The 576,716-nt window shown below is 45.7% G+C and overlaps 1 protein-coding gene across 3 annotated transcripts; it reads left to right on the top strand.

Annotated features, from left to right (window-relative positions):
• Positions 1-126,677: 126,677 nt before the first annotated feature.
• LOC138503199 (pancreatic secretory granule membrane major glycoprotein GP2-like) lies at positions 126,678-489,313 on the top strand. Of its 3 annotated transcripts, XM_069622756.1 has the most exons (10): positions 126,706-126,903; positions 145,780-145,851; positions 197,990-198,076; positions 214,922-215,136; positions 239,219-239,367; positions 352,791-353,036; positions 434,379-434,541; positions 464,717-464,789; positions 467,157-467,189; positions 488,469-489,313. In XM_069622756.1, exons 3-10 carry the CDS (start codon positions 198,061-198,063, stop codon positions 488,528-488,530), a joined length of 957 nt encoding a protein of 318 aa, XP_069478857.1. In that variant the 5' UTR covers positions 126,706-126,903; positions 145,780-145,851; positions 197,990-198,060; the 3' UTR covers positions 488,531-489,313. The 3 variants fall into 3 exon arrangements, with proteins under 3 accessions (XP_069478856.1, XP_069478857.1, XP_069478858.1); XM_069622755.1 differs by lacking the exon at positions 145,780-145,851 and having other exon boundaries at positions 126,678-126,903; XM_069622757.1 differs by lacking the exons at positions 145,780-145,851; positions 352,791-353,036 and having other exon boundaries at positions 126,708-126,903.
• The last annotated feature ends 87,403 nt before the right edge of the window (positions 489,314-576,716 follow it).

The raw sequence follows: 576,716 nt of genomic DNA, 5'->3' as shown, positions 1-576,716 counted from the left end.
TGATCACTGGCTCACTTGCTCCTCACTGTGCTCTTCCTCATCATTGGTGCTGTTGCTCATTTCTGTACTCTGGCTTGCCCAGGTTCGTCACTGTATTTTCTCTTCACTGTACACTTTCATCATTGGTACTTGCACTAATCACTCTACTCTTCCACATACGATACTCATCATGATCACTGGCTCACTTGCTCCTCACTGTACTCTTCCTCATCATTGGTGCTGTTGTTCATTACTGTACTCTGACTTGCAAAGGTTCGTCACTGTATTTTCTCTTCACTGTACACTTTCATTATTGGTACTTGCACTAATCACTCTACTCTTCCACATATGATACTCATCCTGATCACTGGCTCACTTGCTCCTCACTGTACTCGTCCTCATCATTGGTACTGTTGCTCATTACTGTACTCTGACTTGCCCAGGTTTGTCACTGTATTTTCTCTTCACTGTACACTTTCTCTCACCATTGGTACTTGCACTAATCGCTCCACTCTTCCAAATATGATACTCATCCTGATCACTGGCTCACTTGCTCTTCACTGTGCTCTTCCCCATTATTAGTACTGTTGCTCATTACTGTACTTTGACTTTCCCAGGTTCGTCACTGTATTTTCTCTTCACTGTACACTTTCATCATTGGTACTTGCACTAATCACTCTACTCTTCCACATATGATACTCACCCTGATCACTGGCTCATTTGCTCCTCACTGTGCTCTTCCTCATCATTGGTGCTGTTGCTCATTTCTGTACTCTGACGTGCCCAGGTTTGTCACTGTATTTTCTCTTCACTGTACACTTTCATCATTGGTACTTGCACTAATCACTCTACTCTTCCACATATGATACTCATCCTGATCACTGGCTCACTTGCTCCTCACTGTACTCTTCCTCATCATTGGTGCTGTTGCTCATTTCTGTACTCTGACTTGCCCAGGTTCGTCACTGTATTTTCTCTTCACTGTACACTTTCATCATTGGTACTGGCACTAATCACTCTACTCTTCCACATATGATACTCATCCTGATCACTGGCTCACTTGCTCCTCACTGTGCTCTTCCTCATCATTGGTGCTGTTGCTCATTTCTGTACTCTGGCTTGCCCAGGTTCGTCACTGTATTTTCTCTTCACTGTACACTTTCATCATTGGTACTTGCACTAATCACTCTATTCTTCCACATATGATACTCATCCTGATCACTGGCTCACTTGCTCCTCACTGTACTCTTCCTCATCATTGGTGCTGTTGCTCATTACTGTACTCTGACTTGCCCAGGTTCGTCACTGTATTTTCTCTTCACTGTACACTTTCATTATTGGTACTTGCACTAATCACTCTACTCTTCCACATATGATACTCATCCTGATCACTGGCTCACTTGCTCCTCACTGTACTCGTCCTCATCATTGGTACTGTTGCTCATTACTGTACTCTGACTTGCCCAGGTTTGTCACTGTATTTTCTCTTCACTGTACACTTTCTCTCACGATTGGTACTTGCACTAATCGCTCCACTCTTCCAAATATGATACTCATCCTGATCACTGGCTCACTTGCTCTTCACTGTGCTCTTCCCCATTATTAGTACTGTTGCTCATTACTGTACTTTGACTTTCCCAGGTTCGTCACTGTATTTTCTCTTCACTGTACACTTTCATCATTGGTACTTGCACTAATCACTCTACTCTTCCACATATGATACTCATCCTGATCACTGGCTCACTTGCTCCTCACTGTGCTCTTCCTCATCATTGGTGCTGTTGCTCATTTCTGTACTCTGACTTGCCCAGGTTTGTCACTGTATTTTCTCTTCACTGTACACTTTCATCATTGGTACTTGCACTAATCACTCTACTCTTCCACATATGATACTCATCCTGATCACTGGCTCACTTGCTCCTCACTCTACTCTTCCTCATCATTGGGGCTGTTGCTCATTACTGTACTCTGACTTGCCCAGGTTCGTCACTGTATTTTCTCTTCACTGTACACTTTCATCATTGGTACTTGCACTAATCACTCTACTCTTCCACATATGACACTCATCCTGATCACTGGCTCACTTGCTCCTCACTGTACTCGTCCTCATAATTGGTACTGTTGCTCATTACTGTACTCTGACTTGCCCAGGTTCGTCACTGTATTTTCTCTTCACTGTACACTTTCTCTCACCATTGGTACTTGCAGTAATCACTCCACTCTTCCACATATGATACTCATCCTGATCACTGGCTCACTTGCTCTTCACTGTGCTCTTCCCCATTATTAGTACTGTTGCTCATTACGGTACTCTGACTTTCCCAGGTTCGTCACTGTATGTTCTCTTCACTGTACACTTTCATCATTGGTACTTGCACTAATCACTCTACTCTTCCACATATGATACTCATCCTGATCACTGGCTCACTTGCTCCTCACTGTACTCTTCCTCATCATTGGGGCTGTTGCTCATTACTGTACTCTGACTTGCCCAGGTTCGTCACTGTATTTTCTCTTCACTGTACACTTTCATCATTGGTACTTGCACTAATCACTCTACTCTTCCACATATGACACTCATCCTGATCACTGGCTCACTTGCTCCTCACTGTACTCGTCCTCATAATTGGTACTGTTGCTCATTACTGTACTCTGACTTGCCCAGGTTCGTCACTGTATTTTCTCTTCACTGTACACTTTCTCTCACCATTGGTACTTGCAGTAATCACTCCACTCTTCCACATATGATACTCATCCTGATCACTGGCTCACTTGCTCTTCACTGTGCTCTTCCCCATTATTAGTACTGTTGCTCATTACGGTACTCTGACTTTCCCAGGTTCGTCACTGTATGTTCTCTTCACTGTACACTTTCATCATTGGTACTTGCACTAATCACTCTACTCATCCTGATCACTGGCTCACTTGCTCCTCACTGTGCTCTTCCTCATCATTGGTGCTGTTGCTCATTTCTGTACTCTGACGTGCCCAGGTTCCATACTGTATTTTCTCTTCACTGTACACTTTCATCATTGGTACTTGCACGAATCACTCTACTCTTCCACCTATGATACTCATCCTGATCACTTGTTCACTTGCTCCTCACTGTGCTCTTCCTCATCATTGGTGCTGTTGCTCATTTCTGTACTCTGACTTGCCTAGGTTCGTCACTGTATTTTCTCTTCACTGTACACTTTCATCATTGGTATTTGCACTAATCACTCTACTCTTCCACATATGATACTCATCCTGATCACTGGCTCACTTGCTCCTCACTGTACTCTTCCTCATCATTGGTGCTGTTGCTCATTACTGTACTCTGACTTGCCCAGGTTCGTCACTGTATTTTCTCTTCACTGTACACTTTCATCATTGGTACTTGCACTAATCACTCTACTCTTCCACATATGACACTCATCCTGATCACTGGCTCACTTGCTCCTCACTGTACTCGTCCTCATAATTGGTACTGTTGCTTATTACTGTACTCTGACTTGCCCAGGTTCGTCACTGTATTTTCTCTTCACTGTACACTTTCTCTCACCATTGGTACTTGCACTAATCACTCCACTCTTCCACATATGATACTCATCCTGATCACTGACTCACTTGCTCTTCACTGTGCTCTTCCCCATTATTAGTACTGTTGCTCATTACGGTACTCTGACTTGCCCAGGTTCGTCACTGTATTTTCTCTTCACTGTACACTTTCATCATTGGTACTTGCACTAATCACTCTACTCTTCCACATATGATACTCATCCTGATCACTGGCTCACTTGCTCCTCACTGTGCTCTTCCTCATCATTGGTGCTGTTGCTCATTTCTGTACTCTGACTTGCCCAGGTTTGTCACTGTATTTTCTCTTCACTGTACACTTTCATCATTGGTACTTGCACTAATCACTCTACTCTTCCACATATGATACTCATCCTGATCACTGGCTCACTTGCTCCTCACTGTACTCTTCCTCATCATTGGTGCTGTTGCTCATTTCTGTACTCTGACTTGCCCGGGTTTGTCACTGTATTTTCTCTTCACTGTACACTTTCATCATTGGTACTTGCACTAATCACTCTACTCTTCCACATATGATACTCATCCTGATCACTGGCTCACTTGCTCCTCACTGTGCTCTTCCTCATCATTGGTGCTGTTGCTCATTTCTGTACTCTGACTTGCCCAGGTTCGTCACTGTATTTTCTCTTCACTGTACACTTTCATCATTGGTACTGGCACTAATCACTCTACTCTTCCACATATGATACTCATCCTGATCACTGGCTCACTTGCTCCTCACTGTGCTCTTCCTCATCATTGGTGCTGTTGCTCATTTCTGTACTCTGGCTTGCCCAGGTTCGTCACTGTATTTTCTCTTCACTGTACACTTTCATCATTGGTACTTGCACTAATCACTCTACTCTTCCACATATGATACTCATCCTGATCACTGGCTCACTTGCTCCTCACTGTCCTCTTCCTCATCATTGGTGCTGTTGCTCATTACTGTACTCTGACTTGCCCAGGTTCGTCACTGTATTTTCTCTTCACTGTACACTTTCATTATTGGTACTTGTACTAATCACTCTACTCTTCCACATATGATACTCATCCTGATCACTGGCTCACTTGCTCCTCACTGTACTCGTCCTCATCATTGGTACTGTTGCTCATTACTGTACTCTGACTTGCCCAGTTTTGTCACTGTATTTTCTCTTCACTGTACACTTTCATCATTGGTACTTGCACTAATCACTCTACTCTTCCACATATGACACTCATCCTGATCACTGGCTCACTTGCTCCTCACTGTACTCGTCCTCATAATTGGTACTGTTGCTCATTACTGTACTCTGACTTGCCCAGGTTCGTCACTGTATTTTCTCTTCACTGTACACTTTCTCTCACCATTGGTACTTGCAGTAATCACTCCACTCTTCCACATATGATACTCATCCTGATCACTGGCTCACTTGCTCTTCACTGTGCTCTTCCCCATTATTAGTACTGTTGCTCATTACGGTACTCTGACTTTCCCAGGTTCGTCACTGTATGTTCTCTTCACTGTACACTTTCATCATTGGTACTTGCACTAATCACTCTACTCATCCTGATCACTGGCTCACTTGCTCCTCACTGTGCTCTTCCTCATCATTGGTGCTGTTGCTCATTTCTGTACTCTGACGTGCCCAGGTTCCATACTGTATTTTCTCTTCACTGTACACTTTCATCATTGGTACTTGCACGAATCACTCTACTCTTCCACCTATGATACTCATCCTGATCACTTGCTCACTTGCTCCTCACTGTGCTCTTCCTCATCATTGGTGCTGTTGCTCATTTCTGTACTCTGACTTGCCTAGGTTCGTCACTGTATTTTCTCTTCACTGTACACTTTCATCATTGGTATTTGCACTAATCACTCTACTCTTCCACATATGATACTCATCCTGATCACTGGCTCACTTTCTCCTCACTGTACTCTTCCTCATCATTGGTGCTGTTGCTCATTACTGTACTCTGACTTGCCCAGGTTCGTCACTGTATTTTCTCTTCACTGTACACTTTCATCATTGGTACTTGCACTAATCACTCTACTCTTCCACATATGACACTCATCCTGATCACTGGCTCACTTGCTCCTCACTGTACTCGTCCTCATAATTGGTACTGTTGCTTATTACTGTACTCTGACTTGCCCAGGTTCGTCACTGTATTTTCTCTTCACTGTACACTTTCTCTCACCATTGGTACTTGCACTAATCACTCCACTCTTCCACATATGATACTCATCCTGATCACTGACTCACTTGCTCTTCACTGTGCTCTTCCCCATTATTAGTACTGTTGCTCATTACGGTACTCTGACTTGCCCAGGTTCGTCACTGTATTTTCTCTTCACTGTACACTTTCATCATTGGTACTTGCACTAATCACTCTACTCTTCCACATATGATACTCATCCTGATCACTGGCTCACTTGCTCCTCACTGTGCTCTTCCTCATCATTGGTGCTGTTGCTCATTTCTGTACTCTGACTTGCCCAGGTTTGTCACTGTATTTTCTCTTCACTGTACACTTTCATCATTGGTACTTGCACTAATCACTCTACTCTTCCACATATGATACTCATCCTGATCACTGGCTCACTTGCTCCTCACTGTACTCTTCCTCATCATTGGTGCTGTTGCTCATTTCTGTACTCTGACTTGCCCGGGTTTGTCACTGTATTTTCTCTTCACTGTACACTTTCATCATTGGTACTGGCACTAATCACTCTACTCTTCCACATATGATACTCATCCTGATCACTGGCTCACTTGCTCCTCACTGTGCTCTTCCTCATCATTGGTGCTGTTGCTCATTTCTGTACTCTGGCTCGCCCAGGTTCGTCACTGTATTTTCTCTTCACTGTACACTTTCATCATTGGTACTTGCACTAATCACTCTACTCTTCCACATATGATACTCATCCTGATCACTGGCTCACTTGCTCCTCACTGTACTCTTCCTCATCATTGGTGCTGTTGCTCATTACTGTACTCTGACTTGCCCAGGTTCGTCACTGTATTTTCTCTTCACTGTACACTTTCATTATTGGTACTTGTACTAATCACTCTACTCTTCCACATATGATACTCATCCTGATCACTGGCTCACTTGCTCCTCACTGTACTCGTCCTCATCATTGGTACTGTTGCTCATTACTGTACTCTGACTTGCCCAGTTTTGTCACTGTATTTTCTCTTCACTGTACACTTTCTCTCACCATTGGTACTTGCACTAATCGCTCCACTCTTCCAAATATGATACTCATCCTGATCACTGGCTCACTTGCTCTTCACTGTGCTCTTCCCCATTATTAGTACTGTTGCTCATTACTGTACTTTGACTTTCCCAGGTTCGTCACTGTATTTTCTCTTCACTGTACATTTTCATCATTGGTACTTGCACTAATCACTCTACTCTTCCACATATGATACTCATCCTGATCACTGGCTCATTTGCTCCTCACTGTGCTCTTCCTCATCATTGGTGCTGTTGCTCATTTCTGTACTCTGACGTGCCCAGGTTCGATACTGTATTTTCTCTTCACTGTACACTTTCATCATTGGTACTTGCACTAATCACTCTACTCTTCCACATATGATACTCATCCTGATCACTGGCTCACTTGCTCCTCACTGTGCTCTTCCTCATCATTGGTGCTGTTGCTCATTTCTGTACTCTGACTTGCCCAGGTTCGTCACTGTATTTTCTCTTCACTGTACACTTTCATCATTGGTACTTGCACTAATCACTCTACTCTTCCACATATGACACTCATCCTGATCACTGGCTCACTTGCTCCTCACTGTACTCGTCCTCATAATTGGTACTGTTGCTCATTACTGTACTCTGACTTGCCCAGGTTCGTCACTGTATTTTCTCTTCACTGTACACTTTCTCTCACCATTGGTACTTGCAGTAATCACTCCACTCTTCCACATATGATACTCATCCTGATCACTGGCTCACTTGCTCTTCACTGTGCTCTTCCCCATTATTAGTACTGTTGCTCATTACGGTACTCTGACTTTCCCAGGTTCGTCACTGTATGTTCTCTTCACTGTACACTTTCATCATTGGTACTTGCACTAATCATTCTACTCTTCCTGATCATTGGCTCGCTTGCTCCTCACTGTACTCGTCCTCATCATTGGTACTGTTGCTCATTACTGTACTCTGACTTGACCAGGTTCGTCACTGTATTTTCTCTTCACTGTACACTTTCTCTCACCATTGGTACTTGCACTAATCACTCCACTCTTCCACATATGATACTCATCCTGATCTCTGGCTTACTTGCTCTTCACTGTGCTCTTCCCCATTATTAGTACTGTTGCTCATTACTGTACTCTGACTTTCCCAGGTTCGTCACTGTATTTTCTCTTCACTGTACACTTTCATCATTGGTACTTGCACTAATCACTCTACTCTTCCACATATGATACTCATCCTGATCACTGGCTCACTTGCTCCTCACTGTGCTCTTCCTCATCATTGGTGCTGTTGCTCATTTCTGTACTCTGACTTGCCCAGGTTCGTCACTGTATTTTCTCTTCACTGTACACTTTCATCATTGGTACTTGCACTAATCACTCTACTCTTCCACATATGATACTCATACTGATCACTGGCTCACTTGCTCCTCACTGTACTCTTCCTCATCATTGGTGCTGTTGCTCATTTCTGTACTCTGCCTTGCCCGGGTTTGTCACTGTATTTTCTCTTCACTGTACACTTTCATCATTGGTTCTTGCACTAATCACTCTACTCTTCCACATATGATACTCATCCTGATCACTGGCTCACTTGCTCCTCACTGTGCTCTTCCTCATCATTGGTGCTGTTGCTCATTTCTGTACTCTGACTTGCCCAGGTGCGTCACTGTATTTTCTCTTCACTGTACACTTTCATCATTGGTACTTGCACTAATCACTCTACTCTTCCACATATGATACTCATCCTGATCACTGGCTCACTTGCTCCTCACTGTGCTCTTCCTCATCATTGGTGCTGTTGCTCATTTCTGTACTCTGACGCGCCCAGGTTCGATACTGTATTTTCTCTTCACTGTACACTTTCATCATTGGTACTTGCACTAATCACTCTACTCTTCCACATATGATACTCATCCTGATCACCGGCTCACTTGCTCCTCACTGTGCTCTTCCTCATCATTGGTGCTGTTGCTCATTTCTGTACTCTGACTTGCCCAGGTTCGTCACTGTATTTTCTCTTCACTGTACACTTTCATCATTGGTACTTGCACTAATCACTCTACTCTTCCACATATGATACTCATCCTGATCACTGGCTCACTTGCTCCTCACTGTACTCTTCCTCATCATTGGTGCTGTTGCTCATTTCGGTACTCTGACTTGCCCGGGTTTGTCACTGTATTTTCTCTTCACTGTACACTTTCATCATTGGTACTTGCACTAATCACTCTACTCTTCCACATATGATACTCATCCTGATCACTGGCTCACTTGCTCCTCACTGTGCTCTTCCTCATCATTGGTGCTGTTGCTCATTTCTGTACTCTGACTTGCCCAGGTTCGTCACTGTATTTTCTCTTCACTGTACACTTTCATCATTGGTACTTGCACTAATCACTCTACTCTTCCACATATGATACTCATCCTGATCACTGGCTCACTTGCTCCTCACTGTGCTCTTCCTCATCATTGGTGCTGTTGCTCATTTCTGTACTCTGACGTGCCCAGGTTCGATACTGTATTTTCTCTTCACTGTACACTTTCATCATTGGTACTTGCACTAATCACTCTACTCTTCCACCTATGATACTCATCCTGATCACTTGCTCACTTGCTCCTCACTGTGCTCTACCTCATCATTGGTGCTGTTGCTCATTTCTGTACTCTGACTTGCCTAGGTTCGTCACTGTATTTTCTCTTCACTGTACACTTTCATCATTGGTACTTGCACTAATCACTCTACTCTTCCACATATGATACTCATCCTGATCACTGGCTCACTTGCTCCTCACTGTACTCTTCCTCATCATTGGTGCTGTTGCTCATTACTGTACTCTGACTTGCCCAGGTTCGTCACTGTATTTTCTCTTCACTGTACACTTTCATCATTGGTACTTGCACTAATCACTCTACTCTTCCACATATGACACTCATCCTGATCACTGGCTCACTTGCTCCTCACTGTACGCGTCCTCATAATTGGTACTGTTGCTTATTACTGTACTCTGACTTGCCCAGGTTCGTCACTGTATTTTCTCTTCACTGTACACTTTCTCTCACCATTGGTACTTGCACTAATCACTCCACTCTTCCACATATGATACTCATCCTGATCACTGACTCACTTGCTCTTCACTGTGCTCTTCCCCATTATTAGTACTGTTGCTCATTACGGTACTCTGACTTGCCCAGGTTCGTCACTGTATTTTCTCTTCACTGTACACTTTCATCATTGGTACTTGCACTAATCACTCTACTCTTCCACATATGATACTCATCCTGATCACTGGCTCACTTGCTCCTCACTGTGCTCTTCCGCATCATTGGTGCTGTTGCTCATTTCTGTACTCTGACTTGCCCAGGTTTGTCACTGTATTTTCTCTTCACTGTACACTTTCATCATTGGTACTTGCACTAATCACTCTACTCTTCCACATATGATACTCATCCTGATCACTGGCTCACTTGCTCCTCACTGTACTCTTCCTCATCATTGGTGCTGTTGCTCATTTCTGTACTCTGACTTGCCCGGGTTTGTCACTGTATTTTCTCTTCACTGTACACTTTCATCATTGGTACTTGCACTAATCACTCTACTCTTCCACATATGATACTCATCCTGATCACTGGCTCACTTGCTCCTCACTGTGCTCTTCCTCATCATTGGTGCTGTTGCTCATTTCTGTACTCTGACTTGCCCAGGTTCGTCACTGTATTTTCTCTTCACTGTACACTTTCATCATTGGTACTGGCACTAATCACTCTACTCTTCCACATATGATACTCATCCTGATCACTGGCTCACTTGCTCCTCACTGTGCTCTTCCTCATCATTGGTGCTGTTGCTCATTTCTGTACTCTGGCTTGCCCAGGTTCGTCACTGTATTTTCTCTTCACTGTACACTTTCATCATTGGTACTTGCACTAATCACTCTACTCTTCCACATACGATACTCATCATGATCACTGGCTCACTTGCTCCTCACTGTACTCTTCCTCATCATTGGTGCTGTTGCTCATTACTGTACTCTGACTTGCCCAGGTTCGTCACTGTATTTTCTCTTCACTGTACACTTTCATTATTGGTACTTGCACTAATCACTCTACTCTTCCACATATGATACTCATCCTGATCACTGGCTCACTTGCTCCTCACTGTACTCGTCCTCATCATTGGTACTGTTGCTCATTACTGTACTCTGACTTGCCCAGGTTTGTCACTGTATTTTCTCTTCACTGTACACTTTCTCTCACCATTGGTACTTGCACTAATCGCTCCACTCTTCCAAATATGATACTCATCCTGATCACTGGCTCACTTGCTCTTCACTGTGCTCTTCCCCATTATTAGTACTGTTGCTCATTACTGTACTTTGACTTTCCCAGGTTCGTCACTGTATTTTCTCTTCACTGTACACTTTCATCATTGGTACTTGCACTAATCACTCTACTCTTCCACATATGATACTCATCCTGATCACTGGCTCATTTGCTCCTCACTGTGCTCTTCCTCATCATTGGTGCTGTTGCTCATTTCTGTACTCTGACGTGCCCAGGTTTGTCACTGTATTTTCTCTTCACTGTACACTTTCATCATTGGTACTTGCACTAATCACTCTACTCTTCCACATATGATACTCATCCTGATCACTGGCTCACTTGCTCCTCACTGTACTCTTCCTCATCATTGGTGCTGTTGCTCATTTCTGTACTCTGACTTGCCCAGGTTCGTCACTGTATTTTCTCTTCACTGTACACTTTCATCATTGGTACTGGCACTAATCACTCTACTCTTCCACATATGATACTCATCCTGATCACTGGCTCACTTGCTCCTCACTGTGCTCTTCCTCATCATTGGTGCTGTTGCTCATTTCTGTACTCTGACTTGCCCAGGTTTGTCACTGTATTTTCTCTTCACTGTACACTTTCATCATTGGTACTTGCACTAATCACTCTACTCTTCCACATATGATACTCATCCTGATCACTGGCTCACTTGCTCCTCACTGTACTCTTCCTCATCATTGGTGCTGTTGCTCATTTCTGTACTCTGACTTGCCCGGGTTTGTCACTGTATTTTCTCTTCACTGTACACTTTCATCATTGGTACTTGCACTAATCACTCTACTCTTCCACATATGATACTCATCCTGATCACTTGCTCACTTGCTCCTCACTGTGCTCTTCCTCATCATTGGTGCTGTTGCTCATTTCTGTACTCTGACTTGCCCAGGTTCGTCACTGTATTTTCTCTTCACTGTACACTTTCATCATTGGTACTGGCACTAATCACTCTACTCTTCCACATATGATACTCATCCTGATCACTGGCTCACTTGCTCCTCACTGTGCTCTTCCTCATCATTGGTGCTGTTGCTCATTTCTGTACTCCGGCTTGCCCAGGTTCATCACTGTATTTTCTCTTCACTGTACACTTTCATCATTGGTACTTGCACTAATCACTCTACTCTTCCACATACGATACTCATCATGATCACTGGCTCACTTGCTCCTCACTGTACTCTTCCTCATCATTGGTGCTGTTGCTCATTACTGTACTCTGACTTGCCCAGGTTCGTCACTGTATTTTCTCTTCACTGTACACTTTCATTATTGGTACTTGCACTAATCACTCTACTCTTCCACATATGATACTCATCCTGATCACTGGCTCACTTGCTCCTCACTGTACTCGTCCTCATCATTGGTACTGTTGCTCATTACTGTACTCTGACTTGCCCAGGTTTGTCACTGTATTTTCTCTTCACTGTACACTTTCTCTCACCATTGGTACTTGCACTAATCGCTCCACTCTTCCAAATATGATACTCATCCTGATCACTGGCTCACTTGCTCTTCACTGTGCTCTTCCCCATTATTAGTACTGTTGCTCATTACTGTACTTTGACTTTCCCAGGTTCGTCACTGTATTTTCTCTTCACTGTACACTTTCATCATTGGTACTTGCACTAATCACTCTACTCTTCCACATATGATACTCATCCTGATCACTGGCTCATTTGCTCCTCACTGTGCTCTTCCTCATCATTGGTGCTGTTGCTCATTTCTGTACTCTGACGTGCCCAGGTTTGTCACTGTATTTTCTCTTCACTGTACACTTTCATCATTGGTACTTGCACTAATCACTCTACTCTTCCACATATGATACTCATCCTGATCACTGGCTCACTTGCTCCTCACTGTGCTCTTCCTCATCATTGGTGCTGTTGCTCATTTCTGTACTCTGGCTTGCCCAGGTTCGTCACTGTATTTTCTCTTCACTGTACACTTTCATCATTGGTACTTGCACTAATCACTCTACTCTTCCACATATGATACTCATCCTGATCACTGGCTCACTTGCTCCTCACTGTACTCTTCCTCATCATTGGTGCTGTTGCTCATTACTGTACTCTGACTTGCCCAGGTTCGTCACTGTATTTTCTCTTCACTGTACACTTTCATTATTGGTACTTGCACTAATCACTCTACTCTTCCACATATGATACTCATCCTGATCACTGGCTCACTTGCTCCTCACTGTACTCGTCCTCATCATTGGTACTGTTGCTCATTACTGTACTCTGACTTGCCCAGGTTTGTCACTGTATTTTCTCTTCACTGTACACTTTCTCTCACCATTGGTACTTGCACTAATCGCTCCACTCTTCCAAATATGATACTCATCCTGATCACTGGCTCACTTGCTCTTCACTGTGCTCTTCCCCATTATTAGTACTGTTGCTCATTACTGTACTTTGACTTTCCCAGGTTCGTCACTGTATTTTCTCTTCACTGTACACTTTCATCATTGGTACTTGCACTAATCACTCTACTCTTCCACATATGATACTCATCCTGATCACTGGCTCACTTGCTCCTCACTGTGCTCTTCCTCATCATTGGTGCTGTTGTTCATTTCTGTACTCTGACTTGCCCAGGTTTGTCACTGTATTTTCTCTTCACTGTACACTTTCATCATTGGTACTTGCACTAATCACTCTACTCTTCCACATATGATACTCATCCTGATCACTGGCTCACTTGCTCCTCACTGTACTCTTCCTCATCATTGGGGCTGTTGCTCATTACTGTACTCTGACTTGCCCAGGTTCGTCACTGTATTTTCTCTTCACTGTACACTTTCATCATTGGTACTTGCACTAATCACTCTACTCTTCCACATATGACACTCATCCTGATCACTGGCTCACTTGCTCCTCACTGTACTCGTCCTCATAATTGGTACTGTTGCTCATTACTGTACTCTGACTTGCCCAGGTTCGTCACTGTATTTTCTCTTCACTGTACACTTTCTCTCACCATTGGTACTTGCAGTAATCACTCCACTCTTCCACATATGATACTCATCCTGATCACTGGCTCACTTGCTCTTCACTGTGCTCTTCCCCATTATTAGTACTGTTGCTCATTACGGTACTCTGACTTTCCCAGGTTCGTCACTGTATGTTCTCTTCACTGTACACTTTCATCATTGGTACTTGCACTAATCACTCTACTCTTCCTGATCATTGGCTCGCTTGCTCCTCACTGTACTCGTCCTCATCATTGGTACTGTTGCTCATTACTGTACTCTGACTTGACCAGGTTCGTCACTGTATTTTCTCTTCACTGTACACTTTCTCTCACCATTGGTACTTGCACTAATCACTCCACTCTTCCACATATGATACTCATCCTGATCTCTGGCTTACTTGCTCTTCACTGTGCTCTTCCCCATTATTAGTACTGTTGCTCATTACTGTACTCTGACTTTCCCAGGTTCGTCACTGTATTTTCTCTTCACTGTACACTTTCATCATTGGTACTTGCACTAATCACTCTACTCTTCCACATATGATACTCATCCTGATCACTGGCTCACTTGCTCCTCACTGTGCTCTTCCTCATCATTGGTGCTGTTGCTCATTTCTGTACTCTGACTTGCCCAGGTTCGTCACTGTATTTTCTCTTCACTGTACACTTTCATCATTGGTACTTGCACTAATCACTCTACTCTTCCACATATGATACTCATCCTGATCACTGGCTCACTTGCTCCTCACTGTACTCTTCCTCATCATTGGTGCTGTTGCTCATTTCTGTACTCTGTCTTGCCCGGGTTTGTCACTGTATTTTCTCTTCACTGTACACTTTCATCATTGGTTCTTGCACTAATCACTCTACTCTTCCACATATGATACTCATCCTGATCACTGGCTCACTTGCTCCTCACTGTGCTCTTCCTCATCATTGGTGCTGTTGCTCATTTCTGTACTCTGACTTGCCCAGGTGCGTCACTGTATTTTCTCTTCACTGTACACTTTTATCATTGGTACTTGCACTAATCACTCTACTCTTCCACATATGATACTCATCCTGATCACTGGCTCACTTGCTCCTCACTGTGCTCTTCCTCATCATTGGTGCTGTTGCTCATTTCTGTACTCTGACGCGCCCAGGTTCGATACTGTATTTTCTCTTCACTGTACACTTTCATCATTGGTACTTGCACTAATCACTCTACTCTTCCACATATGATACTCATCCTGACCACCGGCTCACTTGCTCCTCACTGTGCTCTTCCTCATCATTGGTGCTGTTGCTCATTTCTGTACTCTGACTTGCCCAGGTTCGTCACTGTATTTTCTCTTCACTGTACACTTTCATCATTGGTACTTGCACTAATCACTCTACTCTTCCACATATGATACTCATCCTGATCACTGGCTCACTTGCTCCTCACTGTACTCTTCCTCATCATTGGTGCTGTTGCTCATTACTGTACTCTGACTTGCCCAGGTTCGTCACTGTATTTTCTCTTCACTGTACACTTTCATCATTGGTACTTGCACTAATCACTCTACTCTTCCACATATGACACTCATCCTGATCACTGGCTCACTTGCTCCTCACTGTACTCGTCCTCATAATTGGTACTGTTGCTTATTACTGTACTCTGACTTGCCCAGGTTCGTCACTGTATTTTCTCTTCACTGTACACTTTCTCTCACCATTGGTACTTGCACTAATCACTCCACTCTTCCACATATGATACTCATCCTGATCACTGGCTCACTTGCTCCTCACTGTGCTCTTCCTCATCATTGGTGCTGTTGCTCATTTCTGTACTCTGACGCGCCCAGGTTCGATACTGTATTTTCTCTTCACTGTACACTTTCATCATTGGTACTTGCACTAATCACTCTACTCTTCCACATATGATACTCATCCTGATCACCGGCTCACTTGCTCCTCACTGTGCTCTTCCTCATCATTGGTGCTGTTGCTCATTTCTGTACTCTGACTTGCCCAGGTTCGTAACTGTATTTTCTCTTCACTGTACACTTTCATCATTGGTACTTGCACTAATCACTCTACTCTTCCACATATGATACTCATCCTGATCACTGGCTCACTTGCTCCTCACTGTACTCTTCCTCATCATTGGTGCTGTTGCTCATTACTGTACTCTGACTTGCCCAGGTTCGTCACTGTATTTTCTCTTCACTGTACACTTTCATCATTGGTACTTGCACTAATCACTCTACTCTTCCACATATGACACTCATCCTGATCACTGGCTCACTTGCTCCTCACTGTACTCATCCTCATAATTGGTACTGTTGCTTATTACTGTACTCTGACTTGCCCAGGTTCGTCACTGTATTTTCTCTTCACTGTACACTTTCTCTCACCATTGGTACTTGCACTAATCACTCCACTCTTCCACATATGATACTCATCCTGATCACTGGCTCACTTGCTCTTCACTGTGCTCTTCCCCATTATTAGTACTGTTGCTCATTACGGTACTCTGACTTTCCCAGGTTCGTCACTGTATTTTCTCTTCACTGTACACTTTCATCATTGGTACTTGCACTAATCACTCTACTCTTCCACATATGACACTCATCCTGATCACTGGCTCACTTGCTCCTCACTGTACTCGTCCTCATAATTGGTACTGTTGCTCATTACTGTACTCTGACTTGCCCAGGTTCGTCACTGTATTTTCTCTTCACTGTACACTTTCTCTCACCATTGGTACTTGCACTAATCACTCCACTCTTCCACATATGATACTCATCCTGATCACTGGCTCGCTTGCTCCTCACTGTACTCGTCCTCATCATTGGTACTGTTGCTCATTACTGTACTCTGACTTGCCCAGGTTCGTCACTGTATTTTCTCTTCACTGTACACTTTCATCATTGGTACTTGCACTAATCACTCTACTCTTCCACATATGATACTCATCCTGATCACTGGCTCACTTGCTCCTCACTGTGCTCTTCCTCATCATTGGTGCTGTTGCTCATTTCTGTACTCTGACTTGCCCAGGTTTGTCACTGTATTTTCTCTTCACTGTACACTTTCATCATTGGTACTTGCACTAATCACTCTACTCTTCCACATATGATACTCATCCTGATCACTGGCTCACTTGCTCCTCACTGTACTCTTCCTCATCATTGGTGCTGTTGCTCATTTCTGTACTCTGACTTGCCCGGGTTTGTCACTGTATTTTCTCTTCACTGTACACTTTCATCATTGGTACTTGCACTAATCACTCTACTCTTCCACATATGATACTCATCCTGATCACTGGCTCACTTGCTCCTCACTGTGCTCTTCCTCATCATTGGTGCTGTTGCTCATTTCTGTACTCTGACTTGCCCAGGTTCGTCACTGTATTTTCTCTTCACTGTACACTTTCATCATTGGTACTGGCACTAATCACGCTACTCTTCCACATATCATACTCATCCTGATCACTGGCTCACTTGCTCCTCACTGTGCTCTTCCTCATCATTGGTGCTGTTGCTCATTTCTGTACTCTGACTTGCCCAGGTTCGTCACTGTATTTTCTCTTCACTGTACACTTTCATCATTGGTACTTGCACTAATCACTCTACTCTTCCACATATGATACTCATCCTGATCACTGGCTCACTTGCTCCTCACTGTGCTCTTCCTCATCATTGGTGCTGTTGCTCATTTCTGTACTCTGACTTGCCCAGGTTTGTCACTGTATTTTCTCTTCACTGTACACTTTCATCATTGGTACTTGCACTAATCACTCTACTCTTCCACATATGATACTCATCCTGATCACTGGCTCACTTGCTCCTCACTCTACTCTTCCTCATCATTGGTGCTGTTGCTCATTTCTGTACTCTGACTTGCCCGGGTTTGTCACTGTATTTTCTCTTCACTGTACACTTTCATCATTGGTACTTGCACTAATCACTCTACTCTTCCACATATGATACTCATCCTGATCACTGGCTCACTTGCTCCTCACTGTGCTCTTCCTCATCATTGGTGCTGTTGCTCATTTCTGTACTCTGACTTGCCCAGGTTCGTCACTGTATTTTCTCTTCACTGTACACTTTCATCATTGGTACTGGCACTAATCACTCTACTCTTCCACATATCATACTCATCCTGATCACTGGCTCACTTGCTCCTCACTGTGCTCTTCCTCATCATTGGTGCTGTTGCTCATTTCTGTACTCTGACTTGCCCAGGTTCGTCACTGTATTTTCTCTTCACTGTACACTTTCATCATTGGTACTTGCACTAATCACTCTACTCTTCCACATATGATACTCATCCTGATCACTGGCTCACTTGCTCCTCACTGTACTCTTCCTCATCATTGGTGCTGTTGCTCATTACTGTACTGTGACTTGCCCAGGTCCGTCACTGTATTTTCTCTTCACTGTACACTTTCATTATTGGTACTTGCACTAATCACTCTACTCTTCCACATATGATACTCATCCTGATCACTGGCTCACTTGCTCCTCACTGTACTCGTCCTCATCATTGGTACTGTTGCTCATTACTGTACTCTGACTTGCCCAGGTTTGTCACTGTATTTTCTCTTCACTGTACACTTTCTCTCACCATTGGTACTTGCACTAATCACTCCACTCTTCCAAATATGATACTCATCCTGATCACTGGCTCACTTGCTCTTCACTGTGCTCTTCCCCATTATTAGTACTGTTGCTCATTACTGTACTTTGACTTTCCCAGGTTCGTCACTGTATTTTCTCTTCACTGTACACTTTCATCATTGGTACTTGCACTAATCACTCTACTCTTCCTGATCATTGGCTCGCTTGCTCCTCACCGTACTCGTCCTCATCATTGGTACTGTTGCTCATTACTGCACTCTGACTTGCCCAGGTTCGTCACTGTATTTTCTCTTCACTGTACACTTTCATCATTGGTACTTGCGCTAATTACTCTACTCTTCCATATATGATACTCATCCTGATCACTGGCTCACTTGCTCCTCACTGTACTCTTCCCCATCATTGGTGCTGTTGCTCATTACTGTACTCTGACTTGCCCGGGTTCGTCACTGTATTTTCTCTTCACTGTACACTTTCTCTCACCATTGGTACTTGCACTAATCACTGTACCCTTCCACATATGAAACTCATCCTGATCACTGGCTCACTTGCTCCTCACTGTGCTCTTCCCCATCATTGGTGCTGTTGCTCATTACTGTGCTCTGACTTGCCCAGGTTCGTCACTGTATTTTCTCTTCACTGTACACTTTCTCTCACCATTGGTACTTGCACTAATCACTCTACCCTTCCACATATGATACTCATCCTGATGACTGGCTCACTTGCTCCTCACTGTGCTCTTCCCCATCATTGCTGTTGCTCATTACTGTACTCTGACTTGCCCAGGTTCGTCACTGTATTTTCTCTTCACTGTACACTTTCTCTCACCATTGGTACTTGCACTAATCACTCCACTCTTCCACATATGATACTCTTCCTGATCACTGGCTCACTTGCTCTTCACTCTGCTCTTCCCCATTATTGGTACTGTTGCTCATTACTGTACTCTGACTTGCCCAGGTTTGTCACTGTATTTTCTCTTCACTGTACACTTTCTCTCACCATTGGTATTTGCACTAATCACTCTACTCTTCCACATATGATACTCATCCTGATCACTGGCTCACTTGCTCCTCACTGTACTCTTCCCCATCATTGGTACTGTTGCTCATTACTGTACTCTGACTTTCCCAGGTTCGTCACTGTATTTTCTCTTCACTGTACACTTTCTCTCATCACTGGTACTTGCACTAATCACTCTACTCTTCCTGATCATTGGCTCGCTTGCTCCTCACTGTACTCGTCCTCATCATTGGTACTGTTGCTCATTACTGTACTCTGACTTGCCCAGGTTCGTCACTGTATTTTCTCTTCACTGTACACTTTCATCATTGGTACTTGCACTAATCACTCTACTCTTCCACATATGATACTCATCCTGATCACTGGCTCACTTGCTCCTCACTGTGCTCTTCCTCATCATTGGTGCTGTTGCTCATTTCTGTACTCTGACTTGCCCAGGTTCGTCACTGTATTTTCTCTTCACTGTACACTTTCATCATTGGTACTTGCACTAATCACTCTACTCTTCCACATATGATACTCATCCTGATCACTGGCTCACTTGCTCCTCACTGTACTCTTCCTCATCATTGGTGCTGTTGCTCATTTCTGTACTCTGACTTGCCCGGGTTTGTCACTGTATTTTCTCTTCACTGTACACTTTCATCATTGGTACTTGCACTAATCACTCTACTCTTCCACATATGATACTCATCCTGATCACTGGCTCACTTGCTCCTCACTGTGCTCTTCCTCATCATTGGTGCTGTTGCTCGTTTCTGTACTCTGACTTGCCCAGGTTCGTCACTGTATTTTCTCTTCACTGTACACTTTCATCATTGGTACTTGCACTAATCACTCTACTCTTCCACATATGATACTCTTCCTGAACACTGGCTCACTTGCTCCTCACTGTGCTCTTCCTCATCATTGGTGCTGTTGCTCATTTCTGTACTCTGACGTGCCCAGGTTCGATACTGTATTTTCTCTTCACTGTACACTTTCATCATTGGTACTTGCACTAATCACTCTACTCTTCCACATATGATACTCATCCTGATCACTGGCTCACTTGCTCCTCACTGTGCTCTTCCTCATCATTGGTGCTGTTGCTCATTTCTGTACTCTGACTTGCCCAGGTTCGTCACTGTATTTTCTCTTCACTGTACACTTTCATCATTGGTACTTGCACTAATCACTCTACTATTCCACATATGATACTCATCCTGATCACTGGCTCACTTGCTCCTCACTGTACTCTTCCTCATCATTGGGGCTGTTGCTCATTACTGTACTCTGACTTGCCCAGGTTCGTCACTGTATTTTCTCTTCACTGTACACTTTCATCATTGGTACTTGCACTAATCACTCTACTCTTCCACATTGACACTCATCCTGATCACTGGCTCACTTGCTCCTCACTGTACTCGTCCTCATAATTGGTACTGTTGCTCATTACTGTACTCTGACTTGCCCAGGTTCGTCACTGTATTTTCTCTTCACTGTACACTTTCTCTCACCATTGGTACTTGCAGTAATCACTCCACTCTTCCACATATGATACTCATCCTGATCACTGGCTCACTTGCTCTTCACTGTGCTCTTCCCCATTATTAGTACTGTTGCTCATTACGGTACTCTGACTTTCCCAGGTTCGTCACTGTATTTTCTCTTCACTGTACACTTTCATCATTGGTACTTGCACTAATCACTCTACTCTTCCTGATCATTGGCTCGCTTGCTCCTCACTGTACTCGTCCTCATCATTGGTACTGTTGCTCATTACTGTACTCTGACTTGCCCAGGTTCGTCAATGTATTTTCTCTTCACTGTACACTTTCATCATTGGTACTTGCACTAATCACTCTACTCTTCCACATATGATACTCATCCTGATCACTGGCTCACTTGCTCCTCACTGTGCTCTTCCTCATCCTTGGTGCTGTTGCTCATTTCTGTACTCTGACTTGCCCAGGTTTGTCACTGTATTTTCTCTTCACTGTACACTTTCATCATTGGTACTTGCACTAATCACTCTACTCTTCCACATATGATACTCATCCTGATCACTGGCTCACTTGCTCCTCACTGTACTCTTCCCCATCATTGGTGCTGTTGCTCATTACTGTACTCTGACTTGCCCGGGTTCGTCACTGTATTTTCTCTTCACTGTACACTTTCATCATTGGTACTTGCACTAATCACTCTACTCTTCTACATATGATACTCATTCTGATCACTGGCTCACTTGCTCCTCATTGTACTCTTCCTCATCATTGGTGCTGTTGCTCATTACTGTACTCTGACTTGCCCAGGTTCGTCACTGTATTTTATCTTCATTGTACACTTTCATCATTGGTACTTGCACTAATCACTCTACTCTTCCACATATGATACTCATCCTGATCACTGGCTCACTTGCTCCTCACTGTACTCGTCCTCATCATTGGTACTGTTGCTCATTACTGTACTCTGACTTGCCCAGGTTCGTCACTGTATTTTCTCTTCACTGTACACTTTCTCTCACCATTGGTACTTGCACTAATCACTCCACTCTTCCACATATGATACTCATCCTGATCACTGGCTCACGTGCTCTTCACTGTGCTCTTCCCCATTATTAGTACTGTTGCTCATTACTGTACTCTGACATTCCCAGGTTCGTCACTGTATTTTCTCTTCACTGTACACTTTCATCATTGGTACTCGCACTAATCACTCTACTCTTCCACATATGATATTCATCCTGATCACTGGCTCACTTGCTCCTCACTGTACTCTTCCTCATCATTGGTGCTGTTGCTCATTTCTGTACTCTGACTTGCCCAGGTTCGTCACTGTATTTTCTCTTCACTGTACACTTTCATCATTGGTACTTGCACTAATCACTCTACTTTTCCACATATGATACTCATCCTGATCACTGGCTCACTTGCTCCTCACTTTACTCTTCCCCATCATTGGTGCTGTTGCTCATTACTGTACTCTGACTTGCCCGGGTTCGTCACTGTATTTTCTCTTCACTGTACACTTTCATCATTGGTACTTGCACTAATCACTCTACTCTTCCACATATGATACTCATCCTGATCACTGGCTCACTTGCTCCTCACTGTGCTCTTCCTCATCATTGGTGCTGTTGCTCATTTCTGTACTCTGACTTGCCCAGGTTCGTCACTGTATTTTCTCTTCACTGTACACTTTCATCATTGGTACTTGCACTAATCACTCTACTCTTCCACATATGACACTCATCCTGATCACTGGCTCACTTGCTCCTCACTGTACTCGTCCTCATAATTGGTACTGTTGCTCATTACTGTACTCTGACTTGCCCAGGTTCGTCACTGTATTTTCTCTTCACTGTACACTTTCTCTCACCATTGGTACTTGCAGTAATCACTCCACTCTTCCACATATGATACTTATCCTGATCACTGGCTCACTTGCTCTTCACTGTGCTCTTCCCCATTATTAGTACTGTTGCTCATTACGGTACTCTGAGTTTCCCAGGTTCGTCACTGTATTTTCTCTTCACTGTACACTTTCATCATTGGTACTTGCACTAATCACTCTACTCTTCCTGATCATTGGCTCGCTTGCTCCTCACTGTACTCGTCCTCATCATTGATACTGTTGCTCATTACTGTACTCTGACTTGCCCAGGTTCGTCAATGTATTTTCTCTTCACTGTACACTTTCATCATTGGTACTTGCACTAATCACTCTACTCTTCCACATATGATACTCATCCTGATCACTGGCTCACTTGCTCCTCACTGTGCTCTTCCTCATCATTGGTGCTGTTGCTCATTTCTGTACTCTGACTTGCCCAGGTTCGTCACTGTATTTTCTCTTCACTGTACACTTTCATCATTGGTACTTGCACTAATCACTCTACTCTTCCACATATGATATCCATCCTGATCACTGGCTCACTTGCTCCTCACTGTACTCTTTCCCATCATTGGTGCTGTTGCTCATTACTGTACTCTGACTTGCCCGGGTTCGTCACTGTATTTTCTCTTCACTGTACACTTTCATCATTGGTACTTGCACTAATCACTCTACTCTTCCACATATGATACTCATTCTGATCACTGGCTCACTTGCTCCTCATTGTACTCTTCCTCATCATTGGTGCTGTTGCTCATTACTGTACTCTGACTTGCCCAGGTTCGTCACTGTATTTTATCTTCACTGTACACTTTCATCATTGGTACTTGCACTAATCACACTACTCTTCCACATATGATACTCATCCTGATCACTGGCTCACTTGCTCCTCACTGTACTCGTCCTCATCATTGGTACTGTTGCTCATTACTGTACTCTGACTTGCCCAGGTTCGTCACTGTATTTTCTCTTCACTGTACACTTTCTCTCACCATTGGTACTTGCACTAATCACTCCACTCTTCCACATATGATACTCATCCTGATCACTGGTTCACGTGCTCTTCACTGTGCTCTTCCCCATTATTAGTACTGTTGCTCATTACTGTACTCTGACTTTCCCAGGTTCGTCACTGTATTTTCTCTTCACTGTACACTTTCATCATTGGTACTTGCACTAATCACTCTACTCTTCCACATATGATATTCATCCTGATCACTGGCTCACTTGCTCCTCACTGTACTCTTCCTCATCATTGGTGCTGTTGCTCATTTCTGTACTTTTACTTGCCCAGGTTCGTCACTATATTTTCTCTTCACTGTACACTTTCATCATTGGTACTTGCACTAATCACTCTACTCTTCCACATATGATACTCATCCTGATCACTGGCTCACTTGCTCCTCACTGTACTCTTCCCCATCATTGGTGCTGTTGCTCATTACTGTACTCTGACTTGCCCGGGTTCGCCACTGTATTTTCTCTCCACTGTACACTTTCATCATTGGTACTTGCACTAATCACTCTACTCTTCCACATATGATACTCATTCTGATCACTGGCTCACTTGCTCCTCATTGTACTCTTCCTCATCATTGGTGCTGTTGCTCATCACTGTACTCTGACTTGCCCAGGTTCGTCACTGTATTTTCTCTTCACTGTAGACTTTCATCATTGGTACTTGCACTAATCACTCTACTCTTCCTGATCATTGGCTCGCTTGCTCCTCACTGTACTCGTCCTCATCATTGGTGCTGTTGCTCATTACTGTACTCTGACTTGCCCAGGTTCGTCACTGTATTTTCTCTTCACTGTACACTTTCATCATTGGTACTTGCACTAATCACTCTACTCTTCCACAGATGATACTTATCCTGATCACTGGCTCACTTGCTCCTCACTGTACTCGTCCTCATCATTGGTACTGTTGCTCATTACTGTACTCTGACTTGCCCAGGTTCGTCACTGTATTTTCTCTTCACTGTACACTTTCATCATTGGTACTTGCACTAATCACTCTACTCTTCCACATATGATACTCATTCTGATCACTGGCTCACTTGCTCCTCATTGTACTCTTCCTCATCATTGGTGCTGTTGCTCATTACTGTACTCTGACTTGCCCAGGTTTGTCACTGTATTTTCTCTTCACTGTAGACTTTCATCATTGGTACTTGCACTAATCACTCTACTCTTCCTGATCATTGGCTCGCTTGCTCCTCACTGTACTCGTCCTCATCATTGGTACTGTTGCTCATTACTGTACCCTGACTTGACCAGGTTCGTCACTGTATTTTCTCTTCACTGTACACTTTCTCTCACCATTGGTACTTGCACTAATCACTCCACTCTTCCACATATGATACTCATCCTGATCTCTGGCTCACTTGCACTTCACTGTGCTCTTCCACATTATTAGTACTGTTGCTCATTACTGTACTCTGACTTTCCCAGGTTCGTCACTGTATTTTCTCTGCACTGTACACTTTCATCATTGGTACTTGCACTAATCACTCTACTCTTCCACATATGATACTCATCCTGATCACTGGCTCACTTGCTCCTCACTGTACTCTTCCCCATCATTGGTGCTGTTGCTCATTACTGTACTCTGACTTGCCCAGGTTTTTCACTGTATTTTCTCTTCACTGTACACTTTCATCATTGGTACTTGCACTAATCACTCTACTCTTCCACATATGATATTCATCCTGATCACTGGCTCACTTGCTCCTCACTGTACTCTTCCTCATCATTGGTGCTGTTGCTCATTTCTGTACTCTTACTTGCCCAGGTTCGTCACTATATTTTCTCTTCACTGTACACTTTCATCATTGGTACTTGCACTAATCACTCTACTCTTCCACATATGATACTCATCCTGATCACTGGCTCACTTGCTCCTCACTGTGCTCTTCCTCATCATTGGTGCTGTTGCTCATTTCTGTACTCTGACTTGCCCAGGTTCGTCACTGTATTTTCTCTTCACTGTACACTTTCATCATTGGTACTTGCACTAATCACTCTACTCTTCCACATATGATACTCATCCTGATCACTGGCTCACTTGCTCCTCACTGTACTCTTCCCCATCATTGGTGCTGTTGCTCATTACTGTACTCTGACTTGCCCGGGTTCGTCACTGTATTTTCTCTTCACTGTACACTTTCATCATTGGTACTTGCACTAATCACTCTACTCTTCCACATATGATACTCATTCTGATCACTGGCTCACTTGCTCCTCATTGTACTCTTCCTCATCATTGGTGCTGTTGCTCATTACTGTACTCTGACTTGCCCAGGTTCGTCACTGTATTTTCTCTTCACTGTAGACTTTCATCATTGGTACTTGCACTAATCACTCTACTCTTCCTGATCATTGGCTCGCTTGCTCCTCACTGTACTCGTCCTCATCATTGGTGCTGTTGCTCATTACTGTACTCTGACTTGCCCAGGTTCGTCACTGTATTTTCTCTTCACTGTACACTTTCATCATTGGTACTTGCACTAATCACTCTACTCTTCCACATATGATACTCATCCTGATCACTGGCTCACTTGCTCCTCACTGTACTCTTTCCCATCATTGGTGCTGTTGCTCATTACTGTACTCTGACTTGCCCGGGTTCGTCACTGTATTTTCTCTTCACTGTACACTTTCATCATTGGTACTTGCACTAATCACTCTACTCTTCCACATATGATACTCATTCTGATCACTGGCTCACTTGCTCCTCATTGTACTCTTCCTCATCATTGGTGCTGTTGCTCATTACTGTACTCTGACTTGCCCAGGTTCGTCACTGTATTTTATCTTCACTGTACACTTTCATCATTGGTACTTGCACTAATCACACTACTCTTCCACATATGATACTCATCCTGATCACTGGCGCACTTGCTCCTCACTGTACTCGTCCTCATCATTGGTACTGTTGCTCATTACTGTACTCTGACTTGCCCAGGTTCGTCACTGTATTTTCTCTTCACTGTACACTTTCTCTCACCATTGGTACTTGCACTAATCACTCCACTCTTCCACATATGATACTCATCCTGATCACTGGTTCACGTGCTCTTCACTGTGCTCTTCCCCATTATTAGTACTGTTGCTCATTACTGTACTCTGACTTTCCCAGGTTCGTCACTGTATTTTCTCTTCACTGTACACTTTCATCATTGGTACTTGCACTAATCACTCTACTCTTCCACATTTGATATTCATCCTGATCACTGGCTCACTTGCTCCTCACTGTACTCTTCCTCATCATTGGTGCTGTTGCTCATTTCTGTACTCTTACTTGCCCAGGTTCGTCACTATATTTTCTCTTCACTGTACACTTTCATCATTGGTACTTGCACTAATCACTCTACTCTTCCACATATGATACTCATCCTGATCACTGGCTCACTTGCTCCTCACTGTGCTCTTCCTCATCATTGGTGCTGTTGCTCATTTCTGTACTCTGACTTGCCCAGGTTCGTCACTGTATTTTCTCTTCACTGTACACTTTCATCATTGGTACTTGCACTAATCACTCTACTCTTCCACATATGATACTCATCCTGATCACTGGCTCACTTGCTCCTCACTGTACTCTTCCCCATCATTGGTGCTGTTGCTCATTACTGTACTCTGACTTGCCCGGGTTCGCCACTGTATTTTCTCTCCACTGTACACTTTCATCATTGGTACTTGCACTAATCACTCTACTCTTCCACATATGATACTCATTCTGATCACTGGCTCACTTGCTCCTCATTGTACTCTTCCTCATCATTGGTGCTGTTGCTCATCACTGTACTCTGACTTGCCCAGGTTCGTCACTGTATTTTCTCTTCACTGTAGACTTTCATCATTGGTACTTGCACTAATCACTCTACTCTTCCTGATCATTGGCTCGCTTGCTCCTCACTGTACTCGTCCTCATCATTGGTGCTGTTGCTCATTACTGTACTCTGACTTGCCCAGGTTCGTCACTGTATTTTCTCTTCACTGTACACTTTCATCATTGGTACTTGCACTAATCACTCTACTCTTCCACAGATGATACTCATCCTGATCACTGGCTCACTTGCTCCTCACTGTACTCGTCCTCATCATTGGTACTGTTGCTCATTACTGTACTCTGACTTGCCCAGGTTCGTCACTGTATTTTCTCTTCACTGTACACTTTCATCATTGGTACTTGCACTAATCACTCTACTCTTCCACATATGATACTCATTCTGATCACTGGCTCACTTGCTCCTCATTGTACTCTTCCTCATCATTGGTGCTGTTGCTCATTACTGTACTCTGACTTGCCCAGGTTTGTCACTGTATTTTCTCTTCACTGTAGACTTTCATCATTGGTACTTGCACTAATCACTCTACTCTTCCTGATCATTGGCTCGCTTGCTCCTCACTGTACTCGTCCTCATCATTGGTACTGTTGCTCATTACTGTACCCTGACTTGACCAGGTTCGTCACTGTATTTTCTCTTCACTGTACACTTTCTCTCACCATTGGTACTTGCACTAATCACTCCACTCTTCCACATATGATACTCATCCTGATCTCTGGCTCACTTGCACTTCACTGTGCTCTTCCACATTATTAGTACTGTTGCTCATTACTGTACTCTGACTTTCCCAGGTTCGTCACTGTATTTTCTCTGCACTGTACACTTTCATCATTGGTACTTGCACTAATCACTCTACTCTTCCACATATGATACTCATCCTGATCACTGGCTCACTTGCTCCTCACTGTACTCTTCCCCATCATTGGTGCTGTTGCTCATTACTGTACTCTGACTTGCCCGGGTTTTTCACTGTATTTTCTCTTCACTGTACACTTTCATCATTGGTACTTGCACTAATCACTCTACTCTTCCACATATGATATTCATCCTGATCACTGGCTCACTTGCTCCTCACTGTACTCTTCCTCATCATTGGTGCTGTTGCTCATTTCTGTACTCTTACTTGCCCAGGTTCGTCACTATATTTTCTCTTCACTGTACACTTTCATCATTGGTACTTGCACTAATCACTCTACTCTTCCACATATGATACTCATCCTGATCACTGGCTCACTTGCTCCTCACTGTGCTCTTCCTCATCATTGGTGCTGTTGCTCATTTCTGTACTCTGACTTGCCCAGGTTCGTCACTGTATTTTCTCTTCACTGTACACTTTCATCATTGGTACTTGCACTAATCACTCTACTCTTCCACATATGATACTCATCCTGATCACTGGCTCACTTGCTCCTCACTGTACTCTTCCCCATCATTGGTGCTGTTGCTCATTACTGTACTCTGACTTGCCCGGGTTCGTCACTGTATTTTCTCTTCACTGTACACTTTCATCATTGGTACTTGCACTAATCACTCTACTCTTCCACATATGATACTCATTCTGATCACTGGCTCACTTGCTCCTCATTGTACTCTTCCTCATCATTGGTGCTGTTGCTCATTACTGTACTCTGACTTGCCCAGGTTCGTCACTGTATTTTCTCTTCACTGTAGACTTTCATCATTGGTACTTGCACTAATCACTCTACTCTTCCTGATCATTGGCTCACTTGCTCCTCACTGTACTCGTCCTCATCATTGGTGCTGTTGCTCATTACTGTACTCTGACTTGCCCAGGTTCGTCACTGTATTTTCTCTTCACTGTACACTTTCATCATTGGTACTTGCACTAATCACTCTACTCTTCCACAGATGATACTCATCCTGATCACTGGCTCACTTGCTCCTCACTGTACTCGTCCTCATCATTGGTACTGTTGCTCATTACTGTACTCTGACTTGCCCAGGTTCGTCACTGTATTTTCTCTTCACTGTACACTTTCATCATTGGTACTTGCACTAATCACTCTACTCTTCCACATATGATACTCATTCTGATCACTGGCTCACTTGCTCCTCATTGTACTCTTCCTCATCATTGGTGCTGTTGCTCATTACTGTACTCTGACTTGCCCAAGTTTGTCACTGTATTTTCTCTTCACTGTAGACTTTCATTATTGGTACTTGCACTAATCACTCTACTCTTCCTGATCATTGGCTCGCTTGCTCCTCACTGTACTCGTCCTCATCATTGGTACTGTTGCTCATTACTGTACCCTGACTTGACCAGGTTCGTCACTGTATTTTCTCTTCACTGTACACTTTCTCTCACCATTGGTACTTGCACTAATCACTCCACTCTTCCACATATGATACTCATCCTGATCTCTGGCTCACTTGCACTTCACTGTGCTCTTCCACATTATTAGTACTGTTGCTCATTACTGTACTCTGACTTTCCCAGGTTCGTCACTGTATTTTCTCTGCACTGTACACTTTCATCATTGGTACTTGCACTAATCACTCTACTCTTCCACATATGATACTCATCCTGATCACTGGCTCACTTGCTCCTCACTGTACTCTTCCCCATCATTGGTGCTGTTGCTCATTACTGTACTCTGACTTGCCCGGGTTTTTCACTGTATTTTCTCTTCACTGTACACTTTCATCATTGGTACTTGCACTAATCACTCTACTCTTCCACATATGATACTCATCCTGATGACTGGCTCACTTGCTCCTCACTGTACTCGTCCTCATCATTGGTACTGTTGCTCATTACTGTACTCTGACTTGCCCAGGTTCGTCACTGTATTTTCTCTTCACTGTACACTTTCTCTCACCATTGGTACTTGCACTAATCACTCCACTCTTCCACATATGATACTCATCCTGATCACTGGTTCACGTGCTCTTCACTGTGCTCTTCCCCATTATTAGTACTGTTGCTCATTACTGTACTCTGACTTTCCCAGGTTCGTCACTGTATTTTCTCTTCACTGTACACTTTCATCATTGGTACTTGCACTAAGCACTCCACTCTTCCACATATGATACTCACCCTGAATACTGGCTCACTTGCTCTTCACTGTGCTCTTCCCCATTATTAGTACTGTTGCTCATTACTGTACTCTGACTTTCCCAGGTTCGTCACTGTATTTTCTCTTCACTGTACACTTTCATCATTGGTACTTGCACTAATCACTCTACTCTTCCTGATCATTGGCTCGCTTGCTCCTCACTGTACTCGTCCTCATCATTGGTACTGTTGCTCATTACTGTACTCTGACTTGCCCAGGTTTGTCACTGTATTTTCTCTTCACTGTACACTTTCTCTCACCATTGGTACTTGCACTAATCACTCCACTCTTCCACATGTGATACTCATCCTGATCACTGGCTCACTTGCTCTTCACTGTGCTCTTCCCCATTATTAGTACTGTTGCTCATTACTGTACTCTGACTTTCCCAGGTTCGTCACTGTATTTTCTCTTCACTGTACACTTTCATCATTGGTACTTGCACTAATCACTCTACTCTTCCACATATGATACTCATCCTGATCACTGGCTCACTTGCTCCTCACTGTACTCTTTCCCATCATTGGTGCTGTTGCTCATTACTGTACTCTGACTTGCCCGGGTTCGTCACTGTATTTTCTGTTCACTGTACACTTTCATCATTGGTGCTTGCACTAATCACTCTACTCTTCCACATATGATACTCATCCTGATCACTGGCTCACTTGCTCCTCACTGTACTCTTCCTCATCATTGGTGCTGTTGCTCATTTCTGTACTCTGACTTGCCCAGGTTCGTCACTGTATTTTCTCTTCACTGTACACTTTCATCATTGGTACTTGCACTAATCACTCTACTCTTCCACATATGATACTCATCCTGATGACTGGCTCACTTGCTCCTCACTGTACTCGTCCTCATCATTGGTACTGTTGCTCATTACTGTACTCTGACTTGCCCAGGTTCGTCACTGTGTTTTCTCTTCACTGTACACTTTCATCATTGGTACTTGCACTAATCACTCTACTCTTCCACATATGATGCTCATCCTGATCACTGGCTCACTTGCTCCTCACTGTACTCTTCCTCATCATTGGTGCTGTTGCTCATTACTGTACTCTGACTTTCCCAGGTTCGTCACTGTATTTTCTCTTCACTGTACACTTTCATCATTGGTACTTGCACTAATCACTCTACTCTTCCACATATGATACTCATCCTGATCACTGGCTCACTTGCTCCTCACTGTACTCGTCCTCATCATTGGTACTGTTGCTCATTACTGTACTCTGACTTGCCCAGGTTTGTCACTGTATTTTCTCTTCACTGTACACTTTCTCTCACCATTGGTACTTGCACTAATCACTCCACTCTTCCACATATGATACTCATCCTGATCACTGGCTAACTTGCTCTTCACTGTGCTTTTCCCCATTATTAGTACTGTTGCTCATTACTGTACTCTGACTTTCCCAGGTTCGTCACTGTATTTTCTCTTCACTGTACACTTTCATCATTGGTACTTGCACTAATCACTCTACTCTTCCTGATCATTGGCTCGCTTGCTCCTCACTGTACTCGTCCTCATCATTGGTACTGTTGCTCATTACTGTACTCTGACTTGACCAGGTTTGTCTCTGTATTTTCTCTTCACTGTACACTTTCTCTCACCATTGGTACTTGCACTAATCACTCCACACTTTCACATATGATACTCATCCTGATCACTGGCTCACTTGCTCTTCACTGTGCTCTTCCCCATTATTAGTACTGTTGCTCATTACTGTACTCTGACTTTCCCAGGTTCGTCACTGTATTTTCTCTTCACTGTACACTTTCATCATTGGTACTTGCACTAATCACTCTACTCTTCCACATATGATACTCATCCTGATCACTGACTCACTTGCTCCTCACTGTACTCTTCATCATCATTGGTGCTGTTGCTCATTTCTGTACTCTGACTTGCGCGGGTTCGTCACTGTATTTTCTCTTCACTGTACACTTTCATCATTGGTACTTGCACTAATCACTCTACTCTTCCACATATGATACTCATCCTGATGACTGGCTCACTTGCTCCTCACGGTACTCTTCCCCATCATTGGTACTGTTGCTCATTACTGTACTCTGACTTGCCCAGGTTCGTCACTGTGTTTTCTCTTCACTGTACACTTTCATCATTGGTACTTGCACTAATCACTCTACTCTTCCACATATGATGCTCATCCTGATCACTGGCTCACTTGCTCCTCACTGTACTCTTCCTCATCATTGGTGCTGTTGCTCATTACTGTACTCTGACTTTCCCAGGTTCGTCACTGTATTTTCTGTTCACTGTACACTTTCATCATTGGTGCTTGCACTAATCACTCTACTCTTCCACATATGATACTCATCCTGATCACTGGCTCACTTGCTCCTCACTGTACTCTTCCTCATCATTGGTGCTGTTGCTCATTTCTGTACTCTGACTTGCCCGGGTTTTTCACTGTATTTTCTCTTCACTGTACACTTTCATCATTGGTACTTGCACTAATCACTCTACTCTTCCACATATGATACTCATCCTGATGACTGGCTCACTTGCTCCTCACTGTACTCGTCCTCATCATTGGTACTGTTGCTCATTACTGTACTCTGACTTGCCCAGGTTTGTCACTGTATTTTCTCTTCACTGTACACTTTCTCTCACCATTGGTACTTGCACTAATCACTCCACTCTTCCACATGTGATACTCATCCTGATCACTGGCTCACTTGCTCTTCACTGTGCTCTTCCCCATTATTAGTACTGTTGCTCATTACTGTACTCTGACTTTCCCAGGTTCGTCACTGTATTTTCTCTTCACTGTACACTTTCATCATTGGTACTTGCACTAATCACTCTACTCTTCCACATATGATACTCATCCTGATCACTGGCTCACTTGCTCCTCACTGTACTCTTTCCCATCATTGGTGCTGTTGCTCATTACTGTACTCTGACTTGCCCGGGTTCGTCACTGTATTTTCTGTTCACTGTACACTTTCATCATTGGTGCTTGCACTAATCACTCTACTCTTCCACATATGATACTCATCCTGATCACTGGCTCACTTGCTCCTCACTGTACTCTTCCTCATCATTGGTGCTGTTGCTCATTTCTGTACTCTGACTTGCCCAGGTTCGTCACTGTATTTTCTCTTCACTGTACACTTTCATCATTGGTACTTGCACTAATCACTCTACTCTTCCACATATGATACTCATCCTGATGACTGGCTCACTTGCTCCTCACTGTACTCGTCCTCATCATTGGTACTGTTGCTCATTACTGTACTCTGACTTGCCCAGGTCCGTCACTGTGTTTTCTCTTCACTGTACACTTTCATCATTGGTACTTGCACTAATCACTCTACTCTTCCACATATGATGCTCATCCTGATCACTGGCTCACTTGCTCCTCACTGTACTCTTCCTCATCATTGGTGCTGTTGCTCATTACTGTACTCTGACTTTCCCAGGTTCGTCACTGTATTTTCTCTTCACTGTACACTTTCATCATTGGTACTTGCACTAATCACTCTACTCTTCCACATATGATACTCATCCTGATCACTGGCTCACTTGCTCCTCACTGTACTCGTCCTCATCATTGGTACTGTTGCTCATTACTGTACTCTGACTTGCCCAGGTTTGTCACTGTATTTTCTCTTCACTGTACACTTTCTCCCACCATTGGTACTTGCACTAATCACTCCACTCTTCCACATATGATACTCATCCTGATCACTGGCTAACTTGCTCTTCACTGTGCTTTTCCCCATTATTAGTACTGTTGCTCATTACTGTACTCTGACTTTCCCAGGTTCGTCACTGTATTTTCTCTTCACTGTACACTTTCATCATTGGTACTTGCACTAATCACTCTACTCTTCCTGATCATTGGCTCGCTTGCTCCTCACTGTACTCGTCCTCATCATTGGTACTGTTGCTCATTACTGTACTCTGACTTGACCAGGTTTGTCACTGTATTTTCTCTTCACTGTACACTTTCTCTCACCATTGGTACTTGCACTAATCACTCCACACTTTCACATATGATACTCATCCTGATCACTGGCTCACTTGCTCTTCACTGTGCTCTTCCCCATTATTAGTACTGTTGCTCATTACTGTACTCTGACTTTCCCAGGTTCGTCACTGTATTTTCTCTTCACTGTACACTTTCATCATTGGTACTTGCACTAATCACTCTACTCTTCCACATATGATACTCATCCTGATCACTGACTCACTTGCTCCTCACTGTACTCTTCATCATCATTGGTGCTGTTGCTCATTTCTGTACTCTGACTTGCGCGGGTTCGTCACTGTATTTTCTCTTCACTGTACACTTTCATCATTGGTACTTGCACTAATCACTCTACTCTTCCACATATGATACTCATCCTGATGACTGGCTCACTTGCTCCTCACGGTACTCTTCCCCATCATTGGTACTGTTGCTCATTACTGTACTCTGACTTGCCCAGGTTCGTCACTGTGTTTTCTCTTCACTGTACACTTTCATCATTGGTACTTGCACTAATCACTCTACTCTTCCACATATGATGCTCATCCTGATCACTGGCTCACTTGCTCCTCACTGTACTCTTCCTCATCATTGGTGCTGTTGCTCATTACTGTACTCTGACTTTCCCAGGTTCGTCACTGTATTTTCTCTTCACTGTACACTTTCATCATTGGTACTTGCACTAATCACTCTACTCTTCCACATATGATACTCATCCTGATCACTGGCTCACTTGCTCCTCACTGTACTCGTCCTCATCATTGGTACTGTTGCTCATTACTGTACTCTGACTTGCCCAGGTTTGTCACTGTATTTTCTCTTCACTGTACACTTTCTCTCACCATTGGTACTTGCACTAATCACTCCACTCTTCCACATATGATACTCATCCTGATCACTGGCTAACTTGCTCTTCACTGTGCTTTTCCCCATTATTAGTACTGTTGCTCATTACTGTACTCTGACTTTCCCAGGTTCGTCACTGTATTTTCTCTTCACTGTACACTTTCATCATTGGTACTTGCACTAATCACTCTACTCTTCCTGATCATTGGCTCGCTTGCTTCTCACTGTACTCGTCCTCATCATTGGTACTGTTGCTCATTACTGTACTCTGACTTGACCAGGTTTGTCACTGTATTTTCTCTTCACTGTACACTTTCTCTCACCATTGGTACTTGCACTAATCACTCCACACTTTCACATATGATACTCATCCTGATCACTGGCTCACTTGCTCTTCACTGTGCTCTTCCCCATTATTAGTACTGTTGCTCATTACTGTACTCTGACTTTCCCAGGTTCGTCACTGTATTTTCTCTTCACTGTACACTTTCATCATTGGTACTTGCACTAATCACTCTACTCTTCCACATATGATACTCATCCTGATCACTGACTCACTTGCTCCTCACTGTACTCTTCATCATCATTGGTGCTGTTGCTCATTTCTGTACTCTGACTTGCGCGGGTTCGTCACTGTATTTTCTCTTCACTGTACACTTTCATCATTGGTACTTGCACTAATCACTCTACTCTTCCACATACGATACTCATCCTGATCACTGGCTCACTTGTTCCTCACTGTACTCTTCCCCATCATTGGTACTGTTGCTCATTACTGTATTCTGACTTGCCCGGGTTTGTCACTGTATTTTCTCTTCACTGTACACTTTCTCTCACCATTGGTACTTGCACTAATCACTCTACCCTTTCACATATGATACTCATCCTGATCACTGGCTCACTTGCTCCTCACTGTGCTCTTCCCCATCATTGGTACTGTTGCTCATTACTGTACTCTGACTTTCCCAGGTTTGTCACTGTATTTTCTATTCACTGTAGACTTTCTCTCATCATTGGTACTAGCACTAATCACTCTACTCTTCCACATATGATACTCATCCTGATCACTGGCTCACTTGCTCCTCACTGTACTCTTCCTCATCATTGGTACTGTTGCTCATTACTGTACTCTGATTTGCCCGGGTTTGTCACTCTATTTTCTCTTCACTGTATACTTTCATCATTGGTACTTGCACTAATCACTCTACTCTTCCACATATGATACTCATCCTGATCACTGGCTCACTTGCTCCTCACTGTACTCTTCCTCTTCATTGGTGCTGTTGCTCATTTCTGTACTCTGACTTGCCCAGGTTCGTCACTGTATTTTCTCTTCACTGTACACTTTCATCATTGGTACTTGCACTAATCACTCTACTCTTCCACATATGATACTCATCCTGATCACTGGCTCACTTGCTCCTCACTGTACTCTTCCCCATCATTGGTGCTGTTGCTCATTACTGTACTCTGACTTGCCAGGGTTCATCACTGTATTGTCTCTTCACTGTACACTTTCATCATTGGTACTTGCAATAATCACTCTACTCTTCCACATATGATACTCATCCTGATCACTGGCTCACTTGCTCCTCACTGTACTCTTCCTCATCATTGGTGCTGTTGCTCATTACTGTACTCTGACCTGCCCAGGTTCGTCACTGTATTTTCTCTTCACTGTACACTTTCATCATTGGTACTTGCACTAATCACTCTACTCTTCCACATATGATACTCATCCTGATCACTGGCTCACTTGCTCCTCACTGTACTCGTCCTGATCATTGGTCCTGTTGCTCATTACTGTACTCTGACTTGCCCAGGTTCGTCACTGTATTTTCTCTTCACTGTACACCTTCTCTCACCATTGGTACTTGCACTAATCACTCCACTCTTCCACATATGATACTCATCCTGATCACTGGCTCACTTGCTCTTCACTGTGCTCTTCCCCATTATTAGTACTGTTGCTCATTACTGTACTCTGACTTTCCCAGGTTCGTCACTGTATTTTCTCTTCACTGTACACTTTCATCATTGGTACTTGCACTAATCACTCTACTCTTCCTGATCATTGGCTCGCTTGCTCCTCACTGTACTCGTCCTCATTATTGGTACTGTTGCTCATTACTGTACTCTGACTTGCCCAGGTTCGTCACTGTATTTTCTCTTCACTGTACACTTTCTCTCATCATTGGTACTTGCACTAATCACACTACTCTTCCACATATGATACTCATCCTGATCACTGGCTCACTTGCTCCTCACTATACTCGTCCTCATCATTGGTACTGTTGCTCATTACTGTACTCTGACTTGCCCAGGTTCGTCACTGTATTTTCTCTTCACTGTACACTTTCTCTCACCATTGGTACTTGCACTAATCACTCCACTCTTCCACATATGATACTCATCCTGATCACTGGTTCACGTGCTCTTCACTGTGCTCTTCCCCATTATTATTACTGTTGCTCATTACTGTACTCTGACTTTCCCAGGTTCGTCACTGTATTTTCTCTTCACTGTACACTTTCATCATTGGTACTTGCACTAATCACTCTACTCTTCCACATATGACATTCATCCTGATCACTGGCTCACTTGCTCCTCACTGTACTCTTCCTCATCATTGGTGCTGTTGCTCATTTCTGTACTCTTACTTGCCCAGGTTCGTCACTATATTTTGTCTTCACTGTACACTTTCATCATTGGTACTTGCACTAATCACTCTACTCTTCCACATATGATACTCATCCTGATCACTGGCTCACTTGCTCCTCACTGTGCTCTTCCTCATCATTGGTGCTGTTGCTCATTTCTGTACTCTGACTTGCCCGGGTTCGTCACTGTATTTTCTCTTCACTGTACACTTTCATCATTGGTACTTGCACTAATCACTCTACTCTTCCACATATGATACTCATTCTGATCACTGGCTCACTTGCTCCTCATTGTACTCTTCTTCATCATTGGTGCTGTTGCTCATTACTGTACTCTGACTTGCCCAGGTTCGTCACTGTATTTTCTCTTCACTGTAGACTTTCATCATTGGTACTTGCACTAATCACTCTACTCTTCCTGATCATTGGCTCGCTTGCTCCTCACTGTACTCGTCCTCATCATTGGTGCTGTTGCTCATTACTGTACTCTGACTTGCCCAGGTTCGTCACTGTATTTTCTCTTCACTGTACACTTTCATCATTGGTACTTGCACTAATCACTCTACTCTTCCACAGATGATACTCATCCTGATCACTGGCTCACTTGCTCCTCACTGTACTCGTCCTCATCATTGGTACTGTTGCTCATTACTGTACTCTGACTTGACCAGGTTCGTCACTGTATTTTCTCTTCACTGTACACTTTCTCTCACCATTGGTACTTGCACTAATCACTCCACTCTTCCACATATGATACTCATCCTGATCTCTGGCTCACTTGCACTTCACTGTGCTCTTCCACATTATTAGTACTGTTGCTCATTACTGTACTCTGACTTTCCCAGGTTCGTCACTGTATTTTCTCTGCACTGTACACTTTCATCATTGGTACTTGCACTAATCACTCTACTCTTCCACATATGATACTCATCCTGATCACTGGCTCACTTCCTCCTCACTGTACTCTTCCCCATCATTGGTGCTGTTGCTCATTACTGTACTCTGACTTGCCCGGGTTTTTCACTGTATTTTCTCTTCACTGTACACTTTCATCATTGGTACTTGCACTAATCACTCTACTCTTCCACATATGATACTCATCCTGATGACTGGCTCACTTGCTCCTCACTGTACTCGTCCTCATCATTGGTACTGTTGCTCATTACTGTACTCTGACTTGCCCAGGTTCGTCACTGTATTTTCTCTTCACTGTACACTTTCTCTCACCATTGGTACTTGCACTAAGCACTCCACTCTTCCACATATGATACTCACCCTGAATACTGGCTCACTTGCTCTTCACTGTGCTCTTCCCCATTATTAGTACTGTTGCTCATTACTGTACTCTGACTTTCCCAGGTTCGTCACTGTATTTTCTCTTCACTGTACACTTTCATCATTGGTACTTGCACTAATCACTCTACTCTTCCTGATCATTGGCTCGCTTGCTCCTCACTGTACTCGTCCTCATCATTGGTACTGTTGCTCATTACTGTACTCTGACTTGCCCAGGTTTGTCACTGTATTTTCTCTTCACTGTACACTTTCTCTCACCATTGGTACTTGCACTAATCACTCCACTCTTCCACATGTGATACTCATCCTGATCACTGGCTCACTTGCTCTTCACTGTGCTCTTCCCCATTATTAGTACTGTTGCTCATTACTGTACTCTGACTTTCCCAGGTTCGTCACTGTATTTTCTCTTCACTGTACACTTTCATCATTGGTACTTGCACTAATCACTCTACTCTTCCACATATGATACTCATCCTGATCACTGGCTCACTTGCTCCTCACTGTACTCTTTCCCATCATTGGTGCTGTTGCTCATTACTGTACTCTGACTTGCCCGGGTTCGTCACTGTATTTTCTCTTCACTGTACACTTTCATCATTGGTACTTGCACTAATCACTCTACTCTTCCACATATGATACTCATCCTGATCACTGGCTCACTTGCTCCTCACTGTGCTCTTCCTCATCATTGGTGCTGTTGCTCATTTCTGTACTCTGACTTGCCCAGGTTTGTCACTGTGTTTTCTCTTCACTGTAAACTTTCATCATTGGTACTTGCACTAATCACTCTACTCTTCCACATATGATGCTCATCCTGATCACTGGCTCACTTGCTCCTCACTGTACTCTTCCTCATCATTGGTGCTGTTGCTCATTACTGTACTCTGACTTTCCCAGGTTCGTCACTGTATTTTCTCTTCACTGTACACTTTCATCATTGGTACTTGCACTAATCACTCTACTCTTCCACATATGATACTCATCCTGATCACTGGCTCACTTGCTCCTCACTGTACTCGTCCTCATCATTGGTACTGTTGCTCATTACTGTACTCTGACTTGCCCAGGTTTGTCACTGTATTTTCTCTTCACTGTACACTTTCTCTCACCATTGGTACTTGCACTAATCACTCCACTCTTCCACATATGATACTCATCCTGATCACTGGCTAACTTGCTCTTCACTGTGCTTTTCCCCATTATTAGTACTGTTGCTCATTACTGTACTCTGACTTTCCCAGGTTCGTCACTGTATTTTCTCTTCACTGTACACTTTCATCATTGGTACTTGCACTAATCACTCTACTCTTCCTGATCATTGGCTCGCTTGCTCCTCACTGTACTCGTCCTCATCATTGGTACTGTTGCTCATTACTGTACTCTGACTTAACCAGGTTCGTCACTGTATTTTCTCTTCACTGTACACTTTCTCTCACCATTGGTACTTGCACTAATCACTCCACTCTTCCACATATGATACTCATCCTGATCACTGGCTCACTTGCTCTTCACTGTGCTCTTCCCCATTATTAGTACTGTTGCTCATTACTGTACTCTGACTTTCCCAGGTTCGTCACTGTGTTTTCTCTTCACTGTACACTTTCATCATTGGTACTTGCACTAATCACTCTACTCTTCCACATATGATACTCATCCTGATCACTGACTCACTTGCTCCTCACTGTACTCTTCCTCATCATTGGTGCTGTTGCTCATTTCTGTACTCTGACTTGCGCGGGTTCGTCACTGTATTTTCTCTTCACTGTACACTTTCATCATTGGTACTTGCACTAATCACTCTACTCTTCCACATATGATACTCATCCTGATCACTGACTCACTTGCTCCTCACTGTACTCTTCCTCATCATTGGTGCTGTTGCTCATTACTGTATTCTGACTTGCCCGGGTTTGTCACTGTATTTTCTCTTCACTGTACACTTTCTCTCACCATTGGTACTTGCACTAATCACTCTACCCTTTCACATATGATACTCATTCTGATCACTGGCTCACTTGCTCCTCATTGTACTCTTCCTCATCATTGGTGCTGTTGCTCATTACTGTACTCTGACTAGCCCAGGTTTGTCACTGTATTTTCTCTTCACTGTAGACTTTCATCATTGGTACTTGCACTAATCACTCTACTCTTCCTGATCATTGGCTCGCTTGCTCCTCACTGTACTCGTCCTCATCATTGGTACTGTTGCTCATTACTGTACTCTGACTTGACCAGGTTCGTCACTGTATTTTCTCTTCACTGTACACTTTCTCTCACCATTGGTACTTGCACTAATCACTCCACTCTTCCACATATGATACTCATCCTGATCTCTGGCTCACTTGCACTTCACTGTGCTCTTCCACATTATTAGTACTGTTGCTCATTACTGTACTCTGACTTTCCCAGGTTCGTCACTGTATTTTCTCTGCACTGTACACTTTCATCATTGGTACTTGCACTAATCACTCTACTCTTCCACATATGATACTCATCCTGATCACTGGCTCACTTGCTCCTCACTGTACTCTTCCCCATCATTGGTGCTGTTGCTCATTACTGTACTCTGACTTGCCCGGGTTTTTCACTGTATTTTCTCTTCACTGTACACTTTCATCATTGGTACTTGCACTAATCACTCTACTCTTCCACATATGATACTCATCCTGATGACTGGCTCACTTGCTCCTCACTGTACTCGTCCTCATCATTGGTACTGTTGCTCATTACTGTACTCTGACTTGCCCAGGTTCGTCACTGTATTTTCTCTTCACTGTACACTTTCTCTCACCATTGGTACTTGCACTAATCACTCCACTCTTCCACATATGATACTCATCCTGATCACTGGTTCACGTGCTCTTCACTGTGCTCTTCCCCATTATTAGTACTGTTGCTCATTACTGTACTCTGACTTTCCCAGGTTCGTCACTGTATTTTCTCTTCACTGTACACTTTCATCATTGGTACTTGCACTAAGCACTCCACTCTTCCACATATGATACCCTGAATACTGGCTCACTTGCTCTTCACTGTGCTCTTCCCCATTATTAGTACTGTTGCTCATTACTGTACTCTGACTTTCCCAGGTTCGTCACTGTATTTTCTCTTCACTGTACACTTTCATCATTGGTACTTGCACTAATCACTCTACTCTTCCTGATCATTGGCTCGCTTGCTCCTCACTGTACTCGTCCTCATCATTGGTACTGTTGCTCATTACTGTACTCTGACTTGCCCAGGTTTGTCACTGTATTTTCTCTTCACTGTACACTTTCTCTCACCATTGGTACTTGCACTAATCACTCCACTCTTCCACATGTGATACTCATCCTGATCACTGGCTCACTTGCTCTTCACTGTGCTCTTCCCCATTATTAGTACTGTTGCTCATTACTGTACTCTGACTTTCCCAGGTTCGTCACTGTATTTTCTCTTCACTGTACACTTTCATCATTGGTACTTGCACTAATCACTCTACTCTTCCACATATGATACTCATCCTGATCACTGGCTCACTTGCTCCTCACTGTACTCTTTCCCATCATTGGTGCTGTTGCTCATTACTGTACTCTGACTTGCCCGGGTTCGTCACTGTATTTTCTGTTCACTGTACACTTTCATCATTGGTGCTTGCACTAATCACTCTACTCTTCCACATATGATACTCATCCTGATCACTGGCTCACTTGCTCCTCACTGTACTCTTCCTCATCATTGGTGCTGTTGCTCATTTCTGTACTCTGACTTGCCCAGGTTCGTCACTGTATTTTCTCTTCAATGTACACTTTCATCATTGGTACTTGCACTAATCACTCTACTCTTCCACATATGATACTCATCCTGATGACTGGCTCACTTGCTCCTCACTGTACTCGTCCTCATCATTGGTACTGTTGCTCATTACTGTACTCTGACTTGCCCAGGTTCGTCACTGTGTTTTCTCTTCACTGTACACTTTCATCATTGGTACTTGCACTAATCACTCTACTCTTCCACATATGATGCTCATCCTGATCACTGGCTCACTTGCTCCTCACTGTACTCTTCCTCATCATTGGTGCTGTTGCTCATTACTGTACTCTGACTTTCCCAGGTTCGTCACTGTATTTTCTCTTCACTGTACACTTTCATCATTGGTACTTGCACTAATCACTCTACTCTTCCACATATGATACTCATCCTGATCACTGGCTCACTTGCTCCTCACTGTACTCGTCCTCATCATTGGTACTGTTGCTCATTACTGTACTCTGACTTGCCCAGGTTTGTCACTGTATTTTCTCTTCACTGTACACTTTCTCTCACCATTGGTACTTGCACTAATCACTCCACGCTTCCACATATGATACTCATCCTGATCACTGGCTAACTTGCTCTTCACTGTGCTTTTCCCCATTATTAGTACTGTTGCTCATTACTGTACTCTGACTTTCCCAGGTTCGTCACTGTATTTTCTCTTCACTGTACACTTTCATCATTGGTACTTGCACTAATCACTCTACTCTTCCTGATCATTGGCTCGCTTGCTCCTCACTGTACTCGTCCTCATCATTGGTACTGTTGCTCATTACTGTACTCTGACTTGACCAGGTTTGTCACTGTATTTTCTCTTCACTGTACACTTTCTCTCACCATTGGTACTTGCACTAATCACTCCACACTTTCACATATGATACTCATCCTGATCACTGGCTCACTTGCTCTTCACTGTGCTCTTCCCCATTATTAGTACTGTTGCTCATTACTGTACTCTGACTTTCCCAGGTTCGTCACTGTATTTTCTCTTCACTGTACACTTTCATCATTGGTACTTGCACTAATCACTCTACTCTTCCACATATGATACTCATCCTGATCACTGACTCACTTGCTCCTCACTGTACTCTTCATCATCATTGGTGCTGTTGCTCATTTCTGTACTCTGACTTGCGCGGGTTCGTCACTGTATTTTCTCTTCACTGTACACTTTCATCATTGGTACTTGCACTAATCACTCTACTCTTCCACATATGATACTCATCCTGATGACTGGCTCACTTGCTCCTCACGGTACTCTTCCCCATCATTGGTACTGTTGCTCATTACTGTACTCTGACTTGCCCAGGTTCGTCACTGTGTTTTCTCTTCACTGTACACTTTCATCATTGGTACTTGCACTAATCACTCTACTCTTCCACATATGATGCTCATCCTGATCACTGGCTCACTTGCTCCTCACTGTACTCTTCCTCATCATTGGTGCTGTTGCTCATTACTGTACTCTGACTTTCCCAGGTTCGTCACTGTATTTTCTGTTCACTGTACACTTTCATCATTGGTGCTTGCACTAATCACTCTACTCTTCCACATATGATACTCATCCTGATCACTGGCTCACTTGCTCCTCACTGTACTCTTCCTCATCATTGGTGCTGTTGCTCATTTCTGTACTCTGACTTGCCCGGGTTTTTCACTGTATTTTCTCTTCACTGTACACTTTCATCATTGGTACTTGCACTAATCACTCTACTCTTCCACATATGATACTCATCCTGATGACTGGCTCACTTGCTCCTCACTGTACTCGTCCTCATCATTGGTACTGTTGCTCATTACTGTACTCTGACTTGCCCAGGTTTGTCACTGTATTTTCTCTTCACTGTACACTTTCTCTCACCATTGGTACTTGCACTAATCACTCCACTCTTCCACATGTGATACTCATCCTGATCACTGGCTCACTTGCTCTTCACTGTGCTCTTCCCCATTATTAGTACTGTTGCTCATTACTGTACTCTGACTTTCCCAGGTTCGTCACTGTATTTTCTCTTCACTGTACACTTTCATCATTGGTACTTGCACTAATCACTCTACTCTTCCACATATGATACTCATCCTGATCACTGGCTCACTTGCTCCTCACTGTACTCTTTCCCATCATTGGTGCTGTTGCTCATTACTGTACTCTGACTTGCCCGGGTTCGTCACTGTATTTTCTGTTCACTGTACACTTTCATCATTGGTGCTTGCACTAATCACTCTACTCTTCCACATATGATACTCATCCTGATCACTGGCTCACTTGCTCCTCACTGTACTCTTCCTCATCATTGGTGCTGTTGCTCATTTCTGTACTCTGACTTGCCCAGGTTCGTCACTGTATTTTCTCTTCACTGTACACTTTCATCATTGGTACTTGCACTAATCACTCTACTCTTCCACATATGATACTCATCCTGATGACTGGCTCACTTGCTCCTCACTGTACTCGTCCTCATCATTGGTACTGTTGCTCATTACTGTACTCTGACTTGCCCAGGTCCGTCACTGTGTTTTCTCTTCACTGTACACTTTCATCATTGGTACTTGCACTAATCACTCTACTCTTCCACATATGATGCTCATCCTGATCACTGGCTCACTTGCTCCTCACTGTACTCTTCCTCATCATTGGTGCTGTTGCTCATTACTGTACTCTGACTTTCCCAGGTTCGTCACTGTATTTTCTCTTCACTGTACACTTTCATCATTGGTACTTGCACTAATCACTCTACTCTTCCACATATGATACTCATCCTGATCACTGGCTCACTTGCTCCTCACTGTACTCGTCCTCATCATTGGTACTGTTGCTCATTACTGTACTCTGACTTGCCCAGGTTTGTCACTGTATTTTCTCTTCACTGTACACTTTCTCCCACCATTGGTACTTGCACTAATCACTCCACTCTTCCACATATGATACTCATCCTGATCACTGGCTAACTTGCTCTTCACTGTGCTTTTCCCCATTATTAGTACTGTTGCTCATTACTGTACTCTGACTTTCCCAGGTTCGTCACTGTATTTTCTCTTCACTGTACACTTTCATCATTGGTACTTGCACTAATCACTCTACTCTTCCTGATCATTGGCTCGCTTGCTCCTCACTGTACTCGTCCTCATCATTGGTACTGTTGCTCATTACTGTACTCTGACTTGACCAGGTTTGTCACTGTATTTTCTCTTCACTGTACACTTTCTCTCACCATTGGTACTTGCACTAATCACTCCACACTTTCACATATGATACTCATCCTGATCACTGGCTCACTTGCTCTTCACTGTGCTCTTCCCCATTATTAGTACTGTTGCTCATTACTGTACTCTGACTTTCCCAGGTTCGTCACTGTATTTTCTCTTCACTGTACACTTTCATCATTGGTACTTGCACTAATCACTCTACTCTTCCACATATGATACTCATCCTGATCACTGACTCACTTGCTCCTCACTGTACTCTTCATCATCATTGGTGCTGTTGCTCATTTCTGTACTCTGACTTGCGCGGGTTCGTCACTGTATTTTCTCTTCACTGTACACTTTCATCATTGGTACTTGCACTAATCACTCTACTCTTCCACATATGATACTCATCCTGATGACTGGCTCACTTGCTCCTCACGGTACTCTTCCCCATCATTGGTACTGTTGCTCATTACTGTACTCTGACTTGCCCAGGTTCGTCACTGTGTTTTCTCTTCACTGTACACTTTCATCATTGGTACTTGCACTAATCACTCTACTCTTCCACATATGATGCTCATCCTGATCACTGGCTCACTTGCTCCTCACTGTACTCTTCCTCATCATTGGTGCTGTTGCTCATTACTGTACTCTGACTTTCCCAGGTTCGTCACTGTATTTTCTCTTCACTGTACACTTTCATCATTGGTACTTGCACTAATCACTCTACTCTTCCACATATGATACTCATCCTGATCACTGGCTCACTTGCTCCTCACTGTACTCGTCCTCATCATTGGTACTGTTGCTCATTACTGTACTCTGACTTGCCCAGGTTTGTCACTGTATTTTCTCTTCACTGTACACTTTCTCTCACCATTGGTACTTGCACTAATCACTCCACTCTTCCACATATGATACTCATCCTGATCACTGGCTAACTTGCTCTTCACTGTGCTTTTCCCCATTATTAGTACTGTTGCTCATTACTGTACTCTGACTTTCCCAGGTTCGTCACTGTATTTTCTCTTCACTGTACACTTTCATCATTGGTACTTGCACTAATCACTCTACTCTTCCTGATCATTGGCTCGCTTGCTCCTCACTGTACTCGTCCTCATCATTGGTACTGTTGCTCATTACTGTACTCTGACTTGACCAGGTTTGTCACTGTATTTTCTCTTCACTGTACACTTTCTCTCACCATTGGTACTTGCACTAATCACTCCACACTTTCACATATGATACTCATCCTGATCACTGGCTCACTTGCTCTTCACTGTGCTCTTCCCCATTATTAGTACTGTTGCTCATTACTGTACTCTGACTTTCCCAGGTTCGTCACTGTATTTTCTCTTCACTGTACACTTTCATCATTGGTACTTGCACTAATCACTCTACTCTTCCACATATGATACTCATCCTGATCACTGACTCACTTGCTCCTCACTGTACTCTTCATCATCATTGGTGCTGTTGCTCATTTCTGTACTCTGACTTGCGCGGGTTCGTCACTGTATTTTCTCTTCACTGTACACTTTCATCATTGGTACTTGCACTAATCACTCTACTCTTCCACATACGATACTCATCCTGATCACTGGCTCACTTGTTCCTCACTGTACTCTTCCCCATCATTGGTACTGTTGCTCATTACTGTATTCTGACTTGCCCGGGTTTGTCACTGTATTTTCTCTTCACTGTACACTTTCTCTCACCATTGGTACTTGCACTAATCACTCTACCCTTTCACATATGATACTCATCCTGATCACTGGCTCACTTGCTCCTCACTGTGCTCTTCCCCATCATTGGTACTGTTGCTCATTACTGTACTCTGACTTTCCCAGGTTTGTCACTGTATTTTCTATTCACTGTAGACTTTCTCTCATCATTGGTACTAGCACTAATCACTCTACTCTTCCACATATGATACTCATCCTGATCACTGGCTCACTTGCTCCTCACTGTACTCTTCCTCATCATTGGTACTGTTGCTCATTACTGTACTCTGATTTGCCCGGGTTTGTCACTCTATTTTCTCTTCACTGTATACTTTCATCATTGGTACTTGCACTAATCACTCTACTCTTCCACATATGATACTCATCCTGATCACTGGCTCACTTGCTCCTCACTGTACTCTTCCTCTTCATTGGTGCTGTTGCTCATTTCTGTACTCTGACTTGCCCAGGTTCGTCACTGTATTTTCTCTTCACTGTACACTTTCATCATTGGTACTTGCACTAATCACTCTACTCTTCCACATATGATACTCATCCTGATCACTGGCTCACTTGCTCCTCACTGTACTCTTCCCCATCATTGGTGCTGTTGCTCATTACTGTACTCTGACTTGCCAGGGTTCATCACTGTATTGTCTCTTCACTGTACACTTTCATCATTGGTACTTGCAATAATCACTCTACTCTTCCACATATGATACTCATCCTGATCACTGGCTCACTTGCTCCTCACTGTACTCTTCCTCATCATTGGTGCTGTTGCTCATTACTGTACTCTGACCTGCCCAGGTTCGTCACTGTATTTTCTCTTCACTGTACACTTTCATCATTGGTACTTGCACTAATCACTCTACTCTTCCACATATGATACTCATCCTGATCACTGGCTCACTTGCTCCTCACTGTACTCGTCCTGATCATTGGTCCTGTTGCTCATTACTGTACTCTGACTTGCCCAGGTTCGTCACTGTATTTTCTCTTCACTGTACACCTTCTCTCACCATTGGTACTTGCACTAATCACTCCACTCTTCCACATATGATACTCATCCTGATCACTGGCTCACTTGCTCTTCACTGTGCTCTTCCCCATTATTAGTACTGTTGCTCATTACTGTACTCTGACTTTCCCAGGTTCGTCACTGTATTTTCTCTTCACTGTACACTTTCATCATTGGTACTTGCACTAATCACTCTACTCTTCCTGATCATTGGCTCGCTTGCTCCTCACTGTACTCGTCCTCATTATTGGTACTGTTGCTCATTACTGTACTCTGACTTGCCCAGGTTCGTCACTGTATTTTCTCTTCACTGTACACTTTCTCTCATCATTGGTACTTGCACTAATCACACTACTCTTCCACATATGATACTCATCCTGATCACTGGCTCACTTGCTCCTCACTATACTCGTCCTCATCATTGGTACTGTTGCTCATTACTGTACTCTGACTTGCCCAGGTTCGTCACTGTATTTTCTCTTCACTGTACACTTTCTCTCACCATTGGTACTTGCACTAATCACTCCACTCTTCCACATATGATACTCATCCTGATCACTGGTTCACGTGCTCTTCACTGTGCTCTTCCCCATTATTATTACTGTTGCTCATTACTGTACTCTGACTTTCCCAGGTTCGTCACTGTATTTTCTCTTCACTGTACACTTTCATCATTGGTACTTGCACTAATCACTCTACTCTTCCACATATGACATTCATCCTGATCACTGGCTCACTTGCTCCTCACTGTACTCTTCCTCATCATTGGTGCTGTTGCTCATTTCTGTACTCTTACTTGCCCAGGTTCGTCACTATATTTTGTCTTCACTGTACACTTTCATCATTGGTACTTGCACTAATCACTCTACTCTTCCACATATGATACTCATCCTGATCACTGGCTCACTTGCTCCTCACTGTGCTCTTCCTCATCATTGGTGCTGTTGCTCATTTCTGTACTCTGACTTGCCCGGGTTCGTCACTGTATTTTCTCTTCACTGTACACTTTCATCATTGGTACTTGCACTAATCACTCTACTCTTCCACATATGATACTCATTCTGATCACTGGCTCACTTGCTCCTCATTGTACTCTTCTTCATCATTGGTGCTGTTGCTCATTACTGTACTCTGACTTGCCCAGGTTCGTCACTGTATTTTCTCTTCACTGTAGACTTTCATCATTGGTACTTGCACTAATCACTCTACTCTTCCTGATCATTGGCTCGCTTGCTCCTCACTGTACTCGTCCTCATCATTGGTGCTGTTGCTCATTACTGTACTCTGACTTGCCCAGGTTCGTCACTGTATTTTCTCTTCACTGTACACTTTCATCATTGGTACTTGCACTAATCACTCTACTCTTCCACAGATGATACTCATCCTGATCACTGGCTCACTTGCTCCTCACTGTACTCGTCCTCATCATTGGTACTGTTGCTCATTATTGTACTCTGACTTGCCCAGGTTCGTCACTGTATTTTCTCTTCACTGTACACTTTCATCATTGGTACTTGCACTAATCACTCTACTCTTCCACATATGATACTCATTCTGATCACTGGCTCACTTGCTCCTCATTGTACTCTTCCTCATCATTGGTGCTGTTGCTCATTACTGTACTCTGACTAGCCCAGGTTTGTCACTGTATTTTCTCTTCACTGTAGACTTTCATCATTGGTACTTGCACTAATCACTCTACTCTTCCTGATCATTGGCTCGCTTGCTCCTCACTGTACTCGTCCTCATCATTGGTACTGTTGCTCATTACTGTACTCTGACTTGACCAGGTTCGTCACTGTATTTTCTCTTCACTGTACACTTTCTCTCACCATTGGTACTTGCACTAATCACTCCACTCTTCCACATATGATACTCATCCTGATCTCTGGCTCACTTGCACTTCACTGTGCTCTTCCACATTATTAGTACTGTTGCTCATTACTGTACTCTGACTTTCCCAGGTTCGTCACTGTATTTTCTCTGCACTGTACACTTTCATCATTGGTACTTGCACTAATCACTCTACTCTTCCACATATGATACTCATCCTGATCACTGGCTCACTTCCTCCTCACTGTACTCTTCCCCATCATTGGTGCTGTTGCTCATTACTGTACTCTGACTTGCCCGGGTTTTTCACTGTATTTTCTCTTCACTGTACACTTTCATCATTGGTACTTGCACTAATCACTCTACTCTTCCACATATGATACTCATCCTGATGACTGGCTCACTTGCTCCTCACTGTACTCGTCCTCATCATTGGTACTGTTGCTCATTACTGTACTCTGACTTGCCCAGGTTCGTCACTGTATTTTCTCTTCACTGTACACTTTCTCTCACCATTGGTACTTGCACTAAGCACTCCACTCTTCCACATATGATACTCACCCTGAATACTGGCTCACTTGCTCTTCACTGTGCTCTTCCCCATTATTAGTACTGTTGCTCATTACTGTACTCTGACTTTCCCAGGTTCGTCACTGTATTTTCTCTACACTGTACACTTTCATCATTGGTACTTGCACTAATCACTCTACTCTTCCTGATCATTGGCTCGCTTGCTCCTCACTGTACTCGTCCTCATCATTGGTACTGTTGCTCATTACTGTACTCTGACTTGCCCAGGTTTGTCACTGTATTTTCTCTTCACTGTACACTTTCTCTCACCATTGGTACTTGCACTAATCACTCCACTCTTCCACATGTGATACTCATCCTGATCACTGGCTCACTTGCTCTTCACTGTGCTCTTCCCCATTATTAGTACTGTTGCTCATTACTGTACTCTGACTTTCCCAGGTTCGTCACTGTATTTTCTCTTCACTGTACACTTTCATCATTGGTACTTGCACTAATCACTCTACTCTTCCACATATGATACTCATCCTGATCACTGGCTCACTTGCTCCTCACTGTACTCTTTCCCATCATTGGTGCTGTTGCTCATTACTGTACTCTGACTTGCCCGGGTTCGTCACTGTATTTTCTCTTCACTGTACACTTTCATCATTGGTACTTGCACTAATCACTCTACTCTTCCACATATGATACTCATCCTGATCACTGGCTCACTTGCTCCTCACTGTGCTCTTCCTCATCATTGGTGCTGTTGCTCATTTCTGTACTCTGACTTGCCCAGGTTTGTCACTGTGTTTTCTCTTCACTGTAAACTTTCATCATTGGTACTTGCACTAATCACTCTACTCTTCCACATATGATGCTCATCCTGATCACTGGCTCACTTGCTCCTCACTGTACTCTTCCTCATCATTGGTGCTGTTGCTCATTACTGTACTCTGACTTTCCCAGGTTCGTCACTGTATTTTCTCTTCACTGTACACTTTCATCATTGGTACTTGCACTAATCACTCTACTCTTCCACATATGATACTCATCCTGATCACTGGCTCACTTGCTCCTCACTGTACTCGTCCTCATCATTGGTACTGTTGCTCATTACTGTACTCTGACTTGCCCAGGTTTGTCACTGTATTTTCTCTTCACTGTACACTTTCTCTCACCATTGGTACTTGCACTAATCACTCCACTCTTCCACATATGATACTCATCCTGATCACTGGCTAACTTGCTCTTCACTGTGCTTTTCCCCATTATTAGTACTGTTGCTCATTACTGTACTCTGACTTTCCCAGGTTCGTCACTGTATTTTCTCTTCACTGTACACTTTCATCATTGGTACTTGCACTAATCACTCTACTCTTCCTGATCATTGGCTCGCTTGCTCCTCACTGTACTCGTCCTCATCATTGGTACTGTTGCTCATTACTGTACTCTGACTTGACCAGGTTCGTCACTGTATTTTCTCTTCACTGTACACTTTCTCTCACCATTGGTACTTGCACTAATCACTCCACTCTTCCACATATGATACTCATCCTGATCACTGGCTCACTTGCTCTTCACTGTGCTCTTCCCCATTATTAGTACTGTTGCTCATTACTGTACTCTGACTTTCCCAGGTTCGTCACTGTGTTTTCTCTTCACTGTACACTTTCATCATTGGTACTTGCACTAATCACTCTACTCTTCCACATATGATACTCATCCTGATCACTGACTCACTTGCTCCTCACTGTACTCTTCCTCATCATTGGTGCTGTTGCTCATTTCTGTACTCTGACTTGCGCGGGTTCGTCACTGTATTTTCTCTTCACTGTACACTTTCATCATTGGTACTTGCACTAATCACTCTACTCTTCCACATATGATACTCATCCTGATCACTGACTCACTTGCTCCTCACTGTACTCTTCCTCATCATTGGTGCTGTTGCTCATTACTGTATTCTGACTTGCCCGGGTTTGTCACTGTATTTTCTCTTCACTGTACACTTTCTCTCACCATTGGTACTTGCACTAATCACTCTACCCTTTCACATATGATACTCATTCTGATCACTGGCTCACTTGCTCCTCATTGTACTCTTCCTCATCATTGGTGCTGTTGCTCATTACTGTACTCTGACTAGCCCAGGTTTGTCACTGTATTTTCTCTTCACTGTAGACTTTCATCATTGGTACTTGCACTAATCACTCTACTCTTCCTGATCATTGGCTCGCTTGCTCCTCACTGTACTCGTCCTCATCATTGGTACTGTTGCTCATTACTGTACTCTGACTTGACCAGGTTCGTCACTGTATTTTCTCTTCACTGTACACTTTCTCTCACCATTGGTACTTGCACTAATCACTCCACTCTTCCACATATGATACTCATCCTGATCTCTGGCTCACTTGCACTTCACTGTGCTCTTCCACATTATTAGTACTGTTGCTCATTACTGTACTCTGACTTTCCCAGGTTCGTCACTGTATTTTCTCTGCACTGTACACTTTCATCATTGGTACTTGCACTAATCACTCTACTCTTCCACATATGATACTCATCCTGATCACTGGCTCACTTGCTCCTCACTGTACTCTTCCCCATCATTGGTGCTGTTGCTCATTACTGTACTCTGACTTGCCCGGGTTTTTCACTGTATTTTCTCTTCACTGTACACTTTCATCATTGGTACTTGCACTAATCACTCTACTCTTCCACATATGATACTCATCCTGATCACTGACTCACTTGCTCCTCACTGTACTCTTCCTCATCATTGGTGCTGTTGCTCATTACTGTATTCTGACTTGCCCGGGTTTGTCACTGTATTTTCTCTTCACTGTACACTTTCTCTCACCATTGGTACTTGCACTAATCACTCTACCCTTTCACATATGATACTCATTCTGATCACTGGCTCACTTGCTCCTCATTGTACTCTTCCTCATCATTGGTGCTGTTGCTCATTACTGTACTCTGACTAGCCCAGGTTTGTCACTGTATTTTCTCTTCACTGTAGACTTTCATCATTGGTACTTGCACTAATCACTCTACTCTTCCTGATCATTGGCTCGCTTGCTCCTCACTGTACTCGTCCTCATCATTGGTACTGTTGCTCATTACTGTACTCTGACTTGACCAGGTTCGTCACTGTATTTTCTCTTCACTGTACACTTTCTCTCACCATTGGTACTTGCACTAATCACTCCACTCTTCCACATATGATACTCATCCTGATCACTGGCTCACTTGCTCTTCACTGTGCTCTTCCCCATTATTAGTACTGTTGCTCATTACTGTACTCTGACTTTCCCAGGTTCGTCACTGTGTTTTCTCTTCACTGTACACTTTCATCATTGGTACTTGCACTAATCACTCTACTCTTCCACATATGATACTCATCCTGATCACTGACTCACTTGCTCCTCACTGTACTCTTCCTCATCATTGGTGCTGTTGCTCATTTCTGTACTCTGACTTGCGCGGGTTCGTCACTGTATTTTCTCTTCACTGTACACTTTCATCATTGGTACTTGCACTAATCACTCTACTCTTCCACATATGATACTCATCCTGATCACTGACTCACTTGCTCCTCACTGTACTCTTCCTCATCATTGGTGCTGTTGCTCATTACTGTATTCTGACTTGCCCGGGTTTGTCACTGTATTTTCTCTTCACTGTACACTTTCTCTCACCATTGGTACTTGCACTAATCACTCTACCCTTTCACATATGATACTCATTCTGATCACTGGCTCACTTGCTCCTCATTGTACTCTTCCTCATCATTGGTGCTGTTGCTCATTACTGTACTCTGACTAGCCCAGGTTTGTCACTGTATTTTCTCTTCACTGTAGACTTTCATCATTGGTACTTGCACTAATCACTCTACTCTTCCTGATCATTGGCTCGCTTGCTCCTCACTGTACTCGTCCTCATCATTGGTACTGTTGCTCATTACTGTACTCTGACTTGACCAGGTTCGTCACTGTATTTTCTCTTCACTGTACACTTTCTCTCACCATTGGTACTTGCACTAATCACTCCACTCTTCCACATATGATACTCATCCTGATCACTGGCTCACTTGCTCTTCACTGTGCTCTTCCCCATTATTAGTACTGTTGCTCATTACTGTACTCTGACTTTCCCAGGTTCGTCACTGTGTTTTCTCTTCACTGTACACTTTCATCATTGGTACTTGCACTAATCACTCTACTCTTCCACATATGATACTCATCCTGATCACTGACTCACTTGCTCCTCACTGTACTCTTCCTCATCATTGGTGCTGTTGCTCATTTCTGTATTCTGACTTGCCCGGGTTTGTCACTGTATTTTCTCTTCACTGTACACTTTCTCTCACCATTGGTACTTGCACTAATCACTCTACCCTTTCACATATGATACTCATCCTGATCACTGGCTCACTTGCTCCTCACTGTGCTCTTCCCCATCATTGGTACTGTTGCTCATTACTGTACTCTGACTTTCCCAGGTTTGTCACTGTATTTTCTATTCACTGTAGACTTTCTCTCATCATTGGTACTAGCACTAATCACTCTACCCTTTCACATATGATACTCATCCTGATCACTGGCTCACTTGCTCCTCACTGTGCTCTTCCCCATCATTGGTACTGTTGGTCATTACTGTACTCTGACTTGCCCGGGTTTGTCACTCTATTTTCTCTTCACTGTATACTTTCATCATTGGTACTTGCACTAATCACTCTACTCTTCCACATATGATACTCATCCTGATCACTGGCTCACTTGCTCCTCACTGTACTCTTCCTCTTCATTGGTGCTGTTGCTCATTTCTGTACTCTGACTTGCCCAGGTTCGTCACTGTATTTTCTCTTCACTGTACACTTTCATCATTGGTACTTGCACTAATCACTCTACTCTTCCACATATGATACTCATCCTGATCACTGACTCACTTGCTCCTCACTGTACTCTTCCTCATCATTGGTGCTGTTGCTCATTACTGTATTCTGACTTGCCCGGGTTTGTCACTGTATTTTCTCTTCACTGTACACTTTCTCTCACCATTGGTACTTGCACTAATCACTCTACCCTTTCACATATGATACTCATCCTGATCACTGGCTCACTTGCTCCTCACTGTACTCTTCCTCATCATTGGTACTGTTGCTCATTACTGTACTCTGACTTGCCCGGGTTTGTCACTCTATTTTCTCTTCACTGTATACTTTCATCATTGGTACTTGCACTAATCACTCTACTCTTCCACATATGATACTCATCCTGATCACTGGCTCACTTGCTCCTCACTGTACTCTTCCTCTTCATTGGTGCTGTTGCTCATTTCTGTACTCTGACTTGCCCAGGTTCGTCACTGTATTTTCTCTTCACTGTACACTTTCATCATTGGTACTTGCACTAATCACTCTACTCTTCCACATATGATACTCATCCTGATCACTGGCTCACTTGCTCCTCACTGTACTCTTCCCCATCATTGGTGCTGTTGCTCATTACTGTACTCTGACTTGCCAGGGTTCGTCACTGTATTTTCTCTTCACTGTACACTTTCATCATTGGTACTTGCACTAATCACTCTACTCTTCCACATATGATACTCATCCTGATCACTGGCTCACTTGCTCCTCACTGTACTCGTCCTGATCATTGGTACTGTTGCTCATTACTGTACTCTGACTTGCCCAGGTTCGTCACTTTATTTTCTCTTCACTGTACACCTTCTCTTACCATTGGTACTTGCACTAATCACTCCACTCTTCCACATATGATACTCATCCTGATCACTGGCTCACTTGCTCTTCACTGTGCTCTTCCCCATTATTAGTACTGTTGCTCATTACTGTACTCTGACTTTCCCAGGTTCGTCACTGTATTTTCTCTTCACTGTACACTTTCATCATTGGTACTTGCACTAATCACTCTACTCTTCCTGATCATTGGCTCGCTTGCTCCTCACTGTACTCGTCCTCATTATTGGTACTGTTGCTCATTACTGTACTCTGACTTGCCCAGGTTCGTCACTGTATTTTCTCTTCACTGTACACTTTCTCTCATCATTGGTACTTGCACTAATCAATCCACTCTTCCACATATGATACTCATCCTGATCACTGGCTCACTTGCTCTTCACTGTGCTCTTCCCCATTATTAGTACTGTTGTTCATTACTGTACTCTGACTTTCCCAGGTTCGTCACTGTATTTTCTCTTCACTGTACACTTTCATCATTGGTACTTGCACTAATCACTCTACTCTTCCTGATCATTGGCTCGCTTGCTCCTCACTGTACTCGTCCTCATTATTGGTACTGTTGCTCATTACTGTACTCTGACTTTCCCAGGTTCATCACTGTATTTTCTCTTCACTGTACACTTTCATCATTGGTACTTGCACTAATCACTCTACTCTTCCACATATGATACTCATCCTGATCACTGGCTCACTAGCTCCTCACTGTACTCTTCCCCATCATTGGTGCTGTTGCTCATTACTGTACTCTGACTTGCCCGGGTTTGTCACTCTATTTTCTCTTCACTGTATACTTTCATCATTGGTACTTGCACTAATCACTCTACTCTTCCACATATGATACTCATCCTGATCACTGGCTCACTTGCTCCTCACTGTACTCTTCCTCTTCATTGGTGCTGTTGCTCATTTCTGTACTCTGACTTGCCCAGGTTCGTCACTGTATTTTCTCTTCACTGTACACTTTCATCATTGGTACTTGCACTAATCACTCTACTCTTCCACATATGATACTCATCCTGATCACTGACTCACTTGCTCCTCACTGTACTCTTCCTCATCATTGGTGCTGTTGCTCATTACTGTATTCTGACTTGCCCGGGTTTGTCACTGTATTTTCTCTTCACTGTACACTTTCTCTCACCATTGGTACTTGCACTAATCACTCTACCCTTTCACATATGATACTCATCCTGATCACTGGCTCACTTGCTCCTCACTGTGCTCTTCCCCATCATTGGTACTGTTGCTCATTACTGTACTCCGACTTTCCCAGGTTTGTCACTGTATTTTCTATTCACTGTAGACTTTCTCTCATCATTGGTACTAGCACTAATCACTCTACTCTTCCACATATGATACTCATCCTGATCACTGGCTCACTTGCTCCTCACTGTACTCTTCCTCATCATTGGTACTGTTGCTCATTACTGTACTCTGACTTGCCCGGGTTTGTCACTCTATTTTCTCTTCACTGTATACTTTCATCATTGGTACTTGCACTAATCACTCTACTCTTCCACATATGATACTCATCCTGATCACTGGCTCACTTGCTCCTCACTGTACTCTTCCTCTTCATTGGTGCTGTTGCTCATTTCTGTACTCTGACTTGCCCAGGTTCGTCACTGTATTTTCTCTTCACTGTACACTTTCATCATTGGTACTTGCACTAATCACTCTACTCTTCCACATATGATACTCATCCTGATCACTGGCTCACTTGCTCCTCACTGTACTCTTCCCCATCATTGGTGCTGTTGCTCATTACTGTACTCTGACTTGCCAGGGTTCGTCACTGTATTGGCTCTTCACTGTACACTTTCATCATTGGTACTTGCACTAATCACTCTACTCTTCCACATATGATACTCATCCTGATCACTGGCTCACTTGCTCCTCACTGTACTCTTCCTCATCATTGGTGCTGTTGCTCATTACTGTACTCTGACTTGCCCAGGTTCGTCACTGTATTTTCTCTTCACTGTACACTTTCATCATTGGTACTTGCACTAATCACTCTACTCTTCCACATATGATACTCATCCTGATCACTGGCTCACTTGCTCCTCACTGTACTCGTCCTGATCATTGGTACTGTTGCTCATTACTGTACTCTGACTTGCCCAGGTTCGTCACTGTATTTTCTCTTCACTGTACACCTTCTCTTACCATTGGTACTTGCACTAATCACTCCACTCTTCCACATATGATACTCATCCTGATCACTGGCTCACTTGCTCTTCACTGTGCTCTTCCCCATTATTAGTACTGTTGCTCATTACTGTACTCTGACTTTCCCAGGTTCGTCACTGTATTTTCTCTTCACTGTACACTTTCATCATTGGTACTTGCACTAATCACTCTACTCTTCCTGATCATTGGCTCGCTTGCTCCTCACTGTACTCGTCCTCATTATTGGTACTGTTGCTCATTACTGTACTCTGACTTGCCCAGGTTCGTCACTGTATTTTCTCTTCACTGTACACTTTCTCTCATCATTGGTACTTGCACTAATCAATCCACTCTTCCACATATGATACTCATCCTGATCACTGGCTCACTTGCTCTTCACTGTGCTCTTCCCCATTATTAGTACTGTTGCTCATTACTGTACTCTGACTTTCCCAGGTTCGTCACTGTATTTTCTCTTCACTGTACACTTTCATCATTGGTACTTGCACTAATCACTCTACTCTTCCTGATCATTGGCTCGCTTGCTCCTCACTGTACTCGTCCTCATTATTGGTACTGTTGCTCATTACTGTACTCTGACTTTCCCAGGTTCATCACTGTATTTTCTCTTCACTGTACACTTTCATCATTGGTACTTGCACTAATCACTCTACTCTTCCACATATGATACTCATCCTGATCACTGGCTCACTAGCTCCTCACTGTACTCTTCCCCATCATTGGTGCTGTTGCTCATTACTGTACTCTGACTTGCCCGGGTTCGTCACTGTATTTTCTCTTCACTGTACACTTTCATCATTGGTACTTGTACTAATCACTCTACTCTTCCACATATGATACTCATCCTGATCACTGGCTCACTTGCTCCTCACTGAACTCTTCCTCATCATTGGTGCTGTTGCTCATTTCTGTACTCTGACTTGCGCGGGTTTGTCACTGTATTTTCTCTTCACTGTACACTTTCATCATTGGTACTTGCACTGATCACTCTACTCTTCCACATACGATACTCATCCTGATCACTGGCTCACTTGCTCCTCACTGTACTCTTCCCCATCATTGGTACTGTTGCTCATTACTGTACTCTGACTTGCCCAGGTTTGTCAGTGTATTTTCTCTTCACTGTACACTTTCTCACACCATTGGTACTTGCACTAATCACTCCACTCTTCCACATATGATACTCATCCTGATCACTGGCTAACTTGCTCTTCACTGTGCTTTTCCCCATTATTAGTACTGTTGCTCATTACTGTACTCTGACTTTCCCAGGTTCGTCACTGTATTTTCTCTTCACTGTACACTTTCATCATTGGTACTTGCACTAATCACTCTACTCTTCCTGATCATTGCCTCGCTTGATCCTCACTGTACTCGTCCTCATCATTGGTACTGTTGCTCATTACTGTACTCTGACTTGACCAGGTTCGTCACTGTATTTTCTCTTCACTGTACACTTTCTCTCACCATTGGTACTTGCACTAATCACTCCACTCTTCCACATATGATACTCATCCTGATCACTGGCTCACTTGCACTTCACTGTGCTCTTCCCCATTATTAGTACTGTTGCTCATTACTGTACTCTGACTTTCCCAGGTTCGTCACGGTGTTTTCTCTTCACTGTACACTTTCATCATTGGTACTTGCACTAATCACTCTACTCTTCCACATATGATACTCATCCTGATCACTGACTCACTTGCTCCTCACTGTACTCGTCCTCATCATTGGTACTGTTGCTCATTACTGTACTCTGACTTGCCCAGGTTTGTCACTGTATTTTCTCTTCACTGTACACTTTCTCCCACCATTGGTACTTGCACTAATCACTCCACTCTTCCACATATGATACTCATCCTGATCACTGGCTAACTTGCTCTTCACTGTGCTTTTCCCCATTATTAGTACTGTTGCTCATTACTGTACTCTGACTTTCCCAGGTTCGTCACTGTATTTTCTCTTCACTGTACACTTTCATCATTGGTACTTGCACTAATCACTCTACTCTTCCTGATCATTGGCTCGCTTGCTCCTCACTGTACTCGTCCTCATCATTGGTACTGTTGCTCATTTCTGTACTCTGACTTGCGCGGGTTTGTCACTGTATTTTCTTTTCACTGTACACTTTCATCATTGGTACTTGCACTAATCACTCTACTCTTCCTGATCATTGGCTCGCTTGCTCCTCACTGTACTCTTCCTCATCATTGGTGCTGTTGCTCATTTCTGTACTCTGACTTGCGCGGGTTTGTCACTGTATTTTCTCTTCACTGTACACTTTCATCATTGGTACTTGCACTAATCACTCTACTCTTCCACATATGATACTCATCCTGATCACTGGCTCACTTGCTCCTCACTGTACTCGTCCTCATCATTGGTACTGTTGCTCATTACTGTACTCTGACTTGTCCAGGTTTGTCACTGTATTTTCTCTTCACTGTACACTTTCTCTCACCATTGGTACTTGCACTAATCACTCCACTCTTCCACATATGATACTCATCCTGATCACTGGCTAACTTGCTCTTCACTGTGCTTTTCCCCATTATTAGTACTGTTGCTCATTACTGTACTCTGACTTTCCCAGGTTCGTCACTGTATTTTCTCTTCACTGTACACTTTCATCATTGGTACTTGCACTAATCACTCTACTCTTCCTGATCATTGGCTCGCTTGCTCCTCACTGTACTCGTCCTCATCATTGGTACTGTTGCTCATTACTGTACTCTGACTTGACCAGGTTCGTCACTGTATTTTCTCTTCACTGTACACTTTCTCTCACCATTGGTACTTGCACTAATCACTCCACTCTTCCACATATGATACTCATCCTGATCACTGGCTCACTTGCTCTTCACTGTGCTCTTCCCCATTATTAGTACTGTTGCTCATTACTGTACTCTGACTTTCCCAGGTTCGTCACTGTGTTTTCTCTTCACTGTACACTTTCATCATTGGTACTTGCACTAATCACTCTACTCTTCCACATATGATACTCATCCTGATCACTGGCTCACTTGCTCCTCACTGTGCTCTTCCCCATCATTGGTACTGTTGCTCATTACTGTACTCTGACTTTCCCAGGTTTGTCACTGTATTTTCTATTCACTGTAGACTTTCTCTCATCATTGGTACTAGCACTAATCACTCTACTCTTCCACATATGATACTCATCCTGATCACTGGCTCACTTGCTCCTCACTGTACTCTTCCTCATCATTGGTACTGTTGCTCATTACTGTACTCTGACTTGCCCGGGTTTGTCACTCTATTTTCTCTTCACTGTATACTTTCATCATTGGTACTTGCACTAATCACTCTACTCTTCCACATATGATACTCATCCTGATCACTGGCTCACTTGCTCCTCACTGTACTCTTCCTCTTCATTGGTGCTGTTGCTCATTTCTGTACTCTGACTTGCCCAGGTTCGTCACTGTATTTTCTCTTCACTGTACACTTTCATCATTGGTACTTGCACTAATCACTCTACTCTTCCACATATGATACTCATCCTGATCACTGGCTCACTTGCTCCTCACTGTACTCTTCCCCATCATTGGTGCTGTTGCTCATTACTGTACTCTGACTTGCCAGGGTTCGTCACTGTATTGTCTCTTCACTATACACTTTCATCATTGGTACTTGCACTAATCACTCTACTCTTCCACATATGATACTCATCCTGATCACTGGCTCACTTGCTCCTCACTGTACTCGTCCTGATCATTGGTACTGTTGCTCATTACTGTACTCTGACTTACCCAGGTTCGTCACTGTATTTTCTCTTCACTGTACACCTTCTCTCACCATTGGTACTTGCACTAATCACTCCACTCTTCCACATATGATACTCATCCTGATCACTGGCTCACTTGCTCTTCACTGTGCTCTTCCCCATTATTAGTACTGTTGCTCATTACTGTACTCTGACTTTCCCAGGTTCGTCACTGTATTTTCTCTTCACTGTACACTTTCATCATTGGTACTTGCACTAATCACTCTACTCTTCCTGATCATTGGCTCGCTTGCTCCTCACTGTACTCGTCCTCATTATTGGTACTGTTGCTCATTACTGTACTCTGACTTGCCCAGGTTCGTCACTGTATTTTCTCTTCACTGTACACTTTCTCTCATCATTGGTACTTGCACTAATCAATCCACTCTTCCACATATGATACTCATCCTGATCACTGGCTCACTTGCTCTTCACTGTGCTCTTCCCCATTATTAGTACTGTTGCTCATTCCTGTACTCTGACTTTCCCAGGTTCATCACTGTATTTTCTCTTCACTGTACACTTTCATCATTGGTACTTGCACTAATCACTCTACTCTTCCACATATGATACTCATCCTGATCACTGGCTCACTAGCTCCTCACTGTACTCTTCCCCATCATTGGTGCTGTTGCTCATTACTGTACTCTGACTTGCCCGGGTTCGTCACTGTATTTTCTCTTCACTGTACACTTTCATCATTGGTACTTGTACTAATCACTCTACTCTTCCACATATGATACTCATCCTGATCACTGGCTCACTTGCTCCTCACTGAACTCTTCCTCATCATTGGTGCTGTTGCTCATTTCTGTACTCTGACTTGCGCGGGTTTGTCACTGTATTTTCTCTTCACTGTACACTTTCATCATTGGTACTTGCACCAATCACTCTACTCTTCCACATACGATACTCATCCTGATCACTGGCTCACTTGCTCCTCACTGTGCTCTTCCCCATCATTGGTACTGTTGCTCATTACTGTACTCTGACTTGCCCAGGTTTGTCACTGTATTTTCTCTTCACTGTACACTTTCTCTCACCATTGGTACTTGCACCAATCACTCTACCCTTCCACATATGATACTCATCCTGATCACTGGCTCACTCTCTCCTCACTGTGCTCTTCCTCATCATTGGTGCTGTTGCTCATTACTGTACTCTGACTTGCCCAGGTTCGTCACTGTATTTTCTCTTCACTGTACACTTTCTCCCACCATTGGTACTTGCACTAATCACTCCACTCTTCCACATATGATACTCATCCAGATCACTGGCTCACTTGCTCTTCATTGTGCTCTTCCCCATTATTAGTACTGTTGCTCATTACTGTACTCTGACTTTCCCAGGTTCGTCACTGTATTTTCTCTTCACTGTACACTTTCATCATTGGTACTTGCACTAATCACTCTCCTCTTCCACATATGATACTCATCCTGATCACTGGCTCACTTGCTCCTCACTGTACTCTTCCCCATCATTGGTGCTGTTGCTCATTACTGTACTCTGACTTGCTGGGTTCGTCACTGTATTTTCTCTTCACTGTACACTTTCTCTCACCATTGGTACTTGCACTAATCACTCTACCCTTCCACATATGATACTCATCCTGATCACTGGCTCACTTGCTCCTCACTGTGCTCTTCCCCATCATTGGTGCTGTTGCTCATTACTGTACTCTGACTTGCCCAGGTTCGTCACTGTATTTTCTCTTCACTGTACACTTTCTCTCACCATTGGTACTTGCACTAATCACTCCACTCTTCCACATATGATACTCATCCTGATCATTGGATCACTTGCTCTTCACTGTGCTCTTCCCCATTATTGGTACTGTTGCTCATTACTGTACTCTGACTTGCCCAGGTTCATCACTGTATTTTCTCTTCACTGTACACTTTCCCTCACCATTGGTACTTGCACTAATCACTCTACTCTTCCACATATGATACTCATCCTGATCACTGGATCACTTGCTCTTCACTGTGCTCTTCCCCGTTATTGGTACTGTTGCTCATTACTGTACTCTGACTTGCCCAGGTTCGTCACTGTATTTTCTCTTCACTGTACACTTTCTCTCATCATTGGTACTTGCACTAATCACTCTACTCTTCCTGATCATTGGTTCGCTTGCTCCTCACTTTACTCGTCCTCATCATTGGTACTGTTGCTCATTACTGTACTCTGACTTGCCCAGGTTCGTAACTGTATTTTCTCTTCACTGTACACTTTCTCTCATCATTGGTACTAGCACTAATCACTCTACTCTTCCACATATGATACTCATCCTGATCACTGGCTCACTTGCTCCTCACTGTACTCTTCCTCATCATTGGTGCTGTTGCTCATTACTGTACTCTGACTTGCCCAGGTTCGTCACTGTATTTTCTCTTCACTGTACACTTTCTCTCACCATTGGTACTTGCACCAATCACTCTACCCTTCCACATATGATACTCATCCTGATCACTGGCTCACTCTCTCCTCACTGTGCTCTTCCTCATCATTGGTGCTGTTGCTCATTACTGTACTCTGACGTGCCCAGGTTTGTCACTGTATTTTCTCTTCACTGTACACTTTCTCTCACCAGTGGTACTTGCACCAATCACTCTACCCTTCCACATATGATACTCATCCTGATCACTGGCTCACTCTCTCCTCACTGTGCTCTTCCTCATCATTGGTGCTGTTGCTCATTACTGTACTCTGACTTGCCCAGGTTCGTCACTGTATTTTCTCTTCACTGTACACTTTCTCTCACCATTGGTACTTGCACTAATCACTCCACTCTTCCACATATGATACTCATCCTGATCACTGGCTCACTTGCTCTTCATTGTGCTCTTCCCCATTATTAGTACTGTTGCTCATTACTGTACTCTGACGTTCCCAGGTTCGTCACTGTATTTTCTCTTCACTGTACACTTTCATCATTGGTACTTGCACTAATCACTCTACTCTTCCACATATGATACTCATCCTGATCACTGGCTCACTTGCTCCTCACTGTACTCTTCCCCATCATTGGTGCTGTTGCTCAATACTGTACTCTGACTTGCTGGGTTCGTCACTGTATTTTCTCTTCACTGTACACTTTCTCTCACCATTGGTACTTGCACTGATCACTCTAACCTTCCACATATGATACGCATCCTGATCACTGGCTCACTTGCTCCTCACTGTGCTCTTCCCCATCATTGGTACTGTTGCTCATTACTGTACTCTGACTTGCCCAGGTTTGTCACTGTATTTTCTCTTCACTGTACACTTTCTCTCACCATTGGTACTTGCACCAATCACTCTAACCTTCCACATATGATACGCATCCTGATCACTGGCTCACTTGCTCCTCACTGTGCTCTTCCCCATCATTGGTACTGTTGCTCATTACTGTACTCTGACTTGCCCAGGTTTGTCACTGTATTTTCTCTTCACTGTACACTTTCTCTCACCATTGGTACTTGCACCAATCACTCTACCCTTCCACATATGATACTCATCCTGATCACTGGCTCACTCTCTCCTCACTGTGCTCTTCCTCATCATTGGTGCTGTTGCTCATTACTGTACTCTGACTTGCCCAGGTTCGTCACTGTATTTTCTCTTCACTGTACACTTTCTCTCACCATTGGTACTTGCACTAATCACTCCACTCTTCCACATATGATACTCATCCTGATCATTGGATCACTTGCTCTTCACTGTGCTCTTCCCCATTATTGGTACTGTTGCTCATTACTGTACTCTGACTTGCCCAGGTTCGTCACTGTATTTTCTCTTCACTGTACACTTTCCCTCACCATTGGTACTTGCACTAATCACTCTACTCTCCCACATATGATACTCATCCTGATCACTGGATCACTTGCTCTTCACTGTGCTCTTCCCCGTTATTGGTACTGTTGCTCATTACTGTACTCTGACTTGCCCAGGTTCGTCACTGTATTTTCTCTTCACTGTACACTTTCTCTCATCATTGGTACTTGCACTAATCACTCTACTCTTCCTGATCATTGGCTCGCTTGCTCCTCACTGTACTCGTCCTCATCATTCGTACTGTTGCTCATTACTGTACTCTGACTTGCCCAGGTTCGTAACTGTATTTTCTCTTCACTGTACACTTTCTCTCATCATTGGTACTAGCACTAATCACTCTACTCTTCCACATATGATACTCATCCTGATCACTGGCTCACTTACTCCTCACTGTACTCTTCCTCATCATTGGTGCTGTTGCTCATTACTGTACTCTGACTTGCCCAGGTTCGTCACTGTATTTTCTCTTCACTGTACACTTTCTCTCATCATTGGTACTAGCACTAATCACTCTACTCTTCCACATATGATACTCATCCTGATCACTGGCTCACTTGCTTCTCACTGTACTCTTCCCCATCATTGGTGCTGTTGCTCATTACTGTACTCTGACTTGCCCGGGTTCGTCACTATATTTTCTCTTCACTGTACACTTTCTCTCATCATTGGTACTAGCACTAATCACTCTACTCTTCCACATATGATACTCATCCTGATCACTGGCTCACTTGCTCCTCAATGTACTCTTCCTCATCATTGGTACTGTTGCTCATTACTGTACTCTGACTTGCCCAGGTTCGTCACTGTATTTTCTCTTCACTGTACACTTTCTCTCATCATTGGTACTAGCACTAATCACTCTACTCTTCCACATATGATACTCATCCTGATCACTGGCTCACTTGCTCCTCACTGTACTCTTCCTCATCATTGGTGCTGTTGCTCATTACTGTACTCTGACTTGCCCAGGTTCGTCACTGTATTTTCTCTTCACTGTACACTTTCTCTCATCATTGGTACTAGCACTAATCACTCTACCCTTCCACATATGATACTCATCCTGATCACTGGCTCACTTGCTCCTCACTGCACTCTTCCTCATCATTGGTGCTGTTGCTCATTACTGTACTCTGACTTGCCCGGGTTTGTCACTCTATTTTCTCTTCACTGTATACTTTCATCATTGGTACTTGCACTAATCACTCTACTCTTCCACATATGATACTCATCCTGATCACTGGCTCACTTGCTCCTCACTGTACTCTTCCCCATCATTGGTTCTGTTGCTCATTACTGTACTCTGACTTGCCCAGGTTCGTCACTGTATTTTCTCTTCACTGTACACTTTCATCATTGGTACTTGCACTAATCACTCTACTCTTCCACATATGATACTCATCCTGATCCCTGGCTCACTTGCTCCTCACTGTACTCTTCCTCATCATTGGTGCTGTTGCTCATTTCTGTACTCTGACTTGCCCGTGTTCGTCACTGTATTTTCTCTTCACTGTACACTTTCATCATTGGTACTTGCACTAATCACTCTACTCTTCCACATATGATACTCATCCTGATCACTGGCCCACTTGCTCCTCACTGTACTCTTCCCCATCATTGGTACTGTTGCTCATTACAGTACTCTGACTTGCCCAGGTTTGTCACTGTATTTTCTCTTCACTGTACACTTTCTCTCACCATTGGTACTTGCACTAATCACTCTACCCTTCGACATATGATACTCATCCTGATCACTGGCTCACTTGCTCCTCACTGTGCTCTTCCCCATCATTGGTACTGTTGCTCATTACTGTACTCTGACTTGCCCAGGTTTGTCACTGTATTTTCTCTTCACTGTACACTTTCTCTCACCATTGGTACTTGCACTAATCACTCTACTCTTCCACATATGATACTCATCCTGATCACTGGCTCACTTGCTCCTCACTGTGCTCTTCCTCATCATTGGTGCTGTTGCTCATTACTGTACTCTGACTTGCCCAGGTTTGTCACTGTATTTTCTCTTCACTGTACACTTTCTCTCACCATTGGTACTTGCACTAATCACTCCACTCTTCCACATATGATACTCATCCTGATCACTGGCTCACTTGCTCCTCACTGTACTCTTCCCCATCATTGGTACTGTTGCTCATTACTGTACTCTGACTTGCCCAGGTTCGTCACTGTATTTTCTCTTCACTGTACACCTTCTCTCACCATTGGTACTTGCACTAATCACTCCACTCTTCCACATATGATACTCATCCTGATCACTGGCTCACTTGCTCTTCACTGTGCTCTTCCCCAGTATTAGTACTGTTGCTCATTACTGTACTCTGACTTTCCCAGGTTCGTCACTGTATTTTCTCTTCACTGTACACTTTCATCATTGGTACTTGCACTAATCACTCTACTCTTCCTGATCATTGGCTCGCTTGCTCCTCACTGTACTCATCCTCATTATTCGTACTGTTGCTCATTACTGTACTCTGACTTGCCCAGGTTCGTCACTGTATTTTCTCTTCACTGTACACTTTCTCTCATCATTGGTATTTGCACTAATCACTCCACTCTTCCACATATGATACTCATCCTGATCACTGGCTCACTTGCTCTTCACTGTGCTCTTCCCAATTATTAGTACTGTTGCTCATAACTGTACTCTGACTTTCCCAGGTTCATCACTGTATTTTCTCTTCACTGTACACTTTCATCATTGGTACTTGCACTAATCACTCTACTCTTCCACATATGATACTCATCCTGATCACTGGCTCACTAGCTCCTCACTGTACTCTTCCCCATCATTGGTGCTGTTGCTCATTACTGTACTCTGACTTGCCCGGGTTCGTCACTGTATTTTCTCTTCACTGTACACTTTCATCATTGGTACTTGCACTAATCACTCTACTTTCCACATATGATACTCATCCTGATCACTGGCTCACTTGCTCCTCACTGAACTCTTCCTCATCATTGGTGCTGTTGCTCATTTCTGTACTCTGACTTGCGCGGGTTTGTCACTGTATTTTCTCTTCACTGTACACTTTCATCATTGGTACTTGCACTAATCACTCTACTCTTCCACATACGATACTCATCCTGATCACTGGCTCACTTGCTCCTCACTGTACTCTTCCCCATCATTGGTACTGTTGCTCATTACTGTACTCTGACTTGCCCAGGTTTGTCACTGTATTTTCTCTTCACTGTACACTTTCTCTCACCATTGGTACTTGCACTAATCACTCTAACCTTCCACATATGATACGCATCCTGATCATTGGCTCACTTGCTCCTCACTGTGCTCTTCCCCATCATTGGTACTGTTGCTCATTACTGTACTCTGACTTGCCCAGATTTGTCACTGTATTTTCTCTTCACTGTACACTTTCTCTCACCATTGGTACTTGCACCAATCACTCTACCCTTCCACATATGATACTCATCCTGATCACTGGCTCACTTGCTCCTCACTGTGCTCTTCCTCATCATTGGTGCTGTTGCTCATTACTGTACTCTGACTTGCCCAGGTTCGTCACTGTATTTTCTCTTCACTGTACACTTTCTCTCACCATTGGTACTTGCACTAATCACTCCACTCTTCCACATATGATACTCATCCTGATCACTGGCTCACTTGCTCTTCATTGTGCTCTTCCCCATTATTAGTACTGTTGCTCAGTACTGTACTCTGACTTTCCCAGGTTCGTCACTGTATTTTCTCTTCACTGTACACTTTCATCATTGGTACTTGCACTAATCACTCTACTCTTCCACATATGATACTCATCCTGATCACTGGCTCACTTGCTCCTCACTGTACTCTTCCCCATCATTGGTGCTGTTGCTCATTACTGTACTCTGACTTGCCGGGTTCGTCACTGTATTTTCTCTTCACTGTACACTTTCTCTCACCATTGGTACTTGCACTAATCACTCTACCCTTCCACATATGATACTCATCCTGATCACTGGCTCACTTGCTCCTCACTGTGCTCTTCCTCATCATTGGTGCTGTTGCTCATTACTGTACTCTGACTTGCCCAGGTTCGTCACTGTATTTTCTCTTCACTGTACACTTTCTCTCATCATTGGTACTAGCACTAATCACTCTACTCTTCCACATATGATAATCATCCTGATCACTGGCTCACTTGCTCCTCACTGTACTCTTCCTCATCATTGGTACTGTTGCTCATTACTGTACTCTGACTTGCCCAGGTTCGTCACTGTATTTTCTCTTCACTGTACACTTTCTCTCATCATTGGTACTAGCACTAATCACTCTACTCTTCCACATATGATACTCATCCTGATCACTGGCTCACTTGCTCCTCACTGTACTCTTCCTCATCATTGGTGCTGTTGCTCATTACTGTACTCTGACTTGCCCGGGTTCGTCACTGTATTTTCTCTTCACTGTACACTTTCTCTCATAATTGGTACTAGCACTAATCACTCTACCCTTCCACATATGATACTCATCCTGATCACTGGCTCACTTGCTCCTCACTGTACTCTTCCTCATCATTGGTGCTGTTGCTCATTACTGTACTCTGACTTGCCCGGGTTCGTCACTCTATTTTCTCTTCACTGTATACTTTCATCATTGGTACTTGCACTAATCACTCTACTCTTCCACATATGATACTCATCCTGATCACTGGCTCACTTGCTCCTCACTGTACTCTTCCCCATCATTGGTTCTGTTGCTCATTACTGTACTCTGACTTGCCCAGGTTCGTCACTGTATTTTCTCTTCACTGTACACTTTCATCATTGGTACTTGCACTAATCACTCTACTCTTCCACATATGATACTCATCCTGATCCCTGGCTCACTTGCTCCTCACTGTACTCTTCCTCATCATTGGTGCTGTTGCTCATTTCTGTACTCTGACTTGCCCGTGTTCGTCACTGTATTTTCTCTTCACTGTACACTTTCATCATTGGTACTTGCACTAATCACTCTACTCTTCCACATATGATACTCATCCTGATCACTGGCCCACTTGCTCCTCACTGTACTCTTCCCCATCATTGGTACTGTTGCTCATTGCAGTACTCTGACTTGCCCAGGTTTGTCACTGTATTTTCTCTTCACTGTACACTTTCTCTCACCATTGATACTGGCACTAATCACTCTACCATTCCACATATGATACTCATCCTGATCACTGGCTCACTTGCTCCTCACTGTGCTCTTCCCCATCATTGTTACTGTTGCTCATTACTGTACTCTGACTTGCCCAGGTTTGTCACTGTATTTTCTCTTCACTGTTCACTTTCTCTCACCATTGGTAATTGCACTAATCACTCTACCCTTCCACATATGATACTCATCCTGATCACTGGCTCACTTGCTCCTCACTGTGCTCTTCCTCATCATTGGTGCTGTTGCTCATTACTGTACTCTGACTTGCCCAGGTTTGTCACTGTATTTTCTCTTCACTGTACACTTTCTCTCACCATTGGTACTTGCACTAATCACTCCACTCTTCCACATATGATACTCATCCTGATCACTGGCTCACTTGCTCCTCACTGTACTCTTCCCCATCATTGGTACTGTTGCTCATTAATGTACTCTGACTTGCCCAGGTTCGTCACTGTATTTTCTCTTCACTGTACACTTTCTCTCATCATTGGTACTTGCACTAATCACTCTACTCTTCCTGATCATTGGCTCGCTTGCTCCTCACTGTACTCGTCCTCATCATTGGTATTGTTGCTCATTACTGTACTCTGACTTGCCCAGGTTCGTCACTGTATTGTCTCTTCACTGTACACTTTCTTCCATCATTGGTACTAGCACTAATCACTCTACTCTTGCACATATGATACTCATCCTGATCACTGGCTCACTTGCTCCTCACTGTACTCTTCCTCATCATTGGTGCTGTTGGTCATTACTGTACTCTGACTTGTCCAGGTTTGTCACTGTATTTTCTCTTCACTGTACACTTTCTCTCACCATTGGTACTTGCACTAATCACTCCACTCTTCCACATATGATACTCATCCTGATCACTGGCTAACTTGCTCTTCACTGTGCTTTTCCCCATTATTAGTACTGTTGCTCATTACTGTACTCTGACTTTCCCAGGTTCGTCACTGTATTTTCTCTTCACTGTACACTTTCATCATTGGTACTTGCACTAATCACTCTACTCTTCCTGATCATTGGCTCGCTTGCTCCTCACTGTACTCGTCCTCATCATTGGTACTGTTGCTCATTACTGTACTCTGACTTGACCAGGTTCGTCACTGTATTTTCTCTTCACTGTACACTTTCTCTCACCATTGGTACTTGCACTAATGACTCCACTCTTCCACATATGATACTCATCCTGATCACTGGCTCACTTGCTCTTCACTGTGCTCTTCCCCATTATTAGTACTGTTGCTCATTACTGTACTCTGACTTTCCCAGGTTCGTCACTGTGTTTTCTCTTCACTGTACACTTTCATCATTGGTACTTGCACTAATCACTCTACTCTTCCACATATGATACTCATCCTGATCACTGACTCACTTGCTCCTCACTGTACTCTTCCTCATCATTGGTGCTGTTGCTCATTTCTGTACTCTGACTTGCGCGGGTTCGTCACTGTATTTTCTCTTCACTGTACACTTTCATCATTGGTACTTGCACTAATCACTCTACTCTTCCACATATGATACTCATCCTGATCACTGGCTCACTTGCTCCTCACTGTGCTCTTCCCCATCATTGGTACTGTTGCTCATTACTGTACTCTGACTTTCCCAGGTTTGTCACTGTATTTTCTATTCACTGTAGACTTTCTCTCATCATTGGTACTAGCACTAATCACTCTACTCTTCCACATATGATACTCATCCTGATCACTGGCTCACTTGCTCCTCACTGTACTCTTCCTCATCATTGGTACTGTTGCTCATTACTGTACTCTGACTTGCCCGGGTTTGTCACTCTATTTTCTCTTCACTGTATACTTTCATCATTGGTACTTGCACTAATCACTCTACTCTTCCACATATGATACTCATCCTGATCACTGGCTCACTTGCTCCTCACTGTACTCTTCCTCTTCATTGGTGCTGTTGCTCATTTCTGTACTCTGACTTGCCCAGGTTCGTCACTGTATTTTCTCTTCACTGTACACTTCCATCATTGGTACTTGCACTAATCACTCTACTCTTCCACATATGATACTCATCCTGATCACTGGCTCACTTGCTCCTCACTGTACTCTTCCCCATCATTGGTGCTGTTGCTCATTACTGTACTCTGACTTGCCAGGGTTCGTCACTGTATTGTCTCTTCACTATACACTTTCATCATTGGTACTTGCACTAATCACTCTACTCTTCCACATATGATACTCATCCTGATCACTGGCTCACTTGCTCCTCACTGTACTCTTCCTCATCATTGGTGCTGTTGCTCATTACTGTACTCTGACTTGCCCAGGTTCGTCACTGTATTTTCTCTTCACTGTACACTTTCATCATTGGTACTTGCACTAATCACTCTACTCTTCCACATATGATACTCATCCTGATCACTGGCTCACTTGCTCCTCACTGTACTCGTCCTGATCATTGGTACTGTTGCTCATTACTGTACTCTGACTTACCCAGGTTCGTCACTGTATTTTCTCTTCACTGTACACCTTCTCTCACCATTGGTACTTGCACTAATCACTCCACTCTTCCACATATGATACTCATCCTGATCACTGGCTCACTTGCTCTTCACTGTGCTCTTCCCCATTATTAGTACTGTTGCTCATTACTGTACTCTGACTTTCCCAGGTTCGTCACTGTATTTTCTCTTCACTGTACACTTTCATCATTGGTACTTGCACTAATCACTCTACTCTTCCTGATCATTGGCTCGCTTGCTCCTCACTGTACTCGTCCTCATTATTGGTACTGTTGCTCATTACTGTACTCTGACTTGCCCAGGTTCGTCACTGTATTTTCTCTTCACTGTACACTTTCTCTCATCATTGGTACTTGCACTAATCAATCCACTCTTCCACATATGATACTCATCCTGATCACTGGCTCACTTGCTCTTCACTGTGCTCTTCCCCATTATTAGTACTGTTGCTCATTACTGTACTCTGACTTTCCCAGGTTCATCACTGTATTTTCTCTTCACTGTACACTTTCATCATTGGTACTTGCACTAATCACTCTACTCTTCCACATATGATACGCATCCTGATCACTGGCTCACTAGCTCCTCACTGTACTCTTCCCCATCATTGGTGCTGTTGCTCATTTCTGTACTCTGACTTGCCCGGGTTCGTCACTGTATTTTCTCTTCACTGTACACTTTCATCATTGGTACTTGTACTAATCACTCTACTCTTCCACATATGATACTCATCCTGATCACTGGCTCACTTGCTCCTCACTGAACTCTTCCTCATCATTGGTGCTGTTGCTCATTTCTGTACTCTGACTTGCGCGGGTTTGTCACTGTATTTTCTCTTCACTGTACACTTTCATCATTGGTACTTGCACTAATCACTCTACTCTTCCACATACGATACTCATCCTGATCACTGGCTCACTTGCTCCTCACTGTGCTCTTCCCCATCATTGGTACTGTTGCTCATTACTGTACTCTGACTTGCCCAGGTTTGTCACTGTATTTTCTCTTCACTGTACACTTTCTCTCACCATTGGTACTTGCACCAATCACTCTACCCTTCTACATATGATACTCATCCTGATCACTGGCTCACTCTCTCCTCACTGTGCTCTTCCTCATCATTGGTGCTGTTGCTCATTACTGTACTCTGACTTGCCCAGGTTCGTCACTGTATTTTCTCTTCACTGTACACTTTCTCCCACCATTGGTACTTGCACTAATCACTCCACTCTTCCACATATGATACTCATCCAGATCACTGGCTCACTTGCTCTTCATTGTGCTCTTCCCCATTATTAGTACTGTTGCTCATTACTGTACTCTGACTTTCCCAGGTTCGTCACTGTATTTTCTCTTCACTGTACACTTTCATCATTGGTACTTGCACTAATCACTCTACTCTTCCACATATGATACTCATCCTGATCACTGGCTCACTTGCTCCTCACTGTACTCTTCCCCATCATTGGTGCTGTTGCTCATTACTGTACTCTGACTTGCTGGGTTCGTCACTGTATTTTCTCTTCACTGTACACTTTCTCTCACCATTGGTACTTGCACTAATCACTCTACCCTTCCACATATGATACTCATCCTGATCACTGGCTCACTTGCTCCTCACTGTGCTCTTCCCCATCATTGGTGCTGTTGCTCATTACTGTACTCTGACTTGCCCAGGTTCGTCACTGTATTTTCTCTTCACTGTACACTTTCTCTCACCATTGGTACTTGCACTAATCACTCCACTCTTCCACATATGATACTCATCCTGATCATTGGATCACTTGCTCTTCACTGTGCTCTTCCCCATTATTGGTACTGTTGCTCATTACTGTACTCTGACTTGCCCAGGTTCATCACTGTATTTTCTCTTCACTGTACACTTTCCCTCACCATTGGTACTTGCACTAATCACTCTACTCTTCCACATATGATACTCATCCTGATCACTGGATCACTTGCTCTTCACTGTGCTCTTCCCCGTTATTGGTACTGTTGCTCATTACTGTACTCTGACTTGCCCAGGTTCGTCACTGTATTTTCTCTTCACTGTACACTTTCTCTCATCATTGGTACTTGCACTAATCACTCTACTCTTCCTGATCATTGGCTCGCTTGCTCCTCACTGTACTCGTCCTCATCATTGGTACTGTTGCTCATTACTGTACTCTGACTTGCCCAGGTTCGTAACTGTATTTTCTCTTCACTGTACACTTTCTCTCATCATTGGTACTAGCACTAATCACTCTACTCTTCCACATATGATACTCATCCTGATCACTGGCTCACTTGCTCCTCACTGTACTCTTCCTCATCATTGGTGCTGTTGCTCATTACTGTACTCTGACTTGCCCAGGTTCGTCACTGTATTTTCTCTTCACTGTACACTTTCTCTCACCATTGGTACTTGCACCAATCACTCTGCCCTTCCACATATGATACTCATCCTGATCACTGGCTCACTCTCTCCTCACTGTGCTCTTCCTCATCATTGGTGCTGTTGCTCATTACTGTACTCTGACTTGCCCAGGTTTGTCACTGTATTTTCTCTTCACTGTACACTTTCTCTCACCATTGGTACTTGCACCAATCACTCTACCCTTCCACATATGATACTCATCCTGATCACTGGCTCACTCTCTCCTCACTGTGCTCTTCCTCATCATTGGTGCTGTTGCTCATTACTGTACTCTGACTTGCCCAGGTTCGTCACTGTATTTTCTCTTCACTGTACACTTTCTCTCACCATTGGTACTTGCACTAATCACTCCACTCTTCCACATATGATACTCATCCTGATCACTGGCTCACTTGCTCTTCATTGTGCTCTTCCCCATTATTAGTACTGTTGCTCATTACTGTACTCTGACGTTCCCAGGTTCGTCACTGTATTTTCTCTTCACTGTACACTTTCATCATTGGTACTTGCACTAATCACTCTACTCTTCCACATATGATACTCATCCTGATCACTGGCTCACTTGCTCCTCACTGTACTCTTCCCCATCATTGGTGCTGTTGCTCAATACTGTACTCTGACTTGCTGGGTTCGTCACTGTATTTTCTCTTCACTGTACACTTTCTCTCACCATTGGTACTTGCACTGATCACTCTAACCTTCCACATATGATACGCATCCTGATCACTGGCTCACTTGCTCCTCACTGTGCTCTTCCCCATCATTGGTACTGTTGCTCATTACTGTACTCTGACTTGCCCAGGTTTGTCACTGTATTTTCTCTTCACTGTACACTTTCTCTCACCATTGGTACTTGCACCAATCACTCTAACCTTCCACATATGATACTCATCCTGATCACTGGCTCACTCTCTCCTCACTGTGCTCTTCCTCATCATTGGTGCTGTTGCTCATTACTGTACTCTGACTTGCCCAGGTTCGTCACTGTATTTTCTCTTCACTGTACACTTTCTCTCACCATTGGTACTTGCACTAATCACTCCACTCTTCCACATATGATACTCATCCTGATCATTGGATCACTTGCTCTTCACTGTGCTCTTCCCCATTATTGGTACTGTCGCTCATTACTGTACTCTGACTTGCCCAGGTTCGTCACTGTATTTTCTCTTCACTGTACACTTTCCCTCACCATTGGTACTTGCACTAATCACTCTACTCTCCCACATATGATACTCATCCTGATCACTGGATCACTTGCTCTTCACTGTGCTCTTCCCCGTTATTGGTACTGTTGCTCATTACTGTACTCTGACTTGCCCAGGTTCGTCACTGTATTTTCTCTTCACTGTACACTTTCTCTCATCATTGGTACTTGCACTAATCACTCTACTCTTCCTGATCATTGGCTCGCTTGCTCCTCACTGTACTCGTCCTCATCATTCGTACTGTTGCTCATTACTGTACTCTGACTTGCCCAGGTTCGTAACTGTATTTTCTCTTCACTGTACACTTTCTCTCATCATTGGTACTAGCACTAATCACTCTACTCTTCCACATATGATACTCATCCTGATCACTGGCTCACTTACTCCTCACTGTACTCTTCCTCATCATTGGTGCTGTTGCTCATTACTGTACTCTGACTTGCCCAGGTTCGTCACTGTATTTTCTCTTCACTGTACACTTTCTCTCATCATTGGTACTAGCACTAATCACTCTACTCTTCCACATATGATACTCATCCTGATCACTGGCTCACTTGCTTCTCACTGTACTCTTCCCCATCATTGGTGCTGTTGCTCATTACTGTACTCTGACTTGCCCGGGTTCGTCACTATATTTTCTCTTCACTGTACACTTTCTCTCATCATTGGTACTAGCACTAATCACTCTACTCTTCCACATATGATACTCATCCTGATCACTGGCTCACTTGCTCCTCAATGTACTCTTCCTCATCATTGGTACTGTTGCTCATTACTGTACTCTGACTTGCCCAGGTTCGTCACTGTATTTTCTCTTCACTGTACACTTTCTCTCATCATTGGTACTAGCACTAATCACTCTACTCTTCCACATATGATACTCATCCTGATCACTGGCTCACTTGCTCCTCACTGTACTCTTCCTCATCATTGGTGCTGTTGCTCATTACTGTACTCTGACTTGCCCAGGTTCGTCACTGTATTTTCTCTTCACTGTACACTTTCTCTCATCATTGGTACTAGCACTAATCACTCTACCCTTCCACATATGATACTCATCCTGATCACTGGCTCACTTGCTCCTCACTGTACTCTTCCTCATCATTGGTGCTGTTGCTCATTACTGTACTCTGACTTGCCCGGGTTTGTCACTCTATTTTCTCTTCACTGTATACTTTCATCATTGGTACTTGCACTAATCACTCTACTCTTCCACATATGATACTCATCCTGATCACTGGCTCACTTGCTCCTCACTGTACTCTTCCCCATCATTGGTTCTGTTGCTCATTACTGTACTCTGACTTGCCCAGGTTCGTCACTGTATTTTCTCTTCACTGTACACTTTCATCATTGGTACTTGCACTAATCACTCTACTCTTCCACATATGATACTCATCCTGATCCCTGGCTCACTTGCTCCTCACTGTACTCTTCCTCATCATTGGTGCTGTTGCTCATTTCTGTACTCTGACTTGCCCGTGTTCGTCACTGTATTTTCTCTTCACTGTACACTTTCATCATTGGTACTTGCACTAATCACTCTACTCTTCCACATATGATACTCATCCTGATCACTGGCCCACTTGCTCCTCACTGTACTCTTCCTCATCATTGGTACTGTTGCTCATTACAGTACTCTGACTTGCCCAGGTTTGTCACTGTATTTTCTCTTCACTGTACACTTTCTCTCACCATTGGTACTTGCACTAATCACTCTACCCTTCGACATATGATACTCATCCTGATCACTGGCTCACTTGCTCCTCACTGTGCTCTTCCCCATCATTGGTACTGTTGCTCATTACTGTACTCTGACTTGCCCAGGTTTGTCACTGTATTTTCTCTTCACTGTACACTTTCTCTCACCATTGGTACTTGCACTAATCACTCTACTCTTCCACATATGATACTCATCCTGATCACTGGCTCACTTGCTCCTCACTGTGCTCTTCCTCATCATTGGTGCTGTTGCTCATTACTGTACTCTGACTTGCCCAGGTTTGTCACTGTATTTTCTCTTCACTGTACACTTTCTCTCACCATTGGTACTTGCACTAATCACTCCACTCTTCCACATATGATACTCATCCTGATCACTGGCTCACTTGCTCCTCACTGTACTCTTCCCCATCATTGGTACTGTTGCTCATTACTGTACTCTGACTTGCCCAGGTTCGTCACTGTATTTTCTCTTCACTGTACACCTTCTCTCACCATTGGTACTTGCACTAATCACTCCACTCTTCCACATATGATACTCATCCTGATCACTGGCTCACTTGCTCTTCACTGTGCTCTTCCCCAGTATTAGTACTGTTGCTCATTACTGTACTCTGACTTTCCCAGGTTCGTCACTGTATTTTCTCTTCACTGTACACTTTCATCATTGGTACTTGCACTAATCACTCTACTCTTCCTGATCATTGGCTCGCTTGCTCCTCACTGTACTCATCCTCATTATTCGTACTGTTGCTCATTACTGTACTCTGACTTGCCCGGGTTCGTCACTGTATTTTCTCTTCACTGTACACTTTCATCATTGGTACTTGCACTAATCACTCTACTTTCCACATATGATACTCATCCTGATCACTGGCTCACTTGCTCCTCACTGAACTCTTCCTCATCATTGGTGCTGTTGCTCATTACTGTACTCTGACTTGCCCAGGTTTGTCACTGTATTTTCTCTTCACTGTACACTTTCTCTCACCATTGGTACTTGCACTAATCACTCCACTCTTCCACATATGATACTCATCCTGATCACTGGCTCACTTGCTCCTCACTGTACTCTTCCCCATCATTGGTACTGTTGCTCATTACTGTACTCTGACTTGCCCAGGTTCGTCACTGTATTTTCTCTTCACTGTACACTTTCTCTCATCATTGGTATTTGCACTAATCACTCCACTCTTCCACATATGATACTCATCCTGATCACTGGCTCACTTGCTCTTCACTGTGCTCTTCCCAATTATTAGTACTGTTGCTCATAACTGTACTCTGACTTTCCCAGGTTCATCACTGTATTTTCTCTTCACTGTACACTTTCATCATTGGTACTTGCACTAATCACTCTACTCTTCCACATATGATACTCATCCTGATCACTGGCTCACTAGCTCCTCACTGTACTCTTCCCCATCATTGGTGCTGTTGCTCATTACTGTACTCTGACTTGCCCGGGTTCGTCACTGTATTTTCTCTTCACTGTACACTTTCATCATTGGTACTTGCACTAATCACTCTACTTTCCACATATGATACTCATCCTGATCACTGGCTCACTTGCTCCTCACTGAACTCTTCCTCATCATTGGTGCTGTTGCTCATTTCTGTACTCTGACTTGCGCGGGTTTGTCACTGTATTTTCTCTTCACTGTACACTTTCATCATTGGTACTTGCACTAATCACTCTACTCTTCCACATACGATACTCATCCTGATCACTGGCTCACTTGCTCCTCACTGTACTCTTCCCCATCATTGGTACTGTTGCTCATTACTGTACTCTGACTTGCCCAGGTTTGTCACTGTATTTTCTCTTCACTGTACACTTTCTCTCACCATTGGTACTTGCACTAATCACTCTAACCTTCCACATATGATACGCATCCTGATCATTGGCTCACTTGCTCCTCACTGTGCTCTTCCCCATCATTGGTACTGTTGCTCATTACTGTACTCTGACTTGCCCAGATTTGTCACTGTATTTTCTCTTCACTGTACACTTTCTCTCACCATTGGTACTTGCACCAATCACTCTACCCTTCCACATATGATACTCATCCTGATCACTGGCTCACTTGCTCCTCACTGTGCTCTTCCTCATCATTGGTGCTGTTGCTCATTACTGTACTCTGACTTGCCCAGGTTCGTCACTGTATTTTCTCTTCACTGTACACTTTCTCTCACCATTGGTACTTGCACTAATCACTCCACTCTTCCACATATGATACTCATCCTGATCACTGGCTCACTTGCTCTTCATTGTGCTCTTCCCCATTATTAGTACTGTTGCTCATTACTGTACTCTGACTTTCCCAGGTTCGTCACTGTATTTTCTCTTCACTGTACACTTTCATCATTGGTACTTGCACTAATCACTCTACTCTTCCACATATGATACTCATCCTGATCACTGGCTCACTTGCTCCTCACTGTACTCTTCCCTATCATTGGTGCTGTTGCTCATTACTGTACTCTGACTTGCCGGGTTCGTCACTGTATTTTCTCTTCACTGTACACTTTCTCTCACCATTGGTACTTGCACTAATCACTCTACCCTTCCACATATGATACTCATCCTGATCACTGGCTCACTTGCTCCTCACTGTGCTCTTCCTCATCATTGGTGCTGTTGCTCATTACTGTACTCTGACTTGCCCAGGTTCGTCAATGTATTTTCTCTTCACTGTACACTTTCTCTCATCATTGGTACTAGCACTAATCACTCTACTCTTCCACATATGATAATCATCCTGATCACTGGCTCACTTGCTCCTCACTGTACTCTTCCTCATCATTGGTACTGTTGCTCATTACTGTACTCTGACTTGCCCAGGTTCGTCACTGTATTTTCTCTTCACTGTACACTTTCTCTCATCATTGGTACTAGCACTAATCACTCTACTCTTCCACATATGATACTCATCCTGATCACTGGCTCACTTGCTCCTCACTGTACTCTTCCTCATCATTGGTGCTGTTGCTCATTACTGTACTCTGACTTGCCCGGGTTCGTCACTGTATTTTCTCTTCACTGTACACTTTCTCTCATAATTGGTACTAGCACTAATCACTCTACCCTTCCACATATGATACTCATCCTGATCACTGGCTCACTTGCTCCTCACTGTACTCTTCCTCATCATTGGTGCTGTTGCTCATTACTGTACTCTGACTTGCCCGGGTTCGTCACTCTATTTTCTCTTCACTGTATACTTTCATCATTGGTACTTGCACTAATCACTCTACTCTTCCACATATGATACTCATCCTGATCACTGGCTCACTTGCTCCTCACTGTACTCTTCCCCATCATTGGTTCTGTTGCTCATTACTGTACTCTGACTTGCCCAGGTTCGTCACTGTATTTTCTCTTCACTGTACACTTTCATCATTGGTACTTGCACTAATCACTCTACTCTTCCACATATGATACTCATCCTGATCCCTCGCTCACTTGCTCCTCACTGTACTCTTCCTCATCATTGGTGCTGTTGCTCATTTCTGTACTCTGACTTGCCCGTGTTCGTCACTGTATTTTCTCTTCACTGTACACTTTCTCTCACCATTGGTACTGGCACTAATCACTCTACCATTCCACATATGATACTCATCCTGATCACTGGCTCACTTGCTCCTCACTGTGCTCTTCCCCATCATTGTTACTGTTGCTCATTACTGTACTCTGACTTGCCCAGGTTTGTCACTGTATTTTCTCTTCACTGTTCACTTTCTCTCACCATTGGTAATTGCACTAATCACTCTACCCTTCCACATATGATACTCATCCTGATCACTGGCTCACTTGCTCCTCACTGTGCTCTTCCTCATCATTGGTGCTGTTGCTCATTACTGTACTCTGACTTGCCCAGGTTTGTCACTGTATTTTCTCTTCACTGTACACTTTCTCTCACCATTGGTACATGCACTAATCACTCCACTCTTCCACATATGATACTCATCCTGATCACTGGCTCACTTGCTCCTCACTGTACTCTTCCCCATCATTGGTACTGTTGCTCATTAATGTACTCTGACTTGCCCAGGTTCGTCACTGTATTTTCTCTTCACTGTACACTTTCTCTCATCATTGGTACTTGCACTAATCACTCTACTCTTCCTGATCATTGGCTCGCTTGCTCCTCACTGTACTCGTCCTCATCATTGGTATTGTTGCTCATTACTGGACTCTGACTTGCTCAGGTTCGTCACTGTATTGTCTCTTCACTGTACACTTTCTTCCATCATTGGTACTAGCACTAATCACTCTACTCTTGCACATATGATACTCATCCTGATCACTGGCTCACTTGCTCCTCACTGTACTCTTCCTCATCATTGGTGCTGTTGGTCATTACTGTACTCTGACTTGCCCAGGTTCGTCACTGTATTTTCTCTTCACTGTACACTTTCATCATTGGTACTTGCACTAATCACTCTACTCTTCCACATATGATACTCATCCTGATCACTGGCTCACTTGCTCCTCACTGTACTCTTCCCCATCATTGGTACTGTTGCTCATTACTGTACTCTGACTTGCCCAGGTTTGTCACTGTATTTTCTCTTCACTGTACATTTTCTCTCACCATTGGTATTTGCACTAATCACTCTACCCTTCCACATATGATACTCATCCAGATCACTGGCTCACTTGCTCCTCACTGTGCTCTTCCCCATCATTGGTACTGTTGCTCATTACTGTACTCTGACTTGCCCAGGTTTGTCACTGTATTTTCTCTTCACTGTACACTTTCTCTCACCATTGGTACTTGCACTAATCACTCTACCCTTCCACATATGATACTCATCCTGATCACTGGCTCACTTGCTCCTCACTGTGCTCTTCCTCATCATTGGTGCTGTTGCTCATTACTGTACTCTGACTTGCCCAGGTTTGTCACTGTATTTTCTCTTCACTGTACACTTTCTCTCACCATTGGTACTTGCACTAATCACTCCACTCTTCCACATATGATACTCATCCTGATCACTGGCACACTTGCTCTTCACTGTGCTCTTCCCCATTATTAGTACTGTTGCTCATTACTGTACTCTGACTTTCCCAGGTTCGTCACTGTATTTTCTCTTCACTGTACACTTTCATCATTGCTACTTGCACTAATCACTCTACTCTTCCACATATGATACTCATCCTGATCACTGCCTCACTTGCTCCTCACTGTACTCTTCCCCATCATTGGTGCTGTTGCTCATTACTGTACTCTGACTTGCCCGGGTTCGTCACTGTATTTTCTCTTCACTGTACACTTTCTCTCACCATTGGTACTTGCACTAATCACTCTACCCTTTCACATATGATACTCATCCTGATCACTGGCTCACTTGCTCCTCACTGTGCTCTTCCCCATCATTGGTGCTGTTGCTCATTACTGTACTCTGACTTGCCCAGGTTCGTCACTGTATTTTCTCTTCACTGTACACGTTCTCTCACCATTGGTACTTGCACTAATCACTCCACTCTTCCACATATGATACTCATCCTGATCACTGGCTCACTTGCTCTTCACTGTGCTCTTCCCCATCATTGGTACTGTTGCTCATTACTGTACTCTGACTTGCCCAGGTTTGTCACTGTATTTTCTCTTCACTGTACACTTTCTCTCACCATTGGTACTTGCACTAATCACTCTACTCTTCCACATATGATACTCATCCTGATCACTGGCTCACTTGCTCCTCACTGTACTCTTCCTCATCATTGGTACTGTTGCTCATTACTGTACTCTGACTTGCCCAGGTTTGTCACTGTATTTTCTCTTCGCTGTACACTTTCTCTCATCATTGGTACTTGCACTAATCACTCTACTCTTCCTGATCATTGGCTCGCTTGATCCTCACTGTACTCGTCCTCATCATTGGTACTGTTGCTCATTACTGTACTCTGACTTGCCCAGGTTTATCACTGTATTTTCTCTTCACTGTACACTTTCTCTCATCATTGGTACTAGCACTAATCACTCTACTCTTCCACATATGATACTCATACTGATCACTGGCTCACTTGCTCCTCACTGTACTCTTCCTCATCATTGGTGCTGTTGCTCATTTCTGTACTCTGACTTGCCCGTATTCGTCACTGTATTTTCTCTTCACTGTACACTTTCATCATTGGTACTTGCACTAATCACTCTACTCTTCCACATATGATACTCATCCTGATCACTGGCTCACTTGCTCCTCACTGTACTCTTCCCCGTCATTGGTCCTGTTGCTCATTTGTCATACCGCTGGCTTTTGGTGGTCGCTGGCGGTTATGGAAGGCTTGGCGTTGGCGGCGCCATTAGAATGTTCCGTGTTTTTTCTCTTCACTTCCTGGTTTGACGGTCTAGTCTTTTTCTCTTGTTCCTGTATTTAACCACGCCCTCTCCTGGGCTCTGTGCGTTGCAACTTCGTTTCCTGTGCCTTGTTGCTGTGCTACTTTGTTTTCCGTACCTTACTCCTGTTGTCATTCACCGCGACCTGTATCGCGGTATCCTTTCGCTCTACTTCTCTCCTCTCCTTCTTTTTTCCCGTTCCTGGTTCTTGGCGGTTTCTCCACTCCGGTCTCTCGCACTGCTCCTTGTTCAGTAGCAGCTTCACCGGATTCTCCAGCCTGCTGCTGCACCGAGTAAACCTACCTTGATTATCCTGTCCCGGTTTTTCCTGCATTCCCGGGCTCACAGTCATCGCTTCCTGATCAGCATTGGTACCAACAACATCGGTAGAGAGGTTTTTTAAGCGGCTGCTTTTTTCCTCTCATCTTGGTTTCTGCGGGAAGGGGGCCGGCTGCTTCCCTGTTTATCAGGGGATCAGGGTGGCTTCTTCCCGCGGACGGCCGTACCTCTTCACAAAGAAGAAGAAGCCCCAGACCAAGACCTTCAGACGAAATCCCGTTCCGGAAGAGACAGGTGAGGAGAAAGGGGAGGTGGACATTGATCTATCAGATTTGGAGGATAATACGCTGGTTCCCAACACACGTGACAGTTTGCAACGCCCGAAAGAGATTACAATGGGCCTCATTACGACCCTGGCGGAGTGGGTTTACACCAGCGTTATTCGCGGCGGACCCGTCCGCCCTACTACGAGTTCCCGTAGCGCCATGGTACGTTTTCCGCCTGGTTTTTCCGGGCGGAGAAATCCATGGCGCTACGGGACCTTGATGTTAATTACGCCACCGTATTTTACGGTGGCGCAATTAACGCCTTCCCCACTCCCATTATACCCTATGGGGCAAAAATGGGAATGGGGAAGGGTAAAATGGGGAATGGGGATTTACCGCCCCGCCAAGGTCGGCATGGGGCGGAAAATCCGCCAACCTCCATGGCGCTATCGGCAGCTTTCCGCCGTGCTCCGCGGTGCATTTAGCACCGCAATTTCCGCCAGGGTCGTAATGAGGGCCAATGTCTATTCCGGAACAGGTCCAAGAGCTGCTCACAGCAATGCAGAATGTGACTTTAGAATTACAGGCTGTGAAAGCCGAAAACGCTGCTCTAAGACAGCGAGTTGACCACTTCGAACAGTCCCGGAGCGATCTGCCTCCCATGCCCTTACCCTGCGGTAAATATGACGGTTCACCTACTGGATTTAAAGAATTCATGGAGGCTTGCATAATTGTGTAAAACACTTGTGTATAGGCGCGTTACAAATACCATATCATATCATAATTTATTTCACCTTCAGACCCCAGACATATGCCTCAGATGCAGCCCGCATAGGGTTTCTGATATCTAATCTTACGGGTAACGCTCTTTCCTGGGCTACTCCGCTTGTGACCGGTGCCAGCCCGTTACTACACGATTACGCCGGGTTCACCGCCCAGTTCAAATTGGCCTTTGAAAGGCAAGAGTCTGCGGTAGTCGCCAGTGAACAGTTACTGGATAGAAGTTCCGATCTTCTGTCCTACATCTCCCGCTTTAAACGGATGGCTGCAGACGCAGGCTGGCAAGAGAATGCTCAGTACACCATTTTTCGCCGAGGATTGAGGGAAGACCTTAAGGATGAATTAGCAAGGGTAACCAGACCAGCTACTTTAACCGACTTGTGGTCTACAGTGGTACAGCTGGATTTCCGTCTCTCAGAACGGCGGTCTGAACGTAGAAAACAGCGTGGACTTCCTGCTACACCTGATCCTGGGATTACCTCTCCTTCTCCTACCTGTACGTCGAAAGAGGAGCCAATGCAAATTGGGACTACTCGAGGACCACTCACCTCGGAAGAAAGAAGAAGACGCAGGGAGAACAACCTGTGTATGTATTGTGGATCTAACCAACATATTCTTAGAGATTGCCCTAATGTACCACCAAGACGTTCGGGAAACGCCATTCCTCGGAGCTAATAGGGACGAGTTACCGAGGGGGATTTACTGGTCCCTTTGTTTCTTTATCAGTCACACCCATGCTTACAACAGAAGACAACCGTCTCATGGTAGTCGGAGTAGAGTTATTTATCTCTCAGCAGCCTTATGAGGTGCTGGCACTACTGGACTGCGGCGCCGCTGGTTGCTTTATGGACTTGGTTTGGGCGGAAAAGGTCGGCATTCGCCGTTTGCAGAAAGACGAGGACCAAAAGGTGGAAGGTGTAGATGGTAGACCACTCAGCTCGGGTTTAATCACCCATACCACACCTCCGATGCAGATGAAGATCCTACATCACAAGGAAACTATTCAATTCGACCTCATCCGAGCAGCTCATTTTCCAGTAATCCTGGGGGTCTCTTGGCTTCGGAAGCATAACCCGACCATTGATTGGACAAAGAACCAATTGTCATTTACTTCGACTTTTTGTCGTCAGTCATGTTCTTCACAGACCCTGCATACTTCTGTCCACATTTTACCAGATATTACCTCCAGTTCAGACGTGTTGAAGGTAAACAGCATCCCTAAAGAATATCTCCGCTACCAGGAGGTGTTTACGGACAATGGCCCGCAGGAGTTACCACCTCATAGACCAGAGGATTGTCAGATCATTCTCCAACCCAATGCTGTTGTTCCTTTTGGACGAATGTTTTCCCTTTCCCTCAAGGAAAAGAAGGCTCTCAAGGAATATCTGGATTCTAATTCACATCATGGCCTGATCCGACCTTCATTCTCCCCTGCAGGGGCTTCACTTTTTTTTGTTCCAAAGAAGGGTTCCAATGAGCTTCGTCCTTGCATCGATTATAGGGGCCTAAACCAAGTCACGCTTAGGGATAGGTATCCCATGCCACTGATCGGAGACATTCTGGAAGCAGTACAAGGAGCAAAGATCTTTTCTAAGATCGATTTAAGAAGAGCCTACCACCTTTTGCGGATACGATCCGGTGATGAATGGAAGACTGCTTTTCGCACTCCCTTCGGACACTACGAATACTGTGTCATGCCTTTTGGCCTAGTCAACGCTCCCGCAATATTTCAAAGATTCATGGATCGCATCTTTTCTGATCTACTATTTCATTGTGCCGTCGTCTATCTTGACGACATACTGGTCTATTCTAAAGACGCACAACTCCATTCGGATCACCTCCAACGAGTCCTTCAAAGACTGCAAGACAATCTACTTAAAGCCAATGCTGATAAGTGCATTTTTCAAGCCTCCAAGGTCAACTATCTTGGCTTTATCCTGTCTTCGGAAGGAATCCGCATGGATCCCGCTAAGATCGACGCCATATTGCAATGGCCTACACCCCATTCCATCAAAGACGTCCAAAGATTTCTAGGGCTAGCCAATTTTTATCGCAAATTCATCCAAGGTTTCTCGGATCGAGTTCTTCCCATTACAAAGCTGTTAAAAAAGTCTTCAATGCCCTTTATCTGGTCTTCTGAGGCAAACCGAGCTTTCCAACGACTTAAGGAGGAATTCTGCTCTGCCCCGGTACTTCATCAACCAGATCAGAATCTAAGATTCATTGTGGAGACTGATGCCTCCTCTGCGGCGATAGGTGCAACCCTTCTACAGGAACATGAAGGTTTGGAACATCCGGTTGCCTACATGTCCAAGACACTAAAAGACAGCCAGACTCACTATTCAGTGATAGAAAAAGAACTCCTGGCCATGAAATCTGCATGCGAAGAATGGAGACATCTTCTACAAGGGGCTAACCATCCCTTTGAAATCAGAACTGACCACAAGAATCTTAAAGTACTGCAAAAGATGGAATGTGTCAACTCCCGTCAGGCTCGTTGGGCGCATTTCTTCTCCCAATATGATTTCACATTGACCTACTTACCTGGTTCCAAGAACATACTGGCTGATGCTCTTTCTAGAAGGCCTTATTCAGACATGTCTCAGAAAGAATTTCCCAATCTCATGCTTCCTGAAGTCAAAGTAATCTGTTCGGTGGAGTCTTTCTTAGAAAGAGTCCGCAAGGCCACGCGGTCCACCTCTCCTCTTTTAAAGGATGTATCCCTTACAGATGGTTTATGTTTCAAGCAACAGCGATTGTTTCTGCCAGACAAGTTCACCCGTCAATCGGCGTTAAGGTGGTGCCACGATGATCCAACGGCAGGACACAGAGGTGTTAAGAACACTTTGGAATTGCTTCGTCGCAGGTTCTGGTGGACCGGTATGGCCAAAGATGTTTCAACCTACGTCAAGTCATGTCCGGTATGCTGCAGATCCAAACATAGCACTCAAAAGTCGATTGGTTTTCTCCAACAACAGGACCTTCCCAAGAGACCCTGGAGCATTATTTCCACGGATTTTATTGTGGATCTGCCACCTTCGGAAGGCTGTTCATGCATCATGGTAACTGTCGACTGCTTCACTAAGATGGCACATTTCACTCCCTTGGCGGGTCTTCCCACTGCCTCTGAGATGGCGGCTGTGTTTGCCAGAGAAATCTTTCGCTTACATGGTACTCCAGACAAGATAATTTCTGACAGAGGTTCACAGTATACTTCAAGGTTCTGGAAGGAGCTTTGTGAGAGACTGGGAGTGGAACGGGCCTTATCATCTGGTTTCCACCCTCAGACTAACGGGCAGACTGAAAGAACCAATGCCACATTGGAGCAGTATCTTCGTTGCTTCACAAACGCCCAACAAGATAATTGGGTTAGTCTGCTGATCACCGCGGAATTTGCCTATAACAATGCCGAGCACAGTGCCACTGGTCTCAGTCCTTTCTTTTGTTCCTATGGTTTCCATCCCAGCTTTATTCCTTCTCTCTCCTTCCCTCCTTCTACCACTCCATCTGTGGATGCCTTACTTACCAGTATCTCGGAGGCTCACAAGTCTGCCACGGGAAGCTTGCGGGCGAGCAGTCTTCGGTATCGAACATACTGCAATCTTAAGCGCCAGCCTGTTCCAGCTTGGCGAAGGGGCACCAAGGTCTGGTTGTCTACTAAGTTTCTGCCTCGCTGGCCTCGCCCCTCTAAACTGTCTCCCCGATACCTGGGTCCTTTCCCTATACTACGCCAGATCAACCCCGTGGCCTTCCGCCTTCAGTTGCCTAAACACATGCACCGTCTCCATCCTGTATTCCATACCTCTCTCCTGAGGGAATACAAGGGTGATCCTTACCATCGCCCATTGCTACAGGACCCGGTCCCCAAGGCGGTTCCTTCCGATGAGTATGAGGTGGCCTCCGTTCGTGACTCCCGCTATCGGAGGGGTCGCTTGGAGTATCTCATCCACTGGAAAGGGTATCCACACTCGGAGGACTCCTGGGAACCGGTGTCTCATGTTCATGCTCCAGCGTTGGTTAAGCGGTTTCACCGTCTGTTCCCGGGGAAGCCGGGGGGGGTGTCCCTTGGGAGGGGGCATACTGTCATACCGCCGGCTTTTGGTGGTCGCTGGCGGTTATGGAAGGCTTGGCGTTGGCGGCGCCATTAGAATGTTCCGTGTTTTTTCTCTTCACTTCCTGGTTTGACGGTCTAGTCTTTTTCTCTTGTTCCTGTATTTAACCACGCCCTCTCCTGGGCTCTGTGCGTTGCAACTTCGTTTCCTGTGCCTTGTTGCTGTGCTACTTTGTTTTCCGTACCTTACTCCTGTTGTCATTCACCGCGACCTGTATCGCGGTATCCTTTCGCTCTACTTCTCTCCTCTCCTTCTTTTTTCCCGTTCCTGGTTCTTGGCGGTTTCTCCACTCCGGTCTCTCGCACTGCTCCTTGTTCAGTAGCAGCTTCACCGGATTCTCCAGCCTGCTGCTGCACCGAGTAAACCTACCTTGATTATCCTGTCCCGGTTTTTCCTGCATTCCCGGGCTCACAGTCATCGCTTCCTGATCAGCATTGGTACCAACAACATCAGTAGAGAGGTTTTTTTAAGCGGCTGCTTTTTTCCTCTCATCTTGGTTTCTGCGGGAAGGGGGCCGGCTGCTTCCCTGTTTATCAGGGGATCAGGGTGGCTTCTTCCCGCGGACGGCCGTACCTCTTCACAAAGAAGAAGAAGCCCCAGACCAAGACCTTCAGACGAAATCCCGTTCCGGAAGAGACAGGTGAGGAGAAAGGGGAGGTGGACATTGATCTATCAGATTTGGAGGATAATACGCTGGTTCCCAACACACGTGACATCATTACTGTACTCTGACTTGCCCAGGTTCGTCACTGTATTTTCTCTTCACTGTACCCTTTCTTTCATCATTGGTACTAGCACTAATCACTCTACCCTTCCACATATGATACTCATCCTGATCACTGGCTCACTTGCTCCTCACTGTACTCTCCCTCATCATTGGTGCTGTTGCTCATTACTGTACTCTGACTTGCCCGGGTTCGTCACTCTATTTTCTCTTCACTGTATACTTTCATCATTGGTACTTGCACTAATCACTCTACTCTTCCACATATGATACTCATCCTGATCACTGGCCCACTTGCTCCTCACTGTACTCTTCCCCATCATTGGTACTGTTGCTCATTGCAGTACTCTGACTTGCTCAGGTTTGTCACTGTATTTTCTCTTCACTGTACACTTTCTCTCACCATTGGTACTGGCACTAATCACTCTACCCTTCCACATATGATACTCATCCTGATCACTGGCTCACTTGCTCCTCACTGTGCTCTTCCCCATCATTGGTTCTGTTGCTCATTACTGTACTCTGACTTGCCCAGGTTCGTCACTGTATTTTCTCTTCACTGTACACTTTCATCATTGGTACTTGCACTAATCACTCTACTCTTCCACATATGATACTCATCCTGATCCCTGGCTCACTTGCTCCTCACTGTACTCTTCCTCATCATTGGTGCTGTTGCTCATTTCTGTACTCTGACTTGCCCGTGTTCGTCACTGTATTTTCTCTTCACTGTACACTTTCATCATTGGTACTTGCACTAATCACTCTATTCTTCCACATATGATACTCATCCTGATCACTGGCCCACTTGCTCCTCACTGTACTCTTCCCCATCATTGGTACTGTTGCTCATTGCAGTACTCTGACTTGCTCAGGTTTGTCACTGTATTTTCTCTTCACTGTACACTTTCTCTCACCATTGGTACTGGCACTAATCACTCTACCTTTCCACATATGATACTCATCCTGATCACTGGCTCACTTGCTCCTCACTGTGCTCTTCCCCATCATTGTTACTGTTGCTCATTACTGTACTCAGAGTTGCCCAGGTTTGTCACTGTATTTTCTCTTCACTGTTCACTTTCTCTCACCATTGGTACTTGCACTAATCACTCTACCCTTCCACATATGATACTCATCCTGATCACTGGCTCACTGTGCTCTTCCTCATGATTGGTGCTGTTGATCATTACTGTACTCTGACTTGCCCAGGTTTGTCACTGTATTTTCTCTTCACTGTACACTTTCTCTCACCATTGGTACTTGCACTAATCACTCCACTCTTCCACATATGATACTCATCCTGATCACTGGCTCACTTGCTCCTCACTGTACTCTTCCCCATCATTGGTACTGTTGCTCATTAATGTACTCTGACTTGCCCAGGTTCGTCACTGTATTTTCTCTTCACTGTACACTTTCTCTCATCATTGGTACTTGCACTAATCACTCTACTCTTCCTGATCATTGGCTTGCTTGCTCCTCACTGTACTCGTCCTCATCATTGGTACTGTTGCTCATTACTGTACTCTGACTTGCTCAGGTTCGTCACTGTATTTTCTCTTCACTGTACACTTTCTTCCATCATTGGTACTAGCACTAATCACTCTACTCTTCCACATATGATACACATCCTGATCACTGGCTCACTTGCTCCTCACTGTACTCTTCCTCATCATTGGTGCTGTTGCTCATTACTGTACTCTGACTTGCCCAGGTTCGTCACTGTATTTTCTCTTCACTGTACACTTTCATCATTGGTACTTGCACTAATCACTCTACTCTTCCACATATGATACTCATCCTGATCACTGGCTCACTTGCTCCTCACTGTACTCTTCCCCATCATTGGTACTGTTGCTCATTACTGTACTCTGACTTGCCCAGGTTTGTCACTGTATTTTCTCTTCACTGTTCACTTTCTCTCACCATTGGTATTTGCACTAATCACTCTACCCTTCCACATATGATACTCATCCAGATCACTGGCTCACTTGCTCCTCACTGTGCTCTTCCCCATCATTGGTACTGTTGCTCATTACTGTACTCTGACTTGCCCAGGTTTGTCACTGTATTTTCTCTTCACTGTACACTTTCTCTCACCATTGGTACTTGCACTAATCACTCCACTCTTCCACATATGATACTCATCCTGATCACTGGCTCACTTGCTCTTCAGTGTGCTCTTCCCCATTATTAGTACTGTTGCTCATTACTGTACTCTGACTTTCCCAGGTTCGTCACTGTATTTTCTCTTCACTGTACACTTTCATCATTGCTACTTGCACTAATCACTCTACTCTTCCACAAATGATACTCATCCTGATCACTGCCTCACTTGCTCCTCACTGTACTCTTCCCCATCATTGGTGCTGTTGCTCATTACTGTACTCTGACTTGCCCGGGTTCGTCACTGTATTTTCTCTTCACTGTACACTTTCTCTCACCATTGGTACTTGCACTAATCACTCTACCCTTCCACATATGATACTCATCCTGATCACTGGCTCACTTGCTCCTCACTGTGCTCTTCCCCATCATTGGTGCTGTTGCTCATTACTGTACTCTGACTTGCCCAGGTTCGTCACTGTATTTTCTCTTCACTGTACACGTTCTCTCACCATTGGTACTTGCACTAATCACTCCACTCTTCCACATATGATACTCATCCTGATCACTGGCTAACTTGCTCCTCACTGTACTCTTCCTCATCATTGGTACTGTTGCTCATTACTGTACTCTGACTTGCCCAGGTTTGTCACTGTATTTTCTCTTCGCTGTACACTTTCTCTGATCATTGGTACTTGCACTAATCACTCTACTCTTCCTGATCATTGGCTCGCTTGATCCTCACTGTACTCGTCCTCATCATTGGTACTGTTGCTCATTACTGTACTCTGACTTGCCCAGGTTCGTCACTGTATTTTCTCTTCACTGTACACTTTCTCTCATCATTGGTACTAGCACTAATCACTCTACTCTTCCACATATGATACTCATACTGATCACTGGCTCACTTGCTCCTCACTGTACTCTTCCTCATCATTGGTGCTGTTGCTTATTTCTGTACTCTGACTTGTCCGTGTTCGTCACTGTATTTTCTCTTCACTGTACACTTTCATCATTGGTACTTGCACTAATCACTCTACTCTTCCACATATGATACTCATCCTGATCACTGGCTCACTTGCTCCTCACTGTACTCTTCCCCATCATTGATACTGTTGCTCATTACTGTACTCTGACTTGCCCAGGTTTGTCACTGTATTTTCTCTTCACTGTTCACTTTCTCTCACCATTGGTATTTGCACTAATCACTCTACCCTTCCACATATGATACTCATCCAGATCACTGGCTCACTTGCTCCTCACTGTGCTCTTCCCCATCATTGGTACTGTTGCTCATTACTGTACTCTGACTTGCCCAGGTTTGTCACTGTATTTTCTCTTCACTGTACACTTTCTCTCACCATTGGTACTTGCACTAATCACTCTACCCTTCCACATATGATACTCATCCTGATCACTGGCTCACTTGCTCCTCACTGTGCTCTTCCCCATCATTGTTACTGTTGCTCATTACTGTACTCAGAGTTGCCCAGGTTTGTCACTGTATTTTCTCTTCACTGTTCACTTTCTCTCACCATTGGTACTTGCACTAATCACTCTACCCTTCCACATATGATACTCATCCTGATCACTGGCTCACTTGCTCCTCGCTGTGCTCTTCCTCATGATTGGTGCTGTTGATCATTACTGTACTCTGACTTGCCCAGGTTTGTCACTGTATTTTCTCTTCACTGTACACTTTCTCTCACCATTGGTACTTGCACTAATCACTCCACTCTTCCACATATGATACTCATCCTGATCACTGGCTCACTTGCTCCTCACTGTACTCTTCCCCATCATTGGTACTGTTGCTCATTAATGTACTCTGACTTGCCCAGGTTCGTCGCTGTATTTTCTCTTCACTGTACACTTTCTCTCATCATTGGTACTTGCACTAATCACTCTACTCTTCCTGATCATTGGCTCGCTTGCTCCTCACTGTACTCTTCCCCATCATTGGTACTGTTGCTCATTACTGTACTCTGACTTGCTCAGGTTCGTCACTGTATTTTCTCTTCACTGTACACTTTCTTCCATCATTGGTACTAGCACTAATCACTCTACTCTTCCACATATGATACACATCCTGATCACTGGCTCACTTGCTCCTCACTGTACTCTTCCTCATCATTGGTGCTGTTGCTCATTACTGTACTCTGACTTGCCCAGGTTCGTCACTGTATTTTCTCTTCACTGTACACTTTCATCATTGGTACTTGCACTAATCACTCTACTCTTCCACATATGATACTCATCCTGATCACTGGCTCACTTGCTCCTCACTGTACTCTTCCCCATCATTGGTACTGTTGCTCATTACTGTACTCTGACTTGCCCAGGTTTGTCACTGTATTTTCTCTTCACTGTTCACTTTCTCTCACCATTGGTATTTGCACTAATCACTCTACCCTTCCACATATGATACTCATCCAGATCACTGGCTCACTTGCTCCTCACTGTGCTCTTCCCCATCATTGGTACTGTTGCTCATTACTGTACTCTGACTTGCCCAGGTTTGTCACTGTATTTTCTCTTCACTGTACACTTTCTCTCACCATTGGTACTTGCACTAATCACTCCACTCTTCCACATATGATACTCATCCTGATCACTGGCTCACTTGCTCTTCACTGTGCTCTTCCCCATTATTAGTACTGTTGCTCATTACTGTACTCTGACTTTCCCAGGTTCGTCACTGTATTTTCTCTTCACTGTACACTTTCATCATTGCTACTTGCACTAATCACTCTACTCTTCCACATATGATACTCATCCTGATCACTGGCTCACTTGCTCCTCACTGTACTCTTCCTCATCATTGGTACTGTTGCTCATTACTGTACTCTGACTTGCCCAGGTTTGTCACTGTATTTTCTCTTCGCTGTACACTTTCTCTGATCATTGGTACTTGCACTAATCACTCTACTCTTCCTGATCATTGGCTCGCTTGATCCTCACTGTACTCGTCCTCATCATTGGTACTGTTGCTCATTACTGTACTCTGACTTGCCCAGGTTCGTCACTGTATTTTCTCTTCACTGTACACTTTCTCTCATCATTGGTACTAGCACTAATCACTCTACTCTTCCACATATGATACTCATACTGATCACTGGCTCACTTGCTCCTCACTGTACTCTTCCTCATCATTGGTGCTGTTGCTTATTTCTGTACTCTGACTTGCCCGTGTTCGTCACTGTATTTTCTCTTCACTGTACACTTTCATCATTGGTACTTGCACTAATCACTCTACTCTTCCACATATGATACTCATCCTGATCACTGGCTCACTTGCTCCTCACTGTACTCTTCACCATCATTGATACTGTTGCTCATTACTGTACTCTGACTTGCCCAGGTTTGTCACTGTATTTTCTCTTCACTGTTCACTTTCTCTCACCATTGGTATTTGCACTAATCACTCTACCCTTCCACATATGATACTCATCCAGATCACTGGCTCACTTGCTCCTCACTGTGCTCTTCCCCATCATTGGTACTGTTGCTCATTACTGTACTCTGACTTGCCCAGGTTTGTCACTGTATTTTCTCTTCACTGTACACTTTCTCTCACCATTGGTACTTGCACTAATCACTCTACCCTTCCACATATGATACTCATCCTGATCACTGGCTCACTTGCTCCTCACTGTGCTCTTCCCCATCATTGTTACTGTTGCTCATTACTGTACTCAGAGTTGCCCAGGTTTGTCACTGTATTTTCTCTTCACTGTTCACTTTCTCTCACCATTGGTACTTGCACTAATCACTCTACCCTTCCACATATGATACTCATCCTGATCACTGGCTCACTTGCTCCTCACTGTGCTCTTCCTCATGATTGGTGCTGTTGATCATTACTGTACTCTGACTTGCCCAGGTTTGTCACTGTATTTTCTCTTCACTGTACACTTTCTCTCACCATTGGTACTTGCACTAATCACTCCACTCTTCCACATATGATACTCATCCTGATCACTGGCTCACTTGCTCCTCACTGTACTCTTCCCCATCATTGGTACTGTTGCTCATTAATGTACTCTGACTTGCCCAGGTTCGTCACTGTATTTTCTCTTCACTGTACACTTTCTCTCATCATTGGTACTTGCACTAATCACTCTACTCTTCCTGATCATTGGCTCGCTTGCTCCTCACTGTACTCGTCCTCATCATTGGTACTGTTGCTCATTACTGTACTCTGACTTGCTCAGGTTCGTCACTGTATTTTCTCTTCACTGTACACTTTCTTCCATCATTGGTACTAGCACTAATCACTCTACTCTTCCACATATGATACACATCCTGATCACTGGCTCACTTGCTCCTCACTGTACTCTTCCTCATCATTGGTGCTGTTTCTCATTACTGTACTCTGACTTGCCCAGGTTCGTCACTGTATTTTCTCTTCACTGTACACTTTCATCATTGGTACTTGCACTAATCACTCTACTCTTCCACATATGATACTCATCCTGATCACTGGCTCACTTGCTCCTCACTGTACTCTTCCCCATCATTGGTACTGTTGCTCATTACTGTACTCTGACTTGCCCAGGTTTGTCACTGTATTTTCTCTTCACTGTTCACTTTCTCTCACCATTGGTATTTGCACTAATCACTCTACCCTTCCACATATGATACTCATCCAGATCACAGGCTCACTTGCTCCTCACTGTGCTCTTCCCCATCATTGGTACTGTTGCTCATTACTGTACTCTGACTTGCCCAGGTTTGTCACTGTATTTTCTCTTCACTGTACACTTTCTCTCACCATTGGTACTTGCACTAATCACTCCACTCTTCCACATATGATACTCATCCTGATCACTGGCTCACTTGCTCTTCACTGTGCTCTTCCCCATTATTAGTACTGTTGCTCATTACTGTACTCTGACTTTCCCAGGTTCGTCACTGTATTTTCTCTTCACTGTACACTTTCATCATTGCTACTTGCACTAATCACTCTACTCTTCCACATATGATACTCATCCTGATCACTGCCTCACTTGCTCCTCACTGTACTCTTCCCCATCATTGGTGCTGTTGCTCATTACTGTACTCTGACTTGCCCGGGTTCGTCACTGTATTTTCTCTTCACTGTACACTTTCTCTCACCATTGGTACTTGCACTAATCACTCCACTCTTCCACATATGATACTCATCCTGATCACTGGCTCACTTGCTCTTCACTGTGCTCTTCCCCATTATTAGTACTGTTGCTCATTACTGTACTCTGACTTTCCCAGGTTCGTCACTGTATTTTCTCTTCACTGTACACTTTCATCATTGCTACTTGCACTAATCACTCTACTCTTCCACATATGATACTCATCCTGATCACTGGCTCACTTGCTCCTCACTGTACTCTTCCTCATCATTGGTACTGTTGCTCATTACTGTACTCTGACTTGCCCAGGTTTGTCACTGTATTTTCTCTTCGCTGTACACTTTCTCTGATCATTGGTACTTGCACTAATCACTCTACTCTTCCTGATCATTGGCTCGCTTGATCCTCACTGTACTCGTCCTCATCATTGGTACTGTTGCTCATTACTGTACTCTGACTTGCCCAGGTTCGTCACTGTATTTTCTCTTCACTGTACACTTTCTCTCATCATTGGTACTAGCACTAATCACTCTACTCTTCCACATATGATACTCATACTGATCACTGGCTCACTTGCTCCTCACTGTACTCTTCCTCATCATTGGTGCTGTTGCTTATTTCTGTACTCTGACTTGCCCGTGTTCGTCACTGTATTTTCTCTTCACTGTACACTTTCATCATTGGTACTTGCACTAATCACTCTACTCTTCCACATATGATACTCATCCTGATCACTGGCTCACTTGCTCCTCACTGTACTCTTCACCATCATTGATACTGTTGCTCATTACTGTACTCTGACTTGCCCAGGTTTGTCACTGTATTTTCTCTTCACTGTTCACTTTCTCTCACCATTGGTATTTGCACTAATCACTCTACCCTTCCACATATGATACTCATCCAGATCACTGGCTCACTTGCTCCTCACTGTGCTCTTCCCCATCATTGGTACTGTTGCTCATTACTGTACTCTGACTTGCCCAGGTTTGTCACTGTATTTTCTCTTCACTGTACACTTTCTCTCACCATTGGTACTTGCACTAATCACTCTACCCTTCCACATATGATACTCATCCTGATCACTGGCTCACTTGCTCCTCACTTTGCTCTTCCCCATCATTGGTGCTGTTGCTCATTACTGTACTCTGACTTGCCCAGGTTCGTCACTGTATTTTCTCTTCACTGTACACGTTCTCTCACCATTGGTACTTGCACTAATCACTCCACTCTTCCACATATGATACTCATCCTGATCACTGGCTCACTTGCTCTTCACTGTGCTCTTCCCCATTATTGGTACTGTTGCTCATTACTGTACTCTGACTTGCCCAGGTTTGTCACTGTATTTTCTCTTCACTGTACACTTTCTCTCACCATTGGTACTTGCACTAATCACTCTACTCTTCCACATATGATACTCATCCTGATCACTGGCTCACTTGCTCCTCACTGTACTCTTCCTCATCATTGGTACTGTTGCTCATTACTGTACTCTGACTTGCCCAGGTTTGTCACTGTATTTTCTCTTCGCTGTACACTTTCTCTGATCATTGGTACTTGCACTAATCACTCTACTCTTCCTGATCATTGGCTCGCTTGATCCTCACTGTACTCGTCCTCATCATTGGTACTGTTGCTCATTACTGTACTCTGACTTGCCCAGGTTCGTCACTGTATTTTCTCTTCACTGTACACTTTCTCTCATCATTGGTACTAGCACTAATCACTCTACTCTTCCACATATGATACTCATACTGATCACTGGCTCACTTGCTCCTCACTGTACTCTTCCTCATCATTGGTGCTGTTGCTTATTTCTGTACTCTGACTTGCCCGTGTTCGTCACTGTATTTTCTCTTCACTGTACACTTTCATCATTGGTACTTGCACTAATCACTCTACTCTTCCACATATGATACTCATCCTGATCACTGGCTCACTTGCTCCTCACTGTACTCTTCCCCATCATTGATACTGTTGCTCATTACTGTACTCTGACTTGCCCAGGTTTGTCACTGTATTTTCTCTTCACTGTACACTTTCTCTCACCATTGGTACTTGCACTAATCACTCTACTCTTCCACATATGATACTCATCCTGATCACTGGCTCACTTGCTCCTCACTGTGCTCCTCCCCATCATTGGTACTGTTGCTCATTACTGTACTCTGACTTGCCCAGATTTGTCACTATATTTTCTCTTCACTGTACACTTTCTCTCACCATTGGTACTTGCACTAATCACTCTACTCTTCCACATATGATACTCATCCTGAACACTGGCTCACTTGCTCCTCACTGTGCTCTTCCTCATCATTGGTGCTGTTGCTCATTACTGTACTCTGACTTGCCCAGGTTCGTCACTGTATTTTCTCTTCATTGTACACTTTCTCTCACCATTGGTACTTGCACTAATCACTCCACTCTTCCACATATGATACTCATCCTGATCACTGGCTCACTTGCTCTTCACTGTGCTCTTCCCCATTATTAGTACTGTTGCTCATTACTGTACTCTGACTTTCCCAGGTTCGTCACTGTATTTTCTCTTCACTGTACACGTTCATCATTGGTACTTGCACTAATCACTCTACTCTTCCACATATGATACTCATCCTGATCACTGGCTCACTTGCTCCTCACTGTACTCTTCCCCATCATTGGTGTTGTTGCTCATTACTGTACTCTGACTTGCCCGGGTTCGTCACTGTATTTTCTCTTCACTGTACACTTTCTCTCACCATTGGTACTTGCACTAATCACTCTACCCTTCCACATATGATACTCATCCTGATCACTGGCTCACTTGCTCCTCACTCTGCTCTTCCCCATCATTGGTGCTGTTGCTCATTACTTTACTCTGACTTGCCCAGGTTCGTCACTGTATTTTCTCTTCACTGTACACTTTCTCTCACCATTGGTACTTGCACTAATCACTCCACTCTTCCACATATGATACTCATCCTGATCACTGGCTCACTTGCTCTTCACTGTGCTCTTCCCCATTATTGGTACTGTTGCTCATTACTGTACTCTGACTTGCCCAGGTTCGTCACTGTATTTTCTCTTCAGTGTACACTTTCTCTCACCATTGGTACTTGCACTAATCACTCTACTCTTCCACATATGATACTCATCCTGATCACTGGCTCACTTGCTCCTCACTGTACTCTTCCACATCATTGGTACTGTTCCTCATTACTGTACTCTGACTTGCCCAGGTTTGTCACTGTATTTTCTCTTCACTGTACACTTTCTCTCATCATTGGTACTTGCACTAATCACTCTACTCTTCCTGATCATTGGCTTGCTTGCTCCTCACTGTACTCGTCCTCATCATTGGTACTGTTGCTCATTACTGTTCTCTGACTTGCCCAGGTTCGTCACTGTATTTTCTCTTCACTGTACACTTTCTCTCATCATCGGTACTAGCACTAATCACTCTACTCTTCCACATATGATACTCATCCTGATCACTGGCTCACTTGCTCCTCACTGTACTCTTCCTCATCATTGGTGCTGTTGCTCATTATGGTACTCTGACTTGCCCAGGTTCGTCACTGTATTTTCTCTTCACTGTACACTTTCATCATTGGTACTTGCACTAATCACTCTACTCTTCCACATATGATACTCATCCTGATCACTGGCTCACTTGCTCCTCACTGTACTCTTCCTCATCATTGGTGCTGTTGCTCATTTCTGTACTCTGACTTTCCCAGGTTCGTCACTGTATTTTCTCTTCACTGTACACTTTCATCATTGGTACTTTCACTAATCACTCTACTCTTCCACATATGATACTCATCCTGATCACTGGCTCACTTGCTCCTCACTGTACTCTTCCTCATCATTGGTGCTGTTGCTCATTTCTGTACTCTGACTTGCCCGGGTTCATCACTGTATTTTCTCTTCACTGTACACTTTCATCATTGGTACTTGCACTAATCACTCTACTCTTCCACATATGATACTCATCCTGATCACTGGCTCACTTGCTCCTCACTGTACTCTTCCCCATCATTGGTACTGTTGCTCATTACTGTACTCTGACTTGCCCAGGTTTGTCACTATATTTTCTCTTCACTGTACACTTTCTCTCACCATTGGTACTTGCACTAATCACTCTACCTTCCACATATGATACTCATCCTGATCACTGGCTCACTTGCTCCTCATGTGCTCTTCCTCATCATTGGTGCTGTTGCTCATTTCTGTACTCTGACTTGCCCGGGTTCGTCACTGTATTTTATCTTCACTGTACACTTTCATCATTGGTACTTGCACTAATCACTCTACTCTTCCACATATGGTACTCATCCTGATCACTGGCTCACTTGCTCCTCACTGGACTCTTCCTCATCATTGGTGCTGTTGCTCATTTCTGTACTCTGATTTGCCCGGGTTCGTCACTGTATTTTCTCTTCACTGTACACTTTCATCATTGGTACTTGCACTAATCACTCTACTCTTCCACATATGATACTCATCCTGATCACTGGCTCACTTGCTCCTCACTGTACTCTTCCTCATCATTGGTGCTGTTGCTCATTTCTGTACTCTAACTTGCCCGGGTTCGTCACTGTATTTTCTCTTCACTGTACACTTTCATCATTGGTACTTGCACTAATCACTCTACTCTTCCACATATGATAATCATCCTGATCACTGGCTCACTTGCTACTCACTGTACTCTTCCCCATCATTGGTACTGTTGCTCATTACTGTACTCTGACTTGCCCAGGTTTGTCACTGTATTTTCTCTTCACTGTACACTTTCTCTCACCATTGGTACTTGCACTAATCACTCTACCCTTCCACATATGATACTCATCCTGATCACTGGCTCACTTGCTCCTCATGTGCTCTTCCTCATCATTGGTACTGTTCCTCATTACTGTACTCTGACTTGCCCAGGTTTGTCACTGTATTTTCTCTTCACTGTACACTTTCTCTCATCATTGGTACTTGCACTAATCACTCTACTCTTCCTGATCATTGGCTTGCTTGCTCCTCACTGTACTCGTCCTCATCATTGGTACTGTTGCTCATTACTGTTCTCTGACTTGCCCAGGTTCGTCACTGTATTTTCTCTTCACTGTACACTTTCTCTCATCATCGGTACTAGCACTAATCACTCTACTCTTCCACATATGATACTCATCCTGATCACTGGCTCACTTGCTCCTCACTGTACTCTTCCTCATCATTGGTGCTGTTGCTCATTATGGTACTCTGACTTGCCCAGGTTCGTCACTGTATTTTCTCTTCACTGTACACTTTCATCATTGGTACTTGCACTAATCACTCTACTCTTCCACATATGATACTCATCCTGATCACTGGCTCACTTGCTCCTCACTGTACTCTTCCTCATCATTGGTGCTGTTGCTCATTTCTGTACTCTGACTTTCCCAGGTTCGTCACTGTATTTTCTCTTCACTGTACACTTTCATCATTGGTACTTTCACTAATCACTCTACTCTTCCACATATGATACTCATCCTGATCACTGGCTCACTTGCTCCTCACTGTACTCTTCCTCATCATTGGTGCTGTTGCTCATTTCTGTACTCTGACTTGCCCGGGTTCATCACTGTATTTTCTCTTCACTGTACACTTTCATCATTGGTACTTGCACTAATCACTCTACTCTTCCACATATGATACTCATCCTGATCACTGGCTCACTTGCTCCTCACTGTACTCTTCCCCATCATTGGTACTGTTGCTCATTACTGTACTCTGACTTGCCCAGGTTTGTCACTATATTTTCTCTTCACTGTACACTTTCTCTCACCATTGGTACTTGCACTAATCACTCTACCTTCCACATATGATACTCATCCTGATCACTGGCTCACTTGCTCCTCATGTGCTCTTCCTCATCATTGGTGCTGTTGCTCATTTCTGTACTCTGACTTGCCCGGGTTCGTCACTGTATTTTATCTTCACTGTACACTTTCATCATTGGTACTTGCACTAATCACTCTACTCTTCCACATATGGTACTCATCCTGATCACTGGCTCACTTGCTCCTCACTGGACTCTTCCTCATCATTGGTGCTGTTGCTCATTTCTGTACTCTGATTTGCCCGGGTTCGTCACTGTATTTTCTCTTCACTGTACACTTTCATCATTGGTACTTGCACTAATCACTCTACTCTTCCACATATGATACTCATCCTGATCACTGGCTCACTTGCTCCTCACTGTACTCTTCCTCATCATTGGTGCTGTTGCTCATTTCTGTACTCTAACTTGCCCGGGTTCGTCACTGTATTTTCTCTTCACTGTACACTTTCATCATTGGTACTTGCACTAATCACTCTACTCTTCCACATATGATAATCATCCTGATCACTGGCTCACTTGCTACTCACTGTACTCTTCCCCATCATTGGTACTGTTGCTCATTACTGTACTCTGACTTGCCCAGGTTTGTCACTGTATTTTCTCTTCACTGTACACTTTCTCTCACCATTGGTACTTGCACTAATCACTCTACCCTTCCACATATGATACTCATCCTGATCACTGGCTCACTTGCTCCTCATGTGCTCTTCCTCATCATTGGTGCTGTTGCTCATTTCTGTACTCTGACTTGCCCGGGTTCGTCACTGTATTTTCTCTTCACTGTACACTTTCATCATTGGTACTTGCACTAATGACTCTACTCTTCCACATATGATACTCATCCTGATCACTGGCTCACTTGCTCCTCACTGTACTCTTCCTCATCATTGGTGCTGTTGCTCATTTCTGTACTCTGACTTGCCCGGGTTCGTCACTGTATTTTCTCTTCACTGTACACTTTCATCATTGGTACTTGCACTAATCACTCTACTCTTCCACATATGATACTCATCCTGATCACTGGCTCACTTGCTCCTCACTGTACTCTTCCTCATCATTGGTGCTGTTGCTCATTTCTGTACTCTGACTTGCCCAGGTTCGTCACTGAATTTTCTCTTCACTGTACACTTTCATCATTGGTACTTGCACTAATCACTCTACTCTTCCACATATGATACTCATCCTGATCACTGGCTCACGTGCTCCTCACTGTGCTCTTCCTCATCATTGGTGCTGTTGCTCATTTCTGTACTCTGACTTGCCCGGGTTCGTCACTGTATTTTCTCTTCACTGTACACTTTCATCATTGGTACTTTCACTAATCACTCTACTCTTCCACATATGATACTCATCCTGATCACTGGCTCACTTGCTCCTCACTGTACTCTTCCTCATCATTGGTGCTGTTGCTCATTTCTGTACTCTGACTTGCCCGGGTTCGTCAATGTATTTTCTCTTCACTGTACACTTTCATCATTGCTACTTGCACTAATCACTCTACTCTTCCACATATGATACTCATCCTGATCACTGGCTCACTTGCTCCTCACTGTACTCTTCCCCATCATTGGTACTGTTGCTCATTACTTTACTCTGACTTGCCCAGGTTTGTCACTATATTTCCTCTTCACTGTACACTTTCTCTCACCATTGGTACTTGCACTAATCACTCTACCCTTCCACATATGATACTCATCCTGATCACTGGCTCACTTGCTCCTCATGTGCTCTTCCTCATCATTGGTGCTGTTGCTCATTTCTGTACTCTGACTTGCCCGGGTTCGTCACTGTATTTTCTCTTCACTGTACACTTTCATCATTGGTACTTGCCCTAATGACTCTACTCTTCCACATATGATACTCATCCTGATCACTGGCTCACTTGCTCCTCACTGTACTCTTCCTCATCATTGGTGCTGTTGCTCATTTCTGTACTCTGACTTGCCCGGGTTCGTCACTGTATTTTCTCTTCACTGTACACTTTCATCATTGGTACTTGCACTAATCACTCTACTCTTCCACATATGATACTCATCCTGATCACTGGCTCACTTGCTCCTCATGTGCTCTTCCACATCATTGGTACTGTTGCTCATTACAGTACTCCTACTTGCCCAAGTTTGTCACTGTGTTTTCTCTTCACTGTACACTTTCTCTCACCATTGGTACTTGCACTAATCACTCTACCCTTCCACATATGATACTCATCCTGATCACTGGCTCACTTGCTCCTCACTGTGCTCTTCCTCATCATTGGTGCTGTTGCTCATTACTGTACTCTGACTTGTCCAGGTTTGTCACTGTATTTTCTCTTCACTGTACACTTTCTCTCACCATTGGTACTTGCACTAATCACTCCACTCTTCCACATATGATACTCATCCTGATCACTGGCTCACTTGCTCTTCACTGTGCTCTTCCCCATTATTAGTACTGTTGCTCATTACTGTACTCTGACTTTCCCAGGTTCGTCACTGTATTTTCTCTTCACTGTACACTTTCATCATTGGTACTTGCACTAATCACTCTACTCTTCCACATATGATACTCATCCTGATCACTGGCTCACTTCCTCCTCACTGTACTCTTCCCATCATTGGTGCTGTTGCTCATTACTGTACTCTGACTTGCCCGGATTCGTCACTGTATTTTCTCTTCACTGTACACTTTCTCTCACCATTGGTACTTGCACTAATCAATCTACCCTTCCACATATGATACTCATCCTGATCACTGGCTCACTTGCTCCTCACTGTACTCTTCCTCATCATTGGTGCTGTTGCTCATTTCTGTACTCTCACTTGGCCGGGTTCGTCACTGTATTTTCTCTTCACTGTACACTTTCATCATTGGTACTTGCACTAATCTCTCTACTCTTCCACATATGATACTCATCCTGATCACTGGCTCACTTGCTCCTCACTGTACTCTTCCCCATCATTGGTACTGTTGCTCATTACTGTACTCTGACTTGCCCAGGTTTGTCACTATATTTTCTCTTCACTGTAAACTTTCTCTCACCATTGGTACTTGCACTAATCACTCTACCCTTCCACATATGATACTCATCCTGATCACTGGCTCACTTGCTCCTCATGTGCTCTTCCTCATCATTGGTGCTGTTGCTCATTTCTGTACTCTTACTTGCCCGGGTTCGTCACTGTATTTTCTCTTCACTGTACACTTTCATCATTGGTACTTGCACTAATCACTCTACTCTTCCACATATGATACTCATCCTGATCACTGGCTCACTTGCTCCTCACTGTACTCTTCCTCATCATTGGTGCTGTTGCTCATTTCTGTACTCTGACTTGCCCGGGTTCGTCACTGTATTTTCTCTTCACTGTACACTTTCATCATTGGTACTAGCACTAATCACTCTACTCTTCCACATATGATACTCATCCTGATCACTGGCTCACTTGCCTTGCTCCTCACTGTACTCTTCCACATCATTGGTACTGTTGCTCATTACTGTACTCTGACTTGCCCAGGTTTGTCACTGTATTTTCTCTTCACTGTACACTTTCTCTCACCATTGGTACTTGCACTAATCACTCTACCCATCCACATATGATACTCATCCTGATCACTGGCTCACTTGCTCCTCACTGTGCTCTTCTCCATCATTGGTACTGTTGCTCATTACTGTACTCTGACTTGCCCAGGTTTGTCACTGTATTTTCTCTTCACTGTACACTTTCTCTCACCATTGGAACTTGCACTAATCACTCTACCCATCCACATATGATACTCATCCTGATCACTGGCTCACTTGCTCCTCACTGTGCTCTTCTCCATCATTGGTACTGTTGCTCATTACTGTACTCTGACTTGCCCAGGTTTGTCACTGTATTTTCTCTTCACTGTACACTTTCTCTCACCATTGGTACTTGCACTAATCACTCCACTCTTCCACATATGATACTCATCCTGATCACTGGCTCACTTGCTCTTCACTGTGCTCTTCCCCATTATTAGTACTGTTGCTCATTACTGTACTCTGACTTTCCCAGGTTCGTCACTGTATTTTCTCTTCACTGTACACTTTCATCATTGGTACTTGCACTAATCACTCTACTCTTCCACATATGATACTCATCCTGATCACTGGCTCACTTCCTCCTCACTGTACTCTTCCCATCATTGGTGCTGTTGCTCATTACTGTACTCTGACTTGCCCGGATTCGTCACTGTATTTTCTCTTCACTGTACACTTTCTCTCACCATTGGTACTTGCACTAATCAATCTACCCTTCCACATATGATACTCATCCTGATCACTGGCTCACTTGCTCCTCACTGTACTCTTCCTCATCATTGGTGCTGTTGCTCATTTCTGTACTCTCACTTGGCCGGGTTCGTCACTGTATTTTCTCTTCACTGTACACTTTCATCATTGGTACTTGCACTAATCTCTCTACTCTTCCACATATGATACTCATCCTGATCACTGGCTCACTTGCTCCTCACTGTACTCTTCCCCATCATTGGTACTGTTGCTCATTACTGTACTCTGACTTGCCCAGGTTTGTCACTATATTTTCTCTTCACTGTAAACTTTCTCTCACCATTGGTACTTGCACTAATCACTCTACCCTTCCACATATGATACTCATCCTGATCACTGGCTCACTTGCTCCTCATGTGCTCTTCCTCATCATTGGTGCTGTTGCTCATTTCTGTACTCTTACTTGCCCGGGTTCGTCACTGTATTTTCTCTTCACTGTACACTTTCATCATTGGTACTTGCACTAATCACTCTACTCTTCCACATATGATACTCATCCTGATCACTGGCTCACTTGCTCCTCACTGTACTCTTCCTCATCATTGGTGCTGTTGCTCATTTCTGTACTCTGACTTGCCCGGGTTCGTCACTGTATTTTCTCTTCACTGTACACTTTCATCATTGGTACTAGCACTAATCACTCTACTCTTCCACATATGATACTCATCCTGATCACTGGCTCACTTGCCTTGCTCCTCACTGTACTCTTCCACATCATTGGTACTGTTGCTCATTACTGTACTCTGACTTGCCCAGGTTTGTCACTGTATTTTCTCTTCACTGTACACTTTCTCTCACCATTGGTACTTGCACTAATCACTCTACCCATCCACATATGATACTCATCCTGATCACTGGCTCACTTGCTCCTCACTGTGCTCTTCTCCATCATTGGTACTGTTGCTCATTACTGTACTCTGACTTGCCCAGGTTTGTCACTGTATTTTCTCTTCACTGTACACTTTCTCTCACCATTGGTACTTGCACTAATAACTCTACCCTTCCACATATGATACTCATCCTGATCACTGGCTCACTTGCTCCTCACTGTGCTCTTCCTCATCATTGGTGCTGTTGCTCATTACTGTACTCTGACTTGCCCAGGTTCGTCACTGTATTTTCTCTTCACTGTACACTTTCTCTCATCATTGGTACTAGCACTAATCATTCCACTCTTCCACATATGATACTCATCCTGATCACTGGCTCACTTGCTCCTCACTGTACTCTTCCTCATCATTAGTGCTGTTGCTCATTACTATACTCTGACTTGCCCAGGTTCGTCACTGTATTTTCTCTTCACTGTACACTTTCATCATTGGTACTTGCACTAATAACTCTCCTCTTCCACACATGATACTCATCCTGATCACTGGCTCACTTGCTCCTCACTGTACTCTTCCTCGTCATTGGTGCTGTTGCTCATTTCTATACTCTGACTTGCCCAGGTTCGTCACTGTATTTTCTCTTCACTGTACACTTTCATCATTGGTACTTGCACAAATCACTCTACTCTCCCACATATGATACTCATCCTGATCACTGGCTCACTTGCTCCTCACTGTGCTTTTCCTCATCATTGGTGCTGTTGCTCATTTCTGTACTCTGACTTGCCCGGGTTCTTCACTGTATTTTCTCTTCACTGTACACTTTCATCATTGGTATTTTCACTAATCACTCTACTCTTCCACATATGATACTCATCCTGATCACTGGCTCACTTGCTCCTCACTGTACTCTTCCTCATCATTGGTGCTGTTGCTCATTTCTGTACTCTGACTTGCCCGGGTTCGTCACTGTATTTTCTCTTCACTGTACACTTTCATCATTGGTACTTGCACTAATCACTCTACTCTTCCACATATGATACTCATCCTGATCACTGGCTCACTTGCTCCTCACTGTACTCTTCCCCATAATTGGTACTGTTGCTCATTACTGTACTCTGACTTGCCCAGGTTTGTCACTATATATTCTCTTCACTGTACACTTTCTCTCACCATTGGCTTGCACTAATCACTCTACCCTTCCACATATGATACTCATCCAGATCACTGGCTCACTTGCTCCTCATGTGCTCTTCCTCATCATTGGTGCTATTGCTCATTTCTGTACTCTGACTTGCCCGGGTTCGTCACTGTATTTTCTCTTCACTGTACACTTTCATCATTGGTACTTGCACTAATCACTCTACTCTTCCACATATGATACTCATCCTGATCACTGGCTCACTTGCTCCTCACTGTACTCTTCCTCATCATTGGTGCTGTTGCTCATTTCTGTACTCTGACTTGCCCGGGTTCGTCACTGTATTTTCTCTTCACTGTACACTTTCTCTCACCATTGGTACTTGCACTAATCACTCCACTCTTCCACATATGATACTCATCCTGATTACTGGCTCACTTGCTCTTCACTGTGCTCTTCCCCATTATTGGTACTGTTGCTCATTACTGTACTCTGACTTTCCCAGGTTCGTCACTGTATTTTCTCTTCACTGTACACTTTCATCATTGGTACTTGCACTACTCACTCTACTCTTCCACATATGATACTCATCCTGATCACTGGCTCACTTGCTCCTCACTGTACTCTTCCTCATCATTGGTGCTGTTGCTCATTACTGTACTCTGACTTGCCCAGGTTCGTCACTGTATTTTCTCTTCACTGTACACTTTCTCTCACCATTGGTTCTTGCACTAATCACTCCACTCTTCCACATATGATACTCATCCTGATCACTGGCTCACTTGCTCCTCACTGTGCTCTTCTCCATCATTGGTACTGTTGCTCATTACTGTACTCTGACTTGCCCAGGTTTGTCACTGTATTTTCTCTTCACTGTACACTTTCTCTCACCATTGGTACTTGCACTAATCACTCTACCCATCCACATATGATACTCATCCTGATCACTGGCTCACTTGCTCCTCACTGTGCTCTTCTCCATCATTGGTACTGTTGCTCATTACTGTACTCTGACTTGCCCAGGTTTGTCACTGTATTTTCTCTTCACTGTACACTTTCTCTCACCATTGGTACTTGCACTAATCACTCCACGCTTCCACATATGATACTCATCCTGATCACTGGCTCACTTGCTCTTCACTGTGCTCTTCCCCATTATTAGTACTGTTGCTCATTACTGTACTCTGACTTTCCCAGGTTCGTCACTGTATTTTCTCTTCACTGTACACTTTCATCATTGGTACTTGCACTAATCACTCTACTCTTCCACATATGATACTCATCCTGATCACTGGCTCACTTCCTCCTCACTGTACTCTTCCCATCATTGGTGCTGTTGCTCATTACTGTACTCTGACTTGCCCGGATTCGTCACTGTATTTTCTCTTCACTGTACACTTTCTCTCACCATTGGTACTTGCACTAATCAATCTACCCTTCCACATATGATACTCATCCTGATCACTGGCTCACTTGCTCCTCACTGTACTCTTCCTCATCATTGGTGCTGTTGCTCATTTCTGTACTCTCACTTGGCCGGGTTCGTCACTGTATTTTCTCTTCACTGTACACTTTCATCATTGGTACTTGCACTAATCTCTCTACTCTTCCACATATGATACTCATCCTGATCACTGGCTCACTTGCTCCTCACTGTACTCTTCCCCATCATTGGTACTGTTGCTCATCACTGTACTCTGACTTGCCCAGGTTTGTCACTATATTTTCTCTTCACTGTAAACTTTCTCTCACCATTGGTACTTGCACTAATCACTCTACCCTTCCACATATGATACTCATCCTGATCACTGGCTCACTTGCTCCTCATGTGCTCTTCCTCATCATTGGTGCTGTTGCTCATTTCTGTACTCTTACTTGCCCGGGTTCGTCACTGTATTTTCTCTTCACTGTACACTTTCATCATTGGTACTTGCACTAATCACTCTACTCTTCCACATATGATACTCATCCTGATCACTGGCTCACTTGCTCCTCACTGTACTCTTCCTCATCATTGGTGCTGTTGCTCATTTCTGTACTCTGACTTGCCCGGGTTCGTCACTGTATTTTCTCTTCACTGTACACTTTCTCTCACCATTGGTACTTGCACTAATCACTCTACCCATCCACATATGATACTCATCCTGATCACTGGCTCACTTGCTCCTCACTGTGCTCTTCTCCATCATTGGTACTGTTGCTCATTACTGTACTCTGACTTGCCCAGGTTTGTCACTATATTTTCTCTTCACTGTAAACTTTCTCTCACCATTGGTACTTGCACTAATCACTCTACCCTTCCACATATGATACTCATCCTGATCACTGGCTCACTTGCTCCTCATGTGCTCTTCCTCATCATTGGTGCTGTTGCTCATTTCTGTACTCTTACTTGCCCGGGTTCGTCACTGTATTTTCTCTTCACTGTACACTTTCATCATTGGTACTAGCACTAATCACTCTACTCTTCCACATATGATACTCATCCTGATCACTGGCTCACTTGCCTTGCTCCTCACTGTACTCTTCCACATCATTGGTACTGTTGCTCATTACTGTACTCTGACTTGCCCAGGTTTGTCACTGTATTTTCTCTTCACTGTACACTTTCTCTCACCATTGGTACTTGCACTAATCACTCTACCCATCCACATATGATACTCATCCTGATCACTGGCTCACTTGCTCCTCACTGTGCTCTTCTCCATCATTGGTACTGTTGCTCATTACTGTACTCTGACTTGCCCAGGTTTGTCACTGTATTTTCTCTTCACTGTACACTTTCTCTCACCATTGGTACTTGCACTAATAACTCTACCCTTCCACATATGATACTCATCCTGATCACTGGCTCACTTGCTCCTCACTGTGCTCTTCCTCATCATTGGTGCTGTTGCTCATTACTGTACTCTGACTTGCCCAGGTTCGTCACTGTATTTTCTCTTCACTGTACACTTTCTCTCATCATTGGTACTAGCACTAATCATTCCACTCTTCCACATATGATACTCATCCTGATCACTGGCTCACTTGCTCCTCACTGTACTCTTCCTCATCATTAGTGCTGTTGCTCATTACTATACTCTGACTTGCCCAGGTTCGTCACTGTATTTTCTCTTCACTGTACACTTTCATCATTGGTACTTGCACTAATAACTCTCCTCTTCCACACATGATACTCATCCTGATCACTGGCTCACTTGCTCCTCACTGTACTCTTCCTCGTCATTGGTGCTGTTGCTCATTTCTATACTCTGACTTGCCCAGGTTCGTCACTGTATTTTCTCTTCACTGTACACTTTCATCATTGGTACTTGCACAAATCACTCTACTCTTCCACATATGATACTCATCCTGATCACTGGCTCACTTGCTCCTCACTGTGCTTTTCCTCATCATTGGTGCTGTTGCTCATTTCTGTACTCTGACTTGCCCGGGTTCGTCACTGTATTTTCTCTTCACTGTACACTTTCATCATTGGTATTTTCACTAATCACTCTACTCTTCCACATATGATACTCATCCTGATCACTGGCTCACTTGCTCCTCACTGTACTCTTCCTCATCATTGGTGCTGTTGCTCATTTCTGTACTCTGACTTGCCCGGGTTCGTCACTGTATTTTCTCTTCACTGTACACTTTCATCATTGGTACTTGCACTAATCACTCTTCTCTTCCACATATGATACTCATCCTGATCACTGGCTCACTTGCTCCTCACTGTACTCTTCCCCATCATTGGTACTGTTGCTCATTACTGTACTCTGACTTGCCCAGGTTTGTCACTATATATTCTCTTCACTGTACACTTTCTCTCACCATTGGCTTGCACTAATCACTCTACCCTTCCACATATGATACTCATCCAGATCACTGGCTCACTTGCTCCTCATGTGCTCTTCCTCATCATTGGTGCTATTGCTCATTTCTGTACTCTGACTTGCCCGGGTTCGTCACTGTATTTTCTCTTCACTGTACACTTTCATCATTGGTACTTGCACTAATCACTCTACTCTTCCACATATGATACTCATCCTGATCACTGGCTCACTTGCTCCTCACTGTACTCTTCCTCATCATTGGTGCTGTTGCTCATTTCTGTACTCTGACTTGCCCGGGTTCGTCACTGTATTTTCTCTTCACTGTACACTTTCTCCACCATTGGTACTTGCACTAATCACTCCACTCTTCCACATATGATACTCATCCTGATTACTGGCTCACTTGCTCTTCACTGTGCTCTTCCCCATTATTGGTACTGTTGCTCATTACTGTACTCTGACTTTCCCAGGTTCGTCACTGTATTTTCTCTTCACTGTACACTTTCATCATTGGTACTTGCACTAATCACTCTACTCTTCCACATATGATACTCATCTTGATCACTGGCTCACTTGCTCCTCACTGTACTCTTCCTCATCATTGGTGCTGTTGCTCATTACTGTACTCTGACTTGCCCAGGTTCGTCACTGTATTTTCTCTTCACTGTACACTTTCTCTCACCATTGGTACTTGCACTAATCACTCCACTCTTCCACATATGATACTCATCCTGATCACTTGCTCTTCACTGAGCTCTTCCCCATTATTGGTACTGTTGCTCATTACTGTACTCTGACTTGCCCAGGTTCGTCACTGTATTTTCTCTTCACTGTACACTTTCTCTCACCATTGGTACTTGCACTAATCACTCTACTCTTCCACATATGATACTCATCCTGATCACTGGCTCACTTGCTACTCACTGTACTCTTCCACATCATTGGTACTGTTGCTCATTACTGTACTCTGACTTGCCCAGGTTCGTCACTGTATTTTCTCTTCACTGTACACTTTCTCTCATCATTGGTACTTGCACTAATCACTCTACTCTTCCTGATCATTGGCTTGCTTGCTCCTCACTGTACTCGTCCTCATCATTGGTACTGTTGCTCATTACTGTACTCTGACTTGCCCAGGTTTGTCACTGTATTTTCTCTTCACTGTACACTTTCATCATTGGTACTTGCACTAATCACTCTACTCTTCCACATATGATACTCATCCTGATCACTGGCTCACTTGCTCCTCACTGTACTCTTCCCCATCATTTGGTACTGTTGCTCATTACTGTATTCTGACTTGCCCAGGTTCGTCACTGTATTTTCTCTTCACTGTACACTTTCATCATTGGTACTTGCACTAATCACTCTACTCTTCCACATATGATACTCATCCTGATCACTGGCTCACTTGCTCCTCACTGTACTCTTCCTCATCATTGGTGCTGTTGCTCACTTCTGTACTCTGACTTGCCCGCGTTCGTCACTGTATTTTCTCTTCACTGTACACTTTCATCATTGGTACTTGCACTAATCACTCTACCCTTCCACATATGATACTCATCCTGATCACTGGCTCACTTGCTCCTCACTGTGCTCTTCCCCATCATTGGTGCTGTTGCTCATTACTGTACTCTGACTTGCCCAGGTTTGTCACTGTATTTTCTCTTCACTGTACACTTTCTCTCACCATTGGTACTTGCACTAATCACTCCACTCTTCCACATATGATACTCATCCTGATCACTGGCTCACTTGCTCCTCACTGTGCTCTTCCCCATCATTGGTGCTGTTGCTCATTACTGTACTCTGACTTGCCCAGGTTTGTCACTGTATTTTCTCTTCACTGTACACTTTCTCTCACCATTGGTACTTGCACTAATCACTCTACTCTTCCACATATGATACTCATCCTGATCACTGGCTCACTTGCTCCTCACTGTACTCTTCCTCATCATTGGTGCTGTTGCTCATTTCTGTACCCTGACTTGCCCTGGTTCGTCACTGTATTTTCTCTTCACTGTACACTTTCATCATTGGTACTTGCACTAATCACTCTACTCTTCCACATATGATACTCATCCTGATCACTGGCTCACTTGCTCCTCACTGTACTCTTCCCCATCATTGGTACTGTTGCTCATTACTGTATTCTGACTTGCCCAGGTTTGTCACTATATTTTCTCTTCACTGTACACTTTCATCATTGGTACCTGCACTAATCACTCTACTCTTCCACATATGATACTCATCCTGATCACTGGCTCACTTGCTCCTCACTGTACTCTTCCTCATCATTGGTGCTGTTGCTCATTTCTGTATTGTGACTTGCCCGGGTTCATCACTGTATTTTCTCTTTACTGTACACTTTCATCATTGGTACTTGCACTAATCACTCTATTCTTCCACATATGATACTCATCCTGATCACTGGCTCACTTGCTCCTCACTGTACTCTTCCCCATCATTGGTGCTGTTGCTCATTTCTGTACTGTGACTTGCCCAGGTTCGTCACTGTATTTTCTCTTCACTGTACACTTTCATCATTGGTACTTGCACTAATCACTCTATTCTTCCACATATGATACTCATCCTGATCACTGGCTCACTTGCTCCTCACTGTACTCTTCCCCATCATTGGTGCTGTTGCTCATTTCTGTACTCTGACTTGCCCAGGTTCGTCACTATATTTTCTCTTCACTGTACACTTTCATCATTGGTACTTGCACTAATCACTCTACTCTTCCACATATGATACTCATCCTGATCACTGGCTCACTTGCTCCTCACTGTGCTCTTCCTCATCATTGGTGCTGTTGCTCATTTCTGTACTCTGTCTTGCCTGGGTTTGTCACTGTATTTTCTCTTCACTGTACACTTTCATCATTGGTACTTTCACTAATCACTCTACTCTTCCACATATGATACTCATCCTGATCACTGGCTCACTTGCTCCTCACTGTACTCTTCCTCATCATTGGTGCTGTTGCTTATTTCTGTACTCTGACTTGCCCGGGTTCGTCACTGTATTTTCTCTTCACTGTACACTTTCATCATTGGTACTTGCACTAATCACTCTACTCTTCCACATATGATACTCATCCTGATCACTGGCTCACTTGCTCCTCACTGTACTCTTCCTCATCATTGGTGCTGTTGCTCATTTCTGTACTCTGACTTGCCCGGGTTCGTCACTGTATTTTCTCTTTACTGTACACTTTCATCATTGGTACTTGCACTAATCACTCTATTCTTCCACATATGATACTCATCCTGATCACTGGCTCACTTGCTCCTCACTGTACTCTTCCCCATCATTGGTGCTGTTGCTCATTACTGTACTCTGACTTGCCCAGGTTTGTCACTGTATTTTCTCTTCACTGTACACTTTCTCTCACCATTGGTACTTGCACTAATCACTCTACCCTTCCACATATGATACTCATCCTGATCACTGGCTCACTTGCTCCTCACTGTGCTCTTCCCCATCATTGGTACTCTTGCTCATTACTGTACTCTGACTTGCCCAGGTTTGTCACTGTATTTTCTCTTCACTGTACACTTTCTCTCATCATTGGTACTTGCACTAATCACTCTACCCTTCCACATATGATACTCATCCTGATCACTGGCTCACTTGCTCCTCACTGTGCTCTTCCTCATCATTGGTGCTGTTGCTCATTACTGTACTCTGACTTGCCCAGGTTCGTCACTGTATTTTCTCTTCACTGTACACTTTCTCTCACCATTGGTCCTTGCACTAATCACTCCACTCTTCCACATATAATACTCATCCTGATCACTGGCTCACTTGCTCTTCACTGTGCTCTTCCCCATTATTAGTACTGTTGCTCATTACTGTACTCTGACTTGCCCGGGTTCGTCACTGTATTTTCTCTTCACTGTACACTGTCTCTCACCATTGGTACTTGCACTAATCACTCTACCCTTCCACATATGATACTCATCCTGGTCACTGGCTCACTTGCTCCTCACTGTGCTCTTCCCCATCATTGGTGCTGTTGCTCATTACTGTACTCTGACTTGCCCAGATTCGTCACTGTATTTTCTCTTCACTGTACACTTTCTCTCATCATTGGTACTTGCACTAATCACTCTACCCTTCCACATATGATACTCATCCTGATCACTGGCTCACTTGCTCCTCACTGTGCTCTTCCTCATCATTGGTGCTGTTGCTCATTACTGTACTCTGACTTGCCCAGGTTCGTCACTGTATTTTCTCTTCACTGTACACTTTCATCATTGCTACTTGCACTAATCACTCTACTCTTCCACATATGATACTCATCCTGATCACTGGCTCACTTGCTCCTCACTGTACTCTTCCCCATCATTGGTGCTGTTGCTCATTACTGTACTCTGACTTGCCCGGGTTCGTCACTGTATTTTCTCTTCACTGTACACTGTCTCTCACCATTGGTACTTGCACTAATCACTCTATCCTTCCACATATGATACTCATCCTGGTCACTGGCTCACTTGCTCCTCACTGTGCTCTTCCCCATCATTGGTGCTGTTGCTCATTACTGTACTCTGACTTGCCCAGATTCGTCACTGTATTTTCTCTTCACTGTACACTTTCTCTCAACATTGGTACTTGCACTAATCACTCCACTCTTCCACATATGATACTCATCCTGATCACTGGCTCACTTGCTCTTTATTGTGTTCTTCCCCATTATTGGTACTGTTGCTCATTACTGTACTCTGACTTGCCCAGGTTCGTCACTGTATGTTCTCTTCACTGTACACTTTCTCTCACCATTGGTACTTGCACTAATCACTCTACTCTTCCACATATGATACTCATCCTGATCACTGGCTCACTTGCTCCTCACTGTACTCTTCCCCATCATGGGTACTGTTGCTCATTACTGTACTCTGACTTGCCCAAGTTCGTCACTGTATTTTCTCTTCACTGTACACTTTCTCTCATCATTGGTACTTGCACTAATCACTCTACTCTTCCTGATCATTGGCTCGCTTGCTCCTCACTGTACTCGTCCTCATCATTGGTACTGTTGCTCATTACTGTACTCTGACTTGCCCAGGTTTGTCACTGTATTTTCTCTTCACTGTACACTTTCTCCCACCATTGGTACTTGCACTAATCACTCTACTCTTCCACATATGATACTCTTCCTGATCATTGGTACACTTGTTCCTCATTGTACTCTTCCCCATCATGCTGTGACCGCCTGATGAATGCATTACTGACGCCTTCTTGCCCCGGCTTTGACAGGCACTATTCCCAGCAGGCCACTGAGTGAAGCACCGGAGCATGCTAGACTGAGATTTGAGGCATCCCTCCCTCAGCCTGCCAAGCCGCTTACTAAGACAGGCAAAATATGGGTCTGCACCCGAAATGTTCAAGTAACCCTTTCTCTGAACCATAATTCTTAGCCTGCAATTTATTGAGCAGTTTCCAGATTGGCCCTCCCACTCATCGGCCAACTCGCAGATGCCATGTGCTTGCACATACAGGATACAATGTTTCAGCTAGGACGAGAAAGCGACAGAGGAGAGATAGTGGAAATGTGAGCTAGTGAAAGATACATCTTGTCACTGTTCCCTTCCTCGTCATTAGTAAACTTGCTCATCACTGTAATATAACTCATCATTAGTACTTTTGATTATTACTGCACCCTAGCTCATCACTGTATTTTCTCTTCACTGTATCTCCCACTCACCGCTCTCTTCCTCGTTGGTTACTTGCCCTGTTCACAGTCTTCTTCCTCATTATCTACTGTACTCTTCGCCATTACTGGTGATCGTCCCCTCTGTACCCTTCCTCATCACTGTACACTTTCCCATCATCGCTACCCTTGCTTGCCACGGTATGCATCCTTTGAACTACCCTCTATCTTGCTTGCTGATGGTTGGCTAAAATATTTGCTCTTAGGCGTGCTCAGTGGGGCGTTGGCTATTGAGGTCAGCGCTGGCAATGGGCCGGCTCTTGCCAGGTCTGAGATCTAGCATCAGATATCTGGCCGGATCTCGGGTCCCGCCCTGCCTCAGCCAGACCTGGCCAGTCTAAGTTCAAATCTGCTCTGTGCAAGCGCACGCAGAGCAGATTACATTACAGAGCCCCCGGTTTCACAGTGGGAGCACACACAAAGCTGGGGGCTCGTGAAATATGCAAGCAAGGATTCTGGTATTTGTAGTCTTTCAGTCAAAATGGGGGAAATGTCACAATTGTATACGTTTTGCCTACCATATTTCTCCTTATGTTTCTGAAAGATGGCTTGAAAAGTACACAAAGCATGGTAAGGTAGGCACACAACCTTACAATGGTGTGTGTACTTTACAGGCCATCTTTTATAAAGCAGAGCATTATTGAAAGTTGAAAGCCAAACAGGGAGCTGAGGAGGGGAGATGAGAGTGCAAGTGAGTCGTGGATATTTGCCTATGATGTCATGTGGCAAGAGAGTTTACAATCCTGGAGACTGGAGACGTTATTTTCCCTCATTGTGGCCTTGTGCTGCTTTCCAGGGCACAAGGAAAGAATACATGTGGGTGGAGAGTGTTGCTTTTTTTCAGAGGTCAGACACAGCCCCCCTTGGGGGTTTTTGATGCCAGCAATCTTGCTCAAGTGTTTGGCTACCAGAATTTCACCCAGGTTGCACGTTCCCAGTGTTGACACTTAACCACAAAACCACACAAAATTGTCATCAAAGTACATGTCTCACATTTGGATATGTTGTTTTCCAGGGAATAGTGCACTATAGATTTCTGGGTTTAAAAGGTGAGCACCTTTTATATTGTGCCAGTGTAGTTATTGGAAAGAAGCAGCATGAAAGAAATTGCACCATTTTAAAAATATTTTGTGAATATTTCCTTTGAGCGGAGTTCAACTGCTAGCTCTGCCCCATCTCTGAGCTCCGCCTCCTCGGAGCCCCGACCCCTCCTCAAAACTCTGCCCCCACCCCGGCCTTTGTGGGGTCCCCCTTTAATTTTTCCCCCATTTCCGCCACTCAGGTAGCACGCCATCACCGATGCTCAGGGCAGCTCGCCTAACCTGTTGCTTGTCCGGCTTCCCAAGACGCCCTGCGTCCGGTGACAGGTCGGGTGAGTCTGACTAGTTCATTGTGCCCCTGAGGGGGATTTTTTCTGAAGAATGCTAGCTGCAGTCACGTCACACCCGCGCTGGCCGCTCCCCAGGCGAGCATTAAAGGTGATTCTTGTTATGTTGCACGAAAGTATGTTCATGTGTTTAGAGGTTATTTCCCAAAACGTACATGCTGCCTCCGCTACATAAATAAATGCTGGCGTCAGACAAGCACCACACCTGTCTGTCTGCCACATAGGGTGAAGGTTAAGTGGCAGCCAGCTCTGTCTATTACCCGCACACTCTGTGTCTGTACCAACCTTCTGCTCGGCAGTGAGTCTCAGGACCAGTCCGCAAAGCATTGTTGCGGCTGCAGATTCATTCGCAACTGAGAACATGCGTCAATTGCAGTAGCCGACAAGTGCCTACGTGACACAAAACTGCCACACAGACCCATTGCCCTCAAATAAAGCGTAGGCGTGCACGTGACCTTGATCGGGGAGGGGGGAGGTACTTCTAGGTACCGGCACCCCCACTACATATGCACTCTGATAACTCCCTTTGACCCATGAGGGATCTGCCCGCACAATCTGCTAAATCCATCAGACCCCCCACAGCTCTGCCCTTCACTCCCTGCTAGCTCCATCAGACCCCCACAGCTCTGCCCTCACTCACTGCTAGCTCTATCAGACCCCCCCACACTCTCCCCCACAGATATCGGCCTTACCCTCGGCTAGCTCAATCAGACCCCCCACAGCTCTGCCCTTCACTACCTGCTAGATCCATCAGACCCCCTGAGAGCTCTGCCCTCACTCACTGCTAGCTCTATCAGACCCCCCCCCCAACACTCTCCCCCACAGATATCACCCTTACCCTCGGCTAGCTCAATCAGACCCCCCACAGCTCTGCCCTTCACTCTCTGCTAGATCCATCAGCCCCCCCAAAGCTCTGTCATTCACTCTCTACTACATCCATCAGACCCCCTGAAAGCTCTGCCCTTCACTCTCTGCTAGATCCAGCAGACCCCCCCAAAGCTCTGCCCTTCACTCTCTGCTAGATCCATCAGACCCCCAAAACACTGCTCTCACTCTCTGCTAGCTCCATGAGACCCGACTGAGTGCTCTGTCCCCACTCTCTGCTAGCTCCACATGGGCCCCAAGAGCTCTGCCTTCACTCTCTGCTAGCTCCATGAGATCCCCTGAGAGCTCTGCCTTCTCTCTGCTAGCTCCATGAGATCCCCTGAGAGCTCTGCCTTCACTCTCTGCTAGCTCCATGAGATCCCCTGAGAGCTCTGCCTTCACTCTCTGCTAGCTCCATGAGATCCCCTGACAGCTCTGCCCTCACTCTCGGCTAGCTCCACATGGGCCCTGAGAGCTCTGCCCTCACTCTCCACTAGGTCTATGAGATCCCTTGAGAGATCTGCCCTCACTCTCTGCTAGCTCCACATGGGTCCTGAGAGCTCTGCCCTCAATCTCTGCTAGATCCACCAGACCCCCCCAAAGCTCTGCCCTTCACTCTCTGCTAGATCCATCAGACCCCCCAAAACACTACCCTCACTCTATGCTTGCTCCATGAGACCCGACCGAGTGTTCTGTCCCCCACTCTCTGCTAGCTCCACAAGGGCCCCAAGAGCTCTGCCCTCACTCTCTGTTAGCTCCGTGAGATCCCATGAGAGATCTGCCCCACTCTCTGGTAGCTCCATCAGCCCCCTTGAGAGCTCTGCCCTCCCTCTCTGCTAGATCCATCAGACCCCCCCAAGCTCTGCCCTTCACTCTCTGCTAGATCCATCCGACCCCCCAAAACACTGCCCTCACTCTCTGCTAGCTCCATGAGACCCGACTGATTGATCTGTCTCCACTCTCTGCTAGCTCCACAAGGGCCCCAAGAGCTCTGCCCTCACTCTCTGCTAGCTCCATGAGATCCCCTGAGAGATCTGCCCTCACTCTCTGGTAGCTCCATCAGCCCACCTGAGAGCTCTGCCCTCACTCTCTGCTAGCTCCACATGGGCCCTGAGAGGTCTGCCCTCACTCTCTGCTAGCTCCATAAGATCCCCTGAGAGATTTGCCCTCACTCTCTGGTAGCTCCATCAGCCCCCCTGAGAGCTCTGCCCTCACTCTCTGCTAGCTCCATGTGGGCCCTGAGAGCTCTGCCCTCACTCTCTGCTAGCTCCACATGGGCCCGAGAGCTCTGCCCTCACTCTCTGCTAGCTCCATGAGATCCCCTGAGAGATCTGCCCTCACTCTCTGGTAGCTCCATCAGCCCCCCTGAGAGCTCTGCCCTCACTCTCTGCTAGCTCCATGTGGTCCCTGAGAGCTCTGCCCTCACTCTCTGCTAGCTCCACATGGGCCCGAGAGCTCTGCCCTCACTCTCTGCTAGCTCCATGAGATCCCCTGAGAGATCTGCCCTCACTTTCTGGTAGCTCCATCAGCCCCCTTGCGAGCTCTGCCCTCACTCTCTGATAGCTTGACATGGGCCCTGAGAGCTCTGGCCTCACTCTCTGCTAGCTCCATCAGCCCCCCTGAGAGCTCTGCCCTCACTCTCTGCTAGCTCCATGAGATCCCCTGAGAGCTCTGCCCTTACTCTCGGCTTGCTCCACATGGGCCCTGAGACCTCTGCCCTTACTCTCTGCTAGGTCCATGAGATCCCCTGAGAGATCTTCCCTCACTCTCTGCTAGCTCCACATGGACCCTGAGAGCTCTGCGCTCACTCTCTGCTCGCTCCATGAGATCTCCTGAGAGATCTGCCCTCACTCTCTGCTAGCTCCATGAGATCCATTGAGAGATCTGCCCTCACTCTCTGCTATCTCCACATGGGCCATGAGAGCTCTGCTCTCACTCTCTGCTAGCTCCATGAGATCCCCAGAGAGATCTGCCCTCACTCTCTGCTAGCTCCACATGGGCCCTGAGAGCTCTACCCTCACTCTCTGCTAGCTCCATGAGATCCATTGAGAGATCTGCCCTCACTCTCTGCTATCTCCACATGGGCCATGAGAGCTCTGCTCTCACTCTCTGCTAGCTCCATGAGATCCCCAGAGAGATCTGCCCTCACTCTCTGCTAGCTCCACATGGGCCCTGAGAGCTCTGCCCTCACTCTCTGCTAACTCCATCAGACCATGTAAGAGATTTGCCCTCATGCTGGGATGGACCCCGAGAGATGTGCCCTCGCTCTCTGAGGGCCGCATCTGACCCCTGAGAGCTCTGTCTTCAGCCCCTGAGAGCTCAGCCATTGTCACTGACAGAAGTAACCTCGTGCCATCCCCCCGCAAATCTCTGGCCTTTCCCGTGAAATCTCTGCAGACCCCTGAGAGTTCTGCCAGGCCCAGAGCACCTCGCACCTGACCCCTGCATCAGCCTCTGCGGACAGGCCTGTGTGTGCCCCTAATCGCTGGCTGCACTCACTCGGAGAATGTGCGTTTGAATGAGGAAGGACCTGTTAGAAATCTGGTCTGAAGCCCGTCCTTCCTTCCTCCCAGCGCTCCCCGCCTCAGTATACACCCACTGCTGGGAAATGGACAGAGCCCGGGGCAGGACACCGCCGCTGCTGCTTCGCCATGGCACCTCGGCTCGGTCTCTTCTCATCCGGAGCCTGAATCCCCTCCGCCCGTGTGAGGGCCCCAACTCTCTGTCTCTCACCTGGCCGCTGAGGCCAGGGAAGCCCCGGAGATGAGGCTTCTGCTCGGACTTCTACTGGCGGCCCTCCTTCCACAAGCAGGTAATTCCGCCTCTTTTGCACCCTCTGCGATGAAGGGAAACTGGGGTGTGGGGGGCATTTATCCCCTCAGTGGTGACGCACTATCTCGTGGTCCTTTGTAAGCATTTTTGTGAAACTGTGGTTCCTGGATACCTGGGCGATGAAGCTGGAAACACACGGCCATTTGTAGCCCGGCTGATCCAGCAACAATGCTTGGCCTCCGTGAGTTCAGCGGGGAAGTAGTATATCATGGCCCTTTATACTCTCAGTTAGAAGCAGTAACCAATGGCCTTTATACCCCTGGGCGATGATACCGGTAATTCTTGGTCCTTTGTACACTAGGCTATTCAGCAGCAATACGCCGTGCTCCTTTACAACGCTGGGTAATGGAGCGGATCCATCTTGGTCCTTTTTGCCCTGGGGTATGCCCCTGGTACTTTACACCCACTGTGATACAGAGGGTACATTTTGGTCCATAGTATATATAGGTGATGAAGCCGTAACACCAGCCCATTTATACCCCTGGGTGATAAAATGGGTAACTCTTGGTCCTTTGTACCCTGGTGATGCAGCAACAATCCCAATCCCTTTATGCCCCTGGGTGATGAAAGAGGTAACTCTTGGTCTTTCGTACCCTGGTGATGCAGCAACAATCCCAAGCCCTTTATACCCCTGGGTGATGAAAGAGGTAACTCTTGGTCTTTCGTACCCTGGTGATGCAGCAACAATCCCAATCCCTTTATACCCCTGGATGATGAAAGAGGTAACTCGGTCTTTTGTACCCTGGTGATGCAGCAACAATCCCAAGCCCTTTATACCCCTGGGTGATGAAAGAGGTAACTCTTGGTCTTTCGTACCCTGGTGATGCAGCAACAATCCGAAGCCCTTTATACCCCTGGGTGATGATAGAGCCTGGGTGATGAAAGAGGTACCTCTTGGTCTTTCGTACCCTGGTGATGCAGCAACCATCCCAAGCCCTTTATACCCCTGGGTGATGAAAGAGGTAACTCGGTCTTTCGTACCCTGGTGATGCAGCAACCATCCCAAGCCCTTTATACCCCTCGGTGATGATACCGATAACTCTTGGCCCTTTGCACACTAGCTGATGCAGCAATAAACACAGTCCTTTACAGCCCAGGTGATGAAGCGAGAACATCTTGGTCCTTGTTGCCCTAGGTTATGCCCCTGGTCCTTTACACCCACTGGTGATAAAGAGAGCACATTTTGGTCCTTTGTACCCTGGGCAATGGAATAATAACCCCATGTCCTTCATTCCCCAGTTAATGAAGTGGGTAACTCTTGGTCCTTAATACCATATGTGATGAAGCATTAGCACCTGGCCATGTATACCCCTGGGTGATAAAATCGTTTGTACACTAGGTGATGCAGCAATAACCTGTGGTCCTTTGCAGCCCTGGGTGATAAAATGGGTAACTCTTGGTCTTTTGCACCCTGGTGATGAAGCAATAATGCAAAGCCCTTCATACCCCTGAGTAACGAAGCAGGTAGCTGTTATTCTGTTGTACCCTCGGTGATACACCAATAACCCTTGGTCCTTTATACCCCTGGGTGTTGAAGCAGATAACTATTGATCCTTTGCACCCTGGGTAATCCAGCAATAACCTCTGGTGCTTAATACCTCTTGGTAATGAAGCTGGAAACTCTTGGTCCTTTCTACTCTGGGTGATGCAGCAATAACCCCTGATCTTTTACACCCCTTGGTGATAATGCAGGTACCTCTTCATCCTTTGCACCCCGAGTGATGCAACAATACGCCCTGGCCCTTTTCTACCTCTGGTTGATGAAGCAGTTGACTCTTGGTTCTTTGTACCCTGGTGATGCAGCAATAGACCCTTAGCCTACTTGGCGATAAAGTATGACAATCTTGGTCCTTTGTGCTCTGTATGATGCCACTGGTCCTTTACACTCATGGGTGATGCAGAGGGTACCTCTTGGTCCTTTGTGCTCTGTATGATGCCACTGGTCCTTTACACGCATGGGTGATGCAGAGGGTACCTCTTGGTCCTTTGTAACCTGGGCAATCCAGTAATAACCCATTGTTCTTTATACTGCTGGATGATGAAGCAGGTAACGCTTGATCCTTTGTACCCTGGGTGATGCAGCAATACCCCTTGTCCTTCCTAACCCTGGGCGATACAGCAATACCCATGGTCCTTCCTACCTCTGGGTGATGCAGCAATATTCCAATGGTCCTTTGTGCCCATGGGTGTTGAATCAGGTAACTCATGGTCGTTTGTACTCTGGATGATCCAGCAACAATGCCTGGCCCTTTACACCCCGGGTGGTAAAGCAGGTAACTCTTGGTCCTTTGTACTCTGGCCGATGCAGCAATAAACCCTGGCCCTTTGTACCTGTTGGTGAACAATCGGGTAACTGTTGGTCCCTTGTACCATGGGTGAGTCACCAATACCCCCAGCCCTTTATCTTCCTTTGTGCCCTGAGGGATACCCCTGGTCCTTTACGCGCACGGGTAATGAAGAGGGTAACTCTTGGTCCTTTGTACCCTTGGTGATGCCCCTTGTTCTTTATACCTCTGTATGATGAAGCGTGTAAGTCCTTTGTAAACTGGCAATGCAGTAATAACCATTGTTCCTTAATTCCCCGGTTGAAGACGCGGGCAACTCTTGACCCTGTGTTCCCTGGATAATTCACCAATAGTTCCTTGTACTTTATACCCATGGGTGAGGAAGTGGGTAACTCTTGGTACTTTGCACCCTGGCTGATGCACTGATTCCCATGGTGCTTTTTAGACCCTGGTGTTAAAGCAGGTACCTCTTCATCCTTTGTACCCTGAGTGATACAGCAATAACTCATGACCCTTTGTATCCCTGGTTGATGAAGCCGGGACCTCTTGGATGATTGTTCCCTGGGGGATGCCGCAATACCTCTGCTCTTTTAGTCCCCATGGTGATGAAGCAGGTAACTCTTAGTCTTTATACCACCGGTGATGGCTCTTTACACTCAGGTTGGTTAAGCAGTAGTTCCTAGTTTTTTAATCCCCCAAAAATGAAGCAGGCGATTCGAAGCCCTTTGTACCGTATATGCTGTAGAAATAATCTTTGCTCCTTTATACCCCTGGGTGATGAAGCAGGTAACGCTTGGTCCTTTGTACCCTGGGTGATGCATCAGGAATCCATGTCAAAGTATAACCCTGGGTGATGAAGCAGGTAACACTTGTTCCTCTGTACCCTGGGTGGTGCAGCCATACCCTTGGTCCTTTATACCCCTGGGTGATGCATCAGGTAATACTTGGTCCTTTGTACACTGGGTGGTGCATCAGTAACCCCTGGTCCTTTATACGCCTAGGTGATGAAGCAGGTAACGCTTGGTCCTTTGTACCCTGGGGGATGCATCAGTAATCGTTGGTCATGTATTACCCTGGGTGATGAAGCAGGTAATGCTTGGTCCTTTGTACCATGGGTGCTGGAGCCATACCCCTGGTCCTTTATACCCCTGGGTGATGAAGCAGGTAACGCTTGGTCCTTTGTACTCTGGGTGATGCAACCATACCCCTGGTCCTTTATACCCCTGAATGATGAAGCAGGTAACGCTTGGTCCTTTGTACTCTGGTTGATGCAACCATACCCCTGGTGCTTTATACCCCGGGGAATGAAGCAGGTAACTATTGGTCTTTTGTACCCTGGGCGATGCATCAGTAGTCCCTGGTCATCTTTAACCCTGGGTGTTGACACAGGTAACGCTGGGTCCTTTGTACCCTGTGTGATGCAGCCATAACCCTGGTCCTTTATAACCCTGGGCGATGAAGCAGGTAACGCTTGGTCCTTTGCCCCCTGGGTGATGCATCAGTAACCGCTGGCCCTTTTTATGCCTGAGTGATGAAGCAGGTAATGCTTGGTCCTTTGTACCCTGGGTGCTGGAGCCATACCCCTGGTCCTTTATACACCAGGGAGATGAAGCAGGTAACGCTTGGTCCTTTGTACCCTGGGTGATGCATCAGTAACCCCTGGTCCTTTATAACCCTGGGTGATGAAGCAGGTAACGCTTGGTCATTTGTACCCTGGGTGATGCATCAGGAATCCATGTCAAGGTATAACCCTGGGTGATGAAGCAGGGAACGCTTGTTCCTTTGTACCCTGGGTGTTGCAGCCATACCCCTGGTCCTTTATACCCCTGGGTCATGAAGCAGGTAACGCTTGTTCCTTTGTACCCTGGCTGTTGCAGTCATAACCCTGGCCCTTTACACCCTGGGTGGTGAAGCAGGTAACTCTTGGTCCTTTGTACTCTGGCCGATGCAGCAATAAACCCTGGCCCTTTGTACCTGTTGGTGAACAATCGGGTAACTGTTGGTCCCTCGTACCATGGGTGAGTCACCAATACCCCAAGCTATTTATCTTCCTTTGTGCCCTGGGGGATACCCCTGATCCTTTACGCGCACGGGTAATGAAGAGGGCAACTCTTGGTCCTTTGTACCCTTGGTGATGCCCTTGTTCTTTATACCTCTGTATGATGAAGCATGTAAGTCCTTTGTAAACTGGCAATGCAGTAATAACCATTGTTCCTTAATTCCCCGGTTGAAGACGCGGGCAACTCTTGACCCTGTGTTCCCTGGATAATTCACCAATAGTTCCTTGTACTTTATACCCATGGGTGAGAAGGTGGGTAACTCTAGGTACTTTGCACCCTGGCTGAGGCACTGATTCCCCTGGTGCTTTTTAGACCCTGGTGTTAAAGCAGGTACCTCTTCATCCTTTGCACCCTGAGTGATACAGCAATAACTCATGACCCTTTGTATCCCTGGTTGATGAAGCCGGGACCTCTTGGATGATTGTTCCCTGGGGGATGCCGCAATACCTCTGCTCTTTTAGTCCCCATGGTGATGAAGCAGGTAACTCTTAGTCTTTATACCACCGGTGATGGCTCTTTACACTCAGGTTGGTTAAGCAGTAGTTCCTAGTTTTTTAATCCCAAAAAATGAAGCAGGCGATTCATGGCCCTTTGTACCCTATATGCTGTAGAAATAATCTTTGCTCCTTTATACCCCTGGGTGATGAAGCAGGTAACGCTGGTCCTTTGTGCCCTGGGTGTTGCAGCCATACCCCTGATCCTTTATACCCCTGGGTGATGAAGCAGGTAACGCTAAGTACTCTGTACTCTGGGTGATGCAACCATACCCCTGGTGCTTTATACCCCTGGGGAATGAAGCAGGTAACTCTTGGTCTTTTGTACCCTGGGCGATGCATCAGTAGTCCCTGGTCATCTTTAACCCTGGGTGATGGCACAGGTAACGCTGGATCCTTTGTACCCTGGGAGATGCATCAGTAATCCTTGGTCATCTTTAACCCTGGGTGATGAAGTAGGTAACGCTTGGTCCTTTTTACCCTGGGTGATGCATCAGTAACCCCTGGTCCTTTATACCCCTGGGTGATGAATCAGGTAACGCTTGGTCCTTTATACCCCTGGGTGATGAATCAGGTAACGCTTGGTCCTTTGTACCCTGGGTGCTGCATCAGGAATCCATGTCAAGGTAGAACCCTGGGTGATGAAGCAGGTAACCCTTGTTCCTTTGTACCCTGGTTGTTGCAGCCATACCCCTGGTCCTTTATACCCCTGGGTGATGAAGCAGGTAACGCTTGGTCCTTTGTACTCTGGGTGATGCAACCATACCCCTGGTGCTTTATACCCCTGGGGAATGAAGCAGGTAACTCTCGTTTTTTTGTACCCTGGGCGATGCATCAGTAGTCCCTGGTTATCTTTAACCCTGGGTGATGACACAGGTAATGCTGGGTCCTTTGTACCCTGTGTGATGCAGCCATACCCCATGTCCTTTATACCCCTGGGCGATGAAGCAGGTAACGCTCGGTCCTTTGCCCCCTTCGTGATGCATCAGTAACCGCTGGTCCTTTATATGCCTTTGTGATGAAGCAAGTAACGCTTGGTCCTTTGTACCCTGGGTGATACAGCCATACCCCTGGTCTTTTATACCCCTGGGTGATGAAGCAGGTAACTCTTGCTCCTTTTTACCCTGGGTGATGCATCAGTAATCCCTGGTCATGTATAACCTTAGGTGATGAAGCAGGTAACGCTTGGTCCTGTGTACCCTGGGTGATGCAGCCATACCCCTGATCCTTTATAACCCTGTTTGATGAAGCAGGTAACACTTGGTCCTTTGTACTCTGGGCGATGCAGCCATACCCCTGGTGCTTTATACCCCTGGGTGATGAAGCAGGTAACTCTTGGTCCTTTGTACTCTGGGTGATGCAGCCATACCCCTGATCCTTTATAACCCTGTTTGATGAAGCAGGTAACACTTGGTCCTTTGTACCCTGGGTGATGCATCAGTAACCCTGGTCCTGTATAACCATGGGTGATGAAGCAGGTAACGCTTGCTCCTTTGTACTCTGGGTGATGCAGCCATACCCCTGGTTCTTTATACCCCTGGTTGATGAAGCAGGTAACGCTTGGTCCTTTGTACTCTGGGTGATGCAGCCATATCCCTGGTGCTTTATACCCCTGGGGAATGAAGCAGGTAACTCTGGATCTGCATGCCAGCGCTGATGAAGCATAAAGCAATTAACACCTGGTCCTTTACACTGAGGGTCTATGCAAAAATGGCACGCATACTCGTCCTTGGCACTTAAGGGGTTAAATCTTCCAGTGATGAAGAAAATAACTATTGGTTGTTTATACCTGGGATGACGAAGCACATCATTTATGGAGATAAAGCATGTATCTGATGTTCCTTTATACCAGGTAGCTATCTCATGGTCCTTTATAGCCAGTAGGTAACTCATGGTTCTTTATATCGCGGGCAATAAAAATGCAACACTTAGCTTGTTCTACTTCTGGGTGATGAAGGAGTTAACCCATGATTGTTTATACCCCCAGCAAAGAAGCAGATATGTCTTGGCTCTTTCCCCTGGGATGAAGACGCATAATTTGTAAACCTTTATAACACTCAGTGTGAAAGAAGGCGATTATTGGTCCTTTACACCGTCTATGCTGCAGCAGGTGATTTCTGTCATTAATGCCTTTTAAGTAAAGTATGTAATGCTTAGTCCTCTATACCCTCTTTCATGAAGCAGTAAGCCTTCCTCTTAAATCATGGGTCAAGGAGCAGTGCTTCTTGGCCCTTTATAATGGACGATGAAGCAGTAACTCTTAGTCGCTTGTACCCTCAATGATGAAGTATGCAATCTTCGTTATCTATACCTTCTGCAACGATACAGGCAACTCTTGGTCCTTATATTTTCTGGGATCAAGCAGTAACTCTTGATCTTTTATACCTTAAATTATGAAGCAGGAAACTCTTCATTCTTTATAGTCTTGGTGATGAAACAGATTATTCTTGGCCTTTTGGGAGGAAGTGTATAACTGTTAGTCTTTAAGACCCACAGTGATGAGGCAGACGACTCTTGGTCCTTGTTGACGAGGCATGTAATGCTTTGTCCTTATAACCTCTAGGTCCGTTGTGCTCGGATGAGAAAGCAAGAAACACTTGGTTCTTTATACTAGGGGTGAAATATCTAACTTTGATTTTTATGTCAACAAAGCAATGTCTAAAATATTCCTTGCCAAAAGACTTATCGCCTAATAAGATTATAAAGCTGCAAGTACATAGCCCAACACCGGGCTGTCTCAATCTAGGAGTGGGCTTTTAATCCCCAGGCATATCCAGCGGTTCAAATGTGGCCCGCCTTAAGGTCGCTGATCCCCCAGTTTATGCAACTCTTAATCTATTGCCAAACAAGAGATGATGGAGCTTTAAGGCAGCCCAGTTTGGGAAGTGAGTCGGCTTAGTCCTGCACCAAGAAGAAATAATAACATTCCAGAGTCTAAGAGCTTCATTAGTTTGCAGTATTTCTGCCGGTAATTCCGGCGGGATACCGTGAAATGGACCTACCGTTACTGGCGCCTGATATCACAGTATTATCGGGATATTACAGGTGCGAGCAACAGCGGTCATTCCCCATTCCATGGAGTCCCACCGGACTCAGTTCGGGGAATAGCCAGTGTTACAAGCACCAGTAATACAAGTGGCGGTAATACCAACTGTTTTTTGCTTGTCGGGGCCCTATTTACCTCCAGCTCTTGGTTATATATATAAGTTATATGAAAGGCACAGGTCCAATACACATCTCATTCATATGAAAACTCACATTAAAGTGAGAGTTGACTTTGATGGGAGTTTTTATACGTGTAGGAGGTGTATAAGAGTTTTGCATTTCATACATATACTCAATTTACTTCTCCCTTGCATATCTTATACATATAAGAACTGACATCCAAGTCCATTCTGACGTTAATGTGACTTGTCATACGTATATTAGTATACATAAATAGAAATGTACATCTCCTACAGGTACACGTACAGTTTGGATTCAAGATGCACAGTCATTCTGCACATGTGTGATACATAGATAAATCTTAAAAAATGAATAATTCTGAATCGGCCAGATCGACTTTCAAAATTGCTTTTTCAGTGCACCAAATACTGATAACATGGGGTGTATGTCAAAAATCTCGAAAATTGATGCAGCCAATTTCAATGCTGGGCCAAAAAATATATAATATTTCCCATGGGCAAACCCATAGTAAAAGCTTTCAAAACACAATTATACCAACATTTTTCAAATATGAAATCTTCTTTGAAAGAATTTTTCATGGAATGGTTCAAAAGTTATTATCTGAAACACCATAGGCAATTTGAATTCACCTTAACTATGCCATGTGCTACTAGATATATAAATATTGTTCTAAAATAGGGAGTCCTTCGGGATTTACTATTTAAAAACATTACATACTGATGGATTGACCATCAGTGTTAACACCAACTAATTTAGCATACATTATGGTTCTCAAAACTACGGTCATTCTACATTCCAAATGGAAAGATGGTGATCATGATTTTTATAAAATGTAGCACTGTGACTTGAGTGAACTGGGACGTCACTGAGAGAGACATCTTACGCTACCTTGAGTCTATACACATATATTACATGTATATATATATACATAAATAACCGATAGAAATTGACGTTCTTGTCTAAAGCTGCGCACTCTTTCCTGGGAATTACATCCGTACCATTCTTAATTAGTTGATAAATGAGAACAAGAAGAGTTTTTGTGCTTTATGGATCAGTCCTCAAAACAAGATTATGCTTATTCACATATCTTGTACCAGAAATGATCACGTTAGTATCTTCATAAAACAAAAAGAAAAAACCTTTGTACACTTTTTTTGTAACAAAAATGGATTTATTTTATAATCTCTTGGTTTTAATCCTCATAACAGATATGTGTTTCTTGTCCTCTACACATGTTTTGCCATGTTGACTCATCAGGAGGATCAAAAGTACTTTTTTGTTATAAACTAGTTCTTGTAAATTTGATCACAGGTATCGATTTTTCATCAGTGTGTGCATCAGTGGATGTACGGCGATTATCGAATTTTCAGCAGAGGTCTTTCTTCATAGGACATCATGTGCAGTTGCATGCCATAATGCAACTAGGTGCCAAAAATTCAATGATTGCCTGACATCCACTGAACAACAAGACTGATGAACAAGTGATACTCGTGATAAAATATTCAAGGCATAAAACATACAATACTACAGTAAGGAAACATGTTGTGGTTTGTTTGGCTGCACATATGCCTCCACCCACCAAGTAAGAACACAGATCATAGTGGCGTGAGGAGCCAGAAATGAGGTGCGGACACACGGGACTCATATTGGTGACTATAAATGTTTATCGAAATAATAATGAGGTTTGGGAAAGGCCTCGCTGTCCCTATTCTAGGAGGTATTTCCCTACCTCAACCAAAAACGAAGGGTGTGTCCTTTGTCAAGATGTCCAAAGCAAAAATGCCCAGTGCTCAAATTCCTATCCTTGCCTTTTCACACTAAAAAAGAACTATTAGGTGTTAAGGATGGGTTCCAAGTAATTTCATCGTGGGATGTTGTTCCGCAAGGTTTTTTACTGCAAATGTATTATTGAAAAAACCCATCAAATTCTTTTTCAATTATTTATGGGGGCAACCCCTCCAAACTATCCATTCCCTTTAATTTTTGTATTTATTCCCAAATACCGACAACACATATATAATTTTCTAACCCCCTCCAAAAAATATGATGTTTTTTTTCATTAAAAAATTCACGGTAAAAAACCCTGTGAAAAAACATCCCTGTTACGCTCACCTGGTTCCACGAGGGCGCCACCCAGCAATTGGGGTTCAGATGTCCCTCCTTGCGATGCCCAGATGCGACCAGCAGAAGAGATCTGCCTGGAATACAGGTAAGCTATGTTCAGGACTGGGCAACCGGGGTAAACAGCCTCCCACCTCCCTGTAGGTCTGCGACCCTTCTGGACTTCTCCTCACCTTGTTTTAGATGTTGGCGGGTTCTCCGTCCTGCTGTCTTGGCAGGGGCGCGTTGAGCTTGGTGGGCAATGGCGATCGAGTTGCTTCACTGACGCCGGCCCGTCTTGAGTCTTTCAGGTAGGTCTTATTGCTGTGAATATTGCTGTTCTTGCATGCCTTTTAAACAATGTCTTTTTCTTCCTAGATACGCAGAAGTCCAATATGTGGCAAGGCGGAATCTGTGTTTCACCGGTAAGTATGGGCGTTTTTGGAGCGCCTTGATGCGGTGAGTAGGCGCTATGCGCTGCGCTTAAGATGCCTTGCCTTTGCTAACCTGTTATCTTTTCCTCTTCACAGGTCGCGGTACTCGGCCGGAGTATGGAATTTCCATAGTGATGCTGATTGAGGAGCGGCTGGCGAGTTAAGCCTTTCGGCACAGTTTGTTAATTGTACAATGTCTAATGCCTTGTTTCTTCTCTTTTACAGGTCCATCGATCCGAAGGAGCGCTGGTTCCAGGATGATGGTCGGAAGAGCTGCGGACCGCTGGCGATGAAGTTCAGGTAAGCTGCTGTCTTTTTCTCACAATGTCTTCCCCTTTCCTTTGCAGGTGCTGTTCTTACGAGGTTCGTGGCTGAAGCTGAACACGGTGAGCGTTACATTGCAGTAATGCAAATTAACGTGAGGCGTGTCAGTCTTTTCGGGTGTGGTTTAAATAGCTTCAAGAAAGAAGTGCAGGTAAAATGGTCCCCATGGTACCACACCCAAAAACACTACACTGCAAGCCTGGTTTCAAGGAGCCAGGTTATGAGGATGCCTCCACATGACTGGCATTAATGAAAAGTAGTTCCCAAGCACATGTCCATATTCAAACATGAGCCTGGTACCAAAGGCGCCAGGACTGGCCCCAAGAAGGCCTAGGCTGCAATTTCTTGGGTTTAGTGGGGACTGAAATCAAGACTCTCCCTTGCCCGTAGGTTGGCCAGGGGGTCTTCAGAGAGTGGGTCGTGACAGCACTCTCCCCCAAGACCCCTCTCAAGGTGTTCCTTCTGTCCGGCCCAGGCTTAGTTGGGAAGTTTCGATGGTAGCTTTTGATCAGACGCGGTGCGTGAACATTTTCACAGGGTTCACAGGATCTGTCTTGGGGTCCAAAACCTTTCCAATCTATTAGATAGTATAGTCTCCCCCTTGAGTACTTAGAATCCAGTATGCCTTTAACTTCGAATTCAAGTTCTCCGTCGACAAGAATGGGTTTCGGAGCTGCTTCAATACGTGTACCAGGTTGCATTGGTTTTAAAAGGGACACATGAAATACCGGATGGATGCGTAGATTGGATGGTAAATCTAACTTGACGGCCGCTGGACTGATAATCGTCTTGATGGTGTAGGGTCCCAAATACCTGGGTTGAAAGGTCCGGGTTCCTTTGATGGGTATAAACTTGGTGGCTAGCCAAACATTGTCTCCTACTTGATAATCGGGGGCCTTGGTCCGGTGTTGGGGGGCAAATTGTTTTTGCTTAGGTTTGGCGTGAATCAGATGTTCTCTGGCCTTTTAGAAAGCCTGAGTGATGCTGGTGTGAAGGGTTTTAACCGCAGGCATTTCCAATTTGGTTGGCAGATCCAATTCTGAGGTACGCGGGTGTCTACCATATAAGGTATAAAAAGGTGTTTGCCCAGTACTGGAATGTAAGGAGTTGTTATATGCGTACTCAGCTATCCATATTAAGTCCTTCCAGTCTCTCAGCTCGTGATGCAACATACACCGTAGGTATTGCTCAAGGGTCTGGTTGGTCCTTTCGGTCTGACTGTCCGTTTGGGGGTGGTGTCTAGTGGATAACCGGACGTCAATTTGCGCCATTGCACAACACTTTCTCCAAAAGTTGGAAATGAACTGACTACCTTGATCAGACATCAGGACTGATGGGAATCCATGTAATTTAACAATATTGTCCAGAAACACCTTGGCTAGAGTGGATGCATCGGGAAGGCCTTTGAGTGGAATAAAGTGGGCCATCTTCGAGAATAGGTCTACGACTACAAGAATGGTGTTAAACCCTTGACTGGTAGGCAGATCCGTGATGAAGCCAAGGGAAAGGGTGTGCCATGGCCATGGAGGAATGTCCAAAGGTCTCAAAAGACCAGATGGCTTATGTTTTTGCTATTTGTTTTGTGTGCAGACTCCACAAGATTGAATGTATTGGATTATATCTCACCGCCGGGCAGGCCGCCAAAAGTTCTGTTTAACCTTGGCTAAGGTCTTGGTGATTCCAGGGTGCCCTTCGATTAGGGAATCATGGTAACCTGAAATGACTTGCTGTTGTAGGTTCGGGGTGGGTATGTATAGGCGGCCCTTAAAAAGGGGTAAGCGGTCTTGGATGGAATATTGTTCTCCTTGCGCTTGCCATGCAAGGAGGGTATCCGGATTCATGATTTGTTGAATTTCCTTTTTCAGTTCCATGTGTGTTAAGGCTGTAGTCAGGCCTAAGAGTTTGTCTTCAGGTATGATGGGGACTGGATCTGGGGCTGTAAAAACAAAGTCATCTGTTCCAGTACGAGAAAGTGCGTCAGCCTTTCCATTCTTGACGCCTGGTCGAAAAGTTATGACAAAATCGTATTCAGCAAAGAAGAGAGCCCATCGCAGCTGGCGTGAAGATTGGGCCTTTGCTGTTTTAAGATACTGCAGGTTTCGGTGGTCAGTAATAACTGTAATGGTGTGTCTAGCTCCCAGAAGGTAGTGTCGCCAGGCTTTGAAGGCGGATTTGATTGCCAAGAGTTCTTTGTCGGTGATGGCGTAGTTAATTTCTGGAGGTGAAAACTTCTTTGACCAGAAGGCCACTGGATGTAGCTGGCCAGTTTCGGGATCTCTTTGTGAGAGGACAGCTCCCATTGCTATACTGGAAGCGTCTGTCTCTACGATATATGGGAGGTCAGGACGTGGATGTCGTACGATCTGTGCTGAGGTGAATCTTTTCTTTAGCTCCTGAAAGGCTTTTTCTGTGTCTTCGGTCCAGATGAATTTCTTGTTATTTTTTCGTAACAACACAGTGATTGGGTGTACGATTTGGGAGAAGTCTGGTATGAACCGACGATAAAAGTTCGCAAAGCCTAACATACTTTGTACTCCTTTTATTGACGTCGGTGATGGCCATTTCAGAACGGCGTCGACCTTGTGCAGGTCCATCCTGATGCCTCCGGGAGTAAGGATGAAGCCTAGGAACTCCATTTCGGTTACATGAAAAAAGCACTTTTCCAGCTTGCCAAATAAACGATGTTCATGGAGCCTGGCGAGGACTGAACGGACGTGCTTGATATGATCTTGTTTAGAAGTTGAGTACACCAGGATATCATCTATGTACACTAGGGCGCAGACATCAATTAACTCTCTCAGGACGTCATTCATGAAGTATTGGAATGCTGCCGGTGCGTTGCATAACCCAAAGGGCATGACTTGATATTTGAATAACCCATATTTAGTACGGAAAGCGGTTTTCCATTCGTCGTCGCTTCTGACCCAAACCAGGTGACACGGTCCCGAAGATTCAATTTGGTGTAAATTTGAGCGTCCTTGACCTGGTCCAGCATTTCCGGAATAAGTGGCAAAGGGTAATGGCTCTTCACCGTGATCTGGTTTAATGCGCGGTAATCAATACAGATCCTTAAGTCCCCTTCTTTTTTCGGCACGAAGAACAAAGGACTGGCTGCCGCGGACTTCGATGGACGGATGAATCCGTTTGCGAGGTACTGGTCTAGATAGGACTTCAGGTGAAGATTTTCAGGTTCAGTTAGAGCATAGATCCTCCCACAGGGGACTTGGGCACCAGGAACAAGGTCGATTTGACAGTCGTAGGGCCTGTGGGGTGGCAGGGTATTGGCTTGGTCCTTCTGGAATACATCCTGGAAATCGCGGTATTCCTCAGGTAAAGTACTGGTTACACCTAAGATATATGTCGTGGTTCCGGGAGTCGTAGAATTACTGAAAGCAGTCTTCTGTTCTTGATAGTAACAGGCTGGAGAGCAGTCACTGGGGAAGGTTAATTTGCTGGCTTGCCATTTAATCGAAGGATTATGAGCGACTAACCATGGCATCCCTAGAATAAGCTGAAATTAAGGTGCCTTGATGAGGTCCAACGAAATGAGTTCCCTATGCCCGTCCTGGCAAAGCATTGTTATCTCAGCTGTGCATTGGGTTACGGGTCCGGAAGCGATTTCAGTCCCATCCACTGTAGTCACCTTATCTGTAATCGACTTGGAACATAAGGGAAGTCCCATCTCTGCAGCCAGATTTTGATCAATATAATTCCCGACTGCCCCACTGTCGATGTAAGCTTCTATGGCATGCATTCTGGACGACCGTTGGTTATTGATCAAGATCACTGGAATTGCAAAGTGTGAGGTCGGTGGCTCCTTTCCCTCACTCGACAAACTGACCTCTACGTTTGCCGAGCTGGGTAGTTTTCCGATTGATATTCTTTCTCTTGGTCTTTTTCCGTGGCCCCAACAACCTTCCTAGGGGGTTTCACCGGGCAGTCCTTCAGGAAGTGCCCAGATTTTCCACAATACAGACACAGTTGTTGTTGCCTTCTTTTATCTCGCTCTTGTTCTGTCAATGGGGGTCACACTCCTCCAAGTTGCATGGGCTCAGCAGGGTTTTCTTGTGCATGAGTTACATTGTCTCTAGACCGAACATACACCGCCCGTGGATCCATTTTGGAGCGATCTGCTTTTCGGTCTTGCAGCCGTGGTCTAATTGTACAACCAAATTTATGAACTCCGAACAGTCTTGAGGAGGGTCCACTACTTGAGCTAGAACATCTTTTAATTTGCCTCGTAAACCCTGATGAAACAAGGTGGTTCTTTTGTTTTCAGGCCATCTAGCTTCAGCGACCAATCTGTTGAAAGTAGCAATGTACGTTAACAGGTCCTGATTTCCCTGTCGGAGGGAAAGGAGTTGATTGTCCACTGCTTGTTCTCGGGTATGACTAGCAAAAAGTTTCTCCATTTCCCTCTGAAATCCCCCAAAGTCATGTAAAAGAGGATCATCATGTGTCACCAATGGAACTGACCAGTCCGCTGCGCTACCGCTCAGGTATGACAAGACAAAGGCCACCCGAGCCTGGTCGTTTGGAAATGCTCCAAGCCTGCAAAGAAAGTGAAGGCGGCATTGATTCATGAATGTGGCGTATTTCCGTGGATCACCCGTAAATCGCTCCAGTGGGGCCAAAGGAACTGTCCCTGGTAGCACGACTTGCACCGGAGTAGAAGAAGTGGATGGCAGGGTAGGATTCTGCATTGTTGGGTTGCTTCCCGGTAGGGGGGTCTGGCCCGCTTGTGATTGCAAGTATTGTCTGCTAATGTCTTCAGTGCGCTCCTTAGTCACTATTAAATCTCTTTGGAGAGCATTAGTCTCCTGACGGGCAGAATGAACCTCGGCGCGCAGTTCTCCTATTAGTTGGGCCAATTGGTCTAATTCTGAGGTTTCCATGGCGCCCAGGTGGATTTAGTTTTGGAGTCTTCGCGTTCTGTTACGCCCACCTGGTTCCACAGGGGCGCCACCCAGCAGTTGGGGTTCAGATGTCCCTCCTTGCGATGCCCAGATGCGACCAGCGGAAGAGTTCTGCCTGGAATACAGGTAAGCTATGTTCAGGACTGGGCAACCGGGGTAAACAGCCTCCCACCTCCCTGTAGGTCTGTGACCCTTCTGGACTTCTCCTCACCTTGTTTTAGATGTTGGCGGGTTCTCCGTCCTGCTGTCTTGGCAGGGGCGCATTGAGCTTGGTGGGCAATGGCGATCGAGTTGCTTCACTGATGCCGGCCCGTCTTGAGTCTTTCAGGTAGGTCTTATTGCTGTGAATATTGCTGTTCTTGCATGCCTTTTAAACAATGTCTTTTTCTTCCTAGATACGCGGAAGTCCAATATGTGGCAAGGCGGAATCTGTGTTTCGCCGGTAAGTATGGTCGTTTTTGGAGTGCCTTGATGCGGTGAGTAGGCGATATGCGCTTTGCTTAAGATGCCTTGCCTTTGCTAACCTGTTATCTTTTCCTCTTCACAGGTCGCGGTACTCGGCCAGAGTATGGAATTTCAGTAGTGATGCTGATTGAGGAGCGGCTGGCGAGGTAAGCCTTTCGGCACAGTTTGTTAATTGTACAGTGTCTAATGCCTTGTTTCTTCTCTTTTAAAGGTCTGTCGATCCGAAGGAGCGCTGGTTCCAGGATGATGGTCGGAAGAGCTGCGGACCGCTGGCGATGATGTTCAGGTAAGCTGCTGCCTTTTTCTCACAATGTCTTCTCCTTTCCTTTGCAGGTTCTGTTCTTACGAGGTTCGTGGCTGAAGCTGAACACAGTGAGCGTTACGTTGCAGTAATGCAAACTAACGCGAAGCGTGTCAGTCTATTTGGGTGTGGTTTAAATAGCTTCAAGAAAGAAGTCCAGGTAAAATAGTCCCCATGGTACCACACCCAAAAACACTACACTGCAAGCCTGGTTTCAAGGAGCCAGGTTATGAGGATGCCTCCACATGACTGGCATTAATGAAAAGTAGTTCCCAAACACAAGTCCATATGCAAACATGAGCCTGGCGCCAAAGGCGCCAGGACTGGCCCCAAGAAGGCCTAGGCTGCAATTTCTTGGGTTTATTGGGGACTGGAATCAAGACTCTCCCTGGCCCATAGGTTGGCCAGGGGGTCTTCAGAGTGAGGGTCGTGACAGTCCCACGATGAAAGGACATTGTACCTAAGGATGATGTCTTTCTCTTAAAAGAGTGCACAAATATTCAAATTCAACAAAAGATGAAAATTAAACAGTAAGCTCCAGTGGATAGTGTTCACAGATCCAGGAGATGGCTCCATTCCCCAGGTTCCTCTTCACCAAAGTAAACATTTCAAAAAGAATAATCAAGTTCATGAAGCCCAAGAGGATAACTCCCTTCTCTTGGAGTTGTAATTCCGTCCTGGAGAAATGTACCCCTTCTACAGGTTTTCGCCTCATGCAATGCAGTTCAAAATCCTAAGGGTTCCTCTTTAGAATGCCACAACTTGGGTATGGGTTCTAGTCTCACACAACACCTGGTGTAGTCCTCCCAGGTCTGTGGAACAGTTCTTTTCAAGAAGGGTATTGCTCTTCCTTTCTGTTTTGCTTCAATTCTCTAGCTTGCCTGGCATACGCTCCTGACAGGTCTTTCAATTTCAACTTTATGGCTGCGAGTCCCAGACTTGTTGTTCGCTTAGTGTACTCTTCTGCAAGGACTTTCAATACAACAGTCGAAAGCTTCAGGACCAAGGGGTTATCTAGCTTCCCCAAGTTCTGCTTTCCATTTCGGGTACTTGTATTTCTCTTTTTCCCCAAGTACTAGGACTATGAATATTAGCCACGTAGCAAGACGTAGGGATTTGCCTCCCACTTCTTCTCAGGAGCGCCTTCTCCCGCTCCCACTCAGTGCCCCCGTCTTTTTCTATGGGCTCACCAGTGCTTGAACAGCTTCCCTAGCTTCTCCACCCTTGGTCAGGTCCTTCTTCACTTCTGCTCCCTCTCTCTTCAGTTTGGACTGCTCAGCCTTGCGGCAGATGGCATTCGGCATGTCTCCCCAGCTTCTCTTGTTGCCACAAAGCTTCCTTTCTGCTTTGGGTCTCTTGTCAGCATCTCCGGTGCTTGTGGGAGAGCGCTGCCAAATCAGACGCTGCCTTACCTGCTTTCCACCCTGCTCTTTAGCTTCGCCCGTTTCCTCCTTTTTCTCCAAGACTCTCTCATGCCTCTGTGCTCATCTGTCCTCCTGACAGCTGCATTTCCCCGGCGTAGGCTATCCGGTCGGATCTCACTGTGTTGCTCATCTGTTCCATCTTTGAACCCCCACTCTGGGAAAGAGAGGCGCTTAGAGCCATTCGGATTTTTACAACTACTAGACTTCGTGTATTGCTTTAGTTGAGCAATCTTCATTCTGGTAGCCCTTGTCCTCGTGTCAGTGTTTGTCAGTATGTTGAAGGATATTGTGAAGATACTTTGTGGGTTGCTGAAGTAGATTACAATATGCCATCAAAGTATGTGGAATGGAGATGGTATCCCTAATAGGGAAACATGGATACCATTTCTCATCCGATAATGCCTCACTCACCCTTTAGAATCACTTCTCCCCATTTGATTCTCCCTCAAATAGCCACCTCCAGGGTCAGGTAACAGTTGCCGTCCCCTGGCCACATGGGAAGTGGTTACCTCTGGGAAAAGAGTGATGACATCTTCAGATTCATCACATACCCATCCCATAATGCTGCTTGCTCTTTCAGCATTGATTGGGAAACAGGAAAGAAAGTCGACATTCCCCTGACCTCTTTCTTTTCGATGTTCTACCTTGAAGCAATGTGGCTGCAAATCTAGGAATCAGGGCATAACTCGCTCATTGGTATCTTTACAGAGTCTGATCCATGATAATGGAGAATGATCTGTGACCAGTGTAAACTTTCTGCCAGTGAGATAGTATTTTAAGTATGAAACTGCCCAATTTATGGCTATGGCATCAAGCTCAATTGTGGCATTGTTCTTTTCTCTTTTATACAATTTCCGACTGATGAAGAGAATCGGATGTTCGATGCCATCATGATCTTGGGAAAGAACAGCCCCTAACCCGACATGCGAGGCGTCTATTGTAAGATACATTTTTTATTAAAATTGGTTACTTTTAATACTGGCTCACAGCGCACAATCTATTTCAGTATGTCAAAGCAGTTCTGGTCTTCTGGGCTCCATTTTACCTTTTGTGGTTCTGCATTTGTAAGCTTATCAGTGAGGCAAGAGGTGATAGTGTAATAAATGGTCAAACACTGCCTATAATACCCAATCAACCCTAAGAAGGCCCTCAGATATTTCTTAGTTTTGGGTACTGGGGATTCTTGAACAACCTTCACCTTTTTCACTTTCGGCTTGAACAAGTCCATTTCCAACTAAGAAACCGAGATACGTGACTGCTGACTGTGCCCAGTGACATTGTTTCAGGTTTGCAGTAAGGCAAGTTTTCCTTAGGGCTCTGATGACTAAATGAAGATGGTGCATATGTTCTTTCCATGTTCTACTATGAATGATTAAATCATCAATATAAGCTCCACAGAAAGAAGAGTTTGGCCGAAGAACTTGGTCCATTAACCTTTGAAATGTGGTGGGGGCCCTGTGAAACACTTTGAATTGGAATAGTACAATAGGGTTGGAGAAGGCTGTTTTCTCCTTGTCTTTTGGATTAACGGGTACTGGGCAGTAACCTTTGTCAGATCAATTGTGGAGAGGAAAACAGCGGCTCCCAATCGATCAGTGAGATTGTCTATCCTTGGCCTAAGGTAACTGTCGAATTGGGCCACTGCGCTCATCTTAATGAAATCAATACAGAACCTCCACAATTGATCTGGCTTGGCAACGAGTACTATCGGAGAGGACCAAGGACTCTGGGATGGTTCAATAATACCAGAGCGTAACATCTTCTCCACTTCCTCTTTGACTATTCCTTGTCTTGCTTCAGGGAACCAATATGGTTTTAAAAAGACAACCTTCCCTAGGGGTGTACGGATGTAGTGAAAAAACCCATTTATTCTGCCTGGTTCATTTTTAAAGACATCTGGAAACTGTTCCAATAACTCTTGCAAGTCGTGTTTCTGTGTCTTGGGCAGGTGGGAGGGAATAAAAGGATTTTTGTCTGGCTCTTCTGTTAAGAGACTAGTCATTCCTACCGTCATGGTTTCTACAGGATATTATTGCCATTCCTTAAGGAGTTTATATGGCAGATATGGGCCTTCATTCGCCTATCAGGTAGGGAGATTTGATAGTTGTACGGCACTGTTTGTTCAATTACCTCATAGGGTCCATGATATTTAGACAACATCTTATTCTGAGATGTTGACAGAAGAACAAAAACTTTCTGTCCAATAGAAAAATACCTAAGAAAAGTCTTTTTATCATAACAGGTCTTTTGGTTTTCTTGGGCTTTGGCCATATGGGATTTGACTATCGCTCTCACAATTGCCATGTGTTCTTTTAATCGTTGGGTTGTTTCCGAGAGAGGTAAAAAGGCTTCCTCTCTCTCCTCCCATGCCTCCATTAGCATGTCAAAAACATCCTGGGGCTCCCTACCATACAGTAACTCAAATGGCGAAAACCCTGTTGAGGATTGGGGTGGTTGATGGCAAAAATTGGGATATTATGATACCCTGGGCCCTTTTTGCCATCAACCACAACCAATTTTCGAATGGCATTTTTAAGGGTTTTGTTGAAATTTTCCTCTAGTCCATCCATTTGTGGGTGGTAAACAGAGGTTCTCAAAGTTTTAATATGTACGATCGCCTTTACCTCTGCCTTAAGTGAACCATGAAGGTAGTCCCTTGATCCGTAATGATCTCCTTTGGCAAAACAACTCTAAACAAATGGGATTACATGTTTTAGAATTTGTTGGGACGTGTCGCTTCCTTCTTTTCCTCCATGATTCTCTCATGCTTCTGTGCTCGTCTGGAATCCTGATAGCTGTGTTTCCCTGGTGTAGGCTAGTCGGTCGAATCTCACTGTGTTGCTCAGCTGTTCCATCTTTGAACTCCAACGCTGGGAAAGGAAAACTCTTCGAGGCAATCGGATTCCTCCAACTACAAGACTGTTCCTATTGCTTTAGTTGAGCAATCTTCATTCTGGTTGCCCTCTTCCTCATATCAGTGTTTGTCAGTATGTTGGTTTCACAACATCGAAGGATATTAACAAGATGCTGGGTTGCTGAAGGAGATTACAATATTTCATCAATACATGTGGAATAGAGGGGCTATCCCTAAAAGAAAAAGGGGTATACCATGTCCCATCCTAAAAATGCCTCACTCACCCCTTAGAGTCGCCTCCCCCATGTGATCCTCCCTCAGGTAGCCGCCACCAGGGTCAAGATCAGGTAGCAGCTGCTGTCCCCTGGCCACATGGGAAGATGGTACCTTTTGGGAAAGGAGTGATGACATCATCAGATTCATAAAACACACCTAGGGCTGGCTAGATATGGACTAAATACTTTCCAAACGTTATGGTAGCTAACTGTATCACAATAGAATGGTACTGGAGAAAAATGTGCAAGGCAATCAGTCATCTACTGTTCATACTCATACCACATACATACTCTCCCTTTTCAGAAGGACACCCTGTCCCTGTGATGCAAAAAGCTGATCCTAGAGGAGAATAGGAGAAGCTGTCCCTAACTATCCTTCATTCATACGTCTCATGCCGTTAAAAACAGAATGTTCTCAGAGGACAATAATTCTTATACATTTTGTGTCCCAACCTAAGTAACAGTGGCCTAAACCCACTACTGGATTTGCAATCTATGTTTTAATGACCAGCTAGTGAGAAAAAAGAGCCAGTGACTTCTGACCTATTCTGGTGGAAGCAATAAAAGGGCTCTGCTGTCAGAACTCTGTATACTAAAAGCAAGACCAGCTATTTAGTAATTTAAAACAATATTTCAGCTGTGAGTGTCCTCATATATTCACTCAGACCTCGTCACCCTTAAACGCAAGTGCAGGGTGGCTGAGAGGAAATGGCATGCTTCATGTACATCCTCTGACAAACTGGCCTGCCGCCTGCTCCAAAGGCAATACCGGATCTCTGTCCGCACCAAGAAGAGAGCTCACATCCTAGCCTGCATCTCTGTGCCATCTAACAACTCGGCTGAACTCTTCAAAATCGGCAAATAACTGGTCAATCCTGCTGCAGTCTCTACCTTTCCTGTCCCTTTCCAGGCCCTCTGCATGGCACTGGCTTCTCATGTCATCTCTAAATCTCAGGACATCCTGTTCTCTCTCTCCTCCTCTCCCCTTCCTCTTTCTACTCCCTGCTCCTCCTCTGGCCCTTCCTCGGCCACCTCTCCCCCCCCTTCTTCTTCTTCTCTGCCATTCCCCTTTTCTCCCCAGATGAGGTTTCTAGACAAGGCCGATCTATGAAAGTCTCATCAAAATAGGTTCATCCCTGTTTCTCCAAAACATCTAGGACCACATTGACTCCCTGGCTCCTGCCCTGGCTGACTTTTGCAACTACTCCTTCACCACTGGAGTCTCCCCTCCTCCCTGAAGCACTTCCTTGTGCACCCTCTCCTTAAGAAACCCTCTGCCGACCCGTCTTGCCCAGCTAACTATCACCCAAACTCCAAACTCCATCACTCCTTTCCTGGGCAAACTCTTGGAAAAGCTGGCCATCTCCCAGCTCAATCTTCACACTGAATCTGTAGGTTGTCTCCATAATCATCATTCTGGCTTCAGAGCTGCCAGAAGCACAGAAACTGCTCTCCTGAACATCCGTGAAGACCTCCTCTCCAACCTTGACTCCAACACCCCCTGTGTCCTTATCTTACTTGATCCCTCTTCTGCCTTTGACACGGTTAACCATGCCATCATGCTCAACCATCTTTGTGATAACCTGGGGATCACCAGTCAGGCCCTGGCGTGGCTGACTTCTTTCCTCTCTGATCGACCCTCCCAGGTTCAACTTGGGTCCCTCTTCTCCTCTATCTCTATCTCTACCTGTGGTGTTCCCCAGGGGTCTAACCTCTCTCCCTGGCTGTTCAACCAATAGCTGGCACTTATTGCCCACTGCATTGCCATGTTCTGCCCCAACTTCCAGTGCTATGCGGATGACACTCAGCTCATTTTCAGGCCACCCTCAGCCACGTTTTCTACCTCTCTCATCTCTGACTGTCCGCCATCCAGGAGTGGTGTGCCGCCAATGATCTCTGCCTTTATGCCAGTAAGACCGAGATTCTCCTCATCGGCACACCCGCTCCCCCCTTTCCTGTCACTCTATGGCCGGCCTCTCTTGGCCCTCCCCCCGCTCCCACCTGTGAAGCCAAAAACTTCTGGGTCATCTTTGACTCCACACTCTCCTTCTCTCCTCACATCTCTGATGTCTCTAAGAAGTCTCACTACCAGCTGCACCTCCTTCGAGGTATTCTTCCTTGCTCTCCGTCCCCCAGAAGCTCACTGTCTCCAGACCTCTGGTTCTCTCTAGTCTGAACAGACTCTTTCCAAATCTGCCTGCTTCTACTCTCTGCCCTCTGCATCTCATCCAGAACAGGACTGTGAGACTTTTCCTTGGCCTCAAGCCCAGGGATCGTATCTCTCCAGGAGTGAAATCTCAGCACTGGCTCCCAGTTTCTGCAAGGATTAAGTTCAAAATCCTCTGCATTGTCCATAAGGTCTTCTGGGGCCTGGGGCCTCAATACCTTCAACTCTCTCTTCCTAAATATCTTCCTTCTTGAGCTCTTCGCTCATCCGCCTCCAACTCCCTCCGTGTTAGACGCTTCTCCAAGCAACAAGTTGGTGGTAGATCTCATTCTTCGGTTGGGGCCTCCCTCTGGAACAGCTTCCCTGCCTCCCTGAAACTTGGAGAATCATCTCCGGTTCCGGAAGCACCTCAAAACCTTTCCCTTTGCTTCAGCTTTTTCTCCTCCTTGCTGACTTCCTGGCTGATATTGAAACTGCACTGGTAACTTGGCCACTCTCTGATCTCGGGCCCAGGCCCCCTCCCCCGCCAGTCGCACTCCAGCACTGACTTTCCTGGCAACCCTCGCACTTGGGGACTGTTTTCTGTATCCCTACAGTCCCACTACCAGCACGTGACACCTGTTGTCTGCACTTACCCTTGCACTTGTCACCTGCTGGCTGTAACTTTCTTATCTATTTTATTATCCCATGCACTGCACTATCCCTTCCCTGCTACCCCTCTGCAGTTTCCTCCTTCTCGTTTCCATGCACTTGCGCGATCTGAATGACACCTGGCCTAGTAGGATCGTTGTCTGTCTTCCCACTGTTCCCCCTCCCTTGCCTCGTTGCGCATTGAAACACTTGTGTAGAGGCACATTATAAATGCCCTATCATATCATATCATACTCACACTACTTGGGCTTGATCTCAATTTAACTTCTATTTCCACACCTGGCAAAATGATGTTTGCATTGAAATCCCCCATCAAATACAAGTGGAACTTGTGTTCAAATCTCAACACAATATTTTTTACCACTTTCAAAATAGCTTTTGTCATTACTCTAGAAAGTGGGTCATAGACATCAATGATAACAATAGTTGTACCAGGTCTAGATAGTTTCCCTACCAATACAAATGTCAAGGGATGTCAACAACAGACCAAGGTGGGCTGACTGTAATCATCAGACCACCTTTGGGCCTTCCAAGGCGACCTTTCAAACTGGCTTTTTGTATCGTGACCCTCCCATCAAGAAGCAAATTCTCAGCCAACCAAGTTTCTTGTAGCACAATGATATTAAAAAGGTGCATATTACTCTACAGACCATTTTCTCCTAATAAGTGGTTAAAACCTCTGGTGTTCCATGTATACAATATATCAATGTCATTGACTCAGCTGAGACAAATGAGATTTGAAAGCAATAGGTAATCACTGCCAATAGGCTAATTCATTAATTATTTGGGCATTGATTTTTAAATTTGTAGTGCCACTGGCAGTGGGACCATTTAGATCACAGTTTGTTTGCTTTTTTAGATTACAAGATGGTATATCAGTTGGAATTTCAATTCCCTTGCTAGTACTAGCTGTAACAATACTAGAAGACCCGTCCAATGGCTGTTTATCGGCGGGTCTTATATTGTTTGTGGTATTGTTATTCACAACATTGGGAGTAGACAATCTATGTTTCTCGGGATGTATATAAAATATATCACAGGAGAATCCCAGTCGAAATATTTCAGCTTCATATTTTAGGATGTATTCCAATATGGGAGTGGAGACAAACCAAATGTTTGCGATACTAATTTTACTATGATCAACTTGGTCAACTATTCGGATATCATCCGAACGTATGACACGCAATCCAAAAATGGAGTGAAATATTTGCAGAAAAGCAGCCCTATTCAGTGGTGGATAATTTATATCAGCCGAGAGAGGTCTCAACTGAAGGGCTTTATGTACAGCCTCAGAGTTTTGTGCAACCACTGATTTCGACTGATATACAGACCATAAGTCAGATAGTCTCATATGACCTGCTAAGTCTCTGGCATCTTTTTTCGGTGATGTGGCATTTCGCTTAGATTTAAGCAAGGGAAGAGCCGCATCGTTCGAGAGCTTGGAATGAGTCAATAATGGTTTTGGTACGGGGGTACACTTACAGAAGTTACAGGGGTTGAGGTCTTTTTCTGCAATGGTACTGATATATGCTGTTTACTGTTTGAGGTTGCAGATATAGAAAAGCCTATCTTGCTATTCAGTGGATTTATAGACTATCTCATTTCCCGGAACATTTTCCATGTTTACACAACAGGGGTTGCTTTTCAGTTTCATACGTCTGGCATATATTAACAATCTAGTACAAAGCACATGTTTGGAGAATAGTAGCAAAACTGCTATTTATCTTAAAAAAGGCATCACCTATTGCCATCCCTTCTCCCTAAGAACCACCTCCACCACCAGCTGGAGGACCCACAAAACAAAAAAAGTGCAGTATTTCCAAAGACAACAAAGAGAACCATGAAGATGAGGTAGAGGAAGTGCCTACCTCTAGCACCAAGAGACAATCATGGGTGTGGCCGTTCTTTACCACTGTTGGGAAAATACCAAAGGCTAAAGCTACATAAGTGAAATGCACTGAGTGCAACTCAGTCACGTACTACCTGGACAATACTCCTACGGGACCACCTCCATGCGCAGCTACACCAAATCCAACCACTGCAATGCTCTCAGAAAGATTGTTCCTTTCTTAGCAAGTAGTCTTCTTCCACATCATCTTCCTCAACCAATACTGTAACCACACAGCCTACTTCTGTGGGACACAAAATCCCACCAGCTACCTTGCAAGCAATATAATAGGCTGTTTATCCATATCTTTCGACAACAACAGCCATCTGTATATACTGCAACACACCACTCTGCAGGGGCAAGCAATTTCGAAGTGTTTTTGAAGCTGTAATCAAGGAACATGAGAAACACTACCCACTATCTTAGAAGTAACACACACGCACAATCTTTCCCTGTCCACATGCCCCTCCATATTAGTGCTTGGTGCCTCTTCCCTCATTTCCCTCCTCACCTCACGTTCTAACCTCTCCTGCAAACATTTTCTTTTTTTAAAACATCAAAAGAAAGGTTCCTTTAGGAACCACCTTTCATAGGTATAAAAATAGAACAAAAATAAATCTTATAGACTCCATCTACTTTACATTTCTGAGTAAACTACATAGGGCCTCATTACAACTCAGGCGGTAAGGGGTTTACGGCGCCGTAAACAGCGCCGACCCTTACCGCCTGAGTACGAGGTCCCTTAGCGCCATGGCGGATTTAACACCTGCTCTTAGCAGGTGTTAAAATCCATGGCGCTAAGGGACCATGGAGTTAATTACGCCACCGTAATTTACGGTGGCGTAATTAACGCCTTCCCCACTCCCATTATGCCCTATGGGGCAAGAATGGGGAAGGGTAAATGGGGATTGGGGACTTACCGCCCCGCCAAACTCGGAATGGGGCGGTAAGTCCGCCAACCATCATGGCGTAAACGTAGTTTACGCCATGGTGGTAAAGTCACGGCCCAGGCGGTAACTTACCGCCTGGGTCGTAATGAGGCCCATATACTCAATACGTTTTTCCAAAATTGCCATTAGCATTTTGTGTTATGCTAATTGGAATAATGTGGCGTTCATCCCCGTTCCAGGGACTGGAACGGGGGATAACGGCCCGACAGCCCAAGCTATCGGCCCAAGCAAAGTGTGTCTGTGTGCGCCCTGATGCCTGCGGGCTTCGGTGCATTATAAATAAACAAATAAATAACGAGGGCTCCGGACCATTATCCTCCATTCCAGGCCCTGTGATGGGGGATAAAGGCCATTAGCACCCCTGGTTTCCAAAGTGGGAATCCAAGGCGCTAAAAGATGTATTTTTCTTCCTACAGCAGGACACCACTAGGAAGGAAAATCCATTTCCAAGATGGCCACCATGGAAAGGGAAGGCAGGTCTCTGTACAGAGCCCCTCTTCCCTTTCCATGGCAGCCTGCAGAAAGCGAAGCCAGAATCATATGACCATATTACCACAAGCAAATATTTTTTCCCTTTCAAACCTATCCCCCTTTCGAATAACTTTACCACATAGCCGGTCCCAAGTGGACATGGCCACTTTAACCCCATTTGTTGTCCCTTGCGGTCATGGACTTTATACCATGACCTGGAAAATCTGGCTACTGCCCATGACCACACACTATACCTCAGTCACCAAAGGTATATCACTATTTGTGTAGCTACATTATGACACTTGTCAAAAAATAAAACACTGGCACATTTGCAAAACCATGCTTTAAGGTCCTTGCCAATGCTCTTTACACGAGTTTGCTTGAAATCCGCCTATGTTTTCTTTTTTTTTAAGTGTCAAAATGTATTGAACCGGGAGAGCCGACCCAGCCCTTTAAGACAAGGTAGCAATACTTCGAGATGAATGGGGATGCAGAAGATACTCAAAGATCAATAATCAAAACGACTCAGGAAGTTGGAAAAGTTGACTGTTTTAATGTCAATTATCTAAAACAGGGAGTACAACAGACATCAACGCACGTCTCACAGCATGATCTCAATGAAATTCATAAAAAACATAATCTTTATAGCAAAAATTCGTCATTGCTGACGTTAACCTACGTGGTTGCAAACCTCATCCTATGTGGAAAACTACAAAAACCTAGTGGCAAATGTGATAGGCTTAGAGGGAACTTCTAAGTATATGTTCCATACTAGTCTAAGAAAGTGATATGATCTCTCACATCAAGTGGGGCAACTAAACCCTCCCCTAAAACAGGTAATTATGAGCGTCACTAAATACACAACGTCCCATTGGTTACACAAACTATAGGTCCCTTAACTATGTGGCCCCCTATAATTGGTTGGCACTCTTACATCCGTCAGTAGATTTCCACCCACGTAAGCAGCACGCAGGCTGGACTTCCAGGTTCTGGTGGGTTGGTCATAACAATAGGTTCCTACCAATGAACATATCATCTATCATCACCTCAGTGGTATGCATGTCAATTAAGGCTTTGAACTTGGCCTTGGAATTGTTCCTTGCTCTGGAGAATATGAGGGAGTGGAGGCACTCTCTGTCTCCTTGGGTAGGTGTGGTTCATCATGTTTGTCCAGTTCCATCCCTCCATGTGACTGAAGACCACAAATTTGAGCTTTGGTGCATTTAACATACTATTATTTAATGAACCTCTGATGTCTTCCTTGTTTCCGTTCATATCTTCTGAACAGGAGTTTCGTTCCTTCACACAATTGTAACTACTGTCAGATCCTCCCAGCCCAACACAACCTTGGCTTCTTAGGGCTGGTCCAGCCGCGCCTTTCTGAGATTCACTGAAAAAGGCCTTCCTTTCCTGGTCCAGTTTTACCATAATACGTAGTGGAATCATCCATACTTTACTTACTGCTATATATATACGGCTGTGCTTGCTGCAGTCTATTCACTACCTAGCTAGCCTCAAGAATACGTCATCTGCTTACATTTCTTTGCATCTGTACACGTGTAAAATACACTTGATATCTTCATTGCTTCTGTAGAATAAGCCTCTTCATCTCAAGCCTGAGATGTTGCTTATATTTGATACTTTCTTGATGCCTTATAGACTATCTACATTCTCTTATCTCTGCATCTCGTCTAGGTGCATCAGTATTACTTTGAGTGACATCAACAATCTGCTCTTTTGCTCATTTCTGACTCTTCTTCTGGGATGTCATTCAAATGGCCATCATACTGTCTTGTATGCATGTATGGCTTTCTCAATGGGAAACTTGTCTCCAAGATTCTCCTTGGTATCGGTATTTTCACTGCTGCTGCACGTGTTTCACACTCTGGCTCCCAACATGTAGGCAATATGGGTGAGATGTTTGAGGGGTGGTGGGGTACTTGGCTCCTTCTCTACAGTATGTACATACAATAGTCATATAATTTAGCCCCCAACTTGACAAGATCCATTCCGACTTTACACAAACATTCAAGGTCTATGATCTTTCTGAAATTGTTGTCCACATTCGTCAAACGGCAACAAAGTTATAAGCCATCTAGAAATGTTGAGACCCCACTCTAATTAAGCCCCCTCTTGAGAAAATCCCACCAAACTTTACATATCTCGATTTAAAATCGTTTTGCAAACTTTTGTGTAGATTCGTCAAATGACACATTTATAATGTGTTTTTTTATGTGTTTATAATGCGATGTCCGCGGACACCGGCCACTGTCCGCGAAACGAACAGGGCGGTCATATATATAAATCAGATGCATTTCATGCTTTTCCCCATCCAATCAGTGGGCACGTCCGATGACTGAAGAGGGAAATGGGTCAGCGGACCAAACCCAGATATCACTCATGTTTTTGGACCTACTTTTTGGTCGTTTTAAAAAAAACTACTGCACGGATTTACACCAAATTTACAAAAGCACGCTTTCAGGACCAAGCTGCTGCTCCTGGTGCAAATTTGGTGAAAATCCGTTCAGCAGTTTGGGCTGTAGGTGTGAGCAAATTATTTTCCATTATGTCTATGGAAGAAAAGAAAATGTGGGACCACCCTATAAGTTTGCCCCCCCTTGACGAAACCTCACCAAACTTGCCAAGAAAATTCAGAAAGTGCTCTTCCTATGAGTTCAGCAATTTAACCATAACTACACACCCACTACCGCAGGCCGTGTAATTCTTTACAATGGGGAATACTAGGTTTACATTATTATGGAGCAAGTGAAAATCACTCATTCCATAATGCAAATGCACTTATTTGGGCTAGGTATCTTTAGTGGACCTGGAAGGTCCTGAAAATGAAGGTGAGAGGCACCACCCTTGCGCCAACTATGGGAAAATCACCATAAACCACTAGCAGGACTATACACATTAACTCCCAGAAGAGCCCTGCTTAAAGCCAAGAGGGAGCAAACCTCCTACACTACCACCGCATACAGCGCCTAGCAGGCCTCAAGAACTTCCATGCACACCGGTCAAGGGCCTTGCTCCCAGTGGAAGCACAGACCCTCATTTGCCCATAGTTCCTTCCAGCTTTCCTACTCCAGAGCGTGGCTATTCATGAACTAGGTAGTAAGCCGAATTGTGTGTATGCACTCCTGCTCCCTTAGGCATGGCTCAAATACCCTTAGGCAATGCAATAAGGAGTCAGACCATACCATCTGAGAGTGTTGAATGTCTCCTTTGACCTAGCTAGCATACCATGCATAATTACAAAGTTAGTTCTAATTTAATTTTCTGATACTGTATTGCAGTGTTTTTTTTTACCGAGTCACTATATGCAGGGGCAGCACTCATTCCCTCTTCTCCACCCGAGCCAATTTGGTATGGCTTGATGGAGGCACTCATTCTGCACATAGACAGTCTCTGGCTCCAACACCTCTGTCAGTGGGCTTGGCTATACCAGAACCGCCGCCAGTTATTCGAAGGAAGGCTTACATGGTTAACTGGTTAGTAGTCCCCACAACTCCCACAAACTCTTAAGTACCCTTCAAGGCTTTCACTACTCCTCAACATGACTTAACATAATACCAGTACCATACTAGAAATGGCCTCAATGAAAGGTCTGCCAGGCAATAATGGAAGCTTTGGTACCTTTGTTGTATTACATTTTCTTCTGGACAAAACCTGAAAATTGCATATTCATCCCAATGATCTCTAAACTAAGCCCATTTTTAACATCTGTCAATGCACGTTGTTATTCCTTCTGAGAATGGTACAGTGAATACAGCGCTTAGAGACAAAAAAACTTGGAATGAGGCCCCACACTAAAACATATTATTAATGTACTGCTTTACAGATATCGTACTGTGTGCCATATGGATAATGCCAATTATCTGGCCTTTGAATATTATATATATCTATTCATTCTCAAATGTGGCCTGACAACAGGACATGCATTGAATGTAGCTTTGACATATCTGACAAAAGTGCATGTAATTGACATGTCATGCATGTAATTCCTGTTCAGACTATGGTCTACTGAATGGCTATGCACCCCACAATGCTTTGAAGTGATAACAATGGCAGTAAGGAGCTGAAAAAAGATTAAAGTACATAACAGGCGTATTTGTAAAGCGCACATTCACCCAGGGAGGGGCATCTTGGCGCTAATAACAGATGTTTATTGTTACCCAACTTAATGGTACTCTTTGTATCTACTTTGGAAGGATGAAGGGCTGAGTGGACCTACCGGGCTTCGAACCTGTGATCATGAGGTCAAACACAGGTACCTCTAGTGGATGCATTAGTCACTGAGCCACAGACCCAGAGATATCACAAATTCAAGGCACAGTCATGCTTGCCTAGGTGCTGACATTTTATGCAAGTGCAGTCTCTAGTGCCCCAGCCATGACGTTTAATGCCAGTAAATACTTTATATGCTTGGTAATCAGACATGTGCAGGTGCGACCATCATATGGCAAGTGCATCTCTAATACCACACGAATGCTATCTGACGTGGATTCATGTCTGTTACACTCAGCATGATATGTAAGGCACAGATCCCTCATATGTTCAACTGGCAGGATTCATACGTCAAGTCAATTACCCCTTTTTGCCATTCAGTGCCAGCTAATGTTTCATAATATTTTCAGAATTGTATATAATGCTTTCCACCTGCTTCTAAGTGGTAACATGATATCTGTTATTATTGTCCACTTTAATGGCACTGAAGGTATCAGTCCCTCAAAGGACGCATTTGGGCCTGGCAAGTCTCAAATTTGTGAAGTGCAAGGCGGGCGATTATGAATGGTCATAATACCCAGAGGTTTCTAAGCGCGGACCCTGGGATCGAACCTGTGGTGCTCGGTGTCGTCTTGTTTCCAAGGTGAGCACGTTGCCCCTGAGCTATCCTCCCGAGCGTTTATCCTTTCTGACAGTACGCATTGTACAGTCACCAGAAGGATCATACATCCACTAATATGCAGATGCTGCCATGATATGCCAGGCAGAGCACACAGGTCTCATACTAATATGTTAGCAAAATAGCCCACCCTGTGTACTCCTTTTTCTAATCTGCCAGAGAAGGGCTACTACTGTTCTCATGTTATCCCATGCATAACGTATGTCGCTGGCTGTTGATAACTGCTTTTATTATACATTGTGTGTCTCAACGTTGGTCCTTAGCTGGTCTCGAACACCAAGAAAAATAAATCAACTGCAAATATTGCCCCTTATATAAATAGCAGGGACTAGGAAAAGAATGCAAGATTGCAAGAACACAGCTGGCCATGTCAGATCCGATGAGGAGGCCTTGCCACCATTAAGAGCAAACGGGCTTGAGTTTTATGATGCATTACTATAACCTATGCTTCAGAAGTGTGAGCACCCTGCAGTGAGGTCGAACTTCTGAGCATTTGGAGAGATCCTCACCCTCAGAGATTCACCCGATGCACGAGAGCCATATGACACAGATGGGCTGAGCAATTCATGCAGTCTCTAGGACGTTTCCAGAGATGTATCAAAATACAATCTAATGGTTCTTTGTACAAAGCTTATTAGACAGGCAATTAATTAGAGGCAGCAGCTAGAAAAGGGGTTTGGGAAGTGGGGCTAGGGCCGAACCTCTCTCTCGCCGCCTGTGGGATTTCCTCGCTTGCCCAGGTGTCCGTAACCACCAGTGACTGCGACCGACCAGTAACCCCTAGAGTCTACTCTCTGACCTAGACAACGGATGCTACCCTAAAACGGAGGCTCACTGAATCTTTCAGGAACTTCCTAACTGGCCCTACACTAGCAATGGTTAGTTCTAAAGAAGGTGTTGTATGGTTGTGTCATTCGATGTTTCAGTGCTCTATTTCCTTAATACTCTCCTCCTCATCCGTCCAACTCCACTCACCTTCTCTCCTCCCCACACCCTTCTCCTCTGTCTCTCTTATGTGTCACTCTCACCTTCCACCTATCTCTGGCCTCTGATGTTAAAACCTTCTTTCCTACCTTTCTCCTCTCCACTGCCACCTTCACTGTCACTGTACTACCACTGCTACTACTCTCATAGTTACTACTCTCATTTCTAATACTCTCACCTCTCCATACTACCCTGCGTTGACTTTCACACCTCTAGTACTCGTCTTCACACTTTGATGTTTCTTCCCTGTCTGTGCTACTACTACCGTTCCCTCTCACTACTATTGCTCTCTCCTTCCCCAAACTCAGGGATATGGTGCCCTGCTCTCCCTTCCACTACAGCCACTCTCACTCTCCCCCCACTTCTCTCGTACACCCTTCTCCTCACACCCCACTCCTACGCCCCTCTGCTAGTCACACTCTCTCGAAGTCACACTACCAGCTGCAATTCCTCAGAGGTATTCTTCCTTTCCTCTCTTTCCCTCAGAAGTTCACTGTCTCCAGAGCTCTGGTTCTCTCTAGGCTGGACTACTGCAACAGCCTCTTTCTAAATCTGCCTGCCTCTATTCTTCGCCCTCTGCAACTCATCCAAAACTGGACTGCGAGATTTGTCCTTGGCCTCAAGCCCAGGGATCATGTCTCTCCGGGACTGAAATCTCTGCACTGGCTCCCAGTGGCAGCGAGGATTAAGTTAAAAACCATCTGCATTGTCCACAAGGCCTTCTGGGGACTGAGACCTCAAAACCACCGACTCTCTCTTGCTAAATATCTTCTTTCTCGCTCATCCGCCTCCAACTCCCTCAGGGTCAGTCCCTTCTCCAAGCAACGAGTTGGCGCTAGATCTTTTTCTTCGGCTGGGGCCTCCCTTTGGAACAGCATCCCTACCTCTCTGAAACTTTAGGAGAACCATCTCTGGTTCCGGAAGCACCTCAAGACCTTCCTCTTTGCTTCTGCTTTCCCCCCTCCTCTCCCCTGCTGATATGCTGGCTGAAACTGAAACTTCACTGGTTTACCTGGCTACCCTCTGATATCGGTTCCAGGTCCCCTCCCCGCCAATTGCACACCTGCATTGCCCCCCTGGCAACCTTTGCTCTTGGGGACTGTTTCTGTTTCCAAATAGCCCATACCAGCACTTGACACCTTGATGTCTGCCCTTACTCTTGCACTTGCCACCAGCTGGCCGCACTTTTTGTTTATGGTCTTTATTTATTTTACTGTTATCCTATGTACTGCACTGCCCCTCTCCCTCTTCCCCCCGCACCTTCCCTTTCCCCCCTCCCCTGCACTTGTGCAATCTCAATGTCACCTGGCCTAGTGAGATTGTTGTCTGTCCTCCCTCTGTTCCCCCTCCCTTGCCTCGTCGCGCCTTGAAACAATTGTGTATAGGCATGTTAAAAATGCCATATCATATCATAAGACTCACTCCCCCTCACACTAAATACTACTACCCGACTCCCCTACTGCTATCTGTCACACTATCTCTAACTCTCCCTCTCTCTCATCTTCTATGCACCAACTGCCCCACTTCCTACAGTACACTTGAACTGGATAGTCCAGCCCCTTTGATGAGCAGCAATGACCCTCGAAATGGGTGGGGATGCAGACCTTACTCATACATCAATAATGGAACCGACTCAGGAAGTTGACAAAAGGAAGACTGTTTTAATGTCAATTATCTAAAGCAGGGAGGATAACGAACATCAACGCATTCGTTTGATCTTCAATCTCAAAGTCCTTTAAGAAAAAACAGCACTTTTATAAGCAGTATGTGTCATCAATGACGTCTAAATCACATGTGTACCAACGCCATCCTACGTGGCAAACTACAAAAACTTATAAGCATGGGCTATTGCTCTGAGTGAACATCTAAGTATATGATCCAAACTAGTCTAATAAAGTGTAACTATGTGATTGGTTACTCAACATCAGGTGGGGCAACTAAGCAAAATGACCACTATGAACGTAACTGAATACACAACGTCCCATTGGTTACACACTATAGGACCTCTAAATATGGAGGTCCTCTACAATTGGTTGGCACTCTATCCACCTTCCACCTATCCACCTTCAGTACTTTTCCACCTACGTTAGCAGCCTGCAGGCTGGCCATCCAGATGCTGGTGAGGTTGCCTTAACTTTAGCTTCCCACCAATTAGCATATCAATCCATATCCATATCAATCCATCATACTGTCAATTAGGCCTTTGAAATTTGTCCTTGAGAGTGTTCTTAGCTCTGAGAAAACTAGGGAGTGAGAAGCACAGTCTGCCTCTGTGCGTAGATGTGACCATCTCGCTCATCCAACTTCATGCCTCCATGTGACTAGAGAACATGGAATCAAGCCTTTTTGTGTATTTAATTTTATTTTCTAATAGACCTCTGACGTCTTCCTTTTATGTTCATGCCTTCTGAACAGGAGTTTGTTCTTTCACATGATTTTGTATCCAAAGTCAGTTTACTACAGTTTTGATAAGACCTTGGCTTCTTGGCTCGCCCAGCCTCGCCTTTCGCTGATACTCTGCTTGTAATTCAATTTCTGCTTTTTAATTGCGACACACTGAAATGAGGCCTTTTTTCTAATGTCCAACCTGCTTTAATACGTTTAATGGAAATATCCAGAATTCTCTCATTCCTATGTATGTATACGTCGGTGCTTGCCGCAGTCTATTTACTATAAGCTTAGAGCTAGCTTCATGATTACTTTGCTGTTTTCCTTTCTTCTGCATCTGTAAACGTGTAAAATTACTTGATATCTTCATCTGTTTTTGTAGCATAAGCTTCTTCACCTTGAGCCCAAGATGTTTCTTGCCCTTATTGCTTTCTTGATGCCTTATAGAGTATCTGCAGTCTCTGGTCACTTCATCTCTTTTATGTACTTCTTCAGCTCCATGTAACATATACTGCCAATGGTTATTGACACTACCATTCATCCCTGCCATTTATTGGCTCTGCTTCTTCAGGAATGTCATTCAAATGGCCATCATATTTCTTTGTATGCAGATATGGTTTTCTCAATGGGTACCTTGGCTCCCAGATTCTCTTAGGTACTGGTCCTTTTACTGGTACTGGACTGAGTCCATACTCTGCTCTTTGTCGATTCAGCTGTTCTGTATACGTCACATATTCTGGTTTCCAGCATACAGGTAAAAGGGGCAGGTCAATTGAGGTGGGGGTACTTGGCTCCTCCTCTACACTCCCCCCTCTGGGTGATTCATCGACCACTCCCACATCATCCTTCACATCCAGGCAGTTTGGCCTGAAGAACAACTTCTTTGTGACCCATATCTTTATGACTCCTTTAAGGCATCCTGCTGTTTTCACATGCTCATCCTTATTCCATGTCATAAACTGGCATTGTCCACTTGGACTACAGTAGATCCATCTTGCCACATATTTCTTATGATTCTTTGGATACAGGAACTTTGTCCCCTCAGGTGCATGGATACTAGCCTTCACAAAGTCTCTGATCTCTTCATCCATCAGGACTTTGGGCTTCCATCCTGATTCAACATCGATCATAATCTTCAGCCCTATGGCTTTCTTGGCTGTCTTCTTGCATTGTGAGATTATTATCTTGATCACACAAAATCGAAGCAATATCAATACTATCGGGGCTACAAGGAACTTGAAAATGTCTGCCATCCATTCTGGAACCCAAGAGAAGAGTGATCCAAACCAGCTGTCATCAGCAATGTCTTCTACTTCATCTATCATCTGGCCATGGAGTTTCGTCAGCACGACTATGGCCTCTCTCAAGGTTCCATTCTTGTCACCATGAGAAGGTATAAATGTGCAACATGATTCTCCGATTCTTGCACAAACACCTACATCCATTGCTGTAATCATATCCAGGACATATCTGTTCTGAAGAGTCATCAATCTTATGGATCTCATTTCTTCTCTGATCGCATTGAATCCCTTTGTTGTGGTGTTAATTTTTAAAATTTTTTTAATTGTTTAATCAAGAAAAATTTTTACAATACAAAACTTTCTTGGCGATTCCTGACAGTGGATCAGTGCTTATCTAAGTGTTGCAGTTTCATTTGCAGGTGTTTCCACGTGACTTGTTGCTTGTTCACAGGTATTGCCATTAAGTAGGTTTTGCTCAATGTGTTCTAACATTTTAGCCGTAGCAATTTGCCAGGTAGTTTTATCGCCTCCAATGAGTCTGCACCACCATGTGTTTTCTTCATGTGGGATGTCAAAACCATCCAATTGCCGCAAGTAGTGCTGTCTGCTGGATGCAGTAGCAGGACATGCCATAAGTAAATGTCTTTTCGTCTCTTTTATGGGATATATGGTGTTGTCGCAGAATCTACAGCCGTTTGTTTGAGCTTGTCCTCTGATGTGTAATATCTCATTTGTTTTTAATACATTAAGTCGTGCTCGTGAGATTAAGTTTCGAGCCTGTTTGTTCGGACATTGCTTTATAAAACTTTGCAACTCATTTCTTTTCAGCGTGTTGGGTGGCAAATGAGAGGTGAGCTGTAGTTTGGCAGACATATCTATTGTCCTTGCCCAATCTGCATATTTGATTTTTCATAGAACTTTACATGGATTACCAATAAGTTCTTCGTCTGATGCAATTTTGTGTAGCACCGCAAGATTTTCTTCTTGCCATGCCATCAGCATGACACAACTTTTGGTGTCCATTTCGCATTTTATCATATTGAATATCTTGTTGCTGCTGTCCATTCTGGTCTTTCTGAAAAGCATGATGGTATTGCAGGTCACTGTGCATTCTAATGACTGGAGACTTAGTTCCCGACGAATGGCTGCCCCTGATGTAGAGTTGGGTAGTTTCAGTATTTTACGACAGAACAAGGCCTCCAGTTTTGCCCATATTCGCTTAGGGATCGCGGGCATTGCTTCAGTCCCATATGTAACAGCCGGCACAACCTTCATTTTATAGAAGTTTAGTGTTGGCACGAGTGAGTACTCTCCGAATTTACTATCGATGGCCTTTGCTTGTGCTGCTAGTTTGTTCATCTTCGCATACAGTTCGGATTGCATTGTAGTTTCTTGACATGAACTGTCCAGGAGTACTCCAAGAAATTTGAACGTGTTCACGGTCTCAATTTTTGTTTGACCCAGCTGCCATTTGAAGTTGCTGGGTTTTTTATTATGATTTTGAAGGATCATGATTTTTGTTTTGCTTATATTGATTTCTAAATGGTTGTCCATAGCATACTGTTGTAAAGCGTTGAGTTTGCGTTGTAGCCCTATTTGCGTCTGATCGAATATGGCGAGGTCATCAGCATACAGAAGGTGACCAATTTCCGTTGTTCCAAGTTTCGGCAGAAAAGCTCTTGTGTTTTCGCAATTTCTTGCATATCGCTGATATAGGTAAAAAAAAGAGCGGAAGCCAGCGGACACCCTTGTTTCACTCCACGTGTGCTGTTGATTACGTCTGACAGTTCGCCTTCACGACTGAGTCGCACTCTCATTGTGGTGTTGCGGTGAAGCGCTTGTATCGGAGCCAAGATGTCATCAGGGCAATTCCACTCCTTTAGCTTCTTCCATAAGAGTGGTCTCTCTACTTGGTCGAAAGCTTGTGTAAAGTCAATGAAGACCACAAATAAACTGCACCTATTTTGCAGGGCTTTACTTTTTAATATGCTGCAGGCCAGGATGTTGCACGTGGTGCCTGCATTTTTTTTTAAGCCGTTAAGCCGGCTTGGAAGTCGTTGTTACATTCTGCCGAAGCAGCCCACACTTGAAATCTCTTCATTAATAGTGAGGCATATACCTTGCCTATGACGTCTAATAGGGCTATAGGCCGAAAGCTCATTGGATCCGTTAAATTGCCTTTTTTGTAAATCAGTATGATTATCGCTTTTGTCCATGACTTGGGTATTGATCTAGATTCGGTGCAGCTGCGAGAAATGGCGCTCATGAGGCTGGCCCATTCCGTTGGATATGTTTTCAATTCAGCGCTGGAGATGCCGTCTGGGCCTGGAGCTCTTGAATTTTTTAGCTTCTTAATTACGTCCAGAATGTCCTCTTTACTTTCTAAATTGACCCAATTTGCTGCTTCCAATTGTTGCTCACTACTGTTGTCCGTTGTCGCTGCTTTGAAGACTGTTTCAAAGTGCTTTTCCCACGTGTGTTGACTGATGTTATTCAAAATTTGGTTGTCTAACGTTTTTCCTCTGTCTCTTAGTAGGGTCCAAAAATCTCTGCTATTATTCGTGATGAGTGCTTTTGTAATTTGTTCTACATCAGCCTCGTACAGTTTATGTCTATGCGCCCTCACCCATGCTTTATACCTTGTCTTTATGCCTTTGATGATTTTGGGCACTTCTACATGCTTGTTCTTACGTGCACCTTGCAACGCTCTTCTATATTCACACCTTTTTTCAATTAACTCTTTATTATATACATGTTTGTGTCCCATTTTGTTGCATTCCCACTTCTTTTTTTACGACACTTGTGCGGGATCAGAAAGGGTTGGTAATCAACTGCATTCTCTGATTCTGAGTGCAAAGCTGCTTTATATTTTGTTGTCACTTTGATGATATCCTTGGTGCTTATTTTAATTCGAATACCTTGGGCATCGGGCTCGACTTGGAGGCTTGTTTGAGTATTATTATTGTTTACTAAGTGCCACAATGTTTCTAGCAGATTGTGATCACTTGCTGTTGTGCGCCGGACATTGAAGTCATTCGTGAGATGTAGTAACGGCGGTGAGATGAAGATGTAATCAATCGTAGATGCAGAGAGTGCACACTCCCACGTTGGTAATCTGTTTGCGTGCGGAAATGCATCGTCCAGATTATGCAGCCCACGCGAGCTGGTAAACTTGAGCCATTCTTTGCATCGTTGCTCTATAGCATGAGGGGCTACGGTTGATCTTGTATTTTTTGTTACTTTACAGATTGCGTTTAAATCTCTGCATACGAAAATTGTTGTCACTTGATGTTCAGACGTGGCTACGTCAATTGCATCCTCGCACAGTGCAATGAATTTTTTTGCACTTGTTGTTGCGGGATTCCAATAGGTGTTGACTAAAATGGCTTTTGTGATCTCTGCTTTTTGCTTCCTTGCATCTTGCCAGGAGAGTATTACTGCCAAAATTGATTCATTTGCAGTTATTGTTTTTTCAATTGATACTCCACATCCACTTCGACATGCCGTCATCAGCCTGAGGTTGGTCGCCCTTTACAGCTTCTGGCGGCTGGTGCTAGAAGGATCTGATAGCCTTCCATCATTGGCGTTTGTTGCAGCCATGTCCCATGGAGACATATGATATCAAACTCTCCAAGATTTGGTCCCCCTGGAACCGTCAAATGTGAATGTCCTCGCGTATTCCAAGAGCATAGAGTTACTTCCTTTGGTCGTTCCTCAGTCTGGTCGCTTGTCGCTGTCTCTGACCGCAAGCATGGCTATTTCTTACGGTGCAGTGCGAGTGCTTTCGGGAGCCAGGGCTATAACCCTGTTTTGCTGCTTTGAGGAGCATTTTGGTTTTGTCCTGTCGGGCTATTGTCTACTTTTTGTATGATTGTTCTTGTCGTCGCACTCTCGTTATTGTATGTCCATTGCTCTTTTGTCGTTTGCTTTTCATCGCGTGTTCTGACTTGGGATGAGCCATTTTAATTGTCGGGCGCTCGATGTTACGTGTTGCATCCTCCGCTCTGTAATGACTCTGTGTTAGTTTACACACCTTTGTTCTTTTGTGTTCTTTTTGTTGACTTTCCTCTTTCTGTTGCTCGAAGTGCACCTTATTATCTGATTTTGCTTTTCTGTCTCTAGTTGGGATTTCCTGGTGTCTGGTGATTCCTTCCGTGTTTTCTTGATGTTTTCGTGACATTGCTTCTTCTATGTGTTATCCATGTTTGTAAATGTCATCTTGATACTTTTGTATCATTTTGTAAACCGTGTTGGAATCAAGATGTAGCAATGCCACTGCCCCATGTCGATTATGCCATGGTTCAACAATTTTTATGTCTTCCGATTGTAGCCCTTTCAAGCTGGGAATTTGGTGCAGTGTGGCCAAGACAGTTCTCCTGTTTAAAATGAGGTCTTCTTTATTGCTGTTCCTTTGTGTCATTTTAAGTGTCCACCTAAAATCTTTCTTTTTATTTGATTTACCAGACTCGTCGCATTCTGCTTTAACCCTTGTATGGCATGTGTAGCGGAACAATCTTTGGTTGTTGCAATCTGTGCCATGCTGATGTTTTATCTTCACTGGTGCTTGCCTCTCGAAGGTTTCCCCCTTGCTGTTTTCTTTTTGTTTCGTGATGGGAAATTTGTGAGTTTTCTTGTACTCGGCGGTTAGCCCTCGAATTCCCTTCTGTGCTTTCTCTTCTTCCTTGCGTCTGATTTACGTGTTTGTTTGCTTCAACACTGCTGCTTTTATAATTATTCTAATCTTCCGGTTTGTTCGCCTCAGACATAGATCAAACAATTTTGTTTCTCCTCAAGAGTTTCAAAGTCGCGATCTTTGCAAGCTTTGTTGTTGTTTTTTTTTCACAATTGGGGATGGTTCAAAAACTGATCTGTGGCTCTTCTCTGTCATTTGCTTAGATTGTTCTAGCGTCGTTGCTAGATGTACATCTGTATTGCTCGCCCAGAGTGCACGGACAGTCATTAATCACCAGCGCAATTGCAGAGCCAATACTTTAAACACATGTAGACGACGCTATGTTTTACAACCACACACGCTTAGAAAATAATGAGCACTTATACGGCTATTTATTCAAAGCTTGGAAGCAACAAGTGATAACACAGAAATAAATCACAGAAAAGACAGAGAATTCAAAAGAAAATACATCACCGTGGGTGATTTACGTGTTTGTTTGCTTCAACACTGCTGCTTTTATAATTATTCTAATCTTCCGGTTTGTTCGCCTCAGACATAGATCAAACAATTTTGTTTCTCCTCAAGAGTTTCAAAGTCGCAATCTTTGCAAGCTTTGTTGTTGTTTTTTTTTCACAATTGGGGATGGTTCAAAAACTGATCTGTGGCTCTTCTCTGTCATTTGCTTAGATTGTTCTAGCGTCGTCGCTAGATGTACATCTGTATTGCTCGCCCAGAGTGCACGGACAGTCATTAATCACCAGCGCAATTGCAGAGCCAATACTTTAAACACATGTAGACGACGCTATGTTTTACAACCACACACGCTTAGAAAATAATGAGCACTTATACGGCTATTTATTCAAAGCTTGGAAGCAACAAGTGATAACACAGAAATAAATCACAGAAAAGACAGAGAATTCAAAAGAAAATACATCACCGTGGGCGTAACTGAATCCCTCATCTCGCTAGAAGCGGCTGGAAGACCCCGATAACAGCCAGGCCGAGAGCACAATAGCCCACAGGTATGCCGGACAAAGGCGCCCCCCTTCCGACTGAGGTCTTTGTACTTGTCCCGTCTGACCGTTGACGGGTTCCGCATATATGTACTCCTCAAAAAGGGGTGGTAATTTCTCAAACCTTCTGGCAACGCACTTGCGTATTGATGGGCAACCATTGGTTGCCAGCTGGGTCAACCGACAGTAACCTCAAGGAGCAAAGCGCTTCCCTCCTCTAAGAACAAGCACCACGGAAAACAGTCCATTAACTCATAACAAGACATAACAAAGCCAGCTTTCCCAGCAGAATGTCCTTGACTGCATACCAGGTTTGGAAAGCATGTTTTCTTCAGCAAAGTAAATTCAGCTCTCAGCAAAATTAGTACAGCTTTTCACTGAGGCATGAAGTAAATATCCATTATGGCTCTGAGTGCCGCCAGAATACACTGCGCACCAGCGCCATGTTTTAGCTCAAGCATAACAATTCCACCCTTGGATATTTATCTTCCATAGCCGAGTGGCAGAGGAGCCGGTCTCTGAAACCGACGAAATATTAAAACTAAGTTGGGAATGCATTGAATACAACAACAAGCTATTATGATAGCTAATATAATACAAATACAAGCAAAAGCGTAACTCAGTGTACCCCCAATATCAGGAATCCATGAAAATAACCAATCGCACCAATTCCCAGTATGATCTTGGAACACTTGAGAAATGAGATCCCTCAAACCTCGAATATGACTTTCAATGGATCGTGAATGGTCACTTAGATTGAAACAACACATACCTTCAACTGCATTACAACCTAAATTATGTTTTAGCAATAGATAATCAACAGCAGCCCTGTTTTGCAAAGTTGCTTTTCTAATAACCTTGCTATCAAGGAGTAACTCTTCTAATGCCTGAGAAGTAGGATTGAGTCATTTGACTACTAAACATGCTAATTTGATCAAAGATTTGTAACCCCCAGCAGCTGATCCCGAAACTCCCACTAATGAAAGGGTTAATGCTAGAACCTCAGCTTCTGATAGCAAATGCACATGTGAATCACAATCGGGGGATAGTCCCACAGACTCAAAAGTTGACTTTTTGCCTCAAGATATCGCTGGGTGTAAAGGGAACATCATTAATCCTAATCGAGTTAAGGCTCATGGACCTCCGGAAATGTTAGCTGGAATATAAGTGTATGTGATATTGCCACATGAAAAGAGCCATCCTGTTGGAAGTTTCACATGATTCAGATGACTGGCAGCTATCACTGTATGATTACAAGACATAGTGTTATTCACACTGGTACATGTGCGTGGAATTCGTGAACACAATTGTTTCTCGAACACAGTTTGATTTTGCTGTTTGGTTAAATTGAGCTGTTGGCATTTGCCAATTTCTTTTGCATTGCATGTCATAAGGTAACACACATCACCTTGAGTTATATTATAGGTTATAATACGTGCCAAATTTCTCCATTTGCGATCTGTTTCCTGGCAAAACCTGCAGTACTCATAGACGGAAAAGGAATGCCTGATATCGGAATCTTGAACCAAAGAATCATTGTGCGTGATGCCGAAAATATGCTTTAGAACTGGAACTCGCGTCGGCACTGCTACTAAGCACGTAGTCAGTAAGGCTTCAGCATTGGGCATGTCAGTAAGACAAAAGTGCGTAATGTTGCGCACCTGTTGTGCCAGGTATATCCACATATTCTCCGTTTGGGTTATCATTGGAGAATGTTTTCGCCGTCCTGAAGATGCCTCTCCCATAACTGGCATCAATGTTGTTTTCACTTGCGCCTGACGTGTTTGCCACATTTCACGAATCCATGTCTTCGGTCTGGATGGCTTTTCGGCATCGCCATAGGGCTGCTTTTGGTCATCATTACTCATGATTATCAGTTTCTCCTTGATCGCTGGCACAGATGTGACATTTTTCATTGTTAGCAGCATGCCGTTTAACTCTCCCGAACGGAGTCCATTTAGTCCCACAATTACACCAGCCAGACACAGGATCTACTAGGCAAACCCAGAAAAGGGATATCAGTGTTGTAAATCACTCTCTCAGGTAACATTTATCTACGGGCACATATTGCCATTACTTTCTACCGGGCTCCATTACTAAAACTACTTGGTCTTTGCCTGATGCAATGACATCTGCGGGCACTGGTGGCCCACTTGTCATTTCCACCCACACCTTCGCACCCGGTACCATACTGTCTGAAGAGCCAAAACCACGATCCCCACGGGTAGTTAACACTGTAGGAGGCTCCCCCTTCTTATTCATGGACAACTTAACGGGGATAATAATTAATTGGGCCACCCAATCGCCCTTGTGGATCGGTAACAATTGGTCCACACTATTCATCAGGATGACTTTAATCTCGCCTTGGTAATCGGCATCAATAACCCCTCCCAACACTTGAACTCCTTTCAATGCTAGGCCGGATCTAGGGGCAATCCATCCCATATGCTCTGGGGGAATTTGTACTCCAATCCCTGTTTCAATTACAACAATCCCTCTTGGGTCTAATCTGATTTTCTCATGGGAATGCAAATCTACCCCTGCTGACTGTGGAGTCGCCCGATAGGGAGCGAAAGAACCCTGGGTAATTTCCCTGTACAATAGGGTTTCTCTGACTGAATTGGGTTGAATCTGTAAAGCAGGAGTCATTAGCCGCATCAAAGGAGTTTCATGCTCATTCACAGGCCTATTGTTTAGCACTTGCACCGCATCAAACACACGATCACGCCAGCCTGCCAAATTTCCATCTCCAGATTTGCACAGCTGTTCTTTCAACAAACCATTCATTCGTTCAATCAGCCCTGAAGCGGCAGGGTAATAAGGCACATGGTAGAGCCATTCAATGCTCTTTTCCTGACAATATTCCTTAATCAATTTGCCTTTGAAGTGTGACCCATTGTCACTTTGAATCTGCAAAGGCACTCCGTAATGCAATATGATCTAATCTAACAACCCAATGGTGTTCAGTTGTGTGGCACGCTTGCACGGCAAAACCATCATGTATCCTGAGTAGGTATCCACAATAGTGCATGCATACTGACAACCTTTACTGATTGGCAGGGGACTGATATAATCAATCTGCCTAATTTGACCTGGTAATTTTCTTCTCCGCAATGTACCCCGAATAATCTGAGGGATAGGCCTATGATGTTGGTGTTGGCACACTGGACATTGCAAAATTATCGTTTTCACTAGCTCTAAAGGAATACTGATTCCTCGAGCTTGTGCCCACCTGATAGTAGCCTTTTCTCCAAGGTGCCCACATTTCTGGTGAGCCCACTTGGCCAAACCCTCCAAATCGTCTTCCTGAGCCTCGGCATCCACAGATGAAATCTTGGTGTGTTCATCTGCAACAGAATGGAACCAACGTTCTAATGAGTCTGTAGCACAATGCGTGTCCACATGATACACAGTTACTTCACTTTGTGATAACATTCTGCAAGTTCTTTTCCCCACAACTGTTTTGAATGAATCTTCCACCCATTCTTTTGCCAGGTTGGCAACCACACCGCCAACCCATTCGCCACTGACCATGAATCCGTGTACAAATGACATCGACCAGGGGTCTCTTGTTTCAATGCCTGTTAAACTGCGTAAAGCTCTGCAAACTGACTGCTCTTCCCTTTCCCTGATGTTGTCAAAATCTTTTTTGTCTTGGGATTGTACGACAATGCTTTCCAGTATCGCTAGGTTCCCACATATCGGGCTGAGCCATCCGTGAACCAGGCATGCTCTGTCTTCTCCACGGTCAAATCGTCATAAGGTACTCCCCATTTCACGGGAGACTCGCGTTTTTCAGGCACTTCCGGTGGTATGTAATCTGAGGGCGGTATGTTGGCTACTTGCTCATGTAATTTTGCAACTCCACCCAGCCCTGATTTGGCTCTGTCTTGAATGCACCATTTCCATTTAATTATGCTGGCTTCTTGAGCATGTCCTATTCTATGTGTTTTAGGAGAGCTCAGTACCCATTGCATAATCGGTATTTCTGGCCTCATCAATACATCATAGCCCACCATCATTTGCTCAGTATCAACAAGGGCCCAATAACATGCCAGCAACTGCTTCTCAAACGGAGTGTATGAGTTACCAGCATCGGGTAATTTACGACTCCAGAACCCCAATGGCATACTTTTCCTGTCCTGTTTCTGCCACACACTCCAGTTAGCATAATTGTCTTGTACAGACACATTCAGTTCCACTTCGCCTTCCTTCAATGGCCATAGATCAAGCACCTGCAGCACGGTGTCTTTCGCCAAATCAAATGCTTTCTGCTGCTCTTCCCCCCCACTGAAACTCATATTTCTTTCGTGTCACTTTGTAGAGGGGGACAGTATCTACCCTAAATGGGGAATGTGCTGTCTCCAAAACCCAAACAGCCCTATAAACTGCTTAGCTTGCTTTTTGTTCATTGGAGTGGTGAACTCAAGTATTTTCTGTCAGGCCTTCGGCACCATTTCTCGATGCCCATTATGCCACTGAATCCCTAGGAATATCACTGTTTCAGCTGGGCCTTGAATTTTATTCGGGTTAATCTCCCACCCTTCCTTCTTCAATCCTTCCATAATGACTTCTAACTGGTTTTGCACACTGCGCTCATCCTTGCCCTGAATCAAAATATCATTAATGTAGTGAGAGATTTGTACGTCAGGTTTACATGGTATCTTGTCTAAGTTCTCTGCCACCAGCCGGTGACAGATAGTCGGGCTATGTATGTACCGCATAGGTAACCTTGTAAAGGTGTACTGACGCCCGCTCCAAGAAAATGCAAACTGCTCTTGGCACTCTTCAGCAATTGGCACACAGAAAAAATGCATTGGCTAAATCTACCACTGCATACCAAGTCCCCTCAAACTTTTGGACATTCTCAATCAAGGTAATGGCATCTGGGACCGCGGGCACTAAGGGAGGAGTGTGTTTATTCAACTCATGGTAATCCACCGTCATCCTCCAAGACCCACCCCCTTTCTTGATAGGTCAGAGAGGATTGTTCCATGCGGTAGTGATAGGGCGTAACACACCCGCCTCCACATACCCTTTGATGGTGTCTGAAATTTCCTTGTGCCCCCCAGGATTGCTTCATTGCTACCCGCTTGGTTGCCACAGGCACTTGCACTGGGGGCATCTTCAATTTGCCTACGGTAAAGGGTGTGCAGGTCAATGCACTCACCCAAAACTGGTATATTTTACCTCCAAGTCCCAAAGTCAACCCTTCCAGAATGTCAAAGCCAATTATGTACTCAGGTATCGGGACAATCAACACTTGGTATTTCTGCCTATTCAAATAGCCTATTTTCATCTCCACTTCAGTTTGTACTGCGGGGGTCTCCTTTCCCCCGAGACCTGTAATAGTAAATTGTCTGCCTTTGAATCATGCTGGATTGCCATGAATCAGAGAGGCCTCTGCCCCGGTGTCTATCAATGCTCGCACCCCTTGCGTATTTCCTGGCCCCCAAAAAATCTTAGCATTAACATGAGGCCGCCTATCAACTTTTATGCGAGCTGACGCTGCCAGAGCTTGGGCGTAACCCTAGTCAAATTTTGAATGAGTGTGACTTGACTCTGCCTCTAGCATTGCACTCACCGCCTTCCTCAAATCAGCGTATGTTGGCTGGTACGGGGAAGGTGTCCCCATAGACCCTTCTTCTTGTTCTTCCTCAGGAGGAGCAGAAGGTGAGGTGTCCCCCTATGGCTTGGTTACTACCTGTTTCTTAACCTTTTTATAGCGCTCTTTGGCTGCAAGCCCTCTCTTTTTGTATAATTCATACATTACCCTAGTTTCAATGCCATCAATTTCTTCTCGTAGCACACCATATTTTAACAAAGCCAAAAACATGTCCTTTCTGGACACTCGGGAGTCTCTACTGTCTTGCCTCCTGCCTTCAGTTCTTCTCTCACTACGCCCCTCTCTCTCCCGTGGCTTGTCATCACTCTTATCCCACTCCCCTAAATCTGCCAGTTGCCGAATGGCATCCACTACCTCATCAGTGGGTTTGCCCGTCATACCTACGAGCAAAGTCATAATGACACTTTTGTATGCAGGTGGTGCAGTTCTGATCACCATATTTCTAGTTGAAACTGAGAGCGGCACGGCCCCCATGTGTCCTGGAGCATCTACGTGAATTGCCTCTTTCATAGCATGCTCTCTGACCTTTTCAATTGCCTCTTTCAAAGTATACCACTTTGTTTCCTCACTAGGCCAATCTGTGGTAATGGGGTATTTACGGTTACATGCTTGGGCTGCTAGGTGCAAAAAAGACACCTGTGAATCTTGACCATTCTCATCAGGGGCGGCCCTGCCCTTAAGACCTCCTGTACATTGGTGTCAGTTGACAAAGGTAGAAAACACAGTGAGTCCGTGGAATCTACCAACAACCCTGCAGCACCCCCATCTAGCAACCTCACCATCCATGTCACTAAAGGTTTGCCTGATTTTTGCCTCAAACGGGTAATAATTTCCCCAACCTCCTGCTGGGTGTAATCCTCCAGCGTGGTTAAATCCACAATCCCGCCCGCAGGATTCTGCGGGTGGGGCCCGGCTCGCCGCCTTCTAACTGGCTTAGCCACCACTGCCTTCTGCTTAAATTCCGTTTTAGGATCTGACTCATTTGCTGAACTACTCTCTGGACTGGTTGAGTCCAAAATGTCACCAATCCAATTATCCGGATCCCAGTCCACACCGGCTGTAGCGATTACAGCTGCCACCTTTCTTTGGTTGACCCCTCCCTGTCTTTTCCTATACTTATACCGGGCTCCTCTGACTGCTGCCCTCTCGGCCACGGCCTGGTATGTGTCAGCCTTATCTTTAAAAAGTTTCATTTGAATCTGCTGCATTAACGCAGTCTGCCTTTTTGCAGCCAGCTCTCTTTCCAATCGCAAAATATCATTTTTCATTTCCAAATTCCTTTGAGTTATTTTCCTATAGGCATGCAGGAGGACCCAACCCGCCTACCCAGCGCAGTGCATTCCCTTCCCATTTCCACTGAAAGTTGTTGTAAGCACAACATTACATCAGACGGATCAGCATCTCCCAATCCCTGATCCCATGTTTCACTTAGCCCCGCGCCGCATGCCCACACATGGGCCAATTTATCATATGGGCTCTTAGCCCAGCCTGGAATGATAACATCAGAACATTCACCGCCAGCGGGAACGCTCTTTTTCCTGAACAAACTATTTATCATTGCAATACTGTACAAAACCTCTTTATATCTATATATTTTTTCCTTTCCACACTGCAGTCACTCGCGCAGGCACGCACACACCAAAAAAAAAACAGATTAACACAGTTCAACACTCACTGCCAAATTGCTTTCGCTTGCAATGTAAACAAAGCCTATCTGCGTTCAAACAGATTCTTTAATATTTGGAACAATTCATCACAAATACCCTGTTCACAGCACCAAAACGTATTGCTCGCCCAGAGTGCACGGACAGTTATTAATCACCAGCGCAATTGCAGAGCCAATACTTTCAACGCAGGTAGACGACGCAATGACTTACAGCCACACACACGCTTAGAAAATAATGAGCACTTATACGGCAATTTATTCAAAGCTTGGAAGCAACAAGTAATAACACAGAAATAAATCTCAGAAAAGACAGAGAATTCAAAAGAAAATACATCACCGTGGGCGTAACTGAATCTCACCAGAAGCGGCTGGAAGACCCCGATAACAGCCAGGCCGAGAGCACACCAGCCCACGGGTATGCCGGACAAAGGCGTCCCCCTTCCGACTGAGGTCTTTGTACTTGTCCCATCTGACCATTGAGGGGTTCCGCATATATATGCACTCCTCACAAAGGGGTGGTAATTTCTCGAACCTTCTGGCAACGCACTTGCCCATTGATGGGCAACCTTGCCAGCTGGGTCAACCGACAGTAACCTCAAGGAGCAAATCGCTTCCCTCCTCTAAGAACAAGCGCTACGGAAAACAGTCCCATAACTCATAACAAGACATAACAAAGCCAGCTTTCCCAGCAGAATGTCCTTGACTGCATACCAGGTTTGGAAAGCATGTTTTCTTCAGCAAAGTAAATTCAGCTCTCAGCAAAATGAGTACAGCTTTTCACTGAGGCATGAAGTAAATATCCATTATGGCTCTGAGTGCCCCCAGAATACACTGCGCACCAGCGCCATATTTTAGCTCAAGCATAACAACATCATCATCTGGGTACACACTCAGATTCATTAGGGTGTCTTCAGGATCTGCCGCCTCTGATTGGCTTCCTGGTACTGCCTTTTCTTTAGTTGTTTTTTCTATTTTCTGATTTTCTCTGTCCAGTACTGTATTTTGGGGAGTTCTCTGCTGTATCTTGTCTGTTGGCGGTGAAGTGGCTCCTTTCAGTGTGCTCACCCTTGCCACTGTTTCTGCATTGTGTTTATTGTTCATGTTTTTTGATGAGTCTGAGTTGTTAGTTATTAAGGTTCTTGCGGTGCCGGTGTCGCCTTTGTCTTTAGGCTTGATTGGGTCAAAAATTCTGTAAGTTGATTCTGCGATTTCATCGTCACACTTATTGTTTGTAGTTACTTTGTTTAATACCAGGACCACCTTTGCAGCCTGTTTTACTTTGCCCGTGGTTGCCTTATCGGTGGTACTATATATGTCCATTGTATCTCTTAATTGTGTCTGTACTTCGACACTTTTTGTCGACTTCTGTTCTGCTGTTAAGTTGATAATTGTTTTTGTCTGTGTTCGGACTTCATTGCTGTTATTTCTCTTGTCTTTCGCCTCAGACTGTACTGACCCATTACGTGTAGTTGCGATTTTGGCCATCAAATTGTTGGTAAACTGATCCATCACTTCCTTATTGTTTTGATTGTTCTCATTTGCTGTTATGTATCCTTCTAAGTGCAGAACTTTTGTCAAAATCATGGATAAAATGACTTGTTGGTCTTTCGCTGTGTCATTTATTGCCTTGTACAATTTGCAGAAGGGATTGAGAACGATGGTTATGGCTGACACTATGCTTAACAAGTCAATTTTCTTCGACGCAGGATCCTGTGATGTACTGGCTGTTTGCGAAGCCATACTTCTACCATATGTATGTGGAAAATCACTATACCTCATTCTAGGAGTGTGCGGAAAGCTGGTAGCTTTCTGTGTTTTCGATGGCGATACATAATCCTCTGAGAATATTCGATGTGACTTCTTTTTATGCTGCTTGCATTGTTCTTCCTGTTCTATCATGCCCTGCTGGTTACTTGGTGTTGCTGTATTTGCCAAGTTTGGGCTTGCTGATATTTCTGTTTCCTCTGGACTTTCAGGTCCTGCCGTATTGCTTCCTCCAATCTTTGGGGACTGAGACAGTGAGTCATGTCTTTGTAATGTGGGACTGGCAGATGCTTCCCTTTGATGTGGGAGTGGCTCATGTTGAGCCTCTGGTTCCTTTGTCTGTGGCTGTGTTTCACCACTTTGAACTTCCTTTGTCAGATTGTCATTTGTGTCTGCCCTGTTATTACTGGCAGCATTTAGCTTGGGTGAGTTTGGCTCATTTGGCACTGGTTCTGACACTATTTCTTGGCTCTGTGGTTCAGTGTCTGTTTCCGGATATGGCCGTATCTCTATTGTGTGGTCAAGTTTCCGTTGTTTTGCATGTGGCATGGTGTTGTTTACCGCCGCGAGCATTTCGGCATCTGAAAGTTCGCTGAATCTTTTAGATTTTGTTGAGAGCTGAATTTCAAAGAAGTCTGTCAGCATTCGCATAGTGTTGATTTTTCTAGCAGCTGCTGAGCCTGTGCTGTTCTTCGATCCGCCTTTAATTAACTGTTGCGCTTTCTTATTGGGGGCATTGATTTTGGTTCGTAGGCCGTTTTGTTTCTTATGTTGAGTCTTTTTGCTTTGCGTGCTCGGCTTCCACTTGGTTTTTTCATTAGTCTCCCTGGCTCTCTTCTTGGAGTTTTGTGCAGTTGACAGGGTACTGTCCGTTTGCTCCTCCCCTATTTGAATGTTGAATCGTGCTGGAGGACTTGTTTTGCTTTGTATGTCCTTTTTGTTGCTGTTAATGTGCATCTATGCTTTGACGATCTGGTCGCCATTCGACACAGTTGAACTCGTTGACCTTAATCCGCATGCCCCGGAACTTTCTGTTGATGTAGTGGGCTCCTGTTTGTGACAACACTCCTGGGCCACTTCCTCCACACTCATTCTTAACACTGTTTCTGGTCGGCAAAAATCGGCTGATGTCTCTTTCTGCTTTGCTCCCGGGCATCTTTCTTTGCTGCCGGCACGCAACGCTGTGACTTTCTCAACAGCACCGGCTCTGCCTCGCCTCATCTCCCCTCTGGGAGGCTGCAGCGCGACAGAGGCGACGGTGCTTATCGGGGAGACATTCGGCGGCTGTGCCTCTGCGTTGACTACTTTTGGCAGCGACGCAAGACTTTCCTGGGATGCCGTCATGTTGTTATTTTCCAATACGTTGCCTAGGTCGCGGCAACCTGCGAGATTGTGACTAGAGTCTGCTCGCTTCGGACGTGAGTTGGGCATCCTGGGAGTTTGTAAACCATGACCTTTTGTTGTGGCCATCACACTATGAATGGAGTCCCCACCCTCTTTTTTGGAGCTGCGCAGGCAGCGGCCGTCTTCTTCCTCCATACAACGTCAGGTAGGGAGGTGGTGGTGGTGGTGGGAGGTGGAATGAGGGGCACTAGGTTATGTTTTCTTAGGTTTATACAAAAACTCTTTCTTTCACGATGTATCTCTTGCACAGTTTATAAATCTTACCGTAATTTTCTGTACCAGTGTCTTGAGGTGGCACCGCTTCCACTCGGGACACTTGGCGGTTTCCTTTTTTCTGATGGCGCCCCACAGCGCCTAACAGCCGCACAACAGCCAGTGGGCTTGTCTCCGAAGGGCTGAGCGCCACAAGGGTGGCTCTGGCCGTATTAAATATCCGGTATGAGATCACGTGATGAGTCAAGTGACACAGCCTTGGCCCGCCTCCTCCAGGAAGCAGGTGAGCGCGCGACAAGAGCAACGCTCGCAGTGCAGTGAGCTGAGCTGCAGCTGTCAGTGCAATAAACGATCAGATTGTAGGTCAGTCCTCAGCAGGAGAAAATAGTGTGCCGCTCGGGCGGCTCTGGCCGTATTAAATATCCGGTATGAGATCACGTGATGAGTCATGTGACACAGCCTTGGCCCGCCTCCTCCAGGAAGCAGGTGAGCTCACGACAAGAGCAACACTCGCAGTGCCGTGAGCTGAGCTGCAGCTGTCAGTGCAATAAACGATCAGATTGTAGGTCAGTCCTCAGCAGGAGAAAATAGTGTTCATTGTCTGCAACAATTCCCATCTGGTGATTTGTAACCACTTAGGGTTTGCTCCAACCTTGATAGCTGGCATGGAGATCAACGTGAACACAGGTGAGGTCTGGCTAAACAGACTATGCTCATATGGTATGGCATCAAAAGCTTCTATTGACTTAGCTGAGAAATAGTTCTCTCTCTTCGTTCTCTTTATCAGCTCCACAGATCTCTTCTTCCTCAGTTGAGCATCTGCTTTCGGGAAATTGTCAATGTGCAAATCACTCTTTGCAATCACCAAAGCTGGAACATGGACATTCACCAATGTGCATATTCCTCCCCAATCGCAAGGCAATCTGATATAGGCTCTGGATGTACAAGCCCAATAATTATCCATGATCACTGCTGTACCATGTACCATTCCCGGAACATCAAAGATTTGTCCACAGTTTTTATTTTCTCCAACTTTTCTTGTGCCATTATTTCTGAAGCACAGTTTTGAACTCTCTAATGGTACTATCTGCAGGGGTCCTCCTCTGTCTTCGACCCAAGTCAGTAGCTTAGCAAGTCTTGGCCATAATGCTTGCAGCCATTCTGCACAATGTCTATGACTGGTTTATAACATCCAATGATCACCCAGGCTCTGCAGATGACCACTCTGTCTTCCCATCCATCTGGTGATTACACAGATCCGCAGATCTGCATTTGGCATCTATTCTTCCATCTTCGAGTGTCCTCTGCAGATTTTCCTGCAACCTCCAATTTCTTGTTCACTTCCCATCTGATTCCAGCTCCTTTTAGTCCAGACTTTTCATATCTGATTATCACGATTCTTGGTATTGGCTTCGTTTCTTAACGTGAGGACGTCTGTGCGTCTGCCAACAAGATGTGGGTATTCTTCAATCAGGCGAAAGAAAACCCTTCCGACAAGTCTGTGTGCAGCATCAGGTGATAGGGACATTTGTGCAATCCCCACTGAACTCCGGTAACTGCAACACTTGCTCGATGATTGCTGCAAGTAGTCTCCTCACAATCGGGCCATTTTTAGGATCTTGCAAAAAAGTACGAATGTTAGAAGTTCTCCCACAATTGCTGGATATGAACGCAGCACATAAAGAAAAACCTCAAATATATTCCTTGAAACGTTGTCATTGGATAACACCATGAAAAAATCAGAACAAGAACTGGAATGAGTCGGGATACTGCACTCTTTTCCAATTATAAAAGCCACGATCAGAGTCTGGCATATTTCTCTTTTTATCAAGGCTTAAGCATGGCTCAGTCCAAAGTGGTTAACAAGCTCCTCTGTGGCTCAAAAACAAATACTTTTCTTTTACTCTGATATATCAGCCCAGAGTGTTCACGTCAGCTTCCTTTAACCCTTTCAAAGATGGCTTGAAAGAGTGTCCTGAATCAAGCCACAGTCTAACAAAATCTTTGTCTTTCTACTTGTCAGCTTCTGCGTCCTTCTTCCTCATCATAGATCTCATCTGCACGTGCTGTGGTTCTTCCCTGATGCTTGTACTTGCTTCTCATTGGAGTGCATAGGGCAGAGGGGTTTCTCCAGCAAAGATTTTAACGTTGCCAAGAAATATCCAATCACGCCTGCCTGCACTTTGACAGCAGATGGCGTGACGTCTTCCACAATGAATGGACTGTTGAAACGGGGTTTGTCCCACCTTTGTCTTGTGTGGTTACATATTAGGACCTCATCTCCGGCGAATAGTTGGGGAAGACGAAATTCTTGAGATTTATTTGTTGAAGCATCTTCTTCTGTGTTCTGTACTTCCATGCACCCTTGTGGCTGCAACTGTCCTGAAATGACAAATACTGGAAGTCATACAGTTCAAATAATCATGCATTTCCATTCCAAACAAATCTGCAGTTGACTGAGCATCACTTCTAACTCTGGATGGAGGCATTAGGGTGTTCTCATTCACCTCCCAGTCACAAGTGTGAGATGGTGTGAGATGGTGGTCAGAACCCAGTTGGTTCCTCAAAGCATATAATGCCAGTGGTAGGCAATGCAACCACCCTTTCTTCAAGGTACACTTTAACTTGGCTATCCTTTCCTTGAGCAGGCCGTTGAGCCTCTCACAGATCCCATTTCCTTGCAGATAAGCCAAGGAAAACTTGTGCTTTATACCAAGCAACAAGCTGATCTGCTCAAATGTCTGGTTCACAAAATGCAGGCCATTATCTGACCTTATTACCTCACATACTCCCCATCTAGGAAATGCTTCCCGCACTAAGAATTTAGCTGCACAGGTGGTATCTGGATATGTCCAGGGACCTGCCTCAAGCCACCTTGAGAAGAGACACACTACAACAATCATGTATCTATAGCCATTACATACTTGAATCATATCGACATAGTCGATATGCAGATGCTGAAAGGGGCCAATGGGTCTCAGAATAACCCACCCTAACTGTGCACAGTGTGTGCCCAGCCGTACATTTTTGACAGACTATACAATTTGTCATAAAAAATGCAACGTGCTCTAACAGTTTTGATACAAACCAATCTTCAGCAATTGTTGCGGCAAGGTTCTCCCTAGTTGCATGCACGGAGTAGTTTAGCTGCTCCAGCGCCACCCTCAATAAGGCTATAGGCATCACTGGTTTACCAGTGCTGTCTTGTGGCCACAATGCTTCAGAGGGGTTTAAAGAACACCCTCTTTGAGTCCACAAATCTTTCTCATCTTGAGGTGCTTCCCCCTGAACCTCCATAAGCTGCGTTTTTGACGAATCACTATATTTTTCAACCACATTCATTAACACAACCATTTTCTCTTTTACATCGAGTGTTTCAAAAGACATTGGCCTTCATTCCGAGTTAGGACTACACCATGGAGTAAATAGCTCCATGGTTGGCAACCATGGAGCTATTTACTCCATGGAATACCGGCATGTTGAATGGAGTAATTACCGGTCCATTCCAAAGTTGGATGGACCGGTAATTCCCCATTCACCATAGCCCTTCCCCATCCCCATTTCTGCCCCCATAGGGCTCAATGGGAATGGGGAAGGAGGTAATTACGGCACCGTAAATTACGGTGCCGTAATTTACTCCAAGGTCACTTTGCGGGTCCTGTAATTTACTCCTGCTAAAAGCAGGAGGTAAAGAGGGACCCGCAAAGGGAACTCGGAATATGGAGGTAAGGGATTACCGCCATCAGTGCCCTTACAGGCGCCGGTAATCCCTTACCTCCAACCTCGGAATGACCCCCATTATGTTTTATGATCATGCAGCGATTTTCGCTTAATCTTCTGCTACTTGGTTTCCACATGAGATAAAGTCTGCCCTTTTAGTATGTGCTGCGCATTGGACGACCATGTTGGCCACTGGGAGTTGCAGTGCCTTAATAAGCCTGTCCAATAAAGCGCCATGCTGCACTGATGTGCCATCCGCTCGGAGATAGCCACTCCTTTTCCAACGTGCTAACCCTGCGTGAACGGTTGACTTCACGTAGGTGGAGTTGCTGTATACTGTTACTTCCTTGTCTGCATGATTCTCAAGCATGACAATCAGCACCACTAGCTCTGCAGCTTGTGCTGAATAGTGAGACGGGACTTGTGCACTTACCAATGTCTGAAACTCCCCATTGGCTGTGTATTTTACCACAGCGGCACCCGTATATCTTTGTCCATCATTTTGATCAATTCTTGAAGAACCGTCAATAAAAACAATTTCTCCACCTGGCAAGGCGTTTTCTTTTACTCTTGGAATTTCGTCATAGAATTCTTTATAATTTGCACAGTCATGCGCATGCTCGTCATCTGCAAGTGGTTCGGCTACAATCATGGCAGGATTCACTACTCTGCATCAAACTATTTTGATCGCTGGATTCGATATGACTACCTCGTAGGCAGAAGCCCTTTGAGAAGTCAACGCGCCCTTAGGTTTCTCTAGAATAGCAAATAGTGCATGCTCCACAAATAACGTCACGGAGCAACCCATCACTATGCTTGCAGCTTTCTCTATGGCGATCGCGGCGGCAGCCAGAGACTGTTCACATGGAAAGTGACCTCTCGTTACTGGGTCTAAAACCCCACTGTAATATGCAAGGGGCTTGTACCCCAATGTGGTTTTCTGCATGAGGACTGCTGTCATAACAGTGCCATCTGTGTGTGAGAATAAAAAAGAATTCCTCAACACAATTAGGAATCCCTAAAACTGGAGCTGTGCACATTGCTTTTTTCAGCTCTTCAAATGCTTCCTCCAATCTCTCAGTCCACACGATTCTCTCATGTGTTGCCTGTGCTTTCTTTAAAGCCTGCAGTAAAGGCCTTATATATGAACTATAATCAAAGACCCATGCTCTGACGTAATTACATAATCCCAAAAACCTCTGCATGTGTTTTATCGTGTGTGGTTTTGCAGTTTTCAAAATAGCCTCAGCTCTCTCATGAGTAACCTTCTTTCCTTCATGTGAAATCAATTGGCCAATATACAAAATTTATTGTTGACAATATTGTACCTTCTTTTTGTCAACCTTATATCCTTTATCAGCATGTATTTTCATTCGCTGAATAGAATTGCATCTGCACTCTTCCTCTGAAGTACTGCAAACTAAAATGTCATCCACGTACTGCAGAACAGCACTTTCCAAATAAATATTGCTTAAGTCCTTCTGCAGGACTCTATTGAAAATTGATGGAGACTCGCAAAAGCCCTGGGGCAAATGATTGCTTTTCAGACGACTTTGGCTGAACGTAAATTACATCAGATCCTGCAAGTCTTTGTGCAATGGGATTGAGAAAAATGCATTTTTCAAATCAATCACAGTGAAATATTGTGCTCCAACAGGTATATTACATAGAATTGTAGACAGGTTAGGGACTAGAGGGAACTCGGCTTCTACAATTTGGTTTATCGGCCTTAAATCTTGAATTAAGTCTCCAAGACCCCCTTCCCTTTTTTCACAGGATAAATTGTGGCATTACATGGTGACTCTGACGTCACTAAGATGCCCCGTTCCATCATGGCGGAAATTGTCTTAAAAATGCCTTCATCTGCCTCTCGAGACATGGGATACTGTCGTGCTCGAGGTAAAATTGCTCCTGGTTTCAGTTCAATCTTCACTTCTCCAATCCCCTTCAATAGGCCTACGTCATAGAGGCCTGTGGACCATAATGAAGCTGGCACTTTCGCCATATCTTCGTCAAAATACTCAGGACGTTATTGTGCTATCATCATTTTGTGAGGCACTTCTCGTTTGATTGCTTTAAACATTAAGTAATACTCATCTCAAATACTACTTCGTCATCAGATGGATGATCGCCAAATATGTCCTTCTCAGTGACGTCAGTTAATCAGTAACCTTCTCCGATGGCAATCACTGCACACCATTGTCTGCCTTAGTCATCATTCCCATCAAGCAAAGCCATTTCCCCTCGCACTATGGCTGCATGTAGTTCCAAGGGAAACACTTGCCCTTCTTCTTCACGCATAGGTATCTTTGGCCTAAACAGAAATTCATCAGGTATCCTCATTGCTCTGCCTGCTAGGCCTGGCAGGTATGCCAATGGAACACGCACTCCATAATGAAAAACTTCTGGCTCTAAAGGTATTGCTCTCATGGCTACTTGTCCTGCAAATGCTCTGATAATTTCGCACACGTTTACATAATGCATTCCTAGTGTTGAACATGCTATACCTTCATCAATAAACGAGATTGTCATGTTGAGCTTTGTCATCAAATCTCGACCCAATATATTGACAGATGTCTGCCACGAATATAGCAGAGGCACCTTCATATCGTATTCTCCTATAGAGACTGGTAACTGTTCAGTAAAAGGAACTCTGCTTATAGCTCCTGAAAAGCCTTGAGTATTCATGGCGGTGCCAGATATTAAAAACGTTCCCTCACGTATACATGAGAGCGTTGCACCCGTGTCTACTAAAAATGAAATATGCTTGCCCCTATAGTGACGTCCACCCTCGGTTCCTCATGAGGATTCGGCATCATGGATAGGACCAAACACATCAAGTCTCCCAGTGAGCTGTCCTATTGCGGGTACAGACTCATTCCGTTACCTGAAAATGGGTTCCCTCCATTAACAGTGACTCTCCCTATTCTAGGTGTCATTAACTGTCCTATACTCGTGCTGTTGATTCTGCATAGGTGCGTGCTGCGACTGCCCTTGTGGCAGAGCCACTGCTACCTGCTGTGTCTGCAAGCCTTGCTGCACTCTCAACGCTTGCTGCTGCATTGTTTGATTCTGAGCAAACCCATCACCGTACTGCTGTGAATATGAAGACAGGTTTGAAAAGCCCCCTCTTGAAAATTGGTTGTTTTAAATGAACCCTTCACTTCTAGGCATGCGAGCAAAAGGCCCTGTAATCCCGCGTCTTTTTTGCGATTCTTTTCCTGCAAGAGCCTGCAATAGTGCGCTATTGTCAGCTGAATCTCGACCATGGTTTGGCTTCTATACCCACTAATTTCTTGAGCTGCTTCTGTTCTGGCTTTCGCAGCCCTTGACATAATGTATGATAAAATACCGGTATAGATTTTCCCCAAGATTTGCGCGTTTCCAAGGCCCAATCCTCCTGGAAATTTTAAATGTAAACCAAAAGATAATCTCTGTCCTTCATCTTTTTTGTCATTATAGCTCCCATATTGGACGTGTCTGGATACAATACCCTAAGCGCTTTCCAGAATGCCGCTCTACAGTTATTGAACGGTGCTCCATCGTGAGCAGTGTTGACTATAGTCACACCAGGGTACCCTGCCCTTGTCCACACGTCATCAGCTCTCTCACCAAGTATGGCGATAAGGAGACCCTTAATGTCCCCTATAGCCAAGGTGTTTCCTCCCGTAATTTTTCTAACTCATGTATCCATTTCCCGGCACCCGAGGTTAAACTGGGCAGTTTACATCTTAAGTTTCCTTGTCCATCTGGGGCCATTGTATGTACTGTGGTCTGGCTCCTCCTTTCTCTAACAAGGGAAACTGTGATGCCCCAAACTCATACTCATCTCTCATCATTTGTCTGTCCACCGCAGGGACGATATTACCACATCGCCATCTACCTGGTAGTGATCTTAGTCTGCTCACATAAGGTGGTGATTCTCACCTTTCACTGTGGAATTGCCCCCTCGGTCGATCTGACTGTGTCAGTGGTTCTGGCGCCCTGATTACAGGTGCATTTAAATCTGACCATCTGACATCTTTCTCCATTGAAAAACATCCCTCAGGACCACCTACGTTCCTTCTTTCTTCCCCATGGAAAGTTTCCCTTTCTTCGTCTGATATTTCCTGCGCCCAACAGCTTCTCTCCTCGTCATCTCTGTTCAGAGTCAGTCTGTCTAGGGACAGTTCTTTTTGCCTCTTACTGTAACGCTCACCTGACTCCCACGGAGGCGCTGGCCTGGTTCGCGCTACTGTGACCTCTTCTAAAGTGATGCGCAGGGTTCGGAAGACGGACTGGACCGGGCCCCCACATCTGGCTTGTCTGGCTCGCAGAAGTATCCTTCTGTAGGCAAAAATAGGGGATTAACTCTCTGCGGGGTAATGCAATCGGCCTCCCACTTTCCCCTCTCACCCTCCTCGAAACCCTTCTGTGATTCCTCGTAGCGTCTCACCTTAGGGTCTGGAAGGACGAGCTCTCCATCCTGCTTCTGATGCAGGGGCGCGTTGGTATCCAGTTACTTCACTGGATTTTCGGATTGGTGAGAACCAAACTTGCTTGGCTTCCAGGTAAGTTTTTGATAAGAGGTTCCCCTTGTGTCCATGCATTAATATACTAATGCTAGTGACTTTTTCCCCATAGGGGCCGGGGTACGGAATGCCGGGGAACAGGCACCGACCCGAGATGAGAGGTGAAATCCTTGTAGAAATCAGGTAAGTCTTTAATGAGCGTTTTTTGGTAATGTCTTTTCAATCGCTCATTAACGCTGATGTCTCTTTTTCCGCTTAAGGGCCGGAGTCCGGAAATGCCAGGATGCGGCGCGGACCGGAAATGAAGAGGGAATGAATCAACAGGTAAGTCTTAACATGGAGATTTAGCTTTCCTTATTCCCTTCTCTCTCTCACCTCTTGTTCTGGTCTTTTTCTCCCTAGGCGCTGGGGCGTGACTGCGAATCCGGATGATCGCTGCTGAACATGGAGGCGCCCTGTAAAGGTGAGTGGAATGCGGCGCTGCAGCGAACGACGCGATGAGCTTTTAAAATAAAGTCTTCCTTTTCATGATTGTTGGCGAGATGTCTCCGGGATGCGGATTTAGCAGGTAAGGACTTTTCCTTCTTCTGTTCTCTTCTTCTCTTCCTTTGCAGGTGATCCAGGATGCTGGCAGGCGTGGCAGAAGTCAGGAGCAGACACGGTGAGCGTCCAGCTGCTAGATGCAGAACAACGCGAAGCACGTGTGGCTGTTTGGGTGGGGTTTAAATAGCCTTGGAAGAAGTTCCAGGTATGTATCCTTCCTCCAATCAGGTATGTATCCTTCCCCGACCACGCCCGGATGGTAAATTAGTCCCACAGGTAAAGTAGTTCCTTTCAGGCCTCAAGGAGGCCGGGATCCTGCAGCATGGTCTGCATCAGGTAAGTGCACCCAAGCACTCCCATAATGAGCCTGGCGCCTATGGCGCCAGGACACTGTCCAAAGGGCCCCTATATGGGGTTGCTGGGTCATTCCTTGGGGACTGGATGTCCGCTTTCGCAGGACGCAGGGCTTGAACCGGCTCCCCGGGAGCGGGCATCATGACACTTACTGCATGAGGCTCCCTCCATATCATACAACTGAGTGCTCTCGAGTCAATCGTTTTTTCCCTTTCTCTTTAATTCTTTCTGGGCTTTAATGTCATGATATACTTTATCGATCGCTTCCCCAATGCTCCTAGAGTCAAACTCATCTTCTAGATTTACTCTGGACGGGCCTGGTAATGACTCGAATTCTGGGAAGAATTCTTCTATGTCCTCCCATGCTACTTCTGGCTCATGATCTCTTATCTCTTTTTCCAGGCGATCGAGATCGCGTGCACTCTGCCTCACCTTACGTTCCATATCATCATCAAATTATTTTCTTTTCCTTGCTTCCTCTCTCACTCTGTCTTCCTCTTTTGTGTTCATATCCCTTCTCTCATTTGCCCTGCGTATCTCATCATCCCTCTGTCTCTGTATTCTTTTATCCCTTAATTTCTGTTCCTCTGATTATATTCTTTTTTGTTCTATCCTTTCCTGCTCATCGATCGTTCTCTGTCTATTATCGCGCATTCTTTGCTCTTCTGCTCTCTCTTCTTTTCTTGACTGCTCTTCTTGGTATAACTGCTCTTGTCTTTGTCTATCCTTCCTTTTAGCTCCTTCCTCTTTCAATCCTTCCTCTCTTTCTTTATCTTTTTTATCTTGTTTGTCTTGATCTTCCCGTTGTCTTACATTCTTAATGCTCTTACCATCGAGCTTTAATAAAATCTGTCCGCCCATCCATTTGTTCTGTAAAAGCGCTGTCTTATCAGCATTGTCTCTTTCTCCTTTCCATCGTTTTATCTCTCTTCCTATGTCTAGAGATGTACTTGCTCGATCACTTCTCTCCATGTCGCGTCTCTCGTTGTCCCTCGGGACCTTAGAGATTATATCTTTCTCAATATGTCTCTCTATGCTCACGTCATTGCTTTGCACAGGTGACTCAATTGCTGGGTTACTATATCCTGTTGCTGCTTTAAGCTCCCTCAATGGGTATAACCCATCGTCTTTCTTGCTCTTGTTTCCTATTTCAGCAGGGGCGGATGGTGCAGAAGGCTCCTCACCCCCCTCTTTGCATATATTAAGTATCCAATCTATAGGAGGCTCCTCATCATTCTCTTGTTGGTACTATTCCAAATTTCTAAACTAGCTAGTCGCTTGTCTAGCTTCTTCCCAGTATATGCTGCATGCAGATATGTTGTCATATACTGCAAGACTGCCTTCAATAGCAAACCTCCTTGAGGCCATGGCAAAAATATTTTATCTGCGGTTCCTTTAACCCATTCCACACTGTACTGTTTGAGCTTAGGTGCATGCTTCGATAACTGCTTACAGAGATGCACAAGTGGAGTAATATCCTCCTTCTCGACTTGTCTATTCTTAACTTTGCATAACACTTGTTTATCTTCAATCACAGATTTAAAAAGTATTTTTCATAAAATTAATAATATATGAGCAAGCACCACTCGCTGCAAGCTCCAATCCAACTAACCACAATTTTTTACTTTCATCTTACTAAAAACAACCATCAGCTTAATTTCTAAGCAATCAATTAATTGTTTCCACGTATGACGTCATCATTCACAAAAACCACATAAAACAAACAGACAAACTCAACCGGTTACAAAAATCTCTTATGATCTTTTATCTCAGACTCGTCTTGCCCTCTAGAAATATTTCGAGTGAAGTGTAAATTAACCCCTATGAAGCCGTCTTTAATCAGTTCCGTCTCCTAACGTTCCACTATGGGACTCTGGGTTCAAACTTCTTCTGTTACGTTGTAAAAATGCAGGCCAGGGCGTATTCTCTTATCATGGCCTCTCTCACGATTTATACTATTGCTTGGCCACACTTGAGTCAATGGCGGTCATTATAACCTTGGTGCTAAATGCACCAACTTTACCACCATGGTGTAAACTATGTTTACACCATGGTGGATGGCGGATTTACCGCCCCATTCCAAGGTGAGTGGGGCGGTAAATCCCCATTTCCCATTTTCCCTTCCCCATTCCCATTTTTGCCCCATAGGGCATAATGGGAGTGGGGAAGGCGCTAATTACGCCGCCGTAAATTACGGTGGCGTAATTAGCACCATGGCGGGTTAGCGCCATGGATTTTAACGCCTGCTGAAAGCAGGCGTTAAAATCAGAATCAGGCGTTAAGGGTTAACGGTGCCGTTAACCCTTAATGCCTGAGTTGTAATGAGGGCCAATATCTCATTCCCCACATATATTACACACTTACTCTCATGTGATATTTTATCCCGCCACCCTCCGTTACTTTCTTTTTTCTTCACTCATTACATATGCTTTTGTCAACTCACTCAGGTTTTTACTCACAATATCATTTTTATTTCGTCTTCTGACTTTTTACCGCCTCTTCAACCTTCCGATCGATCTGCTTCATGTAGAAGTGGGAAGGGATTCTATGCAAACTAGGGGACCGGTCACACCCAGCCTTACAAGACTTTCTTAAAATGTATATGAACCACTATCTACTGTGAGCTTCAGATCGATGCCTCTTAAACCATCCTCTCTCTGCTACCAAGTGAACTAGATAGTCCAGCCCCTTTGATGAGCAGCAATTACCCTCGAGATGCATGGGGATGCAGACCTTACTCATACATCAATAATGGAGCCGACTCAGGAAGTTGACAAAAGGAAGACTGTTTTAATGTCAATTATCTAAAACAGGGAGCATAACGAACATCAACGCAATCGTTCGATCTTCAAACTCAAAGTACTTTAAGAAAAAACTGCACTTTTATAAGCAGTATGGGCCTCATTACGACCCAGGCGGTAAGTTACCGCCTGGGCCGTGACTTTACCACCATGGCGTAAACTACGTTTACGCCATGGTGGTTGGCGGTAAGTCCCCAATCCCCATTTACCCTTCCCCATTCCCATTTTTGCCCCATAGGGCATAATGGGAGTGGGGAAGGCGTTAATTACGCCACCGTAAATTACGGTGGCGTAATTAACTCCATGGTCCCTTAGCGCCATGGATTTTAACACACGCTAAAAGCGGGTGTTAAAACCTCCATGGCGCTAAGGGACCTCGTAATCAGGCGGTAAGGGTCGGCGCTGTTAACGCTGCCGTTAACCCCTTACCGCCTGGGTCGTAATGAGGCCCTATGTGTCATCAATGACCACTAAAACACATGTGTACTTACGTCATCCTACGTGGCAAACTACAAAAACCTATAAGCATGGGATATTGGCTCTGCGTGAACATCTACGTATATAATGCATACTAGTCTAAAAAAGTGTAACTATGTGATTGGTTACTCATCATCAGGTGGGGCAACTAAGCCCTCCCTTCAAAAGGACCACTATGGACGTCACTAAATACGCAACGTCCCATTGGTTTACACACTATAGGACCCTAAATACGCAGGTCCCCTACAATTGGTTGACACTCAATCCACCTTCAATACATTTCCACCTACATTAGCAGCCTGCAGGCTGGCCATCCAGATGCTGGTAAGGTTGACTTTACTTTAGCTTCCAACAATTAGCATATCAATCCATCATCACCTCAGTGGTCTACTGTCAGTTAGGCCTTTGAAATTCATCCTTGAGAGTGTTCTTAGCTCTGAGAAAATTAGGAAGTGAGATGCACAGTCTGCGTCCGTGCGTAGGTGTGACCATCTTGCACATACAACTTGATGCCTCCATGTGACTGGATACCATGGAATCAAGCCTTTTCGTGTATTTAATTTTATTTTCTAATAGACCTCTGACATCTTCCTTTTTATGTTCATGCCTTCTGAACAGGAGTTTGCTCTTTCACATGATTTTGTATCCAAAGTCAGTTTACTCCAGTTTTGATAAGACCTTGGCTTCTTGGCTCACCCAGCCTCGCCTTTCGCTGATAATCTGCTTGTAATTCAATTTCTGCATTTTAACTGAAATGAGGCCTTTTTCTAATGTCCAACCTGCTATAATACGTTTAGTGGAAACATCCATAATTCTCTCATTCCTATGTAGGTATACGTTGGCGCTTGCCGCAGTCTGTTTACTATAAGACTAGTGCTAGCTTCACGATTACTTTGCTGCTTGCATTTCTTCTGCATCTGTACACTTGTAAAATGACTTGATATCTTCATCTATTTTTGTGGCATAAGCATCTTCACCTTGAGCCCAAGATGTCACTTATTCTTATTGCTTTCTTGATGCCTTATTGAGTATCTGCATTCTCTGGTCACTGCATCTCTTTTGTGTACTTCATCTTCAGCTCCATGTAACATATACTGCCAATGTTTATTGACACTACCATTCATCCCTGCCATTTATTGGCTCTGCTTCTTCAGGAATTTCATTCGAATAGCCTTCATATTTCTTTGTATGCAAATATGGTTTTCTCAATGGGTGCCTTGGCTCCCAGATTCTCTTAGGTACTGGTCCTTTTACTGGTACTGGACTGAGTCCATTCTCTACTCTTTGTCGATTCAGCTGTTCTGTATACGTCACATATTCTGGTTTCCAGCATATAGGTAAAATGGGCGGGTCAATTGAGGTGGGGGTACTTGGCTCCTCCTCTACACACTGCACTACACACAAATGGTACCACTCACTCTCACAAATACCTTAGCTTAACTAAGCTTTTCCACCAAATCTTCAACAATCCGGTCCTCTGCCCGTCATCCGCCTGGTGTCTCAGTCCACTTTCGCTCCTCCTGTGACCTCACTGTAAGGAAGGCATGGTATCAAAGTAAGACAGACGCAAGTGATCACAGTTCAAGGGTGTTTATTAAACTGTAAAATGGGTGTGATAAACGCCTAATCTAAACCTAAATCTAAGATGACAGCAAGCTACGACCATCAAATAATAATAATACAGTCCTGGTGTAGTCTAGTCAAATAAAAAGGACCTATACTAAAAAAAAAAAAAACTATTGCTAATTCTTACAGCTATGCTACAAAATAGTCTGGGATAATGTTCACAACAAAAGAAAAAAGTGTTCACAAAATGATAAGTCAGGGTGGTATGGTCGGGGTCTCCCTTCCCCACGTTTATAGTTTCAAATTCTCTTGCTTCAGAGGATCTGATGTGCCATAAACAACAAACAAAAGTTCCTTTCAGTAATCTCCATGCCGGGTGATTACTCTTCGACTTTGGATCCCCCTCAGCCGGACTGCAATCGTTTTCTCAGCGTTAGCCTCCCTCATTCGGCTCAGACCAATCACTCACTGTGGACATCCCTTAGTCGGGTTCACACTTGTCGTCACAATGTTCAGGGGTGCATTACTGTTCAGCTTAATTCACGGACATCCCTCAGTCGGGGTCTTATTTGCCACAGTAACAGTGTTCACTTTACTTTTCCATCAGAATATCATCAGTGTGTAATATTCAGAAGTCTCAATGTCTTTTTAAACAACCCTTCGGTTGGCTTTCTCCACCTTACTTCGGTCCCGCTCATCTGGGCTCAAACCTTCTCCTGGTATCCCTCCGTTGGGTTCAACTTGCCATTCTAACATATAGCCCTGAGTCAGGCTCTCCCTTAAGCTCCCAGTCAGGCTTTACACAATTCTATCACCACAATGTGTAAAAGATTTTCAACTGTACAAGGGGTTTGGCTTGACTCTTGTATGACCACTTTGACACCTCACTCCGGCCTCCCCTAAGGCCTCTTGGTATTTGTAGTTTCAACAACCGAAGACTTTCGACTATGCACAGAATTTAACATAAGCCGATGCAGGACCACTTTGATTCTCTTATTCAACACCTTCTTCTTGTTCAAGAGAGGGGCACAGGTTAGAGTCCTTCGAATGAGCGCCCACGTAACGCAGAACCACTGTAACTCTGATGCCAATTTTACTCACCTACCAACATCTCCATTGTCATGTTGGGAGACTTCAACTTCCCCAAGCCTTCTGTAGCTATCTGCATTTAACTTCCTCCTATGAATGGTGATGGTTTGTTGTACTTTCTTTTACTTGTTATAAGATACTCCAATAGCAGCACCCATACACTACTCTAAGAAATTTGCTCAAAATCTCTGCCTTTAGAATGCAGCTCTCCCACAAGATATAATTTGTTCTAGCTGCACACATTTTGTCTCACCTGTTTCATACATTTTCTAAACACCCCTGCCTGCAGAATGCAGCTATCCCCTGATAAAATTCAGTGTAGCTGCACACATAATATCTCTCTCAGACACTCTCCAGACTAGCCTCAGAGTGCACTCACTTCTCTAAGACACGGTGCACAACACATCAGCCATTAAAATGCAGCTATGCCCCCACAGTCAAATTTGCTATAGCTGCACACATAATGTCTCCCCTGTTTCACTACATTTGCACAACATCTCTGCCATCAGAATGCAGCTATCCCCCACGGTACAATTCGGTCTAGCTACAGACATAAATGTATCTGCTCCTTCACACTTTGAACAACACCTCTGCCCTTAGAATGCAGCTATCCCCCACAGTAAAAATGTGGTCTAGCAGCACATATATATCTCTCTCATATACTCTCCAGCCTACCTCTCTGCACCCACCCACATGCCTGCTCAACATGGGTGTCTAGCAGGGACTTGGCCACACCTACCTACCTCTGTACTGGCTAAAATGCAGTTTTAGGTCTACATGATCGAAAATATTTGACCTTTTCCAATTTGACCTAATTTTTGTTTGGTCGTTTCTTTTGGTCAAAAATGCAGGGGAGACCCCCGCACCACCCTCCCCCACTTGCTCCCACCTTAACCTATTCCCTTACCCATCCCCATATATTTATGTAATTTCATTTGACTGAAAAAACAATCAAATTGAAAAGGTCAAATGTTTTTCAATCAAGTATGCTAATACCAAAATTCACACACGCATTCTATAACTCAGACGAATTTCACATACTTGGACTTCAGAGCCCAAGGGCGTACAACATGCAGCGTGTTTAGACCATACCAATGGTGAAAGGCACCATACAAATGCCCATTGTATTATATGTCTCTCGGGTGCATACGTTATTTGTATCTTGCAGGTGCACCCATTTTATCATGGTAGCAAGTAAGATGCGGAAATCATGCATAAAACAATCTTTTGGGCAAGGACTCCCTCGCTTGTATTGAAGCAGTCTCCATGTTTTCAGTTTACTGTAGGGAAATAATCTGAGCTAAGGTTTTCTCCACATTGCAGAACAGGGTAGACATTTTCATTGGAGGAACCAGAGCTATGGTTCTTGGAAGGGAGGCACAGGGGGACTAGGGAGAGTTGCCTACCCTCTGAAGAGAATGGATGATGTGATGTTGTACTGTGCATAGAAGCCTGTGTGCAATGCATTCCACACAGACTTCCTGTGATGCCCTAGAGGGGTGGCAGTGTGTGATGCCAATTCTACTATTCTGCTACTCAGTCCTTATTCTCACCCTCTAAGCAGATGTGAAAGGTTAAGCGGTTGAGAACAGTGCCTGAAGGAAATAAAATGTGTGATTAAAGTCACAATTTCAGAAATAATGTGTGCTTACTCAGATAATGATTAAAAACAGTTTAAACCCATGTTAGGGCACATTAGAATGACTAAACAGCTAAAAACACCCACATCTAAAAATGGAAATGAGAAAATGTACAGTCCCTCCACGTGAGATTGCCGTCAGCTAAAGGCCTGCCAAAGGGAACTCTCTTGCAAATTATTTGTAAAGGAAAACATACAAAGAACAAATACAAAACAATCGAAACAAAAAGACACTTTATTTACAGATTCATAGACAAACGCAATACTAGTGGGGAAGGCAGCCATTCCCCTTTTATTACACCAACAATCTAACTAAACAGCCCCTCTTTTTCCGCTTCCCTCCACTCTATTTCCCGACCTCCTTTGCATGGTTCTACTGTCCGCCTGCCCTCTGCTCTGTTTAACTCTCACGATTTCCTGCTGGCTCTGTCTTTTTGCAGCTGCCTGCAGGTTGACTTGAATACAGCTAAGCTATCAGTTGCAACTCTAGATCCAGAAGAGAGGCTGCGGTACCTGCCCTCCGCCAAGCTCTTATCAGATCATGTCCCCCCGACCTGCGAAGTAGTGGAATGGTACTGACCAGTCCCCCAAGAGGAGACCTTCACCTGATCTGGGACCAAAACCTACCTTCACCACTACCTCTTGAAAAATGTAACACGGTCGACCTTTGGATTGGTTGCACTTTAGCAGTCTCACATTGTGCAGGCTAATTTTTGCTGGCCGACATTTGAACCAGATAGTATCTTTACAGTGTATAGTCCATTGTGCGTGCATTTTGGAGTCTGTTTGTATCTTTAGCTCTATCCAACTATCTCTAAAAGCCACCTGGAGCCACTCAACATCAATAACATGCAGATCACAACTGAGGGCCAGAGCCCTGCAACCGTACACCGCTGGGTATGAAGTGGATATAACGAGGATCAATTACTTGTGGTAGATTTGGTTGACTCATTTGCAGAGAGAGAGAGAGAGAGAGGGAGAGAGAGAGAGAGAGAGAGAGAGAGAGAGAGAGAGGGAGAGTCCACTTGGCAGTAGAGGTGTGCACGGCAGGGATATGGGGGACAGGAAGGGTGGCAGAGTGACGGAGAGTCAGCCAAGGGTCTCTTAAAATTAGTTGACCAAATCTCAAACTACACTATTACCTTTCCTGAATGTGTTTGTGCCTCTGTTCAGTTCACTCTGTTTTTTCCAAGCATCTTTGGTTCAAGATTCTGATATCCTTCTGAATTTTCCCTTTTCAGAGCCATTCATTTGTAGTTGTGCCGATGATGAGGAATGTGTAAGCGACAACACGTGTATTTGCAACAGCACCATGTACGCAAGCTCAAGTAAGTCATGACTTTCGTCACTTCATCCTTCCCCACATATCCTGAAGCCACTCTACCTCTGATCATGGCGGATGAATGGGGGACTTTCTATCCTCACATCTACATCCAGCCTTTCTCACACCTTCAAGGTTTATCTCTTGGATCCAGTGGCCACTTGCCAGCTCTGTTTCTAGTCGTTCTCACTCCTTTGTTGCTTGGCCCTAGTTTCGAGAGTTCTTTCCACCCACCTTTCTTCTCTGAGATGTTTCTTGTATCGAGCAGTCTCTTGCCAGCTCTATTTCCAACTCCACCACGATTGCTTATCTATCAATTATAGATATCTCTGTTGATGGCATTATATCCAGCTTCTTTTGTAACTTCCATGGGCTCTCTCTTAAACCCAGCAAACTCTTCCGAGCCCATGTTTAACTCCATCACACTTCCATAGCATATCTCTAGATCCCAGAGTTCTGTCATCCATGATGCATAGCCAGCCTCTTACACACCTCTATGTGATGTCCCTTGCATCCAGAACTCTCGGTTTCAAGCTTTACATTCAGACTCCCTCTCACCATCATCTGTCATCTCTTGAAGGAGAAGCCTCTTTTACAAGCTCTGTATCCAGACCATTGGCTGTCTTTAAACAACCCAAACTGAGAGTGTGTGACTGTGTGAAGGGTTGATGTGTGTGTGTCTAAATAAAAGTGTGGGAGTGATAGTATATCTGGAGGAGTGGACTGTGTGAGTAGGAGTATCTTTGAGTGTCTGTCTTTGATTATTTTCGGAGTTGTTTATGAGGTGTTATCAGTAGGCGTATCTGTATGGATGCCTCTGTGGTGTGCATACGGATTCTCTGATGCAGTCTTTGATTCTCTTTGGGGATGGCTGTGGGAGTGTTTGGGTTTATTTCAGATGTGTCTGCAGATGCAATGTAAATAAAAGTAGTCATATATAGTGCAACGCCTGTCATTTTGCTGGCCTCTTGATACATTCTGTGGAATGTTCTACTATTAGATTATTGACATTCAGTGGGGGTGAGGGAAAGTTGTATTGTCCATGGGGTACCTGTGTGCAGATTTATTCATTTGTTGATTTTAAATGATAGGAACTGTTTGGGTTTATCATGAAGGGTGCCAATAGAGGAGTCTGTGGGGCATTTCAGTGTCAATGTGTCTTAGATTATCTGCAGGGATGTATGTGGCAGTGTCTGTGGAGTGGACTGTGCTTGTCTTTGGGGATTGTCTGTGATTATCTGTGGGGGTGTCCGAGTTTCATTTTTTAGTCTTTGTTAAATTTCTTGGAATTATCTGTGGACTCCCTGTAAATTAGATTGAGTCTCTGGTGTGTGTGTTAGGTTGTCTATGATTACCTGTGGGATATCTGAGAATTGTTGTGTTTGTTTTAAAATCTTGGTGTATATAGGTTGATCTGTGTTTGTTTTTGGGGTGTGTGTTTGACTGGCTGGGTTATATGTGTGGGTGTGGGGTGGGACACACAGAAGCTGACCAGTCATTACACAGTGTTCGTCAGGACTTTCCATTAGATTATATAATGGCTGGAAAGGAACGATCCTGTGCTTTTGCTAACCAGGCCCACCTCTTGGGATCTTCCTGCTACACAAAATGCAATAATTACTAACTTGAGCAAATTGTAGACCAGTAGAGTATCTTTTTCTTTAGTAATTTAGGTAGATGCTTTGAACCTACAATCCTTTGTAGATGTGTTGTTGTGTTGACTTGCAGCTGCCAGGCAACTAATCCCTTGGGAGGCCCGTACCTATAAAAGGGTTTGTTGTAAAGGCTTTCTCTCAGGATTCATATGATCATGGATCTCCTTTTCACTAGATCTCCAAAGAAAGGGTCTGACCTTCCAGAAACTTTGCTACCAGCTCAAAGCAATGCACAGAGAAAGGCAGAGTAACCTGTTAAAAGTATCCTCCAAAAAGCCCAATTAAATGAAATAAAGCTTGCTGATTCTGGAATACGGCACAAATTGAGCCAAGGCAGTCAGGAGTTGAAGAGCAGGCACCAAGCTTAAGAGTACAGGAGGTGCATCGCACATCCATCCCATTATTGTCTGCTTATATGCCCCAGAGAGAAGGGCTTGCAAAATGGGCCAGCCATATTGACGAGGCCCTTCAAATCCATGATGATGGACATCTTTGCCACCTGGTTCTCCTTGACCTCTCAGCATCATTCATCACAAAATGACAATCTACATCGCCTCATGGGGATAAGTGAGATCATCCTCTGCGGGTTCAAATCCTACCTTGCTTATTGTCACCATGGCTCTACCCATCACCTGTCGAGTCCCACAAGGATCCATCCTCTCCCCAGTGATCTTCCATTTTTACATGGAACCACTCTGAAACCACACAAAATCTACATCCACCAATATGCAGATGATACTCAGCTCTACCTCAAGATATCCTCCATCGAAGACATCCGCAGGCTCAAGCAGGCTCGGAATGGCCTATAGCTCTAAAGGCCCATGGCCAAACCAAAAACACAAAATGCTGGTGTAAGCCACGTTTTTTGGTCAAAGTGGGCAATTTTGTTGCCCAATGTTGGCCAGTTTGATGTTAATGCTAATGTTAATGTTAAAGGACATTTGTACCACGCATTATCACCACTATGCAGATAATAGTTTTGACCAGTGTTACTGAATAAATTATCTTTAGCTTGCACAAATTGCATCACATTTTATCAAAAAACTCCCCATTGGGTACTATTCAAACTGTGTCACAAAAGGAATGAATAGCAATTTGCAACAGTGAGCTGCATTTATAATGGTGCCCGAGACAATTTTATGGCCCAGTCCGACCTTGGGCTCAAGGCCTACCTCACATTGATCAGTCCTCAATGTCCAGTGCTTACCTGAAGTTCAACCGCTCCAAGACTAAATTCCTACTGCTGACCAACATCACTGAACACCCTGACATCCAGACCTGGTTCTCTGCTATGAACCTCAAGGCCTTCACACCCCCGATAATCACCTGCATCACGTTCTGTGGATTCAAAATAGACAGGGAATTCTCCTTCAAACAGCACATAGCAAGGAAGACACAAGCGGCTAGGTAACAGCGTTCTCTTGTAGAAAACCTAGCCCTTCATCGCAGAAAACAACTTCAGATCTGCTATCTAAGCCTTTGTTCTGTGTCACCAAAGGACTGCATAATTTATCCAATCAACCCAAACCACATCAAACTGCACTGGCTCCCGCTGCAAGCCTGAATCACCTACAAATACTGCTCCATCATCTAAAAGGAAATTACCCTGAAGTTCCCAAGCTATCTCACAGAGAAACTCTGCATATCCAGAGAACTACGATCCACCAGAAGAACAAGTTACTTACCCCTGGTAATGTTCTTTCAATTGGATGTTCTTCCCACGTATTCCTCATCTTTTGATATATTCGTCTCCAGCTACAGCTGCTTCTGGGAAATGTTTATCACAGCAGAGGGCGCTGTGTGTCAATGCGGTCAACTCGATTTCGCTCGTGGGCCTTCGTCTCGATGTTGACATCATCACTAGTACATTTGGCACACGCAGTGCCCTTCACCTTAAGTTCTGTTTTTACGCCCTTTTTCTTCATGCAGAATTGCTGGCATCAGTGTGCCCAAGGTAGTGCAAGACCCAGAAGGTGCATAAAGAGTAATGCATGGAAATTCTCCTGTGGGGTAGGTTGGGAGGGGTGATGAGGAATACGAGGGAGTAACATCCAATCGAAAGAACGTTACCAGGGGTAAGTAACTTGTTCTTCGAATGGATTGTGTCCTCCCACGTATTGTTCAACTTTTGATAGACTGCCAAAGCAGTGACAGATTTGGAGGAAGGAGTCAGAATTTAGATTTGCTCTTAAGATTCGTTATGCACGGAATGTAAAATTGCATTCCCAAATCCTCCTTCCTATCCTGTGGATGAATCCAGACAGTGAAAGTCCAAGTGGCTGCCTCACAAATGTCATGTATCGGCACCCCCTTTGTAAAACAGAGGACGTTGTCATGCCCCTTGTGGAATGCTCCTGAGGCCTTCTGGGGGATCTTTCTCAGCCAATCTGTAGCATTCTGTAATGCTCAATATGATGATATAGAGAAAGTCTGTTTAGTGACCGTACTTCCCAACTTGTGACCGTATATCCAACAAAACGTTGGTCATCCTGACGTAGCTTAGCCATCCTAGAGATGTAAAAGCTAAGTGCACGTCTTGGATCAAGTCTATGTAACCTTTCCTCACCTTTGCCAGGAGGAGGAGGTGGATAAAAAGACGGTAACAATTTTCTGGGATATATGAAAGTCTGATTAAATTTTTGGCTGAAAAGTTGTCATGACTTAAAGAACTACCCTTCCTTAAAGAAGGTAGTATTTGGATGCTTACAACATAAAACCTGTAGTTCGCTCACCTGGCCTGAAGTTAACGCAACTAAAAGAGATGATCTTAAAGGTTAACAATCGTAATGGACACAAATTAAGTGGCTCAAAAGTAGCGCACATAAGTAAATTTAGAACAAGATTGACGACCCAAATCGGAACTTGAAATGTAGATGGAGGGAACACATTACTGAGTCCCTTCAAAAATTGTATGATTAACAGCATATGTATGATACCTCTTCCAACGTGCGCTTGAAGATTGAAAGCACCACCAAATATCCTTTAATGGTCCCAATCTGGAGCCCCAGATTTGCCAAATGTAACAAAAGGGACAACACCATAGGTGTAGTGCATAGAAAAGTGTCCACATGCTTTTCCCTGCACCAACTGCAGAATTTGTTTCAATGGAAGCGATACAAGGATTTAGTTGCTGGCCTTCTGACTGAAAGCAAAATCTCCATTACGTCATCCGGGAGGTCCCAATCCTTATATGTCAACCTCTCAGAAACCATGCATGAAGGTTGAGTGTCTTGACCTCTGGATGTAGAACTCGACCGTCCTCTCACAAGAGAAGGTCCTCTCTTTGCGGATTACATTTTGGAGAGCAGATGGACACGTCTTGTAGGTCCGGTACCACGTCCTCCTGGCCCAATTCAGAGCAATTAGCATCATGGATTTCCCGAACCGAACTTTCTCAACCTCCTGATCATATAGAGAATGACGGGGACTGGAGTGGAAACTCCTAGTACACTATGAACATGTCCCCTAGAGCTCATCTTGGGGGAAATTCCCTGGAGCAGAAGCGTTTGCACTTCCGATTGACACTGGTCGCAAACAGATCCACTTGAGGTGATCCCCAAAGAATGACAATCTCTTGAAGGACTTCCTGAGCTAGTTCCCACTTGTGGGAGACTGTGATCTGCCTGCTGAGAGCGTCTGCCACCATGTTCTCCTCTCTGGCTAGACAAACTGCTGATATGGAGATTCCTTCTTGAATTGCCCAGAACCAGAGTTGCAGAGTTGTTGTCTGTCAATATAAGGACATTCTTCCCCATACAGAAGGCAGAAAGCCCTTCAGCGCTAGTCTGATTGTCCTCAGTTCCAAAAGGTGTAGTTTGGACCAATGACCATTTGGACCAATGACTGATGACTGTCAGATTGTTGGCATGGACTCCCCACCCCATGAGTGAGGTGTCCATAACTACTGTTATCTCTGGCCAAGGCTGACAGAAAGCTTCTCCCTTCAGAATGTTGTCCTCGCAGGCCCACCACAGGAGATCCTGTGTGGCTCTTCTTGGAACCTGAAGTAGGTCTTATATCTTGCAAAAGAATTGAGACCACTGCGTCCTGGGAGCCCATTGGAGGGATCTCATTCTCAGACGATCCTCTGGCACCAGCAAAATGTAGAATGCAATGACACAGAGCAACCTCAGAAAGTTGAAGGTCAGAAGATGCTGGGAACGCTGAAATTTGGTGATCATCTGCAGAATGTGTTGAGGATGCATACAGTACTGCTCCAATGAATTGGAGTCTTTGAGATGGTATCCTGTGGGACTTCTTGTAATTGAGGGAGAATCTCAGTCTGTGGAGAGAGTGGCAGGTTATGCTGAGATGTTCCAGGGCCTGTTCGGGAGAACGGGCCCCAATCAGTCAATCATTCAGTTAGGGTTGGATGTGAATCTCCCCTCACCTGAGACTCGATGCCGAATGGCAGAACCCGAAACTGATAATGCGAACTGCCAATGGTGCACCTCAGGTACCTTCTGTGCTTGTGATGGATTGGCACATGAAAGTAAACATTCTGGTTAAAACCATGACTTCCTCAACCACACAAACCTGAGTATTACGGTGCTCGCTGCCATGGCCCTGCTGATACTTTAAGCAGAGTCCAGTCCTGACTGAAGAGACTCAAACATAGCCTCCTTTCCGCCTCTTACAATGTTCAGGAAGCAGTCTCTTTCTTTCCCTTCGGGAATATGGTCAGCCGCTATGGCTATACAGTCCCAAAGGGTGAACGTAAATTGTGCAAGAGCAGAAGTGGCATTTGCAGATTTAAGAGCCATGCTCCCGGCAGAAAACACTTTCCTCGCCCAACAATTGAAACACTTATCATCCCTTTCTGGTGAAATGGTTGGATAATCCCCTTGTTTAGAGGTAACAGTCACAGCCTGAACTACCAGGCTCTCTGGTGTAGGATGTTTAGACAAATAGTCAGGATCACTACTGGATGGCCTATACTTTCTAGTGAGGTTCTTATTCACAGCTGCACTTGCCTCAGATGCCTCCCAGTTTGCTTTTACCCTTTTTCGCCTTGTCCCATGCTAAAAATGTGGGGAAGGGAGACCCCCAGTTATTCCATCCTGACTTATGATTTTGTGAACACTCTTTTCTCTTCTGATGAACATATCCCACACTAATTTGTAACTTAGCGGTAAGGATTAGCAATAGTTTTTTTTTAGTATAGACCCTTTCAATTTGACAAGACACCACTAGGACTGCCTTATTATTATTTGATGGTCATAGCTTGCTTCCATTTTAGCTTTAGGTTTAGAGTAGGCATTTTTCTCACCCATTTATGCAGTTTAATAAACACCCTTGAACTCTGATCACTTGTGTCTGTCTTTACTGTTCCCACCATGAGTTCCGTACAATGTTCTTCATAGATTGAAGACAAAGACTTGAAGAAATCCTTCCTAGGCAAGGCTTAAATGATTTTTCAACCTGCTTAGTGGCAATAGCAGTAGGCAAAGGCGTTGATGGTCTTGACCACAATGTCGATGGTTTCGACACCAATGGCGTTGACAATTTCAATGCTAATGGCGTCAATGGTTTCGAAGACTTTATTGAAGCCCTCAAGGGGCTTGATCCCCTACCCGATAGAGTCTTCGATGATTTCTCATCGAGTCGAAACCTCAAAGGATCTCGTGGGATTTATGGACTGCGTCCCAGGCTCGAAGGCACGCAGGATTTTGGCTTAGCCCTTTCCTTGTCCGCCTTCAAGGACGCGACTGGAGCATGGCTTTTAGCCTTCTCTTTAGAGGGGGCCAGTGCCTCCTTCTCGAAAATGTTCAACATTTCCTATCTGAATGCCTGCCATTCAGCAGGAGTCAATGATTTGGTCCCTCAGGAGAAGAATCAGAGGAGGAGGTAGATGGTGAACTATATCGCCGTGTCTTCCTCTTCTTGGTAGAAGAGGAAGAATGGAGCGATCCACTCCTGGAACAAGAGTGCTTAGAATTTTTTCCTTCGAGGAGAGTCGCCCCTCGACAGATCAGGCAAATGCTTTTTCGACAGAGTCATCGCAGGGGATTTAGTTGGGGGCATACCCGCCGCTAATTTTCCTTTTTAGCTCTTTCAACGCCTTACCGGTCATTGCTTGACAGGACCGACAGTTTGCCGTCTCATGCTCCACACCCAGCCACCACAGACGCACTCAATGAGGGTCTGTGAGTGACAACTTGGTGCCGCAATCATGGCATTTTTAGAACCCCGTCTTTGTGGGGTTATGGTGTCGATTACGAGGCCATCGTTTTTTGAAGTAAGCTGCAGTTCTAACTCAAACAAAAGCATGCTGTAAACTGTAAATCTCAAAGCGTTAGCTATTGAGGAAAAGCGAAACTGAAGTTTATGGGCACTGCGCGTGCTATATGTACCAGTGATGACGTTGACATCGAGATGGAGGCCCTCGAGGGACATTGAGTCGACTTCATCGACACACAGCGCCCTCTGCCGAGAATTCTTTTTTCCGAAACAGCTGAAGCTGTTGACAAATATATTAAAAGTTGAGGAATACGTGGGAGGACACAATCCATTCAAATGAAGGACATAAGCAGACTTGAACCCTGCTGGTGTAGGAAAGAAAGACCAAGAAGACAGGACTTCTCTGTCCATGGCCGAAGACTCTGAAACCTCCTCCCGTCAACATCAGACTCACCCCGCGCTTCTACAGTTCAGGAAGGAGCTCAAGACCGTTCTCTTCCAGGAATGGCTTCTCCCTAACACCTAGGGACTGGGGCGACCTGCGCCCCACTGTTTCTTCCCCTGGTTGCGTGTAGACCACTTGCAGCCAAATTGCCTGCCCTCCCCTGTTAGCTCCTCTATCCCTTGTCTCCCTGTTTGACACACTGTGCTGATACTTTAAGCAGAGTCCAGTCCTGACTGAAGAGACTCAAACATAGCCTCCTTTCCGCCTCTTACAATGTTCAGGAAGCAGTCTCTTTCTTCCCCTTCGGGAATATGGTCAGCCGCTATGGCTATACAGTCCCAAAGGGTGAACGTAAATTGTGCAAGAGCAGAAGCGGCATTTGCAGATTTACGAGCCATGCTCCCGGCAGAAAACACTTTCCTCGCCCAAGAATTGAAACACTTATCATCCCTTTCTGGTGAAATGGTTGGATAATCCCCTTGTTTAGAGGTAACAGTCACAGCCTGAACTACCAGGCTCTCTGGTGTAGGATGTTTAGACAAATAGTCAGGATCACTACTGGATGGCCTATACTTTCTAGTGAGGTTCTTATTCACAGCTGCACTTGCCTCAGATGCCTCCCAGTTTGCTTTTACCCTTTTTCACCTTGTCCCATGCTAAAAATGTGGGGAAGGGAGACCCCCAGTTATTCCATCCTGACTTATCATTTTGTGAACACTCTTTTCTTTTCTGATGAACATATCCCACACTAATTTGTAACTTAGCGGTAAGGATTAGCAATAGTTTTTTTTTTTAGTATAGGCCCTTTCAATTTGACAAGACACCACTAGGACTGCCTTATTATTATTTGATGGTCATAGCTTGCTTCCATTTTAGCTTTAGGTTTAGATTAGGCATTTTTCTCACCCATTTATGCAGTTTAATAAACACCCTTGAACTCTGATCACTTGTGTCTGTCTTTACTGTTCCCACCATGAGTTCCGTACAATGTTCTTCATAGATTGAAGACAAAGACTTGAAGAAATCCTTCCTAGGCAAGGCTTAAATGATTTTTCAACCTGCTTAGTGGCAATAGCAGTAGGCAAAGGCGTTGATGGTCTTGACCACAATGTCGATGGTTTCGACACCAATGGCGTTGACAATTTCAATGCTAATGGCGTCAATGGTTTCGAAGACTTTATTGAAGCCCTCAAGGGGCTTGATCCCCTACCCGATAGAGTCTTCGATGATTTCTCATCGAGTCGAAACCTCAAAGGATCTCGTGGGATTTATGGACTGCGTCCCAGGCTCGAAGGCACGCAGGATTTTGGCTTAGCCCTTTCCTTGTCCGCCTTCAAGGACGCGACTGGAGCATGGCTTTTAGCCTTCTCTTTAGAGGGGGCCAGTGCCTCCTTCTCGAAAATGTTCAACATTTCCTATCTGAATGCCTGCCATTCAGCAGGAGTCAATGATTTGGTCCCTCAGGAGAAGAATCAGAGGAGGAGGTAGATGGTGAACTATATCGCCGTGTCTTCCTCTTCTTGGTAGAAGAGGAAGAATGGAGCGATCCACTCCTGGAACAAGAGTGCTTAGAATTTTTTCCTTCGAGGAGAGTCGCCCCTCGACAGATCAGGCAAATGCTTTTTCGACAGAGTCATCGCAGGGGATTTAGTTGGGGGCATACCCGCCGCTAATTTTCCTTTTTAGCTCTTTCAACGCCTTACCGGTCATTGCTTGACAGGACCGACAGTTTGCCGTCTCATGCTCCACACCCAGCCACCACAGACGCACTCAATGAGGGTCTGTGAGTGACAACTTGGTGCCGCAATCATGGCATTTTTAGAACCCCGTCTTTGTGGGGTTATGGTGTCGATTACGAGGCCATCGTTTTTTGAAGTAAGCTGCAGTTCTAACTCAAACAAAAGCATGCTGTAAACTGTAAATCTCAAAGCGTTAGCTATTGAGGAAAAGCGAAACTGAAGTTTATGGGCACTGCGCGTGCTATATGTACCAGTGATGACGTTGACATCGAGATGGAGGCCCTCGAGGGACATTGAGTCGACTTCATCGACACACAGCGCCCTCTGCCGAGAATTCTTTTTTCCGAAACAGCTGAAGCTGTTGACAAATATATTAAAAGTTGAGGAATACGTGGGAGGACACAATCCATTCAAATGAAGGACATAAGCAGACTTGAACCCTGCTGGTGTAGGAAAGAAAGACCAAGAAGACAGGACTTCTCTGTCCATGGCCGAAGACTCTGAAACCTCCTCCCGTCAACATCAGACTCACCCCTCGCTTCTACAGTTCAGGAAGGAGCTCAAGACCGTTCTCTTCCAGGAATGGCTTCTCCCTAACACCTAGGGACTGGGGCGACCTGCGCCCCACTGTTTCTTCCCCTGGTTGCGTGTAGACCACTTGCAGCCAAATTGCCTGCCCTCCCCTGTTAGCTCCTCTATCCCTTGTCTCCCTGTTTGACACACTGTGCTGATACTTTAAGCAGAGTCCAGTCCTGACTGAAGAGACTCAAACATAGCCTCCTTTCCGCCTCTTACAATGTTCAGGAAGCAGTCTCTTTCTTCCCCTTCGGGAATATGGTCAGCTGCTATGGCTATACAGTCCCAAAGGGTGAACGTAAATTGTGCAAGAGCAGAAGCGGCATTTGCAGATTTACGAGCCATGCTCCCGGCAGAAAACACTTTCCTCGCCCAAGAATTGAAACACTTATCATCCCTTTCTGGTGAAATGGTTGGATAATCCCCTTGTTTAGAGGTAACAGTCACAGCCTGAACTACCAGGCTCTCTGGTGTAGGATGTTTAGACAAATAGTCAGGATCACTACTGGATGGCCTATACTTTCTAGTGAGGTTCTTATTCACAGCTGCACTTGCCTCAGATGCCTCCCAGTTTGCTTTTACCCTTTTTCACCTTGTCCCATGCTAAAAATGTGGGGAAGGGAGACCCCCAGTTATTCCATCCTGACTTATCATTTTGTGAACACTCTTTTCTTTTCTGATGAACATATCCCACACTAATTTGTAACTTAGCGGTAAGGATTAGCAATAGTTTTTTTTTTTAGTATAGGCCCTTTCAATTTGACAAGACACCACTAGGACTGCCTTATTATTATTTGATGGTCATAGCTTGCTTCCATTTTAGCTTTAGGTTTAGATTAGGCATTTTTCTCACCCATTTATGCAGTTTAATAAACACCCTTGAACTCTGATTACTTGTGTCTGTCTTTACTGTTCCCACCATGAGTTCCGTACAATGTTCTTCATAGATTGAAGACAAAGACTTGAAGAAATCCTTCCTAGGCAAGGCTTAAATGATTTTTCAACCTGCTTAGTGGCAATAGCGGTAGGCAAAGGCGTCGATGGTCTTGACCACAATGTCGATGGTTTCGACACCAATGGCGTTGACAATTTCAATGCTAATGGCGTCAATGGTTTCGAAGACTTTATTGAAGCCCTCAAGGGGCTTGATCCCCTACTCGATAGAGTCTTCGATGATTTCTCATCGAGTCGAAACCTCAAAGGATCTCGTGGGATTTATGGACTGCGTCCCAGGCTCGAAGGCACGCAGGATTTTGGCTTAGCCCTTTCCTTGTCCGCCTTCAAGGACGCGACTGGAGCATGGCTTTTAGCCTTCTCTTTAGAGGGGGCCAGTGCCTCCTTCTCGAAAATGTTCAACATTTCCTATCTGAATGCCTGCCATTCAGCAGGAGTCAATGATTTGGTCCCTCAGGAGAAGAATCAGAGGAGGAGGTAGATGGTGAACTATATCGCCGTGTCTTCCTCTTCTTAGTAGAAGAGGAAGAATGGAGCGATCCACTCCTGGAACAAGAGTGCTTAGAATTTTTTCCTTCGAGGAGAGTCGCCCCTCGACAGATCAGGCGAATGCTTTTTCGACAGAGTCATCGCAGGGGATTTAGTTGGGGGCATACCCGCCGCTAATTTTCCTTTTTAGCTCTTTCAACGCCTTACCGGTCATTGCTTGACAGGACCGACAGTTTGCCGTCTCATGCTCCACACCCAGCCACCACAGACGCACTCAATGAGGGTCTGTGAGTGACATCTTGGTGCCGCAATCATGGCATTTTTAGAACCCCGTCTTTGGGGGGTTATGGTGTCGATTACGAGGCCATCGTTTTTTGAAGTAAGCTGCAGTTCTAACTCAAACAAAAGCATGCTGTAAACTGTAAATCTCAAAGCGTTAGCTATTGAGGAAAAGCGAAACTGAAGTTTATGAGCACTGCGCGTGCTATATGTACCAGTGATGACGTTGACATCGAGATGGAGGCCCTCGAGGGACATTGAGTCGACTTCATCGACACGCAGCGCCCTCTGCCGAGAATTCTTTTTTCCGAAACAGCTGAAGCTGTTGACAAATATATTAAAAGTTGAGGAATACGTGGGAGGACACAATCCATTCAAATGAAGGACATAAGCAGACTTGAACCCTGCTGGTGTGGGAAAGTAAGACCAAGAAGACAGGACTTCTCTGTCCATGGCCGAAGACTCTGAAACCTCCTCCCGTCAACATCAGACTCACCCCTCGCTTCTACAGTTCAGGAAGGAGCTCAAGACCCTTCTCTTCCAGGAATGGCTTCTCCCTAACACCTAGGGACTGGGGCGACCTGCGCCACACTGTTTCTTCCCCTGGTTGCGTGTAGACCACTTGCAGCCAAATTGCCTGCCCTCCCCTGTTAGCTCCTCTATCCCTTGTCTCCCTGTTTGACACACTGTGCTGATACTTTAAGCAGAGTCCAGTCCTGACTGAAGAGACTCAAACATAGCCTCCTTTCCGCCTCTTACAATGTTCAGGAAGCAGTCTCTTTCTTCCCCTTCGGGAATATGGTCAGCCGCTATGGCTATACAGTCCCAAAGGGTGAATGTAAATTGTGCAAAAGCAGAAGTGGCATTTGCAGATTTAAGAGCCATGCTCCCGGCAGAAAACACTTTCCTCGCCCAAGAATTGAAACACTTATCATCCCTTTCTGGTGAAATGGTTGGATAATCCCCTTGTTTAGAGGTAACAGTCACAGCCTGAACTACCAGGCTCTCTGGTGTAGGATGTTTAGACAAATAGTCAGGATCACTACTGGATGGCCTATACTTTCTAGTGAGGTTCTTATTCATAGCTGCACTTGCCTCAGATGCCTCCCAGTTTGCTTTTACCCTTTTTCGCCTTGTCCCATGCTAAAAATGTGGGGAAGGGAGACCCCCAGTTATTCCATCCTGACTTATCATTTTGTGAACACTCTTTTCTTTTCTGATGAACATATCCCACACTAATTTGTAACTTAGCGGTAAGGATTAGCAATAGTTTTTTTTTTTAGTATAGACCCTTTCAATTTGACAAGACACCACTAGGACTGCCTTATTATTATTTGATGGTCATAGCTTGCTTCCATTTTAGCTTTAGGTTTAGATTAGGCATTTTTCTCACCTATTTATGCAGTTTAATAAACACCCTTGAACTCTGATCACTTGTGTCTGTCTTTACTGTTCCCACCATGAGTTCCGTACAATGTTCTTCATAGATTGAAGACAAAGACTTGAAGAAATCCTTCCTAGGCAAGGCTTAAATGATTTTTCAACCTGCTTAGTGGCAATAGCAGTAGGCAAAGGCGTCGATGGTCTTGACCACAATGTCGATGGTTTCGACACCAATGGCGTTGACAATTTCAATGCTAATGGCGTCAATGGTTTCGAAGACTTTATTGAAGCCCTCAAGGGGCTTGATCCCCTACTCGATAGAGTCTTCGATGATTTCTCATCGAGTCGAAACCTCAAAGGATCTCGTGGGATTTATGGACTGCGTCCCAGGCTCGAAGGCACGCAGGATTTTGGCTTAGCCCTTTCCTTGTCCGCCTTCAAGGACGCGACTGGAGCATGGCTTTTAGCCTTCTCTTTAGAGGGGGCCAGTGCCTCCTTCTCGAAAATGTTCAACATTTCCTATCTGAATGCCTGCCATTCAGCAGGAGTCAATGATTTGGTCTCTCAGGAGAAGAATCAGAGGAGGAGGTAGATGGTGAACTATATCGCCGTGTCTTCCTCTTCTTGGTAGAAGAGGAAGAATGGAGCGATCCACTCCTGGAACAAGAGTGCTTAGAATTTTTTCCTTCGAGGAGAGTCGCCCCTCGACAGATCAGGCGAATGCTTTTTCGACAGAGTCATCGCAGGGGATTTAGTTGGGGGCATACCCGCCGCTAATTTTCCTTTTTAGCTCTTTCAACGCCTTACCGGTCATTGCTTGACAGGACCGACAGTTTGCCGTCTCATGCTCCACACCCAGCCACCACAGACGCACTCAATGAGGGTCTGTGAGTGACATCTTGGTGCCGCAATCATGGCATTTTTAGAACCCCGTCTTTGGGGGGTTATGGTGTCGATTACGAGGCCATCGTTTTTTGAAGTAAGCTGCAGTTCTAACTCAAACAAAAGCATGCTGTAAACTGTAAATCTCAAAGCGTTAGCTATTGAGGAAAAGCGAAACTGAAGTTTATGAGCACTGCGCGTGCTATATGTACCAGTGATGACGTTGACATCGAGATGGAGGCCCTCGAGGGACATTGAGTCGACTTCATCGACACGCAGCGCCCTCTGCCGAGAATTCTTTTTTCCGAAACAGCTGAAGCTGTCGACAAATATATTAAAAGTTGAGGAATACGTGGGAGGACACAATCCATTCAAATGAAGGACATAAGCAGACTTGAACCCTGCTGGTGTGGGAAAGAAAGACCAAGAAGACAGGACTTCTCTGTCCATGGCCGAAGACTCTGAAACCTCCTCCCGTCAACATCAGACTCACCCCTCGCTTCTACAGTTCAGGAAGGAGCTCAAGACCCTTCTCTTCCAGGAATGGCTTCTCCCTAACACCTAGGGACTGGGGTGACCTGCGCCCCACTGTTTCTTCCCCTGGTTGCTTGTAGACCACTTGCAGCCAAATTGCCTGCCCTCCCCTGTTAGCTCCTCTATCCCTTGTCTCCCTGTTTGACACACTGTGTTCCTCCCCCTATTATTGTAAAGCACAATGTTGCTTCCCAAAGCTAGGTCTGCGCTCAATAAATATCCTAATAATAATAGTTACCTGAGAGCATGGACTCATAAGGCTAATGTGGGGGAAGTGGCCAGATTAGAGTCACTGGTACACATCTATGTCTGCAGAGGAACATGTTTGCCATCTGTCAGATGTCTCTAGTGGCTCAGGAAGTGTGGCAGAATTTCAATTGAATCTCATTGAACGTTATATTGAAACTTATTCACACTGAAGTTAAACTTCTTTATACACCAGTAAACAACAGGATCTTAACCCATTCAGTCCACTTTTCGTCTAACTGTCACCACTATAACCTGCTATGTTGTTATTCATGTGTGAGATCATAATGAAGCATTAGGCATCATCATTATGGTGGAATAAAGGGGCCAGTTGCACATGAGCAAGGCAGTTCCAGCCATGACTTCAAACCAAATGTGTGTATCATTTTCACTCTGCTCATATAGACTGCGATACAAACATGCATGCTACCACTAAACCCTCACCGTCGGTGCCTATACCAACTGGTGACAAAGGGAGGTTAACCCCCAGACGGCATCGCTACTAAAGGAGGTGTTGCATGTTCTCTTAATCAGCACTCTGGATATCACAAGCACAAGGTGTGTGTGTGTACCGCACCTCTCTGTCATATTTCCCACTGCATCATGGAGCTTTGCTCCTGAGTCAGGAAAGTGCATATCATTTGTGCATATCCATGATAGCGGCTTATTTACTGAGTCATTGTACTCTGTTGACCTTATCCCAAAAAGATTACCCAGCATAATCTCACCTTCATTCTATGAAAACAACATGCCAAGGAAACACTCTGATGGCATCCAGTGATGAAGTCATCAGGGAAAAGGTCGCCAGGAGGTGACATTTCACCACATTTGCACTCCCAAGAAAATCAAGCACTTTCCCCAAATATTCTAGGACTGGAGTTAGATAGTAAATAATACCCACCCTAGAATATGGGGAATGCTTTTAGGGGTGCAGGGAAAAAACTCACCTACCTGCCATCTTTTTCCCAGGGAACAATTCCCACATAGAACCACTCTGGCTACGGTGTGACACAATCACTCAGCACTGGGGAAGTAAGAACTCATCTGGTCACTGATCCAGCTATCAAGGCCTAGGTAAGAGAGCATGCCTCCAACAGGTACTCAGCTCTGGAGTATGAGGATGATGTTGACCAGGTGAGAAGGGGCTCCCAGCAGATGTTTTGGGCACATCTTCAATTAATAAGTTTGATGAAGCAGAAGCTCTTTGGGACAATGTGGCATTGTCTGGGAGTCTGGGTGGGGTGCCAGTAGAGTGTTTGATGGGATGTAATTGCTGCATGGAGTGACAGAATGTCTGGAATTTAATGTAGGGTGCCTGTGGTGTTGTCTCTGGGTGTGTCTGTGGGTTTTCAGGGATTATTTAATGGCGACTGTGGGAAAGTTTGGGATGTTGAATGGCTGACATAGATTACCAATTGGTATTTCTTTGAGATGTTTCTGTTGTGCAGCATGTACAGCAGCTGTATTTTAACTACTCTTCTGCATCTCAGCTGATAACGACCTGGCTCCACTGCTCACCTGCCATCCATTGGAGATGACTATTGCTATCAGCAAGTGTCGTGTGGAGGCACTCGACAGAAGTCCACAGAGCTCTTACTTGTTGGACAGCAGCTGCATCACAGTGAATGAAACGATAATGGGTGGTATCAGAGTCAATTTTATCCAGATCCTGACCCTGAATGGATCATGTGGAAACAACGTGGAGGTGAGAGGGCCACTGTGTCAGGTGTTGTTTTTTTGTTCATGTCTCAGAAATCAAGGATATCCAGGGCTTGAGTTCTTCTGCCAACAGTACATCCTCACCAGCGTTTCTTCAATCACTTACTCAGCATGTCATAGAACTGGTAATTCTTCAGTAATTTCTGAATGTAGACCTACTGTAAAGATGCTCATTTAGAGGACATCAGGTTTTGGGTACCTAACACCCAGGTGTGCTTTATAAGGTCTGAGAGCGTGTGAAGTGAACCCCTAGATCCTTTAAGACAAAGCTGGCAAAGACAGACTCTACTTTCAGTCCACTCAGATATACTTCAAGTATTCCCCACTCAGCTTGGTGGATGCCAACGGTCCAGGTCTTACTCCCACAGCTATGTGTGTAAGGAGCTCCTGCTCCCCGAGATGCTCAGACCACACTCCCTCAGCTCATAAAACTAGGGGATCCATTGGGCTTTGCTCTCTCATTTCAGGGTAGCTGTATCCCTTTATTGCAGGCTGAGATTGCATATAGAGTCCCTCTGGCTTAACTCCTTCAACTCAGTGCACTTTGTTCATGCACATGCAAAGATTCTCATAATGTTTGGGAGCATGGGAGTTAGTACAGAGATATTCCATGATGACAATACTAAGGGGCTTGCAAACTACTGTAGGGACATGGCATGACACTAATACACCCTGTGCGCATGTGAGCAGGTGCAGGAACATAATGTGACACAGATATTGTTTGTAGGCTTGTCAGCTGGTGCACGGACATATGACTAGGCGTCGTTCTGCTAAAATCAATTGCATCGACGTAAATGAAGATGTGGATTTGCAGAGCCCTAATTAACGGGGAAAAGCAAATCCTAAAGGTGTGGAACATTAGTACTGCACCAAGAGTATATAGCTGGACCAAGATCGGACAACTCTGCCAGTGAAGGAAAAAGTCTATTATCAGAAATTCAACCTCCTGATAAACTACAAATTCTTAGCTACATAGCAAGACTGCTTTGCCTGATGAGTTAATTGTAGCACAATGTGTAACACTCTATTGCCTGTGTACATAGTTGGTATTGTCTGGCCACTCGTATTTAGATACAACGTTATGTATGTCTGGATATTAGAGATCAGAAGAAATTATTCTTTGATCATAGTGCCTTACTATAATATGCTATACTGTACGTTGTTTTAAAAAAGTATAGGCATGGAGAGATGTGACACACTTTTTAGATATGGAAATGCTATGTTCTACTGTGTTGGATGAATTCCTACAGTAAAAATATTTTTTTTAGAAAATAAGAGCTATTCGTGGAAATCATGTCTCCCTGCCTGGGGGTTAATCCTCAACTAAAAACCTGTGCATTTGTATAGCCATAGAATTCTGAAAGCCTGGACACATGCCTTCAATTGGCGCCAACTGTAAAATCATGCACCTGTACGTATCCCTAAAAAAATCAGATTCTTTCAATTAACAAGTGTGACAAATCTTGGGATTCCGTCACTTCTCCCAAGGGGGGTGCTTTTCCCTGTGAGGCTATGGAGGTGAGCACGCTGTGCAATACCCTTCTTAGAGGTAGAAGCAAGTGGGACCTCACTGGTAGAGACTCGCCCACGGGGACAACGACTCCCGTACCTGCGAGGAACTCCCTCACCACAGTAACAATACTCCATCTTCAATAACATTTTATGAAGGAACATATGAAGAACATGTGAAGATTTGTTATTGTCAACTGTAAGGAACTCATGGTGGCAACAGTAAAGACAGACACAAGTGATCACAGTTCAAGGGTGTTTATTAAACTGCAAAGGTAGGTTGGAAAAATGCCTAATCTGAACCTAAATCTAAAATGGGAGCCAGCTTTGACTATCAAATAATAATAAGGCAGTCCTAGTGGCGTTGTGTCAAATAAAAGGGCCTATATTTAAAAAAAAACTATCACCAATCCCTATGCTAAATACAAAAAGGAAGTGTGGGATAATGTTCTTAAGAAAGAAGGTAGTGTTCACAAATGATAAGTCAGGATGCAGTACTTGAGGTCTCCCTTCGCCACGTTTTCAGCACGGGACAAGGGTGGACTTTGGGGCTCCCCAACACGAGCTAACAGTTCCGCTTTCAGCAGTCAAGGCATTCAGTGGTTAAGTCTCTTTTCTATCAAAAAGTCTCTTGCCACTGTTGGCCTGATGTAGTAAAAAGTAATAAACAAAGAGTTCCTTTTCACATATAAATTGGGAGATGTCTTTCACTTCTGGATCTTCCGGGAACAGATCCCTAGAAAATTCTTTAACAATACCAGAACCTCTGGTAGTTGTGTTCTCCTGTTTTCGAGGGTTTACCAGGTTCACAAATGATAAACAAAATGTTCAAGTTCCGTCCTGTCACGTAACCTTCGGGTGATGGCTTCACCTCTTGGATCTCCCTTGTTCGGGCTCAGACCCTTCTGGCATTTTCAAATCTTCGTGTGATGACTGTTCACCCCTTGGATCTCCCTAGTTCAGGCTCAGACCCTTCTCGACTGTTTGCCTCCCTAGTTCGGGTTCATTATGGCGCTCTTCACAAATCTTAATATCCTTTTGCACAGTTCACTGTGGACATCCCTTGTTCAGGTTCACACTTATCAACACACTGTATTTCGGGACTTTATACTTCGCCCCCTCTTTATCGGCATCCCTCGTTAGGGTTCACTCTTGCCAATCTTGTCTTTTCCATTCAACTCTTACGATGCAGGATTAACTTGCCTTGGCTTCACAATCATCTGTCGGTCAAAGACTTTTGCCTGTACAGAGGATTTTACAAGACCTCTGTATGACCACTATGACCCCTCTTCTCGCCTTTCCCAAGGCCTTCTGGTTATGGTAGTTTCAATGTTTGAGTAATCGCCCAGAGTTTCCTGAGTGAGCACACACATAGTGCCGGACTCCTCTGTTGCTGGTTTTCCCCCTTTTATAACAATTGCTCATTATGCTTTCAAAGTTCAATTAGCCGTTAGCTACTTTTCGCTCAACACAGTTCAGTTTCTTATCGACTCCCCCCTCGACTCACCGGCTATGATGTACCGATTGGCTTTCATTCTCCTCAGAGTCAAGGTTGGTACCACAGAGACCAGCGTCTTTCCCCGGCTTGGTTATCAGCGAAGGACGGTCTTGTGTACCGCAAACATCTGCTACTACCCACACTTGCTATAGTTCGCGGTCTTACGATTCCTTCTGCGGAGGTCTCACTGGACTTGGTTGGTCGACATGCGCCGTCTTTCTCCCCCTCTTGAACTGCTGCGCTGACGTAGCTCCATAGACGTGCGGTCTGCCTTGGCCGTATTGTGCTCCACCTTTTAGCCCTATGGGGAAGGGAAAGGGCTGTCAGGTGTGTGTGGTTCTGGTCAATTGCCTGACTTTGCCTGACACTTGTGTTGGGACATGTCAGGTAAATGGCTTGAGTGTTAGTCCGTTGTCCTTCATAATATGCAAAAGTGTTAGCGTCGGAAAAAGTGTGAGGGGGGTAGTAAAGCGTTTGTGTATCCTATGTGGAAGGTTGGGGAAAAGTCGCCATAAGAAGGGGGATACCGCATCTCACCCATCGGTGTTCCACTTCCACTCCCGAGGACCCCCATCCAGGTGATTCTCCATCACTAGTCCAGCCCCAGGAACTAGATCCAATAGCGATGGCTGTGTCCTGGATGGCAAATCCCAGAGGACTAGTCGGGAAATACCTTCAGGTTTCTCACACAATCAAATACCTCCTTAATATCTAGGACAGGAAACATACGGAAAACTGGGACGAAGAAGATCACTGGAAACATAGAGAGTACGAATCTGAAAGGAAAGAAGGACTTTGACAAGGGACCAGGAAAACCCCCTGAGAGCGTCATAGAACTAGGAGGCCGGGCCCTGGAACGAGAGAGATCCCGGGAGTTTCAAGTCAGCTGGCCTAGGAGCTCTGTAATACCGGTAATCCCCCCATGGGGATTTCCATATCCAGTCTACTGGCACCTGGAATCTGCTGGTAATTCTGGCAAATGAGGTGCCGGTCATGGTATTACTGTTTGCCGGTTTCCTGGCGGCATTACCGCCAGGATACCAGCAAACTTCCAATGAGGCCCAAAGTATTGAGAATATTTAAAGAAAGCCCCTCTCCCTTCTGGAGTGCTGGAGGAGCAGGCTCTCCCTCACCCTTCGGCATTTGCTTCACTTCCTGGAAGCAAGAGAAGCACCATCGATCTGCGAGCAACGATGCCTGCTTATCTATTTGTCTGCATCCAAGCATTGGGAAGGTGCCTTACCAGTCCATGTGAGTCGGATCCACCACAGGTAGACCCTTTTTACCTCCACAGAATTTGCCATCTATTGTATTTTTCAAATTCTAAAATGGCCGGCGCTTCAGTGCGAAGTGCAACACGGCCTCTTCACATTGTTTATGTGGTTGCCTAGCAACACACAGTGTCTTAATCCAATAGAGTTCTGCCTCTAAGGCCCTGGCTACAAGGCTCTCTTGTCTGCACCTGTCGGTGCCGGGCAGACCGCAGGACCTCACCTTGCCCATACGAGAACATACGTCTTTCTCCTACATACACACACCTAAGATCCTCCCTAGCTACCATAGCATGCTGTGAGCATGACCCTGTGCCTGGGATCTGTACCGCATCGACCACCTCCTCTTCAGTTAATACTACGAACTCCCCTGTCCTTCGTAGCATTGAACTTTCTTGAACTGCCCCTGCGTCCAAGGCATACTGCCAAACCGGAACATGTCTCACCCTCGTTAAAATGCTGTGTCCCTAGCCCTTCTTACCTAGAGGGCACAGCCGATACCACAGTACATGTAGTCATAACCCAGCTAACAGAGCAGTTCTCCCTATAGCTCTTCTAAAACTTGCTGTATTACTTAGTAATCGTTTCTGATCTGCTAACCTTTCTCTCGCCATCTGCTTGCATAAATTGACTTTGCATGTGCCTGCCTCAATTTATGTTTTACTGATCTGTTAGCCACTTATACTGACTGCACATACTAATTGTACTGCCAACTCTGAATGATCAAGTCTGTGCCTAGCCCACTGCTGGTGTTTGCCCCTGAGCGACATATTCAGCCTATTGTGACATTGTGCATTATATTCTTACTGCCCTCTGCCTTTGAGTGCCATATTTAGCCTACTATGACATTGGGCCTCATTACGACCCAGGCGGTAAATTACCGCCTGGGCCGTGACTTTACCACCATGGCGTAAACTACGTTTACGCCATGGTGGTTGGCGGACTTACCGCCCCATTCCGACCTTGGCGGGGCGGTAAGTCCCCAATCCCCATTTACCCTTCCCCATTCCCATTTTTGCCCCATAGGGCATAATGGGAGTGGGGAAGGCGTTAATTACGCCACCGTAAATTACGGTGGCGTAATTAACTCCATGGTCCCTTAGCGCCATGGATTTTAACACCTGCTAAAAGCAGGTGTTAAAAGCACCATGGCGCTAGGGGACCTCGTAATTGGCGGTAAGGGGTCGGCGCAGCTAACGCTGGCGTAAACCCCTTACCGCCAGGGTCGTAATGAGGCCCATTGTGTCTTACATACTTTTTGCCTAGCCCACTGTTTTTCAGCGCCCCTGAGCTCCATATTCATCCTATTGTGACATTGTGCATTATATTCTTATTGCCCACTATTTTTGAGCGCCATATTTAGCCTACTGCGACATCGTGTCTTACATACTTAATGCCTAGCCCACAGTTTTTGAGCGCCCATTGGCGCCATATTCAGCCTACTTTGATATTGAATACTATATTTGTAATGCTCTGCCCTCTGTGACTTTCAGCGCCCTTGAGTCGCTAACCCTTTAAAGCCCATCGTGACCTATATGCATTTAGTACCTGTGACCTACACTAGCGCACCTTGATGCTGCCAACAATATATGCCACTTCTAGCACCCTTAGTATTATACTCCAGATCATGTTATTTGCCATTCACACTCCACATGACATAGCCAATCAACCCTTGTCCCGTATATCACGGCCAAGACACCTATACTATCATACAGAAGCTCTGCCACTATGCCTATCCATTTAAACACTGCAAACTGGATTAAGCCCACCATGATTCTGCCACCCTTGATCCTCCCAGATCGGATCAAGCCTACACCATTCCTGCCTCAATTGAATCCACTCACTTTCAGTGCCAACATCCTCAACTACCCTCATACCAACCTGCCATGTGTTACCCCCAACAGACCAAACCACACCCAAGTGTCTCAGAATGACTTAACCAGATCGATGCCGAACCACCCATACCCCACAATATGCAGGAATGCTAGACTTGGCACTAGATTAGACAAATCATACACCTTACCACATAACCTTCCACCCGCCAACAGCCAATCACAAGAGCTGAAAAAAACCTACCCAAAACCGACAAAATCCATACTATGGCCAGACCGACAACGGTTACACTGGACATTATTCACCAAAGTAATGGCCCAACTACTAACAGCGGTGAACTGATCAACGCCAGATCCCTGGTAGCACATGTAGTAGAAATTGCTGACCTAATTATTGATAAAAAAAACTGCAATTCCTAGCAATAATGAAGACCTAGCTACATGCAGCTGCAGGCCCCTCCTGTTTTATTGCCACCCCGGACAACTACACGGTCCTAAGATCTGACAGAGAATCAGCCAGAGGTGGTGGAATTGCCTTTATCGCCAAATCCACCCTGGTCTTAGAATAGTCCCACAGTCTCCGACCAAGTCATGTGAATTGATGCCAGTCAAACATCCTCTCACAAACACATGCACCATAACAATGCGCCTGATCTACAGACCCCCTGGACCTATTGGCTCCTTCGAGGAAGATATCATAACTCTTCTTACCTCTAACACCAAACCCTCCTCACAAATTCTAATATTAGGTGACTTTAACTTGGGTCTCAATGACCCCAATGACCAACCTGCCAAAACGCTGGGGAACTCCTTGGCTGACCTAGGCCTCACACAATGAGCTCTGCACCCCACACATGAGAAAGGAAAAATCCTAGACTGGCTAGCTGACCTTAATTGTGAAACCACCATATCCTCTATCGAACCATACCCTTGGACTGACCACTCCCTATTCACTTTACTATCCAAGACTGTAAACCTCCGAATAAACAAAACCTTATTGCTCCACCTATCCCGACTAGAAACAAAAGGAATATCACTGTGGACAATCTCAAGCCTTTTCTCCAACCTTTACTCAATCCTTTACCTGCCTCCACTGATCCGGCAGAATTAGTGGACCTCTACAACAAGACCATCACCTTAGCACTAGACAAAATTGCACCTCTCAAACTGCGCAAAGCACATTTTAACACTTGGTTCACACCCAAACTCAAAGCCCTATGAAATGAAAAAAGCAAATTTGAAATGACCTGGAAAAATAACCCCACTCCAACCAACAAAGACAACTTACTCAAAATCACAACCAATAACAAAAATGAAATCCTATTAGTCAAACGTGACACCTACAATGATAGGATTGACAAAGCCAGTTTGAGTACCAGAGAACTCTTTACCATATTAAGAGAACTGGAATCTCCCACCCCTCCATCAGATAACTGCATCAAGGACAAAACTTGGTGCACCAAGATCCAAGACGCACTAGCTAAAAAGATTGCTCTACTCCAAAATAAAAAAGCTGCCAAAAAAAGCAACCTCCCTACTCAAGTAAACATCTCAAAATCTAATACTGACCGTCCTAAACCTCCTCAACGCTTTAAATTCACCCAAGCATCCACCTTTGAAGTGGAAAACATTATTGCTTCACTCAAACCTTCCAGTTGCCTAGGAGATTCGAAGCCGCCAGTGAACTAGCCCCCTTTATCACCACGCTTATTAACTCATTCTTCCGCACATGTACCGTCCCCACAAATCTGAAAAACCCATGGGTACTCCCGCTCCTAAAGAAACCCTGTGCCTGAATGATGAGAAGACTGAGCTCCTACTCTTAGCCACCCCATCCAATCAGAAGAAACTGAATAATCAATATCTCTCTTTCAACATTGATGGCAATGACATCAAGGTAGCTAAAGAGATAAAAACTTTGGGTTTCTGTTTAGACTCCTCCTTGAACTTGCGCAAACAAGTTAGTGTTACAAGTTAGTGTTACGGCTTCGGCGACATCTTACACCTGTAAACTGATCCACGCCTGCAATCCCTTTCTGTCCACAGAAAGCTGCTTGACAGAGCTCTTAGTCTGTCAAAAATCGATTACTGCAATGCACTGTACCTAGGTGCTAGCAAATACATCATCAATAATCTCCAGATTCTACAGAACAACGCTCTCAGAACAGCCCTTGGCATCTCCAGAAGACAGCACATCTCTATGATTAGAAGTAACAACAACTGGTTATCCATCAAGGACAGAATACAACTCAAAACAGCCTCCATGACCTACAAATGTCTCAACAACGCAGCCCCACAATACCTCGCCAAAATCTTCACCATGAATAATCCCTCACAGCTCACAATCACAAGGTCTACCAACTCCAGCTGCCCACGTTCCCACGTTCAAGCTGAAAATAGCAGGGGGCAGTTGCTTTCCTGTCCTGGATGCCCAACTTTGGAACTCCCTACCCACCACCTTAAGAGCTGACCAATCCTTCCACAAATTCAGCAAAAATACCAAACTCTGGCTCACCTCCAAAGACCTATCACCCTGCTGAATGTCCTCCCCTGTGACCTCGTTAATAATGATAGCTCCATCTCTGTACCCCTGTCTTTTTACCCTGTTGTACATTTAATGGTTCTCTCATTCATGTCAAACTGTATCGACACACATTCTGACTATGTATTATAATGTGCTGTAATATAACATGCATCTTTTTATTGTAATTAAGAAACTGCATATTCTTGTAATGCGCCCAGATACCTCCGTGTGAGGAGCGCTTTATAAATAAATAAACAAACAAACAAACGTAGCAAGAATAATTACTGGAACGCTCCTACTCATCCCAGTCAGGACAACGTATTGAGAACACTCAAAGAGAGTGAGAATAATTACTGCAGTGCTGTTACTTGCCCCAGTCAAGACAAAGGGCCTCATTACAAGTTTGCCGGTCTGGTAACTACGGTACCGGTAAGCTTGCGGGTACCGTAGTTACCGGACCGGCCAACTACGAGTTCTGCTCGCAGGTGCCTTCCCGCCCGCCAGGTCAGACCTGGCAGGCGTACCGGCACCCGCAAGCAGAGCATGTCGGATGCACGGCACCATTCACGAATGGTGCCGGTGCCTCCAACCACCCCATTCCCATTGAGCCTCAATGGGAATGGGGAGTAATGCATTCCAGCGCCTGGCAATGGGGAAATACAGGGTCCGCCAGAGTTGTAATGACCCTGTATTTTCCCATTGCCAGGCGCCAGAAAAATGTGCAAGTTCGGCGGCAACCTGCCGGTTTTACCGCCGAACTTGTAATGAAGTGCAAAATATTGAAAACACTTATACCAGTCAAGCCAAAGTATTGAGAATATTTAAAGAGAGCGAGAATAATTACTGGAACACTGCTACTCGTCCCAGTCAAGACAAAGTATAGAGAATATTTAAAGAAAGCGAGAATAATTACTTGAAGGCTCCTACTCATCCTAGTCAGGAGAAAGTATGAGAACACTTAAAGAGAGCGAGAATAATTACTGGAATGTTATTACTCATCACAGTCAAGACAAAGGCCCTCATTACGAGTTGGGTGGTAATATGGCGGTAATTTCACTGGCGGAATTACCTTTACCACTGTGGTGTCACGCGGAATTACTGTTGTATTACAATTTGTCGGGAGCGTGCACTCATGATTGGCCGTAACGGTAATCCCGCCCGGAATTACCACCGTAACTGAACACAAATGATAAATCTGCCCGTATTCAGCAGAATGACCATTACCGCTGTATATTCAGCATTAATTCCGCAGGTGGAATTACCGCCGGTGGAAATAGCGTAATCACCAGAATGGGATGCACGGCAGCGGCCATCTTAAAAAACTCAATCCGATCTAAATCCACCTGTAACCATCCAAACCAACAGGACAGTGGAATCATGTCTCAGGAGAGATCCAAGGGGAAGGTGCCGGAACACAGGGTGAGAAAGCGAAAGCTAAGTGAGGGAGAGCTACAAGTCCTCACTGATGAGGTGGTGGGTCATGTTGAGGAACTATATGGTTCCTACCACCGCAAAACATCGGGGCAGCGAAAGGCAGCCATCTGGACGGCTATCAGCGAGAAGGTGACAGCTGTGGGCATTGCCCCATAGGATGGGGAGGACTGCAGACAGCGCTGAAACGACCTCCAGGTCAGGGACCAAAACCTCCTCTCCAGACACCTGCAGCAGTCATTGGCCACAAGAGGCCGGCACCATGGACTGCCGTGTCCTGACCCTGTGGGAGGAGAAGGTCAGTTCCATCCTCCCCATGGAGGGGAATCAAGGGAGTTGGTGGGGCTGAGGCCAGTACCAGCTGCCAAGACCAATATGGTGTGTTTGAATGTCCCCACCTTTCCCCTGATAATGCACTGGGCAAATGACCATCCCAAGTATGTGTGCCTTAGCATAGATGGGCCCAAGGAACAGGGTAAGGTGCCACCACATAGCAATGCTCCCAATGGAAACGCCGGCCAATGCGTATCCAAGCAGAGCCGGGTTCAGCATGGGTGAGCCAGCCAGTTGTCTGGGGCGCCACATCAGCCCCCACTGACAAGCCAAGTCTTCCTATTACAATGGGACACACCCAGCTCCCATGCTGGAGCGGGGAGTGAATGATTTCGACAGAGCACTGATGCCATACCAGCATGGGGCAGCCTTCGGAAGGTTATCCTATGCTGGCATAGCAGCAGGGTGCTTTCCATTGTAACACGGCATGCAGCCACACGAGCATGGGTCTGTAAAGCTGCCCCATGCTATTGCTATTGTGGCACATGAGCCACAAATATAGTGCCACAGGGGATGCGGGGGGGGAGTGTGGCAAATGTTTTTGTTCCTTGTGCACTGCCTCGGCCAATTCTGACGTAGGTTGGCAACTGTGCATGTACCCATGCACAGCAGTATGCATATGCATGGGAGCACCCATGTGTGCTGAGAAGGGCCATGTGCCAACGAGGACCCCCATCCCAACTGTATGGAAAGGCCACCTTGGCAGCACAAAGGGCAAACAGCACCTGCCAATGGGGTGTACACCCTCAGCAGACACTGCCCCCACCTTGCAGTGGCTATATGCATTGGCCGGGAATAGACCATACCCTTCACTCCACATGTGTCACATGTCCCTCCACCAAGTAGCATGTGTGACAAGTGTTAGAAACTCAAGGGTATCCTCACATTGTTTCACAGAGTGGAGCAGGAATGCCTCCAGGCGAAACACAATACTTCCCAAAATGTTGTTACCCATCAGACTTCCCTCCCTCACGTGTAATGGGTTATTGCCAATTGTAACCATACATCTACCTTCCCTGTGCTGACAACATTTCACCTAATTTTTCTGTAATCACCAGGGAACACTACAACACCCATAATTCCTCCCCACTGTTCTTTTCCAAAACAACTGGCACGAAGAAGATGAAAAAGAGGTGTGAAGATTACCCATAGGAACCAATGTACCAGGGATTCCTATGGGCAGTCGCCATTTTGTCCCAATAATAAGGCCAGGCAAGGTCAGGCCTCCCGCACAACCATTCCCACCTGAAACCCATACTTGCCAACCCTACCGCTTTAGGCGGTAGCCTACTGCTTTTTATGCAGTCCTACCACCTACAGATTTTGCTCCCTATTCCTACCACTTTTTTTAGCTTCAGCTCACACTCCTGTCAAGGCTCGGCACCAGTGCCCCGTTGTGAGCTTATTCAATTCACTGCTCCAAGTGTCAATACCACATGCAGCCAGTAGATGGCTTACAATTGATGTGTTTGCTCTGAAAGAACAATTATTTTGTCAGCGCAAACACATCAATTGTAAGCCATCTGGTGGTTGGTACTGCTAATCCTTCTCGGTTCTGGACCCCGGAGTTCTGACCCACTAGTTTGGGCCCCTTTCCCACACCTGTTTCATCAGTCAAATACCTAGGCATCAAGATTATGGGCCTCATTACAAGGTTGGAGGTAGCCTTGCCGGTAAAACTGGCAAGGCTACCTCCAAACTTGCAACAGGGACCGGCACCCGCGAATGGGCAATTACTGGGGTATTCCGGCCCCAACGGACCCGGTAATTGATCTTTCGGGGGTGCTGGAGCCGGGAGGTCCTCATTCCCATTTGAGCCCTATAGGGCTCAATGGGAATGGGGATGCCTGTTGCACCGGCATGGTTCATTACCGTGCCGGTGCTACAGGCTTGCTGTGCTCGCGGGTGTCTTTCATTCGGCCAGGTCAGACCTGGCTGAATGAAAGGCACTCGCAAGCACAACTCAGAGTTTGCCGGTCCGGATACAACGGTACCGGTAAGCTTACCGGTATCGTTGTATCCGGACCAGCAACCTTATAATGAGGCCCTATGTCTTCTTTATCCATGTCGGATCAGGTGGCAGACACTTGTTCAAAGGGTCATTTCAAGCTGCGGACACTACGCAAGGTTTTGCCTTTTATTCCTGTTAAATTTCAGGCCCCTGTATTCTCCTCTCTGGTAATCAGTGGAATTGATTTTTGTAATGCGCTTTATTTGCCTGTACCGCACTATCTGCTCTACCGTCTCCTGCTGCTGCAAAAGATGGCTGAAGAACGGTTCTTCGACCCCACAAAAAAGGAGCAGAATATCTTCAGGTGAAGTTTTTCCCTTATGTTCCCCCGAGAGCACGCTGCTCCCAGTCTACTTCGACTATCTCAGTTCCCATGTGTAGGCTCTCTCGGGTTAGCAGCTGTGCTTTCTGGGTGACTGCGGCACGGGCTTGGAATTCTCTTCCTCTTCACCTATGTTCTATTGAGGTCTATTTCTCTTTCCGGCAGGCCTTGAAAACACTTCTTTTTTAGTTTCTTGTGGGTACTTAGCCAGTACGTACATTGCTTAGGGTAAAGCGCCATGATGCCTTTGGGCGACTGATGCGTTTTACCAGTGTTGATAACATAACATAAAATAACATCTGGCTGAATGTGGTATCGACATTTGCAGCAGTGAACTGAATCAGCTCACAACAGGGCATTTAGTCACTAATTGAACCAAAACAAACAGGTGGACATCCTCCTGTCACTGCGGGTTTGTAGGTGGTTTGCCCAGCCCGACTCATCTGCCTTGCAAACACCCATGGCTAAACCCCAGACAAGTTAAGGTGTGATATACTCTGCCAGCTGCACATGTCCCCTAGAAAGGGGTGTGTGCAAAGGGTCTCAGGCTTGACGGCTTTTGTGTGTTTATATTGAGCAAGAAGCTACTGAAAGAATGAAGGGCTTGTATAGTTTGTATTGCTGTGACTTCTCCATGGTTGGATTCACAACAGTGCATACCTTTTCATATTCAGCCCATTAGGAGATTAGAAGCCAAAAGGGTAGCACTTCGCATATTTGAATCCCTTGGCCAGGCTGACTTAACTCATCACACCCTTCCAAGGTAAACTTAGAACAATTACAATCGCGATATGAAAGCAGTTATTACAGCGCATACTTGTGGGATGAATCCAGCAGGAAGCACTTTATAAACAGGCATTTTATTATGGGATCACAGGTGCTCATTTATTCCCGGAGTGTTTGGAAAGCCTCTTCTGAGTGGCTTGGGTCCTGAACCCCATCTCACTGTTTGCCATGATGGTCTATTTGTAGTGATATAAATTGTCTCTTCACTTTGAGCTTCACAAGCAGAGTTTCCTCCAATGACAGCATCGTATCCATGATATCTGGAATTTTTCAGTGCAGTATATCAGCTTACTGTGACTGCTACCAAACTTACAATGAAAGTCGAGACGGAGGATTAGCTTAGCTGGAATGTCCAACCGGGAGATTACTGGCAATGCTTTGACATAGGACATCGGTTACCACGTGCCAAAATACAGCATGCAAGATCTTGACTTCATCTCATGAATATCAGCGGCGGTTTAAAAGGTAGTGTGGCCCGCGTGGGTGAGATGACAGGGGGTATCTGGGGCGAGTTAAACTCATGGGCTATCGTTCCCAATGCGGGTCCCAATCCCTGTCCACGCTGTGGTAATTACCTGCCAGCAAGAATATCTTCACTGCTACAATGTTGGATTTTTGACAAAGTTTACATTCATGGTCTAATCTTCCAGCCCCCCAAAAAAATTGAGTTTTGAAGTTGCCCAGTCACTTAAGGAATGCTTACGTTTTGGGACAGATGTGTTTACACGAGAGATTGCATTAAAATGTATTTGAAACATAGATTTGGCTTGAGAGGCGAAAGTGATACAACGATAGTGCCACAAAACCTAATGTTTTTAACTACAAGTCTAAAAATACTACAGGTACCAACTGGTTAACGCAATGTCAAACACTTTTGCTTTGCTCTCTCCTTTTGCCTAGCTCAGCAGGTAAGATGTGGACATGACGGTGTGCAAGTTTATTTTGCCTTTAAGAAAAACATAGACTTGAAAACTAGAATGAGAGAGCTGCAATCCTGAAACACGCGCTTTACTATTATTTTTGTAACTATTTTTGTATGCAATTGCTCCCAGTTCCAAGGCACAGTAACTATGATTCTGTCTTTTTAAACAATTTCTTTAAATGATTTTATATAGAATATTGTAGCAGGTCTGGCTACACACATCCCATGTCTCTCTGAGCTGCCTGCCTGAGCTCATCCATGGATATAATTTGTTCAGAGCTCCGAGCCGGTGATCTGTCACACTGCTGAAATTCTTCTGAACTTCCCAGAGTCCTTCACTGTGCTATATACACAGAGCTGCAAACGTCTCCAATCCATGAAGCAGATAATTAGTTATTCTTTTAAATATTTGACAATTGATCTGTCAAGGAGGGCAGGGCGGCATTGAGGCCTTCCACTCTTTCAGTTGAAAGGGGCTATGAGCCTCAAGGGGGCCCCCAGCAACTGCCCCATGTTGCCATGTCTTATAACATCTATATCTTTCTCTCTATATTACTTTCATTCTGGGTCTTTAAATGTGAGCATTGCACCTCTTGTCTTACAAGCTGCATTTGTGGGAGCCCATGGAGCCATCACTTCTCTTGGGGTATACAGGAGTGTTATCACCTCATTGTACGTTTGAAGAGGAAAAAATGTGTTAATGAGGAAGCAGCTGGTCACAGTACTCACAGGTCGCTCAATTGGTCAATTTCTTTCTCATGATGTGCCAGAGGACACGCAGTCCTTTCCTGTGATTTCTTCAAGGCCATATCTCAAGTGAAGTAAGTTCCTGTGATGCCATAAGGTCAACGTTCTCGTGACATAATTCCCTGTGATGTCATGTCCTGTCATTTCGTCGGGCAAAGTTGATGTGACATCATTTCCTATGATGTCATTATTATGCTAAATACTATTTTAAAACGTTAAGATTCCAACAGATTTTTGGTCACAGAATGTTGCCATGTATGGAAACCTATTAAGCCTCCCAGTTACTATAAAAAGCAGAACATACAAGCACACTTTGAGCGATCTGGGAATGCTGGATGGTAGACAGAAGCCAGAGAGAGAGAGAAGACCATTTGGAGAAACCCTGGACAGAGAAGGACTGCCAAAGAACTGAGCCTGTGAGTGTGAGGCAGGCTGCAGTGTGGTGATGGGGCTGTGACTCCAGGCAGCCAAACCTTAGGCAGCTGGGGATTCAAAGCCAGAGCTCTTCCCCTGGGCACAGAACGGGAATTGATGGAGGGCATCTCAGCCTTTGCCAAGGCTATGCAGGCCAGCATGTTGTTGAACATGCAACACATCAGGGGACAAGAGTCTGATCAATCAAGCTCCATCATCCCCCCTCCCCACACAGAGGAATCCCAGCACCACAAGATGGAGCTCGGTACGCATATAAGCTCCAAAGGTGCGGGGGAGACCAGTAAGGGAAACAGGCCATGCAGGTGACTGGACATTTGTAGATAGGCACAAGGGTGAGTTGGGGTTGGTGTTGTGGCAAGAGGCGTGTGTTGGGGATGGTGTTGTGGAGAGGCAGGAGGGTGTGTTGGGGATGGTGTTGGGGGAAGGTGTGTTGGAGATGGTGTTGTGGGGGGGAGGGTGTGTTGAGGATTGTGTTATGATATATGATATGATAGGTTATTTATAACACGCTTAATACCCAGAGGTGTCTAAGCGCGGACCCGGGGATCGAACTTGTGTTGCCCAGTGTCGTCTTGATTCCAAGGTGAGCATGTTGCCCCTGAGCTATCCTCCCGAGACAAGGAGGGGTCAGGGTGTTTTGGGGATGGTGTTGTGAGAACGGGGAGTGGAGAAGGTGTGTTGGGGATGGTGTTGTGGGGGTGGGGAGGGTGTGTTAGGGATGGTGCTGTGGGGAGGGGGAGGAGGGAAGGGTGTGTTTGGGATGGTGATCTGGGGAGGGAAGAGGGTGTGTTGTGGATGGTGTTGTAGGGAGCGTGGGGGTGTTTGTGGTGGTGTTGTGGGCAGGCGGATGTAGGGGATTTGTACATGTGAACATTAAATTTCAGTTCATTTGAAGCAATGCTTGGCATTCCTTTTTGTGTGCATGTGTTTAATTCTTGACATGACAATATTTACAGTGGAGCACAGCATGTGGATATTAATGTGGTAAAAATAAATTGTCCATGAGTTCTTTACGAACCACACATCCATCACTGCCCTCTTCTCGGCCACTGCATGGCAGTCCATCAACCATAGGCAGTGTATGCTTCTCTTCAGGACGTGGCATTTCCACTTCATGTGGTAGAGGGTCATTCCACCTGGGGCATTTGTTTTGCAGCATGGTACAGGCCTGCACATCAGTGCCCCTCCAGTGCAGTGTAGGCACTGGAAATGAGCGTTCAACAGTCCAAAGGTCCACTCAATACAGAGCCTGGTCCGGACGTGTGCTTCATTGTAGGCCTCCTCCTGTGGCATCTGTGGATCCTGCACAGGTGTCATGAGCCATGGTAGCTGGGGGTATCCAGAGTCACCTTCAAGGGCATATGTGTATGGTGTCAGTCACAGAGCATTGTGGATGTGTTGCCTTTAACAACGGCATGTTGACTGTAATTCTGTGCATGCATTTTACGAGTATTATCGCACAACATGTCTAACTATCACAGTACTAGTATGTGGAATCATTCAGGATTTGCATTGTCGTGTCATGATATGCACGCAGCTCACAGTCACATTGTCGCTTTCATGGTCAGTGATTGTCATGGCAGAATGCCATGGTGCCTGTTTTGGGCCTAGCCCTTGCTCTCATTCATGTGCCCTGATGGTTGGTTAGTTGTACCTCAGAAGGTTTCTGTTGTCTGCATCTATTCCACGATGGCGTCATATACCTGAGTACATGGCATTTCTACTGCCAGTGTTACATTCTCATGGTGCAGTGTTGTACCTGGTGGTTTAATGAATAGGGATGTAAAATGTTGCATTGTGTTACCTGTAGTCATTTATGTGTGTTGGTAGCCTGTTGGGGCAATGTGCATTTGCAAATTCCTGCTATACTGAAAGATGCAGGGAAACCCTACGCTCTGAACCAGGGTATTATCATGCCGAAATATACAGAAAAAATGTCCAGAGGGCTCTATTGAATGTTTTTTTATGTCATCATTTGAATGTTTTTTAACATCTAAAACAAATGTTTGTGGATGTGTGTATTGTATGTATGAGAATGTATGTAGATGAATGAATGGATTGTCCATTGCTGGAATGTGTCTGGCTATCTATAATGTTTTAAATTTTGCGTTTCCTGCAACCTTTTTGTAATTTTGAGTGTTAAGTAATATATGATTGATTAATTTTTGAAAATTTTGTATCAAGGTTAATAAATAATATTTTTGATACACCACATTAAAATAGAACCCTCTGGAAATTCTTTCAGTACATTTGCAAATTCCTACATCATTTTCCATGTCCAAATCCACTGGGTTGTAGGCTGTCATTTGTGAAGTGACCGGGCAGGTCCTGCATGTGCAGGGCCTTAACAGTTGGCTATACACCCTCTCCCTTCAAATTGCTTTTTTGTAGTGCTGCGAGATTAATTTCTGACGGCACTTGTACTCGCCCACTACCAACGTCCATTGCACTCTGTGCCTCTCCATGCATCCAGGAAGTGTGCTGTTGTTCAGGACCATGGCATTGTGTGTGGAACCAGGGAACCGGGCACAGCAATGTGTGAGAAAGAGGTCAGAATCGCAGTTGAGCTGGATGTGAGGGAGTGAAACTACTTCCTGTTGCCGTATACTTCTTCAAGTGCCCGGGGTGGCCACCAACGCCACATGGTTACAGTCTAGGGTGGAAATGACGTTGAGCATGTGGGCAACTGCATAAAACTGTGCCTTCATAACATGCTCCTGTGCTGGGGTGGTGGGCAGGGGGATCTACTGGGACACATGTCGAAGGAGGGTGTCCAGCACCTGCACAAGCATGTTGGAAAATGTGGGCTGCGACATGCTGTGCAGCATGGCCACAGAGTGCTGGAAGATGCCTGTTGCCAGTAATTGCAGGACGGACACAAGCTTCAGCAGTGGGGTACAGCTGTTCTTACGCTTATCCTGCTCTCTAGGTCATCCTGGATTAAGGTGAGCAGCTCAGCTATGGTCTCCCTGTTCAGCCGGTACACGATGACCAGCTGGTTGTAAGTTAAGAACCTGGGTGAGGGCCTGACCCGGGGTATGAGCGCTCACCTTAGATGGCATCTCCTCCTCCTCTCTGAACCCTTTGCCCTGTGCTGATCTGCCTCTCTCTGTAGGCGAATGTGCAGCATGAGCAGCTGCATGTCCCAGTTTGCAAAGGCTAGTGGCAGCATGGTGTTGGAAAGTGTGTTTGGAGAAGGCGTGTACCTTATGTAGCGTTCTTGAGTGGATTGGGTGCACATGTGGCTTCATTTCGGGCCCCTGTCTACAGGTGGACGTAATTCTGGCAGATGTCTGCGGTAATTCCGCAGGGGCTAATTCCACTAGTGGAATAAGCCCTAATGCCTTATTCGGCAGTATGGTAAAAGTGACAGTAATTCCGTTACCGCCACTTTTATCATATACGCCGGAACTCAAAATGATCCCCAAAATATTGAGAATATTTAAAGAGAGCGAGAATAATTATGGGAACGCTCATACTTGTTCCAGCCAAGATAAAACGTGGTCAATAAGTTCCTGGAGGAACTTAAGTGAAACTGCAGACAAACGTGCTGATGCCTCCTGAGAAAGTAAACTCATAACAAATAGTAGAACCAGAGCTAAAGAGAGTAACGAGAGAAAGAAGAGAAAGCAAGCTGAGGAAAGCAACGCATCCTGGAAGAATCCAGTATCTTCACTGTATGATTCGATGACTGGTGGCCAAAAGTTACCTATGAATCCTATATTGACTTGAATTGGGGAAAACCCAGTTTACAGGAGAAGGGAGTCGTTCTCCTGTACTCTAGTTGTTCTAACAGTGGTAGGGTCAGAATAGATTAGATTTCGACAGGACTAAATCTGATTTTGCACTTTAACCGATGACTGGCAAGCACCTTAGTTAATTTGTTAGGTAGGGAACACCCGTAGTTTAAGGAAAGTTAGGAGTTATTACCATTTCTTTAATAAATCATTACAGTAAAATGGAAAATCAGAGTCTGTGTTCTTCTTCTGACCCACCACACAAGCCAAATGTATCTCTGGAACTGTTTGTGCTTAAGAATTGGTAAACTGAGGGTTGACTGATCGGAATCGGATATCTTGCTAGTTCACTTTCTTGCATGGGAGCACATGAGTTTGTCTTTTGATTTATAAAAAAAAATGTTGGAATGTGGTTACTGCCCATTGGGTGTGTAGCCCAAAGACTTGGGACATCTTAATATATAATTAACAATTCAAGAAAACAAAAAGACATGTCTATCCCAGGTAGGACACCACTGGTTTTAACAGTTTTGCAAATACTGGGACGCTAACAAGAGACTGAAAAGAAGGAAAAACATTTAAAATGATCTTGGAGCTATGAAATTTGGCAGATAAGGTAACTGAAGAACAAGGTAAATAACATGATTTTCCCTCGACAAAGCAATATGTTCAACAAACCCTCAAGATAAGAGGGTACCAAAATAAAGCCTGTTTGTTCATTATTTCCTGATTTTCCAAAAATTGCCCATTCCATGGGAAACAGATGAAACTGATCTTGTGACTAGGTTGGCTTCATAATGGAGTTTTTGTAAACTCTATCCAATAACCTTTTTATTGGTTCAAGCGTCTTCTATCAGGAAAAGATTTGGACTGTGATTGTAATTTGAAACATCATTCTCTTCTGCTCTTCTCCTGCAAGGAACCTGAAATTATAGATGGCAATAGGCTGTAGGTACCTGCCGACAGTCCCGGACGGAAGCAGCACATCAGATTTTCAGTATAGTCAATGAGCATGCATAATCCTTCACATCAATTGCATGAGAATTTGCCTCGTGTGACATGGTCATGGGTATGACTGTGAGAGTAGCACAGAGACCCCTCGCCACCTGGGTTAGGTGGCATACTGGAGTATAGCAAGACCTGCCAGACCTACCAGACCTACCCAGCGAAGATAAGGGGGAGTTGAGAAGAACTCCAGTCCTGGGCTCCCTAGCAGGTTTGACATTGTGATTGCTGATTGGTACCACTGTCCCTGTCCCATTGCCTAGTGTCCTCTGTCTTGTCCATGTCTCACTCTCTAATGTTTCAAATGGTCCCATAGAGCTATAGGGATTAAAGCATCCCATTATCCTAAGGCTAGAGCTAGAGACTAGCTTCACTAGCATGCACCACACTCCACATACCACAGCAATTGACAATGACTCACAGAGAGCTTGCCTCTGCATCCAGAGACCAATAGCAAGGACTGAGGACTTTGTGTGCCAACGGGGTATTGCCCAAATTGTTCGGATTTAATTGATTGTATGGTAAATTTGGCCGAATTCAGCCAGTACCATTTCATTGATTAAATTCGAACACATTTGATAATGTATTCATTTTAATTGTTTTTATAACGTGCCTAATCCCGTACTTGAGTTCGGTTTCTAAGCGCAGATCCGGGATTTTAACCTCTGTTGCTCTGCATGGTCTCGCTTCCAAGACCAGCGCGTCGCCCCTGTGCTATCCTTCGTTATTAATACTGAACATGGTGAGCGGGGGTTGCGGAGATGTACCCTGCTCCCCATGTTTGGTAGTGATTGCCTTGGGGGGCAACAGGGGTGTCCCCCGTTTCCTGAGGACTGGAGGCAGAGGCAGGGAAAAAAGGGAAAAGCGGACCCTGCGGCATCGGATCCATCCCACGTAGGAGGGACGGAGCTGACGCTGCAGGATCAGAAGGAAGCGGAGAAGCAAAAGGTAACTGGGGATTTGGGGGATGTATTGGGGGTGATGGTGGTCAAGGTTTTGCCGGATTTGGCCACGGCAAAATTGTATTGCGGCTAAATTAACCACAGTAAATTATGCAGTGAAGAATTTGGCCACGGTCAAATCATGTATATATTCTCCCAACAGACATTACACCAATTATGCTGCAGTAAGCAGCAGGAGAGAAGAAACCTTTATGTGAAATGACTACATGTACCACAATGTACCTGTGTTCAATGGCTTCAACCTGACCTACATCGGAAATAGAAATGGTTGCCCTGATGTAAGTGGACTTCCCCACCAATTAAGCCAAATGACAGACCTAATACTTGCCATTAGGTCCCCAAACTTGCTACATGGTAACGACGGAACAGTGGTGGCAGACCTAGAACCAGCAGGCGGCTACACAGAAGAAGGGGAGAGCAGGGAACACTCCCCAAAATGTCTGAAAAGAAAGTGAACCAAGGGAAAATTACAGCAGCAACAGCAAAATGCAGGCTGAGTGGGGGCTAGGCTAAAACCCCTTATAAAAATTCCCAGGGAAAGTTCCAGCACACAAGAAGAAGGTACAAGAGGAGACTGTGGTACATTATATATATTTTTTTTGTTTTGTTTTTTTTCCTTCCCCTCCCTTCCGCCCTCCCAACCCCACTTACCTTCTTTTTTTTACGGGAGCGGACGCTTTGGGAACGCTTCTGTTTCCAGCGCGTCCACTCCCGATGACCGCCTTGGAAAGGGAGAACAGACTCCGTTTTCCCTTTCCCGGCAGCCATTTGCTTTGTCTTTTTGGGTTTTTTTTCTCCCGCGAGAACTGTGTGACCGGGGCACTAATAAAGCAATATTCCCCGAGTGGCAGGGGCTTTACCGACTCAGGTAATGCCCCGGCCATAGTTGTAGGCCCGAGTGAAGCGAGCAAAGAAGGGGCCCTCTGTACATAACAGGGTGGCAATTACAGTGGTCGGCATTTTCTTCTTGTCCCTATGCTCTTATACAGATAAGCCATGTTTCAAGGGGCAGGCCGCAAAAGTATCAGCCTTCAAGGGCAAGCAAGAGCTTTGCGAGGGTTCACGCACATTAAGAGGAGGCATGAGTATAGGAATAGGAATAAGAGGAAGAGGAGATGATATTGAGGAGGTGTGAGAGGAGGAATACGAGGGAGAGGGGAGAATAGTGAAGAGTGAGAGGCGCCTTCTGGCACTGAATCTCAGGATTGGAGGGAGGAGGTTCATTGTGCTGGTGGAAAGAGTTTCACTGGACTGGGAGGGGGAGAGAGAGAGAAAGGTGAATGTGTGGGGCATGTGCTGAAAAAACAAGAATTGCGGACACTCAGCGGAGGCGCAGAGGTGGCTGAAAAAATGCATGCAGTTACTGTTAGATGTCACCCTTGTTCATGGCCACATGAGGGCCCGGATACTTTTGACCCAAGGGCTGACTGGGAGTTTTCATCTCTAGTTTGATGGTTTGACTCAGTTCAGTGGCAGTTTGAAAGCACACACTACGAGCTCTCCAGTTGAAGCATTCCATACATGGCTTAGCCCTAACAAGGTGCAAGTACTCCACAGGAAATATGATTCTGTTTCAACAAACATGGGGCTGCGCCCAGAATGCACACCGAGGGGGCCATTTGTTCTTATCAAGGAAAATTGAAAAATTGACACGCAATTGGCCCTTGAGCCAAACACCTTCATTCATTGATGTAAGATGCACCACAGATAATTGTCTCTCTTGAGTAAACATGACATGCCCTGAAGAAGGCTGGGCCAAGGAATCATTGGATAAGTATAGCCAAAATCTACGTTGAAAGGCAATAGTCAAATAGTTCTATTAATCAATACTTTTACAAATAGTGCGGACTTGTTGCACAACCATGTTTCTACATTTAAGGTGATGTATGATAAAATTATAAGTATCCGGCTTATATTGATTTGTAATCCACATTGCATTTTTGCACACAATATGTATGTTATTTGTAATCACTTTACTGTTCGTGTTAGAAGTGTCTTGTTTTGTTTTGTGTGGGACAACTTTTGTATCCTTAAATGTCAGTGGAGATTTGTATGATGTCTATATTAATGTTTTATATCTTTGCACTATTGCATTCCAGATTATGGTTCGATGATGTTTAATATTTGTCTACAAAGTATGATTAATATTTGATTAAATAGCAAATATTATTAGAATAATTTTGCATTTTTAAAAAAAGGTGTCTCTTAAATTTGTGTTTTGTTATAAAATGCACTATGAATATAAAATGGTCTTCAAGTTATGTATGAAAATGTATCTGGGACCTTCCTTTCTTGTGAAGGGATGGCTTATTTGCTGCTATTTGGCCTCATTAAACCATTCACACACAATATGTGTAGTAGTAGCCATATCCCACCCTTGTGTGACTGAAGGTTTGATCATTTCCGCCCATCAGAATGGACATCGGAACCGGTATACAGTCTTTGAATTGAAAAAATGTTCGGTGAAAGAGGTTTCATCGAAAATATATATATGTATGTTTGGGTGGGGTAAGGGGTTAAATTTGGAAAACGGGGATTTGGGCGGGGATTTGCCCCCCTCTCCCCAATTAAGAAAAAATGTAATTAATCTACATTAGATGAAAAATTATGCAATGAAAACATTTTCAATGAAAACACATGGAGCCATTGGAACCCATATTTACTTCTCTACAACTTTCATGGCCTGAATCAGTTTCTAGGGCAATTCAGCCCTGATATTAAAAGTGTGTTAACTTATTTCCAGACAGATGCTAACCAAACAACTTTCTGGAATGTCCTCCACATCCCTCCTTTGGCCTCTGGTGCATCTGGGCAGCTGAATGTGCCTTTCTCCTGCAGCTACACATTGAACATGCAGGACGGCAGGCCCTCCATAGGGTCCTACACTCTGAGGTAAGTTAAACAAGCATTGGCAATGCCAGCAGTTTGAGCTTTTGTGTAGACATGGGAAAGGCACTTGACATGGTACTGCCATAGTGGTATTAACTGCCCATTAATGCTAGCAGGTGAGAAAATGGTGCAAGTGTAGGGCATCTAATAGAAGTGCCTGGCAAACCCCTAATAGGTATAAAAAAGCTAAAACTATTGTGGCATAAGGGGTATAGGGATATGGGAACGGTAGCAGAGGGAGTGGCTAGCGGGTATGGGAAGGACCCCATTAACACAACATAAAATGCTACATGGTAATTCCAGCAAAGCAAGTCATCAATGAGTAGTGAAATCACCTAGGACCACTTTCTGTCATTCTCATACTGCTATATTTCTCATACTGAACATAAAATAGTAGTTTATGAAGTGCCTCATGTGAGCATTTTTTATTTCTCGTAGTCCAATAAAACAGTGTCACAACAGCTCCCAGTAGCAGACGAAGTTAAACTGTATTGAATTACCAAAACGGAGCAATTCCAATGCAGACCCCACTTAGTATCTAGAGATCTGGTGCTATGCCTGCTTCGCAGACCAGTGATGCAGCAGAACTACTGACATAAAAATATTACATATGCAGGAAGCTCTTCCGTGTAAATTATTCTGTGTTGACTATCACACGTGCAGCAAGATACTAGTGTGGTAGCATGAGTATGATTGATGGGCTGGATCACATTCTTTGCAATCTGGGGCGTTCCCCTAGGGCACTGGCAGTTTACACCATACAAAAGACCGGCATAAGGGTCAATCGAGAACCAAATACAGAATGCAATAGTCATCTCGGTGTAAGTGTGCCATCGTATTCGTCTTTAAATAGTTGCAAGTTATTTTTTTTTTAAGTGATTAAAGCCCAGATGTCCCCACACAGACGAAGAGCCCATACAAATGCAATAAGGTGGGGTGTGAAAAAAAACAAGCAGCTTTTGCAACTGCACAGCCTGGTAAAAGGGCAGCAAGATCCATAATGAGCTTGGAACGCTACACGAGAATGTGGTATCAAATCAAGGGCCACACGGCAAAGAGGTCTCGAGACCATTTGCAGTGTAGGCCCAACTGAAGCTACAGACAAAGCTAGAATAAGTCTTGGGAAAGCACAGCACTGCAGCTCGTCTACACTCAGGTAACCAGTGAAATGTAGGCCGGGCACATTAGCAGGGAACAATGAACCGTGTAAAAGCTAGGGTCCAGGACCCTTGCCAGCGTCAGGTAGTGAGGGGGGCAGTGCACTTCTCTTACCCTGTCAATGGGTCTCCTCACCGAACTCTGTGACGATCTCCACATCGACGAGAACCCGAGGATTGTCTCTGGACAAGAGGGTTTGGAGACGGTCGCCGGATGGGACATGATGTTGCTATTTCTGCAAATGGTGGGCAAGTCTATTGTGCTGTATCTATACGAAATAAATCTATTACGCACATACAAATGGGTAAAGTTAGCTGATTTTAATTCTATTGCTACAGTGTATATACATCAGTGAGATTTGTGTTTATACATACATATCGAACTTGTGCCCAAGTTCGATAAGTATTTATAAACACAAATCTCACTGATGTATTTACACTGTAACAATTGAATTAAAATCAGCTTAACAGTGTGCAGCAGTAAATTATCATGAAAAGTTAATTATACGATTAACGTATAGATAAATGCGCAAAGATCTACATAGCTAAACCGTATCTGTATCTCAAATAACAGATCAGCCGTTGGATGTCGATCTATATGTAGCTGTGCAGCCACTGACCACTACACAGCTTGGTTGAGTCAGAAAGCGAATAAGAGTAGAAGAAAGAAAGAAGGGAACAAATTATATACAAGGGGGTAGAGCGCACGGGTTTGTTTTATTCACCCAACACAAACTAATGCTTAAGCACATACAAATGGTGTGCTTTGCAGCTCGTGGCCACGCTCGGTAATCAGGCGAATGACATCTGGAAATGCGCAGCGGAGCATGTATGGAAATGTGCAGCGAAGCACAGCGAAGCCGTGTCTACCGCCGTTATTGACTTGTCTCATGGCTTTCATGGAGGGAACATTAGAAATAGTGTGCCATGTGCAATGGCGCACATAATAGCCGCACATGTGAAATGTTTACATTTGCAAACACAGAAAATGCGCAGTATTGTGTACATCAGGATTTTTTATTTGACATTTTAGTATGAAACTGTTCCACCCACAGCACACTTTAAAACAAGGAAATGAAACGCAGAAGGGACAGAAATAATGACTGCTGTGTAAAGTAATCTCATTGGTGTAAAAAAACAAGTCAGATGCATGGTATCTTTACCATTCAAAGATGGCCACTAGTTTTGGCTTGTTTCCAGGGAGCTTCCTTAGAGACGGTCATCCAAGATGGCTGCCTCTATGGAAGAGCTAAAATAAACTCAAATAGTTCAGAGATGGGCATGGATGGGTGGGGTTGCTAAAGGGATTACATTGGCCAGGGGCAGGGAATGGGAGGGATCACAACTGTTTATCCCTTCTCAAATGTCATCTCCATTGGAAAAGCATTACAGACCCTCATTCAAAGCCCATATTTAAAGCTCTTAGGTTAATGACAATAGTTCTGGCTTTAAAGATAGTGCTTTTAGCGCCACCTAATAGCCCCAACTTAAAATGATTACATGGAATTAGGTTTCTGCTACACATACTTTCTCCTTATCACCAACCCATCACTAACCCAGGATAGCTATCCTTAATATTGCTTGGCAGAACAAAATGAGGTTTTGAAGATAATTGTCTGATCACAACATATAGAAATGTAATTTGCCTAGTTCTCTGGTTTTTATACATTGTGATGCTGGTCTGGTGGGAATGGTGGCATCGAGAAGCTGCACGCTACCATGGTAGTAAGGCCTGGAAATGTGGTGTGTGAAGCCAAAGCTTTAGAAAAGCTGGGCATTCTGTAAAAATACACACTTAAAAAAATCAATTGGAAAACATGGCAAAGGTATAAATTGGCTGGGGGTAGTATGGGAGGGCACTCACACCTGTGAAAAGAGCCCAGTAAAGGTCCAATAAAGTAATTCGGGTGTCCAGCCTCCTGGTGGAAGCTTTAAGGCTTAGCACAATAGCAACCAGCCAAATCTTTTACCAACTTCCCGCCCTAGTGTCCAAATGCATTTGTAGCCAAAAGAAAGGGGTCTCCTTTGAGTCCAGCGCAAGAGGTAGAGGAGCAGAGTCCATGAAACCAAGAGCCAAGAAAGAAGTGTGGGATACTTAAACACCCTGATTGTGATTGCCTGTGATTTGACAGTAAACCCCAGAAAAGCCCTCAAATTGAGGATAACAAACTCCAGAGAATCTGTTTGAATCCGAAGGAAAAGACATCCTGTTATTGTTTAGGTAGTGTTATGAGTTTTCACCAGAGAGGTCATTATGTTGATTCCAAGTATTAGGGATTGTGATGATGTTCCCTGAGGCACTAGAAAGTGGTTCCAGGAGTCTTTTTTCTTACCCCACGTTGTAACTTGCTTTAAGAAACCTGTGCTTTACCTGTCCACATGTCAGTTTGGTGTTAATCAAGCTCGGCTTCATGGCAGGATGCAGATGCCAGTAGTGTTCATTATTTTCATTGATAGAGGTGATTTATTACTGACTACGGTCTGTTATATTGATTTGGATAATGATGTGGGTTTGGTGTATTGATCAGCATAAGTATAGTGGTTTGCGTATTAACTTGGGGAGAGGAAATTGCGTTATGGATATTGAACAGGATGATTACAGTGGTTTGGAATTTTGATTGACCTACTAATAGTCGTTTGGTCTATTGATTTGGTTGATAAAAGTTGTCTGGTGTATTGTTTGGGATAATTATGCTATTGAGGCTTGTTAACTAGTCTGTTGATGTTGAATCGCATATTGATCAAAATAATTTGTGGTTTGAAACATTGATAGGGCTATTGATGATGTGCTGGTTTGATTGATCACATACATGATACAGGGTCATTATATTGATAGCAAAAATGAAGGTGGAGTGAGATATTGAGTTACATAGCAATAATGGTTTGATTTCTTCATTGGGATAATGATGAAACAGTAATTGTGTTTGTTTATTAGGATAACAATGATAGTTCTGTATAGTGGGTGGAATGATGGTTGCCTTTTGTTCTAGCATTTGGAACAATGACAGGATCTTGCCTTACTTGAGACAATGTATCCTTGTGTAACACTGTTTGGCCCTGTGACTCTTGGTGATGTACTGTGCTCAAAAGGTATGATGTTGCGTTACATTTATGAGTGTGTTTGCACTAAAAGGTAATAATTTGAGTGATGAAAGTTACCATTGTGTGATAAGGATGATAATCCTGGCCGCTGATGACCGATACGCTGTGAAGGGAATGATTTTGGGTGTGAGTTGAATCTGGAGGGATGCTGTTGCAAGATAGTGGTAGAATTGTTGATGGGTCTTTCCTGGTGTAGAGACTATCTAATGATAAGAAGCATAATAGAGAAAATTATGCTGTGAGGCTGGGTCCTCACAGCCACCGTTAATTGAAAGTATTACTGTGTGTTTTCCAGTTGTAGTTTGTACCACAAAAGGGGGATAAGCTGTTGTATAGTCTTCTGCCAGCTAGCTAGTGTCGTGGAAAAATTACTACTGACTATTCCGGGGATTGGTGAACAATTGTATTAGTAAAAGCAAAAACGGAACAGAAACAAACCCATGACAGCATAAGACTTCTGCGCAAGTGAGAAACCCCCTCCCTCCATGCGCCCTTCTCTTACACCCAAAGGAACACATGCATTTCAATAGAAGGGATGGTCCAGACAGGGAAAGGACTCACACTGAAACAATGCTGGTAGCAGACACCAAAGCCCAAATGTACAAGCCTTTGCTACGAGCTATGCTTTTTCATATTAGACAGTGTTATGAGGTAGAACAACATATTGTAATAGATTTAATGAAGCTGAATGTACTCTTCAAAGATTCACACACTCTGAGGCAGGCGAGAACACTTACAGTATGATGACTTCTATCTACTAATGCTGCTTTTCCTAAGAAAGCAGGAGTCTATAACACACTTACATATACCTGCTTGTTGAAATTTGGTAACACTGGGGTAATAGTGGTGGGAGACTTCAACTGCCACATGAGCTGTAACATAGGGAAGTCTCATAACCCTAAGTTAAAAGCTAGAAATGATATGCAACACACCAAGAAAAATGATCCTGAAGGACAGGGATGGGAACATTTATTTGAATTATGGGACATTGAAATGCTCAATGGCAAAGCCGTGAGCGACTCTTCTGGCAATCACACCTGGTCCAATGGCATCTCGTGTAGTACCTTAGACTACATTTTTGTTCCCCTAGATTGTATGAGATAGTGGAGGATATGCAAATAACCCCTAATGAGTGGAGTGATCATGCTACACTCATATGCAAATTGAATATCGGAACAAATGCTCCTCCTAGTACCAACATGGGCAATATTTTGCCAAATAAAGCTGCCACTAGGATCAGTTGGTCGGATAAAAATGTCGCTTTTGCTGTGGCAGCTTTGGCCAATGATACTCTAAACCTGCTATTGAACCTCGGGGAGATGACGAGTAATGCCATTGAAAACTGGATTTGTGCTTTTGTTGAGAAACATGCGGTCTGTCGCATGGGGGCCATGATTAGCTGTGGGGGGAAAAAGCTTCCCTTTGATAAAATAATTAGAAATCTGAAGAGAGAATGTAGAGCGGAACTCCGGCTGGCCAAGAGACAAGCTTATCCGTCAGATCTTTATTTTATCAAAGTAAGCAGCATTAAAAACAGATATAGAGCTATGATCAAAGCCAAACGGAAATTAGATAAAATCATGTCCTGGCAAAGATTAGTAAATACGATCTGTACAGGCAAAACTCGTAATATCTGGTCTTTGCTGGGTGAAGCGCGAGGCACTGTACAAGGCACATTAGTCAATCCTATTAATGCTGAAACATGGGTAGCTTTTCTTAAAAATAGGAATTCCAAGGTAGACATAGAGGAATCTGATACATTGATTAATAGGCCGTTAAATCCTCCTATCAATGCATCTTACCAAATGGTGTTGAATACAATCATAGAATTAAAATCCTCCCGAGCTCCGGGCCCCAATGGTCTAGAAAATATTGTAATGAAGTCGCACCCTGAATTTTGGGCATCCTGGCTAGTTATAATGTTTAAAAAGATCCTAAATGAGGGGAAAATACCCCGATCTTGGCAAACAGCGGTGCTTATACCAGTTTATACGAAGGGTAACCGAACGGACCATAGCAACTATAGACTGCTCTCAATGCTGGATGTCACGGGCAAAATATTTGCCTCTCTCCATTTAAAGGAGTTACAGCTCTGGGTAGAGCAATCTGACATACTTTGTAAATTCCAGAGTTGTTTCAGGCAAGGGTATTCCACGGCGCATAACATCATGGTTCTGGACCTCCCGAGGACACGAGCCAGATCAGGAGGGCAACCATCATTATATGCCCTCTATATAGACTTTTCGGCGGCATTCGACTCTATTCCCCGAGAGTCTTTCTGGCGGAAGTTAAAAGCAATGGGATGCCCTGAGGACCTGACCTATTATCTCAGATTGCTCTATCAGAATACATCTGTCAAAGTAAAATTAGATCAGGAAGGACACACTACTAGAAGTGTGTTTCAAAACAGGGGGGTCAAACAAGGTCGTGTTACGGCCCCTCTGATCTATAATATGTACGTATTCGACATCCCTGAGGCCATTAGGACTGCAATAAATTGCCCACCGAAAATAGGAGACTCCATCTGTCCTTGCTTATGCGGACGACCTGGTTATACTGGACCACACTATTAGTGGGCTACGAAGGTCGGCCGTTGCTCTGTGGGAATACGCCGAGAGGAACGGCCTTAAAATTAATCTGGAAAAAACTAAGGCAATGAGATTCACCAACAAGAATACCACTCGTGTGCAGCTTAGAGTTGGTTCAGATATCATTGCATATTCGCTTCATTATCGTTACCTAGGGATAGAATTTGAGAGCATTGGTGACTATGGAATGTGTAAGCAGTTACGTAAGGTAAAGGCAACCCAACTGTCTGCATTGTTCCACAGATTCACAGTAAATCAAGGTGGATTTACTATCTGGGGCACGCAACAACTTTACGTACAAGTATTGTCCCCCATGATCACCTACGGCCTGGAAGCTCTCCTCAACTCTGACCTGAAATGGTTGCAGGTGATCGAGGGGAATTTCTGGCGCTCTATTTTGGGCTTACCACCAGGAATCCCCATGGCAATAATAAGATTGGAACTGGGGTTGACCTCATTGAAAGCCGTTATTAAAAAAGCGTGCCCTACTCTACTTGAGAATGAGTGGTGAGACTAAGAATGGGCTACTTAATGCGGTCTACCTAGAGATTTTGAAGGATCAATCCTTGTGCCCCTTAATTTTTGATGACCATTGGGTGGCAATTAAGGATGGGTAGTGTCACTGAGGAAATGCAAAGGGCCCTGACCAAACGTATAAAGCTCTGGGACTGGCTGGAGAACTACGCGCATCTCCAGAAGCTGAAAAGCTATCAGTTGGTCCAGTATAGACTGTACAGCTATAAAAATCCTCAGAGTTACCTTAATTTATGCCCGGATAGGAGACTTAGACGTTTTATCTTACTACTAAGGCTCGAACATCTACCTACTCTAATGATTACTGGCAGAATAGACATGATCCCCCCAGAACTACGGCTGTGCCGGTTATGTAAAGGAACGAATCAGCTAGAGACGGCCAGACATCTGCTCACTGAATGCCATAAAATGTTAAGTGCCATAAACCTTGGTTTGGGTAATTTTGTGCATAACCTAGATTATATTAAAGAGGAGTTATTTTGGCATCACTGTATTAACTCCAACAGTATAAGGCTCCTGATGGCACCGTATAATATTTGGCTGAAGGTGGAAACTAGCCTTAATATAAACATATAGGAAGATATTAAGAAGAGCTGCTAAATTGTCATCGGTGAAATCTAAGAGTTGTTGTTGGCCATTATAGGTCCCCATGTCTATAGGAATTGTAACAACGCTGAAACTAGATTGATATGCCATCTAGACAGAAAAGTCTTATTGGAGAATAGATGGCAGTACGTGGCAAGGTCCGGTCTCTGATCCAATGTCTAAATAGAGACTACTGTAAATTTGAATTTAAAATGAAGATGTTCTATATGGGTTTTTCTTAATGATATGTATAATGAGAGAATTCAATGTTTTTCCTTTTCCCTGGAAATTTTTCTTTTTTATTATCGAATGTTTTTGTTAATTATCGATTTTTGCTATAATCATGTTCTTATTTAAGATATTTTATGAGTAAAGTTTTATGAAAACTAAATCACAATAAATTATTATTATATGCCAAAAGAGAAACACGTCAGAAGCGAGTAATGTGAAGGCGAGCATAGTTACTCTAGGCAAAGAGACTTCACCTCACAGACATGCACACTAAAGCCTAAAGCCTCACCTCGAACAAGCAAGAAACAGTGTTTAAACATGGCAGTTTGCCATATCTCTTCACTTTTATAATAAAGTAATGTGCAAGGGGAGTACATAAAAGTTTCTATTCCAAACGTTCCCCCCTAAGTCCTCTCCTATGAGACCTTCACTCCAGGCTATTACCTACATCTCTAGGGGAACAAACATCCCATCCCGGCATATCATAATACATTATTTCTTCAGTAGCAGTAGTAAATCACTTTGAGAAACTAAAGAGCAAGTATTGCACAGCAGATAATAAAGACATTTACAAACCATCAACAGACAACACAGACTTAGAATTATGACTAGTGCAATGAGTAAGATCTGACCAATAGATGCACACAGGGGTCCCAATAGACCTTCAATCCGAGACCCAAAGGTCCAAGACACCTCCAGACTGGTGTGAAGGAGGCTCACAGTGTGACAAATGTGGGTGACAATGTCAATAATATAGCTTGAGTAACTTGGTATGAAAGTACAGCACTCGCTCTTCACCATTGCGCAGATGCCTCCTTGTGAGATCAGAATGATGTCTAGAGCCATACGATTCTGAATCACCATGGTTCGGATGGCTGCTTGTTATCGAGAAAGTGGATGCAGTAGCATTTGCATAACCCTCCACCAAACTTGACAATTGGCTCAGACGGTCTCTAATTATCTTAATCGCAAGGGCTGGTCTGACCCCCACAACAAAGTTTTCACAGGCAGTACTTCTTCTGAGACGGGACTGGGCTGGAAAGTAGGAGTATGACGCACTTCGGGCAGAATAAACACCATTTAACAACTCCCTCCCCGATTAATGGGCAGCCAGGGTTAAGCCATATCCCAACAAATGAAATAAGTTCCAGAATAGGTAGCGTACAGGGTCTGGGAAAATGAAAGATTACGATTAAAGGCAAATGTAACATTATTGATCCTTACACTAGAGTTGGTGGACAGATAATATTTAAGCAAATGTACCCTTGCTGGGAGCATTTCTGGGCCAGGTAATGTCACCCCCACCCCCCGCGAGGGTAATATTGCTATTAGTATCTGGCACGATGTACTGGATGCTAATCGTTTTTTTGTTGAGAAAGGACATGGTCATTTATCAACTTAAAAAAAAAATGAAAAAGATGCCCCCCATGGATACGGAGAAGCGACTATGTAGTCCCTTCTCCCTTTCTATGGAAGTGTGTCGCACATGGGGACACGTCGGGAACACCACTTTTCCCGGTGCAGCGCAGTACAAGAAAGAAGAAGGTAAGTGAGGCGGGAGTGGGATGGAGTGAAAATTGTGGGAAAGGGGAGTGTGGGGCAAGGAGGACCACTTACCTCATTCCTCAGAGGTGGAGATGGTGGCTTCCAGCAGTGAGGTGGATCGGAGCTGCAGGGTTACCATAAGGTAAATCCCCCGCTCTGAGCCTCCTCATTGGCTGGGAGGCCTAAGACATGCCCCCACTGGGTACTAATGGCATTTACTAGTTCACATGAATAGAGAACCTGGATTTGTGTAGCATATAAGACCAATTGCTGGGGAGGAAACATGGAGTGCTGCTGGCTTAGTGCATACTTGTTCTGGGGTAGCAACATTCGGAGGATTGGTAAAGCCCAAGTGGGAGTGAGCATCCCTACAGGGTCCTTGGTCTTGGGACTGGGTAACCAATTGGCTATCTAAACAGATATGCCCCCACTGAAAGGGTATTCATTTTATTTATTTATTGCACATTTATAAGGTGCCTAAACACAAGTGTTTCAAGGTGCCACAAGACAAAAAGGAGAGGGGCACAAGGAGATCAAAAACAAGAACGGTCGTACAAGGCCTTGTGACATTCGGATCATGCAAGTGCAGCAGTAAGAAGTGCAATGGGTACGAGAGGAGGAAGAGGTGGGCGGAGGAGGATCGAGGGCCCAGTGAGGGCAAGTACAAAGGGGGGTCCAGAAGGGCAAGTGCCAGGGGATGAAGGGGAACACTGTCAAGTGCAGGGGAGGGTGTGGACCAGACCAAGTAGGGGCGTCAACCCTCAAACTGGTCATGGAGGGGGCCCAAAAAGGCACTGCTAGGTTGTTAGTTTGGGCGGGTGCTGAGGGAGACTGGGTGAGGTGCCATGTAAGACTCATGAGAGACCAGGCCGCCAGTCTCAGCAGACAGTGGGGGCATTAGCAAGCGAGGGCAAGAGGGAAGGACGCAGAAAATAGCAGGGTCTTGAACTGCTTCCGGAACTTAAGGAGATCTGGCTCAAGGCTGAGAGGGGCAGGTAGGCCAGTCCAGAGCAAAGCTCCACTCTGTGCATGGAGAAACGCCGGATCAGCAGAGAGTTGGAGCTAGAGGACCAGAGTGCTCTTGTTGGGAGGTATTTAGGGAGAGAGAGTTGGATGTAGCATGGTCCCAGGACCCAGAAAGCCTTGTGGATGATGCAAAGGGTCTTGAATTTAATCCATGCAGCCACAAGGAGCCAGTTGAGAGATTTTAGGGCTGGAGAGATGCGGTCCCTGTGCTTGAGCCCAAGGATTAATTATAAGGATGAGTCTTGCAGTCCTATTCTGGATTATTTCGAGAGGCAAAGAGAAGAAATAGGCAAATTGAGGAAGAGGCTGTTGCAGTAGACCAGCCTATAGAGGACCAGAGCTCTGGAGACATTGAGCTTCCGGGGGAAGGAGAGGAAAGGGAGAATGCCCCTGAGGAGGTGGAGGTGAAGCTGAAAGTTGGCCTTCTTGGCAAAGTCTGATGTAAGGTGCAGAAGGAGAGCGAGAGGAGTCCAAGATGACACCAAGGTGTTTTGCCTGACAAGAAGGTGAGGGAGGGGGTCCAAGGAGGGTGGGCAGAGAGTGGGAGGGAAACAAGGAGCAGGCGTCCCAATGAGAAGGATCTCGGTCTTACTGGCATTAAGGCAGAAATAATTAACCGAGCCCCATGGCTGAATAGCGGTCAGGCAGTCTGGTAGGAGAGAGGAAAAAGAGGAGGTAGCGGAGGGAAGCTTTAAAGAGAGCTGTGTGGCATAGCATAACACTGCAAGTGAGGAGAGAAAGTGGAGATCAGGAAGGCCAGAGGAGCAAGGTGGATATTGAAGAGCCACAGCGATAGGATAGAGCCCTGACGGACACCACAGGTAGAGTGTGATGAGAAGGTGAGGAAGAGGCCCCGATGTACCTGGGAAGGATGGTCAGAAAGAAGGATGGCCAGTGCCAGGTCCCTGATGCCAAGAGTTCCACAGAGACCATTCATGAGGGTGGCATGATTGACCATGTCAAAGGCAGAGGAAAGATTGAGGAGGATGAGAGCGGGGGGAGAGTTGGAATCAAGATTTGAGAGCAGGTTTTCACAGGTGTTCAGGAGAGCAGTTTCCATGCCTTTGAATGCTCTGAAGCCACACTGATGGTCGTGGAGACAGCCTACAGGTTGAGTGTGGTGGATCAGCTTGGGGCTGACCAGTTTCTCCAGGAGTTTGCCTGTGAAACGGGTGATGGAGATAAGGTGACAGTTAGCCTTGCAGGAACGGTCAACAGACAGTGTTTTTAGGAGAGGGTGCACAGGGGACGGCTTGAGGGGTAGTGGGAAAGAGCAAATGACAAAGAAGGGGTTATAGAAGTCGGCCAAGGCAGGGGCGAGAGAAGAAATGTTGTCCCTGATAGTTCTGGAAGAGCAGGACAGCACCTGTTTGGAGGAGACTTTCATAGAGCGGACTACTTTAGAGACCTCATCCAGTGCAATGGAGAGAAGGAGGAGAGTATTGGTGGGATAGAGGGGAGACAAGGGAGGCAAGCGAGGTGGGGGTGGAGAGGGGAGCTCAGGCGAGTGAGGACAGGATGTCCTGGTTTTGGAAGTGAAGTGGGAGACCAGTGCAGTGCAGAGGGGCGGGGAGGGTAAACGAGTGGTGGAATCTGCCGTCGGTTTGGCGAGTTCCTTGCAGATTCTGAAAGGTTCAACCATATTATTGGTGGCCCCAGAGATACAGGCTTGAACATTGGCACTCTTCTTAGATCGGATGAAGAGTCAGTATTGCCTTTGGAGCAGGCGGCAGGCCAGTTTAGGTATAGGTGCAGTAGGGAACCTGGAGGATAAATCATGTGGCAAATGGGCACAGACCCAAGCAATGGGTAAGATTGAAAATGCATACATATTGCCAGGAGAGATGCAAGCAAATATTTGCAGTGTGAAACCCGGGATGTGCTGAGTGACCATCATTTTCATGACAGGTAGTGCTGAAGGCAACTGTTGCAGTAAAGCAATATTATATTAATATTCTAACAATCACTACAATAACAGAAATGTACCAAGACATTGTATACACTAACCCAGACATCGTATACACTAGGTGCAATCCTCAAACGTCTGAATTCAAGAATCAGTTCGTACCACCAGCACAAAAGTTTGTGACTTGAAGTCAAAGTTAGATTTAGTTCATCAATACAGGTAAGGTGAAGGACACAGACAAAATAAGTTTCCAGACCAAGACTTCCAGTTCAAACATTATAGGCTCTGTGAAGATATGCAGCAAAGTATATATCAATAGCCCACCAGATAAGGGGCGTATGAGGCTTTTTTAGAGGCTTTTTTATGCATTTAATTCTTGCCATACGCCACATTTCACTTTTAAATGTGTAATGAAGATACTCACATGGTTCTGTACTTAGAATAAAGCTTTTTTATTCTTGTAGGTTCAGTCCTTAAGACCCCCAGTGCATCCTTCATATCACAGAACAGCCAACTGACACTAACTGGAAATAAACATTCTAACTGCAAAGTAACATTCTACATTGACATGGCAAAGATTCAGATTCCACCTCGATGTTCCACGTTCTGCCAGAAGTCACTATACAACACAATGCATACCATTTCCGCAGGATTGTCACTGTAATTCTTTATTTTAAAAAGTCCTCTTTCCACCAGTAGATGGCACTGCAGTATGAACCATTCCTTCTGCACACAGGGTCATTCCGAGGTTGGAGGTAAGTAGCGGTCCTTACTGGCATGGTGCAAATAGCGTGTCCGTGTAGTAAATAGTCCGCTAATAGAGGGCTATTACGACTTCGCGGGCACAAGCTTTGCGCCATGCAGGTAAGGGCATTACCGCCATGCCGTTAAAGGCACGAAAAATGCCCTCAGCGGCATCATGCATAGTGCAGATTGCACTACCGGCATGCAACAATGCGGCATTAGCGGTGACCATCTTTAAAAACACAATCTATTGTCATCCTCAGTACACAGGAACTGTGGGACTCTGCTATTTGTTGGAAAATCTTCATCTAACACACCACAATGCCCAAGGCCATCAAGAAGGGCGCTGGAGCGCTTCAACGAAGAAGAGTTGGAGATGCTAGCTGGGACCCTGCAGGAACATGCTGAGATCGTGTTCGCCCACAGCATGAAGAGGGAGACCATCATTCCAAAAAAAGAGATCTGGGCACTTGTGGCGCAGAAAGTGAACGCAGTCAGGAACACCCCACTCACCATAAAAGACTGCAGGAAGCATTGGGACGACTTGCGGCTGCGAGTACGGAGCATACTCTCAGTGAACAGGAGTCAGGCAATGGCAACAGGCAGAGGAACCAGCTCCCCCCATCAAGCTGGGGAGGACATCTGTGCCAGCATGATTGGCATTGAGGGGATAGAAGGTGTCAGAGATATGGAGTGTGGCGCCACAACATCGGCGGATGGAGGTGAGTGTCCCATGAAAACACTGTAATGCAGCGTCTGATGAAAGTTAACCAAAATTTCTGTCCGAAGAGGCAAGCCATGGCCCAACACACAAACACTCCCAGCAAAGTTGTCGGACAGATCACAGACACATGCAGATGCCTGCAGCAAGGCAATGCCGTACCTGACACATACCACACAAAATGTAAATGCCATAAGTCACACTGCATGCAGGCCCCAACAAATATGCATGTCACATACCATAGGTCTTGCCCAACATGAGTGACCCCGACATATGCCTGCATCACCCATCCATGAATCAAACAAAGTGATCATCCAAACTCAAATGCCTATTACCCTCGATTGTGTGGACGATCAATTGTACAAATGTATGTATGATGCCTATCAATACATCACTCATGTCGTCCCTCTCTTCGACCCCCACAGGCTCAGACCATAACAGCAATGCAGAGGACTCATCCCCACAGAAAACCACACCCCGGAAGAGGGCCTGGGATGAGGCCAACCAGCCTTCAACCTCGAAGGCCCAACCCAAGGCCCGCCGTGTACCACCAGTGACAACACCTCAGTTTGCCAGGGCACCGGTGCTGCTAAGGGCTGCTGAGGAGGTAGCGGCAACACCTGTTGCACAGCCACAGGAGACAGCCGAGGCTCCACATTTGAGTCCAGTCTGGCGGGGCAGTGGCAGCCACAGTACCCCAGGCTGAGGAGGAGGCACAGGGAGAGGTATGGGTGCCTGTTGAGGACGATTCCTCAGAACTGCCCCAGACGCCCAGTTGACTGCCATCCACACAAATAACATCACTTGAGTCGGACCACGCCACCACCCTGGAGCAGTCTGGGGGGGAGTTAATTCAAGGGGCCATTAGTCCCATAGTGGAGAGTAGTGAGGCCGAGCATGACACCCAGGCACCGTCCACCTCCACAGGTGCACCCGCAGGGCGGCAGCATTCGGAGCAGCTGACTGCCCTTTGTGTGACAGTTCGTGGAGGACAACGCCCAGGCTACGCAGGAGTGGCGGAAGAACATCGCCTCTATAGGCAAGACAATCACAGACAGCACCGCCTCTATGGGCAAGATTATTGCGGAGAATACTAGCCGCCTGTGCGAGGAGGTATCCGCCCTGCAGCAGGTACTCAGCCGCATAACTGATGCCATGGAGTCGGAACGTCTGGCAACCCAATTTGAGCAGGCGGCCACACCATCCTCGTCAAGCTCTACCCAGACGAGCTCACTCCGCCGGTCGTCGCGCACCCTGCGCCGGCCAGACATGCCGCCACCATGTCCAGGGAGTGCTAAAAAATAGTCTGGGCAGCCTGATGAAGGCATTAGAGACTTGTTGGGACATGTGTGGGGGAGTTGTGGGGGGGGTGAGGGTGTGTGGGGGAGTTGTGGGGGGAGGAGGAGGGGAGTGGGGGTGTGTGGGGGAGTTGCGGGGGGAGGGGGAAGGGGTGAGGGTGGTGGAGGGTTATTGTTAAATTCAATACACCCGTTGTGTCAAAAGCAAGACCTGAGTGGACATTCATCATTGTGCATGTGTCATTTAATCATATACAGTGCATAGTGTGCATGTACCCCCACACCCAGTGCCCTCTGTCAAACTATCATGTCATGCTCTGCAGCCATGTGTGTCAGTATTATTGTGCAATCAATGACTGACCCACAGCACATGCCTCCTGTGCATCGGCACCGCAATGATGTGCTGCCACTTCTTCATCCCCTTCATCATCACCAGGTGGTTGCAGTTCAATGTCAGGGGGCAGGGGCATGTTGCATCGGATGCACATGCCGCCAGATTATCGTTGGCCACACGCACCTGTCCCTTGATGTATGCACGCCATTTTTATGCCCTCAATGTGTCCTATGCCATGGAATAACGGTGTGGGTTGCATCTTCAAGATGATACACGGTGTGCTCTGCCGTCTTGTTGCTCATGCATTGTGTACGCATACAGCTGTGTCTGTGTCCATTTAGTGATGTATGGCATTCTGTCGGATTTCCTGAAGGGGATTGTTGGCAGTAGGCTCTGCAATGTTAGGCATTCAGCGCACATTTTTCCCATGGTGACATGCAGCATTCCTGTGGTTGATCTGGGATATTGGGCACAATAATGTGTGATGATCTTGCTGGCATCACCTACCATCTGCACCTTGTTGGAGTGGTATTGCTTGCGATTGCGGTAAACGACCTCCATGGCATGCAGGGCCACCAACTCCACGTGGGTGCAGGCAAGAATACCTATACAATTTGGCATGCCTGCCAGTGCATGGAGGCCACCTTTTGTTTCTAGTATCTCCTGGGGAGTCCGTGGTAGGGATATGTATTCCGTTGTGTGCTTGAGGAGGGCATCCAGCACTTGCTTCAGGATGCGAGTGGATAAGGGTGGTGATATGCCATGCATGTGCCCCACTGTGTGCTGGTGGCTGTGGAAAGGAAGTGGAGCACCAACACTACCTTCAGTAGAGGGGGGGATGGCGGTGCGTATTTCAATGCGGCTGACAATCGTGTATCATGTCCACGATGGTGTTGATGGTGTCCCGGTCCAGACGGTAGAGGGTGTGGTTCTGCTCCGGGGTTGGGTTGAAAGGACTGGCTCTGATGTTTGTGTTTGGGGGCTGCATGGGTGGTTACGCTGGCTGCACTGGTGGGCATGCTGGGCCAGTCTCACCCTCCTTCTCCTACTGCGTCTCCTCTGTGGTGCCTGCTGTTGGTGTTGTTGCTGGTGTTGCAATGCAAGCATGACGTCCAGCTGAAGTATTGATGCTACTATTGGATTGATCTTGGTGTGGAAATGGGTGTGGTGTGTGGGTATGCTCCTTTTGTATAGGCCCAGGCTCCATTGCCTCCACCTGTGCTGATGGTGTGCACCTGAGGCAGTTGGGAACACTGCACATGGCATTTTACGGTTGGTCAGTGATGCCGGTATTTACGGCATGCCGGTATTTACGGCATGCCGGTATCCACTTTTAGCGCCTTCACGATGCCGGTATTAGCATGTCCGCTTGACTTGTGATGTCCTCCAGTTTACGGCATGCCGCTTTTGCCGGTATGATGGGCTGCGTGCCCGGGCCCATGTCGCTGTTGTTTACGGTGCCACTAATAGCGGTTTGGATGGTCGGAATAGCCCGGAGCAGTAAGCGATGACACTCCCGAAATTCCTTTCAAATTGACGGGCTGCATCGAAATTAACATGATTTTCTAAAGGTAGGTTACTAGCCTAGTGCATGGGGGTTGGTAGTACCCAACCCCCTTTTTATTTTGGACTTGTCAGCATCTCACAGCCTCAACTCATTGGAATATAGCTTCTCTGCAGCAGGTGCCTGTCAAGGAATACATGGTGATCTGTGCTTGAAGCGTTACTAACCGTCATGATCTATAATCAGCTCACTGGAACTTGTTTGTGTGTTAACAAGCAGTGACAAGATAACCTACCAGGGCCCTGGCCCTTTCACTCCCTATTGAAAAATCACATTTCTTGGATTTGATTTGTATGCCAGCAGACTCTGAAAGGATCTTAGAGCTGCAGCACTCAGATCTGCTACTCTCCTCCTGTACATGACACTCTCAAGGCCCGCCAGTCATCTGTGTGCTGATCCCCTGCAGTTTATTGACATTTTTTTAAGCCTGTTTGTCCGAGCAAATTCGAAACCTCAGTTTGTACTAGCCAGCAGTGGTCTGAAAACGGGGGTGGGGATGCAAGGGTGTGTAAGAAAATCCTAGGTGATAAAAAGCAACTGTGTGAGCGTGCAGGGGTGCGCAGATGTGAGGCTACCTGAGACCTAGCACAAGTGTGATAATGAGCAACCGTGTGTGAGTGTGCAGGGGTAAGTGCAAGGATGGTCTAAGTGCGAGCAAAGGATGCAAGAGAGGGAACAGGGAGGAGTAATGGTGAGGAAGAGAGCGGGTGAAAGAGAGGGCATTGAGTCACAAAGGTGGGACTGTAGATTGAATCGAATTGGTGTGCAGAACGGGCAGTACCCTGGACATAGGACAGCAGATTATGGGAGGTGCCACTATTATGGCAGCAAAGGTCTTACTTGGGCCTGGAAAGAGGCTGAGGGAAAGGGGCCAGCATGTACGTTCTTACTGAGGCAAATAACAGCATTACTGGGCACACACAGCACACATTCACATTTTCTTACACTAAGTAGAATGTGCAGGCCATATGCGCAACACCCAGCACAAGTGCGCACACGGTGGGATGGGCGAGGTTGGTGGTACATACAATGTCCTTTCACCAGGGTGTCCTTTATTATGTCAGTAATGACGTAATTGGGCTCAGGCAGCACTGGTGTTGCTGCATTGGTAAATACTGGCCTTACTTGGAAATGGAACCCTTAGTGTTCTTACGGTGCATAATGCACTGTGCATATATTTATACCAAGTTGGAACACTGGCCAAACTGTGCTCCAGAAGAAGTGTGAGTTCAGTGGATAGCCAGACACCCCGGGCTATGGAGGTAACAGGAGATGCCTGGTCACCCTGTGTCCCTGTAGAAAGGCTCCTTCATTGGAGGCATGCATTCCCCAGGCACTGTACAAGAGGTTTTTTTAGTCTTTTCTACAACTGATACTCTCTTTATCATTTCTTTGTCCCCGTATTTCCATTGTGTTTTATTGCTCTTATAGTTCACTGTGTATCCTCTGACCATTCACACAACCTGATGAGAAACTATAAGCGGGGGCGGTGTGACTAATGTTGCTTCAAGGTTTCGGATCTCCCGATACTGTGAGTGAGCTTATATTCTGTAGAGCTTTTGCCAGTTGTTGCTGGACACGAGACACTGCATCTTTTCAGGATGCAAGCTGAAGATGTACCCTGTTGTACAGCATTGCTCTTGAAAGCAAAGGTGTTATAAGAATCTTGCACCTGTTTGTAATGCAATAAGACAGCTCATTGGGTTCAGCACCAGCTGCAGAGAACTGCATGTATGATGCAAGTCACAGGGTCTAGGCCCTCCATGCTGGCTCAGCCTTTCATCTTTCTAATCTTTGATTATTCCTTTGATGCGTGTTGTTGAAACATCAGTTGAGACATTAAGTACCGGAGTGCAATGGGATACCTATATTAAGTGAAGCCAGCGGATAGCAGGGCTTTGTTACAAGGTCTGCTTTCAGGCAGTTGGTACGACTTGACAAATAGGTACACTGGCAAGTGCATGTATATGTGTGTGTCGGTCTAGAATGGCATTGCATGCACCCTAAATACTGAAGCAGGTACGCGTTTACCCGATTGGGATAACGCACCTGTTGCTGAGATCGTATTATTATCAGAGGTTCACGAGTTTAAAACTTGGCAAGGCTGAGCCTGCTTTTTATTTCCCGTCATTAAAAGCGCTGGCTTCCTCTCTGAACCCTCGCCCTGGTAACATTTACACAATAATTCAAAATGCTAATCCCCCCTGGTTCGTTTGTATTCCTTCCTCATTGGAGCTTTGCACCACACTAAAAATTGACCACAAACTGCTGCTTATGTCTGTGTGCACAGCTAGTAGGTAGAGTGTGCCCAAGCTGCACACTCTGTGCATTTTCATGACTGTTGGTGCAGGAACCATTCCATTGTGCAGCTTACCACACATCACCCCATACTCCATGGCCCAGTTACCATCTCAGTGCTGGTAGATTGGTTAGTCAAGGTCTGCAATCATGTCTTAAGACCTCGTTTCTATCACTGGCTGAGTGCAGGCACTGAAGCTTTATTTCCCAATGTCTGAACATTTCAGATACATTTTATTCTCTTGTGAAGGAGAAAATCAATGTTTACTCTCTTGAAATTGCATTTACTCTCTAATTGTAAAATCATGGAGTAAAATGCTCCCACCTCAAAATCTTATCTGGAGCACTGCATATCAATGTTCAAAAGTTTCACCAAGAATCAGGTACTGGGAAAAGAAATCTGTGGTACACAGTTTTTGATTGAAAGTTCCACCTAAAAGTCCCAACTACAAGAATCCCAGGTACCAGAACGACATGCATTTAAGGGTCATTGTAACAAAAATAATGACAACAAATGCAGGTATCGGTGAACCAACAGCAATGGCCTCTACTCTTTGCCAGTGAACTGCCACTCGTTGTCGCTGAGGGGGCAAATCCAGGGACGAGTGACTTGGCTAGTTGCCACTTTGTTCAGAGCTATTGGCCCTTAGATGCTCTTCCACAGGATTGCACGTTGCGTTGTAGGGCCCAAAGGGGTCAGACACTGAAGATGGTATGCCAACAGTGAGATCTGAATCAGGGTGTTTCTTCCAGAACCTAGACCACCTGACAAAGGAGTCTTAGCAATATCTTCTGTAGAGATCTCACTGTGTGTAAGTGGTTCAAAAGCTGTGGATCCTGGTTCACCACTTGAGTATATTGCTGATCGAGGGCCGCGCCTTCACCTTCTGGCACTGGCCGTTGTGGTCGAGCAACACTGGAAGAGTCCCACATCAGCAAACAACGGCAATATCCCTGGTGGTGGAGTCAGTGATCACGGTGGAGCTGGAGCCAAGCCAAGGAAGATCGGTTGTCGCATATGTGATGCCATCGGCTGGGGTGAAGACTTTTTGACAATACACTGCATGGATCCAGGCCAGCATACCCGAATACTTCACTGCAGAGTGCATGGTTAGGAAAACCTGAAACTGTTAACGCCCCCTTAGCTGGAGCGCAGATTTCCACTGGTGGACTCTCACCAAGACCCAGTGTCCTAGCTGGCGAGGGTGGCGGGGTTCAGTAGCCAGTGCAGGCAGGGCTTCATGAACCTGAGCATGAAGGGATCTAACAGCTTTAATCATCATGCAACAATATTGGATCAGAGTATTGTCCTCTAATGGAAGGCTTAGAATGTGGCTTAGAATGTGGGGAACTGCTGGAGGTCCTGTGAGGATTTCATGGGCAGACAGTTTGTGTTTTAACTGCAGACTATTTCTCATAGCAAACAAAAACAGGAGCAAGGGGTAATTTCGACCCCATCTCTTTACACACTTTAGACAGCCTCAACTTAAGGTCGCCATTCCAGTGTTCTACATGCATGCTAGAGTGAGGATGATAAGCACAATGGAACTGTTGACTTATTCCTAATGCTTTGCACACCTCTCTAATAACTTGACCAGTAAAATGGAGACCATGATCACTGTCTATACTGAGGGGCAATCCAAAACGAGATATAAACTCTGATAACATTTTAGCCTCTATGACAGCATCTGCTTTTCTACAGGGATATGCCTCCACCCACCCAGAAAATATATCCACAAGGAACAGACAGTAAACATAGTTCATGCGGGTGCAGAGTTGTACGAAGTCTGTCTGCATGTGCAAGAAGAACAATTTACTTAACCGTGGTAATGTTCTTTCAACTGGATGTTACTCCTATGTATTCCTCATCTTTGACATTCAAGTCTGTGTGCAGCTTGCTTTGGAATCTTTTTTCATAGGGTCGAGTGTCGTGCAGCGTCAAGTCTTGGTCCTCGATGGCCTCTGTAGAGTCGCTTGTGACTTTGACGTTGGTATATGAAGCACACGCACTGACCGTTACCTCAGTTCTTCGTTTTTTATCTCCTTTAACTTGCATGCTGTGTCATAGGAGGAGTCTATCTTGATGTTGCGAGAAAGGAAGGTGTAAAGCACAGAATATTCTAATCAGGCAAGAGGGGATGGATGGGTGATGAGGAATACGTCAGAGGAACATCCAATCGAAAGAACATTACCACGGGTAAGTAACTTGCTATTCGAATGGATTCCACATCTTTGATAGACTCCAAAAGCAGTTTGCGTTAGGCTGTGGGTGCCTAGAACTTTCTTATTTGTTAATATTATGGAGGACACCCTTGCCAAATTTTGCTTCCTCTCCTGAAAAAGAATCTACACAGTAGAATTCACTGAAAGTGTGAAGCAATGACCAACTTGCCGCTTTACAAATGTCTTGCACCGGCTCACCTCTTTCCAGAGCTGAAAAAGCCGCCACCCCTCTAGTGGAATGCACCCTCAAACCTACAGGTGAATTTATGCACATTACAATTAATCTAGATATTGTTTATTTTGTCACTGCCATTCCCAGTCTTTGGCCAGCATAACCAATGAAAAGCTGATCATCTTGGCGAATACTTGCAGTTCTTGTGATGTCGTAGTTTAGTGCCCTTTTTGGGTCTAGTTGATGTAGTCCCTCCTTCTCTTTAGATGGATGAGGAGGAGGGTAAAAAGAAGACATACAATACGTTGTGCTAGATGAAACTCTGACACAACTTTCAGAAGGAAAGGTTACCTAACTCTTAAAATTACTTTATTCTTTGAAAAGGATGTAAAAGGTTGTTTGGAAGTTAAGGCCTGTAGGTCACATACCTTACGGGCAGACGTGATAGCTACCAGAAAGGCGGTTTTCATAGTGAGCATCCTCAGAGGACACAAATGTAAGGGCGCAAATGGAGCTCCCATAAGACTTCTTAATACAAGATTTATATCCCTTGATGGCACGATGAATGGAGTGGGTTGTAACAAATTGGTGAAGCCCTTCATAAATTCTACTACAATCGGCTCTTTGAAGTATGACCCCTCATCCGGAGATCTTTTGAAGATTGATAGTGCAGCTAAGTAGCCATTCGACGTGGTCACTTACAACCCAGAATGGGTCAGGTGGAGCAAGAAAGACAGAACATTGGGAAGTTTATATATGAAAGGATCTAGTCTCTTTTCCCTGCACCAGTTGCGAAACCTATTCCAATGGCAGCGGTGCAAGGATTTAGGTGCTGGCCTCCTTTCCGAAAGAAACACTTTCATTATGTCTTCTGGGAGGTCACAATCTGTATCTCCCCCTTTCAGACACCAGGTGTGAAGATTGAGAGTCCTGATCTCTGGGTGTAGAATGCAACCTCCCTCTTGCAAGAGTAGGTTCTCTCTTTGGGGAAGACAAATTGGGGGGCAGATGGCCATATCCAAAACGTCCAGGTACCACGTTCTCTTGGCCCAATCCAGAGCAATGAGGATCATGGTTTTCCCAAACTTCCTCAACCTCCTGATGACCTGTAGAATAACGGGGACTGGTGGAAACACGTACAGCAGTGGAAACTCCCTGCCCAACATGAATGCATCTCCTAGAACTCCTCTTTGGGGAAATTCCCTGGAGCAGAAGAGCTCGCACTTCTGGTTGATACTGGTCATGAACAGATCCACTTGAGGGGTTCCCCAAAGGGTGAAGATCTCCAGAAGGACTTCCTGAGCTGGTTCCCACTTCTGGGAGATCGTGCTCTGCCTCCTCAGAGCCTCTGCTGCCGTATTCATTTCTCCGGCTACATGAACTGCCAGAAGAGTGACTCCTTCTCTCAGGGCCCAGAACCAGAGCTGCATTGCCTCTCTGCACAGGGGCAGTGACCCTACACCCCCTCTCTTGTTGAGGTAGTGCATGGCCACTGTGTTGTCCGTCATTATCAGGACACTCTTCACCCGTATTGAGGGCAGGAAGGCCATCAGCGCTAGTCTGATTGCCTTCAACTCCAAAAGGTTGATACGGAAAGCTCTCATGTGCTCTCCCCATTCTGTGAGGAACGCGTCTGTCACAACTGTCGTCTCCACCCATGGTGCCAGAATTCTCCTCTCATCACATTCTCTCGGGTGGCTCACCACAGGAGATCCTGGGTGACCTTTGTTGGGACGTGGAGAAGATCTGTAATTCTGCCGGACAATTGAGACCACTGGGATCTGAGAGCCCACTCATTCCCAAACAGGCTTCTGGCACCAGAAAAAAGCAGGATGCCATGAGGCCGAACAACCTTAGGAAGTCGTAGGCCAGAAGACGTTGGGCATTCTGGAATTTTTGGATTTTGGACCATCTGCAAGAGATGTTTGAGCCCTTAACTCAGGTAGTGAAGCTTTTCCCTGGGGCTGAATCCAGGACTGCTCCAATTAATTGAAGCTTCTGTGAAGGTGTCAAGTGGGACTTCTTGATGTTCAGGGAGAAGCTCAGCTTGTGGAGAAAGTGGCATGGTGCGACAAATGATTCAGAGACTGTTCCGGAGAAACAGCATTGATCAACCAGTCTAGGTAGGAGTAGATGTGACTGATCATCGGAACTGCCAAACTGCGACCCTCAGGTACTCTGATGTATTGGCACATGACAGTAAGCATCCTGAAGGTCCTATGACACCAACCAATCCACCGCCCTGTGTCACAGCCTACTTCTATCACTCACACTACAACTAAACGATAAACTAATAGAAAGTTCCTTCTTCAGGAGAATGGCTCCCTTCTCCTGCTGCATGGATAGCATCCAAAAGAATGTTCTCTTGCAACAAAAATGCCAGGGGGAATGACGACTTTCCCCAGGCTTGCAGGTTTCACACAGCCGTTATACACTGACGCCAACTGCAACCTTTCTTTGACTGACATCACACCCTGCGCCTGGACAGACCACCATCTCATCACCTTTTCCATACCCAAAGACCTGCCCAAATGTGCACCTACCTGCATGACACCACAAACCGCATCCAGAAATAGACGTAATATCACCATAGAGAATCTAAGACCACTACTAAACCCAATCACCAATGCCAACCATCCTATCTCTAACTCTAATCCAGTTGCCCTTGTTAAACTTTATAACGATACGCTGGAACAGGCCCTTGATCAAATAGCCCCACTTAAATTAAGAAAGCCTAAACCAGCTGCCCACATAAACAAATGGTTTTCTGCACAACTAAAAGATCTCCGCAACATTAAAAGAACAGCGGAATCGTCCCGTCGCTCGCATCCAAAGAAAAGTTCGTATAGGTAGCAGCCACCTACAAAACTGCCATCACGAACGCCAAAAAAGAGATCTTTAATTTGAGAATACATAAAGCCAAAACCGGCACAAAAGAATCTTTTTTTATTTTTCATTTTTAAACATTTATTTATTTATTTATTTATTTATACGGTTTATACAAACCTTTAAAAAAAACTAACAGAAAAAGATCCTTTACACACATCAATAACCACAAATAACATGCATCAAGCTAAATGTAACTCTTCACTTCCTGATCCATCCTACGTCCATTTACCCCAATGCTCCTTAGGTCTCGGCTCACTACCCAAACACCAGAGACCGTATTTAGCCACAGCTCAATTGTTGTTAGAAATAGCGTCAGTGGGATTAGCAATTTCGAATCGGTTCCATTAAACATGTGACCCCACCATTCATCCGCACACAGGGAAGGATGTGATGCACCCCACGGACCCAGGTGCAGAGTTCTTATACTGCGAAAACTATTACAGAATAGAACTAAATGTTTCAATGTTTATGGGTCTTTTGTGCCGAATCTGCATGTGGGATTTAGGTTTCTGTTGCCTCTCCACATATGTAATCGCTCTTTTGTTTTGAACAAGTCCATACGAAATAACATGAAACGTCTTCGTGCATTGGGGTCTGGAAACAGACTGATGTAGCGTTGTGCCGTGTTAAAGGCACGTGCTTCAGCAGGCAAGTCGATCATCAGTTTCGCCATGGCTCGTTGAGCGCAAGTTCGCTCCCAGTCTGTACGCCAAATGTTCCATTTTGCAGCCTCTGGATTTTCATGCAGCATGTTCATCTCAATGTAAATTCCGTCAACAAGCTTTCACATTTCTGCATCCACAGGGCCACCATATTCTGACCTTTGGCTATTGCACTATGAAGGATTTCGAACTGGGAGATGTTTTCTCGGGCACAGGACTTTGAAAACAGGGATAGCAAGTTCCAGGTGATCCTTGCCTGTAGAGAGATGAAGGATAATTCATATCTAATACACGCTGTCATAGTCCCTCTAGGAATACCCTGGACCTTCGTCCAAAATTGGTGCTCCAAGGAAGACCATACTTTGTGAGGACAACCCAGGGCGTTTTCAACACTGGAATGACTTTTTGTTGATAAAACAGCCGCAGTGGTTCAAGCGAGAACTTCACGATTTTTTTTTTCCTGATTAACGGTTGACTTGCTAGCTGTGTGCATTTTCTTTTAGTGTCAGCTACCCGGGGGCCATCGTCGATGCAAGAGCTTAGTACCATTCCCAGGTATTTGACATTTTTTGATATCATCAACAGTACCCCACCCAGGAGCCATCTAAACGTTTTTGTTTTTTTCGAGGAGGCCCCTCTGAAGTTCTTGAGTATTAAGATTTCGCTTTTTTTTTTATTAATCAGCAGCCGATTCTCGCTTACGTAGCTCTGGATGGCATCAAGTTTTCTTTCTAAGCCTACAGGTGTTAAATCCATCACGACAAGGTCATCGGCATATAGAAGCCAGCTTACATGTGAGTTATTTATTTTCAGCGGGAATGAGTTTGCTGCATCCATTGAAGTACCTATATCTGATATAAACAGACTGAATGTCCTTATATGTTTTAATTCCCATTGACAATGACTCTGATTGATCCAGTCGAATCTTAATGGATGTATCAGTATGGAGTTCCTGGATAGCGGATACTAGGTCTTACGGACAACCCCATCGCCGCAATTTCGACCACAGGAGGTCTCGGTCAACAGTGTCAAAGGCACTAGAAAAGTCAATGAATGCCAAGTATACTACTGTCTTAGATTTTATGGCCTCCATTTTTGCCAAATTAAGGAGCAATAAGTTTAGGGAACAGCCGACTTGTTTAACAAAGCCGGCCTGTCGGACATCAACATGCGTCGTCTTTACCGCCCACTCTACCAGTTTTTTTTTAAGAATGGTAGCATAGACCTTTCCCAGCATATCTAACAATGCCACTGGCCGATAGTTCCTCGGGTTGGCTCTATCCCCTTTTTTAAATATCAGTACGATGATCGCCGATTTCCATGATTTGGGAGATTGGCCCGCGTTGTTTATTCTTTCGAATAAAACTACGCAAATCTCTGCCCAAATCTCGGGACATTGTTTAATGGTGTAATTAGTTAGGCCATCCGGGCCTGGTGCTCTTGAATTTTTGGCCCTCGTGATTATAGACACAATGTCATCTTTGCAGTAAGTGATGGCCCGTGGTGGGAAAGTCGATACAATCGAACTATCCAATGTCTCGTTGCCCTTGTATAAAGCCTCAAAGTGAGAGATCCATTCTGTTTCTGTCACTAGGCAAATTTGCAAAGACTTTTGAGGTGCCTGCATGTTGTTAATGATCCTCCAGAACTCTCTTGTGTTTTTGTTCTTTAGTACAGATAACATTTTTTCGGCATCATTTTGAATGGTCAAATGAACATGGGCTTTCATCCAATTCTTATAACTCTGTTTTGCAGCACTAATTTCTAACATTTGAGTTTTTTGATCCAGTGGATGAGCCTGACGAATGGCCTTTCTCATCTGCCGTTTGTGCTTCTGTATTTCTGGATCAAACCAATGTTTGCAAACCTGATTTGGATTTTTCAACCCCACGTTCTTGGACTTAAATTGGAGCAGTAATTGATCGTATTACAATTGGGTACTGTCCTGACGATAGGCCATTGACAGCAAGGCAACCTTGTTATCCTCCAAGCGAAGCCTGACCCTGTTAGCTGCAACTGAGATGGTATGATGCCACCTCAAAGAGCCTTCTTCTAATGATGTGGTAAGGTCTGTTATTAACATGTTATGGTCACTGATAGTTTGCTTCCTGATCTTAAAAGATTTTATTCGGGCGTGCAAGTCAGTAGATACAAACACGTAGTCGATTATCGAGGCTGAATCGGCATGCTGCCACGTTGTTGCCGGTGGCATGTCCCCAGAGGTATTCCCATTCAGCATTTGCAGTTGCCGTGATTCCATTTCTTCGAGCCACTCTTTTGAAAGCTCCTTTTTATCTTCTGTTACCAGTTTTAGGAGGTCAATATTCAGATCACCACATAGCATAATGTTTGCCCTCACCTTATACTCGTACAGGGCATCCAGAATTTCCGCAATTTGCTCTATAAATTGCGATCTGCCTGCCCTCTGGTGGTTCCAATACACATTTAAAAGTGTTATTTCGTCGGTGGCCTCAGTACCCAACTTCTGCTTTGTAATTGTAGTTTCCTGGATAAATGGGGAGTGATTGATGGACTTTGTAATCCTAAAGCCCGAGGCCCTATTTACCATTGTTAAGAACCCCGCCATTGGGCGCCCTTTCCCCAGTTTTATTACAGGGTTCAGGGCCACTTCATAGTCACTCGAGAGAGGAGTTTCCGTTAGCCATGTTTTTTGTAGACAAGCGATTGTTAAACCTTCCAGCCAGTTCATGTTGTATAGGTGTGAGAAGCCTCGCGTGTTCCAAGAGGCCACTAAACACCCACTTGAGGTTGACAGTTCCTGGCATTATTGATGACCCTTCGAATTAAGCGTCACTGCTACCCAGCCCCAATCACAGCTGCCCTCCGCTGCGTTAGAGCGACAGTTGTCACTGTCTCCACGTAGTCTTGAATTTAGACCTCTGCGTATGGTGATTATAATATCGGATTTGATTGCCTCAAGTGCAATCCCATCCTCAGACGTCTTTAAGTTGCGTGCTTTTTCCTCTTTCACTGTGCTTTCACCTGTCGGGCTCACGGAGTGACGACTAACTGCTTTCCTTACTTCAACGCTCTCGGGGCGCCTATGCTCCTCTTTATTTTGATGTCGTATCACTGTACTCTGCCGCAGACAGCTTAACATGTCGTGATTACCTCGTGCGTCCTGATCACGATGACTCAAACGGGGAGCTTCCAACGTGTATGCTTCGAACCCTAGCAAAAATAGCACTACGTTTGCATCAATGATTGTGTTGGCTATCAATGATGAAGATACATGAAGGATTACTTTATCATTCCGTTTTTCGTTAGGAAATTCAATGATCTTTCAGTCTTTAGATGTGATAGCACGGAGACTTGGAATTGGGTCAAATAATCTGATGAAATTCGCACGATTTAGAATCAGCTTGTCTTTAGAGTCCAACCTCTCAATCATCAACTTGAAGACCGGAGCCAAGTCTTTCTCCCTTTTAACTTGACCTCTGCTACTTCTTTGAGAATTCGCTCTTGAGTCAAGTTGAGTGTTTGATAAACTTTCATTCTTTTTTTTATTAGGTGATCTGCCAACTGGAACAACGACTCCCCGAGTACCGGCAGCACTTAATTCATCTTTTCCGTGTCTGAAAGATCTACTTTCATCACATTTGTTCATTTTGGCGTATTTTTCTCTAGTGCACAGTTTCACCCTCCTTTCGTGCATAGTCATGAACAGTGGACTTGCAGGAACAGTTTGACCCCTCTCTTGGATCGCTGTTTCATTGACAAGACGACAGGTTCTAGAGTTCTGGGCTCCAACAATCTGCTGTAGCTTTGCTGGAGCAGTTAGACCCGTCTCTTGGTTCGCTGGTACATTGCCTTGATTACAGGTTCTAGAGATCTTGACTCCCGTAATCTGCATAGGTGCGTCCAGATCTACAAGCCGAGCACATGAGACTTCAACGACAGCGGAGTCTTCATCTCTTTCATCTAGGCATTCGCTGTGTATAACCTCAGGTGCACTTACAGAAGTTATTTGACTGTGTATGTTAACCCCTCATGCCACTTCGACTTCCTCTATATCGTCATATGTAGACATATTTAAGAGTTCGGCCGAGATGTCATTAGTCAGAGTTTCGGCATCCTGCGCTACCTGAGGTGAAACAACTTTCTTTGGCGGCTCCAATTGATGTGTATTTACTTTGGGTTCAGATTTGCTTGAGTCTTTCGTCACTATTTGTATGATTTTTATGTTCCCCAGGAACTTTCTTGCTCCTGTGTTTTTATTGTTCCTTTTAGCCGGCAGGTTCTTAGATTTTTTTGCAGGCTAAGTAAGTATTGGTGTTGCTTCCGCTGTTTTTGTGCCAATACTAGGTGTAACTTCAAAAATGGAAAAAACATTGTTTCTCTACACTTTGACCGGCAGTTGGCACACTTTTCACCACGCTTCGTTGTGATTCCATATTGGATGTTGTGGGCTTTTGATTGTCAATACCCAGTTGTCTCTTGCAGGCTCTTGCCTGCTCGAAAGCCGTGTTGAATGAAATATCAGTAATTTGTTCACATTCAGATAAAGTATTAACAACCCGACCGTGTGGGTTTGTAGCCGCACCCCTCTCCCGCTGGGGAGAGAATCGCAAACCTGAGCAAGGCTCTTCGAACCAGTGAGATCAATCACACTGCCTTGCGAACTTGACTCTGTCCCATCTGACCCATGAGTGACACTCTCTGATTCACTGGAAGCAGCCTCTATTGAGCCTCCAGTAGGCTGCAATAATACCTCAGGGCACACATTTAGAGGCGGTTTTGAGGATCTTCTCGAAGAGTTGATGTTGTCGGGTTCATTGCATCGATGGGAACCAGTTAAACCCAGACCTTCATATTTAAATAGCGCCAATGCTTTCCGGGCTACTTCAGCCAGAAGTTTTTTATCTGTTGCATCATTTCTCTTTTGATCACACAAAGATTTGAATGAGTCATCTAGGCTTTTCAAACCTTCGTTGACATTCCAAGAGGACTGATTCCATAATTGTTCCAAGTAGACCACTTTTGTATGCGTTAAAGCCGTTAACGTTGTAAGATCCTTCATTGAGTCATTCAGATTTTCATAAAGCTTCATGAAGGGGGCCATGGAGATCGTTAAGGAAGATATTATCGTGGCTTGTGACTCTGTTGTAAACTTGAAGTCATTGGGCTCCAAGTTACTAGCGCGAGAGGCACGTTTCCTTGCCTTCTTGTGCCTGTGAACTCTTCCCCTCCTTACTTTTGGAAAGGGGCGTTCTATAAAGGAGGAGTCAGACAGGTCACTAGAGACCGATGTGGTCGTAGCAGTGGACTGTAAGTTTCAAGCACTCTGGTGCATTCCTTTCGATTCCAACTGTATGACGTTACCGACTCTCTTTTGTGAATTCATCTGATTAAAAGATGAATCGTTGAAAGAGGTCTCGCTAGTCTTCGCTTTTGAGCCACAAAGCGACTGTTTCCTACTCTTATAGCGTACATTTGACCATATATCCTCATTAGGATCATTTAGTTGAATGTTCTGACGTTTTAAGGTTGATTTTTGCAATTTCTCACGGTGCAGAGTATTGTCTTTCGTTCGCTTGCTACTGCACACTTTGTTCGTAGACATCAGGCTGAGCAGTATATTGTCTGCAACCTCCAAAGAGTCGCGACGGTCTTCAGTCCTGTGGCCCATCCGCCTGCCCGTTGCAGAGGTTCTTACCTCCGATTCCAGGACGTGGGATTCCTTTTGCAGTATGAATGAAGAACTAAAAACTTCAGCGTTGAGTTCCTCGTTTACGTTCTGATCTGAACTGACTGGCGAACTTGTAATCAGGCTCTCACCTGGGTTGGGCACCTCAGACACTGTTCCGAGTGGGACACCTCCGCCAAACCAGGCGCTCCCTCTACTCCTCCACCTAGAGCGATCGTATCCGGCACGGAAATTCCTCCACCAGGAAAGAAGCTGCCATGGTCCCCACAGCAGGACCGCCCCCCAACAGGCACTCCAACACCACACACGCCGCTGCCAACAAGCGACACAGCGTCAGCTCCAAACCCCACCGTCACTGGACCCTCCAGCGGCTCGAGGTCGAACCCGCCCACTAGTTCTTCCGCCTCTGCAGCGGCGCCGGCTGCCGTTAACGAAGCCTCCTCTGCACTCACTGATCCCGGCAGCACACTGGGTAAGTCTTCGCTGTGGTTGTTAAAGCCTGCTGATTTATTATTAAGTTCCGAATTGCCCACGGCCATCTTGCACACGTCTGCAGGCTCCGAATCTTTTGTTAACACACTGTAGTTATCATTACTCAAAATAACGGCCGACTTCGAGCCGCTGTATACTGTGCTGCAAAGAGGCGGTTGATTGTACAAGCATGAAGCTGAAACCGCATTCATTACGTTAATATTGCCAGTGTCTAGTTCCTCACTCGTTGAAGTGCATGTAATAGAAGCGACTTATTTTTCTGGCTGATGGCCGAATTGCATCGCTATGCTCTCCCAAGCCCTCAATGCCTCTAGGTTGGTCGCGTTTCTTCTGGGCTCGCGTTCTGGACACAGGGGAGGCTTGGGAGGCCATAAATCCAGAGCGCCTTCACCACTCGCCACAGCCTAACAGTTAGAAAATCCAGCCCTTTCTCCACAGGTCAGCAGCTCTTGAATCCTTAAGGGCACACGCACCTCTGCAGTGTTCGGAGACAGGAGTACACCAAACACGGTCCACTCGCCACAGCCTAACAGTCAGAAAGTCCAGCCCTTTCTCCACAGGGCTTACGCCACAATGGCGCCAGAGTCGTCCTTTTAAGGTCAGCAGCTCTTGAATCCTTAAGGGCACACGCACCTCTGCAGTGTTCAGGAGACAGGAGTACACCATACATGGTCCACTCGCCACAGCCTAAGAGTTAGAAAGTCCAGCCCTTTCTCCACAGGGCTTACGCCTCAAGGGCGCTAGAGGCGGCCTTTTAAGGTCAGCAGCTCTTGAATCCTTAAGGGCACACGCACCTCTGCAGTGTTCGGGAGACAGGAGTGCACCAAACACGGTCAACTCGCCACAGCCTAACAGTTAGAAAGTCCAGCCCTTTTCCACAGGATTTACGCCACAAGGACGCTAGAGGTGGCCTTTTAAGGTCAGCAGCTCTTGAATCCTTAAGGGCACACGCACCTCTGCAGTGTTCGGGAGACAGGACTACACCAAACACGGTCCACTCGCCACAGCCTAACAGTTAGAAAGTCCAGCCCTTTTCCACAGGGTTTACGCCACAAGGGCGCTAGAGGCGGCCTTTTAAGGTCAGCAGCTCTTGAATCCTTAAGGGCACACGCACCTCTGTAGTGTTCGGGAGACAGGAGTACACCAAACACAGTCCACTCGCCACAGTCTAACAGAAAGTCCAGCCCTTTCTCCACAGGGCTTATGCCACAAGGGCGCTAGAGGCGGCCTTTTAAGGTCAGCAGCTCTTGAATCCTTAAGGGCACACGCACCTCTGCAGTGTTCAGGAGACAGGAGTACACCAAACACGGTCCACTCGCCACAGCCTAACAGAAAGTCCAGCCCTTTCTCCACAGGGCTTACGCCACAAGGGCGCTAGAGGCAGCCTTTTAAGGTCAGCAGCTCTTGAATCCTTAAGGGCACATTCCCCTCTGCAGTGTTCGGGAGACAGGAGTGCACCAAACACGGTCCACTCGCCAAAGCCTAACAGTTAGAAAGTCCAGCCCTTTCTCCACAGAGCCCTTTATAAATTTTTACAACAAACAAAACATAACCAGCACACCCGACATTTTCGGTTACAAGCTTCTTAGCATATTTTTGCATGTTATTTATTACTGTCTTTCCCCTCCCCCACTTTAACTCGAGCTTTCACCTCAGTTCTTCGGACGTCCCTTCTTAGAGGGTTCATCCCCTTCGCCGCTCTCAGACGTGTCATATTCACTAGAATTGGCATGAAAGGATCCCGACAATGTGGCTATCAATTGTTTCCATGCTATCAGAAGTCCCACTTCATTATCCTCCCCTCTGCTGGTTGCCTCATACCATACTGCTGTCTCAGCGTCTGCCCATTTCAGGAGGTCATTCCACCATATCTCTAATCTGGGTCTATAGCCTGCTTTTCAGCTCATGGCTATTCTTCGTTTGGCCAGAATGTAGGTCTGGGGAATACCCCCATCATGCATGCCCACACGGATTCCACATCTAGCTTAATTCCCTTTTCAGATAGTCGTAGATTAATTTCCTTCCAGAATTTTCCCACCTCCGGGCACGCCCAGAACATATGGATCATCCCGGCGTCCACCTCCCTGCACTTGGAGCATTTTTGTACTTCTGTACTCCCGAATCTGGCGATCTTTCGTGGGGTCATATACACCCTATGGGTGACATATAACTGGATCTGTTGCAGCCTCGCATTCCTAGACACCTTTTTATGATATCTCCGTGCTCTTTCCCATTGCCCGTCTTGCATAGGTACTCCTGCATCCTCCTCCAAGTCCTGTCTCAACTGGAGCAACTCCTTACCCACTCTAGACATCACCAGTTCATAAATCTGGGATATTTCGTGCCCTCCCTCCAAGATATCGTACATAGTTTCTATGGCAGTGTCAGATTGTTCTGCTAGTGCTATTTCGGACCACGTTTCCTTCACCAGTTTATTCTAGTATATGTGATGTATTGCCCCGTATGTACCCCGGTTTCATCCACTATTGTTTGGAAGTCCACTGCCTTCCCCTCTTGCCATATATCTCCCAAGGTCGCTAGGCCTACCGGCTCCCAGTGTTTGCGGATCCCTTTCCTCAGTTGCTCATCCACCCCGCGTAGCGCCACAAGTGGCGCCTGCGGGGAGCATGGGGTCGGGTTCCCCATAGCTCAACATGCTTTGTGCCATGTCTTCCAGACCAGTTCCAGCAATCTCAATCGCCCTTGCAACTCTTGTTTAGGTAGCCATATCAGTTCTTTCAGGAAATACGGGTCACATTCGTCCCTTAGCAATCTAGATTCTGCTGTCTCGTCTTCCGACAGCCACCTAGCGACATATTGTAACTGCCCAGCCAAATGGTATATCTCGAAGTTCGGCAGGTTTATACCCCCGCTGTCATACGTATTCTGTAATTTCCATAGGGCAACTCTGTTTCTGGAGTTGTGCCACAGAAAACCTCTGCATACACCCTGGAGTTTTATAAAAAAGCGTTTGGGCAACATGTGTGGGATGTTTATGAAAAAATGTAGTAGCCTGGGCAGGACCACCATCTTAAGCAAGGCTGCCCTCCCCACCATGGCTAGGGGGAGCTTTGCCCAGAACCGCATGCTGTTCTTGATGCCTTCTACTGCTCTCTCCGTATTATATTTGTGCTTGTCTCCAATCGTGTGATACATGTTAATCCCCAGGTATCTAAACGTTCTGGTCTGCCAGGTTATCTGCAAGATAGGTACGTTTTCCTGTGGGACTCCTCTGTATCTTCCCAAAGGGAACATGCACGATTTCTTGGGGTTAACCGTTATACCCGAGAGAGTCGCGTAGCGCTCCATCGCCTCCAAGATGTATTGCAAGTTTTCCTCTGGGTACCGCAAGTATAGCAGGATATCATCTGCATACAATGATATCAAGTGCGGTCCCCCCTTAGTGTAGACCCCTACCTCTTCATACTGCTGTCTTAGATAGATCGCTAGTGGTTCTAGTGCAAGGATGTACAGCATCGGGGACCATGGACAGCCCTGTCTCGTGCCTCTGGTGAGTTGCCATTTATCTGAAATAATCGCTCCCGTTTTGACCCTGGCTGTTGGGGAGCTATACACCAGTTTCACCCACTGCAGGTACCCCGGTCCCATCCCGTATTCTTTCAAAGCCGCTATCATCCAAGGCCACCTTACTGAGTTGAAGGCTTTCACCGCGTCTAGCAAGACTATTGCTATTTCACTTGGGTCGCCCTCCACCTGTTCTATGATGTGGTGGAGCCTCCTGTGGTTATCAGATATGCTTCTACCTGGGACATATCCGGTTTGATTGGGGTGCATGAGTTTATTTATTACCTGTTTAAGTCTATTTGTCAGCAACGCCGTGAGAATTTTACTGTCCTGGTTTAGCATGGATAGTGGTCTGTACGACCCACAGTCTGTTTTCGGATTGTTCAGCTTGAGGGGTTGAATGTTTACCGCCTTCCTCCGAGATTCCGGCAGTCTCCCTTTCTCGAAGGCCTTGTTTAGCATTGCCAATAGTGGTGGGAGCACCTCTTGTCTATACGTTTTATAGAATTCGCTAGGGAGCCCGTCTGTTCCAGGGGCTTTGCTAGTGGGCAGATGTATGACCACTGTCTCTATTTCTTCTATTGTGATTGGGGCATCTAGGTTCTCCCTATCTTCCACACTTAATTTAGGTAATCCTAGATCTTCTAGCGTCTCCCGAGTCTCCTGCTCTACTGTCTCCCCTGCATCTTCATAAAGGTGTTTGTAGAATCCAAGGAATCCCTCGTTCATACTCTCCTGGGTGTTCCAAACTTGGCCCGATTCTCCCTTTATCTCTCTAATTGCTGATCTGGGTGTCTCGTTCTTGTATAGCCATGCAAGCAGCCTCCCCAGTTTGTCTCCCCCTGCGTGTTGTCTTTCAATATATTTTTTATAGTTTAGGTTGCATAACCTCTCCCAGGGCCCGCCACATGCCTGTTGTAATTGGCTCATATGTTCGTCGTCCTCCTGTGAGGTGCCTCCTCTTTTCATAATTACTTCTAGTTTATTTTCTGTCTCCTGTAGCTCTCGCATTATACCCCCTTGGACCCCTCTGGATTTGGGTATGGCCGCCCCCCCTTACCACCACCTTAAAGGCCTCCCATAGGGTACACTCTGAATCCACGCTTCCAGTATTATTTTCAAAATATCCAATTATCTCCTCCCTTACGTCCTCTCGGAATGCAGTATCGTTCAATGCCTCGGCTCTGAGCCTCTATGCTGGGATCCTGGCTCTGGGGAGCTGATGTCGCCACACCAGAACCAGAGGGGAGTGGTCCGATAGTATTCTTGCCTTGCATTCGCAATCCGTCATCTCCCCAATAAGTTCTGGAGTGGCAAACATGTAATCCAGTCTCATGTACAGGTTATGTGGGGCGGCATAGTGTGAGTAGTGCCTATCATTCGGGTGTCTCCATATGTCTTCCAGACGAAAGTCTCTTAGCAGAGCCTGTAGGGTTTTTGCTGCGGGGGTTGGCTTGTCTAGATTTGTGTTTGATCTGTCCATTTTGGGATTCAGCGTGCAATTGAAGTCCCCTCCCCATTTGACCGTGCCTCCTATGTGAGGATTGATTTTGCTATATAGTGTCTTGAAATAGGCCAATGTGTCTTGGTTAGGGGCATATGTATTTATGATGCACAGTTCTCTATTCTCTAGCAACCCCTGTATCACTCCCATCCGGCTCCACCATGGCCTGCAGCATCTGGAAGGGCACATGTGGCGCTACCCAAATGATGAATCCCCTGGCGTATGCCGAATACGTTGCTCCTATGGTGGTCCCTCTCCATTTTTTCTTTACCACCTCCTGTTTCTCTTTGGTGAGGTCAGTTTCTTGCAATAAGGCTATGTCCACTTTTTGCCTTCTCAAGCACATCATTACCTTATTTCTCATTAGGTAGCTGTTGAGTCCTCTGACATTCCAGGTTACTATTCTAAGGTCTCCCATTATCATCCATATCCCGTCCCCTCTATCTCCCTCCTTGTCCTTCTCCCCATGTATGCTTGGAGTGGATATAAGCTCGCTCCCTGTCTAATTTCACCACAAACCCCCCAACTAACCCCCCGCCCCCCATCCTCCCAATCCCCGACTGTTGCTCCGCTTCAACTCTAGTTCTTAGTTTCCTAGCTATTAGCACCCCCATACCCCCAACTCCCTTTCCCTCCCCAACTCTGATCCCTCCCGCCTCCCTTCCCTTACCCAACTGTTGCCCAGCTCCATCCCTGGATCTCAGGCGTTCCCGCATTTGGTCCTATCTTGGCGTACCAGTGGTAGGAACCCAGCAGGGTGTTACCACACTATTGGTAACCTAACTAAGCTGTCCGGTGGGGTGTGAGTTCGGGTTCTCTTTATATCCTGCTTCGTGCCTTAGCGACCCTGCCCATTATTTCTCTATTTCCCACATCTATAATCAAGTCCAATAGATACATTTTATACAACACTTCAGCGCCTGGTTTCTTTTCCCCATCATTCGGTTCCGCTCTCTTTCTCATCGTTCTTCTCTGTCGGGCAGTTCTGTGAGTCCAACCACTCCGTTGCTTCTTCCGGCGTGTCAAAGAATACAGTACAATTTTTATGGAACAACTTCAGCTTGTATTTATAGCCCAGTGTCCCGTAGTCTCCTCTTCACGGCACCAAAATTCAGACACCTTCTTTGCACCTGGAGTGTGTAGTCTGGGTAGGCGGTTATAGACGCTGATGCCCTGTGTATTGTTCCTCCTTTCCGGAAGTGCTCCAGGATCCTTTCTCTATCACGGTAATTTAGTATCTTGGCAATGATGGGTCTGGGCGGGACTCCCGGGCGGGGGGGCTTCTAGACAGAGCACTATGCGCCCTCTACACCGCAAAGCCTTGGGTGAGTGTCCCGCCCCCTATTTCTTGCAATAGCATGGTCTCCACGTATTAAGTTGGGTTAGATCCCTCCTGCCCCTCCAGGAGGCCCACAATGCGTATATTATTTCTCTGCGCGCATCCTTCGGCTTCCTCCGCCCTGGCTTTCAGGTTGCTTACTTATTGTCGTAGCACATGGATCTCCGAGGCATGTGCTGTGCAGGCGGCTGTGTTAGATTTAATTTCCTCCTCCAACATGCCCGTTCTTTCTGCAATTGTTCTGACATCTTGTCTTAGGAGGGTGAGGTCCACTTGCACTGTGTCGATTGTGACCTCTAGCGCTTCCTTGAGTGTGGTTATGGTGGCATCCAGTTTTGTTTCCAGTGTCAATTTCAGGTCCCCAATGGCCTCTAGAATCTGTTGATCCCCTCGTGCTGGATGTGTTCCGGTCTGGGCACTTCTCTCTTTGCTTTTGGCCCCCTCCACTGTCAATGGGGTCTTCGTAAAGTCCTCCATCGAGGATTGCTTCTACTTTGTCTTGAGCTGTTTGGATGACATTGCTCTGTGTTCCAGCGCTGTGGTTCCAGGTCCACGGAGCCACTCCGGTCAGTGTCCGCTTTCTCAATCTCCTTCTCAGCGTCATCACCTTTTTTTTCCCGGGGGGGGAGGGTATCCACTGTGTGCGCCAGGTTCCAGAAGTCTCTTCCTAGGAATGGAATGTTTGAGTGCTTGGCGTGGCCCTCAGAGTCTGATGTCGTTTCAGACCTTGCCCAGTGTGCTCTGCCAAAACCACACTTTCCAGGTCTTTATTTCGGCTGTGCCCTTCATTGCCTCAGTGGGGAAGTCTCACTCTGTCCGTGTGTTGGTCTTGCACACGCTATCACTAAGGGTGTTTCTTTGTGCTCCTATTATGCGTGTTTGAGCTCCACTAGTCCCTCCATGCGCTGTCCAGGGTCTGCCCTTTTCCGGTCCTGTGCTTCTTGTTATACTCAGTACTGGCCGGGTTTACTGGGTCCACCCACCTTCCTGGATCGCTGGGAAATTATCTCCTTGGTCTAGAGATCCCTGTTTGGTGTGGTTGTGCAGCGTTCGTGTTGGGGGGGGGCTTCCGCCGATCCTTGTGGTTCCATTTGCCTCTCCTCCCCAGTTGGTGCGCTCGCTGCAGTGTTCGTCCTCACAGTTGTGCCTCCACGCGCTTCACACTGCGTGGTCCTTTTCCCCTGTCCTCGCGTATGCTGTTGCTCATTCGTGATCGTTCTGCGGTCACAGTCACTCAGTGTAGGAGCCAGCTGCTGCATTATTCGGGCTTGCCTGCTTCCGAACTCTGCACCGTTCTTGTTGCGCAGTCGGCTCCATGTGGGCGAGTCTGTCCCGTCTTACTCTGCGTATCTATTTATGCACCTCTCAATCAACGGTCGTCTCGCCTTCCGATACGTGCTCTCCCGGTTTCTTAGTATGTGCGATCCGGGTCCACCGCACATTCATCCCTGTCCGGCGCTTCCTTCATGCACGTTTAGCCTCCAGCAAGGCGCTTCCCGGTGTCGGAGCGCTTCTCTGCTCTGCAGGGGCTCTTCCCTCCTCCTTTGCGATGGGGGATTTTCAAAGCCCTTCGTTCCGAGCTCACCAACTTTCAAGCTCCGCACCGTTCTGGTAGTGTAGTCGGGTCCGTGGGGTAAGTCTGTCCCGTCTCACAGTACGTGCCTTATTCATGCACGTCTTTCTTGTTGGCAGACTTCAACCTCCTGTGCGTGCTTGCTCAATTCTGTACTATGAGCGATCTTCCTCCATTCACTTTTGGGCTCTGGCAGGGCTCTTCTCTGTATTGGAGTACTCTACTATTCGGCAGGGGCTCTTCACTTCCTTTCCACGGAGGGCGATCTTCCAAGCTCTTTGTTGTGCAGGGCGGCCATTTTGTTGAGTCCTTCTCCAGAGTTTCGCTTCCCATTTCTTGCAGATATCTTCATTAGTACGGCCCGATTTCAATATCTGCGAGGAGCATTCCATGCAGCTGTTGTTCCCATTATTTCACCTCCGTTTAGGTTGCATTAGATGCAGTTTCGATGGCAGGATATCTCCGGATAAATTGCTGATCTGCAGGAACCTCGAAGCAGCCCAGCCTCGCACATGGCAGTTAGCCACGCCCTTTCGGCACAAAAGAATTATTCTTCATCCTTAGAGAATTGGAATCACCTGTGCCCCTTACAGACGACTGTATCAAAGACAAAGCTTGGTGCAATAATATTCAACAAGCTCTCTCAAATAAAATAGCTCTCTTACAAGCTAAGATTAACTCTAAAAAAGCTAGCCTCGGTCCCAAAGACCACTCGAACACCAAAAAGAGCTTCACCAGTCCCGATTGCCCACTATTTCACTTCACCCCAGTAACTGAGGATGAAGTCATTAACATAATTGCCCGCCTCAAACCTTCAAACTGCCAAGGCGACATATGTCCTGCCCCAGTCATCAAGGATGGAGCTAAAGACCTAGCCCCCTTCATCACCACTTTGATCAACTCCTCATTCAAAAACTCATCTGTACCCAACAACCTCAAAGAGGCATGGGTCTTACCTCTCCTCAAAAAACCCAACCTAGACCCTAACATACCTACTAATTATAGGCCCATTACTACCGTCCCCTTTCTCCTTAAAATACTAGACAGAGTGGCATACCTCCAAATACAACAACATTTGGAAGACAATAAGCTCCTAGCCCAGCGACAATCCGGCTTTAGACTCAGGCACGGGACTGAAACAGCCCTCCTGGATCTAAAAATCCAAATAGATGAAGCCAAAGACAAGGGCAATTTGGCCATCTTGCTCCTGTTGGATCTCTCTGCAGCCTTTGACTTAGTTGACCATCAAATTCTCACCCAACACCTTTCCTCGGCTGCTGCATTCTCATAGAATGCCACCAATTGGATTTGGCCCTTCCTTTCCGATAGGTTGACTAGTATCTTTGCACCAGCGGCTGCTGCTGACCCTGTCCCAATCCAATGTGGAGTAACCCAAGGTTCCTGTAGTTCCCCCACACTTTACAGCATCTTTACCAAGCTCCTCTTTGACCGACTTGATGAACTGGGTGTCAGGTATACCAATTATGCGGACGACACCCCGGTCCTCATTATACTCACTGGGAATTATGAGAAAGATGATGCAAAACTGAATGAAATCTACCTTGAAATTCAAGCATGGATGGCCACCCATAGCCTCTGCTTGAATGATGACAAGACAGAACTACTTATAGTAGGTGACCAGGCTCGACTTAACAAATTCGATCCCAGGTACCAATAATTCACTATTGACGGCAATATCATTAAAGTATCAAAGGAAGTCAAAATGCTAGGTGTGTATCTTGACTCGACATTATCACTCAAAAAACAAATAAACGCCACTATCCACGGCCCACACTAACAAATTAATCAATGCCTGTAAGCCATTTCTCTCAACCACCAGCTGCCTTAACACTATCCAGAGCATTGATACTGTCCAGACTTGACTACTGTAACACTCTCTTCCTGGGCTCCACTAATCACAATCTGAACAGACTGCAGGTCCTTCAGAACAACACCCTCAGATGTGCCCTCAACCTTCCTCGCAAGGCACACATCTCCACCATTAGCAAGGAAATCCACTGGCTCCCCATTCGAGACACAATCAAACTAAGATCGCTTGTCATTACACATAAATGCCTATCGCTGACTGCACCACGCTACTTATCTGACAAATTCTCTAGACATAGTTCGTCCAGACCCACCAGAACACCTTACATGCACCAACTGAACATTCCCAAATTCAACCTGAAAACAGCAGGGGGCTCTAGCTTCCCTGTGCTTGCAGAAAAATGCTGGAACACACTCCCCATGATAATCAGAGCTGAGGAATCATTCTGGACCTTCAGAGCTAAAGTAAAAACATGGCTCTCAACGCAGTAAGTCCTACTCACTTACATTGAATGTACTTCGTAGTGTATTTTGTAATCTTGTCACAAACCACTATGTAACCCAGTTCTCTTGCTACCTACTTTATCGCGTATGTGCAACATTTATGTAACTCTGTTGTTCATCATGTCTATGTGCCCAGTTACCCTTGGGTTTGGCTGCGCTCTATAAATAAACTAACTAAACTAAGCAATTCCACTTCCTGAAACTCCCTTCTCCTGGTGTAGATCTACACAATTTCCAATTAAACCAGGGGGAATGACTCCCTTTACCTGGTGTCTCCAGCACAATTCCCCGTTCAGGACCAGGCGAATGACCCCCTTCTCCTGGTATTGCTTGGCACAGATCACAATAAATCCTGGGGGAATGACTTCCTTTCCCAGGCATCTTTAACACAACTTCTATTTTGGGACTGACCAGGAGAATGACTCCCTTCTCCAGGTATTGCTTGACACAGTTCTTTCTTAGCATCTTCAGCTTGATGTACACTTTGCCACTCTGGTTTGTTATTAGCAAAGTCCCATAATCAAGTGCTGCTAAGTGTTCCTGACACTGAGTGAAGAGGTTATTGGTGCCGTCCCTGCGAGAAAGCATTGTAGCAGCTACTGCTTTAACCTGGAACTCCCACTGCCCCCCTGGAAGTAATATCATGCTTAACGCACGAAGCACATGGCAAGTGTCAGTATCGGTGGCCAGACACGGACCAAGGTGTAGCTCAGTGTAGCAGAATCTGTCACTTGTGTCCGGTGTGTGGCAGCTCATCAAGGTGAGCTTCCTTATTTACTTTTTTCCTTGCTCGAGATATCCCTCTGTTTGGCGTTTTGACCGAGGAATGTACAATCCAAGGAGCAAGTCTACCCCGGATGCCTAGCCGAGTAACTCACAGAGGGAATGCTCTACAGTTGTTGCACGGGAAGCTGACATTTTGATCAGTGCAGGAAGTATAGGGGGTGCAAAGGTCCTGGAGGTATTTGATGGAGCCTTTTCTGCATCCATGTGCGATATTATAAACGAGTCAGCATCTAACATCGAATCACTGTCGCTAGGTCATAATGGGACTGTCTCAGCAAACACAGCAACTGGAGGAGGATATTGGGGCAGGACCCAAAAATCTCTCATTGGCATGGGACGAACATTGCCCACTATTTACATAGAAGGTCCACAAGGTTTGGTGTTTGTACCTCCTCTGATAGTGGCAGACATGCAGGAGTCTTGTACGGGAGTTTGACCATGTGCCACCGCAAAGATTCCAACTCAGGGGAGCCAGGTTCTTTCTCAGACCCCAATACGAGAGATGGTAGCTCAGGGGGTCACACCCAGGACACTAAACAAGACTCATCTGAAGAAAGCCTGCCCCTTACCAACAAGTGCAAATGGGGCCGTTGTTGCCCAGAAAAGATTCTCTCACCAACAAGTAGGAAGGGGGCAACCGCCTCTTTGAAAATCTCCAACTTAATTGACCAACAGAAAAGAATGAAGATTTCTTTATGATTGCAGATGGGAAAGTGAGCACAAGTACAAGTACTGACTTGAGGCCTTCTGCTAAGGGCAGAGCAGGTAATGCAGAGTGTCAAACAAATGTTATCAGCAAACAGAGCTTACTAGCTTTAGATCTTCAAGGGGGACAAGAAGCAGTACAATAAATCAATGAGGTTTACTGGTGAGGGAGAAGATTTGAATGATCCAATTGAAATTGACACTCTGCCCTCATTTCTTATGGAGCACCTGTCTAGCAATAACATATTAAGGCAGGTGTCAATGAGATTGCGGAATTGTCATCACAGAACGGTCTTCATCACACTTTGAGAGAGTTGGACAATCAAGTTAGGCTGATGGCCCCTGAAATATCAGCACTTAATATGGTTTTGAGTTACTTCTCGACTCTCTATGACAATATTAAATTAGAAATGTCCACTCACACTCTACAACTAAGTGATATTAAAGTTAATTTGGAAGATATCCAGACAAACTTAAGGACTTTGAACGTAATAAAATCAGCCCCCACGGTACCCCAGGAGAAGAGCAAGGGTCCAAAGATCTCTGAAAGCACGCCCAAAAGTATACCACCAGTTATAGAGTTATCAAATGGAGCGGGTGGGGGGCAAAAGGTCAAAAAAGATCAAAGGAAAAAATTAAGGCCCGAAGTCTGGCTCAAGGCAATTTTGAGGAATCATCATTTACCGGAAAAAGAGGCCTCAGCTGCACGATCCTGGTAAGGGTGTATGGAAGGGGCTTGTGCAGTATGCTCTGTTGGCAGAAGGATTAGTTGGGAAAAAGGCATGATGCAGGAAATCACAACTCAAACAGAGGTGGTCGATGATAATGCATTTCATGAGCAGAAGAGAGTACAATGGGACCCCATTTTTATATAGAATGGAGGTGTTGGTTGCACTGAAGGTGTCAGCTATGAGCTACCACATTAGGAGTCCATATCGATAAGAGGAGTTTGGCTATGAATTTTGGAACTCAGAGTGAGTAGGATAATTCCCCCTAATAGACAATATAGAGCTGTTATTCCTAAGGGAGACAGCCGTATGGGAACTCCTATCATAATTTCCCCTGGCACCACACAATCAATAGTTGCCATCTCCAAGGAACTCAACTTAATGAGGGATCCATTGCTGTTGCCCCCAGCTGGCTGCAACGACAAGGCAACTGTTATAAGACCATCTATAAACAGTGAGCAGCGGGGGACTTTAGAGGAGGTAGGATGGCTAAGAGACTTTAATGGACTAACTTCAGCTACATCAACTAGGTTGGCGGCCTGCGAGCAAATAAGCTCGACATTAGGAACTAAGGAGCTGCAAAAAAGGTTACTACTGAAGCACATTATTCAATCAGATCAGGAAATACTTCTGAACTGATCGAACATACGTAGGCTATTCCACGTAATACCACAGTTGTGCTTGTTAAGCACAAGAGACATTGAAAGGGTGTATTTTTGAGACCACAGCTCAACTGATGTTGTGCATCTTGATTTTTTGTCGAAGCTGATTACATACATAGTTATGGCAGAAATGTATTCTTTGCGACTCCTGGGGTATGATTTAACACCATTCTACAATAATTGCAACACAGGGAGTGCAGCCCGTAGTATATCCCAGCACTCGGGGTCTAGCGTGAGGTTGTGAAACTTTCGCTGCTGGTGGGCCAGCCCCTGAGGGATAGACTGGCTAGGTCGTGGTGAAGTTGCTCGCCCTTCTGCTGAGATAAGAGGTGCGAGTGGGGTTGGAGATAGGCGGGCTTCCTGATCGCTAGTTAAAGGAGTGTCAGATACCAGATCTGGCGTGCCCACATCGGGGCTATTAGTATCATGATGCAGGGCTGCTCGATCATTATGTGCAGCATCCGTGCAATCAAGGGTGTCAATGGAAACCTGTAAAGGAATTTTCCCTTTCATGGTACCGAGAATGTGTCTCCCAGGGAGTGTCTTTACCTGGAAGCTAATTGACCGCATTTGGTGCTGTGGTGAGTTGCGAACAGATCTATGGTGGGCTTCCCCCACATGGGGAAAATTCTGTCGAGATCTTTGTTGTTGATCGCCCACACGTGTGATTGTAGGAAGTGCTGGCCAAGCTTGTCTACTAAGATGGTGTCCTTGTGGGGAAGGTGCACCGCTCTCATGTGAATTTTGTAATGAAGAGCCCAATTCCAGAGCAGTTGTTCTTCCTGCGAGAGAATGTTGGATTTGGTGTCCCCTTGTTTGTTCGTGTAGAGCATCGACATGCTGTTGTCCGCCTGCACTGTCATCATATGGCGTGTCAAAACTGGAAGGAAGGACTTTAGAGCCCACCAAATGGCCCTGAGTTCCCGCATATTTATGTGTAGGCGATATTTTGTTGGTGGCCATATACCGCTGGCCTGGAGGTTGTCTAGATGAGCTCCCCATTCCGAGAGTGATGTGTCCGTCCTCAGTAGCAGGGTGGACGTAGGGGAATGAAAAAGGAGACCTTGTAGAAGATTGAGACAGCTGGCCCACCATCTGAGAGCCTTGTGAAAACCTAGGGTGAGGTGAACACTGTCTTCCCATGACCCGCTGTGCCCATTGGTTGTCTAGCTCCTCCTGAAGCGGTTGCATCTTTACCCTGCAGTTTGGTATGAGGAAGATACAGGATAACATAATTCCCAAAAGAGACTTGTATTGCTTGACAGTAGAGTTTGTCCTGTCTCTGAACCATGAAATGAGATTTTGCATTGCAGTCACCCTGTCTGCTGAGGGGCGTACTCTGGGGACTCGAGTGTCGAGCTCTGCCCCTAGAAAAATCGCTGTTTGCACAGGTAGAGGCGAGGACTTGTCCTCGTTGATTGAGAACCCTAGGTCCTGCTGAAGTGATGTTGTTGTTTCCACTGCTGCAGACATTATGTTTAGGAAGGTTCTCTTCACTAACCAATCATCGAGGTAAGGGAAAACCTGGATTCCTGAGCACCTGAGATGGGCGGCTACCGGGACTAAGCCTTTCATGAACACTCTTGGTGCAGAATTTAGTCCAAAAGGCAGCACCATTAACTGGAAGTGTTGGTTGCTGACTGTGACCCAGAGGTATTTTCTGTGTGTTGGATGGATGGGAATGTGCAAAATACACGTCCTCCAAGTCTAGAGTGGCGAGGAAATCATCTTTTCTGAGCCAAGGGAGAACCAATTGTAGGGAAGTCATTTTGAACTTTAGTCAGCGAACAAATTTGTTGAGGGCCCGCAGATCTAGGATCAGGTGCCACTGGCCGTTTTTCCTTCACACTAGGAAGAAATGGGAGTAGAAACCCTTTCTCTTTTGAGGAGGGCGTACCCTCTCTATTGCAGCCTTTCATAGTAGTTTGATGGCATCTACCTTTAACTGTTGCAGCCGCATCACATTTTCCTTTGGTGGAGGGTGAGGTGGTGGTTTCTGTATGGATTCTTTGGTGTGTCCCCCTTTTATCACTTGACGCACCCATGTGTCTGATGTTATTTTGTTCCACTGTTCGAGGTGCCTTGAAACCGGTCCTCCTACAGGTGTTGGATGTGGGAGGAGCATTGTTTAACAGTCTATTCTTTTTAGCCTGACTTGTTCTGAGTCTCCCTTGCCGCACTGATTTTTGGCACCTGTTGTAGCCCTGTTGGTACCTGCCCCCCGACTGGTAGGGGTTTGAGAAAGGTGCCTGACCCTGGTAGAATTTTCCATAAGACATGTATTTGGTGCTGTTGCCTCGAAAGGAACGTTGGACCTTGTCTTTGTCCTTTAAAGAGCTAATTGCTCTAGCTGAGTCCATGTCTGCCTTGATTCCCTTTAAGTGATCATCAATCTTTTTACTGAATAAGTCTTGATCAGCGAAGGGCATGTCCAAGATTTGGGCTTGTAGCTCGGGTCTAAAACTGGTGGCATTCATCCAGGCTTGTCGCCTAAGTACTGTTCCGTGTGCCATCTGCCTAAAACCACAGGGAGCAGTGTCCACCGAGGTGTCTATCATGTGGTCCGAGACTGCCTTGCCGTCTGCAACGATGGACCTGGCCTCCTGCTGGAACTCTTCTGGGAAATGCTTTGTCAGTTTAGACATACAGAGCCATAGCTCTCTGTCAAACCTAGCCATGGCCCTGACGCTGCTTGCCCTAACTGTAAGCGATGCCGCTGTTGAGACCTTGCGGCCAATGGCCTCTAGCATATGACCCTCTTTATCCGGTGGAGCAGTGAGGGCGGAAGCCGGGTTTTGCAGCCCTTTTCTTGCTGCTACAGTGATAACAAAGTCCGGTTTTGAATGGTCTCTGAGACATAAAGGGCCGAGTCTGGGGCCTTGTATTTTTTCTCTGGTCTAGCTACCAGTGCTAGGGTGGAGAGTGATGTAGCAAGGATCCTCACACCTGCATCCCAGATAGTTTCCAAAATAGGGATTGTAGTGATGGTCCGGTGCCTCTTGTCCCTGTGTTCATAGAGAACCAACACTTTCTCTTCAGTAGCCACCTGAATCTTCAAAATTTCTGCTGATTTTGCCATGATTGTTTGAAAAGATACCACATCGTCTGGGGTGATGAACACCCCAGTGAGTCCTGTTCTCCTTTGTTTTTCAATGGTCACTGACTCCCAGTGGTCTTGGTCTGGATCAGGCGAGTCCTGTGGAAGCTCACCCTCCTCAGGCTCGTCTTCCTGCCTGTCTGAGTCAGGGAACTCCTTAAATGGGTCATCAGGGTCCCCTTCTTCCTCTCCGGAGTGAACAGGAGATTCCAGTCCCAAAATTGTGGGAGCTGATCTTGCTCTTTGTGGAGAAGATCTTGGGGGCGATGGGGAGTGTCTCCTCCTCTGTGCTCTGGGCACTTCCCAATGGCTTTGGCACCCCCGGTAGCTGACCCTTGAAGTGGACTGATGAGGCAGTGGAGATCAGTGAGGCGTGTGGTCCCTAGCGGACCTGCTCAGATCGCAGTGCATAGGGGATGTGTTTTGCAGCTTTCTGTCTGCTGAGACCGTGGTGGGTGGATTGTCTCACCCTTTGCCTCCTGGTGAATTCCTCCATAATCCTGCGCATGGATTGTAAGAGCGCTGGGACGAAAGGGTCTGTAGCATCCTCCATTGTAGGTTGCCAGTGAGGGCTATTTTCCTTGGGCTGAACTGATAAATGTCCCTCCCCTTCTGAGAATTCCTCCTGTAAAACATCTGGGAGCGCATTCATTTCAGTGATTGAAGAAAGGTAAACTGCACCTTCTAGGCCTTTCAATTGTGAATGGACGCTTAAAACCTCATCTGGTTGAGGCAAAAGCTCCTCGCTGAACTTTGCAGTAGGTCCTTGCATAGACGGTGGTGTTAAACCATGTATTTGAGTCATCGACAGTTCCTCCATTGACGGTGAAAGCTTGGTAGACGATTGCTTGTGCATTAATGAGCTTACCGTGGTTGGGCTTTCTGAAGACGACCTACATGTAGACGAAAGCTTAGTCGACTGACTTTCCGTGGATGACTTAGCCGTTGACGAGTGCTTCGTCAATGAGTCCTTCAACGACAGTGATGACTTAGTTGACGAGGATGCTGTTTTTTTAGCATACAACGGTTTAACCATCGACAACGGTATAGTTTTAGTAGACTGTGAGGCTAACTTGGTCATAGACGGTGTCTCCGTCGACGACCACTTCGCTGTCGAGTGAGAACAAAAAGATAAGTCTTTACAACATGGCCTCCTGGGTTCTGGAAGGTTCATTAGAGAACTTTCCACTCTCTTCTTGTCCTTGGTTGGTGGGGACTGTGCTCGGTCCACTGAAGAAGCTCTACTTTTGTGAGCTTGCTTCCCACTGCCTGGAGGAGGTTGATGGTGGTCTTGCAGGATTCCTCATTTGAAGACATTAGCCTGCTCTCCAGATGTTAAAGTAGTCTTCTGTGCCTGTCCTCCGGGGTTTTCTTGGTTAATGTCTGGCAAATACTGCATGCCTGAATGTTATGAGGGTAGAGACAGTAGATGCAGAGTTTGTGTGGTCCCTCGCAAAGATGACCTTCTTGCCACTCTTGGAACAGTCCTTGAAGAGAGAAGTCTTCTCCTTGACAGTTAGGCCTTGTTCCGCCATGAGGAGAAGTGAGTGATCCAAACACATGAAGTTTTTGGGTGTGTGTGCGCGTGGAAAAATACATGCTTCTGTGACGAAGGCTAAGAAGCCGCTGCAAGAAGGAATCTGAAAAGCTTAAATTGGTTGTAAAAAACCAGGGTTAAACTATGAAAATGTTTGAAAAAGTTCAGCGAGCTGAGAGGGTTCCCCTGTACTGTAAGACATGGTGAAAAATCTGAATATGGCTGACTAGGGTAGAGCCTAAACTCTGCCACCTCATTGGTTGGGGCCTAAAAGGACCAAAGGGAGGTGGAGGGACTCCACAAGTGAAAGACTACACAAGCTCTGTAGGGCCCTGTCGGTGTAGCTTTATTTCCTTTCCTTTCACAAGGGAACGTTTTAATATATTAATTTGTATTATTTAATTTACCAAGGAATCTCAGTCTGACAACGGGGCATGTTCAAGCATGTGAATCCATGAAAGATCCAATGCTGGAGAAGTTATGCCTATAACCTGCCTTTTCAGATCCTCATGAGTAAAGGGTGGTGGAACTGCAGAATAGTGAAAGATCTGTCCATAGTAATGACTGGGTTAATTGGTCTTTCCACATGCTTTGGCTGGTAGCTTAACCATGCTAAACTGGGACACCACGGGTCACAGTTGTTTTATTGGAACAGCTGACAAAAGTGTAATCTTTTTAGCCCATTATTGGGTGCATTTACAGGAAGTCTGGCTAACTAAACATGTAAGCATGGGTGGCTACACAGTGCTTCACGTTTTGGCAACCTCTGATCTTTTCGGTAGACCGTCTGGGGGTTTACTTACCATGATTAGTAATGTCATTTAAAGAAAATCTGAGATTGTTCCAGACATATCATGTGGGATACTGGCAGTAAACTACTATTGAGCGATCAATGATATAATCCTCAGTGTTACTAGTGAATATTTACTACAATCCTTTGTGTTGCAACTTGGACTCCTTTTTGTCCAAATTGATGGTGGTGTTTGAAAATTTCTTAGCGGAGGGGGAGGGTGAGCATATCTTACTCACGGGGTATCTGAGTGCAGAATGTATTATGATTTTAAGGTGGGCCCCCTTCTGGGGAATTTCGTTCGAAGAGTAAGAAAAGGGCCTTCATTGACAGTAAACGGTGAGGAGACTTTTTGGTCTCCTGGAACTTAAACATTGCAAATAACTCTGTCCAGGGTGACATTCCAGCGTCCACGACATTGAAAAGCAGAAATAAGTCCTCATGCATTGACTATGTGACCATTAGTTTAAAGTATCTGAGACAGTTTTGAAAAGATTACAATCCACTTAGTGTTAGATTTGGTCTCACTGTAATGAGTAATGTGAAGCTAAATTGCACAAATGTTATGGTAAGTCCCAGGGGCAATGGAATTGCAAGAAAGTTTCTAAACACTCGGAAATGCGACCAAAAGATCTCTGCCTTCTTCAACAGTACTGATTTGGATGAGAAGCTCTACTTCCTAAGTGTGGATAGATTTTCGCTGTTCCTCGAAAGATTTGAGTGCAGCGATAATACAAGTGTGAAGAGGATGGTAAAGGCTTGATATCCTTTTTAATGCTGTTGTCCAAGAACGAAAAAGAAACAGCTTTATAAAGATGTACAGAATTTACGGGAGGGAATGATACAGCCTATCGTGAACAAGCAAGGAAATTAATGCAAACCTTCAAAAACTGGTTTAAATGTTATAAGCACATTCAGTTACAAATGGAGGGTAAAAGAATGTTGCAGATTATTATGGAAAAAAACTTGTCAATTTTAGATGGTGATAAACATTAGCTTAAGACCCCAGGAATTCATACTGAACAATTCGATCCCCAAAAGTGTTTGGGAGCAGCATTTTAGGCATTTATACAGAGCGTCTGAGAGGCATTACCCCAGCCTGCAAAGGGAGGGCCCATGGTCCTTCACAATTTCCATTAAACTAATAGAAGATATGAAAAGAAGTTTTCGAATTCTTGAGCCTCCGGTCCTAATGGCCTGACCATGTTGTATTAAAATAATTTCTTGACATATGGCCAAGTTCACTTTTTAGGTTGTTTTCCTCAATATTTGATCTACCCCGCCTTCTTAGAAGCAATCCATAGTAATTCCAATCTACAAAAAGGCGGATAAGGCAGATCCTTTAAATTATCAGCCTATGTCTCTGTTGGATTGCGACAGACATTTTTTTGCGAGACTAGTTTTGCAGGCGTAGTTTCAGTCGGGCATTTGGAAAAGTACCAAACAGGATTTAGAAGAGTTTGTTGACTATTTTAAATGGGTTTGTCTTGGGCTGTCTGCAAGAAAAGGTGTGGGAAACTGACTTGTCCCCTGTGTTTGTAATAGCTGTGGACTTCTCCCAGGCCTTCGACTCCATTAACCGGTCATTACTGTGGGTCAAACCTAGGGAATGGAATCTTTCACCCTCACTACTGGCGGTTTTGATATGCTTTCATGAGGATAGTGCTCTACAGGTGAGATTGAACAGGCAAGGGGCTTTGACTGATAGGATTGCGACATACAGAGGCTTAAGGCAAGGATGTGTGGTATCCCCTTGCCTGTTCAATCTGTACCTGTCAGACTTGGGAGAGCATTTGCGGCAGGTGTCTTTTGTGGCACCAAAATTACACACTCTTCCCATTAATTATCTTACCTATGCATATGATGTAATATTAATCCACAAGACCCAGGTGGGTGTGCATCATCTCTTAAAAGCAATGGTAGTAGGGGCGCTGTTGAGCAGCCGAGGAAAATGGCTGCCTAGCCGATGAGCTCCGTCTCTACCCACGACAATCTGTTGGACATCGGCGGCATATGGAATACTTCGACCACGAAACCACAACGATTTTGGTCCCCCGATCATCCTGTCTACCTGAGCGAAATTTTGCCGAGAATCGGCGCTGGGAAAGGGAGGCACGGGCTTTGGGCCCTGTGGTGCGATGTCCCTTCCTCGCCAACCGCGGCCTTCTGACACGCTGCTCCGAAGCGCCCCTGGCTTGCATACTGGGCGACTCTCACCCCGCTGCTGTCTCCGCGACGCCCCCGCAGGCCTTGTGAGGTTCCTTCGCTGCGCCCCCACTCCGTGCGACGGAGGCCTGGGCGGGCCCACACCCAATATACACCCTACACGGTGGATGCGGACTGGACGGCCGGGGGGTGCTCTCGGCCGCCACACCCGCACCTGGTCTTCACCCCTGGAGGGCTACGGCGGGGGTCCCTGCGGCGAAACCTGGACTGGGCCTCGCTTCCTCTGGCCTGACGGGGCCCCCAAACACCCCCCTACATCGCGCTGGGGCGCACTCACGAACGCGCGGCCTGGGGACGATACCTCGCCACTACCTCCTGCCAAGCCGGATCTGCTTTCTCCACAACGATGCCCAGTAAGCCGAGGCCTAACGGTAAACCAGGCGCCATGGACAGATTCGCTAAAGTGGCGCCTAGGGAGGAACGCGTGGCGTCCTCTCCGCCATCTGAAGAGGAAGGGGAATGCACCCAGGACCCCCCTCAAGCAGACCTCTCCACGATGATGGAATCCATGGCTAAAAACTTTGCTGCCTTCCATGAAAAGCTGGATGACATCAATGCGAACGTCGCCTCAATGAGAGCGATGATCGAACAGCACGGGACCAGAATCGCCGAGACGGAGCAGAGGATCGGGGCAAACGAGGACAACGTCCACACCCTACAGAACACAGTTTCACAACTTGTCCACGACATGAAACAGGTAAAGGCCAAATGCGATGACCTGGAATCGCGGTCCCGGAGGAACAATGTCCGCATTGTGGGGGTGCCCGAATCTGCGTTGAAGGGCCGCATGGAAACGGCGGTCGAACAACTACTTAAGGACCTCCTTGATGACCCGCCACTCTCGCCGTTTTTTACCGTGGAGAGGGCGCACCGATCCCTTGCACCTCGACCCAAACCCGGAGATTTCCTGAGACCAATCATTGCAAGGCTACTGAGCTATAAGGACAGGGATCATATCCTCCGGTTGGCCAGGGAAAAAGGGGAACTCAGGATGGACTCACAGGTCATCAGAATCTTTCCCGATTTCTCGGTGGCAGTTCAGGCGGAAAGGCGTCAATTCAACGGAGTGAAGAAGCTATTGCGAGAGCGGAAAATTGAACATGCAATGCTCTTCCCTGCCCGCCTTAAGTTCACCCACCGCAACAAACACTACTTTTTCACCGTCCCGGATGAGGCCGTCAAGTTTATCGAGGCGCAGATCCCGCCGGCTGACCCCCCCGAGGAGCATATGGAAGACGTTTAAGGTCTAAACCTGTGATATCCTGTACTGGGTGTTGGGGATGGTGGTACAGATACCATGAGCCGCCCTTGGTAGGCTCCGAACCCCCCCCTCTCTGTCGGATCATTCGGGTGGGGGGAATGTACAGGGAGATCCTATGCCTGCGGCGCCACAAACTGAGCCTTGATCCGCATAGCGATACAACATCGTGCATAAGCGTACTCTAAGATGTCAAATATACTTTTGTGGCTATGCGTCAACTAGGTTTGTTCCGTGGATTCCAAGTGCTCCAATATTCTTTCCTCGAAATTGTTTACTTGCTAGCTGAAGTCCAGTTAGATATGCTGTTATTGTAACGGTCACTAGTAAAAGTGGGTAGAACGGCAGCGGCAGCCCCCACTGCGGCTGCAATTCCTTCTGTATCTAAATGTTTGTGTTTTGGCCCCGTTTGGGCTAGTTTCCCGGTGCCGCCAAGTTGGGGAAGGTGTGCAATGGGTCAAGGTTTGGGTGGGTTTTCACACACTGCTGGTTGGGGTAGGGCGGTGAGGGAGGGGGTGGCAGAAGTTGGGGTTGATTATATACAAAATGGCAGAGGAGTTGAGACTGGCTCCAGGGGGTGGCAGCAGTCTTCTGGGGCGGCACACATTGAGAGAAACAATACTAGATGCTTGACCTGGGATGTTCCGTAAACCGGGGACATGGCAGTCAGGATGATGTCCTGGAATGTCCGGGGGCTGACTAATTTCACGAAGACGCGAAGGATCGCGGCATATGCACAGATGCATGGGGTTAAGGTACTCCTACTGCAAGAGACGCACGCTCGGAAACATTTATCGTCCACTATAGCACACACCTGGGGTCTCAATAGGTATTACACTCAATATTCCACTCAAGCTAGAGGGGTCCTGACACTTATTCATAAATCTCTAAACTTCACACTCCACTCGTCCCACATCGACACAGAAGGCAGATATGTCATTTTGCATTGTACCTTGGTTCATGCAGACTGCATACTGGTCAACATATATGCACCCAACACTGATTCACCGGAGTTCTTTGATAACGTGGCCTCCATCCTAATGAGATACCCAGATATTCCTATCATATGGGCGGGAGACATGAATCTGATAATCGATAACACCTTAGATAGAACAACAAACACCCGTAGAACCACGACGCGAGCTGCGGCTCGACTCCGTTCACATATGGAGGCCCTTAATCTGCACGATATATGGAGGACTCTCCACCCTCACGAACGGGACTATACATTCTACTCCACTGTACACGATAGCTCCTCGCGAATCGATCTATTTTTGCTCTCGGGAGGGCTGGTGGCGAGGGTCTCGGAAGCTAAGATCCTGGCACGCACGCTGTCTGACCATTCCCCGGTGCTGCTACAGATCCGTGTCGGCAATGAGGGCCCAATGCGTCCCGCGTGGCGCTTTAAAGCTGCCGCCATGGCGGACATTGTATTCAGAGCTGAAATACTAGCAGACGTTACCACATTCTTTGAAAATAACAGCATGTCGGAGACATCGGAGGGGGTCAGGTGGGAGGCATTCAAAGTGTATATCAGGGGGATGTGCATCTCTAAAGAAGCAGGTATCCTGAAGACTATTAGGCAATCCCTAAGCAATTCGGAAACTAAGCTCAAGGCCCTCGAGGAGAAACACCTTGCTACACCGACCCCAGAGATACTAGCAGAGATCAGAGCTGAGTTGGAACAGTTTGAATCGCACGCTATAAGGGAGGTCCAATACCATGCCCGCCCGGTCGCTGCCCGCAGATATGGAGAGGGGACAGGCCGGGTAGAACACTGGCCAGAACGGTGCGGGCGGAGGGCGGCTGGACCAGGGTCGATTGTATCCTAGATAAAAAGGGACTTAAGCACTGGTCGGACCGCTCCATCCTCGACATATTCGCTACCTTTTATGCCGAACTGTATGGCCCCCGACCCGGACATTCAGATCGAGATCTAGATGACCTCCTGGAAAGCATCCCTATGACGGTTATCTCCCGGGATACCAGAGAGTGTCTTGAAGCCCCATTCACCCTAGAAGAAATAGTTCAGGTAATATCAGACCTTCCCAAAAACAAGGCCCCCGGCCCGGACGGGCTCACCTCTGAGTTTTACCAGGAGCATGTAGCAGTCTTGGCACCGGCATTACACGGGGTCTGGGCCGAAGCACTCAGATTACACATCCTCCCCCCCTCCTTACGGGAAGCCTTAATAACAGTCATCCCCAAACCGGGCAAACCCCCGGAAGAGTGCGGGTCCTATAGGCCACTATCCCTCATTAACACGGACATGAAAATCTTCGCCAAAATAATTGCAAATAGGTTCCTCCCCTTTATGACCCACATGGTTCACCCGGACCAGAGTGGGTTCATCCCGGGTAGGTCCACGGCGCTCAACATCCGCCGTTTATTTAATGTAATGTCCAGGATTGACCCGAGCGCGGATGCGGTGGCTGTAACTCTCGATGCCCAGAAGGCCTTTGACATGGTCGCATGACAATACCTGTGGGCGGTGCTACAGAAGATGGGTGTGGGACCAAACATGCTCTCCTACATAAAGCTCCTATATACTGATCCGGTGGCCAGGGTCCTTGTGAACTCGGTTCCTTCTCCCCTCTTTAAACTACACCGCAGGACCCGCCAGGGCAGCCCATTCTCCCCCCTCCTTTTTGCGCTTGCCATCGAACCCATGGCAGACCACGTTAGGGGGCGCCACTCCAATAAAGGCATTCGGTTAATCGATGACCCGGAAGTAATCTCGCTATATGCAGACGACGTCCTCCTCTACATAAGAAATCCCTCCACACACTTGAACCAGATTATTAGAGACGTCACCAAAATAGGCACATTCTCCGGGTTTGAGATAAACTACTCGAAGTCTGAAATTTTCCCCCTCACTGCAGCGACACAACAGCCGAAATGTGATTACCCCCTCCGTTGGTCTCCGAACGGGGTCAAGTACCTGGGAGTACAGGTGTCGCTATCCAAAAAAACCCTATTAAAGGACAACTATGAAACAGCGGCTCAGCTCATCGTTTCCAAGTTCTCCAAGTGGCGACACCTACCATTATCCCTGGCAGCCAAACTGTCACTGATAAAGATGATAGTGGTACCCAAGCTCCTTTACGTCTTTACTAATGTCCCGATCTGGCCCGGAAGGCAGTACTTCAAAGAGCTCCACGCGGAGTGTGCCCAATTCCTCTGGCACTCTGGGTCGGTCCGCATGAAGTGGCAACACATGACAGCTCAATATGATAAAGGGGGATTTACGGCACCGGACCTACAATTGTACTGGTACGCGGCCCAGGCCCAGCATGCCACCCACTGGTACGTACTTCAGAAACCTCCTACGCATGTAAAGCTCGAAAAAATGGCTGGAGAGGGAACTAACATTATGACCCTATTGTTGCAACACAGGCTCCAAACGGAAGCCCAAGCGGACCCGGTGACTGCCACGATAAGGGCTTGGACTGCTATCTTGCACACCAAGCAGAATCTGCCCCCGTACTATAAGTGGCTCCCCCTGTGACGGTTTCCGGGACTTGCCCCCACACACGACCGGCAGCTCTCCCAACACTGGGAACAACTTGGTTACCGGGGCTTGACGGACCTCTTCCCAGAGGGGAAGTTTATCACCCCCCAAACATGGCGCCCCGAACATACTAACTCCCTCCTTGAGATGCTTCAGTACTACAGGCTCCGAGCTGCGGCCCGGGCCATGTGGCCCTCGTATCCAAACGAACCCCCCGACTTACCCGAACTCCAGTACATTGCGAACTCGGCGGGAACCAAGGGGGTACTATCCACTCTCTACAAAATGCAGCTTGGGAAGAAGGTGTTCGGGTCTCTCAGGCCCCGACAGGCGTGGGCTGGGGAGCTTGCAATAGACATACCTGAGGGTCTGTGGAGGAAGATGTGTGCACACACACGCACGGTCTCTCTGAGCGCCAGAATCCGCTGCATTCAATTTAAATTCCTCAACAGGCTTTACTACACGCCGTCTAGAGTGGCGAAATTCGCTGGTGCCCTGCCCTGCACATGCCCAAGGTGTAATTCTCCTGACGCCGACCACATCCACATGTTCTGGGCATGCCCTGCGATTCACACTTTCTGGGTGGCTGTGGCGGAGGCACTCTCCGAAATAATAGAGGCCCCAGTGGAGATGAACCCACTTGCACTACTGTTTGGAATTTGGGAGGGGGAAGTTGTAAAGAAAATGTCTAGGTTCTTGAATGTGGGAGCCATCGTCGCAAAAAGGTGTATTTTGCAAAACTGGAAGAGACACAGCCCCCCTACCTTCTCGATGTGGCTTAAAGCCCTCACCTGGACTCAAGTGTGCGAAGAGGAATACATTGGGTCATTGCCCCCTACATCCCGACCCAGAAATGTGTGGACAGAATTTCGCAGCTATCTGAATAATAGAGACGATGCAGAGAGGATGGCCTCCTCCCCCCAAACACGCTCTGCCACACCATGTCATTAACTCATGTCTCCTTGTGCCCATGCGGGGCTGCTCCGAAAGTTCAATGGTCTTCCTAAAGTGGAGGTACCCTACCTCCGTGTGTTGCTCGATGTTGTGTGTTCATACCTGATGACTGTAATGTGCCCTGTTCTTTGCCTGTCTTAACTTTCTGCCAATAAACAAAGTTTAAAAAAAAAAAAAGCAATGGTAGTAAATGTGATTAAAAATGAGTTAGTGATAAATGAAAAAAAGAGCCATGTTTTGCGATTTTTTAAGAATGCCTAAGAAACCAATGCGATATGAGTGGATGTTGAATAATCAAATCTTGACGCCAACGACAAACATAACTTGGACTTCAGCATGAATGAAACGCCAAATAAAGCACTTGAGTTGATAAGTGTCATTGCAAAGGCTGTCCAATTATTAGCGAAAGTGAAAAGAATACATGTGCAGTATTGTTGCTTTTCAATAGTTAACCTCTTAGTTTTGTATAGTCTTGCCTGCACTACTGTATGGAAAAGAGATTCGTTTTTTAACCGGATCTATAAATTAGGAGAAGGTCAAAATTTAGAGAAGAGTTTTTGGCTTACCTGATTCCCTCCTAATTGCGGCCGTGTGCTTGGTGCTTGGCATTGCTCCATGTATTGCTATCTCCATTGCAAAATTCTAGTTTTATATAGAATGTTGTTGGACCTTCCCCTAAGGTCTCTTTACAGTGGCACGCAGAATGTAATGATGAGGGCAATGTATGCACCATAGAATAATTTTAAGAAGAGTATGGATTCTATTGTCCTTTCTCCTGAAGTACGGTCAGGGTCCGGGGGAGTTGATTTGTAACCCCAGTTCTGTGAAGAAAACATCGTGGGCTTCTGATTGGATGACGACCGTGAATAAGGCCAAGTCATTTCAAATGTTTTAAAGTCTAACCATCCTAGAAAAACCACTGCAGACCTGCATATCTTAAAAAGTTTCCTAATGCTCATCGGAAGAGTCAATTCCTCAGATACAGATCACATTTATCATCAACGGGAGTAGTGCGACAAGCTAGATCTAAGCCTCAAACACAGGAAGCTATCTCTTGCGATCATATTTAAATTGGGTGTATTTCCTTACAAGAATACAGACTAATGTTATTGAAGCACTATGTAGTACTGTGACGAATCTCCAGATGTCATCACTTCTCCCCTAGGGAGAGCCCCTTTCCATGGGACCAGGGAGATGAGGCCGCTACCCAAGAGCCACCCTGGGGGTAGTGTTTGGACAGTTTTTCTAAAGTCCAACTAATGGCTTCATAAAACCATACATCTAAGACAGTACATATTTTCCACTCTTAGTATAAGGCTGTACCACCTGAGAATGTTGGTGGCATGGACAGAGCAACCAGGCATATTTTAGGAGGGAGAGAGGGCTGTAGCTTGGTACAAAGAAATTGTAGCATACATATGGTCCAAAGAAACACTGAAACACTTATTGAGAATACAATCAGTAGTCAAGGTTAGTCAAACCTACAACACATTCAAAATGGCAGTCAGTTATTCTTGGGGAGTAAAACAAGCTTAGATATACTTTTAGAATACAATCAGTCATTCAAGGGTGGTAGACACTCAGTAGTTATAGAAATCACATAATAAACCAACCCAAATACAAGTATAAACCTTGGAAAAATTACTTTTTAGAACTCAGTTCAGAGCTAGTAAAACCACTCGTATACTTTCTGGAGGGGCCTCAAGCTACTCAATGATAAGTATAAACACACAATAACTATTTTAGAATGCCCTAAGCAATTCAGGGGACGCAAACCCCAATAATGATTTAAGAAATAATCTATGCATTTCAAGGTAAGTAATTGACCCTTCGTACATAACTATCCGCTACCTAATAGCTAGTTATACCCAGTTTACTTTTAAAACGTGTATAATACAAAGTTAATTTGATGGGTTTGTGAAATTACACACCGTAATAACGGATGGTGGGTGAGTTGGTATGTGAGGGAACTGGGGAATCTGAGCACCATTGTGTTAAGTTACTATTCCTCCAAGAGACTCACGCGTTGACTGCAGGTTGTGAGGTGTTTGCCAAGCACTGGGGCAAAAATAGGTTTTACACAACGTACTCATCAAAATCTAGGGATGTAATGATTTTAGTCCACAAGTCATTGCCTTTCATACACAAGAGTGTTCACTTGGATCAATGCTGCGATATGTATTGGTCAATGGGATACTGGCGGGACGGCAGGTGGTTTTACTGAATAGTTATGGTCCTAATATTGATGGCCCGGGGTTCTATCGTGGTCTAGCTGACATACTGACTTTGTATCCTCTGTTACCCATATTGGTGGGCTGAGGTGGACTTCAACACCATCCTAGACGTAGACCGGGATAGGTCAGGCCGATCACACAGAGCGCTGTCTAAATCAGCAGAGGCAATACAAACGTGGATGGGAAATTCTAATTTGGTCGATCTTAATCCGGTAGAGAGCAGCTATTATTCTACTGTGTGTGACTCTTTTTCCTCCAATCTACTTCTGGCATGTCTGTGATGCACTTTTAGGGAGGGTCGTTGAAGTGACTATACTAGCAAGGTAATACTCTGATTACTCCTCTGCTCTCATCACAAATCATCTGGACGAGCTCCCCGGGGCTAGAACTAACTGGAGATTTAAATTGCAAGCATTAACTGATGTAGCCTTTGAATCCCACCTCGCAGAACATGTGAAGCTATACCTCGAGACAAACGTACGGTCAATCTCCTCAGCGGGTATACTGTGGGAGACATTTATGGCTTCCATTCAGGGTATGGAAGTGGCAATGGAGTGCGGAGTCCTCAGATCTATCCGGCGTGATATCCGAGAATGTGAAGAGACTCCCCGTCAGTTAGAACAGCAGCACCCGTCAAACCCTCCCTCTGCTACACTCTCGCAGGTTAAAGCAGCGATAGATATATGTAGGGATATTGTGGCGAGGAAATTTAAGTTTTTCAGTACGCCAATGGCAACAAGGTGATATGGCAAAGGCAAACGCCCAGGCAAGCACCTGGCTCGCCTGGTTAAACAGGCAGGGGGAGGGTGTTGTATCCCACTGGTCAGGGATTACTTGATACCCTCGTTCATACACTAACAGAGGTCAATAAAGTATTTGAAATGTTTTACTCTAAGCTGTATGCGAACAGCGACACCTGCTCGGAAGCAGACTTGGACACGGTTCTGGATGGGATCCCACTTACAAATGTGTCATATGAAGTTTGTTCTCAAATAGATCTTCCCATCACCCAAGAGGAAATTGCTAAAGCTATTGACGCCATTCCTATTGGTAAGGCTCCTGAGCCCAATGGCCTAACGGCAGAGTTTTATAAGCACTTTCAAACTACCCGGGTGCCTTATCGACAGGGTGTGTGTGTGTGGAGGCCTTGGAGGACGGCACGCTCCCTAGGACCATGAGGGAAGCCGTGAATTTGTTTTATTGCAAGCCGAGAAGCCAGCTGACCTTTGTGGTTCATATAAGCCCCTTTCTTTGATAAATTAGATGTCAAAATGTTTGCTAAAATCTTAGCCACTCGACTGTCGCCCTACACCCTGATCAATCTGGCTTCATAGCGGACGTTCCACTGCACTTAACTTGCGGCCCCTTTTTTAATGTTCTGGCCCAGATTGATCCGAAGGCTCAGGCAATCGCGGCCATACAAAAAGCATTTGACTCTGTTTCATGTACGCATTTCTGAGAAAAGTGGTTTTGGGCCAAATTTTATATATTTTGTGCGTCTTCTCTATACCTCTCCAATTGCAAGGGTTAGCAGCAATGGGATACTGTCAGCTCTGATTCATATTGCATGAGGCACCCATCAGGGGTACCCCCCCATCGCCACTTATTTTCGCTTTAGCTACTGAACCATTGGCTGATCTGATTGGGCACAGACACATGCATAGGGGCATCCTATCTTGCCAGAGATAATTTCTCTATATGCTGATGAGGCTATAGTATATATAAGAGACCCACAAATCCACTTGCACCCTCTCATGGCAGACGAAGCTTCTTTTTCGGGAAATTGTCTAGTCTTCAGGTGAACTGCAGTAAATCAGAACCATTCTCTCTTACTGATACCATGACTCTGTTCTGAAACCTGTTTGGTTTTGTGTGGGCTCAGCTTGCCGTGCGGTATCTGAGGGTGACGATAACTCATCATCCTGCATCATTGCATGAGTCTAACTATACTAAATATTTGGCACATCTTGCGCTCAAGCTTATGTCCTGGGCCTGGTTACCGCTGACCGTCGTGGGTAGAATCCCCCCACTTAAAATGGCGGTCCTCCCTAAAATTCTATATATACCATTATAGTCTGAGAAAAAGTTCTTCAAGGAACTGGCGACTGCTATCAGCGCCTTTGGGGGTGGTGCGCCTCAAATGGGACACTTTGACTAGGCGACACGCGCAGGGTGGGTTTGCCGCACCTGACTTCCAGTTATATTGGATTGCAGTGCAGGCGCAATATTAGGCCTTTTGCGTTTGCAGGATCGGAAACTATTCCACATGTCAGGCTTGAAAAATACTCGGCAGGTGGACGAGATCTTCGGTCCTTAGTGTTGCCCCTGGTGCTGACGGGCCCCTGTTCCTTTGATCCTACTAGCGCCACTTCTCTTGCTTGGTGCAATGGGTGGAAGCTGTTGGGAATTGCACATCCCTATCAGCTAACTTTCCACTGTGGAATTGTGATCCGGCGTTCCCTAAGGTGGACGCGGTCACTGAGCAACGTTGGACTCCAGGAGGGTTCGGTGAACTGGGGAATATGTTTTTGAATGGGAACTTTATATCAGCGAATGACATTCCTGTACACATGCAACGCAGATCATCACAATGGCTTCAATACATGGGTGTCCGTAGAGTATTTAGGATCCGCTGGGTGGGTTTTCCTGTTGAGCGTGAGAACGATCCTTTGCTTGGATATATTATGAAAGCTTATATCTGCCCTGGTGTGGTTTCTTCACTATAATGGTTGATAAAGGACTGCATGCTTCAACAACTAACAAAATTATGAGCTAAGCGGCAGAAGGACATAGAACTCACAATTACAGATGATATCTGGAGGGGCATGTGTGTACTGACTTGGGAGGTCTCTTTCAACTCTCGATTTCGGTTGATACACTTCAAAATCCTTCACAGATATCATTACTCATTGGCAAGATTGAAACGGTTTTTTCAAACTGTTGCAGGGAGTTGTCCTAGGTGTCAGGGGGTGGAAGCTGGGTACGTTCATGATATGGAGCTGTCCCATGCTAAATGATTATTGGAACAGTGTCTGCACAGAACTCACTGATATGACGGACCTCAGATTACACGCCACACATATGGAATGTATCTTCCATGTCTATGAAGACCATGAGGGGAATGAGCAAAAACTGGTGAGTTTATGTCTGTTGCTCGCTATGCAGTGTTTGTTACTACGCGGGTCTGACCTCACCGTACCCTCAACTAGCCAATGGCTTAAGGCTGTTACCTGGGTGTGCGATACTGAGGAACAATGGGCCACTATGCAACCATAGAGGAACCGCCCAAAAGACATTTGGGTGCCCTTTAGGACCAACCTCATTCACAGGGGCGAGTACTCCCCCCCCCCAACTAAATATGCTCCTTCTAAATGCCCTACCACTGTGTTTTGGTGCCTCCCTTAATGGCTTTTTCCCACTCATGCGTATGCGTTGATCACCTTAAGACGTTGCTGTGAGGTTACTGCCTATGTATCTATACAACTGGCATAATTCCTGTTGATTTTCATATATATTTATTTATTTTTTACATTTGTAAAGCGCATTGCAGCCCGGAGGCATAGAGGCGCTGAAAGCGGTGCGTAGGAAGGAACGATTAAGGGTTACAAAAAAAGCTGCCCCAGAAGAGTTCTTAAAAATACATACAGTGTTACAGGTAGATAGGTCCCAGGTGGCGGACAAGAACCAGGCACATTATTTGAAGAGACTAGTCTTGATGGCCTTGCGAAAAGCAGTGTGAGGGTCAAGTAGTCTGATGTGCGGTGGAAGTGCGTTCCAGAGGGTGGCTGCCATGGTGGGGAAACTAGTGCCACCAGCACGCACTCTCCGGTTTTTGGCACAGTTAACAGGTTGGAGTAGGCCACTCTGGAGGGCCTGGAGGCAACGGGTTTGGAAAATCTCTGGATGAGATATTAAGGGCCTGATCGTGAAGACATTTGTGCGTGAGGGCAAGGGTTTTGAACAAGATTCTTTCCTTGACCGGTAGCCAGTGGACCTGACGCCTGATGTCCGAGATGTGGTCCCGGCGTGAAAATCCAATGGCGGCCCTCAGGGTATTGTTTTGGACTAGTTGAAGTTTAGCAAGGTTTTTTCCTGACGTCCCTATTAGAAGGGCTTTGCAATAGTCCAATCTTGAGCCAATGATTGCCTTGGCGATAGTAAGGCAGTTCTGTTGGGAGAGGTACAGTCTGATTGGGTTGAGGAGTTTGGAGTAGTAGGCTGAGGAGGATGCAATGGCATTGACCTGCCTGTTCATGTTCAAGTTCGGGTCCAGGTAGACGCCCAAGGTCTTGACCGTTTGGGAGACAGGGATTGGAATGTTATCTATGGTGAAGGAGTTGTATTGCTTGTCCAGCTTGCCCAAGGAGGATGGGGAGCCAATCAGCAGAAGCTCGGTTTTCTCGCTGTTGAGGCATAACCAGTTTTCTGCCATGCAAGATTGGATCATAGAGTAGATGGAATTGTGCGTGTTCAAGTCTGACAGGTAGTCCCCGGAGAGGGGGATAAGCACCTGAATATTATCAGCATAGTTCGTGTATGAGATGCCCAGGGCGTCAAGGATCTTGAATAGCGGCCTCGTGAAGAGGTTGTAGAGGGTTGGGCGGATGCATGAACCCTGTGGGACGCCACATTGGATGATGCTCGGGTCAGCGCAGGAAGAGTCGGAGAAGACCTTCATTGCTCTGTCCTGCAGGAAGGAAGTTATCCAGTTGCAGGCAGTGGGGGAGAAGTTGGCTGCGGTGGAGAGATGGTGGCAGAGGGTCTTGTGATCCACCAGATCGAAGGCAGCTGATAGGTCCAGAAGGAGGAGTAGAGCAGGTTTGCCTGCATCTCTGAGGTCGTCCATCTGGTTCTTGAGGTCAAGAAGAGCCGTTTCGGTGCCATGATTTGGCCTGAAGCCTGACTGCCAGAAGGAGGAGTAGAGCAGGTTTGCCTGCATCTCTGAGGTCGTCCATCTGGTTCTTGAGGTCAAGAAGAGCCGTTTCGGTGCCATGATTTGGCCTGAAGCCTGACTGCCGAAGACCAAGAAGATGGTTTTCTTCAAGGAATTTTTGTACTTGCAGGTAAACTGCTTTGTCCAAGATTTTTAGTAAAAATGGGACAGTGGTAATGGGGGTCTAGGGAGGGTTTTTTGAGGAGCAGGCGAACCCAAGCTTCCTTAAGCTCAGCTGGAACATGGCCAGACTTGAATGAGGCATTATTGAAGGCAGTGATGATGGGGACAAGGGCGGGGGCACAGTCCTTGATCACCTGAGCTGGGCAGACGTCTCCTTTACAGTGAGAAGGCTACTTTGGTTTCAGTCATGCCCTTAAACTCAAACAAAGGGGCTTGGTTGGTGTCGGTTAATGAAACAGGGGAGCCAGTGTGTTTGGCTAAAAAGGTTGATGAGTGCCTTTTGGTGTGCAAGGATCTTGGCGTGAAGAGTGTCCAATTTTTTCAGCATGGCGGATTGAATTTTGTTACACCAGGCTTCATCCTTTAGGAGAGTGGGAGGGGGGAGGCAGGGGTCTCCAGCTCTCTAAAGATGGTGAAGATTTCCCTGGCCCCTGATTTGGCTTCTGAAATTCTAGCGTTGAAGGAAGACGCCTTAGCCTTGATTATGGCGTTTTTATATTCAGTGGATAGGGCCTTGAAGGCCGCTTTGGTGGTGTCTTTGGGGTTATTCTTCCAGGCACAGAGTGCAGCTCTTTTTTTTGCAACGTAGCTGTAAGAGCTCCTGGGTGAACCAAGCATTGGTATGTTTGACTTTTTTCGCTTTTTTGAGGGTAAGTGGGGCTACAGTGTCAACGGCCGTGGTGATGATCCTCTTGAAGTCTTTAGCGAGTACTTTTGGATCGTTAGAGAAGGGCGGAGATAATGCAGGTACCAGGAGATGTTTAGTGAGGTTCTCTTTTGTGAGCTGCAGAGAGCTTCTGGTGAGTGCGGCAGGGAGCGAAATCATTGGCCTAGGCAGCCCTTCCGATGTGGTGATGACAAAATTAATACAATGGTGGTCAGACCAAGGGATAGGGGAGATGTCTTTAACCTCAAGGGCGCAGTTGTGGTGGGCAACCCAGTCTAGCGTCCGCCCTTTGGTGTGGGTGGGCCTGGAGATACATTGGGAGAACCCAAGGTTGGAGAGAGCTTTATTGAGGGCAGTGGCGTGGGAGTCCTTAGAGTCATTGAGACCGAGGTTAAAGTCACCTAGGAGGATAACTTTGGATGATCTTTTTAGATTGTCTGAGAGCGAGTGAATTAGGGCTTCCTGGAAGTCAGTGCTCGGTCCAGGCAGACGGTAGACAACATGGAAGGCGATGGTACAGTTGGCTGAGAGCCGGAGTTTGAGCAGGAGGTAGTCAGAGCTCTGACCCAAGTCCGCTTGAATCCTCCTGAGTTGTAAATTCTCCTTGGAAATGACAGCCGCCACCCCACCTCCATGAGTGGAGCGATCTTGTCTGTGGATGGAGTACCCTTCCGGGATGGCAAGTGAGAGGGCAGGGCCAGATGTATCGTTTAGCCAGGTTTCACTGATGAAGAGTAGGTCGAGTTTATTGGAGGTGATAAGGTCATGGATATCAAGGGTGTGCGCAGGCAGGGACCGGGCGTTCACTAAGGCACAATATAATGTGGTATCCTTAGTGTGCAGGGTGTGGCCAGTAGTGGCAGGAGTTGCCACAGTGTGAGCTAGCAGTTCAGGGCATGGCGCAACACTATTCACAGGGGCAGCAATCATAGAAACAGGCAACAACGTACAAGGCGCATCAGTATTAGCTGGGGCAGCAGTCATAGAAACAGGCAACAACGTACAAGGTGCAGCAATATTACCAAGGCAACAGGCCTCGATACTGGCAAAATATTGCAAGACACTTCATCTGTAGCAGGGTCAAGGAGTTGCTGGACGTGGTCAGAAGTGGCACCAAGGTTATAGGTGACCGGTGAGGGGTGCAACAAGGTCCGCTTGGCTGATAGGGATGGGTGGTCCCAGGTGCAGAGGTGAGTCGGCAAGTCCCGTGTAGAGCAGGTACGGCGCGTGACCGGTGACTGACGTGGGTAGGTGCAGCGTTCCGCCAGCATGTGTGCGGGTCGATGAGGCACCAGAGCAGAGTGCCGTAAGGGGCGTGGACGTAGGTTCTGCTGCGGGCTGGATGGAGGCAGGCGGGTAGCGGGGTTGGCCTTCCCTGGGGTGGTGACGCAGGAGCAAGCCCCTACATCAGTAACTGGAAGGGAGCGAGGAGCCGTGCAAGGTGCAGGAGCATGGCAGGGGGGGGTGACGCTACCGCAGCGCCTGATGGAGCAGGAGATCCTGGCCCCAAGGTGGGCTAATCTGGAGGCAGGCCCAGGGGAAGCGGTAGGCAGGGGGTAGACAGATGTGCGTGACCCGAGCCGCAAGTTCCTGATTGTGAGTGTGCAAGGTAGCATGGCATGAGAGTAGTAGTAATTAGAACCATGACCCTTAACTTGAGGAGAGAATATGGAGGCCGCGGTCTGTGCGGTCGAGCCTGTCGGTGGGCCTCCGGCCCATATAACGCAGGGGTGGAGGGGCGGGCCTGGTAGGCGGACCGACGGCCATTGGTTTGCTCCTGTTGCCGGATGGTCGTCATGGCAACGCCCATGGTGGCCATTTTCAGTTCCTGGAGTCTCGGCTCCTCGTGGCTGGCGGTGGGGGCAATGGGGGCCAAAGGCAGCTTCTGGAGTCCAGGTGATCCGGAGGGCTTCTGTGAGGATTGGGTGGGATAGGAGCAGTGGGTGGCTCTGTTGGCGGCTGTTCTTGCACGCTCCGGCGCTATGAGGTGCAGGGCTGGGGCTGCACGGTGTGTTAGCTGGTGCAGATCCCCTCGCAGCGGAGCCGCTGAGAGCGAGCTTGGCCTTTGCTCCTGGCCTTCCCTCTGCTGCGGCTTTGCCTGTCGGAGAGCCTCCGGCCCATATAACGCAGGGGTGGAGGGGCGGGCCTGGTAGGTGGACCGACGGCCATTGGTTTGCTCCTGTTGCCGGATGGTCGTCATGGCAACGGCCGTTGTGGCCATTTTCAGTTCCTGGAGTCTCAGCTCTTCGTGGCTGGCGGTGGGGGAAATGGGGGCCAAAGGCAGCTTCTGGAGTCCAGGTGATCCGGAGGGCTTCTGTGAGGATTGGGTGGGATAGGAATGGTGGGTGGCTCTGTTGGCGGCTGTTCTCGCGTGCTCTGGTGCTATGAGGTGCAGGGCTGGGGCTGCAGGGCGTGTCAGCTGGTGCAGATCCCTTCGCAGCGGAGCCGCTGAGAGCGAGCTAGGCCTTTGCTCCTGGCCTTCGCTCTGCTGCGGCTTTGCCTGTCGGTGAGCCTCCGGCCCATATAACGCAGGGGTGGAGGGGCAGGCCTGGTAGGCGGACCGACGGCCATTGGTTTGCTCCTGTTGCCGGATGGTCGTCATGGCAACGGCCGTGGTGGCCATTTTCAGTTCCTGGAGTCTCGGCTCCTCGTGGCTGGCGGTGGGGGAAATCGGGGCCAAAGGCAGCTTCTGGAGTCCAGGTGATCCGGAGGGCTTCTGTGAGGATTGGGTGGGATAGGAGAGGTTTGTGGCTCTGTTGGTGGCTGTTCTCGCGCACTCAGGCGCTATGAGGTGCAGGGCTGGGGCTGCACGGTGTGTCAGCTGGTGCAGATCCCCTCGCGGCGGAACCGCTGAGAGCGAGCTAGGCCTTTGCTCCTGGCCTTCGCTCTGCTGCGGCTTCGATGCTTGCACTTATGACTAATGAAATGTTCTGAATCAAGTGCCAGAATAAAGAAAGTTAAAAAAAAAAGAAGTGTATAATACAGTTTATTAGATAAGTAAGAACTTTATGAAACTATTTTAGAATAGCACCAAAGCAATTCAAGGAAGCACATCCAAAGGTTACACGTTTAGAAGCTATTCAAGGTAAGTAAGACCTACATACTTTTAAGAGGGACTACCGCCAACTCAAAGACAAGTATTAACTAAGAGACTGTTTCAGATCTGTATAAAGCAGATCAAGTAATAAAGAAAGGGGTAGACCTGCAAATATAATCCCTGGTCCTTCAGGTAAAGTACATTATATAAAGACAAAATGGAGCAGTGGAATGGGATGACACATAAAGTCTTAGCTCAAATATAAATTCTAATGTTAATAGTTCATCAATGCAGATTTCACATATTTAATACATGTATGATATAAAATCATAAAGCCAAATAATTCATTTAATCAGTTCCACATTCGTATCTCAAACGAGCATTCTCAATCCCATACTTTCACATTCAAACCATCAACAGTAAAACCAATTAGGCATGTCAAGGCAGTGTAAACTACTACTGCTCATATAATCATCCTTAGTTTTTACATATATTCATGACCTGGTCCAAAGTATCAGGTGTCAGATATATCTGGTGTTTTTTGTTAGTCCAGATGCACACTATGAATCATCGACACGTGTTTCGGTCACAAAGACCTTCTTCAGGACTTAGGGCACCAGAAAATTACTCTGCCCTTCTTGGAAGCATATAGGCCAAAGTTCATTCTAAAAAACATACATATACAGTCATCAGAAAGGTGTAATCCCAATTTCATTTAAGCGGTGACTTATATTGTCACAAAAGTGTATCTATACAATAGAATCACCAGGGACTACTCACCCCCAAGAGCCTGTTCGAGGGTAAGCGAGTTGACCAGCGGAATAATTCCTCCACGGGACTCTAAATCATTCTAAACGTCCTGTGGATAAAACAAAAATTGCTACTTGATCCATTTCTAATCACCACTATTAAGTGCTTCTCCATCACTTAACCAATCTAAAAACAATAAAAAAGTATCAAAATACACTTACAGTCACTGCTGATTAATGTGATAAGGAATCTGCACGCCTTCGGCACAGTGCACAATTATATTCCAATTAATGTGTCTGGATGATTTAGCTTTGAATCCATCCGCAGACCTGAGCCAGGTCTACACCACTATAGGAAAATAGAAGACATCGCAGTCAGTACCTTCTCAGATATACCCAATCACACTACTTAATCGAGTAATACATGCCGGCCCTTAGTTATAACGCCTACAATCCATTGCGATACAAATGATGATGCCTGCATCCTGTATAATATATTCTCCCCCTACTTTATCATGAAACGTCCTAACCGGCTCACGTGTGTTCTCTCGTGAGGTCATGTGGCGTCTGCAACGTGCAGACTTGCGTACCAAATATGAACATAACATCCAGTGTGGCTAATGTAACTCTGGATTATGGGACAGGTTTCAAAATATCTATGTCAGCCGTTCAGACCCACGTACTCATTCTGACGGCGCCCTCCGATGTCATCTATATCAAAGCTGTAATTTGTGAGACAAGTTACTCATTCAGTCACGCGTGTTCCACCAACCCGTGCAGTCTGATACCACTATTATGACTATAGATTCATTAGTCCTTGTAGTGCCACCTGCACTACATGTCAACATTTAGATAAAGTCCACACACAATGAATGCAAAGCTAAAGTTTATACCGGCTTGCCGGCAACAGCTCATTACGTTCAAGATAGTCCACACACAGTGAATGCAAAGCTAAAGTTTATACGGGCTTACTGGCAACAGCTTGTAACGTTCTTTATATAATGTCTTTATATAATGTCTTTATATAAAGCAGATCAAGGACAGAAAAACCCACTGGTACACTTGAAGAAAGACAATGTATTCCAAGGTAGGCAAACCCTATTGGTAAGCCTTTACACTCATTCAGTTAAGAATAATAAAACAGTACCAATACTTATTACTTTTCACATGTGACTGCTTAAGTTGTAGTGGCTGGCACCCACAATTGTTACAGGAAAATGACAGTAATAACAGTTCCACTGTTTAACTAGTAGTGGCTTGCACTTGCAATTTTTACAGTTACAACACTAACTGATAAGTAAGTGCTTTTATATTTGTTGCAATTTCCAGACAGAATCCTTATTATTATCAAAGTCCTTCCCTAGTCTATAGCATGAGTTTTCTCAGAAGCAGAAGAGGGAGTCTGGTGGTCTAGGAGCCATTTGGGCAAATGCTATGGGCAAACACCCAACCATTCAAATCTCCCACTTAGCCTCACAGCATGCAAACCAGACTAAGTATTACCCAAGCTCACACAGTACCTTAGGAGAAAAGAAGAGCTTCGGAGTAGATGCCTTCAGGATGCAGCAGCACAGGACCCAGTCCCTGGATTCTTGGTCACGCGACAAAAGAACTGGACAGTGGATGGGAACTTGCAGCAGCAGTCATCAGAGGAGGCTTCCAGCAAAGGTTTATTCAGGGATTCTCATGGCTCTGTGCATTTGGTGCATTTTTACAGCAGCCAGATGAAGAATGATCATTGCCTGTCGGATTCTCTTCACTCTCTCGGTCCTGCACTATGGTGAGGGGACTTCAGGGATTCAAGTCCGGTCTCTGGAGATCCAGCAGGAGTCCACTAAAGTTTCAGACATATTTTGACTTCTGTGTCTATTTGTACGGCTGAGTTGGTGGCGATTGCATTGGCGATTGATAGGGTGTGCGAGTTGGGGTATGAGAAGGTGGTGGTGTTCTCGGATTCATTGAGTGGGTTGCAGGCGATTGTGGCAGGGGATGGTGATAGGAAGGTTGTGATTTTGGACATCAGGAGGAAGATTGATCGGTGTGTGCGTGGGGGAATGGATTTGGAGTTGGTGTGGGTCCCCAGTCACAGTGGCATTTTGGGTAATGAGTTGGTGGATCTGGCAGCGGGTGAGGGTATGAGAAGGGAAGCGGTTGATGTGAGGTTGCCTTTGAGTGTGGATGAGGTGAAGGCTGTGGTGGTGAGACGGGTCATGGATGAGTGGCAGGAGAGGTGGGTGAGTGGGGTGAAGGCCAGGTGAATGTTTGGTGTTCGTGGGAAAGTGTCGGTGAAGGTGGATGCGGGGAGTCTGGAATGGAGGAGGGGGGAGGAGGTGATGCTGAATCGGTTGAGGATAGGGCATGTGGGGCTGAATGACTGTCCGTGGGGAAGCGTGAGTCAAGGGACTGTGCAGTGTGTGGGGTGCCTGAGACTGTGGGACATTTTCTGCTTAGGTGTGAGAGACATGTTGAGGAGAGAGAATTGATGAGGGTTCGGTTGTCTGCGCTGGGTGTGGCTGAGCTGAGTGGGAAGGCTTTGCTGGGAGGTGACGGGGTGAGAGGCAGGAGGAGGAGCAGTGTGCTGTTGGATTTTGTGAGGCAGACGGGGCGGTGGGAGGAGTTGTGAATTTATGTGAGCTAAGTATTGATTGGTGGGGTTGGTGTACATCATCCTTTTCGGATGGGGAAGCGCCTGCGTGGGTCCGCCCACGCATCCGATAATTAAGAAGAAGAAGAAGAATTTGGACTTCTGAAGACCATGCACTGTACTCAGGCTAGAGGTCCCAGGTTATTGGCAGTTTGCAGCCCAGCAAGGTCGCAGCACGTTGTGGGATGGCTCAAAATGCAGGTCTTCTTGAGACCAGTGAATACCACAGCCTCTGGGTAGGATTTGTCACATCCTGTCCATTCGCCCAGGACGCCCAGGTCCATTGGAAGGAAGGGATGAATCGGGCTCTGAATACACAGAAGGCTCTCTGGTCACTGGAAATCGTTACAGATGTCTTTTCTTCCTCTTCCTCTTCTGATTTAACTCCAGTGTTAGAATTGTCAGCAGCTTACAGGATCGTAGTATTTATCAGGAACTACAGCACAACTTCTGCAAACTCTCCCTGCAGTTTACAGAAAGGGACGGTCTGGCTGTCCAATCTAGAGAGCCAGCCCCCCCCCCTTGGGACTTGGTCCCTTTCAGGCAACATGAAAGACAAAGGGCTGCAGAGTTTTGGACTCCTCCCTCGCTTCCTGCCCTCTCAGACACTCTGGAGCAAAGGCGTGGAATACAAAGGATTCCCGCCGAAGACCAAACATTCACTGCAATCGTTTCTGCCTAGAATGGCAGGGGAAGACCTCAGAAACACCAAGCAAATGAGAAATGGCGAAACACGAAGGAGCCCACCATTCGAGCAAGTAACAAGACTAAAAAGTCACTAAGGTAAAACCAATACCACCAGCCATTCAAGTAAACTTGCAATTGTGACAAAAATGTTGCCACGTAAGTAAGAAAGGGGATACATTGTATCCCCTGAGCACTCCACATAAGGTGGGGTGTGCTGGCTCACTAAAATCAATTTAAAGGGGATGTGAATTCCACTTTACGTCTTGGGAACAGTAGTTCACACAAGAAATAATAAGAGTATAAAAGGAAGCCATTGCAATTAAAATGCTGTCTGCTGCCATAGTATATCACAGTTAGTACAAAGTTATAGGAAACTGTAACTCCAATAACACACTATGGAGAGACATACAAAGGTCACCCATAAAATGAGTAAAAGACTAGGTGAATGGGGGGAAAAGATTCACACTCACCTAGGGATGAGGTAGAATAATTCCCAAGTCCAAGCAAAATGTTCTGGGATTTACACAGGTCAGGAAGATGTATCATAAAGATGAAAATCCTACCTAACAGGTAGTACTCAGCGGGTGGATCTCATGGGGAAGGAACCCCCCTATGGGATTAGTGATGACCTGGAGAGAACGCAGTATCCCAGCCACACACCTAACCCTACCTTACCTTCTCACACTCAGAATCTCCAAAATCCCCCTGCCGCACAACTATGTTTTTGTCAAACTGGCACCCTGAATAGTACTAGGACGAGGAAGAAGGCAAACCAACCTTATAAAGATCAGCATCCAAATACTGTGACGAGGAGATATGGAGAGGCGCAGGGACGTCATTTCACCAAAATACCAGGTGTAACGGACAGAACATCACACGAATCTTGACCTCTGATGACATCACAGGAAGTGATGTCATTTGACCCCACCCCCAAGTGATATCACAGGAAGCAATGTCACACAACCTTCAAATGCGTCTAACACTGTGTTTCCACCCAGAACATTCAAACACACACTATCCCATTCCTACTCATTCACCCACGAGACACTCACTCATACATCTTCTCTTACATCCACTCTCACTGCATTCTCCACACTGGCACACACACACCCACCCAGAACATTCAAACACACACATTCCTTCTCATTCAACCACCACTCACTGACCCATAGTACATGCATACATCTGGCATGCACTTCACAAGGTGCAAAATACACATCACATTTTTTTTTTTAAAGCCTTCTTACCTGTTTCTCCAGCTTCGGTCCGTCACTCCAGGCCACCCTCGGCTCCTCTCTGCTGCTCACAAACAGAAACCAGGAAGCTGGTTCCTGTATATGAGCCGCGAGGAAGCCAGAGGAGAAGGGTTTGGAGCTGAACGTGGCATTTGACACGTGCCACATGTCATTGTCAGCTCACCCTCCTGAGCGCTTCCGTCTTGCACTGCAAGCCCCAGCCCAGCCTTCACCCTGGGCGGTGAGTACTGGGCTGGGGCCCGAGACCTGGTGTGGCGGGGGCCCCGCTACTCCAGTACCCAGGAGCTTCCATTTAAAAAAGAAATAACAAAGATGATTTCTTTTTTGTATTTATTTTTCAAAGATTTACAGCGGTAGCAAGGGAGACCACGGGTCCCAGCTGCGACCCCCAGATTACATCCCTGGAAAGTCAAAGAACACCTCAAAAGATTTAGTTGTTGGAAGCTCCCTATTGGTCATAGGGAATATAAATAGGAAGAAGGATTTACTCTGCTAGAGAGTCCTCCCTGGAGGAACTTCAAAATCAGGAGAGTCTGCAGGGAAAGAGAGACACCGACTGAGACGCCAGGACGAGACTTGAGAAGTCCAGAGGCTCAGGAGGATAGCTCAGGGGCAACGTGCTTGCCTTGAAAGCAAGACGACACAGAGCAACGCAATTTCTATCTCCAGATCAACGCTTAGCAACCTCTGGGTATTAAGCACATTATAAATAACCAATTATAATTAAATAATTTGAAAGGATCGCGTGGCGAGCGGAGTGAACAAGATTCCTGACATTCCCAAAGCTGCGGAAGTGTATGGTACGCTACCCGGAGGGAAACGAAAACCGCAGAGCCGTTGCAGAGCTGAAAACCATGCTGAAAGCCAAACAGACAGCACAACTGACTCCAGACAACTAATTGAATGCAAAAGCCTTGCGGACCACGAGAGAAGGTATGCAAGATACTGGAAAGGCACTGAGAAGTCAGAAAGCCGGTGGCAACCGCAACACGGAAGAGGCTCTGGGACCCTGAGAGTAGTGAAGTAACACTCTAACAAAGAAGAATACCAGATAGCACTTGGCAGGGAAGTACATCAAGTCATGTATGGGTATGCTACGCACAGAATAAGCAAATCTGGGAATCGCACCCAAATAAAGAGAAATGGATGGTAGTGGATTGTCCACACAGCGCCTGGCAGGTTAGTGAACCCAGTCTGTATGACCCATTGCAGCTTGGAAAGTCCATCCAGGCAACTCTTCTTCGTTGCAGCACTTGCTGAGAGGGAACCAGGTCTGCGCCCCAGGGCCAAGTACCCACTACAGCTTGGAGAGGACATCCAGGCCACCTTTCCTCATCACAATGCCTGGTGAGAGTGAACCAGATATGCAAACATGGATCAGGGACTCACTACAGCTTGGGGAGTGCATCCAGGCTGTTCTTCTACAGCGCAGTACCTCGCGAGAGAAAGCCAAGGCTGCCAACCAGGGTCTGGGACCCGAAGGAACTAACTTGTAAGCCTGAGGAAAGCTGGGGAAAGCGAACCACTTCCCCAACAGCTAAGGAGTAGCTGAAACCACTTTGGGCAAATGTTATTCTTATCAAGACCAGAAATGCCTTTTGTCCAGGGGAAGGGAGTCATTCCTCTGGACCAAGAAGACATCTCCTTTGATTTAGTTAGCTTAGTGACCTTCCATTTCTCTTCTTCCTTCCCTCTCCCCTTGCCTGCTAACCCCCCTGTCTGCCGCAGTAAGTGGCAACCTGGTTCTCTATGAGCTCTCCAGAGCACCAGGCCCTCTGGTCCATTCCCCCCTCCTACCACTTAGCATGGGGACGCTTTCCCCCTACACCCATGCAATACCTGGCACTTGCCCTCCGGGCCCCTTTAGCACTTACCTAGCCTCTTTTGCCCTCTTCACCCCCCCTCTTCCACCCTCCCTCCTTATTCACTTGCACCCTCTCCTCTCCTCTTCACTTTCCTTCCCACCCGTGCATTTCGCATTGCCCAGATCGGCCCTCCCTTGACCTTCTTGTTAATACACTTGCACGGTCCGAATGTCACAAGGCCTAGTAGTACCAATATTGTTATCTCTCTCCCTTGTTCCCACCACCTGCTTTTGTCTTGTGGTGCCTTGAAACACTATTTGTTGTATAGGCACCTTACAAATAACCAATAAATAGTGTATAAGGGACAGAGTTAGGATTTTGACACTGCACATTGGGACTTTTGCTTTAGACATTCTGATACTAGTTATTTCAGTTGAGGCAGGGAAATCCCTTTTAGAGTTAGGGCGAGATAGGGTTTTCTTTTCCATTTTACCCTTGAATAAATGTTTATAGCAAACATCATGATACCACCGTGTCAGAGTCTTACTTCTGCACCCTTACAGTACATAATGAGCTGTCTTTGAATGCAACACATTTTTTCCTACGAATATCGAGTGGGGAAGAGACTCTGTTAAGAATCCCCACTGTTAAGCTTCTTTGTCGCAGGTTTAATAAAAATTACTTTGTAATTGGAGACTTTCATATATATATATATATATATATATATATGTTTTTAAATGTGTCTTTATGGTTTTGTATTGGTGGATAGAATAATCTACTTGTTAGTCCTTTTTTTCTTTTCTCTTTATTTATATGTAGTATTTATGTATGACGACTGAGAAATGTTTTATTTATAGAAAATGATGTTTTGGTGTATTGAGAATATTTCATTTTCCTTTCGTATTTTGTATGTGGATTTTAATTGTGGAAGATTGCCTTTGGGCAACCAGTTTCACAATAAATAAAAAAATATCCCAAATCCTTTTTTGATCACTGAACTTAATGCAGTCATTGCGACATGGAAGTACTCCTTGTTTGCTCAGTTACCTTCTGCTGGGGTCCCAGACCCCTCTGTGCTGGTTAGTGGGCTTATTGTGGCCACTGCGACCAGGAAGCTCTCCTCAGATGCCGGTTTTCCAGTGGTTAGGATCTCTAACCCATCTCTGGTGGTTAGTGTGCTAATTGTCGCAACTGCCACAAGGAAGATTTCCTCTAATACTCCCAGTGTCCGCTTTCAGGTCCCAAACCCTTCGCTGGTGGTCAGTGGTTCTCTCTTTCTCACTGTGACTAGGTAGATTTCCTCTAATACTATTAGTATTTGCATTCGGGTTCCAGACCCTTTTCTGGTGGTGAGTGGTTCTCTCTTTCCCACTGTGATGAGGTAGATTTCCTCTAATACTCTTAGTATTTGCACTCGGGTCCCAGAACCTTCTCTGGTGGTCAGTGGTTGTGTCTATCACACTCTGACAAGGAACATTTCCTCTACTGCTCTCAGTATTTGCTTTCAGGTTCCAGACCCTTCTCTGATTATACCCAGTAGCAGGCTCCCAATACTGAGGCGAGAGAGAACTTTGTGAACCAGACTCCCCCTCTATCCTTGTGTAGCCTACGGTCTCCTGTACCTCCCGTTACCTTTAATGGGATCATGGTACATCACCGTGACTTCCTGGGACCGCAAATCGTCTTTCTGGCTCTGCTGGTTCACTGCGGTTGCTCCTTATGCTGTGCAGTACTTCTCCCATCTGTTCTGCGGCTCCACTCTTCTGCTTGGTCTTCTGTCCAGTTTAATTCCTGTAGAACTCGTCAAGGACTCCCCCTGCACATCACTGGCGTCCTCTTCCCTCCGGTTTTACGGCAGCACTTGGATCTCTCACGCTGGTTCGCCTCCACACCTGCTGCCAGACTCATCAGGATTTGGCACAACCGTGCTTGACATGACTGAGCTTGACACATTTGATAGTCCTTTGATACTTTTTATACCTTGTAGCCAGTTCTTCCCTTGCAGATTGTAAACATCCTTTATCTCTGTTGATAACTTAGTCCTAATGCTACCTCTGGGCCACCTTGTACCAGTACTAGCACAGTCAATGACCTTCATGTCTCCTGTGCTCTTCTTCATCATAGTACTTTTGGCTTTAGCTATATCTCCTGTGCTACAACAATACATAGGTTTTCTTTCAATAAAATGGTTCTGAACAGTGGGGCGGAATAGGAAATGGGCTGTACCACAGGTGATCACCCTTGTCCCCAGAGGGTGAGTCCCTCCCCATGAGGTCCTCCTGCACTAAACTACCCCTAGGTGAATCGTCACATACCCTTCCCATAATCGCCATTTCCCTGTTTGTTCGCCTTTTCTGTGTTCTACATGAAAACAAAAAGGCTGGAGATCAAGGGACTAGCGCATTATCCGTGGATATGTCTCTTCTTTCAGACTGAACCAGGTAAGTGGTCAGTTATTAATTTGAATTTTCTACCTGTCAGGTAATATTTTAAAGAACCCACTGCCCATTTGATTGCTAGGGCCTCAAGTTCGATGGTGGCATCATTTCTTTCCCTTGGGAAGAGCTTCCGACTGATGTATAAAACTGGATGCTCTATCCAGTCATATTCCTGGGATAAAACGGCTCCTATGCCTCCCTTGGAAGCATCCGTCTGAAGGTGTAGCTCTTTATTGAAATTGGGGACTTTCAGGACCGGCTCACTGCATAAGATGTGTTTGTGTATTAAAGCTTGCCTGATCTTCCTTCTGCCATCAAAGTTTTTGTGGCGCAGCATTTATCAATTTAACAATGAGGCAAGATGTTATGGCCAAATAGTTAGGAATAAACTTTCAGCGATACCTGGTAAGCCCCAAGAAGGCCCTTCGGTCTCTTTTGGTCTTTGGGGGAGGTGTTTCCTGCACAGCCCTGACTTTTTCCAGTTGGGGTAGGACTAGTCCATTACCCACAAAAAGGGCCAAATATTTTATTGCCGACTGGGCTAATTGACACTTTTTGGGATTAGTGGTAAGGCCGGCTTGCCTCAAAGCGCAGGTGATGTCATACAAGTGAAACATTTGCTCCTCCCAGGTTTCGCTGCAGATCACAATATCGTCCAGATAAGCACTGCAGAAGTATTGTATTGTTTATTTTTATAGTGCAACAAACCCGCAGGCATCAGAGCGCTCACATTAACAACTTCAACATACTAAAATAAATAACGAATAAATCACAAAACAACAAATAGTTACCATAAGAATACAAAACTAATAAAGGCATAATGCAAAAAAGTTTAATAAGTACAGTCAATAAATTACAAATGAGCAATACATCATCCATTAGGCATTAAAAAGACAGAGTGGAAAAAGTGAAATTCTCCATTACGCATGGATTTTTGAGATTCAAGAAAACACAAATGGTGTTGAACCCTTGTCACATAGGCACTGGGTGAGTGGTTCTGTTTACTCATATTACTCATCTTGCACAAGAACTTGATTTGGTCAGGGTAGTTTGGTCATTGGGTGGGTTTAATGGTAAGAAATAGCCAACACGTGTTTTGACCCTCCTGGGTCTTTTTCAAGGCATGCTGTAGAGTTATAGAGATGTAGAGGTACATCTGTTTGGGCGATGCTGCTCAAAAACTAGTTATGTCGATTTCGCACCATTAAACGCACCCTATGACCAACCTATTCCGACTAAATCAAGTTTTTGTAACAAATGAGTAATATAAGCAAACAGAACCACTGACCCAGCACCTAGGTGACAAGGGTTCCACAACATTTCTGTTCAACTCCATTTTGAGATGAAAGGGCACGGTCTCCTTAGAACCCCCCCCCCCACTGGCAGCAGGGTCCAACACACAATCCAATTGATCAGCGCAGTGATCTACATATTCTAGAGCCCTGATCGCACCTTAAAAAAAAAAAACCTAAAAAGAAAACATCATGCAAAAACAGTTTATCCAGGACAGGATAGTCCTGCAAATTCGTCCAACACAATTCTCAGATTGGACCCTGGTAGCATATTTTTCAACCTCGTACAAATACTGAAGAATGCAGGGAGATCATTTCTCTGACAGCCCGCAATCACACAGTCTCTGTTGCTGGGGGGACACCACTCTTCGATCTGTACTCTATGTATAACCTTAAGCCTTATAACCCTATTTCCATCTTTAGAATGTCACATAGATAACACCTTGTTACGCAAGGCTTCCCTTGGTTTGTTCTTTATAGGCTTCTCCGCATTGGCAATAACAAAGTTTCTTTTGTCCTGAACCAATTCAAGAATTTTGGGGCATGCTATTCAGGGCATCTGTTTTTTTCTTAGAATTCCCCTAAAGTATATTTTGGCATAAAAGGAACTTTAAATGAACTTTAAATGACTTTAAATGAACCATGTTTCCAGATCTCATAGAAGGCTGAATAGCCAGGCGAGCATCCAGCCCCAATTAACTGAGTTGGCTGAGATGATAAAAGTGGGTCATGCAAAAACGAAACACAGTTACTTGGCCCACTAACTTTTGTCTTATCTCAAGCTTCAGAACTGCCTCCTACTACTATCAAGGCAGTCTGACTGTGTTCTTCCAACATAATTCAGAGCGGTTAACCAACCCCTGGATTAATGGTTTCCAACCACTGTCAATACTCTTTCAGGTTGGCCACTAGATAGCTTTCCGCTATGGTGCGCTGTTTCATAGACTGGCAGTCAAAGGAAGACAGAAAAAAATGTCAGATCTGCTGATGGGAACTACCAGTTCACACATCCTTGACAAACTTTATTTAATTTTTATTTTGTATTCCTTTTTTTAACGTTCACTCAAGTTCCTTTATTCATGATGTTACATGAAGGTAGCTCAGTTGAGGAGCAGAGCCAAAGAGGGGACCGACTGGCACCCACCACCCAGGCTACCTTTCTCCAACTGCCTGAGCTGGAACACTGTGTACAAGCAAACATTCCAAGCGCTCATCAACATTCTCAAAGAGACATTCTCACTCATGCATCCAAGTGATCAGGACATGACACAACTCTCTTCTTTAATAACCAAAACAGCATATCTGAGACAAGTATGTGCACACTCTCAGCACCTAGAACCAACATCACAGCATCCAAAAACATCCTTGACAAGCTTGATGCAGAGAATCCAATGGGACATTTTCATTCATAGACATTGAAGCCTGGGACACGGAACCAATGATTGTACTTACAACCAGTGTTCCCTCTAACATGTGCGCATGTGCGCTTGCCCAGCTTCCTTCTGGGTGCCGCTCAGAAGATTATTTGCAGCGCATATAGACAATTCTCACCTATTCAAAAATATTTAATAAGGCACAAGCCACAGCAATTAATTGAAATTTGCTTTCTCTTAAAATAAGCAAATAGCCTTGATATTCGGCTAATTTGCATTACACTACTGTGCAATGGTGACCATAAACACGTAAAATCCCTAACAGCAAAATACACATATAAGAGGTTAAAAACTAATATTAAACACTGGCTCCATGAACAGAAGAATCTAACCAAGATAGGCCTGCACACATTAACCAAATGATGTTCCGTCCCCACCCATGACTCCTAAGCTTGATTCTACCACACTTTTACCTTATGACTCTAACCTCTTCCCCAGAACACATTAAGATAGTACCAGAGAACCTTGACTCTTCCTCTCTTGGCTCTGCGAAAGGTTAGCAGGCGTGTACCTACATCCACTTGTTTTATGTTTGTTGTAATATGAATAATATGAATAATATGAATAACGTTCACGTCCCAGAATTTCTGTTACTCATTGTGCCTTACCAAAAGCGTCACCCACACAATACAATCGAACTACCAGCTAAAATATTGGACACTGACTAAAGTAAGCAGGCTACCTGGATGTGTAACCTTATCCCATACTTCCTCTTCTTTGTACATATGTCATGCAAGTTCTTTGAAGCGGCCCCTTGCAAGTTAACGCAGTATACAACCCAAATATTAATTTGACCTATAAGGATTTTGAGAAGACAAATGAGATGCTCAGTGTCTCCTACTTTAGCATTACTAACATTACCCTATGAGTGGAGAGCAACATTGCAATATCATTTACTTAGCCTACAAGGGATAACGGGTATGGACTATGGCTGGGATTACTCATCCATAGTATCAGGGCACCAGATATTTAGACAGGAGAATGCTTTTCACACAATCTGCATTGTTTCCAAGTGTTCAGAGTTCCTTTGGGCATAGACCTTAACACATCATATGGTAACTCGCTTCTATACAAAAACAGTTTCAATGAGCACTTGTGTAATCCTACACAATGATATAAGGGTGGAATATGTTGCAAACAATCTTGTATGCACTGCAAAAGAATTGCGTACATCCTGAGTCATTACATTCTTAAAATGCGCATACTATGTTGAGGCATTAACTAAGCCTTGCTTGTAAAGTATTGTTGGTCTGCAAATATCCCAGTGAGTGTTTACTGCTATAATCCCTCACTTTTTACAGTGCTCTATCAACTAGTATTAGAGGCAAGCTCAGGGGCTGGGGAAGGGTATGGGCGAAAGATCACAGGTCAGGTCACTACTCCTTGCGGGTGATGAACAAAGCAGCAAATTTCAAAAACCAAGTCAGACGTTTCGGCAGTACACTGAAGGAAATGTGTTGCTTGTTTGCTAAAGGATAAGAAATTCTAATACCCGTCTAGACAACTGCACTTTATTCCTCTTTCTATGCTCAACTGCTGAGGGATTTTCAATATAACCATGCGTTCTTTGTGTATCGTCTCTAGCATCCCCCTGCATCTTATTTAACTGATAACAAAGAATTACAGAAGAGGGATTCATAGTTACAGAAGAGGCACTCAATCAGTTGTAACTCTGATTAATTGATGCTATTAACTTAAAAGGCATATATATATATATATATATATATATATATATATATATATATATATATATATATATATATATATATATATGTGTGTATATATATATATATATATATATATATATATATATATATATATATATATATATATATATATATATATCAATCAGTGAAAGAACTTTGTTAAAGGGACGTCATGGTTAAGTTGCACTACGAAAAACCTATGAAATTCAGTAAAAAATCGTTGTTAAAGGGACGTTATGGTTCAAAGTAAAACCGAAAAACTCCTGAAATTCGGCAGTTATGGTAAGATAAGCAACTCGCGCCACCGTGCACTGCTAACACTAACACCCAGGACATCAAAGATGACATCACAAATGTCATTGATGACAACTGATGACATCACATGTGCATTTACTTTTCATGAAAACTCTGTACAAGAGATTCTTATAATGCTGACCAAAAACTGTCAAGGATCATTGGGATAAATATCATGAGCTAATTAGTGCATTAAGCAATGCATTGATATAAATAGCATTCTGTTATGAAGTTCTATACAGTATACTAAGCTACTCATGCAGAAACATAGGCAATGTGTGCAGCATACATGATGAAGGTGCAATATTCATAATCTTGTCATGTTGAATAGTGAAATGATAACTGTTTTCCTATTAGAGTTTTGCATACTGTGAAACATGTAATAAGTAGATAATAAAACCACTTAATACATAATTATTACAGACAAAACACAAAGAGACAACAACACATACAGATATGAGTATATGCAGGGACAGTGAAGTAAACAAAAACGCAGAAGTAGTAGCAGAAAGAGTTCCTAACCTAACTGATTGTCTTTATGCAGAGAAACTATTGCTCTGTTTCAAAGCTGCTACTTACCATATGTATGTGTATCACATGATGTGACTGCACCCAAAGGAAAGGAGAGTGAGTACAATGTATACAAATATGAGCATATACAGGGAAGGTAGAGTAATAAAAATAAAACTATGAGAAAGTGCTGATAACCTTAATGATTATCTTCATGCACAGAAAGGATTGCTCTCTTTCAAGCCTGTGTCTTCCGCTATGTATATGTTTCATATGATGTGACGTGACCCTAAGGGCCTCATTATACGGTAGGCGGTGAGCCATGGCGCTATTAGCGCCATGGCTCATGCCGGTAAAATACCGGCACCGCCTTGGTGGAAAGGGGATTTACCACCCCATTCCAAGGTTGGAGGGGCGGTAAATCCCCCTTCCACCATTGCCCTTCCCCATTCCCATTTCTGCCCCATAGGGCTCTATGGGAATGGGGAAGGCGCTAATTACGGCACCGCAATTTTGCGGTGCCGTAATTAGCTCCGAGGTCCCTTTGCGGGTTGGATTTTAACGCCTGCAAAAAGCAGGCGTTAAATCCCCCAACCCGCAAAGGGACCTCGTAGTAAGGCGGTAAGGATTTACCGGTACCGGTATTTTACCGGTACCGGTAAATCCTTACCGCCATCCGTCTAATGAGGCCCTAAGTCTACAAATATAGTACCTTTTCAATTTTTACTTCCTGACTGTTACTGAAGAAAACTATGTGGCCTAGATATGTCAGTAAAGGGAAAAAAGGGAGAGCCAGACATGTGATGTCATCGGTGATGTCATCAATGACATTTGTGATGTCATCTTTGATGTCCTGGGTGTTAGTGTTAGCAGTGTACGGTGGCGCGAGTTATGGTTGCTTATCTTACCATAACTGCTGAATTTCAGGGGTTTTTCGGTTTTACTTTGAACCATAACGTCCCTTTAACAACGTTTTTTTACTGAATTTCATAGGTTTTTCGTAGTGCAACTTAACCATAACGTCCCTTTAACAAAGTTTTTTCACTGAATTTCATAGGTTTTTAGTAGCGCAACTTAACCATAACATCCCTTTAACAAAGTTTTTTCACTGAATTTCATAGGTTTTTCGTAGCGCAACTTAACCATAACGTCCCTTTAACAAAGTTTTTTCACTGAATTTCATAGGTTTTTAGTAGCACAACTTAACCATAATATCCCTGACTTCACATACTTGTAACATAGAACATACTGAACCCCCACGTAGTGATTTTGATGTCCGCGGACTACCGCCATGTCCGCGGACATATCCAGAATCTGAGCGTGGTGAATGTAAATTTAAATAGTGTGCCCCACTTCCCCTTGGAAGTTGGCTCTGAAAAGAGCCATTTTTTTGGTTTTTTTTACAGATGCTTGACAGACACCTGTTATTTTGTATTTTTTTCTTGGTTTCTTTTCTTACTTTACTCCTAAAATCTTCACATAACCTTCTCCAAAGCAACCCTTACATTCCAAAATAGAAAGCCATTTCCCATAAAAGATAAAGAGATGCCATCTTCTTTAAAATTAACAGTATTACTGGCATCAATATTCTCATTATTACAGAAGAACATACCAGCTCTAAGCATGAAGGCACACATGCCTCGGTTGATGACACACCTAGCAATGTTTTGCTGAGGACAAAAAACTGAACTATTGTCCCATATTGCCGTAGGTAGTAATCCAGAAAAAATTACTTTCGCATTTGGAAGGATCTTCATTACGGCTTGAACCAAGCGTTCCAAATCAGCCAACAAAGTAGGGGCACTGATGTTGCCCAAATGGAAAGCACCATAGTGCAAAACTACCACATGCAGACTGTTCATCGTGGCCATATGCTCACAAACTTGTACAATTCCCTGTAAATTGCAATCAGGCACAGTGCTCCACACCACCTCCACTCCTTTCACATCAAAGTTCTTTTCAACATGCCTGCATCGAGCGTACTGTTGTAAACCATGCACAAACATATCTCCAAGCATCAACACCCTGACTTTCTCTACTTCTGCCATCTTCACCACACACAGTCTCTTTCAACACAAATCCACAACCTCGACATCTGATTGGCTAATCCGTACAGTCTTCTTTGCATGTTGGATTTGCTGGGAAACCCCGGATGTAGCACGCCCTGTCCACGGACAGCCACGGTGTCCGCGGACCGCGTAACTCTTCGACACTCCGTTCTACCATTTCCACTTTACTCTCTGTGCCATTCCCTCATTGCATACAGCTAAGCAGTCATACAGCATGAACGTCCTCAGAACACCCCCATTTTGTTTATTTTCGAACATTTCAGGACAATTATCATTTCATTATTCAACATATTAACATTACAAATATTATACTTTCATCATTCTCGGCTGGGTAACGACCCAGCGAGAGCCAATCAGAATGAAAGTTGCATTCTGCTTGACTCTCGTCGGGTACTAATCTATATTAGCCTATGTGTTTGGAAAAATTGTAAGTTTTGTCAAGAATTGCAGTGGCTGTGAAGAGAAAATTCCTTTCCAAACTCTCTTCTGCAATGGTATTTCACTAAATACGCATGCTCACAAAGTGACTTACCACATTACTCAGTTGCACAAATGGAAAATAATGTGTGCACAACAGCAAACCAGTTCCGCACATAGAGAAAAATAATTAGAGGGAACATTGCTTACAACATCTGATAAGATGTTTCAGCCAGTGTTATTTGATGTTCCGCACAAAGCTAATTTCGAGCTGTTTTAGCTGTACTCTCCAAACCCTCTCCAGGCAAAGAATTCTTTGGGATCAATAGATCCCCAAAGCTGTCATCAATTCCATCAGCATTCTCAGGCTTTAGTTCCAGCTTCCTCTGAGACTTTGAATCTCCTTTTTCAGTGGCAGTATTTATCCTCCACTCATTGGATATTTTTAGACTTAACCGCATTTTAAGCACTGCAGATGAGGTAAGAGGCACTTCTACTTTCTCCTCTTCCATTACATCACCTCTAGACTCTCTTAATTGTTGCCTTTTTCTGGTGCTTCTCTCCAAAACCTCAGAAAGTCGATTTATACTAGGTGATGCAGAGGTGAATGCAGGATAACTAGAAAAAGGAGACTCAAATAGGAGTTTACTTTCCCGTCTAACATCTTGACGATAGTTTCCATACCTGTGGAAATGCCCCATCTTAGTTGGAGGGATGGACTTAGCTTCTGAACCCATTACTCCTTTGAACGAATTGTGAGAATTTACCATGGCTGCCACCCGCACAGTCGTATATGAAGATGAGATGATTACTTGGCTGGGTATTGTTATAGGCGTAATATCGGGAGCAATAAGATGCAAAGTCTTAGAAAGGGTACTATAGAATGGCAACACACACCCTCTCCCCCACTGATTACGAGGACAGGCATACAGGTTTCTAAATAAAAACTAATTTGAACCATGAGCAAACTGAATCATAAGTGACACACCACAAGTGCATAACACATTTGGCGTACCATCTGCCTGAGCCAGTTCATACCTCAATTTGGCTCACCTCTCATCAGTCCCGGTTTCATGTATTGTTTTCTACCCAGCCCACTCAGCCACAAGCAAAGTCGTCGGCAGAGATGTCACCTGTGGAGAGGAGGCAACAGCTCCTGAAACCTGAACCAAACACAGGCAAAGCGAGTGAACCCTAAGTAAAAACTGCACAGAGAACACCTTGAGAGGGCAGCTGACAAGCTACACCACAGGCATGTACGTCATCAATGAACGCGTTCCCACATGGCCGCTTCCGTCAGTATGTGTGGTCGGTGGCTGCAATGTGTGGGTGGCTGTTACTACTACCATTGCTAGTGGGAAAAGGGTTGCAATATCTGGTCCACCAGCCGCTGAAAGGTCAAAGGGGCCCCAAGAAGTCTGGTGGGAAGGACTTTGAGGTTAAATAATCCTCTGGGTGTGGAGAAGGCTGTCTTTTCTTTATCATAAGGGTTCATTGGCATCTGCCAATATCCCTTGGTTAGATCAATTGTGGAGATATAGACAGCTGATCCCAGTCAGTCAATGAGGTCGTCAATCAGGCATTTAACTTCCGGAAGGCTTTACAAAACCTCCACAACTAATATGGTTTGGCCACAAGGACTAATGGAGACGACCACAGACTGCGATGGTTCAAGTATATCTGAGGCTAGCATTTTCTCTACTTCCTGGAGGACCATCTCCTTTCTCGCCTCTGGAATTCGATAATGAAGTGAAGGATCTGACCATTGGGAGCTCTGGAGTGGCCCAGCATCACAGCAAGCAGAGGACAATAGGATGATGTCACCAGGGAGTGAATGAGTTGATTGACAGTGATTCGGAGCCAATAGGTTGAGGGGAAGGAAGTAAGGTGTCTTTCTCTAATTCTGGCGTTAATGTGGATTTTTTTTAACAGGGACCGAATCCAGAGGAAGAGGAACCGTCATATGAATGGGCGTACTAAAAGGCCCTAAGTAAATCCGGTTGAAAAGGAGTTGATCTGGCACCTGTTGTGCCGATATTGATGTGGAGGAAGCCCGTTGGCCGAAATCCGCAAGTTGAGAAGACACGGGTTGTGTCCTGTTATAAGAAGAGTGAGCGAGTGAGCAGCTCGCCTCGGCCCCCTCCTTTGTGTGGGAGGAGTTCGGAGGAGAAATCCCGATGACGAGCGGTTGGCCGGGGAAACCCCGAGAAGACGTGACGCTTCGCGTAAGCAAACAGCTGATGTGCTGCTGATCGAGAGAGTGAAGGACCGAGGAGCCGGAGAGTCGTCCCACGGCGTTGCAGCGGCTGATCGAGGGGAGAGGTGTAATCGGGAAGGGAATTACCACAGCTGCCGAGGAACTCGTATGAAGGAAAGTGCAGCGGAATGACAGACGGTGAGCCGCTCAGCGTATGGGGAGAGGTCCTGTAACGAAATTCCTGAGTCTATCTGTGCCCGAACCCAGTGGCCAAAAGGGGGAACTGCAGCCATACTAAAGTATAAACTGGGGAACAGCTGGGGAACTAGGATCCCGTGGGAGACGTCCGGCATTCCCTGAAATCCTGTAAGGGAAAACATCTCCCTCCCCATCTCTGCAAAGACACTCAACATTACGAAGGGGGAAAACTAACAGAGATAAGTGGGGAATGAACAAAGAACCTATCTGAGGGCAGAGACTGTTGGGATCGTATGTGAGCACAAAGTGGAGAAAGTTCGGGAGAAGAGGATAAATCGTCTTCCTAAAAGAAAATCCTTAAGCTAGAGTATCTAAGAAAACTCTTCAACAGAATAACTCGCCACCTACCACAGAATCCTACGCAGAGTCCTTACTTCTGATGAGACTTATTTCACTTCATGTTAGGAGTTGTCTGAATAAAAGAAATCTGTTGAATTAACCAAACGGCCTCAAGAGTGTTTATCCCTCCCGCTAAGTTGTGACATTTGGTGGCAGCGGTGGGACAAACAAGGACCATGGAGGAGCTAATCAAATCATTGGCCGAAGGACAACAATTGTTACAACAAGCGCTCCAAATGCAGGGACAACAAGCACAGGCCGACCGGCAGGCATTCCAGCAAGCCTTGCAACTACATCAAGCTCAACTGATGGAAACAACCAGTTTGAGGAGCCATACGCAGGTGCCTACCTCTGTGGTACAGAAATTTACAATTGGAGAAGATCCAGCTCACTTCTTTGTGAACTTCGAGAGAGTGGCTCGGAATGCCCAGTGGCCTGCAGACAGCTGGTGCCATTATGTAGCTCCCCTAATGACGGGGGAGATGCAAAGTGCATACCAGGCAGCTAACCCCGCAGGAGACACCCCATATGGAGAGATGAAGCGGGCTGTCCTGGAGAGGTTAGGTCATGATGAGGAGGCCTACCGAATTAAATTCTGAGAGATCCGACTACTCCCCGATGAGACTCCCCGTCAGTTGTATTACCGGGTGAAAGAAATAGGGGACAAATGGTTGCAGACAACCACCTCCACTGCCCATGAGATGTCGGAGAAAATAGTGCTAGAACAATTCCTCGAGGCATTACCCCTACCGATCCAGAGATGGGTACGGCAACATCATAGACCATCTCTGGTCGAAGCTGTAAATATCGCCTCCGCATATCAGAAGGCAGGCCAGGGGAAGCTGTTAACCTATCCGGCAGTCCAGAAGGGGATGGCGGGAACCTCCGGTACTGGCCCGAAACTCTCTGGTAGTTCAAGGTGGCCGAACTCAATGATCCGAAAACCCGATTGGGAGGGGCTAAAGACCCGACCTCCCAGCGAAGGCTTACCAACCTCATTAGTTCCCAGACCCCCTAGCCTCAGTGCCCGGGGACCCCAATGTTTCGAGTACGCAGAATGGGGGCATCTAGCCCGACTATGTCCCAAGAGAGGAAAAGCAGAACCTGTGGATGTGCGGTTACTGGAGGTCGCAAAAGGAAAGCAATCAAGCTGAGGTGGGTTTTGGAACGAAGCCTTCCTATCCCTATGTGTGTGATGCAGAAGTGGAGGGCCGACCTACCAGAGCCATGATTGATTCGGGAAGCCTGCAGACCGCTGTCAGCCCGGAACTGGTAGGTGGTATGCCAGAGACGAATGAGACTGTACCGATACGCTGTGTGCATGGTGATGTCAAAAGATACTCAACTAAAGAAATTCACTTCAAGCTAGTCGGGGAAGCGATAGGGGTACGAGCAGCTGTGATGCCGGTGCTTCCGGAGCCCCTGTTAGTCGGATCCGACGTACCAGACCTACCGCGTCTTATCCAGAAAATTGAGAGAGGATGGTTGAAAGAGGCGCCCTTCCACAACCAAGAGATCACATCGAGATCAAACAAACCGAGGAAGAGTCGCGTAGAAAAGCGGAGAGAGAAACGAGAATGGGTTGCACGAAACATGTGTCCTGTAACAGTGGATTGGACTATGGAGGATCAGGGGGACAGTTTCCGTACCGCACAGGAACTTGATCCCCTATTAAAAAACGCTAGAACTTCGGTAGGAGAAACGACAAGTGGGAAAGGATCATACTTCATTAAAGACAAAGGACTATACTATAGGGTGGTCACCGACCCCACCGAAGGAGAAATTCGACAACTGCTGGTTCCCAACAAATATACCAGGTCCGTGCTGGAAGTGGCGCATGTCAAGTTAGGAGAAGGTCATCTAGGAGTGGAAAAAACTACCAGGAAGATACTCGCTAGGTTTTTTTGGCCAGGGGTATATGGATAAGTGGCACGCTTCTGCCAACAGTGCCCTGAGTGTAAAAAAAAGAATAAAGCTAATGTCAAGAAAGTACCTTTACAAACAATGCCATTAATACTGGAACTGTTTCATCGGATCGGGATGGACATAGTGGGTCCACTAGAGCCTACAAGCAGAGGTCACAAATACCTACTGGTAATCGTAGATTATGCAACTCGATACCCAGAGGCATTTCCCTTACAATCCATTAATGCGCAACAAGTCTGTGACGTATTGGTCCCATTTATTACAAGAGTCGGCATCCCCAAAGAGATCGTAACGGACAGGGGCACCAATTTTATGTCTGCAGTGTTAAAACAGGTGTGTGACACCCTCCACATAGAACAGATTAAGACAGCAGTGTACCACCCCCAAACAGATGGTCTGGTGGAGAGATATAACCAAACCATAAAACTAATGCTAAGAAAAACAATGTTACCCGGAGAACGTAATTGGGACAGACTAATTCCTTGGATTCTGATGGCCTTAAGGAATACACCACAGTCTTCGACAGGTTTTGCGCCATTCGAACTCTTGTTTGGCAGACCGGTGAGAACTTTATTAGATATCTTACGAGAAAACTGGGAAGAACAACCCAACTCAGAAGTTACGCTTACAGAATATGCTTTACAATTGAAGGAGAGGGTGGAGAAACTTCAAGCGGTTGCACAAAGTCGTCTTCTACAAGCTCAACTTAACCAGGAACACTACTATAACCAAAAGACTTGCATGAGGAGTTTCCAAGTGGGAGACAGAGTTTTAGTTCTCCTACCTACCACTGAGAACAAAATGTTGGATTCCTGGAGAGGACCTTATACCATCGAAGAAGTCTTGGGTCCCGTAACGTATCGGGTTCGTCAACCTGGAAGGAAGATACAGCTCCAGACCTACCACATTAATATGTTAAAAAAGTGGGTCGATCCTGTGCCAACCATAGCCATGATCAACGTGGAAGAAATGACGGAAGAGAGTACGCCTAAAAGTGGGGAGGAAATAGGCAAGGAGGCATTGAACGTTAATCCGGAATTGACTACTAGCAGAAGGATGAGTTGGCGAACTTTGTGGAAGGGTATGCAGAGATATTTTCGTCACTTCCCGGAAGAACAACATTAACTTGTCATCAGATCCAAACCGACCCGGGAATCAAGGTGCGACTTCGCCCATACAGAATTCCCGAAGCAAGGGTCCAGGCGGTTAACCAAGAAATACAGGAAATGCTCAAATTGGGGGTAATTGAGCCGTCTTATAGTGAGTGGTGCTCTCCCCTAGTCCTCGTACCCAAAGCAGATGGGACATCAAGGTTCTGCATGGATTTTCGAAAGCTGAACGAAATATCGAAGTTCGACGCATATCCCATGCCACGTATTGAGGAACTTCTGGAGAGATTGGGGAAAGCCGAATACCTAACAACGATAGATTTAACCAAGGGTTACTGGCAGATCCCTTTGAATCCAGCAGATAAAGAAAAAACAGCTTTTGCTTCTCCCACCGACTTATATCAATTTACTGTGCTACCATTTGGCCTTCCTGGGGCTCCGGCAACGTTCCAAAGACTGATGAACTTTCTAATAAAGGGACATGAAGGTTATGTGGGAGCATACTTAGACGACATTATTGTCTACAGCCAGAGTTGGACAGAACATTTAAGTCATTTAAGTGCCATACTACGCACACTACTAAATGCAGGATTACACATTAATCCGAAGAAATCTCACCTTGCCAATTTCCATACTAAATATCTGGGGTACCAGGTAGGTCAAGGACTAATTAAGCCCCAGAAGGAAAAACTAGAAGCCATCCAGCGTTTGCAATTTCCAGTAAATGCTCGGCAAGTGAGGGCGTTTCTGGGATTTGTGGGTTATTACCGACGTTTTATTCCACATTTTTCAACGATTGCGGCTCCATAGACTGATCTGTTGAAGTCAACGGCTCCACGTCAAAGGGAGTGGAGAAATGAGAAAACTGAGAGGGCTTTTGAAGGTCTAAAGAATGCCCTCTCGAACGAAGCAGTGTTAAAATGTCCCGATTTCCAAATGTCATTCTTCCTGCATACGGATGCCTCAGTTTATGGTCTGGGGGCCGTCCTTTTTCAGAACGATGGAGACAAAGAAAGACCAGTTCTGTTTATAAGTCGTAAACTATTACCCAACGAGATGGGATATGCCACCATCGAGAAGGAGTGTCTGGCGGTAAAGTGGGCAATAGAAGCCCTAAAATACTATTTGCTAGGAAGGTCATTCACTTTGGTGACGGATCATGCTCCCCTAGTGTGGCTTTCTAGAAACAAGGATAAGAATCCTCGAGTGTTAAGGTGGTTTCTATCACTTCAGCCATATTCATTTAAGACGGTACATCGACCTGGCCGTGGAATGGCACAAGCAGATTTCCTTTCTAGGATGCATGCTCTTCCCGAACGTAAGAGCCCGGAAGAGAGGGTCTGTAATGAAGTGAAAGATCTCACCATTGGGAGCTCTGGAGTGGCCCAGCATCACAGCAAGCAGAGGACAATAGGATGATGTCACCAGGGAGTGAATGAGTTGATTGACAGTGATTCGAAGCCAATAGGTTGAGGGGAAGGAAGTAAGGTGTCTTTCTCTAATTCTGGTGTTAATGTGTTTTTTTTTTAACAGGGACCGAATCCAGAGGAAGAGGAACCGTCATATGAATGGGCGTACTAAAAGGCCCTAAGTAAATCCCGTTGAAAAGGAGTTGATCTGGCACCTGTTGTGCCGATATTGATGTGGAGGAAGCCCGTTGGCCGAAATCCGCAAGTTGAGAAGATACAGGTTGTGTCCTGTTATAAGATGAGTGAGCGAGTGAGCAGCTCGCCTACGCCCCCTTCCGTTGTGTGGGAGGAGTTCAGAGGAGAAATCCCGATGACGATCGGTTGGCCGGGGAAACCCCGAGAAGACGCGACGCTACGCGTAAGCAAACAGCTGATGTGCTGCTGATCGAGAGAGTGAAGGACCGAGGAGCTGGAGAGTTGTCCCACGGCGTTGCAGCGGCTGATCGAGGGGAGAGGTGTAATCCGGAAGGGAATTACCACAGCTGCCGAGGAACTCGTACGAAGGAAAGTGCAGCGGAATGACAGACGGTGAGCCGCTCAGCGTATGGGGAGAGGTCCTGTAACGAAATTCCTGAGTCTATCTGTGCCCGAACCCAGTGGCCAAAAGGGGGAACTGCAGCCATACTAAAGTATAAACTGGGGAACAGCTGGGGAACTAGGATCCCGTGGGAGACGTCCGGCATTCCCTGAAATCCTGTAAGGGAAAACATCTCCCTCCCCATCTCTGCAATGACACTCAATATTAAGAAGGGGGAAAACTAACAGAGATAAGTGGGGAATGAACAAAGAACCTATCTGAGGGCAGAGACTGTTGGGATCGTATGTGAGCACAAAGTGGAGAAAGTTCGGGAGAAGAGGATAGATCGTCTTCCTAAAAGAAAATCCTTAAGCTAGAGTATCTAAGAAAACTCTTCAACAGGATAACTCGCCACCTACCACAGAATCCTACGCAGAGTCCTTACTTCTGATGAGACCTATTTCACTTCATGTTAGGAGTTGTCTGAATAAAAGAAATCTGTTGAATTAACCAAACGGCCTCAAGAGTGTTTATCCCTCCCGCTAAATTGTGACAAGAAGGCTGTCTTTTCTTTATCATAAGGGTTCATTGGCATCTTCCAATATCCCTTGGTTAGATCAATTGTGGAGATATAGACAGCTGATCCCAGTCAGTCGATGAGGTCGTCAATCAGGCATTTAACTTCCGGAAGGCTTTACAAAACCTCCACAACTAATATGGTTTGGCCACAAGGACTAATGGAGACGACCACAGACTGTGATGGTTCAAGTATATCTGAGGCTAGCATTTTCTCTACTTCCTGGAGGACCATCTCCTTTCTCGCCTCTGGAATTCGATAAGGCCTCAGAATCATCACTTTACCTGGGTGTGTGCAAATGTAATGTTTAACCCCTTTCACTCGCCCGGGTCACTATTGAAAACATCCGAAAATTGATCCAGTAAGTCCTGGATGTCTTGTTGTCTCTCAGGTAGATCAGAGAGGACCAAGCTACATTCAGACGTTTCTTCAGGTAACCAGGTAGCTATTAGGACAGAAGAATAATCTACTGGGTCCTCCTTCCACTCCTTAACAAGGTTGACATGGTCGATCTGCGTAAGCCTTCTGTCTGGCTGAGCAACCTTATAGTTATAGGGGACCTGTCCTCTCTAACATTTCATAAGGTCCATACCTTATGAAATGCAAAAGCATTGTGTGCTATGAAGTGGGTAAGTTTTGTCTTATTGAAAAGGACTGTGATACTGCCTTCTTATCATAATGGCTCTTGTGGCTTTCTTGGGCTGGTCATAGATGCTTTTAGATTAGGTCCCGCATGATAGTGTGAGATACCTGAAGGTACTCTCACATCTACTCCCCTGGGATCGTCTGTTCAGGTGGCTAGGCGAGGGCCTTCACTCTTGGATCCTGACCCTGTGGGTGGACAAGTGGGGTAGGATCAACTGAGAAAGGGGTCCTTGGGGATTGGAGAGAGGGTGCCTGATGGTGAGACATAGAATCCCACCTTTGCTGATATTGACCTACACTCCCCTCCATTAGACTTTATGGGCTATTGCCAGTCTTCTTCCATCATCCCCTGTAAATTCCCTTTGAGTACTGGGAAGAAGAAGAGGCAACAAGGAGCAATGCGGTTTTCCCATTGTAAAAACCACTATGGTACTGTAACGAGGAAGAGAGGCTTAGATGCATATAGCCATGAAGTCCAGGCATGTCACACTTATGGGTTTGCACAAAGTCAGGCAATTAGGAATTACTCGTTCCACCTGTGAAAACCCCAAGGGCTTTTCCCTATCAACCCCCTTAGTATCCTGTTCTGGGGCAGCTAGGGAGGGGTCGTTGCTGACATGTCCGCACCTAGGGAGTGAACCAGAGAGGGAGGAGGAGTCTCAAGTTGAGAAATGGTGTCCCCCTTTCCTCAATACCTCCCTACCCGACATTCCCTGCACTGTCATGCACCATTATAAATCCTATTCCGTCACTCCCTCCCCTCTGGTACCAAGATCAAAGGGAGGCAGAGGAGAACCAGAAAACATAGAGTAAACACATCACCCCATGTTTTACAACAACAACAACAGGAGTGTTCCCCTTCTCCCGATAGTAGTTTTCCTCCTTTCCCTACAATTACTCAGAAATGCTACAACTTCCATAATTTATCCCCACTGTTTTTTCCCAAAACCACTGGGACGAAGAAGAGGCAAACTGCAGCCATGAAGATTACCTATAGGAATCAATGTACCAGGGATTCCTATAGACAGTCTGCATCTTGTCCCATTAACGAGGGCAGGCAGAGTCAGGCAAGACTGGGCAACCACTCACACCCGACTCCTGTTGAACCTTCCAACCAGTATAAAAGGTGGAGCTCACAAGCACACTCTGAACTCTGAGAGAGCTGGGGATGATGGAGGAAGCACAGAGGCCTGAAGTTGAAAACACCAGCTGGAGGAACCCTTGAGAGCCTGGAAGGACTACAAGAACATTGGGCCTGTGAGTTCAGGGAAGGCTGTACTGTGGCAAGGAAGGTGTGTCTCCAGGGAGCCAACCACGGGCAGCTGGGTTTACCTGGCAGTGCCAAAACCATAGCTTCTCCCCTGGGGAAGATACTAAAGCCCAGGCCTTTCAGGGACAGGTGGTGAGACCCTGACCTCCGGGAACATCCCATTTAAAACTCTGTAGCTCTACTAGCCACAAGAATGCTGTTTTAGGGGAGCTGGAGAAGTGGGAGCAAAATAACAATGCTACATTGTGGAACTTGAAGTCCAGAGAAATCTTTTTGTGCATCCAACATCCCCAGCGAGCGGGATCCCGAGAGAAAGCCCAAATCGTCTCTGTATGGGGCTTTCTGCAAGCTGGCCAGCATGTAGGGAAGAGAGACACACCCACAACCAGGTACTCAGGGAGCAGCCTGCGTTCCTCCTGGCAGCGGAGCAAGGTCGGGGAGGCACAGCCAGGTGCTCGGGGAGCAGCCCACTTCCCTCCCGATGGCAGAGCAAGGTCGGGGAGGCAATCCATAGAAGCAGCGGCGGAAGCTGTGGCGGCCTTGAGGGTGGACGGGAGGCATAGCTGACAAGAGCTGAGAGTGCATGACTGGTGAGTGATGAGAGAGCCAGTCGTGTGGGGGATGGAATGAAAGTCTTCAAAGTGAAGGTTGCCTGAGTAACGGAATTGTCCAACTTTGATAAAAGTGTGCAGTAAGCCCGTCAGATAGCACAGCGAGCTAAGCACTTGCCCCAGATATCTGTGTGCAGCCTGCTGTGGCAGGTTCGAATCCCGGCAGGGTCAACTCAGCCTTTCATCCTTCTGAGGTCGATAAAATTAGTACCACTCTGTGGGACAATAAGGTCTTCTGTTATTTGAGTGCTCTGAGACCTATGGGTGTGTAGCGCTATATAAGAAATACATTATTATTATAAGCCACTAGCCAGAAATGAACAGCGAAAAGCGCACGTAAGTTATAGAGGAAAGCTGTGAAAAGGCTGCAATCAGAGTTTTGTGAAACTGTAAATAACAAACCCTGTGAAAGAGGCCAAGGGGCCTAATGGGAAAAGTTGAACAACACATTTGGTGAAATTAAAAGCCTGTTCTGGGGGACATCGAAGAAGTGGTCATGTAAAGCTCTAAGCCAAATCCTTTACAGTTTCGAAAGTCTCCGATCAACAAGTGCTTAAGATAGGAAGTGATGAGAAGGGTTTGAAGGCTTGGAGAAGAGAACCCGAAGTGGTACTTAAGAAAGAGTATTGCAAGCTCGAGTCCGACAGTGAAATGCCTGTGGGAACTTTTGGTGAAACATTGCCGGCATGGGCCTGACTGAGCGGAGCCTGGGTGAATTGTGAACTGGACAGGCCGACCGAGGAAAGCTTGTGGTACCTCAGGGTAAAATTGAGGAGAACTGTGATGCACGTGAAATCTACATATGGATTTTTTGATGAAGAGCTGAACTTTGAACATTGAATATTTAATGGTGTGGTGCAGAGCGCCCAACTTTGATAGTAATAGCCCAAGGAGCAAGAAGTTGAAGCAAGAGAATTAAGACTTGGGAAAAGGAACCCCAAGGTGAAAGAAAAAAGGCAGGCTCGAACACGTCAGAGGGAAACCTGTAATGAACTTTTGTTGAATGGAAAGTGCATATTGAAATATTGTTAAATTAAGGTGAACATTGTGCTGCGGTGAAAGAAAAGGTTATATTGAAACAGGTTTGAGTCCAGCAGAGGAAGACCTGTGTAAGGCGGTGGGGCTATAGTTGTCTCAGAACTGAACTGTACATGGAAAACGAGACCAGTAATCCAGAGTGTGTTGAAATTGGTGAAACTGGGCAAGCCACCGATCTATTTGAATTCTCAAAACCCCTGTGCTATTAAACGTGGTGAAGGGGAACGATCATTTAAGCCATTCTGACATTTCTTTCTTTACTTTCCTACACACATCTGTTGTTAGAGAAAGAGGGCTAGGTTAGGTTTCTTTAGTATAGGCCTTTACAATTTGACTTAGACTGACGAGGATTGTTTTTCTTTTGTTTCATGGCCAAGACTACTCACATGTTTGAGTTAGGATTAGCTTGGAATTACACCAACACTGCTGATTTTCTTAATAAAGGTGTTTGAAACTTAAATATGTTGTCTTGTATATCCACTGTTGATACCATGCCCTCTTTACACACCTGAAATCCATTAATAGTCAGGGATCATGTAAAGGTGGTGTGCAGAAGGAGGAAGAGAGAGGTTCTAGAAGTACAAGTGATACAAAAGGTGCAGGAGGACTGGAGAACCTGAGAAGTGCTGTGCAGAGGGGACCAGTAGCCGGAGTGCCAAAACGCAGATAGGAGTCCTGCCGGGAGTGCAGTGCCAGACTGGGAACTCCTGTCAAGAAGACGTAGAGCGACTGCTAGGAAGAGCAGATGTGGAGTCCAGCACGAAGGCCGGGACGTGCAGAAGGAAGTACACAGCAAAGCAGAGTTGCAGTCTTGTAACACTTGGGACACCGGGGCACTCTGGGAGGGCTGTTAAGCCCAATGGTCCCAATCCTGAATGCTGAACGTAATGAAAAGCTGAATGCTTACAATTTTGAATACTGAACGTAACGAAAAGTTGAACATTTGCAATCTTGAATATCGAACGTAATGAACAGCTGAATGCCTGCAACCTTGAATATCGATCATAACGGAAAGCTGAAAATTTGCAAACCTTGAATGCTGAATGCAACAAAAAGTCTGAGGCTTGTGTATTTTGAAGATTGAAGATAACAAAAAAGCTAGTGAGCCCCACGAGATGAGAGGGGCTATTGAGCCCATACAGTGAACCCTTGTTTATATTACTGACTGTTGGGAAGAGTGGCTGCATGAACCCTCAAAACAGAAATTGTACTATTCTATTATTCCCACAGAGACACCTCCAGAGTAAAGTGAGAGACTTGAACTTGCGAACCATTAAAAATCAGCTATGGGGAACTTACGGTTGCATGACCTGTGATGGGTGGAACGTCCGTTCTGATAACTGCGCCTAGACCATTGCGTTTCCTAGGATCAAACTTGCTGACATTAAAACTTCAAACATGAGCAAGATATGTGGTTACTGGTTGCATGACCTATGGTGGGTGGGCCATGTGGTCTGACAACTGCGCATAGACCAGAAGCCACAAAGTGGCTTGATAAGCAACTAAGAAGTGTGAACTATTAGTGAAGCTAATTAAAGGAGCGGTCAAGTGGAACCTATAGTATCTCTCATGAACTTATAAGCCTATGAATATTTAGTAAGTGACTCTTGGGGAAGGGAATCCTGAGAGGTAAGAACTAGAGAACCTTTATCTTGGGGAAGGGAGTCCCAAGACTGCAGTGTTGTGCATGAACTTTTGTGGCGTTAGAATTTGGGGAAGGGATACCTCTTTCATGTGAACTGTGATATTTGCGAATCTACAGAAGGTAACTTCAGAGCTTGTTGAGTCCCTGCTAAAAGAAAGTTACACTGGAGCTGTGTTGAATTTGAAGCAGAGAACTTTTATAGGAACTTACATTGCTATTACTTGAACATTTGTTTTGAACCCTGACTTTTTGGTTGAGAGCACTTCCCCCACTAGTTTTGTTGTCGTTGTGAAGACCAGCTTAGGTTTTGACACAGACAGACTGTTTGCTTTCGAAATTACTGACATATACATCCTTTAGATTCCTTTAAGCAGGGAAGTCCCGCCATAGCATAGGATTAGTTAGGGATTACACCATGCTGATTGTAAATAAAGTTTGGCTGAACTATATTTTTGTTGTATGTGTCCTCTCTCTTCATACCATGCCTGTCTCACATTAGACATGTGCTCTTTAAGCCTCTGGACTGTTTGGGACATAGGTAACACTGCCTTTTCCCTTTCTTCCTAGGTCTCCTGAGCATGTCCAGAACATCTCTGGGGGCGTGCCCGTAAAGGAGCTCAAAAGGAGAAAACCCTAGGGAGGCCTGAGAGACTTTCTTGATGGCAAAAAGAGCCCATGAGATCATTGTGTCCCAGTTGCGCCCATCTGTTTTGACTGACCTTTTTGGAACGTTCTTTAAGGTTTTATTAAAACGCACTACTAAGACGTCTGTCTGGGGATGGTGAACAGAGGTGCGTAGGGTTTTTATCTGTAAGATCTCCTTCACATCTGCCATTATGACATAAAGGTACTACCTTGATGGGTCAGTATTTTTTTTGGAAAGCCTACCCGTGACAGATAAAGAATTAGGCATTTAAGAATATGCTGTGAGATATCATTTTTCAGTGGGAAGGCCTCCGGATACCGGGTTGCATAATCTAAAATTACTAGAATATACTTATTACCCAGTTTGGATGGTTCTAATGATCCCACTAGATCCATGCCAATTCTAAAGAACTGTACATCTATTATAGGGAGGGGTTGAGCAGGGCGGGTGGAGGTTAGTGCAGAGCTGTTTTCTGGCATAGGGGATACGTGGCTATGAAGTTCCAAATGTCAGCGTAAACCCCTGGCCAATAAAACCTGTTGATAATCTGTCCCTGTGTTTTGGCTGTGCTAGGTGTCCCGAAGTCAGATGGGCATGAGCCATTTTGGGGGCAATCCTCCTAGGACTTCTAGGAACGACAATCTGTGTCCTGGGTACCCCTTTTGCTGTAAGATCTCGCCTATATTGAAGGCCTTGTTTTAGAAAAAAGAAAATGGCCCGTCCTTAGACCTTCATTTTTTGCTGAGTGAAAGTTAGGTTGGGAATTATCCTTGCATCTTCCCCAGTAGTTCTCAGGGTTACTGGTGTAACAATAGAAGGGGGTTCCTCATCAGTCGTTCCAAAACACGTAGTGCCTCTGTGAGCTTTTGTTCCTGAACCTCTACAGGTTTAGGTAGGAGAGCTTCTTCTAAGATTCCCTAGGAAATGTTCTCTCCAGTTTTCACATGGTATGTTTGCTTTCCATTATTCTGTATTAATATCTTTATGTCACCCCCATAGTTTGCGTCTATTATTCCAGCTATTACGTCCAAGCTGTATTTCCAGGCTAAACTGGTTGTGCACACTAGGCAGATGTAGGTACCCTTAGGAGGTGACAGAGTTAGTCCTGTGGGGATCAACTGGTGTTCTCTCACTTCTATAGAAATATCCTGACTACTGTGTATTTGGTTCCCCAATTTATATCAGTACAGTCCCATTTCCCACTTCTTACACCATATATAAGGGTGTCGAAGAAGGAACCTGACACAAAGATGGCATGGTGGTAGTTATAGACTTTTATTTGTGCATAAAAACGTCCTCACTATCCCTATCGTCTAAGAGGGATTCCCCTGCCTCAAAACGAATGCAAAAGGTCCATCAGAATGTCGGTAAAATTAAACTCCACGGTCCTGTGTCACAACCTACTTCTATCCCTCACACTACAACTAAAGGATAAATTAACAGAAAGTTCCGTCTTCAGGAGAATGGCTCCCTTCTACTCCTGCTCAGATAGCGTCCAAAAGAATGTTCTCTTGCAACATAAATGCCAGGGAGAATGGCTCCTCTGCCCTGGCTTGCGGATTTCACACAGCCTCTATACAATTCCACATCCAGGAGAACAGCTCACATCTCCTGGTATAGATCTATACAATTTCCAATAAAACCGGGTGGAATGACTCCATTCCCTTGGTGTCTCCAGAACAACTCCAAGTTCAGGACCAGGAGAATGACTCCCTTTTCCTGGTATTGCTTTGCACAATTTACAACAAGGTTAGGGGGAATGATTTGATTTATGATTTATAGTGTGCATATCCTTATGGAACCAAGCAGGACCCTGCATCTAGGCGCAGATGTTAGATTTGAATAGCTCCTTAAAACATTACCAGAGAAAGAAGCAAGAAAATTACTGAAAGAGATTGTCTTGATATTGGGCAAATCTTCCTCGGGACCAGCCCTTGGGAGCAAAAATTACCCAATTCAGCCCAAAATACAGGTTCTATTGTGCCGAGCAGTGAACTCATGCTAGTGACAAATGACACCTTCAATAAGTTTTAGTATTTTATTCAAATCAGTGAATTTCAGCAACATCTTGGGATTCAAGTTAGAGAAGATTACAAAGCACAAAACTTAGAGAAATGCAAAATATAGAGAAACATAGAACTTAGAAAAACATAGAGAAACACAGTCTTACGCCCCTTCAATCAGCACTGGGAGACCCTGGCCCTCATAAGCTAGCTGTAACAAGCCCCGCTCAGAGGACAGCGCTGTAGGGTGCCGACAGAGCCACAAATTCTGGACACTTGATCTTGCTCGAACCAAGTCCACAGATCGATCTCCCACCTGAGTCATGTGGGCATGCATTTTTATAATCTCGTGCTGTCAGTCCATGACGCACAGTTCCAGAACTTTCCCTGTGCAAAATATAGGCTTGCTCATGGAAAAACCCAACTCTGTGAATTTCCACTGTGCTCCTTTTCTGTGCCCCTCCCTACTTGGAGCCCATCTGCGCGAAAGCTCAGGAATGTCTTATCAGTGCCTTCTCAGAGAAAGAGGATTTGTTTACGAAGCCATGCAGGGCTACCGTTAGAAAGGCAGAATATTCTAAGAGAAGCCAAGATGAATTAACCCCATGTGAGCAAGCTCTAAAAGGCATGCACTCATAGCTTAGTGTTCATAGCGCTTAAGACTGGCTATCTAAGCGCTATATAGGTGCCATAATGTTCCAAACACTCCAATAATGTCTATTAGCTACAGAGCTGGGGTCTTCGCCCTGCCTGTTTATCTACAATGCATAATGTGACTTACCACCCCTACTAGGCCTGCATATTCCTTGTAGCTCACTACTGCATAATGGAGGTGCTACAACAGACTACTGTCAGCATTTTTGGCACATACTTTGAATAAACTATTGGCTTTCAGCGGCTAATGCTGTCATCTAAAGCCCTGATTGGCAAATTTGCAATTTTGTGTATCACTACAGAGATATGTCTTCAATTTCTTTGAAAAATAACTCTTCTCCTGGCATCTTTACCATAACTCCTAGTTCGGAACCAGGAGAATAGCTCCCTTCTCCTGGTATTGCTTGGCACAGTTCACAAGGCCGGAGGGAATGATTCCCTTCCCCTGGTGTCTTTAGCACAACTCCTAGCTCGGGACCAGGAGAATGACTGCCTTCTCCAGGTATTGCTTGGCACAGTTGTTTTTCACAATTATCAGCTTGATGTACACTTTGCCACTCTGGTTTGTTGTTAGCAAAGTCCTAAATCCTTCTGTGTTGATCACTGGGATTAATGCCATCACTGTGATGAGGAAGTTCTCCTTGTTTGCTCAGTTCCCTTCTGTTGGGGCCCCAAGCCCTTCGCTGGTGAACAGTGGGCTTATTGACACCGCTCTGATGAGGAAGCTCTCTTCAGATGCCTGGTATCCAATGGTTAGGGTCTGTGATCCATCTCTGGTTGTCAGTGGGCTTATTCTTGCCACTGCAATGAGGAATATTTGCCCTAATACTCTCAGTATTTGCTCTCGGGTCCCATACCCTTCTTTGGTGGTCCGTGGTGCTCTGTTTCCCACTGTGACGAGGAAGAGTTCCTCTAATAATCTCAGTATTTGCTTTCGGGTCCCAAATCCTCCTCTGATTATACCCATTAGCGGGCTCACCACTACTGAGGCGAGAGAGGGCTTCATGAACCAACCTCCTCATGCCCCCTATGGGTCTCCCGTACCTCCTGTTACCTTGTATGGGATAGTGGCACATCACCAGGACTTCCTGGGACCGCAAGTCTTCTCTCTGGCTCTACTGGTTCACTGCCACTGCTCCGTCGGCTGTGTGGTACTTCTCCCATCTGTACCACGGCTCCGCTCTCCTGCTCAGTCTTCTGCAGAACCCATGAAGGACTCCCACGGCACTTCACCAGCGTCCTCTTCCCTTTGGTCTATTGGCAGCACCTGGATCTCTCATGCTGGTTCGCCTCCACACCTGCTCCCAGACCCGTCTGGGTTTGACACGGCTGCGTATGAAATGGCTGAGCCTGACACATTTGATAAACCTTTGGTACTTTGTATACCTTGTATTCAGTTCCTCCCATACAGATTGTACAAGTCCTTTGTCTCTGTGGATAACATAATCCTCATGCCTCCTCGAGGCCTCCTCGTACCAGTACTAGCACAGTCAATGACCTTCATGTCTCCTGTGCTCTTCCTCATCCTAGTAATTTTGGCTTTAGCTTTATCTCCTGTATTACTGCAATGCATAGGTTTACTTTCAATTAAATGGTTCTGAACAGCGAGGATGGCTAGGGAATGTTGGGGAGTGACAACATTCAATGGGCTGTACCCCAGGTGACCGTCCTTTTCCCCAGTGGGGGAGTCCCTCACCATGAGGTCCTCCCTTATTAAACCACCCCTAGGGGAACTATTGGGTAGCAGCCGCTCCTTCATATCCTCATGGAAAAGGGCTCTCCCTTGGGGAGAAATGACGACACCATGTGAATCATCACATCTCTTCAATCAGTAGGGAGCCTGGATGCACTGGTTTTACATTTTTATTCTAATCTACTACTTTTACCATTTGAAATTCAGATAAACAGTTCTATAAGCAGGGTACTTTCCCTCCTGTATCCTTGGATAATTACAAAAAAATTCAGATATTAGATTCCAGACTTCAGATTTCAACGTTTACCCCAACCCGTTTCAAACAACACTTTAAAAGACATAACAATACACTGATACAACTACCCAGCCCTACAGATCAGCCACTTTAACTCCCTGAAAATTGGCTAATGCTCCCAAAAATACAAATAGGAAAAAGACATGCAGAATCTTGCGTCCCTGCTTTCACACTCACATCTCCATGGATATGTTTGGACCAGTAGTACCACAGGAAGAAACTGCTTTTTGAACTGCCTGCTGTAAGAAGTAAACGTATAAATAACTAGGTGTAAAGAAGTAAGTATTACAAAAACATTTGTTTTTCAATAAAAACATTTTTACTCGCTTCTAAAATACTCTCATTGGGAATTGGACATACATCTTTACTCCCTAAAAAATCCTTTTACTCACAACTTTAAAAAATAGGGAGTAAAATACTCCTGCTTCCAACTCTTATCTGGAGCACTGCATTATCTGTGATCATCAACCCTTATTTTTCAGTCGGCACCAACCCTCAGTGTTCAGTCGGCTCTCCTGCTCTGTCGGCACTCCTCACATCTCTGGCCGTTCCGACCAGTTCTTCCCCTCTGACAAAATAGACTTGCCTGGGCCCACGGGCATCATCTGGAAGGGCACTCAGCGGCCCTTGGACCCAGCCACAGTGCAATGGGAATCCGATGTCTAAGGCACCAAACTTGTCACGGAAAAATGACCACTTACTACTGGAGTTGTGGTCAGTGGATTGGTGAACAATTTATTAGTAAAAGCAAAAACAAAACAGAAACAAGGCAACAACAGCACAAGACTTCGGCAAAAGTGAGAACTCCCTCCCTCCATGCACCGTTCTCTTATACCCATGGTAACTCATGCATTTGAATGAAAGGGATGGTCCAGACAGGGCAAGGACTCATACTGAAACAATGTTTGCAAGTAGGGAACAAAGCCCCACTATACAAGCCTTTGATACCTGCTGTGTTCTTTCATGTTAGAGAGTGTTATCATGAAGGACAGGACATCGTAATACATTCAGGGGCCGATTCATGGAACAAACGTGCACCGAAAATCTATGCACAAGCAGGCGCAAGCAGGGGCAAGCGCGAAAAAGCAGGCGCATGCGCACACGTGCGATTCATGGAAGTCCCTGCGTGTGTTTTCCTCGGGATGTGCGCCAAACCCGTGCATGGCGCACACGTCACTGAAACATCCCGAACGGCGTGCGCAACGCGCACAGTGAAAGCGCACAACCTCGGCGCACACACCAAAAAGGGGGCGGAACACGGGGCGTAACGCGTGGAATGGGGAACAACGCGCGAAAATAAGGGCGTAACTGGGATGTACTGCTGGGAAGCAGACGGAACGCCCACACACACGCGAACCACACGTATTCATGGAATCGAATAGGGCAAAGCCGCGCACGGCCAAAGACACGCACAGGCCTAAACAGGTCCGCCACACGAAGGCAGGCGGTAGCGTCCCTGCGCATCACAAAAGCGCCAATATACAGCAATGATGAATGTCCCATACTGCTATTGTGCCTGGGGAGCGGGCTACGTGTATCAGGGGGGTTCGCGTGAAGTTTTTCACACGATCGGGCCTGAGGGAGTGGGCTACGTGTATCAGGGGGGTTCGCGTGAAGTTTTTCACGCGATTGGGCCTGGGGGAGCGGGCTACGTGTATCACGGGGGTCCGCGTGAAGTTTTTCACGCGATCGGGCCTGGGGGAGCGGGCTACGTGTATCACGGGGGTTCGCGTGAAGTTTTCGCGTGAAGTTTTTCCCGCGATCGGGCCTGGGGGAGCAGGCTACCACTCACCGTCTGCCTTGCGTGTAGAAGAACGCGTAGCCAACACCCGCTGTGAAGTAATAGCGTGTGAACCCCAACGGCTGGAAAACACACGCACCGCACCCCACGAAAAGCACGTACAGAGCAATGTAAAGGCACGTGGGATCTACAAGCCCTGCCAGGGAAACGCCCCTTGCGCAAAACGTCACAGACGCACTTACGCACTAAGGGCCTTTGGTCCAATGAAATCGCGTATGCGTGCTGACGCGCTTACGCGCTAAGGGCCTTTCCTCGATTTACATGCAGACGTGCAAGATTTTCACGTGCCAAATCACTCCGTATCAAGCTGGCCACACGTAAGCACACGTAAGACCACGCTCCTGCCCAAAAGGCTGAATTACTGCCCCCCAGAGCCCCGAGCAGCCTCCCACAAGCCATCTCCTGCTGCCTGCCTGCCTGCTGCCACCGTGCCCTGCCATTTGGTGCCTGCACATCAGCCATCTGCAGGGGTCCATTTGCTGTGTCCACCCCTGCTGGAACAGAAGACTCCCGACTGGGATACCATCGCTCCACAGCCCAGCCCCAGGACCCAGTTGCCCACCCACTCCTGCCTCTGTCGGGGTTGCCATGTCAGGCACTGAAACATCTGGCACCACTGGCAACCCCCGGCCAGAGAGGCAGAGGGGCACCAGCTTCACTGCCACCGAAGTTGGTGTCCTAGTGGAGCAAGTCCTGGGGCAGTATGATGCCCTCTTCGGAAGTAAGCGCGCCAACAAGGAAGGACGGACTCGGATCTGGACGGACATCGTGACTGCCATCAACACGGAGGGGGTGGCAGTCCGTGACTACCAACATGTCAAGAAGCGCTGGGATGACTGCAGGTCCAGGACCCTCTTGAAGGCCCGGCGCCTCGTGGAGGGGGGCCGGGGCCGCATGAGTCCCATCCAGATGAGGGTCCTGGAACGCGTAGGCCCAGCGCTCCACGCCCAGATCCTTGAGAGGCAGACCCGTCTGGAGTTGAGCGGTAAGTGGCCAAGCATTGCTGTGTGAGACAGGGCATGTCGCAGTGTGCTGGTTGTCTGATACTTGCCTGTATGTGTGACATAGGCCATGTATGCATGTGTGTGTGCAGGGACGTCATGCATTTGAGACCAGTAATGTGTGAACCACACGGTTGGTGCATGTGTTCAAATGCAACATGGGTTGCCCTATGCGGAATGGCCACATGAAAGCATGCCAGTCTCTGTTCCTGGACATGGGTGGGGGTGAGGGATGGGTGCTGATGCCATGTACATGTATGCTGTCCATGTCTGTGTGTCTGACCTGTGTGTCTGTGACTTGTGAATGCCAGGGATGCATGACACATGTCTGTCGCAATGTTCAGGTTCACTGATGCAGCCTAGTCATCCTTGTATCCACTGTGTCTGTGTCTGTATGAGGCCAGATGGATGAAACTAGGGTGAAGTGTGTGCATGTGATAGGCATGGCCCATGATGCATGTTCCAAAACAGCATTGTATGTTTCAAGAATCCCTTGGACATGTATTCTAATGTCCATAGCATGCACCATGCCTGTTACCGCATGTGTTTTACCTGCACTGAGCCATGTGTTGTGGAGGGACATGATGGAAGTGATCTTTGACAGTGCCACTCATCTGCTATTGCTTCCTATCTAGGGGACCATTGTACAGTACCCTGATGCTTGTGTTCTGTGTCTCCCTCTACACAGCGCCACGTGAAGAAGAGGGCGGAGACGGCTCTGTGGAGCAAAGCGGCGGGGATGCCCCCACGGCTGCAGCGGAAGGGGTGGGTGAGCCCCCACAGGGGCTTGCAACGGCGGAAGACGGGGTGGAGCCATCCAGGTTGGTGGTTTCCACAGAGGAGGAGGAGGCCGCTACTGAGGCACACATGGGGCCTGGTGGGGGCATCCCTGCTGGTGCAAGTGTTGCAGTCCAGGGGCAGGGGCAGGAGGCAGCACAGGTCGCCGTGGAGGGGCCTGTGCATGTCACTGTCCCTGACACTGTGACTGCACCACCATGCACCAGCAGGGATGCCCCATCCCAGGCCCGTCCGCAGGTAGGGGGGATGTCCATGTCATCTGACTCCCCTCCACCTGCGGACGAGGGGACCCCTGGCCGTATGGAGAAGGTCCTGATTGGTGTTGCGTTGCGCACAGGTGCAATTCGTGATGAGGTGCGTGCTTCCCGGGAGGAGCATGCACGTCATCACGGAGAGCACCGTGCCGACGTGTCCCAGTTGGGATCGGCCATGGTCGGGGGTTTCCTACATGTGTCGGCCAATCTGGCGACCCTCTCCTCCTCTGTGGAGACTATGCACCAGTCGTTCTCCATGCCGTCTTCCGGCCCAGATGCCACCAGGGCCCCCTGTGGACCTGCCCCGACCAATGCAGCCGGCTCGGTGGGGATCCCATCCCTGCCACAGTCGGGAGTCGGAGGTCCAGCAGGGGTGGACACACCGGCAACTGGACCCCAGCAGATGGAGGATGTGACGGCATCATCGGGCAGGGCACGTGCACGACGGCGTCGGTGGATTCCATCAGCCTGGATGCCGTCGTGCTGGCACAGGCAGTTGCGCAGGAAAACCCTGGAATGGGAGTGGCTTCCATGTGGGAGCTGTTGGGCCAGCAGATAGGTGCAGAGCGGCAGCGGGCAGAGGAGGAACAGCTCACAATGGTCAGGGCAGAGAACTCCATGCGGAGGGCGCTGAGGCGGGCTGAGTGCCTCGAGGGTCTTCGCAGGGAGTTGGAGCTGGACACTGCTTTATCCCTGCGAGACTTCGGGGCCAGGGAACATGTCTGCCTCCAAGCTATTGAACAGGAGTTCGATGATGCCCTGGCCCATGACAACATCCAGTGAGCCATTGGGCTAGCCCGCTGCCCATGTAAATAGTTATGTAGTTAGTGTTAGGTTTCCTTTGTTTTTGCATTTTCTTTGGACCTTTTGGACAGTGGGCCACATTTTTGTATATAGTTATTTTTTATTAGGTAGTGTTGTTAGATAGGTTTCATTTCTTTTGTTGGGTCCATGGACCCTGGCTTGTTCACCTGTACATAGTTCACAGTTGGATTTTCTTTTCTTTTTACAATTTACCCATGGAGCAATGGCTTTCAATTATAATTTCCCATTGGATTTTCTTTTGTGGACTGTGACTTTGGACACCATTCCTTTGGATTCTGATTTTTGGTTTTGCATTTTTTCACGGACATGCTTCTTTTTACTTTTTTTACATTCCCATTTCTGTTAGTTTATTTTTGGTTCAATTCATGTTTCCTTTAATACATATTTTTTTTATCAAACTTCAATGTGTAGTATCATCTCATTGGTTTCATGCATATCATGATATGGGTTTTGAGATTCACTGACACCCATTGGGTGTATGTGAGGGACATGTGTTAGTTTCCAAACTTGCAATTGGTGTTCTATCATGTTATTGCCATTTCTAAGTGGGTGGATGCAATACTCGGGTGGGTGTTTTGCATTTGGAGGCTGACCATAGGGACCAGGGATCTAGATTGTGATGACATGTTGGCTGAGGAACATGAGTTGGACATGAGTGGGGGCCTGCTGGCAGGTGCTCCACAGTGCTGGGGGGTGGGGGTGCAGGGGAACATGAGTTGGACATGAGTGGGGGCCTGCTGGCAGGTGCCCCACAGTGCTGGGGGGTGGGGGTGCAGGGGACATGAGTTGGACATGGGTGGGGGCCTGGTGGAGGCTGCCCCTGCACTGCTGGGGGGTGGCGGTGGTGGTGAACATGAGTTGGACATGGGTGGGGGCCTGGTGGAGGCTGCCCCTGGTGGCTGGGGGTGCAGGGGGACATGCGTTGGTGGGCAGTAGTGCAAGTTGACATGTGGGTTGGCTGGGGGGCATGGCCATGGTGGATGGGGTGCCTGCAGGACATGTGCAGGGTAGGCACCTGTGATATGAGCCACCTGCAGGGGCCGTGGAGGGTGTAGAGGGAACACCTGGGAGGACCCACACGTGCAATTCACGTGTGGTGCTCCCCGCGCACCCCTGTAATACACGTACCCTGATGGAATCGCGTGTGATACTTTCCGCGCACCCCTGAAATACACGTACCCTGCTGAAATCGCGTGTGGAACTTCCCGCGCACCCCTGAAATACACGTACCCTCCTCACACGGGGCCAATCGCGTGTGGAACTTCCCGCGCACACCTGAAATACACGTACTCTGCTGAAATCGCGTGTGGAACTTCCCGCGCACCCCTGAAATACACGTACCCTGATGGAATTGCGTGTGATACTTTCCCCGCACCCCTGATATACACGTACCCTGCTGAAATCGCATGTGGAACTTCCCGCGCACCCCTGAAATACACGTACCCTGCTCGCACGGGGCCAATCGCGTGTGGAACTTCCCGCGCACCCCTGAAATACACGTACCCTGCTGAAATCGCGTGTGGAACTTCCCGCGCACCCCTGAAATCCACGTACCCTGATGGAATCGCGTGTGGAACTTCCCACGCACCCCTGAAATACACGTACCCTGCTGAAATCGCGTGTGGAACTTCCCGCGCACCCCTGAAATACACGTACCCTGCTGAAATCGTGTGTGGAACTTCCCACGCACCCCTGAAATACACGTACCCTGATGGAATCGCGTGTGGAACTTCCCACGCACCCCTGAAATACACGTACCCTGCTCGCACAGGGCCAATCGCGTGTGGAACTTCCCGCGCACCCCTGATATACACGTACCCTGCTGAAATCGCGTGTGGAACTTCCTGTGCACCCCTGAAATACACGTACCCTGTTCGCACGGGGCCAATCGCGTGTGGAACTTCCCACGCACCCCTGAAATACACGTACCCTGCTCGCACGGGGCCAATCGCGTGTGGAACTTCCCGCGCACCCCTGAAATACACGTACCCTGATGGAATCGCGTGTGGAACTTCCCGCGCACCCCTGAAAAACACCTTTACCCTGCTCGCACAGGGGTCAATCGCGTGTGGAACTTCCTGCGCACCCCTGAAATACACGTACCCTGCTGAAATCGCGTGTGGAACTTCCTGCGCACCCCTGAAATACACGTACCCTGCTCGCATGGGGCCAATCGCGTGTGGAACTTCCCGCGCACCCCTGAAATACACATACCCTGCTCGCACGGGGCCAATCGCGTGTGGAACTTCCCGCGCACCCCTGAAATGCACGTACCCAGCTGAAATCGAGTGTGGAACTTCCCGCGCACCCCTGAAATACACGTACCCTGATGGAATCGCGTGTGATACTTTCCCCGCACCCCTGATATACACGTACCCTGCTCGCACGGGGCCAATCGCGTGTGGAACTTCCCGCGCACCCCTGAAAAACACGTACCCTGCTCGCACGGGGCCAATCGCGTGTGGAACTTCCTGCGCACCCCTGAAAATGCACGCACCCAGCTGAAATGACGTGAGGTACTTCCCGCGCACCACAGTGATACACATAGCCCGCTTGCCGTGCTGGTACAGGGTTAGCGCCCTTTGCGCTGGATTGGGGATTTTGATGGCTTTTCCCTGCGCGAGAGGCGTTCTTGGGGGCATAACTGGGCTGCTGCAGGGTCGCTGCGCCACTGTGCGCCACGGCTCCATGAATACGCTGTGCGCGGAAATGGATTTTAGCGCACGCGGCTGGCGCAGGGATTCGTACGCGCACACTGTGCGCCAGCCGCGTGCGCCACTTGTGCACTGAATTCTATGAATTACCCCCTTAATGTACTACTCTGAGATTCATACAAACTCTGAGGCAGGTGAGAATGTTTACAGTATGACGAATTGACGAATTCCATCTGCTCTAGCCGCTTTTCCTAAGAAAGAGGGAGCGTAAACCACACTTGCATATGCTAAAAGGGAAACACGTCAGAAGTGAGAGATATGAAGGCGTGCATAGTTACACTCTAGGCGAAGAGCCTTCATCGCAAAGAAATGTGTAGTAAAACCTAAAGTCTCACCTTGCACAAGCAAGAACCAGTGTTGAAATATTACAGTATCTCAACTATTATAATACAGTAATGTCCAAGGGGAGTACATAAAATGTCTATTCCAAACCTCCCCCCACACTAGTTTGTATATGAGTTTGAGAACATGTGTTTGTGTGTACATGAATGTTACTCTCTAAAATGACTCTTTTGTTTCCAGTAACACAGATTTGGCAATTGAGGGGACTGGCTCTGCAATAACCATTATGACTGCGTATTTTGATTCATCGTACACCAGGTCCATTGATACGGTTCAACAGGACGTGACTGTGGGATCAACACTGTATTTTGGAATTGCCACACAATTTGAAGATGCCCAAGGCTTTGCCTTACGAGCAGAAACTTGCTTTGCCAGCCCGACGCTCGACCAGTCTAGTCCAAGGAAGGTTTTGCTGATTTCAGGAGGGTAGGTAAATCTTAAATCCTGGGGTGTCCTCACAAAAGAAGCTCTAGGCCTTCTTTCTACAAATCTTCACACAGCAATGGTTACACTTTTAAAATAACACAGCAACTGAGATATGTGATACTAATGAAAGTCTACAGCTTGTGCCGGAATGCAGAAGGCTAAAATAAAAAAAATATTTAGAAATGAAACAAGATGTCCCGAAGAGCACAGAGAGGCATCTTAACGCAGCAGGTTTATCACTAACCCATCATATTCCCGATGCATGACAATGTCCACTCCTTAAACAACTATCCCAACTGAAAAGACTTTAAGTCACCACCACGGCCTGATCACGACTTTGGCTAATAGCGCCGGATCACGAGTTTGGCGGTAAGGTTAATCCCCATTCCCCATTGAGCCCATTCGGGAATGCCCCATTCCCCATTGGGCTCAATGGGGAATTTTTGCGCTCTTACCGCCGGCGGATTTACCGCCAGCGGTAATAGCGCAAATTTTCGGCGGATTTCCCCCCAGCTCAGAGCTGGGGCAAAATCTGCTGAAGTCCTGATTTGGGGGACCCTTAAATCCGGCGGTAATAGCGCGACCGCCGGATTTAAGGGTTACCGCCAAAGTCGTGATGAGGCCCATCTCTTTCTCTCTTTCTTTCTTAGGAGTGCATTGGTTAGAGCCACGCCAGTGACTTCTGACATCCACGTGAATAGAGAAAAAATGAATCTCTTGTAGGAGAGATCATGTGTATTTTAGGTAAAAAGTAGGATGAGGACAGCAGCAATAGAGGCTCACCCAAGATTGGGACTTTCCTGTTATTTGGAAACATATATTGTTATTACGGGTGTCCTGCAAGAATTTGAAAGACGTGGTGAGGCAGAAGAATCTGCAACAGCATTTGTTATTTTCTATTTATTTGAAATATTAGTATATGTTCATACTGTGGGAAAGGTGTGGGTGCTGCAGCACGACAAACCAATTAGTATCCAGAACACAAAATTAAGCATGGTCTTGGTGCTCATTGGTTTATCTGGGCATGATCCTTTACAAGAAGGCTGGACATTTTCAGAGATACAATTGTGTGTCTTCACTTCCAGTGCATATTGTAATCAAGGTAAGTACATTACACTTGTTTTACTGAGCAAGCTCCTCATCAAAACATAGAATACCAACCTTATATATTTCATTATCTTAGGTGTTCTGTGCACTGAGGACTGGGCATGCTCCCCACAAAGATGCACAGACATTCCTAACCTGGGACCCAGGCCGCCCTCTTCTAAATGTCTGTGAGGCCCCTGTGACAAAGTCTTCTGCCTTAATCTGGGCATGTCTAGTGAAGTGAACAGGGAGGCTGGGAGCCTCCCCAAGGCATGATAGACCTAGGACTGGAATGGAAAGTCTACACTGGTCACCCTCACCTAGCCCATGTCACTGGGCACAGGACATTCACATATCACCTTAGATACTACAGGCCAAAGGATGCCCATCTTCTTTTGTATGAGCGCAATATAAATAAAATATAATTTCATTTAATTTCATCTTCGCCCAGGGTACTGCACACCCTCCCTGAGTCAACCTCATCAAATACAATGACCTTCCACCTCAGAAACCTCTGACTCATTCTAACACAGTTCCAGGGTAACACAGTTCCAAGGCACCAATACTTTTCTACTCAGGGCACTCCTTTCCCAAGGTCTGATGTTCACAGCTGTTTTCCTTCTTTCACAACAGCAAACTTCCTTGTTAGCTTCTAGGGGTTCCCTGGTCTTGGCACAGTTTTAGACCACACGGTCCACCCGTTACAGGTCACGCAACCAGGAACCTAGCATTTGCTTTCAATAGTTCTTGATTCACCATATCTTAGTTCTCTGGTCTTGGCACAGTTTCAGACCATACGGTCCACCCAATACAGGTCACGCAACCAGGAACTTCCAGGTTTCTTTCAGAGTTCAATAGTTTACTCAACAGGCAGTTTCATAAACCACAGTTTCACCACATGATCACATATGTTGTTTCTTAATCTGGATTCTGCTTTATTCAAAGCTTCTTGTATGTTACTTTCACTTGTAAATGTGGCTTTACCTTATTTTATCTTTACTAAGACATATGGTTTATTACAAATCTTTTTCTATAAAATTCAATTCGTATTAACATGATTACATAATCATCATCAGTGCCAAGTCCTAAAATTATGAGCAACAACTAGATTAAATGTGGTACTCTAACATTTAGTTTGTAGCAAAATTAATCTTGTCATTTTTTTATTTTGATTTTTTATATCAAACGCCTCATTGTTTATTTTCCTCCTTTACAACTAAAATAAGTCATGTCAATTGTTTTAAAAACTTCTTTTCAAAACTGTATCAATCCAACAATTAGTATAACATGTTCTCCCAATAAAAACTTCGACCACTACTTTTCCATCATATAAGTTTTCTTTTCTCCAGTAATGGTTCCCAAATATCTAGTCCTCAACTAAGTGACACCTGTACATAGCAATACAATATGTTTCAATGTTTCTGCCACCCCCTAGATACTACAAAACCTAAAGTTATGGTTATCAGACATTTTCTTGTGAGCCTCTAAGGTTTTCTTTATCGGTAGTATGTTCAAGTAAAATCTCAGCAACGATCTCGGTATAAAGGGCTTGGAAATTTGATTAGGTATTTTGGAAGTGATTTATACGCCCTAGTTTCTCGACTCAGTGTAGTTTATATTTATTTCTTGCTTGTTCCATCTTAATCCAGTCCTGTTCTCACAGCGTCCTCTCCACTTGGGCTGGGTTTATCTCTAGCATTTCTTGGGTAGCTCCAAGGTAGTCAAGAATGTGCACATCTTTTTATCCACAGCTTTAAAGCGAATTCTTCCCTCATAATATTCATACAAAATATCTGATATGGAGAAGGTGTTTCCTGTATAATACATTTTCTATATAAAGAGAGATTTTTCCACACCGTCATTGCAGAGATTGAAATCAAAGCTAATTCATATCTAATGACTGATGTGGGAACCATGTCTTCCTCTTAATGAACGGAGAATAAAGATGTTTGACTTGTCCGCATCAATCTACAAGCCATTTTTAGCAACATTCTCTTGTAGACTAGATAGTCTTTGTTGAAGACCTATTGGAGTCTGGTCAATCATGACCAAATCGTCAGCTTAAATAACCCATGCCAAGGTTTTGCCATTAATTTTCAGAGGGAAAGCATGCCCAGTATAAATTGTCTCATGTAGATCTGATAAAAAAGGTTGACTACAATTGGGGCCAGTGGGAATCCCTGTTTCAGTCCTTTGAATGACAGGATAGCTTTAGATAAGTGGCCCTGAGAATTCAATCTTATCGTGCTTTAGTCAAAGAGTACAGGGCCTTAATTGCCGACAACAGGTGCGGCGAACAGTTTCTGCACCTCCAGTTCTGACCATAAAATATGCCTATCAATGCTATCAAAGACCTTCTTAAAGTCGATAAAAGTCAAGTAGATTTTAGCATTGTTTTTTATGGCTATTAAGTTTCAAAATGTTTAAAAGTAACACGTTTAATTGAGTTCCCACACCTATCACAAATCCCGTTTGGCGAGGATCACATCTGTTCACTTTTTTAGGGTGGTAGTTGTTAGGATCCACCCTATTGCCTCTCTTGAATATAGGAACTATAATTGCTGTCCTCCACCAGTCAGACACGGCTCCCATTCACATCACCTGCTCGAACATTTTAGAGATTAAAGGAATCCAGACTTCGGGGTCAGTTTTAATCATGTTATAGGTTAGCCCATCTGGGCCCGGTGCTGTCGCTGATTTTGCACGCTTAATCAAGATTTCCAAATCACAAGAATCGATCAGGATTACCCACGCCCCCTCCACTTTCTTTAACAGAGGATTTTTGATTTCTCAATTGGGTCCAAATAATTTGCGAAAACGTACACAATTATCCTCTGTCACCATGTTTGTAAAAAAAAAAGCAGATTGGAAGGAGGTTTTCCTGTTAAGCAGCTGCCAGATTTCTCTGGAGTTTTTTATTTCTATATCCCTCAGCATAGATTCAGCATCTGTCTGAAGAATTTGGGCTCTATGCCAAATCAACCAATTTCTATATTTCTGTTTTCTTTTTCTATGCAATTCCACCGTTTGGATTTTGAGCAACAGATTTCCTGTAGGTCTATCCTTGGCTGTTTCATATTAGTAAGCCCTTCATAGCAGCCGTGCTTAGGGGTGAAAGTGGTTTTACCTCCTTTATTGCATGAACCCCAAAGTCCAGCAATAATGGAGCACAATTCACTCCTTCTTGATTGACTTCCTGCAGTTTATATTTCGACAAGTAGGGACAACTGTTGGGCGTATGCGCAACCTATTCCTCCCTTCTGAAATTTCAAAGTCCGTTCTATAATGTTCTGGTCCTACAAGAGGTCTAATGCTGGACGTCATTTTCAGAAGGAAGTGATCTCTTTTTTTCATGTCCAACACTTCTAAAATCTTAACATATTTTATCATGTTGTCAGACATGAAAAAATAGCCCAATGTCTTAGATTGGACCCCAGTTGTCCAAGTAGGTTTCCCAGTGAAGTCTCCCCTAATTTGGCCATTCAGCATCTGCACATTTCTTATTTTCATTGCGGCTGTCCAACTAGCCGCTCTAGCTCGAGAATTGTTGGCAACAGTTCCAAAAATATGTAATGATGTTACCCCTTCTGTCAAGACATGACATATTTAAATCACCACATAGAATTTTTAGCAGCGGATTCAGTTGGCTGGTATAATCATCCTGGTCATGCTTCACTAGAGTTCCTTGGATGAATGCATTCGGGTTTCAAGATGAAACAACTTTGGACCCCATGCCATTTTTCACCAAGGTAAGAAGGCCTGAGGAAGGTCTCCCATTAACTCCCATGTATGCCGGGTTGAGATAAGAATCAAAGCTGTCAAGTTTAGGGGTTGACGTCGTCCATGTTTCTTGAAAACACAGTACCTCAAAATCCGAGAATGCAATTTCACAGTTGTTGAACAGGTGAATGAATCCACGCGTATTCCAAGAACCTATAATCCACTCCTGGTCCGATGTTGGATATTAACATTATTTGGTGTGTAAATTAAGAGACTCCCTCGTCCAAGACCAACGTTCCATTTGAAGTTCCTTAGAAGGATTTGGCAAATGTTCTTTCACTGTTCTATCCACTTTATTTGTGCAACTGAATGTAACCTTTAATGTATAATTCGTGTCAGCACAGAAATTATTTGATTTTTCCACTATGTTCATTGTTGGTTTATTCAACTTTGCTGTTTTAGTATGATCTCCACATTTTAATGGAGATACTTTCTGATGCCAATATATCCCTTTTTTACTTGGGTTTTACTGCTATTTGAACATTTCATATTCTAAAAGTTTTATTATGTGACAGATTGGCTAATTCGAATCCAGAGGGCAGAAGCAGTTGAGCCATTTCCAACAAGGATACTTTAATAATGCTAGACTTTAGATGAAGAATCACTTTGTCCATTCCAGTTTAATTCAGAAATTCAGCAGGTGGCAGTTTTGGCAGTGTTAGTCTCCACTGATGGAGTCCATAGGACTTCATGGGGATTTCGGCGGTATTACCAGCAGTTTTTGCAGTGTTAGTCCCCACTGATGGAGTCCATAGGACTTCATGGGGATTTTGGCGGTATTACCACCAGCGGTATTACAACAAGCAGTATTACCACCGGTGGCAATACTGCCGAAATGGGTACATTTTGGCAGTAAGGCAGTGGAATCACCTCCAGCATTTTGCTGGAGGTTTTTCCTCTAACTCACTGCCAAACGTGTAATTCGGCAGAGCGGTAATGCAGTGGTAACTGTGTTACCACCGTGTTACTGCCGATGTTTCCCGCACCGCCAAACCCGTAATGAGGTCCTTAGGCATCGATTATCTATCCTTAGAGATCATCAAGAAAGGAAATGTATAACCATATATCAGCCTTACTCTTGTCAGTTGATCCATGTCCGTGATATGACATATGGTGTATGTAATGGGATCAACAATGTTTGGCTGTGTGGGACTCACACCAATCCTGGGCATTGAACTAGTGTGAGGGTTCCAGCGTATGGCAAACCCTTAATCAGAGAGAGTAGGGGAAATTCCGTCTGACAGAAATGTTAAATATCAGCACATTTAAATCCCCTGCCCGCTAGAATGGAAAAGGGTACTGAAGCCTTCTGGGAGGCTCACAGCAGACATGTTCCACCCTTGAGGAAGCAACCACAAGCTCCTTCATTCTAGGGGCCATGGAGTTGGACTCCAGTCAAGGCCTGATTGGGGGAGCAGGAAGGGAGCAAGCAGAAACGACACTCAGAACCCAGCTCTGCATACTGGATAAGCTAGTGACAGGCCACCTAGCTCAGCTAGAATAATAATAGCCTTGCACACCAGGCCCATACATATTTTTGTAACATTGATATTCCCTAAGTGATGATCTGGAGGATGTCCTTCAAACCTGTGATAGAAAATCTGAAGCAACAAAGTCAGAAAACAACAGCTGGCCCTGATATTTTGCAACTTTCTTGATGGGGAAGCTTCCAGGGGCCTATCAAATTTAAAATGCAGATGGACAAAATAGGTTACAACACTTTTGTAGACACTATTCTGGAGCGACTTGGGAGAGGCCAGGAACTCCAGGTGCAGCATTTGTTTGTTTCCTCAGGAAACATCTCAGCAGATGATAAACAGTACCAAATTTCTCCTAGGAAAATGACTGGAGAAAATAAATGTCAAGGAACTTAAGGAGGAACTGATTATGGAGCAGTTCTTCAATTCCTTAACTTTCCAGTTAAAATATCCAGTTTGGCAACTGCACAAACCGACCGAGGAGCTACACATCTAAATGGCCACCGGAGTAGAGAGAATCCAGCGTTCTAGACCAGCGATCCCAGAACCACAATCAAAGTGATCAGCACAGAATACCAGTAAGAAGGTGGTGAGAAATGCAACTGGTCCATCCAAATGGTGAGAAGCAAAGTACCCACACCCATTCTAGTCAAGAAATAGATGATCCAATGTCATGCCTATGGTAAGCCCAGTCATAGAATTTGTTCATGTCCTACAATTTTCAAGCCAGAACCAATTACATGAGCTATTGTGTTCCAAATGAGGCAGCAGAGTCAAGTCAGGATTGGTTGCTCGAGTCAGAATACTAAGAAAATAGCAGTTGAAGCGGAGATACTGCCCAAGAAAAGGCAGGCAGATATTACTTCCCTATTAAGCTCCAGGGGTATGGGATTGTGGCTCTTCTTGATTATGGAAGCCACCTGCCTGCTGTCTGTACAGAACCAGAGTTTCTGAACACCAAGGTTACTTATGGTACATCATCATATTTTTTGAATAAGGGGTTCAGCCTTTATGCAGAGCCCATGCTAGAACATATGGTCTACTTGAGGATGGGAATGAATGCTGCAATAGCTAATCACACGCCAGCCCTAATAATAATACACAGGTGCAGGCCCATATGGTGCAGGAGTTTGGAGCAGCTTGGCATCTCAGAGAGGAAACAGGAATTTAAGTGGTAAGGTCCAGAGAAAAACGAAGGAGGTCAGGGACAAGTGGGAGTCATCAGGTGGTGGTGGGTCGAATTTATTTAAATGTTGGTGAAAATCATCAGGAGATAGGTGAGTTGGTGAAATTTATAAAGCAGTCACTCTTTAAAGTTTTGCAGGGATGTTAGGTGAAGGGTAGCGAGGTGGGAGCTAGCAAGAGCAGGAAGGAAAGAGGGGCAGGTTTAACCTTTGTCATGGGTTAGAGTTGAGACCCCAATCAGAAGGGATTAACTAAAAGTAGGAGAAGGAACATGTACGTGGCATGGTGTTGAAGAGGAGCAGGGCCAGATGCAGAGTAGAGAAGGGGTATAGAAGTTGCATAGTGGGAAGAATTCAGGAACCGAAGCGTACAAGGTGATGGGGCCTTCATAACCTTCCCGGTGAGAAATGAGCAAGAAATACAGGGCCTCATTACGAGTCCGGCGGTAACTGCAGCGGTAAAACCGCCTGGTTACCGCCGGACTCGTATTACCATTCTGCTTCCGTGATTCCCGGAATTACAGGGGCATTACAACCCCGGTTTTCCGGGAATCACGGAGGCGGAATGGTGTTAATCCCCATTCCCATTGAGTCCTATGGGACACGATGCGAATGGGGATCATGGAAAAACCGGCAGCATCTCGTAATGCTGCCGGTGTTTCCTCGGCCGCCTGCAGGCGGGCGGTGTTAAATCCGCCAGGTCAGACCTGGCGGGAACATCACCTCCCGCCTGCAGGAGTCGGGATCAGGCGGTCCGGAAACAACGGTGGCGGCGGGTTTACCGCCACCGTTATTTCTGGACCGCCTGAGTTATAATGAGGCACAGAGTCAGTTCTTCCATCAAATTATAGAATAGCTCCAGCTCGTGGTGGAGGCACAGTGGCACATAGAGGGGGTTAAATTGGTACCAGCGGTAACTCGAGAAAACAACAAAGAAACCCCTCGGCGACTGTAAGTGAACCTTTGTGAATTGTATGAAGGGACCATGGAGAGTGTGAAATAATTTTTGTGAGCCACAACATTGTGACTGCACAGGTACACTAATTGGGTATTCCCATGTTGATGTTAGATTCCAACAGAGTGGCAAAGTACATTCTCATTTTGTGACTGTTATTCTCTTTGTCAAAGAATATTCTTTGAAGGGTTTTAGTGAATTGGCAGGAGAGGTCAGCCTAAACGATATTGGTGGAGAGGAATTCAGGTTGGGATTCTGCCTAAACCAATGATTCATATGTTTTATTTATTAACTGTTCTCAAGAAAAGAAATAAAGTACTTCATACAGGCCCGGTCTTGTCTAAGATCCATGTTCATTATATCACCCTACTAACCCCAGCAAGGGTGTCCTCTCATAGGAGAGAGGAACCATTATCTCTGGAAAGAAGAGGCAGGACATCGCTGAAGATAATGTCCGGAAATGTGAAGCAGAATGGCCCTTGCACATATGTCGCAACCATTTTATCCTCAGAGCCAGATTAAGGTTGTGGAAGTGGGTATATATATAGTCCATAGCTACAAATACTTTGATGTTAGGGCGAGTGTTGCAAAATAAGAAATTAGCACCAAGTGTAGATTATGTATGTAATGATTCAACCATTTAATCAATGACATATTTGTCAAAAATAAAGATCTGTAGTCATTCTTAAAATCACAAAATGATCACTGATTGATGCTATTTTCATCCTTTCTCATAGGGATATTGGGGAAGAGTAACCAGACTGCCTGGTTATTCTAGGTTTTGATAATAACAAAGTTACTATCCGTAGTCACTACCTTACTCCTAGTCCATAGTGCCCTTTCCTCCATACTTTTGGGATATTCCGTCTATCGGGACGGGAGCGGAGCACTTTTGAAGTGTCAAAAATAATGTTTTGTCCCCCTTTTATTTTTACACCGGCCACCGCACATGACTGTAGCCCCGCCGTCCTGAGCTCTGCCCCGTGCATCACACGTCAGTCCTTTTCATTCGCCAAAGTCGAAGGACCATTAGCAAAATAGAGGAAACATTTTAGAGGGGACGGCGGGCGACGTATGGATGAAAGGGGTCTATGGTCCAGGAGTAAGGTAGTCACTATCGTGAGTGCTTTGTGATACTCCTACGTTCCGCCCCCTTTCCACCATACTTTTGGGAGATTCCCAAGCACTGACCACAGAAACGGGAGGATGGAAATGTCCCTTACTTTAACAGGTTCTTAAGAACTGCCTGGCCAAACTGGGCATCAACCCCGGAGCTCAAGTCAAGACAATAGTGTCTACAAAAAGAAGAGAGAGAAGCCCACATAGCAGCCTTGGCTATGGACTCCCAAGAAACATATATCTGGAAAGGCAACAGCAGCTGCTTTGCCACCAACGAAATGTGCATGAATGCCCCGTGGGGGCTGAAGGCCTTGAAATCTATAAACCTCCAAGATACATGAAGCGATCCATCGTGAGATAGACGCTTTTGAAGCCCTTTTCCCTTTTGGGTCCCCGAAAGTAACAAAGAGATGTGAGGAGTTTCTAAGTTTGCTTGTTCTGTCAAGGAAAAAAATAAGCGCTCTTCTGACATCTAGGTTATGAAGAACCCTTTCTGCATCTGAGAGCGGGTTTGGAAAGAAAACTGGTAGGGATATGAACTGATTTATGTGGAACTCTGAGACAATCTTTGGAAGGAAAGAAGGAAAGAAGGGAAGCACAATCATATCCTTGTGGAAAGTCAAGAACGGATGTTCGACAGAAGAGCTTGAAGCTCGCTTACTCTTCTTGCAGATTTTATTGCAATCAAGAAATTCACTTTCCAGGAGAGAAAATTGAGCTCAGTAGTGCCCATTGGTTCAAATGGCTTGTGACACAAGGCGGTAAGGACCACGTTCAGATCCCATTTCGGGCGAGGAGGCCTGACCGGTGGAAATAGATGAAGAAGACCTGCAAAATGCCTCTTGATTACTGGGTTTGCCAGAGAAAAAGAGCAACTATCTGTAGAAAGATAATCTGCAATGACTGACAGATATGTGCGGCATGATAAGACGTGAATACCAGAGACCGCAAGGTCTGATATGAAAGACCAGACACAGTCAATAGAAGCATGTCGAGGATCAAGCTGTTTAGCAAGACACCAATGACAAAAACAAAGCCATTTACTTTTGAAATGCGCTCTCGTAGAAGGCTTACGTGCCACCTGGATTATGCGCATATTATCCTCTGAAAGGTTAAACTGTGCTAAGGACCTGAACACAGGCACCAGACCTCCAAGTTCAAGGATTGTGGGCAGGGGTGCCACACCTGGTCATTGCTCTGGTGCAGAAGATCGGAGATCAGCTGCAAATTGAAAGGATCGCATATTGGTAGCTGCTGAAGCTCTGAACACCAGAACCTGGCTGGCCACCAAGGAGCTATGCTTCTACTGCCTCCCTCTTGTTGCCAACAGGTAACCCCTTTGCATTCTAAGAGGACAATCAACCTCATACACAATGTTTTAAAACTTTCATGCATAATTCAAGAACTTTACTTTCGGTATTACATAGACATATGTGTTCAATAACCAAAGAAAACACCAATAAATGAGGAAGACTGTTTTACTATACATGACTTCTAAAAAGTCAGAGTTTATTTATATTTTAGCGAATCTCAATCTAACAGGTCCAACTAAGCATAAACGTGAGATAAATTCATACTAAGTAAAACACCTGGGATATAACACCAATCCAGGATAGGTTCACAATCAAATTCACAAAGCAAGGTGATTCAAATCCAGGTATACAATTATATTACCATTGTTGACACTACTTAAACCAATTTTAACACTCAAAATGTAGCCAACACATTTCTGATTAAACATCCATCATCAGGGCTTGTGTTCTGCTTTCTATTAAATGAGGTAACATAATATTTTCATCTGTATACCTATAACACATGACAAACTCAGACTTAGTACCCTTGTGAATAGTTTGTTATTCTTATATATCAGCGATTAGTTTAATTTGACACTAACGTCCTGTGTTTGGTTCATAGTGATCATTTCGAAAAAAAGGTTGACAGACAAAAGTTTCGAAAACAAAGTTTCAAAAAACAAACCTGAGACAGCCTATATTTAACATGCAAAGTGCATTTCTTTCGAAATCAATCCGTCGACAATAGTCATGGACTGGTTTCAATTGGAATGCACTTTTACATGTTAAAAGCAGCATTTCAATTATTATTTTTTTTACTTTGCAACGTTTGATGCAGCTGTCCAGTTCTGAAATTACAGCACTGGACAGCTCCATGTAACGTTTCAAAGTTACAAAAAAATATATTAAAATGCCAATATACACAAAAACTTTGAAACGTTACATGGAGCTGTCCAGTGCTGTAATTTCAGCACTGGATAGCTCCATGTAACGTTTCAATATTGGCGTGCTCCCCCCATCCCACAAACCCCCACACCACCCTACCATCCCCCAACCCTAACCCAAGCCCAACCCTAACCCATGTGTCATGATGCCCGCTCCCGGGGAGCCGGTTCAAGCCTGGCGTCCCCGAAAGCGGACATCCAGTCCCCAAGGAAGGACCCAGCAATATAGGGGACCTTTAGACAGTGTCCTGGCGCCTATGGCGCCAGCCTCATAAAAGACATCAGTCCTGGCGCCGTAGGCGCCAGGCTCATTATGGGAATGCTTGGGTGCACTTACCTGATGCAGACCATGCTGCAGGATACCGGCCTCCTTGAGGCCTGAAAGGAACTACTTTACCTGTGGGACTAATTTACCATCCGGGCGTGGTTGGGGAAGGATACATACCTGATTGGAGGAAGGATACATACCTGGAACTTCTTCCAAGGCTATTTAAACCCCACCCGAACAGCCACACGTGCTTCGCGTTGTTCTTCATCTAGCAGCTGGACGCTCACCGTGTCTGCTCCTGCATCCTGACTTCTGCCACGCCTGCCAGCATCCTGGATCACCTGCAAAGGAAGAGAAGAAGAGAACAGAAGAAGGAAAAGTCCTTACCTGCTAAATCCGCATCCTGGAGACATCTCGCCGACAATCCTGAAAAGGAAGACTTTAATTTAAAAGCTCATCGCGTCGATCGCTGCAGCGCCGCATTCCACTCACCTTTACAGGGCGCCGCCAAGTTCAGCAGCGATCATCCGGATTCGCAGTCACGCCCCAGCGCCTAGGGAGAAAAAGACCAGAACAAAAGGTGAGAGAGAGAAGGGAATAAGGAAAGCTAAATCTCCTTGTTAAGACTTACCTGTTCATTCATTCCCTCTTCATTTCGGGTCCGCGCCGCATCCTGGCATTTCCAGACCCCGGCCCCTAAGGGGAAAAAGAGACATCAGCGTTAATGAGCGAATGAAAAGACATTACCAAAAAACGCTCATTAAAGACTTACCTGATTTCTACAAGGATTTCACCTCTCATCTCGGGTCGGTGCCTGTTCCCCGGCATTCCGTACCCCGGCCCCTATGGGGAAAAAGACACTAGCATTAGTACATTAATGCTTGGACACAAGGGGAACCTCTTATCAAAAAAACTTACCTGGAAGCCAAGCAAGTTTGGTTCTCACCAATCCGAAAATCCAGTGAAGTAACTGGATACCAACGCGCCCCTGCATCAGAAGCAGGATGGAGTGCTCGTCCTTCCAGACCCTAAGGTGAGACGCTACGAGAAATCACAGAAGGGTTTCAAGGAGGGTGAGAGGGGAAAGTGGAAGGCCGATTGCATTACCCCGCAGACAGTTAATCCCCTATTTTCGCCTACAGAAGGATACTTCTGCGAGCCAGACAAGCCAGATTTGGGGGGCCCGGTCCAGTCCGTCTTCCGAACCCTGTGCATCACCTTAGAAGAGGTCTCGGCAGTGCGAACCAAGCCAGCGCCTCCGTGGGAGTCAGGTGAGCGTAACAGAACGCGAAGCCTTCCTACAAATTCCCACCCAGGCGCTATGGAAAGTTCTGAGACTGATCAGTTGGCCCAATTACTGGGGGAATTACGGGCCGAAGTACATGCCGCTCGTCAAGAGACTAATGCCCTCAGGAGGAAATTAATAATATCAATGGAAAGAACTGATGACCTAGCCAGACAGCTTTTGCAAGGTCAAGCTGGGCAAACTCCTCTACCCGGTTCCGGAGGGAACCCCGCTCCTGTGGTTTCCAGTAACCCTGTGCAGATTAATCTACCTGGAAACATGCCGCTGGCCCCACCCAAACTCTTTGCTGGGGACCCCAAACGATTCGCCGTATTCATGAATCAGTGTCGTTTGCACTTCCTATGCAGACCTGGGGCCTTCCCTAATGATCATACCAAGGTAGCCTTTGTATTGTCATATCTCAGCGGCTGCGCTGCCGATTGGTCAGTTCCACTGGTTACTCAAGATGACCCGATTCTCCGTGATTTTCAAAGGTTTCAAGCAAGCATGGAAAGGTTATTTGCTCGACACTCTCAGGGGCAGGCTCTGGATGACGAACTTCTATCCCTGCGACAGGGCAATCAGGACCTCCTATCCTATATTGCAAACTTTAATAGACTAATTGTGGAAACGGGATGGCCAGAGGATAAAAGAGTCACGTTGTCTTATCGAGGCCTTCGCGGAGAACTTAAAGATGTCTTGGCCCAAGTTGTAAATCCGCCCCAAGAATGCACAGAGTATATAGACTTAGTGGTCCAATTGGATCACAGACTTCAAAACAGAAAAGCAGATCGGTCCAGGTTTGAGACCCGGGTGTTGGTCAAGACCCATGCTAATCCCAAGGGAGTTGATGTCTCTGAGCCTATGCAAATTGGAGGGGTTATAGGACCCTTAACTCAAAAGGAACGTGAAAGGAGGCGGCAGTTAAAATTATGTCTTTATTGTGGGAATTCTGGACACTTTCTACGAGATTGCCCGGCAAAACCGCCCCGAAAGGCGGTAGGAGCCGCTGATAAAAACCATGAAGACTCTGTTTCGGGAAACGACTCCGCCCGACAAGTGTAGGGGTCCGCTTGCCGAGCTTGAAAACTAACTCTCAGACCTCGCATTTCATTGTGCCAATGGTTCTCGTAGATCCAGAACAGCCTAAGCGGTTGCATGCAATAAAGGCATACATCGATAGTGGGGCTATTGGAAACTATGTGGATCGTGAATTGGTCTCTAGGATTAACCTCCCTCTCCGTCCTAAAACCAGCAAAGATGTCATCACCACAGTCGATGGAACTGAAATTGCCTCTGGACCGGTAACACATTCCACTACTGAGGTGACTCTTATTGGTCCCGACGGCCATCGGGAGGGTGTTGTGTTTGATGTAATCAAGGCTCCACAGTTTCAGGTTATTCTTGGAATCCCTTGGTTAGAGACACATAATCCTCAAATTGATTGGCAAGCTAAGAGAATAACCTTCCCGGATTGTACACAAACCTGCTACCCAGAAAACCTGAAGCTGAATCTAGCATCTGTAACCTCTGCCTCCATGCAACTACCTCCGGAATACCAAGACTTTCAGGACGTCTTCCAAAAGGAACAGGCCAACAAGTTACCTCCTCACAGATCGTACGATTGCCAAATCGATCTGGTGCCCGGTGCACAAACCCCTTGTAGCAGGATTTATGCCCTTACCGAACCTGAGAATCTGCATTTGAGACAATATTTGGATCAGTACCTAGCTAATGGTTTTATTCGCACGTCAAAGTCCCCGGCATCCTCGGCTTTGTTCTTCGTGCCCAAAAAAGAAGGCGACCTTAGAACTTGTATCGATTACCGCGCATTGAACCAGATAACGGTTAAAAACCGTTATCCTCTGCCTCTGATCCCTGAACTCCTTGACCAGGTGAAGGACGCTTGCATATACACCAAGTTAGATCTCCGGGGGGCTTATCATCTGGTACGAGTTAAAGAAGGCGACGAATGGAAAACTGCCTTCCATACTAAATACGGATTATTCAAGTAACAGGTGATGCCTTTCGGATTGTGTAACGCGCCGGCTGCCTTCCAATACTTCATGAATGATGTCCTTCGGGAACTCATCGATGTTTGTGTTGTCGTATATATCGATGACATTCTGGTATACTCCTCTTCGGAATCTGATCACTGAAAACACGTCAGGGCAGTACTTGAAAAACTGCGCCAACACAAACTATTTGCTAAATTGGAGAAATGTGTTTTCCATACCACAGAAGTCGAGTTTCTAGGTTTCATCCTGACACCCAAAGGAGTCCGAATGGACTCTAGAAAAGTAGATGCCATCCTCAAATGGCTATCACCTAGCTCTGTAAAAGGGGTTCAAAGCATGCTCGGCTTTGCCAATTTCTATCGCAGGTTTATCCCGGAATGTTCACGCGTGGTACAACCCATTACTGCACTCTTGAGGAAAAATAAACGTTTTGAATGGTCTGAAGAAGCCGAGACTGACGCATCCAGCCTAGCCATGGGAGCTGTCCTGTCCCAAAGAGATCCCGAAACCAACCAACTGCATCCCGTAGCATTTTGGTCCAGAAAATTCACTGCACCCGAGGTTAATTATGCAATCACGGACAAAGAACTGTTAGCCATTAAGTCCGCTTTTAAAGCCTGGCGGCATTATCTGCTTGGCGCTCGACATACCATCAAAGTGATCACTGATCACCGGAATTTACAGTATTTGAAAACCGCCAAGGCTCAGTCATCACGGCAGCTCCGATGGGCTTTGTTTTTCGCTGAATTTGATTTCGTGATTACCTATCGACCTGGCTGCAAGAATGGCAAAGCAGACGCCTTATCCCGAATTGGAATGGGAGAATCTGATACAAACTCAGAACCAGTACCAATAATTCCTGAACAGAGGATTCTAGGCATGACTTTGTTACAGACGCTTGAAGACATTCAAGCCAGAGTGAAACAACTCCTGGACCCTACAACCTTACAGGAATGGATACAAAAGGGATCAGACTTTACCATAGATAATGGTTTACCTTATTTCCAAGGACGCTTATTCCTGCCACATAAGGAATTACACGAACTAGTTATTTCCGGTTATCATGATACATTAATAGAGGGACACCCCGGTATTGCCAAGACAGAGGAAAAGGTGAAACGACAATTTTGGTGGCCCTCTTGGCGAAAAGATGTTAAATATTTTGTGATGTCCTATGGTGTTTGCGCCCAAAATAAAAGTCAAAAGAAAAGACCAGCCGGTCTCTTTCAACCTCTAGACATACCACCAGCACCCTGGCACACCCTCTCAATGGATTTTATTACGGACCTGCCTCCTTGTTCGGGGTACAATACTATTCTGGTAATTGTGGATTTGTTTTCCAAAATGGCCCACTTTATTCCTTTGAAAGGTTTACCTTCAGCTTCTGCCCCAGCCAAAGAATTCCTCGAAAATATTGTTCGGCTACATGGATTCCCATCTATACTAATCTCTGACCGGGGAAGCCAATTCATTTCCCACTTCTGGCGCAAATGTTGTCAAATGGCGCAGATCGACGTAAGATTATCGACCAGTCACCACCCTCAGACCGATGGTCAGACCGAGAGGACAAATCAGACCCTTGAACAGTACTTACGGTGTATGTTACAGCAATCTGAAAGCAACTGGAAAGACATTCTTTGGATAGCCGAATACGCATATAATAATTCGGTACACTCTGGAACTGGCCACAGTCCTTTTTATACTTTGTTTGGGCATCACCCTCGAACCTCAAACCTTGACTCACCTCAGAACCTCGGAATGCCTGCAGTAGAACATCTGCATTCTACAATTACCCAAGCCTTCAAAGAGGCAACTACGCATTTACAACAAGCCAAGAGAAAATACAAGGAGAATGCTGATCTACATCGGAGTGAAGCACCTCCGTATCAGATTGGGGATCAAGTGTGGTTAGCTACCAGACATTTACCACTCAAAGGGCCTCGAACTTTTAACCCAAAATATCTGAGACCTTATTATATTACGGCAATAATTAACCCAGTGGCTGTTAAACTTGATTTACCAGCTAGTATGCAAATTCACCCTGTTTTTCATGTGTCACTTCTGAAACCAGTGGTACCCGGAACCCGACTACTCAAACCTCCAGAACCTATTCTAATAGATGGGGAGCCCGAATTCGAAGTGAAGAACATTTTAGACTCAAAAATGTTTAGGTCAAAACTGTTCTACCTAATTGATTGGAAGGGGTACGGACCTTAGGAGAGGTCGTGGGAACCCAGCGACCATGTGCATGCACCTCGATTAGTCAGGAAATTCCACCGACTCTTCCCAGACAAACCAAAACCCCCGGAGGGAACAACCTTGGGAGGGGCCTTGGGGGGGAGTGCTGTCATGATGCCCGCTCCCGGGGAGCCGGTTCAAGCCCGGCGTCCCCGAAAGCGGACATCCAGTCCCCAAGGAAGGACCCAGCAACCCCATATAGGGGACCTTTGGACAGTGTCCTGGCGCCTATGGCGCCAGGCTCATAAAAGACATCAGTCCTGGCGCCATAGGCGCCAGGCTCATTATGGGAATGCTTGGGTGCACTTACCTGATGCAGACCATGCTGCAGGATCCCGGCCTCCTTGAGGCCTGAAAGGAACTACTTTACCTGTGGGACTAATTTACCATCCGGGCGTGGTCGGGGAAGATACATACCTGATTGGAGGAAGGATACATACCTGGAACTTCTTCCAAGGCTATTTAAACCCCACCCAAACAGCCACACGTGCTTCGCGTTGTTCTGCATCTAGCAGCTGGACGCTCACCGTGCCTGCTCCTGCATCCTGACTTCTGCCACGCCTGCCAGCATCCTGGATCACCTGCAAAGGAAGAGAAGAAGAGAACAGAAGAAGGAAAAGTCCTTACCTGCTAAATCCGCATCCCGGAGACATCTCGCTGACAATCCTGAAAAGGAAGACTTTAATTTAAAAGCTCATCGCGTCGATCGCTGCAGCGCCGCATTCCACTCACCTTTATAGGGCGCCTCCATGTTCAGCAGCGATCATCCGGATTCGCAGTCAGGCCCCAGCACCTAGGGAGAAAAAGACCAGAACAAAAGGTGAGAGAGAGAAGGGAATAAGGAAAGCTAAATCTCCATGTTAAGACTTACCTGTTGATTCATTCGCTCTTCATTTCGGGTCTGCGCCGCATCCTGGCATTTCCAGACCCCGGCCCCTAAGGGGAAAAAGAGACATCAGCGTTAATGAGCGAATGAAAAGACATTACCAAAAAACGCTCATTAAAGACTTACCTGATTTCTACAAGGATTTCACCTCTCATCTCGGTGCCTGTTCCCCGGCATTCCCTACCCCGGTCCCTATGGGGAAAAAGACACTAGCATTAGTACATTAATGCATGGACACAAGGGGAACCTCTTATCAAAAAAACGTACCTGGAAGCCAAGCAAGTTTGGTTCTCACCAATCCGAAAATCCAGTGAAGTAACTGGATACCAACGCGCCCCTGCATCAGAAGCAGGATGGACGCTACGAGAAATCACAGAAGGGTTTCAAGGAGGGTGAGAGGGGAAAGTGGGAGGCCGATTGCATTACCCTGCAGACAGTTAATCCCCTATTTTCGCCTACAGAAGGATACTTCTGCGAGCCAGACAAGCCAGATTTGGGGGGCCCGGTCCAGTCCGTCTTCCGAACCCTGCGCATCACCTTAGAAGAGGTCACGGCAGCGCGAACCAGGCCAGCGCCTCCGTGGGAGTCAGGTGAGCGTAACACCATGTCGACGGCACTTTCACATTTCTTTCAAAGAAATTGTCATTCGAAAGAATGGCTTTTCGACAAAAAAATTCGAAAGTTTGCCATTCAAAACTTTTGCATTTGAAAAAATGACAGGACACCCCTGTGTTTGCAGTTGGCAACGAGATCGCTCCAACCTGTGATAACAAATTAAGATGAACACTCCATTAACCCACCTCTCTCAATCCCTCGTAGTTGGTAATTCATAAAAGATATATATACTGGACAATAAATTCCATAAAACATGTACTCACGCGGCACATTCTCAGGCTCTGAGTGTTGAATATAGCTGCAAGAATACTCCTAATTTCCGCTGTAGTAACCTGAAGAGGAGTATACACGGACAAAACCATTTGAGTGAACCATATGAATAAAGACTCTAGAATGATATATTAGAAAAGCTCAAATATTTGCTATATGTATATATATATATATATATATATATATATATATATATATATATATATATATACATATATATATATATATATATATATATATATATACACACACACATATAGCTGAAATAATACTCCTACTATCTCTGTGGTAACCTAAAGAGGAAATTACATGGACAACACCATGTGCGTAAACCATACGACTAAAGTCTCTAGAATGAGGTTATAGATAAAGTCAGATATTCGCTATATCTGCTCAAATAAGTCACATGCCCCATGCCACGACACGACATCCAATCCTAGTAGGTAGATGGAGTTACCACACAGACTGGCCAGAGTCTCATGCAGGGGCATCAGCATATTCCAAGGCCTCTCACACTACGCTGGTCAACGTCCCTGCTTACACTTCAAAGAAATATGAACAACTGCTGTGAACCGAAAGTGTTTGACATTGCTACCTTGATCCGTTTCTAGTGACACCGATGCGAGGCGGACAACCGTAACAGCCATTCGCCTCTCTCATTTGTATACGCTAATCAAAGCCTAGGCAACATCCTGCAAGCATGCAATCCTGAACCCCGGCGATAGACCGGCTCTTGTTACAATCGGAATCATGCATGAGCGATAGAGTGTTTGTGTTGACGCTGCTCAAATTGGTGTTCATAAACAGCTTCTTTAAAGTTGATGATAGATTCTTTTTACAGCTATCTGGCACCACCATGGGTGTGGCCATGGCACCCAGTTATGCCAATATTTATATGCTATACCTTGAAACACAACATGTTCTAAACTCCAACAGATGACTGCAACATCTTTCCGTCTTTGTCAGATACATTGATGATGTGTTTGGTATATGGACGGGATCAGTGAATGAACTAGAAGAATTCTTTGAGATGATGAATGAAATGCATCCCTGAATAAAGTTTGCGACAGAACATAGTGATACCACAATTCACTTTCTTGATGGGGAAATGTACTGCACTGAAAACGGACTTAACACCAGAATGTTCACTAAACCAACTAATAGGAATAGCGTATTACTTGCTACGAGTTTTCATCCAAAATGGACCATCGACAGTATTCCACTAAGCCAGTTCTTGAAATACAGGAGGAACATCTCGAACGAAGAAGAGTACAAGAAACAAGCTAGATCACTGCAGAAAACATTCCTAGAGAGGGGTTACAAAACCAACATCATACAGGAGGTAGCAGGAAAAGTGGAGAAAATATGGCGACTGTCCTTATTGGCACCCAAGCCCCCTAAAACAGACACATCTCCGGTTTATGTAACTACGCATTCAGTACAGAGTAACAAGATAAAGAGGGTCATCAGGAAAAACTGGTCCATGTTACAAATGGACCCGGTACTTAACAAGTTGTTTCCGGACCAACCTACCTTTGCTTATAGGAACAGTCAGACACTCTCAAACACACTGGTGAGAGCGGAGTTGCTCCCTAAGAAAAAACAACTAACAACACATCAAGTAATGTCTTAATTGCCAACATTGTAGCAACATTATCAAGAGCAATTTAATCAGACATCAGACATCCTCATTCTGGGAAAACGATAGAACTTAAACACTCCTGCATGTGTGACTCCCCAATGTGGTATATGCCCTGAAGTGTCCGCATGGTCTTTTGTATGTGGGTATGACTACGCGTAAGGCCAAAATAAGATGGACTGAGCACAAGTCAAACATAAGAACTAAGAACTTAAAATCCCCAGTAGCCACCCATCTTGTAGAGGCCAGGCACAGCATTGCTCAATTGAAATGTGTAATTTTGGAACAAGTGACAGTTGGCAGTGAGGGCAGAGATTTGTATAAGAAAGAGATCTCTTGCATAGAGGCAGTGGACTCCCTAAGGCCCTGAGGGATGAAGTGTGAATTTGACTTGAAATGCTTTCTATAAGGATCGAATCTATGTTCAAGTGGGCACTGGAGGGTGAGTGGCTTACTGGAAAGTTACTGGATGGCTGACTAGGGTTCGGTTTTTTAATTTATCTTATGCTGTTAAAACTAGGATGTGATTGGGCGCTCCATACTCGAGAGATTAAGTAATTTGCCTTTTCGAGTGGAGGGTCTGTTAGATGACAGCACTAAAGAGCGAAAATGGGAAATGAGGCCCTGTTGTGGAATTGCTATTGAATATCTTAGGTATGTGTTATATAAAGCTCGAAGACCCGTCTGGGCGGAAATTGGTACCAAGCGAGAGAACAGTAGTGTGGGCTACTGGTCTGACGGATTAGGTATTGACAGTACATAATTTAATAGGTGTCTTTTATGGGGCCGCTTCACTCCTGCGCTCATCTGTTCGCTTGGACACGCGGCGTACTTCTAAACTGATTTACACAGGGGCGGGGCACCAGATCGTACTCTGTTACTTGGATGCCCCGTCCCCGTGTATTTGAAACAAAGAAAGTGAGAGATTGCCATAACTACTGTAGAGAGTCCCCTACCAAGATGGCCAGGGCTCAGGATCACATGCTTTTGCGTATGCGCGATGCTGCCTAGGCAGCGATTAGTGTTTACAAACTAGAGTGGCGAATGGCCATTATTATGGTCAGCCCACCTCGCGTCGGTGCCTTTGGAAACAGATCAAGGGAGGAATTTCAAACACTTTCTGTTCACAGCGATTGTTCATATTTCTTTGAAGTGTAAGCAAGGAAGTAGACTAGCATAGTGTGAGAGGCCTGGGAATATGTCAATGCCCCTGCATGAGACTCTCGCCAGTCCGTGTGGTAACTCCATCTGGCTACTAGGATTGGATGTCAGGTCGTGGCATGGGGCCCGTGACTTATTTGAGCATATATAGCGAATATCTGAGTTTATTTATAACATCATTCTGGAGACTTTAGTCGTATGGTTTACGTACATGGTGTTGTCCATGCAATTTAGGTTAGGTTAGGTTACCACAGAGAGATAGGATTCTTTCAGCTAGATATATACATATATATATATATATATAGCGAATATTTGATCTTTTCTAATATATCATTCTAGAGTCTTTAGTCATATGGTTCACTCACATGGTTTTGTACATGTATACTCCTCTTCATGTTACTACAGAGAGAATTAGGAGTATTCTTGCAGCTATCTTCAATACTCACGGGTTGAGAACACTCCGTGTGAGTACATGTTTTATGGAATTTATTGTCCATTATTTATATATTTTAGGAAATACCAACTATGAGGGATTGAGAGGGGTGTGTTAATGGAGTGTTCATCTAAATTTGTTATTCCAGGTTGGAGCGATCTCGTGGCCAACTGCAAACACAGGAATACTGAGTTTTTCATGTGTTATAGGCACACAGATGAAATATTATGTTACCTCATTTAATAGAAAGCAGAACACAAGCCCTGATGATGGTGTGTAATCCAAAACGCATCAGCTACATTTTGAGTGTTAAAATTGGTTTAAGTAGGGTCAACAATGTTAATATAATTGTATACCTGAATTTGAATCACCTTGATTTGTGAATTTGATTGTGAACCAATCCTCGATTTGTGTTATATCCCAGGAGTTTTGCTTAGTATGCATTTATCTAACGCTCATGCTTAGTTGGAAGATGTTGGATTGAGATTCACTAAAATATAAATAAACTCTGACTTTTTAGAAGTCATGTATAATAAAACGTCTTCTTCACTTATTGGAGTTTTCTTTAGTTATTGAACACATATGTCTATTTAATACTGAAAGCAAAGTTGTTGACTTATACATGAAAGATAAAAACATTGTGTATGAGGTTGATTGTCCTCTTAGAGTGCAAAGGGGTTACCTGTTGGCAACAACAGGGAGGGAGTAGTAGTGTTGTATTGAGTCTCCTCATGCCGGGAGATTATACCCCCATGCACGAGAAACATATTTGAAAAGAATTAAGTTAGTAGTTGTGTGTATATTGAAACAAGAGAACACTTATTGACACTGTGGTGCGCCTCCACAATACCACGTTTCTTTCAACACCAAGGAGCTATGAACAGGAGAGTGAAGTTGGAGGCACTCCTGAGCTACCAGAGAGAACAATGAATCAATGGAAGAGGAGGGAAGGCATAACCTTCATCTTGTCCCACTGGATCTCCAGGGCTCCTCCATGGAAGATGCTTGGAGACCGTCCCTGGAAGCATAGAGTGGTTGTTTCCTGTTGATTGCAGTCACAAAAAGGCCCACCATAGGAGAACCCCATTGATGGAAGAGCTTGAGAAGAATGTCGCCGTTCATTTCCCACTCGTAATTCGCCACAGATTGGCGACTCAAGGAATCTGCCGCAACATTGATCTGACCCGGAATGTGCACTGCCTGTAGCCAGACATTGTGCTGGACTGCCCAGTTCCAAATCTAGATAGCTAGATCTACCAGAGGAGGCGCCATTTTGCCCCCTTGTTTGTTGATGTACAACATATCTACAGAATTGTCTGTGCAAATTCCCACCACTCTGTTGACGATAGAAGGCTGGAAAGCTTTCAATGCCATAAAAACTACCAAGAGTTCTAGGTAGTTGATATGAGACATTTTGTCTTGCGGCGTACACAGATCGTAGACCTAGGGATGACCCAACACCGCTCCTCACCCTAAGATGGAGGAGTCTGTTGTAACCGTAACCTGAAGTAAGGGGTCCTGGAAGGAGGTTCCCACTGAAAGATTGTTGGGGGTTGCCTACCATTGTAGATTCACCGTCATGGAAGATGGGATCGTAATCATTTTGGAGTCTGGGTCCAAAGCTTGGGACCAGCAGCTCTGCAGCGGGAGCTGCGTGCGCCTCATCTTCAGTCTTGCAAGATATAGGGCTAGAACACATGAAGTCATCAGGCCCAGGAGTCTCTGGGACCACGATGCTGACCTTTGGGAGAAGTGCGGAAAAGAAGGCACGTGGTTGATAAATCTGCAATTCTGTCCTCTGTTAGGAAAACTCTGCATTGACCGTATCCCAATGGAAATCTAGAAAAATCCAGTCTTGATCAACCGTCATAGATGATTTCTGCCAGTTCACCAACAGTCCAAGATGGAACAGGAGTTGGAATAGTGACTGAAGATTGGCTGATGCGGCCTGTGGGCAAGGACTCTGCAGAAGCCAATCGTCCAAATATGGATAGACATGAATTCCCTGCAGTCGGAGGAATGCTGCGATGACTGCCAACATCTTCATGAAGACACGCTGTGCTGAGCGGAGACCAAACGGCAGCACTCGATATTGGGAGTGTTCCGTTCCCACAGGAAAACAAAGGTATTTCCGATGTGGGCCTCAGATCAGGATGTGCATATAAGGATGATTTATCGTGTGCAAGACCTCCTCTTGCAGAGGAGGAGGCTGATGACCAAGAGAAAAACCGGCCACTTTGCCTTTGCTGCTTGCGTCAAGGTCCACCAGAGAAACCTTCTGCTCTGTATGCTCAATTCTCCTGGAACCCTCTCAAACCTGAGAAGGACCTTGTCTGGGTCCCCAACCTCTATGTACAGGCTGCTGTACCAGGGGGTTGTTTAGCAAGGACGACAAAGATTTAGCAGTTAGTGTGCTTGCCTTTGTTTTGTTGAGCTCCTTGTTGCTGGAGGAGTGGAACAGTTCTCTACCTTTGAAGGGGGGGTGGTCATGTACTTTGTCCTGAACCTCTTTCGAGAACTTTGTTGCGTGAACCCACACTTGACGGGAAATGTCTATTCCAAACATAGGGCCCCGAGCAGAAGTATCTACATGATGGGCCACAGCCTCCAGCAGATCCGGAGCCAAGACTCTGGCATCGGATAGCCCCTTTTTAAAATCTTGCAACCTGTCCTGTGCGATACAATCATGAAATTGAGTCTCATGAAAGTGAGTCTCAAGCTATGAATACAATCCACAGCTTGAGACTCACTGCTGCAAGGATGACTTCAGCATTCGCCTGTCGCAACTGAAGAACTGAATTGGAAAAAAACATTTTTCCTGATGCCATCAAGAATTTTGTCCTCCTTGGACAGGACCCGAGAGGCAGCCGTGGAGGATGTTGAAGACGGCTTAGACTGGAGCATAGCTGCTGCCACTACTGTTGATGAAGGGAGCGGGCATGCAGTCAAGGGTATATCCTCTGACAAGTGTAGCTTGTACCAAGCATCTATTTTTCTATTTATATGCTGCACAGAATAAGGTTTTTCCCAGACCTTACAGGCTTCTCCATGCACATCCTTTTGAAGAAAAAGGCCTGTGCGCTCCTTTGCAGTAAGAGTTAACACTCCTGAAAGAACTCCTTCTTGTGGAGCCGGAGGCTCGGTTTTCGGAATATCCAGCTATGCCATCAAACCCAAGACCCGGTTATGAAAATCTCTGACAGAGTGGGGTGGGTCTTCACTATCCTGGTCCGCGTTGTCATCAGTTGTGGCGGGAACAGAAAACTGATCCGCAGCATGTGGTACTTCAGACACTCTGGGCTTATTTATCTGCGCGACCGGTGCCTTAAGCACTGGAGAAAGTGGAGGCAGTGGTGGTAGTGCATGAGGGGGGTCCACAGGAAGCGGAGGAGGCACTACTGAAACCTGCTGAGGAGTAGGAGGAACAGGCTGCGGCTCAAGTGGCATAGGATACATTTCTTTTAACAGATCCTTAAAGAAACCCTTCATCTAGTCTGAGTGCATGAGGGCCTGGAATTTGCCAAAGAATACGTCCTCAGAGGAAGGTCTTGGCAGAGAATTGGGTAGAGGGCGCTCTGGAGGGGCATACCCCCAAGATTTTAATGAGGCTGGTTCCCAAGATGGCCATGCTCCAGCTGGATCCACATAAACTAAGGGAGCAGACGCAGGAGGAAGCAAGACCGTGTGTGGGAGTGGAAACATTGCACGCCAGTCTGTTGGAGGACGAAAAGGGTTTCTATTGTCCATGTTTCGTGGAAAATGCTGCTTGGCCCCAAAGGTAGGCCCCTCTGTGCCAGCCATTGAGAATGTTGCTGTGTAAGAGCACGTCAAAATGGCCGCTCCAGACAGTGTGGTTGGAACTGCCATTTTGTCACTGCCTGAAGTGATCTGTGTCACAGGTTTTAGTGAGGCCATCGTCACTACACAGATTGTAGGGACTTTTGTATTAGTTTTAGCCCTCTGACAGGGATCCTCGGAAGAGCCGGTATTAGCAGACCTGGAGCGCTTCTCTGACCTTGTGGTTTCTGAAGAAGAATTAGCCCTCAGTGAGGGATCCTCGGCAGGGCCAGTTCTTGAAGACCTAGGCCCTTTGCCCTCCTTCTTTGCCCCCTCAGCAGGATCGGTACGACCACAAAATTGTTTGTGTTAAAGCTTAAGGTCACGCCTGGAAGCCAGTGCTCCTAAATTGAGCTCCCCAAACCTGCTGGTCTTTGAAATAGCCCTTAATTGGGGATCCTCTGGATTTACCACAGTACTTTTACTCACTTGACAGGAAACCTCAAGACTAGGTTCGGTACATTTAGTCCCACACTGGGAAACCTCATAAATAACCCCGGTTGCAGCAGCCCCAGAAATGTTCGGCTTAGTCTTAGCCACAGATGGAGAACCTCAGAGGAAAAACCAGTCTTTGTAGCCCCTTGACAGGGAGCCTCGAAGAAGCATCCGGAATCCAGATTAGATCCTTTTCGGGACACCTCAGGGAGAACCCTAGTACTAGAGCCGCTTGGACCCCTCCCAGGAACTAGAAGACCGCGGGAAGGAGTCCCCTGGTCAGGGAGCTCTACAAAGGAAGGAACTTACCGGACGCATCTTTTTTTGTCAATTAACTGCTGTCAATGTGGAGGAGGAAGCCGTTGGCACACCTTCTCCCACTTGACGAGCCTATGCTGGAGTGCCCAGACGGAGTGAGAGTCACAGTAGAGACAAGAGTCCCAACAGCGTTCCAGGCCCAAGCCCTTCAGACAGAGAGAAGGGGGATCCGCCGTTGCCAAACAACGTTCGCACGAAGAACAGGACACGAATCTCTGACAGTCCAGCATAGGCGGAGGAAGAGAAGAAGACCGTGGAACTGGAGCAGGAAGATGAAGGACAATTGGGAAAAAAAACTGAAAAATGTCCCCACGATGCAAGTGCATCCGACCCCGACCGCACAGAGAAAAGGACTGAAGGGCAATGCGCAGGGTGGTGCTAAGGGAGGTGGGGTTATGGTCACGTGCGGTGGCCCCGCGTAAAAATGAAAGAAGTACAATAAGTTATTTTTGATGCTTTAAAAGTGCTCCGGTACAATCCTGATGGACGGAATGTCCCAAAAGTATGGAGGAATGGGGACGAGACGTAGGAGTAAGTGCTTTAGTCAGCAGCTCAAGTATAAACATTCCTATCAGAAAAACCCACTAGAAATGGCCATTGTTAAACTTAAGATACTTTTTACAATGTTAGTACAATAAATAATTGCCATTTTAATAGATTCCTTTGCACCGAATACATGCCATTTCTTTTCTCAAAATGCCATTTCTTCTTGGAAAAGAACATATTCTTTTTAAGGTCTTATTCTTCTGTGAACACCAGACAATGTTTAGCTTTGCATGCTGGCCTGCGGCTGAACCCATCCATCTGTTAGAATATGCCCACAAAAAACAATAATTCTCAAATATAGAAATTAATTATCATGATTGTAGACCGTGCAGCATTGTCCTTTGGTACCTTTCAGGGTCTGTAAAATCCCCAGCTCTCATCACCACCCGCTATGGCTCCAAATGAGCCCCACCCCATATGGACAATGTGTGATAGTGACATTACTGTAGGACATTGACAATTACTTTGAAAAGTAGGTCTCCAAAGTCCAAAATAAGGCCTGTCCTGGCCCTACTTCTAGGAGGTTATCTTGCCTGTCTATAAAGAAACTAACAACGGGTGCTCATCAGACAACCAGACAAGTGCCCTTCTGTTTCTCCCAGGGCCTGTGCATGGTAATACACTTCGAAGTGTCTCTTCTCCTGATGGTAGTTGGTTCCAGTCCCCCACACAAATGTCACTCTCTTAGCCACGTGCCTGGCTTTACAGTTCAAAGTGTCTCTGTTCCTCTCTTGAGGTATTAACCCTGCCACCCAGCTTCGGGTATTCTTGCCTTCTCCCCCTCTTTGAGAATGTCTTCTACCTTCAGTGCTTGGTACCTTGCTTCTCACACCCCGCCTTAAGGTCCTCTTGTTCTCACCCTGGAGTACTTTATCTTTTAACTCGTCTACAGGTATCTGAGCTATCAGCCCTTCTTCGGTTTCTGCTGCTTCCACCCCACCCTATTGCTCACCCTTGCTAGGGGTCTCATGTTTCCCTCTTACAGCCAGCTTTGGGCTTCTGCTCGTTCTACCCCGCCCTGGGGTACTGTATATCTCACCCTCTCTAGAGATCTCTGGTTTCTGTCTCCCAGCTTGCTGTGGGCATTTGCTTGTTCTAGTCCACCCAGGGGTACTGTATCTCTCTCCACATCTAGGGTTCTCTGGTGTCTGTCTCTAAGTCCTCTTTGGGCTGCAGCCAGATCTCCTCACCCTTCTCCCTGTTCCTAGGGACAACCACGTACCTTTTTTGCTTTATCGGCGTTTCTCAGAAAGGGGAGGTCTCCTCTGCTGGTGCAGCACCGCGATTTGGCCTCTCGCTTGGGTTTCCATGTTGGTTCATCAGGGCAGCTTCTCTCAGCTGCTCCTAATTGGTTCATTGTGTGAGATGTCTCAACCCACTGTTCCAGGCCCTGCAACATTACTGTGCATTGCTGGCAGCAGAAGCATGCTGCTCGCTGAAAATCACCCAAAATTGCGCAGTAAAAATCTGAAAAATAGGCCGCCATCCACTTTTGCCTATGTCAGTTGTAACACAGGAGACCACTGCCAAAACCCACCACTGGGCTATCCACAAAGTAGCCTGAAATCACTTGAAAAAGCAATGCTGATTGCCAAAAAGAAACACAGAGCTGTTTGGAAATCCATTTTCTTGATTGTCAAAAATGTGCAAAACCATGGCTCACACACCACCTAAAAGATCCAACCCCCTTGTTGGGTGTTCCATATCATTATACTGCAAGAATCCACATAAATATAATCTCCACAGAAGTATATGTTATCTGAACAAAGTCCACTTTTGAGGACTGCTTGCTGGAAGAAATCTGTCAAAAATGGGTGTAGTACCAAATCTGTGGTCTTTAGGTGGCGGGAAACCCACCGGTGGATGCTCCTCGGCACGTCGACGGTTGGGTCTTCTCCAGCGGGAGACAAGCGGATGACGATGCAGACGAGAGCGTCCGATGATCAATTGAAGTTCTTAGGCAAACGGGAGCACGAAGGCTCAGGTCGGCGACGGCGGTCGTCGACAGTGGCGGACAACAGTCTGAGTTTTTCTCCTTGGAGTTACGCAGCAGTCGCCGTATCGGGTCGGCAGCCTGTCGAAGGTCTGTCTACCAGGGAGCGTTGGCAAAGATCAGCTGTGCACGATGGTCCCTCGTAGCTCGGGAAGAGGGCGCCTTACCAGGTCCTCTCTGGGTCAGTCCTTGAGAACACAGCAGCTTTCAGATTGTGAAGGAGAGCCACGGCACTTCTTCTCCTCCAGCAGGGTTTCAAGGTTAAGCGTCAGTTACTCCAGTTACTCGTCGTAGTGGACATCAGCTTCTGAACACGATTCCTACCAGTGAGAGGTCCCCAGATATACTGTTGATCTCCCATTCATTCCGCTGGGTCACACTCAAGCATCCAATCACGACTACGGGCATTCATGCAGGCAGGCAGCCAATCAGGCGCACAAGGTATTCAGGCCATTCACTTCTCTCCAGACACTCACAACAAGTTAGGTGTATTGGGACAAGTACCGAGCCATTCAACACTCCAAGCTGCATTCATACCGGTTTCAGGCAGGATTGTCTCAGTCATTGTGTCAACCACCAGATACTAGACACCCACAACACAGAATGCATATTCGTCACACACTCTATTCACCCAGGTCCCACCCACAGGAGGTACCCACAACATACATCACCGGGAAGGCTCCAGCTAGTGTGGCCGGGCCTTCACAACAAAACCATATATGGCATTTCCACCCAACAGCCAGTCAGGGGGAAGGGACAGGGTCAGGGTTTCCCAGGACTTTGGGAAAACAAGGTAATGGGTAATAGAAAGCAAGAGGCCACCGGGGCCATCTTGTTTTCCATCAGGAATCAACAGATCCCAATGGCAGGGCCGGGGTATCCCAAAATGGAGGATACTCTGCGCACCTGTCAATTTCAGCATGGAGCTGCCACCAGCCCATACCCTGCTCTGCGGGCCACCCACAGGTGCCCAAAAACATACACTAGGGGCACAGGGTTGTATCCCCACCCATGGGTGCCATTAGGGTATCCCACGGGTCCGTTCACCAAACCAAAAGAGAGCTGCACCGCCAGGAGTCCCACATGAACTCCTGCGCGGAAAACACGACAGAACATACAATAAAAAGCAGTAAAGGACAAGGATACGGAGGCCCTGTCCCTCCGATGCATTTCCAGCATCACAGTCTCCCCCCCCCAGACTGAGGTGGAGTGTGCCTAATCTCCCACGGGATAGACACCCTCATCCAGACGGTCAACATACCTTCTGGAAAGGCCATCTGCATTATCGTGACTCTTCCCTGGTCTGTGCTCTATGGTGAAGTCTAGCCCTTGCAGGCTAATGGACCACCAGAGCAGTTTCGGGTTCTCACCCTTCATCTGCATAAGCCACTTCAGGGGCTTATGATCTGTTTGGACCTTGAAGGTAGACCCCGTAAGGTAGGGCCTAAAACGCCTAATGCTCCAAACTATACTAAAACATTCCTTTTCAACAGTAGCCCACCTAAGTTCTTTACCCTTGAGTTGTCTACTGATGAATATGATAGGATTTTCTCTCCCTTTGTCATCTAACTGGGACAAGACAGCTCCAATTCTGGTGTCGCAGGCATCCGTCTGGACGATAAAGGGTCAGCTGTAGTCAGGCGCACACAACACAAGTGCACGACACAGACTTTCTTTCAAGCCATCAAAGGCCCTCTGACAGTCTTCAGTCCAATTAACCTTCCTAGGCTGCTTGGGTGAAGTCAGAGCTGTCAGTGGTGCAGCTATGGTTCCATAGTCTGCCATGAAATTGCGATAGTACCCGGTGAGGCCCAAAAAGGCTCTCACCTGGGTTTGAGTAGTGGGAGTCTCCCAGTCCTGTACATCCTGTACCTTACTGGGGAGAGGTTGGATTTGACCTCCTCCTACCTCATGACCAAGATACGTGACTTTCCCCTGAGCTATGTGGCACTTGGTGGCCTTGATAGTGAGGTTAGCCCTTTTTAAGGCCTGCAACACTCTACCCAGATGTGACAAGTGCTCTTCCAAAGTGGAACTGTAGACGGCAATGTCGTCTAGATAAGCCACACAAAAGGCTTCCAGCCCACTGAGAGCATGATTGACCAATCTCTGGAAGGTGGCAGGGGCATTCTTCAACCCAAAAGGCATGACCCTAAACTGGTAGAGTCCCTCTGGTGTTGAGAACGCCGTCTTTTCCTTGGCATGGTCCGTCAGAGCTATTTGCCAATAGCCTGAGGTGAGGTCAAAGGTGCTCACAAATTTGGCAGCACCTATGGTGTCCACGAGCTCATCAGCCCTGGACAATGGGTGCGCGTCAGTTTTGGTGACGGCATTGACTCCTCGGTAGTCCACACAGAACCTCCAATCCTTGATACCTTCCTGGGATCTTGCCTTGGGGAAAAGGACCACGGGACTGGACCAGGGACTGGTTGAGGGTTCAATAACACCCAGATCCAACATCTTGGCGACCTCAGCCAGGATGTGGTTCTTAACCGTATCTGACATTCGGTAGCTCCTGCTCTTGACAGGCACGCTGTCACCAGTGTCAATCTCGTGCTTACACCACGGTGTAAGGCTTGGCGTCAGCGAAAACAGAGAGGCATACTGCTGGAGCAAAGTCCTGCAGGCCCTCTGCTGCTCGGTTGTCAAATCGGGAGAGAGATGCACTCCCTCCACTGAGCCATCCTGAGGGTTGCCATGTAGCAAATCAGGAAGGGGCTCACTCTCATCCTCTTCTTGCTCTGAAGCCAGCAAGAGACATGAGACTTCGGCTCGCCAGTGGAAAGGCTTGAGCCTATTAACATGGAAAACCTGAGGGGCTACCCCTGGGACTCCCATGTCAACCAGATAGTTGACCTCGCCCATCTTGGAGATTATCCTGAAGGGTCTGGTCCATTTATCTGCCAATGCTCGAGGCTTGGTAGGCTCCATCACGAGGACCTCCTGTCCCGGAGTCCAATCCACTTGCGATGCTTTAAGGTCATGCCAGTATTTGTTCAATTCCTGGCTGGCCTTGAGATTCACCGTTGCTTGACCCATCATCTGTGTCATCCTCCATCTGAGGCCTAACACATAGTTCCCTACTTGCTTGGCGGGACCGGGAGGGGTGGCTTCCAAACCTTCTCTGATCAAGGCAAGGGCCCCCTCACGGGATGTCCAAAGAGTAACTCAAAGGGGCTGAAACCAACGCCTTCTTGAGGTACCTCTCTGTAAGCAAACAGCAGGCATGGCAGGAGGAGATCCCATTTCCTCCTTAGGGGCTCTTCCAAAGCACCTAGCATGCCCTTGAGAGTTTTATTAAATCTCTCAACCAAACCATTGGTCTGGGGGTGGTAAGAAGTGGAGAACTTGTAGGTTACCCCGCACTCCTTCCACATGATTTTCATGTAACTAGACATGAACTAGACATCCTCGGTCAGAGACAACCTCCTTGGGGAATCCAACGCGGGTGAAAATGCCCAGGAGAGCCCGGGCAACCACCTTGGCCGTAACAGTCTGAAGGGGTATAGCCTCAGGGTACCGGGTGGCATGATCTACCAAAACCAGGATGAACCAATGTCCACCTGATGTGGGAGGGTCAAGGGGACCGACGATGTCCATGCCCACCCTCTCAAACGGTGTGCCAACCACTGGCAATGGCTGCAGTGGGGCAATGACACTGCCTCCGGTCTTGCCAGACAACTGACAAGTTTGGCAGGTCCTGCAGTGGGACTCTACTTCTACTCCCATCCGAGGCCAGTAGAAATGGGCAGAGAGCCTCTGCTTAGTCTTCTTGGTACCAGGAGGACCAGCCAAGGGCACCTCATGCGCCAACTGCAGTAGGAAGGGCCTGTAAACCTGGGGTACCACCAACCTCTTGAGGGCACCAGGTTCAGGCTTAGTGGGCTCACTAACAAGGAGCTCATCCTCTCAATAAATCTGGAAAGTCCTAGGCACTTCTCCTTGTGCCTGGGACAGGGCTTGTTTCCTCAGACCCTCGGGAGAGGTACACTCTCTCTGTCCTTTACAGAAGTCTGCCCGGGAGGGTCCCCCTTCAGCTAACAAGCATTGAAGATCGGGATGATCCTCCGGGTTGAGAACCTCTCCCACAGGAGAGTCTTCTGGCTCTTCTCCCACAGGAGTTGAGACGGGGTTTACCACTGGACCCAGCCCGTCCGGAGCATGGATCCCAATGGGTGCTGTAGGAACAGCAGGAAGAGAAGGGGTTCCCTCCACAGAGGTGGCCTACTTAGTCTTCCTTCATCGCGCCTTAGGCCGCGCCTTCGGCTCGGGTACCTGACTCACAGCCAGACCCGTGTCACCTGTGACCTAGCGACCGCAGCAGCAGTCATGGGAAGACCGTCCGCGTTCAATCCAACTCGACTAGATCGTTACTTAACAGAATGTTAGCAGGGACATTGTCCTGAACCAGGACAGGAAGCTTTGCTGTCTTGTCTCCAATTACGAGTGTGACTCTGGCTACAGGCGATAATTTGGGAGGCCCACCAGCTAACCTGGTGGTTCTCAGAGGAGCATCTACATAGTCCTCTGGCTTGAGCAGGGTCCTGTCCACCACTGCCATGCTTGCCCCAGTGTCTCTCAAACCAGTAGAAGGCTGGCCATTCAGGAGGACACTTCTCAAAAATCTACGGGTGTTCTGTGGGATAGTCGCCAGTACTTCCGCGTACTGGTCCCAGGCCCCAAGGGACACTAAGGAAATCTCTATGGGAGCACCAAAGGTGATCCCTGTAGAGGAGGGGAGGACAGTGGCCTCCACCTCAGACATGGGGTAAGGGTAGGTCAGGCTGACAGTCTGTACTCCGAGTGCCTTACCTTTACACTTGGAGTCACCCCTTTTGTGATCCAGAGCCCCACAGTCCCAACAAGTGCCAGGAGTGCGGGTACGGTACTGGAACCACCGGGAGCCTGCTTTGCAGCAGGTGGACCACTACTCTTATTCCCACACACAGATGACTTATCCCCACTAGATTTGTGTGTCTTAGGAGAGGAGGGTTTAGGTTTATTCGACTGTGACTGCTTTTGGGACTCCTCAGCTTTCTGAGAGGCCCCTTTTTCTTTGTCCTTGTCCATCCCACTAGAGTCCTTAGGGGACACCCGGTGGGAGACCCACTTGTCAGCCAACCTAGCCAGCTTAAAGGGATCCAAAATGTTCTGGTCAGCAACATACTGACGCAGCGTGGTGAACAGGCTTCAGAAAAATGCTCAAAAAACAACAGGTGGGACAATTCAACAAAAGTTTTCACCTTGTAACCATCAATCCACCCCATCATATTCATGTGCGCAGCACTCACCCAGTCAACCCAAGACACATTCTCTCTTTTCTTAAAATCCCTGAACCTTTTAAGGTATTGGGTAGGCGTCTTGCCAAACTTGACAATCAAAGCAGATTTCATACACTCATACTGACCCCTTTATTCCACACTCAGCTTCAGAATACAGTCATATCCAGTTTGAGGCACTCTGCTTAGCAAACACTTAGCCCAATCTCTTTTGTCAACATTATGAATTGCACAAGCCATTTCAAACGCTTCAATCCATTGGAGGATATCAGAACCCTCTGAAAAAAAATCTTTTTTTAAATTTATTGTGATATAACCACATTTGGGTTTTTTTACACATTCAAAAGCAAAAGGTATATAGATGCAAACATCATATTATAAATTATATCTAGATAACATTTAAAACGAATTCATCACAATCTTATAAAGTTAGCATATTAAAATTGAATTCATCACATCAATATCTAATTTTCCTATAAAACAGTTTTCCCCTTACTTCAACAATCAATCAACAGTATTCTGACGATATAAAACCTGTCAATTGCAAAACCCTTAAAATATTTAGGGTCAATTTTGTTTCATGGCCCGCAATCATTCTTTCCCAGAAAGTGTCGGAGGATAATCTATCCAATGACCCAACTGAATTCCCTAAATGTTCCACCCTAATTTTCCAAGTGCCTTTACAGAATCTTAGCAGGTGCTCTAAGGTTTGTTTGCTTAAATCTGAGCATTCCGTGCATAGACTCTGGGCCCCTTCAGTGACTCCCCATTTGGTTAATACTGATCCAGTTTTAATCAAGTTTAACCGTACCCTCATAAAGTTTTGTCTTCCTTTTGGGTTAGGGAACTTCATCAAGTATCTTGGTACAATACCCTGTTTTTTCCCGTACTTAAAAAACCCTTCAGGAATAGAGGATGATCTCACCATATCCCCTGTTGAGATCCAATCTCTCAAACATAAGGACTTCTTAACTTTCAACGGGTTTGAACTCAGTGTTAATTTATCTGATTCACAATAAGTCAGCAGATTTTCTGCCGTCTTTTTGAGTTCTGTCAAAGTTAATGAGGAATCAAGATTCATATTTTCTAGGAGATTTCCATATAGTGTATTAGTCATTGGCACAATAATTGACCTATACAAGGAAAGAAGTTTCCAATCAACTGCGTATTTTAAAGATTTTAATCCTAGCTCATATCCGAGTGTTATCGTATGTAATCCTTTAGGCAATCCTAATACCTGTTTCCAAATATAACCTTCTATTTTTTGCCAGTCTATTGACCACAACGAAGGTTTGGCTTCAATTCCGTACAATAGTACAGGGATTACTTTGGCCACATAGAAGTTTATAACAGGCATAATGGAAAATTTATCATAAAGGCTGGCAATCTTCTTCATCTGGGCTATTAGTTGTGTCCCTTTAGCCAGGATTTCACCATACTGCTTCCCAACTGTAGGGGTCGCATACACAGTAATGCCCAGATACATTACTTCTTTTACCACCGGTGTCTGGTTACTGCCAATTGACCACCGATATTTTGTTTCTTTGCGACCTTTCTGCTCAAAAATTACAATCTTAGATTTATCAGGGTTTACAACCAGGTCATTTAATTTCATATACTTGTCGAGGGCATTCAACAATCTTTGTAGACCGATGGGAGTCCTGTCAAGAAGGACTATGTCGTCCGCATACATAAGCCATTTTACGGCCAAGGACCCCACCTTTGGGCTTATTAATGATGAGGATTCTAGGGCGGCTCCAAAGTCTCCCAAATAAAACTTAAAGAGAAATGGAGCCACCATACAACCCTGTCTGACCCCCCTATCTATACTTATATATTCTGACAAATATCCATCCATATCTAATCTTACTCTGGCTGTATTTCTTTCGTGAAGTTTTACTAGTATATTAATTAGAGTTTCCCCTTTCTGTTCCAATTTGCTCCAAAGTTTATCTCGATTTACCATGTCAAAAGCACTTGACAGATCGATAAATGCTCCATAAAGTCTTCCTTTATTATTTTTATCTTTCAGATTTGATAATGAGGCTAATATTATACCATTCAGAGAGGTTGAATGGCCTCTTCTAAATCCGGTCTGCTGTTTAGGGATTATGTTGTTTTGTTTCGCCCATGTTTCAAGTTCTCTTAATATCAGACTGGTAAACAACTTGCTTTCCACGTCAAGCAATGTAATTGGCCTGTAACTAATAGGGTTTTTGCGATCCCCCTTCTTGAAAATCGGGATTACAATTGCGGTCTTCCAAGAAGATGGATTTATTCTATTTGCAATCACTTTCTTGTACAAGGTATATAGGATTTCAGCCCACAATGTCCCATTTCCTTTGAGGACTTGATAAGTTAGACCATTTGGGCCCGCAGATCTCGACGCCGAGGATTTTATGATCAAATTCAAAATATCCTCTTTGTCAAAGTTTAAACCCCAATTTCCGTTGTCACCTATATATTTTTGTCCTCCCACTGGTTCCTGATATTTTATGCCGAAATAGGTTAGCCAACTTGCTTCCGACACATTATTCGATGAGCAATGGTTTGGTGTATTTGGGGAGCATTTACTAGTGACCAGAAGTTTCGCAAGGAATTATTTTGTAATGCACGCAGCATCTCTTCCCCATCTTTCTGCCATAGTTCTTCTCTATGTTGTCTAGACCAACTCTTCAGATCATTTTTAATTTTTTTTGATTCTATCTCTAGTTCTAGTAAGCTTTTAGCCCGTTTCTTAGCGAGTCTTAACAGTATTTGCATCTCGCGTTTTTTTACCCAAACTGCTTCATCAAAAATGTTTGTGCACTCGCTGAAAACCCTTCTGGGTACTTAACGGGGGTCAATTGACCACAGAAATTCATGGAACTGTGATGGGTCACAATGCTGATGCAAAATATTTTGATCTCCCCAGTTGGAAAATCCATCCAGGGCTTTGATTAACCGCTCCCCTTCCCTCTTGTATTTTACCAACCGATTTCTCTGTGCATTAACTTCTACTCTCTGGTCCCAAATCTCTATTATTTCCTCACTACACCAATTTAAATGTGCAACTAATCGCTTATGGTCACTTGTTCCACCATCGGCCACTGAGAAATGTATACAAGTATTGAAGCACTCTGTTGATAAAAGCATATAATCCAATGTCGATTCTGATGAACCCCTCTCCCACGTTGTAACCGATGGAACATCACCTTCTATGGAGCCATTTAGGAATTTTAAGTCCCAATCCTCAAAGAAGTTCGACCACTTTCTCCCGTTATTTGTTACTTCTTTCATTTCCCCTGTATGGCATTTGGAATTGATACATTGCGAATTTAAGTCTCCTGCAACCAATATATGTGCCCCAGGGTACGTTATATTAATATCACTAAGGGTTACCGCAATTGTTTCTAGAAACTCTAAGAGTTTCTCCCTCACGGGGTTCCAATACAGGTTCACAATTATTATCTCCTTAGCTGGAGAGCTTTTGAGGGGAGTGACCACTCTCACCACCAGAATTCCTTCCTGTTTGCAGGATAACATTGATATTTCTTTGAATAAAATCTTTCTACAAGCGATCAGCAAACCTCCCGTCGGTCTAGCCTTGGCTTTACAGTTAGCTGGTTGTGCTATCAGTTTAAAGCCTTCCAGTTCCGGGGTGTTTACTAACCATGTTTCCTGTAACAGGATCAAATCGTTCCCCCCAAATAACAACGCACTCATTTTATTATTTTTAAATGAACTGGATCCCCGAGAGTTCCAACTAGTGATCCTCAATTTTTCACTATTAAAGAGACCTCTGCGATACACCCAGCTTCTGGCAGACTTGCATAATTATCTCTGGTAACGTTGACCAAGATGGTGTTTGTAACCCTTCATTGATGATATTTTCATTTTTTCCCCGATGGGTTTCATGCAGTGAGGAGATATTTCCCTGGTTTAACTCGTATTCCTCAGTTTCGGTCGTTTCTATTGCGTGAGATGGCAATTGCTCATATACTTCCAAACCCACCTCCCTTAATCTTTCTTGTAAGTTTAGAAAAGCTTTTACCCCCAGTTTAGAAACAAATCCAACTTCAACTAAGCTGATACACTCTGGTTTAGGGAAACAAACATATTCAATGTCTTTTGTTGAGAATAAATATAATTCTGGAAGTTTTTTAACCAGTGATAGAATCAAACTCCTATTCAGTGGTATACCAGACTTTCGATTTTCCTCATTAGTAAACCAAAGTCTCGGGATTGCATATGGATTCGGATCATCTTGGGGATTTGTTATTCTTTCAGTTACCATTTCGGAGGATGAGTTTCCCACCAGACGTTCATAGTCTCTTCTCTTCCAACCTCTTTGGATTGATCTTGGTAGTCCGTATTCGATATAGATGTTTGAATACATATTGTGTCCTCTGCATGACCCATCCTAGAACTTTGGGTGACCACCAAATATCCAGTCTTTGTTTTTGTTTGATTGAATATTGGAGCAATTCTTAAACCAATCTGGGTCTGCATTGGTACTTTAAAAGCATTTTTCTGTTTTTGAAGAAATATAGGAGCTATTTTTAACAACTTCCCTGTAAACTCTGATCTAATCGAGTCGTGTTGTTGTTGATTTCTGTCCAGGTCTGCAATTTTTCCTTCTGTTTGAGTACTCATAGATTTCTTTACCATATGTACATCCCCCTCTGCTTTGGGAATTCTATCAGTCTCGAGTCTTTTCCTTTGTTGTTTTTTGGATTTATTTACCCTGGCAATTCTTTCTTGTTGTGGAGAATCATTACCTTTGCTCCTACCATCATTGTCTGGGATATTTTGATTCTCACTGATTTTCGCAGGATCTAAAATCCCCTTGACGAAGCTATTTACCTTTGATTTTTTTGATCTAATATTCTTCACATTTTTTGTTTTCTTTACTTGTCGACCTCGTTATTTTGAATCTGTATTATTTTGCTTTTGGTTCTTCCGCCTTTCTCTTCTCCGTCTCTTATAGGTTTGTTGCAAACTCTTCTTCCTCATATAGCTGTTTTCTGCCTCTTCTTCGTGATTCTCAATAACTTCCCGTCGGTCTTCCACCAGCTGTTCCACCATTGATTCAGCAATCTGTGCCAATCGGCAGAATTCTTCCATTACTGATTCGGATAAGGGAGTGTCATCCGCAAAAGTATTCAATTCAGGAACTAAGTCTTTTGTTTTAATTGCTAGATCTTGGTTTAATGAAGAAGTTGATACATTTCTTTCATTCATTTGCAATAACAAATCCTTGATCTCCTTATTCTCCCTCATTAGAGAAGTCATTTGGTGCTTAATTTCCATTAGGTCTCCACTATACTTTGTGAAGCCATCTTCCATCTTTATCATCATGGGCAGAACTGAACAATTCATTACATTATTTTGGCCTACCACTGAAAATTCAAGTTGTTCAATATCCTTTGTCATTTCCATTAAAATCCCTGTGTGGGTCTGCACATCTCTTTTTAGAAGGTCAAAAACCTTCACCAAGGAATTTAGAACAAAATTTAAAGCCGAGAGAGAGGAATCACCATCATTAGGGTCATGATTCTTGTTTCCCTGTGTCATACTTGGTATTTGCACCGGTTGATCTAGTAAAATTCCATCAGACACAACCGTGTCCCTTCTCGATACCGCTGTTGAGTTTAATCTTTCCTCATGTGGTTGTAGATTCTGAGCCAAACTCAACAGATGATTTGGGGTCCTTGAAAGTTCCATATCTGGGATGAGTAGTTCAGACCCACTGTTCTCCGTTTGTAAGTTGATATTTTGATTTAAAAGTTTTAAGGAATGTGGCATAGGTCCATTTAAATTTTCTTGTGCAGATTTCTGGAAATAATAATCAATAGTCCCTTTTATATTAGTTGATGTCAAAGTAAAGTCTTTCGACTGTCTAAATGGGATGTTTCTTGTTGAGTCCCTTAAAATTTCTCCCTCCGTTAATTTATCCACTTGAAGTTCTTGATGAATTTGTGCCTCTATTATGTTGTTATTTCTTGTCGAGGCAATCGGAGTTTGAGAACTTACGGGGTTCACATCCTCATGCAGGGACTTTTCAATGTAGGAACCATCACACTCTGGAGCTCTTAGATCATCAACGTGTTGTCCACTCCTTAAATTGTAGCGGGCCATTTCTTACCCCTTCGTTGTCTATGAAAATTAGGCAAAAGAAAAATGAGGGATCAAAGGAGTAAAATCTCCCACAGTCTCCCCCCTTTTTAACTTTTTATTGCCTAAACATGGCCACAGCCAATCCTTTTCCACTGTCCACTCCAAATTGCCCAGACTCCAAAATTCCTGTCAGCGAACTGCGGACTGTCTCAGATTAATCTCTGAGGCTCATGTTTAAGGGGGTTTATAGAGGGGCTTACAGCCAGTGGCCACTGCTGTCTAATACTAAATTGCAACAGCCCACCACATACAGGATAAGAGTTTCTGTTCTGCAACCCTTCAAATCCTCAACCCACTACCCTTTATCAATACCGGTATCAATATATTTATACAGGCCCGAGCCCCGGTTCAATCACCGTCTCTCCAGCAAGCTCAGGCTCATACTCAAGTACTGATGGAGGAGGAGGAAATTGGCTCTAACTTGGGCTCGAGCACAGACAGTTACCAACTGTTACCAGACAGTTACCATGCTCAATAATCCATGAAATGACACAAAAAATGCAAAAGGCACCGATGGTGCAAATAATACAGACCTCGCTGTCGGTGTCTGTGGAGCAGATCAAAGTGGCTGCCGCAAATTTGGCAAATTGGCTACGCGTCTAAAGACCCACCAGCACTGATACGGGGCCTCCAAGCGTCACACCGCACCTCCGCGGGATCGTTCTCCACTTTTAGCGCCGACGCCGCCGTCTGCTCACCGTCTGCTCGAAAAAATGAAAAGATTTTCCTGGGACTTCCTGGGGCTTCCTACTAGAGGAAAGGACCCACACACACACACTTGCACGTCACCGGCAGTCAAGCCGCACTGAGGATCTGTACGATCGAGCCACAAGTGTACAGAATGTCAGCCGCTTCCGACCGCTCAACCAGTGAAAACACACCAACCAAATCCTTCATAATTTTAGTGGCTGGGGACCTGACACTCTCACTGGGTTTCGCTGAAGTCTCCACTCGAGCTTTCTCTAGCTGGATTCTCTGACATTCAGTGTCTTTGTCTTTGAGTTCAAGATCCCTATTCTTGAGTTCCACTTGTTGCGCCAGTTCCTCTTTCTTAAGCTCAGCATCTATTTCCAACTTGCGATATTCAAAGGCCAATTTCATCCTTAATAACTCAAGTTCCAAGGAATTGCTGGGGTTCGGAACAGAGGCAGCAGGAATGGCGGCATTCCCAGAAACAGATTCAGTAGAAACCCCAGGGGCGGAGTCCTCATTGGTTGCATTCCCCCCCCTCATCAAGAGTTTCACCATCGGTCTGGTAGTCCACCAGGGCAGCTATCAGCTCATCCACAAAGTCTAACTCCCTGGCTTCACAAGCACTCTGGAGAGCCTCTAAGCTCATCCGAGTCAATTTACCATTCGCAATAGACTCCATTGCTTGTAATGCAGTTATTTTGTACACACCCAAACCTTAATCTAATAAAGCGCAGATATTTTGTAAGTGGCACTGTTATACACTGATTCTTAAAACCATAATCATCCCACCGCTGCCACCAGTGTAAAGACTGGTAGGGGGTGTCTGTACTTCCGCTCTCTATATGGTAGAGGAGAGGCACAGAAGACCCCAGCCAAGATTCTCTATTACGGTAGCAATGGACGAGCAATCAAGGCCTAGCTTCTCAGGAGGTGATGCAGGCTGGTTCTTAAGTACAGTGTAGTCCCCGAACCCCCACAAAGGAATGTCCACACACTGTATTACTGAAAAAACAGTCTTTATATAATTAATGTTCAAAGGTATGTACACGATCACAATAACGCACTTTGTACTTGGAAGTCAATAATGATAAATATATACAATTCTAAAGTGGTACCACCATTGTTATCAAATCTCATTAAAGTGCATAAACTGTACGGTTAAAATGTCGCACAGATTAATAACGAGGAAACCAGCAATAGAGATAGGAAGGAACGCAAGAGGGTTGAAACACTAGGTAGAATAATGGCCCCGTACCCTAGACACAGTTCTGTGTGGAGATCCCCCCACCTGGGCAACCTGTAAAATAAGATATATCGCACGAGCCCAGTCTATATGTTCAATAGTCTCACTTCTTCCTATTAAGGTTTTACTCCCCCAATGTACCCGGTGGAGTAGAGTTCTCCGACGATGCGTCGACCAATCCTTCTTGAGTGCCTCCCTTTCAGGCAGGAGCCACGGATCGCCGAGAGGTGTCGGGAAACTTGACGTTCGATGTCGGGGAATCGACTGCCCTTCTTGAGTGCCCTCCCTTTAAGGCGGGAGTCACGGGTCGTCGAACGTCCGACGGTGAACAGGGTGAACTACGGCAGGGAAGTGGCAGCTTCTTCCCTAGTGGTGCTCGTCGACGACAGAGCGTTGGCGTCCTGCAAGGAAGAGGCGTGCGGGGCACCTCGGTCACGATAGTCCTGGACCGCAAAGAGATGATGAAGAACTGTGTCCCATCAAGGGCATCGAGTCGTCGGCGTCTCTGTGGTCTTTAGGTGGCGGGAAACCCACCGGTGGATGCTCCTCGGCGCATCGACGGTCGGGCCTTCTCCAGCGGGAGACAAGCGGATGACGATGCAGACGAGGGCGTCCGATGATCAATTGAAGTACTTAGGCAAACGGGAGCATGGCGGCTCCGGTCGGCGACGGCGGCCGTCGACAGTGGGGGACAACAGTCCGAGTGCTTCTCCTTGGAGTTCCGCAGCAGTCCCCGTATCGGGTCGGCAGCCTGTCCAAGGTCTGTCTACCAGGGAGCGTTGGCAAAGATCAGCTGTGCACGATGGTCCCTCGTAGCTCGGGAAGAGGGCGCCTTACCAGGTCCGCTCTGGGTCAGTCCTTGAGAACACAGCAGCTTTCAGATTGTGAAGGAGAGCCACGGCACTTCTTCTCGTCCAACAGGGTTTCAAGGTTAAGCGTCAGTTACTCCAGTTACTCGTCGTAGTGGACTTCAGCTTCTGAACACGATTCCTAGCAGTGACAAGTCCCCAGATATACTGTTGATCTCCCATTCATTCCTCCGGGTCACACTCAAGCATCCAATCACGACTACGGGCATTCATGCAGGCAGGCAGCCAATCAGGCGCACAAGGTATTCAGGCCATTCACTTCTCTCCAGACACTCACAACAAGTTATGCGTATTGGGACAAGTACCAAGCCATTCAACACTCCAAGCTGCATTCATACCGGTTTCGGGCAGGGTTGTCTCAGTCATTGTGTCAACCACCAGATACTAGACACCCACAACACAGAATGCATATTCGTCACACACTCTATTCACCCAGGTCCCACCCACAGGAGGTACCCACAACATACATCACCGGGAAGGCTTCAGCTAGTCTGGCCGGGCCTTCACAACAACACCATATATGGCATTTCCACCCAACAGCTAGTCAGGGGGAAGGGACAGAGTCAGGGCTTCCCAGGAATTTGGGAAAACAAGGTAATGGGTAATAGAAAGCAAGAGGCCACCAGGGCCATCTTGTTTTCCATCAGGAATCAACGGATCCCAATGGCAGGGCCGGGGTATCCCAAAATGGAGGATACTCCGTGCACATGTCAATTTCAGCATGGCGCTGCCACCAGCCCATACCCTGCTCTGCGGGCCACCCACAGGTGCCCAAAAACATACACTAGGGGCACAGGGTTGTACCCCCACCCATGGGTTCCATAAGGGTATCCCACAGGTCCGTTCACCAAACCAAAAGAGAGCTGCACCGCCAGGAGTCCCACATGAACTCCTGCGTGGAAAACACGACAGAACACATGATAAAAAGCAGTAAAGGACAAGGATACGGAGGCCCTGTCCCTCCGATGCATTTCCAGCATCACACAGGGTCCCTTACATGTGTCCCTGAGCGAACTATATATGGCCCCTAAGGCCAAGGATGAGCACAACAAGATTGCCAAGATAGCGGCAGATCTATATTTGTCTATTGGAGCCATACAGGATCAATATGCTGAAGGCCAAGATCTGGCAAGTAGACAACTGGTGGCATTAGAGAAGGCCCAATCTGATCTGGACTCTTCTGAGCAGAGGCTGCAGAGGAGCCAGGAGTCAGAAAACGAAGGTAGGCAGTATCTAGTTAAAATCAAAGAGGATATGGGTATCCTGCAACAGGAAAAGGCAGACCAGGATACCAGAATTCTGGCCTTGCAGAAGGAGTACCAAATGAGGTCCTTCACTCCCCTGACTATGTAAGTCCCCACTACAAGGGAAACAGACCCATCCTGGGTTATGTGTGGACTCCTCCTGCCCAAGGGGGGATCCATCCAAGCACCTAACCCAGGAAACTTCCCTCCTAACTTCCCCCAGGAGGGCAGAAATTCCCCAAATCCTGGGCAGAACATTTTCCCCAGGTATCCACAAAATTTCCAACCCCAGAACAATACATCCTTCTTTCCCCACTTTCCTGAGCCCAGACAACCTAATCCGGGAGAGGGGAGGCCAAGAGTGGAGGGGTACCCAAATCTTCCCAATCCGGGGTATTACCAGAGAAGGGATAGCTACTCTTCCTGGGATCAGCCCAGGGGAGAAAACAGAACCCCGTATCAGCCTGAGCGGGTTTCACAGTTAGAGCGCCAGGTCCAAAACATGGCACAGGATCTGGGTCGCATGCTGAGGGCTCAAGAGAACCCTCAGATGAGCATGCCAGCACAGAATGCCCCAAACTCTGGACCTGGTGCTCCAGAACAATGACGGGGGCAGCACCCCGATAACCCACTGGTTCCCAGGGAGGAGGCACAAGGGGAAGGGGGGTGTAAAGCCTTGGAGGAAGCTTCCTTCCCCAATTGTAAACAGCCCCTGGAAACCCAGGAACCGGAAACAAAATCTCCCACCTCTGAAAGTCTGCCTCCTAAGGAGCAGAGGGGGGGTAGGAGAAACAAAGTGCCCAAACAGACCCATTTTGAGGAGGAGGTACAGATCTTCCAATTTGAAGGAGAGGGATCCCCAGAGGATCCTGGGAAAAGGATCTTCTCCTTTAGAGATGGGGGAACTCCTCCCAAAGAAAAATGGGTCCCAAAGGATTCAAATCCAGACTGTGTAGATGTGGGGACTGAGCTGGCGCCGCCCATCATCCCATCCCAGAACCAACAACATGAAAATCCCCTGGTTCAAACCCATCCGGGTGACTGCCTCCAAAAGGGGGGGGCAGCCCAGAACCGGAACCAGGGGAACTCAAAACTCCTCCCATCTCTAGTTGCCACCTTTTTCCTTCAGATTCCCAAGACTCCCCACAGAATTCTGCCCAAATCTCTTCTCTCTCAATGTCCAAAACTAAAAAACTCACCCACCAGTTGTCCAAAAATGTGCATTATCTGTCCCCCCCTTGCGGAGAAGGAAGGAAGATACTATTCCCCGGTTCAAGTACAGGGGCAGGGTACAATTTTGGCACTGGTGGACACTTGATCCCAAGCTACCCTTCTGTCCAAAAAGACCTTTGATGAGCTGCATTCAGGAAGGGGGGAGAATTACCAAATTCCTCTCACCTCTCTTCCTGGACAACTTCAGAACTTTGACGGGAAGGAAATTCCCATCAAGGGGACTGCGGATTTAGACATTAAAATTGGGCGACACAAGGTGAAGCACCCGGTCATAGTTGTGACTCCAGAGGGCACCCCTTGTTTACTGGGGAATGACCTCCTGAGAAGGTTGTCACTCCTAATAGACTGTGTAAACAAGGTCCTCTAGACCCAGACTAGCCGACCAATAAAATTGAAACAGAGTGTCAACCATGTTAGTTTAAACGGCACATGCCACATGGTTGAACAAAAATCTGGCCAAGTAGAATTTCACTTCCAGAACAACCAAATTCCAGACGTGACAGTAATAGCAGTAGGACAACAGACTGGTGATGGAGGGTCCTCTCTATTTCTGAAAATCAACCTTCCTTCCAGTCTAAGGTGGCATTCCACACTGGAAGGAAACACTCTGAAATTCTTTACCAATCAACAATTAGACATTGCCACTCCTATAGTTCAGAAAGATGTGAAATCAGCTCAAAGCCTGGCTGATATGCAGCAAATTGGAGAGCAGTTGTTCTTCCCTGTTCAGTTAAATGAAGGGAAGGACTCTGTTCTCGCCCGAGTGTGTGTGAACAACGGTAAGAGCTTCATTAACGAAGCCATGTTCCGCCAACTCCCAAAAGATCCATCCATTCCCACAGTTAGACTGATAGACAAATGGGAAATGGATCTGGAAACACCCAATTCCAAACATCTCCTGCCAATCAGGTGTATGCTCAAAATCTCCATAGGCAACAAGAGCATAGTTCATAATTGTTGGGTCGTGCGAGACGTCACTGCCGCCTTTTACTTAGGCAGTGATATTCTCAATCGCTTTGCCATTAGTTTGGACCTAATAAACTTCAAAGCTTGGTCCCGATTAGCAGATAATCCCCTGGGCTTTGATGATCCAGAGAAAGCATTTAGGTCAGCTCAACTGCTGCCTTATGCAGTTGAAATTCCGATTGGAGAGGAAGTCACCATCCCAGAAAGGACCCGACAATTCTCCCTGGAAGTGAAAGTTAAAAGAGGACAGAAATTGAAAAACCCTGATGCTTATATTCATCTAAATGCTTCTCTCCAACAGCAAGGGTTGGGGGTAAACCCAACACCATTAGTCAACATAGAACATGACACCATTCCAATAGAGGTGGATAACAGCGACTTAAAGAGTATCACTCTAGCCGCAGGCGCCATTATTGGAATGGCGGTTGATGACTGACATTTTTCCATTGATTTAGGAAATGAACTGTTAGGACCAATCCCCAAGGACTGTTTTGACAGTGACAGTGATGACAACACAACACCAGACAGGATCTTCACCCGGCATGGGGGGAACTTCCTGGTGTGCACTTCCTGCCCTTATGGTAAGGAAGATGTGACTTGTGACTTCAGGAGGGATGAGGTGATTTTCCAGGTCCGTGAGGACTGCTTTCCCCACCTGAAGCCACCAGTCCAAATCAGCACTCTGACCAGGGGCTTCTCCACCCAGCTGTAGGAGGCCACTGAGTTAGCGAAACCAGAAGTCTTTCCAGGCTTCAGGCAGATGGTTGAGGAGAGAGTCAACCTAGCTGATGCCTGTGAGACTCTGGAGCAGAAGCAAAAGTTGAAACAAGTTTTCTTGGATTTTCAGGATCTCTTTGCGGTGGACTCATATGACTGTGGTTGCACCGACATCCACACAACAACAATTCCCAAGGACCCTGACATGACTACAGTGTTTGTGAAGCAATATCACTTACCTCTCGCATCAATGGAGTCCCTTACTGAAATAATTAAGAACCTTGAGTCCCGTGGGATAATCCGTCCAGTCCACAGCACCTTCAATAATCCGGTGCTGGGGATATTGAAGCCAAACGGCCAGTGGAGACTCTGCGCCGACCTTAGAGAGCTCAACAAACGGGTCCATACTTCCCGATGGCATCTTCCCTACATTGACCAAGGGCTGGCCCAGATCCAGGGGTCACAGGTATTCACTGCAATAGACATGACCAATGGATACTGGACTGTACCTGTCAGTAGGGAGGACCAATACAAGCTGGCTTTTACCTTTGGGGGCCAGCAGTACACATGGACCCGGACTCCCTTCGGATACATCAACTCTGGCAATGAATTCAACATTTTTCTACATAAGGCCATGCCCGACCTGGGTGAGGGGGGTAACCTGGCCTATGTAGATGATGTTCTCATCAAAAGCTCAACTGTGGAGGAACACATAGCGGAGATCCGTTATGTTCTGACACAGTTGAGGGCTGCCAGAGCAAAACTTTCCTTTCAAAAGGCACAGTGGTGTAGAACCCATGTAAATTTCTTGGGGCATGAGATTCCTCCTCAGGGTCTCTGTCCCCAGGAAAAGAAAGTGGAAGCACTCCAGAAATTGAAAGACCCCACAACTCTGCGGGAACTAAGGAGCCTCCTTGGACTGACTAATTACAGCAGAAAGTTCATTGAGGGCTACGCAGAGATCACAAGACCCTTGATTCATCTTTTGAAGGGGGGGTCAAGTGGGAATGGGGTCCAGAACAAGCCAAGGCAGTAAGACAACTCAAAAGAAGCCTCTCACAAGCGCCTTGCCTAGCTTACCCTGTCAGAAACAAGGAGTTCTTCTTGGAGACAGGGTTCTCTAATACATGCTTGACTGCAGTATTATACCAAAAGCATGACAAGGTCAATAAAGTAATCTCCTATGCGAGTAAAACTTTATCCTCTGTGGAGGAAAAATTCTACAATTGTGAGAAGGCACTCCTGGCAACGGTGTGGGCATTGAAGAATTACCGCCCGTTTATCCAGGGGGAACACATCATAGTGGAGACACCACACCAGCCTCTGCAATATCTCCAAAGTGACAGAATCCGGCTGGAAATGTGAGTAATTTCCGAATTACTTCCTGGATTCTGTCAATGCAAGGCTTTCCTGTGGCGGTCAGATATGGCCAAAACAAGAAGAGTCCCCTCGCGCAAGTTCTGGCTGACTTGCATGATTGTGCCAGAGAAAACTGTCTTGAGGACAAAAGTCTGAAAATCAAGGACAACATGGAGGCATACCTTGATTCCCCACACAAAGTCTTTGAAGAAGACAAGTGTGAGGGAATGCCCACTGTCTATGTGGATGGATGCTCTTACCATGTTGACAACAACGGGGAAAAGAACTTGTGGCCAGCGTAGGGAATGCATGGGTGAATGAGTCCCCAGAACCCTCTGCTGGGTACAAGATTGGTCCCCGAAGTAGTCAAGTGGCAGAGTTGATGGCTGTGCATCAAGCCATCCTCACTGCTGTCCAACATCAACTCCACTCGGAAAACCAGAGGCATGTTATGTGCTAATAACAAACCTTTGAAACATGGGAAATTAATTCAAAATATTGATGAGCTGGTCACCTCGAATGGGATGACCATCTACTGGAAAAAGATCAAAGGTCATTCAAAGTAAAGGGACCAGACAAAACTGGAAATGACTTAGCTGAAAAGCTGGCCGAAATCTGGGCCATCCAAAGGATCTAATTGAGATCGAGTCCCTGTTGGGGGAAAACCAGGTCACTGCTATCACTAGATCCCAGACAAATGCTCACAATGATCTCTCAACTGCACAATGGAGTAGGAGACCCCAGATGCTGATTTGATTACGGCTCAGGAGGGGGATCCAATAATTGGTAAGTTTTATCAACAAATTGTGGACCCTGAGAACTTTCCCCTGAGGGATACCGATTACATTGGGAAAGAGGACCTCAGAGTGTTGATGAAATGTCCAAAAATGTTCTGAATCCAAGACAGTTTGTTGGTAAGGAAATCCATAGCTGGCCATGATCAGTGGGTGATTCCTACCTCATTCCGAAGCCTGATGTTAAGTCACACCCATGATGCGGCCACAGCCGGTCATAGGGGGTTTCATACAACACTTGAAATCTTAAGAGAGGTTGCATACTGGTCTCACATGGGGCAGGACCTCGACCAATACTTGAAGGGGTGTATTGTGTGTGCACAATTCAGCCAACATCCTTCACACACCGTGCGCCTCTCCAAAAGAGGGGGATGACACTGCCATGGTCAGATTTGCAAGTAGATTTCATCGGGCCCGTGATTCGCTCCTCTAGGGGAAATAAGTACATGTTGACCGTGACATGCTTATTTGCTAAATGGGTGGAATGTCTCCCAGCCCCAAACTGCAAGGCATAAACAGCAGCTGCCCTGATGATCAACCACATCTTTTCGCGTTTTGGACTACCCCAATGAATCGAGTCAGACAGAGGTAGCCATTTCACCAGCGAAGTAATGACAAAGATGTGGGAGATACTTGGGGTTAAAAGGAAGCTACACATTGCTTACCGGCTAGCCTCTAGTGGTGCAGTAGAACGATACAACAAAACCATTGTGAGCATATTAAAAAAGTTTGTGGCAGATTATGGGCCAAGTTGGGATATTCGATTACCTCTTGTACTAATGGTCATCAGATCTACCCCTTCATCTGCAACTAAAATGTCGCTGTTTGAGCTGGTGACTGGGCGCAGGATGGTGCTTCTCCAGCATCTGCTTTACAGAACCCAAGAGCAGACATTGATCAATGCCTCCACAACTCATGAGTATGTTGAAAATTTAAGAAAACACCGTCAACAGGCTTTTGCCAATGCTCAGCGAAATCTAGAAAGATCAGCCGACAGCATGAAGACCCACTATGACTTAAAGACTACCAGAAAGGAATACAATGTAGGAGACCGGGTCTACTTATACAATTTCCAAAGGAACCAGGCCAAACAGGGAACATTTCTGCCTACCTGGAGGGGACCTTTTGAAATTGTAGACAAAATCTCACCAGTCGCCTATAAGATCCGCTGTTACGCTCACCTGGTTCCCACAGGGGTGTTGATCGGACCTGGACAGCTGCGGTCTCCACCAACATGATGCGTAGTGAAGAGATAACAGTCTGGACTGGCCCGCCTAATCTTGTCTGCTGGACTCGTAGAAGTATTCTCCTGCAAGTGGAGAAAGGGATTTAGCCACCCGTGGACTTTAGTGATGCCCCCCCCCAACTGTTCTCGTTCTCCCCACTAATCACCTCCGATATCCCCTCTTGGTAACCTCACCTTATGTTTTTAAATGATGAGCTCTCCTTCGTGCATGGCATGCAGGGGCGCGTAGATACCAGTTACTTCACTGGTTTGAAGGTACTGGAGGAGTTCCGGAGGAATATTGACTCCAGTGTCTATAAAGTTCAAAGAGTTCAATATGTCCGATGTTCACTCTTGTTCCATTCCCTCGTTAGGTTGCAGCTGGGTCCAAAAGAATATTGCCTGGAGGCAGCTGATGGCGTTCAGGTAAGAGTCTGTATTACCAAACACTGTCCGGTAAAAGTTGCATGAGTTTAACTTGCTGTTTTCTCTCCCTTTATAGGTGCGGCATAGAAAGATGTGGCGAATTAAATGATAATACCTACAGTGGTAAAGCAGGTAAGCCTATGGTGGCAAAGAGATTGTCTTTGCCGGTTTTCTCGGCTCACCTTGTTATTCCTTTTGTTTTCTCCCCAGGTGCTGGGTTTCTACGAAGAAAATAATGGAGGCAGCGCCGAGTTGAAAGATGGGGTGGACTGGTGAGTATAACGCGGCGCTGCTGCTGGCGAAGCGACGCGTGCTGAAATAATGTCCTTTCCTTTCCAGGCTCGGAGATGTGCTGGGTCCAGAATCAGGTAAGGAATCAAATAACATCTGTGATCTAACCTCTTCTCCTTTCTTTTCCTTTTGTCTAGGAGCTCCGGATTCGAGGCGGGCGTGGCAGAAGACTGGATGCAGACTTGCAGACACGGTGAGCATTACGCTGCTGGATGCAGAATAACACGAAGCATGAGCTGCTGTTCAGGTGTGGTTTAAATAGCCTGCAAAGTAGTCCCAGGTAAGAAGTTCGCCAGAACCACACCCGAGTAAAAAATAGTCCCTGTAATAAAATAGTCCCATCCAGGCCTCACGTTGGCTTGGACTCATTTGCAGCATGGTCTGCATAAGGTAAGTAAAGTCTATGAGCCTGGCGCCTATGTACAACATATGAGAAGTCAGGAATAAATCTGCGGTAGAAATTAGCAAATCCAAGCATGCTTTGCACCCCTTTAACTGAACTGGTGATGGCCACTTGAGAAGTGCGTCCACCTTTCGAGAGTCCATTCGGACTCCTTTTGGAGTCAGGATAAATCCAAGGAATTCAACTTCTGTAGCATGAAAAACACATTTTTCCAATTTTGCATACAACTTGTGCTGGCGTAGTTTCTCAAGGACTGCACGAACGTGCTTAACATGGTCTGATTCTGAGGAGGAGTACACTAGAATATCGTCTATGTATACGACAACACAGACGTCAATGAGTTCACAAAGGACATCGTTCATAACATACTGGAAGGCTGCTGGTGCATTGCACAACCCGAAGGGCATCACCTGATATTCGAATAATCCGTACTTGGTGCGAAAAGCGGTCTTCCATTTGTCGCCCTTCTTTACACGTACCAGATGATATGCCCCTCAGAGATCTAATTTAGTGTAGATGCAAGCATCCTTTACTTGGTCTAGTAGTTCGGGGATCAGAGGCAATGGATATCGGTTCTTCACCGTGATCTGGTTTAATGCGCGGTAGTCTATGCACGTTCTCAGGTCACCTTCCTTTTTGGGCACGAAGAATAAAGCTGAAGATGCGGGTGACTTAGATGGACGAATGAAACCATTAGCAAGGTATTGGTCCAAGTATTATCATAGGTGACGGTTTTCGGGTTCCGTAAGGGTGTAGATCCTACTGCATGGAGGTTGTGCACCGGGTATGAGGTCGATTTGACAATCGTATGATCTATGAGGTGGTAAGGTGTTTGCCTGTTCTTTTTGGAAAACATCCTGGAATTCTTGATATTCCTGAGGTAACTGCATGACTGGATTAGCGGCTGTGGCCAGGCTTTTGTTCAGGGTTTTTTCTGGGTAACAGGTGTGTGCACACTCCGGGAAGGTTACTCTCTTCTCTCGCCAATCAATACAAGGATTATGTGTTTCCAACCAAGGCATCCCCAGTATTATTTGCAACTGCGGGGCTTTGATTAAGTCAAACACAATAGCCTCTCGATGCCCATCTTGACCCAACAGTGTCATCTCTGTGGTGGAATGAGTTACAGGCTCAGAGGCAATTTCTGTTCCATCGACTGTGGTGATAACATCCGAAGTGGTCTTTTTACAGAGAGGTAGATTCATCCTAGAAGCTAATTTGTGGTCCACATAGTTTCCTACGGCCCCGCTATCAATGTATGCCCTAACTGCGTGCATACGTGATGGCTGCCTTGGATCAATAAGGACCATTGGTATGATTAGGTGCGAGGTCTGAGTGTCCTTTAAGCTCGGCAAGCGGACCTCTACGCTTGTCCGGCGTGGTCGTTTCCGAATCAGGCTCTGTTTGATTTCTATCAGCAACTCTGACTACTTTCTTGGATGGTTTTATAGGGCAATCCCGTAGAAAATGTCCTGAGGCCCCACAGTACAGACACAACTGCATCTGTCATCTCCTTTCTCTTTCTTTTTGAGTTAAGGGTCCCTTAACCCCCCCGATCGGCATTGGTTCTGATGCATCTGTTCCTTTGGGAGTAACATTGGGTTTAACCAATACCCGATTTTCGAACTTAGCTCGATCAGCTTTTCTATTTTGAAGTCGGTGGTCTAGCTGGACCACTAAGTCTATATAATCTGCGCAATCCTGAGGTGGGTTCACAACCTGGGCCAAAACATCTTTGAGTTTACCCCAAAGTCCACGATGAAATAATGTAATTCGCTTTACCTCTGGCCATCCGGTTTCCACCACCAACCTATTGAAGGTTGCGATATAAGTTAGCAGGTCCTGGTTTCCTTGTCGTAGGGATAGAAGTTCGTTATCCAGGGCCTGTCCCTGTGAATGTCTGGCGAATAGTCTTTCCATGCTCAATTGAAAACCCTGAAAATCCTGAAGAGGGTCTTCCTGGTTGACTAATGGAATTGACAAATCTGCTGCGCTGCCACTAAGGTATGACAGTACAAAGGCTACTTTGGCTTGGTCGTTTGGAAAAGCTCCCGGTCTGCATAAAAAGTGCAAGCAGCATTGGTTCATGAACACGGCAAACCTTTTCGGGTCCCCAGCAAAGCGTTCGGGTGGAGCTAAAGGAATGCTCCCTGGTAGAACCACTTGCACAGGGCTGCTCGATGAAACGGGGATTGAATTCCCCCCAAGTCCAGGTTGTGGTGTTTGACCAGCTTGGTTTTGCAGCAGTTGTCTGGCAAGATCATCAGTGCGCTCCTTTGACACAATCAGTTCTCTCCTGATGGCATTAGTTTCTTTGCGCGCGGAGTGCATTCTGCCCTAAGTTCTCCTAACAATTGGGCTAGTTGGTCGGTTTCTGAGGTCTCCATTACGCCCGGGTGGGGATTTGTAGATAGGCTTTGTGTTCTGTTACGCTCACCTGGTTCCCACAGGGGCGTCGATCGGACCCGGACAGCTGCGGTCTGCACCAACGTGATGCGTAGTGAAGAGATGACAGTCTGGACTGGCCCGCCTAATCTTGTCTGCTGGACTCGTAGAAGTATTCTCCTGCAAGTGGAGAAAGAGATTTAGCCACCCGTGGACTTTAGTGATGCCCCCTCCAACTATACTTGTTCTCCACACTAATCACCTCCAATATCCCCTCTTGGTAACCTCACCTTATGTTTTTAAATGATGAGCTCTCCCTCGTGCATGGCATGCAGGGGCGCGTAGATACCAGTTACTTCACTGATTTGAAGGTACTGGAGGAGTTCCGGAGGAATATTGACTCCAGTGTCTATAAAGTTCAAAGAGTTCAATATGTTCGATGTTCACTCTTGTTCCATTCCCTCATTAGGTTGCAGCTGGGTCCAAAAGAATATTGCCTGGATAAACCCGTGCTAGACAAGGGCGCGTGACTTTCTGCAGAGACTGTTTTCACTGTGGCTGCGTGAATTCTGCGCTCACTCTGCCTGCTTACCTGCCTGCATCTTCATCCGCATCCACACAAGCTTTAACTGGAACTCAGAGCTCGTCATTGCGGAGCGCTCGGCACTGTAAAACGAAGTCTATTCCTTTAAGAGACTGGAGTCTCGTGGCCCCGCCCATCCAGGAAGCAGGAGACAAAACACCGACTGAGCCGCCCTTGCAGCGATAAGCCCGCGCTAGACAAGGGCGCGTGACTTTCTGCAGAGACTGTTTCACTGTGGCTGCGTGAATTCTGCGCTCATTCTGCCTGCTTACCTGCCTGCATCTTCATCCGCATCCACACGAGCTTTAACTGGAACTCAGAGCTCGTCATTGCGGAGCGCTGGGCACTGTAAAACGAAGTCTATTCCTTTAAGAGACTGGAGTCTCGTGGCCCCGCCCATCCAGGAAGCAGGAGACAAAACACTGACCGAGCGCCCTTGCGGCGATAAGCCCGCGCTAGACAAGGGCGCGTGACTTTCTGCAGAGACTGTTTCACTGTGGCTGCGTGAATTCTGCGCTCACTCTGCCTGCTTACCTGCCTGCATCTTCATCCGCATCCACACGAGCTTTAACTGGAACTCAGAGCTCGTCATTGCGGAGCGCTGGGCACTGTAAAACGAAGTCTATTCCTTTAAGAGACTGGAGACTCGTGGCCCCGCCCATCCAGGAAGCAGGAGACAAAACACCGACCGAGTCGCCCTTGCGGCGATAAGCCCGCGCTAGACAAGGGCGCGTGACTTTCTGCAGAGACTGTTTCACTGTGGCTGCGTGAATTCTGCGCTCACTCTGCCTGCTTACCTGCCTGCATCTTCATCCGCATCCACACAAGCTTTAACTGGAACTCAGAGCTCGTCATTGCGGAGCGCTGGGCACTGTAAAACGAAGTCTATTCCTTTAAGAGACTGGAGTCTCGTGGCCCCGCCCATCCAGGAAGCAGGAGACAAAACACCGACCGAGCCGCCCTTGCAGCGATAAGCCCGCGCTAGACAAAGGCGCGTGACTTTCTGCAGAGACTGTTTCACTGTTTGCTGCTTTGCTGTCTGCTGGCAGCAGGAAACAGGTTTTTTTCCAGCGTCCCTAAAGTCCTCTGCGATCACAAAGAGGCGATCTGGTGAGAGGAGCTGCACGACATACTGCAGATGGAGCCGCTCCCATGTAACGATCTAGAGGTGGCGCCGATAGACGGCGGACCGCACACCCGTAACAGACTACAACAGCTAAAGCGGCAAAAATTGAAGACTTCAAACGCAAAGGTAAGCGCTCAAAACTGCATTGTCACTACAGCTTTATCTCACCACAGCCTTAAGCCACCAGAAACGTCTGTTGTACCAATGTTAGCACAAATTTCAAGTCCGGCCCCCACTCCAGTCCCGGGCCCACCCCCGGGAGAAGTTCTTGACCTGACTTCACCGCATAAGACGCAAGTTAATACGCTCTCAGATGCGGAGATAGAGAGACCAGTGACTCACACACGTTCAGAAGAAGCCTCAATTCCACTTTCACCTGCAGGCGTACTTTTGAAAACGCCGAGCGAGACCACGAATGGAAAAAGAATGGCTAATAAAGGCAAAGAAGTTACATTGCCAAAAGACAGTGCTATAATCCATTCCCCTAATCTATCAAAGTGCTCCCGAGAAGTAAATATGAACATAACAGATGTTACTCAAAGAACTGAAAAGCGGCTGTCCTCCAGCTTCCGTCCTCCATCAATCTATCTTGATGCTTCGGATGTCACCTTTGACTTTGAAATAACTGATGCCGATCTATTGGCTATGCACTCACCGTCAGGGAACACACAAATAACCCCCTGTCGGCTTTTGGCATAAAAGAATGTTGATTTGCAACCTCCTAAATCAACATTGTTTAAAGAAAGATCACTCGATCCGGGTCTAGGAAAAAAAAACAGTATCCCCTCGTCTGATAAGGGATTGCTAAAAAGCACTGATGCAGGGGAAAACAATAAACAGGCATCAATAACTCTTAAAGATCCTGCAAAATCAAAACATGAAGTAAGAATGGACAAAAAAGAAATGGCGGATGCTCGGCCTTTAAACGAAGTTGGAACTGTAGAGACTGCTAATATCACCACGTGAACAATGGATTCCTTGAGCTGAATAGGAATGCTAATTCAGGTGTGACCACGTCCTATGAGGTGGTGGCGAGGGAAACTCGTTTGACAGAACGTCTAAAAGCAGATTTCGTGCTGATGCGCGATCGCTTAAATGAAAGCTTTGCAAACAAACATGATTGAAAATCAGACAAACAACGAAAAACAAGTACTGCAATCAAGGATGCATCCATTCTGGGCAAGAACGCACGGCTGCGGAAAGACTCAGTTCCTGTTGCCCGGCTAATAAACTTAGATTCAACTGACGTCAGTCAAACGATAGGTCACCAAATTGGTGCAGATGGCCCACACGGAAACAGAGATGACACAAATACGACGATTGAGAAAGAAGCAGCAGACCCAGGAGCAGGTAATCATCCAGAAGTTGAACACTCTGGAGACTCCACGTAAATAAAAGGAAACATTTCCATCGCCGCAGGGTTACAAATTCATAACAACGTTTTTGCTGCCACCTCTATTGCCTTAATGCCATTTATGAAATTATATGAGGCATTAAATGACTCTATACGAGACCAAAACTCCTTGATCTGCTCAACCAACAGTAAGTTAATTGAATTGGAAAAATGTAATGAACATCTCGTACAACGCCTCAATGCAGAAGCTGCTGCTTCCCACGGATGGCACTCTCGCTTAAATGAAATAACGAAAAGAGAAGCACAGGGAAAAGTCGATCTGAGTGAAGCAATTGTAGAATGCACAAAGTGGATCAGGCACAACGTTGTAGTACAACCGCTTGGCAGTCCTCCGGTTAACAAATGCACTTGTCAAAGGCCGGGCACGGAGGCGCTGAGGTCGCCCCAAAGAAGCACCCAGCCAAACGTACACTTAAACACAGAAGTGTCAGCAAATGCCGAAAATTCACATGATGCAAAGAAATCATTAAAGTCCAACAATCGGAAAAATAATCAGGATAAAAAAGGTGTAAAAGAAAATCCTCAACCAAAGGAAGGAAGAAGTACAGGAAATGAAAGGCCCTTGCCATCAGCAAATGATTTGTTGACTCCGCAACAACCAACTGTTGAGCCTTCTCTTTTACAAAACAATAACCCAAGGGAACTTTCAGAGCAAGCTGTTCCCCAAGAGTCTAAAGGACAGCCTTCGTTAGTGGCACCAAAAATGTCCTTTGGAATTTTCTTTGGTTGCGCAAAATCGTTTACAGCAAAAACTGCAAACCCGGCCTTGCTGAAAAGAAAACTAATCAAAACACAAAAAACTACATCTAAAGGGCCCCCACTAAAAAGACCACGATCAAATGAGGCAAAGAAGTTTATTAGAAATCTGACAACTCCACCGCGCCTAGAGGCAGCAAAAACCACTGCAGCTGCAAATGCTATAGAAAAGTCGAAGAACAATACTAACATCAATCAAATTCCACAAAAATCCATGCACGTATCAATAAAAAGAGGACGTGATTCCTTGTCACCCTCGTCTGTTAATGATACATCCACTTCGATTGATCTATGCGACCTATCTACATATTAAATCGATGACGAGGACGCACTGGAAGGCACTGAGAAAACAACAGAATACGGCCCAGAAATACCTCATGATGCCGATGCCAAACTGAAGATAGGTAAAAAAAAAACAACACCGGCACAGCACTCCACAAAATCCTTCCAGAAACCTAGCTGTATTAAAAAAAAAAAACAGCTCACATACTGATAAGGAGGAGTCGTCATGGGTAAGACGGAAAGCAGTAACATCATTTGATCCCAATACAACAACTTTGAACCCGAAACAAACAACAACACAATTGCAAAAACAATCGCATCGAAAAACTAAGGAAAAAATATCCACCCGTGAGTCTGTGAACCCCAATTGGGTAAGATTGGAACTGGAAAACATCTTGGAAGATAAGAATGAAGTCAACCTCAATAGAGCAAATGTAATGAGATTATTACATTATATACCGGAATTGCGCAACATAAGATCTGATGATATTGCGATTGTAGAATATAAATCTGAAGCAAGATCAGACTGGGTAATTCTTCATATGAAGTCAACAAAACTTGCAAGACCTCTTATCGATGCCAAGGATGATTTATTATTCTTTGGCTTCGATTTATCGATTTGCGAAGATGTGAACCCATACAGATCCTCACCTCCTACCAACAAATGCTCAATGAATACAAAAAATGCGAATCGAGTTGAACTTTGGAAAGAGTTGCAAGCACAATCTGACACCATAAATGTTTCAAGAAACACCAGGAAAAACGTTTAGGATAAAGAAGGGTCAAGAAGCTTGGCCCAGTTACTAACGTCATGGAATACTCGTGGCTTTGCCCATCTTTTTCAAGGACACTGCCCTAAACAGATAAAAAAGCACAATAATCTGTCTGCAGGAAACATGGCTACAAGATACACCCCTGAGCGATGGTTATTCCGTCTATCTAAATGCAGCCGGGAAAAACTTATTTGGACGTCCCTTCTCCGGCTTAGTAACCATGATTGATAACGCAGCAGGATGGAATGTAATAAGAATGTCTAATCCAAATCTCTTTGTGCAGGCTCTAGTTATAGAGAGGAAAAACAGCAACAAAGACAACATTACCAATCAACATATGCTGATCATAAACACCTATTGGAATCCGGCAATGATAACGGATTCTACTTATTTAGCGGCCATTACTTCGCAAATTGATGAATGCCTAGATGACTATGACAATCCGTTTATCCTAATATGTGGCGACCTGAACTACTCGTGGTTTGATGATGCTAAAGTACGCAAAAACCAAGATAGGACCAAAGTGCCTACTGAAACAGCAGACCGAGGGACAAAGTGGGAATACGAACTAACACAACGCCATTGCATGATGCTAAACGGATGCACTAAAGGCGATATCCCTGCAGGAGACACTTGGCACCGTGGAGAATCAAAAAAAACTCTCGATTATATATGGGTATCTGAAAATCTACACACCTATATTGAAAAGCTATCTATAAAGCATTCTGCAAAAAGCGATCATAACGCTTTAATACTTCTTTGGGATGTACAAAACTCAAAACAGTTGAAATATAAAAGTTCACTAAGTATAAACCAAGGACAAAATAGGCTACGAATAAACTCTAATCAAATCACTAACTTGACAAAAAATGTTACTCAAATGAATATGAGAGACGTGGAAGTTAACTACATACCCTTGCTGACGCAATTTACCAAGAATGCTCATAAACACAATCTGACAATACCAAAGAGTGAACATCCCTTCGACCCAGTGTTAAACGAGGCGAAGAAATCCCTAAAAAAGGACTTGAGGCTTTTAAAGAGAGCTGGTGGAACAAATCAACATCTGCTGACGACCAAGAGGCGCTTGAAATACTGAAACTGGTTAAAGTCATTCAACCAGATACGGCTACAATCACAAGCTGAATATAAGTTACAATTAATTATTCAGAACAACAGCCGGAACATCTGGCAAATTATCAACTCAGATCACTTAACCCAGGCATTTGCGTTAGCTAATGGAGTAAGTGGATCAGAGTGGGTAAAACATTACTCCAATGTCTTTAATAACCAAAATATAACAATTATTCCAACAATAATAACGGAACCTGGTGACTGGTCAGTAACGGAATCCGTGGAGGACATTGAAAATGCTATCCAACATCTAAAGACCTCGAGAGCAGCAGGGCCCGACGGCATTTCCAATTCAATGCTAAAAGCTAACAAAGAAAACTGGGCGAAATTTATTAAGGTGTTATTTGATCAAATAGCACCATTAGCAAAAATCCCAGATTCCTGGCGGAGTGCGGTCGTGGTCCCAATTTTCAAAAAAGGCAACCGTGAAGACTCAATAAATTATCGCCCAATTGCCCTATTGGATACCATGGGGAAAATCTTTGCATCCTTTCTTCAGCAGAAAATCGCAAATTGGGCTAACAGTGCCAATATAATTGATGAAAGACAAACAGGCTTCACAAAAGGAGTCGGGGTGGAGCTCAACTTGCTACTGTTGAACATAGCGAAATTGGAAACCTTACGACGCAAAAAAAGACTTTTTCTTGCGTTTGTTGACCTGAAACAGGCATTTGATAGTATAAATCATGAACTCCTGTGGAAAAAACTCAAGAACTGGGGCTGCCCATTAGATTTACTATCTCCACTTATGGCATTATACGCTAATACCAAAATTAGAGTGCGCCTAAATGCCGAAGGTACTTTGTCTGATGAAATAAAAACATCTAAAGACGTAAAACAAGGCTGCCCTCTAGCCGCTTTACTATTTAAACTCTTTATTTCTGACCTCCCAGTGGCGCTTGAAGAAACAAAGACCTTTCCACCTAAAATCAATGGCAAGCCCATAAGCCATGTGATCTATGCCGATGACGTAGTACTTCTAGATTCAACGGAAATTGGACTCCAACAACTATTGACGACACTGCAAGCCTATTTAGTCGGAAACCAGCTTGAAATAAATGTGAGGAAATCCCAGATCATTGCAATAGGCACAAATCCAGGTATCAAGAAAAAGTGTTTCAAGTGGATGGTGCAAGATGAGTGTTTGGCTAAAGTTGAAGCCATCCGCTATCTAGGAATCTCCTTTAGCATCTCGATAAGAGAATGGAGCTGGATAAATGACATAACAACTCGCATGAAAACCCTCGCACAACAAGGAGCAAAATTGCACGCAAATTATGGGCTTTTCTCTCTCAAACCTATAATAACGTTCTACTTGCAAAAGGTTGCGCCAGCGATCTGTTTTGGAACCGAAGCAGGTTGGAATATTGATGAAAATATCTGGCCGATCCTAGAGGGTCTGTTTTGGCAAAAAATTCTGAAACTCCCACAAAGTATATCCATGGTGGCAGTAAGACACGAACTTGGCCTGGACTCTTTACATTCTATGGTTCAGTGGAAACCAAAATTAGTATTGCGCAAAATGCGCCTGACGCCCACTGCAAATCGTATCAAATACTACACGAAAAAAGCACAGATCCATCAGCATTCTTAGTAATCATCTGGGAGAAGAAAATACTGAAGATTGTAAAAGCAGCGGATCTAAGTTTGTCTCTAGTCCTACAAATTCCGCAAGTGGCGAAAGTCAAATTTAGGAACTGGCACTGGATAACAAACATAGAAAAACGGAGCCAACTATCATCGGTAATTGACTTGGGAACCTCGTGTCAAAAAATAGGTGAACCACCAAGGTACCTCAGCAAATTTCCTTCTCGGTATCATCGGAACCAGTTCCTCAGATTACATCTAAACCTCTACACCACCAACGAGATTTTATGGAGAAGAAAAGACGGGAACACGCAAAGTGACAAATGTCGCTTCTGTGCGACAAGTATTGAAACAAGTAAACATCTGATAATAAGATGTCCCAAAATAGTAGCTCACCGTTCACTTCATCTTGGGAGTTACGCACCAAAAAATGGGAACATGGGAGACTGGTGGAGTTACCTAATCTCAGGAACTAACAACCAACTGACTTGCGCAGTTGTGAACTTCATGGATATGATCCTACCACAGCATCTCTAACAAGATGACATGAAATTACTAGAAATAGTGTGAAACGTTGTGAAAAAGTTGAGCTAGAAGCTGAAATGAATGACTAAAAAGTTTGTTCTTTTTTTGCAAACTAAATGTCAATAAATTAAAAAAAAGAAAAAAAAAATATATTGCCTGGAGGCAGCTGATGGCGTTCAGGTAAGAGTCTGTATTACCAAACACTGTCCGGTAAAAGTTGCATGAGTTTAACTTGCTGTTTTCTCTCCCTTTATAGGTGCGGCATAGAAAGATGCGGCGAATTAAAGAATAATACCTCCGGTGGTAAAGCAGGTAAGCCTATGGTGGCAACGAGATTGTCTTTGTCGGTTTTCTCGGCTCACCTTGTTATTCCTTTTGTTTTCCCCCCAGGTGCTGGGTTTCTGCGAAGAAAATGATGGAGGCAGCGCCGGGTTGAAAGATGCGGTGGACTGGTGAGTATAACGCGGCGCTGCTGCTGGCGAAGCGACGCGTGCTGAAATAATGTCCTTTCCAGGCTCGGAGATGTGCTGGGTCCGGAATCAGGTAAGGAATCAAATAATGTCAGTGATCTAACCTCTTCTCCTTTCTTTTCCTTTTGTCTAGGAGCTCCGGATTCGAGGCGGGCGTGGCAGAAGACTGGATGCTGGCTTGCAGACACGGTGAGTGTTACGCTGCTGGATGCAGAATAACATGAAGCATGAGCTGCTGTTCGGGCGTGGTTTAAATAGCCTGCAAAGTAGTCCCAGGTAAGAAGTTCCCCAGAACCACACCCAAGTAAAAAATAGTCCCTGTAATAAAATAGTCCCATCCAGGCCTCACGTTGGCCTATGGCGCCAGGACTGAATCCAAACAGCCCCCAGCCGGGGCTGTTGGGGTATTAATGAGTATCTGGATGCCCGCACCCGGGGCTGATTTACTTGATCCGGATGCCCGGGGGTAGGCATCATGACATCCGCATCCCCAAAGGTAGTTTGGCGAAGGGGAAGATAAGTGGGTCCATATTAATCAACTAAAGTGTTACCATCCTAGGCACACTCTGCAGCAACTGGAGGAGTCTTCTGGAACCCCAGAGGGGGCCACTCCAGATCCATAAAATTCCAACTCTAAAATATTCCACATATAGCCTATAAAATACAATAATGCAAATGTCTCCTGATTCATCAAATGTATGTATCCGCCCCACTACATTAATAGTGATGGGGAAATGTCTACAAATATGTTTTTGCTTTGTCATCCTAGGAGATAACCTATAGTTGATTGGAAACCATGGAGACTAACCAAGGACGATTAACCGGGGACCGGGAGCAAAGATCCGAGGAGCCCGGAGTATCGCTCAATACTCCCATCAGGACTGGCGAGGAGAACCGATCAATCCACCCCTGATGGAGGAAAAGAGGCTGAACCTTGTCATTTGTGGAATCAGAAGAGATGAGGCTGACATCCCAGTCTTGCGAGTTTCCATTGATGGACGATCAACGACAATCGCAAGAGGGGGGGCTTGTGGGATGTCTCAACCGACTGGTCCAGGCCTTGCAACATTACTGTGCATTGCTGGCAGCAGAAGCATCAGAAATGGCCGCCGGAAAGCATGCTGCTCGCTGAAAATCACTCAAAATTGCACAGTAAAAATCTGAAAAATAGGCTGCCATCCACTTTTGCCTATGTCAGTGGTAACACAGGAGACCACTGCCAAAACCCACCATTGGGCTACCCACAAAGTAGCCTGAAATCACTTGAAAAAGCAATGCTGATTGCCAAAAAGAAACACAGAGCTGTTTGGAAATCCGTTTTCTTGATTGTCAAAAATGTGCAAAATCATGGCTCACACACCACCTAAAAGATCCAACCCCCTTGTTGGGTGTTCCACATCATTATACTGCAAGAATCCACATAAATATAATGTCCACAGAAGTATATGTTATCTGAACTAAGTCCACTTTTGAGGATTGCTTGCTGGAAGAAATCTGTCAAAAATGGGTGTAGTACCGTTACTCACCTCTGTCAGAAGCCAGCGATTTAAAACCAATTTTGTGTAAAGTTGAACATTGAACTCAAACTATGCCAAAGAAAGACTTGCTATCAGAAGCCTAAGAGGTGGATACAATTCAAAACTATATTCTGAAAAGGCTTGAAGTAAGAAATTGGTTGATGTATTTGTGAAAAATGTGAGTTATATTTTAAGGTAAGACAATTTCAGACATTGGGTTTAAGAGTTAAAGTTTCCCACACTGTGCTTCAAACACATTCCACACCTTCTCCCTGAACAAAGGAAACTTCCCCCTGCCCTTGGCTAAGAGAATGGCAGGCTGGTGTGAAAAGGAACAGGGAGTGCCACACTGGCCTGTTGCCCTGTGTGCAGACAATGGATTCCTTGAGCTGAATAGGAATGCTAATTCAGGTGTGACTGACAACAAACTGCTCTGGCAGGAAGGCAGGACATGTGACCCTTTGAATCAGCCCAGCTCTGGAGGCGGGCCAGACTGAAATTGTTGATTGGACATTGGATTAAATGTATGTTTTATAAAAAAAATGCTTATAGCAAAGTGTACTGAACTGACAAAAATATGAAATTTAGGGATTATTAAAATGAAAAATTCGCTCACAGTTTAAGACTAAGCTGGAATCGGTGCGATGTTCTGAAGCTGAACCCTGGAATTTATTCATATTGTGGCCATGGTGTTTATGTTAGCAACATGAAAAATTACAGAAATGTGCCCAGATGGGATATGTATGCATGTATAAAAATTGGTGCAGAACTAACATTGAGAAACCCACCAAAAGCGTGAAAAGTTGTCATTTATGAACCAAAGCTCGTAGGAACATGGGACTTGAACAGAGACGTGCCTCAATTAATCTGTGATGTGTATATGTAATATTAACAAGTTGTGCATATTGTAAATATGTTTTTTCATGAAAAATAAGATATACTGTACAGACACAAAGTGGAGGGTTTTTCCCTAAGCCATAAACATGACACATGATGAAACAGGATGACACACTGCTCCTTTCTCAAATCAGGGGACAGGAAATTCTCTGACCTATCCGTTCCTTAGAGGGTTGGGCATAGAGAATCAGCCTCCCCACCCACTTTGGAAATACATAAATAGGGACTGTTGAGGACCCAGAAACACACACACTTTTTCCACCCCTCATCTGATTTCTTGGCGAAGCACCCTGCAGGAAGATCCAGGCTCCAGACAGCGATCCAGAGACCAGACTCTAGAACCAAACTCTAGAACTTTGAAGCAGAGAGGCCTAACCCAAGAAGCTGAACCCCTTTTCAGCAGGCCTCAGAATATTTTGCAACCTGATTCTAACCCCTAAACGTCCAAGGGGCACCGCACAAAAATCCAACAGCCTGGCTGTGCCGTTTTTCTGTTCTAGCTAAGAACCCCGTGCTAGAACCAAGATCCAGACCCGCAGAGCAGAGCTGTAACCCAGAACCCATCAGATCCAGTTCAAGAGGCCGCGCAGACCAGAGTGCCATGCTGAGAGCAGAATCCAGTGCCTCAGACCTGTCCGGTGGCAAGCAAATCCCAGCCAAACCCTTGACCAGATCTTTGACGGGCCCATTCCATTCCAAAGCCATAGTTGTAAGTATTTAGTGTAGAACGGTCCATAGCCAACCTCTTAGTCTTAAGTAACCCAATCCAACCATTCCAACCTATCCATAACTGCATTATTGAATCTTTTTGTCTATTCTAAATTCTTCTCTCCTCCACATAATCCTTGATAATTGATAATGTAGCAATAATCATCTTTGCGCTGATATTTTTCTGAAGAGGGACAAGTGTTTTGATGGACAGAGATCAGAGCGGAGGCGCCGCTGTTCTGGTGGCTGCCCGTTGAGTGTCTTGCTTCTTCATAACCCCTTAGTATATGCCTATCCTTGTTGGTGAATCTTTAAAGCGCAATCTGTCATTTTGAATCTTGACCCTGTCTCTGAAAAATCGACCTTCACAAAAACCTCTCTAACATTTGAACCGCATGTCCTAGAAACAAAATTTAAATGGCATTTTGAAGCTAAGATTCTCAGCTTTCTAACAACTCCAAAACGATATGCCTTATAGTTTTTCTGCAATTGCGTTTCCCACACGTGGAAAAGTTGCCAAGATTTGCAATTTGGCTAAATTTCACCACATGTCAAAATAGCTGAATTTCGTTTTCCATCAGCTAATCATTCTACAATCTTTGCTAGTGTTTACCTGACCCAATCCAAAGCAACTCTCACTAACTCTGAATCTCCTTTAGCGAATTAAAGTAATTTTTAGCATTTTTCCATACATTACATATCACATTCAAAAGCATTTAGTCCTGTTTTTAAAAACATTCCTGTTCTCTCTAAGCTTGCTGGGGGAATCGGGATTAAACTGCTTTATCGACTGTTATTCCTAAAACCTCTGTGCCCTCTTCCACCTCTTCATATTGCATACTGGGGGGAGTGAGTAATAACAGGGGGAAAGAGTGATTATATTGTCTTTTGAATGAAGTCATATCAAGTCTTACTTCTGTGTTGCATTCTCTCCTATCCTTCCATTTCCTTGAACCATACATAGTATTCTCTGCTACGTTATTTTTCCTATTTCTACTCCTAATTGAATAAAGAGATTGTTGATATTGTAATATTACCCATTGCTGATCATTGTTCATATTCATAAGTGTGCTATTCCGATATTATTCATATTCATAAAAGCGTAATCTATATATTGTTCAATTCTTGAAATAAATCTTGTAATTTGCAAAACAAACCTATTTCTTGGTTCAGTGAGACCGGGGGAATTCAAAGAGAGCGGCGTTATATAAGGGTACATCATCCAGAATTAAACAAACTTTGACATAAAAATATATAAATAAGGGTTTCCATTGGGCATCCCATACTAGGCATTGACTTAGTTGGGGTGCTGGATTGAAATCACTAACAATCGGCACCCCGTGTCAACGGTACTGTTTTCCCACACTTGGAGTGGCCGGGGTTTCTCCTCTCCTATGGGTGGGAGGTTCCTTCTCTGGATGACATCGGAGAGAGCAGCACTCAACGTTCTCCTCTACACTTCCACACTAGCTGACATCGGTGTGGAAGTGAGGGGGAGTGAGGGAGAGTGGAATAAAAACCCGTTCTGGGGACTTCTTGACCACGTTGGGGGAGTCACCCCAGTGGGATCCTGCTTGCCCTGTCCCCTAAGGGGTGTTAAACATAGCAGGCTCACCTGCCTAGTCCCAAATAAGGTGGCTCAACCCTGGGGAGAAGTGACACATTTCCTGGATTTATCAGACAGGTTAACATTCTAAGATGGGCAGTCTTGTAAACTCCTATTGCACTCTTTGAAAACATCCCCATGAGAAAGGGCAAAGGAACACATAGCACAAATGAGTGCTCTTAGACAGGCGTACTGGCCTACATTGTTACAGTCAATCTGTGCATATTTTCTTGCTGTGGTATTGCATTTTCTACCAGCCATCAAGGGTAAAGTCAACATGGTCAGTGTTCTTATGTGGCCACACTGGTTTTCATTGGTGCAGCCGGTGTGGGCATATTCTCTTACTCTGGTATGTCATTTTCAAGTGGGCATCAAGGGTAAAGCGAACATGATGAGTATTGTTAAGTGACAGTACTGACGCACATTGGTGCAGACAATCTGCTCATATTTTGTTACACTGCCATGAGATTTTTTATTGGGCATCATAGGTAAAGCCAACATGAGCAGTATGCTATGTGGCTGAACTAACATACATTGGTGCAGCCAATTTGAACTAATTTTCTTACTGTGGTAAGGCGAATTTTAAATACTGGATTTTTTAATCAAATTTTTGACTGAAATTATGCTGTAAAATGCACAATTTGAAACGATTATTTATTTTAAAAAATGTCAGGGGAAGCAATCCATCCTTGGTTGGTTCTGGCTCGCTCAGTCGCACAAGCGTATTACTGAGAAACAATTACAACACTCCACATTTAAAAAAACACCATAGGCCAATGCCTCCAATCAACCCAAGGATACGATTCAAAGTTGCCTGTACTTAATCCCTTTCCACCTATCATTCCAACTATTGGGATCAACCATTCAAACCTGAGACCTAAGTCGGTTAACAAAGTAAAAATGGGGACAAAAATACTGGCAGTTCACGGTCCCATCCATCCCGTGGAGCAAACTACCTGATGATCTCAAACACCTAGAATTCGTTAAAGGGGGCATTAAAGACTAAACTGCTGACTAATCAAACCTGACTAGGAGGACTCATATCTGACATATGTCGTCTTAGCATTTCCCAGCCCAATTCTGGACTTTGTTAGCATTCTTATTGTTTTTGTGTTGCCCCTGTGTGCAGAATACTTTCAGGAATATAGGCGCTATTGCGGAAGATGTGTTACTGGCCCTACCCTCAACCCACATTTTCTGTCAGCACATTGAAACGAATCTTCCATATGCTGTGTTACAAATCATGGAGATTGAAACACTGAAACATATGTTAGTAGTATGTGAACATGTGTTACCTGTAGGAAAACAACTGTTAACTAGATTTTTTGTACACAATGTACTATTATCGCAAGATTATGTTTGGAATCGAATTATAAACTCAAATGAAATATCCTTATGTATTAGGGTTTTAAATGTTATTGATTTTGTGTTAAAGGTAGTGTAAATATATGTATTGCATTACTTTTTTGTATGGTGTTTAAAGTATTTTGTATTTTGCTAAAGGTTAATCTGTTAACCATAAGGCAAATAAATAAATGGAAAAATTATAAAATAAAAAAGGCCATAACTCCACTGACCCATTTACATGAAGATAAACAGCAAGACTAGACTGAATGACAAGTCCAGACTTCTGGTGATGCCAGCATACTGGAAGTGAATGCAGCTGTTTTGTCCCATTACGGTGCTCATTATCCTTTCCATTCCAACCAGTACCGCATTAACAATTTCTAAAAAAGTCCAAGAGAGTTTTTCATCTCACGTCATCCCTACTGGCTGCGGTTGATGAAAAATGCAAATCGCTCCTTTCAGCACTCATTTGGTAAATTTTCATTCAGCCACTTCTAAGGCCCAGCATGTTTTTATTTTTCAAAATGCTCCCCATCCTTCAGTTTTGGTGACCTATTTTTTGGATCCTGTAGTCCATGCAAAAACACAGATCGGTAGTCCTGCCTTGAGCACAAGTATCACAGGGCTACTTACTTGCAATTTGGTGTTCCTCAGGGCTTCACTTCTCTTCTATCTGAATACTACTCCTCATCCAACTATTACTTCTTCATTTGGGTTTTCTTCTTGTTGTTCTGTCCTGGATGCATTTACACCTTTTACATCTTAATGCTTCTCAAACTGCGTCATTCCCTCGCCCTCACCTCCCTCTGCCTGCTGTCCCTTTTCCTCCATCTCTGCTCTTCCTTTCTCATTGCAAACTGGTTGTCACTTGTGATCTTATACTCTCCTTTTCTCTCGATATCTTTGTCACTGCTCGATCCTGTATTTTTCACCTCTGTAATATCCGTAAAACTTGCTCTTTCTGTCTTTTCTTGCTACCAAACTACTTATCAGCTCTCTTTTTCTTTCTCATCTTGATTATTGCTCCAAACTTTTTAGTAGAGCTTCTGGTTTATGTTATGTTACTTGCCATTTATATAGCACTTTATATATCATTGGTATGACCTCAAAGCGCTGGTAGGATGAACGCCCTTCGGAACCGTAGTTCAGGTCAGTAGAGAGAGATGGTGTTGTATGGTGCGTGAGCGCACCGGATATGTGTGCAGGTGGCATAATAGTCCAATGGTGGCTGCTTCCTAGCGATAGGTGAGGTGCTGACAATATCAGTTGAATGTTCTCGGCTAGCTGCTTTTTATTAGGGTGATGAGGTGTTCATGGGGTTGTATTCGTATGTGAACAGCTGGGCCGAATTAATCAGGGGTATAGCTGTGTTCTAGTTGAATGCTGGTGTATAGTAGAGAGTAAGCGTAGTGGTCTGATATGGTGGTTATCTGTAAAGCGCCCGAGACCAGGCACATGAACAGGATGGTGGGGACATAGCAGAATACAGATATATAGGGACAGGGGTCGATACAGGTATACAGAAATATATGGGGATACGGATATATAGCATATATAGGGGGATACAGATATATAGCAACAACATGGGGAACAGGGTGCACAGTGATACAACGTGCGGGGCGAATTCAAACAGGTTCCACTCATTCCATTCTGCCCCATTCATTCTGTCCACTCCGTCCATTTCTTCTACTTCGTCTACTCTATCTATTCTATCCATTTTATCTATATCATCTATTCCATCAATTTTATCTATGTCATCTATTCCATCCATTTTATCTATATCATCTATTCCACCTATTCTATCTACTCTATCTATTCCGTCCTACCTATTATCATCTCTTCCCTCTCCAATGACACTACAATACAATGTTTTGTTGAATACTTATTCTTTTTTCACACTGTTTTACGCATGCCAGGGTTGGTATGCTTTGTCAATTTCCATTGCCACCACTAATATCTATGTCTCGGTTTCATAATGGCCATTTGATGCACATTGTCACTTCACACATTAATCAGCCATGCATGATATGATATGATAGGTTATTTATAACAAGCTTAATACCTAGAGGTTTCTAAGCGCGGACCCGCGGATCGAGCCTATGTTGCTCCGTAGCGTATTGCTTCCAAGGCGAGCACCTTACAGCTGACTTATCCTCCCAAGACCAATTCCTGTTATACCCAGAGCACACTGCCAAGAATGCACTTCGCCAGTATAGACTTAGCATGTGCACCAACATTCTGAAGAAGACATTGACATGTTTACCATGAAATGAATTTCTTACAATGACCCAAATACAATATGCACCCTGTTTTCATAATGGGCAATCATGTATATTAACAGTGCTCCGTATGGAGCCGCCAGGGGGCGCCGAGATGTGCTATCGTTTCTCGGCCGGTCTCCATCCCGTGGCGCAAAATCTGTGGGAATTGAGCCCCCGAGACCTGTTGAAATTCGTCTTGGACCCCCTTGAAGGAGGACCGAACCTGGAGTGAGCCTGCGGAGAGTGGTCCCGGAGTCCACCGGCCCTGGGAGACCGGAGTTGGGACGGTGGTGTCTGTGGCCTGTTGTCGTCCCTGGTGGGCGTGCCGCACAGGAAACTTCTGCCCTGCGGTGGGGGAGGTGCAGCTCCGGAGGTGCGCTCTTGGCCCGGACTGCGGGGCGGGAGCGGTGTTGTCGGGGGCGGTGGTGACCTTTCTGCCCCCCCCCATTGAGGCGTCCTGCGGCGACCAGTGGAGCAGAGTATTGAGCGCTTCGGTGCGGAGAGCGCTCGGTGCACTTCTGGAGCTGGGTCCGCGGCAGGGACCGGGATAGAGAGATCAGCAGCAGCGGTTACCTTCCCGCCTCCTCGAGGAGTAAGAGCAGTAGTTGTTGGAGCGAGCCGCCGGACTTGGGGTCGAGCCCCGGTGCGGTAAGCACCCCGGAGTGAGCGTCCGGCGAGGCACGGAGGCCTCCTCAGCTGTGTCCGGGAGGGCTCCCACTATTTTGCTGCAGTGTTCTGTTGGGGCGGAGGAGGGCTACCCGGAGGCTCGGCCTGGGCTGTGGCGGTGAGTGGAGCCGGAGTGCACCAGGTATAGGTGCCCCGTGGAGGTTTGTAGATGGCGAGTTGCTCCCTCCCTCCCCCCCCGAAGTCCTGTTTGGGCTGGACATTTGCTGGACACGGGGTCATGTTTGGTGAGCCATTTTCCTAAAGTTGTGCGATTTGTCCTGAAATACGTTGTCCTCGTGTTACAAACTCTCAGGCTGCATGTATGTTGCTAAAGCCCGCATGACTTGAAGAGCACTTAAATAGCTGGTAAGTCGCTCACAGCAAACCTCTCAAGGAGCTCTTCATTGTCTTTCAATTGTTTGCTACGGAACAAAGGACATCACGGCACGGATCTCCTTCCTGTTTGAAAGCAGAAAACGTTTCATTTCCTTGTGCACTGCAGCTCGCACAAAGACACCTTCCTCTGTATATTGTGTTACCTGTGCGGTGATTATAAGTTGGAGTATATATATTCTTGTTCCCAGTCAGCCAGGAAGAGTGAAGATGGTATGACAGGCTTCTTTCTCCTTTTCTGGGGGTGAAATACGTTGGCTGTCAGTTGGGCCGAAACAGCAGTCTGTTTGTGGCTGTAAGTTTATCTGCGCCCAGCTAGAGGGGAGAGGCCTCCAAGGCCAGGTCGTGGGCCCTAGCATTACCTCCCCAGGAGGTCTCCTGTTATTCTGTTTGGGGTGCCCTCATGATCCCCCTTGAATGGACTTGGCGCAGGCCCTGCAAAATTATCGGAGAGTGGTGGCAGAGAAGGGGGAGGACGCCGTCATGCAGGCGGGGATCCAGTTGGAGGCGTCTGAGGCTCTGTCAGTGAGCCGTAACATGGCGGCCCTGATGGAGGAGATACGAGGCTTTAGAGTTCATGTCAACAAACGCCTGGATTCTCTGGACAAGAAGTTTGACACCGTGGAAGATCGTGTTCAGGCCCTTGAGGCCAACCAGACCTCGGCAGACCTTTTTGAGACGCAATTCGATATGAGGCTGGCTGAGCTTGAGAGGTGGGAGGAGAAGGTCACCCTTAAACTGGACGACTTAGAAAATAGGGAACGGCACTCTAATCTAAGGTTCTTTGGTATGCCAGAATTGTAGGGGGAGTCTCAGGCGGACATTGTGAGAGGGATCAAGGCGATTGTAAGTAGCCTTTTTGATGGCGAAAATACCAGCAAGCCCACAATCGATAGGGCCCATGGGGCAGGGGGGGTGGCACGCGGGTGAGCACTGTACGGTCCTTGTGAAATTTCACTACTTTGCTGAAAACGCCAAGATCCTGGATTTAGCACGTAAGAAGGGCCCTATCGACTGGAAAGGTGTGCAAATCAGGATTTATCAAGATCTGTCGGTGCTCACCCTTGCTCGACGGCGCCTTTGCGGCCCCTTGATGAGGTGGTTACAATCCAAGGGAGTACGTTATAGATGGGGCCACCCATTTTCCCTTGCCTTTGAGCTAGATGGTTATAAATACTCTCTCTCATCTGAAACTGACATTCAGCGAGTCTCTCGTGAACTCTTGGGAGATGCCCCTTCTAAGGGCGATGCAGGGAGGGGGAAGAGGTCAGACGGGGACCGCCCTGGCCCATCGGAATTTGTGGGTCGGCGTTGTGTGCGATGGCACAGGAAATTCAGGAGAGTGGCGCCCCCATCCCCAAAGCAGCCGACGCCTTCACTTTGTTGGTGAAGCTTTCTGTGCTGGTTGTTGTGGGGAGTTTTATGGGGCCATCTGGCTGGTCTTGTTCTGGCCTTGGCCGCCTCCTGTGTTACTGGTTCTTTGTTTTGTTCCAAGCTTATGATGGGGTCTCGGGCCGGGGGGGTGGCATATACAGGGGGTGGTGTTTGGGGCTCGCTTCTTGATTAGGGACGGGGGCTCAATATGTTATTTGCTAACATGATGTGTGCAGCGCCCGGGTGGAGGCGATCTCTGGTGGCCTGGTAGTGCGGCGGTGAGATGTCGCAGTCTATCCAGGCGCTCAGAGGTGGGGTGGTGGGAGTGACAGGGAGCCGGTGTTATTGGGGTGGTTTTGGGTGGGATAGGGGGGTCTGGTTTTTGTTTTCTTGGTTTTGGGGGTGTGTCTTGGGTTTTTGGGCTCTCTGTGGAGAAGGGGTTACATAGGTCTTTTGTTGATCTCCCTTGGTGCGTGTGAGCTGGAGGTGCAGACAATCAGGTGTGGCCCTCAAGAGGGGGGGAAGCTTCTTATGGCCCATCTAATGGATGATTCTATGCAGAGGTTGTTGGTGGGGTCCCTGAATGAGCAGGAATTGAACTCTCCTACGAAAAGGTCTCTGGTGGCGAGGGAACTCACTAGGCTTAAGCTGCACTTCTTTTTTGTGCAGGAAACCCACTGGGTTAGGGGAAGGGAACCATTGTTTTGAGCTAAAGCCATTCAACACGTGTTCCATTCCTCGTATGTGGCGAAGAAGCGGGGAGTTGCTTTGTTGATTTCCCCCTAGGCTGTTTTTATCCCAAAGGCTCATAGGTCTGACTCAGAGGGGTGCTACATTATGGTCAAGAGGTCAGTGAAAGGCAGTTTGATTACCCTGGTAGGGGTCTATGCCCCAAATGAGGCACAGGATCGCTTTTGGGAAAAGGTGGGGGAGTCGATTCAGGGTTTTGCAGAGGGTGCTTTGATAATGGGTGGGGATTTTAACATGGTTCTCTGGCCGGATAGGGATAGGAAGTCCCTTTCTTCCTGCCAAGACCAGCGGGTTCAGTGGAAAATGGCAGACTCATTTCGACGGCCTAATGAGGGGTTGGGCTTGGTAGATGTGCAGTCCGTTGAGGGGAACCGCAACCCTCTTTTCACTTTTTACTCTACGGTACACGGGGCGTTCTCTAGGATAGATCTCATCTTAGTGGATTCAACGCTTCGGGAAAGTGTCTCGAACTTTGGTGTGGAGGTTGTCCTGGTCCGACCATGATTTAGTTTGGGTCACATTAGGGGTCCCCCCGCGGACGCCGACTGGGGCTCGGTGGATATGTAATGATACGTTGTTGTTAGATAAGGAGCTCAAGGAGTCTCTTTTGGGCTCAATTAATGAATATTTCCTTCTTAACGACACAGGGGAGGTGGATGTCCTGGCAGTGAGGGATGCATTTAAGGCCACAGTGAGGGGCGTACTCATAGAGATGGGCGCAAGAAGAAAGAGGGAGCGGCGCAGTGAGGAACTTAAGTTGAGGGAGCGAATTGCTGCCATTCAGCTGGGAGGGAATCTGAAGTCTCAGATGGCCCCGGGAAAATGGGAAGAGCTTCAGAACCTCAAGGCTAAATTGTCTGCCTTGCTCGTGGGACAAACGGAAAGAAAGCTGTCATTTTTGAAACAGCGGTATGTGGAGCGGGGGGAAAAGGCAGATAAGATCCTGGCGTGGCGCCTAAGGGAGCTGCGAAACCGCAGGAGGGTAAATCGAATTACAGGTCGGACGGGGGAGGGGGTTCTGCAAGATGATAAGATAGCAGCAGAGTTTGGGGATTATTACAAGGGTCTTTATTCGACTGAATATTCAGGGGACGGGGCTGATGTAGACCAATTTTTGGAATCACTGCGTATTCCTCGTCTCTCTGCTGGGGGCGTTGGTGTGTTGGAGCTCCCAGTCTCTCCCCAGGAGGTGGTTGACACTATCTCCTCCTTGAAGAGTGGCACAGCTCCAGGAGACGATGGCTTTACTGTCCGGTTTTATAAAACATTCCGTGCTGTGGTAGCCCCATTTCTTGCTAAGGTGTTTGACTCCGCCTTGGAATCTGGTTCCTTGCCCCACTTAATGATGTCAGCTTTTATTGTAGTATTACCGAAAGATGGGCAGGATCCCGCGCGATGTCAGTCATATAGACCCATTTCCCTCCTTAACGTAGATGTTAAGATTTTGGCTAAGCTCTTAGCGAATAGGCTATCTAAATTTCTTCCCTCCCTGGTTCATGGCGACCAGGTTGGTTTCATCTCCGGTCGCCAGGGGACGGATAATGTGAGGAAGACCTTGGGGCTAATGCATGAGGCGTCGAAGCAGAATTTGGAGGACTATCTCTTGTCTCTGGACTCTGAGAAGGCCTTCGACTGTGTAGAATGGCTTTACATGGGGAGGGTGTTATGGAAAATGGGCTTTGGGGACAATTTTTGTAGATGGGTTGCTGCTCTGTACAATGGCCCCTCAGCTAGGGTGTTCTCGCTCTCTCGGGGCATGCGTCAGGGGTGTCCCCTCTCTCCTCTGTTGTATGCATTGGCAATGGAACCTTTTGCCATTGCAGTCAGGGCTGATGAAGGCCTTACGGGGGTACAGTGTGGAGACCATGAATTTAAACTATCCTTGTTTGCGGATGATATTTTAGTGTACCTGACAGGTCTCCATGTGACTCTCCCGCAGTTGTTGGGTCGGATTCGTTGTTTCGGGTCCTTCTCGGGGTTAAAGGTCAATTTGTCCAAGTCATGCATTATGCCCATGGGGGGGTGGATTTTGAAATTGAGGGAAGAGAAGAAGTATATGGGGTGCGTGTGGAGCGTGTGTATACCAGGTATATGGGTATCGATATTCCCAGGGATCTAGGTAAAATGTTTGAGCTAAACCTCCCTTCTCTCCAGGCAAAAATCCAGGGCGATCTCTTAAGGTGGGCCCCCTTGACCCTTTCATGGTTTGCGCGTATGGTGGTGGTTAAAATGAATACTCTCCTGCGGCTCCTCTATCTTTTTATGTCTCTTCCATGTCTGGTGCCGGATTCCTTCTTTGCTGCATTGCAATCGCGTATCCTCCATTTCATTTGGAATGGGAAGAGACCCAGAGTTAGTTTGGCTACCTTGACTCTTCCCAAGTCCTTTGGTGGTTTTGGGTTCCCTGACTTTAGAGGGTATTTTAAGGCGGCTCAATTGCGAGTCATGTTGGAGCATTTGAGGGATGACCTGCGGACATACTGGACGTATGGCAAGTCCATCCGAGAAACGTTAGGGACCTTTAGTGGGCTCCCCCGAACTCAAAGCCCATTAAATCGCAACCTGTTCTCGCTGTCTTGTGGTCGGTTTGGAAGCCTTCTAGAGATAATAGAATTTCCTCTTGGCCCTCCCCCCTGTCATCTTTGTGGGGTCCCCCGATCGAATTGGGCGCGAAGGGGTTCCGGGAAACGCAGGTCTGGTCAGATCAGGGGTTGGAAAGGGCTTCTCAGTTGTTTACTGAAGGGTCTTTCATGGAATACACCCAAATGGCAGAGGTGTTTGGGGACAAGCCACTCTCGGTCTTTGAGTATTTGCGACTTAAGGGAATCCTCACCCAAGCGCGGTGGGTGGCTGATTTATCGCGCCCTTTAACTCCTTTTGAGAGGATTTTTGCGGAAGCCAAGTCTAGGAAGGGATCCCTCTCCAAGATTTATAATGTGCTCATGTCTTCTAACCTAGTGGGTAGGCAGTCGTTTAAGCGTATCTGGGAGGAACGGTTGGGCTTTAGGTCAGTGCTTCTTGGCGGGCTCTACACGGCGGCAATGGAGCATAATTTTAAGATTTTGCACTCCTGGCATCGTTCTCTGGTTGCCCTGTCTAGGATGTTTGTAGAAGTGTCCCCATGGTGTCCCAGATTGTGTTTCAATAAAGGTACTTGGTTTCACATGTGGTTGGAGTGTCCGGTTATCCGGTTATATTGGACGGAGGTGCTCAGCTGGATTAAAGATATCCTGGGAACATGTCCCTCCCTGCTCGAGGTTCTTCTGGGCGCTCCCCTACCTGATAAAGAGGTGGGTTCCTTCTGGAGGGTAATGGGGGCCATGTTGAGAGCAGGGAGGCTGGCTCTGGCTCAGAAGCGGAAGAGTTCGCTAGCGCCTTCCAAGACTTGGTTTACCAAGTTAATTGCTATTTTTGAGTACGAGAAACTCTCTGCTATTGCCAACGATTCTATGTCATCTTTTTTGCAGGAATGGACTGTGGTTATACTCACTGCGGACTGTGAAGCCTTGAAACTATGATCTGTTTTGTGGTTTTCTGTATCATGTCGTGGGGCTGCTGAAGCTTTTACCGGCGGAAGCAGGCTTGCATGGTTGCGGGGACTCCGCCATTAGCTTGGCCCAAATGTACTGCTATGTATGTGTTTTGTCCCTACTCTCAGTCTCTAGCACCAAGGACTGTCGGAGGCCTAGCTAGTCTATCTACAGGGGTTAAGGGGGGGGGGAATGGGAGGGTTAGAGAGGGGATATAGCGGAAGGGTTTAGTTGATGGTTATATTCTTTTGTTGTTTTTTTTGTTATATGACCTCTGGGGAACTTGTTTTTCTTCTGCTCAAAATTTCAATAAAAAATAAAGTGGAAAAAAAAAACAGTGCTCATTATGTTCAGCAGCACGCTTTGGCAATTGCTACTATTTTGAGTAGTAAACACTGACAATAGTGCCCAATAAAACATATTCTTACTTTTTATTATGGCAAGAAATGTAAATTATGTGTTTGACTAATGATACAAACAATTACCCCAATTAATAAAAAATGGCACTTTCTATTTGCCTGTCTGTTTACATTTCCTTCCCACTCTCCCCCTCCCTTCCTTATCTATGTCTTGTGTATTATAATTAGTTATTTATACCACGATTAATACCCAGAGGTTTCTAAGCGCGGACCTGTGTTGCTCAGCGTCGTCTTACTTCCAAGGTGAGCGCGTTGCCGCTGAGCTATCCTACCGAGACGGCAATGGCAGTGCCCAATGGTAAACAATGGCAGTATCTATGATGCCCAGTTAACTGCATTGCTATGTTCCACCATGTCAGGAATTGGCATTGTTAGTTTTCCTAATGGCCAGTAATAACAGATTACATTCGATTAATTCATTACTATGTTAGACCTGTGTGTTTTGAAAAATTATATTTTTCTCTGATTTTTCCATACCAATTTGGATTGGCTTTCAAGTACCAATTCCCTTTGTTTTTACTCAGGGGTTCCTCACCCCCTTTCCTCCCCGTAGAGTCCCACTTCCCACCCAGGCACGTCATTTAGGGGATGCCAGGGGTCACAACAGCGACCCCTGAGGTCTCCCTTGCTACCCCGAAAAAAAGGAAAAAATTGTTTTTAAAAAAAAAATTCTTTTACTGTAAGCTCCTGGGCTGTGGCCAGCGCCATGTGGCTCTTTGCTTCTGGAGTGACTGGGTTTCTTGTTCAGGCCTCTTTAAAAAAAAATAATAATACAGGTGTCCACAAGTCTAACACTTTCAGCAGTGTCCCTAAATAAGAAAGAATAGGAATACCAAATAATGTGTCTTTCTGGAACTCTATAAAATAATTGCTAGACTCATTAAAAGTTTATTTCAGGCACACTTCAGAGGGCGAGTCACTGATTTAGTCGGTTCTTAAATACCTCAACTAAGCCTTTCATCCTTCTGAGGTCGATAAATGAGTATCAACATAGGTTGGGTGATATTGTATGTATATTTGTTCTATATAAAGCGCTTAAGCCTAAGTGCTATCTAACAACACATCATTATCATTTGACCATGGACGTCTGCTTGCATTCACAGTCATTTGGTAATATGGGCCTATATACACTGATCTTAACGAAACATATGACGATCCATTCTTGTATGAAATGTCTATCATATTATACTGATATCGTAACCATATTTGTCGTGTGTAGGAACAATGCTATGTGATGCCACTTCCTGTGTTGTCAAGGGGTGAAAGGTTGTGTTTCATTGCTTCCCGTGATATCACTTTGGGGTGGGGCCAAATGACATCACTTCCTGTGATGTGTTCAGAGGTCAAGGGTCATGTGATGTCACTTCCACTACCCCTGGCATTTTGGTGAAATTACGTCCCTGTTCCCACCCCCATCCCAACAACACAAACCCTACTCCTCCCCCCACTGTTTTATTTTGGCACTTTCAATATCAACAACAAAATGCATTTCCGTTAACAACAAACCCCATTTTTGGCATAGCTCTCAACCATTTATGTTGCAAAGGCGGGTGAAATCACCCGATTTTGTTTTAGGCGGGTGAGGCGCCCATTGGAATGAATGGGCGTGCAGGAGGCTTGGCGGGTGAGTCAGCTCTTTACAAGGCGGGTGACACCCGCCAAAAGCGGGTGAGTTGAGAGCTATGTTTTTGGTGGTTTCATTTTTGCTGAACACATATGCTCCTGGTGCAACAGTTGGGAAGTTATGCCTGCCACACAAGGCCTTTTGCTTCCATTTCCAGTGCAAACATGACATTTGCACCGGTGCCCTCGCTAGAAAAACCTCCAGTGCAAACCACTCCGCTACTCCTACAGTCCACAGTGTGCACCAGCCGAGCAAAGTATTGTGGGAACCCTTCATTCTCCCCTCCTCCTGCTCCACCATGTAGTCTGCCCTAAATATTAAAATAAAACCCAACTTCCCCACAAACACAGCGGGGCCTACCCAAAGAAGACCACACATCTGCAATATAGTACAGCAAAGTAAAATGGCTGATGGTAAACAGTGGGGGTTGGGGCCCTGAAGCTGTGGCAGTGTGGAATTTGAAACCTGTCCAGACCCTGAGGGTTTGGGACATTACCAGTAGTACTCTCACAGTATTGGCTCTTCTCTCAACAGCTGTTCCGCTCCAAACGACGTTTCCACTACTGTGAAGGCCAATGGTGTGTCCCTTGAAGTACTGTTTAGCGTCGACATGTTCGCCTTCCAGAGCTATTCTACATTTCACATCTTCTGCGACGTGCGCCTTTGTGACAAGACCGGAACGGAGGATTGTACGGGGGTGAGTGCCACTTTGTGGGGCGAGGGGGGGAGGGGGGCACAATGACGATATGCTCTAAGGTAGTGCCTGACATAAGGCCCCTGTCTGCATGCATGCATAGCTCTCAACCACTTGGGTGAAAACACCCGATTTTATTTTTGGCGGGTGAGAGGCCCATTGAAACAAGTGGGCGTGCAGGCGGCTTGACGGGTGAGTCAGCTGTTTACAAGGCGGGTGACACCCGCCAAAAGCGTGTGAGTTGAGAGCTATGTGCATGTGCATGTGCTTCCAGCAGAGTGGTCTTCAAACGTTTTTTTTTTTTACCAAGCCTACCTTGTGGCCTCCATGATTAATGAGGGAGCTCGATCAGAGGCCATGTTTACACTGGGGTAATAGTTGTGAGCAGGTGGAATTCCAAATGACGAATTGCCCACACACTGAACCTACCACTCAGCCTCCAGTCTCCAAAGAGATTGAAATGGGTATGGCCACATGACTTCGATATCTGGAATTTCTTCTGTATTTATTATTGGTCCAATAACACAGTCAAAAAGAGGACAAGCTGAGCTGTGGACTTTTCTGGCCGGAGGGTTGGGGCAGAAGCTTGCTGCAACAAACAGCTTTACGTCCAGAAGTGTGGAGAATGAGCGCACACTACCCAACCAGACAGCACTAAAATGTTAGTGATTACGGATGGGATATACACAATGTACTTCCCATCCTCATATCTTTAGGTCTCTTTTTTAAGAGTTGCGTAATACCTTCTCCTGTCTTGCCCTTCTTCCTTACCCAGTTCTCCATGTAGATTCTATCTCTGCTGTTCTTTCTTTACCTTCTTCGCTGCACTTGTTCGGTCTCCCTTTTTCCTCGTCAGCCTTCACTGCCTAATCCCCCCATTCACTGTTTCTCTCGCCTTGCCACTGGCACTCTCTCTGTCATCCTTCTCATTCCCACACATCCTGTGCTTTATCTCTACTTATGATACACGTTTATCGCTACTCTCCTTCCTGTTCTGTCTCTTATTTGCTTTCCTCCACTAGATGATTCTATCTTGTAACACTCAATCATGTGATCGGTTTCTTCTATTTCTCTCTCTCCTGCAGTGTATGCTATATCTCACCTCTGTATCAATGTTTTCTCTTTCCCTATTCAGTTCTGCCTCTTCCTTTAGTTTACTTCATGTCCTTTGTGTCCCTTATCCTGTTCCCTCTTCTACTACTGTTCCCCAACTCTTCTGTCTCTCTCAGATCTCCTTTCCTCTGTCTCACCTCCTTTCAGTTCCCTCTCGTGTCCTGTTTTCCTCTCTCACGCTTAGTTTCTGTGATGAATTGCCATCTGCCAAGGGTGTGAAAGCCCCAGCTTTTTTCAAGTTATTACTTAATACAATAATGCAGGTAATTCCATCTCTGAAAGGTGTGAGGGGGTCAGTAATGAGAGTTGTAATATTCTAATTTTCAGACATCTTTATTATGACAAAAAGGGTTGGGTGAAGGCCTCTCTGTACCTATCCTAAAGAGAGTTTACCTACCTTAGAAACTAAAGCGAAGGATCAGTCTGTGTCAAGTCGTCAAACTTATAAACTGTCCTTTTTTTTTCTTTTTTGATTATAAAGCGCCAAAGCCCTAGGGCATCCAGGCGCTGAACAGAGGGACAGAGCTGTAAGACGGAGATTTCCGACACATTTCCTTGTGTCTAAAACATACTAATTTGACCCTCACACTAGAAATAATCAATAAAGGGTGCAAGGAAATGTCTCTGACTTATGTTTGTCAAAAAGTGTTCATAAGTAAAGCAAATAGATCAATCCAACAGAAACAGTATTTTCCAAGGAAACATTCTTGGATCCAGAGTGTGGTTCCCTTTGCCTGGATATTTAGGTAAGATGGCAAACATGTCTTTCAAATAACAGTTTCTTGAGGATGGCAAAAGGGTCTCTTTCAAACAACAGATTCTTGAGGATGGCAAAAGGGTCTCTTTCAAACAACGTCTTTGGTTCTTTATACTCAGTTCAGAAACCTATTGTGAAAACAAAATGTCCCATAACATTTAGCTCTTCCTAGGTTTCTTTGCGCTGAGTTCACAAAAAAGATTTTATTCAGATGAGAAATTCCATTTAAGGTTTCCTTTAACTTCTTTTGTATCTTGGCGGATTACTTGATGCGCTCCTCTATCAGGAATCCCCCTGTGAGCTTTTCAGGTCTCCTGTTATACCAGGTATTTTGGTCTCAACAGAAGAAGGCCTTTTGTTTAACTTTACAACTTCAAATGCCTGGTTCATCCATCCATCAAGATCTTTTCCATGTTTTGCAAAATAAGTGAATTTCTTTCTCTGACTTTAGTAGACCTCCTGCTATACTTTCCTGCCAGGAACCCTTTAGTAGGTTCTTCAGATCCCCTAGTATACTCCCCTGCCAGGTATCTTACCACAATGTCTTATACTTCCATATAATTTGAGTGGATTGCCTGGCATACTCCCCTGACAGGAATCTCTTTCTTGGGTCTTGCAGATGCCGAGGTATACTTCTCTGCCAGGTATCTTCCCCCCAAATGTTCACTGCCTGATGTGTTCCTTTCACCAGGGCTTATTATTTATTTTTTATTTGATTTAATTGCGTTGCAATTTTTACAAAAGAAGAAGGAAAATGTGTACATACAATTTTACTACCATGTTTTCCAATTCGTTGTGTTATGAGTTTTTCCCTTTTGCTCAGGGAATTGTGAATCTTTCCTGCATTTGGCTATAAAGCCAATTCAGAGGACCTGGAGGTGTAGAACAACTTGCGAAGGACATAAGGGAACGGCAAGTGGGAAGATGTGAAAATGTCTATATAAGGCTTTTCAGTGTGGCGTCAGTCCAATTTCAAACTTGGGTCAGTAATTATTGTGGTAATTATTGATGTTATACTCCATGTACCTCATGAGTTGGGGTCAGCTACACATATAGAATGCATGAATAAGACCGCTGCAATCACCCACGCTGATCTTTCCCCGTTCATTAGGTTTACCAACAAAGCTTCCTCGTCATGATACTGGAGATTTTTCACCAATGGCTCCAGATATCTTTCCCTCTCCTTCTTTAGGCCCGGGCAATGGAGCAGTAGGTGGTTAGTGGATTCAACTTTATCTCCCGAGTTGCAGAATCTGCAAGTGTTCCTTTCCGATTTGCCCCAGATGGCATTCATCTCGTTGGTGGCGAGCAGATTCAATCGTATTCTTAGAAAAGTATCTCTGTAACATCTGCGTGGGAACTTTAGCAGGTATGCATGGAGTTGGTTTAATTTTTTATCGTTCGGGGGTAGGCTGGTTGTTAGCTTACAAGCAGCAGCTTGGTCCAGAGTGATCCAATCGTTATCCATCAGTTTTTGTTTTACTCTACTGGGGTTCATACTGAGATCTTGTTCAGAACAACACAGAGTTGATCCAGCTTTGATCTGATTTTGTTTGACCATTGACTTAAAGATTTGCTTGACTCGTTTAGAAGTTTTTTTTATGAATTGGAAGATTTCTGGACTTGTGGATGACTTGATTTTTGAAAGTAAAGCCAGGCTGGACCACTCTACTATTGCGTGTAGCGAGGGGAGACTTAACTCTCTGCGAATAATCGATATGGCAGTGGAGTTCGGAGATTTAACACTTTACATCAAAATAGGTCTTCCAACCTTGGCCATAGTTTACATGGAATGTTTGGGAGAGCCTCAGCTCCGTAAGTCAATGAAGGCACAACCTTTGCCTTGCAAAAGTTAACCAGCAGGATCGTGGGAAACGTCCATATCTTTTGTCCCTTAATTTACCTTGAGTTGCGAGGGTTTTCGCTTTTTCCAGAAGGACGTCTTGCATGGTAGTCTCAGTTGGACTGTTTAAAGTAATGCCCAGGTATTTAAATGTTTTAACTTGTTCAGTCAGGTTCCTTCTCAAAGACCATTTCGATGTGTTTTGCCTGGATCTTTGTTTTTCAAAGCACATAACCTTTTGTTTTTTTCTTGGTTTATTTCTAAGTGATTCACGTCGATGTATCGCTGCAGGAGGTGTTGGTGTGTAAAGCCATCAGGGGTTCTAGTATTTGCCCTGGGCAGTTTCTTTCTTGCTGTTTTCTCTGCAATAGGGTAAGATCGACCTGGTCTAAAGCCTGGACCAGGTTGATGAAGGTGACGAAGATCCTTGGTCGTCCGTCGAGAATGTTTCCCTTCAGGATGCTCAACAACATGATGTCCGCTGATGTGCCGATGTTCTTGACGAATCCTGTTTGGAACGGATCGAACCCATCAGAGTTTGTTGTCCAATTCGGAAATTGTGTCAACAAGAGTGACCCAAACATTTTCCCGATCACAACTAACAATGTGATTGGGCAGTCATTTTTAGGCTCCTCTTTATTCCCTCTCTTAAAAATCGGCACTACTATTGTGGTCTTCCAAGAGTCCGGGAATACCCTGTATGATGAAACGTTTTTGATAACCTCATGGATGAACCTAGCCCATTCCTGCGGATGTTCCTTCAACATACTGTTAGTTATACCGTCGGGGCCCCGGAGCCCTCGACGAGTTCAACTTTCGAATACGGCCAATGATTTTTTCGATATCATTGGTAACTGTCCACTTTGCCGTTGGGTTTGATGATGAGGCCGGTAGAGGTGAGCCAGCGAATAATGCAGAGAAGTGGTCTGTCCAGGCTGTTTCACTGACTTTGCTTTGTTGGGGGCAGAGGTTCGTAGAGTAAGTGCCTTTGAGTAAGTGCCTTTAATCAATGACCAAAGGTCCTTGGTCTTCCTCCAGTATACTATTCGAGCATTTGCTCAGTCTTTTTGGAGCAATGCAAACCTTCGGCTAATTACCCAATTTTTGTAAGCACAGGTGAGCAATTTCACCTGCGTCTTAAGTTCTTGTAAGTTTGAGTTGGCTGCTTTACGCTTTGCTCAGTGTAACTCTCTTTGTTTTTCAACCAAGAGTTTTTCGTAAGTGTTTAGGCCAACAATTTTCCCTGCGCCCAGCCCATGTTTTTTAACCTTGAAGCATTGTAGTTATGGGGTGTAGTCCACTGGATTGTTTTCATCATCACTGTTGATTCTATTTGTTGCGTTGATAAAAGACCTTGGCAACGCTGTCACATCATGGCTCTTTATTCTTAAGCGATGTCCTCCGTTATTTAATTCCACTTCAACCTTCATGAATGATGCAACTGGTTTACTTGCCATTTTACATGAAGTAGTTAGGAGGTTATGGTCGCTGTTAGCTGTTCTGATTACCTCAAACTTTGTTATGTTTTGTAAAAGTTCCTTGCAGACATAAATATGGTCTAAGTCAGCATACTGATTTGCTCTTTCCCAAGTACGAACCAAGGAGTTGGGCTGACTTTCTTCCCTCTTCAATGAGTGGAGGTCATAGGAGACCATCAACGACTTCCTTAAGGTTCCTCTTATTTCTGATGGTAGGGGATTTTATTTTACTTCCTTACCCTTTATGTATGTTGGACGTGTCGCATTCAAATCTCCACAAATGATCAAATATTTCACACCGTGATTGGTGTATGCATCGTCGATTAAGGACCATGCGGCCGCCATAAAGGTTGACATTTGAGGTGGCCTGAAGGTTGCAATAGGAATTTATTACAACCATGTTTGGGTGTGTTACCCGATATGAAAGAGAAGGGGTGTTTGACCAGGTCACCAGCACAGCGAGGAAAAAGAGGTTTGAAGCTAGAGTCTTTACTAAGTTTAAGCCGCTTCCTCTTCTAATTGTTGTCAAGAGGCCAGAAGTTGGACAGCCTTTACAGCCTCTTATCGCTGCGGCAAGGTTTAGATCAAATCCATCAAGTGTCGGTTTCTCCATGAGCTAGGTTTCCTGGAGACAGAAGATGTCTTAGTCGCCCAGGCTTACATCACTCGCCGATGTTAAGCGCTTATAACCCTGGTGTTCCATGAAGCCATCTTTAAGAGGGAACTTACACTCATGGGATGATTTCGGGCCACCACTTGTGTGCTTTCCCGGCCATGTTGATTGTCTAGCTATGATTGACGGGGACCTGCTAGTACTGCTGGGATCCAAGACCACTTCTCAAGTGCCTGCGATTCTGCTTGGCCCGCAGGACCCGAAGTGTGATCCCGTTCCTGTGGGGTTCCACCATTAGGATTGAACGTAACTGTAAGCTTTTGCCTTGGGCCACTGAGGGCCCGGCCTACGCCCAGGGGACCCAGGAATTGTTCATGGTTTTTAAGGGGCTTATTTTGTAATGTAGAAGCTACTTTCAGAGTTTGAGTTAAGCCGGTCCCCGCCTGGAGACCGTCAGTGTGGGTTCTACAGACCCGATGAGACTCAGGTCGAAACCAAGTATACGTAGACTGTCAGTAGCCTCAATCAACATCCCCTTGACCACTGAGGACGGGATGTGCAAGTAGACGCTGTACGTTCGATTCTTTTCTCCAAATCCTATGATTTATACATCCTCGGAGATGATCTGCCGGAGGTTCGGGACACAGTAGAATAATTTCAATAGAAACTTTCTGTTCAGGATCATATCGACCCCTTTGTCCAAGATTCTTTGAAGTTTGAAAGTACGTTCACTGGTTTGATTGGGTCTTTGATCACGGGTCCATAGTTGGGCCCTTGATCTGGTCTCAACGTTGTCTGGGGACCTGATGCATGTGTTCAATAGTTCATTCACACTGCGTCCCACTGCTTTTGTTAGGGTTCTTTGTTGATATGGGTGAGTGAACAGGTCTATGGTAAATATGGGGGAACTTTGAGTGGATGCACGCCTGTTGTTTCGTTGAGCCACAGGGTTTGTCCTATCCGAGCGACTTGTTGGTTTTTCACCAGGTCTCCCTGTCTCGTCTCTGGGTCTTCGGGTGGTGAGTGTGTTCCCACTAGTGTCCTGGCTCTTTTTTCCCCTAATGTCATAAATGGCAGAGATCTTGTGGGGGATTTTGAGTTTTCGTCACAGGCGGTTCTTTTCAGAGGTGGTTGTTTGTCCTGAAGGTGGCTTTGAGTTGTCACACGAGGTTGAGGGAGATCGGATTCAGATTCCTCAACAGAGTTTTGGGACAGTTCCTTCAAATCCTGGGAGGTATCCGAGTATTCAATTGTCGTAATCAGAATTGTCAGAGTAGATTCTGTGGCCTTAATTTCTTCTGACATCTGTGTTTTCAGCAGACCCAAGTTCATCTTCAATTTCCTTGGAAGCAGTTTGGGGGGCCACTGTTCCATGTTGTCCCACTACTAGGAGCACCTGTGGTCTTTGAGCAGGTGTTGTTGTATTTTCCTGGAGGCTAGAAGAAGGATTTTTTGTCTTGAAGATCGAAAAGTCTTTATTGGATCTCTTGCACTGGTTTAAAGGTACTGTCCTTTTATTTAGCTGTCTTTGGTCTGATGCACCGTAAATGGCTTTGCTTATCTTTTGCTGGACACATCCATTAAGCTTCCTTGACGATCTTCCTTTGTCAACCAATGGCGAGGGTGTTTGCCTCTTCTTCCCTAGAGCGTCCAGACTATTGTTGTGTGCAGTCTTTGCGGCGTGAAGGTTATTTTGTTCGAGATTGACTGGAGCCTCCTTTGGTTCTAAGATGAGATCAGTTCGGAGAGAGCTGAGTAAGTCTCCACAGTCGGTCTCCCTTCTTGATGTCTCATGTCCCTCTGTCTAACATACTTGGTCTCGTATTAGGTGTGAGCGTTCAGCTGGGGGCTGTCTGTTTTCCGAGGCCATGATGTATCCTTCCAAATAGACCAGTTTGGTGTGTATCGTGGGCATCATGGTGGTGTGATCCTTCAATGTGTCATTGATAGCCTCGTACAGTTTGGAAAAAGGGGCCAAGGCTGTCAACATAATAGAGAGCAGGTCGGGTTTCGTTGTGGAGTCTTTATTCTGGTGGTCCGCCAGGTGGTTGGAACCTCTTTCTTGCGTCAGTCTCGAAGTTGCTAAGTTGTTAAGGTATATTGTGGGTGCGTTGACCCTCACTCAATCGCTCTAGTGATCCCAAGGGACGAGTTTCAAAAGAGCTCTGTTGGGCGTGCTGATGGTATGAGAGTGCTTCCCCTTGAAGGTGACTTGAGACATCAAGTGAGACAGAGTGGTTCATCGGGTGACTGTATTCTGAGTGAGCCGGCCTTGATTTGTTTAGTTCGTTTATTACAGCAGAAAAGGGGTGTTTGACTGTAGACTTCGTGTTTGTGATATTCATTTCAGTTGGAGCAATTCTGATTGAAAAGTTGTTCAGTGATAGGGAGCAGGCCCTGATTTCCTGTGGCAATTTGGAGTTCTGAGTTGGGCCTGATAGTGGAGTCCCGGACTCTGATATACACAGACTGTCTAATGAAACGTGAGAAACAGGAGGGGTGGAAGGCCTAGGGAAGCTAAGATGGTTTTTATCCTGTTTATGCGCTGGTTGATCATCCAGACTGTGCACCTCCCCCAAGTAAGTAGTCTCCACACTTGATCCAATAGAATCGGTAGTGTGCAGAGTTGAAGAATAGGACCCTGGCAGCGGGGACACTGCCGACTCGGGGAGGCTAACGGTTGATTGGAACTCTGGATGCCAGCGCATTTTCATCAAAGCTGGAGCAGTTTCAATTTGGTCCCTCTCAAGACTTGAAGAGGGGGTTTGTTCCGGTGGGTCCTTTACGACTTCCAAAATCTCTGCTTCGGATAGTTCATTTGCAAGGTCCTGGACTTGCAACTTGCTTTGTTTGAGTAAGTAGTTTGTCAAGTTTGCTGAAAAAAGCGAGGGGCCTTTTGACGTTATTTTCCGGTAAGTCCTGCCAGATTTTGTTGTTCCTCCTGTGATATCAGGTACTATATTTGTGTTCCGTACCAGGTTTTCAGGAGCCTTAGAGGATGGCAGGCAGAGGGACTTCTGTTTTGGCATCACGCCTCCAGAATTGTGAGAAATGTGTGCCTTTACTTTTGTATATATCGGTTTATTTTTCTTTGCTGGAAACTTAGTCGGGCTGAGTTCTGTCTTTTGGAGTAAAATTCAAGGGTAGAGCTTGGACATGGAGAGGAGCATGAACTGACCCCTAAAAGAGAAGGGGGCACCGTTAACGTACCTTCAGTGTTTTTTCCGGTCCAAGTATGTTTTATGCTAGTTCGGTCGCCACTTGTGAGTCTAAAAGAGCAGAACATACCCCTCCTTCAATTTCAGTATCCAAATGTGTAGGGCTTGTTAGGTCTTCGTGTTGAATATCGGTCGGAGCATGAATCCAGACATGCTCACTCAAAATTGTCTCGTTCCCGATGACAGCTGGTGCAGGTTGCCTTTCACTGCTCTTGCTCAACGTATCTTTTGGAGGGTTAGAAGGATGCAAGGGGGCAAGACTCGGGCCGGCAGCTCTGTGAGGGCATGAAGGAGCCCCTGCCCACGTCTGGATGGAGAGCGAGGACGAAGTTAGCGGGCAAGGCTCAGGCTCTCTCTCAATAAGGCCATTCTGCAATGGGTTCTCTCCATACCATGTGTCATCTCCCATAAGGGACTCTGGCGGAAGGGTGCTTAAATCAGGATTTACAGCGGCACAATCAAGTTGCTCAGTTCACTCCGGAGGTGTTTAGTTTCCTTTGAAGCAACGTTTAAGTTTGAGTTTGCCACTGTTGTTTCACTTACGCCGTCACTAATCGGGTTCGCCGAGGTGAGCGGCAAGTTAGTTGACGACAGCTGAGCAAAAGCAGGGGCCGATGTTAAGCTCTTACCTGCTGCTACAGCTGCTGTCTTCAATCCGGCCGGGAGGGCAAGTGCGCGCGGCTGGTGTACAGGTCCAAGGCGCAGATGTTCAGTGTCTTCCTCCCGTCGTCTGGCACTGTGAAGCAGACGTCCTTCTTCCATAAGGAAATCTGATGACGCTCGCTATCTCGCACAGACTGCACTGACTGCGATTCTGCAGCAGACTCTGCGGCCGCTCCACGGCTCAGAGGAGTTTTTAAGTGGTTCCTCCCACTTTCAGTTCACAGCAGTAAGGCAGAAAGAGACTGGAGCTGGGTTCTCTGGATGCTTTCTCAGCACACAATGAACACAGGAGTGACTGCACTGACTGCGACTCTGCAGAATTCTCAGTTTTAATGTCCTCTAGAATGGCACTGCTGTATTACTTCACTGTATTTCCACTTTCATTTGCTTAAGGTATTACTTGTTCCAACTTTCCTCTCATTGACATCTCATACATGGGGACATATTCAAGTTCTGTCTTTGTGCTTTAGTTGGTGGGTTTTCAAATATGCGTATTTGATTTATTTGCTTACATGCCTGTCGGTACGCCCTGGGGTCCTCAATAGCTTTGGGTAGACTCACCAGTATTTTGCAGTATCCCTACCTGTCACTGTGATGAAGGTTCCTCTCTTGGACGGCCTCCAGCCCTCCCTATAGCTCTGCACTCATCCGCCGGCTTCTCTCAGCGACCACGACTGCTGCTTCTTGGCACAACCGCATCTCTGGTAGCTCTGCTGCTGCTGCAGGTGCTCTGACGGTCCTCCAATGTTGCCCTTAGGCGTCTCTCCTGGGCTTGCGCCACCCCGGTATGTAACTCTTGCAATTGTGAGCTGCTTTCTGGAAGTGCCAGCTCTCTCGATCTCCTCCAGCAAGGTCTTTTCCCATACCCCTTCCTTCTCTAGCTCTGCATCTCGAGTGCGGATCCGATTTTTAATTGTCCTGCTTACTCGTGATTCATCAAAAGAACTAGTCTGCATATTCAACTTGGTGTTTCTTTCAGTCTGAATCAACTCCTTCTTCCTCTTCTCAGTATTTGAGGCTTTATGGGAGTTGACGTCCATGGAATTTCTAAAGTGATGTTGTTTAGAACGTTTACTAGAACATTAGAAACAGGAGATATTAGGTGTGTGTTATGTGTGTGTGAGGTATGAATGGTATTTTGGCTAGAGTGAACTGCAGGAAGGGGTTTCTGGGTTTTACAATGGGAAGAATCAGTACAGCGTCAACACACCATCAAGAATATAGGAATTATGAGGTTTTATTCTCTAATAAGTGAAGAATACTGCATCTCTCCTAATTTGGTCAGCACCTCCCCCCGACAGCCGTCTCCTCCGATGTGATCCTCCCTCATAGTATCACCCCCAGTGGAGGAGATCCTTGCCGGCGAATACATGATGACTCCACAGGATTCATCACAAAGGGTCATCTGCTGATCAGATTATCCTTTCATAAACTTCACGCCAAAAGCATTGTGTAATGATTTATTGGACGACCACCCTCGACATAGAGTTCCTTGCCACCCCACTCAAGGTGTCGCTCAACAAGCAACTGAACGGATTCCTATTTTGGTCAATTCCTGACCTGTGTAATGCCACCCAGCTCTCTCCCTCTATACCAACAAAGTCAGGAACCAGGCTGGTGTATAGAAGAATATATAAAGATTTATTTAAATTATGGGATAAATAAACATTACATTGAAAATAACACAAGCCGCCAACCCCGTGGCACAACACAATGGCTTCAGCACGTAGGTAACTTTCCTGTGATAATGAACTAGCAGGTATTTCTCAATAACATTTCAATTGCAACAAACACAGGTGTGCATTAAAGCCAAATCACACATGGCATTTCCAGGGCTTTACACATAGGGTATCTCTGCACATTAACACAGAGGCAATTTTGAAAACACACAGGCAATCATAATGCACCCTGTATGCAGCACCCTGCCAAAGAAGTCTCAAATCGTTCTGCTATGAGTGCCACCTGATCACCCCCAGGAGAGAGTGTATATCCTTTAACTGGAGAATCACACTTGGTTTAATTTATTTGGCAAAGTACTCTTTTCTCGCAGCACCCAACCAAGTCATCATTTATATGTGACACCTCTTGGTTTAAAGGCAAAGTTTAGGGAGCGGGAATATATTGGGAATTTCCTTTTTATTTTGAAAGGCAGGGTTTGGGTCCATGGAATGGATAGGGATTTTCGTTTTGGGACACAGCCCATTCTAATAAAAGGCAGGGTTTGGGGATTTTGGAATGGATAGGGATTTTCGTTTTGGGACACAGCCCATTCTAATAAAAGGCAGGGTTTGGGGATTTTGGAATGGATAGGGATTTTCGTTTTGGGACACTGGCACATTCAAATGAAAGGCAGGGTTATGGGAAATAGAATCAACTGAAAAATTAATTTTGGGACAATGACATTCAAATCAAAGGCAGGGTTTGGGGATTTAGTTTTGGGACCAGGGACACCCCCTTCTTTCAAGAAGTCTGGGGTGGTGTTCCAAGAAAAATAGGGTTACCCAATTACTGTATAGGCTATAGTGGTTAAAGTACACTGGGAATGAGATTTGTTAGTTTTCAATTATAACAATAATCATCCCGTTATCGTTTCTATAGGGGAATTAAATAATTGATTTGAATCCAATGTGCTAAGGGTCTACACCATTTTGCCCCCCCACCTACAGTTAAGGGAAAGGATTAAGGCAGGTAGTTTCCCCCCACATTTAATATCATTGGGATATGTTACGTGGGAGATCACTGTTATTAGCTTGGGATGCCAGCCATTTATCAAGACCGTCTTTTGGGAACAGGTAGGAGTCAGCTCATACCTCAGCTATTCACAGCAGAGTCCAGTCAGGTTTTAGGCTGTCTCCCTCATATGGTACTCCCAGTCTTCCAAGCGAAAATCTCCAGCAAAAAGATTTTGACAAACTCCAGCAAGTGGAGTCCCTCATCTTTTATATTTTATTGTTGTTTCGTCCTGTTCAGCACCCCTATGCCCCCGGGCTCCTGTATTGAGCTATATAAATTAAATAAATGAATAAAGTGGCCAAGTGTAATAGGGGATTGACCATGTGACACCATTCATATTATGAATAATTTTGCAATGTCAAACCATTTTCCCACACCTCAGATTGGGCATTCATTTTCCCCTCCCTCTAGAAGTCCAGCCTCTGCCAGCCCATAGGGCATGGGGTCATGAGATCAAGATTGTGGATAATGAGGGGAAGAGAGAGAGGATTGTCTAAAATGACCATTTTAAACTGACACTTCAGCAACTCCAAAAAGTCAAAACATGACAACACAATAATAATATATATTTTCTGTTTCAGCTATTTTTGCCATACCTAGCAAAACTCATTTTTTCCCAGCACGACCTTCCTGGAGCGCATTATCATTTTTTGCCCTTTGTACCAAAACTAACATCGTGGGTACTATGAAACATTATAATACAACCATTAATTTCACGTTCTATCACCTCTCCAACGATCAGATATCTATAATTTATAGGAAAATCAGAAACACATTTAGATCTATAACTCTGTGTCATTTTGTTCCATTTTTATTAAGGAAAAATTTGTCCAATGTTAATCAATAGTAATGCATTAATATGGAAATCCTTGGTTTCACATTCAGCAAACTCAGTAAGTTACATTTCTCAAAGGTCACATGACATGGGTCTGTGCTTGGCTCAAAGTTGTTTTAGCGCTGCGATTGAGTGCATTAGAAGGTCTCTGTTTGAAGCTAAGGAACAGTTTATTGGGACTGTAAAACAGTCTGAGAGGTCAGGCCTGTATTTCCTTATCTGACCCCTCCATGAATTTGATCTCTGTATTTTCTTGCATTTTGCTGAAATAGACCAAAGGTCCCTGGGGTCAGAGGTCCAGAGACACAGTCCAGCAGTTCAATGTGGGATGCTGCTAAGGAAAGCCACATGTGAAATCTGAAAGTATGGCTTTTTAAAACAAGAGGATGTATTTTACATGTACAGCATTTTATTTCAATACATTGCATCTTGGCCGTCTGACCATGTGTAAGTATCTTTCTTTAACTTCACAGTTGAAAGGACATAACTTAAGTTTGAATTATCCACACATGGATTTGTGTTGAACAGGTGGAGCCAGTGTCCACTTTTAAACAAAGTTGGCCTTTCCATGTCAAACATTTCAGTTTGTATGTTGGAAAGTAAGTGTTTTATTTTTATTTATTTATTTTTTAATTTAATATAGGCAAAGCCAAACTGGCTTTGTATATACAACACATAATTTTAACATTTTCCATATTTGTTACATAACAACTCCATCAGGTGCACAATTTAAAAAAGTAGATTCAAAAGAGTATACAATAATTTAATACATTTCTTAAAAACTAGAAGAACTTTAAAATCATTCTCTCAATACTCTCTAAGATAGTACCTCTAAAATGTCAATACATTTTTTTTTTACTTGTTTTTCATCTAAATTTAGATTTTACAAGATCTGGTGTAAATGTGCTTCTTCTTTAAAAAAACGATTTTTTTTTGTAGCAGGGCTCCAGAGACCAGTCTCTCAGCTATCTTCTTTGCACTGCTGATTGCATTTTGACAGGGCAATTTGCAGAATCTTAGCTGTGGCTAAGGTCCAAGCAGTCCTTCCTCCCCCAATTAACCGCGGCCACCACTGTTCTTCTTCCGGTTCTGTGAACGGACTCAGTGTGTCGCGTAAGTAGGCTAGGCGTATAGTGGACAAAGCCTGGCAGCTAGTAAGTAAGTGTCTTACGTTTTCCATCTGGTCCGGCATCTTGCAGAGTCTGGAGGTGTTGTGTTCTGACTGGCCTCTAATTTGAAGTATTTCGTTTGTGGCAAGTAAGTTTAGACGTGCTCTTAGGAATAGTTGGTGAAGTGGTCTACTCGGGAACCTTCTTAGATATTGAGCTGTTTCGTTCCTCTTTAGTGCATAGTGTGGAAGGTGTTTCAAGAGTTTGTTGTTCGACACTTTTTCCTCAGTAGCAATCCAGTCAAGGTCTGCCAGTTTCTTCTTGACTTTATCTGGATTTTCAATTAAATCAGCTTCTGTGCAAGCTACAAGGTCTAAATTTTGCTTTATCTTTGTTGCCCATTTCTTCAGCATTTTGCACTTTTCTCTGCACCCTTCCTCGTTTATCAACTGGTAGAGCGTGAGGCGTTGTGAAATGATGGTTTTCTGATATAGCGCCAGATTCTTTGCTTCAACAGACGATTTCAGCGATGAAAGTCCCAATTCTCTCCTTATTCCGGCCATTGCAGTTGATTTTGGAAGGTTCAATACAGTCCTCCAGAAATAACCTTCTAACCTCAGCCAAAGGGTGTCCGGTATCTCAGGCATGGCTTCGGAACCGTATGTAAGAGCTGGAACTGCTTTTGCCTTATAGAATTTGATGGTAGGTATAAGGGAGAATCTTCAATATTTCCTTTCCAGTATTTTGGCTTGGGTTGCCAGTGATCTTACTTTTTGCCCATAGATGTTCTTGCATGCTCGTTTCTTGAGGCAAGTTGTCAATAATAACTCCCAGAAATTTGAATTTTGTTGTTTTCTCAATCGGGACGTTTTCCATGGTCCACTTAAAATGTTTCTGTTTCTTTGTTGATTTTCTCAAAGTTATGATTTTTGTTTTTTCTTTATTTATCTCCAGGTTTGAGAGCTTGATGTAGTTTGCCAAATTATCTAAATGACGCTGCAGCCCTATTTGGGTTAGGTCCATTAGTACTATATCGTCTGCATATGTTTCACGTGGCATTGGTTTGTTTCCAATTTTTGGCGGAAAAGCTCTCACCGAGGCGTAGGAATCTTTGAAATCGGCCATGAATGCGACAAACAGGGCCGGTGCCAGAGGACAGCCTTGTTTCACCCCTCTTCGTATAGGTATTTCTTCCGATAGGTCGCCTTGTGTGTTTAATTTCACTCTGATGGAGGTGTTCGTATGTAACGCTTTGATTGGAGCCAAAATGTCTTGCGGGCAGCTCCAGGAGTACAATTTCTTCCATAGGAGTTCTCTATCCACCCGATCAAAGGCCTGAGTCAATACATTTAAGATAACATTTCACCATAAAATACAAAAAGTTAATATTGTTGCCTTCCATCCACAATTTCCACAATTTCCACATGAAATATCTGTCAGTGCTATCAATCATATTGTTGTATGATTTAACATATTTATATCTGATCACATTTAACCTCTCACAATGGATCAAGATATGTTCCATGGTGGTCAGTCATAATATCGAAAAAAAATGTCGAAAAAAAAATCGAATTCTTTATTTATTTATTTATTTATATATTTCTTTGGGGGGTTTGGGATGTAGAAAAAAAGGTAAAAAAAAAAGGGGGGGTTGGAGGGGAACCCCCTATTTCGATTATCAAACGTATTAAAAAAGAAATTCGATTTTTTTTTTCAACATTTTTTTTCCGATTGTATGACTTTCGACATTTTTTCAGTCGATATTATGACTATAAACCATGTTCCAGAGATTCCATCACATTTTCTCTGCACAGCCTACACAAACGCTCAGATCTGGCTAATCCAATCTTTGCTCCCTTAATTTCAAGGACTTGGCAAACATTAAACTTAAGAATTAGGTATTGTCGAATGATGCGGCTATCAGGGTATGCCGATGTATATTTGGGGATAAATCTGCGTGTCATTCTGTATTGAATATAGGGACCACTATTTACATTTGTGAACAAGGGAATACGTTTAATCTCATAGCTATATTCACTTAACTTATGTTTTAACCAGCGTTTCCGTGCACTTAATGATAAACCACTTGCCGATACAGCAGACCCTACAAACCATTCTTGGCCCCAAGAAGCCCATTTGCTCAAAATTATCCAATCTCATATAGGCTTGAATTTAATTGATGATAATAGTTCATTCTTGAGGTGTAACATCTTTTCAAAACACCTTACTGCTTTTCGAGGAAAATCTACTGGAGTACCCAAGAGACTGAATTCCAATCTTAAAAACTCAACTGCCAGTGTCTTCGGCATTCGGAATAAGATCCTTAAGATCTTAGCTTCAAATGTACTCAGTTCGCTAGTAAGGTTATGGCCCCATACCTCAACCCCGTACATAAGTGTTTTATGGATTTCAAATGAAATATGTCGCCTGGCTTTGCTTTCAGATGTAAGGCACAGTTCCGTCTTTTTACTTCCCAAATACACAGTATTTTCATGTATGGGTGCTTCATGTGTAATGCTGATGTTTGTCTTTCTCAGACGTAATGTGCCTTTTCCCCTCATGCATGAAGTCAGCATTTGCAGAAGATCATGTTTTTATAATCCATTGGGCACACTCTGCTGTATTAATGTTTTTAAAGCACGCGTTCTTTCACCTGTGTGCCTTTCCATTTTGGTAATGTTCAGTGAGGCCCACTTTTCACATTCACTAAGCCTCAATGCTGTGTCAAAGTTAGAGTGGTGGCCTTGCTTGGCCTTTTGGTTCATGTAATTCTGTGGCTGCATTTACACCCCACAATAGTGTATACGCATGCTTGCTGGATCAGTTTCCTGATCTGCAATGCCTGCCCTACCAGTGACACAGAGCAGGCTCACGATTCACAGGTGCCCATCTGACAGCTGCAGTGACAGCCAAGTGTCTGCAGCGCAGCAGCTGCATTTGAGATATACACCGTTGTACCAAAACTATGATGCTCATAAGTAGCCCATGCTGAGGGCAGGGTCAGCTCTGAAGCCAGTTAAGGCATGGTGCATGTCCCTACTTACAATTATTGCACCAATTTGATATCACAGATGTGTCAGCTCAGCTGTGGAAGGCGAAGTGTATTCTGGGCAGACAGGCTCATCCTGCCAATGAAACAGGACAGGAACCTGAATGGCCATGCCCCCTTACTGATCTCTTTGTGACCGTAGGTAACACCCTGTTTCAGAGACAGCCGCACAACAGGCAGCTATCCTGGGCCCTGGCATTCAAAGGCGGTAACCTGGCACCAGGTTGCTGCATATCTAAAGGCCTTTGGTAATATTAAGAAGAGAAGGCAGCAGGTTTAGCCTAGACATGAGCGATCTGTACAGTTGAGGAAGACTTCCTCCATCTTATTTTTCTCTTCCTCTCTCGCTCGTAGCTGCCCCTCCAATTCCTCTAGAGCAAAGCACTTTGAGTGTGATGTCAGAAGGGCAAAGTGCACTTCTTTTAAGAACAGGGATGGGACCACTAAGGCAGGATAGCTTTTGTCCATCACATGTGGGCTTTTACATTTAAAAGAAGGTCTCATACCACTTCTTTGAACCATCTTTTGGACTCCACCCCTGGAAAAATAATTAGTTTGGACCCCGCTAGGAGAGCAAATCTTTCCAGAGTCTCCACTTGTGAGTTGGAGGCAGATTTTCCAAGGCAAATGCAAGCTATGTTCCCTAACTATTCCTAAGGACCATTGGGGTGGACCTGCTGCTGGAACATGACCTTTCTCTCTTGCAGCCACGGCAGTACCCGGAACCTCACTGTGTTGAAGAACCCCTGCAGTTGCGTGTCTGGCTCTCCCGTGGTTGGGAGCCTGAGAACAAGGACCCATCTTGTCCCTAGAGTGAGACTCACAGCAACCTGAGAAGTGTCCTGCTGCTGAAGCAAGCTCTGTCTCTTCACCAGCGAGAGTGGTACCCAGGACCTAATCCTGTTAAAGCAGCCCTGCAGTTGTGTACCAACCTCCCCTGTTTTTGGGAGTACAGGAAATGGACTCATCTGGTCCCTGAGCCCCTGGATTGGGATTCACAGCACCCCGAGAGCCAAGACAGTCAGGATCCTAGTGTTTTTACCACTGTGCTGCTTGGAGCTGTTGTCAAGAACCATGTAACACATTCAAAACACCACGATCCTCCGGTGCTACCTTTTGCACTCTCCCAACCTTCTAATTGCTCGCACACCGCCAAGAAGTATGATAAAGTACTGCATGACCACCAATAACCGCAAAAAAGGTACTTCTGACAGTTAACTGCCCCTGCTGGTCCATGTTTGTGTCCTAGAGACTAGTTAGGTCCCTCTAACTCCTTTTGAACCAACGAACATATCCTTTTAAAGAACACTATATTTATTATTAGCCTGTCACCTGATTCATTACTCAGAGTGCTGTATTTTGCTATCTTTGCTTCATTTGTGTTCTTTCCTTAGGGTGGGTTTTGTGTAGTGATTTTTAGTTCGTTATTATTGTAAATGGTGTGTTTAATTAAACTGTATATTTTTTTTATAACCTTGATTGGACATGCCTTTATTTTGAACTGTTTTACTTTGCTGTATGGGTTACTACTGAATCACATTCACACCCCTTTTGGGAGTATAGCCTTTCCTCTGCCCACGTTGCCACAAAAGGTGAAAGTGATATATCTCTTAATTGTGCCTGTTTTACCGTTATGATTGTGTTGGCTTTTGGTTTTTAGCAGTGTGAGGGCTGAGTAGGTGCTTGAGCCTCTACTCATCCTTGTACACATGCAGGGTAGAAATCAATGTGTCACAGTCTCTCACTCATTCTGTGACCACTACTTTTCCATTTCAGCTGTCCCTCTCCGAACAAACTTGTGCTCTGTCTCTCCCTCGGATTTAGTCTCTGCCTCGGATTCTCCCTCTGATGTCACCCTATTCTGGCTCTCCTTCCTTTTTTGTCCTGATCTGTATTTCCCTTCTGTTCTGTCTATCCCTTCTTTTCTTTGTTTTCCTCTTATTATGGCCTTGCCTGTCCCTCTGATTCTGTTTCTCCCTCCGATTCTGTCTCTTCCTCCTAGTCTGCCTGATCCGCCTCTCCCCTCCAGATGTGTGCCTCCCTTTAATTCTGTCCTTTTGCCTCCCATCAAGTCTCTACAACCTATTCCATCTCTCCCTCCTAGTAGGTCTTTTCCTACTAATCTGTCACTCCCTCTTATTCTGTCATATTATGTTGCTCCCTCATGGTTTGTGTTTCCCTAATTAAGTCCTAGTCTGTGTCTTGCATTCTGTCTCTTCATCCTTGTCTCTCTAATTCTGTCTCTCCTTCCTGCACACTATTTCCCTCTTATTCTGTCTTTCCTCCTGTTTTGTGTCTCCCTCTAATTCTGTCTTGGTGTGCCCTTTGCATTCTGTCTCTTCCTCCTGGCTTGTCTCCCTATTCTAGTCAGACTTACCTTCCTAATCTGTCTTTCCCTCCTGTCTCTATCTCTCTCTCTCCCTCTTTTTCTATCCTTTGCATTATCTCTCCCACCTAGTATGTCCTATCCTGTCTCTGCTTCATAGTCTGTGTCTACTTCCAAGTTTGCCGCTCCCTCTTTGTCTGCCTTTCCCTTCTATTTTGTGTCTCCCTCTTATTCTCTCCTGATTTGTCCTTGGTATTCTGTCTCTCCGCCATGGTCTGTCTCTCCCTTTTAGTCTGCCTTCCCCTCCTATTTTGTGTCTCCCTCTTCTTCTGTCCCTTGTTTTATCTCTCCCACCTAGCATGGTCGATTCTGTCTCTGCTTTCTAGTCTGTCTCTACAACCAGGTTTGTCTCTCCCTCCTATTCTGTCTATTCTTCCTGTTCCTAGACTCACTTTTATTCTGTCCCAATCAGTCCCTCCATATTTGTCTGTCTCTCCCTCGCATTGTCTGTCTATGTCTGTCTCTCTCGTAGTCTAAGTATGTCTCTCCCTTCTAGTCTGTGCTCACTTATTCTGTCCGTTTTCTTTACCAACTAAAATAATGTGTATTCTTCTGAAGGATGAGGCTAAAGCATCTGATCTGGACAGATAAGCATCCTTTACAGTCGCACTGGCGTGTCCCCATCCTTTCTCTTGCAACCTTTTTTTTTTCAAACCTGTTCTCTATTCTACTTTCTAGACCCAATTCATTCTTTCATTCTCTCTCTCTCTCTCTCTCTCTCTCTCTCTCTCTCTCTCTCTCTCTCTCTCTCTCTCTCTCTCTCTCCCTCTCTCTCTCTCTCTCTCTCTCTCTCCTGTACTCTTGCACCCTCCTCTTCTCTCCTGTTCTGCCTTTCCTCCTCTGGCTCCCAGTCTTCCACTCTCACTCCTGTCATCTGGCAATCCTGTCTCATCCTCATTTTCTCCTTCCTAACTCCATTCGGTGTCATTATCCTACCATTGTAGCTCCTTGTCCTCCTGCTGTATGTTACCTATCCTGGTCTATCTGCCAATAGTGCCTTTGGGGGAGTGGGCAAAAAGAGAAAGTGCAAACAGGGTTTCAGTGGCCAAGTAGAAAAGAAGAAATGGCAGGTGCAGACTGGAAACCAAATGAGGCCCTGGAAATAATGTTCAAACCGGCCCCATATTACACATTTTCAGCAAGCCCAACCCTTTTCCTATGAGAACATTTAGAAATTAAATAGGTCACCACGCAAAAGAGGCAGAGGTTGCAGAGGCCTACCAGGATATCTCCAGAGTTCCATATAGGCCAGTCCACCCCTGCCCAGGGTGCAGAGGCCTACCAGGATTTCTCCAGAGTTCCCTATAGGCCAGTCCACCCCTGCCAAGGGTGCAGAGGCCTACCGGGATATCTCCAGTGTTCCCTATAGGCCAATCGACCCTTGAGAAATGGTGTCACTATATGTGCAGAACCCTGCTAATACAGAGGACCCATAGTTCCTGGGATTCAGGTCTCAAGTTCAATTGTCTAAAATCCGTCATGTTTTCCATTAAAGTCAAGGAATTGGTGGCATCAAGAAATAGTTCCCTAAAAATAGAACACAGTACTTTGAAATAACTAGGAATCTAAGTTACAAATGAGGTATCACAATACGACGATGTAACCATGAAACCAGTAATGAAAAGAATCATGTTAAAGAGTGCGCACAACTCTCAATTATTTCTACTTGTAAGAGCAACACTGGACAGCGCTCTGATAACCAATGTTGGTAAGGTACGTGCTTTATAAATGTTTTAAATACAATTTTAAAAAATAACACTCTCCGAATGATTACATGTGCCGTAGAGTGCACTGATGGAGGTCCCAAGGGAAGTCTTTTAGGAAATACTAGTGAGTTTTCATGATCTTCATTGGGGGAATGAGACCCCTGTATAGATATTAAATGGAGAAAGTAATAGGACTCCAAGAAGTCCGCAAATACCAATGGGGTTTGTAGTCTATGATAACACATAGAAGGAGAAGGAACATCCGTTAATTAGTTTAAAACCTAATAATGTGGAGGGAAGGGGGCACAGGCCGTACTCGACACTCCTAAAATAGTCGATAAAATACAAATTATAAATGAATAATATTAAAAAGAAATACAAAGAGGAGATGTAAAGGCAGAATTTATCTGGAGACTCCAATCTGCAAGGGAACAGTTTCCCTGAAGTTGGAAAGAACTCAAATGTTTTGGGGAGTGGTAGAAGATACATAGTGGCTGGAAGTTCATTTGAAGTTGTTCTGGCGATTTGGGAGGACACACATGAGGACATAAGCGTGTCTCATCATCTGAGACACGCTATGGAGCCTGGATTCTCCCTACAAAAGGTGATACCGGATTGGCTATCACTTAGAGTCCCACTAAATCATATTGATAACATGATGATACATTGCACAATTAAAATGGTCAGTTATCCGGTTATAGACATTTACATATACATTTTGCAGTGGTTAGTAATAAATACAGAGCTCGGTGTTAACATTAAGTATTGCAGATATGGGAACCATACATCCAAAGGATGTGCATGTAAAGGCATTGTGTGAATAAACACAACATCTACAACGTTGCATTATGTGTGTCTTCCAACCACCCTGCCACCTTCGACGTTGGTACCTTCAACCAGACGAGAGCCACTCTTCTACGGGCTAACACCAAGAGTACCCCTACCAGTTTTCTAGCCTGCTCGGGAGGGCTATGGTCAAACCTAACACCATCACCATGTCTGCCACCACCAATTCTTTCAAAATAAGGGATATCGTCTTGAAGACCTCCCTCCACCCCAGAGTATTGCTATCTGGGGGCAATTCTGTAGCAACCTTCTATAAGGATAAGCTATGAGGTATTTAGAGGAGCAGAAAAGTAGATTAGAAGAAAAGCATGGAAACTTTGGAAAAACAAACATTGGCGGTGCCAATAGTTTGTATCCCTACATATTATCCCCACCAAAAATATCGCCGTATATAGGGCCGTTTGTCTTACTATAGGCAATATTTTTGGGGGATAATTTGTGGGAGCTGGGGTTGCGGGGGTGTCCCCTGCACATTTAATAATAATGCAGGAGTGTCCCGCACAGGATCCATGGCTCAATATTGCCACAAAAGTATGGCGATATTTTTGTATTGCGATATTTTTACGGGGATATTAACGCATGGAAACCAATAGTTTTGGCGTTTACTGCTGTAGGGTGCAAGGAGAAGAGTGCAAAGTTTTAAAGGAGGATGCCATAAGGTTATAGGTTATTTATAACGCGCTTAATACCCAGAGGTTTCTAAGCGCGGACCCGGGAATCAAACCTGCATTGCCCCGTGTCGTCTTGCTTCCAAGGCGAGCACGTTGCCATTGATGAATGAAATATGAGCAAGAAAGGGTGAGAGAGTAAGAAATAAAGCAAGTGTTTGAGAGGAAGAATGAGAGGGGATAGTGAGAGGGGGAGGTGGGTGGTTAAACAGAGGTGGAGTAGAGTGGGTCGTTGGGGTAATAAAGAGTATAGTGTGGGTGGGACTAGAGAGCGAGAAGGATGTAGGGTGTGTGGTGTGAGTAAAGAGAGGGGTTAGGTTCGAGTAGAGAAAGAGGGGGTAGGCTGGGTGATCGTAGAGTGGGATAGTGATAGACTGAGAGGGTGTAGGGCAGGTGGATGGGGTAGAGAGAGTGGGGGTTGGGTGAGTGGGGATAGAGAGAATGGGGGTAGAGAGAGTAGGGGTAGATGAGGTGGGTAGAGAGAGTGGTGATAGGGTGGGTGAGGTAGAGAGAGTGGTGGTAAGGTGGGTGGGTGAGGTATAGAGAGTAGGGATAGGGTGGGTGAGTGGGGTAGAGAGTGGGGAGAGGGTGGGTGGGGTAGAGAGAGTGGGGATAAGGGTGGGTGGGCTAGAGAGAGTGGGGATAGGGTGGGTGGGGTATCAAAAGGTGTTGTCCTTTATTTTTCCTTGGCATCTGTTCATTATCTTTCTAGTGAAGCCTAAGAGTTCCTGCGCGCTGCAAGATCACTGCAATCACTGCACGGTATCTTTCCATTGCAGTTCCCACGCAAGGTGCCTGCAGCATGCAGTAAGTTCTCAAGCCCTTCATATCCCTAGGTACCGGCCTGGTTTTATGCATTATGCCTGTTTTTCCTATGCCAGGCAATAGAAGGCGGAATCTGCAACTGCAGTAAAGGTCTGGGATACCAGCCACATGATTGATCGGAAGCCCCGCTCCTCATCTCCCATTTCGTTGGTGGGGGAGACTGGAGCCTGATTAGCTCAATGGTGTTGCGCAGCAGCACTCCAACCTTCCTCCTTCTGAGGATGATAAATTGAGTACAATTGTATTAGACAATAACAGCACCTATTATTACAGCACTTAGAAGTAAGAGGCATGCAGCTTGAAGCACTATAGAACACACGCAGACACACTGTGAACCCTCCTGCCCTGCAGTACTCCCTTTCTCAATCCTACACTTGTCAGTAACCTCCTTCATGAATCTATTCTAGCTCTTTACATCCTGTTCACTTGATAAGGTGCTGATTCTGCAACATTGTTGTTAGGTAAGAATTAGTGTAGTCCAACGGGTGTGGGACTACACAAGACGTATCTCTTGGTACTAGATAACCCACCTTTTAATATAGGCCTCTACTACACAAGTTGGTGGTGTGACTGAGCAGCCAGGCTCATTTTAAGAGAGGAAATGTGAGCAATAGAGCTGTACAATGAAATCGTGAAATTGTTTAAGACCAAAGTTCAGACTTTCGGACTTTGTAACATTGAGTTTAAGACCTGCTACACTACCAAATGTTTCCAGTTGGGCAATAGCCTTTGGCAATGATATACACAGGTTGCTGATCGTAAGAAGCATATCATCAGCATATGCCATTACCTTATGCGCCTCTCACCCAAAGGATATACCCTCCATTTGCTCCGATTGTCGAAGCTGCGCTAATAACAGTTCTAAGTGTAATGCATATAATAGAGGTGAGAAAGGGCAGCCCTGCTTCGTACCTCTGCAAAGAAACACCCTAGAGGAGAGTTGGCCATTAATAAGCAATCTAGCTGAGGGATTCACATAGTTAGCCATAACCATTGCCAGGTATTTGGGACCAAACCCCATGGTTCATAAAGTGTTAAAAAGAAAGGACCTTTCGACATAGTTGAATGTTTTTTTGGCATCTAATGACACCAATACCGCTGTCTCCTCTTTCTTAATCACCTTTTCGATTAAATGGCAAATTCGCCATATATTTTCATGGGTTTGTCACCCTTTGGTTAATCCCATTTGGTCAGGGTGAATAAGAGGAGGCATTAGGTCCTCGAGCTGTTTTGCAAGAATTCTTGTGTATATTTACACGTCGATATTCATGAGCGCAATCGGGTGACAGGAGCCGCATTTAGCTAAATCCTTCCCTGGCTTTGGGATTAAGATTATTTTAACCTCTTCCATTGATGCTGTTATTTTACCGCTGTTGGCCAAGGAATTATATAATTCTGTTAGCCTAGGGGCCAAAATTCCTCAAATTATTTTATAAAAAGAGGCAGTATAGCCATCCGGCCCGGCGCTTTATCTATAGGGAGATTAGCTATAACTGATAGTACTTCTTCTTGAGTGATATCATTATCTAGATTCGCTTTATCTTCTTCTGAAATTTTCTCGAGATGGGCTGCATATAAATAATTTTTTTGTGCTAATTGATCTGGGGAATCTGATTTACATAACCTAGAGTTAAATGCATTAAACTGGGCTATGATATCCTCTGTCACCGTTACTTTCCTTCCCGTTGTATCTTCCACCCCTTGAATTATCTGGGACACTAGTTTCTGTTTTAATTGTCTGGCTAACATTCTATCTGCTTGATTTGCCTTAACATAAATCCTCTGTTTTAGATATTATATGCTTTTTTCTGCCTGTTTGGTAAGTAGTAATTCTAATTTCCCCTTTGCTATTCAGTACCAGCTATGTATACTCAGGGATGTGTCTGATTCTATGAGTTTTAAGGTTTCCTTTACTTCAGATTCCAACTCTATTTCCATATTACGCCTGAGCCTCCCCCTATAAGCCTGTATCACAATTAATTCATCCCGAAGGGTTGCTTGAAACACATCCCAAACCACATCCATACTTACATTTCCATCTAAGTTGGAAGCAAAATATTCCACAATTAAGATTAAGGTCCAAGCCAGAGGGGCATGATATGAGATTTTAATTGTATGTGTGTCAATTTGTGTCACATTTCCTATCAATCCTATTGACGCCCAGAAATAATCTATCCTGGAAAAGGATTTGTGAACCTGGGAGAAAAATGTGTATGCTCATTCATCTACTTTCAGGGTAGGGCACATATCCTTAAGGGCCAGCAGGTCAAAGGTCTGTCTGAGGGCCAATGAGGGCAGGGGTCTCGCATATATAGCTTTTCAGCTTCTGTCCCGTTTAGGGTCCCATCATGATCATTTCTCGCTGCCCAAACTGTTATAAGTTAACAGAGCCGACTCAAGGAAGCCCTCCGGACCTGTATTTGGAGTGTATAGAGAGGCCAGAGTTAAAGTCATCAAGCCCATTTGCACAATAATGTATAAAAAGCAGCCAGCATCTTCCTGACGGAAATCTGTAGATTTTTCTTAAAGGCAAAAAGTACTTGCGCTGTCTTCCCCTTTGTGTTAGCCTATCTGATTATCGGGTATTGCTTTATTTTTTTACTTCTGTCGATCCTAATATCTAATATGCATCTCCTGTAATGCTAGTAAGTCAGGCTGTTGCATATTTAGCATCCGTTCCAATTTCCTCCTCTTTACAGGGTTATTCAGCCCGAGTCAAACACCCTTACAACATGGCTACCTTTTCCATACAAGACTCCAACTGATCCATTTTTTCCCATTGATTATGGTTCTGTGTATAGGCTCTCTCCCCTCCCCAACTTCCCCTATCCCCTCCCAAACCATATCCACCCCCCTCCCTTCCCAATAGTCCCCCAACAAATTCCCCTTCTCCCTGGTGCAGACCATCTTTGCGATCCTCTTTGGACTCTGTCCTTACAGATGGCCCATCACTAATGCCAGGGATATGTGCAGGATATCCTAACACCCTAATTTTTGTCTTCAATGCATTCCAAGATGAGCAGTTAACGTGCCTCAACTGTTACATCCAAACAACCTTATTCTGTAAAAAGAAAAGTACCGTATTCCTCCTTAACATCCATTGTCGCAAAAGTCTCAAGTCTTCAAGGTTCCGGGGGCTTCTCCGATGTTGGAGGGCCTTTCTGTTTCCTTGTTTGGGTCTTTTGAACATGGGTCTTGGGTCCATTCCCAATATCTCGGTCCTTGGGGGGCGTGTGGTTGCATCCCCGAGCTAGGGCCTGGTTGATCTTCCTGATCCATGCGCAGGATTCGAGCCTCCTCCTTCTTCGTTGTAATTAGATATTGCTTACCTTTCCAAGTAAATAGGAGACTGAAGGGTAAGGTCCATCTGTACGATATCTTGTGAGTTTGCAAGAGTTGTAGAATCTCTTTCATGTCACTTCTCCTTTGTAGTGTCCTTGGAGATAGATCCTGATACAACTGAATGTCATTTCCGTGAAGTGCGATTTGCATCGCTTTCCTGGCTTCCCAAAGAAAGAATTCCTTTTGTGAATAATTTGCCAGTGCCACCAACGTATCTCTGGGGCGGGTCCCCGGGTCTTGACGTTTTGGACCAACTCTGAATTCTATCCATGGGGATTGCTATTTCTGTCTCAGAGTTTAGTAAGTCCTTAAAGACACTGGTAACTTCCTCCTTCAAAGCTGTGTGCGTGACCGATTCTGGAATATTCCGGATGCGGATATTAGACCGCCAAGATCTGTTCTCCAGATTCTCACATTGCTTCTCCACATTATACGTAGTCCGCGCTAATTGTTCCAGTAGCACCTCCGACTTCGTAGATTGCTGTCCTAACTCCTGTAAAGCCTGCTCATTTGTATCAGTTCTCTCCTCCAAGGATGCAATGTCTTTCCTTATATCTGCCAGGGCGGATTTAAATTCTGTAGTGAAGATGTCAAATTGAGTTTGTAGAGAGGCGGCCAATTTGTCCTGAAACACTTGTAAGGATCTCTCAATATCTTCTTTGGAGGCCCCATCGTAATGCCCTAGTTGTCCTGTTGTGCTTTGTCCCGTTCTGCCTTGTGTTCCGGATTCTTTGCAGGTCCGCCCGACCTGAGCCAGCAGCTGCTGATCAGATTGAGTTTAGGCGTAGGAGGGAGTGAAGAGGTATGTACTTTCCTTCTACTCTTGGGTTCTGACATTGACCAAGTACGCTGCTAGCATTAACTTGCTACTGATATGTGATACCTATGTTTCAACATGTTCACCTCTCTTTTTAGCTTTCCGGGCGATTGCAGTATTAGTACTGTTGCCTCTAGGTTTACTCAAGCTACATGCAGAGAATGTCTCTTCCACCAGAGTTGCACCTCAAGATTTCAAGCTCCTCCTCACTCCGGTGATGGTGTTTTGAGTCGGACCCAACATTTAACTCGGGGGCGGTGGGGTGGGTGTTCTTTGAGAATTGATTGTAACTGTTGCCCCCATATGTCCTAGCACACACTCCCACCGTTACTTCATTATATTAGTTTACTCTCCAGGAGACCAAACTTAGCCTGTTGCACTGCAAATTACCGTTTTGTCCCTCACATCACACCAAGTCCCCCCATCCAGTTCTGTGCCTCAATAATGTCGTGCTAATGGAACTTGCTGCCATCAGGGAGTTAACTAGACTAATTCTGGTAGCAATATAGTCAGCTGTAACTCTGGGGGAGGAGTTTAGGAGCTTCAGATAGCACTGGGAAGGAAAGTGGAAAAAAGCTTGTCTCTGGGCCTTTACCTTAATCGACTTTGCTGGAGCTGATGCAGTCCATTAACTCCCCGCGCTCCCTTCAATAAAGCAGGTGTGGCATGGGCATTGTCCCTCAATCTCTCTGCGCCGACTGGGTGGAGGGGCTCGATCTTCCCCCTGCTGCGCAGTTATACTCCCTGGGATGCCGAGGGTGTGCAGAGAGCTGCCTTAGCCTTAGTCACCCAGCTCAGCTGGCTGTCAAAGTCCTTGAAATATCCCGCAGGGGGCCAGCTCCTCCTCAATGGTGCTCACGTTCCCCAGCTGATGCAGTTGCGGAGTCTTCAAATCGCCATCACTTCCAAATCTGCTATACAGCATGTTGCCAAGGTGCTCCATGCGTTCCAATCCCGTGGAGCACTTAGTCCAGGAATTTCACATTAAATAGCTTCATGTGGGGCACGGAGCTCGATCTACCATGTCCTCACAGTTTAGCGGCCATCTTGGATCCCTCATATCTTTTTTAATGCAAACCAAACATTATATTTGAAAGTTCATTGAATGGTTTCATGAGAAGCAGATCAAGGTGAAATTAGTTTTATTGTATAGGTCTAATTCTAATGAAGCTATGTTTTAATGGACTTTGTAAAACTGGTAATTGAATCATAAGGTTTTAAAGGCAGTGAATATTGCAATACTTATGATATATGATAATACTGCTTTTGTTAAACCCGACTATCAGTTGATAGGCAATCATCACACAAAAGAATGGAGACAGACTTTGATATCCCCAAGATAAGTGGGCACTAGAACACACATATTGTCGAAGCCTGCATAGACTACACTACTTCACAGAATGCTCAAACACTCAGAAATACTAGAGACAAGAGACAGCAGCTGCAGAATGTCAAGAACAGTGGGGTAGAAAATAATATTTCAGTACATTACCTGAAGGCATCCTGTTAATGAATGCCCCTCGTAGCAACTGCCTTTATCTTTGGCAATAAGAGATATTGCACTGAAATAGAGGAGTCTGAGTTTCCAAGCAAACCTGTATAGAAGCAAGGCACAGGCTTTTGCAATATTTAAACAACAAATTGCTAAAAGCTGGAGGTGGGGTTGAGTTATGGATGGAGCAATGTCTGTAATTTAATGATGATATGAAATAATAATCCCTTAATCGACTGACCTAAAATAAAGCAGCAAGGACAATCAGCAGCCGGGAACAAAATGGCCACCCTTGACATCTGTGATAGAGAAGAATATATGTTAATGAATTTGTGAATTCTTAATGTTGGATGGTTTTTATCGAGGTTTATTATTTTTTTAAAGATGAAAAATCAAATATAAATATATTAAAGAGGAACAACTCTTTTCCTCGTATCCCATCCTATGTTTTTGTTTCTGTGGAACTGGTCCCCTTTCTTCTTGTGCTTCTATTATGTACTGCTTGCTCGAACCAGTCCTCTTTTTTCATTATGTTTCTAACTTATTGAAGGGTGGAACCAGTCCCCTTTCATAATTCATTTCTAAAGTATTGAACTGTGGAACAAGACCCCTTTCTTATTGTGTTTCTAATATATTGCATAGTGGAACCACTTCCCTCTCTTATTGCATTTCTAATATATTGCAGTGTACATCGATGCGATCGAGAGACCTCGGCCCAGGCTCCGGGACAGTGGGCTTCGGACCTGTCGTAATCACAGGTAATCATCTATTGAAATTTTGTCTTGGAGCTGGCGTTGGACATGCCAACTTGTGTATCTGCACTGGTCCTTGTGTATGGAACTGGCTGACCCTGGAATACAGTGTTAAAGGCCTGGCCCTGTATAGGAATGTTCTATGGAAAGGCCATTGCCTTAGGCAGTGGTCCCTGGTGTCACTTGCTTGGGATGTGCTAGGTTGTACAAATTGTAACTCCTTTCCAGGCGCTGCTGCGGCATAATTCCCCTTTGCCTAGAGATGAACAATTCCGTTCACCAGCCCTGGCATTGTGGCAGGAACTTGCTGCATTGCTTGGTAGGCCTAGTCTTTGATAAAAGACTGATCAAATAATGCCACAATATGGGTATCTAGTGCTTCAGATTTAATGCCGTGGCAGCAATGAGTCATCTAGATTGAGACATCCGTGCATTGAGTATTTGACATGGGGGTGAAGTGAAAGCATATCTCTAAGCAACCACCTATGTTCCAAGACGTGACCTCAAGGCCACATAGGCCCTATCTAGATCCATCAGTAGTCTTTCCACCTCCTGTGACCAGGCCATTGGTGTCAATTAAGAGTAGGTATACATTATCCCTGTATTGCTGCTTCCTAGTCCTTACTTGCAAGAAATTTGTTATTTTGTACTAGTTTTAGTATTTGGTTGCCTGTGCTTCAGCGTGAAGATATCACTAACGGCTGCATAAAAAACGTATTGTGGTCTTAGATTGCATGTCATCATTTTCTGTGATATCGTCAAGTCATCAAGCAGGGTGCGTGTGTGTCTGGTACTACTTCCTCTAACTGTATGCTTTTGGGTAAATTACGTTGCTAGATAAGCTATGGCCACTCACCTTACATGTACTAGGAGCAGGTCAGATGGTTGGCATTTTACATGTGGATAGGGTATTAGTTAAAGTCAAAGATGGCAGGTTATAAACATGAATTGAGGCCTCTGTTCAGTGGAAGGCCATAAATGGAACCCCTCCTGGGCCCTGATCCACAACCCATCAACATCCGACTCGCCCCCTCGCTTCTACAGTTGAGGAAGGAGCTCAAGACCTCTACAAGGAATGGCTCCTGCCTAACACCAAGGTCGGATCTTTGTGTTAATTTAGAGAAAAAGAACTGTGATTCCCAAAATACTGAATTTCTTTTTCTTTCACCCCATTTCACTGCATATATATGCGGGTCGAGGCCCGCCACAGCCTTCCTCCCATACCCCCCACATGTTTTTATTAACTTTACCCACCTGCCACATACATATGCAGTGAAATGGGTCATTCGAAATTCAGTGTTTTGGGATTTGCAGTGATTGTTTGCAATACTTTGGGGTGATACCTTTAGGTCCGTCCATTATCCACCTTACCTGAGAGTGGGTGATCTGATCCCCACTGTTTCCTCCCCTAGTCAGTTGTAAATCCATTGCTCACTAATGCCCTCCCTCCCCTGTTAGATCCCTACTCCCTCGAGTCTATTCTCCCTAAACGTATTCGCCCCCCAATGATTGTAAAGCGCTCCGTTGATTCCCCAAACTAGGTCTGCGCTAAAAAAAAAAAAGAATAATAATGATAAACACCTCTTGCGGTATAAACCACAACTGCAGCTTAAGGAACACAAAACCTGTGTCTTGAAATACCCCTGAACACAAGGAAGGGGCATAGAGGGTATCCCCATAGCGTGCAGTGGTCGGTACCTGTATTCAGGGAATGTGCAAAAGAGCCTATCCGGAGTCCTGATCTACACCTGGATGTCGAGGAAGGCAAGCAGCAAAGCTCTTTGTAGTCTATTTACAAAGATATTGATATTAGAGGTTTCTTAAGAAAGCATTTGGGTAGGATCTGTCTGAGGATCTTGTGTTTGGGGTTTTAGGGTTAGCATCTGCCTCTCTAAGGTATCTAGGTTAGATGTACCTGAAAAGGCCTTTTCGTTACAGCTTTTTGGAGGACTATATTAGTATACTGCAATGTTATATAAAGTGGTCTTTTAGAACAACTTCTGCTATAGAATATAAGGTTTGACCAATCCCTGACAAAGGTCCTGGTGTTGGTTCTCTCTGAAAAAGACTGTGGTGTTACATTTCTTTGAATAAGGTCTTGTTGGGCATCTCTAAAGAAGGCACATGGGTACATTTTTCTTTGAAAAGGTCTTGAGACCAACCAATTGCACTCTACAGAAAGGATGTGTCTCTGAATATGTCTCATTATGTCTTTCTCTAAAAACGTTCTTGGAGTTGAATCCCTTTGAAGAAAGCCTTAGATTAGATCTTTCTAAAGAAGGCCTTTCTTCAAACCATGGGTCACCCTTCAGAGAGATTGTGAGGCTCACAAGACAAATAAAATGACATGTGTCTTACGTCTTCTCTTTACAGCATATGATCAAGTCAGTTTCGGATCCTGTACAGGTAAGGACAACACTGTTCTTCCAGTCTTCTTTTCCTTTCCTTTTTGGGTGCACAGAGGAACAGTGGGATGCGTGTGAGCGGGCTTTTTGCTCTGTTGAATTATTCAGTAAGTTGTCCCAAAATATCTTTCTGAAGGTGCTTCTTATGCACCACATAGTTTAGTTTAGTTTAGTTTATTATTTGTATGGCGCGCCATACCCTGGTGCATCAGGGCGCAAGCAGACAAGTATATGCTCAACTTAGTTACAGGTACATAAAGTGGGAAGAAGGTACAGAAATATGCTGAGCTTGGTTACAGGTATGCTCGGCTAGATGCAGATACATGAAAGAAGCATAAAAGTGCAGTCATCAACAATGTTACAGTAGGGAGGTATGTGCAAGGAGAGATCAAGGAACAAAGAGGCAAGGTACATGCTCCTGCATAGTTGTAGGAGCAGAATATACAGTTATATATACAGTTATGTACAGTGTGACATATTAGGTCAATCAAGGTTAGAGTAGTTAGCTGTCATTGGCTCTCAGCCACCTAGTTAGGTTCTGTCTAAAATTGGCGAAAGGCTGGGGTTCTCTGATGTCATGGGGGAGGGAGTTCCATAACTGGGCAGCCTTGACAGGGAAGCTATTTCCTCCTATGGTGGAGAGTTTGAAGCGCGGAACTTGGAGGCAGTTTGCGTTGGCTGTTCTAGTTGGTCTGGACGAGGTTCTTTTGCATAATCTGTCCATGAGGTAGGGTGGAGCTTTATTTTTAAGGCATTTGTGGGTAAGGGAGGTGATCTTGAGTTGGATTTTATCAACGGTGGAGAGCCATTTATATTCTCTTCTTATAGAGGATATATGCTCATTTCTATTGATCTTGAGTGCTGCTCTCAAGGCGTTGTTCTGGAGGACTTAGATTTTGTGGATGGTCTGTTTATTTGCCCCAATGTATAGCCCGGTACAATAATCCAGTTTGGATAGTATCAGGGCTCTGGCAAGTGTAATGCAGCTATCTGTAGAGAGGAATTGTTTGCTTGCTCTGATAAGTTTGCATGTATATGCTGTGGCAGAGGCTAGAGAGTTAACTTGTTTGGTAAAGTTCATGGTGGCGTCTAGGTAGAATCCTAGGGTTTTTACCTCATTGGCTACTTTTATGTTGTTCCCATCGATAATGAAGTTGTCATAATCAGGGCTAAGTTTGGATATATAGGTAGGGGTGCCTAAGATGATAAGCTCTGTTTTATCATCGTTCAGGCATAAGCCGAGTGTGGCCATCCATGCCTGAACGATGCTATAGATTCTGTCCACTAGGGCCAGGTCCTTGGCGTAAACTCCTGAAAGCGGGAGGAGGATCTGGGTATCGTCTGTGTAGTTGATGTAGGCGATACCCAGATGATCCATTTCATCGAAGAGGGGCTTTGTGAAAACATTATAGAGGGTGGGTGACACACAAGATCCTTGTGGTACGCCGCCTGTTATGGGGATTGGATCTGCTGAGGCTGATGGAGGGAAGACTCTCATGGTCCGGTTGCTCAGAAATGACTTGATTCAAGTTATAGCCTCTTTAGAGAAGTGGGCTGCAGAGTCAAGGTGACTACATAGGACTGTGTGGTCCACTAAGTCGAATGCCGCCGATAGGTCCAGAAGGAGGAGTAGGGCTGCTTGGCCGTTATCTCTACATTCGTCTATTTGGGCCTTAAGATCTATTAAAGCTGTCTCAGTCCCATGTTGCGGGCGGAATCCTGATTGACGGGTTCCAAGTAAATGATTAGACTGTAGGAAATTTTGTATCTGTATGTAAGCCACTTTATCTAGGATCTTTAGAAGAAAGGGCACAGTCGTGATGGGCCTGAAATTGGTGGGAATGGCAGGGTCGAGGGTTTGTTTCTTTAATAGTGGCAGTACCCAAGACTCTTTTAGGTTATTTGGTACTGAGCCTGTGGTGAAGGAGGAGTTGATAAGTTTGGTTATAAATGGCGATAGCTCTCTCGCAGCATCCTTGATAAGTTGTGCTGGGCATTGGTCGCCTTTGCAGTTGGACGGTTTAAGTCCCAGGATGACCTTTTCTACCTCTATGGTAGATACCTTAGAAAAGCAGAATCGGGCTTGAAGATTGGGCTGTGGTGGTGGCGCGGAGATCTGGGGGATGTGAGGTGTTAGGGATGCCTTCTTGAGAGCAATTTTCGTTTGTAGATTAGCTACTTTATTTGTTAACGCAAGTTGTATACTGGAGCACCATTTTTTGTCCTTGGTGCAGGTTTCTTGATGTACAACGGGAGTTTCCAGTTCTTTTAGAATGCTGAACAGTTCTTTGACACTTGATTTTGAATTAGATATTCTAGTATTGTAGGTTTCTTGTTTGGCTAATAGTATTTCTTTCTTGTAATGGGAGGAGGATTTGGAAAGGTTGAGTTTATTTTCGACTGATGGGGAGAGTCTCCAAATAGTTTCAAGTTTTCTTTTGGTCAGCCTGAGATTTTTTAGATGGGGCGTGAACCATGAGTTGAGATGTTTTTTCGGTTTGCTATTTCTTAGTTTAAGCGGCGCTATGTGATCAAGTGCTGATGTCATAGCTTTGTTATACTGTTCAACTAACAGATTGGGATCCATAATGTCTGGTAGTGAGTTCAATTTAGGTATTATGATGGGCATTAGTTTTTCCGTTGTCATGAGTTTTTTGTTCCTCGTGGGCAAGGGTGGGGCAAGTGAGGACAGGGCAGTAGCACAGTTGGTCGTCACTGTGAATAATAGCAGGTGGTGGTCAGCCCAGATTTGAGGTACGGAATCAGTAATATTTACTTCACAGTTGTGCTCTGCTATCCTATCAAGGATACAACCTTTATTCTGGGTGGGTAGTTCAACTTTCTGGGAGAATCCCAGCTCTTTCAAGGTCAGAGCAATTGCTGTAGATTGGATATCCTTATTGTCATTGTAACCTAGGTTCCTAGGTCTCCTAGCACTATTGTTTGGGATGTATTTCTGAGGTTATTGGACAAGGATGTCGAGATGTCCTCAGCGAAGGTTCCGATAGGACCTGGTGGTCTGTAGATGAGGATGATGTTTAGGGTTTGGGAGTTAGCGATGGCTATTTTGACCGTGAGGCATTCACAAGATTTCATAGTGGTGGTTGTGATAATTCTCATGTCTAGGCTGATTTTCACTATGATTGCTATGCCTCCACCTCGGGAGGTGTGTCTGTCCGCTCGTAGAATTGTATAGTTATCTGGGACTGTTAATGATAGGGCAGGGCCTGCCGCGTCATGTAGCCAGGATTCTGAGATGGCCAGGAAGTCTAAGTTCTCTGTAAGAATGATGTCTGATATCTCTGTAGCGTGTACGACTAGAGATCGGGCGTTTATAAGCGCTCCTTTGAGATGAGGTTTGTGGCCTTCTACGTTAGGGCAAGTAGTGTTGTGACTAACTTTGGATGTCTGATTGTTGTCGTTTATTATAGGTCTATTGGGCTTGGACTGTTTCCTGAAGGGCTCTGCAGTAACCTTCAGGGCTAACTGTTTTTTCTGGAGATTTAGTAATTCAACTTTCTTGGCTGGTGGCTCATGCAATTTGGATAGGCGAGCGCATAGTCTTAGGTTTCTGTCTGCAGTGTTGCATGGCCTTTGTAGAGTGGTATTGTCTGGGTAATGGTTCATTTTAGGTCCTGTGATGGGTTGTTGTGTGTCAGGCATGATAGGGTAGGTAAGATGGGCGGGATAGGACGCGGCGCAAAGACGCAAAGTGTTAGCTTTAGTGCTCAGGTTAAGTAATTGTACTCCTAGTATGATGGAGAAGGTAATATACAATGGTAGCCAGGGTGACCTGTAGGCAGGACCGGGGGTGTGCATGCTGAATGGCTGAGTAGAGGTCAGTTAGGTGTAGTTCCAGTTGTGGCAAATTAGCACCTAAATTCAGAATAGCACAAAGTGGCAAATCAGCACCTAAATTCAGAATAGCACAAAGTGGCAAATTAGCACCTAAATTCAAAATAGCACAAAGTGGCAAATTGGCACCTACATTCAAAATAGCACAAAGTGGCAAATTAACACCTAAATTCAAAATAGCACAAAGTGGCAAATTGGCACCTAAATTCAAAATAGCACAAAGTGGCAAATTAGCACCTAAATTAAAAAACAGTACAGTATGGCGATTATGCAGTGGGGCAACACAAAGGTAGGACATAGTATTGGGCAGGCTAGTTTGGTGAGACCATTACTAAAGGCGAGGAAGTAGTTACCAGTGCACAGGGTATCTGCGTGGACAGGCAGAAGGGGAACATGATTAACAGTATCCAATTTGTCATAGCTAAGGATGAAGGCATGGGGTGAGGCCAGGCTAGCCTCACTTCGTCTACACAAGTTATGCTTGATACAGTAGTCAATAGTGGAGTACCAGCGGGCTGGTGTCATTTATCCTGGGGGGGCGCAGTTTAGGCTAAGATCCATTAATGCACATGAGACAACATTAGGCTACAAGCAGCAATCCTAGGTAAGACACTAGCTAAGCTAGGTACCGTTAATGCACATGAGGCAACATTAGGCTACAAGCAGCGACCCTAGCTAGGGCACAATCAAAGCTGAATACCATTAATACACATGAGGCAACATTGGGCTGGAAGTAGTAGTAGTTCAAGGCTAGGGGGAGGCGATACGTGTTTACGCTGACCTTAAGCTAGTAATCTAATACAAACAAGGTCTATGCAACGGAGTCTAGACGCCAATAGAGCTGGGACAGTGAGGTCTGGTGCATAGGGCGACAATTGAAGTTTAGGTACAGAACTACCTACAGTATTAGTGGTGGATCAATGTTGCAGTTGGGCAAAAGCGGCACAAACGCGCACTGGCTGTAGGTCGAGTGTACAGTGCTGCAGTAAAATGAGCAGGGCAATACGCAGTATGGTCTCCGGTATATGACAAAAGGTATATCCCAGTTCAGTAATGTTCCAGTGTTTCTGTGCACTCTTCCCTCCACACCTCACACATTTCCCCATATTGATCCGTAGTCTGACATTCTGTTCCTGTCTCACTGTCTCAACTGCAGCACCCACTCCTCTGTCCATTCCCCACTCTCTCAATACCAGCCAAAACTATGCTCTCCATTTATCCCTTCCCTCGTGACCCATCCACCCCCAGTAGAAGTACCTTTGCAAGTGAGTGACCAGTCTGTATTTAACTCCATGTGATGCTTTAGCGCAAAAGAAGGTGCTACAAACATATGGAACTCAGAGCTGCCCAACTCATTGGATCAAAATATACAAACAAGTTGGCAAACAAAGGGTATTTTCCAAACAAATGTATTATTTATAGATAGCCTCTTCTGTCTTCTGCATCTTCGTTACACGTGTGTATGTATATATATTTCCACTGATAAAACCTTAGCTAAGGTGCAGTTAAGTTGTACAGTTTTAACGCAACAAAACCCTTAAAATTCAGCAGATGCGGGAAGTCATTACCAGCTTAACGCGTCGTGCTCCCATTGATGTCCCTCATAATGCATGTCCCCATAATGCCATTTAGTATGTCGTTGTGAATGCCTACTCTTATAATATGTATGTGCTCATGGGCTTTGCAATGGGAACACACTGAGTTTATGCCCTCCCAGGCACTTACCAAGTGCCCCCCTCCTCTTGCCATATTCCCCCACACCACTCAAGACCTTTCCTCCCGAGCCCTCTCCCATTCCCCCAACACTCGTGTTGGGTGACGCACTTTCATTCCTGTTTGCATTCTCTATTGTAATTGCTGTTATCCTGTTGGATAACCACGGTTATGCAAAAACAATCAAGTTCTTAACTTAGTTGACAGCCCCCCCCCAACTCCACAATTTCACAATGTGTCCTCTTTCCCCTCTCTAACCTGATGCCATTTCATCCTTTTTCCTCCCCCAAATAGCTTTTTTTCCACTTTTTGTTTCCAGCTAACCCCAAAATAACCAAGGTTCCTTCTCATATCAAGATAAGAAAATGGCAGCCTTTTCATTTCTGAAAAGTCTTGCTGATGCATTGTGGGACACATATACCAGCTATAATTTTGAGAAAAGGTGGCACCCCTTCCCTGTCAAATATTTTAACAACTACTGGATGTAATAACTTCAGACCCTGAGTCAACGCTTCATGTTGTTTCATACCTAACCCAATTCCATCAAGTGGTTTTTGCTGTAGCCAAAAGTTTTGTTTTTTTGCTTTTTTAATAACCTTTTAATTGTTTAACAAATCTTTCCCAAAATGTTCAGTCTGGGAGGACGTGACGCACTTTATAGCAGCATCTTCCTTTTGTGGCAGATGAACAAGTTTTTCCAGTTTCACCCTTACGAGCATCCTCAGAATCAATAAGCTTGTGTAGTGTAATGTAATCAGCCAATGTGTGTTTCTCCCATATGGTTAGTCCTTCCTCCATTGTTCTGAAAAAAAAACATGTGCTAGTCTACTGGTAAATTCGATCGTCATCTTGTAGTATACAGATTGTAGAAATACTGCCTGAATAAGCGTCTTTTCAATAAGAAGTCTGCCACTGTTTTGTCTACTGAACAAGGTCAGTAGTCTTAGACCTATCAGCCACTAATGGCTCTAAAAAGAAGAACGAGAATGACCGACTAATACCTGTCATTATTTTCATTTGTTTAGATGGTCCTAATAATGTGGGGTTAGAGGATTAAGGATCACTGTAATAATCAACCACCCTTTGTCCTGATGAAGGCCTTATGAAATCACTGGGGAAATTGGCTAGGATGTGGTTTACCTTGGAACAATAGGCCGAAACGCAGTGCGTCGACACAACACTTCCAAAACATCCATCCATAATTACAATATGTGGGGGTAACGGACATTCAGTACCCTTTAGAGACAAGATAAGGCAGTGAAAAGACAGAGCCACCGGATACAATAAGGGATAGGTCCCCTTATAAATGTGTATGAACATGAACAAATGTGATGGTATTAGAATATGTCATTTATGTGAATGATTATTTAGTAAGATATCATTTTGTGAATGTGCCCCACTCTCCAAGCCTTTTTTGTTTGCTCTGTTTAAGATGTTCAATAACCAAGTGAACCTCTAGAATTGGTGCTTGCTGGATAATCATTGACTCTATGGCATAAAATACTAACCCAGAGAGCATGAGAGTAATTGTGATATGTGAATTTGTATATCATATTGTGTTATATGTGTTTTAAACTAAACGCTCTGAACAAAGGAAACTTTTGCGAAATAAATACAATTATGGTTTCCTTTTGAAAATATGAGGTCTTGAGTCTGGTCCATGCCAGTTGATATTCGTGTCAACATTTCGTAGCTGTTTTGGGTCTAACATATTTCTTTTGAAACACAGGAGGAGGAGGTAGTCTGTGGTTCCTATATATAACATTATACTTACCCTTTTATATCACAAGCCCCTTGATAACAAAACATTTTGGGTGTCACCTGTCGGACACACTCAATATGTTAGTGCATACTTTTGACCTATTCTTACCAAAGTGCACACTGCTGATATTAGACACTCTAAAGCATTTGTATATGCAATTGTATGTCCTGAGATACATACTATCAATTCTGTGATTCTTCAATACTGAGATATATGATACTTTGAGTTATATGTCACTCAGAGTTCTGGTGCATACTTTAAGGCTGTCCTTACTGTAAGGTATATTCATCAAACACAATTGAGCAAGGTTATAGAACCCAAACAAAAAACCACTGACTCCTGACAGTCAAAATACAAATAAATGTTTATGATGACTGCTACTTTGAAACAGGATTTAATAAATAAGAGGCCTGTGTAATATATACATACGGCAAAACATAGGACACTTGATAAAATACATAAAACATACAACACAATGGTGCATGAACATTTGTCCCAAATAAATTCTTTGGGTCAGATTCAACAGTAGTTATATTCTCTATGGTCCTTGGTAGGGGACAACATGAGCAACAAAAGTACAACTATGGTGTAGGGTGTGAAAGTCACTGAACTGGACAATGGTGAAATGTTAAGACAAGAGAGTCAACACAACTGTGTTACGGCCTAGACGCTATCCATGTGTAGCTGTCAGTTGGTCGGCCTTCATCAGGACGGATAATGGATGCGCAAAGAATCTTATGTAATCTGTCAAGAGATGGACAGAGGAAGAGGTCAGCAGAGTGGGATGTTCAAGATGAAGGCCGACCAACTGACAGCTACACAATTTTAAAAAGTGAGCAACCTGTTAAAGTGGATAGGTTGTACCGCACTTAAGAGGTCCTCATTTATTTTTAAGCTCCATGACATTCACTGTAAAATTGATGGATTTCTGATTGGAAATACTGCACGTTACCCCATGAGGTGTTCCTAGCAATCTACCTGATTACAAGTAATCTGCCGGGTTGTCATTAATGGATGCAGATTTCCAGAAAAAGAGTAGGCGTTTTTTCTGGAAAGACACATTTTCAAAAAGGTTTTTTCCATTTCCTCCCTTTTAATGGGAGATATGGATTGTATCCAGTAGAAGTTCACACACATTTTTTCAATGCACCATTGTCAATTCTGATCCTTTTATCTATCAGAAGATAAAAGAAGGGCGTCAGTGTGGGCAACTTTTAAACAACCTTTTAATGCCCCAATGCAAATAACAAGTTTTAAAAAATGTTGGGGGCCTTTATTTTACCTCCACCTGTTGGGTGGAGGTTAAAACTGGAGGTTGGCAATGAGGTATGGAATAATGACATGCTGCTTGCTACATAATCAGGGGAATGCTGAAAAGGGCATTCTTTCTCATAATGTGGGCCACTGGGTCATACGAGAGGCGAATATACATTTGTATTTCACTTTGTACACGCACATAAAGGCGCCCATTCCAAAATGCCAGGCACGTAGCTTCAAAGCAAGAGTACAAACAGCAACCCTAACACATGTTTCTGCTTTGTTGGGCATCATCAGTAAGGTTCTTCTGATATGATGTTATAGGTTATTAATAACACGCCTAATACCCATAGGTTTCTATGCACTGACCCGGGGATCGAACCTGTGTTGTTCCATGTCGTCTTGCTTCCCAGGCGAGCATGTTGCGCCTGAGCTATCCACCCTCTGAGGTGCACCTGCCTCGCTAGGCAGAGATCTAAAGGAGTACATGTCTAGATTCCTCTATTCACTCCAAGTGATTCAAAATTAGCTAACCATTGTAGAAATGGTCCACCACTGCGTACAATAAAAGCCATCATTGTTAAGTGAGTTGGTGACTGCAGGCAAGGACCGCTATGCCTAGAGAAGCAGCGATATCATAGATGAGCTCACTAATGACATTCAGGGAAACAGAAATACATGTCTGAGGTCACTGTTTCTTGCTGTGGCTCGGAGGGAGCCAGATTGCCATTTCAGAAGATGCTACCTTTATGGACTGGCTAAGAGGGATAAGACTGAGGGATAAGACTCACGTGCACATGGATATTCTCCTCTAGTAAGACACAGAGAGCTCAAATGTGACTGTGGCAGACTTCCATCTGCTATAGGGAATCACCCATATTTTTTACATTTTAGGTTCTCTAGTAAATGGATTCCTACATGAAAGTCAGATCTGCTAAACAGTCTTAGTTTTAGACAGTGCTCTGTGTTTTAAAAACTGGTAATGGTGGATTTGTGTCCAGATGGGACTGCCAGCCATTGAGGGCATAACTGATCTTAGCAACATTCATATATAAAACACCACATGTACACTTTCTGCTGCTGGGTATTAGCAATTGGCATGGCAGCAGGTGGTTGGGCCACACAGTAACTAACATAAAAGTAAGCACGGACAGAAATGAGCACGTGCAGAACAGTTTTTCATGTCAGTTCCCTTTTAAACTCATAACAGGCACTTTAGGAAAACCTTTCACGTCTCTTTTGGCACATCTCTCCTTATTAATTCAGTATTAAAGGGTGAGGGGGAAGTGTGGTGTGGAATTGCAAACACACTGCTAAAGTTATGTTCATCTTTAGCGGCACTGGTGTGACACTTTCAAAAGTGCCACAACCATTTTGTTCACAAAAAGGTGGAAACCTTATGTTGATTACAACATTGTTGCCGAGGTCGCGGCACAAAGAAAGGACGCACACACGGAGGCGTAAAGGAAGCTTCTTTATTCCTTTATTAACTGCCCAGTAACTGGCGCCCTACGCGCCTTTTCCCACAAACCCCCACTTCCCCGCTCCCACGTCACGCTAGCACTCCGCCTCCCCAACGGAGGGGGCCAAGTGCCTTTAACTCGTGGAGTGCTGGGTAACACTACCCCCGAACATTATATCCTGACATCACCTCAACATTCCTCAACAAGTCTCATTGGTTTCTTGATCACTCGTCGGGGCCTCTCATCTTGAGCTGTCGCCTCTAGGACAAGTGGATTGTTCACTCCCTGTCTCGTCCCTCCCGGATCCCCGACCGGAGGGGTCCACAGGTCATCTCTCTGCATGCGAGGTTCTGGGGAGACAGACCTCCTCGGCTCTTCCGAGCCCTCTCTCTTGATATAATGTCTAAATTGTTGACAGTTCCTGGTGACGGCTCTATTTTGATCTTCAGCCGTCACCATAGTACCTTTTACTGCGACTACCCTCATGGGACTTGGGGCAAACCGCGGATCGGTCTTCCTGGTTATTGGTTGTTGCACAAGGACGTCGTCTCCTACCTGGAAATCTTTTGTTTCAGCGTGGCGCCTCGCATCAGTGTCACGTCTTGCCTTCTCCTTTGCTTCAGCATCACGTTGGAGAGTGTCAGTGTCAAGCGGTTCTTCACTTGACGGGTTGCGTGGGATGCGGGTTCGCACCTCATAGCGAAACATTAGTTCAGCAGGAGTCTTGTTCGTAACTTCATGCGGGGTATTCCTGTAAGCTCTCAGGAGGCGGCACAGTGCTTGATGCGGGTGGACTGCCTCCACCTTGGCCCTTTGTATCGCTTTCTTGATGGAGGCCATGAAGCGTTCCGCCATCCCATTCGCTTGCGGGTGTCGAGGGGTTATCTTCATGTGCTTGAAACCCAAATGCATCGCTAGTTCTCCAAACTCGTGCCCGCAGAATGGTGGTCCATTGTCAGACTTGATGGTTTTGGGAACCCCCCACTCGCTGAATACTTCCTCTCGCACCTCTGCCACCTGGGGAAACGCTGTGGTGGAGACCGATTTGACTATGGGGAACCTTGAATGTTCATCTATTAACAGCAGGAGGTAGTCGCCAGTTTCGGTCGGTCCGTAGAAATCCACGGCTACTCGTTCCCAGGGGCGATCTGGTATCTGTGTGTGTTGCAGCGGGGGTGGACGTTCCATTGAGGCGGTGCACTGGTACGCATGGCAGTTTTTTACCCATTCATCGACCGCCACATCTAGGAAGGGAAACCAGACGTAGCATCTCAACTGTTTCTTGGTGTTCTCCGCCCCTCGGTGACCTTCATGGGCCGTGCGGACCACCTCGTTTCGTAGTGTGGCGGGAATAACAATCCTGCAGCCTCGTAGAAGAATGTTGTTGTCCTTCACAGCCAGTTCACCCTGCACTCTGGCCAGTCTCGCGATTTCTTGTTTGTTGACGCCCGGATGGGCTAGCATTGCCCTGTGGTGGTCTTTCCATTTGTTGGTTAAAGTCAAACTGATTGCAAGGGCTGTCGTCGGGTCGGCGGCAGATGCGGCGGCCACCCTTTCGAGGGACAACGCCGGTGGTAGCGATCGATCTGCTATATATTGCACATAGGCCACATCTCCTTTCCGCGTCAGCGGGGGCCCCACAGGGTGTCGTGACAGTTAATCGGCTGGGTTCAGCTCACCTCCGGGGCGATGGATGATGTCATAGTTGTACTCTTGAAGCCGGATGCCCCACCGCTCAATCCTTGGTGGCATCTTGGTGTGCGGGTTCCCGAACAGGGATAGGAGTGCCTGGTGGTCGGTAATCAGCGTGAACTTCTTCCCGATGAGGAAATTGTGGAAGTGTTCACATGCCCATACAGCGGCCAAACTCTCCTTCTCGGCTTGCGAATAAGCCAGCTCCGGCGTGGATAGCGCTCTGCTCGCATAAGCGACCACATGTCTCGGGTTGATGTCCGCCCCACTGGTTTGAGCCAGTATGGCCCCGAGGCCGACTGGGCTTGCGTCCACCACCACCTCGGTGTGCCACGCGGGGTTGAAGTAGGCCAGGCGGTGAGCCTCCGTGAGGGCCTGCTTGATGGCAGTGAATGCCTGCTGGCATGCGGGAGTCCACTCGAACACTGTCTCCTTCTGCAGGAGCCTCCTCAACGGGTCGGTGAGGGAGGCAAAATGGGGAATGTATCTCGCACAGTACCCCGCCATGCCAAGGAAGGAGCGGACGTCTGCAACCTGCAGCGGTCCGCCAAGGCCAGTGATTGTGGCAACTTTGTCGGGATCCGGCATCATCCCTTCCCCGGAGAAGATGTGGCTGAAAAATTTAAGTTTCGTCTTGCTGAATCCGCACTTGGAGATGTTGAGCGTGAGACCAGCAGCTTGAAGGGCTTCACACGTGGCGTGCAGCGCTGTGTCGTGGGACTCCTTGGAGGCGCCGAACACAAGTATGTCGTCGCTGTAATTCAGAGCACCCTTAACGGGTCTGATAATTTGACGTATGGCTTCCTGAAAAATCTCCGCAGCGGACGAGATACCGAAATTCAGTCTGCGGTACCGGAATAGGCCATCATGTGTCGCAAATGTTGTGATGACTCGAGAGTCAGGGTGCAGCTCCAGCTGATGATAGCCCTGAACCAGGTCGAGCTTGGAAGACATCTGGGCGTTGTTCAACTGCACAATCATGTCTTCTATGCATGGACCCGGGTGCCTCTCCCGCTGGATAGCCGTGTTGGTCACCCTCATGTCCACACATAGACGGATTTTTCCACCTTCTTTGGGTACGACCACCAGGGGGGAGACCCATGGGGTTGGGCCCGTTGCTGGCTCAATAATGCCGTCGGAGAGTAATTGCTGGAGAGCCTCGGACACTGCCTCTTGGAGGTGAAACCCGACCCGTCTGGGGTGTTGCGGCACTGGGCGTACCAGCGGGTCGATGTGTAGCTTGATGGGAGGGGCTATGAGTTTTCCCAATCCGGTACACAGCTTTGGGAATCTTTCCATTATGTCGTCTTGTGTGATTAGGTTCTGGTTTCGAACGCATGCCATTGTGCTAATTGAGTCCTTCGGGTTGTTTGAGGTTGCGGTAATGGTATCACCTGCTTTCACGTGGATCTCGATCAGACCCAGGCGGGATGCTGTGTGGTAGCTGATAAGGCATCTACTCCTGGTGAGCGAGCGAATGACGTGGATGGTGGTGTCCACCTGTCGTCCATTCAGGAGAAACCGTCGAGCGAATTGTCCCACCGTCTGCAAAGGGGTAGCAGCGCCCCACTGGAATATTCTTGAATGTGACGGGGCAAGCTGTGGTGGGTCTGACATCCTGCCATAGTCCTGCTCGCCCATGATGTTCACAGTGGCGCCAGAGTCGATCATGAACTGGAATTGGTAATTTCCCATCTTGATCGGGATTTTTGGGGCTTCCCGCGCCTCTTCGTTATCAAGAATGAGATTGACAAACTCGTCCTGGTCATATGGATCATGCGGCGCATTGTAGGCCGCCTCTTGATCTTCATGATAGAATGCCTCAGGCCTTTGTTCCATGGGGGGGTTTTCGTATTCATCCACGAAATGCCTGGGCTGGTCCACCTGGTCTGGTTGTACGTAGTATCCCTGCATTTGGTACTCATCAATTGCTCTGACATATCGTCTCTGGTTTTGCCCTTGTTGGTACTGCCTCGGTTGATTGTATTGTGAGGGTGGCGGCCGAAACGGCGTTCTGGCGGGTGCTTGTGGACGCATCAGGGGAAATGGTATGCCCTCCCTACATACAGAGTGGAAATTCCCCTCTCTTCCGCAGTTCGTGCACCGTTGGGATAACGCTGGGCACGACCCGGAGTGTGGGAAAGACATCCCGCACCGATAGCACTGTCTTTGCTGGCGCGGCGTTGGTGCCCCTGGTGCTCTATATTGTTGTGGTCCTCTGTCGCCTTGTTGAGGCGGCTGTATGGCGCCTATGAGTTCATTGGTGTCTTGTTTGGGGTTATTTGTGTTGCTCATGGATGAGGCTTGTGCATCAACTCTCTCGTGTATGCGAGCGAGTTCGCTCACTTCGGGGATGGTGAGAGGCTTTTTCAAAAGTTGTTTTTTGTGTGCAGGAGAGAGACAACCTTCTATCACTCTCAGCCGTATTGCTTCTTCTAGGGAGAAAGCGTCGAACTGGCAGTTAGCGCCTTTCACTCTTAGGCGAGTTATGAACTCATCAACAGTCTAGTGTGGCAGCTGGGTGCATTTGTTAAACAGATATCTCTCATAGTCTCGGTTGACTTCGATGATGAGTAGCTTGTCCAGGGCTTTAATCAGGTTGGGGAAGGTGTCTTGTTCTGCCGTCGGGATTGTTTTTACTACCGTCTTGATTTCACCCCCCACGAGGTTGAGAAAGATGTCCCTGATGTTGGGGGAGTCACCATCGCCGGACCCCCGCACAAAATGGTGGAAGTCTTCCATCCAGTCAGTCCACCTGGGTCCTTTTGTCGCTTGTGGCGTCATGGTGAATGGCGGGGGCAGCCTCAGCTGTATTGATTTTGCTGCGCGCACAGGCTGCGGGGACCCAGGATTGGATCCCTGGACGCTCATGTCATCAGGAGATGAGACCTCTGCGATCTTCGGGCGGTGTGTGGTTATGGAGACACTGGCGTGTACCCGCGCACTCACCCAAGCGTGCGAAGGCAGGTCCGGCTATGGATCTTTACCGGTGAGAGGTGGCTCACAGACGTCGTCGCTGGCGTGGTCCGTGACAGGGGACTGGAGCAGCCGCCTTATGTGAGGGCGGGGTTGCCGGCATGCGTGAACAGTAGGGACCGCCTGGCGTGGAGGATGCGGTTTACACGCGTCGTTTTAAATAAACGGAGAAAATTTTTTTTTTTTTTTTTTTTTTTCTTTTTCCTTCAGCTGCAGCCTTGCATGCGGAGGAGGAGGAGGCGCGGCGGGTCAGCGGCCGCCCGCGCGAGCACTGGCGGGTTTCTGCGCCCAGCGCCACGGAAGGAGGAGCAGGAGGAGGAGGCTCGCGTGATTCCCTGCACGCGAGCCGGGACGCGGCGGACTGCCGCTGGAGGACTCCGGTGTGCGAGGAACAGCCTCGTCGCCAATGTTGCCGAGGTCGCGGCACAAAGAAAGGACGCACACACGGAGGCGTAAAGGAAGCTTCTTTATTCCTTTATTAACTGCCCAGTAACTGGCACCCTACGCGCCTTTTCCCACAAACCCCCACTTCCCTGCTCCCACGTCACGCTAGCACTCCGCCTCCCCAACGGAGGGGGCCAAGTGCCTTTAACTCGTGGAGTGCTGGGTAACAAACATGTACTACTACATGTACGCATACAGGGCTGCTTCAGTATGATGCCCTCCAAAGGATTTCTAGCTGTTGTATAGACCCAAAGTTATTCCGATTTCCGCATTGGCTTTTTTTGCAATAAAAATGGTAATCCCTTTGAAGGTAAACAAGCAGGTTTCATTATAGCTGTACCTCCTATAACCTATATGAAGCCTAGACCTGGTGGCTGAAACAAAGCCACGTCTGGCTTGATATGGTGGCCTATGGAAAGCTACAGTTATATTGTCGTTAGCCTTTTGATGACATGTAACTGTCAGTATGATTTCTAGACCCATTCCTCTGACAGGGCCTTTGTGTATTAGCTTTCTGGGACTGTGTGTTACACACAATAAACCATTTTGGCACAATCCTAGAAGTCCCCTTTGTTCTGAGAACAGGATCTGCCCCGCAGGGAGCCTGTGCTTCAAAGGACAGGCTCTTCCAGCCAAAAAGGAAATCACACCTTGGTGGTAATAGTTAGAGTTTCTTTAATGCATGGCATACAGGTGAAATGGCAGAAATACAGTAGCCCAGGAGAGATGTACAGTTCAGACAAAGGTCCCACCATCCTGGAATCCCTTAGGTCATTCACACTTCTGTGCCACCTGCAAAACAAAGTACTCTTGGACTGACATCCCCAGGTAAAAGACTGCACAGCAGCCAGGATTGGACCCTCACAGAAGGCTAGAAGGGGACCATGCCAATGTGGTAGATTGACTAAGGGGGTGAGACCACCCGTTTAATCAAACCGGCTTTCGACTACCGAAAGATTTCACTGGAGCTCTACTAGGAACAGTCTTCCTAAAGTCTCTTGCCTTAGATGTGAAAATAGAGGCCTCCAAGAAGGGAGAAATATCCTTCCCTTGTCCAATCCAGAGGAACATTCCCTCGTCCAATCCAGAGGAACGTTTGGGGTGAACTGTTGATGGACAAGGCCTTACTGCGCACAAACCATGCTCACTGTAGGTGTCATCCCCTGCAAGTGCTCTCTGGAAACCTTCCAGGCTGGGAAGAGCAAAACAAGCACTCACCTTATCATTTGAGACCCTGGACATAGTCTCACAACAACCAAATTACAAAGGTACAGCTCTGGGCTATGGGCCCCACTTCTAACAGCTTGTGAGCTACGCCAACCCAAACATTGCCTGCATGTGCCAAGCTTCTTCGTGCCAATTACTGTTGCTGCTTGTGGAACAAACAAATCTCAGGTACTTAATTCATCAACATTTACATTTTATCGTTCCCAAAAAGTGTAACTCCTACCAATCTTGCCCTCCTACCAACTCAACTAAACCCTTGTATATTTACTACCCCTAGGTTGCCGCTGATGGTACAAGTAATGTGACTTGTAATGTGGCTATCTGTGGTATCCTAGTATATAAAGACTCTATATCTAGAGTTGCCAAGAGTTGTTACTCAGGATCAAACTGACGATTAAGTAAGTGCAACACTGCGGTGGTATCTTTTAGATAGGACCTCATTTTACATACCCTTTGTTTAAGAAAGAAGTCAATTAACTCAGACAAAGGTTCCAAAATTGAATTTATCCCTGAGACAATGGGTCTATCAGGGGGATGTGTTTTTCCTTTATGGACCTTAGGTAAGGCGTAGAAAGCTGGCCTTCTCAGTGTTTTAGGATTCAGAAAATCGTATTCTTTTACGCTGATATACCCTTCTGCTATCCCTTCCTCCAAAATGGGTATAACGAGGTGACAGATATCTTCTGTGAGGTCTCTGCCCAGCTGTCTGCAACTCGCGTGGTCTTCCAGGAGGAACAGGACCTACTTCTTGCAGTCTTCGATGTTCATTATCACTGTTGCTTCCCCTTTGTCTGCAGGTTTTATCATGATTTGGTCATGCTCAGTTAATGTTTTTAGGGCTATTTTGTCTCTTTTTGAAAAGTTGTTAAATCCCTGTGTCTGGTTCTGTTCTAGCTCTTCTAGTTTTTTGGTAAGAGCATTTTCAAAGTAATGGATTCGGGAGATATCCCATTAGGTGGTGGGTAAAAGGTTGATTTACAAACGATAATCCTGGCAGACTATGACAAACAATCAGGCAACTTGGCTAATAAATTGCTCTGTTGCAGCTATCCAAAGCATACATTAAAACAAGCCCGTAATAGAGCCAAAAACATCCCAAGAGAAACAACACTTGAACAACATGGGAGATGGACAGAACAAAATAACCAAATCACTGCAGTATTCAACTTCTCACTGATGGTGAATAAAATCGGAAAGGAAGTGCTAAAACTGTGACCAATTCTCAAGGTGGGCAAGACCAATTTGGAAAAACCCAGATTTGCCATAAAAAGGGAGGAAGAATTTATGTGATACATTGATCCATATGTATAAAGAGCCCAAAGTGCCTAACAATATCACACTGTGGGATTAGACGGCCCCGACAGGCCATGCCCCATGTGGGGGCTGTAGTGCATGTGCCAACACAATAAGAACTCTAACCATTGATATTGGGTGGCACTATCCCTGGACTCAAAAAACCTTCACAAATTGTAACAGTTTCAACGTCATTTACCTAATCTCTTGCCCATGGCTGATGCTATATGTGGGCATGACCACACGTCCCATAAAAACAAGATTAGCATGTTCATGTATCCACACAAAAAATCTTACTGCACCAATGGTGGAGCACTTTGTGCAAAGACAACATGGCCCGACTGATTTTAGATGGATCATGGAGAAAGTGATAGTCCCCAAAAGGGGAAGCAACCTCCATAATTTGCTCTTCAAAAGAGAGCAATTATGGATTTTTCATTAAAATCAAACACCATGGGTCTAAACGAACCAACAAGTTGGCAGACACTTGCCACCCTATGAGCAGCATTATGGCATATTTGGGATTATAAAATACCCTCAACCACCCACATTTTTCACAACAAAATATTAAAATCAGGAGTATTTGTTGAGTGAGGGGCAGAGAGATCACTCGTTATGCCCTACTTGAGAGTGACTGTAACGAAAAGCCACTAATATCTGCGGGGTCCAAGCTGATAATCAAGCATCTAAGTAGGCATAGACCGATAAGTAAACGACGCTCGTTAAACTAATGTACGATTTCCCCTTTTGTGCAGTCTGGGAACATTTGCAAGTAGATATCTGAGAGTTACGTTTGCTCTTCACAAGTCCACACAACATGGAAAGCAAAGACAGGTAGAGTCATGTAGTCATAGAAAAGACATTCAAAGATGGTACCCGAATAAAACACGGGTTACCCTATGACGTGCTTGATGGTTGGCACATGCGCGTAAACAAAAACAAAAAGCTTTGTGAACAGACTGCCGCTTGCACAGCAGACCGCGCCAGACAAGGAAGGACAACCTTACAAAGTGAGATGAGTGAAATGTTCATTTAACCAGAGTCCCTAACTAGGGAGCGTTTCGCTCATAAAACACGGCGCCTGGAAGCTTTACCTAGTATAGACAGAAGGAGTCGTGGGCACATGTCACAACCTTTTCAAATGAAGCACTATAAATGTCATAATATTCAAATAACAAAAATTGAGGCAATGGCCCCCCGCCAAAACCTAGAGACTCAGTTGTCTTGAATTCTGTAGGTACTTTGGAAAGTTCGAATCAAGGCGTCCAAGTTGAAGCAATGTCCAGTTGCCCTTTCCATACGGACCAAATTATTTGTGAATGACAAAATGAGGGTAAGAACCACTGCACCCCTCTGCTATTTTGTAATCTGCAATGTAATCTAGAGAAGTATAGACACAGACCTGGATACTAAAAACTAAAAAATATGTGTCTCTTCTCCCTGCCACCCCTTTTTTACCCCGAATCCTGCTTTCTCCATCTACAGATGGGGTATTTGAACAACAAAAAGTTGATGCAAGCAATTGTGGAACAGCACACCACATAGTGCTGTGAAAATTGGCCCTGAAGAAAGTGGTAAAACTAAACAGACCACTGAAACCGGTAGGCCACAACCGACCTTAGACAAAAAGAGATCTACCAGCAGTATGGTAAAAGGTCGCCATATTATCCTTTCCCTAGTAACAGAAAGGACAGAATGCACTCCACGAAGACTAAACAAAAAGAGTCTGAAATATCTAGGATTCTTGTGTAGTGTGTGGGGTAGAATACCGAGGTATCTCGGTCCCTTGTTATTGTGACTCTATGAAGAAATAGACAGAGATTGGTAACAATTTTAGTAGATGTCTTAAATATCTGCTTTGCAAGGAAAACAAATAAAATTGAAATATTTCATTTGTAAAGTAGACGAAACATGTTATATCTTCACATGTGTTTTTCAAGTAACTTTCAGTAGTTGTGAAGACAAGCGATAGGGCAAGCTTCTCTATCTATCCCCTCACTGTAGATAAGCGGACCATCAGCTCAACCCAGTGGTAGTAAATACACAAGGGTTTAGTTTAGTTGGTAGGAGGGCAAGCAAGGTAGGAGTTAAACTTTTTGTTAACGATACAATGTAAATGTTGATGAATTTACCTGAGATGTGTTTGTGTGATAACCTACGAATTGAGAAGTCCCAAGGTATGAGACCCTTTACAGTCCAATATGTCTGTTCTTTTTGCCGCTTGTTGAACCGCATGGTGCGTTGGCCCCTTTCGCTCACCAACCCAACACCGAATCGCAATCTCAGAAAGCTTCCAGAACAATGGTGCAGGAACAAGCCTAAAATGAAATTGACATGGTTCTGTTCCCCCAGCCCACCTGATGGGGCCCTAGTCACAATTAAGACTCCACTCTTCACCTTTTTAATGACATGTTCATTGTACTTGAGCATTGCTGTGGAAATTAAGTGGCCATGTCTTCCGATCCAGAGTGCCCCCATTTTATTCTGAAGTGTGTATTTCTTTGTTTTCTCTTACAGGGGTGGGTAATTCTGTTATTAGTTGCATGTATTTTAGTTTAAGACTCATATTTTTATAGGACCTTGGTTGGACGTTCTTATATTTTGGGTATACCAGTACTATTGATGTTTGAATGCTTCTGTGCCAACTCACAACCCTCTTGAAGAGTATAGCCTTCCCTTAGTTCATGCTTCCTGAAAGTGTTGAAGGAGGCGTATCATTCATGTGGTGCCTGTTTCACCTTTAAGATTGGGATAACTGTGGGGGTTTAGTAGTATTATGGGGCTGAGCAGAAGTTTCAATCACTACTCATCCTTGCACTCCTGTATCAGTAGAGGATGTCTCACATTGTTGGCACAATCTGTAAAAGGCTCTTTGTGTCCACAGGGGCCTATTCACTTGGCCTTTGTAGTTAACCATTAGAGTTTCCATTGATTTTTAACTGGGTCTGTAAGACTCCAGTAGGTGAAGACCAGTAAGGGACCACCCATCATGGTAGGGGGAATTTCTGTCCATTTAGCTGCTTACATAAACACTCTAAGACTGAACAGATCCCCCCTGGATAGGAAAACGCATCTGGCAGCAGAGGTCACGCAGGTGGGCGGCATTAGCACAGATGCATGCCCAGGTTAATCTAGTCCCACCTCCTTAAAGTAGGGTGCTACAATGTCGAATAAGGGTTGATAATAATACATGCTGTTCTATCCTTTTTCCTACCTGCTTAGGTGGATTAGGAGTACTTGTTCTAATCTCACATCACTTATAATAATGGCAATCCAATGATTAAAACAGTAATTCTTAGGTAATAGAGATATATAGTTAAATGTGCAAAGTTCAGCAAGCTGCAGATAAGTGGTTCCAGTACAAACCATGTGTAAGCATTCAACTTTAATTATTCACTAGGGATGCTATAATGACTCAATTCTTTTTGACCTCCCGCGCCTCCTGCACTCATGTCTCTGGGCCTTCCCTGTTCTGAGCCATGCTTGAATGTGCTAAATTCCCATAGGGCTGATTGGAGCAGCAGTGTTCTCCCTGTACAATGATCTGGCCTTTTTCTTCATCCAAGTCTTGCATTAACCCTCTTATCTCTGATTGCAGGTGCCTCCTGGGTCGTGCTTGTAAGCTCTCTGCTGGCACCGCTGAGCCTCAGACTGGCATGAGGATCCAATGAAGAGTGTGATGGGAGCAGTCTCTCTGATCGAAAGGGTTAGGAAGGTTACCTGTGGAGAAAGCATGAGGGCGTTACCAAGGAGTCATCGGGGCTCAGCCAGAGTCTCACAGATTCTGGCCCAATGTCAGGGTCAGGACCTATTTTCTTAAGGAAACTCTTTTGTTTACAATACTTTTGAGTCATTTTTTTCTGCCCTAACTTTCTTCTATTGTGCCATGCGAAGCATTTAGAATATATGCCATAATAGCTACATCTATGAATGTCACGGATATTATACAAAACTGCAAACTGTATGGTGTGGATCAGGGTTTCTCAAGCTTGTCAATGGCATGAAGCTGTTTTCTTTTAGTAACCCAGGTTGGTCAGCATTCCCTCTGTCATTGATTACCAAACTGCTAATGGGTTGTAATCAATCAATGGCCTGCCAGAAGACTATCACAACAGAACTGAAAAGTTCTTCGGTGGAGTATTGATGCTTCATAGAAAAACTCATGAATTAATGCCAGTGTTTTTGCATTCCAGAACTGCTGGTGTGACGGTGCTGTCTGTTATGTCCAGTAAAATATGGACAGGGTTCTTTCTGATGCAATTTTCGGCTGCATCCTTGTTTTATTGCTATGAAATTAGATCAGCGATATTTATTTGTTAAAAGAGAAGCATTAACAATGAACTCAAATTTAAGGTTCTACCTGTTTTGCATCTATGCATGTCTGCTTGTGATTTGAAAATGTCTAATAAAACTCATTTTGAAAAAAATAAATAATTAACCTCATTCATGACTGGGTTATTTTTTCATGTGTCAATCATATGATGGACAGGAATGCACTCCACGAACACTAATTCATGAACGACAAAAGAGGTTCAGCAATAATCATGCTATTCCCTGTGTTGATTGTTTTCCACTCTCCCAAGTCAAGCTAAGCATTATACAGGCTGTGGGATTCATTCCATGTTCCGATTAAGCATGACACATGCTCTGGGATCCACTCACAAGTTTGACTAACCATCAAGCAGATTGTGGAATCCCTTCAGGGGGCAGATTAAGCATGGCAATCCATCACAAGTCAGAGTAATCAATGTGCGGTTTGTGGAGTCCTCTCATCGGTTAGACTAAGCATGGCATATTCTCTGGGAACCACTAACAGGTCAGGCTAAGCACTGTACAGACTGAGGTGTCCGTTCAAGAGTCAGGCTAACTATTGTATCGAGTGTTGTTACAGCTGGCTTCAATATTCCACAGACAAAAGAAGATACATGTTCACCAGGGTTTATCATAGATCGTAATAGGCTTCTTGTGAGGCTGTGGTGGACGTCTACTATGGTGTACTCTGGCCTATTCCCAAACGTCCTGTGTTTCCGTGGGCCGCCTCCTCCCTAGCTCAGGCATCCATGCACCCAACAACATCTTCCAAGACAAAAGGGTAATCCCTACTGTCTAGGTCTAAACTAGGCTACGGGAGGGCCTAAAGGACGTGGCCTACTCTATCTCGCGCCCTCAGGGGATTTTCTAAAGGAATCCTTTCTCTACATTGTTCTTGCAGCTTCCAATATACCATAAAGGAATTATCGGATCCCCTCTCTCTCTCTCTCTTTCTCTCTCTCTCTCTCTCTCTCCCTCTCTCTCTCTCTCTCTCTCTCTCTCTCTCTCTTCAACCTTCATACACAATGCTAACTTCTCCCCTCCCTTCATTCTATGCTCCCACTCCCTTCCCTATCTCTCTTACACACACACTTTCCCAGTCACCCTCTCTCACCCACACTGTATTACTCTAATGTGTACTACTTCCTTGCACGCAATACCTTACCTGCACTCTCTCTCAAACCACCGCAGCAATCTTCGCAAAACTTCTCTAAACCATCCACTCTCCACCTCCTGGTCTATTGGTCCACCAACTCCCCCCTGGATCTCACTCAAGCACATTCCATCCTTTTTTATCTGACTGGACTTTTATACTCAGCCGGTCCCTGTGTCAGTCCTGCCCGGGTGCCCATTGCCTGCCCGGGTGCCCATTGGTTGTTGATTTCACCTGTCTTCTGGGGCCAATCTGACCCCATGTTTTTCCAAGGGTATTTGGGTTTGTACAATTCAGGTTTTAAAAAGGCTGGTAAGCCCTGCACCCCCTTTTGTTATTGTGATATGGTTTAATGTTAAACAAACCTTTCCCAAACACAGATACAATAAATGTAATACAATACAATTATATCAATACATCCAAAGTAATAAAAACCCCTTGTAAAGATCTTTATAAAGCTACAACTAGAGAAACACATCTGTGGTGAGTTTGTTTAACCTGAATCCTTCTGCACAGTATGCATTGAAGCCCCCCCCCATTATGATATTTTGAGAATGTCCTTGCTCTTGCCAATTGTGATGGTTGAGCTAAAAACATGGCGCTGGTGCGCAGGGCATTCTGGGGGCACTCAGAGCCATAATGGATATTTATTCCATGCCTCAGTGGAAGCTGCACTTGCTGAAAAACATGTTTTCAACGTTATTCGTTGCTGAGACTGGTATGCATGCCTCAGCCAAGGACACAGTGCTGGGAAAGCTAGGATCCACAGGTGCCGGGTGGTACAAGATAACAAGGTTTGTTGTGGTTTGCTATGCCTGCGCCAAGGTTTCGAGATGAGTTATGGAATTGTTTTCCGTGGTGCTTTAGGAGAGGGAAGCGCTTTGTTCCTTGGGGTTACTGTCGGTTGACCCGGCCGGCAGCCAACAGTCACTCATCAATGCAAAAGCGCGAATGCCCAAAGGTTCGAGAAATTGCCACCCCTCTTGAGGAGGGCATACATGCGGAGCTCTGGAAAGGTCAGGTGGGAAAAAGCACAAAGACCTCAGTCGGAGGGAGGACGCCTTGTTCCGAAATACCTGTGGGCTGTTGTGCTCTCGGCCTGTCTGTTACCGGGGTCTTCCAGCCGCTTCTGGTGAGATGAGGAATTCAGTTATGCCCATGGTGATGTATTCTTGCTAACTTACTATCTTTTCTAGGATTTATTTCTGTGTTATCACCTATTGCTTATGTATGTTTGACTATGAATAAATAGCCGTATAAGTGCTAATTATCCTCTAATTGCGCGTTTGGTTGTAAGTCATTGCTTCGTCTACCTGCGTTCAAAGTATTTGCTCTGTAAATGTACTGGTGATAAATAACTGTCTGTGCACTCTTGGCGAGCAATACACCAATCGGTGATAATCACTTTTAAGGCAAGGAAATATGGGTCATCTTGATGGGATTCCAGTACAGGTTTATGATTAAGAATTCAATTGTCAAGCTTTCTAGATATAGGCCCTCGGCAAGAACTCCCTCATTGAGAGAACAGATTTTGAAGAAACCAGCACGAAGATTTAAGTCCATTGCAGTTGCCAGAGCCTCCGAGGGGCGTCCAAAGTGCCCTCTGAAAGCTGGCTTAGTAAACGTTTTAAAGCCCTCAATTTGAAAGTGGTCAAATGCCATAGTTTCTTGTAACAGCAAAATATGATGTTCTAAAAAAGAATTTTCTATATGAAAAGCCCTAAGAATATTAGTGAAGCCATAAGCATTCCAAGTTGCAATTTTAAGATTCGAAAGATTTATGATTGTTAGTGGGGTCTCTTGAGTTAGTAAACATTTTTATTGAAGCAGCCAACCATGACCAATCTTTGTCGGTTTCTTTAGTTGAGTCTAAGCACAACAGTTTGTTGGCTGAGTTGGAAGCATTACCAATGCTCCCACTCACATGTTGGAAGCTCCCACCCACTGTGCAGTGGGAACTCCTTCCGGCTGTGCTGGGAAATCAGACAAGAAGGAAGAGACTTCACTTGGACTAGAAAACTCATACAAGCCAAAACCCAGGGTTTTCAAGGTATTCCGCTGCTCCCAAACCAATCAGGCTACCATATTGGAATAAAAGTAACCAACCAATCGATTAGTACCACACTCTGGAAATACAACAGTCAATATCCCTTGTGCAATGATCGCAAAGCCGGAACACACAAACAAACTTCCAATAGTTTTCCCTTAGTCATGATCAATTCTCCATTTAAATGCAGAACATTCTCCCTCCCCACAATTCTTTCATCATAAGAGCCTTGAGGGGCCGCTTTAAACGACAGTGCAGCAGGGTGGGACAGGCAGCCTGCAGTTGCTGCTATCGTATACCCTTGCATAGTTAATGTCACAACTTTGGACTCCAGTTAAAGCAAAGATGTAGACTGAGATCCAAGCACTGTTAAAGCAGTTTTTACTGCCAAGTCAGAGTTGCTGCCTTGACCATTCTGCTCCTGACATTGATCAGCTGACGATTCACTCACAGGAAGAAGAAATGTGGTCATTTTCTTCTGATTTAGATTGTCCACGGTCTTTTTGAGAGTAGGAGGGCCAGCATCATTAGTAGTACTTGAAGTAGTAGTAGTAAGAGAAACTTGCATTGGAATTTCCAGGACCTCCTGGGTGTTTAAATCTATTATTTCCCCTTCATTGGGCAAGGAGCACAAGAATTTCAGAGAAAATTTCGTTTGTTATTGTTAATGGTTGGTAAATATTTTGTATTTTTTCTGTTGAGAGTTTTTCTTTTTCGTTTCAGTTTTAGACTTAAGTGGGCAAGAGGTAACATCCTGTTGATCTAGATTGGAATCACCTCGCTCCACTTCGCCTCTCGATTTTACTTCCTGTGCAGGGTTGTTGGGTGTGGGGATGCCAACAGGTAATTGATGAATTCCTGCAACCTCTTCCACAGTAAACAAGATTTCCAAGTCCAAGTGGAAGCCACCAGTGCCAGGAATAATTTCAGGGGCTTTAAAATGTGCTCCGATGCAATTTGTACTGTGTGATCAGCTGCTACGATCTTACTGGCATTTTCTTGGACAATATCCTTGATTTTGTCATACAGTCGACGAAGTGATTCGAGCACTTGATGTATGGCCGAAATGGAGGCTGTCCCCAACGAGTCCAAATTCTGCAATGTATGTGAGTCTGGCCACAGTTGTGCATTTCTAGGAGAAAAGAAGTCTGCATGACAGGGAGTTTTGTTTTCAAGAGTACTTTTCAAGGTAGAGCTTTGTCTAGATGAAGAATCCGACTTTGGAACAGTACCTGTACCCATACCCTGTGTCATAGCATTGCCATTTAATTGAGCATTTTGAGACCCTTCACTCAAATCGCCCCAAATCCCAAGAAAGATTCATCCAGAACAATTCAATCATTACCATACGTATTCTTCCCTGAGTCCAGCACATAGGGGACCTGAACAGATTTTGGAGAAGGAATTAGATTTGTCAATGTCGGAGCTGTAAAGATGTCCTGGTTGAAGCAGTTTCTACAATTGCTGCAGTTGTGGGGGGAGTTGAATGAGGTCGGGGGCTAGACACAGTTTCAACAATTTGACAAAAAGAAAGAATGTTTGCCCCTTTCGTTCTCTGAAGCATACCCCCAGTACCCCCCTCTCCCACCCCGGTGGGGGCTGATCTGTGCTTGATATACGGGATGAGTTGGCCTTGCGTCCAGTGTTTAATCCATAAATCAAGTGCAAGAGGACCACCCGTGTCAATGACACTGTTCCTTCGTAAAAGTAGCAGATGGCAGAGCGGCCATGACTGCTATGAAATAAAACTAGCGTTGTTGAAGAAGAGCAAGGCCGCCCATACACAGAGTGAAGTAAATGGATGTCCCCAAGAAAATAACGAAAATAGTAGAGAAAGTAGCAGAGCACAATGAATGTAGGAAGATTTCTTTATTGCATGCACCTTCAGTGAGTTGAGTACTCAAATCCTCAGCCTCCACTCACCACCACAGACCGCATTTTCTCTGCACTTCTGCACCAGAAGTGAATTTTTAAAATTCAAGCCCCATCTCTGGTAGGCTCTGCACCGCGATGAAGGTAGTAAACAGACCACTTGAATGGAACAAATAGCACATAGCCCGTAGTTCCAAAATAGATTAGGAGACCTCCACAGACCGCACTTTCTCTGCACTTCCGTGCATACTCTGTGCTGGAAGTACATTTTTAAAAGTCAAGCCCCTTTGCTGGCAGGCTCTGCACCGAAATAAAGGTAGTAAACAGACCACTCAAAAGGAACAAACTGCACATAGACCGTAACCCCAAAACAGATTAGGAGACAGATTAAGAGACTGCCACAGACCGCACTTTCTCCTGAACCTTTTTTTTGTTTCTGCCGCGTTCCCTATGCAGGAAATGGACAATCCACTCTTGCTGTGTGGGTTTATTTCGCCATTAAATTTGTCACAGTTCTTTCCCCATTTTTCATCTAGTGTAGCCAGGGATGTACGCCTCTGTGGGACTGGGTGGTGATTGGAAGTAGCCACAGCTATGTGTTGTTCTGTTTTTTTCTCATGGTTCTGGTCCTTACTGCAGTCTTCTGGGATGGGAAGTTCTGTAGGAAAAAGAGGAAAGAACTGGCCAGGAGGAAGGATGCTAGGCATTGCAGTCGAGACAATGGTACCAATGCTGTTACACCACAACACACTCTCCGGTGATTTAGAGACCGGGACCCTGTAAACCCCAACTCCCTCACCCCGCCACTGGGCTAGACTTGGCTCTGGCAGCAGCCATGGTAGCCTGCCTAACCCAGGATGGGAAGGGTCCCTGTACCCCTTTGACAGGCCCATGGCCCTGACCCTGTCAGACTGTGGAATCCTCTCCTGGGTCGAATGCATGGATCAGGGAAGATGCTTCGGGAGGGTGCAGAAATGATGGTATGAAGCAGCAGGTAAGTGCCTTACAGGCCAGCGTATTGAGGATGGTGGATGTCATCTTCAGAGGCGGTGGCCTTGAGGGTTGTGAATATAATGTTCAGGCCCTCAAGTGCAATGGTCCTGGGATGGGTGTGAGGTCTGTGCCGAGTTTCCTTCTGGCAATATACAGACTTGGGGATCCTTTCACAAGTCCTGGTAAATCTTGTTAGATGTACGATGCTCTCACAAGTTAGGCTGAATCTTGTGCAGACTATGAAATCCTGTGATGGGACCAACTTTTGCGTACACTGTTTGCTCACTCACCAGTCAAGACATTCTAGGAACTGTGCAGAGATTCAGAACCTCACAAGTCTGGCTAAGCATGGATACATTGAAGCTAGCAATTATCCCGCTTCCATGTTTGGTTTACTAGAGATTGGTTTCTTCACCTCTTGTGTGTTTTTAATGATGTATTAATAAATTGTTATTTTTCTATAGTAATTCTAGTTTTGTGTTTGGTTCCTAAAATGTATCCTTTGTAAAAGCACTGCCAAGCCTACCCTTATTGGCATAGAGAGGGGTAATATTTTTCTCATCCTCAGAGTATACTCATTATTTCCTCCCATCACGAGAAATTGATCCCCCTGAAAAGATTGGGAGTTTACCTTAAAAAAAGTCGTGGCTAAGCTTAGTTCAGGTTGTGGGATCTTTGCATGAGCCAGATTAAGCTTTGTACTGAGTGTGGGACCCTATCATCAATCAGGTATGCCTTGTACAGACTGTGGGATACTCTCACTGGCTGGGATAAGCATTGTACATTGTCTGAGATACTCTCACAATTCGGGCGTAGCATTGTAGGAACTGTGGGATACTCTCACAAGTCGGGTTTAGCATTGTACAGACTGCGGCATACACTCACAATCGACCAAAACTTGTTACAGATTTTGGCATCTCGACATAAATTAGGGTAAGTCTGTACAGACTATTGCAGGCGTCTGCATACATTGGTTCTCATGCCATTACCCCTTACTAGCATACTCAATGGTGGGCGATCATAGGAGTTGTAGTCCTAAACATCTGGAGAGCTGCAGGTTGAAGACCACCAGATTATTGCATCCTTTCAATTGCGTGCTCTTGCGAGCAAGGCTCTGTGTAGACAGTAAACTAAGGGATGGATAGTTTATGAAAATGTAATGAATTACTGAGTAAATCTAGTTTCAGAAACGTAGAATGCCAACTAATCAATTTCCATTACAAATATATATTTTTGGAAGATTGTAAATTATATTGACATGCAAAATAATAATCTACAAGCCTGTATGAAACAATGGCTAACATGATATTGACATGCATAACAACAAACTGCATGCTTGCATCAAATAGTGACTAACAGCAGATTACGTTATCATACACATAGAACCCAGAGGATCGTCTATATAGATTTCAACCTGTCCCATGTCAGTTGTGAGATACTCCGCCCGTCCTGGCCTCTAGGGTCACATCGATGTGCATTCTGTTACTCATAGTCGAGCATTGATAGTTATATTATGTTATTGTGACTACCTATAGCACAGTTGTTGCCATCTGCATGTCATCTTGGCGCTTTGGGCTGTGCTAGTAAAAGGCTGGGCTATGGGTGAGTTAATAAGTAGGCGTTGCTATTAGTTCACCTGTTGAAGTTAGACTGTGTCTTATCATTAAATGTGTGTATTTGCCCATGTGCTTTGTGTGCAGTATGTAGTTGTGCTTTGCTGGGTATTAGTGTTGAGGAAGCCAGAGCCTATCATTTGCATGCAAATTAGTCTAGGTTATGACGAAGTGGCAAGGGCTGGCGATAGTTTTGGAAAGTTTCGTAAGTGCTCGATGTCTGTGATGCATGCTTACTGGAGACAGGTGGAGAACGCCATCGTGGATGCTGGTGGTTGTCGGTTATCATGAACAAGTGAGAATGGGCTATTAACAGAATAACATTGCAGATTCTGCATAATATACCAAAGGGTGTAGACACAACATAAATCCCAGGTTTGGAGCCAGGCTTGTGTCCATACAGTGCTTCAGTTCTTTGCACTTCAGCCTGCTATGGCATATAAATGTGCAGCGTGAGATAACCCTATGAGTCATGACATGACATGACATCAGAGCATGGGAAAAGTAGCGTTATCGGGTATGTTACGATAAGACGTGCAGCAGTACAGAATATCAGATCTAGGCACAAGCATCTGACTTACATCTTATTAAATTGTATTTATCTGTAAATCCCTAAGAATGCTGTCAGGTATGTTTTACCTACAGCTTTTGTATCTATTAAGTTCCTTGAAACTACTTTTCTCAGTGTGGCCCAGGTGTCCTTCTGGTTGATTTGTTTCATGTGCAGTACTGCTCTGTGCATTTTAAAAGCGAATCAGATCACGTAACAGAGAACACAGATAATAGAATTGTGTACATCAAACATAATATACAAGGAAACACTATCATGTACAACCGGGCATATCCCTCTTAACTGCAAGGCCTGAACCAACAAAAGTGACTGTTCTGAAATCAACATGAAAATAAATGTGTCTCTCAATGAGTCGCTCCCCCCAAGGAATAGCACACGCCCTGGCATATAGAAATAAAGCACAGTCATTCCTGATGTCCCCCATCCTCTCTGTGTTCTGTTTCAATGCCTGTAATTTGAAATCTCAATTGCATCACTTGATAGTTTGCTTAAAAATTATTATTCTCGCCACAGGCGATACCATGCTTTTGAACATGATATCATATTTGTTTTTCCCTATACATTGGTAGGCTGCATTGTTTCCCCAACATAAATTGTACCAGAGGGGCATTTCAAGCAATAAGCCGTGCACTTTGTTTGACATGTTACATAATGTTTTAATGGAATATCTTCTCTCGTTAAATTTATTGGATGATGTAAAGAAGTACCTGTAATAATATTGTTAAATGAATGCAAGATAAACAAGAGAATGGTCTCACTTTAGGTGTGAATACATAGGATTACAAATCTTGTGCACATACTATAATCTGCTTGCGACAACACTTTTTACATTTTTTAACCTTCTCTAACCAGTTAATAGTGGTTTGGGGAATAATGTAACCAATACCGAATCTGATTACATTTTCAATGTATTGTTTTTTTATAACCTTTGTTATTTCAAAGGAGTTTGGCCAATAGGTCTTTGAAAAAATAAGACATTTTGTTTGGAATGATGGATCCTTTTTTTATCAACAGCTCTTCTTGAGTAACTTGTTTTTTAATCATAGATTGTTCCCAAAACTGCTTTACTGTATTTTCCCTTGTCCTAGATTTTCCTTACTCCATTTGTATTCCTTCCGAAGAATCTTGTTTGAATGTGCAAATCCTTTTATTCCTTAACGATTCTGAATGTGGTAAGTTATTGAGCAAAGAGTGTGGTAGATGAAGCAGATATTTTTGCAGAAGTGGTTGAGAGGTTGGAAAGAAGGTTTGATGCCAAATCCATCATCAAAAATTCTTTTATTCGGTATACACCTTCAAGTTGACAGATAAAAGGGAGTACAAATAACAGTGTAAATTAAACAAAGAATAAAAACAATACTCACAACTATTCTAAACATTCCTCAATATAATCGTGGCCCAGTCTGCACTTGGCGGCATCTGCAAAAAGCTGTTCCCCAACTCTCAGCTTAGCTGTAATTTTTGCTTTACTCAATGCTGAGAGGCAACTACCCCTTGAATTGCTCCACAGGTCACCAGCACCCAAATATTGCAATGTGTTCTTAACGTGAGCAAACTATTTAAGACGTTTCCCTCCATTCAAAGACATACAATGTACCCATGCTCCGTGCACTTTTCCAGGCCTGGTCGATACCAAATCCTTATCCAAAAGAATGCTGGATTAAAAATTGCCAATATACCTATGGGATTGATGTCAAACTCCAAATGTGTGCTGAGGCAGCACTCACAGGAAGCAACCAAAGTTCTTTAACAGAAGTTGTATAAGAAATGTTTATTTAGTATTAAGATGTCCAACCTTGGCATAACCCCAAAGCCCCGACCCATAAAATACAGTTCGCAAAACCGGCTTTTTATATAAATCCAAAGCTGGAGACACAAAAAGAATAGGACCTAATGACCCCACTTAGCTTTTCCAGGTTAAGCGCTGCCTTATCAGTCTGAGCCGTCCAGCCAGGTTACTCCTGAAACATCACTCCAAGATAATCAAAATGATCCACCTGCTCAATTAAAGCACCTTCCACTTTTAACTGAACCAGCTTATGTTTTGAGAAGTGAGGGCTAAACACCATCGACTTGGTTTTACCAACATTCACGTTTAGTCGTAACACATTACATTTGGCCAAGAAAATAGAAAAAGATTTTTCTAAACCCTGCGGGGCAGTTGAAATTAAAACTGTGTCCTCCACATAAGAGCGGGCCGTGTATTTACCAGAGGCTAATTTCAGACAGTCCTGGCACCCACTCAACAGAACATCAATTATCTCCTGTATATAAATGTTAGAAAGGAGCAGGGCCAAGACACAGCCCTGTCTAACTCCCATAGACACTTAAAACTCATCAGTTAGCTCACCTCCCAGTCCATATCAAACGCAAGCGTTGATATTGGAATATAGTTGAGTGAATATAAAAATCTAATTGGACGAGGCCCTCTGGGTTGATCAAATTTGCCACAGAACCAAAGGCAGTTCTTAAATCTAGGAATACCACGTACAAATTCATTTTCCAGAGGACTGTATACTTTTGAGTTAACAAAAAAAGTCTTAGACACTGATCCAGCCTGCCTCTGTTCTTCCTAAGACCAGCCTGAAGGTCCGTTATCATATTATTGCCATCCACACAATCTGAAGATGATTTAAGATAATCTTGCCAAATAGCTTACCCACACCATCTAGGAGAGAAATTGGTCGATAGTTTGAGGGATCATCCCTGCCTCCCTTTTTGTAAATCGGGACAATCACCATTTTACTCCAGGAGTCAAGGGTTTTCCCCTTTGTAAGGATGGCATTGAGGACTTTAAACAGAACAGGAGCCCACAATTTAACCTTCATTTTTAAATAAATCTAAGGGTATTAGATCTGGACCAGAATCCTTACCACCCTTCGTGGTAGCAAGTGCAACTTCCACCTCTTTCACAGTTATGCGCAGATGACCAAAGTCAGGTGCCACAGGTGGAACAGAAGGGAGAGGGGAGGTACTACGATACACACCTGAGAAATGGCCTTTCCACAACTCGCTGCTAATACAACATTGCAGAGACTGACCAGATTTAAGATCCCTATTACAAACCATTTTCCAAAACAGGGGAATATCCCCTGATTTGAAAGCATTGTGCAGAATCCCCCATCTCTCAGCTGCAAACTCCTTCTTTTTAGACAATTTCATGCTTTTATAATGAGCTCTTAGAGTGCAGGCTTGATCCTGTCCACCCCTATTCTAGAGCTAATACAGTTTTCTATTTCTCTCTTCATTGAGCGGCACACGTCATTGTACCAGTCCAAGTGGCCTATATTTCCCTTTTTTATTGCTTTGACTGGAGCAGTTACAAATGGGAGAAGGATTTCTTTCATCCTTTCAAACTCGGCTGACAGTGCTTTATCGGTAATGTCTACTTATTACGTCATAAATGCAGGATTTTACATCATGTTCAATTATAAATGACCATTTCAGAGTTTTACGAGTATTACCTTCTACCCCTTACCTGTTGGGTCTAAGAAGAGGCACAAACCATAGGACAGCCTAAGTTGGACCTCATGATGGAAACTGAGGAGGGGGAGTGGTCACTCTGGAGGATCTTGAATTCTCTAATTCTGCACTAATCTTTTGCTGAAATAAGGATATAGTCAGTGAGAGAACTCCCAATGTGGCCATTAAAAGTATTTCATGCAGGTGGATCATTCTGAAATCGCGGGATACAGGCCCTCAGATTTAGATTAAACAGGATACAAGCAGATTCTACAGCAGAACGGGTGCAGTGGCACGCAAAGATGGAATGTCCCATGCTAAATCCTGGTTAACCCAAAGCCCCAATAGCTCCCTTAGGGGTTCCAACTGAGGTTCAAATCCCCAGCCACAATGATAGATTTTTCTTTCACTGATATCGGGGCAAACCTACTGTTAATTAGAACTTGTTGGCATTTCATAGTTGCCAAACCGTACAGAGACCAAGGCCAATTATAGATATTAATTAGACAAATCAATTCCTCCTCACTAACCCAAATAACAACATTTGAAAGTCGTTAGAGTTTGTTTGCACTACCTCGAGCTTCCAGTCTAATGTCACATCAATCCAAATTGATAATCCTCCAAAGGACTGCCCTTTGGGGTCCTTAATTGCGGGTATATGAAAGGACTGGAATCCTTGGAAGGCAACAGGATCAACTGCCCGAGTCTCCTGAAACACAATCTGAAAACTACGGAGAAAAGAGCACCATTCCTGGACATCCAACAATTTACAAATTCATGCAACTTCCATGAGAGGAGTTTGTAGCATTGAGAGTCTATGGAGAGATCTATCTTTTCCAGAGCCAGTCAGTCTACTTCTTCCCGGCAACATTAATCTCGACTCACACTTGGGGGTGTGGGGCTCTTACTCTTTGAATTCAAAAATTCAAAGCACTTGTCCCTTGAGTAGTTACACAATCAACCCTAGGATCGCCGGACCACGCAGAAAAGATATATTTTCAGAATTAAATTAGTCAAAAGATCTAATTACAATTTTGACTCTTTTGCTTGGATATCATCTGTAGTCGATACTCAATAAAGCTCACAAAGGTCTCTGAAATAAATAAAATCTGAATAAAATCAAATTGTGAGTTTGGAAACGCACCCCGCACACATCTCACAATGTCATCCCTTACAATTAAACGGCAACCTTTTGTATGCCGAATCCAATGGGATCATTTATTTTTCAATCACTCAGGGGAATCAATAGCCTCACTCTTTAGTCTGGTAACATTCACCATGTAAACAGAGTGGCCCTGTTCATTATCCGCTCCCTTGTGGGGGCTACTTACAAACTCAAAACCCTCTTGCCCTCCCCAATGCTAATAACCAGCCCATTGAAGTTCACTGGGATAGTACAATTTCTCCATGCGTCCTGTCCAGGCAAAGCAGCTGTTTCAAAGGGGGCCAGACAGTCCGCCTTCTTCTTAGTACGATTACATGGGCCCTTTTTTGATCTACCTTGCACCAGTTCCAGATCCCAGAAAGAAATGAAGTCAGCATCAGCCGGCTGAAAAGCACAATTAGATTTGGAATTGTGGGCTGAAGCAGGATCTTTAGCAACCTGCATATGGCCTCCCTTAGGATGCTTAGAGTTCATGTTGCCCAGGCCGTCAATATCAATCAGCAAATCCTTGATTTCCATACTCAAGGAATTTACCTCCTTGATGGGCTTGAACATCCTAGAAATCCCGCCCGGAAGTGTACCCCCTTCAGATTTCCTTTTCACCATAATATACCTGAAGAGAGGGGCAAGAAAAATGCAAACTACATCTGCAGTCTATGTCAATTGAAGATGCTCCCCTTCACCCTCTTACCGTATCTCACCACAACAAGCATCAGGGGCTTATCAGGGTCTTTGGCAGAGACGGTGTCCGATGTCATTCAATATGGGCAGGGGGGGTCAACAAGGGCGGGGAGCATTGCTGGTTTTTAATAGAGCTACAAAAAAGTATGGGGTGGGGCACAAAACCAACAGCTGAAAGTAGCACAAAGTACTCCAACATGCAACAACACCTGCACCCTTTGTGCCCGGTGGGCTTTGGCTTTGTGGGAGCATTGCCAGTTTTTAAAGGAGCTGCAAGAAAGTCAGGTGTGCAGGGTGGAGGGGGCGGGACCCAAAACCAACAGCTAAAAGTAGTAGAAAGTCCCCCAGCGGGTGACAATAGCCGTGCCCTTTGCTCCTCAAGGGGGTATTGCCAGTTTTTAAAGGAGCTGCAAGAAAGTCAGATGTGCAGGGGGGGGGACTCAAAACCAACAGCTGAAAGTAGCAGAAAGTCCCCAGCGGGGAACACCACCCGCGCCCTTTTCTCCCTGCAGGAGCGATGCCAAATCCAATGTAGCCACTCGTAGGTTGCAATTCTATACCAGAAAACAGGCCAGCTGCAAACCAATTGACCATAACTTAGTAGTATTAATGGGACCATTTATATCATGCAATTTCAAGGACACTAAAAACACTGTGATTCGAGATTTAGGGTCTAGCAAAAAACAGAAAGTTCAGCCAAAAGGGACACATGGCAAGAATGTCCAGGACAAAATGCCTCCATTGGGTCATAGTGACAGAAGGCGTGTAACAGAGCATGGTCGCGTTCAATTACAAAAAGAACAAAGAGGAAACATTATGATATCTGGATCAACGGGACGGACGTTAGAAAGTTGAATCGGGATCTGATTATATTATAATACCCAACAACAAGTACAAGCAGATTCCAGGAAAGGAACACATAAAGCCCAAATAATAGTAACTATCCACTGGGGTGCTTATGGGGATACCAGGTTCATCTGATAGGATACAAGACAAATATGTTTATCTAGGATTTGGACAGGTTGGCTGAAGCAAAACTCTATAGACATAGAAAAAAAGAGAACTCATTGTTGGTTTGGAGGATCAAACTAATCCTAAAATTAGGTCCATGCACAGAAAAATATGTCATGGCAGTAACAGACCTATGTGCATAGAAGTATTAGCAAAATACAAATCCTTGGTTGACAAAGTTCCTGGAAGTTGTAAAGGACTACACCCATAAAATTCAACTACGCAAGGGACTTTTTCCCATAAGATTTAAGGTATGTTATATTATGTTCTGTTATGTTATATGATTTCTAAAGTGCCAAAGCCCTTAGGCGTCCAGGCGCTAGTCAATACAGGGTCACATACGCTTTTCTGGAATTCCAACAACTACACAAAAAGTCTAGTTTTCAGGAGTTTCCTAAGCATTGAGTGGTTTTCCTCTTTCCGCCTGGATTCAGGCAACTCATTCCATGCTCGTGCTGCAAGACCGGAAAGGAGTGCCCCATTCCCAGGGCTCTTTTTATGTGATCAATCTTTAAAAAAAGAGCTTTTGCTGATCTCAAGTTCCTAGTAGGTTGATATACTACCAGCCTATCCCTAAGGTACTGGGGTGCTGGGGGGCAATTCCTAATATACATTTGTGAGCCAGTGTCAATATCTTAAAGGCAACTCTAGATGTGTAGCCAGTGTAACTCTTTCCTTGCTACAGATATTGGATCTTTCCGTGTCAGTACAATGCGTACTGCTGAATTCTGGGTTTATTTTGTGCAATATTTGTATGGACTTTTTAGTAGCTGCTCCCAACAGGGAGTTGCAGTAGTCCAAGCGCGAAAGAATGACAGCTCTGGCCAGCTTGGCACAGTTCTCTTTCGTAATCATTGGTCTAGCCAACCTTAGAATTCTATGGTAATAGTTAGTATTTCTTACGATTCCTTGGACCTGGGCATCGGCATTAAGGCATGCCTCCATATAAACACCAAAAAGTGTTTTAACCTTAGCCGCTACTGGAATTAGTTTCTGGGTTTTTCCCAGGATTTAAAAACTCTAAAAAGTTCTTTGCTTTTATTCCCATCTTTATTAATTTGGTCATTATAGTGGTTACATTTGGCTCAGGTTATCCTTCTTTATATTCTTTTTCTTTGCATTTCCGGGCTGCCTTGTTTGTGGAATTTTGGTCTTTTTGCCAGACATGTTCCGCTTGTTGTTTTTTTGTTTTTAATTGCACTAATTCGGTTGAAAACCATTCCTGGTGATTTGGCTATTTCTTAACACTTCTCAGTTTACTAGGAACAAGCATCTCCAAAGCTTTGTCATCTCCTCATTATAGGTGTTAACTAAGCTATCAGGAAGGTCTGAGTCATTCGTTTTCAACCAGAGATCATCCATAAACTCTGCCAGATCTCCTGCTGTAATTTTATGGTAGTTTCTACATACTACCTCACGTGGTTTTTCATGTTGATGGCATCTGATAAAGGCATGATCAGACCATACGCACGGGGTGGTTTCCACCTCAGTTAGCAGTATATTATCACTGGCAAGAGTTTCTAATTCTAGGGCTTTTTAATCTTTTTTATCTCCTCTCCAAAGATTAAAGTCCCCCAGTAAAATCACTACAGAGTTTGGTGTCTGCATCGAGGATAGTACATTAGTAAGATCTTCATTAAAAGTCATAGAATCCCCAGGAGGCCTATATAACAGCACAAGATCGACACTGGAATTATGATAGGGGTGAACTTTGTATGAAGTATATCACATCCCTCACAGTCGATTTTCTTCTCATATAGCCCTAACTCCTTTTTGCAGATTACAGCTACCCCACCCCCCTAGCCCTCCTGTCAGTGTTTACCGAAAAAGATGTAGCCTGGTGGAGTAACTTGGTCAATCACGGGGCCGTGGGCTTCCGATAGCCACGTTTCCGTAATACACATTATGTCTACCTTCTATTCTAAAATATAGTCGTGAACATCCAGCAAACGTTTTGCTAGGGATCTAGTATTCAATGAGGCCAGGTTCAAGTGTGGCACAGGATCTGCGCAGTAAGGGGTTTATTCCCACCATGAGCTCCCTGATCTTTATTACACATAATTTTATATGCACTCTCAATCTTAATAGGACTAGGTGATACAAGCTCTTCCGTGCTGATAATCCTTGGCTCATGTAGGGCAGGTAGAACCTCAGTTTCTCTGTTATTAGGGCTGCCATCCCTGTGTGTTTCCTTCAAAGCTTCACACAACTCACTATTTGCCTGCGTTAGACCTTGTATGTTGTCCTTATCCGCTACATATTGTGCATATGTAGATGGCATTTCTGCCATAGTTCTTATCACTATTATTCTTCCATCTGCGGCACTATCCGACTTCCCCAATTCCAACACTGGGAGGTATTTGCGGCTTCCGTGTCACTAATATTCTCCTCGGAACTCACGCAGAGCCTGGTCATATCTACTCCCGGTGATTCAATGGCGACAGCTTTGGAGCTGCCCATATCTAATGGCTGATTATCCCTCCGCCTATTAAGCATAAGGTGTTATGAGGCACTAATACAAAAGGCTTGTAATTCGACTTACTTTTAGCTACGGTGATATCCTCTAATACTTCCACTATACCCGCAACACGCCCGTCCACGGACCAACACAGACCGGCTTGTCTGCTCACGCGCCGGCACTCACGTGCCTGGTCAGCGTTTTAGTAGTCCACTAAGACTACATGCCTGATGGGAGATGCAGTTCAGGGACCACCCATCGTAATACAACCACTGAATGTGGTGGTTTGGATCAAAAACAGAACAAGGCACGAAACCTAAAACATGGCTATCAAACGCTGCACGTGGCGGCCATAGCATGTGATGCATTGAAGAAACCTCTCGAAGATCTGACCAGGGGAGCCACAACTGAAGCCATTGAAGCAGCAGAATCATTAAGCTTGGTGGCATTCAACAAGAATACAGACTCTAATAAGATATGGCTATGCGTGGATCTCTGAAGTATGACTAGAAAAATTGTGACTCGTAACTATCTAATTCACAGTATATCGGAATAGTTTTGATGTTAAAGAAAGCAACTAAATGGACATGATAAATTCTTATCCCCAAATCTCAGGCGCTCTGAAGCATTTTAAGATTCAAAAATAACGAACCCATTAACAGCATTCATTATGCCATTCATTGATATCAAATGCACCAAAATGTAATTCAGCCTGTCCTCTGTTTTTTAGAGGTTAATGGACCGAATGCTTAATGATAAAGTCTATGTTGCCTACTGTGAAGGGTCAGTAATGTGAGACTCACGACTGTTTCGTTTTCTCAAGGTTCGACATTTCATTTTAAACCAAGTAATAAAATAAACCCTAACTAAACACACTCTACCAGGGGATTCCCTACCTAGTCTAGGATCTAAGGGAAAACCTCCTAGCATATACACAACTAAACTTCACACTAAACGACAAACGTTCAAAGCAAGATGAAAACAACATAAATAAAAGGTTACCAAACAACCAGTGTCTTGGATGACTTATACTCGTCCTGGGCAGATCTTGCTCCCCCAAGAGTGTCCCAAAGTCAATTTCTTCCAAGGAAAAAGAAAGACTTGACTAGGTTCCAAAGAAACAAAGGTTCACACAAATAAAAATCAACTTGTAACATGCTTCTTCGCTTGATGAAAAGGTCCCCTTTCCAAGTTCTACAAAGAAAACAACAGCACCAATGGGGTTCCTGGATAACTTCTTTCCAGGAAAGCATTGGTAAAGTTGATGACAAAAGTACCACTTCCGTTTAACCACAACTCTTATGCATACAACTTCTGTGGCGTCTTTCACATACTGTTAGTAACAAGAAACGCAAATGTTTGAACTAGCCTGACAGAAGCAGCAAAAGGCGAGCAGGATGCGAAGAATTGCCCTAAAACCCTTATCTCCCTGATGCAGTGGACAGGGCGACAAAGGTCTCAGAGAAACCCTCTAGGGAAGAAAACCCTGCCAGTCTTGGAGTTTGAGAGGATGTCCGATGAGATGAAGTTCTTCGTTCATCGGCAGATTAATACTGTAACGAGTACCGGTGTTGATTCAAGGACAGGAACCGTCTGAGGTATCGCACTGTAGCAACGATAATGCGAAAGAGATGAGATAAGGAAATGCTGATAGAAAAGGCTCCTTTCGTGCTGGAAGCGTAACTACAGTAAGTGCAGCAATTAAAAAGGATATTCCTACCCGAGTCTGATTCAAAAGAGAAGTGGAGGCTCTGAGTGAAGATCAGGTAAGAACAAGTGTTTCCTTTCTGCAGGTGACACTGTGATTCAGTCTGAAAGGTGAAGGAGCGATGAAAAGGGAGGAATAACAGATAAGACATACACAAGGAATAAGTAATAGTATGTTTGGAATTGATAGGTGAGAAGGGGAAGCAAACTTACGAGCGTCCTACTAAACATGTAGCAACCCGCCGTTGCCTGTGGCAACGGCTCACTTGTAGACTTTCCTAAGTGGGGAAAAAGAGCGGCAACCAGGAAGGCACCAGGTGGGTGGGGCATAGGCCAGGTGGTCAAGATCCGCTTGCTCCTGCTCCCCATCTGCAAAGGAAAAGAGGCTGGAGGGCTCCATAAGTAGGGAAAAAGAGTGGCAACTAGGAATGCATCAGGTGGGCGGGGCTTGCTAGGTGGGGAAAGAGAGCGGCACCCAGGAAGGCACCAGGTGGGCGGGGCATGGGCCAGGTGAGCAAGATCCACCTGCACCTACTACCATTTACGCCTAAAAGGGCCAGCCAGACTACACACAAAAAAAAACGCACACTCCCACCACAACAAACATTTACACCCAGTAAACAACCCCAAACACTGGACCTTACCCCTCTGGACACAACAAGCCAGTGCACACAATCAAAGCACACTTAGAAAGCAGACATGCACATGCGCCTTTTTATCCTAGTTCTGCAAGCATCAACAGATGAGCAAAAACTTTATCGTATCCCTCTCGCCTCACTAAACCACCGTACCCTCTTTTTTACAGAGCCACGTGAGTGCCTGGAGAACATGCAAATGGTAACGGTGTGCGGTATAAGTCAACTTTATATAACATAACCATATAGAAAACTAGCCATAGAAATAGTCCTACAGCATAATAGTGTGTTCAGAAATGAAAAGCTGATACCGCCCAATAGCTGCAGATCATCTATTATTACAGCAGCTCACGATTGTCACCTGGGCACCACACCACTCAATAAACAGAGCTTGAGAGATATATACTGGAGGACCTACATGAACACTGATACAAAAAAATAGATGTCCTGAATGTGAAAAGAGTGAATAAAGGCTCCACACCAGAGTAACTCCTTTACACGATTTAGAGGGTCCTACTGCAGTCTGGGAGAAAGGAGGTTTTGGTTTTGGTTTGACTGGACCATTAGAAAAACATGCACCTGGAAAGTACATACAGCTTTGCCATTTTAGACATCTATCAAAACAGATTGAGCTAGACTTTGTGCAGGACATCGCCACTGACATCATGACAAGCACCCTCTAAGACGAATTCATGAAAGAGGCATACCCTGCTGAACTAGTTACTGATTATGGGTTACAATTGATTTCTAGGAGAATGGTGCCCTTCCTAAATAAATGCAACATTGGGCACACAGCTTTACCATCCCAAGTCCAATGATACTCGATGAATATCCAGTCAAAAGAAAAAGCCATGCAAGGATAAAGAAACTAATTCCAAATATGGTACTCCCATAAGAGTCACCCACATAGGAGAAACATCTGCAGGTCAGCTACAAAGGACAACGTATGTATAGAGGTTCCCTTTGATTGGAAGGAGAGACCAAGAAAAAATAACGAAACCGTAGCAAACCATTGCACCCACAGGAAGACCATCAAGAGGCACTCCAATGGATCCCCACTCCCTACTCCCTGAAGACCGCTATGAAATTCACCTAGAAGTTACTGGATGGTGGGTGAATCAAGGTGAATCAAGGTTGAACACATCAAGAGGGGAATGTTAGGCAGAATTATATGCAGTACCCTTTGGGAACACCACACACAATTAAGACTACAAGTGACAGCACAAATTCACCTTTGGTACAAGCCTGTACTACACAGTAAAGTGGTAGCAATGGCTGAGCAGCCAGACTCATCTCAAGAGCAAGTGAGCAGTATCAAATAGTTACACAAAGGACAACAATTACTATGATTCAAACAAACACTGACTCAAGGTTTCTGAGTAAAAGATTATACATTTATTTATACATCAGTTGTATAACATCTCACTGTGGGATGTTTTTACCCATGCATATAAGCCCTACCATAAAACTGTGCAGTACTGGCATGGAAAACATCATGATGGCCAGAACTCCCCAGAGAGTGCACAGGGAAAACATGAAGAATAGGCAGCCACCCATTTTTGCCTATGTTGTTAACACAGGAGGGCACTGCCTAAAACCACCATTGGGCTACACACACAGTAGCCTGAAACCATTGGGAATGGCAATGCTGATTGACAAAAAGCAACTCAGAACTGTGGGGAATTCATTTTCTTAATCCCAAAAATGGTTGCAATACTGGTACTCACCACTACCAGAAAGCCGGCGTTTTAAAACCACCAGACTTTTGTGTAAAACTGAACAAATGAAACAAAACCAGGCCAAGGAAAAACTTGCTAAGAGGTGGATACAATGTAAAACTATATTCTGAAATGACTTGAAGGAAGTAATTAATTAATGTACATGTAAAAATTGTAAGTTTTGATTTAAACTGGGAACTAAAGTGACATTTAGCTGAATTCTGCCTGACAACTACCCCCGACAGGAGAAACCTGCTCAGCCACTCTTCCCAGGCCTGGCTGCATCCTGCTGCCCCTGCCAAAAGGAGCTCAAACCTCCCTGATTGAATTAAGGGAGGGGACCTGCAGACTGCAGGAGGTTGAACAAAGTCTTGTCCTGGACTCAGGCAAATGTTATATTGGGGGGGCCGTAAAGTGGCTTCCTCTTGGGAGAACTGGGAGGGGCAGTGCCTCTGCTAGCAGCTGAGCTTGGGGGAAGTGGATAAACCGGTTATTCCACCCTGTGATGTGGGAAGCCACACCCCTTTTTGACCAGGGCATGCTTTTAAAAAGATGGATAATTCATAGTACGGACCTGTCAAAATTATATAAATAATATCATTATTCTTGTGATTTTTCTGTGCACATTTTAAGAGGTGTTAGGACCCTGTGGTATGTTCCTGGGGATAGTAGCGGAAAAAAGGTTGCTACTCCAAATGTATGCATGTTAAAAACCTGGCACTTTATCATCTGTAACCCATATCCCTGGTGCACATTTGTGTAAAATCTGGAAAGGTTTAGAGGTCGTTATCTGGATGAAAAGGGGTGAATTCTGTCATCAGTGGACACGACATCGTACAAAGACAGGGATCGGATGGTTTGGTGCTACAGAAAATATGTTAACAGGACCTATAATATTAGAAAAATGGTACATAGATAAATATGTATTTGGGTCAGAAATAGATTTGTGGGCAAATTGACCAGGGGAGGATCCTCTGACCCATAAACAGACCTCATCATGATGACAATCCATTTCCTTCCCCCAATCATGGGAGAGGGGAGAATTGGGCCAATGACAAGTAGAGAGGGGCAGGCTCAGTTATGCCAGGCACACACCCATTTTCAAAACACATAAAAAGAGACTGCTGGGACAGGTAGAGACATTCAATTCCATTTTCTGCGGGACGCTCTGCCGGGAGACTCCAGACTTCAAATCCATCAATCTCCGGAACCTGTAGCAGAAATTAACTCCAGAATTTGTAGCAGAGAGGCCTGAATCCACCAGCTGAATCCTCTTCAGCAGGCCTCAAAACCAACCAAACTACTCAACAGCCAGGTGAGCTGTTTGAATTCTTTGCGAAGAACAATTGCCAGAGACCAGACCAGAGATCCAGAGTGACCCAGATCGCTGTGAAGTGCCGAGACCAGAACCGGAAGTCCCGTCCAACCTGACCAGACCCTGACGAGGCCTATTTCAAATTGATATTGTGAGTACCTAGCAGAACTGTGCAGAACCAATCTCTTAGTTAAAATAATCTAATCCAAACTATTGTAACCTAAGTAGAACAGCCTCCTAGAAATCGTGTAATCTGTCATTTTTAAAGCTGCACAGCTGTCACCTGTCAATTCTGCAGCTGCAAGCTGTCACCTGTCATTTTGAGTTTGACTTTAAATCTGAACATCTACCTTTATTAAATCATCCGTATCTCCGGAACCGTTTGTGCTAGGAACGGAATTTAACTTTCCATCTGAAAGCTTAGAATCTAGGCTTTCCTACGAACCTAGAACTGACTTCCTACTCCCTATACTTCTTCCGTAATCGCGAGACACACACTTGCGAAATTTACCGCGATTTGCGATTTGGCCCGATTTCTTCATCAGTAGAAATCAGCAGCTTTTTGATTCTCTTTGCTAAAATTCGTTTGCAATCTGCTAATCATTCATAGAGTATTGTTAAAGTGAGCCTGAAGTAATATAAAGTAGCCATCACCTACCCTGAACCTCTAGAGGGAATTACAAGCAATTTTAGCACCTTTTCACTTCCTTGCAAACCACATTAAAGTACTTTCCCTGTGTTTAAAACTCATCCCTGTTTTCTCTAAGCTTGCTGGAGGAACTGGAACTGTGTATTGCATTATAAAGTGTGATTTGATGGGATTCTTGAAGACTGTGTGCTCTCCTTCCATTTCTTGTATTGTATAGGGGGGAGTGAATTGTCAAAAGAAAAAGTGATCATATTACCTTTTGCTAAAATCATAACAAGTTATTTCTGTACTGCATTTTATTCCATCTTGCGTTTCCTTGAACCATATAAAGCATTATTTCCCACCGTATTCTTCTGTTCCTATTCATAAGTTACCTCTTGCTGAATACTGCTCATATTCACAAGTGTAATATCCATTATCAATTTATGTATAGAAGTGTGATATATATATATATATATATTGTTTACATTTTCAAATAAACCTTTTAATTTGCAAAACAAACCTACTTCTTGGCTCAGTGGGGTCAGGGGGATTCTAAGAGGGGGGTGTTATACAAGGGTTGTCATCCAGAGTACTGAACTGGATATAAAAATACATCAATAAGAGTTTTCCTCAGCATCCCAGACTAGGCATTGACTTAGCTGTAGTGTTGATTGAATATCGCTTACATCACAAATCTAAAGCAGTTTAAAAATCACACTCTTAATCCACCACACTACTCCCAATAAGTTCCAGACAAGTTAAGCTCACAAAATGAAGTGGGAGCAAAATGGCACTCCAGAATTTTAAAAGGGAGGGAAAGACAAAGTTAGGCAGAAATTGAACCACACTCAGGGCAATTGAGCAAGAGGAACTACAGTGATAGAATTAGGGAAAAAAGGATTAGGGCCATAAACCCTAGAAATCCATCAAAGCTGCCGAGGGACTCAGTAGGTAAGGGAAATTAGCCATTTTGGAGAATTCTCCCTAACACTCGCACCCCCCACCCCAGACTAAAGGGCAGGAGGATTTAATACACTCCTGGATGAAAAACATCAGTTAAAAACATCCTAGAGAGACCATCAGCATTTTGGTGGTGACATCCTGCTCTGTGCTTAATTGTGAAATCAAACCCTTGCAGGCAGATTGACCATCTTAGAAATTTTGGGTTCTCCCCTTTCATTTGCATTAACCATCTCAGGGGTTGGTGGTCAGTTTGAATCACAAAAGTAGATCCATACAAGTATGGTCTAAACTTCTTCAAAGACCACACAATGGCAAAACATTCACGCTCTATGGTCACCCACCTTGTTTCTGGTTCCTTCAGTTTCCTACTGATGAAGCAAATGGGGTCCTCCCTACCTTTCTCATCCAGTTGACTAAGGACTGCACCTATACCTGTATTGGATGAATCTGTCTGCACAATGAAGGGTTGGTGATAATCGGGAGCTGTTAGGACTGGAGCTTGACAAAGGGCTTTCTTTGGTTTTCAAAGGCTTGAGTGCACTCCTCATTCCATCTAACCTTTTTAGGGAATTATGGAGAGGAGATCACATTCAAGGGAGAAGCTATGGTCCCACAGTTCTCTATGAAATTTCTGTAGTACCCAGTGAGACATAGGAAAGCTCTCACTTGGGTTTCAGTAGTAGGGGTGGCCCAATTTTGCACAGCTTGTACTTTGCTGGGCAATGGCCTTATTTCACCTCCTCCTACCTCATGACCAAGATAGACCACTTTACTCTGACCAATTTGACATTTGTTTACCTTTATGGTCAGATGGGCCTATTCAAGAGCCTGCAAAACATATCCCAGGTGATCAATATGTTCTTTCCATGTAGGGCTAAACACTGCAATGTCATCCAAGTACGCCATGCAGAAGTACTCCATCCCATTCAGAACTTGATTAACCATCCTTTGAAATGTAGCAGGTGCATTCTTGAGTCCAAAAGGCATGACCTGGTAGAGGCCTGCTGGGGTGGAGAATGCAGTTTTCTCCTTGGCACATTGCGTCAGAGCTATTTTCCAATAGCCTGAGGTCAGATCAAATTGAGGTTAGATCAAATGTACTGAGGTACTTGGCTGAACCAAGTCCATCCACCAGTTCATCTGTCCTTGGCAAAGGCTGGGCATCAGTCTTAGTGACTGCATTTAGATCTCTATAGTCCACACAGAATCTCAACTCCTTGGATCCTGCCTTTGGTACTAGAACAACTGGACTAGACCATGGACTTGTAGATGGCTCTATAACCCCAAGATCAAGCATCTTGTTGACCTCTCCTTTGATGTGGGCTCTCACATGTTCTGACATTCTGTAACCTCTGATTTTCACAGGTAAACAGTCACTAGTGAGAACATCATACTGGCCCCAAGGAGTCAAGGCTGGTGATAGTGAAAAAAGGGACGCAAACTGATTCAACAGAACTTTGCACTCCTCCTGTTGTTCAGAAGTCAGATGAGAAAAGAGATCAACTCCTTCTATTTTTTCATCTAAAGTTTGTCCTCTGAGGAGGTCAGGTAGAGGTTCACTCTCCTCTTCCTCTGGAGCTGAAGCTAGAAGCAAAGCTCCTACTTCTGGTCTCGAGACATAGGCCTTTAAACAGTTGGTGTGAACGACTCTGGGACCCTCCTTAGGTCTGCCTAAATCCACCAAATGGTTCACCTCTCCAAGTTTGCCCACAACCTTGAAGGGTCCTATCCATTTGTCCTGCAAGGCCCTCTGCCTTGTTGGCACCATAACTAATACAAGCGGGTCTTGAGTAAACTCAACCATGCTAGCCTTTTGGTCATGCCAATGTTTGACCAGAGCCTGACCTGCTTTCAAGTTATCACTTGCTTCTGCCATCATGTGTGACATTGTCCTCCAGAGACCTATTACATTGTCAGTCACTCAGACTGGCTTCTGGGAAGGAACACTCTCCAACCCCTCCTTGATCAGAGCCAATTGACCTCTGACTGTAAGGCCATAGAGAAGTTCAAAGGGACTGTAACCAACTCCTTCTTGAGGGACTTCCCTGTATGCAAAGAGAAGGCATGGCAGTAGAAGGTCCCACTTTCTCTTAAGGGGTTCTTCTAAAGCACCTATCATGCTCTTCATAGTATGATTAAACCTCTCTACCAGTCCATTTGTCTGTGGATGGTAGGCTGTAGAGAACTTGTAAGTGACACCACAGTTTTTCCACATGCCTTGCATGTAGTGGGATATAGAATTGTATCCCCTGTCAGATATCACTTCCTTAGGAAACCCTACTTTGGTAAATAAAATACCAAGTAGAGTCTTAGCAACAGCCTGAGCCGTAACAGTTCTCATAGGTATGGCTTCTGGGTATCTTGTAGCATGGTGTACTACAACCAGGAGAAACCTGTTCCCTGAAGTTGTGGGAGGGTCAAGGGGACTGACAATGTCAATGCCCAACCTCTCCTCAAAAGGAACTCCCACCACTGGGAGAGGCACCAGGGGTGCCACATTCTTGGCTCCACTCTTGCCAGAGGTTTGGAAAGTGTGACTGCTCCTACAGAACTTGTCAACTTCTGCACCCATCTTAGGCCAATAAAAGTAGAGAGAGCCCTTCCTTTGTCTTCTTGAAACTCAAGTGACCAGCCAAAGGTATCTCATAGGCTAACTGTAGGAACTGGAGTCCCCAGGGATAAACTCAGTTGGCTGACTGTAGAAGACACCATCTTCCCAGCTTAGCCTGTGCTTTCCAACTTCTTGCACATCAAGTTGGTTAGCAGCCTGTTGTCGAAGACCTTCAAGAGTAGGACACTCTCTGTCCTTTGCTGATGTCTGCTCTGTTGGGTCCACCTTCTGCCAGTAAAGACTGCAGCTCAGGATGGTCAAAAGGGTCAAGATCTCCAACTAAAACAGTGTCTTATTCCAGATCTGACACAAGGTTGCACCTCACCCTCTGCCTCAGCAGGTGGAGGAGTCACAGGTGTGACTTTGGACAATCTTGGGGATGTCCTTGTTGGTAGCACAGGGGTGCTGTCTGACTTTTTCCTGGAGGTCTTGGGTTTCCCCTTTGCCTCATTCTTCTTAGAAATAGCAGGTCTTGGGTTTCCCCTTTGCCTCATTCTTCTTAGAAATAGCAGTGAGCAACTCCTGTGGAGTGGGAGTGATAGTTTCCTCTATCAACTCTTCTGGAGAGCCTCTCAAGGTCCTCTCCCTTGCAGGCCTAGTTAGCTCCTGTGTCCTCTTACTGGGAGGCCTGGGGGTGCTTGACACAACTCCAAGAGTTTTAAGGTCATTACCCAACAGGATTCTCCCAGGTACTTCGCTCTGCACACTAACAGGTATCATGACAGTCATATCATTACACTGGATGAGAGCTGGTAACTGGGAAAGCATTTGCACAGGGCCTCCAGCTAACTTGGTGAGGCGTTTGGGTGCCTTAGCAACATCCTCCACCTTGAAAAATGATTCATCCACCACAGTTATTCTGGCTCCAGTGTCTCTGATGGCAGGGTCACCTGACCATTCACAAGAACACTATCTTTATAAGACTCTTTAGTATTATCTGGGATGGAATTATAGACATCTAAATTCTGTTGTTCCCACAAGCCCATGTACACTAAATAAACACTAGCTGAGACTCTCATGTGTTCATCAGCTAGTAGATGAAAGTTTCCACTTGCCATAGGTACTTCTTCCTCTGGGGAGAAGGCTAAGGAGACAGTGTGGACCCCTGAAGGTTTACCCTTGCATCTGGGCTCCCATTTCACACGGTCAGTTGAGCCACAAACATAACATTTCCCAAATGTCTTGATGAATGCGGGTTTGTTCTGACCTCCATCTGGTTTGGGTCCAGATAGTACTCTAGCCTGATTTGGTTTCCCTTGTGGTTTACCCTTATGTTGTTGTTTGTGGCCCTCTTTTGGGTGGGAGGTATTAGAATTCTCCTTGTTATCTTTCTTTGGCTGTTTTCCCTCATCCTTCTTCTGAGTAGCCCCAGAATCCTTGTGAGTAGCCCTGTTAGCAACCCACAAGTCAGCAGCCTTAGCTAGTTTCTTTGGATCTATCTCCTTAGAATCAGCCAAGTGCTGTCTGAGCTCAGAAGAGCAGACATCAAAAATAGACTCCAACATAACAAGATTTCTCATTCCTTCATAAGTGTTTACTCTGTAACCCTTAATCCAACCATTTGTTCAAACATTCACATACCCAGGTAGCCCAGGGGTGCCATCATGCTTTTTGAGGGTCCTAAACCTCTTAAGGTACTGGGAAGGGGTTTTCCCAAATCTAGCAATTAAAGCTAGCTTCACATACTCATAATCCATCCTATCCATCTCCCCCAACTCCATTACAACATCAGAAGCAACAGGGGGTAGCCTAGAGAAGAGCCAGGGAAGCAATAGATTCCCTGTAAGACCTTGAATACCATGGTTATATTCAAACATTGCCAACCAATCCAAAATGTCAAGCTCAACCTCATACATACCCACAATTTATTTAGGCATACGGGGTCTCTTAGGACTGGAAGACCTAGAGGACTCTGGGAGAGAAGCATTTTCAAGAGACAATCTTTTCATTTCTAGTTCATGATTCAACTCCATTTCTCTGAGCTTAAGTTCTTGGTGCTTTTGTTCAGTTTGAGCATTTAAACATTTGAATTCCAGTTCAAGCCTCATTTACTCTAGAGCAATGAATTCAGGATCTAGTGAGTCCTTCCTTTTTCAGTAATAAACTAACTACCTCTACTTGGCTACAACAGCCGGTTGGTTTTCACAAATGTGGCCATTGCAACCAATGTCCTTGGGCTGTCAACAAATGTAAAATCTTCTGTGACGTCGGTACTGTACACTTTTGTTTCCAAGGTCATATACTTACGCGGCCATTACGGCAGGGATTGTTATTTGGATGCGATGTCCGATTGAGTCTTACATCGCCTCCTTCATTTTGAGGTATGTCAATCTGATATTCTTCACCTTCAGTGTTGGTCCTTTTCACACTAATTTGATCTGTTTATGGAGTATTACTTTCATTTTCACCCATGGTTATTTTGGTTTAGGGATCACCCTTTCACGATTTATCAACAAAGTCATTCTGCGTACGGTAAGCCCAGTTTGTTTACTAATGTGTTCTCTTTGGACTTTAGTTTCTTCCTGTTAAGACTTTCTTTTGATTTTTCAAGGGCCATTGGTGACCTTTATATGTTGCCTTAAGACATTCTCTTTATTTGACTAATAACTGATTGGTGTTTTCAGTGCACGGCTGGTGGCTCCGGTGTCTCTGCGCACTGTTCAAAGGAATTGTTCCGTTTTATATATTTTTCCATACTCTGAGTGCTATATTCATTCAATGGGATCACCATTCCAGTATTGTATTCATAGGATGAACATTTTCAAAAAAATGACTATACTCATCATATCATTTTTGATCTGTTTTTAACTCTTGCAACTGCTTCCACCTCGCGTACTCCACTCTTCAACCCTGGTTCACGGTATGCCAACAATTTTTTGTATTATACAATGTGTTGTGATATATTTGTTTTGTACTAATCTCAATCGCCATTTTTTGTTTATACGATGATGTTGTTAATGTGTGTATCAATTCTGATTTGTATTCCTTCTCTTATCTTCTTGTTGTTGTTATATTTTAATCTACCAATTACTCAGCCTTGAGAACGACCAGCGTGTCGAAACACGTGTCGGCTGTTTCTGCTACTATTAAACATCAACTATATTATTTGTGTGCCTTATTGTTGCAATATCTAGCGCATCTCCACCTCACCCTATCCTCTAGCAAAGGTAGCAGAGAGGCCTACATTAGGAGACACATCTGCCTCTTCCAACTCATCATTAACAGACCTATTATCATCCTGAATATGTTCCACATTTGCTAGAGAGCCAGGTATTTCAGACCCACTCTCCAGACTTTGGTTCTTTAACAATTTTTCAATCAATCCAGTCTTTTTGCCTTTGGCAGAGAGTTTCCTTTCTTTACACAGATTTCTTAGATTATCTGCAGTGTAGCTTAGGAGGGTCTCCCCGATTGTGGCCTTCCATATCAGACATGATTAATATTGCTTTTTAATGATGTTAGCCTTGTGGTTAGTTGATCCACGGTAATAGCAGCACTCTAAGTGTATATACTTTGATCCTCACCACTGTAAACCAGTTTTAGGCAGAATTATATGCATTACCCTTTGGGAACACCACACACAATTAAGACTACAAGTGACAGTACAAATTCACCTTTGGTAAAAGCCTGTATTACACAGTAAAGTGGTAGCGATGGCTGAGCAGCCAGACTTATCTCAAGAGCAAGTGAGCAATATCAAATAGTTACACAAAGGACAGCAATTACTATGATTCAAACAAACACTGACTCAGGGTTTCTGAGTAAAAGAATATACATTTATTACACATCAGTTGTATAGCATCTCACTAAAGAAAAGCAGTTTAAAAATCACATTCATAATACGCCACACCACTCCCAATAAGTCATGTCCCCAGCCCTCCAAGATGTCAGGCTGGAGCCAGGCCACGATCACCTACATGGCCCTCAAGGGCCTCTCTATCCTCCAAAGACCCACTTGGAGTCAGACTTGGCGCTTGTGGCACCAGACTCACTCACTCCCATAGGATAACATTCGGGATTGGCCTTGTAGTGCATTGATGGGGACAAGATGGATGCCCCCACATATTTCGGTTCCCAGAACTGCATGTGCAGTCTAGTCTTTTAGGTGTGGTTCAGCCCAGAGACACCCTGGATACCCAGAGACTATTTAAGCCATGCCCAGGCTGAGAAACATGCTTTGTGTTTTCTGCACCTGCAGCGTGACACTCACCGTGTTCGGATCGGTCTCCAGTAGGCCTGCATCTTTCTTTTGCGCTCAGCTCCTGCAAGAACAAGAACACTGTTAGGAACAGCCTTACCTTGCTGCGCTTCTGCCCATCATTCATCGCTTCTTCTGTTCTGCAGGCATTTTCGGCAGTGTCATTCCCATCCTTGCACGCCGCTTCCTAAGGAAAAGGGAAAAGAACAGAAAAAAGGCATTAGTAAGCAATCAGCAAATCTTCGCTTATTTTTAAAGACTGTACGAGCTTCAAGCGCTTACCTTAATCCCAGCCGCTCTGGGGGACCTCTGTCTCCGGAACCTCTCATCCATCTGCAAGAGGGAAAACACACTCCAGAGGCGCCGCATACCGCGCTTACTCACCGTATTTCTTCTTCATAACCAGCATCCACGCTGAAAACATTGCAGCACCTAAAAGACACAGAAAAAGAACTCAGTTCAATATAAATACTAAAGGGTCGCATCGCGCATCACGCTCTCACTCACCTTCAGCGCTACTCATCTCAGCAGCACGTCGCCATCCCCGGACGCCGTGCATAATCTAAGGAAGGAAAGGAACGAAGTTAGAGAACTGTTTAAAAGACTCATTATACTTACCTGTCAGACTCTTGCCAACAAGGTGAGCTGTGGATCAAAGGCAAGGGTTAGTCCCCGGGGAAGAAGGGGTTCAAGCACACAGAGACAATAGGGAGTTAAACTCTACCAATCCTGTGTTTCAGGCCCAATCTCCAGTCGAGTAGACTCCAGGGAAGGGTTTGAGGTCGTAAGAGGTCAGAACAGACTGAGTGACGTCCCTGTGGATACCAGGTGAGCGTTACAATAAGTTCCAGACAAGTTAAACTCACAAAATAAAGTGGGAGCAAAATGGCACTCCAGAATTTTAAAATGGAGGGAAAGACAAAGTTAGGCAGAAATTGAACCACACCAACAGGTAAGTACTCAGGGCAATTGAGCATGAGGAACTACAGTGATAGAATCAGGGGAAAAAGGCTTAGGGCCAAAGTCAATAGGTCAAAAGTCTTTTGCTCAAGATGACACGGTTCAGGGTAGTTCTCGTTAAAGTTTGTGCCAAGAGTTCCGGACGAAGTTGGTCAGCAGAAAAGTTAGTTCAAAGAGAAGAGGAGGACAAGCCCTCGGATTGGAGAAAGATTTCACACACTTTCACCATGGCTGAACGAAACGAACAACCGGATTTGCACAGTACCTTGAAACGGAGAGGGAGCTGTAGCTGTTCACGGTTCCTGAAGCGACTATCAGACTGACACGAAGTAGGAAGACTGGAGGGTCCTGCACCACCCAGGGAAGAAACCAGCAGCAGAGCAAAGCAACAAATAAAAGGTGCGCTCCTTAAAACCCAGGCAGGGTCCGACATTCCTGGCTATCCGGCCCACTGTAGCTCTGTACAGCGAATTCGACCAGAGGAGAGGTCCTGGCTTGGAGTTTGGGCGAACTGGTTGGTCCCACCAGCTCAAGGGAAGAAGATTCCTGGAGGATCCTCTCTGTCGTTGGAGTAGAGAGTTTCGGACCTGCACCAAGGCTTCACCGGGCGGTTCAGTCGTTGTAGGGGTCCTCTTCTGTCAGCTCGTCATCGGTTCTTTTGTTCCAGCAGCGACTCTGCCTTTCCAGTCCCAGAGACCTGCTTTTTATGCAGTTTTCCCCCATTCACACAGCCTGGCTGTCAATCACGCAGCAGGGTGGCTGTCCTAAGACTCCCTCCCTCACATCCTGCCTACCCAGACTTTCAGGCGCCTTAAGGAGGGCTTCTGTGCTGAAGCCCGCGAAAAGAAGGCTAACAAAGGAACCAAACCTGGTTTGGCACGCAGAGTAAAACACGAGAAAGACTTTTACAAAAAGAAATGGTGCATAAACCCAGCCAGAGCCGAAATAAAATATATTTAGTCAAGAGGGTTTATGTTCGAGGCTAATAAAATAGCCTAAAACAATACCATGGTTATTTAAGATATCCGCGGTAGGAAAAATAGGGTAGTTACCACTGCCACCAGCCAAATCTTGATGAAAAGGGAGCAAAACAGTGCTCCAAGAGAAACAGCCAAAAAGGGATAAGAATTAACCCTTTCCAATACTCCATGTAAGATGGGGTGTACTGGGTCTGTGATTTCAAGAGACTACATAAGGTTAATGGCAACTTTACATGTTTCTGGGAGACAGTAGTCAGTCACAGAAAAATGGAGTCAGTGGGAAGTCTAAAAGACAACCCTGTGTCACTGCACTGCAGGTGCTGTGTGACACACAAAAAAATGATGCCCGTGGAGTAGGTGAGGCTCCAGAGCCCAAGAGCACACCATTGGTAAAAACACACACAGCAAAACATAAGTAAGAGTGGGAAAAAGGCTCACACTCTTACCAGGTGAAAAAAATAAACCCTAGAAATCCAGCAAAGCTGCTGAGGGACTCAGCAGGTAAGGGAAATTAGCCATTTTGGAGAATTCTCCCTAACAGGGAAATGCTACCGTTGTCACTAAAGAGGAAGACAACATTTTGGAAGATCCTTGGAAATAGTGGATATGCCGGCTAAACTGCTGACCAGGGCCACTGTGAGATCCAAGAAGATGCCAAACAGGCATAAAGACTCTGAAATGTGCTGATCATTACTTTTGTGTATTTAGGGGGGTATGTGACGGTCTAGTTGTAGACTATTCAGACTTTTATTTATCTTGTCTAGAAAAAAAAAAGGTAAAGAACCGAAGCTGATGTGGTTGCTTATTTCATGGCACAGGAGCATGACCCAAAACAGTATGGTGCTGACTGAAAGAGCTTAATGCTTAAGATTCAGTATCTATAAACCTGACAGGCCACTTTGTTCGCAAGCATTGATGACCATTCACCCCCCCAAGGGTCAGGCTCGTCCGAATGGGCGGTCATGCTTTTTCAGTGGCGGCAGCAAAGGCGTGGAATCTTCTCCTGCTTTCCTTATGCAACATTGAGTGCCACCTACCATTTTGTTGGGCACTTAAGAACTTCCCCTTCTAGGCTCGCTGTTTCTCTGGTCGACCGCACTTCTTAGCCTAGCGCCAAGATGCCTTCGGGCCTATGTTGCACTGTACAAATTCTCTCAAGATAAGATAAGGCTGAGAGTCGGATTCACAGTGACTGAGAGCATGGTGGAGGCGGGACATGGGCCGGACTGAGCGAGAGCATGGGCCGGGCTGAGTGAGAGCAAGGCACTGGCGGTACCAGCTCACAGAGAATGGTACTGACTGGCAGAGCTTAATGCAGAAGACTGAGAGCAGGCTTCACAGTGACTGAGAGCATGGGCCGGGCTGAGTGAGAGCATTGGCCAGGCAGCGTGAGAGCAAGGCGCTGGCTGATTGAGCACATGGTACCAGCTCACAGTGAATGGTACTGACTGGCAGAGCTTAATGCAGAAGACTGAGAGCAGGCTTCGCAGTGACTGAAAGCATGGGCTGGGCTGAGTGAGAGCATTGGCCAGGCTGAGTGAGAGCAAGGCGCTGGCTGATTGAGCACATGGTACCAGCTCACAGTGTATGATACTGACTGACAGAGCTTAATGCAGAAGACTGAGAGCAGGCTTCACGCTGTCTGAGAGCATTGGCCAGGCTGCGTGAGAGCAAGGTACTGGCTGATTAATGGTACTGACTGGCAGAGCTTAATGCAGAAGACTGAGAGCCGGATTCGGGCTGGGCTGAGTGAGAGCATTGGCCAGGCTGCGAGAGAGCAAGGAGCTGGCTGATTTAGCACCTGGTACCAGCTCACAGTGAATAGTACTGACTGGCAAAGATTAATGCAAAAGACTGAGAGCAGGCTTCACAGTGACTGTGAGCATGGGCCGGGCTGAGTGCGAGCATTGGCCAGGCTGCGTGAGAGCAAGGCGCTGGCTAATTGAGCACATGGTACCAGCTCACAGTGAATGGTACTGACTGACAGAGCTTAATGCAGAAGACTGAGAGCAGGCTTCACAGTGACTGAGAACATGGGCCGGGCTGAGTGAGAGCATTGGCCAGGCTGCGTGAGAGCAAGGCGCTGGCTGATTGAGCACATGGTACCAGCTCACAGTGAATGGTACTGACTGGCAGAGCTTAATGCAGAAGACTGAGAGCAGGCTTTGCAGTGACTGAAAGCATGGGCCGGGCTGAGTGAGAGCAAGGCGCTGGCTGATTGAGCACATGGTACCAGCTCACAGTCTATGATACTGACTGACAGAGCTTAATGCAGAAGACTGAGAGCAGGCTTCACAGTGACTGAGAGCATGGCCCGGGTTGAGTGAGAGCATTGGCCAGGTTGAGTGAGAGCAAGGCGCTGGCTGATTGAGCACATGGTACCAGCTCACAGTGTATGGTACTGACTGGCAGAGCTTAATGCAGAAGACTGAGAGCAGGCTTCACATTGACTGAGAGCATGGGCCGGGCTGAATGAGAGCATTGGCCAGTCTGCGTGAGAGCAAGGCGTTGGCTGATTGAGCACATGATACCAGCTCACAGTGAATGGTATTGACTGACGGAGCCTAATGCAGAAGACTGAGAGCAGGCTTCCCAGTGACTGAGAGCATGGGCCGGGCTGAGTGAGAGCACTGGCCAGGCTGAGTGAGAGCAAGGCACTAGCTGATTGAGCACATGGTACCAGCTCACAGTGTATGGTACTGACTGACAGAGCTTAATGCAAAAGACTGAGAGCAGGCTTCACAGTGACTGAGAGCATGGGCCGGGCTGAGGGAGATCATTGGCCAGGCTGAGTGAGAGCAAGGCGCTGGCTGATTGAGCATATACCAGCTGACAAGAGTATTGTTCTGACTGAGAGAGCTTAATGCAAAAGACAGAGCAGACTTCACATTGACTGACAGACGATTGTGCCCGCTCACTGAGAACATGATACCGGCTCACCAGGAACTTTGTGCTGGCTGAGAGCACAGTGCCTGCTGATTGGGAGCCCTGTGCAGGACGAGTGTATGGTTCCGGTTGATTTAAAACCTTGGGTTTATTGACTGAGAAAATTGTGCTACCTGAGAACATGCCACTGACTGACATTCGATGGTGCCAGCTGACTAACAGCCTGTTGCAGACTTACTGTGAGGACACTGCCAGCTGCCTGAGAGTATTGTGCTTGCTGACCATGGTGCCAGACGACAGGGAGCATTGTGCAGGAACTGACAGAGCATAGCGCCTACAATGCGACTGAGAACATAGTAAGAAGTGACTAAGAGCATGGTGCCAGCTGAGAGCATGTTTCTGGCTGAGAGTGTGGGCAAGGCTGGCAGTCTGGTACTGGATGACTGAGAGCATAGCGCCTACAATGCGACTGAGGACATAGTAACAAGTGACTAAGAGCATGGTGCCAGCTGAGAGCATGTTGCTGGCTGAGAGTGTGGGGAAGGCTGGCAGTCTGGTACTGGATGACTGAGAGCATAGCGCCTACAATGCGACTGAGAACATAGTAAGAAGTGACTAAGAGCATGGTGCCAGCTGAGAGCATGTTGCTGGATGAGAGTGTGGGGAAGGCTGACATTCTGGTACTGGATGACTGAGAGCATAGCGCCTACAATGCGACTGAGAACATAGTAAGAAGTGACTAAGAGCATGGTGCCAGCTGAGAGCATGTTGCTGGCTGAGAGCGTGGGGAAGGCTGACAGTCTGGTACTGGATGACTGAGAGCATAGCGCCTACAATGCGACTGATGAACATAGTGAGAAGTGACTAAGAGCATGGTGCCAGCTGAGAGCATGTTCCTGGCTGAGAGCGCGGGGAAGGCTGACAGTCTGTTACTGGATGACTGAGTGCATAGCGCCTACAATGCGACTGATGAACATAGTAAGAAGTGACTAAGAGCATGGTGCCAGCTGAGAGCATGTTGCTGGCTGAGAGCGTGGGGAAGGCTGGCAGTCTGGTACTGGATGACTGAGAGCATAGCGCCTACAATGCGACTGAGAACATAGTAAGAAGTGACTAAGAGCATGGTGCCAGCTGAGAGCATGTTGCTGGCTGAGAGCGTGGGGAAGGCTGGCAGTCTGGTACTGGATGACTGAGAGCATAGCGCCTACAATGCGACTGAGAACATAGTAAGAAGTGACTAAGAGCATGGTGCCAGCTGAGAGCATGTTGCTGGCTGAGAGCGTGGGGAAGGCTGGCAGTCTGGTACTGGATGACTGAGTGCATAGCGCCTACAATGCGACTGATGAACATATTAAGAAGTGACTAAGAGCATGGTGCCAGCTGAGAGCATGTTGCTGGCTGAGAGCGTGGGGAAGGATGGCAGTCTGGTACTGGATGACTGAGAGCATAGCGCCTACAATGCGACTGAGAACATAGTAAGAAGTGACTAAGAGCATGGTGCCAGCTGAGAGCATGTTGCTGGCTGAGAGCGTGGGGAAGGCTGGCAGTCTGGTACTGGATGACTGAGAGCATAGCGCCTACAATGCGACTGAGAACATAGTAAGAAGTGACTAAGAGCATGGTGCCAGCTGAGAGCATGTTGCTGGCTGAGAGTATGGGGAAGGCTGACAGTCTGGTACTGGATGACTGAGAGCATAGCGCCTACAATGCGACTGAGAACATAGTGAGAAGTGACTAAGAGCATGGTGCCATCTGAGAGCATGTTGCTGGCTGAGAGTATGGGGAAGGCTGGCAGTCTGGTACTGGATGACTGAAAGCATAGCGCCTACAATGCGACTGAGAACATAGTGAGAAGTAACTAAGAGCATGGTGCCAGCTGAGAGCATGTTGCTGGCTGAGAGTGTGGGGAAGGCTGACAGTCTGGTACTGGATGACTGAGTGCATAGCGCCTACAATGCGACTGATGAACATAGTAAGAAGTTACTAAGAGCATGGTGCCAGCTGAGAGCATGTTGCTGGCTGAGAGTGTGGGGAAGGCTGGCAGTCTGGTACTGGATGACTGAGAGCATAGCGCCTACAATGCGACTGAGAACATAGTAAGAAGTGACTAAGAGCATGGTGCCAGCTGAGAGCATGTTGCTGGCTGAGAGTGTGGGGAAGGCTGGCAGTCTGGTGCCAGCTGAGAGCATGTTGCTGGCTGAGAGTATGGGGAAGAGGGGCCCGGGGGGAACGCGAAGCGTTTCCCCCCGGGGAGTTTTTTGGCGCTGCACACGGCCAGCGAGTGGCCGTGGGGTGCAGAGCGCCCCTCCCGGGGTATTTAAGGTCTCAGGGAAGGTTCGGGAGGCAGGCGACGGTTAGGACTTGGCGATTGTCAAGTCCTGTTGCCTGCTCCCGAGCCTTCCCTGTAGTGCCTGGGGGCCTAGGTGGCGTATTTAGAGCAGGTGAGGAGGGGAGTAATTGAGAGGAGGGCGGTTAGGTTTATAAAAAAAAAAAAAAAAAAGAATTATTTCGGTTACTTTATAGGTGACATAGGAGGGGTGCCGTAGATAAGACACCCCTCGCGTCTTACCGTTGTCTCCGGGCTTCCGTGCGTGCAGCGGGGTTATCCCGTGGGCGGGGGGTGTGACGGCTCCGTGGTCTTGCGGCAGGGATTTGGGGGGGAGCGGGAATCCGTGTGCGAGCGTGTTGGGAGTGGGCTTTCAGGTCCAGGGAAGGGGCAGAGCGGCGGCGGCTTCTCCGTGGCTCTGTCAGTGGGGATTGCCCGCTGTTAGAGAGCGTTTGTCTCGGTCTGGTGGGCAGGGCAGCGTGGTTAAAGGGGCTGTGTCCTTCATAAGTGGGAGAGGTGCGGTGCTGTCTGGGCACCGCTAGGGGGCAGCGTTCGCTGCAGTTAGCAAGCACTAGTTAGTGCTGTTTCTTTATAGTTGTGTTGGTGTGCCCCCCTTTTTTCCGGGTTTTTTGCTAGGAGTAGGGAGGGAGGGGGTTTCAAGGATAAATTTAGTTTATTAAGGTTTAAATAAAAAAAAAGAAAAAAAAAAACATTTTATAAAGTTTACAAATTAGCGTAAGGCAAGCATCATAGCGGCTATACTAGTAATAATAGATAATTAGGTTAGGATAATTGTAGGTTTAATTTTTCTCTTATTAATTATCAATTTTAGGGAGGTTACTTCCGGGTATTCTCTCGAGTGTTGTTTTTGTTTCTGGGGGCTGTTTAACTTAGTGTCAGGGTTTCGCAGGGCCAGGGTGCTGTCCTCGGGTAGGTCCCGGCTCGGGGGCGTTGAGTAAGTAGTTTGATTTAAAGGGGCATATTTTTGGGCACACGCGGATTAGTGTGCACAATGACAGGCCGGGGGGCAAGCAAGAAGGGGCTGGTGGATGCTGGGGCCTTGAAGAAGGCCCTGGAAATCATTAGCAGGGCAACTAAAGCCCAATTGGAAGGGGCGGTAGGGGAAGTTACGGGAGAGGAGGAGAGCGGTGGGGGCCGGCCGCAGCGCAGAGCGGCGGCAGACGGTGCGTTGGCGGCGGTGGTGGCTTGCACCCCTACGGCAGGGAGAGGGGAGATTTGGGAATCCAGGGGCAGGAAGATGAGGAGGGAGATAGACAAGAGGGCGGATGGGGGTTTAAGGAGGTCAGGGGGGCAGCCAGGGAGGGAGGAAGGGTATGATAGCTCTAGGGAAGAGGGGAACGCTCGAGAAGGTAGGGACCGAGGGAACACCAGTGGGGGCAGGGGTGGGGCGCAGGTGGGGGTGGCAGGGCAGAGAGGAAGAGGGGGTAAATACCTGCAGAAGAGCGCAGGTGGGAGAAGGAGGGAGAGGTCCCCGTCAATTGAGGAGGGTAGGGTGGGGCGCGGAACGGCCCCCCCGGATAGGAGGAGTGGGGGCGGAGGGCGCTGCGCAGCCCCCGCTGTACAGATGGAGGGTGAGGGTTTCGGTACGGCCCCTCCTCGGTTAACGCAAGGAGAGCCTAGAGGGCGCTGCACAGCCCCTAGCATTGAGGATTTCAGGGTGGAGGTCGGAACGCCTCGCCCAAGAGAAGAGGACCAGGCATAGGTTCCCACAGCCCCGCCGAGAAGACGTCAGGGGAGTGGCGGGGCGGACGCCCCGGGCTCGGAAGAAGATCAGCAAATCATCTCGGGCAGGAGCTCGCATCCTCAATGGTATTTAAGGGGTGACGAAGTTGGTTGGGAGGAATACGGGGGGCAATGGGAATTTGAGGATTACAGGGCGGAAAGGGAAAGGGTGGAGGAGAGAAGAAGTTCAAGGTGGGATAGGGAAAGGGAAGTACAGGGGGGTCGGGGTGAAAGGGGTCAAGGGAATTATTGGCTGGGTGATTGTGCTGACATGTTTTGTCCCCGCAGCAGGAGCGCTCTAAGAATGGAGAGGAGGAGCACCGGTGTGGATGCCAGGCCGCAGGTGGCAGGCGTGGAAAGAGGTGAGCGGGAATTTGAATGGTCATCTGCATGGCAGAGAGGGGTTACAAATAGGCGGTTGGGGGATGACCGGGGTGGTCTTCAAGGTGTGATGAAGGTGGTCGGGGTGCAGGCCATTGGAGCAGATGGGGTTATGAAGAACATTTGCTCAGTGGAGGTCCAAACGGACAAAGTGGTGGAGCCATTGGGGCTCGAGGTGCAGGCTGGAAAAGATAAAGAGGTGGAGGTAAAGGGAAAGGAGAAGAAATTGCCATACATGGGGATAACAAAACCATTGGGGGCACATTTGATGGCGGCGACCAGGGAGAAGATACAGGGAGGTGAATTTGTGGATGTCTTCAAATTGCTTCATAGGGAGGTGAGAGCGAAAGAGGGGTCTAAGGAGGAAGAGAGAGAGCTGGCTTCACGCCCGAGGGTCCCGGTGACCATTGAGAATTGGACGTCGGCGTTTATCATTTATGCCAGCGTGTATTGCGAAAAATTCCCAGAGCGTTGCGTGGCCCTGCTTAAATACATGGACGTAATAAGGAAGGCTTTCACGAGCTTTGGGGGCTTTGCCTGGGTAAGGTACGACGAGGAATTTAGAGCGAGAATGGCGGAGGACAGTCAGGCGGTCTGGGGGGAGATAGATATGGATCTTTGGCTGCAATGGATGGCCCCAACGAGGCCTGCCCCGACATTACACACGGCGAGTGGGCTGCCAGTGCCTTTCCGGCCCTTTCTTGGTCGCCCCGCCCATGAAGGGGCGGGGGGAGGAGGCGGGGGCCAGTCCTCAGCAGCATGCTGGGGGTACAATAAGGAAAGCTGCGCAAGAACCATGTGCAGGTTCAAGCATGAGTGCAGCAAGTGCGGGGGAAAACACCCTCTCACGCAGTGTTTCCAACAAGGAGACAGGGGGAGGGGGAGTGGTGCAGGAAAAGGGGTTGGGGGGAAAAGCTTTTACTCCAATTAAAGTGGGGGTGTTGGAAGAATGGTTGCAATTTTACCCGGATAGGGAAGGGGCTAAGATTTTGAGCGAGGGTTTTGGGCAGGGGTTCAGATTAGGTTACCAGGGTCCAAGGGTGTGGCGATGGGCGGAAAATCTGAAGTCGGCGAGAGAGAATGCGGAGGTGGTAAGGCAAAAATTGAGCAAGGAAATAGCGGCGGGTAGGATGGTGGGTCCGTTTGATGAAGTACCGGGTGACTTAGTGATATCTCCAGTGGGGGTGGTGCCCAAGAAAACCCCGGGGGAGTTCAGACTCATTCATCACTTGTCATGGCCGGAGGGTATGTCAGTTAATGACTTCATTGCCCCGGAAGAGTGTGGGGTTGTGTATGCGAGTGTAGACCAGGTGATTGAGCTAATAAGGAAGGAAGGGCGAGGGGCCTTCATGGCCAAGTGCGATATCAAGGCGGCGTTTAGATTATTGCCAGTGCACCCAGAGGATTTTTGGTTGTTGGGGTTGCAGTTTGAGGACCGTATTTACATAGACAAAGCATTGCCTATGGGGTGCGCAATTTCCTGTGCGCTGTTTGAGCGATTTAGCTCTTTTTTACAGTGGGTCTTCTCATTCAGCTCAGGGTGGGAGAGTGTGTTGCACTATTTGGATGACTTTCTGTTCATTAGCGGGGCAAAAAGGGAGGAAGATTGCAAAAGAATGCTAAAGTGGTTTCAAGACTTGATGGAGGAGCTGGGGGTACCATTAGCCGAAGACAAGACGGAAGGGCCGGCAGTGGTGTTAACATTCCTGGGAATTGAGTTGGATTCAGTGGCCATGACCTCACGCTTGCCGCACGACAAGGTGAGCAAATTGGTGGTACTGTTGGAAAAAGCGGTAGGGGCCAAGAAAATGATGCTGGTGGAGATGCAGAGATTGGTTGGGCATCTGAATTTTGCATGTAAGGTGGTGGCCCCGGGGAGGACGTTTTGCAGAAATATGGCAAGGGCCATGGCGGGAGCAAAGTGCCCACATCACCGGATAAGAGTATCGGGGGCAGTGAGGGAGGATTGCAGGATTTGGTTGCGCTTTTTGGAGAGTTTCAACGGAACGTCAATGTGGTTGCAGGGAGATCCAGTGACTTGGGAAGTTCAGATTCTCTCGGATGCAGCGGGGGCCGGTGGTTTTGGAGTGTTTTGGGGGGGAAAATGGTGTGCCGAGAAATGGCCAGAGAGATGGTTGAAGGAAGGGAGGAGCATAGCATTTCTGGAGTTTTTTCCATTACTAGTAGTATTGGAGTTGTGGGGGAAGGAGTTGAGAAATAAGAAGGTGAATTTCAATGTAGACAACGAATGCGTGGTCCATGTGGTGAACAGGCAGTCAGCGAGGGATCAGAGGGTGGCAAGGCTGATGAGAGAATTTGTCCTGCGTTGCATGGAATGGAATGTGGTGTTTAAAGCAACACATGTGCCAGGGAAGGATAATGGCATCGCTGATGCATTATCTCGTTTTCGATGGCAGAGATTCCGTGGATTGGCTCCAGAGGCAGATCGGGAGGGGCGGCAGATTCCGAAGGAGCTGTGGAAGATAGGAAGCTGAGAGCGCTGGCACTGGTGGAGGGTTCATTGTCCGCGGCATCCAAGAAGTCATACAGGAGGGCATGGGAGGATTTTATTAGAGGAGGAGCTAGTAGCTGGAGGGGTAGATGGGATGCGGAAGAGCGGAGGAGGGACGACGTTATTAATTTCCTGCTGAGGTGCATGGACAGGGGCTGGTCAAGGGCAACGATAACAGGAAAGCTAGCAGGGATCTCCTTTTACGGAAAATGGTTTTGGGGTTTTCAACCAAGTGGGGGGGAGATGGCAAGTAGGATGTTGGAAGGATGGGCAAGGGAGAGTAAGAGGGATAAGGATAAGAGGAGGCCGATATCGGCTGAATTGCTGCAGAGGTTGATTGAGGTTTTGGGGGGAGTTTGCTGGTCGGTATGGGAAAGGGAACTGTTTGCGGCTTGTTTTACATGGTTATTTTTTGGGGCCTTTAGGGTTTCTGAGTTGGTCGGGGGACAAGGGGGGGTAGGGGGGCTGCAGTGGGAAGATGTGCAAATTACGAAGGAAGGTTGGTATGATGATATGATATGGCATTTGTAACGCGCCTATACACAAGTGTTTCAAGGTTTAGACATCAAGATTAAAAGGTCCAAGACGGATCAGAAGGGAAGGGGCTCTTGGGTCCTGCTGGGTCGAGGGAGCGAGGCTCTATGCCCAATTAAGGCGGGTAAGGTGTGGAAGGAGCGCTGTGGGGTTAACTCAGGTTTGGTTTTCCAGCATTCGGATGGATCCCCGGTTACAGCAGCACAGGTGCTGGGGGTATTGCGTAAGGCGTTGGGCAGGGTAGGAGAAAAGGGGGAGGAGTTTGGGACTCATTCTTTTAGGATGGGCGCAGCATCTGAGGGTAGCAGACTGGGTTTTTCGGAAGAAAGGGTTAAAAGCTTGGGGCGTTGGAGGTCGGGAAAATACAAGAGTTACGTTAGGGATTTTGGGAAAGGGGATTGCTGAAGAAAGTTGGTGGAGGACTTGGGGGGCAAATTGTTTTGTTTTGTAATAAGATGACTTGTCAGTAATTTGTTGTAATTTTTGTTTCAGATGCTGCGCAAAGGAAGGGGGAGTTGGCGCAAGTTTGGATTGTTGGACATTCAATTGTGAAGTGGGCTGGCAAAGAGGCGGAGAAAAGGGTGTTTGGAAGACAGCTGGGGTGCAGTTATAAGGAAGTGGTGGTGAGGTGGCACGGTTTGGGGGGCCTGCGGTGGGATCAGCTGCTGCCCATATTGGCAGGAATGAGGGAACGCTATGGAGTTCCTCAGGTGGTGATGCTGCATGCTGGGGAGAATGACCTGGTTAGGGATACGGGGGTGGCTCTGCTGAGAAAAATGAAGAGGGATTTAGGTTGGATTAGGGATATGTGGCCTCAAGCGGTGGTGGTGTGGACGAAGTTGTTGCCGAGAAGAGTTTGGAGGGGAGCAAGGAATGAGGGAGCAATAGAGCGGGCTAGGAAGGGGATAAACAGGGAAATGGAGAAATTTTGTGCGTCGGTGGAAGTGAGGGTCATGGACCATAAAGAGATAACATATGAGGGGTTCCTTATTTTTAGAGAGGATGGGGTACACTTGTCCATGTACGGGAACAGTTACTACCTTGCGGACTTGGGTTCGTGGCTGGGAGACTGGGTGAAAAGTTTGAGGTAGAAAAAGGGGGTGGAGGGTTTGGGGCAGAAAGAACTCCTCGAGGGAGGGTTTTTCTGGTGCCGGGGGCATGGCCCCTTTTGATGTGGGGGGAGGGAAGCACAATGGGGGAATGACACGGGAAAGGAGGGGGTGGCACGGTTTGCACAAGCAGGTCACCCCGGGGGATCAGGTATTGAGCCTGGAGGGGCATGGCCCCTGGGGAGAAAGCGGGACGCCTGGAAAAGGGGCAAGGATACGGTAGGATCCAAGGGATCATTAGGGAGGAAATTGGTTATTTAATTATTTAATTGTTGGGGGAAAATGGGAATGTTTAAGTTATTTATTTGATTGTTCAAATAGCTATTTAGCTTGTTAGGCCATGGAGCCAGTTAAGCGTTTTGATTGTAAGCTTTGGCCTGTCACATTAAAGCGACCTTTTCCACTTTTAAATGAGTCTGGGCTTTTGTGCAGTAAGCCAAAAGGGGGGCCCTGGGGGGAACGCGAAGCGTTTCCCCCCGGGGAGTTTTTTGGCGCTGCACACGGCCAGCGAGTGGCCGTGGGGTGCAGAGCGCCCCTCCCGGGGTATTTAAGGGCTCAGGGAAGGTTCGGGAGGCAGGCGACGGTTAGGACTTGGCGATTGTCCCGCCCTCCCACCCCTTTATTTGGTTTAGGGAGTCAGTTATGTAATAGGGGGGGACGTTCGTCAGGGGATTATGCGGGGGGGGGGGTTTATGGTTTTGGGGGTATGTTAAGAGGGTAGGGATGGTAGTTTGGTGTGACAGGTCTGGGCATCGGGAAAGGTGTGTGTAATATTGTTGCTGATGTGGCAGGTCAGGCTGGCTGCAGGTCACAGGAAAGAGGAGTTTGGTGTAGAGGGGAGTTTAAAGGGGTCAAAGTTGGTCGGGGCGCCGGGGGCATGGCCCCTTTTGATGTGGGGGGAGGGAAGCACAATGGGGGAATGACACGGGAAAGGAGGGGGTGGCGCTGTTTGCACAAGCAGATCACCGCGGGGGATCAGGTATTGAGCCTGGAGGGGCATGGCCCCTGGGGAGAAAGCGGGACGCCTGGAAAAGGGGCAAGGATACGGTAGGATCCAAGGGATCATTAGGGAGGAAATTGGTTATTTAATTATTTAATTGTTGGGGGAAAATGGGAATGTTTAAGTTATTTATTTGATTGTTCAAATAGCTATTTAGCTTGTTAGGCCATGGAGCCAGTTAAGCGTTTTGATTGTAAGCTTTTGCCTGTCACATTAAAGCGACCTTTTCCACTTTTAAATGAGTCTGGGTTTTTGTGCAGTAAGCCAAAAGGCTGACAGTCTGGTACTGGATGACTGAGTGCATAGCGCCTACAATGCGACTGATGAACATAGTAAGAAGTGACTAAGAGCATGATGCCAGCTGAGAGCATGGGAAGGCTGGCAGTCTGGTACTGGATGACTGAGAGTATAGCGCCTACAATGCGACTGAGAACATAGTAAGAAGTGACTAAGAGCATGGTGCCAGCTGAGAGCATGTTGCTGGCTGAGAGTGTGGGCAAGGCTGGCAGTCTGGTACTGGATGACTGAGAGCATAGCACCTACAATGCAACTGAGGACATAGTAACAAGTGACTAAGAGCATGGTGCCAGCTGAGAGCATGTTGCTGGCTGAGAGTGTGGGGAAGGCTGGCAGTCTGGTACTGGATGACAGAGCATGGTGTTGGCTGACAGGGAGACTAGTGCTGACTGAGATGTTTTGGTGGTGGTGGACGGCTACAGTGAATTCTGCAGAGTACAGTGAATCTTCGATGGCCATGTACAAGAACGAGAGATGCATATAGAGAAAGACAGAGAGGGAGAAGAAGAGAGAGAGAGAGAGAAAGAGAGGCAGCGAGAAACCGACAGAGGGGCAGAGAAAGGAGGGAAGAGAGAAAGGGGGGGGCAGAGAGAGATAAAGCAAACAAATCAACTCATTAATTGCAACGACAGTTCAGCAACTAATATTTTCCCCTCAGTCATCAAACGGCAGCATACATTGACTAGTAGAGAGATGTTTGATTTTGGTGGGTGATATGACACCCGTTTTCTTTTCTTTTACTTGTGGTGGAACCAATACACGTTCTTCTGTTCTTTTCTGCACTCAAGGGAGGTCATTTTAAGATTAGCAGCGTGTAAAATAAAAGTGTAAGTCAAGTCGTAATACTTGTACGACTTCGTTCATTTTGCACACCAGCTCATTTCGCTCCTTCCAAGGCGTAGGAGGGGCATGAAGTGAGGTTTGCATCTCTACCGTGCTTGGAAGAGCACTGCGTTTTACGTCTGTATGAGATTTTCATGCAGGCATACGACAAATGGACTCCTATGGAACCTTCCTCGTGAGCAGGCGGACTTCGCATGGATCCATCACAAATCGCTGGTCTGTAAAGAGTAATTTGCAGGCAGAGTTTAATTTTTTGCAAAGGGGAGAGTGAAATTGTACGGTAACAGCGGTTTTGCCTCGGTATAGTACCGTTTCGTTTACCAGTCTGTTTTGCAAAAGTTGAAAATGGCATGCACGGGTCCCAGTAGCGCACAATTATAATGACGGCCAAGGAATTTTATGTTTCACATATTGGCCGGTCTCCCCTGGTCTAAATTCCATATGAACAGCTGCAAATGGTCTATCCTGTATTCAGCGGCAGAAAAACGGCCTATGGATATCAGTTCAACTCATATTGATAAAAATCAGATTCCAGCTGCATCGTGGAACAAGTTATTGGGGTCTGTTAGTTTCTTCAAGTATTTATTTTAATCAGTAGAATGAACTTGTTTGCCAGTAGGCCATGTCAAAAAACCAGTATGCCTGAACTGCGTGCACTGGAAACCATTTCCAACTAGTCTACGGGAATTTCTTCAAGCTTGTGTAGGTAGTGGTGAGGGTGCCAGAGAATTCATGGGTACAGCCGAGCGAGAGACAAGTCAGGGTGTGTGACTTGGATATAAGGAGAAAACACAAGGCAAGCTGGCAAAGGCCCCATATCTGGAGATCAGGCTCCCAGCCTCCCAACTCCCTATTATATATATATATATATATATATATATATATATATATATATATATATATATATATATATATATCCTCTACCCCCTACCCTTCCCCACAAAACAAAACTCATACTTTGCATTACAATTCTGGCAGATACCTTACAGTAAGTTCAAATTATTGACCCAAGATTGCACTTTCGTTTAGAAGTGAAGCCAGAATTGGACTTTAGACATTTGACCAAGTATCATCTTAGCTATAGATGGCACAGAAATGTGTCAATGTTTGATTTTAAAGAGCTAAACGAATTGCCTGTCTTAAACTGATGGTTTAACATGTATACAAATTACATTGCACACAAACCAGACAAATATATACATGATTATAGAAACATGGGAAGCGAAAAGAATGTGTTTACTGCGTTGTTTTCCTCATCCTGAATGGGAGACGCCAGGCACCAGGATGCATAGTAATGCCAGACTATAACATCTCCACTAGATTTTGCAACTGTGCTGCCAAGAATTAAAGACACACTACAGCAACAAAAAACGGTGTGACAAGTTCACTTAGTGTTAGTGATTGTTTGACACTTGTTGTCATGCCCCTAATATGAAGAAAATGTGAAATTCTATTAAAAAGCAAAGTTTTTAGCATTTTAGGGCAGCATTGAAATAAACTAATACAGTTTAAACAGAGGGGCATTTTGTGAGTCAGGACAGTTGTGGGTGGGAGTTTAGGTACTAAGTGCGCTATCCATCTCCTATCACCCACCATTCATACTTACTTGGGTAGCTCTTTGTTAAAAACAATCATCCATTCTCACCTCGACGCAGTGCCTGCTGCCATAACCCTAAATTGCTTCCCATCTAAATATGCTGCTGATAACAAAGACACCTTAAACATGAGTTTGTCCCTTGGCAAGAGTCTGACTTACCAGCCTTTTCAGAAACCTGCACCTGCGACGAAGCATGGTGTGAAAAACCGTAATAGTCACCACAAAACCAGGACGCCTGGTCACCCTAACAGGACCTCTAGGAAATGGTCAGCCGGCAGCCACATCTACTGAGACACTGGTCATGTGTCACACCAGGCCTTCCAGTTGAATTGGCCAATGGTGACATGGCGTGTAGGTCATTGGGACGATAGGAACACTCCTCCGTGGAAATGAACACAGAATCAAGACGCCATACTGTTCGAGCTTGCATCCCGGCCATGCCCCCTTTTTATTAACTTTACTGCGTAATGACGTACCACGTCATGACACCTCGTTGTCCCTTCCTCTACACCACACCTAGGACACTCGCCACTTGGCACCAGGAAGTGGAGAAAGCGGATTTAGCTATTGTGGTGGCCTTAATGAGGACAGGACACCTAATGTTGTAACTGTGGTATTTATTTAACAAGATCAGAGGGGATCAACTTGGGATTTGAAGTGTCATGGCAGGGGGTATAACTGTACTCACAGTCCTGTAGTCTTTACTGCAGCCTTGGATTCTCTGCTGTATTTAAGTCCCTTCAGATGGAGCACACCTGTCACACCAGATCCCCCAGTAGGCTGTCCCCAGCCATGGTGTTACGCTCTGGTGTCAGTGTGCTGTTTGTGCAGGCCTGTGAGCCTGCTGACTGTCTTCTTCAGGAGGAGCGCGGGGGCCGTCTTCTCCTTGGGCTCTCCCGCCCTATTCTGCCGCTTCTCGGGTCCGAGATCTCGTGAGATCTCGTTAACGAGATCTCACGACCGGAAGTCCCCACACACCTCCTTTGGTAGGAAAAGGAACAGTGATCAGTGCATAACAAAGTCTGAGAACCTGCTGGGTTTCCTCCTCTTGCGCTCGGGTCTGCCTTGATCAGAGGGTGGATCTGATTGGCGACTTGGGGCATGTGGAGCTTCAGGTGGATTGGGTTCTCCTTGTGCCGTTTCTCTCAGTGCTTCCTCAGGCGGGGACGATGGGTTCATGCTTCTGGTTTCTTCGTGATGCAGCATTCCCGATGGGTTCTCTCTGGCATGATGCTGGTTGCTGGACTGGCCTTGCTGGGACGGTCCTTCTCCTGCTTCCTCGGATGGGTGGTTGGTGGATTCTCTTCTGCAGTACAAGGGCACTCTTTCCAGGTTCCATCGCCTGCCATTGCTGGTGCATATGTTGTTGAGCGCTTTGGCAATGACCTCTATGGGTCTACTGTATTTGGATCTGTTCATGGTGTCTTTATGGGGAAGGCGTATTTTTACCAGGTCGCCTTCGCTGACTGCTGTGCGTCAAACGGCCCTGCGTTTGTCCCCTTGAGCCTTCATGGCTTCCTTGTTTCTTCTCATGCGAAATACTATATCTTGCATGTCCACATATTCGTCTGCCCTTACTTGGTGTAGCCAAGGCGGTACCAGCGTGGACGCCGCCCTTCTCCCTCTTAACAGTTGGAAAGGTGAAACGCCTGTGATGGCGTTTGGTGTGATGCGGTGGGCTGCGACAGCCTCTTTGACTGTCCTGCTGGGGTCTAATCCCGATGCATGCGCCAACTGTAGCGCTCCTTTGATGAAGCGCTTTGCCCTCTCGACGAGCCCGTTGATTTGAGGGTGGTACTGACTTGCTCTCAACTGTCGAATGTTGTGTTTTTGGAGTAATTTTTCCATTTCACGGGAGACTAGTTGCACCCCATTGGCGGTCACTATCTCTTCTGGGAGACCTTCACGCTGGAAAACGGCGGTGAGCGCCTCAATGACCGTGCTGGTGGTGATGTCTGAGGTGAATTCGACCTCCACCCACCATGACGATTCCACACTTGTGCTCTGAGGACATGCCGTCCAATGGGCCTATTAAGTCCAGGTCTATTTTGTGCCACACTCCTTTGGGAACCTCGGTGGGCATCATGGGGGCTTGCCTCACGGACAAGCGTTTGTCGCTGTTGGTGCATTCGTGGCACCTTTCTATCATGGATATTATGTCCTGATCCATGCCTGACCACCAGTATGCATCGCGTACTCTACGCCTTGTCATGTTGCTGCCTAGGTGGCCCGAATGTGCCCTGCACAGGATGACTTTCCAGATGCCTCTGGGGTGGAATCACATGGTCGCCTTGCAGAATGAGGCCGTTCATGGTCGTTATTTTGTCACTCATTTTCCAGTAGGGGCGTAGCACTGCTCTTTCGTTCGGCCATCCTGGTCGTATTCATCCTGCCAGTGGCGCTCACTTAGTTCCATAAATTTGCTGTTCTTTAGGTCGCCTATGGAGGCCACTACGCATTCGCCCTCGAGGAATGTGGCTCCTGGGGCATTGTGGTTCAGTAGCCTAGACATGCAATCTGCTTGGGCGTTCTTCCAGGCTGCTATGTGGGCTATCTCATAGGTGTATTCTTGGAGTTTGGCAGCGATTCTGGCCAGTCTTGGTGTGGCGATCCTTGTGCCTCCTGGGCTTAACATGTGTATGAGGGGTGTGTGGTCGGTGACCAATCGGAATTTCGTACCCCAGACGTACGACCGGAAGTATTCTACGGCCCAGGCACACGCTAACATCTCCTTTTCTACCGTGGAGTAATTCTTCTCCGATGCTGACAGGGCCTTTGAGGCGAACGCTACAATGTTCTCTGAGTCACCCCTCTTTTGTGTTAGGGTTGCGCCTAGCCCGTAGGCGCTGGCATCGGTCGTGATGCATGTCTCCCATTCTGGGTTGGATCCTTCTTTTGACTTCCTTGAATGCTTCGTCCTGCTGTGGCCCCCACGCGTAGGTCGCACCTTTGTTGAGGAGTTCCCTCATGGGGGACATGGTTTCCGAGAATCTCGGGACGAATTTTGCATAATATTCCGCAAGGCCCAGAAAAGAGCAGAGTTCATCTTTGGACATTGGGGCCGAGGCGTCAGTTATGGCTTCCAGGAGGTTCTTTTTGGGGCTCACTCCCTCCTTCGAGATGCGATAGCCGAGGTATTCGGCTTCCTCTACGCCGAATACGTATTTCTCGTGGCGCAGGTGGACACCAGCTTCCTGCAGTCTGCTCAGTACTGCGGCAAGGGGTTTGTCGTGGGTCTCCGAGTTCTTTGCGTACACCAGTATGTCGTCCTGAAAGTAGGAGATGTTCGCGATTCCAGTCAACAGGGAACTCATCATCCTCTGGAACGCGGATGCTGCCGAGGACAGGCCGAACGGCATTCTGGTATACTGGAACGTGCCGAACGGAGTGATGAATGCCGTGAGCGGGCGTGAGGATTTGTGTAGGCTGATTTGGTGGTATGCGCCGCGCATGTCCAGCTTTGAGAACACTGTTGCTTCTTTCATCATGAGCACGATCTCGCTGATGCTGGGGAGTGGGAAACTGTCAGTGACGACTTCTAGGTTGAGGCTGCTGAGATCAATGCAGACTCTGAGGTTGTTGGAAGATTTCCTCTTAACGAGTACTACTGGGCTCAACCATTCTGAGGACTCTACTGTCTCAATGGTGCCCTCCTCAACCATTTTCTGGAGGTGAGCTTCTAGCGCAGGTCTCGCTGTGGCAGGTACGGACCTGACCTTGTGCTTCACAGGCACCGCGTTGGGTTTGAGGCGGATTTTGTGGACATAGTTCTTAATTTTCCCCGGAGTTTCAGAGAACAGGCCAGGGAAGGCTTCTTTCCAACTCGGCACTCCTCCTGAGGAGACCGCAAGCACCTGTTCTGGTGTGCTGGGGTCTAGCCTTATGCTGAGCCTGTGTTGGTCGTCCCACCCTAGTACAGCGGGGCCTTGAGAAGCGAAGCAGACTTTTGTCATGGTGAACCTGTCTTTGAACTCAATCTTTGCTTTAATGTAGCCGAGTAGATCCACGGCGGCACCCGAAGACCGTTGGCTTTTGTCTAGTGGAACTAATTTCCACTTTGTCTCGTCTTGTCATCTCTTTATAGGTGTTGATGGGCAGGATGGTAAGGTCTGAGCCTGAGTCGGCCATGACACGTATTTCCATGCTGTCCACTTTTATTGTACAGTGGGGCTTTTCTCTCCTGGCTTGAGGAGCATTGACCATTATGACCATGGGTCTGTCGTGTAACTCGTCGTCTTCACTCGACTCTCTGTCGCCATCGATGGGGTTGACTGCTTTTCCTTTCCACGTTCCACGTGCAGGCCTGGGCCACATGACCGAAGCGTCTATATTTTGAACACTCCTTGTTCCTGACGGGGCATTCGGGATCACTGGCCATGTGTTTGCTGCTGGTACATTTGTAGCACTTCGGCGCATCTCTTTGTCTGGGACCTTTGTCTCTGGGGTTCTCACGGGGCTGTCTTTTCTTGAGCCCTCTCCATTGCAGCGCTGATATGTCAGGTACCGGCGACGGATTCCCGACCTCTTTGCGCCTGCTGGTGGTTTCTTCTTCGGCTCTGGCTATTTGGATAGCCTTGTCCAGGTCTACTTCCTTCTCCTGGATGAATTTATCCTGCACTTTTCTGGAGTTGGTGTGTACCACGAGCATGTCGCAGATGACTTGTTCTGCATTGTCGCCAAACCCGCACAGGGATGCTAGTTCCCTCATCCTGGTAATATAGTCGTCGACTGGTTTGTTGCCCTCCTGCTTGCGAGTGTAAAACCTCAGTCTGTGCAACACCACATTTTCTTTGTTGGTGAATCTCTTCATGATGCGGCAAATTGGCTCCTGGTATACATCGTCGTCTTTGCCGGCGTCTGCCATGGCCTTTAGTCCCACAAATATGCGCTGCCCCTCGACCGGCATCGCGTTTAACGGCATTGCTTTCTCCCTGGCCGGTGCGTATTCCATTCCGCCCATCGCTTCCAGGTATGTGAAAAACAGCGGTTCCCACTGCTGCCATGGTATTGCTGGGGTCCCGGCGAGGGGAGGAACGCAGTGGGGGTGTGGCGCCTTGCATGGTGGCTGCATTGGGTTCTGGTTCCTCATCGCCAATTATGTGGTGGCCTTAATGAGGACAGGACGCCTAATGTTGCAAATGTAGTATTTATTTAACAAGGTCAGAGGGGATCAACTTGGGATTTGAAGTGTCCAGGGGCAGGGGGTATAACTGTACTCACAGTCCTGTAGTCTTTACTGCAGCCTTGGATTCTCTGCTGCATTTAAGTCCCTTCAGATGGAGCACACCTGTCACACCAGAGCCCCCAGGAGGCTGTCCTCAGCCATGGTGTAACTAGCCGCTGGGAGGAATTGTGCAGTGGCTACAGCGCACTCAGCACCAATGGGATGGCAGAGTCTAATGCCTGCTCCTATACAACCCTTCCAAACTCACTGCAAATTAATATGCACCCACTACAAATAAATATCCCCTGCTTTATGGTGGGGGGGAGGGGACAGATGATCAGCTCTTGAGGGTCTTGTGCACGAGCACCTTCAGCACACCTGTTTCATAGAAGGTGGTCTGGCCAAGGTGGCCAGGCCAGTTGTTCATGCAGCTGATGGCAGGAGGAGGATTAGCATGGGCATGTGATGATTGGGTGCGGCGAGGAGGTGCAGTGGCTCTATGTATGCATTGCATCAATTTCTTAGGAAGGCCTCGAAGGAATGAGCCAGAAGGAGAATAGTTTAGCCTTACCTGCTGAAGTTTTGGGTGTGATTGATTGTAATGAGGTGAGTGCTGGCTACAGAAGGGCAGGATTCTCCTCATACCAGGCTCAGGGAGTGCCCCCTGCACCCTCAGGGCCTTATCCACTCCACACACTTCCCAGGTCCCATGTAGGCAAGCGCCCCTAAATGCTCACACCATAAAAAATATAACCCGCTAGGGAAAAACGACCAATACACCTCTACCAAGGATAACAAGTTTTATTTCCACACAAAAATGGAAAGCGCCAACAAAGAACTCTGCTGCCGTGGAACGTTCTGACGAAATTGGTATGAGCAGTACATAAGGGTACACTGTATCATCAGTGACATCATTACATACAGTGGAAACTCGCGCGACTGGTTGGTGCGACCCTATACACAGGCTGTATGCTCCATAGGTGATGCCAGGCCATTGGCCTAGCCCCGTCCATCCATCTTTTACGTGGGTGATGCTGCATTCATCATCGGTCACAAGTAATTGGCCATTTATTTGCAAGCTAAACAACACCTCTTTATGTAGCAGTGCACCTGGTACAAACAGACGGGCCCGTGGGGAGAAGCGGAGGTCATACTGGCTCACATGCTTCACTCATTCCCAGACTGGCCGACACCTCTCCAAGGTCTTCCACCTGCGTTCTGGGCCATAATTTCATCCCTCCCTGCACCTCACAGCACAAATCACGTGACCCAAAAGTGAAGGCAAGAGGGGCCTGTTTTCTGATCTTTCTTGATTGATCAGGGGCCTAACGGTTTTATGATCAGTGGTCTGGGGCTGGCTGGTACCTTGTAATTTAGGCGTCACACAGCTAAGACATTTGGGTACTATAACTTAGAATTGAGACTGGTGGGGGGCGCTGTTGAGCAGCCGACAAGATGGCTGCCTAGCTCTTTGGCTCTGAGCACCGCCGCTCTCTATCCAAAGACATCTGCGGTCAACCACTCCTCCAAACCTTCATTCCCGTCCCCCTGCCTGGCTGATATTTGGGGCTACGTGCCGGCGAAATGTGGGCACGAATCGGACCTCTGAAGCTGACGAACGGCTCATCTGGCTTGCCTCTGTGCTGGGCCGACTCTTGAGGCTGTGGGGACGTGCGGCAGCCCCGTGTGGCACCTGCTTCTGCCTATGCCCTCCCGCCACTGCGGCTTGTGACACTCGCCTGCTCGATCTATTTGCTGCAACTGACTGGCCTGGCCGCCCGGGGACCCGCGCCGCGTGTGATACACGCGATCTGTCTTCCGGACTGGGGTCGCCGCAGGCTGGGCTGCCTCCACGCTGAGCCAGCGCTTGAATCCTGGAGCTGCTGGCTGCCTCTGCTTGTACTAGCCCGTGTCCCCACGCTACCACTGGGGCCGCCCGGCAGTGCTACATCTGGCCCCTCCTCTGGCTGAGCCTGGTGTACGGGGAGCCCCCGATCATCCTACACCCACACCACCGCGCTGCTGCTGATGCGGCACGACTCCTGGCCCTCTGGGCCGTGTGGCCGCATTCGTAGGACTGCGTGTGCTACCTGTTCGCCGCAGACGGCTCCCACGGGCCTCCTGAGGATCCAGTTACTCTCAGCCTGAGTCGCAGGCTGCGCTTCATGTGAGGAGCTGGAGGGGCTGCTGCACATTAACCTCCACTGACCCCCCTCTAACCAAACTGCTACCTACCATCCCCTAGCGGAGGCTGATCTCCATGGTTTTGTGGCCCTGAGTCATCACCAATACACACTTACTCTTCTCCAGTCACCACGTTTGTACTCTGGATGTGCCATTGATGTGTGTCGCACCGGCTGACCTCCATTTGCCTCTTTAGCACTACCTCCTCTGGTCCCTGGCGCCAGGCAACGTAAGCTCTCGCATAACAGAACTGTGCCCTATTGCTGAACAATTAACAAGTGTGCTGCTCCAAACAACGGGTGCCCCCTATTACGACGCCCTCTCCTTGTCCTCGCCTTTCAGCTCAACATTCCTGCACTGGCATGGTTTAGTGAGACCACTTGACATTGTTCGTATTACACCAAAAACGAATAAAAAGGGAAAACGGTTGCTCCCTGAACAAGCTTCTCTGACCTCGCACACTTATTGCCCACCCTATTTGGTGCATTAAATCTGTGACCTGCTTGTGGCCTGGCTACATTCACCACGGTGGAACTATTCTGGCTGTATATCCACACCCCCCTGACACCTGCGGCCTTGCCGCCCCCGCCTAAAACTGTCTATGCAAATGCTGAGACTACTGATCTGCTTCACAAACCCATGTTTCCCCAACTGAGGTGCTTGTGATGGATCTTCCTCCTTACCTCTATGCCACATGACCTCCTGGTTAAAAATACTCACATGAGATCCTTTCCTGAATACTGAGCGCTCAGTCACCATCCTCCACGATGTCCAACAGATCCAGGAATGCTAATAAAACCAGAGCCATGGACAAATTCGCTAAAGCCACCCCAAGGTCTGACTCGGCCCACACATCAGGTGATCAGGTGGACGACACGCTCCCTGCTGAGGTACCTGCCACAGACCTGATGGTTATGATGGAATCAATGGCTAGAAACTTTGCAGCCTTCCATGAAAAGCTGGACGACATCAACGCTAACGTGGCGTCACTCAGAGCCAATCTAGATCAGCAGGGAACGAGAATCACGGAAGCTGAAAACAGGATCGGAACCAATGAGGACAATATTGCTACACTTCAGGGCACTGTGTCCACTCTGGTCACTGATATGAAGTCGGTTAAAGCCAAATGTGATGATCTCGAACCCAGATCACGGAGAAAGAATATACGTATTATTGGAGTCCCGGAGAACGCACTGAAGGGCCGGCTCGAACTGGCAGTTGAGAACCTTCTGAAAGATCTACTGGGCAATCCTGACATGTCCCCCCTTTTTCACTACTGAAAGGGCTCATAGAGCGCTGTCGCTGCGCCCCAAACCAGGAGACTTCCCAAGGCCCATCATTGCGAAAATTCTAAGCTTCAAAGACTGTGACCAGATTCTCCGCCTTGCACGTGAAAAGGGAGAGCTTAGAATGGAATCGCAAGTGATCAGAATTTCTCCTGACTTTTCAACTGGAGTGCAGCAGGAGCGTCGCCAATTTCTCGGAGTAAAAAAACTCCTCAGAGAGAGGAACATCCCTTGCGCTATATTATTCCCCGCATGCTTGAAGTTCACATTCAACAACAAACTGTATTTCTTTACGGTGCCATCTGAAGCAGTGAAATTCATAGAAGCACACGTTCCCCTACAACCTCCCACTGATGACCTCATGGTCAATGATTGAACTCTAAACTTGTCCGTATCCTCTAAATGTCACACTTATATGTGAATCAAGAATCTTACCAGACATTGGTCTCACCTACAGTTAACCCTGCTTCCTTATTCACCCTGCCACACAGCTCTGCTGTACACATCTCACCTAGCATCCTGGGGATACACACTACTGAGCTAATGCAATACTGATCTGTTTATCCTTTCACACTGATTGTTTATTGTTGTCTAAAATGCAATGCTCTAATGTTTCATCGGCAGGCCCCTATTTCCCACTTAAAGATGCAGGGGCATGCACTACACGACTGCTAAAACTGCTTGTTTTGTAATGGAACCACTATGGCTCATATACAGATCCCTGTTTCCCACCTAGAAATGCAGGGGCATGCACTATACGACCGCTAACACTGCTCGTTTTGTAATGATACCATTTGGTTCCAAGTGTGCTAGTGCACGCAATGGCACACCCCACTGCGATTGCACTGTTCTTGGATACACCTTTGTTGTGGGTTAGCCCCAGTTGGGCTTTCGGACAGGTTGGGCCAAGTTCGGGACGGCTCAGCTGTGTACAGTTAAGGGTGGGTGATGTTCACACTGCTAATCTCGGGTTGGTGGTGAGGGAGTTGGGTGGGAATGGGGTGTTACCCAAAAAAGGAACACAAGGTTGCACGGCACGCGCATTGAAGGGCCACGATCGCACTTTCAACTCCAATTTTGGGAGCTCACACTATTGCTGTATCTGGGATGTTCACTAAACATGAATTATAGGATTAGATATCTGTCACTGAAATGTCTACTGTCATAATGTCCTGGAACATCCACGGATTAAGCAATCATACCAAGGCCCGTAAAATCATGGCCTATGCTAATAGGCATAGCTGTAAGGTACTATTTCTACAGGAAACACACTCCAATGGTCACATGCCAAGGACCATTGCCCCGGCATGGGGCCCCACTAGATTCTTCACTTCCTATTCCACCTAATCCAGGGGCGTTCTCACGATGATCCATAAATCAATTAAATTTATATTACATAAAAGCTACACAGACCCTGAAGGACGCTATGTTATACTACACTGCACACTGGTTAACAAAGAATATCTACTTGTTAATACCTACTGCCCCAACGTAGACTCTCCTGAGTTCTTTGACACTATAACTGCCATACTGCTAGGCTACGTAGGAATTCAGGTTATATGGGGAGGAGACTGGACAGAACCGGTACTGCTGCCCGAGCCCTGTCCAGTGCTGCACACAGGTTACATGGCCACATTAAGACACTTAACATCTGTGATGTCTGGAGGACGCTACACCCCCACAGGCGGGAGTACACTTATTACTCGTCTGTGCACGACAGCTCATCCAGGATAGACCTGTTTTTTGTGTCAAGTGAAATTATGGGCAGGGTGGAGGAGTCCCAGATCCTACCTCGCACATTGTCAGACCATGCTCCAATTACATTATCTGTGGGGCTGGAAATACCTATCCCGACATTCAGCACCTGGCCTTTTAAATCTGAGGCCCTCAAAGATATTGTGTTTATGGCTGAAATACTGGCTGACATTGAATCTTTCTTTGAGCACAACTCTCTTCAGGGCACGCCAGCTGCGGTTAGGTGGGACGCCTTAAAAGTGTATATTAGGGGAATGTTTAAAGATGTGAAGGTAGGCGCTCTGTTACCAGTCTTTAGCTTCTCCTCGTAACGCACGTTTTCATGACTTCATCAATCTTCAGGGAGGCTGAGTTTCTTTGTTTTTTCAGGCGGGTCTGCATTTCTGTTTCAGGTGTGACAAGTTAATTAGCTATGAGGATTCTGGTACTTATATTTTCCACACTCGATTTTGCTGGCAGGTGACTGGAAACAACTCCCTCCATAGCACAAATCTATCCCTTGATGGGGGAGGGGGAAAGCCATGGTTGTGGCTCTCCAATGTAAGGCATGATGGCCCTGCCTTGTGAGCCCGGGACTCCTGGAACAATGTTTAAAGATGTGAAGGCAGGCGCTCTGTTACCAGTCTTTAGCTTCTCACCCTAGAGCTAATTAACTTGTCACACCTGAAACAGAAATGCAGACCCGCCTGAAAAAACAAAGAAACTCAGCCTCCCTGAAGACTGATGAAGTCTTGAAAACGTGCGTTAGGAGGAGAAGCTAAAGACTGGTAACAGAGCGCCTGCCTTCACATCTTTAAACATTGTTCCAGGAGTCCCGGGCTCACAAGGCAGTGCAGCAGGGCCATCATGCCTTACATTGGAGAGCCACAACCATGGCTTTCCCCCTACTCCCATCAAGGGGATGATTTGTGCTATGGAGGGAATTGTTTCCAGTCACCTGCCAGCAATATCAAGTGTGAAAAATACAAGAACCAGAATCCGTAGAGCTAATTAACTTGTCACACCTGAAACAGAAATGCAGACCCGCCTGAAAAAACAAAGAAACTCAGCCTCCCTGAAGATTGATGAAGTCATGAAAACGTGCATTAGGAGGAGAAGCTAAAGACTGGTAACAGAGCGCCAGCCTTCACATCTTTAAACTATATTAGGGGAATGTCTATCTCCCGGGAGGCTGGGGTGCTGAATGCAATCAGATCCGCCCTCGGTCGCTCCGAAGCCAAACTGAAGCAATTGGAGCTGCAATGCTCCACTGGTGCTGACCCGCCATACTCGCCCAAATCAGCGATGAACTCCAGACATACAACGCACTTGCTACCAACAAAGTCCAATACTTTAGCCGCCCACAGGCCGCCAGGAAATATGGTGAGGGGGACAGACTGGGGAAAACATTAGCGACACTAGTAAGAAGGAAATCTGGCCGGACTCAAATTACCTCCATCAAAGATGAACTTGGCAACGCACAGTGGGCTGACCAACAAATCTTAGATATATTCACTGAGTTTTACAGGTCCCTCTACTCCCAGTCTGCCGAACACACCGAACAACACATTTGTGAGCTTCTTGACAAGATACCCACTACAGAAATCTCCTCCCCTACCCGGGACCAGCTGGACTCCCCAATCACATTAGACGAGATAGTAGCGGCCATCTCAGACTTGCCAAAAGGTAAGGCGCCGGCCCGTGACAGGCTCACCACCGAATTCTACCAAGAGCACATCGCCATATTAGCCCCCAGGCTGATTGAGGTCTGGGACGAATCACTCCGTGTCTCTATCCTTCCCCCTTCCATGCGTGAAGCTGTCATCACGGTGCTGCTCAAGCCTGGTAAGCCCGATGACGAATGTGGGTCTTATAGACCTCTCTCCCTCATGAACCTTAATACAAAAATCTTTGCTAAAATCATAGCAAATCGCTTTCTGCCCATCATGACATATTTAGTCCATGAAGACCAGGCAGGCTTCGTCCCTGGGAGGTCCACCTCCCACAATATCAGAAGATTGTTTAATGTTATGTCCCGTATAGACCAGGACGTGCAAGCTGTGGCAGTTGCGCTGGATGCTCAGAAGGCCTTCGATATGGTCTCTTGGAGTTATATGTGGCTGGTGCTGGAGACAATGGGCGACGGCGCAAACATCATTGGGTTCATCAAATTACTATACACTTCCCCTGTGTGACATCTGACCCTTTCACACTCTTCACGGGTACCCGACAGGGACTCCCCTTCTCCCCGATTCTTTTTGCTCTAGCAATAGAGCCGATGGAGGACTATGTCCGTGCACGCCATGCCCGCAAGGGAATAAGACTGAAAGATAACCCCAAAATGATATCCCTATATGCGGACGATGTTCTACTATACATCAGAAATCCTACAACCCATCTTGACCCTATACTGAGAGATATCACTCGCATCGGCACCCACTCCCGATTCACAATTAACTATTCAAAGTCTGAGATCTTCCCGCTTACTAAATCTACCCAACAACCCACCACCGAATACCCCCTTCGCTGGTCCCCGGATGGTGTCAGATATTTGGGTGTTCAGATATCCCTAACCAAATCCACCTTGCTTGCCGATAATTATTCGGTGGTAGCACAAACAGTCGAGACTAAAATCTCACGGTGGCGCACTCTTCCATTGTCCATTGCTGGTCGGCTTTCCCCCATTAAAATGATTCTACTTCCCAAGCTCCTTTACACTTTCAGTAACGTACCCTTATGGCCTGGGAGGGAATACTTCGCCAAACTACACACATTATGTGCACAGTTCGTCTGGCACTCTAGCGCGGTGCGCAAGAAGTGAACTGACATGACGCTTCCATACGAACAAGGGGGACTCACGGCTCCGGATCTGACACTTTATTGGACTGCGGCCCAGGCCCAACACGCCACTCATTGGTACCCTGGCTCTCCAGCACGTCCGCATGTCAAATTGGAGCGACTGGCAGCCGCTGGCATCAACATAATGTCCCTCATACTTCATCAGCATTACACACCTGACTCTCCTATTGATCCAATCAACACGACCCTTCATGCCTGGACACGCTTGCTACATCCGACAACTGAGTCCTCCCCATACTATAAATGGCTCCCTGTGTGGGCCTTCCCCGGCCTGGAACCTACGCATGACACCGCTTTGGCCCGACACAGGGGGCATTGGGATTCATTGACCCCCAAACATGGAAACAAGGGCACACCAGATCCGCCTTAGAGACCCTCCAATATTATAGACTTCGGGCCGTGTTTCGCACTAAATGGCCCTCATTTCCAGATGAGCCCCCAGATAATCCGGCGTTCGCATATATTGCTAACCCTGGTAGCGCCCGTGGCGTCGTATCCTCAATATATAAGATCCTACAGGACACTACCCTGATTCAAGCTCTCAGGGCACGCGATGAATGGGCAGCTGAACTGGGCCTAGAAATATCCGACAGGGTCTGGGGGGAAATGTGCCTACACCCAAAAAAAAGTCTCCCTCAATTTCCATCACCGTGCCATGCAATACAAACTTCTAAACAGGCTTTATTATACTCCACATAGGACTTTGAGGTTCACCCACACCACGGTGCACCCCTGCCCCCGTTGCGGGGCGGAAGAAGCTGATCACTTAACATATATTTTGGACCTGTAATAGACTGTCTGGATTTTGGGAAAGCATTTTAGAAACACTCACTGTAATTACTGAAACTGTGGTTAATCCTGATCCTCTAGCAGTTCGGTATGGAGCTTGGAGAACGGATGACACTAGACGTTTGGCTAAATTTCTGAACATAAGTTGTATGATAGCCAAAAAATGTATACTCCAGAGTTGGAAAAGCTCCTACCCCCAGTCTTTCAGAAATGGCTGCGCTTGCTCACTTGGTCACGAAACTGTGAGGAAGAATACCTGGGTTGAATTCAATATGTATCTTAACAATCAAAGTGAAGGTACACCCGGGTCTGGCTTGTCCCCTGCCCCATCAGGGACTACTCCTACCTCATGAACTCTTATTTCCTCTCCTCTCATGTGACGCCCTGTTGACATTGCTGTGATTAATGTATTGTGATCAATGTGTTGCTCCATAACATACCTGTTATACACACCTGTCATACACATGTATTGCCTTAATGTATGTGCCTAATGTGAACCTCTGCCGTCAAAAATAAAAGTTTAAAAAAAAAAAAGAATTGAGACTGGTGGGGGTCCGAGGCCCGTGCCCTCCTTTTCATGGGATTGTGATGTTCACAGACACACAGCCCTCCTCCCATGGCCTTGCAGAGCACATTCCTCCCAGTGCACGAACGTTGGCAACATAAAGGAACAATGAAGGGTTTTATGGAGCTGTGCAGCTCTGGCCTTTCTCATCAGTGTCAAAGACACAACCTATTCCTTTGCTCATGTTCGAGGCCTATGCCTGGAGTGCTAACTTCCACGCTACGTTTAAACTTTTTGCCACAATATGATTGCTACTATCTGAGATGGTGCTTATTTTCGAATGTGCCCTATATCTAGGAAGGATGCAATGTTATGATCCTGTAACAGCATCCGCCTACCCCTGGTCTCCTACAGTCCCTGTGGAGCCCTTTGCCTTAGTCTAAAGCGCCTGGGGGTGAGGGATGAGTGTGTCCCCTTCCCAACAACCCCCCCTTTTGCTAATTCTACATTAACTAATTCCCAAGCTAACCATTCCACCTCTTCCTTCGCTCTTTGTTCATTTTCCAATCCATCGGCCTCTAAGTAAGGTGGTCATCCCTTTTTTGTTATCCATGCTCTGCATACATGGTGCAAACTCTGGGCCTATTGGGCATACTCTTCAGGGGTACAGGTCATATATTTACACAGCTAAATCTACCCAATGTTCTGTAAAATGCTCGGGGTCAGGTGGGGGTGTGGTGATAGTGCCAGCGGGATGCAAGCCCTGCTCTATGACTTTTGGGTCATTTGTTTTGTACCATGAGGTGCATTAGTAACCCCAATTGAAACCATGGCACCGTTAGGTACTGCTTTGGCACAACATCGGAGTCTCAGTTGCCACGTGCAAAAAAGGACCAACACGATCACAGGTTTGTTAGGTAAGAATGTGTGTGGGACTTTATAAGACTTATCTCTTGATATTAGGTAACCCACCTTTTAATATAGGCCTGTACTACACAAGTTGGTAGTGTGACTGAGCAGCCAGGCTTATCGTAAGAGGGGTGATGTGAGCTGTAGAGCTGTACAGTGAAATTAGTAAATACAGATATCCAAGTAAACACTTACACACTTAAAGTTCTATTATAAATATGTATGTACAAGGATATTTAGATAACCTTTAAAAAGTAGCAACTACATAATGCATGTTGTAATTAATGACCAATTATTGTCTTAGTAAAAATAAAAATAAAGTTGGTTAAAAAAAAAAGTAGCAACTAATAGTAACATTAATCCCAAAGTTAGGCTTCAGTTCAACAAGAGCAATAAACTAGGTGAGTAAACCTTTCTTAGGTTATACATGTTCCAGCACACTGAGTGACGTCATCTGAGGTCAATAATAACACTTGTTTGTGATCACCATTACAATATTGTGTTTTAAGGAGGGAAAAGTTAAAGTTAGATCAGAACATCATTTGTAAGTAAAAAAAGATGTTAGATTCCCCCAGAGGGATGTAGACAGTCTTTTATCCCAGCAATAAGAATGTTCATCCATTAAAACATGTATGGGAGCAGGCACTGCCAAAGCCAATAGGTTCAGAGGGGGGCCTTTAGGGAGCCAGGACAGCCAAAGACAATGGACTAGTTCAAAGTTCTCATGCTCTCTTCTTAGAAAATGTTTTTAAAATGGTCAGTGGTAGCAAGTCGAGCACATATTGGTTCTGAAGGGTTAGCAATGACATGATGCTCATCTCGACTTTGATTGCGTTGAGGCCTTGCTCTGTGCCATTTGCCAGCTATATGACCTCCCACCTCACTATCTGCAGCCATTTGGCATTTGCTGCAGTCTGGATCCCAGGCAGAAGGAGAGATGCAAAGAATGTTTCTTCTTTACTGAACAGTCTATATTCATTGGGTATTTCTTTGAGCAGTTCGGAGGAATCGCGCGACAGGTTATTCAACCTTCTTATCCTGCACACATTTTGGGCTTCTGGTGGGCCCCTCTATTGTTGAACTTGGGGTTAGGGCAAGCAAGCCCTTCGACCCCGCTCTGAAGTGATCTTCAGGAATCACGAGAAGCGCTGAGTGCAACGTGGCCAGTGAGCAGCAGCCCCTCCATGATGGTGTTAGGTGCAAGATTGCCTGCTATCCACAAACCCAGTAGTAATGCATTTATGCAGTGCTGCCTTTCTTGAGGTCCGGGATGAACAATGTGTTATTTCGTCTTTGGTTGGCCCCCACGAAGACATTTCCTTCAATACAAAAACATAATTCATACGTCTCTTCCTTTTGCATTTTCACTAGCTTTTCCATTGCTTCTATCCATGTCAGCTTTGCAATACGTTTGTTCCAGAATGGTGCACATGCATCGTTCACTTGGGACAATGCTTAATCTCTGAATCGCAACAGTCCTCCTGCTGCATAGCTCATTGATGTCTCTTGCCACTTGCTCTCCACGTATTTTACTCTTGCAGTTTTAGGCACTGGATGCTTTTGGGATTTTGAGTGCATTGCAATTGATCAGGGTCCATCGCTTCTAGTCGTACATTTTGCCCCTGGAAAGTGCCTTGTAACCTACGCAGTGCCTGATGAACTACGCATTAAGCCTCTAAAATTGGTAATTCTTGTGGTATTAGGTGCCCCTGATGTGTTTGGTATCAATGAACACACATAGCATTTACCCTCCTTTTCCCCACGGAGCTTGTGTCTGCGTACCAGCTATTCGACAGTTCTGGATGGTGCACATCTTCTATTGTATCTACACCCAGTACATGGAATGCATCATACTTGGAACCTTTCAGTCGCCTCTTCCTACGTGGTAAAACTTCCTACGTGGTAAAACTATGTTATATTAATTGTCAAAGGAACTGGTGTATTTGTTTTCCTTGGTACTATTTACAATAGTGTTACTTTTGACCAGGTCATCGTCATGGGGCTACATGGCCACAGTGTTGTGTGTTTGATAAAATGGGGACATATGTAATTCTATACTCTTAGTAATATTCACACACCTAATAGACATGTTAATAGTTACATCTGCTTCTGTTGCTGTCATACTCCCCCTTTTATATGTCCACCCCATATAAAAGCACATTCACAATATATCCCTAATCTAAACATGAACATTGTGAATAATCCAGCAATGTACCGCATAGCACGAGTAGGAGAATCTTAACATAGTATCATGCACAGTGTTTTTCCTATTGTAAATGGAATTGTTCTAGCCAAAACCACCTGAAAGGCAATATTATAAAAAAATAGAAAGAGATAGAGAGAGAAAAAGAGAGAGAGATGGAATAGAGACAGAGAGAGCAAAAGGGAGAGAGAGAAAGACAGAAAAGAGTATGAGGAAGTGCGCAAGTTCACTTCCTGTGAAATGTAATACATAGCAGCTTTAAGTATGTTTGTGTGGGTATTGTTTGGATGGGGATAGTTGCACCGATCCTTTATATGTTTACAAGGAGCACTTGGCCGTTGAAGGAGAATGAGGTCTAGGTGTTGTGGAGGTGGCCAGTTTAATTGCTTGCATTATGCTCAGGCCGGGGTGCTTTGTGGACTTCAGAGAGGTGCACCCAGTAGCATAGCTCCTTCACTTTTACTGCCAGGGGAGTGGCATAGATCACTTGGAAGGGACCGTTATATCTGGGTTCTGACCACCGGCGGATGACATTTCTAACAAATATACAGTCACCGGGGAACAGCGGCGGAGGGGGTGAGGTTGTTGGCATGTTTGTTGTGGTGGTGGTTTCCTCTGTCCTGGGTGGTGCAATCTGTTGGGAGACATTTTCTGGCCTTTGTTAGGGAGGACAAATAACTGCTAAATTCCTCCCCTAAAATGGACCCTGCCCTGTGAGCGTCTGATGCTCGCCTAACATGGGAAAGTGACATATGCATACGATGCCCAGTTACCACCTCGTGGGCCGGTAAATGGTAGTCTTTGCAGGGCTGTGTGCGCTGACTGAACAATGCAAGTGACAAACAGTGCAGCCAGTGTTTCTTTAATGTGGTGTATAGTTCTGACAGCTTGCTTTTCTATAGGGCATTGATCCGTTCCACAATGCCATTGGCCTGGGGGTGGTAAATAGTTCACAACCCGATGCCTGATGCCCAATAATGTCGGAACCTGCTTAAAAGTCCCATTGAAAAAAGTGTGTGCTGTTATCTGACCTCAACACATCGCACACGCCCCACCAAGGTAAAACCTCTTGCACTACAAATTTTGTGGAGCATTTAGCGTCTGGATGTGCACAAAGTCTAGCCTCCACCCATTGTGAGAAGGGACACACTACCACAATGGGGTAACGGGATCCATTACATCTTTCCACCAAGTCTGCATAATCAATATGTAATTCACGTAACAGCCCAGTAGGGTGGAGCAAAGTGCCTCTGATAGTTCTTAATGTAGGCCCTGTACTATAGCTTTGACATGTAGTGCAATATATGGCAATGTTGGTTAAGTTCTCTTGCAGGTTTGGGACAAACCAGTCTTCCTGTATGTCTGCTGCAATATTCTGTTTAGAATCATGTGATGGATGGTGCAACTGGTTGAATGAGACCAGTAATAACTCAAGTGGCATGACCACTTTCCCTGATATCTCTTGCCTCCATAACAAATCGTTTGGGGACTGTTTACACCCTCTTTTAACCCAAAGTTCTTTCTCATCATGTGTTGCTCGGCCCTGTATCTCAATCAGTTGTGCAACTGGTAAGGCATTGTAAGATATTGCCAACTGTTCAGTGCTAGGTGTTAACACAGAGTACTCTGATACTTGGGGTACTGGAAGATAAGCTGCCACATTTACTGCAGCATTACCGAATGAGACCCCATCTGTGTTATTCGTGTGGGCGGTGCATTTCACCACTGCCACTACAAATGGTTGGGTGAGTGCGGGAATAATTTTGTCCAATAATGTGGCATGTTGAACAGGTGATCCATCTGCCCTCCTGAAACCCCTTCTCTTCCATCGTGTGAGACCTGCATGCACTGTGGTGGTGATGTATGCTGAGTCTGAGTAAGTGGTCACCTGGCACCCATGGGACGCGTGTAACACTTCAATATGGACCCACCCCCCCTCGAGCAGTCTATCATGAGCTTTTGGAATGTCATCTTTGCCCTCAGAAGTTACACAGTCATGGTTTGCCAAGTCTTCATCAGAGCCCATTGTCATGATGCCTACCTCCAAGGAGCCAGACAGGGCCCGGCACCCTCAGAGGCAGGCAACATGTATGCTAGGGAAGTCCCAGCCACCCCAGATAGGGGCTCTTTGGACTCAGTCCTGGCGCCGTTGGCATCAGGCTCATAAGGGATAACAGTCCTGGCACCATCGGCGCCAGGCTCATACAAGATATGGAAGGAATAGTGTTTGGTGCAAACTTACCTGGCAGACCATGCTGCAATTTCCTTACCTGGCAGATCATTCTACAACTTCCAGATGAAAAAGGAACTACTTAACCACACGAGTGTGGCTGGTGGCAGGGTACAAACCTTCAGTGGAAGGATACATACCTGGGACTACTTGAAAGGCTATTTAAGCCACGCTCAGACAGAAAACCACGCTTCGCGTTGTTCTGCTCATAGCAGCTGGACGCTCACCGTGCCTGCTCCTGCTCTAGCCCTCGACCACGCCTGCCAGCATCCTGGAAACGCCTAAGGATAGAAAAGGGAAGAAGAAACAGGTGAAAACAAACCTTACCTGTTAAAGCTGCATTCCGGATTCAGCGCGCCAACGTTCCTGCAAAAAGACATCATTTTAAATACTCACCGCATCGCATACATCTCGGCGCACTTCTCTTACCTGCACGTGGCCCCTTCGGCTCTGCGACGCCCATCCGGATCCCCTGCAGCATTCCAGCACCTACGGGGAGATGAAGAGAAGAAAGCAAGGTGAGAAGGGAAAATAACCAAGAAGCTCTTACCTGCCAAGCTAATTCTTCTTACCTTCGGGTCGATGCCATTCCTTGGGCATTTCAGCACCCCGGCCCCTATGGGGAAAAAGCAAACATCACATTAGTGAATGCAAGAACCGTAGCAAACGAACTATTTAAAACTTACCTGCTTACAGGTCGGACTCAGCTTCTGCTTCGTGCCGGCTCCATTTCTTCGGCATGCTCGAACTCCGGCCCCTAAGGAAAAAGAGACAGGAAAAGACAGTAGTGGGCCTACACCAAAACTCACCTGAAATCAGGTTTTCGACGGAAACCGCCCTCAGCCCGGAGTCTTCCATTACCTGCAAAAGAGAAGAGGAACAGTTTAGACTCACACTTGCCATAAACATTTACGGTACTTACCGGAACAGACAAGCGAACTCGAACTTACTATCCAGTGACGTAACTGGACCCCAACGCGCCCCTGCATCAGAAGCAGGATGGAGAGCTCGCCTTTTCAATCCCTAAGGTGAGTCTCCACAGGGAATTACAGAAGGGTTGCAAGGAGGGTGAGAAGGGAAACGGGAGATCTACACAAAACCCGCAGAGTATTAACCCTTCCTTTTCGCTCACAGAAGGGTATTCATCCAAGCCAGACAAGCCAGATTTGGGAACCCAGCCCGCTCCATCTTCAGAGTGCTGAACATCTCCTTCGAAGAGGCCACTGCCGTCCAGACCACGCCCGCGCCTCCGTGGGAACCAGGTGAGCGTTACAGAACGCGAAGCCTACCCACAATTACCCACCCAGGTGCCATGGAGACTTCCGAAACAGACCAACTGGCCCAACTATTGGGGGAATTACGGGCGGAAGTTCACGCCGCCCGCCAAGAAACCAACGTTCTTCGAAGAGAACTGATCTTGTCCAAAGAACGAACCAATAACCTGGCTAAGCAGCTTTTGCAGAATCAGGCTGGACAAACGCCATTACCTGCTTCCGGGAGAGAGTCCACTCCTATGACTTCCAGTAACCCGGTGCAAATTAACCTACCGGAAAACATGCCTTTGGCCCCACCTGAACGTTTTGCGGGGGACCCCAAGAAATACGCTGTTTCCATGAACCAATGTCGTTTACACTTTCTATGTAGACCTGGGGCCTTCCCTAATGACCAAACTAGGGTGGCTTTTGTTTTATCGTATCTCAGCGGCTGTGCAGCCGATTGGTCTATTCCGTTGGTAAATCAAGACGATCCTATCCTTCGTGACTTTCAACGCTTCCAGGCTAGTATGGAGAGATTAGTTGCCCGGCACGCCCAGGGTGAGGCCTTGGATAACGAACTTCTGTCTTTGCGTCAAGGGAACCAAGACCTCCTATCTTATATCGCCACATTTAACAGACTGATCGTGGAAACTGGGTGGCCTGAGAATAAAAGAATCACCTTGTTTCATCGAGGACTTCGTGGAGAGCTAAAAGACGTTCTGGCTCAAATTGTGAATCCACCCCAACTCTGTGAGGAATACAATGATTTAGTGATCCAACTTGATCATAGAGTCCAGAATAGAAAGACTGATCGGACTAGATTTGAAACTCGGGCTTTGGTAAAAACCCACGCAAACCCCAAGAGTACCGACACTTCGGAGCCAATGCAAATTGGGGGAGTAAAAGGAACCCTAACGCAGAAAGAATGAGAAAGAAGACGGCAAAACCAGTTATGTCTCTATTGCGGAGAGTCTGGACACTTTCTAGGAAATTGCCCGGTAAAACCACCCAAGAAGGTGGTTGGAGCCACAGACCAAAACCTTCCAAAATCTGATTCGGGAAACGATCAAGCCCGACAAGCATAGAGGTCCGCTTGCCGAGCGTGAAGACAAACTCTTTGACCTCGCATTTCATCATGCCAATGACCCTCGTGGATCCAAAGCAGCCTCAACGATTACATGGCATAAAGGCCTATCTCGACAGTGGGGCTATTGGAAACTATGTTGATCTTGAATTGGCTTCCAGGATTGGTCACCCTCTCCGACCAAAAATCACCAAAGATGTCATTACCACGGTTGATGGGACCGAAATTGCCTCTGGGCCGGTAACACATTCTACGACAGAAATGACACTGGTTGGCCAAGATGGTCATAGGGAAACCATAGTGTTCGACGTAATCGAGGCTCCACAATTTCAGGTAATCTTGGGGATCCCTTGGTTAGAAGCACATAATCCTCAAATTGACTGGCGAGCAAAGAGTATCACCTTTCCTAACTGCAGACAAACTTGTTATTCCGGAAATCCACAAGTGGGTCTAGCCTCAGTAACCTCTGTGTCAGCACAACTACCACTTGAGTATCAGGACTTTCAGGACGTTTTTCAAAAAGGACAGGCCAACACCTTACCACCTCACCGGCCATACGATTGTCAAATTGATCTGGTACCCAATGCTCAACCGCCTTGTAGTAGGATTTATGCCCTTGCCGAACCAGAGAATCTTCATTTACGCCAGTATTTGGATCAGTATCTTGCCAATGGGTTCATTCGCCCGTCAAAGTCACCGGCTTCTTCAGCTTTGTTCTTCGTGCCGAAAAAGGAAGGCGACCTTAGAACATGTATTGACTATCGCGCCTTAAATCAGATAACGGTTAAGAATCGTTACCCCCTGCCTCTGATCCCTGAACTCCTCGACCAGGTGAAAGATGCCTGCATCTTTACCAAGCTGGATTTAAGAGGGGCTTACCATCTGGTGCGCGTCAGAGAGGGCGATGAATGGAAAACGGCCTTCCGCACCAAATACGGACTCTTTGAATACCAAGTGATGCCCTTCGGGTTGTGCAACGCACCTGCTGCCTTCCAGTATTTTATGAATGACATCTTTCGAGAACTCATAGATGTTTGTGTCATCATATATATTGATGACATCCTAGTGTACTCTTCCTCGGAATCTGATCACCGAAAACATGTTAAGGCCGTCCTGGAGAAAATACGCCAGCACAAACTATTTGCAAAGCTCGAAAAGTGCATTTTTCACGTCACGGAGGTTGAGTTTCTTGGTTTCGTCCTAACGCCAAAGGGAGTTCGAATGGACTCACGGAAAGTGGACGCGATCCTCAAGTGGCCATCCCCGAGTTCTGTGAAAGGGGTTCAGAGCATGCTTGGTTTTGCCAATTTCTATCGAAGGTTTATCCCGGAGTTTTCTCGAGTGGTTCAACCCATCACAGCCCTCTTACGGAAAAACAAACGCTTCGAATGGACTACGGAAGCAGAACAAGCATTTCAGGAACTAAAAACTAAATTCACCTCCGCACCTGTGTTAAAACATCCCCGTCCAGATCTCCCTTACTTTGTGGAAACTGACGCATCTAGTTTAGCCATGGGAGCGGTTCTATCACAGAGGGACCCAGTCTCGAACCAACTGCATCCTGTGGCCTTTTGGTCCAGAAAATTCTCAGCTCCAGAAGTTAACTACGCAATCACAGATAAAGAACTATTAGCTATCAAGTCAGCTTCCAAGGTTTGGCGTCATTACCTTCTCGGTGCAAGACATACTGTTACCGTAATTACAGACCACAGGAATTTGCAATACTTAAAAACGGCCAAAGCTCAATCCTCATGTCAACTCCGTTGGGCCCTGTTCTTTGCAGAATTTGACTTTGTGATCACCTATCGCCCCGGCTGCAAGAATGGCAAGGCGGACGCACTATCTCGAATAGGAATGGGCGATTCTACCCCAACTCTAGATCCAGTTCCGATTATTCCCGAACAGAGAATTTTAGGGGTGATCTCCTCACAAACTCTAGAGGATATTCAAACTAGAGTTAAATTGCTTGTCGACGCTGCAGCCTTGCAAGCATGGAGCCTGAAAGATCCCAGATTTTCAATTAATAACGATTTACCTTATTTCCAGGGGCGACTGGTCTTGCCTCAAAAGGATTTGCAAGATCTCGTTATTGCCCATCATCATGAGACACTAATGGAAGGACACCCGGGCATCGCTAACACTGAAGAAAAAATTAAAAGGCATTTCTAGTGGCCCTCCTGGCGAAAGGATATAAAATATTTCGTGATGACATGCGCAGTGTGCGCCCAAAATAAAAGTCAAAAGCAAAAACCAGCCGGTCCGTTACGACCTCTGGACATCCCACCGGCACCTTGGCACACTTTATCGCTGGATTTTATAACTGACCTACCTCCTTGTCATGGATTTAATATTATACTGGTAATTGTAGCCCTCTTCTCCAAGATGGCACATTTTATTCCCTTGAAAGGGCTGCCTTCAGCCTCCACCCTAGCCAAGGAATTTCTTGAGAACGTCGTTCGTCTACATGGTTTTCCATCCATATTAATCTCCGATCGGGGAAGCCAGTTTATTTCTTGGTTCTGGAAGAGATGTTGCCAAATGGCACAAATTGATGCGCGTTTATCTACCAGCCACCATCCTCAGACCGACGGCCAAACCGAGAGAACAAACCAGGCATTGGAACAGTACTTAGGGTGTATGTTGCATCAATCAGAACATAATTGGAAAGACATTTTATGGATTGCTGAATACGCGTACAACAATTCTGTGCATTCAGGAATTGGCCAGACTCCTTTTTATACCTTATTTGGCCACCATCCCAGAACTTCGGATCTTGAACCACCTCAAGGCCTTGAAATGCCCGCTGTGGATAACTTACATGCCACCATAACCCGAGCCTTCAAAGAAGCCAAGACTCATTTACAGCAGGCCAAGGACAAATATAAGGAAAATGCTGACTTACATCGGAGCAAAGTACCTCCTTACCAAGTTGGAGATCAAGTGTGGCTGGCGACTAGACATCTACCACTTAAAGGCCCACAAACTTTTAACCCAAGATATATAGGGCCTTATCCAATCAAGGCTGTAATCAATCCGGTAGCCTTCAAACTCGATCTGCACCCCAACATGCGAATCCATCCGGTTTTCCACGTATCACTGTTGAAACCTGTACAACCCGGAACCAGTCTACTCAAGCCACCAGAACCAATCCCAGTAGATGGGGAACTGCAATACGAAGTCAAAGACATATTAGATTCTAAGATGTCCAAGTCAAAGGTTTTTTACCTAATTGATTGGAAAGGATATGGACCTCAGGAGAGATCTTGGGAACCAAGCGATCATATACATGCACCTCGTCTAATACAAAAATTTCATTGTAAGTTTCCACACAAACCAAAGCCTCCGGACAGTACATCCTTGGGAGGGGCCTTGGGGGGAGGTACTGTCATGATGCCTACCTCCAAGGAGCCAGACAGGGCCCGGCACCCTCAGAGGCAAGCAACATGTATACTAGGGAAGTCCCAGCCACCCCAGATAGGGGCTCTTTGGACTCAGTCCTGGCGCCGTTGGCGTCAGGCTCATAAGGGATAACAGTCCTGGCACCATCGGCGCCAGGCTCATACAAGATATGGAAGGAATAGTGTTTGGTGCAAACTTACCTGGCAGACCATGCTGCAATTTCCTTACCTGGCAGATCATTCGCTCACCGTGCCTGCTCCTGCTCCAGCCCTCGACCACGCCTGCCAGCATCCTGGAAACACCTATGGATAGAAAAGGGAAGAAGAAACAGGTGAAAACAAACCTTACCTGTTAAAGCTGCATTCCGGATTCAGCGCGCCAACGTTCCTGCAAAAAGACATCATTTTAAATACTCACTGCGTCGCATACATCTCAGTGCACTTCTCTTACCTGCACGTGGCGCCTTCGGCTCTGCGACACCCATCCGGATCCCCTGCAGCATTCCAGCACCTACGGGGAGACGAAGAGAAGAAAGCAAGGTGAGAAGGGAAAATAACCAAGAAGCTCTTACCTGCCAACCTAATTCTTCTTACCTTCGGGTCGATGCCGTTCCTTGGGCATTTCAGCACCCCGGCCCCTATGGGGAAAAAGCAAACATCACATTAGTGAATGCAAGAACCGTAGCAAACGAACTATTTAAAACTTACCTGCTTACAGGTCGGACTCAGCTTCTGCTTCGTGCCGGCTCCATTTCTTCGGCATTCTCGAACTCCGGCCCCTAAGGAAAAAGAGACAGGAAAAGACAGTAGTGGGCCTACACCAAAACTCACCTGAAATCAGGTTTTCGACGGAAACCGTCCTCAGCCCAGAGTCTTCCATTACCTGCAAAAGAGAAGAGGAATAGTTTAGACTCAAGCTTGCCATAAACATTTACGGTACAGACAAGCAAACTCGAACTTACTATCCAGTGACGTAACTGGACCCCAACGCGCCCCTGCATCAGAAGCAGGATGAAGAGCTCGCCTTTTCAATCCCTAAGGTGAGTCTCCACAGGGAATTACAGAAGGGTTGCAAGGAGGGTGAGAAGGGAAACGGGAGATCTACACAAAACCCGCAGAGTATTAACCCTTCCTTTTCGCTCACAGAAGGGTATTCATCCAAGCCAGACAAGCCAGACTTGGGAACCCAGCCCACTCCATCTTCAGGGTGCTGAACATCTCCTTCGAAGAGGCCACTGCCGTCCAGACCACGCCCGCGCCTCCGTGGGAACCAGGTGAGCGTTACACCCATTTCTGTCAGGAAGGTATCAGGGTTTACTGTTTTGCATCGCACAATGTGAATGTTTGAGCTTCATAGGATAATCTTGTACGCAGATGCTCATTGCACGGTCAGAGTGGAGTTGGAATGGTCTAAGATTGCAAAAATGACATGCTCGACGTACAATGTTACGGAGCATCCCATAAAGATTGTGGAACTTTTGTCAACGGCAAACGCTGCAGCAGCAAGCGCCTGATCACATGCAAATTGGCCCTGCATTAACAAGTGTAGCATATCACTGTAATAGGCCAGTGGTGTAACGCTCACCTGATTCTCGCAGAGGCGCCGGTCTTGACTGGGCGACTACCGTATCTTCAAAAGTGATGTGTAGCACCCGGTTGGCTCTTTGGGCTGGACCTCTGTGCACTGTATGCCTGACTCGAAGAGTAAGATGTCTGCAGATAGAAAATATGGGATTAATGAACTGGGGTTATTGGGGTGTCCCTATCTCTTTCCTTTTCTCCTCTCCTGTAGAACCCCAAAGGTTAACGCTCTCACTGGATAGGTAGCGCAGGCCTTTTGACTTCAGAGGACTGCTGTCCGTTGTTTACTTCACGAACGGTGAGTTCCGAATATTTCAAATGTCTTTAAAAGTCTTTTGTAATGCTGTCTCTTATTTTGCAGGGTTCTGGCGATGGCGGTTGACTGGCTGAAGTGAGTTGAGGATGGACCCGTATGCGGAATAGAAGCGCCTGGAAGCGCGTAAGTAAGCGCTTGTTGCTTGCTTCACGATGCGCACTAACTGTCCTTTTATTTTGCAGGTACCAGTTCGGAGCTGCTGAAGGATGCCGGAATGCCCACTGAGTTCGGCGTGGATGGAGTAATGGCACGTGAGTATTTAACGTGACCCAATGTCTTTAAACGCACCTTCTTTTATCTTACAGATGCGGGATGCAGCGCCGAAGGCCTCCGGAGCGTGCGAAGAGTTGGTAAGCTTTTGTCTTTCAGATGCCGGAATGCAGTGCGATGACCTCCGGAGCGCGTGAAGAGTAGGTAAGCCTTTGTCTTTCAGATGCAGGAATGCTGCGCGAGGCGTTGATGACAGCCGATGGACCAGGTAAGAGATGCGCTGTCACTGAAGACCGTAGTGCTAACCTGTTCTTTCTTGTCTTTATAGATGTTGCTGAAGACTGGATTCAGGATGGTAAGCCTTTTTCCTTTAGGCCCAGGATCAGATGCAGAAGACACGATGAGCGTTCTGCTGCAGAGGATGCAGAATAACGCAAAGCAAGATTCATCCATCGGGTGTGGTTTAAATAGCCTCCTGTAGTGCTTAGTGTCTCCTTCCACAGCCACGCCTAGGTAAGAAAAGAGTTCCTGCTTTCCAGAAGAGTTCCAGTGTTCTGAACCTAGGGAGTGGCTCCTGCCCCACCCAACAGGAAAAGTAGTCCCAAACAGAAGAGGATCAGGGGTTCAACTGGCAGGTAAGTAAGCAGCATGGTCTGCTGCAGGTAAGTCCACCCAAGCATTATGAGCCCGGCGCTTGCAGCGCTGGGACTGGGCATATTTATGAGCCTGGCGCCACTGGCGCCAGGACAGGGTTCAAAAGGTCCCAATTGGGACTGGCTGGCACTCGGAACCTGGGTTATGGGTCTGCTTCCAAGGGTGTTGGGTAAGTCCTGGCCTTTTGGAAGCAGAGATCATGACAGTACCCCCCCTCAAGGCCCCTCCCAAACCGGGCTTCCCCGGGGGTTTTGGCTTGTCAGGAAATGTTTGATGAAATCTTTTGATTAGACGAGGAGCGTGGACATATTCTGCAGGTTCCCAGGATCTTTCTTGAGGGCCGTAGCCTTTCCAGTCAATTAGGTAAAATAGCTTAGATTTGGAGATCTTGGAGTCCAGGATGCTTTTGACTTCAAACTCGAGTTCTCCATCAACTAGGATAGGTTTTGGGGATTTAGTTAGTCGGGTTTGAGGTTGCACGGGTTTTAAAAGAGAGACGTGGAAGACCGGATGTATCTTCATGTGAGGGGGGCAATTCCAACTTGACCGCTACTGGGTTTACTATGGTAGTGATGGAATAGGGACCAAGGTATCTTGGGTTGAATGTGCGTGGTCCTTTTAGAGGTAGATATTTGGTGGATAACCAGACTTCATCTCCTATTTGATATTGGGGGGCTTCCTTCCGATGTTGATCTGCTCCTTTCTTGTATTGTTCCTTAGCCCTTTGAAGGTGAGAAACGGCTTCCTTAAAAGCTTGGGTGATTGTAGAGTGCAGGTAGTCTACTGCTGGTGTTCCAAGATCTTGGGGTGGATCCAACTCTGAGGTTCGAGGGTGACAGCCGTATAAAAGAAAAAACGGGGTTTTCCCAGTTCCTGAGTGGACAGAGTTGTTGTAGGCATATTCGGCTATCCAAAGGATATCTTTCCAAGTTTTTTCAGTTTGTTGCAGCATGCAGCGTAAATACTGTTCCAGAGTTTGATTGGTCCTCTCGGTTTGTCCGTCGGTTTGAGGGTGGTGACTGGTCGATAATCTCACATCAATTTGAGCCGACCGACAACAACTTCGCCAAAAATGAGAAATAAATTGACTACCTCGATCCGAAATTAGCACTGAAGGAAAACCGTGCAGTCGGACGATGTTTTCGAGAAATTCTCGGGCCAGAGTTGTTGCTGTTGGCAAGCCTTTGAGTGGAATGAAATGCGCCATCTTGGAGAATAAGTCCACGATTACCAGGATCGTATTGTATCCGGAGCATAGAGGTAGGTCGGTGATGAAGTCCATAGAAAGCGTATGCCAAGGGCGAGGTGGGATGTCAATAGGGCGTAAGAGGCCGGCTGGTCTTTCGTTTTGACTCTTGTTTTGGGCGCATACTCCACAGGACATTATAAAGTTTCTGATATCTTTTTTCCAAGACGGCCACCAGAAGTAGCGCTTGATCTTTTCTGAGGTTTTGGCCATACCGGGATGTCCTTCCATTAGAGACTCGTGTTAACAAGAGATCACCTTTTTCTGTAAATCTGTGCTGGGCAGGTATAATCGTTCTTGGAAATACAATAAGTTGTCCTTTACTGCAAAGTCCTTTCCCTGCAGATGCCAATTCTGTATTTCTGCTGGAGTTATAAGTTGCCTGGTTTTATCCTTAATTTCCTTTATGGATTGTGTGGTTATTACACCCAGAATTCTTTGTTCGGGAATGATAGGTACAGGTTTAGGGTTGGTCAAGTGTTCCTCCACTCCCATCCGAGAAAGGGCATCAGCTTTACTGTTTTTTGTACCAGGTCGATCGGTAATTATGAAGTCAAACTCGGCAAAGAATAGTGCCCAACGGAGTTGTCTAGAGGATTGGGCTTTTGCGGTTTTCAAATATTGCAGGTTTCGGTGATCCGTAATCACAGTAACGGTGTGTCGGGCCCCCAGAAGATAATGCCGCCAAGCCTTAAAGGCAGACTTGATAGCCAGAAGTTCCTTATCAGTAATAGTGTAATTGATCTCAGGAGGCGAGAATTTGCGAGACCAGAATGCCACGGGATGTAACTGATTGGTTACTGGGTCCTTCTGTGATAGAACTGCCCCCATGGCAAGGCTCGAAGCATCAGTTTCAACGATGTAGGGGAGTTCGGGGCGAGGATGTTTTAGAATTGGTGCAGAGATAAATTTTGTCTTCAAATTCTGGAAAGCTTGTTCGGCCTCGGTAGACCATTCAAAACGTTTGTTTTTCTTTAACAAGGCGGTGATGGGCTGGACTATTCGAGAGAATTCGGGGATAAACCTGCGGTAAAAGTTGGCGAAGCCTAACATGCTTTGAACCCCTTTTACGGAGGATGGTGATGGCCATTTGAGAATTGCATCGACCTTCCTTGAATCCATACGCACTCCGCTAGGTGATAATATGAATCCCAAGAATTCAACTTCAGTCACGTTGAAAACACATTTTTCCAGCATAGCGAAAAGTCTGTGTTGACGCAACCTCTCGAGGACCATTTTCACGTGTTTCCGATGTTCAGATTCCGATGAAGAATAAACGAGGATGTCGTCAATGTAAACGACAACACATACATCTATGAGTTCTCTGAGGACATCGTTCATAAAATATTGAAAGGCGGCCGGGGCATTGCAAAGTCCGAAGGGCATGACCTGATATTCAAATAGCCCATACTTGGTGCGGAAGGCCGTCTTCCATTCATCGCCCTCTTTTACTCGTACCAAGTGGTAGGCTCCTCTAAGATCCAGCTTTGTATATATGCATGCTCTTCTGACTTGGTCCAGGAGTTCAGGGATTAAAGGTAACGGATATCTATTCTTAACGGTGATCTGGTTCAGGGCGCGGTAATCTATACAAGTTCTAAGGTCCCCTTCCTTTTTTGGAACGAAGAACAGAGCTGAAGAAGCAGGGGACTTAGAAGGACGAATAAACCCATTCGCTAGGTATTGATCCAGGTATTGTCGGAGGTGAAGGTTCTCAGGCTCGGTGAGGGCATAAATTCTGCTACACGGAGGAGTAGATCCAGGTATCAGGTCTATCTGGCAGTCATAGGACCTATGAGGAGGTAGAGAGTTAGCCTGATCCTTCCGGAAAACATCTTGGAATTCTAGGTATTCGGGAGGTAACTGGGGAGTCTCTGAAGAAATTGCTGCTAGAGCAACACCAGGTGGAGGGAGACAAGTAGAGACACATTCTGGGAACTGAACCGTTCTTGCTCGCCAATCGATCCGAGGATTGTGTTTCTCTAACCAAGGTATCCCTAGAATAATCTGGAACTGAGGGGCCTTGATCACATCGAACACGATCTTCTCATGGTGTCCATCTTGACTTACTAGCGTCACTTCTTGAGTTGTATGCGTTACTGGTCCGGAGGCTATCTCCGTACCATCCACCGTAGTAATGACGTCCTTTACAGCCTTGGGACAAAGAGTTAGATTCATCCTCAAAACCATTTCCTGATCCACATAATTGCCGATGGCACCGCTGTCGACGTAAGATTCAATCGCATGTAATCGATCCGGATGATCAGGGCTAATGAGGACCATAGGTATCACGAAATGCGAGGTCACGGAACTGGTTTTAACGCTCGGCAAGAGGACCTCTATTCTTGTCGGGCGAGGTCGTTTCCCTGCTCAGAGTTTGTGACCTTGGTAACTGCAGCTCCTACCGCCTTATTGGCTGGTTTCACCGGACAGTCTCAAAGAAAGTGCCCTGAGTTTCCGCAATAGAGGCATAATTGCAACTGTTTTCTCCTTTCCCGCTCCTTTTGTGTTAGTGGTCCTTTCAGGCCCCCTATTTGCATGGGTTCCCCGGAGTCTACTCCTTTGGAAGGAGTTGGTGGTTTGGAAAATACTCGAGCATCAAACTTGGAACGATCGGCCTTCCTGTTCTGCAGTCTGTGATCTATTTGAACGACTAAGTCTATATAATCCGAACAGTCTTGTGGGGGATTCACTACTTGGGCTAAAACGTCTTTGAGCTCTCCACGTAGACCTCTATAAAACAGCGTAATCCTTTTGTCCTCAGGCCATTGAGTTTCCACTATTAGTCTGTTGAAAGATGCAATATAAGCCAAAAGGTCTTGATTACCCTGTCGCAACGAAAGAAGCTCATTGTCCAAGGCCTGCCCCTGTGAATGTCTTGCGAACAGTTTTTCCATACTAAGCTGAAAGGCTTGAAAATCATGGAGAACCGGATCATCTTGATTAACTAGAGGGATCGACCAGTCTGCCGCATTGCCACTAAGGTACGAAAGCACAAAAGCTACTTTAGCTTGATCAGTTGGAAAGGCTGCTGGCCGGCATAAAAAATGCAACCGGCACTGATTGATAAATACTGCAAACCTCTTTGGGTCACCAGAAAATCGTTCGGGCGGAGACAGAGGTACATTCCCAGGTAGGTTGATCTGCACTGGATTCATAGGGGATGTTGAAGGAAGATTTGCCCCTGATGCGGGTAACGGGGTCTGTCCGGCTTGTGACTGTAGCAATTGTCTAGCAAGATCGTCTGTTCGCTCCTTGGAAATAATTAGTTCCCTTCTTAGAGCATTCGTTTCCTGACGAGCTGCATGCACTTCTGCCCTTAGTTCCCCCAGTAACCGGGCTAGGTGGTCGGTATCCGAGGTTTCCATAGCGCCTGGGCGAGAGTTTTGCGGTAGGCTTTGCGTTCTGTAACGCTCACCTGATTCTCGCAGAGGTGCCGGTCTTGACTGGGCGACTACCGTATCTTCAAAAGTGATGTGTAGCACCCGGTTGGCTCTTTGGGCTGGACCTCTGTGCACTGTATGCCTGACTCGAAGAGTAAGATGTCTGCAGATAGAAAATATGGGATTAATGAACTGGGGTTATTGGGGTGTCCCTATCTCTTTCCTTTTCTCCTCTCCTGTAGAACCCCAAAGGTTAACGCTCTCACCTTAGGTAAGTGAACGCCGAGCTCTCCATCTGCCTCGGGGCAGGGTGCTGTAACCAGTTTCTTCACTGGATAGGTAGCGCAGGCCTCTTGACTTCAGAGGACTGCTGTCCGTTGTTTACTTCACGAACGGTGAGTTCCGAATATTTCAAATGTCTTTAAAAGTCTTTTGTAATGCTGTCTCTTATTTTGCAGGGTTCCGGCGATGGCGGTTGACTGGCTGAAGTGAGTTGTGGATTGACCCGTATGCGGAATAGAAGCGCCTGGAAGCGCGTAAGTAAGCGCTTGTTGCTTGCTTCACGATGCGCACTAACTGTCCTTTTATTTTGCAGGTACCAGTTCGGAGCTGCTGAAGGATGCCGGAATGCCCACTGAGTTCGGCGTGGATGGAGTAATGACACGTGAGTATTTAACGTGACCCAATGTCTTTAAACGCACCTTCTTTTATCTTACAGATGCGGGATGCAGCGCCGAAGGCCTCCGGAGCGTGCGAAGAGTTGGTAAGCTTTTGTCTTTCAGATGCCGGAATGCAGTGCGATGACCTCCGGAGCGCGTGAAGAGTAGGTAAGCCTTTGTCTTTCAGATGCAGGAATGCTGCGCGAGGCGTTGATGACAGCCGATGGACCAGGTAAGAGATGCGCTGTCACTGAAGACCGTAGTGCTAACCTGTTCTTTCTTGTCTTTATAGATGTTGCTGAAGACTGGATTCAGGATGGTAAGCCTTTTTCCTTTAGGCCCAGGATCAGATGCAGAAGACACGATGAGCGTTCTGCTGCAGAGGATGCAGAATAACACAAAGCAAGATTCATCCATCGGGTGTGGTTTAAATAGCCTCCGGTAGTGCTTAGGTGTCTCCTTCCACAGCCACGCCTAGGTAAGAAAAGAGTTCCTGCTTTCCAGAAGAGTTCCAGTGTTCTGAACCTAGGGAGTGGCTCCTGCCCCACCCAACAGGAAAAGTAGTCCCAAACAGAAGAGGATCAGGGGTTCAACTGGCAGGTAAGTAAGCAGCATGGTCTGCTGCAGGTAAGTCCACCCAAGCATTATGAGCCCGGCGCTTGCAGCGCTGGGACTGGGCATATTTATGAGCCTGGCGCCACTGGCGCCAGGACAGGGTCCAAAAGGTCCCAATTGGGACTGGCTGGCACTCGGAACCTGGGTTATGGGTCTGCTTCCAAGGGAGTTGGGTAAGTCCTGGCCTTTTGGAAGCAGAGATCATGACAAGTGGCTTGTGGCCAATGGAGGATTTTTGTGTCATGACCGCAGTCATCAGTTGCCTGTTGGAGTAGGAAAATAAGTAGAACTCTTGCATGTAATCTGGGGTTGTTAGCAATGGTGCTGTCGTAATAACCACCTTGAGGTCGTTGAAATTTGAGAGCATGTTATCTGTCCACACTATTCTTCTGTCCCCCTTCTGTGCTTCCTTGAGGGCCTGTAAAAGGGGCCTGTATTCAGCACAGTGCAGCACCCATGCCCTGCAATAGTTGCAGAGTCCCAAGAATTTTTGCAATTCTTTTACTGTTTGGACCTGTGGGGTGGCGTGCACAGAGGCGGTGCAATCAGGGATGATTCTTTTGCCATTTACAAGAATCAACGGACCCAAGTAAAGCACTTCCTGGAGGCAGTACTACAATTTGCCCTTATCAACTTTGTATCCCTTACAGGGCAAGAGCTGTAGGAGTGTTATGGAGTCTTGACTGCACTGGTGCTTGCTCATACTGCACACCAGTAAGTCATCAGCATATTGAATAACCGTACTGGGCCCCTGAATATTGCCTAAATCAGCTTGTAGTATCCTGTTGAAAATGCTGGAGGACTCACAATACCCCTGAGGCCATTTTATGTGTTCAAAGCACATTCCCCCATGTGTAAATGCGGTGAGGTATTGTGAGTCGGGATGCAAGGGAACAGAAAATAAAGCGCTCTTGAGATCTACCACAGTGAAGTGGGTTGCTACCTTAGGGCTATTACAAAGTATTGTCACAGGGTTCAGGACCACCAGAAATTCTGCCTATACAAGGTCATTAAGGGGTATGAATCCTGAATCATTCTCCAGCTCCCCCCTTTTGTTTTCTTTTTCAGGTATATAGCCGTGTTGCATGGGGAGGTAGATGTTACTATAACCCTTGGTTTAATAAAGCAATAATTGTGTCTCGTATACTCTCCACTGCCTCTCTAGGTAGGAGTTACTACTTCACCCAGGACAGCACTGCACCTAGCTTGAGTGTTAGTCATACTGGGGTCACTCCTTGTAGTAGGCCAACATCGTGGGCATTAGTCGTCCAAAGCCTTTGAGGGACCTGCTCTAAGTCTGTCTCAGTGCACAGGGGCAGGACCACAAGAGCCATCAGGGAACACTGCACCTTTTGATACTGCACCATAATCTCACGAGCAATAGAAATCGCTAGTACAATTTCACCATCATCTCGTCTATCTTCAGACCATTCTGCATCAGTCACTTCTTTGAGAGGCACTGTAGGATCAATATGGACCGCTGTGCGCCACTCGCAACCCTCTGAGTCAGTCCCAATCACAACAATCCATTTAGGTTACACCACCAGACCCTGTCAATCCAGAGACAGTATTGTCCCTGCCACCAACGCGGGTGTTACCACAGGTCAGAAAATGAAGTCAGATGGCACTCGCCAACACGCCTTACCAATTTGGGGTACAGCCTCGAGAAGCACTGTTATGCCATACACAAACATGTCTGGGTCCACAGGAATACCGCAAACCATTGCCTCTCCCCCCTTGCATGTATAATGATGTTTGTTTGTATGGCACACGTGCCCGGAGTGACACACACTACTCTGCGGTCTGTGAAGGAAATGGTCAGATTCAATTTGCTTAACAAATCTCACCCCAAAAAGTTTATAGGGGAGCACTCAGAATACAACAGAGGTACACGTATCAATCTTCCTCCTATTTTGATATCCACTTCTTTTGAGTAGGGAACCGTGGTGACAGCCCCAGAAAATCCCTGCATGTTAAGAGTTTCACCTGAAAGTGGGAAGTTTCCCTCACTGATGCATGATTTATTGGCACCTGTGTCAACCATGAAGATGTATTGCTTGTTACCTATCTGAGCACCCACCAAGGGTTCCTCGTCTGGGTGGACTGTCATGGGCAGGACTGGGCACGCAAGATTCTCTGTGGGCTCTCCTGGTCAAGGTATGTGTCTGTGCCCGGGAACATGAAAGGGTTGTTCCCGATCACACTCACCCCTCGGTAGGGTGCAATGGTGCCATTCGGCACTGTGTCGGTCATTGGCATGCCGGTCCCATACATGGTATTCTGTTGGGGCATTGGGGGTTGCGTCATTTGCGGGTTCTGTTCTTGTGCCCCCGGTGGTCTTGGGGGTAATTGAGTGTAAGCCTATCTCATAGGGAATGACGGTTGTCCTCAGGTTGGTACGTGCGGTTGTTACTGGGATGGTGGGTAATTGATATACAAACCTCCTCCCGCCCCCGGCCTGCTCCTACATTCCCTTGCAAAATGTCCCCATTTCCCACAGCTCCAGCATTGCGAGGGATCCATTCCTGCTCCCAAAGGCCCCATACCTCCAAATGCCCGTCTTCCCCCTCGGAATCCGCCCCTCCAGCGATGCTGACCTCCTTGTTGACACTCCTGGTGAGGATACTGAGGTCCGCCTCACCACTGTCCTTGTGCTCCTCCTGGCCAAATCGCTGCTATTCTCACGTCTGGGGGTGTCGAAGTCTGCTCCGCCACCTTTGTTTTGCCCCTTCAACTGCCATTTTTGCTAGCTTTTTCTGCACTAATTTCGCTTCCTCAGCCTGCATTCTCAGGCCTTTTCTCGCTCTTTTATCCTCTTACAATGGCATATTATTATCGCCTGAATCTCAGCTCATCCCTTCGCTTCAATACCCACTACTTTGTCAAGCGTCTTCTGCACTTCCTTTGGTAAGCCCCTTTTAATGACTAATTAAAAAAGAGGAACTTATCGGTCCCACTGGTCCCCGTCCCTGCACACCACATCTCCTGAACCTTAATAATGTATTGTGCGGGGTCTTCATCATCCCCCATTGTATATTGCATGATAGACTGCAGGTCTGGTGTGTCGGGGTACGTTCGTTGCAGCGCATCCCATACCTGCACCCTAATGTTGTTAAAGGATGCGTCATGGTGCGTGTCATCAACCAGTTTTACTCCTGGATATCCTGCTTTAACCCACACATCCCCAGGCTGATCCCCCACAATTGCGACAAGTAAGCTTTTCATGTCCCACACGGCCAACGGAATTCCCGATATCTGCTTTTCAAAGGTGTAAATCCATTGACCGGCCCCGGCCCCGGAAGTAAGGGGCGGGAGCAACTTAATCAGCTTTTTCTTATCCATTAGTGCCCAAGTGCATCCTGCCCTGGCCTCTATGTAATAACGGCATCTGGGTACCTGTACTCTTCCCTTCTTTGCGTCCAGCACTTCCTTTTTTCCTTGCTACTGTCACCGGCCAAACCTACTCCTCAACTGACGTCCCCACAAACTTTCCAGCATCAGCGCATCCCCTTCATCATCCTCATTCGCCTCCATTGTGTCCCATTCGTCTTCCCCCAACTCTACGTCTGCGTATCTGTCGGACATCACTGTCGTGCTCCATGCTTCCTGCTCACCCAGCACCACCTCCCTCCTTCTCAAAGTGCACATTCTTTATGGCCGTACTATCCAACCAGAACAAGATACCTCCTGCTCTCCATTCGTCCACACCACTCCCCTTCTTTCCCCTCCCTCAGTCGATCCAATTCTACCTGTGTGGCCTCCAATGCTTCTTCTAACTCCTTCTGAGCCTTACTTTCCTGGGGCAGAATAGCGCTTGGTGTCGGTACCTAGCGAGGCGGGGCAGTCACGGGGTGTGCACATATGTTGGATTTCTATACCCTGTGCCTGGGCGAGTGGGTAAAGCCCTATGTGCGGGTGTGCAGCCCCATTCTCCTGTGCTGTCATGGACATTGCATATAAGGCGGCCCCTGCAGTGACCCCTCCAATATTCTGAGTCCCACCCCCATCAGGGTCCTCCATATATTCTATCATCTTCCATGAATCCAATATCTCTTTTTTCCTTTGGAGTTGTTTACCTTAATATTTTGCAGCTACCAACGTGGTCATGTAGTCTAGTATCCCTCTATTGTAGGTGCCTTGCTCTAGCCAGGATCAGGGCCTCCCCCCTTGTGTCCCCACCACCCATTGTCTGTGGTACTTCTCTATTTTATCCCAAAACAATGGTAATGCACTATACAAATATTCCAAGGGTGCCCCCTCTCATCTTTGCAATTTATAAAACACAACTTTTACAAATATATGATACGCGTTGTGAGAAACCTGAAGGTGTCTCACCCGCTGGTCCCCGGAGATCTGTCATCCAGGTGGCCAGGACACGGCCATCGCTATTGGATCCAGTTCCTCGGGGTGGACCAGTGGGGGAGGATCACCTGGGCGAGTGGTCTTCGGAGAGTGAAAGTGGGACACTGAGGGTTGAGCCGCGGTATCCCCTTTCCTGTAACACCTTTTTCCCATCCTACCATGTAGGATATTTAGAAACTCTATCCCCTCCTTCCCACAAGAACGTTCATACGCTGTAACAGACAATGGACCAGAGCCATTTGCCTGACATGTCCCAATGCACGGGTCAGGCAGAGTCAGGCAATTGACAATAATCCTGCACACCTGACGACCCTTTACCTTGCCCACAGGGATATAAGGCAGAGCACAAAAGTACACTTCGAGCAAGGCCGAACGCACAAGGAGACAACTACACCAAACCGACAGTACAAAGGGATAAGAAAAGTGGTGAGACCTGGAAAGATGGCAAAGGGGGAATTTCCCTTGCCCTTTTCAACTCAGACCTGCAAAGCCTCCAGAAGGTAAATCGTAAGACCGGGAGTTACAGCTAGTATGCAGAGAAACTGAGATTAATGGTACACAGGGGCCTCCCGCTTTGATAACGCAAAGGGGAGAAGCAAGCTGGCTACTGTGGTACTGTCAGTGACTCCAGAGAACAAAGAAGCCAACCGGTTCAGCACAGCCAGTGAGTCAGAGGAAGCTGATATCAAACCAGACTGCGTTAAACCCAAGGTTGCGAGTAGCAACATTTTGAACACAAGAAAAAATAACTTGTGTGTATGTATGAACTTTAAAGAAAGCCCAGTTGAGGTCCAGGTGCTGAGTGGTCCGACGCAACTTGGGCGCTCATCTGAAAGGCGCTGACCAGGACCTGTTTTGTTTGAAAACTACAGCAACCAGAAGGCCCTAGGAAAGGGTGGTGTGAGGCATCAGAGTGGTCCTATGAGGGTTACACTA

Source organism: Ambystoma mexicanum, chromosome 11 (genome assembly GCF_040938575.1).
Source record: "Ambystoma mexicanum isolate Mex_15411 chromosome 11, UKY_AmexF1_1, whole genome shotgun sequence".
NCBI lineage: Eukaryota > Metazoa > Chordata > Amphibia > Caudata > Ambystomatidae > Ambystoma > Ambystoma mexicanum.
This window is presented reverse-complemented; position numbering and strand designations above follow the sequence as displayed.

Excerpts from the sequence above, each read along its gene's own strand:
- LOC138503199 (XM_069622755.1), top strand. The coding sequence starts at position 126,855 with ATGAGGCTTCTGCTCGGACTTCTACTGGCGGCCCTCCTTCCACAAGCA. Across the intron at positions 198,077-214,921 it reads CACCATGTACGCAAGCTCAA|CTGATAACGACCTGGCTCCA; the intron begins GTAAGTCATGAC and ends TCTGCATCTCAG. Across the intron at positions 215,137-239,218 it reads CATGTGGAAACAACGTGGAG|ACAGATGCTAACCAAACAAC; the intron begins GTGAGAGGGCCA and ends ACTTATTTCCAG.